At 41.8% G+C, this 576716-nt stretch overlaps 7 protein-coding genes and 2 pseudogenes across 15 annotated transcripts in view; 4 read left to right on the top strand and 5 right to left on the bottom strand.

Moving 5' to 3' along the window:
- The first annotated feature begins 318 nt into the window (after positions 1–318).
- On the top strand, positions 319–51332 carry SH2D4A (SH2 domain containing 4A). 2 transcript variants are annotated; one of them, XM_054565924.1, is made up of 10 exons: positions 319–402; positions 5455–5832; positions 16739–16895; positions 18286–18457; positions 32982–33062; positions 36084–36195; positions 37865–38066; positions 40602–40732; positions 48424–48644; positions 49125–51332. In XM_054565924.1, the coding sequence occupies exons 2-10, from the start codon at positions 5652–5654 to the stop codon at positions 49215–49217; spliced, it is 1350 nt and encodes a 449-aa protein (XP_054421899.1). In that variant the 5' UTR covers positions 319–402; positions 5455–5651; the 3' UTR covers positions 49218–51332. The 2 variants fall into 2 exon arrangements, with proteins under 2 accessions (XP_054421899.1, XP_054421901.1); XM_054565926.1 differs by lacking the exon at positions 32982–33062.
- A 6230-nt stretch (positions 51333–57562) lies between these two features.
- CSGALNACT1 (chondroitin sulfate N-acetylgalactosaminyltransferase 1) lies at positions 57563–356899 on the bottom strand. Of its 3 annotated transcripts, none has more exons than XM_054565921.1 (9): positions 356811–356899; positions 218613–218707; positions 134520–135448; positions 94838–95054; positions 86364–86465; positions 71526–71704; positions 70508–70602; positions 61829–61910; positions 57563–59165 (listed from the first exon to the last, which is right to left on the bottom strand). In XM_054565921.1, exons 3-9 carry the CDS (start codon positions 135151–135153, stop codon positions 58876–58878), a joined length of 1599 nt encoding a protein of 532 aa, XP_054421896.1. In that variant the 5' UTR covers positions 135154–135448; positions 218613–218707; positions 356811–356899; the 3' UTR covers positions 57563–58875. The 3 variants fall into 3 exon arrangements, with proteins under 3 accessions (XP_054421896.1, XP_054421898.1, XP_054421897.1); XM_054565923.1 differs by lacking the exon at positions 356811–356899 and adding an exon at positions 297868–298305; XM_054565922.1 differs by lacking the exon at positions 356811–356899 and adding an exon at positions 275369–275419.
- Positions 356900–358882: 1983 nt separating this feature from the next.
- LOC129064639 (DNA polymerase lambda-like) lies at positions 358883–360261 on the top strand (annotated as a pseudogene).
- An 11897-nt stretch (positions 360262–372158) lies between these two features.
- LOC129064640 (keratin, type I cytoskeletal 18-like) lies at positions 372159–373258 on the top strand (annotated as a pseudogene).
- A 27256-nt stretch (positions 373259–400514) lies between these two features.
- INTS10 (integrator complex subunit 10) lies at positions 400515–429782 on the top strand. Of its 3 annotated transcripts, none has more exons than XM_054565927.1 (18): positions 400515–400758; positions 401300–401367; positions 402567–402670; positions 403386–403525; positions 405061–405142; positions 406140–406280; positions 406722–406893; positions 407337–407506; positions 408242–408375; positions 412504–412657; positions 414000–414082; positions 414779–414931; positions 417620–417728; positions 421894–421973; positions 423180–423342; positions 424289–424382; positions 427319–427396; positions 429422–429782. In XM_054565927.1, exons 1-18 carry the CDS (start codon positions 400630–400632, stop codon positions 429576–429578), a joined length of 2211 nt encoding a protein of 736 aa, XP_054421902.1. In that variant the 5' UTR covers positions 400515–400629; the 3' UTR covers positions 429579–429782. The 3 variants fall into 3 exon arrangements, with proteins under 3 accessions (XP_054421902.1, XP_054421903.1, XP_054421904.1); XM_054565929.1 differs by having other exon boundaries at positions 400727–400758; positions 402584–402670; XM_054565928.1 differs by lacking the exon at positions 427319–427396.
- A 2347-nt stretch (positions 429783–432129) lies between these two features.
- Positions 432130–461984, bottom strand: HGSNAT (heparan-alpha-glucosaminide N-acetyltransferase). The gene is made up of 18 exons (XM_054565930.1): positions 461729–461984; positions 458244–458359; positions 454730–454866; positions 454398–454519; positions 452035–452104; positions 448663–448732; positions 447613–447722; positions 445741–445817; positions 445033–445063; positions 443519–443679; positions 442281–442396; positions 440196–440317; positions 439672–439798; positions 438451–438537; positions 436234–436311; positions 435546–435616; positions 435334–435446; positions 432130–434577 (listed from the first exon to the last, which is right to left on the bottom strand). The coding sequence occupies exons 1-18, from the start codon at positions 461982–461984 to the stop codon at positions 434396–434398; spliced, it is 2046 nt and encodes a 681-aa protein (XP_054421905.1). The 3' UTR covers positions 432130–434395.
- Positions 461985–466244: 4260 nt separating this feature from the next.
- On the bottom strand, positions 466245–477381 carry POMK (protein O-mannose kinase). 3 transcript variants are annotated; one of them, XM_054565932.1, is made up of 5 exons: positions 477333–477381; positions 475875–475989; positions 472159–472256; positions 470890–471192; positions 466246–467592 (listed from the first exon to the last, which is right to left on the bottom strand). In XM_054565932.1, exons 4-5 carry the CDS (start codon positions 471169–471171, stop codon positions 466822–466824), a joined length of 1053 nt encoding a protein of 350 aa, XP_054421907.1. In that variant the 5' UTR covers positions 471172–471192; positions 472159–472256; positions 475875–475989; positions 477333–477381; the 3' UTR covers positions 466246–466821. The 3 variants fall into 3 exon arrangements, with proteins under 3 accessions (XP_054421906.1, XP_054421907.1, XP_054421908.1); XM_054565933.1 differs by having other exon boundaries at positions 475875–475965; positions 477333–477362; XM_054565931.1 differs by lacking the exons at positions 472159–472256; positions 475875–475989; positions 477333–477381 and adding an exon at positions 471295–471312 and having other exon boundaries at positions 466245–467592.
- A 6932-nt stretch (positions 477382–484313) lies between these two features.
- Positions 484314–500176, bottom strand: FNTA (farnesyltransferase, CAAX box, subunit alpha). Its single transcript, XM_054565934.1, has 9 exons — positions 499934–500176; positions 497692–497777; positions 495067–495181; positions 493636–493740; positions 490966–491092; positions 489406–489554; positions 486302–486364; positions 485235–485406; positions 484314–484963 (listed from the first exon to the last, which is right to left on the bottom strand). The coding sequence occupies exons 1-9, from the start codon at positions 500128–500130 to the stop codon at positions 484841–484843; spliced, it is 1137 nt and encodes a 378-aa protein (XP_054421909.1). The 5' UTR covers positions 500131–500176; the 3' UTR covers positions 484314–484840.
- Positions 500177–504164: 3988 nt separating this feature from the next.
- HOOK3 (hook microtubule tethering protein 3) overlaps positions 504165–576716 on the bottom strand; it is an 87301-nt gene continuing 14749 nt past the window's right edge. Inside the window, exons 4-22 of one of the 2 annotated variants that reach the window (XM_054565935.1) lie at positions 575560–575610; positions 573848–573980; positions 569457–569524; positions 563461–563523; positions 561785–561868; positions 556948–557111; positions 543777–543917; positions 542083–542284; positions 537634–537744; positions 536782–536869; positions 534555–534624; positions 530896–531036; positions 528691–528778; positions 524802–524836; positions 520749–520831; positions 519678–519778; positions 517091–517195; positions 516859–516930; positions 504165–513635 (exon numbers count right to left, since the gene is read on the bottom strand). In XM_054565935.1, the coding sequence (XP_054421910.1) occupies positions 513495–513635; positions 516859–516930; positions 517091–517195; positions 519678–519778; positions 520749–520831; positions 524802–524836; positions 528691–528778; positions 530896–531036; positions 534555–534624; positions 536782–536869; positions 537634–537744; positions 542083–542284; positions 543777–543917; positions 556948–557111; positions 561785–561868; positions 563461–563523; positions 569457–569524; positions 573848–573980; positions 575560–575610 (1941 nt within the window). In that variant the 3' untranslated portion in view covers positions 504165–513494. The remainder of the gene's footprint in view (positions 513636–516858; positions 516931–517090; positions 517196–519677; positions 519779–520748; positions 520832–524801; positions 524837–528690; positions 528779–530895; positions 531037–534554; positions 534625–536781; positions 536870–537633; positions 537745–542082; positions 542285–543776; positions 543918–556947; positions 557112–561784; positions 561869–563460; positions 563524–569456; positions 569525–573847; positions 573981–575559; positions 575611–576716) is intronic. The other variant, XM_054565936.1, reaches the window with a different exon arrangement.

Genomic DNA, 576716 nt, shown 5'->3' on the forward strand with positions numbered 1-576716 from the left:
GCAGAGACCCGGGATGGCGGGAGGAGCCAGGAGCCATCGGGGACCGCAGGTGGACGAGGTGGTCTGGGCCTGGACCCCCGCTGCGAGGGCCAGTGGGCCCCGGGACAGCGGGCCTGGCGTGCAGGCGGCCGCCGGCCCCGCCGCCGCCCGGCCCTGGAACGTGTCCAGGAGCCCGGGCGGGGCCGCAAGCGCCCAGCCAGTCACCCCGGCATGCGGGCCGTGGGTGGGGCAGCGCGGGCGGGCCGGGGCTGAGGGACGCTGTTTGCCAACCTCTCACCGGAGTGTTTGTCCAGTCAGCCAGTGCCGCTCGCGGGTGCCTTTGCCTGTCCCTCCCTCGCTCCCTTCCCCGACAGCTTCGGCCGCCCCAACAGGACGTGGCGGGTGCGCGGGTCGCCCGGCCAGGTGAGCCCGGGGCGCTGCAGGTGGGCGCCGTGGTGGTGGGGACAGAGCCGAGCGGGGGAGGCCGGGAGAAGACGGGGCCCGGCCGTTGGCGAGGAGGGGTGGTGCGGGTCCTGGAGAGGAAGCCGGAGGGCGCCGGGCTGGGAAGGCCAGCGGCTAGGCCTGGGTGCCGCGGCCCCTCCGCCGGCCGGGCAGGCTCAGGTGCGGAGACGGGCGGCAAGCAGGGCCGCGGCGGGCGGGCGTCTGGTGTCCAGTGTCTGGTGTCCGGTGTCTCGAGCGCCGGCGGGTGAGCCGGGGACCGGGACTCACTGTCGCGCTAAGGGGGCCCTGGAGGGGCCGTGCGCAAGGCACGTGGGAGAGCCTCGGGCAGCCCTGGGGCTGCGGGCGGGGCTCCGTGTCCCTGAGGGGCGTGTGCACACAAGGCAGGCGGGTTTCCGCCGGGAAGGCGCTGGGGCAGTGGGGTGGTGGCCGCAGGGCTGGGTCTGGCTGCTCTAAGCCTCCTGGACTCCAGCCGAACAGCTCCGGCGTCCTGCCCACGCCCCGCGCTGCTCCTGTCTCCCGCGGCCCCCGACGGGCGCCCCACGCCGGTGCGGCCGCAGCCGCGGACGAGCGCACGCACATACGTGGGTAGAGCCGTGGGGACCCCTTCACCGCACACCTTCCAGGGGAGTCGGGGCAGCGGTTTCAGCGCGCCACCGCTCGGCGTGTCTTGTGGGCTCGGAGCGTGGAGGCCCGGGGCCTGCTTCACGCTCAGACACGGCCCCCAGTTAGTTCGATGGCGATGGCCTTCCTCCACCAAGTGGGCACCCGTGCGGGTCCTGCGGGCGCCCGAGGTGGGTGGGCGCGGAGATGCCAGACAAGTCGCAACTTGTCTCCCCCTCCCCAGGGTCACAGGGAAGAAGCAAGCGTGATAGATCTCTTGAAACTTAGTCTCCTCTCTTAAAAGGCTTTTATTGGATTGCCTGTTTAATGGAAACGACTTAGATACAATATTTTTTAAGTGAATAAGTGGAAAACATATGTGGCCATAGATTTGGCATGTGAGTGGAATTTCCTAGAGAAGTTTGTGTGTACAGTAATTTGAAATTTCTAAAGAATGGTATATATTTACAAAACTTCCCAAATTGCTGTCCGCTCTGGTCATTTATTTTATCCTCAAAATGGCCCCTTTACAGTTAGATTAATAAGGTACAGTTGAATAACGTAGCTGCAAATCTGAAAACAAACCTGGCTCTTTTAAAATAATTAAAATTCAAACTGTATTCCTAACAGTAAAATTTTACTGTCTGTATTATGTTATGATTTATGCTGTATCGCAGGCTGTTTTTTGTTTGTTCGCTTGCTTGCTTTTGCTTTTGTGTTGTCTCAAAGTCGTTAAATTTCTGTCTGGTAGAACAGGGCTGTGGAAGGTGCGAGAGTCAGGCCAGATCTGTGGGTATCCTGGAAAACAACTGATCCTGTGACCTCTGAGGAATTTATTTTTGGAATAAATAGCAGATGTGAGCTTGTGGCTTGTCATTACTGTCTTTGAAGAAAAGTGTTGTAGAAGAAGAAAACTGAGTTAGCTGAGCTTTTCCTTTTTATTGGATTTGAATAAATGGAAGTTTGCTGCACTCAAATGTTTGGGGAAGTTGTCCGAGTTTGATTCAGTATCACAATGATTGTCCTGTCAGACAGTGAAAGTGGGAAAAACCCTGTTGAGTTTATTTCCTCATTTCTGTTTCCTCTACCCTGGTTGACTCCAGTCGGCTCTGTAACTTCACATGGATTATCTGGCATAGTTCTCTAAGAATTCACAGTGCAGGCCTTCATTTCACAGGTGTGGACACTGAGTCCTGACGTGAAGCCACAGCCCAAAGCCCCACAGCTCATGGGAGGCAGAGGGGGGAGTCCAGGCTGGGGCCCTTCGCTGGTTGTCCTCTGAGCACCCTGTGCTGGGTGTGACTTTTCCATCCGGCAGCATAGGGGAGGAAAGAGCTCATTCACAGCAGTAGGAATCAACAGCCTTCGAACAGCATGCGTGTTATTTAGCAGCCGGACCACAGGACGATTGTCAGTTGAGTCCCCACGTATCCTCTGAGTACACAGGGAAGCCAATGTCTTTCCTTCAAGGTTTACTAGTTAACTTTAATGCTAAAAATCCATGTTTGTTCCAAAAGGCAAAACAAAAGGTTAAAACTGTGGACAAGCTTCAGCATCTCATCAGAGCTGCTGTGGAACTCGGTACCATTTGCGGTTGTGTGAGAGGGGAAATGGAGGAGGAAACGTGAGCAAACAACACCCACAAGTGAGCCAGCATGACTGTCAGTTCCTTGCTGTCCTTCGGAGGGGGGTCCTTTTCAATACCCGGCCTCCTCTGAGCTTGTCTGCAATGACCAGGGTGAGGCTTCTGCCCAGGAGCCACTCTGTGTCACACACCTTCAGTTCAGCGTTTCTGAGTCTGCAAGAATTTGCTGGTCTTCATTCAGAAATGTTACATGTGTTATCACATCCCGATGATGTTCTGATTCTGGGCTTAGAGAGAAACTCCCCTGTGCTGGTGGAGTCCGGGCAAGCTGACTTAGAGCCAGGCTGCCCCAGCTCCACCACCTCCCACCTTCTCCGTCTGAGACACAGGGCACGCGTGAGGCTGAGCGCTGAGGGCCGCTGTGAAGACCAAAGGAGTTAATACATGGAGAGTGCTGAAGGCCGTGGCTGGCACAGCGAGTGGGAGCTCTTATTGCCAGGAGTACTCGGCGTGCGGGGCGGGATGTGAATTTGGACCTTTCAGGGGTGTAGCTTTGAGGCTCTACCCACGATGCCACTGTTGCCGGGAATCACCCCATTCAAAGTGGGGAACCAGCGGCAGCCTCAGGCTTCGCTGGGCTCCTCATTTTCTACCATGTTTTATTTCTGTGAAAGTCAGCGATTGGAGGCATAGAAGGCGCCCACAGAAGGACATTCTCCCAGGAAGGTTAAGGAGTCATCCACTTCGATTTCTTACCATTCGCCTCAGAGCAGTGGAGGCCCGGTGTGTGGAGGAACTGAGTTCTTCCTCCAGTTCCTGCAGACGAGAGGCGGGCCTCTGGAAGCCTCTCCATAAGGGTGAATTTAGTGATCGCTGGCCCTCGGGATGCTGTTAGAACCCCCAAGTCAAGGAAATATCACAGGGCATCAATTTTGTGGCTGTTGCCAGCCTTTGAGGGTCAGCTGAAAGCAAAACACAAAGGTAGAGCCTGGGATAGGCAGGCTTGGCTGAACTGTAGTCAGACACTGCTTTTAATTCTATTTTAATTTTTTCTTAATATTGTGTTCCATTTGAGTTCTGGTAGTTGAATGCTGCAGAAGATAGATTATAGTATGCAGTTAGCAAAAATAGTCATAGCCTGCTACACAATGAATAGTTAGCGAATCTATGTGCTATGTTATGCAAACCACTTTGGGTTTGCATGCTGTGTCTCAAAAGACTGGTGCAGATGGAGAAACAGTTTGCAAGGAAGAAGAGGAAGAGAGGAAGCTCAGGGACACTCCCAAGGGGCAGGGAGGCATCACAATCTGGTGGTGTGGATGACAACCGGGAAAGGAACTAGGAGGCTCAGTGACTAGTGTGAAGTCTAAGAGGGTTTGAACTTAGTTTAGAGAAATGACATTTGAGAGTCCATGCCTACATGGTGAGATTATTAAGGCATTGTAAGCGCCAAATTATTAATCAGTTTCTTAGAATTTTGGTGATCCAATCATATTGAAACAAGTGAATGTCTTGTTTTTCCAGAATGGAAGTGTATACATAATTTCCTTCTTATTATAAAAGTATGAAGATTTGCTTAACTTTTTTAAAATTTTTATTTTTTTAATTTTATTTATTTATTCTTAAAAGGCGGGGGAGGGAGGGAGGAAGAGAGGGAGAGAAACATCGATGTGCGAGAAATAAATCGATTGGCTGCCTCTCTCACACCCTCAACTGGAAACCTGGCCCACAACCCAGGCATGTGCCCTGACTGCGAATTGAACCAGTGACCTTTAGGTTCATAGGCCGGCACTCAGTCTACTGAGCCACACCAGCCAGTGCTTTTTAAAATATTCAACCAAACAGAATGTGTGAAGTAGAATGAAACATCAGTGGAGTTATCAGCCCCCTTCCAGCAGAGCCTCTTCCTGCGAGACCACTCGTGAGTATAGTAGGCCATGCCACACCTCAGCAGAAATCGAAGCGGAGACTCCCTGACATTCCGGCGAATGCCCGTCTGCGGGCCCCTTCCATGCCTCCAGTCGCTGACTTTCAGTCTTTTTAAAGGAACCTCTCCTAAACTATTTTTTAAAGCAAGCATCCTTTGTAATGAACCTAGGCACCTCTCCGTTCCCCCAATTTATCTGATCTGTAAATTTAGATTTTATTAAATTAGGTTACCTGGAGGAGGTACACCTAAAACCTGGTGACCTTCCAGAATGTATGTAAAGGTTCTCTCCTGCACTTGCACTGTTTTCATGGTTCTAGTAGGTTATCTGAAATTGTGCTGTCCTTCTGTGAAGATGAGAGAGCATATGTATATTTATGTGCTACTTTTAATGGGAAAATAACATTGTGGTCTAATTTTTATTCTTTTTCCTTCCTTGAGCATGGTTCTGTTTTGGTTTGGTTTGAGGGAGGTAATTCTGTGAAGCCTCAAAAACAGTATTTTTTTTTTTTTAATAAGTTGTTTGGAAAGAGCCTTTAATTTCCTCCTTTTTTTTTTTTTTCTTTAATTCTTTTCTAGGCCATACAATTGGTTTGTTAGGCTCTGAGGTAATAATGTGTTTGCTTGGTTGGAACAAGGCCAGGCCTCTGTTAATTTTTTTTGTTTCCCTGAGATTGACCTGTAAAAAAGTTAGGGTTTGCTTTGCTCTTCTTGATAAAGTATCTTTGGAAATTACGGGTAGAGGTTACACAAACTCAACAAAGCGTGCCTCAGCTTTTTTTCTTTTCCTCGTAAATGAAAAACAATACTGTATTTCCGCCAAGCTTTATTCATAAGCCTGTCCTTGCCTGGCATCTACACATTGTAACACTGCCTGCCTTTTGGCTGTCGCTCCTTGCAGGTTCATGAACGGCATTTTGGGCAGGACATTCGGTGCTAGGAACTGAGAGCCAGTTTGCTGAATTATTATCCCAGTCATTCGGGATTGCTGTGCGTTTCTGGGAAGGTCCTCCCAAGTGCTAGCCCAGGTGGAGGCACACCTGGAAGCCATTTTCAAGAACTTCTGCCACAGGTGTAAAAGACTCCAGCCCTGCAAAGATGCTGAAACAGATACTGTCGGAGATGTACATAGATCCTGATCTGCTGGCAGAGCTCAGCGAAGAACAGAAACAGATCCTGTTCTTCAAGATGAGGGAGGAACAGATCCGCCGATGGAAAGAAAGAGAAGCAGCAATGGAAAAAAAGGAGTCCTTGCCAGTGAAATCCAGACCAAAGAAAGGTAAACTTAGCTATGTCTCTTCTGTGAAGGTGTTAGGAGAATGGCTCCCGGCTTGTTTTAACATTTCACGCTAGTCAGAAGCAAGCCAGGTGCGAGTTGCAGTTTAGTAGATGGACCCTCAATGTTACTGAGATTCTAATAGGGCCATTCATCAACTTGAAGTCTACACTCAGGAGCACATACACACACACAGCAATTACCCTGGAGTTGTGTAAGCAGATTGCTTGCTTGAAACCAGACTGACCTTGAGCTGAAGTAAAAAGTCACTTGTGAGTGTGATGTGAGGGGCATTAAGGAAGGTTTCTATCCCCCTTGTTGTCACAGAGGCCTGGTGATCTACTTACGTGCATACAAAGTCCTTGTATCAGCATCTTTACAGCAATTGTGTTTGCATTTTTTAGACTGTAAGATTTTTCTTAGGAGTTATCATTTTAAAGGAAACTCCTTCTTAAAATACAAATACTGCAATCAGGAAAAAAAGTCATAATACTTTTTAGTATTACAATTTTTTTTAGTGAGAGTTAACTTTTCAGATGCATTTCTTCCTGGGCCAAGGAATTCCTTGGTCACTTGAGAGGGCCTTTTGAAACCGTGGGGGAGGGATTCTTTGTGCGTCAAGACTTAAAGTATATACACACACGGTCACAGCGAAGCACACGCTCACCACCCGCCAAGCCAGCGCCCTTACCCGCCCCCACCCCGCCAAATTTTGTTATGGATGAATAACTAAGTTGTTTTAAAAAACACACAGTTTTCAAGGTCACTTACACAGGCATCCGAGACCAATTTCTCCTTGCTTTTTGTTAAGCTAGGGAAAATAAAATTTGATATAACCGTTCGTGGTTTCAAAGATTGAGAAAATGAATCTTACTTGAATACTGCTATGTGCAGACTTAAAAAGGAAGTCAGTGTAGTGACCTTTGCCTTATTCTGCATTTTATTAAAAACTTTTTCCAATTAAGCCTTTATAATGATATAGAAATAAACGAGCATCTCATTTATATTACTATTGTTATTATCAATGGCAGCTCTTTGTTAAATACCTGTTTCGTCAGACACTATGCAAAGCACATTTACACATATGACATCTCACCTTCACAAAACTTCTGCATCACTTTTCCTATTTTACAAATTGAGAAACTAGGCCCGGAGAAGGAACATATGCAAGGTCACACCTCCAGTAGGTGCCCAGTTCTGCTGGACGTCACAGTGCTCTCCACTCTCCAAAAGAGAATTTTTCCTTCAGCAACTAACCTGTCCAAACTGAAGCATCATCCTTTGACCTTTCTGAACTGGTTTCTGCCTCTCCTTAAGTCCTTTATCAGAGCTGATCAGATATACCCGGGCCTCTTTGGGCACCGTGTTCACTGTGGACATAACATACTGATGTGGTGGGTGACTCTGGGGACTAGTGCGAGCGGACAGGGTCCGGTCCCTAGAATCAATGCCGGACTTTTTGACAGACTTTGGGCTTCTTATGTTTGCTGAATTGGTTTCCCTCTGGCGACTTAAGAAACAATTTCAGTTTCTTTGCTGAAACTCTTCCTTTGCAGAGTTTTGATTCTACCTCTCACCTGTATGGCTGTATAAGTTAAATGACCATGACAAAATATATATATTAATACACACAGTGAAAGTTCTATCAGTATTTCATTTGAGAAGAGTATTACTCCCTTAAATTGAACACTTGGAAAAAATATATTTTGCATTAAGCTAGTTCCTCTTCTGATTGCAGAAAAGGCAAGTTTTTGAGATTCTTTTCCCACTTCCCCTTGAAAAGACAGCACTTCTCTATCTTTTGTATTGTTCTGCCTCTGGAGCTGAAGCCGAAGCCATGGATAAAGGCGGTATTGTCATGGCAGGTGGTTCCCAGAGGCGTGTTTGTGCTGCAGACCTTCTAGTCCCTGGCCAGTGTGTGTTGGGAGGCCCCACTGTGGGCTCTGCCCCTTTCGGACCTAAGCTCCCCGCCTTCCCTGCCTCCCCCACCGCCACCCCCTCCCCGCCCACCCCGCCTGGACCCGCCCGATTTGAGTACTGCTTTTTCTTAGCAGTTCTTAGCCAGGCTGCGGCTTTGGAGATTGGCCTTTTCTTGGCTTTTTAAATACATCACTGAGTTTGTTTGATTTGTTTTGTGAGTTCATTTGTTACCCCGAAAAAGTCAACTTTAAAAATGTAAATAACTGCATCTTATGCCACCCCCCACTCCTTGACACCATTGCAGCCTGACTCCTGGCTGTGCTTTCATTGTCACCTGGGCATTGTTATCTCTGCACCGCCCACGCCCACGGTGGTGAGGCTTCCCAGAGCATCGCTAAAATGTTGGGCCCCGTGCATCCCAGGTACCTGTCTACCGCTTAGTCATCTTAAGGCTAAGGTAGGAGGGGCTGAAAAACAACCGGAAATACGGCTTTAATTCAGTAGTAGATCAGAAAGTCATTTCAAAATGTGGTGTGAAATGTGATTCCTAGGGAGGGAGGGCATGGTGCACCTCCTCTGCCTGCCGGGGCCCAGGGTGGCAGCCATGAGGCACACGTGGCAGTGGGGCCCCCGAAATGAGGCTTGTCGGCGTGGGGGCGCGCTCGGAGTATAAATCACCGATTTCAAAGACTTGGCAAGAAGAAGATAATGTAAAGTGCCACATTAATAATTTTATACTCATTCTATATTGACATAGGATTTTGGATATGTTTGGGTAAAATAAAACATAATAAAATTAATTCACCTGTTGTTTGATTTATAATGGAGCTACTCGAGAATATGTAATTACAGATGTAGCTCACATTTGGACAGTGCAGCTCTAGTCTATAAAAGAAGTTTATTGCCAGTGTTTATTGAGCTGACAGTGGATCAGGCCCTGAACTCAGTGCTTAAATATATTATCATGGAATAATCACAGCCAAGCCTGAGGCTCAATTAATGTTCACACTTCTGAGATTGAGAGACATTAACTAACTTGCCCAGGACAACAACTAGGAAGTAAGTCATAGAGCTGAAGTGGACCTTGAGTCTTGCTCTCCTAAAGCTGGTGCTATGAGTGCACATGGTACAAGTCGAGCTTACCTGGAGCTTTAATAACATAGCCTGCATCAGGGCGTTGCCATGGAGCCTTTATTCTGCATGTTTTTTTCTGGTAGCACAAGCAGAGGAGGCCTTCGCTTAGCAGAGGGCTGCCCAGCACTTGTTCATTGGGTCTCTCTGAAGCTGATAAAAACCTACTGCAGTTGGCTGGGTTCTGGTCACTGTGTGTGTGCCCTTGAAATGGACTCGGCGTCCTGGAAGTTCACCTGCTGGATTCTCATTGCTACCGAATGGGCAAGTTCTTTTATGCAAAGCTTTCCTTTTTTCATGAAACAATGATCAAGCCCTTGGTTTGTGCCACCTGCAGAGTCTGTCTGTTTCTTTCTGTCCCTTCGCTCTTAACCCCACTGTGGTGTCCTCCACCACTGGATTCAGTTCTTTTCTCAATCGATTCTTCAGCCACGTCTGACTCTGTCGAGGTGCTGCTGCATCTCTCTCTCTCGGTGTCATAGGTCTCCGGCCCTCTCCAGGACCGTTTCTCTTCTGCCTCTGCCTGACCCCTGAGTATCCGTGTTCCCCAGGGGACGCCTCACTCCGAGTCTGAAGCGCTGGTTCGGGCTCCGTCTCCTGCCTTAGTCTGTTCCCCTAACTCTGAGTTTGACAGTTTAACTGGGCTTAGCTTCCTATGTGGTGAGCAGCCGTGTGTAGACAATAGCAGCTCCTCTTCCCTTCCCCTCCTGAGCGGCGGGTGCAGCTGGTCTCCCCTCCTGACCGAAGTTCTCGCCTCGCCACCGCCTGCTTCCCCGGATGCAGCGCTCTGCAGGTTCCCCACCTTCCCTTCTGTCCTTTTCTCTCTAAAATAAACATTTTTTTTTTTTAAGTTTTAAAAGACAGACTTTAGAGTTAGTAACTACAGGATTACTACCCAGGTTAACAAACCTAGCCAGCAATGGGGAAAGCAGCCGTCTTAAGTAATTGCAGGAAGTCCTGAGAGGGCTCGCCCTGGTCTTCAGTAAAATGCACATGGGCTGGATTGAACCTTCTCCCGGCCCATCCCATGTGCCAGTGACCCCACACCCCCATTAGTCCAGCAGAGTCCTGTTTATGTTCATTACCCTGGCATCGCTTTTGGGGTGTTCCCTGTTTGCTCTCCGAAGTGTTTCAGTTTGGACAATACAGGATGAGGCTGCCCTGAACACACTGCAGGTATTATAGTCACGCAGGCCAGTTTTGAATTGTAGTTTCAATTTCACTAGCTCTATGATCTCGGACAAGTTACTTACCCTGCCTAAGCCTTAATTTCCTCATGGTAAAATAGGATTAGGAAAAGCCTTGGGGATACTCTAAATATTTAATGGCAAACCCAGCACAAGCATCCGTCGGAAGGGACATGGGGCCCTGCCTGGGTAGTTCCGTTGGTTAGAGTGTCATCGGATAGGCCCAGGTTGCAGGTTTGATCCTAGACGATGGGCCAGAGCTGGGGGAGATACCTGGAATGCTGGGATTTGGAGAAGTATATCCACATTTTTACAACCTGGGTATTGGTAGGTGCCCTGCTTTTATCGGCCTTGGTGATATACCCCCATTGTATTTAAATTTGTTGGGAGGCCCCTGGTGTGGATGCTGCCCTGCCTTCCATGAATTCAGCCCCACCCTTGGTCAGTCCTCCCTTTGTGGGGAGAGGGTACACAGCACTCCCCCTTACCCACGGTTTCAGTTCACTGAATTTCTGGCCCCGTCAACTGTGGCCAGAAAATACTAAATGGAAAGTTCCTGAAGTAAAGAATTCGTAAGTTTTAAACTGGGCACCACTTTGAGCAGCATGATGGAACCTCCTGCTGTCCTGCCACACATCCCGCCTCCGGTCGTGAATCACGCCCTGTCCAGCGTCTGCGTCTGTAGGTGCTCCCTGCCTGCCGCCCCCTGAGCAGCGGTCTTAGCCGTCAGGTCCACTGCGGCGGAACCACAGAGCTTGGGTTCAAGTAACCCTGATTTTACTTCATAATGTCCCCAAAGCCATTCACATAACTTTTGTGACAGTGTGTTGTGATAAATCTTTTATTATTTGTTATGGTTGTTAACCTCTCACTGTGCATAATTTATCAACTATCATAGGTATGTACGTATAGGAATAACTATAATATACACAGGGTTCGGTACTATTCACAGCTTCAGGCATCTACCGGGGGTCTTAGAACGTATCCCCTGTGGAAAAAGGGGGACAACTGTCTAATTCTTCTTTCTCCCGTGCACACCCTCCCCTGTTGCTATGGTTGGTTGTCCTGAGTGGGACCCAGTCGGGGCAGAGACCAGGTGCTGCCTCTCTGAAGCATCGGCTTAGAGCCAGGAGGGCCCAGGCGCTCTGTTGGCGGGCACGTGAGGAGACCATCCGCACTGACGCCTCCAGTCTCCCTCGGGCACCGCTGCAGGGCTGCCCCGTGGGGAGCAGTCAGGCCCAGGGATGACGTGAGCAGTGTCACGCTGAAATGGAAGGCTGCAGTAAGCCCAGCCACTTGCTTGTCAAGGACATGTGTCGTCCTGCTTTACGTGATATTTTACAACACGGCCTATTGAGAAGTTTTATATGGGCAATGAGGTGTGGGTATGAGTCTCTGTACCGCAGTTCTTTGTGCTGCGGTACCAAGCAGCACTGACCCACCATTCAAGAAAATTTGTTTTTAGAAGAAATTCTTGAGAACCCCCAAGATAGCGAACATGAACAGTACTGTAATATATAAACATGATTCAAGGACTGGGAGAAAAGTGTACAATTAAATGGAAGTACTATATAAAGTTCCCTCTCGCACTGTTCTCTGATTGAAGTGTTTGTCATTTCAAGGTGAAGTAGACCGAAAATTCAGAATGCCTGGATAGCACCACACACACACACAATTTTAACTTAGAATAAAGAATTATATTCTTGAAGTTTGTTTATAATTTTTCATCCTTACCTGAGGACATTTTTTCCATTGCTTTGGGAGAGAAACATCTCTGTTTCTCATTCGTTACTTCTCGTTCGCACCCAGACCAGGGATCAGCACCCAGACCGGGGATCGAACCCACAACCTATGTATGTTCCCTGACAGGGAATTAAACCCACAACCTTTTGGTTATGGTACAACATTCCAGCTAACTGAGCCACGCCAGCCAGGGCTTAATTTTTAATTTTAAAATATTTCTCAATTACAGTTTACATTCCCTATTATATTAGTTTCAGGTGTACAGCATGGTGGTTAGGCGTCTATATAACTTACAAAGTGATGCCCCCATAAGTCTAGTAACCACCTGGCCCCGTACAGAGTTACTACAATATCACTGACTATATTCCCCAGGGTGTACTTTACATCCCCATATCTGTCCTGTAACTGCCAATTTGTACTTCTTAATTCTGTCACCTTTTTCACCCAGCCCCCCGCACTCCCCTCCCAGCTGGCCATCGTTTGTTCCCTGTATCTATGAGCCTGTTTCTGTTTTGTTTATTTATTTACATTCCACAATAAGTGAAATCATATGGTGTGGCTGACCCCTTAGGATCCCTTAAGTTTGTTACCTTTCCCTTAAGGAAGGACTTTGGGGACAGAAATGTGGTTCTGTGCCAATCAGTATTCAACTCTTAACAGACTGGAGCTTTTCTCCTCTCCTTGTCAACACTTTCTTTTTATCTATTCTCTGCGTGTCCCTCTAGGCATCAGTCCCTGCGCCTGGTCCCTGCTACCCGTCCAACAACCCAACTGTAGAACCTGCCCGTGCTCCCATATTTAGAGAAATCTGTTAGCCGCCTGTGCTCCACGGCAGCTCTTTCGGTCCCTAGGCCTGTGCGCAGGGCCCGGAGCGCAGCAGGTGCTCAGTGCATGGCGAACGAATACACTTCTCCAGAGCACGCCCTTGCAGCCTCCGTCTTTCACCATTCCGTCTGACCCGCTTTTTGAGCCTGCCCTGCCTGTCTCCCCAGATCGCTCTCTCTGGGGTCAGAGGCTGCCGAAGATCTGGCTGAGTCCTCCTCACCTTTCCCCTCGTCTCAGCACATGAACTCTGTTCCCTCTTCCCCTCTCACGGCTGCATGGCCCTGTGTTCTCCTTGTCTCCTCCTATGTTATTTAGTTGTTTAGGAATCAGAATCCTGTTTTGTTTTGTTTTTCCCTTTGAATCGGCCCTCTTTTCCTTCCCTTTTCTTCTGCCTCCTGAATAGAGCATGTGCTTTACCAAGGTTCTCTTCTAGGCTTTATTCCCTTTGTGACTTCATGTATGCCAGTGGCTTCAACAATGACATCTGCGGAGTGATCCCCGAGTTTACATGGTCAATCGCTGCCTCACTCCTGAACTCCGGTTCCATGTTTTGGTATCAACTGAAACTCTGCATATAGATTTCTAATAAAATTAAAAATAATTTATTCTACCTTTCCAAAACAGCTCATTCTCTGACTCCTCGAACAAATGCATTTTCTTGATGTCACTGTTTCTGCTGTCCTCCCACTGACCCCCCAACTGCTAAATCTCAAAGTGTTGGCGTCATCGCTGAGTCCTTCCTTGGCTCAGCCACCTGACTTTACTGTCCTGTGTAACACTGTCCTTCCCTCATTCAAGCTGTGGTTACCTCCCTCCTGGTGTTTTCACCCCTCCTCTCTCCCCCTTCTCTCCCGACTCCGTCACCGAACACCCACCTCCTACTGCCCGGACCCACCACGTGCTACATGCCCTGGCTCTTCTTAAGTCATTTCTCTGATCCTGGCGCCACCTCCACAGACAGTCATGGCCTCTTCATTGGTCACTTGATCAAGATCATGGAGCTAATACTTCAGCATTTATCATGCAAGAGGTCTGTGAGGCTGGAGTTATTACGTCTGTCTTATTAAAGAGGAAATTCAGGCTCAGAGAGGTAAAGTGACATATATATGGTCTCATAAAAAGTTGGTGGGAACCCTGGGATTTTAATACCACTTTCTGGCTTTAATGCAGGACAGGGCTGAAGTTTAAATTCCTCAGCCAGGTGTCTAGGACCTGTGCCATGTGGGCCTCCGCTCCCCTGCAAGGTCCTCATCCCAGGGCCAGTGACTTCGAAACCTTTTTCAGCTCTGGCTGAGGCCCTTCTCCCCCGTGTCCCTCCACTGATTCCCTGCTCTGACCTCCGATTGCACTGTTCTTCAGGTGGGGCACCGAACCCTCTCTGACTCTCTGTCTGGCTAAATTCCATATCCCTCCACCTAAACTCAGCACAAAGAACTTCTCTTCTTATTTTTTTCTCTGTCCTTTCAAAGCAATTTCTCCATTCTTTGAATCCTCACTGAACTTAAAATCTCAGGTGGCTATAAGGTAGCCTTCCAGCTGGTTAGTTCATCTTTTTAAGCATTCCCACATCACCTTCAACACCACCCTCCCCACATGTGTTACTTTTATGATTAATTAATTAATTGTTCAACGCCTGCCTCCTCCAACTGGAATGTAAGGTCCCTGAGGGCAGGAAGTGGTTGGTGTTGCTCACCTGTTCACACGCATCGTCCTCCATGCCTGGCGCAGAGTAGACACACAATAACGTTTATCAAATAAGCAACCTAATGCCTCGCTTTTTCTCTCACAGACTCTAGGTGACTTGCAGGAAGTGGCCATGTCTGTTTTATCCACTGTCCCCTGCAGCATCTAGCCCTGCATTGTGCTCAGAGTTAGAAACTCCCAAGTCTTTGTGGATGAACTAAACGGAGGCCTTACTAGTCTTCCTTTGTGTTGGTATGAAGCCGGGCATATCAGGGCTTCCCCACCTCCCCTAAGGTTTTAGAGTCTTACGAGGAACCCCTTGAGGCCTCTCCAGTCTCTCTGCTTTCAGGCCCCAGGTAAGAGCTCCTGAAGGGGAGGAGTGGTCAGAAGAGAGATTATCGTCAATGCCACTCTGTCAAGAGCCCTTTTTTTTCTCATGGCTAAATCTGACATTTTGTGCCTAATTCTCTCTCTTCTTGTCCCAAAACATGATTTTTTTTTAACTTCACCCTAGTCTCAGCGCCCGCCTCCTTTCAAAACGTCCAGACTCTGTTGGGTCCTCTCCCTCAGTTCTCTTCTCCACTCTTAGTTTCTAAGCACCCTGCTCTGTTCACAGGCAGCGCTGGGATCTCTCTCCCTCACGCTCTAGAGCAATGCCTTCTGCCCCGCCTGCGCCTTGTGGGCATCTCTGGAAACGGTTGCGCGAGAGGTGTGTGCCGCGCTGTACTGAGAGGACCCGTGGGGTCCCTGGCTTCCCCCATTGTCCCCCACCCCGCCACTCTGCTAGTCTCCTCTCAGGACCCCTCCCTCCTGCTGTCAAAAATGTTGGTAGAGCATAACTTAGGTGAAGGTTGAGAGATGGACACAGTGAAAAATATTATGAGTTGCCCCGAGAGAGTGTGTTGAAGGGAGTTTTATGAGGTGTGACAGTTTTCTAAAGTTAATGAGCCATTTGGCATGTCTCCAAACAAAACCCTAGCTGGCCAGGGCTTGTCCCCAGGAGGCACATTCGGGAATGATCGTCCCTTCATCCCTGGGTATCCATCCCTTCCCTTGTTCTCCAGTTGTGAAATAGCGTGAGGTCAGCTTCCTCCTGAAGGATATGTTTACGCCTTTTATAGTGAAGACTATGATTCAGCCCCCCCACCCCCCAGCCGGTGCCTTATTTAGGACTTCAGAATTCCGCAGAAAGGCTCCACTGCACTGAGCAGAGTGGAAAGCACCAACATAATGAACAAATCTGACTCCTGGCCGCCTGCTTCTTTAGCATATTCTCAGGCAACTGTGGGAAGTAGGTCAACAATACCTGGGACAGAAGACGCTCTAACTGGAAACCTTCTTCTACTTAATGTAAGGAGACAAGACAATCCAGTATGGATTTCCAACCTAGAAGCATGGCCTAGTCTGTGTTCCAGTGTGTGTCCCTTACATGCACCCACTACCCCTGGCTGGTCTGAGGCCCTCAGGGCCCAGGGATCTTGACCAGAGCCAGTTGGACCAGGATGGCCCTGGGTAGTCCTGCTCTGGGGCCTTTAGATTTAGCTGCAGCTCTTGGCCTCTCCCAGGTATGCTCTGCCTTCCCCAGGTTTCAGGGAGCATGACCTGTGTGGCCACATCTCAGGAGCAGGGCACTGGAATGTAACACAACCCTTGTGACCAATTGTAAACAAGGGTTATTTAAGTAGCTTCACCAAGTATCACACTACCAGTAGTATTATCTTCTCACAAGCGGGTGTGAATCTCTGAGCAGCCATATAAGTAAACAATAGGAGAGTGATGATAGCAGTTAACCTCTCCTGAACTCCTAGTGCGTGGCAGGCACTAGGGGAAGCGCCTGGTGTACCTAGCCTGCCTACCCTCACGGCAGCCCTGTGTGGCAGGTATTAGTGTCCCCACATTGCAGGGGAGGAAACTGGGGCTTAGGGAGGTTAAGTAATTTGTCCAAGTCACATAACTAGTAAAATGGCAGGGCTAAGATTTAACTCTAAAATGGATGCTTTGTACCCAGCCACGAAGCCTGTGAAAATACTGGGAACGCCAGACCCTGGAGCTGCTGTTGGTTCTGGTCACGGGGAGATGCTCGGACTCGAGGAGTCCAGCTCTCTGATGTTAGCGCTGCGACCCGAAAGGCTGATGCACATAACGCACGCTTTCCTCCCACCTTGCCTTCTTCATTTATTAAATGGGCACGTTCAGAAACCGTCTTCATCATATTTTCAAACAAACGTTACTGCAGCCGCCACCCAACTGTCACTATTTCCACTGCTGCCTAGAAACGCTGCTTGTTCTTCGGCTACTGGGAAGGGCTTTGCCTCATTGAATTATTTCTTCCCCCAAAGACCCTAAATACTTTAATGATGAGAAACATAATAATCCCTGCTTAAAGATTTTGTTCAACCTGAATTTTGCTTTGCTTGCAGAGAACAGCAAATCTGTTCATTGGAAGCTGGGAGCCGACAAGGAGGTCTGGGTCTGGGTGATGGGCGAACACCACCTCGACAAGCCCTACGATGTCCTCTGTAATGAGATTCTTGCTGAGCGGGCCCTGAAAGCACAGCAGGAAGTGGAAGAGCTCAGGTAGGAGATCTGCAGACGGGGGATGGTGCCAAGGTGCCTCCTGCTTGCAGTATCTGGTGGGAGAGTCGGTGCGATTTCAGGGTCACTAACTTAGATCTCTCTGGGAAGTCTCTTTAGACTTCTGATAATCCCCCTCTTTCCCATGGTGCTAGCCAGTCGGCTGCTTCATTTTCCCACTTGTCATTCCTGTTTTGATCTGGAGGTGGTTTTTCCAATGATCCCTGGCTTCGCTAGAAGCATATTAGAGCAATGCAGGCTGGTACAGCTGGACGTCGGTAATGTAAGTGACAGTTCAAGCTCCAGGCCTCCGAAGAAGATTGCTCAGACGTGGGCAGCTGAGTGAGCAGGCGCGCAAAGGGCTCACACTGCACTAGGCCCTGGGCATTCAAAAATGAACAAGGAGCTTCCATTCTGGAAGGACAAACAGGCAGCCACCATCAGCCAAAACAGACTGGGATATGTGCTACAATTATGTTAAAAACAGAGCATTAACTGAGCCTGTCATCCTGACCTACCAAAGATGTGAAATCGGAATTGAACCTGGAAAGCTAAGTAGTATTTTCTAGCTACAGAAGGTCAGGAAGTTGCAGGCAGAGGGCATAATCAAGACCTCTAGACTTGATATTTTGTTCTTTGGGTAACACTGAGTTCTTCCAAGTGTTCGGAGTACACGTGGACACATAGTAGGGGATGGGGGGCCGCGCTCTAACGTACTCAAAGGCCTCATTTAGGAGTTCGGACCTCATTCTGTGGACCCCGAAGAGGCTTTTGAATAAGGAAGTGACATAATCAGCTGGGGATGTAGGAAGGCGACTTGGGTGGTAGCAAATGAGAGAGATGACAGATCCCTACTGCTTGGTGCCCAAGGTGGCCTCTGTGGAGCCTGCTGTCCCTTGAGCGCTGACAGTCCTGTCTGAGCTGGTAAACCAGATCCAGGCACATGGACTTCTACCCAGATCCCAGGGGCTGATGATGCTGCCCACCACCTTCTGTAACTGGAAACTATAAATGGGCACACAGAGAGAAAGGCACCATTTGCTGCTGATCCTAGGGCGGCGGTGCACCCCAGCAGTTTAACTTCTGAACCGAACCAGCAGTCGAGCAGACCTGAGGTCAAACCCTGGCTGTCCATTATGGGGCCTTGGATAAAATATGTAGTTATTTTGAGCCTCTTGTAAAAAGGAAAGGTAACAGTGCCATTCTCACAGGGTTGTTATGAGGATTAAGTTAATGTCTTGAAAATACCAAGCAAAGAGCTCAGCATATTATAAGCACTCAGTAAATGGCATCTATTACTGTTTTTCACATAATTTGCACGTAGACAGCTGCTTTGGAAAAGCTGTCCCTATTGAAGAATGTTTTTGATAATCCCACATTTGTTTCTCTTCAGCAAAGCTCAGTCCAAAGAATTCACCAATAGCTTGACCACTAAATCCCATTACCGTGATCTGCCAACACCAGATACCTGGGAGTCCCAGAACATCTGTAAGAAAGTGGCAGAAGGGGAGGAACCGGCGCCAGACTCTAGACCAGCACCACCCCTTAAAGAAGAGAAAACTCCAGTGAGTCTTTCCTGTCTGTAAAAGTGCAGAATTTCATCACTGTGGGAGACAAAGGTATTGGGACTGAGGCGAATGTCCCTGGGTATCAGGATCTTTACTTGAAGGCCCTGCTATTCATTTGGGGGGATTTAGTTCACCTGTTACTTCCCCAAAAAGATAAAGTACTCCTTCTTTATGGGATGGAAAGTATGAGGAAAAAAAGAACCCTAGGAATAAAATTTTGCATTAGAAGGCATTTCCAGGGTTCATTTTTCCCTGTTCTATATGTTCTATAAGAGGGGTCGGCAGCTTTTTCAGTGAAGGGCCGCATAGTAAACACTTGAGACTTTGTGGGCCACGTGATCTCGGTTAGACCTGAATGTGCATGGCTATGTTCCAAAAAACCTTTACCAAGACAGGCAGAGGGCTGGATTCGGTCTGCAGGCTGTGGTTCGCGGACCCCCGTCCTGTCAGGCTGGCCTATCGGCGATCTAGATTTTGTTCTATTGAGTGGTCCCCTTTTGGTTGAGGACAAATATCTGTGCCTCTTTGGCTTCAGAGATTCTGCCTGTGATTGTGGGAACAGCTCTTCTTCACCGCAGCAGCATTTTCTACTCAGAGCTGGTAGGAATTCTCTCATGCTTCAGATAGTTTAAAACACTCAAACATAATTTGCTACTTGGATTATAGTTTGGAAGAACAATTATACTATATTATGAAGTACCTGCTTCCGTTGGAATTTCATTACACTGAGAATTAACCGAGGATTCGCAGTTGTTTGACTTCCATTCAGATCTTCAGCTCTACGACATGGGCTGCGTGTCCTCTTGACCTCTTTGAGGCTGACAAAAAGGGATACAGTTACTTGTCTTGCCTACTTCACTGGCCTGCTACATGGCAAAGCACACTGCTGAGTGTCTCATTTAATTCTCACAACAACATCACGACCTAGGATCTGTTTGCATTTGTCCGTCTTACAGGTGAGGAAGCTATGGGGAGATGTGGTTGCTCCATCTTGCCCAAGGTCTTAGACTTGATAGAAGATTGAACCAGGATTCAAACCTAGGTCTGCAGGAGGGGCCCTCCCTAGGCCACTCCAGAACTACTGTACTCGATTGCCTTGTTAATATGAGGAATGTGAAGGAGCTTTATAAAGGGCTAAAAGTATGAGGCTCAAAACATTCAGGGCTACACAATTCTAAAATCTGGTTTGGCCCCGGGGCCAGCCCTGGGTACTTTCCTCACGTCTGCAATGGAGCCCCAGGTTTTCTTCCCTAGGCCTGCTTTGCACGCAACACGTTTAATACCAAACTCTCTCGAAACAGCTAGCCCCTCCCCCCACTTCGCATCCCTAACACTAAGAACAACAGCAACAACAAAACACCTCCTTCAAGAGCATTAAGCATGCAGGCTCTCTCTGTGCCTGCATTACAGTACTTCCCTAGATAACAAATTTCAAAAGTAAGATGAAAGATTAAAATAAAAATTAGATACCATGGTTATTCTTCTTTTCCTAGATCATAAATATTACAGGGAGAGTGGCACCCTTCCATTCCCTAGATGTCTGCTAACCTGTCATATAGGAATTGACTGGGGCTGGGAGTAAGGGAACAGGTAGCTACAGGCATGTGGACAAAACAGGTAGAAGTTTTTTCTATTCTTGTGTTTCATCTTTCTCTGCATCAGAGAAAATGCTTTCAGGATCTTAGAAAGAAAAACAGGTAGACGGTGAGGAGAAGGCCCAACATCAATTGATTTACTCCTTTATTTAAAAAGGACCTATTATGTGCAAGGCATTAAGATGACAACGTAGGAGTGAAAACAGGCACTGCTGCCATGTACTTTATGGTTGAGGAAGGGGGCAGAGACTTCATGGGACACATCGTTTCAAACGGTAGTGAGAGCTCCAAGGGAAAGGAGCTGCTTCCACGCGCCCCCCTCACACTAGAACTGGAGCCGTACCGGGGATTGCAGGATGGCTTTGCAGAGGACATGCAGCAGGAGATGGCGACACAGGACGCCTGCCGCTGGCAGTTCTCGCAAAGGGCCAGTGTGGGCCATGGCTCTGCAGCTGGAGGGAGCGGGGCTGGGGGGGCTTTGGAGACACCGAAGAAGGCCGCGCGGCTGGAGTGTGGGTGGGGAGGAGGAGAGCTTATGATTCCGCAGGAGGGTGGGGTGCGGCAGGGCCAGGCAGGACGGGGGCTTAGGGACAACCTAAGTGTTTTGACCCTTTTTTCAAGAACAGTAAGAAATTGTCAGTGATTTGGGGGCAGCGGATTGACCTGATCAGATTTACGTTTTGAAAGGAACTGATCATTTGTGGATCAGAGTGGGTGGGAGGAGCGAGGTTTGCAGCACAACCCAAGTTTCTAGGCTTGCCCGGGAGAACTGGGGTGTCATGAGCATAAATAGGAGCTGCTGGAGAGGAGCTGCTTTTAAAGGAGAACATGAGTCTGGTTGAGAGACAGCAAGGGTTTCTCATACTGCTCGACATGGTAGTGGTGGCTATAAATTGATTTTATGCATAGCAGTAAAATATATACAATTTGACTTAGAGTTCACAAAGCCTTTGATTTCATACTTTTATTTCATACTTTCATTTCATTTCATAATATTCCTGTGAAGTAGGCCATGCGAGTATTATTTCTTTTGTACAGATAAGGAAAGTAATGCTCAGAGATTAAATGATTTGCCTCCAAATAACAGAAAGCCCTCATTTTTATCTACCTACTCTAATTCACTCTCATCATAACTTCGATGTAGCTAAAACAGGGTTTGTCATCTGCTTCTATAGGTGAGAGCTCTGGTGAGAAAGGAAGACTAGAACTTTGGGAGCCATCTGGTGTGTGTTTCCAAAATGCAGTTCAGGTTTGCACAGTAAAGATTCCCGGGTTCCAGTCATAGTTTAACAATAATTCTAGAAGGATATTGTCATGTCTTTAAAATTTAATTGCCTATATCAGGCCTAAAATTTATTATAAAAAGAAAAATGACCAAGAAGATTTTATTTATTTTAGTGATCCTGATGCTTATCTGAATAACCATGGAAAGATTTAAAGAGCAGTCCATCTTCCAGGATATTAGAAACAGCAAAGAAAATCAGCTATAGACTTCCTGTGTAAAATGGTCTTGTTAGATTTGCAATACTTTTCCACATGACAGATTGTCACCAGAAAATGAGCCCCAGTTAACTTCAACCCAAATATTGACCAGCACTATAGAAATTCTTGTGCCAGAGTCAGTTACTTATAGGAGGTAGTGCTTCTAGTTAATAAGGACCCCTTATATTTGTACTGAGAAATAAGAGAAGACTGGATTTCTGCATTTGTTTCAGCCAATGTCCCCCAGCAAGGTTTGGGACTGTACTTTATAATCAATTACTATAAATACTGTAAACAGCCCCATGTTAGTTCAAGTCTGGTTTTTCCCTCAGTATAAAAAACATATTTTCAGAGCTTTTTGGATTTCAGGATTGTTAGTAAGGGGTCGTGGACCCGTAGTAGGTTTTTGAGTCATGGTAATATAATAAGAGCAAGTATGGTTAAATGTAGTCAGAAGAATCGGGTTTTCATTCTGACTCTGTCTCTGTAAGATTTCGTTTTCTATGTCTATAAAATGAGGGACTTTTAAACAGTTTGTAGCCACGGAGCATGAGGGCCTTACTTTCCACACCCGCGCCCAAGGCAGACATCGCTAATCGACTGCGGCACTCCTGCCTGGGCAGCCAGGCTTGGTCGTAGAAGTCAGTTATAGAGATGGAATCTGTTTTCTCACGAGTCCTCATAAGTTTCCCTCTAGCTCCAAACTCTCATGACTCTACACAACACTCATGCCTGCATGACCCGAAGTAAAATATTTTCTCATATCACTTTGGCTGTTAAGGAGAGTTTTTACACAGTTTCAATGGATGAGCCATACCATAATGTCTGGACTTTTCATATTCAAGCAGAAGTTAGGGAAGGGTGCGAGGTCCATGCCCGGTAGTACAGGGCCAGAGTGAACCCAATCTTATTCCCGGATATAAAGCACAAATTATGTCTTCCTCAGTCAGTTAGCAGTCTTACCCTGAGCTTTTCATCACAGCCTTCCACCCCCGGACTCAAAACTGAAACTCTTGGTCCACCTGGGACAAAGCTGATCTTCACACATTAAAAATCAGAGAGTTGTACCTTTCCCTCCATGGAACGAGAACACTAAGAAGCCCAAACTATAGGTTTGCTTTGGATTATTTTATACCATGACTCATTTTATACAGGTATCTTCATTAGCAGATGGCTTCATTCAGGGAGATCTCTTCTGGAGCAATTAAAGATCTGCCCCAATTCTGAAGGTGAAGAATTTCTGCTTCACCCTCAGAGCCACAAGAAGCAAATCTGGGGCTTTTGAGAGGAGTTAGTTTGACTCATGCTTTAGGGTTTAGAAAACATCGGGTCCAGTCTCAGAGCATCTTTCTACACACGATTATCTTTACCAAAAAAAAAAAAAAAAATCTTAAGAACATAATTCTGTTTATTTAAAATTTTTATCTTGACAAAGAGCCAACAGTAAGACCACCTGTGTAAGAACCAGAGGCACAGGAGCCAGCCCGCTGACCCAGCAATTCACCTCTTGTCTGGGAGTGGGAGTTCCAGGCCGGAGAGGCAGCTTTGTGGCTTGCGGCCGTGTGTGGGAAGGTATTCGTTCCCTTTATAAAACAGGGACGAAGTTAGCAGCACTGTATCTTTACAAAGGAATCTGAGACAGTGCACAAAATTAAGGATGCCTGTCCAATATGGGCTGATGAAAGCAGCGAGGATTGTCCCCTGCAGTCCTTCAATTCTAAGATGCTGCTCTTACTATCATGAGTCCAGCATTGGTCCAATTTTTCAGAGGAAGAGTTGGCGGCAATGGGACACTGAGTGGTTTGTGCAAGGTGAGGAGGAGGCTGAAATAATGCCTAGAATAGAGCTAAGTCTGTGGCTTTTATTTTGAAAAGCTGTTGCCCTCTACAAAATACCTGCCCTGTCCTTATTTTTCAGCAGCGGTGACAGCACTTGGGAACCTCTGAAATGATGCTCTTCCTAATTTCTACTGAGAGTGTTGTGGTTCTTGGTTGGTCACAGTGAACTCGCAGTGTGACTGGGTGCCTGGAGGTGGAGATACACGTTGGGGTTCAGCTGTCACTCGGCCAGGTTCTGAGACATGCAGGTTGGGAAGCTGGTGCCATTCGCAGGCAAAGGCAGGTCTGATGGGGAGTCGGCAGGAGCCAGAGGAGCTGGCAGGTGCCCCACTCTGAGAGCAGACCCACCCCGCCCCGGAACTTGGAGCACTCGTGGCTGAGTGGATAGCCTTAGGGACCCCCAAACACAGTGTGGACAGCCCTCCAAAGGCAGCCAGTGTTTTTCTCCCTCCCCTGCAAGAGAACTTGAGAGGGAACAGAGCGGTTCTGAGTGCGCTGGAGAATGGCAGCGAGTGCTAATTCAAAGATCAAGCCCCTTTGTGTTTTCCTGCCATATCTCATTTGTAGGCTGGGGACTTGGAAGTCAGGGGACTGACTGTCCTTGCCCCAAAGGGGACCTTGAATAAAACTGTATCTGCTCCTTTGTAGATTTTATCTCCAGAGAATTAGTCGTTATTTTTACAGAAATGGCCTTCAGCATGGACCACACTGCAAAATAGGAGATTAGAAAAAAAAATTAGAACACAAATATGTAGGATTCAAAGCATTCAAAACAAAGACCTTGAAGCAGATTGAAAAGATTTGAGCAATATTCTCCCCTTCCCTATCTTCTTTAACCACATGGAGTTAGAGGTGAGACCTTTCCACCCCTACTGTGTGCACACAGACACACACATGTCACACATGCAACACACACACACTTCCCACAATGCCCCAAGGCTCTGATACCAGCTCTTACATCTCTCATTTCACTATAACAACTGATAACAAAAACTTGCCACTAAAATGTACATTTTGATTGTAAATTTGACATGGAAACCATGGTGGTTTTCAGTTATATTTTTAAGTGTTTTTCTAATTCATAGCCATATGTTCCCAGTAGTAAGTAACAGCGAAGGAGCAACCCATAAAATGATTTTCAGACATAATGAGAAACTTCCTCTTAGGTTTTCCTTCTTCTGTACATCCCTTCCAGACCACAGCTAAGCTGTCTACTGAGAAACCAACAGCTCTCTAAAACCGGGTTTTGGTTGTCTGCCTTTATAAAGGAGAGATTCAGAAACAAGATACTAAGATCAGACCTCTTCCTTGAAAGAACAGAAAATGACATGGTGAATTGTGTTTGGGGGACCCTTTTTCGTCTCCAGGGGCTCCTGCATAGCAACCAAAGTTTGAGGTTTCGTGTGGTGGAGGTTTCTGTGAAGGGCGGAAAGCAGTGTTAGGGCACAGCCCCTTAGGTGGTTTAATCAGAAGTGAGGACTAAAGCTCAGAGAGTAGACAGGGTGGAGAAGCCTGCCCTACCCCAGACAGACGCCCTGTGCCTGGGCTTGGTGGGGCCCTCTTGGGGCGGCCTTCCTCGTATCTCTAGACAGCCATGTTGCCAATCCCTGAAAGGGAGTTGGGTTCGCACTTATAATAAGGCAGCCCACTGTAAACAGGATGAAAAATGTATTCCTGAAATGCAAACTAGAGTTTTGAGTTGGATATGAGAAAAAAGGGATCATCCCAAGCAGTAACTGTTTCCCATTTGTCATGTACTCCCTTCTAGTATATGTGCAGAGTTCATTTCAGTACTCTTTTTGTGAGAGTGAAGTATTGGGTGTCCCAGAATAAGCATTGTGCTCATTTGGTTCATTCAAGAGTGGGGTCATAATCAGGGAGTTACACAGTTACGCAAGCAGTTCTGTGTAGCTGTAAGAAAAGTCTGTGGTAGTGTGGACGATAAAATTTTATGTAAGATAGATTCATAAATCCTGGGCCTTAAAAGCCATTTAGGTTGTTGTGTTTTAAGAACAGTGTGCTACATGAAAAGCTTGACGTAAGTAAATTACAGAAGGGAAAAACATTTCTAGTCTTGAGAGTTGTACATTATGAAATTGGTGGCAGAGCTTTGCCGTGTGTGATTGAGAGCGATGTGAGCAGCAACTCTCTTACCCCCCACCCGGCGGGGCGCGGCGCGGGGGGCGGGGCCCTGGGTCAGGAGGTGAGCGCGTGGGGACCGTGCTGAGCAGGTTGTAAGTGCCTCTGGGCGGGGCTCAGCTTCGTTCTCTAAAACGCTGGAGGTTACAATAGCTCCACATCACTGGTTTGGATGTGAGAATGAAATGACATAACATACATAAAATCGTTATGTAAAGTATTATGTACGATATAAATATTTTTCTACCATTTTTTATAGTTAGGTTCCTATTTTCCACTGTGTCAAGACGCGCCACATCAATCATGTTTTTAAGACTCCTTGTCTATTCTCTTAACAGTCCTTCATTACTTTACACTTACACTTTATATCTAATAATTACTTTATTTCCCTCGTCCTTCTTCTTTTTCTTTTTTATGGATAATGTCTGGTATCTCCCTGGTGAGAATGCGAGAGCGGCCTTTGAATCTCTCTCATATCTGAAATGCTTTGCCCTGACAACCCTTACCAGTTTTACATTATTGCATTTCGGGGGAATATTACTGCCCAGTTCTGCTGTTTGCACATGGCTTTGAGGGGCTGTAGGGCAAAGGCGTGATGAAAGTGGATCGATATTCATCCAGTATGGGAGTTCTGTGCTTTAATATGCTCAAAATAAACTCAGACAGTGTATTATTTAAAGGTATGCCATAGAATTACACATCACATTAGAGTCTGCCGCACTTTTAAGTCAGGCTCTCCAGTAGTCTCTGTGCATAGATTTTGCTGGGGAAATATTCCCTCTGGCATCTGTTGTCCTAATTCATGTTTCAATAAAATCATTCCACAGGGACTATGCACTATATCTTTAGCAGTAAAATTGATTGTCCTGTTTTTCATCTTGTTAGTCTAGGTGACCTTAGGAAAATATCTCCACTCTCTCTCTATTATTATTCTTGTAACTTTATTAATGCACAGTTCCATTATTTTGACGGTCTCATTATTTTATAAGAAAAAACTACCTCCCCGTTGTTCGAAAGCTGAATAGTATAGTCATTTTGGGGAAATGCCTTTTCTGCTTATGGTGGCTGGGAACAGAGTGATGCAATCATTTCAGTGTGTTTAGTACAATGGGTGAGTGATAAGCCACTGACTTTCAGAGACTTTAAATTCAGCCGATCTTGATTAATATTAAAACTAGACTGGAATACCTTTTGGTGATTGGAAAAGTGTTTCATGAATGTATAATGTCCTGATTCATTCACCAAGTACTCACTGAGGCTTCACTAAATGCCAGTTCCTGTTGTGCGTGCCGAGACTCCAGACGCCCCGGAGTTCAGCCGCCATGGCCTTGGCCCTCAGCGAGGCTATCATTCTGACCCTCAGTCTACTAAGGAACCGTGGATTTAAGGTGTGCAAGAGCAGGGTGAGGAAATACCGGTACTTAACCTAGCAGTTGGTTTTCAAAAGTAAACTCTTGATTTTAGCCCATTAAGTCATCATTTTCATCTTTGCCATAAAAATTGAGTGCTAATAATCTTCTATTTATGGGAACTTTCTGGTTTAGTTAGTGCTTGGCATTTATTTCATTGCATAGCCCTACTTTTAAAGAGAGTAAATATTAACAGTGTCCAGAATGAACTGTTTTTCAAACCAGTTTTAAAAGTGTAATTAGGATAAATCCTCATATTACACATAGTTTCTGGGGGGAATATAATTTGTAACCATATGATATCGATTTTGCTAGCAGCATCTTTTGATAACCCAATTGCTTCTGGAGATCCAAATCGCCATACTTTTATCGGTAAGTGTGTGTGTGTGTGTGTGTGTGTGTACATATTTAATATATATTCCACCCTTCGCTCACTGTGGATGGGCTGCACTCCCACTGTTTAGAGGGGACCATAACCGCATTCTGACGCGGTGTCCGGAGGATGTCCACTAGCCCCTGATGTCACTGGCTTTCAAGTCTTCTCTTTATTTATTTATTTTTCGGGAACTTTTGTATAAATATTATGTGGCAGTTTTATTTCATTATTAAATTAATTGGTTAGTAACATTATGGTGTACAACTTTATCATGTGACCTCTGTACACTCTATTGCGTGCTCACCACCCTAAGCTTAATCTCCTTCCGTCACTGTATGTTCGATCTCGTTTCCCCTCTTCCTCCTACCCCCACCCTCTTTCCCTCTGGTAACCACCATTCTGTTGTCTGTATCTATGAGTTTGCTTTTTGTTTGTTCATTTGTTGTTTTTTTGTTTTATATCTCACACGTGAATGAAATCATATTGTTCTTATCCTTTTCCATCGGACTCACTTCACTTTGCATAATACTTGAGATCTAGCCATGTCACCACAGATGACAATATGCCATCTTTTTTGTGGCGGAGCAGTACTCCATTGTATATATGTGCCGCATCTTCTTTACCCAATCATTCATCAAAGGACACTTAGGCTATTTTCATGTCTTGGCTGTTGTGAATAGTGCCTATGTTCATTGCAGCAATACAGGTGTTATTTTTAAATAAAGCAAATATGAGGCAGGTAAGACGGCTTTAACTCTGCCTGTAGAGTTTCAGCAGCAGAGGAGGGCAGCCGGTGGGCGGCGACAGCAGAGGTTTGCGTGCATGAGAGCAGACGTGTTCTCTCTGGGACACCCTGCAGAACGAGCAAGCTGAGACACGGAGAGGACATGGGGTTTAGTCTCTGCTTTTCTACCTATTAGTAAGTCAGCTTACCTTTTTGACACCCTTTCTGGGGCTGATGTGAAGATCAAATGACATGTTGGACATGAAAGTACTTTGTCAGCAAAAATGATATAAGTGCACGGGTACTTCTCCTCCCTTTCTTGGGTTCCAAACAGCAGTAACTAAAGAGCATATTCCCTAGAACACAGCATCACGTGGAAGCTTCAGAGACGGCATGGTACCCTCTCCAAGAGGCCTCTTCAGCCCCCCTCTCCAGGAATGCTCAGGAAGGCAACAATATTTCTGAGGCTGTCTCCCTTTGGTATTATAGTCATAAGTGATCACTTTTGAGCCACTAATATGGCTGTTTTTTAATAAAGGAAATCTCTTTTGTATCATATTATTTTCTTTTTTTAAATATATTTCATTGATTATGCTATTACAGTTGTCCCAATTTTTCCCCCTTTGCTAGCCTTTGCCGGGTACCCCTGTTCCCTCCAGCATCTCCCCCACTTAGTTCATGTCCATGGGTCATGCATGTAAGTTCTTTGGTTTCTCCATTTCCTATACTGTGCGTGACATCCCCCTGTCTATTTTGTACCCACCAATTATGCTTCTTAATCCCTGCACCTTTTCCCCCATTCTCCCTCTACCTTCTCCTAGCTGGTAATCCTCCAAATGATGTCTGTAACTATGATTCCGTTCCTATTCTTTGCTTAGTTTTTTTAGATTCAGTTGCTGATAGTTGAAAATTTGTTGCCATTTTAATTATGTTCATAGTTTTGATCTTCTTCTTTTTCTTAAATAAGTCTCTTTAACATTTCATGTAATATTAGCTTGGTGATGATGAACTCCTTTAGCTTTACCTTGTCTGGGAAGCACTTCATCTGCCCTTCAATTCTAAATGATAGTTTTGCTGGATAGTGTAATCTAGGTTGAAGGTCCTTGCTTTTCATCACTCTGAATGCTTCTTGACAGTCTCTTCTTGCCTGCAAATTTTCTTTTGAGAAATCAGCTGACAGTCCTGTGGGTACTCCTTTGTAGGCAACTCTCCGCTTTTTCTCTTGCTGCTTTTAAGATTCTCTCTTTATCTTTAACCTTTGGCATTTTAATTATGATGTGTTTTGGTATGGTCCTCTTTGGGTCCAACTTGTTTGGGACTCTCTGTGCTTCCTGGACTTAATGTCTATTTCTTTCACCAAATTAGGGGAGTTTTCTTTCATACTTTTTCAAATAATTTTTTGATTTCTTGCTCTTCCTCTTCTCCTTCTGGTACCCCTATGATTCAGATGTTGGTATGTTTAAAGTAGTCCTAGAGATTCCTAGGCCTATCCTCATTTTTTAAAATTCTTTTTTCTTCCTGTTGTTCTGATTGAATGCTTTTTCCTTCCTTGTGTTTCAAATCATTGGTTTCATTCTCGGCTTCATCCTCTCCACTCTTGATTCCCTATAGACTTCTCTTTATTTCACTCAATGTAACCTTATTTCTTCCCTTATGTCTTTGCCATACTCAGTGAGTTGTTTGAACATCCTGATCACCAGTGTTTTGAACTCTGCATCTGATAGGTTGGTTATCGCTGTTTCATTTAGTTCTTTTTCTGGGGTTTTGTTCTGTTCTCTCATTTGGGCCATATTTCTTTGTCTCCTCAATTTGGCTGCTTCCCTGTGTTTGTCTCTGTGTATCAGGTAGAGCTGCTTTGACTCCCTGTAAAAAGTTACCTGCAAATTGCATGGGGCAGAGCCTTAGATAATGGCCCAGTCACACTATTTTCAGCCTATTCCACTGTACTTAGTGTATCCATGGATTTGTAGAGCTTACATGTTTACGTGAATGGACCTTCTCTACACAAGCCTTGATTAAGTTCTTCATATTATTTTAACACTTTGGAATGATGGCAAATCTTCTTTCACCTTGAAAATTAGTATTTTTATAAATGTGGCTCTTAGCATGTGTGAATAGTTTTAGAGTTTACAATATGTTTTAGCCATATGAAAATTCTTGAATAGAAGTACTGATCTCCGGGTTGGTTGTTAAACTAATCAATTATTTAGGCTAAAACTCTCCTATAAGAACCAGCTTTAGTAACTAAAATGCAAACCTAATACTTCAAAGAAAGGATGCCAACCCTTCTTGGCACCAGTAGATGGTGCTGACAGTCACAGTGGTCCCTTTAGTCACCAGCACCATGTCCTTTTTATTGTCTGCTTCATGTGCCTTACTTAGCTTTGAGTTATTTTAAGAATATTTATAGCCCATCATATCTGACAGGTGCAAAAGTGGTGAGTATATTGAAAGGGCTAGTAAGAAAAGGAATATTATGATGAAAGAAAAATTAACAACGACAACAAAGCAAGTGGTGAGGAAACAATGCTGTATGTGTGTGTACAGAAGGAATAAATCTAAGGGACAAAGAATAACTGAGACAGTGCTGTGCCCACACAGATGACAGTATTAGGCCAGTGATGGGAGAAGAGATATTTGGTGAAACAGATATCACTTGGGAATATGTGGGTAGGAGAGCAGTGCTGGATGCCTCTCAGCCTGATGCTAATTCAGGAAACAACAGTCTAGTTTGCTCATCAGCGTGAAGGCTGAGCGCAGTCGAGTTGCAGCTGACAGGACCTCATCCGCAGCTCTGCTGGGGGCACAGGTCCGGGTCCTTCTGAAGCGAATGAGTAGAGAGGCTCGGAGCGCAGCCAACCTGGGGGGCCTGTTTACAGTGCCTGAGGAAGTCACCTGCCTCCTAATTTTCAACAAAGAAGAAATGGATCCTTTTTGCAAAATGATGACGCCCCACAGACCTTGTATCACTGAGGGAAGGGAGAGAGCCTTTTAAAGCTCACATTCTTTGGAGTGGGAAATGTATTCAGAGACTGCAAGAAGGAGCCCTTCAAAGTTATCTTGGACTTTTGAACAGACTGAAACAAAACCTGGTGGAGCAGTTCTAACCTGTTCGTAAAGAGAGGAACTGGTTACTGTCTCCTTCTGTTGTGGATGCAGAGCAGCTCTGTATGTTACTATAACGCTAAAATAAGAAAAATATGAGACAGAGTATGTAGGAAGCAATTGTGAAACCTATAGGATTCATTACTTTGCCAAGTAATAAGCATAAGAAATCTCTGACCTGCAACTTTATTTTCCTGTCATCGCAATGTTGACATAGTAGAAAAGGCACACACCATGGCACCCGCCAGCCGTGTGATCCCAGTAAGCTGCGCGGGCCTCTGATACTCACTTTCTCCATCTGTAGATCGGGCACCGTGCTGCCCATCCACCAGAGACGTTGCCAGAGGTAAAAATAACACTTGCGGATGCAGTGCCTGGTCATAGCACGCCTCCAGCGCACGGAAGCCGTGCACGGAAATAGTCTTAACAACACTGCCCGTGACTAGCAGAAACTCTGGAGAGCTCGATGAGTGTGCCGCCAGCAATTGCGGCAGCCAGTTCTATCAGCCAAGACGGACTAAACTTTTGTAGCACAGGGACCAGGAAGGCAATGGTTAAAACACAATAGAAGTTCATCTGTTTCCCTTACAACACCCAGGATCGGGGTCTGGTGCAGGAGGGCTCAGTCCTGCAGGCACTCGGGCTTTTGGTGGCTCTGCTGTCTTTAGCACTAGCACGACTGCCATCGCGATGCCAGGAAGGGGAAGTGGCCTGGATGCTGCATGAGAGAGGTTTTAGGACCCAGACAGGAGTGGCAAATACCAGTTACCACCTGCATTATATTGGATAGAAAGTAGTCACATGGGCACGCGCCTAACTACCTGGGCCGAAGCACACACGCCCAGTTACCGTGGAAAAAGAGGCAAAACTGAGGTAGCCATACTGGTTTATCACATCACATAGTAAGTACCCTGAAGCACCTACCCGCTGTGCTCCATGCTAAATCTCAATACCAACCTTTTGCTGAAAATATGCAGACAATTTCTGATCTTTGCTAGATTTCAGGGATGAGTCTTCAGGCACAAGCACAAAGTCATGGTAATATGGATGGTGGGTGACTATATCAGGCTATGCGGTCCATGCTGGGACTTGGCCCAGATCCTGTGCTCAAGCCAGGGACAGGGTGACCAGGGCCTGTGTAACTGACCTGGTTTTAAGAGGCTCCTGGTGTGATATACCAGCTCGGTCACAAAGCCAGAGCAGTTGGCACATGGCTGGCAGAAATAACCCTGGGCAATCCAGGCAGTGCATCTGGGAACCCCACTAGCAGGAGGAGCCTCTTGGGAAATCCATCTAGAGTAGCAGAAACCCAGATACTGGGCTGGGTAACGGGGTCAGAGGAAGGAGAGGGGAGGAATGCGATCAGGCAGGGAAAGTGGGCAGGGCGCCCAGGCCCCAGGCATGTGTCCAGCCCGAGGTGGGGAGCAGGGCGCACGCAGCTAAACGGCAGCGCCTAAGCACTTCTCCGGTCTGACCTACAACAGGGCATGGGTAGAGCAGGGATTCAGACAGGAAGCAGAGAATTTAGATTAAGACATAATGTTACATCTAGAAGTCATCTCAGGGGCACCGCGGCCTGCTGGGAGCAAGACACACAAACATGCCTGTCGTGAGCAAACCACCAGCTCCTGGCTCTTGGAGTGGCGCGGCTGAGGCTTCATGCCCCTGCTGCCCCTGTCGGGTTCGGCTCAGGAGCTCAGGGGCTGGTGGGAGATTTGGAGACCCAGTTGTGAGGGCGGGGCCAGCATTAGGGAATGTTGAAAATGTTGAAAGGAGGGAAACATTAACAGATTATTTTATGAAACAGCATTACAGCTCTAAATGATATAAAATGTGTTTCATTTAATTTTTAGTCACCCTCCAGTTCCTCAAGAAATATTCAACAAATGTTGGCAGATTCTATCAATCGTATGAAGGCATATGGATTTCACCAGGTAAAAGATTTTTTCTTTCGGGGGCTAAATGCGTAGCCATTTCCACTATTGTTTCACAAATCGGTATATTAGTTTCTTTCAGCAGTGAAATTAAGCAGTAGAAGGTGAAATCTGTCTCTGAAATCCTGTGAACATAGCTGTTCCTCTTTGCCTGTTCATCTGGAGTTGAAAAAGTATTGAGTATCATGGAAAGAACAGGTGCCAAGGCACGTCTGCTAGACTCCTCACTGAGGATCTGCCTCAGAGACGGTATCCTGGGCCATTGCAAATGCTGGGGAAGACTGATTTCAGAGGGTGCTAAACGCGGTGCTGACTTGCCAGAAATAGTGCATTCAGACCAAGTCCCTTATGTGTTCATTGCTTCTAAAAGCCTGTCCCTTACAGTGACCAGCCTCTTGTACCGCCCTCATCCACTGTGTCAGAGCTTCTCCCAGCACCCCGACCTCTCTCACATCCAGCCAGACGTGAGGTCCTCTGCCCAGGCCGAGCCCGCTCCCTCCGTTGGGCATCACGTCGCACACTGCTCACAGTCAATGAGGCACAGGCTGGCACTTGGAAACTGTAGTAGGATTTGACCAGCAGAGAGTCTGAAAAAGGGTCAGAAATGAAACTATAAGGGAAGGGTCCGAGTGACTGCAGGCCTGAGGCGGGGGCTGTGGTGGAGGTGGGCTCCGGGGCCTGCGTTCCTGTGGACAGTACGATCAACCCCCTGATTTCTCTGCGAGGACATACATGAACCTGAGTGGTTCACATGTTTGGGACGTCAGGAAATGCTGGTGAAGTGTTGGAGCTGTAGTCCTGCAGGTTTAACACGTACCTCTTTCTAAAAGAGCAGCAATAGGGTGTCTAAAGGAAACTTTCAGTAATGCTGCCCGGGACACATTTTATCATTATAAGTGAGGACAGGTGAGAAAGACAAAGGATCTGTGCCCATTCAACCAGGATTTACTGAGTTTCTCCCATGTGCAAGGCACTGTCATGGATGTTGGAGGAAGCGGTAATTTTTAAATAGAGAAAGTAAAGATCAGCTTGAGAAGATTTGCTAAAAGTATATTTTTATTTTGCCTGTTCATCTGGAGTTGAAAAAGTATTGAGTATCATGGAAAGAACAGGATTCTGAAGGAATCCTTAGAGAAACTCAGGACAAGTTCTGAAGTTTTCCGGCTGCTTTGAATTAATACAGTGGTCAGGGCCAGACCTCATCTGCAATTACTCTGTGAAACTCATTAATTTTGTCTGCTTTCCCACTGCGTCCATACATATTACACTGTAGATTAGAAATGAATATGATTTACTAAGTATAGTACTCTCAGACATTCTAGTATCATCTGCAATATTATTAACTTAATATTTTTCCTTAGTTAAACTCACTTTGTAAACTTTTTCTAAGCAATAATATCCATGATGTCCTAGTCTAATAACTTATATGTTTTTCTAGTCATTTTAAATAATTTTAAAATATGCATGTGGAAGACAAAGCTTTACTTTTTAAAAAGTTTATTTTTCAATTACAGTTGACATTCAGTATTATTTTGTTTTAGTTTCAGGTGAGCAGCATAGTGGTTATACAATCATACTTTACAAAGTGTTCCTCAGGTATTTGAAGTACCCACCTGGCACTATACACAGTCATTACAATATTATGGACTGCAAAGCTCTGCTTTTATGTGTCAAGTTTTTTTTCCTAATTAAGCTTAGAAATTGCTAGTAGCATTTTATTTGTATTTCAGGCTTGTAAAGAATATCCATAAGGGGATAACAAATTTTTGCACTCATTTCAAACACCAAAAGTTGTTCTTCGATTCTTGTAATATTGACAAACCAAGAGGACTTACTTCTAGGCAGGAAAAGAATGTATAAAAAAAAAATGGAAACAGTAAATAAACTGAGGGTTAGTTATATCTGAAGTGTAGTTTATGAATTGTCACCTTTTACATTAACTGATTTCCAACTTCCCACAATAATTAAAAATAAGTTTCACAACATCAGGGTTTATATTTTAATTCTGATGAAATAGTCTAACAGCAAGAAAATCATTATCTTTCTACAGGAAAACACAGAAGGGGAAAAAGGTCACTGTTGTGATGGAGAATGAGCCCAGCCTTCCTGGCCCTCCCAGCCGGCTTCATTCCTAGGCCAACCGGGGCTTTCCCTTAGCTCACCAAGTTATAAACTCGGTGTTCTCATGAGCACTCAGAGGGCTGTATCGAAATAAACAAAGGACGTTTTAGGTCTCAGTGATCCAACGTGCTAGTTTCCCTTTCGTTAGAAGCTAATTCCCTTGAATGTTCTTAATGCTATGGAGCTGTACACTGGAAAATGATTAAGATGGTAAATTTTATGTTATATCCATTTTACTACTGAAAAAACCTGAATGCCTTTTTAAAGGAAGACTCGTGTTTCTTATTTTATATTTTCCGTGTTTCTTATTGGAAAAAATATTTTTATTTTTTTTTCAAACAGAAGAATTCCTTTTGGGGCCCCTTAAAGCCATCTGTAAGGAGCACGTTTTCTGACGCAGGGTTCAAGGGCACGTGGCGACACAGCTGAGGCTGCCGCGGGTGCACCTCATTCTGGGGACCTGTCAGGGACGGCAGTGTTTCCGCTGCTCCCATGAAGCAGTGTTTTCACACCACTTAGGGGACACAGTTTGAAGCGGATAGGTGCTCTGTCTGAGAAGAATGAGTATTTGTTGCATTCTTACTACACACTGTGCTAGGCACTTTAAAAAATTACTTAGTCCTCATTATAACCCTATGAAATATCCTTAATTTTCTCATTTGACTTAGGGCGAGCAGCCTGAGAGAGGTTCAGGGACCAGCCTTGGGCTCATACAGTTCGGGGGCGCCGAGCGGGCCCCAGCTGTGGGCGCCCCGCGCTCTCCCCGCAGCGCCCCTTCGCCCCCTGGGCCGCGGCGGGGCGGGGGGCAGTCAAAGAGCGAGCAGGCGGGCCTAGAGCCCTCCTCCTCGAGGAAAACGGCCACCGTCGCTCACCAGTGTCTGTCTGTGGTTTTTTAAACAGAAGAAAGAATCCTCGAAGAAAGCACCAGACGAAGAAATAAAACAACTAGGTGAAGAGAGAACGAAGCAGATTTATAAGAGCTGGAAAGAGGATTCGGAGTGGCAGGCATCTCGTGAGTACCCAGAAGCCTCTCGAAGCTGATTGGTTCACAGAATGAAATGACCAATCTAGAAAGCACTTGAAGAGGTCATTGGGAGGTGTTTTAACACTAAATTATTACCAAACGGCTTAAGAACCACTTGTTCAATAGCAGAACAATACTCAATTCATCTTTGTACCATCAAAATTATGATGTATTTGTATGATAGAATGGTATGTAGCGATTTTTTTAAAAAAACAACATGTTTCCAAAGAGTATTGTATGACCTTGGAATTATGTTTATATCTTTTTAGCTTGGAGAAGAGAAAAACACTATAAAATAGTATGCAAATCATCTCTTTTCAAATGTCTAAGTATATAAAGGAAAGAACTGGAACACTATTAACACTTTAATATGCAAGAGGTGGGATTCAAGATTACTTATTTGAGTTCTTCTTGTTGTTGTCCTGTAATTTCTTAAATTTTCAACAGCTTAACTTTGTAATCAGAAGGATGCAGAAATAACAGGCTGGATGTCTTAGCGTCCGTCCCATGCCTATGTCCAGCCCTGACCCTTTTTAAATCAGCACCGTCAGAGAGAAACCCCTTGGGAAGAAGTCAGTGCGTGTGAGGGCAGAGCAGGGCGTGCTCCAGGATGCTTGGCAAATTCGAGTTTGACATGGGATGAGGGTTCCCATCTGTGTCAGACAGAGAAGCCGCAGCTGCCAGATCAGCCCTTGAGGCCCTCGAAGGAGAGGAGTGGCAGTGTTTGCAAGATGCTGAGAATCTGAAATTGATCTTTAGTTCCATTACAAGAAACACCATGAAAATGACAATTTTTGTGAAATGAAAATATTCACAAGATCCAATCACTTTTCTGCAGTGAAATCCTAGCATAATGGAAAGCTTTGGCATCTCTTTGAAGTCACACATAACAGGATTTGACTAATGATGCCTGAAGTGTAAATACACTCAAGAAAAATAATCCTTACATCCTGCATTAGAGTCCTTTAATACTATGTTGCTAAAACAAAAGCAAAGTAAAACAGTAAACCCTCTATTTACAAAGCCATATGAAGAGGCAGCCTTGGGGTGCTGTCACGCGTACCGACCCATTCTGTGATTGTCTAGTGTGAGAATAACTTTACTGTTTGGTCTGACATCTGATTTAGAGGGGTGCAGCTCACCGTGGCTCTGATATGGGAGCCTCACTGCCTGGTCACCCTGTGCACAGCCTGAGCCCCTGAAAAGTCCCTGACAGCCTGATCTTTGCTCCTGACTCAGGGCAGGTGACATCCTGAACTCCTCTTGGTGGGAAGGATCGATCATCACCTCTTACTATTCAAAGACCGCACCCACCCCCCACCCCCGCCACCTGGAATCCTCACTCAGGCTGTGACCCATCACTTAGTCTTGTTAACGCAGGAAAGTCTCCAGCAAATGGTTCTTCGTTTCTAGCTTGTCCCTTCCTCCTCCTCTTCCGTCTCTCCCCTTCTCAGAAAGTCCCCAGACTCCCATCTAAAGAGGAATTCTGCAGTGAGCACTGGGCTCTTGTGAATGTGCAAGCCCTCATTACCTTAATAACAGGCATCGGTAGCAATTGTTCATTATTATCAGCAGATGCCAGAATCTGTTCTCCAGCTGCGGTGCTTATTCTTCTAACCATCTCCGGGGGCCTGTCTCAAACCTGTTGTTTTTCTAGTGAGAAAATCCAAAGCAGCCGATGAGAAGAGACGCTCCCTGGCTAAACAAGCGCGTGAAGATTACAAGAGGTTATCCCAAAAAGCGAGAAGCAGCGAGGGACTGCAGAGCCCCCCAAGTGTTCCACAGAAACCAAAGAGACCCCCTCTTCCACCCAAGCCTAAATTCCTAAACCCAGCAGAATACCCCCGAAAGCCTTTTAGGTAAGAAGCCGCGCAGATGGCTCTAAGAGCGAGGGTCGAGTGAGAGGAGTAGGACGCATTGCATACCGGGCTGTGGGAAGTGGAGGACGGGCTGGGCAGTTGAGGTCGCCCTCTCTTATAAGCCCGTCCTCCTGAGGTGGCCGGTCTGGCGTCCGTGCCCTTCTTATCTGCGGAATGTCCACAGCTGTATACCTCAGTGACAGATACACCTAGTAACTTAGTGAACTTGCACCTCGTGTTCACTAACTTCCTGCACCACTAGCCCATCCCCACCTGGTGGCAGCAGGTGAGCCAAGGAAGGGACAAGAGGAGACAACTATGGTTCCATTGATTCCCAGTATGGCTCTGAGTAGTGAAAGACTATCAAAGTAGGAACCTTCGGGCTTGCTGGCTTTCGGGCCGTCGGTAGAGCCACGTCTTCATCGCTCAGGATTAAAGGTCTGATGGGAATTCTTACTCTGGGATATGGAGGCGTGCTCACATGTGGAAAATTTGGCAATGTTCCTTTCTGAGTGAACACTTTGATTGTTGACAATGGTACTTTTGCCTCCTAGGTTGTGGACGAATTAGGCAAAACAATTCCTAAAGAAAAAGTACCATAATATTACGGCAGAAAGCAATTATAAAATGTCTCCCCTGGTGACTGATACATAACGGCCAGGAGAAATGAAATGCTGACTGGGTGAGACAGCGCTGTCTGTGAAGGCCTGCCTTCTGAAATAAAAACTAACTGTATTTCTCTGTTAGGAGAATGGAGCAATAAAGACAAACAAAAATCTCCTTCTGCCCGGGGACAGTAGTGACCTTCAAGGTTTTTTCCTGAGGGGCCATGACCTCAGAGGAAACATGAAGGGGGACCTTTTCCTCTGCTATGATTATTTCTACTTAGTCAGTGGAAAGGTTCCATTTTGGGACAAAATGACCATGTTCTACAAAGTGACAGTTTGGGGAATGGCTTTTTTCTTATGGACAAAACAAGAAAGGTAATCAGGAAGCAGGTCCCCTTGCCGCTTTGCGACCGCATACCCGGCTTGTCTGGGAGCACCGGCGACAGACCTGGCGGGCCGGTGTGCCCGCTCTTGTTCTCCAGGCTCTTCCAAGGGCGGGAGAGCAGCTTGTGCCCTCACCGCACTATTTTTAGAGCTCAGCGTCTGTGATTGACAGCAAGGAAGGTGGCCTTTTACTAAGGGCGACTCTTGTTTTAAGCTGTGCTCATTTAGCTCCTTCTTTCAACTTAAGATGCTTGTATCAAGTGCTTCATGTGAGGCGGCCAGACGGGTTGGCCTTAAGGCTGGCGCTTTAAACAGGGAGGACCAAAGTCACCTGGGGTCCAGCCCAGAAAACAGAGAGACTGGCTGTCCTTGGAGTTTTCTCTTGGTCTCCAAAGACTTCTCAAGGAAAAAAAAATGCCTGGTTTGAAAACTAGTAAGAAAACTTACCAGGTGATCTCATGTGTGTGTACTGCCTGCCCCCAGGAAAGTTAAATATGATAGGCTATTTTCTCCAAAATACTATGTATGTATCTATATGCATATGTACATGTATACATGTCCATCTGACATATATGTTATATGTAACTCATGGTAGCACATGTTACCATAAAAAGTACAAAGAGTCATAATGTTAATTTCATGACAGGACATTCCAGCAGCTCATCCAAACTCATTATTGTTTTTACATTGAACTCTGCTCAAAATAGTGGGCTTTTGCGTGGGACTTGGAAATATGTTTATTACATTGCAATGGTACTTTTTGTAACGGAAACTGATTTACACTCCAGAACTTAAATTCTGCTACTAAATTGACTTCCAAAGGCCTCTGCTGCCTATATCTTTTTCTTGCCAATTTCAAAACACTCTTCTTTCTTTAACTTTATATTTCTTAGACTGTCTTTTAACAGAACTAAACTTCTTCAAAGTGTGGGAGAGAAGAAACCAAGTCAGGGAGGTGAGTGGATAGAGAAAGAAGCTAAAATGTTAGGAAAGAAGTTTATTTTGTTGCATTTGATTTGTTGTGTTTGCAAGTACATGCTCTCCAGGAAAATAGTGCTGGGGGTATACTTCATTTTTTAATGCTTATTTTCTCAAGTTTTAATCAGGAGTTAATGGGGCTTCTAATTCATGCTAAAAATAAAATAAAATCTGTACATCAACAGAGCGGCAGCTCAATTCCAAGACTAGCCCTGTAGGACTGGATGGATAAGTGACAGATTTATGTTCCTTCCTATTCCCTTCCCTTGAGGGATGGTGGCAATGTGTGTGTCCAACTTCCCATTAGCTTGCCCCCTGCAATTAGATCTTTGAATGTTTATAATTCTCATTTCTCTCTCTCTCTCTCTCTCTGGGGCAAGAGTTGTTTTACAGTTGTTAGTATGGAAAATAATACAATAATAAATAACAATACAAGAATAAACTATGTTTCACATGTTCACAACTATAAACCTACTTTTGCCCCACTCTGTGCATATATAATTTTTGAAGGCATTGTTTTCAAAGTAGTTAAATCTAACTTGATAAATGGTCTTATAAATAACAGAAATCAGGGATTGACAAGGACAGAATCTGGCTCCGCCCAGGAGGACATCGTCCGATGGTTTAAGGAGGAGCAGCTGCCTCTGCGAGCAGGCTACGAGAAAACAGCCGACACCATCGCTCCCTGGTTCCACGGTGAGTGCAGAGGGTCCTTCCCTGGAGCCTCTTCTGATGGTGGATACACTGCTGATCCACCAGGAAGGCAAAAAGAATAAAGGCTTCCTTTTATATGGGCTGCTCAAGAAGAGTCTTTGAAGTTATTTTCACAAAGCAGTTAGTTTTTCAAAGACTTCTCTGTGAGCTCCATTCTCATGACACATTTAGAGAAAGCAGTCGGCAGCCGCGGCCGCTGCAGGCACGGTGGGTTAGTGTATCACTACAAATAAACACCACCAGGGAAGTGGGGAAAGCAGTGCCAGGGCTCTTGATTGTGACTTCGATAAAACTGCGCCGCCCCCTGCCCCCGTTGCCCTGAGGGAGTCAGACCTGGCCGTTGGGCATGGTGGTCAGGGCGTCAGGGCAGCAATCGAAAAGTCGCTGCCCAGTATCGAGTTGAGTGACCTTGAGCAAATCATCATCGTTCTCAGCAGCAAATCAATTACCCGTGCCTCATTTTCCTCATCTGTTAAGCGAAGGGGTTGAACTCGTGATCTTTAACTTAACAATTCTGTGCTTTTGATCTTTGTTTCTAGTCTATATTGAAGGCTGCAAGGTGGGTTTGCTAAAACCTGGGCAGATATTAGCTAATAAACTACGGGGTCCGGCACAAATAGAGCCTTTTTTTACTTACAAAATCATAAGCATGTAATTCTGTAACATAACAATATCACACTCGAGCACACCATATGACATTTTAGATGAAATGTTCAAATTAATACTATAAATTATTACACCCATATTATTACCCTGCCAACCACGCTCAAGGAGGCGTTACTTCTGCTGGACCCTTTGTTTCTTTATTTGACCCTAGAAATTTGATCGATTCAAGCCCTCATCGACCCAGCATTTCACTGACCTCTCAGTTTCTTGGACTTCAAGAAAATGAAGTGGTTTTCCTTGTTTTGTTTTTTGTTTTGCCTCAGTTGGCTTCTTAAGTCTGTGGTTAAATTGGACTAATTGGCTCTAGGTACAACGAAAGTGCTTTAAATAAAAATAAATCTGTCTCAGAGTGCACTTGTCCTAATGGGTATCTTGGTTTGAATGATGTTTAAGGCTTCTCTCTTTCAGGTAATATCATCTCACACAAAAATACATCTACAGAATAAGCTCTCAGTCATATAACATGGCAACTCTTCTAAAAAGAACATGATTATTTGTGGCAGGCTTTGTGCTACGGCTGCTTTTGCAGTTAGAACGTTTCAGCAGAACTGTCTGGTCGCCTTGGAAAATGCTTGTTCTTTGGCCATTCAGGCTTCTGTAAGTGTCCACTTTCAGGGGAGGTCCCCTCCTTCCTAGGACCAGGTGGTAAACACCCTTCCTTCCCATTTTGCTTAAAGACACTGGAAGAAAGAGGGACAACGATGTCAGAAGACAAAGAGAATGCAGTCAGTGACATGTTCATCATGGCAATTGTAGCTTGTCTCCTCATTGCCTTTGTTAAATTTTCCTTTTTACGATAAGAACTGAGGAAATCAGCCACCTTGTCACCTCTGTGTCATTGGGCAGAAGATGCGCTCATCCCTGAGGACAAAGTGGTAGTTTAACAGCAGGGAGTGAGAAATGGAAAATGTCCTTTGACATTATTAAAAATCCTGATACTTTGCAGTTCAATTTGAAACAGATGCCAAAAGCTAAGGTGAGACAGTTAGACTAAAGTTCCAGCTGGAACTTGGGTTTAAAAATAAGACCCTTGAGTTTTACATATAAAAACTTACTAACTGCTTTCTTATTGATTTATTTTCATTTATGCAAATATTTATCACAGGCCTAAGCAAAATAAATAATATACAGTAAAACAATATAATAGATGCTCAGCCATGTAGTCAATATAAATCACCGTCTTCAGTTTTAGGAAGATGAATTTCACATATTTCTATGATAAAGAGAAATCACATCTTATCTTTTGGAAGTATAATTATTTATGTATCAGGAACCCCATTTTGAAATACTGGGATGGGGGTCCTGTACAGGTTGACCATCTTGCTTTCAATGTCATAAATTTGTTTGCCTTCTCAGTTATTGCTTTGGTCACCTAACTTTTCGCCCACAGAAGTCCATCCTTTCACCCTTTTCTCTTAACAGACTTGAATGAGGATGGGCCTGGATGGGGGAGGACGAGGGAAGTGAAGGTGCTGGTCACTGGCTTGCAGGGCTGGGTGGGAGGTGGCCTGCTGTCAGTTGAAAGGAGGAGCATCGGGGGACAGGGAACTTGGGAAGGAAAGAAGAGAAGAGGGAAGATAAAGAGCTCATTTGGAAGGAGTTGAAAGGTCTTTGGGACAGTCCTGTGAAAATACCCATTTGATGATCAGATTAATGGATCCAGATTAGAGATAACAGATCGGGGCTGGCCGGCACATAATTAAGAGCATGAGGGGATGAGATTTTCCAGGAGTGAGTTGAGAAGACCCAGGACAAAAACCGGGGAGCCCCAATGTTCGGTGCAGTGGCGGAGAGCCCAGACCTCTGTCTCAGGTCTCCTTTCCCACTTGGGGCCATAGTGAAGCACAGGGTGTACAGCGGGACAGAGCCCGCCGTGCGCACAGGCCCTGTGAGGTCTGTTTGTAATCGGTGCCATAGGTCCTGCCTCTGAACTCCCAGATGTAGGAGCTTCATGAAAAATGTCACGTGCAAGAGAGATCCCGAAAGGAAGTGCTGAACTCTACTTCCTGAGCATCTTTTCATGATCTCGAGCAAATCTAGATAAGCAAAGCCTCCCCACATCTGCTTCTCTCTCAACAAGACCACGGTTCCCAACTTTCACGGGGTTTTTGGTTCCCCTGGTTATGTGGACGTGTGGGAAAACACGTTGAAAAGAATCTTAAGTTCTTTTTCACGTCTTTTTAGTTTTCCTTAGAGCCAAAGCACATTTCTACCTCTCACGTGGATCAGATTGGCGTGGTGACCCAGATGGAATGACTTGCGGAGACTTGCTGGCCACCTCTTGGCTGCTTCCCATAGTGGGTTGGAGATCAGGGACCTAATTCCAGGTCACATGTGCCCATTCCTTCCCTGGACACTCTTCCGCTGGCCCCATGGGAAGGACCTCCCTGCACATTCGTAGCTCGGCCGACTACATTGTGCAACCACATGGGGAACACGTGGAAACCCCAACAGCTTTGGCAGAAGGCTTTGTGGACGAACTTGGTAGTTGGTATTTTTTAAACTTTTTTAGTACTCTGTTTATTTTGAATTACTAAATAAATTCCCCATATAGGATATGTACCTTAAAAAAAAAAAAGCAAACTAGATTAGTCTTCTGTACTTATAATTATTTCTATTTTGAATAGGATTTTTTAAAATTTCATACTTGGTAGTTGTTGGTATAAGGAAATTATGTTTTTAAATAATATTTTATTATTTATTTTTAGAGAGATGGGCAGGGAGGGAGAATGAGAGGGAGAGAAACATGGATTGATTGTCTCTTGTACATACCCTGACTGGGGGCCAAACCCACAACCCAGGCATGTGCCCCGACAGGGAATCAAACCAGTGACCTTTTGCTTTGCAGAACAATGCCCAACCCACTGAGCCACACTGGTCATGGCAGGAAATTATGTTTTTATATAATTATTTTGAATCCAGAAACACAGAAGTCTGTTAATAATTCTCATTGTCTGTCAGAAGATTCTGTTGGAGCTGTTTAAATTTTTGAGATCTTAATATGTGCCAGGCATTATACTGAATACTTTAAAGGAGATAATTTTTATTCCTATTTTACAGAATAGCAACCTAGGAACTAAGATGTTAAGTTCTTTTCCAGGCTTTTACCACTAGTGGTGGCAGAGTCAGTATTCAGGGCCTGATCTATTTACTTACTTCAAAGCCACAGCGTTTCTGAGCTATTTCAGGTCTCTCTGGGTCTCTTTACCCTCCTCTGTGCAAAAAAAACTGTTGTTCTTCCGGGCCTGCAGCTCACCTTCACTCCGGAGGGGGTTAGAGCTGTGCTGTCCAATACGGCAGCCATTAGCCGTATATAGCTCTTTATATCAAAAGGAACTAAAATTAAATAAGATAAGACGTTAAGTTGCCCAGTCACACTGGCCACATGCCCATGGGCTGCACGGAGAACACGCCATCATCACAGAAAATCCTGTGAACAGTACCTGGGCGTCCCCCGGAGGGCAGAGCGGAGCGTTGGTCCCTGCTCTGTCTGGGCCCCAGCTGGTACGAGCCTCCGAGCTGGTGCCGGGGCCCGCAGGAGTTTTAGCCCAGCTCTGCCCAGGCTCTTCAGAGCCAGCAGCTGCCCAGCAAACCCTCGTGCGGGATGCCTGCACTGTTTTGGACGCCGAGTTCTGCCACGTCCCGCCTGGATTCAGCTCTGACATAGGCTGTTGCTGGGAGATCTGGTTCATTTCAAAAATTAATGAAGTAAGCCCTGGGCAGGTGGCTTGGTTGGTTAGAGCATCGTCCCATACACCAAAAGGTCGCGGGTTCAATCCCCGGTCGAGGCGCCGCTGATTTATATTTCTCTCTCACATCGATGTTTCTCTTTCCCCACGCCCACCCCCACCTCTGAAGTCAACAGACATATCCTTGGGTGAGGATAAAGAAAGGGTAAAAATAACTGATGAAGTAAAAAAGCTTTTTTAAATCACCCCCTACTCACTACCACAGAAGTCCTCCCAGGACCTCAGATAGGTTTGGTTTCTGGAAGCTGCGTGGAGAGAGCAGGTCAGAAGGTAGCGGGCTGGCGGTGCCACGGCCTTTGTGTCTGGGTGAGGACCGCGCTTCAGAATGCTTAGTCATGTGTGGGCAGATCAGGCGTGAAAAACATTGTGAGGACATTGCTTGAGTCCATTGTGATTAATATCTGACACTGGGTTTGGTTTGGCGCTCAAGATCTCCCTCCGCGGGCAAACAAGGCTCGCTGCTTGGCAGCGACCCGAGCCAGGCTTTCCAGGGAGCACCCGCTGCCCGTGACGGACTCATGACAAATTGCACATCATCAGATGCGCCAAAGGACTGCGCTTTTCAGGAATAAGAATCCTGTTTAAAGCAAAAGGAACAAAGCCTAGTTTCAACAGCGCTTACCTTCCGAACCTGCCATCAGCTCCCTTGTGTGCAAGGGGTCTCCATGATGGCCTGTAATTCATCACAGAACCATTTTATCGGGTTCTGGTGTCCCTGCAGGTTAGAGGGTGCCAAGATCTGTGCATAGCGGGTAATAATTACAGATGGAGAGGCTTTGAGCAGTTTGATTTACAGCTACTGTATGACCTGATTTTAGGAGCAATGTGACCTTAACCCAGGTCTGTTTATACTTTTTCAGACTAGCTTTCATTTTAGAGCTCCAACTCCATCTGCATAACATCCAGATGTTATAAGTTACAACATCTGCCCCATCTGTGGAAGTCACTTGGGGTTTCAGAGTCTTAGCCTGTCAGTCAGTCTGGGAGGGGAGAGGAATCTTTTTCCAGGGCTGCTTCCCCTTCACTCATGGGGGCTTCCAGGGTCAGGGAAGGCTGGCCCCGCTTTCACAGACAGTCAGATCCAGAGTCTTCAGAGCTCGTCCCTGCATAGTCCCTGGGCAGGCTGGATCCCTGAGGCCCTGTTTCAGCTTGCGGTAGTCATCGCAGCTTCTCAGTGGGGCCAGGCGTGTTTGGGAAGGTAAAACAGGCAACCAGAAGCAGCAGGCCAGCATCAAATCATGCTGTCCGAGCTTGGACAGCATCATTTGAGCACCTAAAATGGACAGTGGCGCAGCTGAACCAAGAGGCTCACTCAGTATTTTTGGTACCTGAAGTTCCCAGCAGCTCAGTCTTATCCAAGAAAGGACAGGGAGGTGGCCAGATGTGACAGCGATCAGCCCCAGGCATCACTAGCCCAGCAGGCACGACTGCGCTGGAGCCGGGGCCCTCAGGCAAGGGGCCTTGATCTTCTGTTCCAGGGACGTCTCAGTGGGGGAGGGGGCTGCCCCGTCTTTTCACCACCTGCAGCTATTACCTCCGCATCTCCCTGGGGTCAAGCCCCATGAACTGCCACTTTGAGGTCAGGGTCCCCAAATGGTACAGGGCAGAGGAGAAGGAACCAGAAGGGCTGGCTGGTTGGCCTGGGCTGGGAAACAACAGGGGATTTTTTAAATCCTCCCTTTATGAAAGGTCGACTTACAAAAAAAAGAAAATAGAAATGTTTTTATTTTATGCTTTTCTATGGATAGTTAGGGTTCAATTCTCAATAAACTTTACCAACAACAAGAGTATAGGGCTATGATAACCCATTGCCTTTTCAGCAGGTGTTTTTTCCCCCTAATGATAAGATACTGAGTGAGGAGACCACAGCTTCTGTCTGCTGAAGTGGAAAAGAACTCTAGGGCAGGGGTCCCCAACCCCCAGGCCACCGACGGGTACCAGTCCGCACAGCAGGAGGAGAGCGGTGGGCAAGTGAGCAAGGCTCGCTCACGTTACTCCCTGAGCTCTGCCTCCCGTCTCCCCTACAACCCCGCCCCGTCCGTGGGAATGTGGTCTTCCACTAACTGGCCCCTGGTGCCCAAGAAGTTGGGGACCGCTGCACTAGGAAAATGCTGCTCTTCCCTCCCAATTCAGAGCTCACTGAATAATTCGGCTTCATCCTCTTCCCAGGATGTGTCTGTGTACTTTCTATATGTTTGAACATTACTGATTCATCTGAAGAATTACAGTAGGAACAAGAAGGGAAATTTGGACTATGAGCCAAACCTAATGAGTTTGAAATAATTGGGGGAAAGTCTGGTCTGAATTAGTGTGAATTCATGAGGCATCTAAACTACATATATGAAAATGTATATATATGAAGATATATAAATGAAGATATACATACATATATGAAGATACACACACATATATGTGCAGTCCCTGAGCATGTGTGTATCCATCTCTCTCTTCATATATATGAAGTTTCATTCCTTTGAATATCTATGAAGACATATATATATACACACACACACACACACACACACACACAGGAGTAACATATATATAAATATATGTTATTCCTTTATGCCACTAAGCATCATTTAGAAGCAGCTACAGCGGCGGGCACCTTGTAGACCTGTGTCTGTCCCGATGTCCTGGATCTGTGGCTAACTCGCTGACTTATAGACCAGGGTTTCTCAGCCTCAGCACTATTGACACTCCGTAGTGTGAAGCTCTCCCGTGCTCTCTGTGGTATTTAGCAGCATCCCTGGGCTCTGCATACTGGGTTCCAATAGCACACACACACACACACCCTGCCCACAACCACCAAAACTGTCTCCCAAAAGTTTCCAGAAATTGCCCTGCTTGAGAACCATTGTTCTAGACCACATAGGATCATTCCCCAGGACACAGAGTCCTCATCAGTAAACTGAGGAGAGCATCTTCAAGCCCCCTCCTGAAGTAACTGTCAAGAGTCCTACCAGACTCAGAAGCCATCTAAGCCCTGTGTTGCTACAACTGGGTGTATACGTGGAAATTTGTTCTCCTGCCTGTTAAACATTTATGCTCTTATTTGTATCCCCCATTGGCTTATGTCACCTACCCTGCCCAGCTTCCAAATTCCAAAAGATGAATGACATTTTACTGTGGTCCTTAGATGCCCAAAATGGACTTAAAAGCATGCTTATTTTTACTAAACTTTATCCACACAGCTATGGTAACAGAGGAGAGTTTTGGAAATGGTTTGGCTGAAATATCTGCTTTTCTTGCCCCCAGGAATTCTCACACTAAAGAGAGCAAATGAACTTCTGAGCACGTGCAAGCCAGGCAGTTTTCTGGTCCGAGTCAGTGACAGGATCAAAGGCTACGCCCTGTCCTACCTGTCGGAGGATGGCTGTAAGCATTTCCTCATTGATGCCTCCACCGACTCCTACAGCTTCCTGGGCGTGGACCAGCTGCAGCACGCCACGCTGGCGGACCTGGTGGGGTATCACAAGGTGAGCTGGTACACAAACCTACTCTGCCCTGTGAGTTATTGTTCTGCAGCAACTCGAACAACGAAAGGTAATTACAAGGAAAATGACTGAGGTGAGTAATGGGGAATTAGTCTTTGATAATTCCTCCCTATAATCAGGATTCTTAATTGCATTTCCTTTATCATTGAACCTAGTTCCTCCCCAAATATTCAGGGAGACCCACTGGGGCAGAGAACATAGGAGATGCTAAAACCCGTGTGCCTCCCCGATCATATCTGGGCACACTCCTAAGTTAGAAGTGGAGCCCAGGAGGGAAAGAGAGTACAGGGCGGTGTGCAGATGAGGAAAATCTCTTTTTAAATTGTCGTAAACCATAAAGCTTTGTGTAAATCAGGGGCAGGCAGAGAGGTCTGTCCTCTGAGGCGGTGCAAACGGCACGGCAACACCTTTTAGACTGTCCTGACAACCGGCCCAGCCTGACCGCTGCCTTCGGCTTCACAGGAGGAACCCATCACCTCCCTGGGGAAGGAGCTCCTCCTGTACCCCTGTGGCCAGCGGGACCAGACCCCCGACTACCTGGAGCTCTTCGAGTGACAGCCCCAGCGTGGCATCCTGCGGCCTCCAGCTGGGCTTTCCTCGGGACAGGTGCCGCTGAAATGGATGTTGGTGTGTGAAGCCAAAATGCCCCTGCAACGAAGCCAATACCGATCAACTGAAAGTGTCCTATGGAAACCTCCCTTCTGCACGAAGCTAGCATCTCACATTAGGAGGAAGTGCCCTGCGCACGGTATCCAGGCACTCCGAAAGGGAAGGGAGATTCCCCATTTCAGGGACTACCCAACGTGATGGCCCCAACCCAATCCTCATCATGCAGATAAGATAAAGGGAACAAAGACGACATTGAGACGCCTTTTAGGAATGAACACGTTCTTTCAAAACCAGTAGCTGGTGGGAACTATTTCATGGTATCTGCACTCTCCCTTTGCATCATCTCAGAAGGTCTCAGGGTCCTATTTATATGAAGTTACCTTCTGGCTTTTTAAAAAAAGTCTTTATTGATGGCCGAGTAACCCTCTAAACACACTTTACTTATAGAGCTTGTTGGAGTCAGGATGTAAGGTATGTAGCAAAACAAAGTTGGGAATGTAAATTGAATGCATTTAAAAAATATAGGGTGGGAGGCCTACCATGTACAAAAACACTGTGGACTAGGAGAGTGAGCAGGTATCTAGGAGAGTGTTTCCTCATTCGGGACAGCCAGCACCGCGCTGGCCCCGTGCACTTCGGCTCTGCCCAGGAGCGCACCAAGGCTGGAGCGCATGCGCGTGTAAGGTGCTGCTTGCGGGTGGTGACTGACAGAATGGAATAGTGAGAGGTGTGGGCGCTACTTCTTGCAGGTTGAACTGTGCGCCCAAAAAGATATGTTGAAGTCCTAGCCCCCATCCCTGTGAATGCAACCTTATTTGGCCATAGGGTCTTTGCCGATGGAATCGAGTTAAGATGAGCTCATACCGAATTAGGGCGGCCCGCATAATCGGTGACTGGCATCCTTACAAGGAAAGAGCGATTTGGAAACAGAGACACACACAGAGGGAAGGAGGCCGTGAGACGACAAAGCCGAGATTGGAGAGATGCAGTTACAAGGCAGCGACGCCAAGGATCGCTGGGGACCACAAGGAGCTGGGAGAGCGGAGTGGCACGGAACAGCTTCTCCCAGGGCTTTAAAGGGGACGTCGTCCCACCGACACCTTGATTTCAGACTCTATGAGAGAATAAGTTTCTGTTGTTTTAAGCCACTGAGTGTATGGTAGTTTGTCATGGCAGCCCTAGAAAACTAATACAGAAGTTTATGTAATTACAGAAACTGATGTGCATTACATACCATTTGTTGATACACAGAGCTCCTTCCTTACAATGAAGGAAAAAATGGGAGGGGAGAAGGACCTTCCTCTGGCTCTTTTCAGCTCTGGGACAAAGAATTGCTCAGTCAGGAATCTTATGCTCCGCTGCACCCCGGCCCCCACCTCCAGCCTCCAGCCTCAGTAGGCGGATGGCCTGACTGAGGAGGCTGGGAGCCACAAGATCACCCTTCGGGGAAGACAGAGATTTACTCAGACTGTAGGCCTAACTCCAGGAGTCGGCATTGTTTTAAAGGAAGCAGAACATGGTAGCAGTTTGTTCCTGCGGTTGTTGGTTGTGTAAAGCAATCACTGACAGTGTAAAAGGGGCCCTGAAAAGAGGGCAGGGTGCATGTCTGTGCATATGTATGTATGAGTGTGCATGGGTGGATTTGTGTACTTTAATGGGGAAGTGTTTAAGCACAGATAGCTGTTACATGTTTCTTGAAGTGTTCAGTGTGATTTCCATCACCTGAGAGGCACTGTCAGACAATTGTCTAAGAGAACCTGTCTCTCAGCTTTTGTTTCTGTGACTCAACGGTCACAGCATTAAAGAACTGCCGAGAGAGCATGGGGCTAGAGGTCAGCGACTCCCTCTTTTCCCGCCTCTTCCCATCATTAGCTTTGTGACCTTGGATGGGTCCCTTTACCTCTCTGATCCTCAGTTTTCATTTCTAATAAAATAAAGCAAGGTATTTGGACTAGGTGATCTTTGTTATTTACATTCAGCAATGAAATCTTACGGTTCTAGAATGAATAGAAAAATACCCCGTAGTCACTAACAATTATGAAGACACATAAGATTCCAGCATCTCCCTCCACCTAAAATTATTTTGGAGGAAATAAGTACAGTCTTATCCCGATATGACTGCCCTAAGTGACATCCTACTTGGGGAAGATGTAGAAAACAGGAAATGTCCCAAATGAATTAGCCTACCATTACAAGGAGAAGCAGATTTGAGTTCTACACTATCTTATCCCGTTGGTTATTGACACTCAGAAGAACACTGTCCATTATTTGATGAGATGACGGTGAGAAGTAATATCTGCAATTCTGAGGAAGGAGAATATTTTCTAGAATTCAGAAATTGATTGCAAATAACTGGGATTGGAGGAGGCCTGAACTCACCCAGACTCTGCCATCAGACTCAGTCTCCCTATGTCTGACCCTCGTTATGGCCTCAGGGTAGGCTGTCCAAAGCCTGGCCCTGGCCCCCTCCTACTGAGGCCTCAGCAGGCCCAGTGCCTGGACCTGCCTGCCCAAGGTTTCTTGGTCTGGGACATTCCCGTCACGTCACGTCATGGACCCCAACTCCCCGTACTCCAACTTGCCTACCCTCTCTGACCATGTTGATACTCCTCTCCCTCAACTCCCTCAGCGAGATTCTGGAATCTCCTCTTACACTCATCCCAGACTCTCTGGCTGCTACCTCCCTACTGCCAGACCCTCACGTACCTGTGAGGCCCCTGGTTCTGGTCACCTGCCCTACACGGCTGCAGTAGGATGCACAAGAAAGATACTTTGTCCCCCAGCATCAACAGCAGTGCTAAGCAATGCCAGGAAGTGTTAGTTGGCGCGAGCATTACACTGAGAAGAGGAAAAACACAGGGGCCGTTAAGAAGAAAAAGGATCAAGACAAAGGAGGAAAAGTGAAAACGGGCATGGACAGGCCTCTAAAAATAATCTCAAGGGCATTTCTACCAAAAAGGCCTATCAGAGCTAATGCCTGGGGTTAACCACCTCTCAACAACTGAACACCACGCCCAGCGCCTTATCCCTGGGGGCGCTCTCGGGCGGGTGAGGGCTGGCAGAGCTCCGGGAGAGGCTACCCCGCCACGCCCCTCCCCGCCATTCCTGACAGCCCACGTGCCACAGGTGTGGTTTCCACTTGGCTCCGTTTGAGGCTAATAATTAGAACAAGTGGTTATAGACATTTTTCCTTCAGCCTTTCTTTGAAGGTTACTTGAGGGCTTTACAGACTGCTTTTAATTTTTTCAATGTTTATTTATTTTTCTTAACCTTTTCAAATGGGGTTTCACATCCTAGCAGGCCAGGTGGTATTCATTGTTCTCATTCTTTCTACATGACTTGGAAGGTGGTTTGGTGGTGGGCCGGTGGAGGAGTTAAGACACTGTGGGATTGATGGCTGCGGTGCTCTAGTCGGCTCATTTCAAGCACAGGTGTCTGCCTCTCAGGTGGATGAAGAATGGGTCAGTCCAGTTCACCAAGCATCCTGCCTGGGGACCTCCTGTAGCCACAGGCCACCGACACAGCCGGCTGCCAGGCCCAAGGACATTTGGCGAGCCCTGAGCAAAGGTCACAGAAGGTGGCCTGGCCCTCCCTGAACCTCGGGGTGACTGTGGGCAGAGATGGCCCTGAGGCAGCACAGCACCGGCTTCCTCCCAACCCCCACCAGATGGCCCCCTGTGCCCCGTCCCTTAGGAGAGCAGACCAGGCAGACACAGCCGGCAGGCACTGGGGCTCACTACTCCAGAGGGCGCATGCGAAAGATCCGCAATGCAGGGGCATTTTGAAAGGCACCTCTGCTGAGAGAGTATTTGCTGTGTTGAAACCAACACCCAAAGCCCCCAACCAGCTGGCATTAGTCCCCACAGATTTTGGCAGCAATAGCAAAGCACCAAGTCCTGCCAGGAGAAGCAGCTTTGAATTCAAATATGAAGCTAATCACAATATGGATCACTCAAAGCTGCCGGTTATTCCATGGGTGTTGGCATAAAACACACCCATCTAAGGGGCCCCTCAAGGGCTCTATCAATTCTCAGGAACAATGTCAAGGTTTTTTTCCAAAAGCAAATACTCCCACCTGCTCTCCCCTCCTACTCAAGGCAGCCTTTAAGTCTAGCGCCTTGGGCTGCCGAGGCTTCGGGGCCCTAACTGGCAGGTAATTACACAGCAGCTGGAGGGAGGCGCAGCCAGCCTGCTCCCGTGTTCCTGGATCACTGCGTTAACAAGTCTTCCTTCACCGTCAGGGGACTCTGCAGGCGAGGCGGAGTGTAGCGCGCCCACAGGCAACCCAGGCTCCAGAGGACAGGCTCCGGACTCACCCCAGGCCACAGCTTCCGCCGCCCCCGCCCGCCACCCCGAGACCTTTAGGCCCTCTGCAGCCGGGACCATGGTGTGGGCCCGGAGCCAGCCACCTTCTGGCTGGGCCTCTGGGCAAGTTCTCGTCCACGTTTGAGCCTTGGCTTTCCGCACCTATAACATGGAAGTAATGATTTTACCTACCTCAGAAGGTCGGCATTAGGTGCATGAGGTGCCTTGCTGTGCTCCTTACTTCAAAAACCTCTAATGCCTAGGGGGTCGTTAACTACAAATACTGAGCATGGAATTTAAGGGAGAAATTATCCATTATGTTTATATTTTATATTCCTAGTAACCCTTCTTCAAATAGATTGAAACTGTTTTCAGAATGACAGAAATAAAGGTCAATGATGAGCATGTGATGGGTTCAGGATCTGTAACGTGTGACCCACGATAGCCCTCTGATTACACCCACGCGGTATTGGGCATGGGAATTGGTATTGACTAGGAACAGCTGAACATGAGTACGTGCCGCGTGCCTGACGTGTCCTAAGGCCATCGCACATTTACTCATTTAATCTTCACAATAATCATATGATGTGGACATGGCTGCATTCATCACCCTGAACGAGGAAACGAAACAGAGACGCTGAGTGACTGGCTTAAGGTCATGGGGGTTACAAGTGAAAGAAGTGGAGTTTGAACCCAGCAGTCTGGTTGATGAAGCCACAATATTAACTACCACACTAAATCAAACCCTGATAAGATTAGATAGTGCTGGAAGATTCTCCCTGAAACACAATTTATTAAAAGTAGGTTCTGGGTAGGTTCTTTCTTACTTTTCGGGGTTGTGTATTCTGTCTACTTGGTTCAGGTAAAATCTTTAAAACAGTGCCCTGTGATGTTCTTCTTACCTGTTGAAAATTCCTAGGCCTGAGTCTCCCCTCAATCCTGATGTGTGGAGAGAAGCAAGTTGGTCACATTTATGAATACAAAGGAGGGGCCAGAAAGTAGAATATTGGAGGCAGCGGTGTGCTGGTAAATAGCTAACAGCTGCCTGAGGCAGGGGTGGAGGCGCTGAAGGATGAGTTCAGGAGGAGTCCTGATCTATGTGTGGCCATTGCTAATTGCCAATTTCCATGGTGTAAATACTGTCCCACTGTGGTTGACTTCAAACTCCCAATCTGCCATTCGTGAGTGAGTGGGAGAGGTGCCAACAGTTGGCTCTCCTGAGGCTGCGTCAGCGCACTGCTTCTTCGAGGGGACCTGAGGTTCATACCAGAGGCCCCAGCTCCAGTGAGCTGACTGGGGCTAATTACTAGGCGATTTATATACAGCAGTGGGTTGGCCAAAAAGCCCGTTAGGTTTTTCCATACGATGGCTCTAAGTAGGGCTTAGTTGTCTTTAACTTCACTTGAAACAATTTTGTTAGATTGTATGGTGACAGCTGTCCTATCGGTGTGCATTTAAAAAAAAAAACTTCTCAAAATTGAATTTTTGTGCAGGCATTTTAATATTAAAGATCAAAGAGGATACGCAACATTTTGGGCATAATATGTTTATTATTTCAAGAAAGGCAAAAACGCCACTGAAACACACAAAAAACCAGTGTATGGAGAAGGTGCTATGACTGATCGAACGTGTCGAAAGTGATTTGCCAAGTTTCTTGGTACTACTGACATTTTGGCCACATAATTCTTAGCTGCGGGGCTGTCTTATGCATTGGAAGGTGTTTAGCAGCACCCCTGGCCTCTACCCACTAGAAGCCAATAGTGAGAGAGAGCCAACATACTCAAAATACCCAAATCAATAAAGTTATTGGTGAAAATGAAATGTGTCTTTTAGTTTACGGAGAAAACTAAACTGACTTTTTGGCCAACCCAGTGAGAACAGAGGGAGGAAGCAGAGGGAGGAAGGGGGCCTCACACAGACCCAAGGCACAGGGCTTCCTTGGCAGCATCCTTCCTTCCGAAGCTGTCACTGGGTCCTTCGAGCCACGGGTTCATTACTGCCTTCCTTCGCTGCCTGGGGTTAAATTCCCAGCCCCGAATTATAATGTTTCAGTAGGGCCTTTGCCAGTTCTTTTTAGGGACAGATTAGGGAGCGCTCCTGCCGCCGACTGCATGTGCCCCCCACAAAATTTATGTTAAATCTCCAATGTAATAGTATTAGGAGGTGGGGCCTTTGGGGATAATGAGGTCATGAGGGTAGAGCCCCCTCCCAATGGGATTCGCATCCTTTTTAGAACAGGAGGAAAGCTCTCAGCCTTGTGAGGATATAGGGAGAAGGGCCCTCACCAGACGCCGCATCTGCCGGTGCCTTGATCTTGGATTTCCAGCTTCCAAACCTCGGCAAATCAGCATCTGTTGTGTAAGCCAGTCTTTGCTAATTTTGGTAAAGCAGCCCAAACTCAGACAGATTCCCTCTTCCATGTGCTTTAAAAGGGCTCCTACTTTTTGATAAAAACGGTTTTACCGGACTAAGCTTTAAAAAGAGAAAAATGGTTTAATATAATGCTGTTTCCTCTTTTCTGCTACCTTCAGCAACTTTAAAACCCAATTGCATCGTCTCAGGCATCTGCGCTGTGTAGTTTAAACAAGCACCAATGGCCACTCAGCCCGCGGGACGCTTAGACCCGCCAGCTCTGTGGCCAAACACTTGCTCCCTGCCACCAGCCTTGTTGGAAGTGCACTCGCCTGACACCGGGAGAATACGAGCGGGGGTGAGCGGGTCAATCCCACCACGCCGTCAGCACCACCGGGGAGACAGGCCAGACGTGTGCCCCCAGTCTCTAGTGTCGCCATTGCATGTAAAAATATCAAACACTATTCGAGTCAGAAGGGGCCTTGGAAATCATTTCTCAATTTCTTCTAATAAAAAGAACAAATAAATTGTGTTAACAGCCAGGTTCATCATTTTGTGGTTCTCTCCTCCTGCTAGACCAGCGATTTTCAACCTTCTTCATCTCATGGCACATATAACCTAATTATTAAAAGTCTGCAGCACACCAAAAAAATACATTTTTTGCCCATCTGACAAAAGAAAAGGTATAATTTTGATTCGTTCACACTGGATGGCTGCTGTTGTGTTGGATGCTGTTATTATTTTTATTTGACAATCTAAGGCAGGGGTCCCCAGCCTTTTTGGCACCAGGGGCCTGTTTCGTGGAAGACAATTTTTCCACAGACAAGGGTGCGGGGGATGGTTTTGGGATGATTCAAGCGCATTACATTCAAGCTCACCTCCTGCTGTGCGGCCTGGTTCACGGCCTGGGGTTTGGGGACCCCTGATCTAAAGTAAAAGAGGCCAGTGCCCCTGAGTAAATAGTCAGGTATTGCATGTTTTAAAAATTCCTGCAGCGCACCAATTAAAAATCGCTGCCCTCGATCAGGTGGTTCTCAACCAGGGGTGGTTTTGCACTCCGGGGGCATTTGGCAATGAGTGGAGACGTACTAGTTGTCAGCCCGGGTGAGAAACGTCCCTGGCATCTAGTGGCTAAAGGCCAGGGATGCTGCCAAATGCCCCGCAGCGCACAGGCAGCTCGACAACGAAGAATGGTTTAGCCCCAAATGTCCGCAGTGCCAAGGTTGAGAAACCCTGGTCTACGCATGAAGAACCTTTTCCAAAAACTAAAGACATGGCATTCTTACTCCAAGAGGAAGTCATATCTACAAATCATATTTTATTAGCTGTCCAATGCCACCTTCCATTCATATCCTGTATTTTAATTAAATGTGATGAACTACCAGTACACATCAATACAATGCTTTTTTTTTTTTTTAATACACCAACAGCTTGAATGTTTTTGAAGCTTTTAAAAAAGGACCGGACTGTGGGCAAACAGAAGATAAGGAATCAGAGATAATTAGCTCATGCATCTGGTGCTGGCTAATAAATAAATTTCACATGAATGGAGAAACCACTCAATGTTAACTGCATTTATTTTTTTTAAATAGTTGGAAACTGATAAAATGCAATTTTCAGAAGCATCTTGGTGATTGAGTAGAACTGCTTCATTTAAAAAATAATAGAGTTACTTCCCCCTAGACTGGGGTGGGTGAACACATAGCAAAGTCTTCCATCCCACGAGACTCCGGCAGGTGGAGTGATCTTTCACAAAATACATTTTCCTGCACTTCTTCTTATGGAAGCCAGAAGCCAGGAAGAGCACCCTGCTTGGAAAAGAGATTGTTTGGTTCACACAGTACACTTTGGTTTATTTAAACAAGTAAGAAAGTGATCCCCAGTTCTCCTGAGGACAAAATGTGTTTTGACGTTTGGATAAGTCAAGGTACCACCAGTTTGAATGAGTGTCTTTTTCTGTCAAGGTAAAAAAAAAAGTATATTTTTCTTTCCCTCCAGTGTTCAGTTGCTCCTCTTCAGAAATGCTCTTCAGATAAAGTATGTCTATGTCTTTGATCCACCAGTAGCCCTACACCATGCCTCCCGCACGACAAAGGTCTGACATCAGAGCCTGAGAGGGTCAGCTTTTGGCGTGGCCTCCAATATGGGTATCAATCTGATGCATTATGAGAACTTGCTATCCAGAGCAGCTAGAAGTATCTTCTTAAAGAATACAGAAGTATATGCTAACTTGTGCTCTCTGAGTAAGGCTCGCAAATTGGTCATTAAATAAGCAAAATATAACTCATGAGCAAAAGAAAAGTGCATTTTTAAATACAATTAACAAATGGACATAGTTAAAACTACAACAAAAAGATGAGCAGGTTATTTTTGGTTAATCTTGGGGGGAAATGACACAACAGTTACGGTTTCTTTTCTTTCTTAGCCCATTTTGTTTTGCTTAATATACTCACATGATGGTAATAAGGGTATCTTTGTGTTTCATGCGGTCTTTGTGGCTGCCTTCTGATTTTTAGCATTCCTAGCCATTACAGCTCCACTGATACAACCATTCAGATGGGGAGGAATTTGTTTGCTTTTCATTCTAATGGACTTTTTCAAAATTGGCCTTAATTCATGAATATTTCAATGAGCATAGAAAACACAGATCTCACTTTGCTGCAAACACAATCAAAACCTCCACATCATCAAGCTTACAATCTCACAATCACTCCCCTTTGTCAGACACTGCAAGGGATGCGTTTGGCTACTTTTGCAGGCAAAGCGGGAGATGTTAATGCCTGCTGCATAAAAGCTCAGAGACAGAAATTGGAGGCTCTCTCGTCTGTTCCTCATCAGTCAAATTCTTTTTTGCCCTTTATGAAAATTTTTTTCCTTGTTGCATCCACTTGTCCAGTTAATTGCAAAAGGAAAAATGAAACATCTCCCCAAATGTATCCCTGGGAGTTCATGTTTTCTTGCTGCTTGTCTTCTGTTTCTGTTTGCGAAGGTGAGCCTCTATCTCATGCCTGAAGACCAGCATGCCCAGCTGCCCGTGGGAGGCCTCGTTCATGGCCTTGGACTGCATGCACATCTTGTACTGCTCGGGGGTCAGCTCGTCCACACAGCGCTTCTCGTGCCAGAGGTGGAAGAGTCCCCGCACAGGCGTCCGCACCACTATGAGGTTGCTGTGGAGATACTTGCGATACAGGTGTACGTCCTCTCCGCCCCAGCCTTTGATGTCCAAATCAAACCCACCTGTCAGGAGAGAGCACACTGCTGAGTCATGCTGGGCCCTGCATCTCCTGATCTACAGTCGCTTTCCTGAGCTGCACAAGCACAGAACTTTGCAGGAAGAGAAGCAGCATTTAGGGGGGATGTGTTTCACCACCTTCCAAATTACGAATGTCTATCCGGGTCAGAGAACTGAGAATTCTCCAACAGAGGGGAGCTTGATGGCAGCCAGGACCAAGTCCTGGAGGGGACACGCTGCAACAGAACCCCCAGCATGTGCCTGCTTTTGAGAAGAATCAGCAATGCTAACTAATGATCAGCCTCTGATTAAGAGCTGCAGCAGCATCCTAACTTCAACCCGAAACCTCCAAATGACAATTCATGTGTTTCTCTTTGAATGTGGCCTCCTCCTGCCATTTCAAACGGGATAAGCTAGAGGTAGTGCAGCATGAAACAGTAAAGCAGGATCTCAGTGTGAAAAAAAATCACATCCCACAAAAGCACTCTTCCTTTTGGGGACTAAGGTGGTCCCCAAAAGCCACGTGTCTACTACAAGCTGGAGAAATGACTCATGTTAAAGGGACCGGCCTCAGTCAGTTCTGAAGTTCAACTCAGAAAATCTCGTTTCACCTGGGAACGGACTCCCTCACAGTGTGAGTTATGGTCCCCTAAACTGTCACCTTTGTAAACCGAGATGCCTCACGTTGTTTCTTAACCCACAGGCCACCATGTCTCAAGTAGAACCAAAGGAAAACTGGCCTCTTTCTGTCATTATTCCTTTCTCACCTGGGAGATTTACCTCACTCTTACAAGAGACAGTGAAGTGATTCTCAACACCTTTTCTCAGATGGCACACAGCCCCTTTGTCCCCCTCAGCCTCCAAGCCGTGCTGCTCCGAGCAAGGCTGTCCCTGGAGCAAAGGCACCAGGCGCAGGGGAAGCCACGCCCGCCCGCCCTGGGCCAGGCGGACCGGTGATCTGCGGCCCCTCACGTGGGCGCGGGCGGGGACCATTCTGGGTCAAGGGTCTGGAAGCTGAGTCTTGGTTCTCATCCAAGCTTCCACTTTGCCTGTTTTGAACTTTGGTTTCTTTATCGTGAAAGGAAGTAGATGTCATAACCAAAAGAGATAGGCATGTAAGGAGCCGTGTTTGGCTAGCTGTAACTGATTTATTATTCCTACCGGTATCATCCAACTTATTAAATAGATGGTGTGCAAGTATATGACACTAACAAATTAATACAAGATGGCCAAGAATGACCGGATGACAGATGTAACCCGAAGAGTCATTCCGAGGTCACAGCAACAGCTTACTGAGAAAGCGCGCCCTTCCCAGCCCGCCAGTCCCCTGGTTTTCATTATAGCTATGCCCTCTCTCTAGGGGGGAAAAATAAACTGAAATTTGATGAAACATACATCACTCCAAAATATTGTTTCCCGGTACAGAGAGCAAGGAAACAATTCCTTGAAACGGAAATCTCCTTTAGAAATTTTTTTAAAATGCCTTTTTTTTTTTTTGAAATTGATTTGCACAAAATCGTGAAGGATCAGTTCTTAGAGAAATCAAAGGTCACCAGTGGTCCACTGCCACTTTCTGAGGGCACCCACCACTCAGGGCCGATGTGCCGGGTGCGGTGCTTCTTACAGGACCTGACTTCACACTATTCAGGGTTTTTGTTTTTGTTTTCTTTTTAACTGGTGATTTCTGTGAGCATTCAGTGGTCCCTGGAGACCCCCTCACCTCTGAACAAACCCCCTGGCTGCTCAGATATACTCACTGCTCTCAGGAAGAGAAGCTTCCGGCCTTGGGCAGGAGGGGAGCGGCCGGGGCGGGGGCATGAGCAGGCTCTCGGAGGCCCGTGGGGACTCGGTGGGGTCAGGGCCCCCCGAGCCCGAGCCCAGGGCACGGTTTCCGAGCTGTGCGTTCGTTCCCCGGTCATGTGCAGTCCACAGTTCCACTCCCTGCAGGGGCACGTGAGTTGGAACTGCCACAGGAGAGTGTGGCATTTCCCGGGGGGCAGCAGGCACTGTTCTCATCCCAACCATGTCACTCACTTGCTGTGAGGACCCTTTCCCTCTGGGAGCCTTGGTCTCCTCAGCTGAGCGTAAGGGCCTCTCCTGTCTGTGCTCTGCGGACCTCTGTGTGTTCGTGTGTGTGTGCGCGCATGCACACGCATGCGTGCACATGTGAGAGAGAGTCAGTGATGGTACACTCGGAGACTGAACGACACCTGGCATTTTCAAAGGTGCAGCAGAGAGAAATTAGGATCTTTGGTGTATGATTTTCCAAAATCCCCCATGTCACCCTATTTTTTTTAATGGATCCCCTACAGCGGAGGCCCAGGGGGACCGTTCTACATGGCGAGGCGCGGAGGCCAGACTGGGCTGGAAGGCGCCACTGGGGGACTGTTTTGAAGCTGCCTTTACTCCTGAGATGTGAGCCCCTTCTGGGATGACTGACAGGTGCTCGTGGAGGTTAGAGGGACGAAAGTGCCACACACTCCCAGGCTCCCTCCTGGTCCAGCCCCAAGTCCCTGACAAGAGGAATGAACTTGAATGGCATTTCCTTAGAAGTGGCACCACCTGTGCCACCAGACTCCTACAAGGCCGACCAGATACCCTCTCAGCCCTTTGCTGGCCTCTAGGTGGCAGTAGAGATGCAGGCTTGTTGCAAGTCTGTTTGTCTTACCTATATTGATGAAGTCTGACCGATACTGGCATGTCATCCCAAATCCAAAGTCTCTCCAAAATCCAGTTTCCTTCTTTATGACCTGCAGGGAAAACACTGTCATTTAAGGGGGAAGGACACAGCGGATAACAAGAAAGAGAGATCACTCACAAACGCATATAAGTAATGTTAAACTGGGAGCCCATCCCAGCCCTGACAAACAGCCACAACTCTGTGCGGGAAATGCAGATAGACTTGATTCCTTTCGGACGGTTGGGAACAGTCAGCTCACCAGTTCCCAAACAGTGCCTTATGATTTCTGGCACCTCGGGCTGGAATGTGTCTAGGGCACAGGCATGAACACACACACACACACACACACACACACACGCTCACACTCACACTCAAAAACAAACCTGAGAGCAAGTTTTTGAGCGGCGCCATGGAAAAGCCACCTACGTGTCTGGCCCAACACCAGTGCCAGTGAGAATTGGAGGCCGCAGCCCCTCACACAGAGCTGGGCAGCGCGCCAACAAAGGGCTCAGGAAGTTGAGAAAAGGGAGAGAGAACAACTCGGAATTGAGCTGGCCTGGCACAGTGCACACACAGGGCTCCCTCGGGGAATGAAAGGAAAACCCGAGACGTCAGCGTGTGGCTCCGGCCCCGCTCTCCTGGTGGAGGAAAGGGGCACGAAGACTCCGGGTTATGAAGAAAGACTCTGTCCGTTCACCTTTAAACTATTTGAAAACCAAGCTGCTCCAAAACCCACGTGCAAGCGTTGCTAGGCTGCAGGGCTGCTGAGAGGCCATCCAAGTGGCAACTGTCTCTAAAGAGTGAGACCTGGCCCTGCCCAGTCTTACTCTGTGAGTAAATTTCCAATGTACTTACTGGAGCTGTAAGACTTTTTTTTTTTTTTTTTTTAACTGCTTTCTATATTTTTGGCTGAGGTAATTCTGGGAATGGTTTTGGGACCTATTTTAATAGTTATTTTTTGTGATTCATTCTCGTAATTAACACAGGTGACTCCATGAAAGGAAGTTCCCTGGGGGAGAGGGGAGGGGGCGCTGCAGCAGGTCCCGGGCCACTTGGATTCCTGCGTTTCCCGTTTCCCGTCCGGGACATCTGGCGTGCTCCTCTCCACAGCTAATGAGAAACAGTGTGTGTCTTGTCCCAGCTTGACCACTGGCTGGCTTTTTTGCCTTAGGCAGGCCCCGCACTTTTTGGAGCCGCTAGTTTCTTTCCTATGAATGAGGAGGTTGAGCTACATCACCCCGAAGGCCTCTTCCAGTTCTAAGAGCCAACCATTTATCCTATTATTGCTCTTTCACCTCCCTGAGATTTCCCTTTACCTGCACCACAGGCTAAACTGTATGCGACAAATGGCTTGCAGGAGGGTTGATGAACTTGAAAACAATCTTATTTTCACTGCAGCCTCCACAGGGACATGGCCGGCACCGCCGCCAGCACGCACCAGGGCTGCCTAAGGAAATCAAGGCCCAAAGGGGCCTGCCCGGTAGGGTGGTCCCAGCACGTGCTCTCCAATTCTTCCTCAGAACAAAGGGCTGCTGCACGCTATCTCCCAAGTGTCAAGACAATTTCATTGCTATCAACTGGAAAGGCTTTTCAGGGCAAGAAAGTCTGGGAAAATCTCCACTGAGTTGTTATTTTAAAATGGTTTCTGTTTCGTCCCTGTCATACCAGCTACGCTATTTCTGCTGCAGCCAATGGCTCCGTAGCCTTTCTGCCGGCCTAGACGTGGACAAGTCCTCTAAGCTTCTGGATAAAATGGAGGCACAGAGAAGCACCAGTATCCAAACTTCAAATATTTGGCTGCAGTCTCGATAGAACTAAAAGAGAAAGCTCCAAACAGGAGAAACAATGGGCCAGAACTTGCGAAGAAAGACAAGGGGGACTGCAAGGTGCAGCCATCCCCCAGGCTGGGATGAGTGGACACAGTGCCGCGCTGGCTGAACAAAGGGAAGGGTGACTCTCCGCTGGGGACAGCGTGACAGAAACAAACGGATTTGTGAGCTGGGAAATGAGCTAGCTCTATGACTACTTATTAACATTGGCTTTAAAGTCGGCAAGCCACGAAAAGCCACTGTCTGAAGAGCTTGTTGAAGCTGAGCCCTGGGTGGGACCGATGTGAAAGTGGCCACAGCACAGAATGTCAGGGCAAGATGGAGCGCACGTATTAGCGTTCGCTTATTGGAGGCTCCACCACCCCCAGCTGTGCCGAGCCTCTAAACGGAGTGGTGCCCCCCGCGAGCGGCCCGGCTGGGGGCACTGCTTTCAAGTGTACGTCAGATCACAGCATGTTCCCATTTAAAGTCCTGCAGTGGTTTTAACTGCATTCTCTCTAATGCAATTAGAATAAAATCCACGAGGGAAGCTCTAGCATGCACAGGCCCCACGTGACTGGGCTTCTGCCTGCCTGGCCTATCTCACGGGCCCCGCATATACGGACCCCTTACGTTTTGCCCCACGAACACATCCGGCTTATAGGTCTCCACCGCCGGACACGTGCAGGCCCCTGTCCCTGGGTCACCACCCCCCCACCAACCCTCCGCTCACCCCTGGCCTCTGCTGCAGCACCATGGCTCAGGGTTGTCACCCTGGCCCTCGCAGCCACTGTCAACCTTCCCACTCCTGTCGCACCCCACACCATCCCCTGGTTTATTTTCTCTGTACTCCAGCCTCTCTGACATTACCCTTTTGCGCGTGCTTCTCTGTCAGCCGTCTTCACCCACCACCCCAGGGGAACGCAAGCTCAGGGCCCCGGATGTGGGCCTGCAGCCCCAGGCCCCCGTCTCACACCCGGGAGGCACTCAGTAAATACAGTAAGTCATCGGGTAACATCCTGGATGGGCTCTGCAACTTCAAGCAAAACGACACATAGCAAAACCAGTTTTACCATAGGCTACTTCATATAAACAGGAGTTGAGTCCCTATGGCATTTCATCAACGTTATAATGAAAGAACACTGAACAAAACATCATTTAACACGTGCTATCCTTCTCCAATGAATGACTGAGGAGCAGTCCTAGGGCAGAGACAACATCAAGCCAGTGGAGACAGACACGGTTCAAGCCAGGAATCTGGAGGGAGTGAGCGGTTCCGCAAAAGGCCTAGGAATTCCAGTGGGAAAACCCTCAGAACGGCATGGCTCTGGAAACACAGACAAAAACATTTTCACCTTCCTGGGGTTTAAGCAGAGGGCTCGACTTCGGGGAACCTTTGCCCCAAGCATAAGGAGCTCTACTCTTCCAGATAAGATTGAAAAGATATACACCAATGATGCCTAGAGGAGACAGAAACCCTAAGACACAGACTATAAAAGAGAAATATCTCGCCCTGACCAGCGTGGCTCAGTGGGTTGGGCATCATCCCGCAAAGCAAAAGGTCGCCGGTTCAGTTCCTGGTCAGGGCACATGCCTGGGTTGTGGGTTCCATCCCTGACTAGGGTGCGTACGAGAGGCACCTGATTGATGTTGCTCACATCGATGTTTCTCTCCCTTTCTTTCTCCCCCCCTTCCCCTCTCTCTAAAAATAAATAAATAAAAGTTAAAAAAAAATAAAATAAAAGAGAAACATCTCCTCCCGCTGTCCTGAATTTCCCGAGCTGTTTTCAAGTACTATCCTCGTTTTTAAAAAGGGCCTTCCCAGGACTGGCCCCCTCTGAGCTCACTGCGGCACCACTTCTCGCCCCACCGGGACCTCAGCAGAGCGCCGCAGCGCGTGGCTCCGCCAAAAAGGACGGCTGTCAGGCCTGCCCTCCCAGACCCCCAGCTCTGTGGGGGATCCCTGTGACAGGGGTGCTCATTTACTATTAGGACCCAACGACATGGGCAGGCGACCACCCTGCAGCTGCCGCGGGGACGGGGCAGGTCGGCGCGCCTGTCGGGCTTCAGGGTGCTGACTTGGACAACTGCCCGTGAAGCAATCTGGGCCCTAAAATAAAATAAATAACATACACTCAGGCAGAGCAGTTCCTCTAAATCAAAAAGAGTCTCCCAAGAACCGAAGTTGTGTCTGAGCAGCCTTACGTCAGCCAGAAAAACCAGGGTATGTGCGCACCCCATGCAGTGCACAGGCCCCGCGCTGAGAAGGCTCCAGGCCCCACTGAATGCTCTGCTGTTGCCATCCCGAAACTCCTAGGAAGTTCGGAACAAGGGCCCTGCACTTTCATTGCGTACTGGGCCCTGCCAGGTAGGCAGCCAGCCCCGCCCGTGAGCAGCATACACCTTGAGCTTCAGGATTTTCTGTGGCTGGGCTGGCTGTCCCTTGACACCACACTACCCCTCCCTCGTCATCTGGGCTCCAGATTACGTAACCAGATTCCGGGGGCAGCGCCTGATGATATGCGTGTGCCCTGTGAGGAGGCACAATGCTGTAACAGTTTCTGTTTCTTGAGAAAGTATTGCCGAGTCACAGCTTTCAAACAATTGGTTTAAGAATGGACTCATATGCCACCTTCTCCAAGACTTGTACTAACCCCCTTTTCGATAAGTCATCTTCATAAAAAAAAAAAAAGGAGTGTCTTCTGAAGGGTATCGTGCCGGACAAGGAATGGCCCGGGTTCCCTCTGTTCAAGGGATGTACCCAAAGGCTGGCCTCTATCCTCTCCCGGAAGCACTCTGCGGCCAAAGAACATGTCCACTCCGCAGCCTCAGCCTGTCTCTTTCACACGGGTGGCACTTGCATTCCCGATCCTGCCACTTAGCAGTCTGGGCAAGTGACTCTGCCTCGACCTTCAAGTTTCTCATCTGGGAAACGAGCACAGTAAGCTCCCTCGCCTCACGGAGCACCTACCAAGTGAGATAACGCAGGCACAGTCCCGGCTTATGCAGGACCGCACAGGTCGCAGCTGTTAATTCTACCTTTGGTGCTCAGCATCTGCTTCCCAAATAAACAAAAACAGACTATGCCTGGCTGGGCAGCAGTTTTTATAAGTTTAAACTGAAATGCAGTTTAGTGGAAAATACTGTTTGGAGGCGAGTAGAGAGGTAAGGGTTTAATCAGAAAGAGCAAGAGCGTGAGGACAAAAGCCAGCATACACAAATAAGTGTATATGTAATTGTTGAAATCTGAATAGGTTCTATGGAAGTGCCAATGTCATATCCCATATCTATAAATCATATCTCTGAAGTACACTACCCCTTTGATGTTCCACATGACCCTCAAATTAAACATACCCAAACTAAGTTCATCAGGATGAACTTAGGATTCAGGATTCACGCCCTGAGCAGAGTGGCATGAAGTCATCAGACTGAAATAAATGATGGATGGATGCATGGCAGCCTGAGAGGCTGGGCACCAGGGGCAGCAGAAGAGGCGAGGCGATGGCCCTGAGGTGGAAGGAGTTGAGGGCGCACTGGGCCGGGTGCGCACCCGGCGGAGCCTACCAAGCTGGGGCCCTGTGCCAGGTGCTGGGGTTTGCAAACATTTTCTCAGTAACGAGCCCTAGAGTCAGTTTCTGGGGGACAGTCAATCCCAAGAAGGAATCAGGGTTGCAGAGCCCGGCTGGAGCCAGCCAGGGTGCTGCAAATTCCTTGCCAGCTCTGCACTGAGTGACAACGTATCAGTAGCCTGAAATAGGCCACGGTGGGAGTGTTGACACCACAGGAAATGGCAAACACTGTGAAGCAGGGCTCCCCTGTCCCCGTTTCAGGGAGTGGGTTGTTACACATTTACTAGCACACCACCAGCTTTCTGCCATAACAGATCTTTTAAAGGAATTACCTGCATTTTGGAAACATCTCTGGTAGAGGGTGAAGGAAAGACTGAGTGCAGAGGTGGGAAGAGGCTCCCGCCATGGACCCAGCAAGGACTGACAAGGCTTGAACCAGAAAAGTGAATGTTAATAATTATTGAAATTACAGCCTTTCCTTTCTCAGAGAGCTGTGTCTACATTAAAGCATCAGCAAGATTCATGTTAGGTGTAAAACTCTTCCTGAGTTTCCAGTTAAATATTAGTATAAAATCCCCTGATTTCACTTACTATTACTAATGGTCTGTACTCAAAAGTAAAGAAACAAGTAGTCTGAACACACAGAAAAATCCTAAGTTTGGCTTCTTGCTTCTGTATGCAGACAAAATATTACCAAATGACAGTGGCAATAGCCAGGAGAAGTAATGACTAGCACACTGACTATGAGGTCATATCTGCAGGGCTGCTGGAAAAAATTGTCTTTTATTGCATAAATAAGTAATTTTTGTTACAGTGACATTTTGGATCTATGTTCTCCCTTCACCTTTGACACCTGATGTACTCCAGGATGTGATATCAGGAACGTATTAATATAGTATTTGCATTGTATCTTCCTAGACTGAGCCAAAACGAACGCTTAGTAGGAAGTCTCCCCTGAGTTCTCCCTCTCTAATTATTACTTTTATTTTATACCTTTTTAGCTCCTACACATTCTAGCTCCAGTATATCAATTTCTATATTTTGATGTCCTCCCTTAGAATTTCGTCAGGCCATTTCCTTTATATTTACACCTTCATCTAAATCCTAAGCAACTCGATTTCCCCTGCACTAGAGTAAGGAAACCCTAGTTTTGGCCTACTACTCACTGGCTTTGTGATCTTGGGCAAGTCTATAAAAAAGAAGAGGGTAGTCGAAATGATCCAACAACCACTTCTGAGCACACAAAACTCTTCCCAGTTTCTGACTCCTTGACTAGCACATGGACCAGTTTTCTGCAGGCAGCAAGTGCTCAAGAAATGGCTCATCCAGTAAAGAACATAATCAATACTTTTCTCTTCTGGATGGAGACCCCTGCATCTCCCAGATAACTGCTGTATTTCTTGGGACTAAATAGTCATAAATATTGAACCCCAAAAGATCAGACTCATGTGGCCTGGGAAAGGTCAAAGGTATATTTAGAAGTAAATGTAAACGGTTGCAGGATGACTCAGAGGTTCCAGCTGCGGACACGGCAGCCTGAGTTCTGTTTCTGGCTTGCCCACGGACGCTGTGGGCCGGAGAGCCTGGCTTCGCCACGCCACGCCTCTGGCTCCCCTCTGTGCCTGCCCCCCTGCAGGCATGGCAATAGCAAAACAAAGCTCTTCACCTCCGAAATGAAAAAAAATTCCTTGCAATCAAATAAGGTCTTTAGGAGTTTAAAGTTAAAACCTTAATCACATTTGATGTCAAATGTAACACAGCACTTTATCTAAAATCAAAGGAACTTTTATTCTGATTGGTTGAAAGAAAGTAAGTCCTGTATCCTATTTCCCCCTCAGACCCTATTAGAAACTTAGAGCTTTCACAGAACGGAAATAAGAAGTTTTTTCTGTCTCAACAAAGATGGATAAAAACTGGTTTGGGGGAGTGAAAACCTCTTGCTGTTTTCATGTGTAAAGTATATGTACATATAGTGTGTAAACAGACATTCAGCATATCTGTAGCATTAGAATTTCACTAGGGGATGGGAAAACTACTTTATTACTGTACTGTATGGCTAGGGTCCCAAGTGAAACCATGCTGGGACATGACCCTTGTCCAACCAGAAAGAACCTGAGCTGAAACTTCCTATAAGAGATTATGACATCAGCTGCCAGACGTTAATTGGAGGGGGGCACAGGAAACGGCTGGAGAAAACAGGTTTCACTACTTCTGGAAGCTTAAACACAGAATCCATCCCACAAAAGAATTTCATAAAACGTATTTTCAATGAAAAGCAGTTTACTCTCCCACTGCACACAAGCATGAGAGACTTCATCCTAGCATATTTTCATTTTCACACAGCACGTCTCCCTTCCACAGCCCAGGAGGTGCTTGATGGGACGAAACATGGCTTTGCCTCAACAGGAGACAAAGCACGGCGAGGAAGAACAGACAGCCCCAGGCAGACGCTCCCCAGATGCAGCCTGAGCTGGAACACAGCTTCAGACAAGCCCCGCTGAGCTCCCTGCAGGAAACGATCGAAGCCCAGCTTGGGGAGTGTTGACAAGAATGGGAAATTGGCTCTTGGAGGGGCAGGCCCATATGTGGTACAGCCACCCTCTTCCGGCTCATCTCATCTCCCCGTTGTCTGTCCTGCTCTGCTGCTAAATGGACTGACTCATGCCACTACCAGCGGAGATGACTCAGCTTACAGAGATCCTCCACGGCTATGTGGTCCCGCTCCATTACCCATCACCAGTGCAGCTAAGATCTTAGCACAGAAGCCACCTTGCTAGTGACCCTGCTGGCGCTAACGTCCACCCCAAGGCTCTGCGATCGTGGGAATGAGAGCATGCTGGCAGGGCACTGGATCTAGTCCCTGCTCGCCCGCCGACTCACTCACGGTCGGCTGGGGGGAGCCACCCCTTTCCGACTTCTGGCTTCCATCTGTCAAATGGGAACACGAATCTCACCTTTCTTACCTTGCAGGGCTTGGTAATACTAAAGAGAAAATGTGCTGCATCCATAATGCAATAACACTACTTTCCAAAAACCATAGAAGAAAACTAGGAAGGTGTGAAATTACCTTTCTGTAAGGTACTGTTCCTATTTATTTTCCACTTTTAAATATTGTGAGCACTTTCAATCAACAAGGCACTGGGAGCAAAGGCCAGAACATCCACCAAACTTAAAAATTAATACAGGAATCAACCCACAGATTCCACGTACCTTTGCCATGGTCAGGTGCCCCTGGTAATGGAAGACATGACACAGAGTCACACAAAGGCACCTGCGGCGTAATTACTCACCAGCTGCTGCTCTAAGGGAGGGACGGCATCGTGATGGCCGTATATTATGCCAGGATTGTACTGACTGAAAAGGACTGGATAAAATACTTTCTTCCCTGCAAACGAGAAAACAGACATTCATTGAAAGCAACAGACAAAACTAGGAGCTTCGTTCATGTATATTCAGCCCTCCGAAACACCCGAGATATTTGCATTCACTCTTCCTTTCCCCTCCACTCAAGTCTAAAACAGATCTTGAAAGTTTTGCACCACATAGACCAGATGAACAGACTCTCAAATACTTCTGGCCTCTCAGCCTAGGAGTGATATTCGAAATATTGACAGGTGGCGTCTCTGGCCCTGGGCATCAACCAATGAGAGTGGGCATGAAAGACAGTCCGGATGCCCTCTGCCTGCCAGCCATTAACCCATTCTCTGCTGGCTTGGGGGGCAGTCTGAGGGGCTGCCAGAGGCTGAGGGGACTTCGGTAGCAGGAGTAGAATTCGGGAGCCCAGGGTAGTTACTCTTTACCGGTTTATGTGAAGAGTTTCAAGATTTTAACAGCTGACAGGCCCATTCTAGTAGTTAGCAGCTGAACATCAGTCTTGCCTAGAGTCAAACTCTATGAAGATAACTTTCTCCTTGTGGGTGACCTCTGCTCAGAGCACTTCCTCCCTCCGTAACTGCCCACAGCTACGCCCTTCGCTTTGGCTTCAGGGCGTTTCTGCAGGTCACGTCCTCCTCGCCACACTTTCTCCTGTGCACGTTCACTAAAGCCGACCTCCCAGGTGGAAGTGGAACAGAGGTTATAAATATGGACCTGGGATAAAAAATTCCAAAATTATGGTGGCTGATGGGCCCACACTGTGACACCAAAGGAGAAATCAAATGAGATGATTTTCCTTTCCTTTGTCACTGGGGTAAAACAGGGCTGATTCAGAAGCAGGACAGAGAGTGAACTGTGAAGACAATGACACGTGAGCGTGAGAGAGCTAAATGCCACCCTGAGGCAGAGAAGGAGCCGAGGCTGCGGACTTACCTGGCTGCGTATTCAACCGACAGGTATTGAGGAATTCAGAGGTAAAGTAGATGTCGACATCACAGAAGAAGAGCAGGACATTGCTTCCCTTCCAGAAGCGGGCGCCAATGTCGAGTCCCTTTCCCCGGGAAAATTCTCCATTCAGTTGGATGAAGGTGAAGTTCCTGAAGTTGGCAGCTCTAGAAGGAAAGACAGGCACAGTCACCAGGGGCCCATGCTCCCCTGGCCAAAGGAATCCTCCGGAAAACCCATGACCACAGGCCATCCACACCTGGCCATGTCTCTTTTGTGACCCCAAGGGCACCGAGAAGATCGGCGGTGACGAAAGGTTCCAGACTCATCGGGAACTCACTGGGATTAAAGGTACCAAGAGCAAATATCTAGTAGTTTTAATACCAATTTATTTCTTGTTCTCAGTGGTTTTCCCAAAGTGAAAACTGTACTGTCCCCTGGTTGGTGTGGCTCAGTGGACTGAGAGCCCACCTGCAAACTGAAGGCTGGCTGGTTCGACTCCCAGACAGGGCACATGCCTGGGCTGCGGGCCAGGTCCCCAGTTGGGGGCATGTGAAAGGCAATCGATGGATGTTTCTTTCTCTCTCTCTAAAAATAAATAAATAAATAAAACAGAAACAAAAACAAAAACCTGTACTGTCATGAGTAATAACTATTTTTTTGTGATGGAGAAAACTTGAACCAGTGAAACCCAGGAAAATCTCCATGCCTTCTGAGTCACCCCAATGAAACCACTGGGCCTGGGAAACGAAATCCCGTTGGAGTGGCCCCACCTAGGCTCTTTCATCTCTGCTCAGCTCCAGGAGCCAGGCCTGATGGTCTTGATTTACGCCCATCCCAAACAGATTTACGCCTGATCCCATCCCCGCCCCCAGGTAAAGCAGCAGAGCCCAGCAAGGAAAATGACAGACGTGGGCGCAGAGGACCAGGGCTGTCTCAGACCCGGCTCTCTCGGAGATTAACTCGGAGATCTGGGCAAGCCCATTAATCCGCCTGGAACCTCAGTTGCCTCATCTGCAAAACAGGAATAATAACACCTTCCTTAACTGTCGCACAAAGTTATTAGGTAAGCACGGCCAAGAGTGTGAAGCACCCGGTGAGCCTCAGCTATTGCTGCCGTTGGCACGGCCGGGGGTTCCCAGCCTGTGGCAGGAAGCCACGAGGTTTCATGTGGCTGTTCTTTCCCAGGAACAGCAGAACCTTCTGAAATGGGACATGACTTGAGCAAAAGTCCCAGGAATTCATGCCATACCTTGTGGGACAGGGATTGTCTTCTCCCAGTGAGAACGAGAGATCTACATTTAGTCCTATTCTCGCTCCTAATTCTACCTGTGCAGGTGCCTGGCATTTGGCAAATCCCTCTCTCCCTGCTGACATCACCCTTCTTCTCATACCCTGAGCCCTCCCCTCTCCCTGGCCCATCCTCATCCCCTAACTTCTCTCTCACCTTGATGTAGTCAAAACAAGTACAGTATCCCATTTCCACTTTTTACAATAATTGCTGTATTCCAAGCAACTATCTTGGGCAAAGGTCAAGAAAAATATAGCCATAAACTTTTCAAACACTAAGTTGTACTTGTATGTGGTAATTTAATCAGTAGAACAAGTTCTGCTACCCCTTCCTTCACTTACCGTCCTTCAGATCTGGGAATGAGCTTGGCTTTTTATCTTGGGAATCTGCAGACTTAACCTTGTCTGAGTCCGATGCCAGGCAGGCTTTTCAGATTTAGCCAAGGCGGGAGGCGTGGCGAAGGGAAGGGCCCTGGGGTATGAGTCAGGAAACCTGGATCCAAAGCCTAGAATGGTGCCTGGCCCCAGGGTGCTCAACAGATGTTTGTGAATAAATGTGTGAATAGAGGAATGCGTCTAATCCTAGCTCTGCCTCTAGTTTACTGGGGGGGACATTCCCTTCCTTTCACTGGCCTCAGTTTCCTCACTATAAAATCTGGTGGTTACGGAGCTCAGAGGCCCCTTTCACTCTAAAATTCTACTTTTCTGCATTCTGCACCCTCTTGGGCACTGCTTCCCATTTAGAGGCATTCTCCTCCTCTTTCAGGACTTGACCTCCACTCTTTTCTCTGGCTGCGGGGCCTGCATTCACAGAGTCTACGAGCAGCACTGAGGTGTTGCTCCACGGCCTCCTTAGGCCTTGGTCTGGCCCCGGTTACAGACAGCCCCCTCCCTGTCTCCAGAACCGGTCAGGTGCGGTCATCCTTGCCTCCCTAGAGGTTTCTGTGGGCCAGCTCCTGTGAGTCGGGCTGAACTCCCTTCTCCCTGCCCTGTTTGCTCAGTCTTCTGAAAAGTGTGACCCGGATGGTCATCTAAGGGAGTCTCCAACCAGGTCTCAGAGCTCTCAGCCACCATCCTGGAGCCTGTCTCTCTTTTCCAGCCAGGAGCAGGTCTCTTTCTTCCCTCGTCTCCAGGTTCATGCTCTTGGAGACTCTCCCAGTTGTAGCTACTTTGCAGAGCAGAGAGGACTGATGTGGCCAACCCAGGGAAGCAGCAAGGCCCCCTCACTCATGCTGTATCTCACTCGTAGTTTAGGGTCCTCCTCCAAGAGGTCTTCTAGAATCTTCCATCTGAGAGCTCCAATACAAAAATGCTTCATTGTTAAATAACAGCGAGCAATCTTTGCCAAGGGAAGAGTAATACAGTTTCCTAATACACTGCGTTCAAGGAGCTGCCGATTTTCCTCCCTGAACAGCCTACAGTTCATTTATGTAGACAGATCAAATATTTACAGAAGTCATGCTGAATACTTAAATAAGAAGGCGAGGAGGCCTCAGAAAATGAGGCAACAGCGTTCACCATATGACAAGCCTGGAGGTGGTCAACCCGGAGAGACAGCGGGTGCTACATGTTTAGGGAGAAAGGGGTCATTTGGTGCATACACTTACCAATACATAAATTAATCTAGTTTGTCTGTCCCCAAATTCTCCAGACCCTGGCTTGAGCTGCTCTGCTCTGCTCTGCTGCAACAGGGGGTGGGAAGGGAGCGGGGCTTGCCTGTGAGTCACTGGGGAGGACATCGATCCCAGAGTTTGAGATGAACTTGACTTGGAAGAACTTTTTTAAAAGCCTTAAAACATCTATCTCTTTGTTTCAATGTGTTGCTTTTAGGGAAAGAGAATTCAGGAAAATGGATGCTGGGGGGCCCTCCAACCTCTCTATAAGGATGAGACAATCATGTTATATCTGTGGCAACACCTAATCTGAATGAACATGCATTTTATACCCTCTTTCCAGCGTGTCTGCAGGCTATCTAGGAAGCCCCAGGGCACAACCCCCGGCTCTGTCTAATCACTGCACACACAGAAGCCCCTGAGCCCCACGGGATCACTGCCCATGTGGCACCAGTAGCCTCTGCTTCCCCCCAAGCCCCACACTCCAGCCCCTCACCCATGCACGCCCCCGCCCAGCCCAGCACTGCCCGGCTTCCTCATCTGCTCTGACCAATGCTGGCCAGCAGGAGGCACGTGTCATTATTGCTGGCCTGGTAGCACGTATAGGTGACGGCTCTGTGCCAAAGGCCTAGCTAGGAGCCGGACCTCGGTGCACACAGAGGCGAGGGTGGGGTGGCTGGGGACGGAGGCATTGCTCACCTGGGAAGCACCACCAGCCAGTCATGGGCGTGCTGCCAACGGCCCGGGCTAACTTTAAGTTGTCACCCACCTGTGGTTCCCAGGGTGGCTGCCAGGTCGCTGTGCTCAGCTAGGCACCCATCTGCAGATGGGCGATGATACTAGCCTTACTCCTGATCACTCAACCCCAGCACTTCTTCTAACTAACCATCAGCTGGAGGAAGTGCTCCTTTTCCTCTCTGGCCATTAACAACTGCTCTCTACAAAGAAAGAAGGCTGAGCTGGACACACCAGGAAAAGAATCAGAACAACTTCACTTCCCTTCCCTTCTTTTCCAGAACAGAGATTAATGTGCTGTCAAACACCTGGACCTGGAAGTGGGATGCCCTCCTCTGATCTCAAACTCATCAGCACCAGCTGCAGCTCCAGAGCACAGGACACAATGGGACAATTAGCTTCTGCAAGACAGCCAGGCCCCTTCCCTCAACACATCCCACGATGTTACTCAGAAACACTGCTCCCTGGGCAGGGGACTCGTTCACGAGGCCAGAGAACCATCTGCTCAACGGTATTTGAAACAGCTTATTAAGAGGCAGCCAAGCCACTCAAAAGCAAGGACACATTTCAATGCAAAAACTGATCTGCCCCGACGTGGTCTGGCCATGGTGGGTTTAAAACATGCACAACGTGGCTACAAGGCTGTAACACCAAACTGCAGACCATAGAGGTGCACAGACAGGGACCTTGTTTTGTCCTCTGTCTGTCCCCTTGCCCCACAGTGACCAGCCAGAATATGGCTACTGATGGCATGCACATGGCTGGGACCTCCTGTCTCTGCTCTGTGGTCCCTCCTTGGAGAATGTGTTCTCCATCCACTCCAGGGAAAGTCCCACGTAATCTTCACGGTCCATGTCAGGCGTCACTGCCTCTTGTGCCTGCTGCAAGCTGAAGTCCCTCCCTGGGCTTCCTGCCTAGTCCCGCCTCTGTCCTCCTGTGTCCACTACCTTCTTCTGCCTTGGCTTGTATAGACATGCACAGATTGACCTAGCAGGCTTTTGACCTTGGAGGACAGGGACTGCCTGACTCTTTTTTCTATCTTCAGAGATTATCTGACACTGGGCAATAAGTGGCACACACAGGGACACTGTAGGTGATCAATAAACGCTAGATTAATCAAGAGCTGAATCAATGGGAAACACTGAGGCTCATCTCAAATCCGTCACTGCTATAGGACGTTGCCCCGAAACGCCACCTTCCTCCCTCAGGTGGGCTCTGGAGAAATCCTCTGCACATAAGTCCACCTCCTGCGTCAGAAAGAGTCTTGACCAACAGATTCTGACGGACAGGCACAAACCCAAGCTTTTAATAAGAAGACAAATAGAAAAATAACAGAAAAAAGGAGAGCTGAGGAAAATAAGACGCAATCTGGCTTGAAATATGTAATTTACCCATACAAAGAAATTTAATATTTCACGGCATGTCTCATAAGGCATGGGCATTTTTCATGGTAGAATGAGAGCACTACTTTCTATACTTTGTGATTTCCTATTATAAATCAGAGCCTGCAGTTTCAAAGGCCACATGAGTACTCATAATTATCTCTTTTTTTCTTCTTGACTTGTATTATTGGCTGATGAACTCTTGAGTTTCTCATTCAATTCCTTCCTTTTATATAATAAGTCTGGTGTACAGAGACTCCTCCAAGTTACATATAATCATTCTGATAGAGGTTATAATGACCTGAGAGAGCTACAGTTTCTACTAGAGATTTAATTTCTTTAATTGACTTGCAGTTCCCAGAACTGCTGGATTAAAATGATAAAATATCTTGCTGTCTAATATGATTTACTCTAACACAGACTTCTTCCCATCATTGCAAGGAAATTCTCTTAATGTGGCACTTCCCACAATAGCCCTTCATTTAAAAAAAAAAAAAAAGCACTTAAAATTTACATAGAAACCAGTATTATATTCAATTGCAATTTACAATTTTAAATCTAACAGACCTAAATATTGAACTCAGTTACGAGTTCCACTTACTGAAGACATTTGAATGCAGTAAAGAACTAAAAGTAGGTACTTTAAACAATTTAGAATTTTCTAGATTCTGAGCTTGTATAAGCCTGCTCATATAACTGTTTTAACAAATTTCTTTTGGAAAGATAAACAACTGACCAACTATTAGCTAGACGACCTAAGCAAATGAGAACTCAAATTAATAAAATTATAAACAAAAGAGGAGCCATTACAACTGGCATCAAAGAAACACAAAGTATCATAAGAGAACACTATGTATAATTATATGATAATAAATTATATAACTTAGAAAAAAATGAATAAACTCATGAAACATACAACTTACCGAGACTGAATGGTGAAGTAATAGAGAAATCTGAACACATCAATAACAAGCAAGCAGATTGAACCAATAGTCAAAAATCTCCTAACAAATAAAAGCCCAGGACCATTGGCTTCCCTGGTGACCTCCACCAAACATTTAAAGATAAATGAATTCCAATTTTTCTCAACTCTTCCAAAATATTGAAGAGGAAAGATCACTTCCAAACTCATTTTAGCCTGCCATGATACTAAAGCCAGACAAAGACATTACAAGAAAAGAAAATTACAAGCCGATATCCCTGGTGAATATAGATGCAAAAATCCTCAAAATACAGCAAACTGAATTCAAGAGCACATTAAAAGGATCATATACCATGATGAAGTGGGATTCACCCCTGAGATGCAAGGATTATTCAACATCTGCAAATCAATAATTATAATATACCACATTAACAGAATGAAGAATAAAATCATGTGATCATTTTAATAGGTGCAGATAAAGCATTTGACAAAATTTAACATTTTTTATGATAAAAAAACTCTCAAAATATTAGGTATAGAAGAAATGTACCTCAACATATGGCCATATATGACAAGTCCGCAGCTTACATCATACTCATTGGTGAAAAGTTAAAAGCCTTTCCTCTAAAATCAGGAACAAGACAAGGGTGCCCACTCTCATCATTCCTATTCAACACAGTCCTAAAAGTCCTAGCCAGAGCAACTGGGCAAGAGAAAAATAAATAAAAGGCATCCAAATAGAAAATGCAGAAGAAAAGCTGTCTTTGTTTGCAGATGATGTAATCTGATATACTGATAATCCTAAAGACTCCATGAAAAAACTATTAGAACTAATCAGCAAATTTAGTAAAGTTGCAGGATAAAAAATAACATGAAAACCAGATGTGTTTCTAGACACAATGAGCTATCTGAAAGAGGAATTAAGAAAACAATCCATTTATAATAACATTAAAAACAATAAAATAAGAAAACTGAAGTACCAATACATGCTACAATGAGGATGAACCTCAAAAACATTGTGCTAAGTGAGGAAGCCAGACACAAAAGGTCATGTATGATATGATTCCATTTATATGAAATACCCAGAATAGGTAAATCCATATTATTTTCAAATGCTTTTTTTTTTATGTGCATGAAGATGGTCACGGGGTTTTGTGTATTACATTGATTTTTGTTGAGTCAATCTTGCATTCCTAGGATAAATCTCACTCGACCATGGTACACAGTCCTTTTTCTTTGTTACTAGATTCAGTTGGCTAGTATTTTGATGAAGATTTTTGTATCTAATATTCATAAGGGATATTGGTCTGTAGAGTTTTCCTTGTTATGTCTTTTTATTTAGTTTTTAATTATAGTTGACAAATGATACAGTAATTTCATAGAGGGAGATGGAAAGTGTTCCCTTTTCTATATTTTGAAAGTCTGGGAAGCATGGGTATTATTTTGTCGTTAATGATTGGTAGAAATCAGCAGTGAAGCTATATGAGCTGGGTTTTCCTTTGTTGGAAGTTTTTTTTTTTTTAATTACTATTTCATTCTATTTATTTGTTATTTTATTAAAATGATATCTTTATTGCCCTGGCTGGGTGGCTCAGTTGGTTGGAGTGTCATCCCATACACTAAAAGGTTGCAGGTTCAATCCCTGGTCAGGGCACATAAATAGGCTGCGGGTTTGATCCCCGGTTGGGGTGCACAAGAGGCAACCAATCAATGTTTCTCTCACACTGACGTTTTTCTCTCTTCCCTCTCCCCTCCCCGCCCCCGTTCCTCTGTTTGTAATCAATAAACATATCTTTGAGTGAGGATTAAAAAAAAATAAAAAATAAAGTGGTATCTCTATACATGTATCAATACAGATTTATAATTATTGCTTTATGTGATTTTTAAATCATGTAGAAAAAATACTGTGTTTTATATTCCCTGATGTAGTTACTTCTACTTCCATTCTTTATTTCTTTGCGTGGATTTTAGTTTGTGTTTAGTGTCTTTTCATCTCAGGCTCAAGGACTCCTTTTCACAGAATGTTTGCCAGTGATGAAGTCTCGCAGTTCTTATTTATCTGCGGGTGTCTTAATTTCTCTTTTCTGTTTGATGGACGGTTTTACTGCACATAGATTTCTTGGCTGAGTTGTTTTCCTTTCAGCACTTTGAATACGCCATCCCCCTCCTGGCCTCCACTGTTTCTGATGAGAAGTCAGCTACTGATCTTATTAAGGTTCCTTTGGACCAGAGGAGTTGCTTCACTCTTGCTGTTTGTAAGATTCTTTCTCCCTTTGTCTTTGTCTTTCAACTATTTGACCAGATATGCTTAGTATGGATTTCTTTGAGTTTTCCTATTTAGAGTTTGTTGACTTTCTTGGATGTGTAATGTTTTTCAGTAAATCTGAGGAGTTTGAGGCCATTATTCTTAAATATATTTTCTGCCCCTTCCTCTCTCTCCTTTTCCTGGGTCTCCCGTTATGTCTTTGCTGGCATTCTTGATTACATACTACCAGTCATTAAGGCTTGATCATTCTCCTGTGTTGTTGTTTTTTTTTATTTTGTTTCTCAAACTGCATCATATCACTGACCTACTTTAAAGTTCTCTGATTCTTTATCCTGCCTGTTCAAACCTGATATAAGCACCTTCCCCACCAATTAATTTTTTTTATTTCAGTTATTTTACTTCTCAACTCCAGAATTTCTATTTGGCTCTTTTTAAAAAAATAACTTCTAACTCTTTATTTGGTGAGACATGGTTCTATTTGATGAGATGTGGTTCTCATAATTTTCTTTAGTTCTTTAAATATGGTCTTTTTTTAATTCTTTGAACATTTTTAGTACAGTGATTTAAAGTCTTTGTCTAGTCAGTCTAAAACCTAGCTTCCTCGGGGACAAGTCCTAATGATTGATTTGTTTTCCTGTGCATGAATCACAAGTTTTGTTACTTTGTGTGCCTCATAATTTTTTAAAATTGAACACTTTAAATCATTTAACGTGGCAACCCCAGAAATCAGAATCTTCCCAGGGTTTGTTGTTGCTGCCTTTTGTTTGTTTAGTGACTTTCATAAAATAATCCTATTATGCATGACCACTTAGTATTAAACTAATGATTAGGAGAAGATTTCCTTAAATGTCTGACACCAATAAGTCTTTAGGTCTTTGCCAAGGGACTTTGTGTGCATGTTGGGGTGTGCCACGGACATTCAACCAGGCAGCTGACAACTTAACCTTAGCCTTATTACCTTCTTCGTGCACAGAGCCCGAGGTGGACTGCTAGGCCCTTGTCAGGTCTTTCCAAAGTATGAGCACAGGATAGACCTGTGTCTGCCCGTCTCGATCCCCAGAAGTGTACTGGAGACTCTCAAGCCCTTGTGAAGGTCTCGCTCCCCAGCTTCACCTTTTAAGCTTTTCCGTTAGTCTATTGTTTGCCCCAACTCTTACCTACGACTGCAGGCAGCCACAAAGTTACAGCCTTTCTATGGCTGTTTTCTTTTTCACAAATACCCCCTAGAGAAAAGGCTCTTTCCATTTGAGAGCTCTGAGTCAAGTCAAATAAAGACCACCTTGTAAGTGGAGTCTTCAAGGGGACTGTCGGGCAGGTCTAATAACGGCAGTTCTCCGGGGATAATGCCTGAAAGGAGCGCTAGCCCCATTCTGGCCACCGGAGGCTGTGCTTGGGGGCTGCTGGATTTCAAGGCGACTGAAGGGCTGAGGGGAGTGGGGGAACAGGGCTCCCTGTTCACACGAAAATTTAGTCATTTTTCTAGGATAAACACTTACAGATTCCTGCAAGCTTTAATTTCCAGAGTTCTTAGAAAGCTGATTCTGACCATTTTAAACAACGTCCTCATTGCTTTTATGGAGGAGAGTGTTGGCAGAAGTCTTTATTTCCCCATTTCACTGACATCACATTTCTTCCTTTGCACTGTTGCATTATATTCCATTGCATGAACTTAATATCATTTAATTTTTTCATAATATACTTTCCCAGTATACTTATATGGATAGATGCTGAATCTTCAGAAATGTAAGAATAGCGTAAGTGCCCACAAACCTTTTGCCTAGATTCACCAGGTGTTAACATCTGCCACCTGTTCATTCCTCCTCCGAGCCATTTAAGAGTTGGCTGCAGATAATCATGACAACTTTACCCTCAAAGATAAGTATCTCTCGAGAACCAGGACACTCTCCTTTATAACATCATAATAATCACACTCAGGAAATTTAACATTGTCACAAAACTTTAATCTATATGCCATGTTCGAATCCCCCAAAGAATAACTGCGAATACCTAGACACAGACGCACCTCTCCATGAAGAGCTGCGACGCCAAGCGGAATGGTGCCAGGCCCCTGCGTGGCCAGCGCTGGGCAAGGCAGCCACAGGCCTGCATGCCGCCTTCGTGTGCGAGGCGCTCCTCAGGGTGGGGGGCTCCCTGTCTGCTGGGGAGGGGTTCACTCTGTTGCTTTTTTCATTTTAGCAGGTGAGATTATCTAAAAGTTCCTAATTTCAGAAAAGGTTAAAATGAAGCAACAATTCTGCCAGATTTCAGAAACAAATCAAAACCAAACAGAATAAAACCTTCACTCAAATTTTCTTCTGGGGTGTCCTGATAAAATTTTCCCGAGGGTACATATCAAACAAATCCCTTCAAAGCGGTGTGACATGCTGACACACCCCACAGCAAGGCAGGTCCCTGACCCCCCCCTCCCCACACACACAAACACACACACACTCTTATGTCACATAATTGTCATGGCAGGACAGTATCTCATTTCTAGTACTTCAGTCTCAGAGCTGAGTCCTCTGAAAGATGTCTTTGTGTCCTCACAACTGAATACAGATGAGCTTACAGTGTAGTAAATGTCAACTCACGCCAACTCATTCACCAGTTATGATTTTTTAAAACATAATTTCCTAATACAGCGGATAGGTCCTCAAATAACATTGCTATGGTCAACGTCATTTTGTTATAAGGTTGACGAAATGTTATAGGAACTTAACTCTTGTTCACATCAATTAGCCTACAGTAAAACTGGTTTCATTATACATTGTTTCACTTAAAGTCACAGAACCTCTTGATGACATTAAGTGAGGATGTATCATACATAGCTCCACACAAGTGTCTACGTAAGCCAGCATTTCTCCAAGTGCGAGCCATGGACCACCCATACCAACATGTGGAACTCATTCTACGTGTTGGTTCCCAAGCTGCATCTCAGCCTATTGACTCAGAATTTCTGGGGCTGCACCCCAGGAATGTGCATTTTAAAAAGCATCCCAGATTATACAAAGCACATTTATCTTTGAGAACCACTGAGCGAGACTTTAACCTGAGATTAACTGAAGCTTAGTGTGGGAAACTCTGTGGAATAAGGATCAGCCATTGCAAACCAATCTGTACTGTTTTCTATGGCAGTGGCTCTTACATATTTTGTCCAAAGCCCTTACAAATGAATATATTATATATTATCACACAGAACACACACGTACAGAAATTAAAATTTCATGAAACAATATGTATCCTTACGTACTTGTGAGGCACTCTGATATAGTCTATCTACTCTATTTCAATTTTTAAAAAACACTGAACATAACTCACTAAATCTATTTCACAACCCTCTAATGAATCACAAACTGAGGTTTGCAAAACACTGATCTATAGCAAGCAACTGAAAAGTAAAGCTCAATTGAGACAGCATAAACCAAGTGAGTAAAATATCACACATAGTCATCAAACTAGATTTTTAAAAGATAGTCTTAAAATATATACATTCAGCTGGATTTAGAATAGTTTAATCATGATACTGATACCCAAATGAAAAAAATTTCATTTGGCCTGATTTCAAATCTTATTACTTTCAACTAAAAATTATAGGTTTTAGGATAGAGCATGTTGGAGTGAAAATTTGGTGCAATTTTAAGACTGGGAGTCCTGGTAAGTTCACAGATGCACTGAGAACCTGGCTCTCCCACGTGTCAGAGATAGCAGCCTGAGTAACAACCTTGCTGAGCCTCAGCTGTTTTTATCTATGAAATGGGGGTAATAACAGCAACTATCTTGTAAGGGTGCTAGGAATATTAAATAAGATCATCCACATAAATAATAATAATAATTATTCAAAGATAAGATGTGTTTAAACAAGAGTTATACAATCTCAAAGAATGATAGAATGATTAAATATTCTTATATAAGTTTTCATGTAGATTGCTATGCGCACAAATTTACTGTATTCCTGGCATTATCCTTCTCTTGATAAACACTGAACAATTTTTGAGTAAGGCAGTCTGCTAAGTGCTGGAGTGACAAAGAAGCATGTGATATGGTACCATGTACTAAGCAGCCTGTCACCTAGTTAGGACAAAAAAAGAAATGTAAATACCCAATCATATGCCAAGTGCCAAATATAACAGGTGCTGAAGGGCACTACAGTTCAGAGAGCAGAGGACTGGAGGTCAGCAAGAGCTCCAGAGGTGGGGATGGAAGGGTGGGGGGTTTCAGTAGAAAAGAGGGTGGAGAAAATGCCAAGCAGAAGAGAATAACGCGAGCAAAGACAAGGGGGGCCAACTGCGCCCCCAGTCTGGCTGGGCACGGTAAGTCATCAAGACAAAGTTAGAATTAGGAGCCAGTGTGGGTACCAGGCTGGGGCAGTGGGAATCACTCAGGCTGACTGCAGAGGGCGGGGCATTCGGAGCAGAGGTGGCCTGATCAAAGCAACACAATGGAGGGGGTAGGACCCATCCCAAGGCATCAGCAACATCAACACTGCAAACATCACTAGTTAACAGAACGAGGACACCAACGCAGAAAAATGGGGTTCCAATAAATGTTGCCAAAGTTTCTGTAGCACCTCTTTACAGCACTGATCTCCAGCACAAAGTTCTCCGCATGAAGTTTTAAATAAACGACCCCTACCCTCAAATGACGTTACTTTTCTTGTTCGGATTCTATTCATTCTTTGCTTACTAACCAACCTCTCATTGAGAATTCGGCTTGCTAGGTAATTTGATATAGTAAAACATGCCTTGATAATAACAGTCCTTAAGCATTCTAGTCATTAGAAGGGGTATTCCCCATAACAATGACTAAACCGGCTGCTCATCCACCAGACTTGTGTAAATTTGCTTATTTGTATCTATCAGCAAATGTCTGGTCATCCTTTAAAGTCATGGGAAGGTGCCAGACCCAACAGCACTGAGGTGGTCAATCCTGGCTGCACTGTAGGGACACCGCACAGCTACTTAAAAATGCCTCGGAGTGGGCAGCTGGCTGCAATCAAGGCCTCTCACGGGCAGCCCCTGGGGCGGACCACCACTTTCTCAGACAATGGCTCTCAATTCTGGCTGCATGTGAGAAATCACCTGGGAAACTTTGAAAAGATCCTGGCCCAGGGACGGGCACTTCCAGAGATGACAGAAACTATCGGCTATGCAGAGGACATGAATGCTAACAATTCACGCTCCTGATTCCTAAGCAGAGATGAAAAGGATATTGCGATGCATCGCCACCGAGAGATTTCTATTTCACTTACATTTAGGATATTCAACTATTTTATTTTTTGATTTCCCTTCAACAGAGGCCATCGCTTTAAGCCGTTACTAGTTTTAAACTCTTAAGTCCTTACTGACCTAAAACAGAGGTCAGCAAACTCTCTCTGTAAAGGACAAGAGAGTAGAGGGTTTACGCTTTGCGAGTCCTACAGTTTTGGTCACAATGCCTCAACTCTGCTGGTGTACGGCAAAAGCTACCATAAATAATAAGTAAACAAATGAGCATGCCTGCATTCCAATCAAAACATATTTACTGAAAGAAGTGGTGGACAAAATTTGGCTAGTGGACTGCCTAAGCATGTTTGAATGATTATAATTAGCTTTCTGATCTTGCGCCCATTAATGCAAAATTAGTAACCAAGCATGAAAATAAATACAAAAAGTGTACTCAATCTTGGAATCTTATCTTTTGACTATCATCTTATTACCATTTACCAGAAATTCAACAGAAGCCCTGTTTATATTTAGACCATATAGACCTGTTCAGATTATTTCTGCCACTGAGTACTAATGACCACCCTCCAAGCTTCACTTATGGAGGAATTACTGCCCCGCAAACCCTCAAACATCATCACGCAACTAAAATTCTGCAAAACTCCACGGCAAACCACAGGGGAGCCTGGCAGTACCAGTCCAGCTTCCTTACTAGTAGAAAATGCCATAGATATTTATTTATTAAATAAATATTTGTATATTTAGTGCAGTAGGAAAAAAAATCCATCTCTGCTGGTTGTGCATGCATTTCTTTCCCTTGATACAACTGATCAATGGGGCATAGCTATACAACCCTAAATCTAAACTTTTGGTTAAATAATTTCTGCTCAACCAAGTAGGTTTAATCAAGGACCCTGCCCCTGTCATCCCTTCTGGCTTCCCCCTAATCTCACAAAATGCATAATGAATGACAATCAGAGGGTGAGGCCATTTGCTAAGTGGATGTCACTGTTAGCTTTATAAACTGTGGCTCAGACAGAGCTCATTGCATGGCTGGGCCCTTCCTATTCCCGCTCTGACTGAAAGACCGCAAATCTGCGTTGCTAAGAGGGAAGACATCCTGCCATGCGGAAGCCCAAAGAAGCCTGTGTTCCCTACCCTTGCCGCTCGGGGCAGTTTATCTCAAAGCCAAAATCAACACTGGCACAGTGAGGATCAGTGTCAGGCAGGCGGTCTCTGGGGGAAAGAGGGCACAGGATTCTCCCTACAAAAGGTCAGCAACCAGCCAATCTCACAGTTAACCCACAGTGTTAAGGGAAAAAAAAAAAAAAAAAAACCCTAAAGCAGGAGCGTTAGCCTTGGATGTGTAGGGGCTCAGTTACCATGACTCCTGATTATGGCTCCACATTGTACTTACTTGGAAGTGTTTTCAAGTATTCCCTTGACCTCATTCATTTCTTCTTTCCCAAAGTAAACAACGGTGAGATGGATTCTCCCATCCTGTTGGATGCACGTCTCCCTAGAAAACAGAACACATGTATGTCTGGATGTGTTTTCACAATAACAGGAAAGGCCTACACCAATACCTGTTTTGTAAAGTGCAAAAGGGTCTTGAAGTAAATTGAGTGACCTGCCAGGAGAGCAGAGATGGGGCATATCTGGCTGGCCACCACAATTACCTCTATTTGTAGTTCTCTTACCGAGAAACAGTGAAATTTAAATGTGCAGATCTGGTAAATGAAAACGCAGAAGCCACACGACCTGTCTGCCATAGGCCTAGCCCACTGGGGCCACCCAGGCACGAGAAGGGCACTGGCCTTACCCTTCTCTGCCATTAGAAGCCTATGATGTAAAGGACACACAAATTCCATTTTACAGATGAGCAAGCTGAAGTCCAGAGAAGGAAAGACTAGAATCCTTGCCCGTGACCTTTCTCTTGTGTGCCAAACAGTCTTAAAGCCTGGATGCCTATTGGTAAAGAGACATTCTTTCAGGTGGGACTCTAGAAACCCTTGGTGACACCCGGGGGTGTGACTGTCTGAAGGCACGACAAAGCAGAAACACAGGTGCTATCTGTTACCCTTCCCAAGCAGATACAGTTACCTTCATTATATCCCCGTTTCTCCTCTCTGGGACCCTGATTGTCCCAGGCACCTGGCACCTCATGCTCCAGGGTCCCGACAGCCTCTCTGGCCAGGCCTCTGGCTCTGGACTGGTCTACTCCTGCTTTCCCCGCCAAAGCTGACGCTAACGAGCCATGTCCTGTGCTCTTAATGGTGACACCTGGCTAGCGTGGCACGATCCGCTGCTGTATGTGTAATGTGTGTGTGCATGTACATGCAGATATGTCTGTGAATGTATATATGTAAATATACATAGCAAACATGTCTTTATGTGTGCATAAATATATGTGTATAAATACATATGTGTATAAATATATTTGTATAAATATACATATTTATAAATATGTGTGTGTATATACATATCTACATATATGTATATACACATATACATGTCTGTGTATAAATATATATGTATGTGTGTGCATAATTTTATAGGTGTTTCCTGGAAGCATGTTCATGGAAAGATTCTACTGGTGAGATGATATTTTGTGATATTTTGATATTTTGCATGTCCTCCCATTTTACTGCTTTTGTCTCTGTGTTTCCTTAACCCCTAAACAACAATCTACATCATAGCTTTCCAGAAATCCCTGAGCTTTATTTGCAGAAGCGAATTTATTCAATGCATTTTATAATGACATCAAAAAAGGAGTGACTGTCTAGCTCAGATGGCTGGGAGAAATCCAAAGAAATAGATGATATAGTTCCCAACCTCAAAAAACTTATATAAGAAGCGAAATGAGCTCAAATAAAATAAGCCCACCTTATGGCACTGATAAAAATTAAAGAGAATTCAGAAAGTGCAGGAAATTCCATGGGCGGGGATAGTTGGGGCCTTGAAAGATGGACAGGGTTTAAAAAGGTAGAGGGAGGACAAAGGGAATTCCAGGTGGAAGAAATATAAGGGAAGATGATATTGATCCTGGGCAAGAGGTGCGCAGGGCTCACGTTGCGCACAGGCGTGGTTCTGAGAATTCTGTTTATTTCCTGCCGAAGAAAGGTAAGAGCCGCCTCTGAAATTCAGACTGATGGCAGAGCTTTTAAAAGCAGACAAGGGACCAAAAACAAAGGCCCAGGATGTGACAATGTGCTTCAAAACTGAGAGCTCCCTCAGCGCCCCATTCCCTGCAGACTGAATCATCACCTACTGACAATAAAATTCTCCACGCAGAAACGATCCCTTTTGCACACTTGCCAGGTAGAATAAAAGAACATACACAGCACCAAGCTCCCGAAAAACTGCTTTGAAATGGTGTGTGCACCTGGAAAAAATCCACCCCAGAATCATTAGAGGCATCACCCACGGAGCCTGAATAAAAAAGTATTCTCGTATTTTTTGTTTGTTTGTTTGTTTTGTTTTTTTCCTAGGAACATCTTTGCTGGCATTTTAAAATCCATTCAAAGCCCTTCAGAGAATAAAGCAGATACATTGGATCTTTACTCTGCATTCACCAGCTGAGGCTTCCCAAAAAGGCCAAGCAGGATTTGCTCAGAGGTCCGCTCCAGGGTTCCATTCCATTAATTCATTTATCCCTTCCTTCATTCAACAATCAATAACCAAACAAACAGTACACCATGTGCCAAATACTCTACCAGGGTAAAATAAGACATTTCTGCCCTTGAGAATTTCTCCATATTATGCATGACTGAAACTGCCTATAATGCAATAAACAAACGCTCAATGAGAGGAGTGTAGTACTATGGAAACATCACTATCTGTCTGAATGGTCTTGAAATGTTCATATTTTTCAAAAGAATTCTCACTAGACTCCATCCCAATGATGTGACTAAGAAAGAGTATGCATGTGGGTGACCACATACATGAAGCTGTCTGTGTTTGGCTCTGATTATTTGTACCCGAACACAGCTTGCCTGACCCCTCAAGCTCACTTCGTTGTGCAAAGCATTATTCTCGATGCGTCAGATTTAAAAAGAATAATAATGTACAGTGCCTGCTGAGGAACCAGCCATCCAGTTTGCCTGGGATTCTCCAGGTTTTAGCACTGAAAGTCCACATCCCAGGAAACTCCTCAGTCCCAAGCAAACTGGGACAACTGGTCACCTTACCTGTCTCAGAGACTTCACAGTGCATTGGAAGACAGGGACAGTTGAAGAGCTATAGTACAAGACAGGATGGAATAACTTCAGTGACAGTTGGGTGGCCTACAACAGGTGTTTACCTCTTAAAAAATAATGTTTTAAATAAATTTCAAATAGTGATAATTGCAAACCATGTACCCAAAAATATGGAAAATGGCAAGTCTTGCTACCAAAAAATGACCAATGAAAGAGACATACTTTTTTGACTTAAACATCACAAAAAGGAGGCCAAGAAAAGAAAGGGAAGATTCTATTTTAGCCTCACGTGGCCCCCGGGGGAGCTGGAGAGTCAGCAGGGTTGGAAGAAGGCAGCCCAGGGGGAAGGCTGGGCTAGGAAGAGACAGGGGCCCCAACTCCCATTTCAGGATCTCAGCACAGGAAGAGCCACAGGGGACTATGCAGTCTCTCCACATCATATGGGCAGTTGAGCAGGTAGAACCAACCTAACTATGCTGTGTGAAGTAACCCTTGCAAAAAAGGTGGCAGAACCAAGGGACAAAAGACCATCACGTTGAGTCAAGATCCGTGATAAGAGCAGGAAGAGGAAAAGGGATGGGAGATGCTGACAGCCAGATGAAGTATCTCAGGGGAAGTTTGTTTCCCCTTGAGGAGCCAAAACTTTACCTTTTCTCCTCTTTTTGACTTGCGGGAGTTTTTGAAAGAGCTGCTGAAGGAAGACAACAGTAAATGGGATGAGAAGTAAACACATGGGGCTGATTCTCTCTGATGTTCCAGGCCTCAGGCCTTAACTGAGGGCCCGTTTGGAGAGCCAGTTAACCTACCCCTCAGGGAAAAGACCCATCCACTGTGAGGCAGAGTGAGCCTGGTGCAGCTCACAGGCCCATCCCAGGACTCGGCAGAACCACAGGAACTGGGAGCCTCCAACAAAGGCTGCACAAAGCCCAGCCGAGGTCTTCCTTCCCTCGACTCATTCTTTCAAACTAAAATGAAGTAAATGGAACAATGAATACCCTGTCCTCAGAATATAGCTGGGAGTGGGACAGAAACAGTTCTCAGTCAGGACACAGAGGTAGCCAAGAAGAATCCACCCCTACGTCAGAGCAAACAGTTTGGGTGGGCCTGTGTGTGCCAGAAAGACGAAGGATGAAGACAAACATCACAACTTCCATGTTTCAAGAATAACAACCAAATTAAATGAAGAAAGAGAAAGGGAGAATTAGGAAAGCAAAGAGTGTTCAAAAGCCAATGAAAAACCTAGTCTGAAAGAAAATACAACTCACACAGAAGAAAACGTCTTACAAATGTTTCACACTTTCTTAACAAAAACGTGAATTTAATTTTAAAAAGTTCAAAGGGAGCCCCAGCCAGTGTGGCTCAGTGGTTTGGGCATTGCCCAGCAAACCGGAAAGTCAGTGGTTTTGTTCCTGGTCACGGCACGTGCCTGGGCCACAGGATCAGTCCCCAGCTGGGGTGCATATCAGAGAGCTGATTGATATTTCTCTCTCACATTGATGTTTCTCTCCTCTCCTCTCCCTCCCTTCCCCTATATGTAAAACAAAACAAAAAAAATTCATAAAATAAAATTTAAAATGCTCACAGAGGAAATGACAAAAACAACAGATTAAGCTTCACAGGCATATTCTATGCTCAGAAATTACATTGATAAACAAAACAAACAGAAGTAACCATTTAAAATAGTAAGATATGGAATAGATATATCAGAAAATCAAATTCCTCACATAAAAGAAAGGCTTATGTGATCAGATAAAATAAAGGCATTAAAAATAGAGAGACGCTAAAAAATTTGAGAAGACCTCAGAATGTACAATTGTGTCTACGAAGCAGAGAATCCAACAATGACAACAACAAAAAACAGGAGAAGTACTCAAAATTAGAACAGCAAAAATAGTTCCCTGAAATGAAAATGTCCACAAAGGAAAAAAAGGCAACTGAATTACAGGAAAATCTGAGAGAGAACAATAGACACTGAGATGAGCCATATCCTGATTAAGGTATTATTGTATGATTCAGGACTAAAGAAGGAATTCTTCAGGCATTCAGAAAACAGTAAGTCACTTTCAGGAGATACAGAATAAAGTTGTCCTAACACTTTTCCATGGTACCAGCAGGTGCCAGAAGAATGTTTACAAACTCCTGAGGAAAGACGGTGTCCCCCAAGAATTTTAAGTCCAGCCAAGTTATATGTAAACTACCAAGATAGTAAGTAGACATTCTATTCTCAAGAACTTATGCTTCTTCTTGAAAAAAATTTCTTGACCATGAAATGAAGCCAATCAAAGCCTCAGAAATGAAGAAGTGGTTGATGAAGAATATTGTCAGAGGACTGACAACCAATACACTAAATCCACTTAAATATAGGAATTGTGGTTATAAAACAGAATGCAAGGTTGCAAACCCTGACAAGGTAAAAATAACAGATAACAAAACAAATTGGAAAATGGAACATAGGAGATGGAGAAAGAATAACTGTGCTAATTTCCTCCTCTTACTGTAATTTTTCAGTCAATTCAGTCTAAATTAAAACATGTGGTTAAAAATACAGAATAATTTCAATCTTCTGTCTTGCAAAATCGCTTTTTTAACTTAAGAGGGATCTCTTAGGAGCCAATATTTCTTACAGTTGAGTAATATTTTCTTGAAGATCAGCGATTTCTTCTTTTATACTTCAGATTCTCTTTTATAAGTTTAAGTAAGGTAAAGTTCAATTCTTTAGTTAAAAATAGAATATATAGTATATCTTATGTTATATTAAAGTATCCCTAGCTAGTTCTTATATCTGCAAATATACAAAGTACCTAGAACAGTATTCAATTATTATTAAAAATGATTAATTTTGGGAGGCAGGGTCTGGAGTGAATTTTTAAATAACCCTTGCTGTGTTCTCTATTGCTTAAATATCTTATAATAGCCATGTATTACTTTTTAAAACTAAAAAGACATGTTTAAATTATGATAGCCAAAAAAAACCCTGTCATTGAATTTTTAAACAAAACATATGGTAACTATATAAAAATTTATAAAACACAGAGAATCCAAAAGAAGGAAGTAAATTACTCATCATGCCATCACCTTCAGTGCCTAAGACAGTCAGTCATTTCCAGGCTTGGGATGGAAGGGACTTCATAAAGACATCAAATATTTAATAAACAGCCTCTTGTATCTTCTCCCAATACTTTTTATGGTCACATTAATTACATTTAAATATTTAATTGACTGGAGTTTACTTTGGGTTTTGGTGTGAAGTAAGAATTAATTTTTTTCTATGTTTAATTAGCAGTGCTAAAGGCATGCCCTGAACCATCCATTCTCTGCTGGCTAATTTAAAAGCCACCTTTACTGATGTAGAACTAAACAGCCTCAGGTTTGAGTACCATTTCTCACCTTATTTTTTCAGAAACCTCAAAACCCTCAGAAACGCCTTGACTACAGAGCAAACTGCCCACTCAGGCTTCTGCTCAAGTGTCCTCTGCTCTGGGAAGATATTCTTGAGCCCCAATGTTCCCTGTGTCTGCTTCTGCCATCGCTTCCAGCTCCATGTGAGTAGATTTACCTCCATGAGGGCTGGTGCTGCCTCTCCAGCTGGTCTTCTCAGCCCACATCGGGTCGAGTGGGCTGAGAAGACACCCACAAGCCTCCAAATATCCCACCCATGGAACAAGTCTTCCCATGACCCTCTCCTGCCTCCCTACAGCAACGGGCACCTCAAGGGCGATAGTCAAGAAAAAAGGCCCTAGGATGTTTGCTTGTTTTTAGAACATTAATTAGAAGTACATTTCATTTCACCATCTCAATTTTGGTGACTTGTGGGCTACTTATTTTACTTCTACTTTTTGCAACAATATCTCCCTTCTAGGCTTATTTCCATTGTTAATTCTTTGCAATCTTCATGACACTAAGGCAATGTATACCTTACATACACATGCCAGTCATGGATTCCTTGCTGCTTCAGGCCCTGGAGTCCCACACAGAGGACCCGGCCCTTCCCCAAGCAGACATTCCTCTAGCACAAGCACTGCCTCACCAAGCCCAGCCCGCTCGGAGGCTGGCCTAGGTGCTGATGCAAGTCTCAGGGCCCTTAATCTGGCAAGCCCTAGGCAGCTTCCTAGCTAAAGGAACTCGTCCTAGGAATGGGCACACAAGTGGCTGGGGGGAATGATTTGACCTACTGCCTAGTGCCAGCCACAGGTTCAGTCCTTCTAAGGATGTAATGCTTAATCAACCAGCAGCACCCTGCCATTCTGAGGAGAGCACAGAGAGAACAGGGAGACCTCACAGGAAGGCCGACAGAGCCAAAGCTACACAGACACTTCAGCACGGGACCCGGGAGGACACGGCCGAGACTCAAGTGACCGTGGCCACAGGCGTGTTCTACAAACTGGGAACGGAAGGAAAGATCGGTCCACCCTAGCCCGTATGACATCACAGGAAAGAGAAAGAGAGTTATGATAGCTTTCTTTGAGTATCTGTAAGGCTATGATGTTTAAGGGGAAATGGATTTGCTACTTCTTCATAGGCTAGCATTGGGCCCACTGGGTAGAACTACAGTGAGGCGGACTTCAGGGCCTCATGAACGTGAGCTTTCTGTCTGCACTGGTCAATGCAGAGGCAGCCTACTTTGTGAAGCAGGTAGTTACCTGGACACCCACACTGCAAAGAAAAATTGCATGTCAGAATGCTACCACGGGGTTCTGACCTACGGGAGGATTAGGCCAATGGCCTCCAAAGGTCTCTTCTAAGACTACTGGATTCTGACCTTAAAGTGTAATTAAGAAAGGGTTACTCTTCAAATGCAAAAATTAAAAAAAGAGTGCATTCATTATCCAGAATTTTAACAAGTATCAACCATACCCTTATACTCAACGTTACTGGCTTTTAATAATGTGAATTTAATGATAAAATACTAAAAATAAGTTTGATCTTCCAAGATTTATAATTAGACACATATGACTTCCTATCTTTAAAAGAAGCTGGCTAAGTAAGTTAGCTGATTAACCTCAACCAGTAAGTGCATGTTAGTCACTTACACCTTATAAAATCCAACACTGCGCAAGACCTTGGAGACCCGTGTAAAAACTACATTCCTGTATCTGAAAATAAAACCCCAGTTAGTCTTCTTAAGTAGCCTCAGAAATGAGTGCTTGGAAACTTCTTGGCATAATTTTAAGTTTAATCTCCGAAGAGACACAGGTTAGAATATAAAATAGATTCTGATTTAATCCATTCCAATCGCTGCTAGAGCAGGACAGCAAATGAAGCCCGCCTACAGCAGAGCAAGTGTAGCCTCTAGCACAAATCCGTAGCCTCGTGGTGCTCGCCTTTGAGGGTCTGGGAGAGGGTCCACTCTACCAATGAGATAGCATGGCCCCTGCTGTTCCCAAACCTGAGCCCAAAGTCAAGTCAGAACTGCACACAGCAGGCAGGAGGCCACCTCTGCAGGTCCCGATGCAAACCCAGTCCTTCCTATGTTCCCCTTCTGAAGGTAAATCTGCTTAATCTGGTAACTTTTTTAATTGCTTTAGGGAAAGGCAAACACAAGTGATAATGTTGATACGGTGAAAACAGAAGTGAACAAGAAGAGAAAGAAGCCTTTGTACTTGGCAGGGGAAATGAAGGAGATGATGGGAAATGATATCAGCATTCAACAGGCTCCACGTGGAGGAAGATAAACAGGTGCAAACAAACAAACCTGAAATTCTGCATGAACTGTCGGAACTTGTCCACCCTCCTTGCCAGTGGCACGATCACGTTGATAAGTGTGTTGGCCATGTTGAGTTTTTCTTTTTTGACTTTCATGATAGGGCCAAATGGTCGAAACAAGACAAGTCGTCTGAATTCGTGTTTGTGGTCCCCTTTGAACGTGAGCTCATACAAAGTGCCTTTATCCCTTTCTGTGCGGTAGATCCCTGTTAACAGAAATACAGGAAAAGATAATTGTTTTTATAGCTGAGGTCTGGCACAAAATGCCTTTTAAGAAAACAAATTAAAAACTAAAATCAAATCTCTACATTTAATAATTATTTAAAAAGACTCAAAATGCTCCCACTTTAAAAAATCCCCAAAGACATCAAAATACCATTAATTTAAAATTACCGTTATAAAGACTTCATAAAAACATGGGGGAAGTTTGTAATGTTGGATATGAAACTATATTTAGCAGCATTGAAGAAAGGACTATAAGAAAACATGTCAAAATAAGACCGGCTATGATGCAGAGTAGGGTTATGTGTTTTTTCTTTTCTGCTACTATCTGCATTTTCTGCAATATGATTAGATAAAATAATTGTCATATTTATTTAATTGAAATACTGCATTAATATTATCTCTTAAAAATTACAGCCATTTCAAATTAACTGACCACAGTGATCTATTCAAGTTAACCTGGAGTGGCTCCTATGGGCCATATGGCCCTCTGGAAGCTTCTGGAAGCAGTAAAACAGAAAACAGTTAAAACACCCAGCACCACGACAGGCACACATCTTAATTTCATGTTGTCCTTCCTACCTCTGAGAAGCAGCACAGCTCAGTGCTCTAGGGCAAATCTATTTATGGACCCCCCCCACCAACCCCCGGCCCAAACTGTGTTCTACCCCATGTCACTGTTACTAAAATTCCACACAGTCTGACTTGTCAGGCTGAAGATGTGACCCAGAACCTCAGCTCAACTCTCAGGGTGAGCCTCCCTCAGGCCAGGCTCAACAGCTTCCCTACCCACTGAGCGCCCGACCCCTGGCACCTATGCTCTGTCGCCTTGCCAAAGCCACGTGTATTGTGGGCGTTCTTCCTATGGGGGGGGGGGGGAGGTGAAATTCTACACATCACCAGATAAGCTTCCTCATCTGTTATCTTTGATTTGCCATGTTTTCTATGCCATGACCCTTCCTTCTTCTTAATCCCACAATAGCTAGAAAGCACCCCGCAGTCTTTGAGTAGCTACCAAAATACTTTTCCAAGGAAACTATCAGCCTAGGGTCAGCTACAGTTCTCAAGGCCTCTCCCAAACCACTTTTCTTTTCTTCCTCACTCTCCCTCCTCTTCTCTTCAGCAGGAACTACAGGTCTTCTTCACAAACACTACCAAGTCCTTATCTCTGTTCTTAGCCTGATAAGAGCATTTCACACTACGGCCTTGTTTTATGGCCGCTTTGATCCTGTTAAAGGGGAGTTTGAATCCCCTTTAGGTGTGACAGAGAGGACTTGGGGATTTTTATAGAGTCATTTCTGACAACTGTCCCACAGCCTGTCTAGAGATACAAAACGTGCAACCCACTGGCAATGACAGTTGAGCGCAAGTGACTGAAGGACCTGACGCAGAGTTACAAGGACCAAGTCCTCTTCTGAAGCCTTCATCACTTCCCTGGTGGCGGGTGGGTGGCCCTGCAGCCCTCAGAGCCGGGGAAGCTGAGAGAAGCTTTACTGAGCTGGTGCTGAAACAGAAGTCAGAGCCACCACAGGGGGCCATGCATGGAAGAAAGAAGGAGGACCTCTGCGAGAATGTGAAGTGGTTCCCCTCAAAGTCTGTTCATTCTCTCAGGCAACTAGGACTCGTGAAGGGAAGAGGCTCTTCCCCGACCGCTAACGTGTCTACACAGCTGGGTAAGCCCCCAACTCCAGGGCCCAAATAAGGCTGGGCTGAGTCATGAAGTAGTCACGTTCGGTGACAGCATGTCTGCACAAAGCAGCCCTGCCAGGGTGGGTGGCTGAGTCCTGTCAAACTTCCACTACGCGTGTCAGCAAGCGGGCCCTCTCCCCGCAGCAATAAACATGGGAAAGGCTGCTGACAGTTTAACGTGCAGATAAAAATGTAGGTGGGCTGGGGATTTTTTTTTTAACTCAGTCATTTTCTTTCTCAGCACCAGAATAAGAATCATTAATTTTTAAAACCTAAATCCATAGATTTGAAAACATGGGTGGAGATATACACAAACCCATCTCAAGAGATGGACATCTATCTGTAAAAAACCCAGAGAATGTAATGTCTTCTTAATAGCGATTCTTAGAACCATGTGCGCACGGCTGCCCATGCGGAACACGCAGGGTCAGCCCGGAGTGACAGGCGGCAGCCTCGTGAGTGGTTTCCAGGAAGGCCAGCACAGCCGGGCCAACCTGCAGCCACCGTGTCAGCTGCCTTCTCTTTGTCTTCTGCATCCTGTGGCCTGACACAATTATTATATCAACTCTTTAGCATATTTCCCCATACTCCACCTAATTAAATTAATTATGGCTTACAAATCTCATTTTAGATCCCTTTAGTCCAATTTTAAATGTTATTTTAAACTCTCTTGCAGCCTTTGTCCACTAAAGCCCACATCCAGCCATCTGCCTGTTACACCCACAGGCACGTGCTCCCACACGGGAACACACGCGGCCCTCTCAGCCTTCTCGCAGCACAAAGGACAATACCTACCCGGACCCTTGTGCCTTGCAGAAATCTTTATTGGTGGAGACACGAAGGGGCGGAGAGAAAAGGGGACAGAAGTGTTCTGAGGCAGGAATGGTTTTAACCAATAAGCTGGCATGCACAGTGGCAAATGCAAAGTCAATCGGTCACACAGACACCTTCCTTGTGATAGAAAGTAGAATAGTAACATTTTTATGCACTATGCAAACTGAAGATCAAAATAAGAACTTTGGAGCTAGCTTAAATTTCGGTTTAGACACCCTAACGGGCACCCTCTTTTCCCTTCTTTCTCTCCACACCTGCTTTGGGTTTGGTGTTTCTGCTCCTGTGCAAGCATCCTAATGCTCATCTTACCTACTCAAGGGGCCAAACCCTAGAATGGCCAGCTAGGTGGGGACACCTCCAGGTAACCAAGAAACAGCTGCAAACGTCTATGCCTTCAGTTGACAAGGAGCTAAACAGAAGCAGGTCCCCTGTCTACATCCTGTCTTCAGTGTAGGACCTCAGAAATCAAAGGTCAAACCCTGGCCAGTGTGGCTCAGTTGGTAGCAGCATCATCCCATAAACCAAAAGGTTGCAGGTTCGATTTCCGGTCAGGGCACGTGACTAGGTTGCAGGTCTGATCCTCAGTCAGGGTGCATGTGAGTGCCAACCAATCGATGTCCCTCTCTCACATGAATGTTTTTCTCCCTCTCTCTCCCCTTCTCTTCCCCTCCCTCTAAAATTAATAAGCCTGTTCTCGGGTGAGGATGGAAAAAAAGAGAAGAAATCATGAGGTTGAGGAGGTACCACTCCTTACGCCCAATACACCCTCACCCTCTTTCAACCTGAGTGCGAGCAGGCTGTGGCCAGTGCCACCCTGCTGAGCCCAGGGGTGTCTCTGCTTTCATCCCAGCCTCTGCCACTTCCTCCATGGTGCCTAGGTCTCCCAGCGGGGTCGCTGCCCTCTTCCGCAGACCCAGGTTCCATGCCCAGGACCCAATACATCCTGCACATACCCTTTGAGCCTTAGCCTTCCCATGGTACCACTGCAATCCCACTTTCCCCCTAGCTCCAGAGCCCTCGCCAGCTTCCCAAAGCCCAGAGAATAAAGTGCCAATACCAGGGCCTCAATCCCTGGCCCCCATCTACTGCCCTAATTGTAGGGCTTGCCCCGCCTCATGTAAAATCGGGGCTCCCATCAAGCTGGTTGGTGCTGAGCACATATAGCTGCCCTTCCCCCAGGAGAAGCTGGGGCGCACCTGCAATGCTGGGGGGGATGCAAAATGGTTCAGCTTCTGTGGAAAACAGTCTGGCAAGTTCCTCAAAACGTTAAACACAGAATTATCATGTGATGCAGCAATTCCACTTCTGGGTATGTACCCAGAAGAAATGAAAACAGAGACTTGAACAGATACTTGTGCACACATGTTCATAGGAGCATTGTTCACAATAGCAAAAGATGGAAACCACCCAGATTCCCATCAACAGATAAATGGGTAAACAAAACATGGTATATACATACAATGGACTATTAGTCTTTAAAAGGAATGAAATTCGGATACACGCTACAACATGATGAACCTTGAAAACATAAGCGACATGAAATAAACCAGTCACAAAAGGATAAGTGTTGTAGGTTTCCACTTACATGAGGTACTTAGAATAGTCCAAGTCATAGAGACAGAGAGTAGGTTGGGGGTTACCAGGGGCAGGGCGGTGGCAGCAGCGGCGGCAGGCATTGGGGGGCGGGGGGGGGCAAGGAATGGCAAATTAGAGGTTAATGGGCACAGAGTTCCTATTTGACATGATGAAAAAGTTCTAGAAATGATACTGGTGATGCTCACATAACAACATAAATGTACTTCATGTCACAAAACTGTACACTTAAAAATGATTAAAATGGTAAATTATATGTTATGTGTGTTTTACTACAGTAACTGCTCTCCTCTGATGAGGCCTTGCACTTGCCACACTTTCCCACCAGGCCACCCACCTCCTCCCGACTCCCTCCCCACTCCTAAACCGGACCCTCCTCCTATGGAAAGGTTCCAGGACAATCTCAATCCCAAGTGATCACTCAGTCCTCCAGACACTTGAGTCTAAGGGCTTTCAGATCCTTTTGCTGAAGGTCCTTTTTGGCACTTGAGAACACGAAAAGGTATCATCTAATCCAGCCTTTTTATTTTACTGATGAGCACGCTGAGCCCCCAAGAAGTTGTGGTTTGCCTGCGTTCACCAAACGCTTTAACAAGGGACTGGAACACACCTCTGTATGCGGGTTTACACCTTCGAGGTCACTTTTCATATACAACGGGAATAACTCAAAGTGTAGAAAAGGCAGGACCGTGAAAAACAGAAGTCAGAATAAACAATTGCAAGTCTGTAGTCAAGCCTTAGTTTCTTTACCCACAGATAATCTTCACATCCACCCTTAGGGCGTTTCTTTTCCTTTTACACACAATAGTAACAGTTGCTAAACAACAATCAACTGAATTCACAGTCTATTACACATTCAAAGCAGTACATTTTGAAAGGAGGTGTTTTCATGAAAAAGTATTGCGAATGAGAACGAAATGAGCATATAGGAACTGAAAATCTGTAACAAGCAGAAATGCTGAAAGTAGTAAACAGTGATAGGTCACCTCCTGGCAACAGAGGAGGAGGCAGAACATCATTTTAAAAAGAAATTTAAATGTCTGAGATCATTTAATATAAAGAAAAAACACTCCACCCACGTAAACTGCCTCTGAAATATCACAAAGTCGTATACCTACATGCTCTGTTACTGCCAGAGCGCATTATCCTGACTCTGTTCAAGAAGGGAAACATGGAAATACTTGAGAAAGATTTAATCCAAAATGATGCTTCAGTTATCTAGAAAATTCTGCTTAAATGGAATATCTCATTCCCAGACCATGTGAGGTAAATGAGACATCAGTACAGTGCCATCTGTTGACAGCTCTATTTTCTTAGAGAAAAGCGCTGACATTTGACATTTGTGCAAAGATATGCTTAAGGCGGCGAAATGCTCAGATACTATAATATAAGTAATTTTTCTCCCCACAAAAAAAAAAAGTAACCACTTTAAAGCTTTCCCTCATCTGCAGGGTTATAGAAATGTCTGTAAGGCACCTTGCTTTCTCGGACATCACAGGGCATCTGTTCATAGCAACTTTGTGACAGGTTCTGATTCAAGTTTATCACCGTTTTAAACTGTCACTAAATGTTTCTCTCATTTGATAAGAAGTGGTTGCACAGACCGATATCCTCACTGAAACAATTCGTAAAGTGCTTTTCATATTTCTGTTTATTGCATTTGGTGTGTATTTATGTCACAGATCCAGACAGATAAATGCAACACCTGGTTCTTCACCAGAATTTTCTAAAAACCTCACTCAGAGCGCCTCCTTCCTTCATCACTAGTCCTAGGAACTGACTTTCTTTGTAGAGACATTTTTTTCCTCCCCCAAAACTACAACCTACCTATCGCCCCATGAAACTTATCAGTGTTTGACAATAAGTAGGAAGCCAATTGATACCTGTGCAGTGGCGGGCTGGGATCCTCACCAGTTGGCCCACCAGCCTCATACGGTTCATATCTACTTGACATGGCTATTTTTATCTTTATCGATTTTTCTTATGGCTATTATTTACCATGGATTGTGCTCTGTACTAGATATAAAGATGAACATGATAAAGATCACTGTGCTTTCAGAATTCACATTCTAGAGAAGAAAGCACTTAGGTAAACAGAACAGGCATAAATTATATGAGAAGCACCTACGAGAGTCTGCCCAAGGTGCGAGGGAAGGGGAACGAGGGCGTCTCCACCTGCTGGAGGGTATGGGCAGTGCAATGTTGAAGATACTTCAGCAGAACGGAAGGCTGACAGCCTGTTTGCCAAAGCTACAAACTCAGAGAGCGCATTCTGCAGAAGACAGCGGCACGAGCAAATATACAGAGTAAACAGAACAAGCAAAAACCAACTCTTTCTGTTTGCAAACTTCAGGAAGGCTGGGGTGCAAAAGGTAGGTGTGAGAGAGAGGTGAGAGGCGAGGCAAGCAAGTCAGCGAGGGCACACCCCGCCGGCGCCGGCGCAGCGGGCCATCCTCGCAGTCCCGGAGCGCACGGGAGCACGCGAGGTCGTTAACGGGAGTGAGACGAGAGATCATCCTAGTGTTATCATCTCACAGCCGTGCGCAGTGTGAATGGATGATGGGGAATGAGACCACAGCGCAACGAGGAAAGAACCTCAGTGATTCAGCAAGAAATGGCAAGGCAGGAGAGATGATGAGAAGCCAAAAGAGCTGGGGAGAAGCTGGTTAGAAATGGGATGGCAGGTAAGGGGCCCGAGAGAGGTAGCGAGACTCCGGGTACAGGTGGGAAAAAGGACATGAGTTAAGCTCTGGAGACGCTGACTGAGGAGCCCGTGAGGAGGTCTGATGATCAGCAGCTAGGCCTCTCGTAGACAGAGTGGGGTGTCCTGGCAAACAAGGTGAGGCTGTGCGTGTGGGTCAGATCACCAGGGAGTCTGTAGAACGGGAGGAGGGAGCCAGGTCCAGGCCCGGGGTAGCCCGACCGTGCGGGGGCAGAGCGCGCAGGCCGACAGGAGACGGGGAGGTCCGTGGCAATGAGAGAAGTACAGAGAGAGGCCAGACCGAGCAGCAGGGAGGCCCCCACAGGTGGCGGGGGGGGGGGAGCTCCAGAGTGCAGCTGTCACAGCAAGGTTAAGTCCACTGGGGACAAAAGGGCCCCCTGGATGGCAAGCAGGGGATCACTGGTGACCTTATCAGTGATGGTTTCAGATGAGTGACAGGGATGAAGCCAGATGTGAAAGAGGGTGAGAGAGGAAATGGCACGAAGAAGTTGAGGGAGTACATGTACTTTTCTTTGAACTTGATTCAACAAGTTCATTCGCGCCTCAGGACCTTTGCTATGGCCATTCTTTGTCTCTTCCTGGGATGCTTTCCCCCCAGGGTCCCAGCATGACTGACCCTCCTCCCCTTTTACGTGTCTACCCAAATGCCACCTCCTCAAAGAGGCCTTTCCTAATTTCACTCTCTGAAGTGTCCCCCTCCCCAGTCTCTCTCTCTGTCACCTCTTCCACGTGACCCTGTTTTCATTGCACATTATCTGAATGTGTTTACTTACCCACCTATTTATTATCATTCCCGCCACTAGAGGGTAAGCTCTAGGAAAACTAGAAATCTTTTTCTGCAAACCTAACGAATATCCACTGCACAGAACAGAAGGGAGGGAAGGAAAGTGCTGGGAGAAGAAGCAGAATGAATGCAAAGGAGCGGTAGCCGGAGAAACCTCCAGAGTTAACGGTACTTTTTTTCTTTTAAGGGTGGTAGGGAGGAGAGAAACAACTCCACATGCTGAGAGGAAGGAACAAATAGAAACAGCTAATGAGGCTACAGGACAGAATAAGAAAATGAGAGGTGCATGGAATCTACAACCCAGGGAAGGCCTTGGTCTTGCAAAGAGAAGGGTCACTAATTTCCCAGAGCAGGACAGAAGGAGGAGAGCAGGGTACAGATGGTGCAGGTTTGGGACAAGAAGCCAAAGGAACTCCTGAGCACAAATGTCTGTAATTTCTCAGCGAAGCAGGAAGAAGGCAACGCTGAGTGGGCGGATCAGGGTGGGGTACAGACTTTGAGAGGAGGACAGTAGGGCCGCGGTGAGGGCGAGGCCGGGAGGGGAGCCGCGCAAGGACAGGGAAAGGAGTAGCAGGACAGTCCGAAAGGGAGGCTAGGCTGGAGAGGGTGAACTTGCACCTACATCAGCACGTACATTCGGCGACTCTCCCAGCGGCACGGAGAAGCGGGAGAGGAAAAGAAACGATCGGGACTCCCTGATGTAGGCCTGGGCATTGCGGGACAAACGCGGGGGGCACAGAAGTCAGGCGCTGAGAAGAAAGTGGCTGAGGCACCTGCCATATAAAGGGGGACAGGAGAGGGAGGAGTAAAGCCTAAGGAAAGGCAGGGGCAAAGGACATGAAAAGGGCCAAACTGAGAATAAACGGGGAGAGACTGAAGTCAGAAGTGATAACAGAACACATGGGAAAAAGTGGGTTTCTGAGGATGTTTGAGTTGAAGGGAAAAGTGGGGCTCTTCCAGGAGAGGAGCAGGCCCAGCCTACGGCTGCCCTGGAAACCGGGCCTCCGCACTTTCTCTCCCTCAAGGTGCTGGCGGTGGCCAGGCCGGCCGAGGTGCTGCTCAGCACCCCGGCACACGGATCTCCTTTTCACTCCACGTTCTTATTCTTTGGGGGTTCTTGGCTTCTTCAGATGAAATGGCAGCTCTACCTCTTTCTGTAACCTTACTTGAAGAAACCAATGGCTAAAATGTACACAGACTAGACGCCTGCCTGGGCTAACTGGAGTTTAAGAAGCTGGACCACAGCGGTGGGGCCCAGATGCTGGGGAGTTCTGCAGGGATTCCAGAACAAACATCCGAGGAAGGGAAGTCAGAGCAGCCATTATCAGGGCACATTTCCGAACAGCTGCGGGACTTCCTCTCAAAACACCGTGAGATGGTCTATCCAGGATATGGCTGAAAAGTGGAAAATTTAAGATAGAGGCAGCAGCAATGAGCAAGGTCAAAGAGCAAGGCACGTGTGTCCACACCATTGTCTTTGGCAAACCATTGAGCTTGTCCGTGCACAGCTACTTAAGCGACTTATCACCAAAATAAAAGACAAACAGCCTAACTATATTTACACCACCCCCAACTCATGTCTGTTTCTCAAACCACATTCACCAATGTCATCTTAACTCTAGAAAATCTTCAAAGAGGTAAGCCATCTACCCATTTCCTTTTACAGATGGGGGAATTGGGCCTTTACAGAAGTTAAATAAGTAACTTGTTCAAGGTTATAAATGGTATGCTTGCAGAAAGAAGGGTGTAATGACTGAATTTAAGAGAGTGTTAAAGTAAAGCTCTTTAGAGGTTAATCAACTTTACAATCAAAAGAATGCTTATAACTCTTCTTTCCTTTCTGATCTTTTTTTTCTTTTTAAGGCTGACTTTTGAAGACAAAAAACATCAATAAAGATACTTCAGAAAGCTAATCAACTTTTGAGGTATACCAGAAAAGTCAGTCTTAAAATTTGCCTTTGAAGATTAAGATAATACATTATTGATTGAATCACAGACATCAATTTCTTTAAAAAAGGGGATTAATAACAATACATGTATTAAATAAGTTAATACATGTAAAATGCAAGTTTGGTAATGGGAGGGACTCAGCGATGTCAGCAATAGCAATAACGATAACAATTGTCACTACACTATTATGTTGTCATCCCATTTTGCTTCATTAGCCATTTAATGCATCAGTGCTCTCAGTCCAACAGGCCAGCTCAGGGACAAGCCCTCCTCTTGCTGTGCAATGCACTGACATTAAATATGCTTGGAAGCTGAATTTAATCACTTATTTTTTTTAAAGTTGTCACTGTGGATTCAGAGATGGGAGGATTCTTGATATTCTGGTAAAAAGCCTGGTGATGTATAAATTAGCATTTATAATATTTGAGTCTAGGTAACTTTTTAGCAATATCGCAATAGGATATTTTTAGCTGTTGCTTGAGAAACCCATTTCTAATGTATAGCATCAATGGGAATTTTCAAATCGTTGACCCATAGCCCTGCATCAGGTACCATGACATTTTATCTCGCTGCGCTGCCGCCTCACACCGTGTCACACCTAAAGCCCCCATCCCCAATCCCTGAGGTAACTGGGACAGCCTCCTCCCTGGTACTCCCAGTCTCCCGGCTGTCCCTCGCAGCCTCTGATGCCTGGCTAACATCTGTGCCAGAGGCTCAGGTCTAACCCTGATTTGGCCATTGACTTTGTACCACCTTAAACAAACTATTTAATGTCTCTGGGTCCCATGTCCTAGTCCTAAAAATCAAGTATATTGAAAGTATCAATACCAACTGCTTTGTGCTTCAAGGAAAATAATAACTTGCATCTCTTAAAGCATGTATTTTATTTGAATAAGTCATCTAATTAGTCAGTGGTAAGAATTCACTTTAGTGAGTCAGACAAGGACAAATGCCATACGATTTCACTTACACATGGGATCTAAAGAACAAAATACACAACACAGAAACAGACTCATAGATACAGGGAACAAACTGATGGTTCCCAGAGGGGAGCGGGGTTTGGGGTTTGGGTGAAAAAGGAGAAGGGATCAAAAAGTACGAAGTACAGAATAGTCATGGGGATATAAAGCGCAACATAGTCAATAATATTGTAATAACTATGTATGGTGTCAGGTGGGCACTACCCTTACAAGGGGATCACTTTATAAATTATATAAATGTCTAACCACTATGCTCTACACCTGAAACTAATATAAAATAATTTTGAAGGTCAACTGTAATTGAAAAAAATTTAAAGAATTCATTTTAATTTAATAAATAGGCCATAAGTTTGAATCACTGGATTTTTGGGGGAAAATGTGTATTTTTGTGGAACTTCTGAACTACAGATAAATCCCAGCAAAATGAAGAGTAAGAAAGGAATCTGAAGGCCTAGAATATGTCATAATTTTCTACCACAACAGATACTAGTTAACTTATATTTGTCTATGCCAGTAGAAGCTGCCAAGCTTTAGAAAAGACAGATTTATGGACCTCACGTCACATCTATTAAATTGAGTCTGAGGGCTGGCTTTTGGAAACCATTGCTTTACCCCAAACTGGTACAAATGGTAGTAAAAATGAAAAACTAGCCATTGTGATAAGTAAATAATAGTCCAAGTCTATCAAGTTTATGATGAGAGATAAGCTATGACCAACTCCCGCTAAACATGCACCATGACAAGGCTGGATCTGCTATTCCTGTTGCTTCTATGACAGTCGCCAAAAAGAAGAGGAGCTGATACCTGCACCAACCTGGAAAACCAACGTGAAAAACAAACTTGTAGACGCTCATCTTTTTTTTTTTTTTTTTTTTTAACATCTCTGTCATAATATTAGAGAGTTTGAAGCTATGGTCCAAACTTTGGCAGTATTTTAAATGAAATCTGAATAACGTATCACTTCTTGCAAACACAAGAGCAGTGGGTAAAAGGAGAAGATAGTGAATGATGGGATATATTTGTGTCAATCCATTAACCCAGTCACTCATTCACTCAACAGTCCTCAATAAGCACCCTCTGTTATTGGTAACAGACTAAATAAAGATGAGTAAAGCATGGACCTGGCCCGGAAGGCACATAAAAATAAGTGAGCCACTACAGCCCTATGGTCAGGGCCGGGGGTACTAGTGAGAAATCCCTAACTCTGCTTGGAAGCCTTAGAAACGGCCAGCCAAGAGGCAAGAGGAGGAGGAGGAGCTGTGCAGCAGACAGACTTAGCATGGGGCACTCAAGAAGGACTCTGCAGACAGCACAGTCACCATATACAACAGTGTACGAGAGAATGGAGGGAGAATGTGGTACATTCAGGAAATGACAGAAGCTCAAGAAAACTGGAAGAGGGACCAAGTCAAGAACATGGTCAGACATGAAGCTGAAGGGTCAAGCAGGTTCCACATCATGGAAGGCCCTATGAACCGCACCAAGGAGGTCTTACTGTTTGACACCACGTAGGTTTTGGGGGTTTGTTGGATACTGGTTTACGGAGTTTCTGTTATTTGGGGGGCAAATCACCAGAGCTAAAATATAACTCTCCGAATCTTAAACTGTAAAAGAGTATGTTCCAACCACTGCAAAGTTTTAAAGGAAAACCCCTGGAGATCAGCTTTCAATTGGAAAAATGAATCCTATGTTATACTTTCCTCCAGGTTCCTAGAAATGCAGACTCGGACACAGACACACACGTCAACCTGGTCACCAAGGGAAAACACAACACAGAAGGAGAGTGTAAAGAACATTTTTCCTTTTGAGTGAAAAGTATATCAGAAAACAACTTTAATACTGACCGCTGGGAGCTATGAGGTTTTTCAGCCCAACAGGAACATTCTTTCTAATATAATAATCTGCTTTTGGGTCATGCTAAAACCCGGTGAGGTGGCAAATCATAAAATAACACCTCAGGTAAGAAAGCGAAGGAAAGTTCTTAGAGGGACAATCTGATCCTGGAGAAAGAGAGATCTGAATTTTCACTCCATTCAACCATTAATTTGTTTGATGACTTTGGACAAAGTTCTCAAAGCTTCAGTTTCCCCAGCTATATAACACAGGCACTAAACAATACATGGCTCACTGTGTCCATGAAATAACAATAAACCACAAGAAATACAATTGTAATCTTAGGATTCCAAGAGCCACTGCCTCTATAAAACTCTTACAGTAACTTCAGTAACATATCGTAAGACTGATGTTGTGCAGCTAAAACATAAAAGTTATTCCATAGGATATTGAAATAGTGTGGCCTATTGGGCATGCAGTTTTCAGATGATAGTTTAATATAAGGAATTCTCTTTTCACTTAGAGGGAATTATAATGATAGGCACTATTTAACCTCTCCCTACACATTGTTTTTCTCAAGTAAGCCCTGACCACCAAATTCTTTGACCATGTTCCCACTGAGGGAAGAGGTCTACGTCCCTCCTCTTGAATCAGAGTGGGCTTGTGACTGCTTTGCCTGTGAAAGGACAGCTGAGCGATGCAGCTTGCACTTCGTTTGCTGAAACATTTTCTCTGGGATCCCAGAGTGCCCTGTAACAAGTTCAGCTGTCCTGAGGTTGCCCCACAGTGAAGAAGCTCCACTCCAGGGACAGGCCAGGCCTAGGCATGCCCCTAGCAGTCCCGAGCCTCATGTCATCGCGGCCCAGCTGCAGGTCTGTGAGGGAACGAACATTCAGATGATTCTAGACCCCAGCTGTCGAGTTGGCTACAACCTTCCAACATTCTCAGACGAGGCCCCAGACGTGCTGGAACAGGGACAAGCTATCCCCACTGTGTCCTTTCTGAATTCCTGGCCATCAGGATGTAACAATGGTGATCTCAAGCCACTAAATCCTGGGATGATGTGTAATGCAGCAGTAACAACTGGGGCATGAGTAACTGATAATGAAATACAAATATGTAAATATGCTATGCTGCTCAGTGACAGTAGACACAAACACTCACTATCAGTTACTGTGCTTGTAGCATTATCGGCCTCCTCTCAGTGCACACTCATTAGATGTATGACAGAACATACGGCTACCCAACCTCTGCATGGAGATGGACAAAGAGAATTCCCCAATTAGGGCTAAAATTTTCCTCAGGAAAAAAGTTCTGGGACTAATAAACACATGGACAAATAGGCAGCTGAGACCCCAAAGCCCCATGCAATTGAGCATGACTGCAACAAATTTAGCCTAAAGAACTTTTCAAGTGGATGACATCAAACTCTTACTTTGGCCATAAAATCACACAAATTAAAAAAGAGCCCTTGGTCAAGTACTCACTGGTAACTATTTTAACTTTGTCTCTTGATTCAGTCTCTAAAATAAAAATATACCCTGGTTATGTAAATAGTTAACTTGGAAGACTATGTTAACTCTAACATATCAATACTTATCTTAAGTCTAAATGGTCTAAATATACCAGGTAAAAGGAAGATGTTAGCAGAAGAGATTAAAAAAACATACACAACACAACTATAGACTGTTCACAAAAAACACTTCAATGAGTGGCAGAGGTATGTTGAAAGAAAAAGAATGGAGAAAGATATACCATGCAGACATTTATTAAAAAAAAATGAACTGGCTATATAAGATAAAGTAGATTTAGTATATTTTAGAACAAAGAAAATTACTAGAGACACAGAGGTATGCTATAAAATGATAAAAGAATCAATCCACCAGGAAGGCATAATGATCGTAAATGATTATGCACCAAACAACTGGGCTTCAAAATACATAGAACAAAACTTGATAAAACTGAAAGGAGAAAAAGACAATCCCACAATCGTAGGTGGGGACTTAATCCTCTTATCAGCAACTGATAGAACTACTGGACATAAAATCATGAAGGATAGATAAGGTGTGAACAACACAATTAACCAACAGAATCTAGTCCACATATATAGAATATCTTACCCAACAAGAGCATAATACACATATTTTTCAAGCACCTATGGAACATTCAACAAGATAGATTATATTTGGGGCCATAAACTAAAAATTTTAAAAGAACTGAAACTATACCAAGTGTATCCTCTCATCATAATAAATTCAAAGTAGAAACAAGGAACAGAAAGACAAAAAAATCTTTAAACACTTGGAAATTAAAAAACACACTTCTAAATAATCCATGGGTCAAGAGGGGGTCTCTAAGAAAATTTTAAAAATATGTTCAATTAAATAGTTAACATGCTGTGTAAGGTTAGATATAGAAGAGTTAGTACTTCAGGACATCTAACCAAGAATAATTATTTTGAAACCACTGATTTTAACTCAGAGGTCTGTTATCTGTTAAGCTATTCATAACAATAAAAGTATGAGTCAGGGAGCCTAAACATTTTAGAGAAGTGCCTGGCACATTCCAGGAGCTCAGTCAATACATGTTTGTTGAACCAATCAGTGTTGGACTTTCTGTGTGGCCTGAGAGGCAGTGGATAGGAGCACAGCATCTAGGGCCAGGGTGCATGGGTTCCAGTTCTCACTGTGTGACCTCGGACAGGCAACAAAATCTTTGCCTCTGTGTCCTTAGTCAGTAAATAAGATTGATCATCATAAAAGACCTATGGCATAAGATTGTTGTGAGGATTGAAGTACATATGTAGCACTGAATACACAAGGTGTTTTAAGCACTCAGTGGTAGCTAGCCTATTACCTGGGGTTGTGGGAAGAAAATTTTCAGTCCTCCCTGCCCAAAAAAGGACAAGTACTCGTTAGAAAGAGAAGAGCAAACGTATTTCACTATGTTTCACAAAGAGTACCCCAATTTCCAGGGAGCAGCGCCCTGAACAGGCTCACACTTCAGAACTATTACCCATAAGGCTCCCCTAGTCTAAATCTCATGGTACCTTTAAAGCAATGGTCCACAACCATGGTTGCATATTGGAATCACTTGGAGAGCTTTAACAATCATGATGCCCTGGCCCCACCCCCTGAGGTTCTGATTTAATTCATCTGTAGTGCAGCCTGCACTACCCCCAAGAGACTGTAATGTGCAGCCAAGGTTAGAAAGCACTGCTTTCAGGAACGTAATTTCACTGCTTCCACCATCTAGTGATTCCCAAATGGAGGCGAAGTCATTCACAGGCAGTCACGGGGCACTGGCACTCTTCAGTATGATTCTAGAAGTTAAGTAATGACAAAAGTAATGCCTTCTCTTTTTCCACCACTGAATTGCTCCATTACTCTAAATTACATCGGTAAAGGAGCGTTAATGTTGCAGGGGCCTAATGTAATAGAAGTTTTTATCCCTGAAGGCCTAATAATCAAATAAAACTGGAGTGAACAACACTGAAATCAGAAAGAGCTTCCAGCCTTCTGCACTCATTATTCTCTTTAAAAGGACCTTTAAGAATATTGTGCATCTTTGCCATGCGTGTAACAGCAATGATCTTGGGAAGCCCTGGTTTTGCATGTTATATAACATCCATTTTAGGTTAGTGTTTGGGTGGTGGCCATTTCTATAAGAACGTGGAGATGAAATATTCGCAGCACAAGGAAATAGGGAGCGCCCGGAGAATGGCTTGTCTGATGGTGTAATAGGCGTGGAATACAAAGAGAAAAACCCAAATGGTAAATGGCCTTGTGAACGACTGTGGCTACGAGATGTTGTTATGATGTGAGTAGACAGAATTGGGAAGCGATATGAGAAAATACTGCACTTAGAGATGGGGATCCATCTGTAAACCTTTTGTAAAAGTTGTCTTCTGGCCCCAGGGTCTCATCCTTTCCAAAGAAGATGACAGTCATTAAGCTGTCACTGACACAGAATAAGACAACTCAAAGGCCACAGCTACTAAGAAAAATACTCCAGACTCTGTATGACAGTTTATCCTCAAAGTAGACCGTGGGGAAAGGCCTCAGGGGACTGGAAGACCACGGTGAGAACCAGGGTTCTCAAAGTGCTGCTTGTGGCTATGGTCCAAATGCCCTGCAGACTGGCCTTCGGTTTTATCCATGTTAATAACTGGGTACACCTGAATTTCTGCTTTTTCTCCCATTATGATCACATGCAAAATCTGGATACTTCATACTTTCTCACTAATTGTCCTTCACATAAGCTTATGGAGTCTTAACTGTAGTCGTTGGGGCTTACGAAGAAACCTGGTGCCACACAGAAGGAATACAGTTTAAAAGGTGTAAGAAGTGCTGTTGTAACCAGGCACATGTCCAGAATTAAGGGGCATTCATGCAGCTACAGATACAGAAAACCTGGACAGCTGGTATTTGCCACCACGTGCCCTCAGAAGCAATGAGATTTATCAAGGGCTGGGGAAGAGTCACATCTCTTAACTCAGGCAGAAAAGACACCCGTCCGTGAACCGCACTAACACCTCTCTTCAGGACGAACCGTTCCCCGCAGACTGTGTCTCTTAAAGAAGCAGCTGTGATACAAACGGCGGGATGACAGACACCTCTTGGCAGCAGCTGCACTAAAAGAATAATCCTCGTGCGGTGGGTAGGCTTATTTTCAGTTTAAGTTATAAATAACTACATTAAATGCATATTTCAGTTGCCTCCTTCTTAAATTCCAACTGGGAAACAAGTAGTGTATTTTACACAAATCTAGTAAAGCACACAGATGCGGGAGCATTGCCGGGGAGTCTCTGATTCTCTGAGTAGTGCAGTGGTGAGGAGTGTCTAATAAAACGTGAATCTATCCAGAGGGGCTTATTTCTCTTCTTGTTTCACGTCCCCGCCAAGCTCACCTCAGCGGCGATTTATGTGTGAGATTAGAAGCAACGTGACAACACCGGGAGGAGAAAGGAGGAATCTGCTCTTCTTAAATAATGACACTGATGCTTTCACACAGTGCCAGGCACAGGCAAGCACGATGCGTCCCGCCCCTACTCTCTGCCGCTCTGGTCTCACACGCTAGTGAGGGACGCCAAGTACGTGCACTTAGCAAGTTCCCCTGTGTCAGGTCATTTCCCTACACAAGTACCAGCCATGCTCCTCGTTGCTGGAAACAAAGTTTAAGTTCTTTTGCCAAGTTTTAAAGGCTGTCATGAATCAGACACCAGCCTTATAATGTGGCAGATTTTCATGTGTGGCTAATAAAATCATGATGGCTCTTTCCAGTCACATCTTACTTCTCTGCAGCCTCAGTGGCCCCAGCTGGGCCCCGGCGCCCGGTGCCCCCAGACGGCACCTCCCTAACCGCTGCCCGGTTTCATCTCCACACACCTACAACGTCTCTCATTCCCAACTAGAGTAGGGATTCCATCTTACTTTGAAATCTTTGCTATACTCTACAACCTAACAAATGGGTAGGACTTTAGCAGAAGCTCAATAAAGAACAGGTGTGACTCTAGGGGATGCAGTGTAGCTGGGGATACATATAAAACATCATAGCTCTCTAGCTAACCACCCTGCCCGAGGACTTCAGCGGGGCTACCCAAGCTCCCCCTAACCCCCAACCAAATCACGGCACGGGGCAACACCCAGATGGACTTGAGAACTTCCCTGGGTTCGGAAGAGAGTACCAACTGCGGACACAAATACTCTCTTGTACTCAAAGTTCATTCCTGTGTCCTCAAGATGCAGCACAGTAGTCGGAGCACAGAAAGTGCTCAGCACAAGTCTGCCAAGTGACTGCCTATGTATTACGTCACTGGCATGCTGGTGCCCCAAGAGCCATTCAGAGTTTCAATCAACAAACATGTATCAACCCCTTTTTAGGGGCAAAGCTAAAAATTATGGGTGCAGGGATAAAACAGTATTTTTGTCTTCCTGAGGAAACACACACACCACACACACACAACCACCCCTGGGCGTACATACACAGCTCAGAACAGCTCCAGCTCTGTGTCTTTCCTGTCCACTGCTCTGCCTCTGGATGAGCACTGTCAGGTACAATTTTCTGTCATGATGGAAATGTTCTTCATCTGTATTTTCAAATGGCTACTGGGCATGTTAAATGTGCTTAGTGAAAGTGAGGAACTAAAGTTTTCATTTCATATAATTTTAATTAATTTTAATTTTAAATAGCTACCTAGGGTGCGTGGCTCCCATGCTGGACAGAGCACTACTAGACCTTGTAATCTATATCCAAGGACAGCACTTCCTTGCCTTTCTTTCTTCAGCTCCCTGCAATCTTCCTTCTGCTCTCCATACCACTAGAAATGTTCCCACCAACCCAGCAGCCAAAGAGGACACCATCGGTTACACAGAGGCTGATCTTCCAAGAACAAATTGTGTGTGCGTATATAACCCTATTATCACAATATATTTCTCAGAAAAACAAGCTTCATGAGTTTAGACATCTGAAAGACATCTGCAACTTGCAAAGTGCACCCATGTTCTTCCCCTAACACACACGTGCGCATGCACACAATACCCACACTCTACCCTGAGTCTTCCCCTCTCCTCTCCCCTCCCCTCCCCTCCCCCCCTCCCTCCTCTCCTCTCCTCTCCTCTCCCCTCCCCTCCCCTCCCCTCCCCTCCCCTCCTCTCTTCTCTTCTCTTCTCTTCTCTCTCTCTCTCTCTCTATCAGTCCATTAGCAAACCATGCTGGTTCTACCCTCAAAATGCATCCAGAATCCAACCACTGCCAACCACCTCCACTGTCACCACCACCTGTGGCCTGGCCGTCGCCTGTTGCCACTGCAATTGACACTAATGGCCTTCCCACTTCTACCCTGCCTCCCCACAATTTACTTTCGACACAGCAGCCAAAATAATCCTTTTAAAATGTAAATCAGATCATGTTCCTCTTTGCTTAAAACCAGCCAGGTCTTCCCACTTGACTGAAGTTCAAAGCTGAAGTCCCCACAGTGGTCCACACGGGACTCCCCTCTGGGACCTCAGGTCTGCCTCTCCTCCCTCTCACCCGCTCCGCACGCGAGGCAGGCTGCTGTCCAGGGCCCGCGCACAAGCTGCTCCCCTCCGGAACCTGCTTCCTCCCGATGTACGGATGACTCGCTCCCTCTCCTTCTTCTGGTTTCCGGTCCAATGTCACCTTCTCAACAAGGCCTAGTCTGCCTGCCTTATTTAAGATTGTTGTATTCTCCCCAGTGGCGCCCACTCCTTTATCTTTCCCCTATAAAGGGAATTACCTTTTCTCTTACTACATAATTTGCTCACTTAGGTTTATGTTTATCTTCCTCCTCCAACTAGAACGTAGACTCTGCAAGCCAGGCTCTTTGTCTACCGAGGTTTTCGCTTTTGGGCCCTTAACGCCTGTGACGGTGTCTGAGCGGACACTTGGTGATGCTGAAGAAGTAGGAACCAAAAAGGGTGTCTACTCTTTAATGCCTGTGTGAACACATGTCCTCTGAGGAAACCAAGGTGAAGAGAAATCCTTTAACCATTATTTTTAGGGAAGACAGTTAACCTACATTCCAATGCCAACTCACACTTTCACATGCTGCTTCTCTTCTGAAGAATTAGCTCCATTTTTTTCTCAAGCTGACAACTCTAAAGAGCTTACATTTTATTCCTGAGAACTTGTGCTTTAACACTTACTCATGTTCTGCCCCGGGGACTAATCTATCATGTTAACATTTAAAAAGCTCTATGAACTAGGTCCTGACACACGGTCTTGCTTTAAAAAGACAAACAATTTCGCAAAAGACAACCAACACCCAGAAGAGATCACCAGTCCACCTCCAGCAGTATCTGTGGCGTCTGGAAATGAAAGAAGAGCTTCTTTTACTGCTGCTCCTGCTCAAGCAGGCGCCAGATCCAAAGAGCGCTGGATGCCTTGTCTCCACGACAGGGAGGTCCCAGGCACAGCCCGCCCTGGAGGAAGGGGCCAGCACACGTCAAGACCCCAGCAGAGTCTGCACTGGGCACAAGGGGCAAAACAAATGAGCCCTGGGCTGGAGAAACGAGAACTTAACAGCAATTAACTCGATGAATGGAAAGTCGATACGAATAATGGGTAAAATTTCAGACAAGAATAATGGTCAGGCTTTGAAAGACTCAGCTGTTCATAAACTCCTATAGGTGAGAAGCCACAGCCCTAACAGACTCGCTTGCAGCTTCAGCTTCAGCTGAAGGGTTTGGTGCATGTCTGCTGCTCACAGTGCTTCTCGGCTCAGAAGTGTCTTTCCACATGCCAACTGGGCCATCCTGCCCATGCCATCCTCCTCCTGATAGGATTCTAATTAGGAAAACACTGTGGGAATCATGAAATCATGGCGCTCTCGAGCCAAAGAAGGCTTAAGGCTTTGGAATGGAACACAACAGCTCAAAGAAAGAAATGAGGAAGAATGAAAACCCACCTTCCAAGTTTGCTGGAATAAATGTGAGTGAATATTGATATTCATCCTAGATCCAAAATTCTCCACATCCTACAGTTCCCAAGAGACACCCTCTCGCACTCAGATGCTGTATGCACAAAAACTGATTAATATACTATAGACATTTCAAATATGGCCACCGGTACCCATAATATTAATAATGGGTTAGATCACAATTCTAACTTTGTAAAGAAAACTTCTCAAACCTTCTTCACGGAAAAACTTGTAATTTTGCTTACATTAAATGATATTTTGGAGATGAGGCAAAAAAGGGAAATGAACCTATCACGACCTACCCGCCCCCAGTTCTCTAGAGAGGAGTGTTGCAAATGGAGCTACTGATTAACCATGTCTGCATGATGAAACCTCCGTAAAACCCCAAACACACGGGGTTCAGGGAGCCTTCAGGCCGACGAACAGGTGGAAGTGCAGGAGCGAGGCAGGCCCTGAGAGGGCATGGAAGCCCCACGCCCCTTTGCCCTACGCCTCTCTCCCACCTGGATGTTTATCTGTATCCTTTATCACATCCTTCTATAATAAGCCGGTTTCTAGTAGGAAAAATGTTTCTCTGAGTTTTGTGAGCTGCTCTAGCATCTAAAGGGGATGTTAGGGGCAGGGAGGGTCTTGTGGGACTGAGCCCTTCACCTGTGGAGCCCAATACTGTCTCAATGTGGTGTCGGAACTGGGCTGAATTGTAGGATACCCCTCTGGTGTAAGAGAATTGCTTGTTGGCTGTGTGGGGAACAGTCACCCCCACGAGTGCTCTACTGCTCACAAGCCACAGTAGAATAGAAGGGTTTTCATTTTACATAGAGCCAAGATGGCTGAACATTAATTATATGCAATTATAATTGTGCGTAAATATGGCCAAGAAGAAACAATGGCCCCCACTGGAAAGGTAGGAGATAGGTCTCCTACAGGCAGAGTATGGAGACTGAGAGATAGGGTACCTGAGGCAGGTTACGAGGAAAGAGAGGGGTATGATTCGCGGTGGGAAAATGGTGTCCTTGGAGGAGATGGAAGATGGACCAAGTGAGAGAACCAGAATGGTTACTAAAACACCAAGTGCACAACTAAATCAGCTTTAAAAACGCAAATCAAAATATAGGGATGTGGAGGAATAGAAGTGTCATATGAAATCATCACTGTTGAACATTTACCGAATAGTACAGTGGTTACTTTTATGTGTTTGGACCTCAAATTCCCAGTCTCTGTCTCAGAGGAAAAATCAAATGAGCAAAAACTTACTCATCACCCTGCAGTGCCATCGAAGGAAGTGTTTTTCCTCCTGTGCTCTTGCTCCCACACCCTCCTTGAGTTCATTCATTCATTCATTCAAAAACATTTATCAGTGTCTATGTGTTAGGGCTTAATGTGTGGGCTATTTAGTGGCGTGAGAAATGGTGTCTCACCTCGGTCTAGTGGAGGGCTCAGGAAATTTAGCAGCCACAGGGCACAAATGCTATGAAACAGAAGCAAGTGGAGTCTGCACCATCAAGTGTCCATCTTATATTTTCACTGGCTCCCTTGACAATAACATCCCTCCTTTGCCTTATAAAACAGAGTTGAGTACGTACCTTCAATTTTCAATTAAAAAAAAAAAAAAAGCTCTCCTTCCTCCCTTCTCTCTTTTTGCTAGGAACCTTTCATCAGGAAGCCAAGCTGAGCTGCTCTCAGCTGTGATGATTCATTTACACCCATTTCTTAGCCCTGTGTGTTCTAACTGAAGCCTCTGTCCACAACTTGAGTGGCAAAAACAGAAGCGAAATTTTGCTCCAGGCTCGGAAAACGACTGATCGCCTCCGTGGTCTAATTACCACATGGACCAGCTGCCTTCACAGATCATCTGTTCTCTCAATGTCCCCAAAATGTCTCTAACTTCTGGGATCTGAGCATGAGAGCCAGCACCATCCAGAAGCCAATCCTGATCAATAGCCTTGCTCTTCCAGCCGACTTTCCAGCCCCTCTGTAAATAGCACATGGAACACTACTAATTTAGGCATTCTAAATATATGGCGCATAATACAGACCAAGCTGCAGATGGCAGGCCACATATGAGAGGCTGCTGCGGCTCACACTAGCTTTCACAAACCGACTGCAAAACATATTTTTGGGAAAGAAGGGAAAAGAGAGAGACAGGCTAAAAAAGAAAAAGCACTGTTGACAGTGGGGTCTTTTTTTAAGAGAAGGAAGAAGAGGTGTTTTGTTCTTTCCTCTTGCTGTTTAAAACTCCTATCCCTCTCTTAGGAGTATGAGGAGGCTTTAAAAAAAATTAAAAGTTATAAAGCAATGTAAGATGCCAGAAGGAAAAGGACGCAGAGAGCACCAGAGCTGCTGGCAATGTCGGCTGGACACAGCTTCCACCAAACTGTTGTTTGGGCCCATGAGGACCAAGGGCCAGTGTCCTTCCGAGCTAATTTATGAGGGTGGTAAACCTGCATCCACTTGCAGCTTCATGTTGAGTTGTCCCCTCCAACTTGGATACCTGCCATCAACCATGATGAAGGCAGAAACGGAACTTAGAGCACAAAAAACCCGTGTTCACACTTCTTCCAAGACGCTGATGACGTGAACCCTGAGGACTAAGAGGGGCTCCTGGTGGTTACCTGGGAGGCAGGGGGTGGTGGGAGGGCAGAGCCCAGCAGCCATTTCTGCACAGGGGCCTCTCACGAAAACTGTGCTTCATGGAAAAATCACTAGACTGCCTGCCTCTGATGCTAAACTGCCTGCCTGCACTGTGCTCCTGCCATAGAGCCAGCCCTTATAAAGGAGTTCCTGGAGTCCTATTACACCACTAGGACTGAGGTTTTTCCCATCCACTTGTTGCTGCACAGCTCTGACCAATCAGGGTGGCTCCATTCTGACCAATCGGGGACCAGGGCAGGGACTTACGTCTCTATAAGCCAGCCCCCCTCTGGCTAGGGTGCACACTTTCCACCAAAAACTATATTACCCTGCTTCAACCAGCTAGAGCGGACCACCGCAGAGTGGATGTGCCTCATGACGTACTGTTTACACGGAAGCAATGCCGTAGCACTACTGAGCTGTGGAGAGCAGCACTGAACTAAGATGGCACCAGTCCTGTCGACTAAGACGGCTTTGAGGGAAGCCATGTTTAGAGCATGCACAGCAGAGCAATGACTGAGAGGGATGATGCAACCCCTCGAGCCCGTGCAGTGCAACACGGTAGACAACGTGCTGATCTGAAGGGTAATACCCTCTAAGAGCATGTACAGTAGAACGACATAATCAACATATGCATATCGAGGTGGCACAAAACAACATGGGCTAATCAGAGGCCAATGCAACATTGCCATGATACAAGAGTATGAAAGCAAAAGCCTTCCGACAGGCAGCTGAGACAGCCAAGAGGAGCTGAGATGGCTGAGAGATGCTCCGCTGCTCCAACTGACCCTGCTCTAGCTGACTCTGATGCCGCCATAGACTCCACCTTGCAAGACGCTGACCAGCCTCCTGGACCCGGACCCGGGCTCTTGGGACTCAGGTTGATTATCCCCCAATTCTCTTGTGTGATCTTATGGCAGACTGTTTCTGAGAGATTATTATTAATATTGGGTTACTATAGATTTGAACTGAACCTGCATCAATAAGAACTAAGTGAATAGCATAGTCACCTGCATTGACTCATTGTTATTTCTTGTGAAAATAATTATAAAGATTACAACCAGCGTTGCCTGTAGGGCTGGTGGCTGTATAGGAGACCCTGAGCCTCCTGTCTGTGACAAAGGCCGGAGGCTGAATTATAGGAAAGACTGTATCGCGGAACATTCATTTGTGCCATGAGCCATTCCACAGGAGCGCTGTTTCCACCGCCTGCTGTATTATCTGGAGCTGTCTGCCCTAAATAAAGTTTCCTTCTTAACCACACCCTAAAGGAGGCATTCTTGTTGGCAGTGAAATGGCACCAACAGCCACCAGATGACAATAGTCACCTTCCTAAAAACAACCCTCACCTTTGCAGCCTGACTGCCTCCTCCAGTCTTGGTATTTAGCATACAGATCAGTCAAGATTGAGAAAGTGGCCTACAATTTCTTTTTTCCTTCTGCATTCTTCAGATGGACCAGGAAGCAGGAAGAAGTGCACTAATATCATCACCTGGAATTCTGTTTCTGTTTCAGCCACCAGATTTTGTCACTATGAGGAGGTCAAACATAGTTTCTTTTTTTTAATCATGTAAGCATTGTTATGTATCTTTTTGCAAAGTATAAGAGCAACAAATTTTCAAAGTAGAATGTCTGGGAAACACAGCATCACCTATAATTCCACCCCTGAGAACTAAAACTATAAATGCTTTGATGTAGTATTTTCACCCTCTCAATCTTTTTTTCTTTACACAGACAGATGTAGCCTTTAACATTATTTTCACAATTAAAATTATAGTTTTTCCCCTGAGATAGGCTTTGACCCATTTTACTTAATAGTTACTGAATAAATGATTTTTAGTTGCTACACTGTATTCTACTACATCAATACCCACATGATTTTACCAGTCCTCTATTGTCAGACACTTGGGTCATTTCTACTTAATCACTATTAAAAATAATCCTGTGATGAACATTCTTGACATAAAGATTCATGGGCATTTCTAAGAATAAGTTCTCAGAAATAAAAATACTGGGAAAAGGTATAAACATTTCAAAGGCTCTTGATATAAATTACCTTACACAATGGATGAACCAATTTATACTGTCATTACTCAGGATAAATGTTCATTTCACCTCACCAATGTCACGTATTGTCATTTTTAATGGCAATTTCATATTCTATTTTTGTTTTAACTTCTCTCTCTCTCACTTTTTCATACATATATCAGACACTTGTATCTCTTCTTTTGTCACCGGGTCACATCTCTTGCCCATTTAGGAATACAGTTTGTCTGGATTTAAGTTTAAGCAAGAACTTGTATCATGTGCATGTGTTTCTCTAACCAAATAAAGGTCTTTTTAGCTTTCACTCTCAGCGTTTCGTGTGTGTCTCTCTGTTGTCCCTCCACGAAAGACATGACTGATTCTGAATAACTCTGAGAGCTGACTGAAGGCTACTAAGTCATACTTTTCTATCCACACACTTCAGATGAGGCTACACAGTCTGCTGTTTTTCATGAATTCCAGTGCAATTTAGTTTGTGGGTAGAGGTTACAGAGATTAATGATTGCATTAAGCATGGAGGACAGGCCAAAGTACACTGTGCTATTAATAAACTCTATTTACTTATTGACCATAATCATAGTTTGAGGAGGTTCAGCCGTGAACTTGAAAATGAATAACATGTTTATGAACTATATAGCCTTATAGGAACATTGGCAACTTTTGAGATTCCTTTAGAAATTGTCTAGAAATTCACAGGATTCAAGTAACAAAATATTCACTCCGTGAGAATCATGAAGGTTCCTTTTCAGAGAAGCACACGGCCCTCATCCTGAGATTGACCGACACGCCCTTGGGCTATGCCTGACATACCGTAAACACTCAGTGAATGTTTGGGCAGCAAATTCACTAGCCTCTTCTGGTGCCAGCTCACCGCTCCTGGTATCCTGGTTCAGATCTATCTCCTGACTGTTTCTTGCGTCTAGTTGAACTCCAGACCTCTATCAGTGTCCAGCCCCTTGAACACTGCACCATCTGCTTGGGCCACCCTGCCAACCGGTGCCAGCCAAGCCTTGCTCATGGCCCCATCTCACTTGGTTCTGCCCTACAGGCTTTCCTGGTACTGGCATGTTCCACTTCAGCGCCAGCTGGAGGCCCAGCTGTGTTTGGTCTCGCAGCTGCTCCTGCCAGCCCGGCCTCTGGGGCCCGCTCGGACGGCCGCCCGCCCAGCAATGGCATACATGCTTGCAGTTATTATGCTTGAATGTTTAGCTTCAAACTAATGAGAGCATGTTTGGAAAATTAGTTCCAAATTGGAAATTCGTTTTTAAGGCAATCAGTGGACTCCATGGTCAGAAACATGTAAACAGAGATTTTTCATATTTCTGTCTGTTGAATTAATCCTAGAGTAAAAACAAATTGAGCTCTTCCTTCTTCCAGCCTCTGTGCCAGCCCCCTGCCCCCTTATATAAGAAGGATATGATTAAGCACTTACATAAGTGGGAAAGAGATTTGACATCAATAAATACCATAGCACCTTAAATTCTTTTTTGAAAAAGCCATGCTATAAATAAATATGTTCATAGTAGCTTATTCATTAAACACTCTTGAGAAATGTCTATGGAAAACCCTAGGAGGCTACGGTTAGATGTAAAGAATCACCATCTCCTGAACAAATGGAGGCCCCTCCTCCCTTACCCTGCGCCGCAGCCTCAGTTCGGGGGGCCTTCATCCCTAACTGTTCTTGAAGTCTTCATTCGTCTCCCAGCATTCACTCCTCACCTTTTTATTTTTTGAGAGCAAAGATCATGTCGTATTTATTTTCATTTATTTGTAAGTGGCTGTATTGAGATATAATTCACAAACCAAACACTTTATCATTTAAGGTATACAAGTCACTTTTTTTTTTTTTTTTTTTTTTTTTACTATATTCACATAGCCGTGCAGCTACAATCTAGTTTGAGAGCATTCATCTCCCTAAAAAGGAAACCCTGGACCTACTGGTAGCCGCTCCTCATCCTCCTCCCCCACACGCCCACCTGGGGTCCCAGGCAACCACTAATCTACTTTCTGTCTCTACAGATTGGCCTCTTCTGGGCATTTCATTTAAGTGGAATTATAAAATATGTCATCTTTTGTATCTAGATTCTTTCACTCAACATGTTTCCAAGAAACATCTGTGCTGCAATGTGCAGCATCTCTTTCCATGACAAATAATTTTCCATTGTATGGATATATCACATTTTGTTTATTAATCTATTGATGAATATTTGGGATGTTCCACCACTTTGGCTATTATGAGCAATCTTACTATAAACATTTGCGTACAAGTTTTGATGTAAATATATGTCCTCATTTCTTGAGTAGAACGTTGGGTCATATAGTAACTGTACGTTTAACATTTTAACATTTTGTCCTGCAGGGAAAACTATCAAGGTTGCACAAGCCCTTGATAATTTCTGACCATGCCACCTTGTGGCTCATTCTCTCTCCCCGTAACTCTTATTGAAGGTGAGACTCTGCTATCATCGCCTGCGTATGTGGGTGCCCCTCCCACTGGGCTGTGGGCTTGGGAGGGGCCAGGGGCTGTGTACGTAACTGCGTCCATCCCCCGCTCTCACTACGCCTGTTACAGAGGTCATGTCCAATGAATGAATAGGCCACTTAATATCCAAACCTTTAAAACTCTCAAAGCATAAATCTCACTGTCTCCCATTACCCATCTAGTCCTACATTTAACAAGCTATGAAGTTTCAAGTAGTGCTTAACCTAATTACTTCCTCTTGCAACTTAATTTCCTCTTGGCTCTGTTCTCTGCCCTCAGCATTCCCCCTACAAAAACCTCCACATGAAGTCACCTCTCAGAATTGTATTTAACACCAAATAGCACTCTCCAAGGTTGGAAAGGTCTATCCCTTCACTTCATCTATGGTCAGAGTAAAAGCCCCAGGCTAGGGGTAGCAGGAGAGCCAGGCAGGATGCAGGTAAGTATTTCCAGGGTGGAGTCAGTCTCTGGTGTTTATCCCTCCCCTGCCTCAGCTCCTAGAGGTCCTATAATGAGAATAAAGTCATCTGGCCAAAAGGCTCAGCAGACTGTCACTCTGAAGCACCAGCCCATGTCACCCTGTGGATGGAGATTTCTGATCTGCAACCTGGATGGAAGCAGATGGAGAGAGGAAAGATGCCTCGCAGCCTCTGTCTGTTGCTTACAGTCAAGGCAATCTCAGCGCTGCCGTCCATCTGCTGCCTTTCCCTGGTGAATCAGACAGATTCTGACTTGGGCAGAGAAGTGCTGGCTGCTCCACAGAGACATTTACAATGCAGAGTAAGTCGGGGCGGGGGAGCAGACTAGTCCTTTATTTACAAATGGGCGGAGTTCAAACGTTTATCTGTTAAGCCACTCAGAAGACTCAGAAACGCCCTGATCTGTGTGGCAAAGTCCTCAGACCAGCCCACAGAAGACTCTGTACCCCACCGTGTGCCTGCGGCGCAGGATTTACAGTGCTCTATAAATCGGCCAAGCCCAGAACTCTGAAGTCTATTCAGTTATGACTTCAAGAGTTAGAATAACATTTTGAATGGGAAAGGGGATTGTCCCTCCCCCACCAGACAGGTGCCAGGCTGGGCACTAGGGAACCCTAAGTCACTGGTGGTGGCCCAGGGCACCCACCACCTGATGGCACCCAGGGCACGGGCTCCAGACCATAAGGATGGGCACAGGGGGGCAGGAAAGCAGAGGCTGCCTGGGACAGGGACCCAGAGGAAGGAAAACAACAGATTAGCTGGGAGTGCACAGCCTCTGGGGGTGGTGAGTCTTGGCTTTATTTCCTAACCAGGGGTTTGTGTAGGGTGCAGATAAAGAGTATTTGTGTTGACACTGCAGCCACCAACCTGTCCCCAGATCTGCAGAGGGAAGGGACATGCAAGAAAGGGCGGATTATGAGGCGGGAACAAGACAGTATGCTTTCCCTTCCCTCTCCTATGGTTCTACCTCCCCCAGTCCAGCTAAGGTAGGACTGAGGTCAACACTGGCGTGAGGAAAACAGGGATTCTAGGCAGACCAGGTGAAAGGACGAACAGGATGGAAAATATAACCCTGCATCCTGGCGATGAGGAGGGAGGTGGCTCAACCCCCACCGTTTGGGGCGTTTGAGGAAGTGTGCTTGTAGCTGATATCTTGTCACAATAAGAACAGTTTTACTCTTATGATAATATGGCATCTGAGAGATGAAATACAAGTGCCCATCACTTCCACATTAAAACTCAATAAAATGATAGATATATGGTTACAAGGTAGGGTTTTTGGCAACAATGTCATTTCTTTGATTCATGGCCACAGAAAAGAGGTCATGGGATTTGAGGTTTTCATTAAAGTCTAGTAATAGACTCCCAGACTTTGGGTGTTACCACAACATTCCCATTCATGAGTAAAATCAATGCAAGTCAGTTCTTTTAAACTGTTGGATTGTGTGTGGTGCTTGAAACCAGATTGTGAGAAGAGATTATTGATTGGTACAGAAATAGAAGCAGACAAAGGAATCAATAGGTTTTAAGTTATTACTTTAAAAAGTGGCTTCACACTTCTGCTTCCACTCCAGGATATAATGAGCTTGAAGATGCATCACTTACAACAAAAAGAGCCAGCCTGTTTCAAATGCAAGACTTTTTTGAACTTGTTGGAGAGCCGAGGTCACAGAACAAAGATCTTCCCCAAAATCTGAGGACAGGGGCCTGCAGAGAGAAGAGGCAACTAGACACTGGTAAGAAGAAATGAACAGAAGGATGAAGGCCAAGTGCAGGCTGGCAGGACAGGAAGCCCATGGGGTTCCAAAGAGCAGAGAAGTCTGGGCTCCTTGGCAGGCTCTTTGTCCTGTCCGGGACCTCGCTGGTACTTGCAGAAAGATGAGAAAGCATCGATGCAGTGCAGGCCCAGGTGAGGGGAACAGCAGCCACGTGGGGGAGGCAAGAAGCTTCTCCCAAACCCTTCTCTACTGTCTCCCTTAGGGAACAAAAACTTTATGGATGGGGAAAGGGTAACAAACACTGTTACCCTCAGGGAACTGGTGAAAACTCATTGGAGTTGGGGGAAAGGAGGAGTAAAAAAGGCCTTATCACCGGGGGTGGGACAGGAGAACACCCCGGGGACCCAGTGATATGGCGCCTGCTTAGGACTAAGATTTAATCAGAACCCCAGAGATAGCCCCATCCCCCATTGTCCTGCACAGCTGAGCCAACCAGCCTGAATAACCAGTCACAGCTGGGATGGGACAGGAGAGAAGCACAAGGAGAAGTCCTTGAAGGTGCAGAGTGAATGGAATTCCTGAACTGCAGGGCTGAGCAGAGAGCCTCAGGTAAAAACACTTCCACCTATAAACACAAAGTATCACTGAAGGAACATGAAGCCTGGGATGCACTGAGGGTAATGGTAGCCACAACAAACTCAAACCCAGCCCAAGTCCTGACTAGATTAACTCACCCCATATCCACACGACACAGTGAAAACCCAGGAGAAAGAAAAGACTACCATCTCCAAGCGTAAACACTATTTATCTCGGTCTCTACTAGCTGCATGTGATGTCTGGTTCTCAACAAAAATTATGAGGCATAAGAAAAGGCAAGAATTAGAACTGCAAATCAGTGAGAGCCAGATATGCCAAAGATGTTGGAATTACATGCTAGGAAACTTAAAATAACTATGATTAATATGTCAAAAGATCTAATGGAAAAAATGGACAACATGTGCGATCAGATGGGTAATGCCAGCAGAGAAATGGAAATTATAAGAATCAAATGGAAATGCTAAAAATTAAAAATACAGCAAAAGAGATAAAGGATGCCTTGGATAGATTCATCAGTAGCCTTCTCTTTGCTGAGGAAAAAATCAGTGAACTTGAGATGGGTCACTAAAAGTTATCCAAACTGAAACACAATAGAAAAAAAGTGGAAACACACAAAGCGAGAGAACATCCAAGAGCTATGAGACAATATCAAGCAGTGTAACATATACATAATTGGAGTTCCGGCAAAGACAGAAATAATGGGGCACAGAAATATCTGAAGAAATACTGGCTCTGAATTTCCCAAAATGAATGACAGACATCAAACTACAGATCTAAGAAGTTCAGACAATACCACGTAGGAGATATACAAAAACAAAACAAAACCAAGCCTGAGCACAATTTAGTTAATAGTATTGCACCAATGTTACTTTCCTAGTTCAGATAATTGTGCCATTATGTAAAATGTTGACATTAAGGGAAGTCTATAAATTATAACTCTTCTATAATTCTAAAATATTTCAAAATGAAAAAGGTTTTATAAGTGGTTTTAGTGCTAGGTACTACATTGAGAACATACTAGTAAACTAGGACAGAAAATGAAAATAACTTTCTAATGATGCAATGTTCCACACCTGCTTATCCCCTGGCATTTGTGTTCTTAAGAGCAAATCAGATCTGCGGTCTGTTCTAGGAACCCAAGCATGATTTATTGTATTGCTTCTATGGAAAATAGCCTCCAATCCAAACACTAATTTACAATCGAACTTTAAGAGCAGCGCAGATTTGTAAGGTGAGCATCGTGTATACATTAGATTTTCTATAAACTCCCCTCCCAAAGGCTTCAAGCAATTTCTTTTACACGTGTTGATCGTGCAGTGTGTACAAGGGACATGGGAGTTGAAAGCTGAATGACACACGGACCTGGCCCTCTGGGAGTGTACTGCATACAAGGGGCAAAAAGATGGGGACAGGGGACGAAGCCAGGGACCCCCATGTACTGGCAGGAGGACCTTGGTGGAGTGAGACTTCCTTAAGGCTCATTTGGCTGGTTCCTAAATGGGAATGATAGCCCTGAAGGCTGTGCAGTTAATGAATAAAAAAACCTACTGTGATTACTGTTGCTGAAAGCTTTCAGTAAAGACTGAGCACAAAGGAAGAGCTATAAACCTAGATGGGGAAGGTGAAGTGCCTTCAGGCACAACACACTACTTCGGGAAAAACGAGCGAGAACTTCCCGCTGGGAGAATCGGAATAGATTTCAGGGAAGGATGTCTTACAGAACGTCCGACACCAGATGCAGAGGGTGGGAGCCCCAGCTTTTCCCGCGAAGGATTGTGCCCAGGGAAGCAACATCAGAGCAGACAAAAAGAAGAGAAAGAATTCACAGTGGCAGGAAGGGGAGGGCAGGAAGGAGCAGTAGGAAATGAAAAGGCAAGTTGGGATCAGATCTTGGAGTCCTCCAGCATTGCCTATGCTGTAAATTTATATAAAATCCAAATCGAGGAAAGTTGTATATTTTAGAGAATACAACAGAAATGTAAACCTTATTTCTGCCCTTGAGGAACAAACAACACACCTAACAACTCCTGAAGGGATCTCAGCTAGTCCTGAATTCAATATTCTCTCCTGACTCTTTCAACTCCCTGCCCCTTTCCAAAATCCTGAGAAGAAACACATGTCTGAGCAGTTTAAATAAAGCTTTCCGTGCTCAAGGCTCCTGGACGCCGCACGCTCTTTCCTCGGTGAAGGGAACCATTTGCCTCCTGCAGCTTCTCCCTGCGTCTCTGCTTGTCTCCCCCAGGGCCTCATGTTTTCCTTCTCTTCCTACCAAAACTTCTTCCCAAGGAAATGCATACAAACTCACCAGGGTAGGACTTTTCCCAAGGAGGGTTGCACACCTTGGATGTGTTTTTAAAAGATTTTTTCACATCACTGAGGGACCAGAGAAGCCTGTGTATCGGGTCCAAGACCCTGGGAGGTGAGAGGCCACACAGTGAGGAGCTAAGATCTAAAGTTCTAGAATCCTGGCCCTGCCGCTCTCCAGCGGAGTGACCTTGAGGATGTTATGCGACCCCTTTGAGTTTTGGATTTGACATTGACAAACGAAGATATTGAGAGTGTCTTCCTCGCTAGTCGGAAAGGGGATAAAATCAGTGTTTGTGGAAGATCAGAAATAGTACCTGGTGCAGATATAAGGTCGGCGAGGAAAACAACAGCAGGCCCCATCGCTGACCCTGGAACCTCCAAGATGCTGCAATTATTTGAGCACTTCTGAACCACACACAGCAAGCAAGAGGAGGCGGAGGGCTACTTGGGACTCAGAGCTGAGCTCACTGCTTCTGAGCAGAAAGAGCCTTGTAACTCCACACACAGACAATCCCGGCGAGCGGAGCTCCTGTGCCTAGCGCTCAGGCGTCTTGTGAGCTACAACCCTAGTGACTCGCGTCCTGCTTGCTGGCTCAGCTGGTCTTCACCCTAACCCCACACCACAATCCTAGTCCTGGGTCAGTTGGCTTTCTGGTACCCCACTCTCTGCCGCCAACCTGTTCCCCACCTCACTCCCTCTGTGGTAACCCCTCTCACCCTTTGAGACCGGCTCAGGTCACACCTCCCCCACATCTTGCCTGAGCATCTGCTTCCATCCAGACATCAATTCTGAAGCCCATGGCACTAAGAGTCAGCTCCCCTAACTGAGCCCTTAATCATTCAGAGTTTGATTTCCCCATGCAGGTCACCATGTGCTTCAGGTGTGAGGCCTGGCTTTATTCTCCTTCCCTAGCCCCCAAAACAAGAGGGGATGGTCTGCAGATGTAGCAGATGGCCATCCACCCATGCTGATTACGCCGTGGTGCAGGACCTCATCCATGATCCCCACAGAGGACCGACTAGGGGCCTGGTTAAAAACTACAGATCCACTCTGTAAACATCAGTTCCTACCCAGCCTGGCTGGAGAGGCTCACGTCTGAGCAGCAGCCCCTGCCGCACCACCGGGGCCGCAGCGTTCACAGGAGGGCGGCCGCCTGCCTGCCTCTGCCCCGACCCCTCCCGCTCCCACGGCGCACATGTCCTTCCAGCCGGTGTGAGACCCTAGGTCAGGCCCTGTCTCCATCAAGCCTTGGTTCTCACTGCTCCGGCTAAAGCCAAGCTCCTCCATCTTGCACACCCAGAGCATCAAAGCGCTCTCTCGTAGCATATTCTTAATACAAAATGGAAAGGCATGAGGAAAAGGGATACCTCAATTTTTTTGTCAAATGCCCTGATAACAAAATTGCATTGAGTGAGCATGATAGAAATACAAACAAAATCATCATAAAACCAAGTGCGCCTTGCCAGCTTCTGCAGTCTTGCAACAAAATGCTCCATACACGTAGGATGTATATCAAACATGGCTTCCAGGTGTCCCAGCCCACTGAAGGCCAACAGAGCTGATCCTCAACACAGGTGTCAGACTGCACAGTTCATCTGCTAATTTTATCTTCCTCTTTCTTTACCTTCCTCCCCTGTTCCCTCAGCCTTGGATATGGGATGTGGATAGCAGGGCTCAGGGCAAAATGAAAATGTAGGGTCCCTTGTTCAAAAATTATTGAGAATTTCAAAATGTTCTGTGGTAGCAAAGCATTTACCCGAGCCTGGGGCTCTTCTGCTCGCTCCTGGAGGGCTGGGCTCCTCGCACTGGCAGGAGCCCAAGGCTGGGCGACTTTGTCACCATCTCAGGAAGAATTCACTCTCCAAAGCGTAGCTTCGAACCATATATTTGCATTTAAGCCTCTTAAATGGTTTTGGAATAACAAGCACTTCTTCCTCCTCAAAGGAACTTGAAGCAATTAGAAACAAAGGAGGAGATGTGTGGGAGGAAGTGGAACAGACTGGACAGAGTGAGGTGCTAGAGGGACGCGGGGCGGCTCAGACCTTAACAACCGTAAACCAGCGCGGCGGGCCCAGGGCATGGTGACGAGGGCAGTCCTGAGTTCTACTGGCCTCATTTCCCGGGAGATGCTGCCTGAGAACACAGGCCCAACTCAAGACCTGGAGTCCCCTCGCTGTCCTGCCTGCCAGCTAGTCTCCCGCACTATGCTCTCCTCTAAACACAGGCCAGGCCCACCCACTGTGCAGAATCCCTGCTCTCCTGTATTTCTGCGCTGAGATCCCCAGGTGCCCGGAAAGGCCTCTGAACGCCCGCCTCGCCAGCTCCACAGCAACTCACGGAGTTGCTGACAAAGAAGCGTATCACTGAAATGCACGCTGGGGAAAGGGCCATTTCCTATGCTCCCAGCCCCAAGTACCTTGTTGTCCAAGCACCCAGGACCCGGAACTGGAGATGACTTGTCTAAAAAAGCTCTAGCAAAGTGGTCACAGGGTGTCCCTTGGAGGTTATGAGGAGACACAGACAATGGAAGTCCAAAGCTCAGGACCTTCATGTCTTGCCTTAGCTCCCTGGAAACCACGAGGATTTGGCTGTAGAGCGCAGAAAGTCGGGACTGCTGTGCAGGCAGCTACTAAGGTTTTACAGCCATTTCTATACCCCTCATTGAAAAATACATCATAGGGTGCCCTCGAAACCTTCACCTTCTGTGGATCACAGCTCGGCTCCGTATTGCCCAGAAACGGAGTCTTCTAGTGTCTGACCCACTCCTGCTGCCACTAACCCTGCAAAAGCTGCAGGGGGGCGAGCTGCTGAGGCTGCTGACCGGGCGACCCCATGGGGACAGTCGTCACGGGTGCCTCCCATGGGATTCACACGATCAGATGTTCGGACTGTAATGGGGGGCTAATTCAGAAAGCCGAACTGTTCTATGGAATGACATCAAATTTACATCTGAGAGCTCTGTTTAAAAATACAAAATCAAAGCCAGAGGTTGTGCCGCTCAGAGTCTGTGCATCCCATACTGAGGGAACAACTACACCGCACTCACGGGGAAGGAGTTTCTGTTGCCTTGAGGAGATAAACAGTTAGGCATCCAAAGGCACAGGGCCTGATCACATTTGTCTACTTTAATTTCTTTTCCCAGATGGTTGTAAAAAAAAATTTGTACAAGAATCCAACACAAAAATCAGTGCCAGCGAAACATCTGGGGAAAGGGAAAGGAAGCAAATATTGTACCCTCTGTGTTTTAGAGATACACAAGAATTAAACCAATATAGATAATAAATTAGATAGTCATCAAGGTGGTATTCTCCCTTCGCAAGCTTCACAGAATTGTAGCAAGTGGCCACCGTCAGGCCAACTATAAACAATCTATTTGAACTCCTCCTTTTACAGAGGAAAATCCCACAGGGTAGGTGGCATGCCCTCCGTCAGAAAGCAGAGCAGCGGGCAGAGCACCCCAGGTACGGTTGCCTCGCAAAGCTAAGAAGAAAGGAAGTGGAAGCAGTGTTTTGCATTTGGCACAGGCTGGGGCTGGGTAGGGCTTTGGAGGGCATCCAAGTCTGGCCTCTCATTGACAGATGTGGAAACCAAGTCTCAAGGAGCTTAAGGGTGTTGGTCAAAGCCACGCAGTTTCCCACGCTCATGTCATCGTGCCACCTGCTTCACGGTTGGCTTTTGGCTTTATGTACCTATTATCATCTGGAAGTATTCCAGGGGCTTTGATTATATTTCTGTAAACACAAAGAATCCCCATGTTTATTGTACTAGTTCAGGGTTCAGCAAATCTGCCGCCTTCGTTTACAGTTCTGAGAGTCTGGAACTCCCTGCTGGTAACCTCAAATCTTCCCATGGACTTCTCAATTGCTCCAACTTTTGGCCTACTAACTCCCAAATACAAAATCAATCTCTCTAAGTTTATATTTAGAGACCCAAATACGTTGTTTCAAAGATGTATTGTACTTCACCCTTATAAGGTCCTGTCTCATTACAGAAAACAGACTTCAAATGAGACCCTTTCCATTCCCTTCTCTCCTTAACTGGGTTTAGGTCAAAGAATCGTAAATCAGGATTGAAAAGGTCCTCAAACGTAATTCAGTCCAGCTGCCTCTCTGAGGCTGGAATCACGAATTCTGGCCACCTGGCCAAGCAGCCGGCAGTTAATTCTTGCCGTCTCAGGGGTCCCACTTCATTCTGAAACATCACTGTTTCAAAGTTACTCCTGCCCCTGAATTTATCTCTACCTCCCCACAACTTCCTCTGACTTGTGGTGTCTCTCATAATGCCCGGTTTCCCAAGAATATAAAAGATCACCTCCACAATTTTTGTGACAAGAGTGAAAAAAAATGAAAGAAACTCTACTTATAACAGTAAAATATGTGTAAATACAGGAATGAGACAAGTAGGTTTACAGTTGTTTGTATGGAAAATGATATAATAATTAATAAATAATAATACAGAATAAACTGTATTTCATATACTCATAACTGTAAACCTACTTTTTACCCACCCCTGTATATTGAAAGTGCTTGTGCCTACTCACCCATCATATGGAAACAGCTGGCTAGACTTTCACTGAATTTGGAAAGTACATGTGGGCTGATCTGCTTTAAAACACAGGCTGTGTGCTGCTTGTGAAACCAATACTGCGCAGCTGTGATTGCAGTGCCTCCGATAGAAAATCAGCTGTATCTTGGGGCAAATAAACTCAGGAACAAGAGATCTATGTCACTGCTGATCAAGAACAATAGTCCTTATATATTAAAGATGTTGTGTAAGAAAAGCAGGTAGAGATTTCAAATATGAATACAGATTAAAAATCACAAGGGTAAATATTCCAAATTGTAGACACTCACTTGTAATTGAGTTCTTTTGAAATTGCTTTGTATGCAGACAGCTTTTGTAGCATAATCCAGGGCCAGTGGCAACTAGGATTCATTTTTAAGGATGTTTAATGATTTCCCTAGGGGCCAGCTAGTAAGATAATATATGTGGAAATGTTCCATAAATTCTAGGACACTATAAAGTCTGAAGCTGCATCATCATGGTATTTCAAAGTCTGAGCGCTCACCATGAATTTATACTTGCAGCTGCTGAATGTGCTAGGCATTTTTAATACCTCATATAAGTGAGTAAAAAAAAAAAAAAAAAATCCTGACACCAAAAGCTTGGTCTTGTAAAAGATTTCTTTACCTTGCTCTAGGTCTATGAAAAATGATACTATAGCAAAATTACATGAATTTATAGTTCACATATAAAGTGGAAAAGAGAAGACAGGAAAATGTCCAAAGAGAACAGGCATAAACAGCAGTGGAAGGATTTTTGCTACAACTAAAGAGAGTTGCCTGTAGGCTGATGGGAGATGGTAGTTACGGAACTTTAGTGAGGGGGTCATTTGGACCCAGCTATCATACACGTCTGGGAAGTTGGACTGGATTCTATCAAGGAACAGGGGAACAAGCTGGATGCCTTTGAAGGCACTTCCTCTCCCAGATTATTAGCTGATTTTGAACCAGTAACAATGGGAAAATTGATAAGCAGAAAATACAAAAGAGTCTTCCAAGAAACCAGACAAGCTCCTTCCTTCTGAAGTTAGACAAAATCAAACACAAATTAATACTAGGTTGTTCTGTGCCTATAAAAAAAAAAAAAAAAAAGCTCATTCATTCATCTCACTAGCTTCCATATGCTACTCAGGTTCCATCCATGCAATACAACCTAGTGGTGAGGGTTTGGGCTGTGAAATCAGACTTCCCTGGTTGAAATCCTGGCTCTGTCACTTACTAATTGCGCAACCTTAGGTAATTTACTTACTTAATTTGAACCTCTATTCCCTTATCCCCGAAGGGGGTCATTAGGAAGAAAAAGTGAATTAGTAAGTGTAAAGCCCCTAGAACAGTGTGTGGCGAATGTAAGAGCCACATAGCACATTTACTCCCCTTCTCCTGTTCACAGACCTCACGACCAGGCCCAACCTCTAGGAGAGAAATGCCTGTGAAAAGGCATAAATGAAAACTGCCTATCATAGTCCTGCCCGTAGTCCTCTTGGGTTTCAAAGCTTTATGTTTACATTTTGTTTTATTTTATTCCTTTATTTTTTAAAAAGAAAGCAAGTTCTACTTTCTTCTGCCAAGGAACAATGACTCTGTCCACTCAATGATTGCGGTTTTCGTGAGAAAGTAAGTGGAAACAGATGTTCCTGAGAAATAAAAACTGTACTATATACCTTTGGTGTCACTCACATAGAACTTCCTACCAGCCGTCCCCAGAGCCAGCTGCCAGCCTCCCACAGCCGTGACCTGCCTGCGGGCCTTGACCCAGATGCCTCCGTCTTCTTCTACTTTCTACCCCAATCCACAGACCAACCTTCTATGAAATCCGAGGCTGTGTAAGGATGCTGATTTGGGCTGTTCTCCGCAGGGCTGTTCAGGGTCTCCAGGGCCGACTCGATAGCTTCCACCAACTCGTCCCGCTTGTCTTTCCTCACGGGTTTCTCCTCGGGGTGGCGGGTCAGGCCCGTCTCCAACTGGTACACCTTCTGCAGGGTGAAACTATCGAAAGGCACTGCAGCGTACTCGGTGGCCAGCTTGACGCCGGCGTGCACCTCCGCCTTGTCCACCTGCGAGTGCAGGAAGGCCAGCAGGTCAGCCTGGGTTTTCTCAGGGGCGCCCTGGTCGACGCCCAGGCCCGCGGCATCGCTGGCATGATACTGCGCGTTCCTGAGCTGCTCGCTCCTCTCCTGCAGTTCCTCCTTGAGCTGGGCGATCTGCCTCTTGAGGCTGCTGACGTAGTTGCGGTGCTGCTCCTCCCACTCCTGCAGGGCAGCCTGGTACCCTTCCTTCCCAGTGGGGCCGTTGGCCCGGGGCAGCCCCAGCTGCTCCTCGTTGCCTTTGGGAGTGCAGGCCAACATGTAGAGGACAGAGACGGCACAGCAGAGAAGCACGAGCAAAACCACCACCCGAGAGATCCACGCAAGCAGCCCCCGGCGAACCATCGTCATTCAGGAATCAGCCATGCGTCCAGCACTGGAGACATCCCAGAAGGTCGGGGCCCCGCGGAAGGGCTTCCCTGGACTAGACCACAGGAAGCACACGTTTGGGGCCCCCTGAGCTGCCTTCATCCATTTCTTTCTAAAACACGTCTTGTCTCTTGGAGTCAACTGGCACAAGCAGCGCTTTTCCTACTTGTAAACGAGGGTCTTCCAGGCAGAAGCAACGAATCAGCTGAAACCTCCGAATTCTCACATTCATACCCATCATAGCCTTCCAAATCTGCAGCAGGGGACAGCAGGGGACCTGGGAGGAGACCAAATGACAATAACACTTAATCAAGATAATAACACCTTTATGTTCACATCCACGAGGTTTATGGAAAATGCTTATGACAGGTGATTAAATATTGTTAAATGTTTGTAAATCAGAATCCAAACATGCATTTGCAGAGTAATGTATATTAAGAAAAACAAAGGATACAGGAAAAGATTGGAGGAAAACATGGATGGCAAAATATGAATTCTCTCTGGGGGGAGGGAATAACCGTGACTTTTCTGTATCTCTACATGTTTCTGTATCTTGTCAATCTTCCTCAATGGCCCATATTATTTTGATGGTTAAAAGCGAAAAAGCAAAACTTTAATGACACTGAAAATTGCAGGCAGGGGCTTCTCCGGCCAGGGTCTGCCCAGCAAGGGTGGCTGCAAAAGGGGAGGTCTGCATGGGCTCACCTCTGGGCACCCATTCAGGGCAGGGCACAAGGCCGGCCCAAAATGGTGAGGCCGGAGAGCCAACTGGTGAGGGGGTGGGGAAGCGCCTGGAGGTTCAAGTGTGCAAACAGTAAATATGGCTGATAACATTCAGAAGGAGGCAGGGGACAGCTGTTACAGCTAACTCTCTGATTCTGCTTGCGGACAGGGGATGATGCGCTTCTCACAGGAAAGGATGAAGTTGGGAGAAGAGCAGAGACCGGACGTGCTGTCTTGGCAGGACTCTGCTCCAGCCCCTTGGGGTAATTCTGTGTCCTGACTGCTCACCAGGAACACCCAGACGGATCACAAGGGCCTTCATTTGACTACAGGCTCTGCCCTCGACTCCAAACCCCCGCAACACAGGAGTCAGCCTGGCTCGCCACGCCCATTTCCCCAGGCGCCCTTCCTCCGTCGGACCTCGGCCATCATGCACGCCACACGGCCGCTCCTGTGTTCCCCCTTCCTTAACACCTATCTGAGCCAGAGGAGGATAGAGAATAATCAATGGGAAATAGATCAAGTAAAGTTTCTTGTTTAGAGAGATTTTTATAAAATCTTCCTAGATGCATCTTTTTCTATCGCTTCTCTTAAAAACAAGCTCCCTAAGGGTACCATGTGCTGGTTTTTTAAAATAAAAATTTGACATTTTCAGTAAGCCACATAATAACTAAATTATTACTTCGTCTTCACCCAACCTGGAAATCTAGATTCTGGGCCAAAAATCATGTCATTTAATGGCAGTCTGTCCCATTTACTCCAGTGAATTAAGAACTTCAGGACCCCTGGGAGAAGACAGAGATGCTCCTTCTAGCACTCTGTGCTGATAATATAGTAAACAATAAAGGCTCATTGAGTATCTAGGTATTCACCCGCCACATACCATGATTACATATGAGAATCCCCCTTCTATTACCCTGGGGATGTGCCTCTTACAGATATCATTATGTTATCAAAATAGTTTATTTCTTAATTTTCCTTAAAAATTCAACACAAGACATTCTCCCCAGTACTTCCCTTGGCCTGAGGATTCTCCTTCCTATAATTGAGAACAATACACAGTTATTAGTGCTAAGTTTAAAGTGCATGTTTAGCCCTGGGAGCCTTTTCTGTCTGATGAAAATCTTGGGATTTGTATAATTACTATAATTCTGTGATTAAAAACATCTCAGCTTTGGTATTCAGGCACCTTGCTGTTTTTAATGAAATCTCTCAGATAAACTCATTATATCCAAGTATTAAATTACTAGCGAAGACATGTTATCACATTACTCTGCCACTTTAAAGACTTTTACTTTAAATGAGTTGTCATCAAAAACAAAATAAGCAAATCAAAAAACAATGAAATACTCAACACAGTTTATTGTGCTGCAGAAACAAAGTATGCAATCCTTCTAACAGATTTTTAATGGAATAATTGTCACATTTGCATAATAAATTGAAATCATATTGGTGAACTGAAGCAATGTATTAAAGCTAAAGAAACAAAACTGCACGATAATTACTTTGTTCTGTTCCATAAGTCTCCTTAAAGTGTAGTTCAGTGTTTGAAATTCACTAGTATAAATTCCAAAGTTATTTAATATTCCATTCTTCAGGATGCAAAAGGAGAAAAAAACAGATTTTAGAAATAAATGACTTATTAAAAGGAATAATAAAAAGCCATAAAAATTGCTACCAAAGAAGCAGTAATGAATTTCTCCTTTTAAATGTCAGAAGCAGAAACTGTATGTCAGACACAAAATTCTGCATCCGTTCATAGACAAAATGTTTTCTAATGATTCTAGCAATCTAATCTGTAATCAAAATAGTAACAACTGGCCACACTGTGGAGGCTGGGAGTATCTGCCTGATGAAGTCAGAAGCCTTATCCTTCAGATCCTTGCTTTTGTGGAAAGTGCAAGTTTTTCATTTGGCAGCACAGAATGTCACTCTTAAGAGCAGGTGGCACTTGACCAAGCTCTCTCACATCTAGGAAAGAGCACCTCGATGAGGTGTAGCCAGGCCAAAGGAACAGCAAAGCCACAAAGGCACCGTGCACTCTCTCCCTCTCTCAGCAGAGGAGTTGTGAGAATTAAAGAGTTAACATTTATAATGTGTTTACAGACTTGCAGATGGAAAGCACCATGTAATTACCTAGCACTATAACAAGTTAGAGATGACAGTGAAAATACAGCTTTATGGGACTACAGCAGCATTGTGCTACTATTTTTAACACTTAGAAAAGGCACCCAGATTTTAGGGTAGCTCAGTCTTTGAGGGTGGCTGGGGACAGGGAAGGAGTGGCAAGCAAGAAGAATCCCCTGTCAATAACCAATTTTAGGACACTGGGAAAAGAGAGATGTATATTCCTTTTTTTTTTTTTTTTTGTTAACTATAGAAAATCCTTGTTGCTAATCAGGTTCCTTGCCACTTGCATTTTGAAATCCATCCATCCTTACTAATTGCTTTTCCCACTTCCTGTCCCTGGCCAAATCCCTGAGGGTGGTTCTGTGACGCACCTTGTCCAAAACAATGGATTCATTGATTAGACTGAAGGGAACATTCAATCACAATGGTATTGCTGTCATTCTTATAACCTAGGTAAGGGGTTGCTTAAGGAAGTTATAGCATTTTACAAACATTTAAGGCAGAGTCTGAAAGACAAGTGGGCCTATGCCAGAGGGCCCAGCAATGGAATGAGTGCCTCAGACTCCAGGTGCAAGTTGTCTGGCAGCCCTGACACCCTTCCCAGGCCAGAAAGTATCCCAGACGGCCCCCCAGATCTACAAATAGCACGGCAAGGACACAACAATGGGTCAAAGTCACAGTCTCCTCCACCTAGGACACTGTCTGTATTCATCCTTATAACAAATGTTCATTTAACACCTATTATGTTCTATGCACTGTGTAGGAAGGTACAAGAGACAAAAAGATGAGTCGAGCACAAATTCCAACATCAGCAAGTTTATAAGCTTCTTGAGGAATTAGTTAAGGTCTTCTCAAATAACTAAATATGAACCCAAAAAGATAAATGCCATTAAAATAGATACAAAGTGCTAATGTCATGCTCCTACCTACTAAATGTATGTGTATTGGGGGAATGAGGAGGTTGAGAAGTATAAACAAATAAGCTTTTTATAATTTTTATTTATTGATTTGAGAGAAAGAGAGAGAGAGAAACATCAATTTGTTGTTCCACTTCTTTATGCATTCATTGGTTGATTCTTTTAATGTGCCCTGACTGGGGATCAAACCTGTAACCTTGGCACATGATGACAATGCTCTGACCATCTGAGCTACCCAGCCAGGGTAAAACAAATAAATTTTAAAGTGACAAAAGCTTAAAATAAATGTTAGGCATCAACAACACTTGTTAAAATGAGAGAAGCAAGTGGCTATAGGTAATGTTTGTCATTTCTCCTAGAGTGGAAGCTCTTAGCAGTGAAACTAAGATGGATCTAAGTTTGGTCCAGAGTTTAACACTTACCCAAAATATGGACTGTATTTTCCATAGAAATCAGGGAATAGAAATCAGACTTTCTATGGCCAAGGACAGAAGTAGCTATTAGGATGGGTGTATGCACTTTACGGGTTCTCATGAACACTTAGATCACAAAAGCTGCATATGATGACAGAGAGCTGCCAAGATGTGTCTACTAATGTCCACAAGATGCTCAAAGATCCAAAGGACTCCCAGACAAGCCCTGCTGAGGGAACGCTGTCAGGGAAAGAAGCAGGCTGAAGGAACGGTGGCTGCATGGCACGGCCAGGTCAGGCAGCACCACACACTACAATGACTAGTCTTGTGAATGATAAAACTATTCAAGGAGTGGCAATAAAATCTACAAGACACCTCCACTTGGTGTTCTGGCGCAGCCAAAAAAAAGGCTAATGGGGAAAAAAACAAGCAGTGTCTACTGTGCCAGGAAGGGGTAGACCAAAGGCCAGCACCGCCGCATGAGTCTATCCCACTTGGGCACACACAATGGGCTCTTTGATGGCAAGGGCACAGCTAACCTTCAGTCAAAGGGTTAGCTGTACTAACAGAACATAAATCGACGTCATATCTCCTGAGTAAACATACCATCCTGAACGTGTGTGGAAAAGGCACTGGGCAAGGACTCTTACTGAGTTTTTAAATGCTCTCAAAAATGCACATAAAGTGAACACTGTAAACTTGACCCAAATACACGGCTCCATTTGGAATTCCCTGTACCACAGTTTAACCCCCGTGTGCAGGGTGTGGGAGACAGCTTCCAGGATGGCCCACAGGGATCCCTGCCTCCTACCTGCCACACCACTATGTGTTTGTCTCCCACCCACACCGTCCTGGGGGTTGATGTGAGTGACCAACATCACGTTGCAGAAATGGAAGAAAATGCTGCAAAATTTAACAGAAGACACTAAAACACCACTGTAAGAGCTGAAAGATCCTGAACTTCTTAACCCAACTCCCAGTATACATTATATTTACAGACTTTTCTTTTCAATTTTTTCTCCACCTGCTTTCACTTAAAGAAAATGAGTGTAATACAATCAACTTCTGCAATTGCTTTCTGGAGTCCACAACAATCTGCCTCTTGTACAGACTTAAGTAGTTGTTAAGAGCTGTGTACTTGCAAAGAAATTAAAATAGCCTGAAAATGAGCGTGAGAAGAGCGCATAATCTCCCTAAGCCACATCCACCTAGAAGCCTGACAGCAGGGTTTTTCAGACGTCACAGATCTTTAAAGAACTCAGGCTTCTTTCTTCTTCTTCTTTATTATTATTATTATTATTATTAATTATTATTTTACTAAATTGGCCAGGGTAACACTGGTTAATAACATTGCATAAATTTCAGGTGTATACACAGACAGAAATATCTGTATACTCTATCATCAGGTTCCTTTCTTCCACTGAGTCTCGGCATGTACTCGTGTGCCAAGAGTTTTAGCCTCAACTGTGTTCTTGGAAGCAACTGAAAAGTTGAAGCAAAGAGGTTAGCAGATCAGTGTTACTGTCTATATATGAAGAGATGCTAAAGCCACATCCCAGAGAAGGGACTGGGCTGCCATGCGAAGACAGCAGTCCAACATCCTGAGTGTTGAACTGGCTGGGAAGAGCCTAAAGCGCTCCCCCCTCAACCTCTTCCAGCGCTGACCCCTAGCTGCTCGGCCCAGACCAGAGGCTCCGCCCTCACCATGTGGGTGGGGCACAATACAGGTCAGACCCAGCAGTTTTGCTGACTTTGACACAACATCAGCTGTCTTCAAAAACAGTAAACATAAATAGCGCATTCCAGGCAGTAAAGAGCTTTGAAGAAGCACGTATATGGACTTCATTCATTTATAAGTTATAAACAAGTGTTACAGTGTTGTTGTATTGTGTATTCACAAAACAATACCCCTATAATAACGAAATGTAAATGTTGTAAATGTTTTCTCATTTCTCCCTGGGGGCCCTGCTCCAGGTTCCCATAAAACTGACTTCCCTCTTGTGCTGCAGGTTTCCACGAGACAGAGCTCCAGCCCCAGCTGACTCCAGAGCCTCGCACGAGGCTCCTGCCGCCCTGCCCTGCTCCTCAGGGTGACTCCATTGCCTCTGGACCCCACCCACTCCACGCCAGGGTCCCTAACACCTGCTGCCAGTCCTCTGCAGGAACACGCTTCGCTTCCTTCCTAACCCGGGGGACTTGAAGTCCAAGACTTGGTCTTCAAAATGGTCCTCAATGGCCTTCTCTGTGAGATTCTTACTCTCACCCAGCTCTGAGCTCCGGGGGCCCCCCAAAACAGCCGGATCACTTCTCAGCTGGAAATCCCCTAGTTGAGAGGTGCCCCTTCAGCGCTTCAACTCCACACTGGCCTCCTGAAAGCATCATTCTGACTCCTTTTTCTCTACTTTTAAGAAGGAAAAGGGAAATATGGCAAAGAGAAACTGGGGTCTGCCGATCAGAAAATGAAGACACAACTAACTATTAATGACAGCCCCATATGTCGCAAAGGCAGGAAACACCTCTAACCCCTTTTTGCCATTCTCCTTTGTTTTTATTGTGGTTTTTCATTGTTGGCGAACCTCTGGAGGGAAGACTTGATAGAAGGGGTCTTCCTGAATATGCACAGATTTTCCATTCCACTCCCCCCACCCCGCCCCGCCCCGCCACCTCCAACCCTGTTTCAGGAAGGGTCTCAGGCAATTGGTCAGCCTAGGAGGTGGCCGTGGAGGGACAGTGCACAGAGAAGGCACTTCAAGAGACTTAGAGTGCATAGCATAAAGAACTCTTTCCAGGCAGGAAGGTGTCTCAAGCACACATGCAGGGCTGAGTCAGCTGCCGAAAGTCTGCGGAGAGACCGGCACTCGGTCCTGCAGGGCGCTCTGTGGCTGGTGGTGCTGCCCTGCCCTGCGAGTGAGACCCCCTCGAAACCAGGCTTCCAACACCCCCCTACTGCTCATAATTACAACCAATTAGTGCGCATTTACTTTAGGCCTGTCATCATAAGAAGCACTTTACAAACATTATCTCATTTAATCCTCAAAACAATCCCATGGCTAAATCTCATTATTCCCAGTAAAAATAAGGAAACTGAGGCTTAGGACAGTGATGTAACTTGCCCAAGGCTCACAGCCAGCAAGTAGCCAAGCCCAGTTTTAAATCCAGTTCAGCCTGATGCTAAAACCCTGCTCTTACCCACTAGGCTATACTACTCACCTGCTTAACAATCCTGAATAAAATTGACGCGTCATTGTGTATGCAACATATCCAATTTTTCTTGCTTCTGAACTCATCATAAGTCTTCTTATTTATGAGCCTGCCAGCCCGTTAGCTGTGGCACTAGGCACTATTTCTCTCTAGATAAGTTTTTGCCTCCCCAGCTAGCTGCGATTTGCATTTCCACATCCCTTACCAGCTATGCAAACTCACACTATTCCCCGAAATCACGCCAGTCCCACTGTGCCCAGTACAAACCTCGCTCTGGCCCCACAGTTGGGGCTGGGACAAAATTCCTCTGCAACAGTCACATGCTTCCGAGCAGGTGTCTGGAGGTTAGACCCACATGTCAGCTTTAAGACAGCTAAGCTAAAAAGCACCCTGGCAAATGAAATTTTTAATCAACTGAGAGATTTTCTTCTTTGAAAGGAGAAAAGGAGAGCATCTCTAGGTTGGTTAAGATGCTGGCTGGCATCACCACAGACTTCTCTCTGGCCAAACACCGAGCCCTCGCTTCTCCCCTCCATAGTGCAGCAAATGAGATGCCCATGCACTGGCCTGCAGCATGTGTCAACTAATATGCTCACATAGAGGCAGAAGTCAGCCTTCCCATCACGGAGCCTCAGGGAGGCACGCCCCCAGGGGGACCCGGTCCCAGGTCACCCAGCACAGCTTCCAAGGAAATGCACACTGTTAATTAACAAGGGGGGAACTAATTAAAAGTCAGCAAATCTCTGGAGCCAAGTACCTTCTGGCTGAGCAATAAGCACAGGGCCCTGGGCAGATGCCAGGCGGAGTGGCTGAATACCAGCTCCAAGTGAGGGCAAAGGTGTGACTCATAACAAACACACTGTGCTGTGAAGGCTGCAGAGGTTCCAGCTGAGATGGGCTCAACTTAATTTTCTTTTATTTTTTAATTTATGTGTGTGTGTGTGTGTGTGAGAGAGAGAGAGAGAGAGAGAGAGAAACATCGATCCGCTGTTCCACTCGGGTATGCCTTCATCAGTTGACTCTTGTATGTACCCTGACCAGGGATCCAATCTGCAATCTTGATGCGTTGGGATGAAGCTCCAACTAACTGAGCTACCCGGCCAGGGCCAAGATGGACTCAACTTTAGTTTCCATGAAGACAGCACAGGGAGGGAAAAGAAGCCCCTTCCTTCCTTATTAGGAGACAGAAAAGAAGAGGAAGATGAGAAATAAAGTATGCCAAATGTCTCTACCATGTACCAAGCAATGGTTTTAAAACATTTCTAGACACAGAACTTCCAGAACAAAGCACTATGGAAAGCATCATTCATTAACAGCTAAAGGTAAAAATGCTCACTTTGGGTCAATGGCAATCACCTCGTATCCTTTTGAGGAAAGAGGGGGCTCCCCCAAAAACCAAAAGAGGGGCCTCCCCCAAGAACCATCAGGGAATCACTAGACCTGCATTACCTGCTGTCTCACCTACACTTCATGAGTCACTGACCCCTCTTCCCCAGGGTTTGGGGAGGCTGGGTGACTCACCCATACAGGTAGAGGGCCTCTCCATCCCAAAACACTACTAAGTCATCTACTTCAATCAACCTGGGCTTGCAGAGTGTAGACAGAGCTACACAACATGTACAGAATTCAAACCAGCCAAGGGGAAGCAGTGCCCATAAGCAGGGCCACAGAAAAGCAGCTGGAACGCTGAGAACACACACAGCAGGGAAAGCCCTAGCAAAGGGCTAAACAGAGCCTCTAAAGAAAACCAGAACACAGATACCGATCTGCAAAAGTACAAAATGGGCTTTGACTTGAAGATGAGAGAGTTGGGGGGTTGCATACATCACTCCTGCCCCTCTCCGTCTTGGGCCCCCCTGGGTGAGACTCTGCTTTCGTGCAAACAGTGATGAGCCATGGAGCCAGCCAAAGCCGGAGTCCCCTTGTGGCCGCTGTGAGCTACCCTCTCCCAAGGTGTCTCCCTATGGCCCTCACCTCATTCCCGGGCATCAGTCAGCAAGACCCCTGAGTTGTTTTGCCCCAGATCTCATGAAAGAAGAGAGTGAGCACAGCTAAGTCCCCATACCCAGTGGCAAGGCCCAAAGGAACAACCCCTGGAGACATCCGGAATAGAAACGTGCCAACACCCACTCTCATGAGTCTTTTGATGTGTCTTGTGGGTGTGTTGAAGTGAGAAGGGTTAAGAAGGAAACTGCTACTTTGAGTCAAAACAAAATACACAGCATAACTCCTCTTGGTCCCCCTTCTCCTTCCCCACCTACAAGGAAGGCATCAGCACACAAACAAGGGTCTTTCTTTAGAAAGTGGTTATTATACAACAGGACTAGAGAAAGCACGGCTTGTGCAGAATTGTTTTAGAAACCCCATGAAGCTAGATCAGCAGAGCCTTTGCTCGTTGGGCCATCTCTCTGAGTCTGGAAATAGAACCAGTAACACAGAAAAAATTAACAGGGGGGATGCCCACTATTATATAAGTAAATAATTATAATTTTTCATACACACACACAAAAAACTCAAGTTGATTGCAGGCCATATCGTTAAGGTTCAGGTTCCAACCCACCATGCCTCAGCAGCACCTCTTCTGGGGTTCCTCACCCGTTCCTCAGGTCCCCACCCCCAAAACCCAGTGCCAAACCTACCTCGTCATCACCTATCCCTGCTAGGTGGTTCACTAAAAACATTTTAAAATATTACTCCTACAAAGAACTTTATCTGCAACAGACATTGTCCTATTTCTACACAAGATAGATGTCACAAAGCACTTATTTAATCCAAGTTTGCTTTATAGCTTAATACTATTTAACATTCCACCAACGTGTTCCCTCTGCGTCACTCCTAAACTATTCCGTGTTCTTCTGTAAATGCTCGTCTTCCTATCTCTGACCCCACTCCATCTGCATCTTCCTCCTCCTTCTCCAGCGTCTCCTATGAGGCAGGTTCTATTAATGGCATACCCGCTTTGCAGATGAGAACATTGAGGCAGATACTAGTCACTTGCCCAAGTCAACCAGCAATGAAATGGCAAAACTGGGTTTCTAACCCTCGCAGTACATCTCTCTTGTCTGTGCTCCTGATGACAATGCCATGCAGTTCCTCTGTAATTTACTATGAGCTTTAACAGAGGTGTCTTTGCTATAAAGGAAAAGCAGAGACAGAGAAGGCTGACTTGGGCATGCACAGGTCAGAGTATAAGGGGCAGGAGAGGAGCTGGGAGAGGTTACCTGGCAACGTGCCCTGCAGAGAAAGGTGCTCTTACTAGAACCCATCCGGGCTCACACCCTGCTCTCAGACTTCCAACCTCCAGACCCATGCACAATAAATGTTTGTTTACTGTGCCACCAGTTGATGTTACTTTACATTAGCAGCCTGTGCTGATTACGACAGGCCCTTGTATCATGACAGGGAATTTAAATTTTATTCTCTAGGTGATGGTTAGCCAGCCATGAAGGTTTTGAAACCAGAGTCACATGACCAGAAATTCATTTTTGCAATGGGCAATGTCGACATGGGCTGGAGAGGGGAAGGTCGGCATAGGAGACCCAGTGTGAGGCTGCTGCACCACCCCAGTGCTTTAAATAAGGGACAGGGAGGCACAGCACTAAATGTAGCGGGGGTGGGGCGGATTCAGGAACTATTTCTTGGGTACCATCTCCAGGACTTGGAGAATGAGGCTGGACATTTAGCATATGTGACTCAGAGGATGGAGCTACCGTTGAAAGGGAACACACACAAGAAACAATTTAGAAGGACTGAGTTTGGTTTCAGACAAGCGGACTTGGCTCTGCCTGCAGCAGTAACAGGCAGAGGGCGAAGACTTCGGGAAGGAGGCCTTGCCTGCATTCTTCAAGTCTGCATAGGCAAGTGCCGACCCCACCTTCCTGATTCCCGCACCTTGCTAAGACTCCACATTAGACTCGTTTGGACTCTCAAAAGAGCTTTCCTGTCTTGCGTCTCCTGTTGTCCTGTCAGCATAATTCAGTGGCTGAGAGCACAGGTTCCGGGGTTCATCCCACAGAAGCCCTGTAGTTGTGTGGTTTGTCTTAGCATTTGTGTCATGAACACAGGGAGCACAGAGGGCCCACCTTGTAGGATCCTTGTGAAGAGGAAACGAGATAGTGCACGTGAGGTGCTCAGCACAGTGCTTGGCACAAACTTCCTGTGCAACCAGCGCAAGCCCGAATAAGGCCAAATCGTATCAGAGAGACGGGCCTGGCACTCACATTGTCTTACTGATGAGAAAACTTGACCACGAAGAAATAGCTGGTGTTCACATGAAGTTACAAAGCTGGTTTAAAGCACAGTCAGAACCAGAACCTAGAACTCTCGATACCCAGTCTCTTGCCTCTAATTTTAAATCAAAGTAACTCTCTCATATCCTTATCATCCCACAAAGCCCAGCCTATTTTTTAAAAGGAAACAGTAGTGCACTGGAAAGTTCTACCCAAGCTGCCCTTTAAATAAAGTTGTACGGATCTCGTTCAGGTTGCTGGGAGATTTTAAAAAGACAATTGCAGGTAAAAGGCTCAGCTCAGTGACCCCAAAACAGTGGAAGGGTACAGGGGTAGGTTTCTTTATGTTTCTCCAACACCATTTGGGTCTCAGGACAATGTATTTCACAGCTGTAGACATGAGACCACAAGCAATAAGCAAACTTTTGTGACCAAAGGACTGACCCCTCAGACCCTGGGCACAGCTCAGCTAAGTGTAGACCTGCCAAGTCACTATTAAAAGGAGGGCAGGTACTATTTGGGAGAAATCTCAGAACCTCCTAAGGTACCTATGAAATGCATTTTCCAGTAGCTCAAAATGAGGTGATTCAATACACTCATGTTCTCATTTCAGCAGCTGGTACTAGAGGTATTCCTGGGGTTCAAAAGAAAATTTAAAACAACAATAAAAGCTGCTTCCCAAAATAAGGCTTCGCGATATCTCCAGGGAGGGGAGCTCCTTGACACCCTCTTTTGACCGCACATCATTATCCTGATATGTAACAGCTCCCTGTTCAAAGCTGTCCAGGATGGGCATAAAATGTCTCTTTCTGAAAGATAAATTGGAATAGCATCCTTTTGAGTATTCCAAATGGAACTGCAACAATTGCTAAAATTACTACACTATCTCCGAGGAGCAAAACCCACACAGGCTTCCATCCCACGCTACAACAAGGACCCGCACTGCAGGAGGCACCTGTGGGAGACGGGCAGTGGTTCCGAAACCACCCCACGCCGTTCCACACCCACCCAGCTTCCTGCGAAGGCGGCATATGGGCCCAGGCTGGGGAGGCTTAGGTGACTGGAGCATCATCCTGTAGCTGAAAAATTGCAGGTTTGGTTCCCGGTCAGGGCACATACCCAGGATGCAGGTTTGATCCTTGGACTGGTCTAGGCGCATACAACCCCCAGTCCAGGGGGCGTGTGTGGGAGGCAACCAATCGATGCTTCTCTCTCGCATCGATGTTTCTCTCTCTCCCTTCCTCTCTCTCTAAAAGCAATGAAAATATGCCTTTGGGTGAGGATTTTAAAAAGAGGGTTTTTTTAAAGATGGCATATAGGACTCTTCTACGAAGCATGCACTCCAGAGTAACAACATGAACACAGAAAATAACTTCTCTGAAATTCACCAAAAATATTAAAATTAACATGAATTTTATCCACCCAGCCATAAAATATGTACTGCACACTTACATCTGAAAGGGACCATATCAACTATGGTAGAGATAAAGAGCAGGATCCATCAAAGTTCCTGTTCTCACAAAGGGAATGGGCAGTGAGAGGGACAGGTATAAAAATAATTACGATACCCGAGGAATGTGATCAGTCATTAGTAATATAAACAAAATGCTGCTGTAGTTCAGAGGAGAAAAAGGTTGTTCTGGTTGGAAAGATCACAGAAGTTTCAGATGAACTTTTCAAGGTAGGTATTATTTATTAGGCAGAGAAGAGGACACCTGGGAGAAGCACTAAATGCTCACAGATATAAAATATGCAGCAGATCTAATTAAGGTTATTCCACTTCTACTCCAATTCCACTATTAAGGATGCATATTGTCTTAATAAAAAAGGAAAAAATGAAGAGCTCTAAAAATCTACCATTTTACTGACAGTGTCTATTTTTTTTCTAGATATTTTTCTGGTCTAATTGTGTCTGTTAGTGTTCAAACCTTCTTCATATACCCCAGGGCAAGATGAAGATGCAATGGACCTTTTCACAGCCCTTATTTATTATTTTAATATTAGCTCTTCTATCTAGAAAGAAGAGTTGCATTATTTTTCCTTGAAACCAAACTAATAGGTCTCAAGATTGATGTAGATGCAATTATCCCGTGGAGTAGTGAGTCTGAGGAGGGTTCAGTCTTTAAGGAGCATTGCTTAATCTCTATTAAAAGCCTATAATGAGATAAGATTTTTAAGAAGTCTTCTTAGCTCTGGAGGGCTAACACTGTTGCTTTGCTGACACTTAGCAGATGTTTATTTCCAACTTTCTGGCTCAGTGACAGGACTGACATAAGCCAAAACATAACAAAACAGAGAGAAGGGTACCTGTGGCAAATATTCCACTACCTCGGCTTAAGAATCACACCAAAGACGCTGGAAAGAGAAAGAGGAGACCATCTCCACTGCAGTCACTCATAAACCAGCACACAAGCTCTGGGAAGCGACCAAGGAAACCTAGAAACAGTGAGAAACACAAACTGACCACCTCTTCAGGCCTCTCAGCATCGCACAGACTGCATTTGCTTTGTCGCCTCTTTTTCTCTAGCAAGTCAGAAACGCAAGCAGGGCCCTCCAGTACAAAAAGTGCATGTCGTCTGTCTAATTTATCTGCTAGACCAAGGTATCCAGGGCATACAATCCCAGCTGCGAAGTTATCAAAAAGTAATGTTAATTTTCTTTAAACAAATGTGAAAATGTTTAGCAGAGCATAAAGTAAAGCGCTCACAATGGGTGGTATTATTACTGCTTTTATCTTCGTTATGCCTGGCGCTGAGAACTTGCAGAAATTTCAGAGGGATATCACTTGAGGACCCCAAATTAGGAGGCGAGAATCAGGAAAAATACATCCTCGGCTATGCAGCAACCGCAGTTCAAGCCTGAGTCAGTGCTCAGGTCAGGAGAGCCCGCCTCCCTCCCGCCCCCCACCCGCCCCGGCTTCCTCCCCCGGCCCACTCCGCCTCAGCAGCGCCCCTGCGCGCGCTGCCCATCCCTCCCCGGCACCAGCGGGGTGCTAGGGCCTTCCCTGCGGAGCCCCGTCGGGCAGCCGCCCTCAGCCTCGCCTCCCTCAGACACAGGCGGGCAGGGCAGTGGCTGCTCGGCGTGTGACCTGGCTCAGAAAGGTGAGCGTAGCACCCTCCTAAGCCTCGCTCAGGAAGGTGTAGTAAATAACCCAGAGGGAAGTGGCCCGGTGGGAGCAGGGCGAGCGAGAGCAGACGCGCTGGGAGCGGAGCCCGGTCACGGCACTGCCCAGAGCCCAGGTTCACAGGCGGGCGCCTCGTCGGCGCGGCGTGGGCGAGGCCAGGGGCGTCTCCTCTCTGCTGCCCACGGAGGGACTCCTGTCAGGGTCCCCTAATGCTGCTCGCTGCCCAATCCCACCGCCCGCCCACCCTCCTGTCCCCAAATCCAACAGGTTCTAGAGAAAAGAACTGGGCCCTGGGAGGCGGGAAGGCGGGGCTCCACCTCCGAGTCTCGCACCCATTCTTAACTAGGAGGTGGGAGAGCCATTATTTAAGAAGACTTAAACTTGTAGATAAATGTAAGGTCTGTAGATTGAAATTATAGGAAAAAATGCTTATTTGACTGATAACGATATTACTTACACCCAATGGCAGTCCAGTCAGGAGTGAAAATAAGCTATTTCTGAAAATACCATGTAATTTACTAGAAAAAAAAGCTGTTTGCTTTACAAACTTCAACTTATATATTATTCTTCTGAACTATATCCTGTGTAAAGTAAAATATAACCAGATTTTAAAAATACTTGGATTAATCTTTTCAACACTAAAATTACCAAAGCTGTGGGCATTCTAACCTTTGTGGACAAAACACTAACAGTCTTTAAACAAGCAGTTCAACATTTACTGAAGACTCACGAAGTGCCAAGTCTAGTTCAAGGTACTAGGTCTCTACATCTATTTGGATGTAGATATAGATCTGTATCTCTATGATGATACTTAGATAGACTAAGTATAGATACATAGACATAAATATATCTCAAGATATAAAGACGCATAAGACAGAACTCCTGACCTCAAGGAGTTTAAAAGTATAGTGAAGGTGAAAGACACAAAAACAGATAAATCAGTGAGTTAATTGCTGTGATAGAGGAGCCAAAGGCAACACAGAATTGACATAGAGGAGGGGCATTCGATTCAACCTCAAGGGTTCAGAAGGGGCCTCCTGCAGGAGATGACACCTGACTTAGGTCTTGAAGGAGTTTAGCAGGGAAGAGAAAGAAATACTCGAATGGCAGGGCTCGGAGGCGTGAAGCAGCACCCTGCGGGCAGGTAGGATAGCTGGAGTGTGGGGAGAAGCTGTAGGACAGGGCTGCAGAGAACCCGGGACATTGAATTTAGGGAGAAGGTTATGAGTGTTGGCCTTGGACATGTTAAGCTGAAGTGCCTCTGAAACATCCAGATGGAGATGGTGAGCAAGCACGACAGAGATGAAGTCAAGCCCAGACATAGAAATGCAGGGTCATCAGCCCATAGACGGTAATCAAACCACAGGACGGAATGAGACAGCTCAGGAAGAGCAGAGCGCGAGAAGAAAACCTGGCTCTGCGTCTGTACGAGCTCCCTCACTGAACGGCCAGGGAGTGGACATGGGCCTGCAAACGAGACAAAGGCCCCGAGTGGGTTTCAACGTAAGTGTTTCCGGTGCTGCCCGGGACTGAGTAGGGAAGTCTGCCTATTCTAAGTTCAATGTTAGGAAGCCCATTTTTGCCACATACCCAAACCATGCTCTCCAAACTAAACTTGTAACAAAGCTGATATTTTGGTATCCTCTACCTGAATAGTTTCTCAATCTTGTTCAGAACTGTAAAAGGGGGGCGGGAGGGGGCGGGGAGGAGAAAGAAAGACAGGAAGAAAACAACCCCTGACCTTCAGAAGCTGCTGTGACCTCCACATCAGGAACATGTGCTGTATTGGGCATAAACTATCTGAAAGAATGCCAGCTCAACAAGACCACTCTGAGACCAGGATAAAAAGAAACAGAATACAACCAGGTCGTAATTTTGTCTAATCAAGACAAAATCAAAGTCAGTGTGTCACCCACAAAATACCAAACACTCCCTGGCCAAAATGACTGACTGCTACTTCTTCACTAGTTCAAACTTTACCCTCCCCCTAGCCTTCCCTCTTGCCCTGATACATAAGATACATTGAGATACCTAATCAGAGAATAGCCCCTGCTTTCTGACAACATCCAGTCTAGAGAAAATCTCCCCTTAGACTCTCCTGCATATCCTCCAACAAAAACCCAAATCCAAATCATAGTTTCTCTCTAACACCCTCTTCCTGAGACACCCCATGATTCTCCAAGGTGGCCGTTCTCCCTCGCTGCAGCGAGCAATAAACCCAGCATGTCCACGCACTGTGGTCCCGATGGATTTTGGCTGGAGGGAACTGACAGAACTCAGATGTGAGAGAGAAATATATGGAGCCCCTAAGCCCCATAAACACCAAGGTAAGGGCGACAGTTGCCTCTTAGGAGGGGAGAAGTTGAATGTGACTAGGGAGGGGTATAGAGTATTTGGGAAACTCTGTAAGGAAATAGGTGTTAACATTGCTAAGATTTTATTTCTTAAACTGAGTGGTGGGTATATGGGGTTGTCATATTAATAAAATGTTTAAGTCTAAAAATTTTAACAATATATTTTTAAGAAGGGAGCAAAATGAACAACAATGTCAGATGCTGCTGAGAAATCAAATAAGCTAAGAACTGAGAAAACGCCACTGAGTTGAACAACATGGAGGTCATTAGTAATTGAGTGAAAAACTCTTAGTGGATTGATGGGTGCAACGGACAGATTAGAGTGGATTAAAGAGTGGGAAGGCCCTGGTCGGTGTGGCTAGGTTGGTTGGAGCATCGTCCTGAACTGAAAGGTCGCAGGTTTGATTCCCTGTCAGGGCACAGGCCTGGGTTGTGGGTTCGGTCACTGGTGGGGGCATATACAAGAGACAGCTGATCGATGTTTCTCTTTCACATCAGTGTTTCTCTCCCTCTTTCTTCTCCCTCCTTTCCCTTCTCTCTAAAATCAGTAAGCATGTCCTCAGGTGAACAAAAAAAAAAGTGGGAAAAAAATTGAAACAATAGAACATTTTTTTCAAAAAGTTTAGTTGCACGGAAGAAGAGTGAGAGCATGATCAATAGTTGGAAAGGGGAGTGAGAGGGGAGAAGCCCACAACATCCTTGGAAGTGGTGAGACCCGTGGGCTTCAGCTCAGGGCAGGTGACAAGTGGGTGGGAACTAAATCAAGAGCAGGACCCCGTCTCCTGCTGTTTCATTTGGGCTGAGTAACATTTAACTGATCACCACTGCAACCTCCCTTCCACACTACTGACTAATAACCATCAAGAATAAATGAAGAGATGGTAAAGGAAAATGGTGCTTATGGTGCTTATGTACTAAAATCCCAAACTCACAATATCTGCAACTCCTTCCTTAATTAATACAGACAAGTAACAGACTTTGCATTTGTAGTGTAGTCTCTACTTTTATAAATTATAATATTGTGATATATAAACTTTACTGTAATCCAGATACTAAACTTCAGCTTCCAAAAGATAAGGAACCAATAGCAAAGTTGTAAAACATGATTGTCCACAAAATTCTCAAGACTTTACATCTCACCTCGTAAGTATTCTAATGAGAAATGGATTGGTGAAAAGAAGTCACACAGAACGAGCAACGGGCGTGGTTTTGTTCAACACAAACATGCCAGTGCAGTGTGGCATCTGTGCAGCTCTGGCTTCTAGCGCAGCTGGACTGAGGCTGCAGCCACGTTCTCTGCCGCTCTCCACAGCGGCTCAGCTCACCCAGCTGACGCCGGCTGGGCTCAAGCTCGCTCCGGGAACTCCGGCTGTGTTCTGCATCCTAAGACCCCCGAGTCAGCAGTTACTTGATAAAGCTGCCATTTCCCGTTAAATGCAAACAAGATCGTGATAAATTAAAACCTTCAGACTAATGCCAGAGGGCTCAAAACTCTCCACAGATAAGATCATGTTCTAAATCCTCATGACATGCTGCTCAAGGATCAGATATCTATGATTTTTCTTTTTTTAAGAGATGAGAAAACTTAAATCCCAAAAGCACAACCATTTTAGATGAATGTGAAATAATTAATCAGCCTTCCAGAATAATGCCCATTCATATCTACATGTAATTAAGAAAGAAATTGTATGTCAAATAAACTAGATAATATTTTGCCATGTCGATTAGACATATACTAGACTGGGGACAAAACTCCAGAATGTCCAACTCGGCCCTAACTAAATATACAGTTTTGAGTAAATCACTTCATTTATTGAAGTTCCCTCATTTGAAAAAATTCTAGAGTTGGACTAGGTAATTTCTGATGTCCCTTTGGCTCACAATCAAAATTTCTGATTCAATGGAATCTTCACATCCCCTCCCCACCAGCTCTTACCAACGAAATAACCTTGGCAAATCACTGACCTTCTCTGGGTCTAAATTCCTCAAGTGTAAAATAGAGGTTAAAACCTTACCCACCTCTAGGCAGCAGACCCGAACGCCTCAGTTCTTCAGAGTGTAGCCAGGGTGAAATTGTGTATCACCTGTGACTTCTTTGAAAGAAGAGAACTTTATTTTCTACAACTGAATTCAGGTTTGCTTTCACATGCCCAGACTGCATGGAGCAGACTGCCCGCCTTATCCCATTTTGGTGTACTCACTGCAGTACGATGACTCTTTTCTGTTAGATCCAGACATTGTTGTGTCAGTCTGAAGCTCAATCCCTTTCCAGAAAATAGTGCCCCAATGGTTCTATTGCCTGCCCTTCCCCTTCTGCCTGGACACACAAACTCCTGGAAGGGAGTGGGAGATCCCGTCTCCTTGGAATCCCTCTACTTCCTGCCTGCTGCCCAAGTTTTTCTTCTCATTCTCAACACAACAGTCTTGAGGTCACAGCCTGCATCAATAATACGGTGTACTGTAAATTCTATGCAGAGACTGTCAGCTTTGGCTCACAGGAAAGCACAGATCCTTTTTGGTTGTTGTGCAGTTTCCTTCTTCCTCTCTCCCAGCAAAGCCTAGCTTTTGGAAATAGAAACTGCTTGCTTTCAGAGTATTATCTCAAGATGGGCCTTAAAACAAACTCTCACTTAGATCCCGGAAGCCTAGCCGTGGCTGCTCTATCCAGGCAGTATCCACCCTCCTCCAGAAACAAGAAAGATTCCAGTTTCAAGGGAAGGAAAGCTCTTGGGCAATGAGGGATAATTAGGCATTACTGGGAACAAGAACAAGTGGGCTTGGTATTTTCAAAAACATTATCCATGTTATAAAAACCTTTTGTATATGTCTTCTCTTTTCGATCCCCTTAAACATCTCTCTGCGTTAGGTTCTGATCACTACAAAAGGCTCCCTAACCAGTCTTCCCATTGCCCGTGCTCCTCCGCAGCTGCCATTACAACTTGACTAAACTCACAACTTCCATGGTGATTTTTAAAAATAAGTAACTGACCTTCCAAGTCTCTCTAATTTGAACCTGTCCCCGGTTTCAGCCTTGCCTTCCACCACAGTCTAATGGCCGGAGTGCTCAGGTGACAGGTGGTGCCTGAAGAGGTAGTGAGCTCCCCGGCTCCATGGATGTGCACACTCAGGCTGGTTAACCCTTTGGCAGAGATGGCATAGAGAGCTAGGTGTTGCTAATGTGCCTAGATTGGGAACCGGCTAGCCTTGAGGACAGTGTTTACATGTATCCCTCGCCCCTACCTCTGTACTACAATTCAACTAGTACTCAGTACGTTCCTACTGCCATACCTTTCTTCACATTGTCATCTTCATCTATAAGTCTTCTTTTTAATTTATCCCTTTCCAAATCCCACTCCTTCTTTGAATCTAATCTTAAAAGTCTAATTATTCATCAAGATTTCTTTACTGTGTGAACTCTGAGAAAGAAGACACCTACTAAGAAGGGTTCCTGGTGATTAACGGGGCTTAAAAAAAGAAAAAAGAAGAGCCTAGCCTCCATCTGTACACAGAGTCCTCTCACACAAACGGCACTTCACAGAGATGCCTCTGTGCTAAACTGCTTGCCTCTACACTGAACTGCCTGCCTGCTCTGTGTTTTTGCCATCTGAGCCAGCCCTTATAAAGGAGACCCTGGGATCTCATTTCAACCGAAAGGACTGAGGCTGCCCCATTCAAATGGAGCTGTGCAGCCCCAACCAAACAGAGGGCTCTGTTCTGACCAATCAGGACAGTGCCTTTTGGACCAATTAAACCGTGAGGATTTGGAGTCCTCATTTGCATGAGGACAGACCAATCAGGACCAGAGGCTGACTTCTGTCCATATACGCCTGCTCCTCTCTGCCTCTAAGAGCACACTTTTCTTTTCCACCGAAGACTGAAGACGACACCTCCCTGGCTGAGCTGAAACACCAAAGATGTTTCACTGGGACAGAGTGGAGCAGATGAGGGCAGCATAAAGCAGACCTGCAGGAGCAAAGCAGACTATCCAGGAGCAGAGCTGTCCAGCCAGAGAGGTGCCTGGTCCCAAGGGCCAACTGGCCCCTGGGCTGTTCCACAGCTGAGCTGTATCACAATTAAGCTGTTTTGCAGTGAATAAAGATACCTTCACCGCACTCCAAATTCAGGATTTCTATAGGAATTGGTGCCAATGATCATTAGATGACAACTGTTACTTATTCCATCCTGCTTAGTCTTCAAATGCTTTGATTGTATCTCTCTCATAACTCATATAGTCTGTCCTCAGATAACATATTTTTGTACTTCACGTCCTCCTAACAGACTGTAAGCCCTCTGAGAGCAAAGATTGGATCTTGCCCATTTTGTAAAGGAATGGCAGAGAGGGCACAGAATAACATACCATTTCAATTTGTGGAACACCTATAATATATAGTGCTTGTTGCTGTGGGAGTGTAGAAGAAATTTGTAAAGATTCTTCAAGAACATGCACCTAATTAAAGAGCAAAAAATAGACATATGAGAAACAATGCTTAAACAGAACTTCTTATAAGGAGATGCTTAAAATTACAAAGGCAAGAAAAGAAGAATTTTTAGTATTAGGTAAAACTTTCTGGCAAGTCTCCGCTCACCCTCTTCCAGCACCAAATCAATTGTTTTGAGGTACTCAGATCCAGCATTTGGGCTTATTTCCTATAGGTCCAAATTTAAAATAAGTATAATGATGAAACTATATCCTGTTCAGTGATGTTGAAAAATAGAATAAAGTTAGAAAAAAAAACCTACTTTATATTAGCAAGCTCACATTTGGATGTAATATTCAGCTGCATAAGAGTAGTTATATAATAAAGAAGCAAACTGCAGAGAAATCAAATGCCTATCCTTCGCTCCGCTGGAGATGGTGGTATATTAGCAGGAAAAAACTGATCACGACCCTGTAGAAGCCATTAAGCCAGGGGCCAGAAAAGATGAAATGAAATCCACCAAGAACTATTTCTTGGCAGAACTAAAGGCAAAAGGACTAGAAAATTGAATCAGAAATGGAAAAGCCCCAAGTGACCTGAGCTCACTCACGTGTACTTAAAATGCACAGGGAATGACAGTTTAAAGAGGCATTTAAAAAATGCCTAGAAGAAATCAAATACTACTAACAGACAGCTTATTAGAACTAATCTTGCATGTGGCAATATTTTTTTCCTCTTCAAGTCAAGTAGGGATTTTGTAAGCCAAACAGTTTGGTGATTATAACAATATATTCTGTGTATATCCATTGCACTTTACAATAGTTGCTTCCAGGAGAAGCTTCAAATCCCAGAAAGGTGCCCAAATATCCGTGGTGACTGACACAGCCAATGACATTGCTGGGCTGCAGTGTGTGAGCGCACAGAGTTAACAGTGAGGACCAGAAGAGTGTTTAGAGAGGAGAACAGCAAAGGCCCATCTGTGAGAAGGGAAAGACTGTCTAAAAGAGACAGGTTTTTGATAGATTAAAAAATTTTTAACCTATTTCCAAATTATAAGCCCTGTGCCCATTTTCCACAAGTAGGCTACATCACACAATAAATAAGAAACATTTTCTCACATGTTTAATTTTATGGAATAATTAGTGAAGCGTTACAGGTCTCTAAAGACTTGATAAAATTGTTAAGAGAGTTCTCCCGGCATCTGAAGAAAGGATTCATCGTCCAAGCTGCTCTTTAAACTATCTCTTAAATGGATGGTCTAAGATAACTTAGTAATTTACATCTTCTGTTCCAGTGACAGTGGAAAAAATGAGAAAAACGTTGATTGCTATTTAAAATAGACCTCCTTGTAATGAATGATTCATCAACTGAACTTTCCTGATTAGAAGGCTTAGAAAAATATCCGCACTCAATCTCAAAATCACCAGTTCAATTAAATGTCCATTAGTAATAACAACAATAACATTTTAAACAGTTGCAATCATTAAGCATGATTAACAGCCCCAGATTAACAATTGAGGATTAAGACTTTGTTTCTTATAACTGAGCTAACATAATGTTACAATTCAACTTCCAGAAACTTAAAAACTAAGCATGATTTTTATTTGCAAGATGTGACTTGAACCCATGCACATAAGCTAATGTAATATACTCTATCAACATACTATAGAATAAAAATCACATGATCTCATCAAATTGGTGCAGAAAAGCACTTCAAAAATTCAATATCTATTCATGATAAGAACTCTAAGACAACTTAGACCAGAGGGAACTTCCTCAACTTGATCAAGAGTATCTACAAAAAAACAATAACTAACATTACTTTTAATGGTGACATATTGAACTGAGAACAAAGCAAGGATGTCCATTTTCACAACTTTTGTTAAGATACCGTAGTGAGAGCTCTAACTAGTGCAATAGTCAAGAAAAGAAAATAAATGGCATACAGATTGGACGTGAAGAAATAAATGCCTTTATTTGCAGATGACATGATTGTCTATGCAGAGAATACAGAAGTCAATTGTATTTCCACATACTATCAATGAACATGTGGACACTGAAATTAAAAATATAATAGTGGTTATACTTAAAAAACTGAAATACTTAGGTATAAATCTAAGAAAATATACATGACCTAAGTCCTGAAAACTACAAAACAGTGACAAAAATTCAAAGATCTAAATAAATGAATTCAGGGATCAGAAAACATATTCATGGATTAAAAGACTCAACATAGGAAAGATATAAATTCTCCCCAAATTGATGTATAGATTTAATGCAACCCCTATTTAAAAATCTCAGCAAAATTGTTTTATACATATACACAAGACTATTCTATACATGGAACAGACTGACAGATCTCAGGAGGGGTGGGCGGAACTGGAAGAGATTAGCCAAAGAACATATATGCATATATGCACAGCCCAACGATGCAGTGAAGGCCGGTCGGGGGTGCTGCTGGGTGGAGGTGGGTAAAGGAAGGGGAAAGGGGGACATCTGTAATAGCATGAATAATATAAAAAATTAAATTAAATTTATACAAGAAGGTGAAGGATAAAGAAGAATAAAATGAGAGTAATCAGTCTACCCATTTCAAGACCGATTATATAGCCACAGCAGTCAGGGTTGTGAGACAGACACACAGACCAATGAAAGGAAACAGAGAAATTGAAACAGACCCAACCAGTATGCTCGACTGATTTTTCATAAAGGTGCAAAAGTAATTCAATGGAGGATGAACAGCCTTTTCAACAAATGGTGCTGAAGCAATTAAACATCCATAGCCCCCCACCTCCCCAAAATAATCTCAACCTAAATATCACACCTTACACAAATTAACTCAAAATGGATTGCAGATTTAAATGTAAGACATTAAAATATAGAGCTTTCAAAAGAGAAGAAAACAGGGGACAAAATCTTTGGGATCTAAGACTAGAAAAAGAGTTCTTTGATTTAGCACCAAAAGTATGATGAATACAAGGAAAAACTGCTAAATTGGACTTCGTCAAAATTTAAAACTTTTGCTCTGCAAAAGACTTTGTTAAAATGATGAAAAGACAAGCTACAGACTGGGGGAAATATTTGCAAACCACATATCCAAAACGGGACTAGCATCTAGAATATAGAAAGAATTTAAAATTCAACAATAAAAAACACAAATAATCCAATTAGAAAATGGGCAAAATGGCATAAATGGACATGTTGCTATGGTGGAAATAAGCCAGGACGCCAAGGCAATAATCCAAGCAAAACAACAATGGTCTGAATGAGGTTAAGAGCAATGGGCATGGACAGAAGTGAATGAACTTGAGCTCTCTGTTGGAGGTAGGATTGAAAGACTAGCCAATTCGGATGGGAAACAAGAAGGAAGTATCATGGATGACATAAGCCTTTGAAAGGTTTAATTTTCTGAACTACAGAGACTGGAAAAGGTACAGGCTAGGAGAAAAAACCAACGAGTTGTGCTCTGGGCAGGACAAGTTGAAGATAACTATGAGACACAGGTAGAAAAGGCAGGTTTTGTGTAATTCCCTCTGTGCTCTTGGGTCAGGGTTCTAATATGGGTCTTCTACCCATGTCCCCTTGTTCCCATAATGCCCCACAATGACTTGATGTCTCTTCTCTGAGCCCACTAAGCTCCCTCTTGCCCCTATGCTTGTATACATCTCTTCTCTCTGCCTGGAACATTCTTCCTGAGACCTCTACCCTAAGGGCTCCATCTCATCTGTCAGGTCTCAGCAGAGACATTTTCTCCCTAAAGACACCATGCCGGCCATATAACAGAAAGCAGTACTTGACTTCTAGTCATTCTCTATCATATTTCGTTTCACTTTCTTCATAGCAGAAGCTATCAGAAATTGTGTCATTATTTCTTACTTACTGTTTGCCATTCCCCCAACAAAGTTAAGTCCATTAGACTAGGGGTCTTTGGAGTCCTTTTCTCTGCTGTAATCTAATTTACAACAGGGCCTGGCATACAGAAGGCGCTGGTTAAGTACTTCTTGACTTAAAACGAGGAAGGGAGGGAATTGAGACCAAGGTTTCTATAAATCATGAATATCAGAAGGACTGTTAGGGAGAAAAATGTCCTCTTAAAAAATGCCAATCACCCTGGCCAGTGTGGCTCCATTAGCTGGAACATCACCCGTAGACTAAAGGATTTCAGGTTTGATTCTGGTCAGGGCACATACCCAGGCTACAGGTTGGAAACCCAGTCAGGCACGTACGTACAAGAAGGCAACCAACTTTTATTTCTCTTTCACATCAATGTTTCTTTCTTTCTCTATCTCCCTTCCTCTCTAAAACAATTTTTAAAAAATGTCCTTGGGTGAGAATTAAAAAAATGCCAATCAACATATTGCAAACAAGACTGATAAAAACATATGCTTTCTGGATCAAATGAAGTGGTAGTCCTACGATAGTGCACTAACCAGACCATACCAGGAATGTGCACAGTGAGGTGCAACACAGTAATATTTGCCCTTGAGAAAAAAATCGAGATGACTGATACTAGAAATATTAGCCATGGTGACTATGATTCTCCCTGGCCTGTTCTATAAACGTGATGCACCCCCTACTGAGAGGATGGTCTTGGGTTGTTGAACACAGATGGCCAATGAGATGACCTCAAGAGAAGGAAGAGAAGGTGGTAGGAGGTAGCGTGGAAAGAAAATTCTGCCTCGAGTGGTGGCGAGTAGCTGGGCCCAGGACATTCCTCCCTCTTCAATGAAGAAATATTGAGAGAATTAGTCAGCTGGTCGGTGGAAGTTAGAGACACGGGAGAGTAGCAGAGCCACAAAACACTGAAGATCACAAATTCCTGATACTTAACGGGTAATAAGCTATCATCTCTGTAATTGCCCCAGACCCTGAAAAATGAACATTCCTGGTTCCCATGATATTCCTGCCTCACTCGTGTGTTTCTTGACAATTTCTCAGCTTCATGCATTATTTGGGAGTTTGTTTCTTGCTATCAAAATAGTTTAACCACCTACATGTGCAGCCAGAGAAAATCAGGTCCTATCCAGTTAATTATGGCCCTTCCATCTGTCAGATTATTATACAGATGCTTAAAATGATTGTCTAAGGGGCTGTGTGGTGACATGGACAAAACAGGGATGCCATCACGGCACCTGGGTCAGGGTTTTAATGGAGGTCTCCTACCCAGCCCTCTCCCCCTGCTCCCTGGGTTCCCACCGCACTGGCTCAGAGCGCAGATACAAAAATGACAAAATTTGAGTTAAAGTTTCTGGCACATAGACAATGCTTAGAAACCTCTGTCAGTGAACAAATGTTTGCACTGTGGTTATAACTAGGGAAAGACTGTTATGCATAAGATACTGGAAGGAAAAACACCACAATGATCATCTCCAAACTTCTTAAACAGGGCGAGCCAGCTTCTTTGTGATCCGATCTCCACTTCTTCTTCTATCTCAACGTTCAGCCGTCACTTCTTAGATTCCATGCTTCAGCCATACTGACTTATGGCCCAGATTTCTCAATGTATCACACTGTCTCCTCACCTATAGAGCTTTGTTCATCCTATTCTCTTTACCTGCGGAGTCTTCCCTCTCCCTCCGCCACCTTGGCCTGAATAATCCCCATGTATCCTTCAGCATCAGCTGAAGATGCCATCTTCAAGGAAGCTTCATGTGACCCCAAGTTAGATGCCCCGCCCATGTGCTCACCTAAAACAGCACCCCCTGAATTGTGCTGGAGTTGCCCGTTCACCCTCTCCACCTAACTCTGTTTCCACACTGTAGGTCATTTAAAGGAAAAAAAAAGTGTCTTATTCATTGTTCCCCCACTGTAAGTCATGCCTGCATCAGTACCTATGAAACAATCATAAATGTTTCCTCTGGGTAATAGGGTAATAAAGAATCTTTACTGTTGTTAGTTTGGCCCTTCTAGGTTTTCAATATTTATTTTCATAAAACTGTGTTTTGTAGTAGGTAATAAATGTAATTCTTGAATGTTTCCATTTTCCCATTCCTCAAAATGAGTGTCTGGAATGGAAGAATGAAGGGCCACTTGTAAATGAAGTCCCTTTAGGCTTGTGTCAAATATTGCTCTTGGCAGGGCTCATCTGAACCTCATAGCATTTGACAGAAAAGGTCTCCAGTTATCAACAAATACTAGAAGGGAGACAAGACATGTTTATAAAAAAGAAGAGGAAACTTTGGCATGGGTAGACTTTATTGTGGAAAATATTTCCTATCCAAAAGGATTGTCCAGTATGGAAATAAAAGTATTTAAGTGAAAAGGAAATAGAAGTATTTAAATGAAAAGGAATCATTCTCCAAATGTACCCAAGGAAACACACACACACACAATGTTATTGTTCACTGAAGTCTGTTAGGTAAGCCCAAAGGAAAGCCATTTAAATTCCCTGTAAAGAAAACACTGTCAGTCAAACCAGAGCTGTGTCACTTAAGCCATAACAAGAAGGGAAGAATGTTCATTTCACAGAAGACTGAAACGGTGTTAGTGTCAAAGGGATCATTAAATATTTTAAACAACAGGCTCAATGGTACGGTTCCTTACGACAGTCTCCCAAGTCCCAGATCTCTCCCATTTATTTTTCTCCTTTCCTCCATAAGGGCTTTCCACACCCCCGGGTTTCACCCTCCTAGGGCTCTGAATGACGACAACTTGTGCTATCGTAATGGAGTTACAGAGACAAGGGATGATGATTAATTTGTATGGGGGAGTTTCAGGAACCGGCATGGATGAGCAAAACACCTTCCTGTCTCTGGCATAAAGACAAAGGGGCAGCCTCCTCCTCTGGCCATTTTTTCTCCATTCCATCATTTTTATTTATTTACCTATGTAAAACCTCTCAAATCATTTGATTTCTTTAGAATAGTTGTTACTCAAAACAAAACCAAGAAAAGAAGAAAACAATCTCTTAATCGTCTGCATTGCCTAAATGGCTCTAAAACTATTGGGTTTGTTTTATAAAAATAACATTGTAAGCAGTTTATGAAGCCCCTCCCTGGATTCTAATTCTGTTTCCTGATAAATCCAATTTAGTTTTCATACTTCAATAATGCAATGAAAGAGGGAAGAGCTATTCCTAGAATATTCACTCACTGGTGTAATTGTTCAGTAGCCAGCAGATAGCATGAGCAAGTAAAGCTACTGGCAATGAAATCAATTTAAACTGTATGACGCCCAAGTCCAGGAATTTGAGAAGCCGCCCCCTGCATATGCGAATTATAACACAGATTATGACTGAATTGTAATTTTAAAATATTAGGCTCAAGAGATTTCTAAAAATAGAAGTGTATTATACAAAGGATCTTCCCATTTTCTCATCTTTGGCTCCGGATACCCTTTATCAAATGCAAAGTCCGATCCTGATGAGAGTTCAGAGAAACAAGCGCGAGGCGCTGCCCCATCACTATCGCTAAATTCAGAGCATTTTCATAAACTGCTTTACCAGAAATGAAACACAGGCCTGTGCAGGGAAAGCGCTAACACAGCAGGCCTGAGGCTGCTGTCCTTAGAAAGGCCAGCTTGCAAGGCGGGCCCTTGACGGGCATCGGGGGACTCAGCTTGCAGAAAGCATCCTAGACCCACATGATGACGTCTGTAACTGATGCAGTTGCTTTGCTGTGCCCAGGCTGTGTGTACAAATAATGTGACTTACAGTGAACACCTGCCTTTCACTCTGAGAATTTTAGTAGGGGTCGCTAGGCAGAAAATACCTACATGACCCCAATAAAAACCCCCAACTCAGTCTCAAATGGGGTTCTCTGAGCAGAAACACTGGACACAGTAAGATGCATTTTTTTGCTAGTAGGGAGGGTATGCTCTGGGGGACCTTTCGCATAGACCGCACGCACGGGAAGCCCGCCCTGGATTCCCCCAGCCTCTGCCTGTGTCTTTGCCCCTTACATCGGGCCGTGCATCCTTGCTGCCGTTGTAATCATCTTGGCCATCGTCTGACTCTACGCTGACCTTATGCGTCCTTCTAGTAAATCACCAAATGTACGGATGATTTGGGGGACCCCCAAAACAAGACTTAAAACAAAACATTAGCTCTTCGTGGGTAAATACTTTGTTTGTTAATTTTTCTAATGGGGAAAAGATTGTCGTCATTAAATCTGGCCTGCGTTATAACCTGATGCTGCTCGTGTAAAGGGTTTCTATCAAGGAGACATGATTAGCTTTTTACATACAGGTTGCTTGCTTTAGTTTACAGAAAAGAGTAGTTTGGTGACCACAAGGACATGCATGACCACAAGGACAAATCAGAGAGTTAACACAGAGCCCTAATAATCAACCTGCTGCTTGCCAGAGGCAGCAACGTGACACACAGCAGCCAGCTGCAATATGTGCTGCCACCACTGGGACTAAGGCTTTGTTTCCCTAACTCGATCTTAAGAAAATTATAATTTAATAGAACTCATCTCCACTAGTTTTTAAATAGGCAGTTAAAAGGTACTGGGTATAAATTATCACCGAGTAACTTTTATTACTAAAATACTGGACATGAGAAACATGATTAAAATAAGAATACAAAACTTTTTTTTTCCTCCGGTGGTGAAGAGAAAACGACAGAGCTTCCTAAAATTCTGAAAAAAGAAAACTCTGTTTTTTACTATTATAGAAATAAAACTAAATCAAAGCTGACTCCCAAATAAATATGCATCTGCTTAAATGACCTTTTTTTTTCCCTCCCCTTACTCTGATGTTACAAATCCTAGAGAGGATCTAAAACTGGCTTATCTAAATTTTTCATTGTATTTCCAGAGAAATATGGACTATGTCCCCATAGGTACTCAGGGAGAAAACCAGGGCAGATTAATAAACCTCTGTCAGCCAAAAGCTCAAACAATTCTTGCACAGAGTTTTGACCCACATAGTAGGTCTGATCTTCGTCCACGCTGCAGGAAAACTATGGACATACAACCTTGTACTCCAATGGAGACTGTATATGTAGGAAACAGGAAAAGTCCTCTGAGGAGACAATAAACAAATAAACTATAGAAAAAGACATTAGGCTTCTTTGCTTTCAAAAAGAGAAGCTTTCAGATACAAAGAGCGGAAACCATGGGAGAAGCCAGTCCATTCTTTTAGATGCCTTCTATTTTCAATAACTTAGCTCCTAGGACTAGGGTGAAACCACAGCCACCCAGCAATTCCCAGGGGTGGGACTGAAGCACAGCAAGGCCACTCCCATATCATTCCTGAGGCTAGAAATACAGTTTTCCAGTGAACCTACTGAAGTCATATTGCTGGACTTGACTGAACAAGGGCAGAGCTTCACCTGTGCAGAGAGGCCCGTTCACAGCAGGGAAATGGCTGCCGTACTTGGTACCTCCTCTGCGGTAGCAGGATGTAGGACTGTAGGACATGAATAAAATCCCCAGTAAAGGGTTTTCTATAGACCAATTAACATTTCATTGAAAATTTAAATTTGTAGATAAGGCTTTCGTGGAAAATGAGATTTTGCGAATTTCCTCACAGACTTATCCTGGAAAACCAACCCTTTGCCTATGACTCTTTTTTTGTTTGTTTGTTTTTTTAATACTAACTAATGCTGAGAAAGTATAAAACGCAATCATTGATTCTGTCAGATGAGTTAGTGGATGGTCAATTTGCTGACAGCAGGGACTTTGCCTAAGGCCCAGGATAGGGCTTCAAACATAATAGGCAGTCAATAACTGTTTCTGGATGAATGAAATTAGTATATTAAAGACATAAGGCCCTGGCTGGTGTGGCTCAGTGGATTGAGTGCCGGCCTGCAAACCAAAGGGTCGCAGGATTCGATTCCCAGTCAGGGCAGATGCCTGGGTTGTGGGCCATGTCCCTAGTTGGGGGCACGTGAGGGGCAACCATGAATTGCTATTTCTCTCCCTCTCTTCCTCTGTCCCTTCCCCTGCCTCTAAAAATAAATAGATTAAATCTTCTTTTAAAAAAAGAAACAAAAAGAAGCAAAAATAATAAGTAGCAAAAATAATAGGGAAGAAAAAACTCTGAAGTTAAGTCAGTCAAATTATCAGACAAACCACAATATGCTTTTCCCCACAAAGTCTCCAGGCAGCTGAGGTTGGAAGATTCTGAGAGGAGCCGATGAAGAGCATCTATGGCAAACCCATTTTTCTAAAACCACAAAACACAACATGCACACGCACATACACACAAACAACTAAGCAAAGCACATAGTTTGTAAATTGCAAGTATAGTTATGGGTGTGATAACGTTTGAAGTTCAAATAATCCAGACAAATTCAGGACTTGTAGTTGCCATGCTTTGTATCAAGTCACTATAAGTATTTTTTATTTAACACAGGGGAAAATAATTTTTACAAGGAAATAAGGAAAGATTCAATATGTTTTACATATGTAATTCAATTACACAAATAGATATATGTAGATAAATTCAGTAGAGTAAAATACCTACTTTTTAGTATTTTAACCCAATTTCTATATTCTTGAGACCCAGTGACCAAAGGCAATCAGTTGCAACTCTTTTAGCTGTTTCTTTTAGCAAATATTCATATTTTAACAAATAGTCTTAAATTGTTTTTTCTTATCCATTTCTAATGTCTATTGGCTTCCTGCTGTGGAAGATGAAAATTTAGCTCCCTCATCTTCTACACTTACTTCCCTGTGCCCCACCCAAAAATTCTCTCAATTTAACTGTCACAATTTAGGTTACAATAATACTTAATACTTGCATTACATTATTGTACTTGTTTAAATATTGTTCATAATGGAGCCTCATAATATACTGTAATTATATTTCTTTCTTGTACAATTGTTTGTTTTTCCTCACATGAATAATTGCCTCAATTTTCCATTTGCTTGATTTTTTTTCTTATGCATCTAGCGCTAATTTTCCCCATACTCTAGCACAGAACTCATCTCATCAAAGATAAACGCAACAGATGATCTTCCTGATTTGTTGTTTGTTTCCTTATTTCCTGGCTTCTCTATCCTCCATTCTGACCTGGAAAGGGTGCTCTCCGGCTCTGACACAGGGTTACCTAGGTGTCACCTGGAACTTCTTTTCACTTCTCCTCAGGGATCTTCCTTCACTTTGCGGCAACTTTTTTGGCTTATTCTCTCACCTTCATTGAGCATCTCTTCCAAAACTACCCAAGAAGTAAATGTGAGGCAAGTTTTTGAGACCTTTCATGTCTGTCTGAAAAGAGTATTATTCTGCCCTTGTTTTTGATTGACAGTTTGGCCAGGTACAAGATTCCAAATTGGAAATTATTTTCCCTCAGATTTGGAAGGTATAGCTCTATTTCTCCTAAATTTCACTATTGCAGTTGAGAAGTCAGAGACACCAGTCTGCTTCCTGAGTCTTCATATGTGACCTACTTTTTTCCCTATTAAAACTTTTAGGAAAACTTTATTCACAGACTTTATCAGATGTGTCTTGGGATTGGCCCCTTTTTTTCATTCATTGTGTTGGGAACTCAATGCACCCTTTCCTATGGAAATTAATGTCCTTTGATTTTGGGAAACTATATCATTCTTCTGTAATTTTCTCCCCTGCATTTTCTTTATAAGACTCTTATTAATCAGATTTTGAAGTTCTTAAATGGAGCTAATGTCCTCTTTTCTCTCATGTTTGCTGTCTCTATATCATTCTGTTTTCTGGACAGTGCCATCAACATTCCAATTCTTTGCTGAATTTTTAATTTCTCCTATTATATTTTTCAATTTCCAAGCCCTGTTTCGTGAATGCAGTATCTTCTTTAATCTCTCAAAGAATACCACTTATAATTTTGGGAAGTTTTGTCCTCCCTGCTTTTCCCTCTGTTCTCTCTAATCCTCCTGTCCTGATTATTTGTTTTGATCCCATTCATTCATGACCCTCAAATACGTGGTGACTCTCGACAGTTCACTGTGAGATCTAAACAGCTGAGCGAGATGGTACAAATGGGTGGGAGACCCAGCCATTTATGGAAGACCTTCAGATGTCTTCTCTCCTCAACCAGTCAGTTTGCCAGACAAGAGTCTTCTAATCCTCTAATCCAGGGAGCGAGGAGTATAAGCCTGCTTGTCAGAGGTCTGGATGCCCAAAAGGTGTCTTAGCCATACTCGCACCTGTACCTTGTTTCCAAGTCCAAAGCCTCTCTGGTCTAATTTCTCTAGAAAGTATACTTCCAAGGGGTATCTGTCCAGCAACCTGGAATAGGAGGGGCCTAACTAACATCACCAGTTTCCAACTTCGCCCTTCACACCCATCTTCCAGCACAGCTGTGGTTCCAAATGCAGAGGCTTCGTGTCCTGACCACAAATCTGTGGACATTATAGACTTTCAATTTTCTGCCTCATTGCCCATTTTCTTTGCCCGTGTGGATTTATACCTTTTTTATTTGTTACCTATCATTTTGGGTAGTCTCTGGAGGCAGAGGTAAACAAGTGTGTTCAAACTTCCATGTACAGCCGTAAATCCAAAAATCTCTTATCAAGAAAAAAATGTTCAGGTTAAAAGTCTTAGAGAACTCTCTAGAATATCATCCCTATTGGTTAGCTAGCATTCAGTCATACCTTGGCAAGAGTATCATGTTCAGTGTTTGAGCCTATAAATCATAATTTATAGATGACATGGGAAGAATTCAGATGGAATAAAAAACATTAAATAGATGATTTGGAAACTGGCTTAAAAGGAAGTACTAAACAAACATAATAGATTATACTATGAAGAGAAGGCTGAGGGATTTAGTAATGACCATCAAGTAAATGAAGAATTATTATAGACACAGATGGTTGGCTCAATTTCTCTGTTTCCATTTCAAATAGAATAAGAAAATGGACTTAAGACATAGCATAAGGAAAATTATCTGACAGTGAAGTATATTAAATATTACTAGAAAAGAGTGTGGAATTTTCTTTTCTGCAATTATATTAAAAGTGAGAATAGTCCACTTCTTAGAGGTAAAATCCTGCACTAGATGACATTTAAATTCCTTCCAGCTGTGTGTTCCTTTTCTTTCCAATTGATCTGTATGCAGAAAATAATCACTGCTATTCCAAGCCTCTCTTTTCTTTCTTTCTTTCCTCCTTTCCTTCCTTTCCTCCCTTTCCTCCCTTCCACTCCCTTCCCTTCCCTTCCCTTCCCTCCCTCCCTCCCTCCCTTCCTTCCCTTTCTTTCTTTCTTCTAATGGAAACATTCTTTCCCAGGAAAAGACTATTTCTAAAACGAGTTTAGTTTCATTTTACAAATCACACTTGCAAGTTCCAATAATTTTTTAGTGAAATTAAAGATCTACACATTAAGAGCATGACTACATTCAACATGTGGGTAGCACGTCAATATTGAAACAAAATTTGGCATCACTCAAGTTTTAGATTTTGCTTTATAATAAGTTGCACTTTTAAAAAGTACTAGTTTCCTGGTATAAAACAACTGATGCAAATAAAGTCAAACTAGAGCTAAATACAAGGTTTTTAAGATTAGTAGGTAAAGTATTTTCCCTTTCCATTTCCATTCAGGAATGCACTGACCAAGAGCAGGATGGTGGCTCATAAGGGGCCATTAGGAGGGACAGGGGCAGCAGAGCATGTGCTGAGGGCAGATGGAAGACACATCTTGAGGACATGCAAAGGCTCAGCCCAGAGGGCTCTGCCTCCATCCCATGCTTGATGTTTAGGTTGTTGTTAAAGAAACACAGGCTTTCTGTCTCTTTGTTTTTAGTACAGAAATCTGAGCCTGACTTCATACCACACACAAAGAACTAACTACTCCAGGTAGGCTGAAAGTATACTTCCAAGGGGTATCTAAATGTGAGAGACAAAACAAAGCTCTTAGAAAGAAAAAGAAAGAGATTCAAATTAATACCTTCGTGACCCCTGATTAGGAAAAGATTTCTTAAGAAAGAAAACATGCTAACCACAAATACTGATCAATTGGACTAAAATAAAATTTAAAAATCTGTTGATTAAAATACTCAAAAGGAAGTAGAAAGGCAAGTCACAGAGTAGAAAAAGATGTTTGTAACACATATAGCTGAGAGGCAATTTAAATCCAAAACAAATTTAAAACCTCCTGGAAATGAAGAAATAGCCCAACAGTAAAGAAGAAATCCAAATGTCCAACTGATATGTAAAAATGAGTTCAACTTCATTAGTCATCAGCAAAAATGTAAAGAAAAACTACAATAAGATGCCATTCTATGCCCATCAGAATAACAATTTTTTTAAACCTGACAATATGAAGTGTAAATTGGTATAATCCTTCTAGAAAACTGTTTGGCAGTATCTAGTAAATTTGAAGAAATATATGCTCTATGACCAGCAATTCCACTCCTCAATATATATTTAGCAGAACTAGGAGTACACATTTATTAGGATAGCAACATTGTTTACAACAGTGAAAAACTGGAAATATCAGCATTATTTACAAGTAAAATAGTGTAAAACTGGAAACAACTCAATCATCCACGAGTAGAAGACTGGTTAAATAAATTATCATATATTCATGTCATGGAATATGTTGCAGCAATTAAAAAATGAATGGAGAAATTTCAGAACCCCAAAGTGAAAGAAAATATTCTGAAGTTTAAAAAAAAAAAAGTCCAGATCACTTGCAATTAGATTGATATAAGACTTATCAGCAATACTGGAGACCAGAAGGAAGCAATGTCTCCAAGCTCTGAAAAAATCAATTTATTTATTTATCAAATAAACAGGGTCAATTTGATTATTAATGTACCAAATAAACAGAATCAAAGTGGAAAGTCAGTGCCCATAACACAAGGGGAACGAGGGAAAGCTAAGAGAAGAGCTAAAGGGAAGGCTGAGGGTACAGGATCCTTGCTCTCTAACTCATGGGCCATGTGACCCCCACCCAAGGGTCATGAAGCAAGATATAAGATATGACTATATTCCTTAAGTTACTTAAATAGAGAAACTAAAAACTGTGATACAACTACTCTGGGCAAAGAATGGAGGCGAGATAGAAAAATGTGGCAGGAAACCAGCAGACACAGTCCGAAATGACAAATGAGGAAAGAACAGTGTAAGGATAACACTTAGATACAGAACAGTAACTACCAAAAGAAGTAGTGACAGGAGTTAAAAGCGGTCCTTTTGGCAAGGAAGAATGGGAGTGGGGAAGGGGTGAGGCAAGGGAACCATTGCTTTTTTATTCTAAGCCATTCTGCACTATTTGACTTTTTAACCATGGGCATGAGTTACTTTGATTAAAAAATTAAAATGAAGCTTTAGTATAAAACGTCTTCATAACTAGGTTTTTGATCTGTTGTTGCGAGGGAAGTTGTTAGTGACTAAGGGACAGACGCTGGGGCCACCAACAAAGACAGCATTCAGACAGAAGACCAGACTGCGGGCCAAAATGAAGAACCTGGCTGCGAAGCTGCAGCAGAGTTTGAGGCGCCTGCACCACACACAGAAAGAAATGACTCACCAGGCTTGGATGTGCAGATCAAAAGTGGAAGGGAGAGGTTTGGGCTGGAAATGACAGTTTGACAGTCATCTGTCTACAGGCTGGTCAAAGCCAAGACTGTGAGTGTTCTCTGGGAAGAACATGTGGTGGGATTAAAGGAGGGGGCCAAGGATGAACCCTAGAGAACGTCAATGTCAAATGAAGGGAGAAGCCTGCAAAAGAGAGGCAGGAATGTTTGCTCTTCCAGGAGCCAAAGGGGTGGAGTTTGAACAAGGAGGGTAACAAACTATCAGATGCACTAGAGTGGTCCATTTGAAAGAGCCCTAACTCCCAAACGTTTCAAAATTTCATATGCTTCCCATAAGTACTCTGACCTAAGTATTTGAAATCTGTCCAGTAGACTGAAGCATAACTCCCACATATCTAATAAGGAACTGAAAGCAAGACCTTGACACAGGCCCAACTGGAAACATCTGTAAGCATTCAAATGCATCTCTGTAGTTAAGGTGCTGTTTAGTGCTCCAAACTATACGCTTTTAGACGTCACTTGGCATGGTCCGGGTGATTAGGTTCCAGGGGAATTAAGAGATCCATTTCCACTCGTGTTTCCTTACAAAATGAAATTCATTGTCACCCTTACAGACTCTGCCTGAACACATGGTATATCTGCTTTGTGGTCAACGTTCAGCCTGATGTGTAAACTACTGAAAGTGCAGCTTTGTGCAAAGACACCCACTCCACACATTCCTCCCCCCGGTCACTCAGCCATGGGGGAGGGTCATGGAAACTGAAGAGGTAAAATTCTCATCTTCATTTTGCCTCTGGAGCCCCATTTCTAAGACAGCCATCTGGAATGCGTCGCTTTGTCCCTGGGAGATAAGAACAACAGTGACACTGGAAGCTGCGATGGGAAGCATGTACAACATCCTGCATTAACAAACTACGTGCAAAGGAGCCTTTTATTAGCGGGTGAAATCCTGACTTGCCCTGTGTTCCTTTTGTTTTAGAAGGGGGGAAACAGACGATGATCAGTATTCACAATTCCAGTGGATCTGCCTGGGGCATCAATTCAGGGTCAAGCCCAGTGTCGCTGCACCACAGTGAAGGAGGCTGCTCTCCCACAGCATTGCTCTCGAGTCCATTTAATGAGCTGGCACGACTGGAAGTCTGTGTCCCTGGGACTGTTCTGCATGCAAGCTCTTATCTGCTGCAAGCAGGCACAAGCTAATAGATTCTCTCTTTTTTTCCCAGGATAATTTCTTTAGTGCCAATACACAGAGCGACAGTAGCCCCATTAATGCACCATCTATCTTGAAGCGAATCTAACCTCAAAAAGGCTTTGCAATTTTTAGGTCAATGTAGAGATTAAAGTAGAATATTATGAAGTTTCCAAATGAAAACTAAAATGGAACCAGCTGCAGACATTTATGTAAATCAGATACAAAGTCACTGACACCTGTAGGCAGATGTGCTGTAAACAAACATTATACCATATGCAAATGAGAAGGATCATCTGCCCAGCAAACAGTCTTAAATCTTGACTTGAACGGGCTTCAGAAAAGAAGAGCTAAATTAAATTCTGGAAAAGGATTCTAACATGGCCTAGTGAGGGGAAAGGGAACAGAAAAAACTGTTGAGGAGCCTGGATATCCCTAATATCCCACACTGAATCCTTCTGCAAATCTTGTTGCTCTACGTTTAAAATATATCAAGAAGTCATCAAGCTGTGACTGTCTCACTCCCTACTCTAAATCCCCCATTTTCTTGGTCTCTCACTGTAAAAGTCCCCACCTCCATGTCTCTTCCATTCTTGTCCTTCTGCAGACAATTCTACAGCAGCCAGGGTTTACCCTTCAAAATTGAAGTCAGATCGTGTTATTTCCCTGCACAAAACTCTCTGGTGTCTTCCCTGCACACTGAGAATAAATCCCAAAGTACACCTGACTCTTGAACAACGTGGGGGTTAAGGAAGCCAACCCCCAACCAGCTGAAAAATCACACGTAACTTCTGACTCCCCAAATAGCCAACTGTGGACTGGAAGTCTTACCAATAACACAGAAGTCAAATAACACATATTTTGTATGTTATATAAATTATGTTCTGTATTCTTACAATAAAATAAGCTATGAAAAGAAAATATTTTAAAAACCATAAAGAAGAGACAATATATTTGCAGTACTATATGTATTCATTGAAAAATCTGCATATAAAGGGACCCACACAGTTCAAACCATTTTTTTGATTTGAGACAGTCAGACAAACATTTATTTGTTGTTTTGTTTATTTAGGCATTCATTGATTGCTTCTTGTATGTGCCCTGACCATCAAACCTGCAACCCTGGTGTATCAGGATGATGCTCTAACCAACTGCGCCACCCAGCCAGGGCTCAAACCCTGTTGTTAAAGGGTCCACTGCACCCACCATGGCCACCAAGTCCCTAGATGATCTGGCACCCAGCCTCCTCTGCCCGCCATGGCCAACCACTCACTCCCCCTCCCCAGCTTCCCTGCTTGAGCCACACTGACCTCCTTGCTGTTCTAGGAACAGACTAAGCATTTGCACTTTTGGTTCTCTTTTCCTAGAACATTCTTCCTCAAGGTTAGCACTCAGGTTTTGCTCAAAGGTCATTGCTTCAGTGAGACTTTCTGACCATCACGCCCAAAACAGCATCATTCCCTGTCACCTCTGCTCCTTCCCTTGCTTTGGCTTTCCTCTTGCCACTTCTCTAGGCCTGTCATTTTATTACATAGCTCCTTGATTACTGCCCATCTCCTACTTTGGAATATAAACCCCCTGAGGGAAAAACTTCATTTGTTCACCACTATATCCCCAATATGTAGAACAATTTCTCACAATAACAGGTTCTTGATAAATCTGAGTTGAATAGAGGAATAAAGAAAGAAATTTAGTCTCAACTCTAATAATAAATACCTTTCTCATTTTAGGCAAATCACTGGTCTTATCTCTGGGATAAGAAAATTAGACTGCATGGTTGCTAACGTCTCCTCATATTCTAAAACTCTCGTATTTCCTTCATCAGCTTATCACCACCACAGAACAGCAGACACTACCATTTGATTAGTATACAGGTGGGGCAAAAGTAGGTTTGCAGTGGTTCATGTAGAAAATAATACAATAATTACTAAATACTACAAGAATAAATGCTGCGTTTCACATAAACTGTAAATCTACTTTTGTCCCACCCTGTATATCAGGTTTGCTATAAATTACATTAAAGCGCGAGTGTTCATCCAAACTATGTCTCAGCACACTTTAACTTTCCTTTTTTATGGATTCATGGTTCTAACAGATCCAATTTGTTTCCATAGTCAGTTGTATCATTTTTTAATATAGCTATACACTCAACTGCACAGCCACTCCTGGGAGGTAGGAACCCTTTCTCAGGCTGGCTACTTGGCTCTCTGTTCTTCCCAGCAGTGGCTCAAATTTTTTTTTTTTTTTTAATAATTAGGAACCCAAGGGTCCCTATAGCTGAGCAAATTATATAATCAGGGCTTCCAGGTGGTTTCTGAACACACATGTAAAAGAATATGTTAATACAGAAAAAGAAATTTAAATGATCTGGAAAGTTAATTCACATCTTTCAAAATTATGTCATATATTTTACATCATGTGGCTTTTATCTAGATTTTACTCTTTTAACTTCTAACACTTGCCTTTTGCTTCCAAAAATGAAAACTATTTTTAGAATATACACTATTCAAGTACTGACTCAATGCTCAAATCATTAGTGTCACGAGTTAGCCAAGATAAGAAAGATTCTTTCCATGCTGACATTCAATTTAGAAGCTGAAATGGAATAATGAACAAGTTTTAAATCTAATTATCTTTTTAAAACGTTTATCAAAGGATAAGTCCACAAAACAATTCATATAAAGGAATTTTTTCATTATCAGCCAACCTGACACATTCTGAGCAGGATTTGAAATTTTCCAAAGGAAACCACTTTCCAAATATTTGATATTCCTTGAACTACATGTTTGGATAAATAGTTCTATTTCAATGCAACTGTGCCTTTTACATCGAAAAACTTAATTTTTATTCCTCGAACTTCAGAAGGAAATGAAATATTTCAACGTCTTATTTTAACAATAAAGATGGTATGAGAAAGAAATATCACAAACTAACATCTCTCATGAACACAGATACAAACCCCACTCAAAATCTTAGCAAACTGAATCCAGTAATACATAAAACACCAAGTTGCTTTTTACCCCAGGTACTAAGTTGGTTTAACATGCTGAAGCCAGGAATTTAATTTCTCACCTAGGAGTCTAAAGCAGAAAAATCAAATAATGTCAATAAATGCAGAAAATATGTAAAATAAAATGCAGTATTCATGATTTTAAACCCTTAGAAAGGTGGAAATAGAAAGTCATGTCTTTTTTTTTTTCCTATAGCAAACATCATACGTAATTCTTAAACGCAAAAAATTTCTGAGTGCAATTAGAAGGAGGTAAAATGCCCCCTATCAGAACTTCCAGGTCAGCACTAAATTGGGGGGCTAACCAGTGTGGTGAGCATAAGGAAATACATGGTTTTAAGACTGGAAAAGAAGAAACAAACCTGTCCTTATTCACAAATGCTATGATCATGTTTGCAAAATATCAAAGGTATTTACAGATAAGTTGATAGGAGGGTTTAGTAATGTAGAAAAGCAATTAGCAATTTAGAAAAACCAACTAATTTTCTATGTAACTGCAAACAGAAAATTAAATCCTAAAAAAGAACATTTGGAACAATATAAAAATATGAAGTGCCTAACAATAAATCTAACAAAATATACATAAGACTTCTGAGAAAAAAAATCTGTAAACGTTATTAAGACATTTTAAAAGACAAATGGACAAAGACTCGATATTGTAAAGATAATAATTTTCTCCAAAATAATTCATAGATTCAATGCAATCCCACCCTAAATCCCAAAACCATATTTGAGGGATCTCAAACTTAAACAAGTTGATTTTAAAATTTTATACAGAAATGTAAAGGGCCAGGACAAGTCAAGACTCTCTGGAAGAACAAGAATGCCTTCTCAAATATCAAGACTTTTTTTTTTTAAATTAAACCAATGTGCTATAGGCATAGAATAGACCAATATAAGAAACAAAAATGCTCAGAATCAGACTTACAATCATAGATACATCACAGAAGTAGAAAAGATAGTCTTTTCAATAAATATCTATAGGGAATAAATTAATTTGGATCTTTACCTCATACCACACATAAAAATTAATTTCAGATGAACTTCATACCTAAATGTGAAAGGTTAAATTTAATACAGAAAATGACTTAATATAGAAATATATTATATCTATGTATTAAATTTAATATAGAAAATACATTAAATATAGAATTTAATATAGAAAATACTTCATGAGCTTAGGGCAGGGAAGGATCTCTTAAACAATGCACAAACCAGAAAGGAAATGACTTAAAAATTTGATTACATCAAATTTAAAGTTTTCTGTTTACCAAGAAACAGCATACGAAGAGCTATCACAGAATGGGACAGGAGACTAGCTATATGTATAACTAACAGAAGAGCAGAACCCAGAATGCATAAGGAATTCTGCAAACAATTCAGAAGAGTTAGACAACACAACATAAAAATTATCCACCTCACAAAAGGGGAAATTCATATGACCATAAACATACAAAAGTCATCAACCTCACTAGGAAACAGAGAAATGCAAAGGAAAAAACACAAAGAGCTATGAATGCACCCACTCGTTAAGCAAAACAAAAAACAAACAAAAAAAAAACACCAAAAGGCATGACAATACTAAGTGTTGGAAAGGTCCCAGGATCCCTTTGCAGTACAGCAGAGATAAAGAGAGGCACACACATGAGCCAGCGATTCCTCTTCCAGGCTGACAGGGAAACTCATACCAACAATGCACTGGAACACAGGCAGCAGAATACTCACGCTGCATCGATTTGAATGTCCCTAACTGTTAACAGCCCTAAGACGTAGATAAACACGTCATATTTTCATTCCAGGAAATACTATACAGTAACAAAATTTAACAAACTACAGCTACACACAGCAAAATAAATACATCTTACAAAACTAATATAGAACAAAGAAGACACAAAAGATTACAATCTGACTCCATTTCCACAGAATCCAAAAACAAGCAAAACCAAATGATATTATTAAAGAATGATGAGACTTCTTTTAAAGCAAAAAAAACAAAACAAAACAAACAAAAACAAAAACACATTATCATGAAAATGAGAGCAGCAGTTACCCATGGGAGGGGCAAATGCTGCCGTCGGGCAAGGGCCGTGGAAGGCACAGGGCAGGCCAGCAGCGTCTGGGTTACACGGGTGTTTGCTTTCTAATTCCTTATTAACCAATACAATTTTGGTTTATGGACTTTTTGTACCCCTATTATATTTTATAATGAAAATGGTTGAAAGTAAATATGTAAACTTTAGAGCTTGAGTTGGGGCTGTATTGGATAAATGTTTCATTAGCATAAACAAGTACAATAAGATAGGAGAATGATAAGGAATAGACTAAAAATAAGAGTGGAGGCTATTCCCTATTTATTAGGCCCTCTTCCTAGCCCCACTGAGCCTTCAAGGAGAAGCCCTCCATGGTATCACAGAGCACACAAAAAATTTCATATCCAGGTGCTGCTTTCACGCTGGAGTTCACTTTCATCCGCTGTGCTGCGGTCCAATGACCAGGACAAATGAGCAAGCTTTGTCTTCCTTTACAAGGGCCAAGGGAGAAGTGGGGGAGGGGCAGGAAGCACTAAACAAAGGACTCTATTGACCCCATTTGCCCTGTTACTAGAAACTCTCACAAGTCCAAGAGCAAAAATTATACGCTGTGAAGCTAATTCTATTTGCAGTAAACCGATGGAGTGAGGAAGGCCAGTGGAAGCAACAGGGGGCTGCCGCAAGAGGAGAAGCCGGCAGGGACCAAGGAGGCAAGACTGAAGGGGGACATGAGCCAGATCAGGGCCCAGACGGGTTAGGGAGCAGTCACTGCTGTCACAGCAGGAGGCCCCTGTGTCCCCCATTTCTCCCTCCTGATCCCTAGTGTCTCTTGACCTTCCCTCCTCCTGACCCCAAGGCCCGAGCTCCCTCCCACAGGGGACCACGCCGAGGCCTCCGGGACACGCGAAGGCTGTGGGTGGACAGCTGCTGGGGGCCCCCCCCCGCCCCCCGGTCTGCGCACCGCCGTCCGGCACAGCCCTCAGTCCTCCCAGGGCCCAGCTGGGAGCTGGGAGCCCCGTGAGCTCTGTCAAATGTAAGACCTTCCAGTCCATCTTCAACTTTAAAAGGGCCATTCGTGGTCATTTACAGTATGTTCTCTTATTAGGTGGATTCGCTCACTTCATAAAAAGTCTTTAGGCTCACACACACACAAAAAATATTTTGAAGCTCCCTTTTATACAGCAATCACTTACAAACAAACAAAATCATGTTCAGCATACAGAAGCAACAAGCAAGTCGCAGATGACCTGAGGTCCCTTTTCGTTGCTCCCAGCCTGTGAAAGCCCATCCGCCACCCTCCACACCCATCACCCAAAGTGCCTGGTCCAACTGCCTCCATCATCTCCCTTAATTCTACCTGCTGTCTGCTAGGTCCCAAGCCACCGACTCACGTCAGCTCCTCCTTCGTGGGCCCTCCCGTAACTTACCACAGGAGCCTCCGAAGCACCCTCCCTGCCTCCGTCCATTTCTTTAATCCACCCCCCAGGGTCACTGGGCCAAGCCTCCTAACCACAAGCTGCTCAGACCCCTCTAAGCCTCAGACATATTCACTAACTCCCAGGGGCTCATAGAGACTGTTAAGCCTCCTTGCATAACTAACACTCAAAGGCCTCCAACCTATGGTCCCAGCCTCTCACCTGGCCACACGGCTCCCCACACCGCCCTGCCTCCCCACCGACCCCAGGCCTGAAAGGTGTGACTCTACCACCCTACTCACCATACTTCAAATCATATTCTTCCACTGGGAACTTCCCCATCCTGACTTGATCCTTCTGTGTTCTGGGCACCCACAAGACCCTGCTTTAACTTCAGGTAAAGTATGTGTTTCCTTAACATGTCTACGGCCACACTCTTACTTTTCCTCTGCAAACCCGCTCCTCCCTTGGGCTTCTCCATCACAGTACATGGAGCTACCATCCGCCGGTCACTCAGGCCACAGAGCTGGACCTCATCCGTAATGCATTTTGTTCTCTCCCCCGTATGCAGTCCCTCATCCTGTGGCACGACCTCCAGAGTCTGGCCCGACCGATGACTCCCCTCCAGCCCCACTGCCACAGGCTCCTGGGACCACGACCACCGCCAGCACCTCCCTGGGGGCTCCCCTGCTCTAGGTCTGCACCCCCCTTGCCTCTTCTCCACAAAGGAGGCAGAGAGACCTTTCAAAAACATAAAGCTGATCACATCACACCTTTGTTAAAGGGCTCCTCTGACACTCCATTGATTTAAAGTAAAATCCCTTACCTTTCAAACCCCTGAATTACCATGCTGGCTTCACATTAGAGTAGGATTCCCTTGGGAACAAAAGAAAACAAAACAAAACAAACAAATAAACCAAAACAACCCAGCAGCAACACAAATGGATGCCAGGTCCCACCTTCAGAGATTCAGGTTTAATTTGTCTGGAGTAAGATCCAGGTAAGTTTTTTAAGTTCTTGCAGACGTTTCTAATGTGGAACCTGGGCTGAGAACCACAGAGCCCAGGGATCGGCCCTAACTCCTTCTCCAGCCTCCTTAACCCGCCGGGACCCTCACCCACTCTCCTTCATTGTTTGGTTCCTCAAAGAGGTCAAGCTCATTCTTGCCTTGTGCCTTTTGCAAGAGCGTTCCGTTTGTCTTGTATGTTTCTGTACTCTGAATACCCGGCCACCCTGCTTCCTACTTTGAGTCCAATCTTAATTCATCTTTTATATCACCTCCTAAAGAGCCTTTGTGGGTCACACAGTCAGTAGAAGCCACGGTGACTCCATAGCATACCTTACTTTATGTATTCTGCATATGGCTTATTTCTGAATACTTCCCCTGTCTGTTCTCTGCACTAGAACATAAACTCCATGAAAGTTAAACCCTCATCTGTGTTGTTCATCACAGTTCCCCCAGCTGCTAGAACAGTGCCTGGCACACAGCAGGGATCTGGTAAATATTTGCTGAATAGAGGAGTGGTAAGTGAACACATCCAGGTCATCTCTACTGTCACACTATGCTTTGCACAAAGAAGGGTCTCAGAGTACATGCCATTTCAAGAACTGAAAATAATCATTATGTTATAAATTGCGCAAAACTTTCAAGGTTATAGTTATCCTCACTGAAAAAAATATCCTTTTCCTATCCTAATAGAACAGTATTTGGTATTACTTGAAGGACTAAAATACAAGTATGTGATTGTCTAATCACTATGCTGTATGCTTGAAATTAATGCAAAATAATATGAAAAATAAACTGTAATTGAAAAATAAAATACTAAAACAAAAAATATAAAGACTAAAATCCAACTTAAAGAAAAGTTCTAAAATTGATAAATATCCTACCAAAAAATGGCCAGTCTATCTGACTCCCAGAATCAGCAAATTTCAAGTATCCCTTCCAGTTTCTCAGCCATAGCTGTCACCTCTGTAGGCAATACAGAATGGTCGCTTCCTCACCAGCCTACAGCGACTACATTCTTCGACACCATGCCAAGTTTTTAAATTAAACCTTTTAACCTATATTTCCAACATTTATTCATATATACAATCAGGTTGTTAGAGATACCTCTCAAACTCAAGTTTCTCTAATAATCAATTTTAGTGAAAATAAACAGGAAGTACAAGGTTAAATGAGAGCATATTCAAATATTACATTCTTTTGCTCCACTTTCTTGGTACTAAAAGTACAGGCTTCTCTATTCATAAAGACATTCAAGTCCGATTTGGTCTTTAAGTGTCCACTTCTACATATACTGAGAAAATCATCATCATCATCAAAAAATAGCTTCTGCTTTTTAGTGGGTTGAATGGTGGTCTCCAAAAAGATGCATCTACATCCTAATTCCTAAAACCTGTGACTGTTATTTTACATGGCAAAAGAGTGAATGTTACATTATATGCCAAAAGGTGCGATTAAATTAATAATCCTGAGAGGAGGAGCTTATCCTGGATTACCCAAGTGGTCCCTAGATGCAGTCCCATGTACCCTATCCTTATGCAAGAGAGAAAGAGGGTTCTGACGCAGAAGAGGAGGTGGCAACGATGTGGCCAACAATGCCTGGAACTTCCAGAAGCTACAACACGCAATAAATGGATTCTCTCCCTAAGCCTTCAAAGGAAACACAGCCCTGCCAATACCTTGATTTTTGACTTCTAGACTCCAGAACTGTGAGAGAATCAATTTCTAATGTTTTAAGTCTCCCAGTTTGTGTTCATTTGTTACAACCACCACAGGAAACTAATACACACTTAATTGATCGTTAAAACATACTAGACAGTACGAAAAAAATGATACAAGAAATTTAACAGCTATTGAAAAGCTTTGTTTCAAAGTAAATATACTTCTTTAACATTTACATTTTAAATAAGTATCATTTCGAAGGACTGACCTAGAATATGGTGCTCTGTTCTCATTATGATTTGAAGCCACGCATTTGATGTCTCTGTAAAGTAGCTTCCCATCAGAAAATAGAAGATTAAAATTCTTGACTCCCTCAGGATTGTAGGGGATAACATAAAAAAAGGATGATAATGGCTACCCCTCAAAGACTCAGAGAGTCTCAGACACAGAATAGCCCTTGCGGAGCATCTAATGCTAAACCTCATTCTAGGGAAGGGAAGGAACACAAAGGCTCATGAGGGTGAGGCCCTCGCCACGAGCAAGCCCGGAAGATGCCGGGGATCTTGACTCTGGCTCAGAGCCCTTTGCACGGCCATGTGCTGCCTCTGGAAGGAGGAGGATGACATTCCCAACTCAACCCTACTCTGCGTGCTTTCTCTAGAAACAGGGGTGGGTTTTTTTCTGATTCCATGAAAACACCTGGTCACCTTTAGGGCTAATGGCAAAATGTGAGGTTGGGTTACAGATTGTTTTAACTGGAAGACTCAAGCCTAGGCTTGATGGGAGAAAAAAATGACAGAACAAAAAACCAAAATGTACTATGATGATAATGAGCAGGTCCTTGCTCAGAACCAGATTTCCACCAGCGCAAAAAATGAAGCCGTAGGCAACTGTAAACATCAATTCTTTCAGCATCAATTAGCCAACAGAGTGAAAGGATCTGCTTGGAACCCATCCCAGGTAATAACAAACAATCTAAAAGACTCACATCTTAAGGAGTATCGGTCGATACGGCCATCTTTCCATTAAAGAGACAGTGTGATAGACAAAGGCAAAGCATATGATAAAGTTTATCATCTAATCAGGATAAAAACTCTTAACAACTGGGACTAGGAGGCAAATTTTTTAACCTGATGAAGATTATTTACAAAAAACCCACAACTGGCAACATACTTATTGAAGAAATGTTAAATTGGAAGACATATGCATCCATATGTTTATTGCAGCATTATTTACAATAGCCAAGATATGGAAGCAACCTAAGTGGCCATCAATAGCTGGACGGATAAAGAAGTGGTGCATATATACAATGGAATATAACTTGGCCATGAAAAAGAATAAAATCTTGACATCTGCAATAATACGGATGGATATAAAGGGTATTATGCTGAGTGAAATAAGTCAGACAGAAAAAGACACATGTCCTATGATATCAATTGTATTTCAATATATCAGCACAAAGAGTTAGAAAATATTTTTAAAAGATACTATTGACTATATCATCAAAAATATAAAGTATCTAGAAACGGATTTAACAAAAGATGTGCAAAACCTATACTAGGAAAATTATACAACTTTTGAATTTTCTAAAAGCAACTCAAATGTACGCATAGGTTTTAGTTGCAACCAATGAAAGAAAAATAAACTGAATATAATTAGCACCATATCTTTTCAAACACTGGTTTTTGAAATACAGAGGTATCCTGATGTGTTGTATAAGAATTCTGATCAGACAGGTGCAATGTGTGTTCTGATGGTGGGCCAGAATTCTCATCATTAGTCCATATTTTAGCTAAACATTGAAGAAACATTCGAATTTTCACACTACGTATTAACTGTAAAAAAACAAAAAAATTGTAAGTCTTTTAATTGTACAATTAGTATAAAGAAAAGTTTGTTGGACTATAAGATATAAAGTGGCAAAGTGGCATTGTATGAATATATATAAAAAGCTTCAACACATCTGAGATTCTATTCAGCAAATCCATTTAGAAGACATGGCGCTAAACAATGGACATATATTCAGGTGTATTCATCCTTGCATGGGAATTATTTGAAATTTTTGCCATAGTTTTTAGTCATCCCCAGTTAGATCTACCTTTGAATATAGGTGGAATGAACAGCTTCCCTTAATGTGACAGTTATAAAGTAGACCTCAAAATTCTCCATTAGCCTAAAAACATAAAAAGTCCAAGCATCAATGGTTAATTCCTTTGAGCTAAGATACTAGGTCTCCTGGAATCCATTTTTAAAAGAAAAATATTCCTTGGAGGAGATAACTTAAATGAGTCACTATTCAATTTTAATACCCCACTTAATTTACTCAGAAGCAAGATTCTGCGGATCAATTATGATAACATAGAAGAAAAAAGCAGAGCACCTTTAGGGACAGATCTGGACTACCTACTGCTGCCATTCGGGAGATGGATTGGCACAGCGAGGCATCCTGGAAAGTACAAAGCTAATGACATTACAGTGCTAACGGAGAAGTGGAAGGCGGCTGCAGACAAGCACAATGCACTTCACAGCTGAGCTGAGGAGACGGTCCTGCTGCCAAGGTGTGTTTGAGAGACCTGATCATGGCATGTGATCCTACCCTGACCTGCACTGCCGATGGCCTGTTCTCTATGGTGCCCTGGTGGAATACGGTAAAACCATGAAAGTGGGGGCTATGTTTTACTCTTTTATAGATGCCACAGCACAGTGAAGCACTTTGAACCCAGTAGGTACTCAATAATACCAACTTGATGAATTAAAATTTCATTTAAAAACAAGTAACTGAGTTCTGGGGATATAACATTTGTATTTTTAAATCAGAGCCAGCATTTTTAATGTTTAAGTTGGTTGTTAACAATACCAAGTGTTGATAAAGATGTGGAACAGCTGAAACTTACATAAATTACTGGCAGGAGTCTAAACTGACACAATCAGTTTGGAGCACTGTTTATTAGTGTGTTCTAAAGATAAACATAGGCCTATTCTATGATCCAGAAAATCAAGAGCAGATATGTCCACCAGAAAACATGTACAAGGATATTCAGGGCAGCTCTTCATAATAACCCAAGGCCAGAAAATACAAATTGTCCATCGACAGTAGAGTGGATACATACATTATAGAGTATTCATTCAGTGGAATATTACACAGCAACAAAAAGAACAAACTACTGCGATATGCAGCAACAAAGATCAATCTCACAGACACAATGAAAGAAGCCAGACACTAAGAAGTACATCTCTTATGATGCCATTTATATGAAGTTCGAGAACAGGCAAAACTAATCTGAGATGTTGAATCAGATTAGAGGTCAGAATAGTGGTTATCTTTGGATGATGTGGGGATAGTGAGTGAGGTGTGGACGGGGAGCCTTTTTTGAGGCTAGATGTGTTCTAATCATTGAGTTCTGTGGTGATTACACAGGTATGTTCATATGTAAAACTCTGTTGAGCTGTACACTTAAGATTTGTGTATTTATATAAATTACACCTCATTAAAAAGGTAAGTAAGAAAAAAATGTTGGCTGTTTTCCAATGGGTAATATTTGTTTTAATCACCTTAATTATGGGAAGCCAATTTTTTTAAAACCTATTTTTGCTGCTGGGTATAATTTGAGTGTGTGAACACTTGATAGGACCTTTTAGCCAATCGTATAAAGAATCATATTTTCTCGCCTACATAGATAAGAGATATAAGCTGTTCTGTCTCAATAGTTTGCTCTTCATTAACATATAAAAAGAGCCCTAATCAAAATCCAGACATAAACAGAGATCAAGACGTAATGAGGACAGGAACAAAAATGGGCAGCACCACCCACTGAAGGGCCCAGGGTGGGGGCGGGGGTCACAGGCAGTGGCTCATGCTAGCCCTGAGGGTTCTACTAATTTAGACAGGTCCTGAGACGTCTCTGATTCTGGAATCCCTGCATTTGATATGCATGAAACACCCACCTGCTAAACCCTCTGCCTTCTATGAGCCCACCCCTAGCTAAAGACCTGTTATTCAGGAAGCCATAGAAATCTAGAGTGGGAGGCTCTTGAGAATTATTACTGACATAGTATGGAAGCACAAAAGGCCATTGAGAGCAGTCAGAAATCCCAACCAGGAAGAGTCACTGTCCACTGCCGCTTCCTTCTCCATTAACTAATGTGGCCAACGTGGCATTTGCACTAAAAAGGTGCCAAACATGTTTTAAGTTAATGATTAAGACAGGAGTTTTTCGACATTACCTCCAGATGAAAATTATCAATATTTGAAAAAATTCTATTGAAAAGCCACAGAGAAGGGCGTTTACTTCACCTCTCACAGCCAAAGCCCATGGAAAACGGCCTCAGTTATTTCATCCCCTGACTTGTCAGAGAACTTTAAAGCAACCTGCAGCCCGTCAGCAAAATGGGAGTAGAAATCTTTTGCCCTTTTTGCTACCAGACAATGGCCACCTGAAAAGATCATATGTGATATATCTGAAATTCTTAGGAGAAAATGTACGTTTTCTGTGGGGCCTAGATAGATGTTAGATTCATTTAGAAATCTTTAGATTAAAATTGTGTGCCTCATTTTCACCAACAAACAAGTTATTACATTATTTTTCCCTTTAGCTGACTTCCCACATGAATGAAACACCCTCATCATGTCACACCATAATTTGTGTTTCAAATGACTGCATAAAATCATCCACCATCAAGTGTCTTTCTCATGCTGAAAAAAGTAAAATCAGCCAGTCGACTGGAAAAACCTCAACAACAACAACAAAAAGTACACATTTCCTTAAAATAAACATTTTCATTTTTTTTTTAATTTTAAAGCTCTATCTCCCCACCCTCATAGTGCTGATGAACCACTTCCCCAGAAGAATGAAATGTTTATCTATAAAATTCATCTCCTCTGACGAAAGGCATGAAAACTTTCAAAGTCATGCCATTAATTTTCTCCCTTCTTATCATTCTTCATGGATACAATGCAGTGAGAAAAAAAAAGAGTAGTATCTCAGGGTTAACACTGATTCTATAAAAAAAAAAATCACAGTAATTTTCAGAACAGCTTAGCACAACAAGAGAGCAAAAAGTAACAAGATTCAAGAGTTCCTTCCAGAGTATGTACTTGAATTATCAGGAGGACCAGTTTGTAAATTATATGATTATCTAACCACTATGTTGTACTCCTGCAGCTAATGTAAACTAATATTGAAAAAGAAATAAAGAGCCCCATCTGGGAAACTAGCCTTACTGATAGAAAAACCCAAATACCAATAAATGGACAAAGTCCTCCTTGGCCAGCAAAAGAAACACTTTATGTGTATATACCACTTACAAAGAAAAAGTTTTCATTGAGCAATTTAATAAATCATTCCAATAGTTCACACTAACTCTACTTACCAACTACAAATAATTTTACCTTTTGGTGGATAATGTTGCAAGGCTTACTTCCTGTAGAAATGGAAGGAAACTGAATAGCAAATACTAAAAATGGCATCTTATAAGGACTAGTAAATGTCGACACAACTTAATGTTTTATTATTTGGAGCCACTTATGACAATTCATACTCAAGTTTTTCATGGTAGTCCAAAAAGACAAAATATATATTTTTCATTGTGTCCCAGTTAAGATAAATAACCTGAAATGAGATATAGTTGTTGGGTACTTTCTCTAGAAAACTACCATGGCCCTAAAAATCATGTTTAGAAAACAAAAAGACAACACAAAGGATCTAGAGTCAAAACTGTATTTGTTATGACCCGTGGAAATGACACTAAATGGGAAATATCATATTCTGCCATGTATAAAGCTCCCGTGAATAATGTGCACCCACATTTTTGGCCCAAATTTTCAGGAAAAAAAATCTTTCATTTTAATTGTTTAATTCAATTTTTTGTTTATTTACATTTAGAAACAAAACCAATTATCATATTCCAGGGTATTACTTTGTATACAGATATTGTTATTGTTTTCTAGAGTTATACTTTTAAGACACAAGCATAAGTAAAAGAATTAAAAACATGTATACAGATATGGAATTAGTTAGTCCTACTCATGTATAATGCGCATCCTTATTTTTCCCTCAAAAGTTTGGGCAAAAAAGTACACATTATACATGGCAAAATACAGTCCATAGAGGATAAAGTATGAAATGGATAAAGAGTGGGTTTGAACCTGCCACCAGCAATCATTTAAAAGGATACACCCCCAGAGCTGCAGCATTCTGAGGTTTTACTTTGATTTCAGGACATATAAAAGATGAAGTCAGTTTGGTTCATCCTCTCCTTGCCTAACCATGCCCAGCAGATTGACCCTTACCCATTCCTTCATTCAAACATTGACTGAGCAACTGGTACGTTTGCTCAGCTAGCAAATGTGATCAAAACAGGACTTCTCCTTCTGCCTTTTTAAAAGTCAGTGGGCAGTGAACTTGCCTTGCTCCAGATGAAAACTCGGGCAGGTACCGGGTCCTTTCTGTTCACTCTTAGATAACAAGAGTTACTTAAAGTCATATAACAACTCTAACTTGGAGATCACTTCCCAGTCCCTTTTAATACTCAATACTCCAAATCTGATTTTGAGTTCCAACCTCCCCTCCTGGGCCAGGCTGATTTTAGGCCCCTGGTCTTAGAAAGAGGTGCATCAGCGCTTCCTCCCTACAGCTGCTGACCCCTCAGGTGTGGGGATGAAAGGAGGGAGAAGGGCAAAGGGATAAGAGAGTTTTTTACAAACCTGACTCCAGTGTAAGCTGGCATCCTGTTCTCTGGGCCTGGAAAATATCTATAGCTCATTTTTCCTCATATGAGCTGCTTTAGTGGGTTCTTAAGAGATCTCATGCCAGAAACCTCTCTCTGCCAAGTTCCCTGACTTGGACAAGCGTATCTCGGTGCAGTCAAGCTCCACGAGCCTTGGAATATGGCATCTATTTCCAGCCTCTCGCTCCTGGGGGCCCTCTGCGTGACCAACCGATCAGACGGAGCCCAAGCAGCCACACCGCTCTCCTGTGCCTGCCTTACCTCTGCTGCACAGACAACAATCATTCAGCTTCACTTGGCTTCAGTAACGTTGCTGGGGCAGGCGGTCGAAATGCCAAAGACCAAAGTTACAGCCAGCCTATCCCTGGCCACCTGAGGTTTAGGAGCCCCATGATACAGTGCCCTCCAGCTGTCCAGCCACAGAACTGTTGCTCCAAGGAGCCCTGCCTCTCTCCCACGAGGGTGGAGTAAAAGGGCGGGCTTTGTCTACAATCCCTCTCCTCTCCACAGTCTGACCCGTTCAGAGCTGTGGGGCTGGTTTTCAAAACTGCCTTGTCTGCCAACTCACATGTCTACTGAATCTGGATCCCTAGAGAAAAATGCAATTTTAAAATTCCATTACATTTCTCCTTTATAATCAGAGTTCCCAAAGAGGCTCAACTTATTGAGTAATAAAGCCAGTGGTTTTATTTTTTCCAATAACTGCTACCATTAGCTGCATGCTGTGTGTTTCCTTTCCCCCTGGAAAGTTGAGTGGTGCTTATTCTCAGTCCATCCCAAAATGTTTCAGTCACTTTCAGTTATTAAAATAGCCTAGTATATACAGCACCATCTATGAAATATTCTTGTTTAAAACTAATTGAACCTAAATCTAATCAAGTTTCTAAATTTACCTACTAGCTTGCAGATAAGACCAGGCATAGCGAAACAAGTTAAATGTCCCCACTAGGAAGCAATTGGTCAAGAGGGTGAAACTTTCTTTAGGACAAACGAATGCTTCTCCATCAAATCAATGTAATAAAATATAAAAAGAGAATGAAATAGAGGAACAACTACAGAATAAAATAGGCTTACAAAACATAGTAACCAAATGCAAAATGTGTGCTTTGATTGCATACAAATTTGAAAAGCAATTGTGAAAAGACACTTTTGAAACAACTGAGGAAACTGGAATGTGGATTAGGTGCTACATGACATTAAGGAATTAATATGAATCTTGTCAGAAACAATAATGGCATGCTGGGTTTAAAAAAAATCCTTATCTTTTAGAAACATACATAAAAGTATTTACATGTGAAATGATATAATGGCGAGGATTTGCTTTAAAATAGTCTCATAAAAAATTTAATAAAAGTTGGAGAAGGACAAATGAAATAAGATGGGCAAAATGTCGATCATGGTTGAAGTTGAGTGATGAGCTCATGGCAGTTCATTATATTTTACTTCTGTGTATATTTGAGGATTTTCATAATAAAATTTTTTTAAGCTCATGCAACATTTCAAACTCGTGTGCAATTCTAAGATCCCCTCCTCTCTCCAGAGCAGGCCAGGCTGGCAGGCCTAGAGGCTCAGAGAAGAGGTAGGTGTGCAGAGGCAAAGGAAGGGGGTGCTGTCCGCTCTCCACACCGCCTCTCTCTTCTTGGTGTTCACTCTTCTGACAACAAAGCAAAGACTGGCGGAGACCTTTCCTTCAGTAATGACTTGTCCTTTTCTTTGTTGGTATCCTACTCTTTTACAGGACTGGGCCCATTGCAGCTGGTAGAGATGGATGGAGGGGGACCCCAACAAGCCCTGCTGGCAGGGGTCTCAGTCCTGAGCGGCAGCTCTGGGCATTGATGGTCTCTTGTTAGATCTGATTGCATCCTCCAGCTGATCCCCAGCTGGCAGTCTCGTGGCACCCTGCGTTGTCCTGAGAGCCTTTTTACCCCTCCTGGTGATAGCCCAAGCTAGTCTTCCCTATGCAGGCCAAGGCCGATACTTGGTCCTGCTCATGAGTGGCATCCTACTTGCATATCTCTCAGAGACCAAGCATTTGAGGAGATTGTCTTGTTTCCTCGGCAACTAAGTATAGCACAACACCTATTGTCACCAATGCTCTCCGTACTCCATAAGCGCTGGGGCAGGTCAACACCCTACAGCTCAGGAGACATTCAATAAGAGAACACGCAAGGAGTCTTCACTTAGAGAACCCAAGAATTTTTTGAGCAAAACTCTTGCCCCCTCCTTCACTTCAGCTCAGAAGCATGGTAACCTCCAAACCCTCTTAGCCCCTCCATCCACCTCTGGGTAAGAGAGAAAAGTAACTGTTATTCACAAAGGTTGTATTCAGAAACACTCCTCCATCTCTATCCTACATTTCAGCTTGTGACTGGTAAAAGTTTTACAAATTAAACTGTGCCCCTTCTTGCATTTGGAAATCAACTGGGCATTGTATTGGGCCTTGGAGAACTTATAATTTTGTTCTTAACAGGATATTAGTTCTGCTGTTGGGACTGAGGGAAGCGGCATAAAATAGCTCCATTAGCACCTCCCACGGCTCTGCTGTATCTATCTACTAGATATCAGGTTACTGTGAGAGGTACTGAAAATATGAAAGCAAATAAGACACACTCCCACTGGCTTTGAAATCACAAGGAATGAATTTGGATTCAGGACCTGCCACTTCCCAGCTGTCTGACTTACGTAAGCAACTGGAGCTGATGGTGGAGTTAAGACTTTGTGTCTGTAACCAGAGAATGAGAGAGGGGGCTGAGATGACTCCCGGATCCTGGAGTACTCTCAACCAACGACTGAACAACACTGGCAACATATGAGTTCAGCCTTCTGCCACGGTTAATTTGAAAGTGAAATAAAAAAACTAGTTGCCATGCAAAACAAGTGGATCCTGTAGGTGTGGTGGCGCTGAATGGAGTGGTGGAAAAAATTACGCCATGACCATAGCCTGCTTTTCCGTGGCCGAACTGCCGGTGCAGGTCCACATCAGCCTCGGCGGTCCTGGTGTGGATGCAGCTGGGGTGCGCAGGCACTGTGAGGCGTAAGGCAACACGCGGGCTGCCGATGCCGCTGTAAATTCCACTCCCCCAGCTAGTCGCTCTGCCGCTGGCATCTAGGATAATAATTTCTCATAATTTCTAACATTATCTCTCTCAGAAGCCCAGCCCTACTACGTGAGCTAGGCCAGCACACAGCCAGCTGAAAGGACTTTGGGATAACCTACATTAGTGGGCATTTGTCAGGCTCTGGGACTTTGCGTACTCCCTTCCTCTCCTGAGGAATCAACTGCCCATGAACCTGCTGCTCCAGGAAGAAAGACATTTATTTTCCCAGCCTCTACTGCATTTAGGATGAAACATTTCCTCTGACTTTAAGTGGAAAAAAAATAGCTTTTATTTAAGTCACTCTATTTGGGGTAGTTTAACCCATACTCTACTACACAAGCAAAATGAAGACTTTTCCGTTCTACAAGACTGCAGACCACATCATCTCTGTATTATTTATAACCTTATATGAGAGAGAAAGAGGAAGAAAGAAGCAGAGAGATAGTGACTTAAAATTGTATTACACATCCTCTTCTAGCCCTGCAAAGCCAAGTTTTCAAGAGTGTCAGCCCCAGTTGTCACCATTTCCTCATCTCTCAGTTCCTCAGTCTGACCTCTACCTCCACCACTCCACTCAAACTGTTCTTCCCGAAGTTACCCGATTTCTTTTCCAAAGTCCCCATTGTCCAATGCCTTAGGAGTCAGGTAAACAGAAATATACCGTCCTGAAGCTCCACACCAATCATTATAATTGTTGACTGTATCTAGATGAATAGCTTTATTCTACTACCCACCAGAAAAACATTAAATCTTCTCTGGAGGAAAATAACAGCATCCAGAGGTCCTGGAAATTTTCCTACACAATGTCAGGTACTTAATTAAAAATTACAAAGCACAAGAAGAAACAAAAACAAATGACCGAAAACTAAGAGAAACATGGACAATATATAGTATCTAGGTGTAATATCTAGGTGATCTAGACACAGCAATTATCAAAAAGGAATTTTAATATAATTACTATGTTGAGAAAAATAGATTAAAGGTGGAGAATTTTATTAGCTATCTGGAACCTATGTAAAAGAACCAAATGGAAATTTAACAACTGAAATAAAAAATCCAACAGAAGAGTATAACAGCAGATTAGAAATAGTATAAGAGGGGTTTTCTAAAGTGAAAAAGTCAGCAGAAAATATCCAAATAGAAGCACAGAAAGAAAAAATATCAAAATATAGTAAACAGCTTAAGAGGCACATGAAACACAGATAAAAGAACTAACATACATGTAACTGGAATCCTAAATGCAGATAGGAGAAGAAAAAACCAATGGCTGCAGAAATAGTCACAAAGAGTTTCCCAAAACTGGTTAAAGATACTGAGCCACAGATCCAAGAAGTTTCATGAACCACAATTAAGGTAAATATAAAGAAAACACACCTAAGTCCCACCACAGCAAAACTGCTGAAAACCAAATATATAGAGACAGCCTTAGAAGCATCCGTGACTGGGGAGAGTGTGGAGAGGCAGTAATGGCACATATAAATAGCATATTTAGTACTGACTCATAGTTTCCTGCTCAGTTATGGACTGTTGATAGCCTCGCTCACCCACTTTGCTATTAAGTGAAACTAAGGATAAAAGTCAGATAGTGCCCTCTTAAAGTCTCAAAACTGTAATGTTTTATTAATTTGGAGCAGAATTCTGCAAGATATAATTATGACATATAAACTCTTATTTCTTCCTTTATTTAGTTTTTAAAACCTGTCATTTAGTCTATAAAGGTAAAAGATTTGAAGTGAAGTCTGATGCTTCTCTAAGTCCTAAAGTGAATATAAAAATATATCACCTACTGAGTATCATCAGTATACTAATATATTCTCATAATTTGACTTTCCAGGAAACCAAGGCCCATAAAGTACAGAATAAAAATGAGTTACTATTCTGATGAGGTGAGTGTGATCTCTTAACATGTCGACAGAGTGCTGCTATTGTAGATATTTAAGAGTGGTGAGCTCATCATAATTTCAGAAGATTCAGAAATTTATTCTGATTTTTCCAACTATTTAGAGAATTATTCATCTTTGTTAACAGGAAAATAATCAGATGTAAAAGCTTAAAGATACTTTTATGATGATAACCTACCAGCCCAGACACTGTCTGAGCTTTGTCACTCACCCAAATGAGTCCCAGACATGCTGGGAGAGAAAAATGAGGCTTGAGACACAAGTGTCCTGTCACTCAGCCCTTCATCAAGAAGGCCGCTGCTGTTCCTAGGCACTACAGCTGACTACATGTCCCATTCGCTGAGATTTTAGATACTGTCCTGGTAAATGTTAGCACAATAGAAGAAAACGACTACTTAGAACTTTCAAAACCTGTAATGCACATTAATGACACTGTCATGTGCAGGCTGGGGAAAAGAACTACTGTTACTCATTTCCCCTTAAAATGCTGACATTTTTATTTAAAGAGCCTGAGAGCATCTACTAAAATCAACATTTTTTCTAGTTCATGTACAAAGGAAATTATCTGGCTTCAAGAGTGATACACCTGACCAAGACCTGGTCAAGTCAGTAGTCAATATCTTCCTCCACCCCTCGGGGCCTACAGTGATTGGTTTAGAGATGGACACATGACCCAATCAAAGATAATGAGAGCCATTCTTGGATTTTCTGGGAAAGTTGAGAGAGAAGCACACTCACTCTTCAGCTAGACTGAGATCTAGAGATGCTGTAACCTTTTGCTACTACCTGAAAATGCAGCTAACACAGAGGGCAGAGCCAAAGGACCTGAGTTCCTGGAACAAGGAATCCCAGAAGCCAGCTGCCCCTGTGTGTTTATATAAACCAATACATTCCCTTTACTGACTAGGACACAAAGACTTTGGAGGAAAAAAAAATCTAAGCTGCACTGAAACCAATGCAAAACTAGGGGGTATATGTGATATCAGACCAGCCTCTAACGTTCAAATAAAAGTACGGTCATTTGGTTCCATGTTAAGTGACCTTTTCTCAAAACTTATCAGGCTACTGAATGTCTCAGTCCATTCTGATAATAAGAAGCAAGTATAATTCAGAACACATAACCACAGAGATCTACATTCAGTTTTCATTAAAATTATCAGTCACTATAAATCCAATTACTTCGATTATAGGTCTTACTTTAGATTATGTTCACTTGCAGGCCTTCAGTTTAGGCTTAAATTCTCCAGTCTCCTTCCCGCCATCTCGCACTAGACAAGCCACGAAACCTCCATATTTGGGTTGAAACTGTCAGCCAAAAAAACAATGACTGCTTTGCAACTGAGCAACTGGAAAAAAATTTCAAAGGTTTCCCAGTTCTGTTGGCCACCTGCTCTTACTTTGGGTTTGAGAGAACACAAATCAATGAGGCTGAACACTGACAACTGTCACTCTATGCAGTCTGCAGCTTTTGGGATATGTTTGTGTTGCTTGGTTATGATTAAATGACACATCAGAAGCACAAAGTGGGTCGAGGCTAATAGTCTGCTACATTAACAGGCTTGGCTAACATGTTCCTTAAGAACACTCCAATTAAAGGCAACGCTATCTACGGTGACACCAGCCTCAGGACTTTTGAAAGATCACTCGACTCTTTACTTTTTTCACTTGTAGAACATAAAAGTCAAACTAAATGGTCACCAGCCAGAGCTAATATTTGAGAAATCTGTGATTTCTAAACTTGGAAGCTTACAGTTATGTGCCTCCCAGGCAATGGTATTTGTTATTCTGTAATTAAATTATGGAGACAGTTAATATTACTCATACTGCATTTTTATAGTCCATGCTGATTTCCACATTAGAATTTCAAACTGAGCTGTAATAAAGTATTTTTTTTGACAGACTATGGCTTATCTTGGATTTTGAATTAAGAGAAAGCTTAGGCTAACAGTTAACCTTGGATTAATATTTATTTTGCTAATGCTAGCTCTACATCACATGGTGATATTATGTGTCCTCCAGGAAAATGTTTATGTCATTTTAAAGTTCTAGCTAATGCCACTAAGTTCTAGACATTAGACACACTGCTAGTGCACACTATTAATTGCTTACTCAAAACCCAAATGCTTATTTCTAAAATTGAAAGAAGTATAATATAAATATACTCAGCAGAGAGGACCCTCTGCAATCATATCCTTTTCTTGCAGAGTCTGTCCCAGAATGACTGGTAACAGAAGTCATTTGAGGTCATGACTGTAGCTCTAAGGAATAAGCAATAAAGCATTGTAAGCCATCTCTTTATTTTTTTATTAGGAGCTTATCCTGCTCACTGCAAAGAAGACGTTCAGATGCAAGAGTGATGTGGCACCACTGCCACAGGTGCCAGCAATGGGCCGCAGGACGGAGGCGGGAACGTCAGAGTGGGCTTTGGACTTCAGTAGATTTAAATCTGAATTCTAGGCCCATCATCTCGCTGTGTACCCCACAGACAGGTTATCTCTCTAAGCCTCCATGTCTCATCTTTATTTAAAGAACTAATAAGGAGTACTTCCCAGGGCTGTTGTAGGGAATAAATAAGCGAATTATATATGTATATATGTAAATAAGGGAATTATATGTGTGTGTGTGTGTGTGTATATATAGAATAAATTACATAGTGCTTGGAACACTGCAGAAATTGGTTCCCGGTTCTTTGCCTCTGGCTCACTCTTAGGCAAATCATTTCAGAGAGCCAGAGAGAGACTGCAGGCCAGTAAATGTTCTCTCCTCCAGCCGTAAAGTAACAGGAAGAGGCTGCTTTCCGCTTGCGCTTATATTCTTTAGTAACCTTTGGCATAATGTCTGTGGCAAGACTAGTGACCACATGTAACCGAAGGAAGAAAGGTACAAACGGCTCTCATCAAGGCACCTCCTCAACCACATGAAGACAAGCTTGATTTTCTTGCTTACTTGCTTACAAACACTGAGCTGCTGGGGCCTTTCCCACAAGCTCTCACGCAACGTTTGCGGCGCAGGTAGATCTGGTAGATTCTAACTTAAAGTCAGTGCTGTTCTTGCCTGGGCCCTTTCTTAGATAACCTGCCCCCCTGCCCCCAGCAGCCTGCGGCCGCACCGCACCACTTCTCTATCCCTGCATGCATTCCCTGAGCGGTTACTATAAAACCACTAACCTTACCGAGCTATTTCCTGCCTGGCTCCTCACAGTATGATGGTGGAGGAACAGAGATTCTAGAGGCTGTTAGGCCATGAGGTACAAGATGAAAAGAACTGTAACACAGACATTTCTCCAAGAGAACATCAGATCAACCTGCACATTACGAAATCGTCAGCTTGCCGACAGCCCAGAGCTGCAGGCCTGAGCAGCACCCACCACCAGAAGCTTGGCAACAGGGCCCTTGACAGAGGTCCCCCTCTTTACCACTTCCTTACACCCTTGCAGGAACCTCTGGGACCACACCTGCAAAGGAACAGTGCCAGGGTCTGGGCATGCAACCCTGGGACAGGCCCAGAGGCTGAGGACCCCTGAGCCATAGCATCACGTCCATTTTCTTTCAAGGTGAAACCAATTCCTTTTGGGAAACATGCTCAACATCAAAAAGAATTATGACATGGAGACACCTACTGCAGTCTTAGAGGAAAGAAATGGAACTTAGAAACCTTTTCCAAGTAGAGTGATTTTCTCAACCTCCAGAACATATAAGACCACTTACAGAGCTTCTCAAAAATGTAGGTAACTTGGCACCCATCCAGACACATAGAATCAGAACCTCTGGGGATGGGCCTGGGCATCAGTGGTTTTTTAAAGCTCCACATCGAAGGCGGAGAAACGCTGGGCTTCGTCTATGACTACTAGTAGGTGCATGTCACACAGAATCAAGTCACACAGTGCTTTTCAAAGGCTGCTTGGGGCTACAGTGTTCTTTAAAAGGCTAATAAATGTCATGCTGGAAAGGATTCTGTGAGGTAAAAAGCAGGAAACCATGAGGCTAAACCAACATTTGTCTTTACTTTAGGACTCACAGACCTTTAACAGGCCAAGGTGCCTTGTACTCTACAAGAAAGGAGTCTATTTTCCAAACTTATCTCAAAAATCTCCCTTTTAAAAGCATCCCATAGCACTAATAATCTCTGGAAAACACTTTGGGAACCACTGGTCAGATGCAATTGTCCCCCATTATTTGTCTCTAGGGGTGTCCTCAAAGGACAGTGCGGTGACAATATTCATTTCCAAACACGTTTGCCTTCCCCGCTCAGGGCTGGAGCACAAGGAGGGCAATGGTTGAAAACTGGCTCCACTCGGAGATGAGTTTAGAATCAGGTGGGAGGTTCCTGTTTCTCACTTCTCGCCACCTGGGATGCTACGCTAAACAACTCAATGCTTTTCTAACTCGGTTAGAATGAAAGTTGTGAATGAAAATGAGAGTGTGTAAACATCACCCTATTTCTTCAAATAAAGCTGCCAAGTGTATTCACATTTTCCGTAAACCTTCTGTAAAGATGATAGTATAGAAGCCCCATATGCTGCTATCCTAGGAGCTGGTGCTAAGGGCATAAATACCTCTGCATTACAAGAGAGATCCTTAAGGGACAGCTGCCTTCCAACTCTGTGTTACAGAATGCCACAGTTACCGAAGGGCATGGCTTTCTTCTCTGTTTTTCCCACCGCAGGAGTCAGAAATTTAAACTCCCAACAAAAGCAACAGACTTCCAGCTATGCTCAGTTACATACTTGGATTCTCTTTTGTGATCAGCATTTCAAATACACAACAACAACAACAACAAAAAGCGACCAGCAAGGCCCTGGCCAGGGGGCTCAGTTGGTTAGAGGATCATTCCATATACCTAAAGGCTGCAGGTTTGATTCCCGGTCAGGGCACATACCTAGGCTGCGGGTTTGATCCCCAGTTGGGGCACGTATGGGAGGCAACTGATCAATGTTTCTCTCACATCAGTGATATTCTCTTTCTCACTCTCGCTCTCCCTCTCCCTCACGGCCCCACTCGGCGCCCCTCCCCCAGCAAAATCAATAAACTTATCCTCAGATGAGGATTTAAAAAAAAAAAAAACCCACACACAGGGTATTCAGTTAATGATAACAAAGATATTAATATCATAATACCATCCTCAATATCATTTTCCAGCCGGTGAGAACTCATCACAGAGATTATTTGTGTAGATCATTAATTGATTTTGAGTAACATGAAATAAAGTTCAGCTCAGCAAACTTAAAAATAAACCAGTAAGTCATATCCTACCAGAATACTGATCACCTAAGTATAAATATTACCCATAAATTAGAGTACACCCAGGCACTCAATCAACACATTTCCTGAGTGTCTGCTATGCACCAGGCAGCATTCTGAGTGTTGGAAACACAGCAGTGAACAAGAGATAAAACCCCTGCCCTCGTGCAGCTTTTATTTTAGATCTAGGAATCCCAAATTCAGCATGTTAAGTGGATTTTTGTTATTTCCATTTTCTTTCAAGGTTTATTCATGATTATAACTCCTATCTCTGTTGGATTAAAAAAATCCTGAATTGTTAGAGAGCTGAAAGAAATTCTGTGCATCGCATGAGTTCCAGGCAGGGGACAGGGGACCCAGATCTTGGCTGTGCTTGTATGTCTGACCTTAGATGGTCCCTTCACTGCTCTGAGCCTCAGTTTCCTCATCTGTTAAAGAAGGACTGAATTAGAGTCTGACTCAAGCACAGCAGTCTAGGGACATTTGGAAATATATTGCGGGGGCGGGGGGCAACATCTGGTTGACACAATGGCTGAGTAGGCCCAGGGGTGCTGAACATCCTGCATGTGCCAGGACAAGCCTAACCCAGGTCACGGAGCTTGTGAGAGCTGAGCTGGGAGCAGCTGCACTCTCTACACTCAGTCTGCAACACTCAGTCTGGGGCCCTTTACAAGACACCATGCCATACCATTCTTTTAAGGATTACCTTGGGTAACATGCTCCCTGATTTCCATCCGTCTGAAATAGGCCAGATAAGACAATGAAGGTAACTTTGATGGGAAAATCATAGGCCAAGGACCTCTGTTTTGAAATCCTCCGACTGGGTAGGGCAGGTCATCTGTAGCTACTGTTCTAAAACTACCTAGATTTTATTTTTTAGATTTATTTATTTTTAGAGAGAGGGGAAGGGAGGGAGAAAGAGAGGAAGAGAAACATCAATGTGAGGTTGCCTCTCGAGCACTCCCTACTGGGGACCTGGCCTGCAACCCAGGCATGTGCCCTGACTGGGAATCAAACCAGCGACCCTTTGGTTCAGAGGCCGGCACTCAATCCACTGAGCCACACCTGCCAGAGCTAAAACTACTTGGATTTTTAAAACATCCCCTAATTCCTATCAGGAAAGTCTTTTCATAGCTGAAGCTCAAATACACAGCTGAAACACACAAAAATAAAAATTATGTCACCTAGATCTAATTTCTACTAGGATCTGGGTAATTTGCACAGCTATTGTATCTTGTTACACAAAGATATAAACCTTATTACCACCCTGGATTTGAGAATATTTAGAGCATTCTTCCAAAGTCTGAATGCTAAAATATTTTACGAGAAAATGATCAATCCAGGTAAAATAAACAGCTTGTGGGGAGAATGATAATTGAGCCAAACAAAAAACTCAAGTAAAAAGTCTTATCAAATAAACAATGCCATTGAACTAGTCTTTTATTCACTGGTAAGCACAGGGCAATGCAGTGTTGTCTGAGAGGTAAAAATCAGACCTCCCTCTGCTTGAAATGTATCATAAATGAAAGAAGGAATTTTCATCTCTTGCCAATTAGGTTGATATGTAATCTCTGCCTCCTGTCCGTGTGCGGCAAAATTACGATGTGGCTCCTCACAGTTATTTAGCCCCCAGCCTGCCCTTAAGGCATACACTTGGGAAGCTGAAGGCTACAGGAGGATTACAAAACATCCCCAGAAAGATTTTTAAACCTAAAGCGATGGTTCTCAAACTGCACACTGAGGCACCCCAGGGCACCAATGGGAGTTCACGGTGCCCTTCAAAATAGTTTAAATTTGCAAGCAAAGCATTGCAATACTAGACATCTGTTGGACATCATGCAAACTACTAGCTCAAGATAGTTCACATTTCAACATTAGCTTGACCTATGTTCCTTCGGATGATACCACATCTTTGCGAAACTACGTTTTCAGCAGTTACAGTGATAAAAAGCAACTGCTACACAGAATGAAGTGGCAGCGCCTAACCTGATTCCAAAGCTTTAGAAGCTGTGCAATGCCCAGATATGCACACATCCCATTATTAATTGCGCTTATGAATGAGATAAAACTATTTTTCTTTCAACTTACTGTGTTTTTTCAACAGCTGCTAAGTTGTTAGGACAAATCATAAACTAGTGGACCTAACTACTTGATGAAAAAACTGTTAGCCACTTCTTTAGTCAAGGGGTGCCGGAAAAATTAATGAGACACCAATGGCATCATGAACTGAGAAAGTTAAACCTCTGTCCTAACCATTTTGGTCAAGCTCCAAAATACAGCGGGAATAGGAAAGATTCTTTTTCAAAGAGCAAATATTTGGAAAAAGAGACCCACTCCTGGGCCACCTCTTCGAGCAGTCAGAGTGGCCGCAGCCGCTGCAGTGGCCCTGGGGAAGGGTCAGGGACACCAGGTCATCAGGTCCCCACATTGTACTGGCCACTGTCACCTTTCTGGAGGGTTCAAATATGGGAGGGATCTGGAGTGTTCCCAAACATACCAGAGGACGCAGCTGCAATGGCTCGTGGACCACACTATGGGCTCCTGGAGGGTGGGGACTGTCACGTTCCTCCCTGAACCTCCAGCACCTCACAATGGCCGGACTCTTGGTCGATATCCAATTAACTAATTAATTAACCAACAAACAATTGAATTTTTGCAATTATGTAAGGTGGGAAAGGAAAAGAGAGGGAACACTAAACAGAGATCTTCTTTTCCATTTTAGAATAATGTAAAAACATATATGATGTTAATTCTGATAACAATTTATTGCACACCTACTATGTGCCAGGTACTCAATCCTTACAACAACTCTAAAAAATACCATGTATTCCATTTTCCAGATGCAGAAAGTGATGGGCCGAGGGGATAAGTACCAGGTACTGACTCGTGTTGCTAATAAGGAATAGCTCTGAGGTTCTGATCCTGAGTCTAGAGCCTTGTCAGGCTAAACTGCTTCTCCTCCAGAATCACTCAAACCATGCCCCCAACACCAAACTGTCGAAAGACAAGAAGGGACAAGGGCCATGGTCATAACCACGTGTGCCCCTAATTTACAGAATAGCCATGGGGATGTAAAGTATAGGAAAAGGGGTAGCCAAACAACTTACATGCATGACCCATGGACATGAACAGTGGTGAGGGGACCGCCTGAGGGAGTGGCGGGTGCTGGGTGGAAGGGGGCAAAGGGGGGGAAATTGGGACAACTGTAATAGCATAATCAATAAAATATAATTAAATATAAATAAAATTTCATTTAATCCTTTTAAAAAATTCAGTAGAAGGGGAGTGTCTAGGTAACACCTTGAGTCTGCCTTTAAAGGAAGAAAGCTGCCTGAGTTCACCTGAGGAAGACACTAACGTCTAGAACGCAAGTTACCACATCGGTGGCTATGTAATTTTGTTTTTGTTTCCAAAGAAAGTACATTTCCAGAAATGTACTTTTGGTTTAGTTTCCACACCAAAATGAGACCATTGGTAACAGAAATTAGAAGTATAGTAAATAAGGTAACCAATAAATTATTTATCTGATGTGCTTGTGACCCTTCCTCAAAATTAGTTATTTTCTTTCATTCATATGTTTTTTTGTCTTAACTTTTGCCCATGATTTTATTCAGGAAAAATATAGAGACCTTCTTGAGAGGGAACATACAGACTAGAAGAAAGATACTGCTTAAAATTAATTGAAGGCTTAAATCCTTTGCCAGACATTTCACCACCTTCCTTATCAACACAACAAAAGGTTCCATTCACAACTCACACTCACCCACTTATTATTTATTCTGTAAACATTTTTGAGCACCTACTATGTGCCATCCATTTTATTAGGTGCTGAGGATGCAAAGTTGTCCCAATAGGGAACAGTATCTTCAAGAAATCACAGGCTAGTTAATAAGAAAGCAAGAAAATCAAACGGCAACAATACCATTTAGTACATGTCCATAAATGGGAGAGTTGACCCAGAAAGTCAGCTCAGGGAAAAGGGGGCCAGGAAGAAGGGGCCGCCTAAGCCCAGCCTTAGAGAATGAGTAGAAGCTGGCCCAGCCAATGAGCTTGGAATGACATCCCAGGGATAGGACATAGCAAAGGCCCTGGCCCCGGGGAGAGAGGGTCACGCCAGAGGCCACATGAGGTTCAAATGGTTGGCTCACCAGGGCATAGGTACCCCTGAGATGCTGGGATGCCTCTAGTAGATTCTGAACCAGAAACAACATGAACAAAGATGCACTTTAGAAAGGCCACTGTGACGGCAGGGTAGTGAAGACAGGGAGACGAGTTAAGGAGAGCACAGCGGTAGCCCAAGAGAAAAGCGACAAATACGGGCTTGAGCTAACTCCGAGACGGTGAAGAAGAGAGGAGGGCCGACTTGAGAAGGGATGGGAGGATGGTGGCACTTGATGACAGGCCACATAAGCACGGTGACTGAAAATAAGGAAGTCAGGGGTGTCTTCCAAATTTCTGGCTCTGGTAGCAGGCTGGAAGGAAGAGGACTGGGCTGGTGACTAAGGTGAGAGCTCTGCTGAGGACATGAGTGGAGGCTGCTGGTGGGATATGTGGTAGCAATGCCCAGGAGTCTGCAACAAGGAGAGCAGAGTGAGCTGGGGGAACACATTTGGAAATCAGCATTAAATGGGTGAAAGTTCACCACTTAGACCAGAAGAAACTCCGTAGATGGTACAGAATGAGAGGACAGAAGTATGGAATGCTGAGGGAGCATCAGTATGTAAGGAATGGGAAAAGGGACCATACTGGAACATCCAAGATCTAGGGAAAGAACTAGGAGAGCTTATTGTCCCATTATATAAGCCAAGGGAAGTGTGTTTCAAGAATGGCGGCCAAACTGTTGAACGCTGGAGAGAAGTTAGGTCACATCTGATATTCATAGTCTGGCTTTCTAAGTACTAAAAATAAGAATTAAGATGCCTTGTATCAAATTACAGCAAGAGGAACACTGAGACTGAAACACACAAAAAGGACTTTACAGGAAGAAAAGTTAGGTGATCATGTAACAAAAAACAATTGCAACCAGCCCACATGTAATCGGCTAATCCGCACGCAGGCACAGTTCTCACTCCAACTTTGGGACATAACTCAAATGAGGACAAGGCTATGAGTAAGTGCTTTATTTTACTTTGCTACAATAAATTAGCATAAAAATCACGTGTTAAAAAAATCACATGATGGACATAATTTTAACTTAATCCTTTCCCCCCATCAAGACCTCTGTTTCTTTGTACATATCTCACAGCTTGGGACAAGGTTGGCTATTCATATGTTTTATAAACTTAGAAAACATATTTAATGATGCAAGTAGCTCTGGCTGCAAGTTATATTACACTGTATATGAAATTGTGGTTCCCCTATCAATTATGTGAGAAATTCTCCCAATAGATTCCTTTCTGTTTAAGTTAGTCTAGTTGGTTTCTGTTTTTTATAACCAAGAATACTATTAAATGATACCCAACATTTTAATTTGCCAACAAATAAGATTTTAAATATTAATTTCATTATGTTCTAAAAAATAAATATTTTAAATTTTAATACATAAGAAAAAAGAACAGAACTTTAAAGAGAAGTTTATTCCTTTAAAGTGAACGTAACCTCTTTGAAAACATTATGGTATTTTTCTCATTTCTCTGCAGATGACTGACACCTTCACCAGAGACTGGATTCCAATCCATAATTGGCACTTGGTAACCACAATGCACATTTAAAGTCTAACACAAAGTAAATCTCAATATACAAGGTCTGTCTGGAAAAAGTCCAACCATTATTAATATAATGGGAACAGTTTATGAGACATCAATGTAACCTGGCAGCCAAGGAGAGTGGACTGGAATGCATATGCGTGAACAATGACAACTTCACTGTACTAGTTGGTAAGAGTGGTAGATGTCATTGAGTAAGTGTGAGTACTGTGTGGCCATCCCATTCAAAATGATTGAGCAAGTACAGCAATGAATCTGCACTGAATTTTGCATTAAGATTAAACATTCATCTGCAGAAACTACTCTGATGATTCAGAAGGCCACAGCTATAGGCAACTGGTGATTGACAGCTTCATCATGACAATGTGGCTACTCATGCATCACATTTCATGCAGAATTTTTTGGTAAAAATCAAATCACCCAGGTGACTCAGCCCCCCTACAGCCCAGATTTGGCACGCTGTGACTTCTTGCTTTTCCCAAAACTAAAGTCACCTTTGAAAGGGAAGTGATTACAGACCGTCAATGAGATTCAGGAAAATACAAACGGGAAGTTGATGGCGATTGGGAGAACTGTGTGATGTCCCAAGGTGCCTACTTTGAAGGGGACTGAGGCATCCTATGGACAATGTTTCTTGTATCTTGTAGTTTCTTCAATAAACGCCTGTATTTTTCATAGCATGTGGCTGGATACTTTCTGGACAGACCTCATATTCATTGAGTTGAAAACGTGCAACTCGTTATTAAAACACTTAAATGTAAACATTAACTAATATTTCTAATTACCATATAGTTTTTAACAACCAGAAAAAAATTAAAGTAGCAACCTGAATTTTGTTTTTTTCTGGTGTCCTTGACCATAAAGCCATGTTTGTACTGTTATAAAAATCTACATGACAATTGAGCTGTAAGTTTCCAAAGAGTTAAAATTATTTCATTTATCCACCCCCATCACTAATTTTTATCCCCACGTTTTCCTCAAACCTTTACACCAGCTCCATCAGATCCTTGCCTTCCCTTCTCAGCAAACATGTCCACAGGCTGACGGGATTCAAGTTTTGCTTTAAATTCTTCAGGAAAGCTATTACACAGCGGGTCAGAACCTTTGAGTAAAAAGAGAACTGCTTCCTAAGTGTCAGCTAAACATTTTGAGATCATGCTCTTTCAAGCACCAGAGTGTAATTTACAGTTTTAGAGTCATGATTTTCCACATGAAAGGTCTACTAGTGTGATAAAAAATAAAAATAAAAAAGAAGACTGAAGTAGCTGGCTCCTAGCCATCAAATCAAACCCTGGAGTTTGTCACGCCCTCTGCCTATGAAAGAACAAACATTTCTGCTCTTAATCACAAAAATAACTTTTAAGTGTCATACAAGTATTCCTGGATAAGCAATGAGATCCTATTTGTTGAAGAAAAACAGGTTAAGGAAGTGGGTAATTTTGAATCAGATTTTATCTGCAAAATAATAAAAGAACAAGGTCTAAAGTTAAATTCCAAAGATCTTATCAATGTAAATAGTTTGTTTTATTACATAATACATGTTTAAATAAAAAGTTATTTAAAAAATCGAGCGACTGAAAAATAAAGCTCAAGGAAAGAAAAGTCCCCAAATCAAAGAAATTCCTTTTGATTTTTTTAATGAAATTTTTATTGTTATTATATTACAGCCCTTCTCTGCCCAGCCCACCCCCTGCTCCCAGAGTCAATCCCCACACCGCTGTACATGTCCATGGGTCATTCATATATGTTCTTTGACTAGTTCCTCCCCCTTCTTTCCACCATTATCCCCCTCCCCTCTGGTCACTCTAGGTCTGTTCCATGTTTCCATGCCTCTGATTCTATTTTGCTCACTAGTTTATTATGTTTATTAGGTTTCTCTTACAGATGAGATCATATGGTATTTGTATTCCAACGACTGGCTCATTTCTCTTAGCACAATATTCACCAGTTCCATCCATTGATTTTTTTCTTAATTTTTAAAAGTGTAAACACTGGGGGGCAGCTCCAAGATGGCAGTGGAATAGGAGTATAGACGGCGCACCTCCTCCCAAACCAGACTGGAAATAAAATTAAAGAGAACCATCAGCCGAGTTAAACCAAAAGCTACTTGAAAAAGAGACTTTTAACCAAAGACGGCCAAAAAACCACCCCAAGACCTGTAGGAAAGGTGGGGACATCTTAAAGGGGCTGCCCCCATTCTCATGAGCGGCCAGCCAAGCTGCGGCACGGCTGTGGGAGGCTCCCCTCGAGGAGAGAGAAGCCAGGACCACAGACCAGGTTCCCAAGAACAGGGAGTCAGTGCCAAGATCAGCCCATCACATAGCAAAATCAGCAGTGGAAGGCCACAGGGCCTTCCTCTGCTGCAGAGAGACAAAAGCCACTGGAGACAAACCCATCACCTTTTTCTTTCCTTAAAGGGGCAAAGCACTGGGTTTGTGCTTGCGGCTACTCACCTTGGGCTCCAGCAAAGGGAGGGCCGCACAGACTGGAGCTGCAGAAGGAGAGTCTGGAGCAGGAGGCACTGGGGAGAAGCTTGAGGGTGTGGCTGTGGAATATTCAGGGCCAGGATATACCTGGACTCCACTGCAGTCATCTTTCTTGAGAAGAGCTAGCCCCTCCCAGGGGAAAATCAATCACCTTACCCTGTGGGATACCGCTACCCCGACTCTCTGGAATCCTGCTCACCACACCCTCTGGAATCTTGTTCACTCCCTCCACTCTGCACCTTTTTGGTTCTTCTTTCAGTTTGGCTCTGTCTTGGTGTTTTGTTTTGTTTGGGTTTTTTTCTTTCTTTTCTCCCATCCTGCATCTTAACCCCTGCTGAGGAGACAGCAACATAAGCAGACTCAGGGGGTGTCAGAGACTGCCTATAAGGTGCAGTCAACCCATACACTTTCCTGGGAAACAGACTGGCGCTTCTCCCTCATGGCAGAGCCATAGAAATATGCTCCCGACACCCAGCAGACCCCAAACCTGGGCTCTGGAAACCACCTCTGGCCCCCTACCCTGCTGAGTACAGGGAAATAATCCTGGACAGACTCAGACTAGTGCCTTGGGGGAGGGGGAACACACCTGCCATCTTCTCTGAAGTCTGAAAAGTCACTGCCATGGGAGATCCAGGAATCACAGCCCCCTTTTCCCCTAGAAGCCCTCTCAGAAAGAGTTGGGTCTGCAACTAGGCTAAGATTGACAGCAGGCCAGCAGGCAGAGACAGACAGAGGCAGATCCTGCAGTGACATGGGACATTTGCTGACACATTCCCTGGACCCGCTGATGATAAAAACCAGCTTTGCAGAGCAGTTTGGCCCATCCTGGAAGCAGTCAAGCCCAAAGGAATCAGCCACAGGCTGTGGATCACTTGGAGCTTCAAAAAGGTTGCTGAGGGCCAGACATGGACAGCACCTGACACTGGCTTACACCAAACTCAGACATCAGAGCCATACCCAAAGGGAGAAACCAGTAGGCAAGCACTAAACTCTGCTGAGAAGAATCCACTTCATTCTCTTTTCATTATTTTTGCTATTTTTCTTTTTCATAGCCTTTTTATTATTTTTTATCTTTTTAATTCTATTTTTGGTATTCCATTTTTCCTTTCATATCTCTTATTTTACTCTTACTTTTGATTATTCCATTGTTCCTTTCTTCTTTCATCATTTTTGTTACTTTTTCTCTGTGTTCCTTCTCCCTATTTTCCTCTTTCAATTCATTACTACTATTAGTTCTCTTCCCTTTTCTCCTCTCATGATCACTTTTCTTTCCTTTGGTCTACTCATATTTTTTTTTCTTTTCACCTTTCTCTACTATTCCATTTCTCTTTCTGCTTGTATTATTCTTTGTTCTTTTGTCATGGATATTGCTGTTGAGGTTGGAGGAGCTGCTTGTCTTGGTGTTGTTTTTGTCCTGTTTTGCTTTGTTCTGCCAGTACCTACACAACAGCATATGAGACAGGGTGGGTGTTGAGCCTCATAGACAGCCAGCCGTAGGGTAGTTCCCACCAACAAACAGACCAATAGCAATCAGGACCCAAATGTAATAGGACAGCCCACATAACCCACACAAAGGACTTTCCTAGAGCATCCAAATCAGGAGATCAAGGAGTCTGCTCCACTGGGTGCCACAGGATTCCTACCAATAAAGCCACTTCACAAGGCAGAGAATCAAAGCAAATCATAATAGAAACAAACATGAAGTGACAATTAAAATGGGTAGACAAAGAAACAACCCCCAAATGAAAGAAAAGAAGGAATCTCCAGAAAAAGACCTAAATGAAATCCAGACAAGCAATTTATCAGACATAGAGTTCAATGAAATGGTTATAAGGATGTTCGAGGAACCTAGTGAGAACTACAAGGAACTTAGCGGGAACTATATCAGCATGACAAAGGACATAGAAACTATGAATAAGAACCAGATGGAAATGAAGACTACAATATCTGAAATGAAGAATACACTAGAAGGGATTAAAAGCAGGCTAGATGAAACAGGGGATCAAATCAGTGAGTTGGAAGACAAGGTAGAAAAAACGCCCAATCAGAGCAACAAACAAAAAAAAGGACTTAAAAAGAATGAGAATAGTTTAAGGGAGCTTTGGGACAACATTAAACATAACAATATTTGCATCACAGGGATACAAGAAGGAAAAGAAAGGGAACAAGGGCTAGAAAACCTGTTTGAAAAAATAATGACAGAAAACTTCCTTAATTTGGTGGAGGAAAAAGTTACACAAGTTCAGGAAGCACAGAGGGTCCCAATCAAGATGAACCCAAAGTGGCCCACTCCAAGACACATCACAATTAAAATGGCAAAATGTAAAGACAAAGAGTGAATCTTAAAGGCAGCAAGGGAGAAACACCTAGTAACATACAAAGGAGCTCCAATAACGTATCAGCTGTTTTTTCAACAAAAAATACTATAAGCCAGAAGGTATTGGCACAAAATATTCAAAGTAATGAAAAGCTAGGACCTGCAACCAAGACTACTCTATACAGCAAGGCTCTCATTTAAAATGGAAGGTGAAAAAAAGAGCTTCCCAGATTTTAAAAAAGGCTAAAAGGGTACATCTCCACAAAACCAGCACTTCAAGAGACGCTAAAAGGACTGCTGTAAGAAGAAGAAGAAATATAGAGAGAGAACAACACAGGTGCAAAGGGAAAAAACGGCAATGAAGTAGTACCAATCAATAATAACTTCAAATGTAAATGGATTAAATGCTCCAATCAAAAGACATATGGATATTTCTTATCCATAGCTGAATGGATAAGAAAGCATGATCTGAACATATGCTATCTACAAAAGACCCACCTCAGAACAAAAGATATACACAGGCTGAAAGTGAGAAGTGGAAAAATTATTCCATGCAAATGTACATGAAAAAAAAGTTGGGGTAGCAATATTTATATCAAAAACAATACTTTAAAACAAAGGCCATAGCAAGAGACAAAGAAGGTCACTCCATAATACTTCAGGAAGTAGTCCGACCAGAGGATATAGCAACCCTTGTAAACATATATACACCCAATACAGAAGTACCTAAATACATAAAGAAAATCTTGGAGGACTTTAAGAAAGAGATTGATAGCAATACAGTCATTGCGAAAGCCAGTTCGGTTTGCGGCTGTGGAATAAACTGCCCATCTCTTGGGAGAGTCTGTTCAAAGGGCCAGCATGGTCCCAGAATGAATGCAAACCCACCCACTCTGGGAACCACCACCGGGCAGCAGCTGGAGGAGGGCCAGTCACATACAGGAAGGGGGTGAAGTGAGTGGAAACGGGGCGAGTGCAGAGCAAGCCTCAGAGACATTGTCCCCTCTCCAGCCCCTCCCCCACATACAGAGCCACAAAGCAGTGAAGCAGGTTGTCCCACCCTGGCCAATACCAAAGGCTCCACCCCTTACAAATTAACAGGTGCGCCAAGACAGGGAATCAAAGCAGCTCTACCTAATACACAGGAACAAACACAGGCTGCCAAATTGAGGATACAAAGAAATACAACCCAAGTGAAAGAACAGAACAAAATCCAATAAAAAGAACCAAGTAAAATGGAGATGGCCAACCTATCAGATGCAGAGTTCAAAACACTGATGATAACGATGCTCAGAGAACTCACTGAATACAGCAAAAGCATAGGGAAGACATAAAGGCTATACTAAGTGAAATAAAGAAATACTCACAGGGAACCAACAGTGCAGGGAAAAAAGCTGGGGTTCAAATCAACAATTTGGAACATAAGGAAGAAAAGCATTCAACCAGAAAAGAATGACAAAACAAGGATTCAAAAAAAAAAATGAGGAGAGAATAAGATGACTCTGGGAGAATCCCAAAAATGCCAACATCTGAATCATAGGGATGCCAGAAGAAGAGGAAAAGCAAGACATTGAATACTTATTTGAAAAAATAATGAAAGAAAACTTCCCTAATTTGGCAAAGGAAATAGACATACAAGTCTAGGAAAAACAGAGAGTCCCAAATAAGTTGGACCCAAAGAGGACCACATCAAAACACATCATAATTAAAATTCCAAATGTTAAAGATAAAGAGAAGCAAGAGAAAGGCAGAGAGTTACCTACAAAGGAGCTCCCACAAGACTATCAGCTGATTTCTCAAAAAGAAACTTTGCAGGCAAGAAGGGACTGGCAAGAGGTATTCAAAGTGATGAAAAGCAGGGATCTACAAGGTAAAGCTATAGTTCATCATCACCTTATTATATGAAATGTTAAAGGGACTTACTTAAGAAAAAGAAGATCAAGCTATGAACAGTATTTTACAAACTATGAACAGTATTTAACAACAAACTTACAACTATCAACAACTAAATCTAAAAAATCTAAAAAACAAAAACAAACTAAGCAAACAACTAGAACAGGAACAGAATCATAAATATGGGGATCATTTGGAGGTTCATCATGGGGACAGGGAAGGGGGAGAATGGAGAAAAGGTATGGGAATTAAGAAGCATAATTGGTAGGTACAAAATAGACAGAGGGAATGTTAAGAAAAGTATAGGAAATGGAGAGGCCAAAGAACTTATATGGATGATCCATGGACATGAACTAAAGAAGGGACATTGTTGGAGGGAAGTGGGGTCCTACGCAGAAGGGAAAAAGGGAAAAAATTGGGACAACTGTAATAACATAATCAATAAAATATACTTAAAAAAATGAAACTAGGCCACCAACTTACACCAAACACCAGAATAAACTCAAAATGGATAAAAGACTTAAATATAAATCATGACACCATAAAAATCCTAGTGGAAAACAGAGGCAATAAAATTTCAGCTATCTCATATAGCATTATTTTTGCTGATGTACCTCCTAGGGCAAGGGAAATAAAGGAAAAAATAAACAAATGGGACTAACATCAAATTTAAAAGATTATGCACAGCTAAAGAAAGCATCATCACGACGAAAAGGGAAATGACTGTATGGGAGAATATATTTGCCAACAATACATCGGACAAGGGTTTAATCTCTAAAATATATAAAAAACTCATCTGACTCAACACCAGGAAGACAAACAATCCAATTTAAAAAATGGGCAAAGGACCTGAATAGACACTTCTCCAAGGAGGACATACAGATGGCCCTAAGATATATGAAAAGATGCCCAATATCACTAGCCACCAGAAAGATGCAAATTAAAACCACAATGAGGTATCACCTCACACCTACCAAAACAGCTAACATTAATAAATCAACAAATAATAAGTGTTGGCAAAGATGTGGAAGAAAAGGAACCCTAATGCACTGTTGGTGGAAATGCAGACTGATGCAGCCACTGTGGAAAACAGTATGGAATTTCTTCAAGAAAATAAAAATGGAACTGCCCTTTGACCCAGTGATTCCACTGCTGGGAATATACCCTAAGAATACTGAAACACCAACCCTTCAAAAAAATTTATGTACCTCTATGTTCATAGCAGCACTATTTACAATTGCCAAGATTTGGAAACAGTCTAAGTGGCCATCAGTAAATGAGTGGATCAAAAAACTGTGGTACATTTACACAATGGAATACTACACAGAAGGAAAAAATGGAATTCCTACCTTTTGTAACAGCATGGATGGAACTGGGGACTATTACGCTAAGTGAAATATGCCCATCAGTGAAAGACAAATACCATATGATCTGACTTATGAGGAATCTAATGAACAAAGTAAATTAATGGGCAAAATAGAACCAGAGGCATAGAACCATAGAATAGACTGACAGCTATAAGAGGGAAAGGAGGGGGTGGGGACTGGCTGAAGGAAGGTAAAGGGATTAGTCAAAGAAAATATAAGAACCCATGGACATAGACAAGTGTGGGGACTGACTATGGAAGCCGGGGGCAGACTGGGTGGTGGGTGGGGCGAGGGTGGAACAACTGGAACAACTGGAATAGCATAAAAAATAAAACATTAAAATCTACCCAAAAAAAGTGTGAACACTGACAAAGAAGACACCTACTAAGGAGGAGGACTCCTGGTGGCTAACTAAGCTCAAAGTAAAAGAGAGAGAGAGAGAGAACCTAGCAGCCATTTCCACACAGGGGCTTCTCATGCAACGGGAAGCCTCAGAGAGGCCTGCACTGACCTGCCTGCCTGCCCTGGATTTCTGCCGCCTGAGCCAGCCCTTATAAAGGAGCTCCTGGAATCCTATTTCAACCAATAAAACTGAGGGTTTTCCCATCTAATGGAAGCTGCACAGCTGTAACCAACCAGAGCGGCTCTATTTCTACCAACCATGACAAGTGTCTTTTGTACCAATCAAACTGTTGGGATTTGGTGTCCTTATTTGCATGAGGACAGACCAATCAGGCACCAGGTGCAGGGACTTCTGTCCACAGAAGTCAGCTTCCCTCTGGCTCTGAGATCACGCTTTGTCTTTCCACCAAAGACTAAAGACTAAGTCTTCCTGGCTGAGCTGAAACACCAAAGATGTCTCATTAGAGAAGAGCAGAGCAGACCAGCACAGTGCAAAGCAGACAGGCAAGGGGCAGAGCAGACCCCTGAGGAGCAGAGCAGAGCTATCCAGCTGGAAGGAGGCCTGGCCCCGGGGCTGCCTCACAGTTGTGTAGTTTTCACAGCCCTGCTGTGTCACAGAATTGAACTGTTCTGCACTGAATAAAGTTTCCTTCTTCACCACACCCCAAACTGGGGGTTCCTGTTGGTGTTGAATTGGCCTCAATGAGCATAAGTTATCAAAAGGACTAACTATATGTTTTAAAGCAAGGTCTTTGTCTTACTTGTTATTTTTATCTATGGTAAAATGTAACATAAAATTTATCATCTTAACAATTTTTAAATATACAGTTCAGTGATGTTTAGTGCATTCACATTGTTGTGCATCCAATCTCCAGAACTTTTTCATCTTGCAAAATAGCAATTATCTACCAACGAAATAATATTCCATCCTCCCCTAAGCCCCTGGCAACTGCCTTTCTACTCTGTCTTCATGAATATGACTACTATCTCATATAAGAGAAATCATAAAGTATTTTGTTTTTTTGTGACTGGCTTATTTCACTTAGCATAATGTCAAGATTCCTCTTATGTGGTAGCATGTGTCAGAATTTCATTCCTGTATAAAGTGGAATACTATTGCAATGCATTCACATACCACATTTTGTTTATCCATTCATCTATCAATGGACACTTGGCTTGCTTCCAACCTTCTTTGACTTACTTTTTAAACAATTTAAATGAGCAGGCAACAGTACTGGAGTCAGACCACTGGGGTTCAACTCCCTCCCCTCCACGGTAGCACAGAAAAACAAATGTTGAAAAGAAAGACGGTAAAGGAAAGATAAGTACTCTGTGAAGCACTCAGCAAGTAAAAATACTGACATTGCTAGGTTCTGATGAGGGTTTTCAGATACCAGAAATTCATTCAAACATTTGTTTTTCAATATGAATAGGAACAAACATATGCTAGATGCTGAAAATGCAGAGACAGTGCCTCCTTTGAGGGCAATGATAACCAAAGGGCATCCATCTGGCCTTTGGGAAACAACTGTAAATAATGGGTAAAATAGGGTGGGAGAGGGGTACAGGGCCCAGCCTCACTCTTGGGCAGGGCTCTGGAAAGGCTTTCCAGAGTTGAGTCCTAGAGAAGGAAGAGTCAGGAGGGCACAGAGGAAGGAGAAGGCTCTGCAGAGAGGGGACAGCAGAACAAATGTGGACGTGAGAGGGTGACGCACAGTCTCAGACGCAAGACGCTAACTTGATGAAAAGGGAATCCCAATAAGCAGAGCCCCCAAACAGAACAAAAAAGACACAAAAACAAGGCCTAATGAAGTGTCAATCAACCGGAAGAGATGAAAACCCACTGGAGGTCAGGCGTCACTGGATGCCCACTCTGGCGCCAGTGTGAGTCTCCTGGCCCTTGGCTGGAGTCGCCTCAAGTGCTGAAAACAACTCACAGCTCAGGAGTATACATTAAAGTTGAAGCAGTGAAAGCTGAGAATCATTAAAAGATTACTGACCCTATGTCACACCTCATTCCATTATGTGGAAATATTTTTAAAGCCTAAACATGTCTAAAAGAAGTCCACTTCAGAAAATACAAAGTGATCTACTCAAGTCTCTGCTTTTTCAAATATAAGCAACTTGCCAAGTTACTACATTGTAGTGTTATATTAGCATTTACTTTTAATACATGCTTCATTCCAAACTTTAAAAAAAAAGAGACTGAATCATCTACTGTTTTACGTTATCTAGTAGTCTCATCTCAGGGGCTCATGGGACTGCAACACCTACAATATTATTGTCTACAAACAGAGTTTCTATTCCCCAGAAACTACACAAGGAACTAACTAGACCACGAAAATGAGAAGCGAGATCTGCGCCCTGCTCAGGTATGAGACCAGGAGACCATCACACGAACAGTAGTGATAATGCAATGACACATGCCAGTGTGGAAGAACATGGAAGGGAATAAGAGGAGGCAACTTCCGGTCCTGGACATCCCCTTATTCATTTTTCCACTCGCTCGCTCACTCATTCATTCTTTTCTTCAGGGCCTCATCGGCGCCAGGAGCTGTTTCTAAGGGTTGGAGATGCCTGTACAGGAATGCTTCCATATGGCTGCTGAAGGATGAATAGAAGTTCCTTGGGCTGAGGTGGGAAGGAAGGAAGTGCTCCAGGTAGAAAAAAGAGTGCGGAGACCAACACAGCTACCAGCAGTCACAGTGGGGGTGGGGGGGAGAGGAACAGATGGGAGGGAGGGGGGATGATGGGAGACCCAAGGGAGTGTGACCAGGAGCACAGGTTGCAAGACAGCAGCACACCTGAACCCTGACGGAAGAAAAGGAATGAAGGATGTGTGGAAATGGGAATACATTTCAGGATAGGGAGAGACAGGAAATACACCAACACGGCACAGGGTAGGGTAAAAACATGGTGAACAACAATTCACTGAGAAGAAACTGTGGGGGAACCGGCTCTGTGTAGGACGTGTAGGACACCAGGATATCCGTATTGCAACCCTGTTATGGGTTAATGCTATTAAATATTTGAATCATCCCTGGCTGGTGTGGCTCAGCGGACTGGTTGCTGGCCTGTGAACCAAAAGGTTGCCAGTTCAACTCCCTGTCAGGGCACATGCCTGGGTTGCAGGCCAAGTCCCCAGTTGGGGGCGCAAGAGGCAACTAATTGATGCTTCTCTCTCTCTCTCTTTCTCCCTTCCTTCCCCTCTCTCTAAAAAAATAAATAAAATCTTTAAAAAAATAAAAATAAACAAATAAATAAATATTTGAATCAAACAATCAAACCTCTCCTTGCTTGCATTCGATGACCACCATGCCCTGGTATGGATTTTCTGCCTGCTTGAGGGAGAAACAAACCTGTCACTCTTTCACAATTTGTCATTTGTTTCCTTCAGGTTTGGTAAAGGCCCACTGCTGAACGTCCACACTCTGAGTCTATAAAGGACTCAGACAAGGAGGAGTAATTCCTGGAAAACTGACTTTCCCATGCTAATACTGCGCAGTGGGAGACTCGGTTCCCTGGGAACCCCCTGAGTCTCTGCCAAGGGATCCTGCCCCAGCACTGTGACTGCCATTATGACCCACCTCTGGAGGTCCGGCTCTGCTCTTTCGCACCACTCCCGCCCCCAACATTCCCTGTCTTCCACTCTAATTGCTTCATATTAGAGCATAAACACCCTACCACTTTGCATTGGCCCAAGTAGACCTCAATCAGCTTTTGATTGCTTCTATATTTTGTAAAGTTTACTTTGGCTCTTTCCTATGGTGATCTCAAGGTTTTAATAATTATGGTCTACATCAGGTTTTAATGACATTATTCTCTTCTACATCATCCAAGTCATTCACAGAAACATTAAACATCACATGAACTAAGTTTAGAACAATTCCATATGTCTCTCAAGTTGGCCCTGACTCACTCAGGCCTCTTAGCCACTTGAAAAAAAATTGTGAAAAATTATTCTTTGGTTATTTTTATTTGTATTATTAACTTTTGGCCAATGTTGTTTTTATTTTTCTATTATTAGTAACTCAGACACGATCCCTTTAAACTCCTCACACTCTATTGTTTTAGCACAAAGCAATTCATTAACACAAAATCAAATGTTTTCATTTCCATTCTTTAATCTTAACCAGTGTAACAAAGTAAAAACAAAAAATACAAAATCATGAACGAAAGACCTATAGAAATTTGTTAAATGACGAGGAAGGGCGAAGGGAGTTTTCCTGATGATATGTATATGTGAGTACAGCTTACCTATTTTCATTAAGATATCTATAATTTTCAAAGAAAACTAAAATAGGTTTGCTCTTCTGAAAATAGGAACCATACATATAACTTCCCATTTCATACTGTTGAATTTCAACATTAATGATGTCCCTAAGGTTCTCGTGTTGTTTTTTTTTTAAAGTTTAGTCTTGCCAGATGTAATAAAATGTCTTATTGCAGAAAAACACAAAATTACTGGTTACAAGAGCAGAACTAAAAGAACCTTCCAGAGATTTACATTTGTCCCCAGACTAAAATCAACCATATAACCCATTAGGGTTCTCTAAGACTTCCAGAAAGTATACCCCTAAGATGTTAGAAGTTAGAAAAGAAGACCGTTCTTCAATTTCCTAAGTCACTTTATTTGAATAATTATTTTGCAGCATGGTCAAAATCATGGTGGCCATCTGATTATGGGCTAAATATTTGAGAAAGCTTAATATTCTTCACAACTTCCAAAAGGAGAACAAATTTTCCTTTTCAAGCAAATGGTTTTTATAAAGAATCATGTGACTCTTCTAACTACATTATCGGTTTAAGTCATTTGCCACTTTGGAAAGAGACAAATTCTGAAGAAGTTGGTAAAGCCAAATGTAGATTATAGGCTTTACAAAATGAATAAAGGATGCAAAGCAGCCAAGTAACTGTATTACTTTGAAAAAGTATTCACATCTTAAAATAATAATTTTCTATTAATCAAACTATCAAAAGTGAAATGAAATTAACATATTTCAAACACAGCCAGAATACTGAGTTCAAGTCAAACCACACAAATATTTGTTTCTTAAGTAATTTATGACTAACAGACTCACTTACCTGGAAGCATAAGAAAAGAAGGTTATGGATGGAACTACATCATTCCTCTACTGCGTAAAAATACCTTGGCTTCTCTCCTTGAAATGGAAAGGATTCTAAAATACAAAATACATACATACATACATAAAGTTAATTTCCTTCTATTAATCTTCTGCATATTTCCATGTCTTAAATCGGTGATATTACAAACTGGTAAAATTTTAAATCATTTAGGATATAGAATATAATTCATCCAAAGTATAGCCCCAAAAAGCAGAGTATTTCCTCCTCCCTATTTTAACTGGTAAAACACAAAACATTTGTTTAAAAACAAAAACTCACATAAAGGTTTAATAAATGGTGAAAGCCACGAAAAAGTGTGTATAAAAGCAAAGCGGAGTCATATTTACTTGAAAAAGAAACAAAAAACCCCAAAAAACCAAACCTCACAAGAAAAGAAACGTGCCTGCTGCCCACGCGCTGCGTCCTAACTCCCGCTGCTCTCGGCCTCGGGGCCGGAGCAGCACCGAGGCCACTGGGCGGCCGGGAGTCGAAGTGCTGCCCCCCTGTGAAAGGACCGTGCTCAGCGCCGCCACTTTTTTTTTTTTAATGGTTAGATGGAATGAAATGTTAAAATAATAATAACAACAACGACAACAATAAATCCTCCTGGTAATTTTCCCCGAAGGAAGGAAAGGGTTCACACGTTCCGTAGAGTCGGAAGATGGCAGGAAAGCCCAGGTCCCCGGGACCGCCCGCAGCTCAGCGCCGCCCCGCCGGTAGCGCAGCCGGCAGCGCCGCCGCTGCTGCCCACGCGGCTGCAGCGAGGAGCTCGAGCTGCCGGCAGGGTGGGCGCGCACTTGGCCCCCGCGGGACAGCGGCCCCAGCGCCGCCTGCCCTCGGCTGCGGTCGCCCTCGCTGTCTTCCCAGCAGAGCGAGGCAGCTTCAGCCAAGCGCCCCCACACCATCCCTGCCTTGAAGGAATTCCACTGGAGGACGCTTGGGTGTCAAGGAAGATAAAAGCAGATGGAGAAGAGATAACAAGCAAAACACTCTGGAAACAAAAGCCAGGAAAATATCCTGGAAAGGGACTAAGCCCTCCTGTTAGATAATAAGTGTTAATAATGCTATCTTCAATTAATTAACGCAGACTCATCTTTCCCGAGTTTTCATGATTTCATCTCATCTTTACATTTCAAGTAACGGCAAAAAGTAAAAGGTACTATTATTCCCGTTTTACATGCAAGAATTAAAAAGGTGCTGAATGGTGGGGACACAAGGCCAAAGGAAAGTTTGAACCCATTCACATCTGCATCCACATCTGCATCCACCAGCCCCTCTCTCCACGGGACAGCCTCCCGGGGACTAAGGCTGATCGGCCGCGTGTTCGAGTCTCCCTTCACCTCAGTTGGCAGGTTTTCTCTGAGGCGCCGGCATGAACAAAGTCAGCAGAAGAGAGAAGTGCATCACTATGGAAGTTTCGAGTCCATCTGTATACACGCACTGTCACCAGCATACCGTGGGTCTTATGGGACAGTGGGCTGGCCCAGGCGCCTCTGCGGGCTCCATGGCAGTGCCCTCTGCAGGTTGCAGCCCTGCCCCTTTTGGCTCCGCTCTCACATCCCGCACTTCCGCCTCTGCCTGCCTAATTAATCTATGTCTGAATGGAATTGCAGTTGGCAGAAAGGAAGCAATGCCAAAGTGGAATAATCACTTGGACTTGAATCTGAGTTGTTTTCCATCCTTGACAGCAAAGAATATTACCCCAGAGCCTGCAGGCCAAGAGTTGAAATGAGTTTATAATTTGGCTTTTCATCTCATATTCTTATTCTCTTAAATTTTCTTCTCTGTCTTTTAGCATGCAGTGGGTAGCTTGGGAGGCGAGATCACCAGCGTGGCCTTTATTGATATCCTTAATAAATTTTCTTTGCCAACTAAATAAAAAGGGAAAAAATCCCCATTATTCAAAATCACTCTTGTTTTAATAATGAAGCTAAGTAGACTGTCAGCTCATACCTCCATATGATCATTAATAATCTAATTTGTTCTTCTCACTCCAGCAACCTGAAGGGAAATATTCAGCGTTTTCATCTACACATACTCGTCCAGCCTCTGAGAGCCTGGTCCTCGGACTGCCAAACTACAGGTTAAGAGTCACAGGAGGGCTCAGCTCCTTCCTCTTTCCTAATAAGAACTTATTAAAATCCTGACTTTTGACTCGGGGAGGTACATTGTCTCCTTAGCAGTTATACACATCATGTTCGCCAAGAAGGTAGTTATCTCAAGCTAGTAAGGGAGAAGGAAAGAGCCAGAAAGAACCACTGACGAGACTCCCTTAGCGATCACTGTGGAAGGGGAATTAGCATCATGAAGAATTACTGAAGGTGAACCACGGGTATGCAAAGGAGAAGTGGTGTGTTCAACTGCACACATCTCCCATAAGGAGAAAGGGAAGGAACCCCAGCTGCACGTCTGTAATGTTCCACACACTGAGCTGCATTACATATGAATTCATTAGACCCCCACAACAATGCTGTGGATATATGCATTAATATTCCCATTTTACAAATGGGGGAAATGAGGCTGAAAGGTGTTAGGAAACCTTCCCAACTAGAGTACAGTAAAGCCGGGATTTATCTGTCTTCAAAACTAAAGCTCTAAAAAGAAAAAGAAAGCCTTTACTTTTTCTATTATGCAACATTGCCTTACTGCAAGTACTAGCTCTCATGTGTGCTTCTCTAACAGAAGCGGGTGCTAGCTAAAGTGGTAGCCTGGCAGATATGCCGCCAGCTTCTAAACACTGCCGCCGGGGCCATGGAAACTCAGGCCCTTCCCACTCTCCTGAATCCCTCACCCTTCATAAGAAATCACAGTGACAAAAGCACACTCTTGGACAAGTCTTCCTGAGTATCAAAGAAACAAACAATAGGAATGTGCTAAAAATGAAAGCTAAATCCAGGAAAGCAACTGCAGGTACACCGAGTAGATATAGTACCTTGCTTTTTCCAAATCAGAAAATAGTTCTCAATAACATTCCCTCAGTCTGAATATTGTATCCAGGTCTGAAGTCCCCTTTCCTGTCATCTGATGCCCGGCGTGTTCCCGACAGCTTGGCACAGAGAGTGAGGATTACACAGGAGTTTCTGTGGTGGCTTCTTGAGTTTTAGTTGTGGTAACAAGTGGACAAGAGAAAGCAAGATTTGCATGAGAGTGGCTGGGAGAATGTCCATGGAAACACCACATACATGGCTTTTGGAAATGTCCCATTTGGGGTTCTGAAAGCCAGGAAATCCGCCCCTCTCCACCCCACGGTAACAGAGTTTGACATACATCAATTAGCAGGACTGCATAAATAAGTCGGCTTTTCATCATGCTAAAAGAAGACTACCAAAAATCAACTACTGAAAAGAGCAGTTGAAAATGGGGACACTGAGATCAAGAGTGTTTTAACAATCTAAGAACAGATTCTATTCATTGTACAATTAATAAGGGAAAGTTCCAGTGTTTTCATTTCCAAAGAACTTCAAAAACACTATTGGTCCAATTGTGTGACAATAGCCATCTGTGTGCCTTGTAAGTTCCAAGGCTCCCTCACCTTTGCAAATGTGAGTCTTTAAATCTTTATTTCACCTAAACTAAATGTCAGATACACTGATTCCTGAATAACAAATGAAAAATCCCAAGAGACTACACATGTGTCTGCCAACTAAAGCTGTCTAGTGAGGTTTTCTTTGTGCATATGTGGATAATAATGTAGGTTTTAAAATAACGATAATTTTTTTTTATTTGTAAAATCAATGGAGTCCTATAGGCCAGCAGTCCCCAACCTTTCTGGCACAAGGGACCAATTTTGTGGAAGGCAATTTTTCCACGGACCAGGGTTGGAAAGGGAGGGATGATTCTCCTAGAAGAACCTATGCTAGTCTGACAGGAGATGGAGTTCAGGCAGTGATGCGAGTGATCAGAACAGCTGTAAATACAGATGAAGCTTCACTCACCACTCACCTTCTGCTGTGCGGTCCCTTACGGGTCCTGTCTGTGGCCCAGGGTGTTAGGGACCCCTGCTCTATGTTATGGTAATGTTTTTCATTTGTGTAAATCAATGGAGTCCTCTATGTTATGGTACTGAAAGACAGCTCACAGAGCGTCCAGCACTGTGCGGTCAACTTCTAAAATTACCTTTCTCAAGAATATGTTTCAGAAGAGAAGGTGCCCTCAGATGCTACACGTTACAAATCGCATGTTACTACTTTCTTGACCACTTTCTTTCCACATTAAATAATTTTACTGAAAGTAGTAGGTTTTAAGGCACCACTGACTTTAAAAGGCATGAGTTCTTCCCCCAAAATGTTGTTTTCTGTTATTCAGTGAAATGAAAAACAGAATCCCTGTGTTCTGGTCTCCTGTGCACAGAAGCAGACTAACTGAGGAGACAGCTCTTTCTTATTCCCAACTCTCGCAGTGCAGGTTACTATTACCTCCTTCACTTCAATTTTTTCACTCTGATAAATGGGGATAATCTCAGATACCATTAGCAGAACTACCAAGACTATGAACAAAATTATCTTACTAAATTATTTGGAGTCTCTTTTTAAATGTATGGGTTTATTTATCACCTTCAAGTGCATCAAATAATATTTTCCTTATACTCCAAAAATTTATCAAGCACCTCCCAAGCTAGGCAATGGGGTACCTGTGAGTTTCTTTTTTGAACCTTCTTCACAGTATCAACATGGGAACCACTAACATGAAGAATGAAATGATTCACATGCTAAATAGAGACACAGTAATGTGCTGTTAGAGCATAAAGAAAGATAGTCTATTTTGGATTGGAGAGGACCAGAGTAATAGCCAACCTCTGAGAAAGAAACTGTATTGCTCTGTTTGCCATTGGTTGTGAGACCAATAACCCAATCTTTCGATTAAACCAGCTACGATACAGACAGGCGGTTGATGGACCTTCACAAAAGAGAACTATTTTCCAGGACACAGACTGCAGCATCACAGTTATACTCACATGCAATTGCTCATTTTATGAGACACTCTCTCCCAATAAATTCTTCTGGGCCAGCCCTGCCCCTGCTAGATATTGCAGCTGCTCAACACATGTTAGGTACCATCACAGATGCTAATGAGGCATGAACAGTATTTCAGGAGATCTGCTACACTTAATCCTGTGCAGAACGAGGGATTGGGTTTTCATCTGTTGTGGACTGACCATGTCATCTCAAAATTCATATGCTGAAATTCTAGACCCAATGTGATGATATTTGGGGGGAAAGTCTTTGGGATTTAGTTAGGTCATGAAGGTGGAGCCCCCATGAGTGGGATTAGTGCCCTTATAAGAACAGGCCAGGGGGCTAGCTAGTTCTTTTTTCACCATGTGAGGATACAGAGAGATGTCAGCTGTCCACAACCCAAAAGAGGACTCTGACCACAACCTAACCATGCTGACACCATGATCTTAGACTCCCAGTCTCCAGAACTATGAAAAATAAATTTGTGCTGTTGATAAGCCACCCATAGCTTACCAAAGCCACCCTGTTTTGTTATAGCAGCCTGAGTTGACTAAGACATCATCTTAAATACTTTACTACAAGACTTTAGACAAATCTAGGATTTCTGAGTCTCTATTCCCAGATCTGAAAAGTAAAGGGGTTGGACTAAATCAGTGAAAAAGGATGCTCTTTATTTGTTGCCTCCCCACCCCCACTGAGAATCCCTGTATAAAAGCAAAATATGTAACAGATGGGAACAAGCTGCATGGAGAAATGAGGAAGATGCAAGACAGCATTAGACCTAGATGATAAGATGAGAGAAGGGGAGCTTAAGACAGGACAAGGTCTTATGGAATTAAAATTATGGCTTTCCTGAATAGAAAGATTTTACCAGACTACTTCACAGTAGGTCATTTAACAATCAAAACCATGAGTTTATCCATTAAGCAATTATTACATCTTGTCCTGGCCTTTCTGACACATAGCTGGCTGGTAGAATCAAGCAAGCACAACTCTCCATTCAGCAAAGTAAGCTCACTCCCAAAGAAGACACAATGCTCAAGAAGAATAGCTCAAGGATACAATGTCCCAGGCAACAGGGACCTTGACATAGGGCAGCTCAACCAGAACAAATCATATATTCCAAAATCCTACACACCAGGAGACCAGCCTCAACAGAACAGAAAGAACAATGTGTAGAGGGCACTAGTGTGTGTAAATACCAGGTCTAGTCCCAGTTCTGGCAGTGAGTTATTGTTTGACCTTGGGGAAGTCACCTGCAACATAAAAGTGTACAACAAATAATCTCCAAGTTACTTTCTAGTACAAAAACTGCACTTAGTTTTTATTGTTCTCCATAAAAATCTGCTACTAGAATCCTTGTAGCATCTCTAAGGTCAATATATACATCTCCATTGCAGGCTCAGTTTTTCAATTCCTGTATCCCCAGGCTTCTCAGGCAAAGTGCACTCAGGACAACTGCCCGGGACACAAGTTTGAGATGCAGAATGGGTAACGTTTGTTTTCTCTGGCTTCTTTATGATTCCCTCTGGCTAGATGCTACCCTCCTATACTGCCAAGCCTCTGCACTTCTGGCACTGAGGCTTGATCTATAGTATTCATAGGGCTGGTGACACTGTGATAGATGAAGAAATTAAATCTTTCACCAAACTTGAACGGGCATTTTGAATGGAAATTTTTATCTTCTTCCTTCCCAGATGCAGGAATGTCAATAGTTGAGAGATACTATGATGTTGGCACAAGTCATTACAAAAATGGACTTGTCTCCCAAATGATCTCTCATTATCTTGCAAATGTATTACTTTTGCTGCATCAATTTTTTTAGTTTATTTCATGTTATGCTCCAGCCGCAAGGGAATCGAGAACACACTGTCTACATTTTCAATAAAAAAGACTGTAACATTAACAGAATAAATATTTCACCATGAAAATAAAAGCTATGTATAAATATTTATAGGATTGAATTTATTAAGTAAATTCATTGGGTTAGGCCAATGGAAGGATGCTTTCTTTAATATTGAGAGCCAACGAGAAAGGAGTAATTTTAACTTTGACACTCAAATAAATAAATAATAATATTGCTTATAGACACTATTTTAAAAATATGCACACGGAACGTAAATAGGTGCCATTCTCAGTGAACCTACAATTGCTGTATTTACTATGGACACTGACTAACAATGAAATGGGGCAGGGAGATAATAGAAAACATAGCTATTTAATCAATAAGTATTTTTAAATTTATATATAAATATGTTTAAATATTTAAAATTTATTTTCACTCCAAACCATGGCCACTTAAGCAAGACGGGTAAGGAGTGAACAAAGAAAATATTATTGGAGTACTCAGCAATAAAAAGAAATGAACTATTTATACACATATCAACATGGACAATAATTATCCTGAATGAAAGAAATCAGGCAAATAGAAAACATGCTGTATGATTCCACTTATATACATTCTAGCAGATCAGTTTTGCCTAGGATTGGGGGTGGAGAGTTGGGAAGGGCCGGGGGCCCAGAAGGGGTAGGATGGTGAGATTACCAAAGGGCGTGTGAAAACTTTCCTGGTGGTATATATGTTCACTAGTTTGACTTTGGTGATGGGTTCATGTGTATATCAAAACTAATCAAACTGTATACTGAGTTTACTGTATATTGACTATACCTCAATAAAGCTATAAGAAAAATTGAGAGACTAAAATTGAGGAAAAAATTTAAAAATAAGTAACAGTTAAAATTTGGGAGCAATTAAGATAGCTATTGGATATAAAACTACAGGGGGGAAAAAGCTACAATAGACACAAGAGAAAATTCTGACTGTGAAAAGTTCAGGAGGTCTTTCTGAACACTCATCTCTCCCTTAAAAATTATTTTCTTATTTCCTTAAGATTTTTGACAGAAATAGTTCTAACTACCCTCAGAGTAGTAATAATAATAGCTAGCATTTACTGAGGACTTACTGTAAACCAGGCCCAAATCTAAGTGATTACCCAATTTAATCCTCACCTATGGAACCTAAGAGATGGATACTATTACGAACCTCCATTTTAAAGACGATAATATTGAAGCTCCAAGCTAAAAACTTGCTGAATGTCATCCACCATCCCAAGGGTGGACCTGGGGTGTGAACCTAGATGGAGCTCTTGAAATTGGACTTCTCTTCCTCTGCCAGACAAACCGGATCCTGAAACGATGCTACAGATCATGATTTGCTGACTCACACCTCTGATGGCTTAAAGAAACTGCATGTCAAACTGCTACAGCTCGAAGTCTGAAGGCTCGTGTTTTGCATGGCAGCAGCAGAAAAGGCCATTAATGAAGTGACAGGGGAAGGCAGGGGGACTGCAGCAAGGTGGCGCAGGAACAAAAATGGCTGGAAATCAACAGACTTGGTTTTGCCTGTTCCTGTAAACTTGGGAAAGCCATTTCTCCCTGAGTCTGTTTTCTCTTTGGTAAAATTAAGGGTTTGGACTAATCAAATTCTAAGACTCCTTCCAACTCTGTGATTCTGCCAGTCTGCTTTTGGGGAGTACTCCTTACATTTTGTAACTTGGATCAAAAATTCTCCATGACACCAAATATATTTCAGATACAAAGTTTCCTCCGCTCCCAGAAACATCTGGATACCCCCCACTCTTAGCAAACTCCTTCATTACTTCCCTAAGGTCCTCTATTCCCAAGGGCCAGGCCTAAAGGAAGGCCAAGCAAAGGAGGAAGTTTCTCAACCAGGCCCGCCATGTTCTGCCATGCACTCTGACAATCTTTTTCACTTGAAAACACTAAAGAGTTAATTTGGACCTTCAGGTGGTGAAAAGGAGGCGCCCCACTGCCCAACAACTCATTCCATTTTCCCTGGAAAGCCTCTGACATCTGAGAGGATCCAAAGCACTTAGCATGTTGTGGTAATAGGGGCAAGACTCCATTTACTCCATTCCTGTTAGTTCCCTACAGCGGCTATTCTCTCCTTGCACTAAAAACACATCATTTTCTCTTTTTAAATGATGGACCTTGTGACCCTTTGGGGAGATGTAAAAAATAAGAGCAACTAAATAAGGCAATTGTAAACCATTTCAGCCTCCATAAAATCTTCTCCTTTGTCACAAAAGAGAAGGGGAAAAAAGCAGCTGGGGAAAAAAGTTTAGCCAAAAGGGACATGATATCTTTAAGAACTTCTCCCTTCACCTGTGGCAAAAAAAACAAAACACGAAAAAACCCTCAGACACAGACAACAGTTTGGTGATTACCAGAAGGGAAGGGGGTGGGGAATAGAAGAGGGTAAAGGGAGTATAAGTAGTGACGGAAGGAGACTTGAGTTGGGTGGTGAACACACAATACAATATACAGATGATATATTGTAGAATTGTATGCCTGAAACCTATATAATTTTATTGACCAATGTCACCCAATAAACTCAATAAATAAAAATTTTTTAGTTTTAAAATAAAATTGTTTTACAAAACAACAACTTCTCCCATGAATTTATATCTCCATATTTTGGGGGTTTAGCTGACTTAATTATTTCTGGGATATGCATTTCTCAAGTACAATAACTGCTTTCAAAATGCATTGGTGAGGCAAACTTTTAAAAATATGTACTAGGAATACAATGCCTATTCTTCTGTAACTCTACCTATATATCTGCTCTTCATTTTTATTCTGTATTTTATACACTGTTTTCATAGATACCATGTTCTATCTCAGAGCATACAATTTCTGCTTTCACTTTGCTTTTATTGACTGACTTAGCAATCATTATGCTACAGTAGGTCTCCCTTATCTGCGGTTTTGCTTTCCTCAGTTTCAGTTTCCCACAATCAACCTTGGTTGAAAAATATTAAATGGAAAATTCCAGGAATAAACAACTGATGAGATTTAAATTGCACGCTGTCTGAGTAGCATAATGAAACCTCGAAATGTCCTGGCTCCATCCCGCCTGGGACGTGAACATTCCTCATCTGGCGTGTGTGCTCCCCGTCTCCTTTACCCACGTAATACCCATCTCGGTTATCAGGTGGATGGCTGTGGGATCACAGTGCTTGTGTTCAAGTAACCCTTATCTTACTAAATAATGGCCCTGAAGCCATCCACATAACTTTATTACAGTATATTGTCATAACTGCTTAATTTTTATCATTATTGTTGTTAATCTTTTATTGTGCCTAATTTATAAACTTTCTCATAGGTATGTATGTATAGGAAAAAACATAGCATATATAGGGCTCTGCATTATCCATAGTTTTAGGCATCCACTGGAAGCCTAAAGTATTCCCTGTGGATAAGGAGGGACTACTGGATGATAAACGAAAAATTAAAATACCGCTCACCCCTTTCCCACATAAAGCCAGAGACTTACAAAATTCATTTAAGCCTTTGTCATTGCACAGTCATAGTTTTATGTGGTTCTGTTCACTATGAGCACACTATTTTCTCGTTTTTTGCTCATATATCTATTTAGTCCATATGTGTCATTGTAAATGGGGCAATATTCCCTTGTATTGCTAAATGGTTTAATTAGTCATCTTTCAGCTAGTTGTTTCCACACATTATTATGACCCAGTCAACTACTTTTTCTTTTTTATTCAATATATTGAGGTGACACTGGTTAATAAAATTATATAGGTTTCAGGTGTACAATTTTATAATACATCTTCTATATGTTGTATGATATATTCACCACCCCAAGCCAAGTCTCCTTCCACTATATTTATCCCCTCTTCTTTTCCTCTGGTAATCACCATACTGTTGTCAGTGTCTATAAGATTTTTTTGTTGTTGTTAAATTCTTTTTCACACAGCCTTGCACCTCCCCCTTCCCTCTGACAGCTGTTAGTCTGTTCTCTGCCTATAAGTCTGTTTCTATTTTGTTAGTTTATTTTGTTCATTAGATTTCACATATAAGTGAAATCATAGGGTACTTGTCTTTATCTGACTTATTTCACCTCATATAATGTTCTCCAGGTCCATCCATGCCATTGCAAAGCATTTTTAAATACATAAATCTTGTTTTTCCGTTTTGAGCTATTTCCTCAGGCTATAATCTGAAAAATGGGATTAATAGTTTAAAGACCATAATCAGCTAGGTGATTTTTATTATAAATTGTCAGGCGGCTCTCCAAAACAGGTATTACTAATTTGTAATATCATTAGAAAAATATTAGTCTAGCTTTTTCTTCATAGTTTAACACTGGGCTTCCTGGGTTCTATTTATTTTGAGGTGATTTCAAAAGAATGAGGTAAAGTCCTTTAGTTCTTTGAATCTGTCATATGCTTGTTTAATGCCCTCTTACTGCCTCTTTGGAAAAATATGTATTGATCATCTATTACATGCTGGGTGCTTTATGTGCCTTGTAACTCATTCAATACCTCTGACTACCTCATAAAGTAGAAACTACAAATTTTATTTATATTAAGGAAACTGAGCCTAAAAAGGTTAAATAATGTGCAGAAGATTCCAAAGTTAATATCTGACATTGTCAGTGTCTATAAGATTTTTTTGTTGTTGTTAAATTCTTTTTCACACAGCCTTGCACCTCCCCCTTCCCTCTGACAGCTGTTAGTCTGTTCTCTGCCTATAAGTCTGTTTCTATTTTGTTAGTTTATTTTGTTCATTAGATTTCACTTTAAGTACTTTAGTTTAAAGTACTTAAACTAAAGTAAAAGAAAGGGTAAAATGTATCTAGAAAACACAAATGAATAGAAAGTTTGGATGGCCCAAAACTTTCTATTCACTGTCTGCTTCCTGTGGATTCTCCATTACACCATCCTGCTTCATAATCACAGCCTTTGAACACCTTGCTAGTTTTTCTTTTCTTCTTAAACATCTTAGCAGTTCTTTTCTTTCTTTTTCCTTTTCTTTTGGTTTAGTTTTCCTATTTATTGTGGTATAAAATACTCATGAAAAGTGATTAAAATACCCTCATCATAAAGGTACAGCCCAATCAATTTTTACATGTTGTACACAGTGTAAACACCACACAGGTCAAGATACAGAATTTTTTATCAGCTTAGGATCTTTTCTTTTCTTTTTTTCTATGTTTTTTAACATAGATAAGCTTTGTGCTTCTCATTCTATATAGGGCTGGTAGTGACGCTATACGAATAGGTCCTTAACAAACTGTTTAATTATTGTAGGTCAAAATGAAGAGTGGACTCAAGAGATTGTGTTCCCACCTATAGTATTACAATTTCTCCAGAGGTAGAAACTGAAGCCCAGAAGGAAAGTGACTTATTCAGGTTTTAACAATTCAGAGCTATTTCTGCCATATGCTGCCCTCGCCTGCCCACTCACTAGTTGCTTTCCACTTCTTACATTAAAGACACAGTGAAAGGTGATAAAGAAGGCAGGGTACATAACAGATAAAGAGGGCTTAGTTAAAGACTTTTTCTACTGTTACCAGTATCTTTATTTTAAATCAGTCTTGAAGTAACCAAAGGGTCAGATTGGTGAAGAAAGTCTCATTAAACTGACGTTACTGTAAAACTCTATTTTTTCCCCCTAAAAGTATCACACTTGAAATAAAATGAGTTTGGTCCTTCAGCATAGTCTACTTATGAGAAGAGACATTTATTCCAATAATGTACCACTGCTTGTGACTTCTTTTGAATGCCTCCTTCTGAATGAACTTTCAGAACTAATTTGAGTGAAACAAACCGATTTTACTTACAAAACTACAAAATTAACAACAGAATAAAAACTAGATGTGTGCCTTTTAAATCACTAGGAAAAAAAACAAAAATAATAATCCATATGACAAAATCACAGAGAATGTGATTTCAATTTATAGAGTTTATCAAATGTGATAATAAATGTGAACAGGTTCAATGTCTTCAACAAAGACAGAGATTCTCAACATCCAATTATATGCTGTTTATAAGTCAGCCTAAAACCAAATGACTCAAGTACTAAAGTACTTAAACTAAAGTAAAAGAAAGGGTAAAATGTATCTAGAAAACACAAATGAATAGAAAGTTTGGATGGCCCAAGAAAGCAGAATCTGAGGCAAAAGAACATTTAAGACAGAGAATACATGAAAAATTTTCAACCTCCTGCTTCATACTAAAAATTCCACTGTGAAGGAACAGTTTAACTTATCAAACTGACAAACATGTTTTAATTATAATTTCTTGATCACTGAGGGTATAGCCAAATAGACACAAACATTTGCTACTATTAAGAAGACAATAGGAAAATGGTCAATACAGTATGGATGCATATAATGCAATAAACATGTAACCACTAAAAACCATTTTTTTAAATATACTTAATGAATGGCAATGTATAATGTACAATACAATACCAAGTAAAAGAGGTCCAAGTAAAAGTAAAACTCAGAGAGAACTTCGACAGAATAAAAAAAGGACATGGAAACCATAAAAAAGAACCAGTCAGAAATGAAGGATACACTAACTGAAATGAATTAATATTTACAGGGAATCAACAGTTGAATGGATATAGCCAAGAATAAATCAGCAATTTGGAATATAAAAAAGCAAAAAACACCCAATCAGAATGGCAAAAAGAAAAAAAGAATCCAAAAAAAATGAGGATAGTGTAAAGAGCCTCTGGGACGATGTCAAGCATACCAACATTCATATCATCGGGATGTTGGAAGGAGAAGAAAGGCAGCAAGAATTGAAAACCTATTTGAAAAAATAATGACAGAAAACTTCCCTAACTCGGTGAAGGAAATAGCTATACAAGTGCAAGAAGCAGAGAGTCCCAAACAAGATGAACCCAAAGAGGCCCACTCCAAGACACATAATTAAAGTTAAAGACAAAGAGAGAATCTTAAAAGCAGCAAGAGAAAAGCAGTTAATCATCTACAAGGTAGCTCCCATAAGACTGTCAGCTGATTTCTCAAAAGAAACTTTGCAGGCTAGAAGGAATTGGCAAGAAATATTTTAAGTGATGAAAAGCAAGGACCTACAACCAAGATTATTCTACCCGGCAAAGCTATCATTTAAAATCAAAGGATAGGTAAAGAGCCTCCCAGACAAGAAAAATCTAAAGGAGCTCATCACTACCAAATGAGCATTATATGAAATGTTAAAGGGTCTTCTTTTTGAAGAAGATGATCAAAAATATGAGCAATAAAATGGCAATAAATATATATCTATCAATAATTGAATCTAAAAAAAAATGAAAAAGCAGAACAGAAACAGAATTATAGATACAGAGAATGTTTTGATGGTTGCCAAATGGGAGGAAAGTTGGGAGGATGGTATAAGAAGTGAAGGGAATAAGAAGTACAAATCGGTAGTTACAGAATAGTCATAAGGATGTAAAGTACAACATAGGGAATATAGTAGCAAAGAATATATAAGCATGACCCATGGACATGGACAATGGTGTGGGGATTGCCTGAGGGAGTGGGGCATTCTGGGTATAGGGGGACAAAGGGCGAAAAATTGGGACAACCGTAATAGCATAATCAATAAAATAGAAAAAGTAAATTAAAAAAAAGTTAGAAAAAAATATACCAAAATAACACTCCAGTTAAATTAGAGGATATTTTTAAATACTTCTTTATGTTATTTTTTTCTATTAAGAAAAAAAAAGAGGGCCCTGGGGTCCAAGATAAATGAAAAGATAACGTGAGGGGACTTTGCTTCTTTAAATGAACTCAGACATCTGGACTTGCTGCACAAACTCCAACCCAGGGCACTGACAAGGGAGTCGGAGAAAAGATTTTTGTATTATATGAAAATTCCAAATCTCCTATCACCTTCAGGCTCTAAAACCCCATGATTTTTAGTGTTTTCTTCCAAAGACTGATTAATGTTTTACTGAGCTATAGTGAATTCTTTTTTATTTTATTCTCTCTAGATGAACTTTCTTAAGCAGAGTAAATTAATACATAAATAAACAAAACAATAACACAGTTCAATCATCCACTTTGTTCATAAATCTATCCCACAAAGACACGGATTTACCAATGTAAAACAAAAAAACAAAAAAACAAGAATGTACAAGTTTTCGAGGATAATTCTGAACAAGAAGTTCCAAATTATTTTTAAGCGAAGGCAGTCTCATGGGAATAGACTCCCAAAGTATCTTCATTGAATCACATTGCATCCATTTTGATGTATATATTTTGACATGTTAGGGTACCTTAAAATAAAATTCTACTGATTTGTGTTAACATGTCATTTGTTTAACAAGTTGAAGAAAGAATAGATAAGCTTTTAAAAGAGAGACTCAAGAGACATTATAATCCTACATACTTAACAAGAGACTTGTACTAGCTATCGTGACTAGGAAATAACCAGATTACAGATCTTTTTGTAAGTTCTCTATCTTTGCATAATATATACCAACAAAAGTTATAATACTAAGGGCTATCAAGTGTGACTATAAGATTAGTATTCATAGACCTCAAAGAACCTTAGTAGTCACGGTGTTCAACTTCCCATTCTTGCAGAAACCACAATACAAAGAAGTGGCCTGACTGGCCCAAGTTTTCAGCTGGCCCTTTTTCCCAGCTGCATCTCTAATCTCTTCTGAATTTTTCCTTTGTGCTGGATTTAGATAATGTAATTATCACCACCATCCATTTTCTTCCACACTGAACCTTCTACCTCAAAGGAGAAAAGAAATAGAAATGTTTATAATAGAGTGGAGCACAGACGACTGAACAGGCAAGTCTCTTGTCTCTCATTCATTCAACAGAAATATCCCGAGTGCCTCCCAAGTAGCAAGTTCTACGATGGGGCTCCAGTCCTTGCCCTCAGGGGGCTCACAGATTATCCGCTCCTCAACCACCCACTATTTGGACAGCTATGAGGTATGAGGAGGCATGTGCAGGGCTCTGTGGGAACAGAGAGAAAGAGCATCTAATCAGACCAGGCTAATTAGACTCACAGCTGAAACGCAGGTAGGCGTGCAGATGAGGGAAAGAAATGGGAGGCAGGGAAACAGCATTCTCGGCAGGGCAACCCATAGAAGAAGCAGATGTGAAGGTACGGCAGAGTTTGGGACCTGCAAGGATCTCACCATGGCCGGAATGCCAGATGCCTATGGGAAAGTGGGAGCAGGAGCAGGTAAGGTGACAGAGAAGGCTGGGGACCTCCACTAAGTGGAGGAATCATGTCCTAAAGGCAACAAAGCCACTAACAGAATTTAAGCGAGAAACCGAAATGGTCATTTTTATGTTTTCAAATATTCATTGTTGGGCCATGACAAGGCTGACCTGAAGAGATAAAGATCCAAGGTGTGGAACCAACCAGAAGGCTCCAGCAGTTACCCAACTGAGAAGTGGGGGCTGCTGCCAAATGAGGGTCAGGTTTAAGAAATATCTAGATATGCAGCCCAGACTTGGTGATCATTTTCATATGGGTGATAGAATGGGCGGCATCTATTCAAAGGTTCAAGTTTCTTCTTTCTCAAAAAACATTTTGAATTAGTTACACATCCATGTCACAGTAACAAAATGGCACTTGTCCTCAGACTTTAAATTTGAAGAAATACTGACTAAATTCTGACAATCAGAAGGGAAGCATAGGCTAATGAGATACTTGAGAAACAAAAGAGAAACAGAATAGGCCTGTTGACAAGTCACAGAATAATACAGTAGTTATGATGCCATCTGAACCTGGGTTCAAATCCCAGTCTGGCCAATTGAAATCTTGAACAAGTTATCCTTTTTAAACCTCAGGTTTCTCGTTTCTAAAATGAGGGTAATGATGAGACCTACCTAACGAGGTTAAATCAGGAAGTTCAAAGTGCAAAATGCAGCATCTGATACAAGGAACACTCATTGAATGATCGCCTTTATTATATAATACAGAGGATTTCCTAGGGCTGGAAAAGAATAATCTTTCAATTTAAAATATTAGCTTTTATTGTTAAGATACCCTGAGTCCTAGGTTTTGGGAAAGACAGAGATCGTCAATACCCTGGTTGGTAGCAGTTGATGTAAAGCCCTCGTCAGATACACCTTCTCAGTTTCCAGAAGGGTCATCAGAAGGAACAGAGCTCCTCACATGGGAGCTGTGAGATGGTCTCATACCCAAAATCTACCAGAAGAACTCTGGGAATTAAAGCTTCAAAGATGATGACACAGTAACAAAAACCTTTTAGGCAAAAGCAGAGGAATTAACTATCTTGTATTCTGAACTGATAAGCAGAGAAACTTAATACTATGAAAAAACAGTTGTAAAAATATTGTGGACTTTAAGGCCTTGGTATCTTTGACAGAAGCAATAAGGGGACAACTAGTCCAGGCCCTAGGAAGACTCTGGTAGGATCAAGAAGCAATTGCTTTATTTAAGTCAGTAACATCTGTTAACTTGCATCCTAGGATGCTTCAGGAAATCAGCAGATACAACTGCAGTTTTAGAAGAATGAGGTCGGTGGAATTCCTGCAAATGTTTAACCACTAGCTCTCCCAGGAAAATATCATACCTGTATCTACATCTTTATATGCAGTTAATTATAAATTTTCCTGATATAAAGTGTTACTGTGCAATTCTACAAATAAAAATAAAATATACACTATGCTTTATTATAACTTCCATATAGCTGATTCATTCATTAATTTTTGCCAAATTCCTGTACCTTTAGAAAACCTACAGCTGCAATTGACTGATGAGTGCATTTCCAGAACAAATGCTTAGTATTTTATTTTACATTAAGAGTAAGACAATAAATCACTTGCTTATCAACACCAAGAGTGATCTCTTTTTTGCCGAGTTAGATAATTGTTTTTGAATATTATAAGAATATTCTCATAGTTTTTTTGTGCTATTCTCATTCTACTACTACAGAACAGGAAACACTATTTAGTTCAATCAGCGATTGTCTTCATTTTCTTAGATCTAGAAAACAAAACAATAAATCATGTCCTGATGTATAGTCAACACTCCCATGAAGTACATAGTCCAATGTGGCCAATTTCAAGCTGCAATATGACCACCACTGAATACAGTGTTTGGAAGAAATATGCACTAGCACATTGTTATATTGTGTTTCCACCATAAGGATACTTTGCCGTTGCGCAAATACAAACTTCTCAATTCCTTCATCCAGGTCATCAGTGCAAATGTGCCCCTTTTTGGAGCATTTAATAAAACAGGGTGGTTGTTTTATGGTTTAGGAATCCTATATCCATGTTTGGATGCTGAGATGTTTATAATTCCATAGATTATCTTTATTATACTTGGCTATCATTCTAAGACATGACCTCGCTCAATGGTATATTTGAGCCAACTCATATTGGCTCACAAGAGATAATTATTAAACGCTTAGAAATTCTGTGAGCTGGTTGTTAAATATAACCATTAATAAAAGTAAATTATATAAACTTATAATTAAATTACAGTTAAATTTTAAAAATAAAAATATTAAGGATTTACTTAATATTTACTTAATATTTTCACTATTATCTATATTCTTGGAGTTATTAAAAAATACATAAAAATAGTAGCATATAAGTTTGGGAGGGGTGTAAACAGAACTAAAGTATTCTGAGGTCCTTCTATTGTTCAGGAAATGGCAAAAGTACTAATTTGCATTAGATTTTAATAAGTCAAACATGAATGTTGTACCCTTTCTCAGGTAACCACTGAAAGAATGTGTAACAACAACTCAATAGAAAAGGGGAAAAATGAAAGTTTTAAAATATTTAATTGAAAATAAGGCAAGAAAGGAGAGAAAAATACACAAGAACAGGTAGAACAAAGAGAAACCAAACAGTAAGATGGCAGATTGAAACCCAAACAGATTTCGTTAAAGATCAACAGACTAAATGATTCAATTAAAAGACAAAGACTGATAAACCAGGCACACAGTAAAATTTAACTATGCTGCTTTTAAGAGACATATGAGGTCTGTCCTGAAAGTGTCCAGCCATGTGCTATGAAAAATAAAGACATTTATTGGAGAAGATATAAGATACAAGAAACACTGTACATAGGACAATGATGCCTCAGTCCCCTTCATAGTAGACACCTTGGGACCTCACACAGTTCTTCGAGTTGCCATTAGCTGCCCCATTGTATTTTCTTGAATCTCAGTGACAGTCTGAAATCTCTTCCCTTTCAAAGGTGATTCTAGTTTTGGGAAAAGCGAGAGAAGTCACAGGGCATCAAATCTGGACTGTAGGGAGGCTGCGTTATCTGGGTGGCTTGATGTTTCACAGAAAACTCTGCACAACATGATTCATGAGCGAGTGTGTTGTCGTAATTAAGCTGCCAATCACCAGCTTCCCACAGCTATAGCCATTTTTGTGGTATTGCATCTCTCAACTGAAGAAAAACATCGAGGTAGTACACCTTATTAATTTTTTGGCCTGGAGGGGCATACTTATGTTGGACAACACCTTCCCATGCAAAAAACACAGTTAACATAGTCTTCATCTTACTGCGACTTTGCTGCACCTTCTTTGAGCGTGGAGAACCGGGTGACTTCCTTTGGAACAACTGGACCTTCATTTCCAGATCATAACTGTAGAACCATGATTCATCTCCAGTTATGACCTTCTTGAGGAAATCTGGTTCATTGGTAGCTGTTTGAATCAAGTCATTAGCAACGGCCGCACGATGTTCCTTCTGCTCTGGTAGCAGAGGCCATGTTACAAATTCTGCCATGACACATTTCATGCCAAGATCCTGTGTCAAAATCTCAGACACAGCAGTTTTGGGAATTCTTGGATCACTTTCTAGTTCTTGCACTGTTAGTCACCGATCTTTGTTGACTGTAGCCTTCGGACTTTCAACATGCTCAGGTGTTCTGCTTGTTGCAGGACTTCCAGAATGTGGATCACTTTCAACAGATTCTTGACCATCTTTGAAGCATTTGTGCTACATTTATTTGCACTGCACTCATTGCAGTATCCCTGAAAGCCTTCTGAATCATCTGAATAGTTTCCATAGAGGAGTATTCAAGCTTACTGCAAAATTTGATGCAGATTCATTGCTCTACTCACTCAGTCATTATGAATGCAACAGCAACAGAGTACACATGCTCACTCAACAGCATCTACCACCCTCACTGACTAGTACAGTGAAGTTGTCATTGTTCACACATGTGCATTCCAGTCTACTCTCTTTGGCTGTCAGGTTACATCAACATCATGCAAACTCTCCTCATATTAACAATTGCTGGACTTTCTCCCAACAGACCTTGTACTTTAAACATAAGGATACAGAATGTTTGACAGTAATGGACTTTTTTAAAAAAGATATATCACGCAAACACCAAGAGCTGTTAATCAAAGTAGACTTTAAGGGAAAAACCACTATCACTAACTAATACAGCAATTCTTCTGTATTTTGTATGCATATAATATAGCTTTGAAATACATAAAGCAAAAAGTGAAGAAACTAAAGGGAGAAATAATCATGAGCTATAATCCATAATCATAATGAGATTTTAACATATCTCTCTCAAGAGTTAATAGAATAAACAGAAGGAAAAAAATCATTTTTCCTATCCTTTTACTTGTAACCTCTTTATAGCCTTCATTTCAGAAATGTCTATTATAAGCAGCATAAAGTTGGTCTTCTACATTTTTTAACTCAATATTACTAACAGTTTTAAATACTATACCCAATACCTGTAGAATACGCATATCATTTTCAGGAGTAAGTAGAATGTTTATAGCAATACGTGCTGTGCTGGAAAGCATGTCTCAACAAATCTATAAAGATTAAAATTACACTGGGTGGATTCACTAATCACCATAACCAGAAACCAATAATAGAAAGAACTGAAAAATCCTCAAGTGTTTGGATAGTAACCAATAAACTTTTAAATAATTAATGAGTAAAAAACTACTTAGAACTAAATGATAATGAAAATATAAATCCTTCTAGAGGGAAACTTCTAAGCCAAGAAGGGTCTTTTGATCCATCCACTAAAAGTGGTGATGTCTGCCCCTCTTCAATAACATGCTGACCAAAAATACCTGCCATTTTTGTTAATGGACTATATATTGAGCCTATGCCCAGGAAGGGGCTTCCACCCTCTCCTAGATCTAGGAGGTCATTTCAGAAAAATGGTTAAATACCTTGAATCTGGACCCTGGGTAGCCAGCCCATGAAACACAAGAATCTTCTATTTCGCAGTGAGAGATGATGTAGTTATGTGCTAAAGACCCTTTGTCTTTCCTTCCAGTGCCCAGCATCTCTCTCCCATTGGTGGAATGGCACCCCCATCCAGACTATTTGAACCACCTCCTCAACAGTGTTGAGGTTCTGTAGATGCTATTCTGGTTCCTGATGGTCCTAATATGACAAAGGGACTATTATCTCAACAAGGGATCTGCCTTGTGATGTTAGGAATTACATCTATACATAAATCATACATAAGAATCAAAAATTTTCCAGCTTGAAAAAAATAATTTTGTATTCACTGCAAATGAATATCTCCTCATGCTAAGAGCCTCCATAATGTATTGTTGGCATTGTTGGCATGCTCCATAATATATTGCCAGTAGCTAAATCATGAAGTATTTAGAATATTATAACAAATAGTTATAATTTGTTGGCATGCTCCATAATGTATTGCCAGTAGCTAAATCATGAAGTATTCAGAATATTATAACAAATAGTATATTCAAAACATAACTTTAAGTTTTTTAAATCCAACAATATATTAATTGGAATAGTTAACACTATGTCATATCAGCCATCCCCAAAATCTCAACAAACGCTGAGTTCTCTTTTGAATGAATCACCATCTAAGGTAGTTAAAAGGGGGTACTCTCCTTCAAATGGTGACTCAGGGGATCAGGCAGCTACCATCTTCTTGCTTCAGTGTCATCCTGGCATCACCAGCTAGCAATAGGAGAGGAGCACAAAGGAAGGTCAAATCGGATCTTTGACTCAGCCAGGAAGTGACCCGCATGGGTTATGCTTACATTCCATTGGCCAAAACTAGTCACATGACCCTACCTCAAGGCAAAAGGAGCTGACAAGTATAGTCTTTCCAATGATCAGGAGGAAAGTGAAATGGTTTGTTAAACACGTAACACTGTCTCTGCCTCAAAAAGATATGAAACCTCATAGTCTATTAAAGAGGAAGGAAAGAAAGGAAACAGCATTCAGTGATTTGGGGTAACAAGTTTAATGCTAAGAACTTTATACACACTGTGTTAAAACAGAAAAAAAAAAAAAAACCTTATGAACCAGACACTATGATCCCCATTTTATACACGAAGAAACTGAAGCATAAAGTTATTAAACAAGTAACTAAGGAGTTAAACCCAGGTCTGTCTGACTCCAAGGCCCACACTTCTTTCTTGCTCATCTCAGCTTGCTCTGAGTATGGCCTATAGCCCACTCGAAGTGTCTCTTCAAGCTGTGGGTTCCTGACTCCCACATGACACTCACTGAACAAGAATCTCCAGGCTATAGGAACCCACGGTTTTAACACTTTTCCGAGGGAACTTTCTACTGTACTTGATCATGCTGCCTCTAGACAACAACAGTGAAATTCTAAATAATCCCTTTAGGGAAAGTAGAAAAATGTATGAAAAGCAAATATTCAGTAGATTTAAAAGCGGGGCCTAGTGGCAAACTGAAAATCCTACAGACCAAGGAGCTAGTAGTTGTGAACAGACGTAGGCCAATTAACCTCCTGAGTGACCTCTGGAAGTCACCTACCCTCACTGAAGCTCTTTCAAAGAAAGATTACATTTTCTCCACCGAGGAATGTTAGAATCAGGCTAAATGATCTCTAAATCCCCTTTCGCTCTATGATAATGTGAGAACTGTAAGGTGAAACAATAAAACAAATACAAAATGAAGCAAGTAGTACTAGTAACATTTAAAATAATAGCTAATCCCAGCAAGGTTTTTGCAGGTATAGACAAGCTTCTTCTAAAATTTATATGGAAAAGCAGAGGAACTAAAATAGCTGAAAACAGTTTGGAAAAAAATAAAGTTAGAGGAATCACAAAACTCAATTTTAAGAATTATTATATAACTACAGTAATCAAGACAGTGTGCTATTGGCAGAGGAATAGACACATAGATCAATAGAACAGATTTAAGATCCAGAAATAGCTCTACATAAATAGGGACAGCAGAAAAATACAAAAGCAACTGAATGAAAGAAGAATAGTGTTTTTAACAAATGGTGTTGGATCTATATGCAAAAAAAAAAACTAAAAACCTAAACCTTACACCTTAAACAAAAAGTCAGTCAGAATGGATCCATTTTTACATCTCAATGTAAAATGTAAAAATATAAGCTTTTTAGGGAAAAACAGGACAAAATCTTTGTGACTTAGGATGAAACAAATCTTTGACATAACAGCAAAAGCATGAGCAGTAAGAGGGGAAAAAATAAATAAATTAAATATTTTTCCTCTGCAAAAGACCATGTGAAAAACATGAAAAAGCATGATCAATAAGAGGGGGAAAAAATCAATAAATTAAATATTTTTCCTCTGCAAAAGACCATATGAAAAACATGAAAAGACAAGCCACAAGTAGGGAGAAAATATATGTAAATCACATACCTGACAAAGGACTTGTATTCTGAATATATACAAAACTTTCTAAACTCAATTGGAAGAGTACAAAGAATCTAATTTTTAAAATGGGCAAAAGACTCAAACAGATGTTCACCAAATGTATGGATGCCCAATAAATACATGAAGAGATCTTCAACATCATTAGCAATTAGGAAAATTAAAGCCACAATAAAATGCCACTTCACACGTATGAGAACAGCAAAAATTTAAAAATTAGTGATGACACCAAATTCTGGCAAGGATGCAAAGCAACTGGCTCTCTCGTCCATTCCTGGTGGAAATGTAAAGAGGCAAAGCCACTAGAAAAAACAGTTTGACAGGTTTTTTTTTAGTTAAATATACACTTAGCACAACTCAGCAATCACATTTTTGGGTATTTACACTTGAAAATGAAAACATGCTCACACAAAATGTGCATGAATTTTCATAGCGGCTCTATTTGTAAGAGCCAAAAAAATTGACAACAACCCAAATGTCTTTTGAGGAGTAAATGGATAAACAAACTGGTAAACCCATACAATGGAATACTAATCAGTAAAAAAACAAAAACAAAAATGAATGAACTACTAAAGGATAACTTGGATGGAGCTCAAGGTCATTACATTGAGTGAAAAAGACAATCTCAAACAGTATGATTCCAATGGTATGACATTCTCAAAATGTGATGGACAACAAATAAGTAGTTGCCATAGGTAATTCAAGTACATAGGATAGGGGTGGAGGGAGGGTGTAAGTATAAAAGCACAGCCTGTGTAGAAGTGGAATAATTCTGTACCCTAACTGTGGTGGTGGGTGCACGGATCTGGACATGTAGTAAAATTCTGTAGAACGATACACACATACACATGAACATATAAAAGAAAGCATTAAAAAAAAATAGTGATATCTGAATAAGCGCTGTAGTTCAGTTAATAGTGTTGTCCCAATATCAACTTCCTGGTTTTGAAAAAGGATTATCATTATGGAAGATATTTTCATTGGAGAAAGCTAGAGGAAAGGTACATGGGAACTTTCTGCACTATTTTTCAACTTCAAAATAAAAAGCTAAAAATAGCTGATACTTGCTGAGTATACTCTATTACTCTATGTAGCCACATTGTTCTGAGAATTATATGTGTATAATATATATATACATACTAAATACTTAAATCTTGCAGTAGATACGCATTCATCATATTCTACAGATGAGAAAACTGAGTTTCAGAAAAGTAAAGTAATTTGGGCAAGGACCCCATTGGTAAGTAGTAGAGATGGGAATCAAACCCAGGAAGACCCGTTCCAGAGCCCTCAGTCTTAGCCAATAAGCAATACTTCTTGAGAGGAAAAAAAAAGGCAGGACAAAGAAAAGGTCAGAATAAAAGTTAATACTATGGAGGAAAAGAAAAAGAACACAAAAATACAAAGTAAAATGAACAAAGCATTCAAAGGCCCGCGGAGTAATCTTTAGGGAAGTACACCTTCTATTTTCATCAGCGTCTTTCTAAAAAACAAGAGAAGCCGCAGAGAGGTAAGGAACTTTTTCAAAGGAATGTTAAACAGCTCCTGTTAGAAAAGGTCACAGGAACTGGGATTATTTAATTTAGAGAAAATCAAGAAATGGTTAAATTACCAATTATGAAGACTTTGGAGAGAGTGTCCAGAGGATATAGGACAAATGAAAGGAGACTTAAATTGTTAAAAAAGAGAGAGAGAGAGAGAGAGAGAAAAGGGGGGGCGGGAGAGGATGACATTAAAATATCTTTTACTGAGAGTATGGTGGTTCCTCAAAAAATGAAGAATAAAGTTACCATATGACCTAGCAATCCCTCTGCTGCAGTATCTACCCAAAAAACTTGAAAACATTTATTCGCCAAGATATATGCAACATAGGTTCACTGCAGCATTATTCACAGTGGCCAAGACAGGGAGACAACCAAAGTGTCCTTGGATAGAGTACTGGATAAAGAAGATGTGATCCATGTATACAATGGAACACTACTCAGGAATAAGAAAAGATGAAACACTGCCATTTGTGACAAGGATGAACCTTGAGAGTACCATGCTAAATGAATAAGTTGTTCAGAAAAAGCTAAGAATTCTATGATTCCACTCGTATGGGTGATGTAAAACTGAAACTCATAGACACAGACAACAGTATGGTGGTTACCAGAGCGGAGTGTGTGAGAGAAATTAAAGAGTAAAGGGGGTCAAACGTATGGTGACAGAGTATGATTTGACTTTGGGTGGTAGGCACACAATGCAATATACAGATCATGTATCACAGAAATATATACTGAAACTTAATATGACCCTACTAACCAATGTCACACCAATAAATTGAATAAAAAATAAGTAAGTAAGAAAATTTAAAAACAAAATATTTTCCTGACCATCTGAGGAGGGATAAAGCTAAAACAGGTTAGAAGGAAGTTGACTTTTCTGAGACCTTCAAAAATGAAACAGGTAAGTTCATTCTACTGAAAATTAAACCTGTGCGGATGGTGCAGCCTGCCTTGTGTCAGGCTGAAGAGATGGCAAACCATATATAGTATGTTTCAATCAGCTAATTATAAGGTAGGTGTGGCCATTCATTCCCATGTTACAGATATGGAAACTGAGCTCCAGAGATGCCATTCAGCTACTCAGGGATGAACATGGGAGATTCAAACCCAGGTTTCTCTGTCTTCACAGCCCAGACTTTCCCACCATATTACACACACTGCTAAACTTGGAGACGTAAGGACTTGGGGAGCGCCTGGCTGCTAGCATAAAACTGAATCAAATCATCAATTACAGTCCCTTCCAGCTGCAAAAATACCTATCCCTCAAAATGTGACTATCCTGATTTTACATCAGCTTTATCTCTATCAGGCTCCTCTTTTCAGAACTCAATTTTGTCTGGTAAGTTAACCTATGTTCCTAATCAGCATTCTCCTCACAACATCCCTGTGGGGTATGACAAATTGAATTAGAAGAAACTAAAGAGAAAGAGTAAGCACAATGACTCCTATTCTACAGACGAGAAACTGAGCTGCTCAGTAAGTCAGGCGTAGAATCAAAATTGTGTATGGATGGAAAGAGACTCGGGGGGTTGGGGAGTCCAAACTCCTGAATTTCAAAATAGAATTAGTGCAGCCCAGTGGCAGCCACCACACAGCAAGCGCCCTGCCGGAAGGCCTCTCCTCATCCAGCCAACAGGGGCCCGCTGGCCGTCACTGGCTCCCCAGCCTCCGCCCTGTGCAGCCGGTAACCCTTGCCATGGGTCAGATGTCTGGAAAGCTATGCCACCGAAGTTCCCCACGTGTGTGTTTATGTGTGTGTTCCAATAAAACTTTATTTATGGACAGTGAAATTTAAATTTCCTATAATTTTTGGCTGACTTTTCAAAAAATTAACAGACTTTATTTTTTAGAGAAGTGTTAGGTTTACAAAAAAATTGAAAAGTACAAAGTTCCCATATTTTCCCAATCACACCCCTCAGTTTTCCCCTATTATTAACATCTTACCCTGGTATGGCGCAGACGTTACAAACGAGGACCTAATATAAGTACATTATTATAAACCTTTTTCATCTCATTGCACACATAAACTGGTTACGAAAATTCTGCAGCATGCCAAAAATATATTTTTTTGCCAATGTGACCATAAAAAAGGTATAATTTTTTAATCATTTACACCAGACAGCTATTGTTGTGCTGGCTGTTGTCTTTTATTTTTTTTATTTGACAATATATGGGCAAAAGAGGTCAGTGCCCCTGACTAAATAGTCAGGTATTGCATGGTTTAAAAATTCTGGCAGCACACCAGTGGAAAATTGCTGTTATAAACCAGATAGTTCTGGGGTTCTGACAAATGCATAATGACATAGATCCACAATCATAGTATCATACACAATAGTTTCACTTTGAAAAATCCCTAAAAATCCTGTATGTTCATCCCTCCCCACCCCTGGCAACCACTGAAATTTTTACTGTTTCGAGAACATCGTGTAGTTGGAATCATACAGGATGTAGCTTTTTCTGACTGCCTTCTTTTATGCAACAATATGCATTTAAGTTTTTCTATGTCTTCTTGTGGCTTGATAGATCTTTAAGATCTTTACTTTTTAATTAATTAACTTTTTCTTCTACAGCAGTCTTAGGTTTACAGAAAAATGAATCAGGAAGTACAGAGAGATCCCACGTACCACCTCTCTCCACACATACACAAGTTCCCCTATTCCTTACAGCTCCTATTAGTGTGGTGCATTTATTACAACTGAATCAATATTACTGCATTATTATTAACTAAAATTCGTACGTTAACACTAAGGTTCACTGGGTTTCCACAAATATATCATGGCACGTATCCATCACTAGCTCATTTCTTTTTATCACTGAGTAATATTCCATAATTTGGATATACCACAGTTTATCCATTAACTATGGAAGAATATTTTGGTTATTTCCAATTTTTGGCAATTGTAAATAGAAATGTTGTAAATATTTATGTGCAGGTTTTTGTATAGAGATAGTTTTCAATGCATTCAATTCAATACCTAGGAATACAACTGCTGGTTCATATGGTGAGAGTGTGTTTAGCTTTGTAAGAAACTGCAAACTGTCTTTCAAAGTGGCTGTACCATTTTGCATTCCCACCAGCAGTGAATGAGCGTTTCTGTTGCTCCACATCCTTGCCAACATTTGGTGCTATCAATTTTAGATGTAATCCATTCTAACAGGTGTGTAGTGGTATCTCATTGTTGTTTTAACCTAACTGTATATATTTTTTAAGCACACTGTTCAACTCTCTAAAGTAAAAAAAAAGCAAATCATAATAAACTGCATAATAAACTGCCAGAGTTCAGCCCATAATTATAATTCTCAGAACTTCCAATCAACAAGAAGTCTTTGTCGAGAGAAGAAAAAAAATTTTTCAAACAATTCCTTTTGCTGAAGGTAGGGCTGCTATTACTTGGTATCTGAAATATACTGAGCTTGAAAATGCAAGAGCAAAAATTATCCCTTCATCACTAGTATACCAAAACAAACTTTTGAAAGCATGAGGACACTTGAAGTAGAGAGATAAAAATTGTCTTCCATTGATCACTAGCCACATAAGGCATTTTCTTTGATATTGATGGATTTGGCTTTCTTCAACAAAGTTCTTCTCAGATTTAAACAAAGAGTGTGCACTCCTAAATTGGTTTGTACCATTTCTAAGGCACTAAAACTTGTGGATAGGTTAGAGTTGTAAGTCTGGGTTTTTTCCTTCTTCTATAGCTTATCCAGATGTTCTTTCATAGTTTTTATGGAAAATGGAGCAAGAAAATAATGTGAAGAAAGTTTTTGCTTATATTATTACACCTATTATGGCTTAAATTTTCAAGCAGTGAATGTTATTTTCTTACTCTGTTTATTTCAAAGCAGCATTTCACACCTGCATGCTCTTACCTCTACAGTCAGGCAATAAAGTGCAAAAAAATTTTTGAAGAAAGAGAAGTCACTCAATTTCATATTTTTCTGCAAACAAGTGAACTTGCCATACTTAAGGCTTTATGATTATGAAACTTAACATAATCAAAAGTCACATAACACATCTACCTTGAAAATTATTGGCAAGCATCTTAAATGTTTAAATAGTCCATTTTGTGGTCCCATTCTTAACAAGCAAGATATAACCATATAAAACAAGTGCTTTTTCCTCAACTATGGATCTGCTGTTTATGGCAGCTCCTCAAAAGCCTTGGAAATAGTCCATAATTAGGTGGCAAAGATGCCTGAAAACTTCTCCAAACCAAATGGCAAAACATTTAAGAGAAGTATCCAAAAAAGCATTTGCTAGGAATAGAATAACATTTGAAATACCTTTTCTTTGTGTTTTTATCACTGCATTTTGGAGGATGCATCCAAATACTTCTATTCTTAACTACGGGCTACATATAAGATTTGGGGCTAAGAGTCCCCATATTTTAGATGGCAACATCCTCTACTGTAAAAAACTTCAAGTGAAAAGCTGCAACACCCACACTTCAGCGGTGCTAAGAAAACTCTCCCCATTGTTTTGCTGTCAGCCTGAGCAGAGTGACAATGCATTCTAGTGAGAGCTTTTTTAAAGTTAATTTTGGGGCTAGTAAAACTCAAAGAGCAAAACTTTAAAAATTTTCCAGTGAGGTACTTCTGGCCCAGAGAATACTTGATTATCATTGCCGCACTGACAGTATATTCACCAGCTCAACCACAGATCCTTACTTACTGTGTTGTGAAGTTCCCAGGAGAGGAGAGTTGCAGATGTGTAATATAGGACAAGTAAATGGAAAATTTTTGTACTCCATTTCTTTCCTTTTTCACCCTACAGCTTGATAAATTTACTACTCCCAGCCACAGCAAAGTTGGAAAATTTTCTAGCATACTTTTATGCGTAGAAATGTGCCCCTTCAAAAGATATGTTGAAGTCCAAACTCCTAGTACCTAAGAATGACCCTTTTGGGAAAGAGTATCTTTGGAGATGCAATTAGATTATACAGGAGTAGCTGGGTCCCTAATTCAATATGGCTGGAGTCCTCGAAAGAAGATGATGTGAAGACCTAGGGAAAGAACATGAATACAAAGACTGAGGTTGGAGAGATGCAGCCAGAAGCCGAGGAAGGCCAAGGTTCAATGGCCACCAGCAAGAGCTAGGAAGTGGGAAGGAAGAACTCTCCCCTTCTCCTTTCAGAGGGAGCGTGGCCCTGCTGACACCTTTCAGTCTCACACATTTCAGATTTTTAACTTCCAGTGTTGTGAGACAATACATTCCTGTTGTTTTAAGTCACTCAGTTTGTAGTAATTTGTTGTGGCAGCCTTAGAAAACTAATACAAACCACAATCAAGTGGGATTTGTCCCTGGGATGCAAGGATTGTTCAACAGACACAAAACAATCAAGGTGACATACCACATTAATATAATGAAAAATGAAAATCATATGTTCATCTCAAAAGACACAGAAAAAGCATTTGACAACATACAACATCTTTTCATGATAAAAATGCCTAATAAATTGGATATAAAAGGAACATACCTCAAAATAATAAAGAAACCCACAACTAACACCATACACACTTGTAAAAGATTGAAAGCTTTTCCTTTAAGATCAGGAACAAGAAAAGGGTGCCTATTCTCACCACTCCTATTCAGCATAGTACTAAAAGTCTTAGCTAAAGCAATCAGGCAAGAAAAAGAAATAAAAGGCATCCAAATAGGAAAGGAAGAAGTAAAACTGTCTTTGACTGCAGATGATAGAATCTTATATATAGAAAATCCTAAAGATTCTCAAAAAACTGCTAGAAATAATCAGCAAATTCAGTGAAGTTGCAGGACACAAAATCAACATATGGAAAACAATTGTATTTTTATATACTAACAATAAAATATCTGAAAAAAAGAAAGAAAGAAAACAATCCCATTCACAACAGTATCAAAACAACAAAACACTTAGGAATAAATTTAACCAAGGGGATGAAAGATCTATACATTGAATACTAAAAGACGTGGATTTAAAAAACGAAGACACAAACAAATGCAAAGATATCCCATGTTCATGTATCAGAAAAATTAATATTGTTATAGATTCAATGGAATCCCTATCAAAATTCCAGTGGCATTTTTCACAGAAATTTTAAAAAATATATATCTTAAAGTTTGTATGGAGCCAGGAGCCAAAAATGACCCCAAAAGGTCAAAGCAATTCTGAGAACGAAGAACAAAGCTGGAGGCATCATGATTCTTGATTTCAAACCATACTACAAAACTAGAGTAAGCAAAACAATGCAGTACTGGCACAAACCATAAACCAGTGGAATGGGATTGAGAGCACAGAAATAAACCCACAATTATACAGTCATCTAATGTATGACAAAGGCACCAAGGTACATAGTGGAGAAAGGATAGTCTCTTCAATGAATGGTGTGGGGAAAACTGGATAACCACGTGTAAAAGCATTAAATTGAACACCTTTCTTACCATTCACAAAAATGAACTACAAATGGATTAAGGACGTAAAATTAAGACATGAAACTGTAAGACTTCTAGAAGAAAAAGCTCCTTGACATTGGTATTGGCAGCAATTTCCTGGATATGACACCAGAAGCACAAGCAACAAAAGCAAAAATAAACATTGGGGCTACATTACACTAAAAGGCTCTGTACAGCAAAGGACGCCATAAAATGAAATGGCAACCTACTGAATGGGAGAAAATATTTGCAAATCTTATCTGATAAGGGCTTAATATCCAAAGTATATAAAGAACTCAATAGAAAAAAAACTGATTTATAAATGGGCAGAGCAACTGAATAGACAGTTTTCCAGAGAAGACATCCACACTGCTAACAGGTATGTGAAGAGGTACATTATGTCACTAATCATGAGGGAAATGCAAGACAAAGTCATATATCACCTCACACCAGTTCTCACACCAATTAGAATGGATATCGTCAAAAATGCAAGATAGGAGTGTTGAAGAGAATGTAAAGGGAACCCTAGTGCACTGTTGGTAGAAATGCGAGTTGATACAGCTGCTGTGGAAAACATCATGGAGGTTCCTCAAAGATTAAAAATAGAACTACCATATGATCCAGCAATCCCACCTCTGGTCTATCCAAAGGAACTGAAACAAGGGTCTCAGAGAGATAACTGCATCCCCAAGCTCATTGCAGCATTATTTGCGATAGCCATGATATGGAAACAACCTAACTATCCCTCAATAGATGAATGGATAAAGAAGATGTGGTATAGATACACAGTGAAATACTATTCAACGATGAGAAATAAGGAAAGCCTGCCTTTTGCGACAACTTCAATGGAACTTAAGAGCCTTATGGTAAGTCAAATAAGTCAGAGATGGAAAGGCAAATACTATACAATATCTCTTATATGTTAAATCCAAAAAAGCCAAACTCAGAAAAACAGAGTAGAGTGGTGGTTACCAGGCGGTACAGGATAAGGAGAAGTGGAGAGATGTTGGTCAAAGGCTATAAACTTCTAGTTATAAGATTAACATATTCTGGGGATCTAATGCATAGCATGGTGGTTATAGCTAACAGTACTGTGTCACATACATGACTGTTCCAAAGAAGGCAGATCTAAAATATTCTCACCACAAAAAAAGAAAAGCAATTTTTTGCAATGAGATGGAGGTGCTAGCTAATGGTAGTAATCATGTCACAATAGAGATTAATAAATATATTAAATCAACATGCTGTATACATTAAACTTCTACAATATGTTGACAACATCTCTATAAAGCTGAGAGAAAATAAAAATAAAATTAACCATAAAAAAGGAAAACAACCTAATACACATACCCTATGATATCCTGTGGAAAATGGGTCCTGCAATCAAGTGGGTTCAAATTCCACTGTCTGGACAACCTCTCATGCCATTCAAAGCTCCTGTAGGACTTCTTGCAGCAGTAACTCCATCCTCAGGGGCCAGAATCCTGCCCACACCCAGAACCGGTGTATTGACACTTGTCCCCACAGTACCCTTAGCAGGGACACAGTCCCCAGCAATACTGCCTAAAGGTCTATGGGAAGGGCCCATGGACTTGTGAGTTTGTTTTTGGTTTGTTTGATATTTAATAAACATAAAATAAGCTGGGAAATTTGTAATTTCACCTTAAAATTAAACTGTACCTAGGATATTTTATGTCATATTCATTAATCCTAAAAAATATTTTATTGCTTTTATACACATAAAATACCTTTGGCTTAAAAATTGTTGGTATGGATTGAATTGTGCTCACCCAAAATTCACATGGTGCAGCCCTAACCTCCAATGTAATGGTATTTGGAGATAGAGCCTTTGGAAGATAAGGGTTAGATAAGGTCATGAGAGTGGGGCCCTCATAATGGGATTAATGCCCTTATTAGAAGAGATATCAGGGAGGTTTCTGTCTGTCTGTCTGTCTCTCTCTCTCTCTCTCTCTGCCACATGAGGGCACCATAAAAGGGTAGAAATGTATAAACCAGGAAGAGTCCTCACAAGAAACCTGCCATGCTTGCATTTGGACTTCCAGGCTCCAGAACTGGGAGGAAAATAAATGGTTGTCCTTTAAGCCTCCTAGTCTATGGTATTTGTTATGGTAGCATGTGTTGACTAAGATAATTGTCATATAAATGAGAACACAATTTAAAAAAATGATGAAAACACCTCAGACACACAGTAGTGGTAATCAGATATCAACGGGGTGAGAACCCCTTCACTGGAAATTTCAGGCACTTTAAGGACCAAAACTGTTTAAATGATTGTGTTTAAGTTTCCTTGTTCCTTTTCTCTCAGTAATAAATAAGATCCGTTTGTTTCATGTTTCACAGCACTGCCCTGTGCCCTAGGGTTGGCTGTCAGAGGAGGGGAGGGGAGAGAAGAGGGCTCTCCTGCCTTCTCCCAGGCACACACTGGTTAAAAAGGTCTGGCCTGTGGCTGGTACCTGCCACAGTCAGTGATGACTGTGCAAGACCATGCATGTTAGAGCCAAGGGCTTGGGTGAATCAAGGCTACTTTGCTATCCATCTTCCCTGATACTTGCTTCTTGTCAATAGCAGTCAGATGTCTACTGCTCCTCCCCTCACCGGCCCCCATACATCTCCATCTACTTCCTCGACAAATTGGGGCCACTTCATAAAAGAGTGGGAACCCACTTTCCTCTTCATCTTTTCATTTCCCTGCTCCTTTCAACCTTTTTTGGTTTCTCACACAACTTCTCCAATTCCATCATAGTATTCCTAGAAATGATATATGAGAAGCCAGAATCCCAGAAAAAATAATACTTATCCAATCAGTACTACTTTTGCATAGTTGGGGCCACTTCATTGAGAAGGGCTGACTTCTGTTTACATTCTATGTTTCTTTGCCTCTGAAAAGTATTGACAGGTCCCACAGAGACACAATTGGTTTATTACTTTTTTGTACACCTGGACAACACAACCCATTGGGCCAAAATCAGCATTCACAGCACTTGCAGTTCACTGGTGCCACATATACACAGCCAACAGAGCTTTTCCCAATTTTAGAGAGATCTTTATAACATCCTTCTAGAATTTTCTATTCAACATAAATAGCTGAGAGTCTTTCTTCTCAGAGGTTTTATGAAGTGTTTTAACCTGATTATGTAATGCATCATTTTATACCATTTAAATATGGATGCTTTCATAAGCTAATCAGAACACTTGAGACAATGGTTTCCAATGTATCACTCATTAAAGAAAGAAAAGACTTACACGGTGACATCTATTTTCATTAAAACATCGTAAGGAAATTGTTCTGCCTTTAAAGGCTCTCTCTCTCCTACATGATATGCAACCAAGCCACCCTGTTTTTTCCCCATGAAAAACCTTTATTTTTCTCAAGTTAGAGTTGGTGATTTTAGTATTTAGATTTAATAGCAACAATCATTCTTTTTTATTTACCATATGCGGTTGGTAAGATTTTTATTTTACTGTTTTTCTTTCCACTTTAGAGTTAATGTGCTTTTTTGTATGATAATGTCATAAGCCTAATTTTCCCTTCTGTTAGGTCTTGATTATTCCCCCCCAAAGGCTGATTTTTAAAACGAAAGCATTAAAAACTTAATGTTAACGGAATGATTATGTGGTCACATGCATATTTGGGGAAAAAAGCCTACAGATACTGTTAATATTACTCCATGCAAATTAAGTCTAATGCAGCACATGTCGTAAGCAGCTTTCCTTCAGGGCTGATCTAATTGTAAAACTGGGGCTGAAGTTTTTAAAAGGCAGTAATAAGAGGAAGGGCACATAACTAGGAATAAGTTTGTCACTGCTGTTGCAGAACTGAATGACTTCTGAGTATCATTTTCATCTGATATGGAAAATAGCAGCCTAAGAAGTATACCCATTTTATGAGAGTTTAGTCTAATTCACCTGACCAGGTTTTTGTTGTTAGTTTTTAACAAACATACCAGAACTAGCGCATCTTAAACACATTAGCTGAAGTTGGCTGTAGGGATTGGTTAAAGAGCTCCCTGGTAGGTTATCTGGAGCCAACCTGCAGGTTGAAAGAGAAAAACCCGTTTAACTGAAACCAGAGGTTATAGGACGTGTCAGTTTCAGGAAGGCAGGAAGTGGCAGTGGATCAAGCTTTGAGCTTGACAACAAGGCGCTTTGAGCTCCTTGGCCAGGCACTAAGTAAGATTTATCCCTGGCGTATGCTGAAACATTCTCTACACCTGAAATGCCCTCCCTGCCTTTCAGCATAGATGGATCCACCTCACCCTTCAGGCCTCAGCTCGAATGTCAGTTCCTAAAAGAGGCCTATCTTAACCAGCCCCCGCCCTAACTGTGTTTACTGCTACAGAAGGCAGAGCAGAAAATGAGAAACAGACAAGGCCAGCCTTCAGGGAAGAAGTGGGCATGAGATTGCCCGGAGTGAGAGCCACGCCCCATCAATGCCTACTTGTCTTTGGGCTCAGCCTAAGCCTGGACCTCCCCTTCTTCTCTGTCTGTGCCCTGTAAGATTTTTCATCTCACTTGACTCTGTTCTAATTATGGTTTTCAGCAGCATCAAGCAGGTTGTCCCAAAGTAAAGTAAAAGAAACTGGAGGAATTGGAAAGGGAACAATAGGAAAGAAGAATAACACAGAAGAAAGGGGCATTTGAAATGTATTATAATTGAATGAAATCTAAATGCACAAAAGACTGACCCACCCAGAATTTTAAACAGTTTTAGGAGATTTTTGCAAGAAGTGATTATGCAAATGGACTGAAAAGAACAGGAACAGAAAGGAATACCACTGAGTGGTTACTTCCTGAAGCTAAGACATACAGTATAAGTTCACTGCTCACCACCATGAACCAGCTGAACTAGGCCTCTGGGAAGATATTTTGTAAATTCAGTAGATGATCACCATTTTTATAGACCACATTCTGATATAAAAGCACATACAAAGACTTAACATAACTTCCAAGGTCAATTAAAACCACCACATATATCATTTGCCAAAGGCTTTTAATACTCTAAATGTCTACTTTCTGTGTTCTTTTCCTGATCTTTTATGCCTCACAAATAAATAGATGTGTCATGATGATCTATTTGCTAATGAGTCCTTCCTGTCTCTTAAGGACTCTGAAAAGGGAAAATTGGGAGTAAATGTAAATGTTTTCCTAGGCCCTCTATAAGAACAAAATTAAAGAGACCTGTTATCCTGTAATTAAAATGTTCTACTCAAATGAAATCCCATTTTCAAGTGATCCAACTGCAGAACAGTCAACAATAACAGGCATTATGTCCAAATGGGAGCAAAGGAGAAAGGCACAGCTTGCTTGCCCTGAGTTAAGAAGGGTTATATTTAAACAAGGAGGGATAAACATGTCTAGAAGATAGGGTCTGAGAAAAATATGCTGGGTATTTCTTTTTTAATTAATGGGAACTTTGCTCCCAAATTTCCACAGAAAGCTTTTTCTTTTCTAGGCTTCGAACTTCAAAGTGCAGTGAATAATCTCACAGTGCAGAGATTATTCACTGCACTACGAGGCATTGCCAGGAATAAGTCAAAGAATTGTAAAAGTCTATTAATCACATCGGAAGCCATGTGGGGCAGGACTGACAGAAAATCAGGGTGCCCAGTGACCCACATGTTCTGACATAACTGGGCTGCCAGGGGTTCTGGGAGGAGAGCTGCACAGAAAACTCCACGCTTGGGAGATACTCGAAATTGGAGACACACACGCACTGAGAACTAGAACATTACCCCAAGTTTTGAGAGACAGGAAGCTGGGTCAAATAATTTAACACATTTGACAAAAAAAGTTTCCCTCTCCCTCCACACCTGCAAGGGAAGAGGGCTGCTGTTCTTAATTAGGCCACGGGCAACATGTAACTGCTTTGACCTACTCCATGCCACCGTAAACACATAACAAAATATTAAAGAGTTTCCTGAATCCATAGAGACATATCCATTTGCATTACCCAAAATGTTCTTTGGGATACTCACTTTCAAAAGGACAGTTTTTAGAAACATATAATAAAAAGGTGGGGGGGAGGGTGATTAGAAGGTGAAATCTAATCAATGTTGTTGAAACTGAACATCATTTCAATCTACTGAAATGTCTGAAATATTAGAACAATAAAGTTAAGTTTTATATTGTAACATACAGTATATTCTTTTGTAAGGAAAGGAACTAAATGTACCAAGATTTTGTAAAGGGTTTATTTTCTTGTAACAATTGTGAAGCTTGTTACATGTGGAAAAACCTGCACATGAGCAACGCATAAAGCAGGCATCAGGGGTAGCACCGTCTTACCTTTAGACAGTGCCTCATGCCTCCGCGGGTGCTGTTTTATGCATTACTGTATAGTACTGTCAAGCTGGTCATTATTTCCATGGGAAGAAATCCACCCAGAGAAATGGCTTAGCTACATGTAAAAGAGAGTCAGTGATGGAATCCATCCTATAAAACCCCCAAATCTAATACTTTTACTGTTCTCCCCCTCATACAGGGCATGTTTTCTTTAGGAGTAAATTAATTGCCTGAATAAAAGTAGTATTGCATGGTGGTTGAGTGTGGGCTTTGAAAACAAGCAAATCAAAGTTCTAAGCCTTGCTCTGCCATATATCAGCTGTTAACTTGTAGACAAGTAACCTATCCTCTCTGGCCTCAGTTTTATCATCTGTAACATGGGGATAATTGTATGATGGACCTGCAATAGCCATTGTCACTCTGCACCAGTTTCTGGTCTTCCCCTTCCCAGCGTACAGAACACTGCACTTCTCACCCCTCTGCAGTCAGATGGTGCCACGTGACTGGTTCTGACCAATGAAACACGAACAGATGTGTGGACTGTCACCTCCAGGTATGGACGATGAGAAGTCCATGCACGATGCTGCAGCCTCTCTTTTACCCAGCCTTGGGCTGAGATGGCAGAGTCATGCTCAGAGTAAAGCAGCCTGGATCACCGAGTCAGCTCATGGGGCGCTGCTGTCCAGACTACAGAAGGCTTTGCCCTGTTGGTTGAAGCCACTGAAACTGTGGGGTTGTGACCACAGAATCTAATACATGGTGACTGATGATGCATTCCTCATGGTTTTTGGTGAAGATCATATGAAATTTGGAGTAAGTTCTTGATACAATGCTTTGTCCAGTCACCAATTAATGAAAATCAGACCCATTATTATAATTATACAGTGGCAAAATGTGAGAACTAGGATCATACTCTCAAGATGCCTAATTTATAGTCCATTTAGTCCTTCAACAGGTGTTTACTGAAAATCTGCAATGTGCAAGGCATTAATAGGAGCTGAATATATAGCAACGGACAAGATAGACACTGTAGTTCACACAGCCCCAAGGACAACATAAGTCTTTAAAAATTATCTGGATACCCCTTCTGAAGGAGTTTCGGTACAATTCTCCATAAATACGTACGGATATGTTCCAGGGACTTGGAGAGGAATGAAGGCCTGCCCCAGCAAGGGTTTGCCGTATGATAGCACCCGCCTTAGGGGTTCCCAAGGCCTCAGCTCGGCCCACACTCAGGACTCCCTGAACCACCCTGCCCGCTGATGAGAGCTCTCCATGTCCAGTGCAGCTGGTAGAAGTGGAAATGACAAAGATACACTAAAGAAAGAGTTCTGATTTCCATCAAGGATAATCTAGTGAGCAAATACAGGGTGGGGCAAAGGTAGGTTTACAGTTCTGAACATGCAAAACAAAGTTTATTCTTGAATTATTATGTATTAATTATTGTAGTATTTTCCATACAAATGACTGTAAACCTACTTTTGCCCCACCCTGCATCTTGTTAGCATTAACATGTCACATCACATCCTATAGCACGTGGCAGGCACAGCATCACTGTAACAAGAAATAGTTGTATATCCAGCTCACCTTATGAAATATATATTTGCATTTATAAATACATACAAACCTCCCAATATTTTAATCTTACTGTTTTCTCCTTGATTCTTGAAACTATACTTTTCTGAAGCAGGAATTTCTCCATAGACTCCTTAGAGTTCAGCTGCTAGAATATTCTTGACAGAACACCAAACTGCTGCTAGACATGTTCTCAATGCAAGAGCTTTGAGTCCCTGATGCAGCCATATTTTCATTTACTTAAGTACAATAATTACATCTGGGAAATGTATATACTTGGACTTAATACTCAATATCAGAACTCCACTGCAACAGAAAAAAAAAAACTACTATTAATTCTAGGCCTATTCCTGTAGAATTTAACAGTAAGGCACTATAGCATTTCTCAGTAGTCGATCTATCACACTCAAATCTAATTTAAATTTCCAACAACTTTGCTTTAGAAGTTTTTGCATGAAAGTTGGTATTTGCCTGACTTGCCTGCTGTAAATTCTATTAACCGAAATCTGCAGGGCCTTCCACTACTCTTGAATAATTCTACACTTGGTGGGGGAAAAAAGAGATGAAACCTCTAGCAAACATCTTCTATATTTCAGAAAGTAAACTTATGGGCTTAAGACTTAAACTTCGGTTGTTTTTCCTTTCAGATTGTCCAGAAGGCTAGATTCAATGCTGAACCATTATATTTTCTAAGAAACAGAGGAGAAAACCCCAATGAAACCCATTAGCTTGGACCTGCCCTGTGAGACTCAAGCTGCTTAAACACGAAACTAGGTCCTCGCTTGGTCCTCTCGTGCCCTTCTCTCAGCAGCAGTGGAAACATCTGGAACAGAGGCAGTACCACTGTCATTTTTCTGGCACATCTCTCTTAAGTCTCTCCTTCCTTAAGGTTTTCATATCTCCCTTCAGTACAGAATCTACCCGCATTACCAGTAACAGTGACACGTAGATCATCTCTGGCTGTTTTTCTAACAATCATTCCCTCCTCACATCTCCTCCCGAGACCTTGCAAATGTCTTCAAGCTCCTTCAGGAAACCCCAGAGCCTCCGCTGGACTGATCCTCAAGTCAGCCTGCCAGACACACACTCCATGTCCCATCCCCAAGGGAGTCAGGGTTTTCTCCAGTGATAACGAATGGGAGTGTGAAAAATGACCTAAGTGCAGCCATTTTAAAAGGGAGCCAGAGCAGCCACTGCAGGAGAACTGCGTGCACTGCCTTGCTCCTTGCACCTTTGGAATGTTTGAACGGGCAAAGTAACCTTGGCGTGGGCCACAGCAACGCTGTCTTACAAGGAGCTGTTTGCAAAGCTAACAGGAAAGCAGACGTCCTAACCACAAGGACTGATGATTATAGACTCTTTCTGATGATAAAATCGGTAATCAGCCATGCACATAGCTAAAGAATAATTCAACTTGTTAGCAGCAATAGAAATTTCTTTCTTCTCGTGTAATCATTTTCCTTCCTTTCCTCATAAAAACTCCTTGCCTTCCTTCACCCTGTAATCTGGACACAATTTGGGTTTCTCCCTAAATGGGTGCTTCCTCGAGTTGCAATCCTTTCTGATCCCAAATAAAGACTTGTGGCCTCTCGTTTTGGCTTTTTATTTTTAGGTTAATAGGAGGTAAGCTAATAGTAAACAAGATCACCACAAGTTAACAAAATGCCTTAATCTATTAAGAAAGATGTCTACAAAACAGTACTGCTGCCAGGGTCAGCAGCATTGGAGCCGGCCTGGGGACTCTACCTGGAGCCTTTCAATGTTCCTGCCTGGGCAGCTGCTGACCTCATCTGCCCTACTTCAGGAGCTAGGTCATTAAAATGAGCTGTTCCCACAAGCAGATGCGATCCTTCATAAAAGAAGTACATGGTTTCAAGTCTCACAACATACACTCAAGGCATTTTTTTTAATGTATAAAAAGCATTTTAAAATATAGGGGGAAAAAACAAGGGAAGAAAGAAACAACACCTGTAAGCATTCACTCATATCTTCACATAGGGCTATCTTACATGCATTAAAAAAGAAAAAGAAAAAAAAACCCCTAACTTTCCAGTTAACGTGCTGAAGAGGTAGCAAGTGAATGAGAGCTCTGACTCAGAATTAACATGTGAATGCCACATGCTCCCTGTTTGCTTGCCAGTGTTTTGCTGTGCGGCGCCCCTAGCAAATTTTATCTGTAAAGAGCCAGAGAGTAAATATTTTAAGCTTTGCGGGCCACATAGGTTTCCATCGCATATTTGTTTGGTTTATTTTATGGCCCTTCAAAAGCATCAAAAACACTGTAGCTTGAGAGACGTTATCTGGCAGCATTTGGCACATTGGCCCCTCGCAGGCTGTAGTCACAGGGCTCCGCCTTGGAACATCTTTGGTGCTTAAACAGCGATGTATGATAACCATCTCTGACCTGACAAAATTACTAATTAAGCAAAATACTAAAAAATAAAAAGCTTTTGTTTAAAAGGAAAGCATTTTTCTAGATAGCTCCTAAAAGAGAACAGCCCTGCCTAAATCGTTTTATTGGTTTTACACAATCCCTATGGAGCTCCCAGAGCTACCTGTTTCCTTTTGGTTTTTATTTTGTTGGTTTTGCTTTGGGGCAGGAGGGAGAGGTCAGAAAGATAGAAGAGAGAGAATTTGGCAAAATGATTCATATAACTTACACTTTGAAAATTAAAAAGTTAAAATAGGTAAGTTCTAGACAATAACTGTAAGATGGAAAAATATAACCTCTCAAATAATAAAACACTACAAAGCTATTGTAATTAAGAGTGTGATTTTAGAGGAAATTAGAAAGAGATAACTAAAATAAAATAACATAGAAACAGACCCTAAGATATATAAAACATAAATACATGATGAAGTAATGACAAAAGTCTGTGGCAGCTTATTCAACAAAAAATATTCCTGGGGCAACTGATTATCTATGAGGGAATCAAATTAGATTTTTTTTAATCTGAAAATATACTCCAAAATAAATTCCAAGTAAATCATAGAGGAGCTAGAAAAAAATATGTAGTTAAATATCCTCTTTCTGTATGGCGAAAAACCTCCTAAAATTATGGCAGAAATCACATATACACACACAAAAGATACAATTAAAGACTTAAAAATTAAAAACAAACTAAATTATTAAACCTCCTTTTACATAGTAAACTATATATGTTATAATGTATTATAAATTATTTACTAAATTAAAATGCTAAATAAAATTAGTAAATTAAAGACATGTAAACATCAAAAATTATTAAAAAATAAAAGCCAACAACTACTTAGGAAATTATTTTCAACAAGTATAAGGGAGAAAGCATATCCTTTATATATCCTTACTATATAAAGATCCCTTACAAACTGTAAGAAATACATTAGACTTCAACAGATGAAAAGTGGAGAGTTTTTTAAGGAGTAAAAAATGTTAATATACAGATTTTGAAAAGTTCAACCTCACTTTTAATAAAAGAAATGCAAACTGAAACAGCATCATTAGTTTTTGTTCACCAAATCAGCCACGCTAGCACTCAGGGCCCGTTGGGAGTAATGAGTCCCAGGTTGCCACCCACTGCTGGCTGGGGTAGAAATGCATGCTGGTAAATAATGTGGCAAGCATTACGTATCAAGTATCTTTAAAGAGGTCACTTTTGGACCTATTAATTTCACTTTGAAGAATCAATCCAAATGAAATGATTATAAATCCAGACAAAGATGCATGCACTAAGATATACACATAAACCTAGAAACAATTTAAATGCCTAACACTGGGGAATGATTAGTAAACTATGGCATATTCATACCGTGAAATATATTGCCATTAAAATTAGGCTCATGAAAACTTTCTAATGATGGAGAATTTATCATGACCTACATTAAATGAGAAAGGAGAATACATAATTGTGTATGTGTTGGGATTTCAAAATTGTGTATGATAAAATGCACACAAATAGACACATATATACACACAAATAGGAAAAAAAAATGCCAAAATGGTCAAAAGTGTTTATCACTAGAAAATGGGATTAGAGGAGATTATTTTATTCTTTATACATTTCTACATGTGCCATAAATAATACGCTTTTATTTCCTAATCAGAAAAAATATATACCTTGAAGACAGCCCTCAACTACTCCAATAAAAGACAGTAAGAAAGGAAATGTTGATAGTCATCAAGCCAAAGCTTATTCTAAACCATAATTACAGAACTGAAAATGACCTTAGGCATCTAATCTAAGAACTTGCAGCAGATTAAAAATCATTAACACTATTTTATAAATCTAAGACATATCCTAAATTTATCAAGGCCTTACCCCAATCTGCAGTCAGCCCGGTATTAATAATATTCCTTTGTAAACATCAGCAGAACTCTCTGTACAGGCAAGACACAGGTCTAAGAGTAAAAACATCAGTATCAATAAAAGGAAAAGATCCATGTAAAAACCCTGTAAGCAGTAAAGTTGAATTCATTAAAAGGAAAATAATAATCAATAACCTTGATTTTATACTATGAGATTATCAGAGCAACATGTTATAATTAATTTAGGCCTGCTCTCACTGTGGCAGGAAACTAGGAAATAAGACTACCATTTATTTGATTCGAACACAATGAACAAAAGAAACGATGTACTGGGATTATTAATGAATCGAACAGGGAGAAATGAATAACTCTAGGGAGCACGATGCAATGGTATCAAGATACAACAGTAGGGAATACCCTAGACACCTTCTAACGGGGACACAAAGGATCTAACCCAAATGCTCAAGTATCAAGTTCATTCTGGCAGAGAAAGATACGCTGGGATAGAAACAGTGTAGACTGCGGAGTCACACAGACAAGGGCTGGAGTCCCAGAGCACCCATTCACAAACCGTGTGCTCTTTAGCAAGACTCTTAACCCCCAGAGCATCCGTTTCCTCAGCCGGCCATCAAACACGAACAGTAACTAACCTTGCAGGCTGGGGGTAAGGTCTGAGGCAGTAACTACTAGATGCCTGGTTCAAAGCCCAGTATGTCTCACAATGAATGGAGCCCATTACTCTCTTGTGCAACCAGGGGCCACAGAGGCCAACCATGCATCCCTGATGCACGCGTGGCCCACTTGGCAGGCACTGGGGAAAAGCCTTGCTTGGAGCTGGCAGGGGGCGCTGAGACAGGTAGGAAGAGAATGATACAGCACTAACCCTGAGTGATTACGTAAACGCAGGCCCTGTCAGTCCCTGTGGGTTTCCCCAGGCAACTGGCCTGGGCTCTGGTCCACCATACCTCAGCCCAGACTCCAAACAGTCTGGAACAGAGCTGGGGACAAAGAGATGGAAAAACACAGCACAATAATCCCCAGAGAAGGTACAAAATAACCATAGGAGGGGGGAAGAGAAGGGAGGCACATTATAGAAAGCACAGTAAGCTCTATAATTACAAGAAAAATAGCAAGAAATAAGCTAAGAATGAGAAATCAATAGTTCTATAATAAGCCTATGGAATAACATTTTTAAAAAGATGTTGAACAAAGGATGAAGAAAATTGGCAGTGATAGGAAGAATTATGAAGACAAAAATCAATAATGCTCAGTAGACAGGCAAGAGAAAAATACTAGAAATACACAGTAAGTATGTGTCAAATAAGAATGCTGCCTGGTGTGCATCAGGATCCCGAGAGAGTTAGACAATGACCTTGCGGAAAGGGAGAGAGAGACTTGCAAAGCTCCAGCCATCACCAGAAGCTGATGAAAGATCCCAGGTGGTATGGCTGATAACAAAAGTTAAAGGGCAATTTTAACACACTGTCGATGGATGAAGGCCTCAGTTTTCAGTGAAGTAATATAATTTGAGATGCTGCAAATCATTAGCAACATTAAAACTTATTGTAATTACATTACAGGTGGTTGAATAATGCAATGATGAGCCCTTACTTAGAAAAAAAAATTGTGTCAGACAAATGTGACAGCTCCCGACATTGGTATAGGCACTTGTGTTTTCAGCTGGCAGAAGGGCGTATCGGCAAGACCTGGGTGTGACTCTCAGCTCTCTCCCCTTACTAGTTTGCACATGTTAGTTAAACTCTCTAAGCCTTAGTCTTTCATCATTCTCAGTGGTGTTTAACAATTAATTGACAAAAAGACCTAACATACAGTAAGAGGTACATGAATCGTACCTATTAGGAAGCTTAACAGCATCTCCTGTGTTGAGCTATATGTTAAAGGGGTGGGGGGGACTGGTGGGGGGACACAACACAGAGCCTCAATGTCAAGATCTTGTCAAGTTGCTAAGAGAAAAGAATGGCAGCCATGTTGATAAACAGTCCAGTGCTCAGCTCCTCAGAGAAAACATGCACTATCTAGACGGCTGAGTGATTCAGCTCACCCCAGAGCATCTGGGAACCCTACCTGTCTCCTGGTCCCCTAAACAAGAGCAAACCTTCCACAAGGGGTCTTACAAATCCACAGCAGCCAACCTTGGGCATCACAAGCCACCCTGAAAGTCATTTCCAAAAGTCCCACCGCAACAAAGGCATTTCTACCAGGTTGGGGGTGGCCCACGGAGTGCCCGCTCGCCATGTGCCACCTCAATCGGATGCCATGTTCAGCACACTTGATATGCACCAAGTATTTTCTGACTGATGCCAGTGACTAAAAGTGGCCTTGTGCTTACATGCCTCTTGGAATGTAAAGATGTGTTTGCTTCTCTTTCAATTCTTCATCTCATCTGAATATTCAAAAAGGACCTAGCTAATGCTCATCTGCTCAATGAATTAAAAATGTGTATCTCAGTGCTAATCATAATTCTCACTGCAAGCTAGAGTCATATTTCAGGAGGGCAGATTACGCCATCAAATTCAATGGCTGAACGGTTTCCAAAATGTAAAACAGGTAAGAAGTGGATTGCAAATATTTTGGATTGCTCAAAAATTACTAAGTAAAGGTCACATGTTTTAGGATACTAGATTCTGGTCCTAGTTACTTCAGAAATTATATTAATATTTAAAAGTTTTTAGAAGAAATTGTTTTCCTACATCCTAAATAAAAGCTGTATGGTCAGCTCAGTTGGCAGCAAGAATTTGTATAATGAGACATTTGAGTAAAAGAAAGAGGCTCTCTATGTTGTGGCAAACTCAGAAAACAAACATAACAGACAGCGCTGCTCAGCCAAGACATTTCAAGGAGCACTGGGGAGGCGCGCCCTGATGCAAACTAGAACATGAAATATACACTGTTGTTCAGGGGGTTTCCAAACACTTTGTTTTGTTTCAGTATCTCAAAAATACTGTGGGAGTAAGTGAATATAATGAGTTTGTTGCATATTAGGGAGTTCCTCTTTGAAAACAGCTCACTGTTCCACTTTGTTGGTCCTTCAGACACTTAAGAATCAAGCAACCTTAATCAAATTTCCGAATGTGTACGGGTTTTTAATATATTCATGAACAAAATTGTATTTTTAAAAATTAAAGTTAAAATCTGACTGTCAAAACAAGGATGAGAATACTCTGCTGGCAGCCATACATCATTCTGGAAGGCAACCTAACAAAACTAAAACCTGTACTTTGACCATTTCTGCATTCCATTTCTACAAATTTACCCTATGGACACACTATCACATGTACACATGTCATTTCACCAAAGCTTTTTATAATAATATAGGAATGGAAACAACCTAAATATCCACCAATACGGGACTGGATAAATTATATCCATAAAACAGAATAATGTGGAGTCACTAAAAAGAATGAGGCAGTACTATGCATAATAAATGAACAAATGACCACATGATTAGGTGAAAATCTCACATTGTTAAGTTTGCTTTTTTTTTTTTAAGCAAGGTGTGAAAGTATACAGGGTATGCTATTGTCTATATATAGAAATGATAAAAGACATAGAAGTGCTCATCTACAATATTAGTAGTTAATGTTCGTTAAATGTCTTCTGCATGCGAAGAACTGCTCTTAGCCATTTACACGAGTTCTCTCATTAGCTTTTCTCAGCAACTCTGTGTATACCGTTAATATACCCATTTTACAGGTAAGAAAACTGAGGCACACTGTGGTTAAGGTCGCAGAGTTAGCGACTGAGGTTCAGAGTCTGTCTGGCCCCAGAGCTCACCTCCTTGGCCATGACTATATTGAACTTTCTAGTCCATATACTGTCTCTGAAAGTGTTCTTAAGAAACTGGTATGAAGAGTTGTCCCCAAGGAGAGAACTACCTGGCCAAAGGGTGGGGATGCAAAGGAGGGTAACTTTTCACTAAAACTTATGAGTTCTGTACATGCGCATGACCTGTACAAAAATAAATAAACAAATGCAATGATTTTTTTATTCTGCCTGTTTGGATTAATCGGCAAGACGGATGATAAGAATTACCGTTATAAATGAAATATATATGAAACACAGGGTCTGGCAGAAGTAATGCCATCAAATGTGGTTGGTATGGTATGCGACAGTCTCACACGAAACAGACAATTTAAACATGTCACCTAAAACATCACATGGTGCGCTTGAGTGTGATATTGTTATGTTACAGAATTACATGCCCATGATTTTGTAATAAAAGATTTGGTATAGATTACCAGCTCATAAAAAAGGGACATTATTTGTGCAGGGCCCTGTATATATAATATTTTTTAAATGTAGTTTTATTTATATGTTTACTTGTTTTCAAGGACCTGAAAAATGGGAAATAAAATTCAGTACTGAATTCACAATGATGCATATGAGCAATTTCCAAGATTATCAAAGGGCAATGATAAAATACACATACAAAAAAACAGCATAAGTCTACTGCTACAATGAGGCTGAGGTTGTTCACTTACCACAGATTAGCCCAGGCTCACAGCAGAGACCATGTGTAGACTTTGTTATTTCTACATAAAGAGAAAAATTAAGTGCACTCCGGGTAGCGGAAAGAACAAAAGTATACTTGATCTGTCTCTTAATTATGATCTATCTCTAACAATAACAGAGAAAAACAGCATTTTTTCCTGACAGAGGAAACAGTCACCATAAAATGTAAAACCAAACCGTCATAACACAGAAAAGGTACAAAAGGTCCTGTAAGGTAGGACTCTAGGTTTTGTGTGTTTATCTGAAATACAAAGTCAATACCCAGGATGGTGCTTCTCAAACATTAATGTGTAAAGAATCACAGGGGTCTTGTTAAAATGCAGATTCCAGTTCAGTGAGTCTGGGGTGGGACCCAAGACTCTGCACTTCTAACGAGCTCCCAAACGATGCCTACAGTGCTGGCGGGCAGGCTACAATTTGAGTAGCAAGGTGCTAGATAATACTTTTAAGTGAATACAACCCAATCTGATAAGTTAAGGTATAGAACTAAACTGCAACTATTAAAAGCTTAGCTCTTTCAGGAGCATTTGAAAATTTGGCAAAGAAATGGATTTGAATAGATTTGTATTTTCTCTTGAAAACTGGGCAGTGTGACATAAAGAAGAAAAATACACCTGTAAACACATCGTTTTAAACTTTGTCGGTACTTCAAAGTGGATTCCAAAACATTCAGAAGAGGATCTGGTTTCAGCAATGGTTGAGAGGTGTTAGTAATTAACACACTATTTTTTAGTAAGTGAGTAATTTCAAAGCACTTACATTTTTTTCAACTTAATGAAAATTCATCCGATGAGCACCAATAACTCTCAGCACCTGTGGAACACAAGGTACCGATGACAGAAGCAACATGGTCCCTGTCCTCCGGGAGGCTGTATGTGAAGACAGTAGAGCAGCCCCCATAACAGGAGGGGTCTTTTACAGGAGACGGACAATAATGGAAAATGTGGGGGGGGTGCAAACAACATACTTAACTGCTAAGGAAATCCAAAGCGAGGCAACGAAACCACTGGGACAAGGAATACAGATGTGGTAGTTTGGGTCATGATTTCAGACAAGAAGTGAGTCTTGGCTTCTTAGAAAAGGTGAAGAAAAGCAATCCAAGTGCAGCAGAGTAAAGCAGCATGTCCTAGGCCATGGAACACACAGGGCTCAGGCAGAGCCATGAGGCTCTCCCCTGTCCAGCACATTCTTCCTTAGGAAGAGCTGAGACAAAGTAGGAGTATTTCTAAGGCGGGGCCAGGACAGGGTTGTTTGATCTCACTTACAATGGTAACTATTGAAAGTTCCTGGCTCAAGAGTTCCCAGATAATTCTAAGGGTGTGCAGCATCTGGACAACAGCAAGGAACACAGAAGGAAAAGTGGCCTCAGAGATGGATGGCCAGGGACGGGTCCTCTGAAGTCAACATGCTCTCTGGGCCTTGGTTTTATCAAGTGTACAAGAGGGCAACAAACTCCTCTGAAAAGGGCCAGACAGTGAAATCTTTTAGGCTTTGCTGTGGCATGCAAAAGCAGCCATAGGCAATATGTAAATGAATGAACTGGAACAGGGCCATGTTTCAAAACAACTTTATTTTACAGGACAGGCAGCAGGTGGGCTGGATTTACCAATGCCCTGAGTTGTAAAATGGAGGTGATGATAACTTTTCCAAAGCTAAATATTTCTGGATCAAATAAGGAGGGGAAGTTGATAAGACGGAGGAGTGACACCAATTCAAATATTCATTGACTACAACTATCTGCGTATATCTAGAAACATTTGTTTCCTCTCATCTTTACCAACATCCGTCCTAATTCATGGGTTAGTGTCTCCTCTCATCCCTCTATCTCCTCTGGTACCTCACTCATTAAACTTTCTCCTGTCTGGTATCTTCAAACACCCTCTCTATCTTGCCTCTCCATCAGCATACGAATGGCACAAATCTATCCCACCCCCCAAAATAATAACCATCCACACTTCTTTGGCCATCGACCTTTATATCTACCACTCCATTCACAGTCAATTTCAGGAAACAGCACACTGTCCCAGCTTTCCCCACTTCCCAGCATACCCACTAAAAATCCCTTTAAAATCTCTGTGTTAATTGAATTTTGACCCCGCTACACTTCTGTAAGAGTCTTTGCCAAAATCAATGGGCACTTCTCAGCTGTGAACTCACTTGATCCCTCCCCAGGAATAGAAACTGCTGACAATCATCCATCCCTTCCCTTCCTTCAAACTCTCCGCTTGGCTGCAGAGACCACACCAGCTTCGATTGCCTGCAGCCTCTCTGGCCTTCTGCCTTCTTCACATGCTACTCTTACTCTTCCTTCAAGTATCTCCATTCACCAGGTTTCTGCTTTGAACCCCCTCTCTGTGTACAGAGTAATTTGTGGAATACAGGTTTGAGAGTCATGAACTTATTTCTTTAATGAAAGCCATAGACGTGAACTATGAACTAATGAAAACTGAATCTATCCCCTTCTCCTCAGACCTGCTCCACCCTCCCAGATTTGCTGGCGCCTCCATGGAACCAGCAACCACCTAGGGATCCAACCTAGAACACTCCTGTTCTCCTCTATTTCTCTTCTCCTTCAGCCCACCTTTCCAACGGACAGCCATCTCCTGTCAGCTTTAATTTCTCATAGTTCGTTGCCAAATGACTCCAGCGAAGACTTTCCCACGTCATTATGACATGAGCTCTCAGCAATGTGGGCACTGTCAAGTGTGCCCTCAGAGGGCAACCCCCTCCCGGACCGTAGAGGTCCCGCACTCCCACCTTCCATCACTCCCACCGAGGCTCCTTTCTCTCGGGCCGCTGTGTGCCTCGGGACCCGGCCCCTGGTTCTGGTCCAGCTGCATGGCTTCAAGTCCCATCTATCTACGTCTTCAGTACTCAATCCGAATCTTTAGCCACCCGCTTCTCCCAAGCACTCAGGCCCCTACATCCAACTACTCACCCACACGCCCACTTAGTTGTCATCAGTGCTCCAGCGGCTATAGTTTTTGACTGCGCAGCCTTCCTCCACGCCCCCTTCCTCTGCAACAGACCTCTTCTTCCTTGTAAGGAAGTCTTCTTAGGGTGTGTCCCACCAGAAGCAGGGTCCGTCCAGTCAGAGCTCTGCGCCGCTCCCAGTGTGCCCACTGCACAGAAGTGCTTCCTTCCACAATCACTAAAAACACACCCACTGACTGCGTTCGGAGGGCTTTAGAACCCCCACAGTAGGATGTAAACATTAGTCAGCATGTCAGTCACAGTCATTGAAGACAACGGCTGCTTCTCCAAATACAAAAGAAACAAGAACTAGAAATGCTCGATCACTTTCCTACAAGGTCCTATCTTGTTACTATCATAATGAGCTTTACATTTCAAGGGAGGGAAAGAAGTTTCAACATGTTTAATGTTTAAAACATAAAATGCTGGCCAAATCCTACTATGAAGCTAAGGCTGTGAATGCGTGACGTACAAGGCTCTGCCGTCCAGGGAACCCAGGTCCAAAACACAGCAGCCCCGGCCCCTACCGGCTGAGTGACCAGGACAAGTTATTTTTGCCTCAGTTTTCCCATCCTTAAAATGAAATTCTTGTGGAATCTTTAAAGATTTGGATCAGGTAATTTATAAAAAGTGTCCTGTACAAAGGAAATTTTTCGGAAGTGTCAGAGCAAACTTGAGATTTAAAAGAAAGCATTTTTCCACTTCTACTAAAATATAATTTTTTAAAAGTTCAAAAATCACCTCATACTGGAAAAGAATTGGAAAGCAACAGAAATTGTGACATGCATTCACTCACTTAACAAACTGAGTATTGATCAAGGAAATTTTAGAGCAGTGATTTTTGCAGAATGGTATGGCCTAACTCTCTTTGAATAAAACAGTGATGGGTAAAACCCATTTTCCTGGGAGAGGAAAAGACTTTCCTCTGTGACAGACATCTCTGACTCTATTAGAAGCACACAGAAGCTTTGCCAAACCACTCTCAACTTCAAACATTGAGACAATGCAAAAACAAAAAAACAAAAAAACCCCTAAGCTCTTTATAACATAGGACGCCATTCCCCGGAGGAGCCTTTTACCCACTCTGACAGCCTTTCTGAACTATGCATGTGAGATTCAAAGAATCTTTATGTACCATCCAAATTGCTAGCCTTTTGTAATCCTTTGTTTAGTAGGTTTACATCCTGTTATTCAATTAAATTCTTTCCTTTAATTATTGAACAAAAATATTCCAACTATGTGCTTAAGGCCTTCCACTGAGTGCTACTGAACATGGAAATATGAATAAAACATGCAGCCCTCAGTCTGGTAATGGAGATAAGATTGAAAAAGAGCAAGTAACAAAAAGTAGTGCATTTATGATAAATGCACCACTGCTACTATGGTAATTCAGAAGAGAAGGTGCCGTTCAGATGAGAGAGAGGGAATTAGGGATGCCTGCTCAGAGGAAGGGATATCTGAGTGAGGCACAGAAGGCGGGGCAGGGCTTGATGCGCGGAATGGGGTGGGGGTACATTTCAAGAGGAAGTGAGGGCAACTTGTAATGTAAGTCATGCCAGTCCAAGGATACCATCCACTTCACAGTCATATTATATTTTAATATTATTATGAAAATTTTCTAACCAATAGCAATAAAGTATCTTGGGGGGAAAAAGTGGTTTTTTTCTAGTTTACACAATGTCACAATATCCACAAGCATTATGGCTGCCTCCCAGAGATTCCAAGAAAATTTGACTGTCTCAGACCCTATAAATATGTGAAGAAAAAAATTCCCCTAAAAATCTGTTACCAAAAACTAGGCATTCACACAGGACATGCAGTCCAAATTCACAGCACCTGGGTGGCCTGGAAAACTTCAAGCCAAAAATTTGTTTTAAGGTGGTCCCAGGTTGGTAGAAACCCAAGAAACCTGGCAGCAGCCGACATAAACTCTCTAGAGAAACCTGCTTTCAATACACATCTCCAAGAAGTCCTACAGATAAATATTCAAAAAACTGAATATACATTTAAAAGTCACAAATATACAGGAGCAATAACCAGCAGAAACCCCCAAAAATCAGATCAGCAAAGATTTCAGATACTGGAATTACCAAATACAAAATGTAGAACAATTTTGTTTAAAGAAATAAAAATAGCCATTGATGAGTATGAAATGAGAAACTATTAAAAATCAGCATATTTTTAAAGTAACTAAATAGGACTTTTAGAAATAAAAGCATGTAAGATAAGTGACATTTAAAACACAAAGGATATATTTATTAGTAGACTAGGCACCGGTGAAGAAGACATTTTGTGAACCTGAAGATAAAGAGGAAAAAATCATTGAGAATAAAGCAGAGAAGGGCATACTGTACTTTGCCATGTATAATGCGCACCTTTTTGTCCAAATTTTTGAGGGAGAAATAGGGGTGTGCATTATATGTGGGTATAATGATTACATATCATGGGTATAATAATCCTGTGTATAACGTGCACAAAAATGTGGGTGCATATTATACATGGAAGTGCATTATGAGAGTTAAAAAGACATGAGAACATTGGAGATGTCTGACAGATCCAGTTGGATTTCCATGAGAAACAGAAGATAATGAGTTAGAGGAAATATATGAAGAGATAATGGCTGGGCATTTTCTGGAACTGATGGAAAACGTCCATCCAAAGATAAAGAAGAGCCAATAAATCCAGAACAGATTCGTTAAAAGACCCCGACACCTAAGATAGCACAGAGACACTACAGAACACCAAAGACAAAGGGATCTTAAAAGCAGCCAGAATAAAAAGAAAGACTACCTTCAAAGGAACAACAATTAGCTGATTTCTCAAGAGCTATAACGCAAGTCAAAACCAATGGAATAATATTTATCATGTGATGAGAGAAGAATAAATCTCAATCTAGTATTCAGGGGGACTAAGGAAACAGCTTAATAAGAAGGGCAAAATAAATACATCACGGAAAGAGTATTCCAGACAGAGGGAACAGAAGATACAAGCGTCTGGAGATGAGCGCATGCTTGGAATATCTGGGTAAGGACAGCGTGACAAAGGCAGAGTAAATGAAGAGGAGTGATAGGAGATGGGGACAGAGGATACCACAAGGGCAGATTCCAGGGGCCTTTAAAGCTAATTTTGAGAACCTGACTTTCTCTCCTGGGGAAGCCAGTGGAGGGTCGACAAGCCACATGGGCTGAGCCCCGTAATGTTGAGTGTCCGGACACCAGTTAGACACCTGACGCAGAGAAGACTCAGGCATCAGCTTTGTGTACTAATTACCTGTTATTAAAACATTTTTCAACCTTGAAATCTTACTCAGGCAGAACAGTGATAGAAGAATTATGGTTAATTATTATCCAACCAACCATACTTTATTAAGCTATGTTTCAAGATAGTAACTACCAAGAAAAATCATAAGGGATTCCAAAATCAAAGCAAGTCCTCTGCTCCACCAGATTTTTATCAGCCATGCTATTTTAACAGGTTCAACTCCATTAAGGGAAAGTGGGGGCTAAAAGGTAATACATACTATTCACCTTCTGATCTATAAAACTGTGTGTTAAATAGGTCTTTGGGGTGTGATATTCAAAAGCCAGTATCTGAGGGCTAGTTACATTTGTTGAAGTTTAATTAGCTTCATAAATCGTTTTTCTATTAATCTAAGTAATAGAATCACTCATTCAATTCTCACTGATAATACTAAGGTTTTTTGTTTTGTTTTTTACAACATACGTGTCTTTATCATGTATATTTTCTGCAGGATGGCTTTGGCATTTCAACGTCGTGTTTTTCTTTGCAGAAATATATAGTATATTCTGGGCAAGTTTATCAAGGAATCACCCAGAAGAAGATTGTACAATGGTATTCCTTTGCTCATCTTCTAATGTTCACACTGAAAAACAGAACTCCACAACCCCGTCCCACGTTGCCTATGTCTTCGATCATTTCCCATCTATAACTCTCAACTCTAAGCACCCCTTTCTTTGTCCCAACTAGACCATAATTTTTTACTAGGGCATGTTCCCTAGTCCTAGATACTCTCCACACTCTCTCTGCATCAACCCAAAACATAAATTTTCATCACCAATTCAAACACTTCCACAACGCCTTTTGCAAGTAGGTGTGTGTTTCCCACAAATGGAATGTTTCTCAGGAGTAGACAATTAGTCATAGGAATCCCTCAGAACACATATCTCTGTACTGGCTGTAAAGTATTCAAACTGAATCGGCCCAGACCTCAAAAATTTGTCATCAAAAGAGTTTGTCATCAGAATCAGTTTTCAGCTTAAATTCTCATTTTCCTTTTTGCATAATAAAAGTACAGAACACACACCCTGTTCATCGCTGCCTAGATTGTTGGCTAAAGACCAGCAGATCATCCAAAACTGCTTCATATGTTGCCTACAACACTGTCGGCCCACACCTCGACCATTAAAGTGCATAACCCGCCAGCAAGGCACCTACAAAGGGGACGATTCTGTGCTTCCTACCAACCACAAAGTGCCCACTTTTCTATTGTCTGAAGAGATGGCAGCAATTTATGGCAAAAATAATAATAGCTCACATTTATTGGATGCTTAACATATGCTAGACTCTCTTCTAAGTGCTTTCTAGGTAGTATTTCATTTAATTGTTTAACAACTACAAGGTAGGTACTATCATTGTCCCTGGCTTATAGATGGGGGAACTGAGGCACAGAGAAGTTCAGTAACTTGCCCAGTCTCACAGTTGGGATGTGGCCAGGCCTTGATTTAAACCTGGTCAATCTGTTGGGTTCTGGAGTTCACATTCTTAATCTCAATTTCATACACGCAACTATAAAGGGCCTACAGCACTATCCTATCTATTCTGCCATAGGACCCGAGAAAATAAAAATGTCTGCTCTACAATTTTTTAAAAAGAAGAAAAAAAAAAGATGAGAGGGTACAGCAGACTTAGGAGTACAGTCCAGGGGGCCAGACAGGCCAGGGTTACTGTCCCAGCTCTTTTAACTATGCAACCTCAGGCAAATTACTTAATCTCCCTAAGCCTCAATTTCCTCATCTATAAATTGGGGAAAATTACACCTTCTATCACTGCTGATGAGTGGCAGACGTCAGATTCAACCCCATAATCTTTCCATAACACTATGGTGCCACATCCTCCAAAAGATTATAATCTTGCAAAACTGTGGGAAATACCAGTGCTTCCCTGCTGTGGCTGGTTTGGAGGCAACTGTACCTCCAACCAGAACTTCTGGCCCCATTACATCTAAAAACTCCTGGATTCTGAGTTAATCAGCATGCCATCACACAGAACACACCAGACAACAAAGAAGGCCACCCTCGTCCTCCCGAACAGCTCCATCAGCTAAAGGAATGTCCTCAGAGCCAGTCCCATGCAGTCCCCAGTATCAAAGGCTATGGCATCGTACGTGAGAATTACCAGCAACAGGAGCACCCGCGTCTCCTTTGCTCAGAACACACTCCCTTCTACACATAGCAAAACAACACATTCTTAAGTAGAGTGTGCATCCCCAAACCTCCTAGAGTTACCTCATTCTAAGGGATAGGGACCTTCAGCCCTCCCACCTGGAGCTGCCGAGTGCTGGCTACCCACTTCCTCATTCCTGGAAACCGGGCAGAGGCTCTGCTTAGAGCACGTAAAGATGTCGCCGCCTGGGTAGTACCTCATGCTATCGTCACCCCGCACAGTCCCTCAGTGGAACGCAGCAAAGTCCTTTTATATGCTCACTCAGCAGCACCGAGTGAAGCTGTTTATAAAACGAAGGTCGAAAATTAAAATGAAAAAAACTCTCTAGAATCTAAGGAATGTATCAAGCCAACAACGCCTATGTGAGGGATCTGGCATCATGGCTCATACTTTGAGACTTTTCAAATGTTCTGTAATATACGGCTACTGTTGTTATATAGTTTTGTTTTTGTTTTTGTTTTTAAAGTAACACAGGCAACATGTAGTCTGGATTGGAAGAGACATAAGGTCCTTCATTCCTGATCTATTTCATGATCATCTGGGTTATGCCCCCTAGAAAAATAAGTGTGACAGACACCTAGATATATTCTGTTATTGTGGAAGGATAGGGTCATCCCTTTCCATGAGCCTTAAAGGTCAGGTACACCTCTACTCCCAGTAGATGTCCTTATGGATCTGCCACTGACACATAAAGTCACAGATATGTCCTGGGTTTCCACTCCTCGGTAATAAATTTCATGGGTAAATCGTGTCTCCTCTGAAACCTATTTTGATCAAAGAGTGCCCTTTCATCCTAGAATTCCAAAGCTTGGTAAACAAGCCAATATTCCACATCCACCATTCCCCTTCCTAATCTTCACTATTCTCTGATTAAGAGGTTAGATTTTTTTTAGAATCTCCCTACTGGCAGCCACTCCTTTTCCACCTACCATTTAAAGTTGTCCCTCTCTGCACATTCTCCTGCTCTTCACTAAAATTCAGTAACTAAAACAAGTACAACACAATGTTCCCAACACTCCTACTGATTTTTAAAAATCCAACTTAAAATGTTAGGGTGAGCCTATTTGCCTTGTTGCATTCGAGAGAGCAAGATGGGTCACCAGCACATCTACTGGAGACCTTGGAGAAAACTCAGCCAAGGTTCTCATTCTTGAGACATCTGCTCAAACCGGAAACATGGCCTCAACAGGTGCCGCCAGTGTTTCCGTCTGCACGCGAAGGATACAGGCCTCCTTAAGGTGGACTAAGCTCACTTCCTTGAATGGGTCATTCAAGGCACCTACCTTATCACAAAAACAATGCTAGCTAGCTTGCTCCTTGTACACAAAATAAAGATTCAATTCCGAAAAAAAAAAAGTTATGGTGATGTTTTGGTTAAAAAGGTTTGTATCATCTAATAATTGTATGCTAACTAGTTAACAACTGTGTGTTACTAATAAACAGTATTTGTTTTTTCAGGAAAAGCCTCCTATTATTTATGATTTCCTTTCCTGATCGGAAACCTTTCAGTCCTGCTGAGGTGAAACACAGCAACGGGCCCCAAGCGTTCCTGTGTAGGAAGCATGTCAGAAAGAGTCGATATTGCTCAGTTTCACTCCGCTGGTAACAATGCCCAACACTGGTAATAGCTGCGTTGGGCTCCGTCACTACCATCCACTGTGAGTGGCGGGGGGTCGGGGGGGATGGCAAGACCGTCTGCGGTGGCGTTAGCAGAGCTGCCACGCCCCTCCCTTCAGGAGGCTGCCCTGTGCACCCAGCCGCTCTGAGCCTGCAGCCGCTTCCAAGAGAGAAATTGCCTCTGCCTCCAGCCCACGGACACGCCCAAAGGTCGAAGCCCATGCATTCCCTGCCTACGGTGCCAAGCATCTCTGTAACCACAAAGGGAAAAACCAGCGAGTGCCACACACACCTGGAAGGGGCAAAAGCACAAGGGACAGTAGTCCCTGTTATCTGAGGTCGCGCTTTCCATGGTTTCAATTACCCGTTGTCAACTGCAATCTGAAAACATTAGATGGAAAATTCCAGAAACAGACAATTCATACGTTTCAAATGGATTAAATCTCATTCCGTCCCACTCTGTCCCACCTGGGACATCATCCCTTTGTCCACCGTTTCCACACTGTGCGTGCTCCCCACCCACTGGTCTCCTAGCAGCCATCTAGGTTACAGATCCACTGTTGCATTATCACAGTGCTTGTGTTCAAGTGACCCTTATTTTACTTAATAACAGCCCCAAAACACAAGACTAGTGATGCTGGCAATTCAGACATGCCAAAGAGAAGCAGTAAAGCACTTCCTTTAAGTGAAAAGGATGTATGTATAGGAAAAAATATAGCACATACAGGGTTCAGTACAACGTGTGGTTTCAGGCATCCACTCCCGCAGACAAGGGGGAACTACTGCACAACGTTTTCTGCCCACGTACCTATTATGTTTCTCATCAGTCATGATCCCTCTGCCTCTACAGCGCCACGAATCCCCCAAACGGTTGTGAAACCACTTCCCTGGAACAACATCACCACATTTAAAAATAACCGCAGTCCTGAAGATGAATTTTTCCATCTTCCATGACTTAAGATCAGGTCTGCACTTACAGTATGTTTTTTATCTCCTACCATGGTTTAAGGGTAAAATACTATGAAAACTCTATGTTTTCTTTGGATGGTCATTTTGCTTTTAAACCTCTCCCCCACCCCACCCCCAAAATCTAAAAGCAAAAGGTGTTGAAAATCACTTGCTACGACTAAATATACCCAGAGCAAATCGTAAATTTAAAACAACCAATGACCTAACACCCCAATTTGCCTTTCCTCCTGGGATGGAGGGGTTCCTACAATGGGCTCCCTTCCAAACAGCACAGTGTTCATGTTTTCATGAGCTGGGAACAGGCGATCCTACAGGCTACAAAGAAGGCCTTATTGACATGCCAGGCGTGCATGGCCAGGGATGGCAGCACTTCCTTAAGCTCCAACCTTGGACAAGGAAGAAAGGTATAAAGAATGATTACCGACTGGCGATGGGGGAGGGGGATGAGGAGAAAGTCTATACTGTATAATACTCAAACAGACAAATGTATTACCTGAAGCAACCTGGGGAAAATGCAATGCTACATTTCTGTTGGCAAAAAGTTTCAAATCATTGAGAGGGAATCTTAGGAATGAGAGCTGAGAAGAGCCAAGGAGATAACAGTCCTCTCCCCCCCAGTATTACAGCTCTCTCCCCTCTTACTCTTCCAAATGACCCTGAAGTTGACTTCGGATATGGCTTCGATGAGACTCTGGTAGTTTTTTAAGATTTTTATTTATTGATTTTAGATAGAGAGAGAGAGGAAGTGGGAAGAAAGGGAGAGAGACAGAGACAGAAAGAAAGAGAGAGACAGAGACAGAGAAAGAGAGAGAAACATCGACTTGTTGTTCCAGTCATTTATGCCTTCATTGGTTGCTTCTTGTATGTACCCTGCCCAGGGATCGAACCTGCAACCCCTCAGGTATGGGGATGACATATCGGGATGATGATCTAAACCATCTGAGCTATCCAGCCAGGTCCAAAATTCTGGCAATTTTAAAACAATAGACAAATGACACTTTCTATACAAAACCAAACATGACACTCTCCTCACAGCAAAGACTTTCCCCGTTACCAGCACAGGGACGCCCATATCCTTGGAGGGGCTCATGCAACGGCTCAGGACATGCCCTTGGAAAGAAAACAGTTTTGTTCTCATGACCTCTTAGGTCTCATACATTCTTCTCAAATGTTCCTCAGACTCACATTTGTGCTGAAAACGTTTTTCAAACCTGTAAATCTAGGAGAGAAATGATGAAATTACTGGTTTTATCAGGTTGCTGGATAAAGAAATGGCATTTTTTTACTCAGCTGCAAACTATCCTAATTGATGAACTTAGAATTTATAAAAATAAAACACCAATTTGTTTGTAAAAGTACTCACCACTGATTTGTGTTAAATACCATGGCTCTTTTAACACAGTGTTTAAAATAGCTACAAAATAGTTAGCGTGCCTGCTAAGATAATAAATACAGAGGAGCCAGAACTCAGAAGGAAGGATCAAGGAAAGGCAACTGTCTCAAAAGTCCTCAAGTGCTGAGTGGACTTTTGATAGGATGAATGCTCTTTTTCACAGCCTGGGCTGAAATCTCCCTGCACAGTGACGACTCACCCCACCTCTGCCCGACGTCCAGCCTGGAGCGCCGTGGACCTTCACCCCCACCCTCGCTGACTTGCAGCCCCGGAGCAGAACCACAGTGCACCCAGCAGAGCATTTGGTTCTGCCATCAGAACCGAGGTGGACTGGTAGCATCGGGAGGCACGGTGCCTCACCCCTGTTAACCTCCCAAAGGACATTGATTTCCCCCTATACCTAACACATTATGTAAACGTGTGGGTTAGTTACATTTGGGATAATGAATAGCTAAAAATGTGTTATCCTCTAGATAAAATAGCACATCCTCTACTTATTTAAACTTTCTTCAACTTCCGAGAGGTAATCGCTTGGTCTCATCTCCCTGCATAAAGTCAAGGACCCACGTTTATCTACCTACATATTGATGATGTTCCAGATTTAGCCTCGTCTTTCATCTGCCCAGTCAAAATTTCCTCACCTTTTTACATTTTTCTCAATGACAGCTTTCCCATGGCCGTCCAGATTCAGCTTATGCAATTCCTTTTGAGTCATTCCCAATTGTCTGACTAGTTTAAGTCCAGGTAACATTCGAGACACTTCTCTCTCCTTGTGTGAAATGTAAAGTAAGAAGAGGATGTCCTTTGCTCTGCAAACACTCACAGAAAAGGAGAAGGATATTCTATCAGCGTTCTTCCTTTAGCCCAAAGCCCAAGTCGTTGGCCTTTTGCAGTCAGAATATAAAGTGTCAGTGCTGTAGGAAAGTAAAAGGCATCCAATCCATTGCCCTCGATTTACAACTTATTGAACCAAGGCCCACAGACATCCAATAGCTTGCCCCAGGCTTATGAAGAAAACCCCACCTCTTTTACTTCTTCCTATTCTAGTTAGCTAGTTCACCCAAGTCCTTTATGAACAGTTTCTCCTCAGAAGGCATAATTTCCATTCTGCCTGAGTACCTAAAGCAGGAGGTGACTTACATGCCGCTCCCCACAACCGTGAGGGAAATGGGCCAGTGCCATGCAGGTCCTTTGAACAAGCCTGCCTGGGGCATGAACAGGTCAAGACCTTACCTCCGTCATGACCACGAAATGACAGCAAGGAGAAGGGTGTGTGCAACTCAAAACTGAAGTTCTCTCCCTCAAAAGAGGAACACTTTCAAAATGCTACAAAGGTCATTGTTGCTTTGTGAGAGAGAATGTGAAAACCAGAGGTTGCCACAAATCACTATGAATTACACTACAGAGAATGGACTATGAGATTATACCATCCACAGTTTCATTATAAAGATATTAAATATTGGTAAGAAATCACAATTTGATAAAGCATATGAAAAAGTATTAAACTCTATGAATGACCATGGAATTTCCTTCAACCTAATATTTTCTAAGAAGGAAATACAATTAAAATGCAGATTATAACTCCTATGAAAATGAAGATAGTAGAGTCAAACAAAACTGTAAAAATTCAGATATTAGGAGAAGCTGGCAATGCCCTAAGAAAGTAAAAATGTGAGCAGCATGTATTGTGCCCTTTCACTTTTCCAGGGGGCAAGAAAACCCCGGCCCCAAAATGTAACACACAGTGATCTATCTAGGCAATGGAAAATAGTTTTGACAAGTACTTTTTCTACTTTTCTTTCAAAAATGCAAAAAAGAAAGGTAAAATCACACATACTCTTCCATTTCTTTTAAAATTATGTGAAGTAAGTAGTGATTGTCCCTTCCTCCAGTCTTGTAATCCACCCTCGTCCTGGCAGCCACCTCAGGAACGCAGTTTGGGAACAGATGCTCCTCAGCTTCCAGCTGCACTCAAGGAGCCCCCGCTCGCTCTCTCACTCACTGGCACAGACACCACACACATACACACATATATAGTACGTACACTCACACATACACACCATACATGTGCACACCACACACGCATATACCATACCACAGTATTCACATGCACGTACCATGCATGCACATACCACACACACATATACGTTCACACATACATATGTACACACGATACATACCCATACACACACACATGTATACACATACACACGTATACATACGTATATACACATTTTATAAAAATAGATAATCTACATATGAGTCAATTAGTTTTCTTTGAATATATTTCAGAATCAAAAAACTAAACAAGGAACAAGTTGAATTTTTTTAACTAATAGAAAAAATTCTTATATCATTGATGAATTACTTCATGAGTAAACTCAAATCCAAAGATTCTTAGCTATATACTATATACTATATATACTTAGCTATATACTATATATAGCTATATACTTAGCTATAAACTGCTAATCTATTTAAACAAGAAAATGGTATAAATCACATAGGGTTAGGAATACACACTTGTGAAACCTCTTGAAATACTCTCAAAAATAATTAATGAATTTCCAGTAATCATGTTTCTTGAGGGCTGGTCACAGGCAGGGTGTGACTTACGCATGCACCAGAGTCTTGCAGACCTACCCCGTACATGGAGACAAACACAAAGAGGAGGCAGCCAAAATGGGAAGACAGTAATCATGGTTTGGATTCCTCCCCCAAACATTGCTTTTAAAAACTGGTTGTAGATGACTGTTTTTTGACTCTGAATCAAATTCTGCACAAAGCAATAGACAGAAACAGCATTAATATCAAAACACTCACCGCATATACATGGCATCAATCATATTGATAACATTCTGAAAGTCATCACAAGGCTTCTTAGAATCCAGACACATGGATTTTATTCAAAAGCATAGTATTTTAATAATTTGCTATATGGTTTTGAGAAAATAATTTAACTATGTGAAATTTACTTTCATTTCCCCAATAGTAATTTGAGTAAATTTGCCAATTTGAGCTCTAGTCCAATCCAGTGGCTATGCAACCACAGGGGAAAAAAGAAAAAAAAAAACTCTATTCTGGAAGCAAACAATTTTCTCTTTGATTTTATATATCCCCGCTTAATAAATTTCATTATGAGATGAAAGGCAGTACCATAAACATCACAGATATCAAAAGCATATAATCACTCTTCTACTTAGCAAACCTTATAAAAACTGTAAGCCTTTCCCTTCAAAACCCATTTCTAATGTAAAATATCCAATGGCCTCTTGGGAGGCTGATAACAGAGCTTCTTGTTCCAGCATGAAGGCTTTCCACGTGCCCAAATCTCCCTGTTGGCTTCATCTCATGGTCTCAATGGTCTTGCCCAGGAGTAACCCACTCTTCTCCCAGATTCCTTAACCCCTACCCCTCTTTGATTTTGTTACCACTACCTGGAGTCCTTAATTACCCCATGTCTACAATCTCCCACCAAACAAAATGCCTTATTCCGGGCTCATCACCGTATGCTGCCCTCCACGCATGTCTACCTGCCCCAGATCACACGTGGTCTCCCCTGACCTCTATATTCCCTTCAGTGCCTACTGCAGTGCCTTATTCAGTAGTAGACTCTCAATAAACATTTACTGAATTGAATAATCTGTTGTCTAATACCCTGCTTCCAAAAACTCAATCTGTATCAATAAAAATGGTACAATTTGAAGGCAGAACGTTACTGCAGCCAAGTTATATCTTGAACATTTCACTTCAGTTTATTAGATTTTTAAATTATTAATAACAAAATGTCATTAAATATATATGTGCATACATATATAATGCCTTCTAAGGTACTTGAGTCACTGCCCCTATATTATTCTTATGCCATCTCTGAAGGGTTAGAAACATTTATTTGATATATGGGAAACCAAGGACCAACCAACAAGTATGTGATATCAACTTGGAGACCAGAGCTGTTTATGTGCTACTGAAGACAAGAAAAGTGGAAAATAGAAACCTTTTTCTCAAGCAGCTTGTCATTTACTTGCAGAGAAAAGATAACATGAGACAAGTGGAGCATATGTGCTTAAAGTATTTCTATGGTTTCTGTCTTAAAATAGATTCCACTTGGCTCCCAGCAATGGCAGCTTTAGCCTCTTTGGTTAATGGCCATTGCAAACATGGCTCCCCAAGGGCCAGCTGTGAGAGCCAGCAGCTAGGAATGACAGGCGGGCGCTTCTTGAGCACGTTGCTTGGCACACGCTGTGAGTGCCCCGGGAATTTCAAGGACAATGTACCAGAGGTAGTCGCAGAAGGCCATAAAAAGAAAGCATGATTCAAGCTAGCAGTTGAAGAAAACCCAACATTTGAAACGGTGACCAGGAAAAATCGGAGGAGAATGCAGGAGGAGGGCGTGGAGGCAGCTGTGAGGATGGGGCACAGCCCGCGAGACGGCGTGGAACCCAGCTGCCAGCCAAGGACAGAACCTGACCAGGGCCGTCAGGCCCCAGGATCCGGTTAGACAACGTTCTCCGCACACAACAGGAAGGCTGTGGTTCTGCCCACTTCAATTGTCCCTTCAGCCATTTCTCCAGATAAACTAGTTAAGTCTACAGAGGGAATGCATATACAGCACTATCTTTTAAAGTTTTTTTCTCTAATTATAGAGGTAATCCAGGTTTACTATTAAAAAAAATGTAAAATTCATTGAAGAAAAAGGAAAAAATTTAACAACCATTGATATTATAATCCAACCACATTGCCTTCAACATTTATTCAACATTATAGTATTAATTAGGATCTGCCATGTACCAGACGCTTTTCTAAGCTCTTTGAATACATCAGTGGGTAAAAGAGACAAAAAATTTTCTGCTCTTCTACAACTCAATCAGGAAAGAAAGACAATAAGCAATAATACGAAGAAGTAAACTGCATATATTTGTTACAAAGTGGTAAGTATGGCGCAGTTAAGGAGCAGAGCAGGGTAAGGCCACTGGAAGTGCACAGGGTCGGAGGAAAGAATGGCTGCAGTTTCAACTGGGCAGCCCAGGTGGGCTGGACTGAGAACGTAGCCTTACAAAATTGAGATCATACTGCTTTATAGGCTTTCCCCCCTACTTATTAGATGGCATTTCCCAGGCCATTAAATATTTTTTTGCAATATGATTTTTAATGACCGCAGGGAACTCCATCTCATGAAGGTACCATAATTAATTTCATCTTTCTGATCTATGGGGCAATGAGACTTCCTCCCTTTTTTAGCTATTATAAATACTGCCTGTTTCCTCAGAAGAAACGTCAAGAAGTGAAATTACATAGAACTGGGTACAAACAATGTTAAGACTCGTGGTATGTACGTTCACAGCACAGGACAGCAATATCTTAAAGCCATATGCTCAGACTCTTCTTCCTCTCTTCCTGTCAAGGCTCCTGCCGTCCACGCCTGACCACCTTTTCACTGGGCTCACAGGAGTTCTCCAGCTCCCCCGTCTCTCCACCATCAGCAACTCCATGTGTCAGAGAGGAACTCTTCCCTAGATGCCTACCTAGCAGCGTGTCTGATATAAGAAGAGCAGAGCAGGCAGTAAGTATTTACGTGATTAATAAATGAACAAAAAAAATGAATGAGTACTCAAAAGACACTCTGGCTTTCATCCAGCTAGGGAGATGCTTCAAAATATTCCCTCCCCCTAAGGCTTCCTTCCACCAAGAAAAGTGAGTCACCTCTCAAACATAGTCAGCATCTTCCTAACAGGACTGCGAAGTATTTCCCTTAATGCCTTTAGGATGCTGGAAACTGCCACATGACCTAGACAGCTAAAGAAGGCTATCAACTACCCAAATAAAATGCTGAACAGCACACACAGACTATGCAGAAAACACTTCTACTACCTCCCTCTTTCTAGTTACTTAAATATAACAATTATATCATTTCTTACTCTCAAAACATAAATGAGAAGCCTATCTTCTAATAGTTCATAAGCCACTATTCATCCTAAATTCCAACCATGGCATTGTTAAACTGCCACCCTCATTAAAAAAAAAAAAATGAAACTTACACTATTACATAAAGAAGAGGGGAAAAAAGCCTTAAATAACATGCACATGATTTGACAAAAAAGAAAATACTGCCTTCGGAAAAGCAAAGGAAGAACAGGACCCCTCGGTTATTTACCACTTAGGCTGGTACATTATGGGATCACTCTATTGAGCAATAATAGCTCCATTGTTGAGGCTGTGGGAGACAGAGTTGTCAGCCCTGTATTTCACTGTTAGAGTAACATCCTCAAAATCCTCCTTCCAAAAGTCCACTTTCAGAAGTTCAAAGTGAATCTAGAAAATCATCTCGAAATATTTCCTAATTTATAATGTAGCCTTAGAAAGAACAAGAGGCAAATGTCCTCTTATACTCACCAGCAGTGAGAATACACACTGTGTAGTGACAACTGTCCTTCCTGCGAATAACCCACACAGCCATTCACTCACTGCACAAAAAGGGGACTTGCATGCAAAGAACAAAGGTGAGATGGATTTCAAAAGTCTTCAATGGGTTTCTGGGCTTTAATATTTGAGCTACATAACTACTGTATCTTCACAACCAACCAGGCTGTGTTTCACAGATGCTGAAAATAGAGAGGGTGAGGATGCTAACCTCAGCTAGCAACTGCTCAAAGAAGTTGAGTTTAGGTGAGAAGTACAGGCAGGAGATAAGAATCTGGGTGTTGTCAATAAGGCACTTCAAATCATAGAACTATCTTACTGGTGAATGCCTGCGATAGTCACCCTCCTTCTGACTGCAACTGGAAACTCTGGGAAAAGTACAAAAAGCTGAGAACTGGGAAAAGGAAACAAAAGCAGGCAGATTGTGCCCACAGTTATTAAAATGGTATGGTACCAGCATAAGGACAGATACATGAATAAATGGAATAAAAGTAAGAGCCCAGAAATAAACCCTCACATATACAGCCAAATGATTTTTGACAAGAGTGCCCAGACCATTCAGTGGGAGGAAGGACAGTCTTTTCAACAATTGGTGCTGGGAAAACTGGATGGCCACACACAGAAGAATGAAGTTGAGCCCTTACCTGATACCATATGCAAAAATTAACTCAAAAATGGATCAAAGACCTAAAACTATAAAATTCTTAGAAAACATAGGCAAAGCTTTATGATATTGGATAAGGCAATGAGTTCTTAGATGTGATATCCAAAGCACAGGCAACAAAAGAAAACACAGATGAACTGGACTTCATGAAAAATTAGAACTTCATGCACCAAAATAATAATATCAACAGGGTAAAAGGCACCCACAGAATGGGGGGTACTATTTGCAAATCATATGTCTGATAAGGAATTCATATCTAGAATATATAGAAAACTCCTAAAACTCAACAATAACAACAAAAACCTGATCCAAAAATGGGCAAAGGACTTAAACAGATATTTCTCTAAACAAGACGTATGGCCAATAAGCTCATGAAAAGATATTCACATCACTGATCATTATGGAAATACAAATCAAAACTACAATGAGATACCACCTCACATCCATTAGGATGGCTGCTAACAAAACAAAAACAAACAAAAAAGACAGAAAATAACAAGTGTTGGTGAGGATGTGGAGAAATTGAAACCCTTGTGCACTGCTAATGGAACATAAATGGGGCAGCTGGAAAATAGCATGTTGGTTTCTTAGAAAACTAAAGACACAAAAATAGAATTCCTGTATGACCCAGCATTTCCATCTATGAATATATACATAAAAGAACTGAAATCAGGGTCTCAGGGAGGTATCTATACACCCATGTTCATAGCAGCATTTTTCACAGTACCTAAAATATAGAAGCAACCCATGTGTCCACAGATAGATGAACAGATAAATAAAATGTGGCATATACAAATGATGAAATATTATTTAGCCTGCAAAAAGGAAGCCTATTCTGATATAAGGGAGAGCATGAATGAACCTTGAAAACTTCATCCTAAGTGAAGTAAGCCAGTCACTAAAGAAGACAGCTACTGTATGATTCCATTTATATAAGATACTTAGAACAGTTAAAATCATAGAGGCAGAAGGTAGGATTGTGATTTCCAGGGACTGGGGGAAATGGGGAGTCATTGTCTAATGGGTAAAGAGTTCTAGTTTTGTAAAATAAAAAGATACTAGTTTTGCAAGATGAAAAGAGCTGTGGAGCTGGATTGTGGTGGCAGCCGCACAGTATTATTAATGCATTTAATACTACTGAATTACATACTTAAAATGGCTAAGATGATAAATTTTATGTTATGTGTATTTTACAGCAATAACAAAAAAAATGGGGGGGAAAGTAGAGCATAAAAAGGGGGCAAAAATTGGGAAAGTGACCTGCAAATAGTCAATTCCCCTTCCCACTTCCTCTCCCTTTTCTGCTCCCTCTCGTGGCTTTGCTCCAAGCATGGGCCCCATTCACAGAGGTCCACAGCCAGATAGATCTCCAACAGAAAACCCATCTGTCTCTCTCCTGTAAATCAAAGTGTGAGTGGACCACAAAGAAGAGAAAGCTAGAGAAGGGGATCCTCTACTTCTCAAGTCTCAAGTTCACGTTTCAGGACAGACCAAGAACAGAAAGCAAGGCCTTTTGAAAAGTCAACTATGTTAAAACCTTCACTCAGAGAGGGTGAGACAGAGGGTGGCCTATCCCAAACCATGCGGATTGCTAAACAAAAAACACCAACATTCTCCAGGATTACGAAAGAATCCAGAGTTTACACAACATAACATTCAGGACTATGCAAAATTACTCGGTGCAGAAAGAACCAGGGAAATGTGAACAGTGCCCAAGGGAAAAGATAATCAATAGGTGCCAACTCAATATTACTAAGATGACAGAATACTCGAGCAAAGGCTTTAAAGCAGCTATTAGAATTATGTTCTGTGAGGTAAACGCTCTTAAAATCAATGGAAAGCTGGGTGCTCCAAGGAGGGAAACAGAAACTATAAATAAGAACCAAATGGAAATTATAGAACTGAAAACTAGAATACCTATAATCAAAAACTCATGGGGTCCTTGCAAAAGCAGAATGGAGATGAAAGAGGAAAACTCAGTAAACTTGAAGATCAATAGACATTACCGAATATGAAGAACAGAGAGAACAATATAAGAGAATAATAAAAAATACAGCCTCAGGAAACTGTGGAACAATATTAAAGATCTAAAAGATGTCGTTGTTGTATAAAAAAGAGCAAATAATGAAATTAAGACCAATAATAAATATTTGAAGAAATAAAGTCAGGAAACTAGGTAAGAATATCTGTCAAGTAAGCGAAGAGGGAAAAGAAGGGACCCAGCAACTGAGCCTGGGGATGTTCAGTGTGAGACATTAGCAAGAGGAAGAGAAACCATCAACAGAGACAGGAATTAAAAGAGAGAACAAGAATTGAGAGGCTAGGTACTGGAATTAGGGAAGAAAATCACGAAGAAAAGAGTACAGCGTTGTGACAAATGCTACTGATGAATCAAGTACGATAAGGATCGAGAACCAAGCATTAGATTTGACAATGTTAAAAATCATTAGTGATCTTGCCCTAGTTGGTGTAGCTCAGTGGACTGAATGCCAGCCTGCAAACCAAAGGGTCGCTAGTTCGATTCCCAGTCAGGGCAGATGCCTGGATTGCAGGCAAGGTCCCCAGTCGGGGATGCTTGAGAAGCAACCACGCATTGATGTTTCTCTCTCTCTCTCTCTCCTTCCCTTCCTCTCTCTATAAAATTAAATAAATCTTTTTTTTTTAAACTTACCTTTAAAAAAAAGTTATTAGTGATCTTGATGAGAACTGCTTGATAAAGTGGTGGGGACAAAAGCCAAACTAAGAAGGAAGGAAGAAAGGGAGGGAGAGAGGGAGGAAGGAAGGGTTGGTTGGTTGTAGGTATTCCTTTGAGAGGTTTATAGTAAAGGGGAGGAGAAACGAGTGGTAGCTACAGACGGAAGTGAGTTCAAGAGTACATCTTTTTAAGATAGAAGGTATTGCTGGATGGCTGGATGCTGATGTTATTGACCCAGGAAAGAGAAAAAAAATCAATGATGTAGGAAAAAAAAGATGAATTTTAAAGGATACCCTTGAGTAAGTGAGAGGAGACAGAATCCAGAGCAAGAGGAAGCACAGACCTCAGACAGGGCCTGGATGAATATGATGCTTCAGCAGAGGGGAAATCAGAGTCCAAAGTATAGATGGGATGGGTTTGTAGTTTTTGTACTGAAAGGATATAGTCACTGTCTTCAAAGTGTTTTTATGTCATCAGTGAAATAAGAAGCAAGATCACTAGTTGATAGTAAGGAAGGGTGAGATTCTGGAGGTTTGAGGAGAAAAGGCGAGGGAAAGCCATCGTGAGGCACGAGAGAGTGTGTGGACGGGGAAAGCGCCGTGCAGAAATCAGCATGGATGTCAGTAGGACTCCTTCACGAGGAACGTTAAGGTACTGATAGGTGACTGGAATTTTCAAATTGTCTGAAAAACATCATACCCCACTAAATGCTGCTCAGCGACATTATAAACACATTTCCCAAGTCTAAACACATTTCCTCAGGGACTAACCCCAAATGTCAGACAATCACTTTAACCTTAACGCCCAACAATCGGGGGCAAAGGGATGCACAGGATGTAGAAAGACGTCTCTGTATATTTGCTTTGTGGCCAGAAGGAGATCGGATGGTGAGAATTAGTGTGAAATACTGAAACCTGGCCAACAGATAAAGGTCAGAAAAGGGAGAGGGAAACTCCAGACGCGTAATTCTTCAGATAACCAGTGACAGACACAAAAACTATTCCAGGAAAAGCCAAAGAAAAGGGGTGGCTCAACTTTAGAGAATCTTGTCTTATATTGTTCTCATAGTTGAGCAATTACTAATGATGTTTGACATACATGCAAATCAGGCACCCAATAAAGAACGTAAATAAGCTCAGAGAATATTCCTGTGTCCCCAGCTTATTAAGAAAACAAGATCCAAGATGAATGGTGCACAGGGAAAGGTCAAGATAAAAAGCCATAACTGAAAGGGCTCCAAGCTAGCAGAGAGGAATAAAAAGTAATTCCTGGAGTGTAACAAATCAAAAACCTTAAAAAATAATGTAAAAAAAGAAGAAATTCTATATCTCTTGATCCATGAAAGAGGGCTCCTTGGAGTATGGCGATATTAAATATTAAGATGGCAAACAGCCTCATGGATGTTATGCAATCAGTACCATAGAAAATAAATTTAATCGAGTCCTGAATAACAGTAGCTATCATTCTGTGTACTGGAACTCTTAAAGGTAAGGAAATTCAAGGCTGCTGCAAAACCACAAAAAAAAAAAAAAAAAAAAAAAAAAAACCTTCCAACAATTTACCCCATATACAGATCAATCTCACTTTAAAATACAGAAGAGGACACTGTTTGAGAATGTTGATCCAAGACCCCTATGGCCACCTTTATACTCTAAACAGCTATGATTCTTGCTTCTTCTCTTCTAACACGGTCTCATTTTAGCATGATCACATGTATAAAAGCTAACAAGCACTGGAGGACTGAGGCTCCTGTGCACACAGGTAGGCGCCAGCAGCGTCCACGGGGGTTCAAGGCCGTCCTGCTCCCCTGCCACACCCTCCTGGAGCTCCCTACCCCTCAACAGACTCTGGGGTTTGATCCTCTGATAATCGAATGGCAGGCTCACATCCTAATAGTAACAGAAGATGGCACCACGGTGGGATCAGACAGCAGGTTCCAGACAAGGCTTTGCGTTTCATTTTATATAAATCACTTCACGTTGTCTGATGAATTAAATTCATTTACTGATGAACGCAGAGTACCTTTCAGATCCAAACTTCTAAAAATAGCAGCCACCATGACAAACACGTTTTGTTCTGAAAGTTCATTTGCAAATCAGCTATTTGAAGCTTGGAATGTACTTCTTCATAGAAATAATGTTATTCGGGTACCTGAGTTTCCACGTCAGCCCACAAAACTTATTTAACTTGTAAAACACCTGAGTATAGTATGACAGCAATAATATCCCAGCCCACTGGGATGCAAGGGAAGCATCTCTCTCCTCCCTGGAAAGCCCCCGCTGCCTCTGCCAAACCGCCACCATCAGGAGGAAAGAAATTCTCAGACAAAAAGAAGGAACTGAAGATGAGAGTAGGAGTGAAATGGAAAGGCAGACGTTGGGTGGGTGTGGGGAGCTGAGGAAAAGAATGAGGACCAGCCCAGAAGACCTGCAAGAACGGAGTGAGGGGAGGGGAGCAGAGAGGGAGAAGCCATTTGCCCCCATTCGTCCCCAACCCCACTACTGGCTCCTTTATCACAGCAGACCTGTCTCCACCAACACCAGAGCCACACTGGGAGGGTACGCTGGGCACTGGGAAGGCGAGGGGTCTGAGACGGGGCAGAACACATCCATTGGGCCTACAACACGTGAGTGGTGATTCTGTACATGAATTACCCACAATCTCGAAGTTAAAAGGGTCTTTCCAAGAACACAATTTGGCACTTCCCAGGGCCCCTGTGCCTGGGATGCCTGGTCTCCCCTGCCCCATCCACTCCCATCTCCATCCCCCACCCAATCGCTCTTAGGCCGGGCAAGAGGCTGAGCCTATGTGCTGGACACCATGCTTAGAGGGCCCCGCTCACACCTCCTCCAGCCACACATGTCCATGGAGCCAGGAGCTCACAGAGCCCTGGGATGTACCTACCCAGACGCCGCCCCACCCTCCAGGCCACACCACAGGGCTCTGGGACCTGCTTCAGGACCTGCCTGCTTCAATCTCTCAAAGACGGAGCACACCTTCAGTTTGTACAAGGGAGGCTGTTTGCAGAGGGTGCAGAGAGACAGGCTTGGGACCTATGGCCAGTCATATCTATATGTACCAAAGGGAGATTCTAGACAAGAAACTTGAGGAGTCTTGAGAATTCTAAGTTTGAATCTGGCTCTCCAGGATGATACGAAGTTATCATTATCAACACCAGAGGCTAGAACTGGATTTATGCAAAGGTTGACTTATAACTTTGAAATATTTATTTAGTTTTTGGGGGTATTATGCTAAGTGAAATAAGGCAGATAGAGAAACACAAATACCATATGACTTCACTATATGTGGAAGCTAAAGAACAAAATAAACAAAACAGATGAAATAGAAACATACTCGTAGACACAGAAAACAGACTGGCGGTTTACAGAGGGGAGGAGGGTTGGGGGGATGGATGAAAAGGACGAGGGGATTAAGAAGTACAAATTGGCAGTTACAGAATAGACATGCGGGTGTAAAGAACAGCATAGGGAATATAGTCAATAATATTGTAATAACTATGTATGGGGTCAGGTGGGCGCTGGAAATAACCACTGCGCTGTATATCTGAAACTAATACAGAATAACATTGAATGTATACTGTAATTGAAAATAATTTTAATGAAATATTTATTTAGAACCATGGTGTGGAAGCCTCCATTTGTATTCCCGCCCCAGGCCCAGCAACTGTGAGAGGCGGGGAAGTCTTGCCTCTCCCCGCTTTCAGTCAGCAGGCACTGTGCGGGGAGGTGTAACCAGAAAGTCTGCTAATGAGCTGGCAAGCTAACTTTCCTTCCTAGAGGCTCTTCTTAATTAGAAATCAAGTGGCTCCCAGCACTCCCCAGACAGAAGGCTCCCCAAACTTCCCTTCCATGAGGGACACTTCCCTTTGCCACACACCCATACCTGTAAGGTCACAAAGACGACCCCTGTGACTGCCAAGGACTTGCAGCCTCCCCCGCCGCCCCCTGCCCCCGGTTCCCCTGAAGAAGAGCACTCACTAACGCATGCAGGGTTGTAAAGCCCACAGATTGTGTTGCTTCAGTGTGAAACAATGTTCAAGAAAAATTGGTCTAAACCTCAAGCAAGCCATAGATGATGCAGGTCTCAGGTTACTCACCTCCGAGCGAGCCGGGGGCCGTGACGCAGCACAGCCTGAGCCAAACCGCTGATCTGGGGCAGGCCTGTCTGCCCCACGCTGGGGGCCAGGGCCTACGCAGCCTTTCCAGCAGGCACAGGTGAGGGATAATACTGTTCTGTTGTGCATTTGAAGGCAGGATGCTGCAGCAGAGGCCCTGCCAGCGCAGCCATCCAGCAACACACAAACGTTGAGGAAATCCCTAAAACCTGTGCTTATCACCGGCCAACTCGGTGTGGTGAAGTCCTTTATGCAGTGACGAGCAGGTAGAACAAGTTCACCCTGAGCACACCATCCCTTTAAACAGCCCTGGGGAAACTGACTTGCCACAAGAGACAGGACGGACAGGGTAACTAATAAACAGCTGTGCACTGTTTATTCGCAGGTTATCACAGGACTGTAACCAAGTGAAGTATCAAATCAGGATATGTGATTGATCTGTGCTATAGTCCAGCCTGTGCTATGTGATTCACACTTGGTCAGGCTTTTGATGATACGTGATAAATTCTACCAGCTCTTTGCATCCTGATCTTTACCCTACTTTGGTCAGTCACAGTCATTATGATCAGTAATCCTGCTTGATCAGGTCACGAAGGTTAGGTCACCATGCCCTGGCCACCTCCCCCAGCCGAGGGGTCTGTCATTATAGCACTTTCCTGATCAGAGACCACTCCAAAATGGGTTTCAAAAAATAGAAATAAGATTAAAAGGCCTGACAATTGAAAAACCATTAGAATTACTGAGAATTTGGTAATATGTCAAATTCTTTCTTTTTTTTAAGGACTTTCTACATACCAACAGCAGCCAGTTAGAAAAGAGTATGGGGGAGGATATACGATCCATTTCATTTCAAAAATAGAAATTACTACCTAAAACTGAACATGAAAAAATTGCAAACAAATAGTATTAAAGCAACCGGTCAAGATTTGGGGAAAATAATAATAATAAATAAGATCTAACAAAGACAAGACACGCAACCATAAAACTATGAGGAGAAAATGCCAGCGCGTATTTACAGCATCCTGGAACAGGATGAGAATCCTGTGTCGCCCCTGCTGGGGTGCTGCTCCACAGCCCCCGCGGCTCTCGGCTCAGAAGCAGCGCCTCCTCCCCTGCCCACCCCTGGGATCCGGGGTCTCCCGGGTGCACTGCCTCCCACTGAGCCTAGGAAGCCAGTAAGGTTTACCCAGCAGGGTCCCTCCCTGACCCCAGCCCTGGGGGGCGGAACGTCCTGGGCAGGAGGAAAGGCCAGCTTCCCACCAGGAAGCCTCACTAGGCAAGCTCTTCTGGCACCTGCCTGAGGAGGGCTCAGAAGGGAAAAGGGGACTTGACTCTCCAGAACGTCAGGGATATCTTGTGATTGCTTTTCTCATTATAAAATAAATACACACTTTTGTACCTAATTCTGTAATTCAAAATTTTGCGGTTTCTTTTAATTAAAAAGAAAACCAAAATTGCATAGGCGTCAAGCCCCACAAAACCTGGACCCATCTCTGCTCGCACACTTTCCGCTGCTGCCCAGCACTTGCAAATTCTACCCACTTCACCATAAAGGAGGAGGTGCACGGTAAGTATCCATCTCATAACTATACATTCAGAACATGTCCATTTATTTAAAGGCACAACCTTTGAAATTTGACAGACCCCTCTTAGCCAAAATTCCCTTTTCTATGAAATGAGGATTATAATACCTTGAAAATTAGGAAGACTGGATGAGATTAGGTATTAAAAATGCTAAAAACTGTACCTAATACAAGACAGTAAAAATTTAACAGGAAGAAAATATATGTTTATATCTGTTTATATGTTTTTATGTTTACATGTTTAAAGTGGTTATTTCCGGGTGGCAAGATGACAAGTTTTTCTTTATTTTCTTTTGTCTATTGGTGTTTTCTGATTTTTCTTTACTTTTTTGTTTGTTCATATTTCCTAATCTATCAGCAATAAGGATATGTTATGTGAGAAAAAAAAAGGAAAAAAAGTTTTGGGGGAAGGTGATCCTCATTAGTATTAACTAGTTCTTAGCTGTAAAAAGAGCAGTTTCGAAGTAAACTACCCAGACTTGGGAGCTGGCCCATCCTGCTGTCCTGTGGGCGTGGCCGAGCTGCTGATGCGTTGGGACCGAAGGCATGGGCCTGGGTACAGATCCTGACTGGTCCTCGACCATCACAGTTGCAGAGCCCAGCACCGCCTCGAGTAGAGAAGAGAGACAGAGGGTGTTCAGCCTGCCAGCCCCTGATTTCCCAGGCAATGGGACCTAACTGAGCCACAGGTACCAGGGAACTCAGAACAAGACTGTTTGTGGCGATGACATCAGCTGGTAACTGTTCTTACTCAAATGTTCCCCATCCGCAGTTCTCAGTAGCTGAGATTTCTGAATCTGATAGGTGTGCTCTTTCAACGACAGGTATTTCACTACAAGGCTAACTTTGATGTATCAGAGTGATCGGTCAGGAGGCCTGGGTTCAAGTCCTATTTCTGCCAGTTAACAGCCCTACAACCAAATCACTCAACTTCACTGAAGCTATTTGATCACCTGTACTACTTGGATAGTAGTACCTACCTCTACTCAGACATCAAAAGGATCAGGTACATGCATGCTCTAGTGAACGGTCCCACAAAGGTAGAATCAACAGCGATGATACCCGTTAGCCATACACAACAAAGGCAAGAGGACCCTGGTTCACTTCCTCGGGTAAACTAACCTTGGCTGACGGAGGATGGGACCACCAGCGCTACGTTTCCTGCTCCACCCAGGGCAGGAGAAGACCCACAAGAATGCCACCGAAATGGAGGGCCAAAAAAACTGTGAAACGAATGGCAACACGGAGGCCTCCCAGGGCGGGGGTCTCTGCGTCCGTCAGGACACTTGATAACAGCGCTAAATCTAACACTTGCCCGTTGAAGGGGAAAAATCAGAAGACTAACAAACGCTCACTCTCACTTTATCCACAGGAGGGGCCCGCTGGGCGTCGAGGCAGCCCACGAGAGAGCTGCCGTCATGGCCACAGACAGATCCACTCACTTTCCTCTGTGAACTGCTCACTCCAGAGCCTAAGTTCCAGCCCTGACTGGTGTGGCTCAGTGGGTTGGGCGTTGTCCCACCCCACTGGGTGGCTGGTTCGATTCCCGATCAGGGATGGTTCGATTCCTGATCGGGGCACATGCCTGGGTTGCAGGTTTGGTCCCCAGTCGGGGCCTATACGATATTTCTCTCTCACATTGATGTTTCGCTCCCTCTCTTTCTCCCTCCGTTCCCCTCTCTCTAAAAAAATAAATGAAATCTAAAAAAAGAAAAAAAGAGTCAAAGTTCCAGGGGTAGAATGTCGCTGTGCTAGGAGGTGTGCCTGTGTGTAGGAAAGTGTGGGGTGAATGCCTGCCTGCCGCCAAGATCACACACAGAAGGGGCATCCCCAAAATGGAAACGGTAGCAAAAGCCCAAACAAACGTGCACTCTGGTCTGATGGCTCGGGTCACGTGGAAATATGGGCCACACAGAACTCAGGCTCCTCCGCAGACCGGGGCTGTTCACCGCCTCTCCCCCACCCCTAGTTAGTAAGACGACAAGCTGACCTGGGCAAGGACACTGGGGAAGGTGGCAAACCCAGACAGGGACAGCATCAATCCACTAACACCCTAGGTAAACAACAGGGAACAGAGTCATCATGGCGGCGGGACTAGAGATGGGACCCATGGTTGGTCACATCTCTCCCTTCTTTGACTCCACTCCCAATTTGGTCACATACGTCCGCTTCTCATGCTTGGCACCGAAATTTCTGTCAGGGGCAAAATCACGCAGAACACAGAAGCACACATACTAGGAAACGCAAACACCGAAGACAGGTTTTTCAAATGTCCTCTCTGCTATTTAAGGGCCTCTGTTGGTATTAAGAATGGCAGCAATGTGCAGAGTATGACCGTATTTCTGACTTTCACTCTGTGGGAACATAGCAGACATCACTGGGGCCTCAGACCACCCATGAGCTTTGTGCCACACATCTCAGTGTTGATCTCTATACATGATGATTTCAACCCACACTCTTCCTCTGCTGAGCAGAAAAACTTAGGAAATAAATGCACAGCTCATGTCTCATCCTTTGTCCCTATTAGAAGTTTTAGTTTAGAAAGAGTATAGTTGATCTGAAAAAGACGCCTTACTAAAAAACATTATACACATGCGCACCACAACCATAATCTAGATGTACAATGCTGTACAGATGTGCAAATTATTGAAAAATGAAATTAACTAAAGCTGAAATTCTTTTTATCTAGCAGTTAATTAGCACAAATTATAAACTGGATTATATTACCCTCTATGGTGTGTGCCTCAGACCATTACCACACTAATAGGAATGATTTCTGAAATATCTTCAACCAATTCTCGCGTGTCAGAGAAAATTTGGCTTTTAAAGACATGTGGTTCCACGGATGAAACCTCGCTCTCCCATTATTTACTCTAGTCAGTGGTTTTTACTCCTTAGAGAAAAAAGAAAACGACTACACACAGAGAGTACTGTTATTACTGTGTTCATTACAACTGTAGATCATGAAGCAAAAAAACCTCTGCAATTTTTCAATTGCTGACATTTCCAAGCCAATTTCTTATATAAGTAAAAAAATGGAAAAGCGACTGAAGCAGATGCTCTATGATCCTCAGAGAAAAAATCAAGTTTCTAATAAAATGGAAACACCCACGCTGGCCTACAGGAATACAAATAATCAATTCCTTACATGTGTATAGGCTCTGCAGAGTACACTTTTTACAGTTTAGAGGGCGCTTGTACACAAGTGACTGATCTCACCTCTCTCGCAACATCCCTCTGAAGCAGGTGTTTGCACTCCATTCTATAGATAACCAGTTGACACTCTGAGAGAAAAAAGATTCTCTGACAAATACTGATGTGGTCCCTGGAGCATTTCTGGGGGCTTCTTGGAGCCCCGAAGCTGTGGATCTTCCTATGGGTTGTTGTACTTTAGTGAATGATTTGGGAAAACAGGTAGTTTGTAGTTGAGGCCTTTGAGGTCAGGGTAACAGAACTCATCGTGAATCCCAGTGAAGGTCACCGGGGGTGACCGCCGCCTTCATCAGTGTGGGAGATTGATTTGTATTTAAAATCTTCATGGTTTCTTGTAAAACAAAATGACAGGCAAAGGGCCACGCCCTCGAGGGGAAGGAGCGAGGCTACCACAGGCGTTGAGCAATCCCCAGGCACAATGTGTTTCTCCAGGTGGAATTCCTTTGTTCTGCAGCAAATGTTTATTGTGTACAAAACTGGGCCATGAGTCCTGCCCTTAAGAAAATCTAGAAAAAAAATTAAGTCATATAAGTGAATGGGGAAAATACCACCTTACATTTTGTATCAGCTCCGTTCCTTCACCCTACGAATTCTCCCATCCCTGAAAATGAAAACGACCGCTGTCTGGCTGGGTATCACTCTCTTGTTACTGACCTTTCTCTCTTCATGCCTCCGCTAAGCATTTTGAAAGCACTGCCCATACCTATTGTCTCCACCTCTTCATCATCATTAAATTTTTCCTGGTGACCCTGCAGTCTGACTTCCATCCCTACGATTGCAAAGAAACTGCCCTCACCCTGGTCACCTGGGCCCACTGCTCTGCAGACCCCATGAACACTGTTCAGTTCAGCGCGTGCCTACTGAGTGAGCCAGGACAGATTCCAACAGGCCATGGAATTTACCGGGAGCGGTGCGGCCTCACCCTGTCCACAAGTGACCAAGTCTTTCCTTTAGAAGCCACAGCTAAAAGTTCTTCAAAGGCTCCTAACAGGGTGTGGCAGTTCTAAACCATGTCAAATTCTTTGGCACTTCCCTCATCAACAGGTAGAGTCTATAGTCCCTACCCCTTCAACTTTGGCCCACCACAGAGACCCCTAGAAGTAACGCCATGAGACTTCCAAGGCTGCCAGGAAGAGCACATCATAGCTTGCCACCTGGTCCTCTTGGGATGATCACTCTTAGAACCCAGCTACTGTGGTCTGAGAAAGCGCAGACACTTCATGGAGAGTCTGACATGAGAAGACCCAAGGCTTCTGGCCCTCAGCCCCAAGAGAACTTCCAGTCTACAGTTTAACTCACCAGCCACATGAGTGGCCATGTGGGAAGAGGGTTCTCTAGCCCCTCCTCCCCCTGCCCTCCCATTCCCCTGATCTTTCCACCCTTCTGGTGAACCACTCGGCAAGCCTTCCATGCCAAGCTCTGCCCAAATTTCCTATTTGTGAATGCAATAAATGACTGTTGCTGTTTTGAACCACTATGGGGAAGGTTTGCTATGCAGTAACGAACAACTGAACTACAAGACTACAGAAGATTCTGGCTTCTATGTAAAAATTCTATAAGAAATACGGTGAGAACTTTCTACTTTTTAAATCCATTATATAAAATACAAAACTGTATTTTAGAGTCAACTGGAAAACTACAAATTTACCAGAATCTGAAAACTATGTTTCAGAAAAAGGTCACAAGCAGTTATTTTCTAACAGATTGCTTAATATTTATTGGGCAATTAATATATGAATACTTTTGGAATCGATTTCTAAACTAACAGAAAATATAATTTTACATCTTTTCTTTCCACATGGCAGCATTAACTGCATTCATAGCCAAGTAAAGCTGTTTTTAAATCCTTATTATCCAGATTATCTACATTATTATAAATTCATCAATTTTTTTCTAATCAAATATGAGTCCCAGGACATTGATTTCTCTACTGTGGGTCTTACCTCACTCTTTCTGCAAAGAAAACATGATATGGGAGCTACTGAAAGTGTGATAAATAGAACTATTCAATAGCAAACAGCTCACATTTCTCCTCACTCAGAATCTGGCTACAGTTTACCAAGATGAAAAAATAGAAACCATATGTAAAACAGCTTTTTCCTTTATAAGCAAAGCCCACTTGTAATAACCTACATGAGATATTCAAATTTGCTTGATCATAATGGAGCTGTTTAAAAATACATGGCTGGAGTTCACATTTGCAGTGTGCAGATGAAAAAATAAAGATACTTTGAATTAATAATTAATATGTGATGGAAATCCAGAAGGGAAGGAGGTGGCGTGTTATGCATACTACCTCATGCTTTTTATCAAGCCCTGGGTCTTGCTGTGGGCTGCTTTGTTCAATGGGTGACTTGGGAAATTAGGAGAGTTTGTTGGTGAGGTATCTGAGAGCGGGGGAAAGGGGCTCCCGGCTCTGCGAAGGTCACTGGGGATGGCCGCACATCCATCAACATGGGAGACTGGTTTTATTAGCTGTATCCTTGGTTTACTGTGAAACAAAATGTGAGGCAAGAGGCCACACACTTGGGTAGAATGAGAGAGGTCTGAGCATGGTGGCAGACGCCCCACAGTGCAGGTGGTGGGTCCCAGCTGTCCCACCAAACCCCCGGGGAGTCCCAGCCCCAGGGTTAGCTGGTCATGCGGAGGGTCCCTCCCTGAATGCCCAGAGTGGGGCGTCACTGCCTCAGACGACACGCCTGCCTCAGCCAGCAGGGGCATTTGTGCGAAAAGGTAAACCACTAACCAGTCTCAACAGGACCAATTAAAAAAAAATTAAGCCATTAATTTACTTTCACCAGAGAATAAAATTTAAGAAAGAAATTCACTAGGGCTGTAAGACCAAACACAGATTCCATAGGTGGCCAGCGGCCTGGCCCACTGAGGACGGCAACCATCGGTCCTGCCAAACCAAGGCCCTAATGATGGCCCAGGCCTGGCCAATGTCTGTCAGGCCTCGGGGGACACCAGCAGCTGACCCGAACAATGGCCTCCCACCGCTGCTTCTCGGCCACGCGACTTTAACTAGTTCGGTGACCCTGTAAAGCCTCGGTTCCTCTGCTGTAGGATGGAGGCGACAATACCTGCCTTTGTGAAGAGCCAAGGCACTAATGCAGAGGTTCCCAAAGCGTGTCCCTGAGCCGGCAGCATCAGGACAACCTGGAAACTGGTGAGATGTGCAAGTTGCCAGGCCCTACTCCACACCAACTGAATCGGGAGCGGGGTGGGAGGCCACGAGGGGAAGAAGCTACCTGCATTTTAACAAGCCCTGTAGGTGACGCTGAGTCACCCTGGGAACCACTGCATAACTATTCTTAAAGCACAGTACGTGGCACATATTAATGGTTCCATAAATGATAATTATCATGGTTACAAATAGCTGAATTCAGCTTACCTCACCCCTTCTCCACAATGCAGATAACACAGTGTTCTACTTACAGCCTATTCAATGTCTGGGATGGTGACAATGGAGATGGTAATAATGATTACAGGGATGATGAAAAATGACAATCTTTGTAAACAGAGTGACTGGAAAGGGGACAGAGTCCAGAAGATGCCCTCATTCGTGGCTGAGAATTTATATGACTAACAGAGAAGTGCTGCTTCTGTAGCTATACAGAACATAAAGGCATGAAAGAACCCTTTCTATACAGAACTTGCCTTTATATTAGTATTCGCTGTCATGGAATTCTTCATCACTCAACCAGAGAGTTTTAGCCCCTTAAAGGGTGGGTTCTGGGAGTTTTGGTCAAGGGCCAGCTGCTGAGCCTTCCCATGGGGTAGGACTCTAACAAAGAGTGCCTGCATCCCGAAGAGCATGCAGCCTCCCCTAAATGTGCCTGAGCTCCCAGAGGGCCAGAGAACAGTCACCCGGCACACAAAGGGCTCTCAGGCACAAGCCTTGGAAGGTCAGAGGAGGCCAACGTTCCAGGGTCTCTACCGCTCTGCGAAAATCGCGCTCTGCTGCCCAGTCAGACCCATTAGGCTGTGGCCTCCGTAGGCACAAGTGAGCCTCCCTCCAACCCTGCCCCAGGCTTGTGCCTGTGGGCTGGTGGTTTGCCTGTTTGCAACTCGATCCCTTCCCTGCCCCTCCGCCCACAGCCCCTACCCCAACAAACTACCTTTCCAGATGCACTTGCCAACTGGCTCCAGCTAGGTTTAGGTGGAAGAGTGAAAGAGAGGAAGAGGAAAGAAGGCAGAGTGTTTGTTCCCCTTACTCTCTCTGCTTCGGATGGTATTTCCAGCAGCGGCTTTGCCTTCCACAGGGTTCCACTCCCACCAGACAGGCCTTCCCGGATGGTCCCAGCTGCTTCTGGGAGCTTCTATGTAGATCTGGCTCTCGGCCTCTGGTAGCAACACCCCACCCCTTTCTCTTTTTTTCCACCAGCCTCCAAGGTGTTAGTGGTTTCCTGCTATTGCTAATCGCTGGGTGACCTCATCATCCCCTATTTGGCTTTCAGATCTTCCAAAACTTTTGTAACTAAGTCCCTGCATCAAAGGTTTTCTACTTGACTGCTTGGGCCATGACTAACGCAGCCTCCTCTCACATCTTCAGTCTCGATCATGCCTTACCTCATGCTTGCCTGAGTCAGCTCCCTATCCAACACTTTCCCTGGGGCTGTCTTCCCCAGTGGGAAGCTCTCCCCTCACTTAGGTCTTCAGTTCTTACCTGTCTGTGATCGCCAGTTTTGATACCAGTCCATGAAACTGTGCCCTGATGCCAGCCCCAGCCCTGATCACCCAGGCTTGACACCCATCTAACTCCAGCTCCACTGGGGACTGGCCAGTCTTGACTGACATTTGCCACCTGCCTCTCCTTGAACTCAGTAGGTTAATATGCACATTGAGGTTCCCAGTAAGTTTTACACTGTAAACTTTTTCCAGGAACATCCATATACCATTTATGAGTAAGTCAATCATACAAAAGTAAATTTTGTGATTTGAAATAAATATCCAACTGGCTCCCGAACTCACCTTATATTTTCACAACCTTCCACTTCCTTTTGGCTGTAAAGATATCACAGATGAACCAACTAGAGTCAGAACACACTGTTCCAGAAAATGATGATGCTATTGGCAACTGCCCACATAAGTGCAGTAAATACAGTATTAACGACTATACTTGTTTGATGCTACTTGTTTTGCAGAGAGAGCTGGCCCCACTTCAAGTCTTGCATTCCAAAAGAAATCATTGAATTATCTTTAAAGGCCAAGCTTAGAAAGCTCATCTCTCTTCATCAATTTTTCAAAAAGTTAAAAAAACAAAACAGAGACAACTGCATGTAATGAAGGTTGTGGTGTTGATGATTTGGAATTGGAGCCAGGACTGGCAAACGCAGCAACTTCCCTGGGCAGACAGGCACTATATTTATACATGTTGCATTCTGAACTACAGATTTTGGAAAGAATGTCCATGAGAGCTTCTAGAATGGGAAAGGGGATGGATTTCCTTAAATGTTAAATAAACATTTCACGGAAGGGATCACTACCTTCTTACGTGCTTTTGAGCCCTGCTGTATTTACTCAGCCATTCCCAGTTCGCCCTTAAGCAAATTCAGGCAACTGTCTTTTAAAAAAGCACATCAATAAAATGAAGAAAGAAAAGAAAGAGGCACAAACTTACAGGATTTTTTCTAAATCGATTCACTGCACAAACCCACAAAGTCCCCAAGAATTTGTGCTGCGATGCCTGCACAGCAAATAGGGCCCCAGAGGCACCCGGCCAGCGAAGAGCCCAAGCCCCTCCCACCCGACAAGCCCAGAAGACCAGGCTCCACAAGATGCCGGTGGGCCAACAGAGGTCCCCCGTCTCACTTTGCAGCTGAGTGCCTACAGTCCAGCATTTCAGTATCACCTAATGCTGTGAACAATGATGGAAAGTCCCAAGGAAACCTATCAATAGAAACATTCATTCAGCACACTTGCGAAGAACATTGTTACTTGTTTCCCTAAAACTATTGACTTAATTTCAAATTTCTATGGAATTGGAAATAATTTAAATCATAATAATTTAATTTCAAAAATAAGAATTTGGACTACTATTATTTTTCCTACTCAAGCTCCTGGGCAATTTCATCCCTGAACATTTACAAAAGGGGAAAAACTTGCCCAGGAAATTTTAGCCTGGGGGTCTCACCTGCTTCTTTTCTTTGCTCTGCCACTGTCTAGGTGTATGACCATGAGTGCACTTCATAATCTCTCTCCTGGCCTCACTTTCTTCCTCGTAAACAAGTGGTTGGCCCATCTCAGACCCAAAATGTTCATATTAAAGTGACTGTACAACTACTTCGAAAAGATATGCACACCTATGTTCACTGTAGCGTTATTTACAATAGCCAAAATATGGAAACAAGGTAAATGTCTGCTAATGGAATAATGGATAAGGAAGATGTGATATACATACACATGCATACACACACAATGGAAAACGACTCAACAATAAAATAGCAAAATCCTTCCATTTGCAACAACATGGATGGATCCTGAGGATACTGTGCTAAGCGAAATAAGACAAAAAAGACAAATATCACAGTACAAATTCACTAATATGTGGAATATTGAAAAACAAAAACAAAAACAAAAAAAAACTCATAGAGGCAGACCACAGATCAGTGGTTACCAGAAGGGACAAAGGGTAGAGGGAGGGCAAAATAGGTAAAAGGAATCAACCAGTTGTGTGGTAACAGACAGAAACTAAACCTTTGGTGGTGAGCGTGCTGAAGGGTATACAGACATCAAGCTATAATATTGCCATTGTGAAACATATACTATTATAAACCAATGTTACCTCAATAAAAAACTAAAAATAAATTAAGTGGCTATACAATGGGCTCCAGTATAATAACCTAAGAAATGTAGATGTTAATTCAAGGTAAATATGAAGCATTTAAAATAAAAACACTGGCCCTTAGATTTCTAAAATATTTTGGAGGCTACATTTCAGCTTGGGCAGAGATTGTGAGTATAAGAGAAACAACAATGTAAAGGCAAAGGAACATGTGTGGTTTCGAATAGCTTCCAAAAGTTACTAAGGTTTCACATGATGTAATGCACATGCTTTTTTTTTTTTAATTTGGAGTCAAAAGCTTTTTCCTTCAGTACAGAAGATTTTGTAATACTTCTAAATGATCTTGCTCAACAGCATTTGAGGAAGAAAAAAAAAAACACTGCGCTACATGAGCTTTCATCCTGCCACAAAGCCATTAAAGATGATGAAAAATGATGGCATTGTTCAGTTTTATTTATAGCTCCTTCTTAATAAAATAAAAAATGAAACAGAAAAACACCCCGAATATAAATTTTTAAAGACTTTACAGATCCAAGACTAGTAGCAAAAAATATATATATGTACATATATATGTACAGTTAACCTGTAAGTAGTCTTTCTTTTTAATGTGTCTAAAGTATTGCTATGGATCCTACTGAGTTTTGCCTTTTCCAAAGGCATCATGAATAATTAGATATCCTGCAGCCCAGGGCAGTCATCAGGAATTGGGGGACCTGCAAATGTGAAAAAGATTCTGTCTCCAAGTTAAATACAATCTGTCCTAAACACTACTAACCAACGTCCAGTATAACCTAGTGAAGCAAAATATCATGTGCTATATTTTTAAGTCACCTACCCTCAAACCAACCAATTATGCATTACCCTAATTTAGGTCTAGGAACAGGAAAGAGAAAAAAATAATACTTTACTTTTTAAGTCACCTACCCTCAAACTAACCAATATATGCATTACCCTAATTTACACCTAGAACAGGAAAGAGAAAAAAAAAACAACCAACCACTTTTTTTAGCACTTGCTGCCCAGTGCTTCACAAACTCTATCCCATTTAATCAGACAAGTATGCCCAAAACATTTTACATTTTTAATATTGCTCCCCATCATAATGCATAACAATAACAGTTTTTAGGATGAGTATTTTTAATGTTTTATGAAATACTTTCGACATAAAATTAATATAACAACCAAAAATAAAGTAACACCATCATTTAAATAGCACTTTGAGCAGGGGTCAGCAAACTTTGCTAGTAAAAGGCCAAAAAGTAACTATTTTAGGATTTTCAGGCCAAGAGGAAAAAATGTGGATATTATGTAGGTACGTATATAACCAGAGAGCACACGAATTTCCTCAAAGTTTTTATTGCCAAAATTCAAAAGATAGTAACAACAACTGACTGTAACATAGATCTACTAATGAGGAAGAGCAGAATTCTTTGGGGAGGAACACCACCCCACTCAGTCAAGGGTTAGAGCCACTGTTCCCCATCATCAGATGGACTGTAAATATTCATCTGCAGAAACCACTCTTAGCCTGTGGGCTGTGCAAAAACAGGCAGCGGGCCAGCTTTGCCTACAGTTGGCTGACCCCTGCTTTACACCTTACAAACTGTTTTCACTAATCATTTATCCAACTAGTAATATTCATTACATGCCTTCCGTTATTCTTTCAAAAAAGATTTGTTGAGTATGAACCATGTGCCAGGTGCTTCGCTAGACCACGGGGATACAGAAATGGGCAAGTCGGGGCCCCTGCACCAGGGGTACGGTGTGACTGCCACGCAGGCCTGCCCCCGGGGCGTGTACTTGGGAGCGCGTACACTGAACGCAGTGAGAGAGATGGGGATGAGTCAGGTGAGGGCGGGCAGCACAGGGAGGAAGTGGCCGCCCTTGTCTGACACAGCTAGTGGTTAAGCGCCCACGGTTAGAATGAGAACTCCTGTCCTCAGACACCCGTGTGCCACTTGCTAGTTGTGTAACCCTAAGGAAGACATTTAACCACTTTGTGCCTCCGTTTCCCAACTGTAAGATGAGAATGATACTAACGGTGCCTCCCCTACAGGTACCAGCAGAGGGTTGTGAGAACTCAGCAAATCAATTCGCTTAGAGCATCCTGAACAGTGACTGGTACACAGGAAGTACATGCAAGTGTTAGCTGCTCTCATTATGACAGAGAGGGTTATGACTGAACTGAATCTTAAACAGTAAGTGGGAGTTTCCCAGGAAGACAGGTGGAAAGAGAGCCTTCCAGGCAGAAAGCAGTGTAGGTAAATGGATACAAACATGAAAAGCAACCCGGAGTGGTCTGCTGGAGCTTGAAAGTGAAGGGGGCGGAGAGGCAGGAGATGCAAATGATGAGAAGAGATTGTGGAGGCTTGTGTGTACTATTCATAGGAAGTGGCCCTCGGTACCACAAACAAGGGGGCACCCGCGTTTTCAGCAGTTGAGAACACTGACATCACAAGATCTAGCCACCAAGGGAAGGATGGTCACGAAGAGGCAAAGATAAGGACAAAATGACTAGGTAACAGGCTTCAAGGAGAGAGGACCACAGCACCAGAAAAAGGAAAATGGTGAAGATGCAGAAGAGGTGAGGAAAGGGAAGCCACGCAGAAGCCCTTTCAGAGTCATAGTGACCCTTAGCTGTGGGTCACAGGGGAGCGAGGAGGAGTCAGGGATGACACCCAGATCTCTGGCCTTCATCCGGCGGGGCTGATCCTCATGACAGGAATCCAGGCGGAGGGACAGCAATGAACGTGGAGGGGTCCAGACAGAACAGTGAGCCAGACTAGCACTGGGGGCATCTGGCCATGTCCCCGCAAGATAACAAGGCACAAAAGCGCCGGGGAGGGCAGAAGTAGAACAGGAGATTAACAGCCAGGGAAACCTGGAGACAGGGACCCCGCACAGCGGGGGGTGGGCATCACAGAGTGAGTGGCACATGCTCTCCAGAAATGGCTACGCCAGCAAGCGCCACACTGCTGGCCCAGCTTCTGCAAGGGCTGGCTGGGGCAGAGTGGAGCAGGAAGTAATGAGCTCACTCTGGTACACATTGACTTTAAGGAGCTCAGAAGGAGGTTGTAAGGGGTCTGGAGCTCAGAAAAGGAGGACTGGAAATACAAATTCAAGGGTCATCAGAAATTAAGTGGTGGGTGTCCCTCCCAGAGAGAGTAAGGAGGATTAGAGGAAGGGGCACACGTGGATGCTGCGAGAACTATCTAAAGAGGAAGGGAAATCAAAAGGGTATCGTGCCCCAGGAACCAAAGAGGAAGGTCAAGAACTCGTACAGCCACTATGGAAAACAGTATGGCAGTTCCTTAAGAAATTAGGAGGAGTTACCATATGACCCAACAATCCCTCTGCTGGGTATCTACCTGAAGAATTTGAACCATTTATTTGCAAAGATATATGCACCCCTATGTTCAACTGCAGCATTATTCACGGTGGCCAAAACATGAACACAACCAAAGTGTCCCTCGATAGATGACTGGATAAAGAAGATGTGGTACATACACACTATGGGATATTCCTCAGCCAGAAGAAAAGATAAAATACTGCCATTTGCAACAACATGGATGGACCTTGAGAATATGATGCTAAGCAAAATAAGCAGTCAGAAAAAGCTAAGAAGCATATGATTTCACTCACATATGGGACATAAAACTGAAACTCACAGACATACACGACTACATGGTGGTTATGAGAGGGAGGAGGTGAGGGTAGTAAGGGGTATTAGGGATGAAATATATGGTTATGGAAGATGATTGGACTTTGGATGGTGGGCACACAATGCAATATACAGATCATGTATCAGAATGTACACTTTAAACCTATATAACCTTGCACTGTAGAGTGAGCTTATAAGATATAATGCAATACAAATTTCAGATCAAGTAAATCTATATCTAGCATTAATTGTTGAATTAACAAATTGTTTCAAAAAATGGTAACATCTATTATTCACACTTTCTATAGGGTCAAGAAAAAGTGGTTTGCTAGCTGATTCTCTCTTAGTGTTTCTCATGAGATTGCAATCAAACTGTCAGCTGAGGATGTCCGCGTCTAAGGTGCTTCACTGAAATGGCTGGCAAGGCGGTGCTGGCTGCTACCAGGAGGCCTGAGCTCCTTGCCACATAGGTCTCTCTGCTTGCGTGTCCTCCTGACATAGTGGCTGGATTCCCCCAGAGCAAGTGATCTAAGGGAGCATACTGCAGGCATCAATGTTTTTCATAACTCAGTCTTGTAAGTTCATCATTTTCACCAGATTCTATTGTATTGCACATACATGTAGGAGGGCACTATACAAGGGTATGCATTTTGGAGTGTGGTGATAAGCAGATCTATCTATATAACTACACACATGTGCATATACCCCATATGTATTAAATACATCTGTTAATATTTTCAAAGAAATTATTATTAAAAGTGTGATTAAAAATCTGTTTAATCCTATTAACCAATGCCACCCCAATAAATTTAATAAAATTTTAAAAATCATTTAAAAAAAAACAAAACATAAATGGAGTGATAAATACACTGAAATGCTGCAAAAAAAGTCAAGGAAGATGGAGGCCCAGAGCATCTCGAATGTCCTAATTAGAAAGTCATGGCGAGAGGGTCAGAGAAGTTTTCAGGGAAGCTTGAGCTTTAAGGAGTAAAGAGTGAACGGAAAATCATAAGGAGGCAGCAAAATGTAGGCTGTTAGAATCCCACTTCTGCGAATGCCCGAAGGACATGAAAATACCATCTCGAAAAGATACCTGCACCTCCGTGTTCACCGCAGCATAATTCGCAATAGCCAAGATACAAAAAGAACATAAGTATCCAATGGATGAATGGATACAAAACAAACGTGATATGGACATTAAGGGCATAGTATGGCAGTCCCTCAAAAATTAAAAACAGAATTACCATATGATCCAACAATTCTAGTTTTGGATGTGTATCTCCCAAAATTGAAAGCAGGCTTTCAAAGAAATACTATTTGTACATCAATTCATAGCAGCATTATTTGTAATAGTTGACAGGAAGAAGCAACCCAAGCATTCATTGACAATGAATAGGTAAATTAAATGTGGTCTATCCATACTATGAAATATTATTCCGCCCAAAAAGAAAGGAAATTCTGATGCATGCTCTAACATGGGTGAATCTGGAAATTAGTACGCTAAGTGAAATAAGCCAGTCACGAATGCACAAATACTGTATAATTCCATTTATATGAGGTATCTAAAGTAGAAATTCATAGAGCCAACAAGGAGTGGTGGTTGCCAGGGGTTGGGGCAGGGGAATGAGGAGTTACTGCTCCGTAGGTACAGCGCTTCAGTTTTGCAAGATGAAAGGCTCTGGAGATAGATCACGGTAATAATTACACAATATGAATGTACTTAATGTCATTGAACCGTACACAAAAATGGTTAAAGATGATAAATCTTATGCTATGTGTATTTTACCACAATTAAAACAAAAACTTAGGTAGGCATTATTTCTCACTTTAAAGTGAGAAATAAGGCACAAAGAGGACAAGGCTTTTTTCTTTCTTTTTTTTTTTTTTTTTTTTAGTTCATCGGGGTGACATTGGTTAATAAAATTAGATAGGTTTTAGGCGTACAATCCTGTAATACTTCATCTCTATATTGTATTGTGTGTTCCTCACCCCAAGTCAGCTCTCCGTCCGCCAGCCATCTGTCCCCGCTTTTCCCGCCGCTGCCTCCCCTCACTCCCTTCCCCTCTGGCAATCGCCCTCCTGTTGTCTGTGTCTATGGGTTGTGTTTTTGTTTTTTTATTTGGGGGTGGGGGTTTGGAGGGTGTTTTTGTTTGTTTGGTTTGGGCTTATTTTCTTTGCTTAATCCCTTCACCCTTTTCACCCTAAATTGCATAAATCGTTTATTACAGATCTATCTGGGCCTAGAACCTAACCCTCCAACTCCCAGGTGTGTGACCTCACTAGCGCTCATGGGTTTGCTTTCAACTTTGACTCTATCTTGAAGTTAAACAAGCCTTTATAACATGTTGCCATGGTTCTTCGTTGTGTACCAACCTCGCCTGACCATCTTTCTTAACTGCAGAATCAGACTAATGTCCTTCCTTCTCTACATTTCATGATGATACTGGTAGTGCTTTTCACATTTCTGTCAACCTATCTACGGATGGAGATGTGACAGGCAGGGTATGGACCACACAACAAAGCTTTTCTCACCATTAATCAGGGAGCACCTACTACGTGACCCACAGGGTGTATCTTTGGTTAGAAACTAAGAACCCCTCCTACACCTATGCTGACAATAACTAAGCTTAAACCATCGTATGTTCCTATCTTTTCCCGCAACTGTCTTTTCTTTCTTGAACAAACTCCTTAAAGGCAAAAATCTATCAAAGACTAAAAAATTCAAATGACTGGAAAAGGCAATCAACTGCTACCTTAGAAACAGGCACAAATTCCTTGAAGCCGGTAAGGTGGTGGCGTTCCTGAGGCGAGGCCCCGCTGTGGCAGAGACTGCTAGCTGCCCACACGATATCCTCTGTCCCTTTTTTCTTAGTAACAGATCTTCTGTATTTTTTTTATTGAATGTATTAGGGTGACATTGGTTAATAAGATCATACAGGTTTCAAGTGTACAACTCCATAAAACATCATCTGCGCACTGCGTCATGTGCTCTCCGCCCAAAATCAGGCCTCCCTCCCTCCCCGCTTATCCCCGCTTCGCCCACCTCCACCTCCCCCACCGCCTTTCCCTCTGCCTAGCGCTACACTGCTGTCCATGCCCGTGTGTCATGGGCATATATTTTTGCCTAATCCCTTCACCTTTCTTGACCCATTCCCCCCACCCCTGCCCCTGTGACAGCTGTCAGTCTGTTCTATTTCTATGCTTCTGTTTCTATTTTGTTCTTTAAATTATTTTGTTGATTAAATTCCACATAGAAGTGAGAAGATATGGTATTTGCCTTTCTCTGCCTGGCTTATTTCACATACCATAATAATTTCCAGGTCCATTCACAAGAGGAAACTCAAAACAGATAAAAGACTTAAATGTAAATCGCGAAACCATAAAAATCCTAGAAGAAAACATAGACAGTAAAATCTCAGACATCTCTCACTGCAATATTTTTGCCAATATAGCTCCCCGAGCAAGGGAAGCAAATGATAAAATAAACAAATGGGACTACATCAAACTAAAAAGCTTTTTCACAACAAAAGAAACCATCAACAAAATGAAAAGGCAACCCACTGCATGGGAGAACATATACACCAGCAATACATCTGATAAGGGGTTAATTTCCAAAATGTAGAAAGAACTTACACAACTCAAGGCCAGAAAGAAAAACAACCCAATTAAAAAATCATCTATATTTTTAAGGGGAGCAAAATTCCCAGAGGAAATTATCTTTCCCAACATATCTTGAAGGTAGAGATGGTCAATAGATACTAGAAGTCCTTAGGTGGGGTTTCTAGGGAGAAATTTTAAAGGGAGCTTATCCATCAATTTGCAGGTACCCTTTTTTAAATATATTTTATTGATTATGCTATTACAGTTGTTCCAATTTTTCCCCCTTTGCCTTCCTCCCTCCCATCCTTCATTCTTCTTCCTTCAGTGATCCAGACGTGAGAGCTGGAGCTCCAGCAGCCATCTTGAGCCCGTGAAGGAAGAAGGAAATCAAGCAAGAGAATCTCAGTTACACTCCCATTCTTAAGGCACCAAAACTATGACAGCAACTGTCTAATTCTGGTCCCCTTGTTATGTTAAGAAAGTAAACCTCAGGAGTTTAAGACCATGTGGTGGGGTAGGGTTGGGCAACATATGTCACTGTCAAACAACTGCAATTCCTAAGAGAGTATACTCAGGATACTGAAAAGATTCTTATCTCTGTAAAGTAAGACACTTAATTTGCTACAAATATTAATAAACATTACTGGATGATGATGATGATGACAACGTTAACCCTTATGAAGCACATCCTAGGTGGCAGGCACTGAGGCACCGAGCCGTTCAGTAATTTACCCAAGGTCTCACGGCGGCTAAGCGGTGAGGCTGGGCTTTGAATCCAGGCAGTCTGGCTCCACAGTCCATGCTTTTAACTACATGACAATTATACCAAACACAACAAACTAACACAGACTGCACAAGCTAGTCTCCACAGATACACTCGTCTTAAAATAAGCTTTATTGATTCATTAAAGAAAATTCTCATTATATGTCATCTCTAAATTGCTCTTCTGTTTGAGAAATTATGCCTTGAAGGTCTGGCAAACATTTGATTGGTTTCATAACTGCCTTGCATGTTACATTAAATACTGCTTGGACCATTACTATAGTCTCTTGATAGAAGTTCTTGCTTCCCACCATCTACCAATGCAAGATTAATTTCCTAAAAATGGAGCTTTGACCACAAATTAGCCCTTCACAGAAGTCCCCAGTGGATTCCTGTTGCCTGAATAAAAGTCCGAACTCCTTAGCCTGCATCTGCTCCAACCTTCCCCACCTTCGCCAACCTACCCCACCTTCCAACCACTCCCCTTGGCCCTCCACCCCCTCCAGCCAAACTAAGCCACTGAGGTGCCCTGTATTCACCTGGGATTCTCCACCTCAGACCTTGACACGCACTGCCCAGCCCATCAGGATGCACATCCTCTCCCCGCTCTTCCCCAGCTCCGTGCGTCCACACCAGACCTCCTATTCAGGACCCAAGTCAAACGCCTCAGGTGCCACATCAATGGCTCCTTTTGGTCTGGGCTGCGCTGCATGGATCTGGTGTAGGACAGAAAACACTGGCTTTCAGCGTCTCCCCTACAGAGAGTGAGGGTTACCACGCCGAGCAGTATCCCCCACTTAGATCAGAGCCAAGGACTGGATCCCTCTTCTCCACTGCTCACCTTCCTCGGCTTCCCTCCCAGTGTGCTTTCTCCTCCCTCCACATTTTATCTGATCAAAATCAACACCATGGACGGTCTTCAAGCTAAAGACACGTCACTGAAGGGAAACCTGGGACCCCAAGGACATGTGAGAAAGTAGAAGGAGGGAGGCCACAGCAAAGCTCACCCCAGTGCTGAGGGGTCCCACCCATGCAAGACCTTTCCAATCTATTGACCAAAATCATGCCGGTCAGGAAAATCCAGAAGGTAGCCTGCTCAAGGTTGTTTCATCCTAAGAAGGGGTTACTTCTCCTAACACCTTCAGGTAATTTGGAAGACTAACTACTATGGATTCATAACCTCATGCACAGGGAAACAAAGTTTAACCCAATACAAAGAATCCCCTTGTGGCTTTGGAAGTCTCACTGATTGATACAAAGTTGTCAGACTCATTTATTTAACACAACTTTAATCTAAAGTTAGGCACAACGTCCAAACCTGGAGCTTTTAGGCATGACTAATTTCAGTTCTCCTCAAGGTAAACTATAGTTGATGGTGTTCTCTAGAAAACTGCCCATTCACAGGCTGAGACTTGCTTTTCTCCCCTCATCTCACACGGCACTCTCAGCAGCCTCAGACACCGGGTGTGGGTATTCGGCTGTTCCCTCTTCCTAGCTATCAGCTCCTGATTATTTTGATTTGCTTTGTTGTTGTTGTTTTTAAATCCTCACCCAAGGATATGTCTTTTATTGACTTTAGAGTGAGATAAAAGGGGGGATATGGGGAGATGGGAGAGAAACATCAATTCTTTGGTCCACTTATTTACGTATTCATTGGTTGGTTCTTCTTCATTGATTGTGCCGTGACTGGGGATCGAACCTGTAACCTTTTGGTGCATGGGATGATGCTCCAACTAACTGAGCCACCAGCCAGGGTTGTTTTTCTTCTTTTAATGTGATTGTTCTGATCTGCTTTCCTAGCCCCCAGTAAGGCTAACACATGACACCACACGTGGGAGAACTATTTAAAGTTTTGAATGAATGAAGCAAGCACAAGAATGCTCCAAATTTAACGGTTAATTGGGCAATTCAATTGGTCATTCTCCCTCTCCCCTCTCTTGTCTCCGTCCTTGCATTCCCCTCACCTCCTCCAACCCCTAGAAAAACAAGGCAATAAATGAATGTGCTGCCAAAGAGGGGAAAAGAAAAGTAACTGGTGTTTGAATCACACACCCTTCTGGACCCCTGTTATTGGGAGTTATGTGGATTTTTCAAAAGCACCAATAAGAGTGTTTTTTTTTTTAATTTAAAAATAGATTTCTAATCTCTGTCCCTCCCCCCCCCCAATCCTACAGGGCCCTTACACTGTACAGTGTGGAAGAGATGTGTTTATACCCCTCTTTTTTGGTCTGCCAGTGAACCCACTCACCTCCCCCCAATTTAATATTTAATTCACTTAATTCGGGATAATTCTGTTCCCAGCTCTAAAGGGATTTCACAATAGGGCAGAAAGCATTGTCCCTGTGGTGTGTGACCCAAAGCCCACCCAATCCCTATTTGTGTTGTGGGGAACAGAATTTCCTCAACATCCTCAAAGGAAGTGTTACTTCCTAACAGGAAAACTGCTGTGGAGGCTGACGGTCACCTCTGGGAACTGTCTCGCCTCTGTCACACAGGCCACCGGTACTGTGAAGAATGCAAGCACTAAAATCAGATGCTAGAACACACCGAATCAGGTTTAGAGGAGAGCCTCTTCCTAGCCTCAAGTCCACAAACGCCCAGGACAACCCCTTTTTAGCCTCCTACAGCAAGGGAAGAAGAGGAATAACTTTAATGGGGGAAGACTAAACAGTGATAATAAATGTCTGCACCCCGGGGCATCTAGAAGTCAGGTCCCCCATCGCCTGGTGTGTGACGCCCAGCACAGGCCTTGGGTGGGGGGCCCTCACTTCCCTCCACATCTGGACCTGAGTGAAATCAACACCACGGACAGTCCTCGCACTAAAAACACTTCACCACTCGGAAATTGGTAACCCGAAGGGTGTGTGAGAGTGAGGCAGGAGGGAAATCCTGCGGAAGCTCTTCCCAGCGCCAGGGGTCCCACCAACATGAGGCTACTGCCTCTCTGGTCTACTGGCTGAAATCACCCAAGTCGCAAAAATGCAGACAAAAGTAGCATGAGATTAGGCCTGGCCGGGGTGGCTCAATTGGTTGGAACATTGTCCCACACACCAAAAGGTTGTGGGTTCGAGTCCCAGTCAGGGCATACACCTGGGTTGCGGATCCGATCCCCAGTCGGGGCTCATAAGGGCGGCAACTGAACATTGTTTCTCACATTGACCTCTCTCTCTCCCTCCCCTCCCCCTTCCTTCCTCCCTAAAATCAATGAACATATCCATGGGTAAGGATGTTTTTTTTTTTTAAAGTAGCAAGAGGGTAAACAAGATCTGAGAATACCAACTGTGTGGCTGGAAACACTGCTACTGGAGCCAGGAAATTCTTTGTTTGTTGAAAGATCAAGGAGTTCTGTGTCCAAAAGCACTGTATAATTAAGCATAGCCGATTACAAGGTTTAAATCCCAATTAACAGCTCTGTGAACTAAGCAGTCAAATAACACAACAGTCACCAATTTACTGATTATGTCCTTTAAAGCTTCTTAATTTAAAATAACGACATACATGTGGGATAGGCCAGCAGCCAGAAGAGTGCTACCTCTACAAGCCTGTGTATAAGTAATACAGTATCAAAGATGGAGACCGTTTTTATTTAGAGTGCCACTGGTCAAAAATGGGAAGCTGGAGAGAAGATCATGCTGGAGCAGGCTCCCTCTAGTTTATCATCCAAAGCAGAGCACTTCTAAGAGCAGAAGTGTCACTATTCATAATTGTGCTGGGACAACAGACACACACTGGGACGGTCCCAGGCAAACCAGGATGTAGAGTCACCCTGCTCAGAGGTCACATGCAAATAAATCAATAATGGAGGACTCCTGTTTAACCAGATTTTTAAATCCACCCAAAAACACCCTTAAAACTATGTTAAATATAAACAGCAAAAATACACTGGAGATCCACGCTGAGAGAGGAGGGCGGGCACGCACGGGCAGTGACAAAGGGCCGTGCTGAGGAGGGGGCGGGGCGCAGAACCAGAGGGATGCAGTTATTTTTGTCCTGAGGTCGAGGTAAGCAGTCACATTATCCTGCTTTATTTTTTATGTTTTCATGGTTGCACAGTGCAGGGTTCCCCGCATGCAAAGCGATGTCAGTTACGAAGACCACACGTAAACGCAGCACCCACGGGCCCAGCGCCCATCTCAGAGCCAGAGCGGCACCGGTCCCACCACAAGGCACAGGAGGCCAGGCAAGGCGATGCATTCTAACCTCTGTTAGTCAGAGGCTGGTCCACTGGGTAGCAGCTCCAGGTGGCAGCGTCCTCCCTGAGACTCGTCGCCTACTGTCCTTGGGGCATCCCCAGCAGCGCCCCGAGGAGGGGAGGCTTCCTTCACAAGCCAACCAAGGGAAATAAAGCCAAGGAGCTCCAGCTCCTCATCTAACAAGGCCCACCGCCCAGCATGCACAGCGAGTTAGGAAGGCGACATCCATAAGGTGTGTGTGAAACATTACATTAGAGGAACTCAGCAAAGAACAGCGCTGCACCCAAAAAGAAAAGGGAAGAGGGGGGACAAGAGTCCCTCCTCCGTACCCCTCCAGCCTTCCTCCATCTCCAAGCATAGTCCTGTCCCCTCCCTGTGAGTTTTTAAACCAAGAGAGCATGGAAGATCAGGGGCGAGAGAGCGGCCGTCAGCACTGAGTGGAGGGGCAGCAAGTGCCCCCTAGTCCTGGAGGAGTCTGACGCCCTCTCTCATCCCTCTCATGGGGTCCCAAGATGGGTGTGATTCCAGTTCTATCGCTTACCACATTGGTGGCCTTGGACACCTTGTTTAACTGCCCCCAGGCTGTTCCGCCATCCCATCATACCCATCAAATCCGCCATCCGTCATACCCATCCCACAGGAAAGGCTCAAATCAGTTAACGTATGTGAATGCTCCTTCAAGCTGATTGTTATCGTATATGTGTCTGTGCCCATATTAGAGTTTTTGTTGTTATTTTTCATTAGGAGACACTGAGGAAACAGGGCCAGGGTTGGGTTCAAGGATATGTTGCCCTATGTTCTGATTAAATACTTACAAAGAGGCAGAGACATCCTTTCAGGAAAGAAGTTAGCCCTTCTTCAGATCTTAGAGAAAGGACTTAGATTAACACTCAGTGGCCTTTCCATGCACTTTGATATTAGAATTCATTCTCATTTAACAATTAATACATATGCATGTATTATGTCAGGCATGGTGCTGGACACCAGGAATAGAGAGATAAACAAAAAAGTAAGGTTCTGTGCTGAAGGGGCAGTGGAGAGAGGGGAGGCAACAGATAAGAGACAAATTAACAATTTCAGATGACTCTAGTGCTAGAAAGGAAAATAAACAGGGTGCGATACTTTGGTCCCGCTGGTCGGGGTAGAGGGACTATTTTAGATAGAATGGTCAAGGAAGGTCTGAAGAGGTACATTCTGAACGAAGAGGCTGGCTCTGACAGAGGGACCAACAAGTGCTTCTGGGACTAGGAAAGCTCAGGGTGAGCCGCAAGGGCTCGAAGGCAGCCAGGGTGGCTGAGTGCTTTCAAGCCATGCTTCTCAGCTAGGCAAGTGATGGAATCCCCAGGAGAGCCTAGGCCGCCGACACGGGAGTCCACCCCCAACACCCCCACCCCTGCCAGATTCCCCTGTGATTATCCGGGGGAGTCGGGTGATTATCCACGGGGCATTCACCCAGCTCCCCGGGTATCTCTGAGGCGCAGCCCAAGCGGAGGACCACAACAGGTAAGCGGGCTCAGGACAGGGCCCTGGGGCCCTTGAGGACTGAGGCCTTCCCCTTCAGGACTTTTGTTCAGAGCTTTCACTCTGGTCAGCAATTACACCAAACTGTGGAATTGAGGTGCGGTGAGAGGGCATCTCCCCAGTAGGTGCAAATGAGTAACTACTTACTTTTTTACCTCACAGCCTGGAAGGAGGCAAGACAGCGACATGTTTACTCCCTGAGGGCTAGGTTTCCTTTCTGTCTTGAGGAATATACTTCTAGGAAAACATTGCAACTAAATCAGCCTAACCCACATTCCTGAAAATTACCTGTGACTTTTGACTGCCAAGTGTTAAAAAAAAAAAAGGCCCCAAAAAGCATAAATTAATTATAGTTGTCTCTGTCATTCCATAAAATGCAAAATTAAACATTAACACAGCCTGACTCTGTGTGGGGAGTGAACATGGTTTATAATACAAACGTCAAGACGTAATGACCAGCTGAGAGTCGGCTGGCAAGGGGCTGCCGTCTTCTAGTTGATTCTATGGCCCATGGCAGGAAGCAGGAAACTCACCTGCAAGGAGGACAGTCCCTGTAAAAGACACAGATCCTGTAAAAGAAGTGACAGAAAGCACACCCAACTCACCAGCACGGTTTCTTCTAGGGAGGGAGTGAGGAGAACAGAGTACATTTATCATACATATTGCATTTCTCTCATTTTTAAAAAATCAGAAGCAAATATGGCACAGTGTTAATATTTATTAATTCTAGGGAGTGACCTAGGAGTGCTTGCTATATTACTCTCTGTACTTTTCTGTATGAAAAGAAAAAAAAGAAAGAGAACATGTTTGAAGCATAAAAATTCTTCATTTAACACTTCTTGCATAATATGTTAAATTGGGCTGAAACCCTGTAATTATTTCTTACCAGCACTGTTGGCCAGTTTCGGAGGCAATGGTCCTGAATTCATCATTAGAATTTGTGCTCCTGTTACATTTCTACATGGGGGCTAAGGGGAGTGCCATTAAATACTTCGTAGGTTGTCTATTTCACATTCTCTTCTTTTATTCAATGAATCACTGCCATAAACATCTCTTTGACACTTTCCCTAAAAATACTGCAAAAAGAAGGATTCCTAAGACAGTCTCCATATTCACCAAGAAAGATGACTGATCCAACAGAACTCTGCCACTCTTACAGCCTAGAATGTTCTCTTTTCCTACAACGTTCCAACATGCCATCCCACCTCCTTCAGGAAAGCTCTCCTGATTAGTTTCCATTCACTCTGTAGCTCCTTTATCCTGAATCCCCAAATTCTCCTTGATCTCTGAATCCCCAAATAATGATTTGTTCTAGCTTGTGAGATCCTAAGCCATTTCACGAAGTTGTGCCTCTGGACCATGTGAGCGCACAGAGAGCAGCTGGACGATTCTGCTCTCGGGAAGGAGAGCCACACTGGGCAGGCAGGGATAATGAGCCACATAAGAGATATAATTTATTTGGGGATCACGAAAAAGAGCGCAGCAGAGAAGGAAGTTCATGATAGGCTTTGGGTAAGAGGTAACATTTCAGTGGGCCTTAGATACTGAGTTAAATTTCTCCAGAAGAAAATTTTATAAAGAGGGACAAAGATTTAGTAGATATATGAGTTGAACTGTGTCCCTCAAGAAAAGATATGTTGAAGCCCTAACCTGCAGTACTTTAGAATGTAGCCTTATTTGGAGATAGGATTGTTGCAGAAGAAATTAGTTGAAATGACGTCATCCTAGAGTAGGGTGGGCCCTCAGTTCAATATGAATGGTGCCTTTGTAAGAAGATGACCGTGTGAAGATGGAGACACACAGGGAGAATGCCATGTGACAATGGTCAGAGGCCGAAAGGCTGCAGCTATAAACCAAGAAACACCAAGAAGTGCTGACAAACCACCAGAGGCTGGGAAGAGGTAAAGGACTCTCCCCTATCTGTCTTAGAGGGAATGTGGCCCTGTCTACATCTTAACTTTGAACTTCTAGTCTCCAGAACTGAGAAAATAAAATTTTTTAAATCACCCTGTGTTTGGTACTTTGTAATGGCAGCCGCAAAAACGAATGTAGTACGGGTTTCAAAGAAAGAGAAAAAAAGCACGATGTGGTGAAAAGAAACCACAGAACATATTCAGAAAATGTCTTAAGCTTCAGAAGACCTGTGTCCTCCTGGACTTCACTTTACAGAGAATGAGCTCACTCCGCATCCTCCCCTCTGTATCCAAAGGACTCTCTCACTTCACCGCCCTTCCTTCTAGCCTGTCTTTAAAATGAGCTCTTTCTCCTTTCACAGGCTAACTCTGCCACCTCTAAACTTTACCCAATTACTATCACTTATTTCAACATCTTGCTCCAAAATTTTACACTTTTGTTGTCTTCTGGGTAAACCACAGAGACTTCCCAGAATTCCTCTTCCTCCGCCCCCACCCCAGCTCCCCAACTGCAGCCCTCTCATCGTTCCCTTTTAAAAGCAGCCTATGTCAGATTGTTCTACTTGCTACAAGTGTGGCTCAACCTTTTGTTGCAATGACCTCTCCTGACCTTTATTAAAGCTACTCTGGAGGGGTTCTTTTTTTTTTTTTTTTTTTGTGATGATGGTTGCATAACTTTGTGAACACATTATTGTAAAAAGCATACTCTAAATGGATGGATGAATTGGATGGAATATGAATTATATCTCAGTAAGGTTGTTTAAGGGGAAAAAAGTGAGAATGGAGAGATGATTTTATTTCAGGCAAATGGGAAAACAATGGAGATTTAGGAGAAGGAAAGTGATATGATCTGATTTATATTATAAAAACATTGCTTATTACTCCTTACTCATATTAAAAATGTTATTACCAATGTTCCTATTCTCTTGACTCTGCTGCTTGTGTGGAGTGGATTCATCAAATGACTATCCTGTAACCTCCAGAGCACCAATGGCCATTGAATACTTACCAGACAAAAGGTCCAGGGCCAGGCAAGGCAACCAGAAGATTCCTTTTTTTTTTTTTACCTCTTAATTTAACTTTTATTTTTTAAAATTTAAATCATTTTTATTTTTTTTAATTTTTATTTATTTTCATTTATTTTTTCAAATACATTTGTCTCTGCCTCCCCCCCCCCACCACTTTCCCTTGCCCCCTCCCTCCTACCCTCCCTCAGCTCTTCCCCTTTGGTTTTGTCCATGAGTCCTTGCTATACGGGAATGGGAAAGTCAAGGAACATACAGCAAGGACTCATGGAGGGGTTCTGATTACACTTCCTGACCACTGGCTCTTTAATGGACACTTCCCTTTTCATTCTCTACAAATTCTCTGTGTTGCTTTAACACTAACATGCAAATTTCTCCCTACTTAAAATGCTCTCTTCTTCTCACACCTAGAGGAATACACTCCACTCATTTCCCGAATTGCTCCTCTTCTATTTCCTTTAATGGCTCAAGATAATTTAGATGTTCCTTTCCTATGTTACCACTGTACTTTGTACAGACCTCTATTGTGGCAATTGTTCTTAGTATTTGCCCGAGGGTTTACAACGCACATCTTCAACTAATCAGACTTTACTTTTGAGTAATATTATATTACTCCATGTGGAGTGAGAACCTTACCATGGTATGTTCCTAACTCCTTGGTCCCATTATTTGTGCTACTGCTGTCATATATGTTTAAAGATAGGTAAGAAATAGACAATATATGGCAACTATTCTTACTTTGGACAAACATTCTCTTTTAGAGCAATTATAAATAGGCAAAATTGAATTTTATTTTACCTTCATGCCACTCCATTGTATCCTAACTTACATAGTTTCTAAGGAAGGCTCTGCTGTAATTCTTATTTTTATTCCTCTGTTATGTGTCTTTCTCTCTGTCTGCCTTTAAGATTTCCTCTTTTTCTTTTGTTTATAGCCATTTGAATGTAATATACCTATGTGCGTTTTGTTTTGTTGTATTCTCTGAGCTGCTTGGAGCCGTGATTTGGTGTCATTAATTTTGGAAATTGCCCGGCCATTATTTCTTCAAATATTTTTTTGTTCACCATTTTCTCTCTCACATCTCCTTCTGGCATTCCAGTGATGTATATGCTTGAAAGCTCTTGAATGTTCTGTGCTTGTTTGGTTTTGTTCTTGTTGATTTTACTTTTTATTCTCTTTGTATTTCAGTTTGGGTAATTTCTATTGACCCATTTGATCTTGCACATTGTCCCCATGTTCTATTAAAGTCTAGCTAATCATAGTCATTTTAAACTTCCTGTCAGATACTTCCAAGGTCTGTGACATATCTCAGTCTGGTTCTAAAGATTCTTTTGTCTCCTGGGAGGTTATTTTCTTACCTTTTCATATGCCTGGTAATTGTTTATTGAAAGTTGGACATCTTGGGTAGAATAGACTACGGTAAATATTTGTTAATGCCTGTAAATGGGAATGCTTTCCTGCTGCTAGGGCTTAGTGTGAGGGTTTGAGGTAATCTACTTAGGAGTGGAGCTGTCTTTGAGGTTTGTAGTTGCTATCTAAGGTCATCCTCAGTGCCCCTCAGGACAGTAATGCCCTGTGTTCAGGGTGAGGGTCAAATGGCCAGTCTATTTTTTTCTGATGACTGCTGAACCCTCACCCTTAAGTATGTCCTTTGCATCACGTCTCAGAGAAAGTCTGCCTCTTGCAATACTCCATGCTCGCTGGACAGACAGGGGTGCAGTGGGAGTGCGGGGTGTCTCTGCTGTTCTGATGAAGCCTCAGCCTTAGGCTGCTACTGTGCCCCTGGATCTTTGGGGGACAGCTTATGCGGCGACCCTGCCCATCCCTCAGTGACCCTGTCCTTCCCTGAATCCAAGTCCAACTTGTCATCTTGCCCCTCCCCCAGGCGTTGAGATTTTCTTTCCTGTTTTCTTCCCCCAGCTATAGTGAAGATTTCACCGGTGCCCTAAAGATGACAGTCCCAAAGTAAAGCTTCAGCTCTGCGGGGGAGATACAGGAGAAGCGTTTAGGCAAATTTTCTTGCCCTTTCCACAGCGGCTTCTGTTTTCTCCCCCAACTGCTGCCCATCAGAGTAGACTTTGTTTGGACTTCCTCAGTATTTTCTGTGAATGACTGATGTGATTCATGGAAGAAAAAAACTTGCGGGAGGGTAAAGATCGCCTCCCCATTCCTGCACCCGCAGGACCCTCCCTGACTTCCACCAGCACACACTCAGCCAGCCCCCACCAATCCTACAGTCACCAGCTGAGCAATCCTCGCCAGGGTCCAGCGACCCCTAGTTCAGGCAAGTCAGTGCTTGTGTCTCTCCCTGCAGAGGCTTGTCTCTCCCTGCATTCTGGGCCTTGCGCCCTCACCACTCCCGTGAGTTCAAGGGCAGTCATTACCTGGTTGTTTCCCCAGCTTTCACTACTTGCAGGGGTGAGAGTAAAGCTCTTCCCTGGTCTTTCTGTGCTTCTGCATCTTCCACCAGAAACTGAACGCCTCTTTGCATTTCCATCCTATTCCCTCTACCAAGAATGACCTCATTTCTCCCATTCATAAGCCACTCTCCTTTCTCTGTGCTCCAGAATCCTGCATTTTTACCTCTTCTGCACTTAGCACATGCTTTCTGATAGGTAGGATGTTTTACCTCATGTTATAGAGTATACTGTGTTCCTGTGGTGTCAATCTTGTCTTATAACTGCAAATTATTCTATACATGCTTGTCTTATATCTTAAGCAAAACCATTTGTTCTTTAATAGTGCAGTACAAACTTTTTTCCTTTTTAAAAAATTAATGTTTTCCTTTTACACTACTTTATGCTCTCTTCCAGCCTCCAAATACACAAAGAGCACAGAAGTGAAGATTCACCTGATCTTTTTCTGCCATTTATTAGAATATAGTAGTAATTATACATGACTAAAGGTCAGCAATTTTATTTTACTTTAAATATTTTATTAATTTTAGAGAGGGGGGAAGTGAGAGAGCTATCAATATGAGAGAGACACATCAGTTGGCTGCCTCCCATATGCGCCCCAACTGGAGATCAAGCCCACAACCCAGGTATGAGCCCTGACGGGAACCGAACCCCCAGCCTTCTGGTGTATGCTCCAACCAACTGAGCCACCTGGCCAGGGCAAGGGTCAGCGGTTTTCTATTACAGCCACAGTTATTCTCCCAGTAACTGTGTGGTTTTAGGCAAATGACACTACTAAGCCGCAGTGTGAATAAGTGGGGGGAAAGTTAATACTTAGTTCACAGAATGGTGACGTTTCAATGAGATAATGCATGTGATAAGCATTATCCAGATATTGGGGACTTTTTTGTATACGTATCATTTTAAGAAATCATCGCTTTTGGCAGAAGAGGAATGGAATGAGCTTCTGCTGAGTCCCAAGCACAGTGCTCTGTGCTTGTGCATTCACTATCTCATTCAAGCCTCCTATCTTCAAAGGTATGTGGACCACCATTCAAATTTTGACATGAGGAAACTGAAGCTCAGTAACTTGCTGAAGGTTATGTAACTGACAAGGGGCAAAGTAGAAACCCAAGTCTAGTCGTCCAAAGGCCGTTCCCACCACCCCGCACTGCCCACCGGCCCCTCTGGGCCTGGCGATTTGTGCGGTGATTTCTCAGACATTCTGTTCGGAGTGGACACCGAGGCCTCGGGGACACACACAGCACTGGCCACTTGACATGACCCCTTGTGGCCATACGGATGGTGTTTCACAAGGCATTGGGGTGGGGGTCTGCTGCCTGGTGAAATGCCCACATCCGTTCAGAAAAGGCCATGACAGAAACAGAAGGTGTAATCCAAACCCCCGATCCATAGCCTCGGCCAGGCCTCAGCCCAGTGGCCGCCCTGCACACCGAAGACCACAGAGGACACCAGTGTAGGGATGACCTTTCCTTTACCTCCTCTCAAGTCGCCCCAGCAGGCTCACTGAGTAACTAATGAGCGATTTTAATTTCCTTGGAGGAAGCCACTGTCATTGTGTCTCATTCAACGCAGGTTCAAGAGAGTGTTACCTCGAGTGACAGAAGCAAGTTACAAACAAATTTACTGTGTCGCTGCTGAAATGACCCACATAACAGTGGATCACTGCTTTCTTCTTGTGACTGCAGAAAATCTCTTGCGGGGGGATCACAGAGCCACTAGAGCTATACAAGAGGAGGTGGCAGCACAGTGACCCGTCCAGCCTCAAGGTTGTGAGTCCACTGCCAGGCCCATAGACTCTGTGAGCACAGCTACATGGGTTTCAACAAACGCAACAAGTCCTGGAATCACCACCACAGAACAGTGTCACTGCTCCAAAAATCCAAAAACCTGCCCTGTGCGTGGTTTGGGGAGCAGGGTAACACCGAACAGCTAGCATGCCGGACTCAGGTCTCTGGTTCCCAGGTCCGTTCTCCAGGCCCTGATTGAGACCAAGTTAGCAAAACCCCAGCTGGGTTGTCCAGGGACCACAAGGCCATGTCTTCTTTCTGTAGGCTATTTTCTTCACAGCTAGAGATCCTTTCTAGTTTCTCACACTTTAACCCCAAAAGTGTCCCTGAGGACAGCTTCGGGCACTGCGACATGGCAGGCACCAAGTAGCAAGGGGCCCTACAATGGTCCCTGCCATACCCACCTGGCCCTAGACTGGGAGAGGCCCCGCTGATGATGCCTGAACCGTCCAGTACATAAATGGCTCTTGTTTCTCGTCCATCTTCCTGTTTGCAAAGCAGAAGCCTAAGACAGAAGCTGAAGCAAATTTGCACAATTCCTATGCTACTCACAGTAAATACATTTTTTTCCTAGGAATTATGTTTTTAAACGATCTCACTGAACACAATCTCTTTTCTTTTTCTTGCCATCAATGTACTGGTTTTATTTTATATGAACTGATGATTATTGTATGCAGTGTTTTCTCATCATGAGCACGTAGTAATTTTTTCAATGCCCTGCTTTGATCAGGTGATTTCCCTGCCCCAAAACATTTTACAGTTTGCTGTTGTTTACCTGATAAAGTCCAAACCACTTAGCCATCCCTAAATTTGGCCACATTGCCTCCCACAACACCTACACACAAAGCTCTGCTCTGGCCAAACAGGACTTATTTCCACCTACTCTACCCCTGCCCCTTCTGCAAGTGTCGCTACCCCCATGGAGCCCTCTCAGACCACCAGGAGCAGGAATAAGTTTCCTCTCTCACCTGGATTTCTATGACCCAACCTCCTCATCACCCTAAGTTACCTTGATGTGTGAGGGCTGTTGACAGGTCTCCTCTCTGTCCTACAAGACCTCTATAAGGATTAGAAAGGTCAAGCTTCTGTCCTGACCAGCATGGCTCAGTGGGTTGGTGCACTGTCCCATAAACCAAAAGGTTGGGGGTTTGATTCCCAGTCTGGGCACATATGTAGGTTGAGGGTTTGATCCCCATTCAGGGTATATATGGGAGGCAACCAATAATTATTTGTCTCTCACACCAATGTTTCTCTCTCTCTCTCTCTCTCTCTCTCAAATCAATAAATTTTTTTTCAATTTTGAGAGTCAAAGTTCTGCCAAAACACTGTCTGTCTTGGCCTATGGACACTGTGAACTGGATAAGGGATTCTTTCTCTCTATCTGCTGACTGCTAAAAAGCTCAGAGCTAAATCTGTATCCTACTCCTAGCAAGTATACAGGACTTCATAGCACACATTTTGTATAGTAACTTCAATTTCAGCCTTGGCTCAAATCATAGAGTCCTACCCTTATTTTCTCTTTGACTCCTTTGTCTTCTGACTTGTAATTTATTTTTCTGGCTAGGTGTATGCATTTCTTTGGAGGGAAGATGAAAATGTGTGAAAGACAGACTTTTCCTGAGCTTCCTGGCGCACACATCCTGCACTCTCCACCATGCAAAGTTGTCATCATTGATCTTAACTTGCTGATACTTGTCATCATTTAAGATGGGTCCAGAAGTAAACACAAGTTCTTCAAGCTGCCACTATTGTGACCTACCAGGACTCACGAGGTACAGAACACCACACTGAGGCCCTCATCTGCCCTGAAGTAAGAAATTTCCTAGTGCTTTAAAATATTTTTAGAAAAATTGACAAGAACATCCAAACTACTCAAAATAATCTACAGATTCAGCGCAACCCCTATAAAAATCCCAATGGCATTATTAACTGAAATAGAAAAAAAAACCAAAATCTGTATAGAACCAGAAAAGACCCCAAATAGCTCAAGCAATCTGGAGCAAAAACAAGGCTGGAGGCATCATACTTTCTGGTTTCAAACTAAACTACAGAGCTACAGTAATCAAAAGAATGTGGTGTTAGCATAAAAACAAACAATGGAAAGGGCCAGCCCAGAAATAAACCCATGCATATACAGTCAACTAATTTTTTTAAAAAGTTGCCAAGAATAAACAATGGAGAAGGGACAATCTCTTCAATAAATGCTGCTGGAAAAATGGGATCGCCATATGCAAAACAATGAAAAGAAACCATACACAAAGATCTACTTAAAATGGATTAAACACTAAAATATAAGGCCAGAAACCACAAACCTCCTACAAGAAAACATAGGGGAAAAGTTCCTTGACATTGGTCTTGGCAATGATCTTTTTTGGATCTGACACAAAAGCAAAAGTAACGAAAGCAAAAATAAACAAGTGGGACCACATCAAACAAAAAAGTTTCTGCACAGCAAAGGAGACCCATGAACAAACGAAAAGGCAACCTGTGTTGGGGGAAAATATTTGCAAACCATACGTCTGATAAGGGGTTAATATCCAAAATTTATCAGAAACTCTTACAACGCAATACAAAAGAAAACATTAAATAAGCTGAATTAAAAATCGTCAGAGGAACTGAATGACATTTTTCCAAAGAAGACAGCGAATAGGTATATGAAAAGATGCTCAGCATCACTAATCATCAGGGAAATGTAAATCAAAACCACAGTGAGATATCACCTCACATCTGTTAGGATGTCTGTTATCAAAAAGACAAGAGATAAAAAGTGTTGGCAAGGATGCAGATAAAAGGGAGACTTTGTACACTTTTGGTGGAAATGTGCATTGGTGTAGCCACTGCGGAAAATAGCATGGAGATTTCTCAAAAAATTAAAAACAGAACTACAATATATGATCCAACAATCCCATATCTGGGTACTTACTCAAAGGAAATGAAATCACTATTTACAGAGATATTTGCAATCTCATGTTCTTTGCAGCATTCTTCACAGTAGCCAATATATGTAGGTAACTCGTGTCCATTAACGAATGAATGAAGAAAATGTATCATATATATAAAAATACATATACACAAACACAATGGCATATTATTTGGGCATAAAAAAGAATAACATCCTACCATCTGCAACAACATGAATGACACGGGAGAACATTATGCTAAGCAAAATAAGCCAAGCAGGGAAAGACAAATACTGTATGGTATCACCTATGCATGGAATCTTAAGAAAAAAAATACTCCAACTCATAGAAACAGAGGGTAGAACGGTGGCTGCCAGGGGCTGGACGTGTGGGAAATGGGAAGATGTTGGTCAAATGGTGCAAACTTCAGTTACGGGAGAAAAGCACTCTGAGGGTAGAGCATGCTGACTCTAGTTAATAATACTGTATCACATACTTGAAATCTGCTAAGAGAAGAGATTTTAAGCATTCTCATCAAAAAGAAAATAAATAATAATATCAGGTGACAAATGCGTTAATTCGTTTGATTGGGGTAATCATTTCATAATGTGTGTGTATGTGTGGGTGTACCTTAAATCATTATACACTTTAAATGTATTACAATTTATTTGGCAATACCTCAGTGAAGCTAGGGGAGGAGGGAAACTACGAGATAATGAATACCAAAAGCTAAATGCTCAAAACAGCCTTCTGATGATGGCAGGAGCAGCCTCCAGCAACATCCCTGTGTCATTAGTGGGTCTAGGCCTTGATCTTCCCTCCTGCTGTGTGGCTTCCTGTCCAGCTTACAGCCACTCATTTGGCAAGTGTTTATTTGAGTCATTTCTATATGGGAGTATGCCTGACAACGCTAGCTGCTTACATTCTCCTCTCTCCTTTACCAAGAGAACACCAGACACTCTCCTTTAAAAAAAAAAAAAATTCATTTCTCTGACTGTCTTGCAACTAAGGACAGCCTACCTCTGGCCAGTGAGACATCAGCAGAAGCCTGCTGCTTGGGCCTTCCAGCAAAGCTGTCATTTTCCTAATAAAAGCAGTACACTCAGCTGGCCTAGGCCTTCTGACCCTGCTATTTCCTGTTCTTACTACTTGCAAGGCAGACATAATGTCAGAGGTACCGGAGTCATTTTGTAAACCTGAGAATGACAGAAAAGCAAAGCAGAAAGCTAAAGGACCCTGGGACACTAGGACATGGAGGAGCTGCCACCCCAGTCCTGGACACAACCTCTGCACATCTTGCTGCAGGAGAACAACAAACCCCTGCATTTCAAGTCAGAGTTTTCAGTTTTCTACAACGTGCAGCCGAACTCAGTCCCCAGGTATTGCAGGGAAGCGGTGTGCTTAACAACAGGAGAGAAATAAGACCTGATCACAGCCGTCAAACAGTGGTAAATTGTTGGGGGGAGACAAGGAGCTCACGGGAACAGTCAACACCAGATGGAACATGACAAGCACATGAGCCATGAGCCGGAGCCAGAGCCCTAAAGAGAGTTCAGAGGAAAAGGAATGGAATCCAGCTAAAAGCACTTCAATTAGGCCATTTCACACTAACATAATCAAATTTATCCCACCCAAAGGGATGCTGTTCAAGCCAAGAGAATGACTCTCTACCGGTGGAACTGGATACACCCAAGCATCTTCACACACGGCGCCCCTCCGCAGGCAAGGCTGGGCAGTGCGGCTGCTCCAGGCCTGGACGCGCAGGTGTGTCGCTCGGATTCTCTCTCGCCACTCTCCCTCCCTTCTTCCTTCCATCCACCCACCTTTTCTCAGAGTCCTAAATATGTGTTCCCAGGGCCCAAAGGGGGAAAACTTTCCTCCATCCCTCACTAGCTAACTCTGGTGCTGTTGGCTCATGCCCAGGAAAGTCCTGGCCCAGAGCTGCCTGTAGAGGGGTTTTCATCGCAGGTTTTAAACCATAACAAAAGGCTGGATGAGGAATCTGCGCCTGGCATCGGCCCTGCCAGGGTTATAACAACAGCCATGGGCAGAGGTCTTGAGACTCTCTGAGCTCATCTTCCGTAGGAGCGGCACGGTCAGGACATCCAAGAAAACACACCCAGAGGGCTGCAGTTCTGTTTTCCAGATGACGAGAGGCCCGGGGAATCAACACAGGGTCTCAGGAAACAGTCACCAAACCATGCAGCCGGCCCTCTCCCTCCCTGTTGGAACTTGGTCACCCTGAAACATTCCCTATTGGGTTGTCCATTCAAGGCCGGTGTCCACGAACCACATGGGGGAGATGCCACGTCTTCCTCTTGACTCACTGGGTGAGTCCTCCGTCACAGGCCGCCTGCGCCACCTACCGCGGGTGCACTCAGCCAGGGTGTGCTGGCCTGTCCCTCCCTCTTCCACTCCAAGCCTCTGACTCACCCACAATCCCAACTGGGGTGCCACCCTTCACCCCCCACATACTTCGTGCAAGCCATGAACAACACTGCCCTGTGCTCTCAGCATCCCCCACACGCCGGTTAGTGTTCACACGCCTCGTGCTTTGTTTTGAAAAGCACCACTATCCACCGGGGCGCGGGCCAGGCCAGACAGTGACGCAATGTGCTGGGCGTACACCCCACGTTCCCCTCCAAAGCTGACCACAGCCACTGACCCTCAGGGCCATCTTGCCTGGTCTGCACCTTTTCTCCAGACGTCTCCTGGTCCTCCTTGTAAACAATACCCCGGAGACCACAAAATGGGTCCTCCAGACACACAAACAAGCCCAAGTTCCCCAGCCAAGCTCTCAAGCCCTCCACCTCTGCCTACCCCACCCCACGCACGTGAGGAGGTCTGATCAAAAACTATGGAAAACTCTGTAAAACTCTGCAGTCACTGTGAAATCAGTAACTACGAAAATATTTCACATGGGATCAACAAGCCAAGAGCATTCTGTTTGTCATCTTAAAGGGTTAAATGTGAAAAGGAAGCCACGTCTTCTCACCACATCACATAGTCAAAAATATGCATTACACTGAAAACACACTAACAACTAATGAACTGGACCACATATGCAAATTAATACATACTAATTGGCTTTGGCTGTTTCTTTTACATAAAGTCAATATTTCTATGGATCATTAAATGTCTCCCTTAGCCTATGAATGTCAAAAGAAAAGTCAATGGCTATAAAAACAAATCCCCTGGTTGAAAGTAATGTAAAGATTTAAAACTCAAGCGTTGCCATAGTAGAGTGTCTTAAGACGCTGGCAACCAACCCCTAGTGAGTCTTCAAGTCAAGCAAAAAATAAATTTTAAATGGAATTCTTGCCTTCTGTGCTTTAAAGCTGACAGACTAATTCTGGGTTAAGTGCTTACATTTCAAATGGTTTAAAATAAGTGTTTACTTGTTTGTTTATTTTTCTAATTAGACAATGAAAAAGAAACATGAAAACCAGTAAGGAATTAGGCCTCGAGGCTCCCCACAAAGCTCCCACCACATCCTGCATGTAGTTTCTCTGTCCTCATGCCCGTGGGTGGCTGCTAGGGAGCGTGTAGATAGGAGTGTGTGACCGACCAGATACCATCTGGCCGGCCGCCCCTCCAGAGGCCGCACAGCCCTGGCCTCACGCCTCCAGCAAGTGCAGCGTCATCCCTTGAACACACTCGGGTTAACTAAGCTCACAGCGCTGGGCGTGGCTGCAGCACCCAATCCTGTGCGATGGGACACAACAGCACCGGGACCAGCGTTTCTCCAGGGAGAGCAAGAGATGCGACAAGAGAAGCCCCATTATCATCAGCAGGTTGCTGGGGAAACCTGACAAGGGCCGGTGCAGTCATTTCACACGTCTTTTCAGAACAATCCAGACTATGGATGTCACTGGCTGTCTCTACCTGCCTCCCGTCTCTGCTCTGGGGACAAAGTGTAGAGAGGCAATTCCAATGTCTGTGGAAAGGTTTTCCCTTTTCAATGACCCCACCTTGGAGCAAGCCTCCTCTGCTGACATATGCTAACAAACTCAGGTTATACTGCTGCTGAGGTCCTGGAGCTCTTCACCTCTGCAGTAAGTTTGGGGATGCATGGTGATCCAAATCCTTACCTGCTCGCTGCACAAGACACTGGGGAGCAGCCAGCTTAGCTCTGGAAGGTAGCTCAGTAAGTGAGATATAGCCCAAGACAATGGAATGATAGCCCGAATTTTTGCAAAGACTCTGAGCCATATCACCTAGGGGAAGTCATAGGGCCTCAAATTTCCTAATAAAATACTGGTAATTCTGCCTGAACTGCCTGTACGTTAGAAAGCACATAAATCCATGTATTTAGATTTTTTAAAGAAAGGGTATTGTAGCTCTGTCTGGTGTGGATCAGTGGACTGAGAACTGGCCTGAAAACCAAAGGGTCGCTGGTTTGATTCCCACTCAGGGCACATGCCTGGGTTGCGGGTCAGGTCCCTGGTTGGGGGCCCATGAGAGGCAACCATACACTGATGTTTCTCTTCCTCTCTTTCTCCCCCCTTTCTCTAAAAATAAATAAATAAAATCTTTTTAAAAGGGGTATTGTAAATAATTACAAACTTTAAGATAAATGCAAACTAAATTGTAATGCAACAAAATTCAGGGCCTTTAATAAATGAAATAGCCCTATGGTCCTAGTAGGATGCACGATTTTAAAAATGTTTATTTTAGACACAAAAAATGTTAGCTGTGTTAATAAATATGGCACACCCAATCCAATATTATACAGCTACTTTTGTGAAATAGAAAAAAAACACTTCTTTGTAGAGTGGGTATAAAATTGTTAAGTGCAACACAGTATCAACTATGTAAAAATATGTTAAGGTACCATAGAAGGAAAATACATCAAACGTTGGCAGAGATTTCCTCTGGACAGCAAGTGTATCTGTTAGCCATCTTTAGTTGCAAACAACAGGGACCCACTCCCAGTACCTTGAACAAAAAGTGTCTCAGTGGAATACAGGGAGCTCAGGGCATTGAAGGCTGGGGGACCAAGCTAGTTAAGTGAGAACTGAGCTGCTCTTCCAGGTGACAGCTTCAGGGATGTCCTCAGACAGGAGTGCTGGTCACTGTGCCACCACCAGGAATACATGAACTCCAGCATTTTTAACCTGTTTGTCACTGTCCTCAAACACACCCCGAGGGCTAGGGGAAGGCAAGCCACCTGCTCTTCAATCCCACCAGACTCTATCCTACGGGAGACTGGTATTCCCCCAAAAGGAAGTCAAAGGGCTCAGGGGAAAGAGGATAATGGACAATTTAAAATAAAGCCTGTTCTGGCAGACTCAGGAGTGACTTTTTTCTCTTTGTTAAATATGGTTTTTTTTTATCTGCCAAGTTTCTTATCATGATGATATGTTCTTTTTATCAAGATAAGTATGTTCTTTTTTACACACATGGTGGAGACTGCTGGTTGCCTATCAAAACAAGTTCTCCCGTTTGTCCTAAACCACACTTAGATTACATTTCCCATCTTCTTCTTTTTTTCCTTTTTGGCAAGTAGGTGTGGCCACATGGTCAAGGTGGGTGTGGCTAAGCTCTCTCCAGTTGAAGATGAGCAAAAGTGCTGCACACCACGCCTGGACCCAAGAGGCCTTAGGACAGAAGATTTGCAACCTCCACACTTTCTTCCCCTTCCCAACGGGTGGAATCTGAGCGCGGCCGCCCCCGGCTCCCATCATTCGAATGACAACAGTTCCTTAAAGGTGATGAAGCTATGACTTGCAAGCACCCTGGACTCTGGAAAGATTCCATGCAGCAAAGCTGCCCTGCTCACCGCGAAACTTATATTTCCTTAAGCCACTAAAATTATTGCTGCGACTCTGTATTGTAACCTCCTAGCCTTATCCTAATTAATACAACAGAAGCAAGATGTCATTACAAGGGTGACAGTAGTTCTACTAGCTACGCTCTGAGAGCCTGTGTCAAGTAGTGACTGAGAGTCCACACTCAGGAGCAGACGGTCAGGGCTGACGCCTGGGCCCCACCCCTTCCCAGAGGCCTGCCCCGGGCAGGCTATGGAGCCATCCAGTGCCTCAGCTTCTTCATCTACAAAGTGGAGCTAATGGCAGTACTTACCTCATAGGATTGTTGTAAGGTTAAAACACAAGAGTGATTAGCACAAATGAATCACTTTTACAATTTCTACAGTACTTTTAAAAAGGTACTATCAATCTTACAGTCACACTTCACCGATTTGATTTAGAAAAAAATAACACCTCGATAGGTCGGCTCTAGAATTAAAAAGTGAGCAAGGATGAAAGTTAAACATCACATGGAGCATTCTTTGTTTCTGTAGCAGGAATTAGTAATGAGCTGTTTGAGGAACCCAAAGAAATGCTTAGATTCATGGTGTGAGCTGAAGGTTGAGTTTTATTCTAAATGCTCGTTTCAGAGTTCTGTGAGTTTAGGTCAGGCTTTTAATCCTGTTTGCATACGCTCGTTCGGCTCTGAGCGTGCATGCGTGCACACACACAGGCGCACACACCCCCTCGGTGATTTAGAGGCCGTACGCTCCCTCTACATTTCAGCCCACGATTTATGCAGTTGTGGAATAAAGTGCTATTCATTCAGTGAAGAGGCACATTGCTGCCTCATAAAAAGGTGGCTTGTTAATTCATTTCTCCAGTTTTAATACTGTGTTACAATTTCTCCCAAAATTTCTAGAATGTTTTTAGGTGTATATCACTGCTCTGTGGAAGAAAAATTAACTCCTTCCTTGATCCCAGGAGACTTAACTCACCTTAAGCCTGGGCCTTTCAAGAAGATGAAATAAATAATTAAAGTAAAATTGTTCTTCAAGCGAGCAGCCTGATTTCTAAGGAGCTACATATACATAGGTTTACAAGTGTCATGTTACTAAATGAGTTTACTAAGGGAAGAATTTTAACTTTCTGAAGCTGAATGGATTTTCCCAAGACAATTTTAATACAAGTTTCCTCTTATTTCTTCTCAAGAAATAACCCATGGATATTTCCATAACAGTATAAACCAGGTAAACTAGAGACTTCCCAGGTTCAACTAAGTGTGTGTTGGCATACACCCCCATGGCAAGGAAGGAAAGAAATACCCTTTGAAAAATGAACGCCCACACTCATTTCATCTCCCCAGCACCTTCAGCTCTGGAGGGCACTCGGAGGGGCTCCCAGGAGGGGAAGTCAGGACAGGGGCAGGGGTAGGGGCAGGGCTGGCGCCAAGGTCTGCTGCTGTCCCCTGGGTGCAGAGGGGTGGCCTCGGGCGAGGGCTCCCAGGGAGCCCACCAGCCTGGAGACCTCCTAGGTAAATCCTTTCAAATCTTTCTGAAAAGTGATGGGATTAAGAAGTACCAATGGGTAATTACAAAATAGTCATGATGATGTACAGTATGGCGCAGGGAATATGGTCAACAATAGTATAATAACTGTCAACGGAGCCAGGTGGGCACTTGAATCATCGGAGGACCACTCTGTAACCTCTATGAATGTCTATCCGCTGTGCTGTACGCCTGAAATTAATACAAAATAGTGTTGAATGCAAACAATAATCAAAAAACAAAGTTAAAAAAAAAAAATCTTCCTGCCTTGGCCGAGTGGCCCAGTTGGTTGGAGCATCGTCCCGTGCACCAAAAGTTCGCAGGTTCAATTCTCAGGCAGGGCACATACCTAGGTTACAACAGGTTCAATTCCTGGTCGGGGCACATACAAGAAGCAACCAATCAATGTTTCCTTCTCTCTGTCTTGCCCTTCCTCTCTCTCTAATATCAATAAATAACGTGTCCTTGAGTGAAGATTTTTAAAAAATTCTTTCTGATGGTGCCAATGGAATATATGGAGATTCCTAATCTACAATCACAACTCTCATCTGCTTCGGCTATAGAAAAACAGAAAGCTCATCCCCTGAGGAATGCAAAGCGAAAGCTGCATTAACAGTCATCACAGTCCCTCCTGAAGGCTCTCAGTAGCACCACCCCCAGATCCTAATGGCCCAACCAAAGGCTTACGAAGACGCAGATGGAACCACCACAGGGAAAAGGGGCACGTGTCTCCCAGCACAGCTTCGGGTTGGCTGTGGAGAGGTTTAAAATGCAGTCACTAAGAGACTTTGCATACTGGAGGCCTTCCGATCAAACTACTAATAGAGAAACTAATTATGCTAGATGACTAGAAATGTTCTGCACAGTTAAACTTGTATCATGTACACGCTGAGGATGGAATGACAATGCTTGAGTAGACTGCTATCGTGAATGGACTTTATCCAAAGAAAGGAGGGGCACCAAGAAGTTAAATGTATAAGGTGAACCCACAGGAGGAAATAAGTAGGTCACTGCTCTGAGCGGATTGCTGGCTGTCCTGGTATGCACAGCTGCGGACACGGGTCCACCCGACAGCTGTCCCGCCCAGTTCCCACTGCACTGAGCCACTAGAGAAGCTGGAACTCCTGAGTAGGAGCAACAGCCTGCAGGTCTACAGATGTTTCCAATGATCCCTGTTCGTCCCCCTGACCGTATTCCTAGGGCAGCGTGTCCTTTAAGTCACTGGTACTTGTCAGTAACACTGAAATAATTCTTGTGCTCTATCATTCTTGTCATCTTGCAGACTAGACTCCAACTGCCACTGGCCAGAACGTCCTCACTGACCCAGAACCATGATTCCCAGCCTGAAACCAGACTTCAGGGGCCAAGCCTGGCACAGTTGCAGTTTTCATGTCACCAAGACACGTTCTGAAGCTTTCAGGGACTTGGAACAGAAATCCCTGGGAGGAAGGGTGGGAGGACGCATCAAAGCACCAGGAAGAACTAACCTTGACAAGGCTCCCCACTGGGAGCATGGAAAAGTGGAAGGGCTCTTTTAGAGAAGGGAAATGGGGAGGCTCCGAGAGTTGGGTGTTTGTGACGCATCATCTTACAACTTCAAGACCCGAGAAGCTTGTGGTACCACATTTCCATAACGAAATTCCACTGGGCTAGCTAGAATACAGCACCTCAAAATAACTAGGAATGAAAATAAGGTTCTCTGACCTGACCAGTGTGGCTCAGTGGGCTGGGCTGCATCCCACAAACCAAAAGGTTGCTCGTTTGATTCTTGGTCAGGGCACAGGCCTGAGTTGAGGGCCAGGTCCCCAGTAGGGGGTGCCCGAGAGGCAACCAACTAATGTTTCACTCCCTCCCTTCCCCTCTCTCTAAAAATAAATAAATCTATTTTTTTTTTAGAAAAAAGAAAGAAAAGAAGGTCCTCAAAGAGCTCTGGAGGTAGATGGTGGCCATGATTGGACAACGATGTCAATGTATTTAATGCCACTGAGCTGTACACTTAAAAATGGTTAAGATGGTAAATTTTGTGTTATGTCTATTTTACCACAATGTATATAACTAGTATCACAATCTTTTTTAAAAAGCTCTTGCTTGATCTTTCTTTCTTTCTCTCTCTCTCTTTCCTTCTTTCAGTGGAGAGGGGAAGGGAAGGAAAAAGGAAGAGAAACATCGATGTGTGAGAGAATCATAAATCAGTTACCTCTCAGACCAACTCTGACGAACCTGCAACCCAGGCAAGTGCCCTGACCGAGGATCAAAACAGCGACCTTTTGGTCTACAGGATCACTCTCAACCAACTGAGTCACACCAGCCAGGGCTAGATGCAATGGTTAACAATTTAGAAAATAAGTAAAATGTTGAATTAAATAATAACCAAGTAGTCAGGCCACACTGCAATTCTATCTTTGGTTTTGATATCCATAATGCATTGATAGTACACAGAAAACAAGACCATTTTTTTGAAGAAGTGTTGTTTGAAAAACTCTTCCTTACAATCAATTCTAAATCTTTCACCTTAATAGAATTAGGAAATATTGAAATCTGGATCAATCTGGCTTTAATTACATCTTCTCTTTTTCTAAAAATTACTGTGATAAAAATGGCATGTTTTCAAATAAATTAACAAAATGGTTAATTGGATTCCTCCTCCTGTCTTTGATGGATATTAATAACAAAAAATATCTCCACTCAAAAACACTATTTTTAATTTCCTGAAATACAGAAGTTAAAAAGTTTTTAATTTTATTTCTACAACAAGAAACACCAACTTAAGATCAATAAATAAATATTTATTGTGGTTTACTCTATCAGCTGCCATAAGCATGTACCAGAATTAGCTGCTGTGCTCAAGGACAATCTCTCGAAAACCAGAACTTGAAAACAAATTCTAACTCACCAGTACTTGACCCTTCACTTAGATATTAAATTTCCACAATCCTGAAATTAGAGTAAAAGCTGCTGTATCTTCGTGTGACTTTTCCCCAGCATCAGCACAATGAATGGCCAGGCACATGGCAGGAGCTCAGTGAACATATGCTAAAAGAATAAACAAAGAAAATATATCAAGGTTGCAAGAGTTCACAATATATACCAAAAGAAAGAAGCATTCACAGACACCTTACTTTTGGCAACACCAAGTTGCAAAGAGTTACATATGTGGACCTTCATAAATTATGCCATTTCCCAATTCACTGCCTTGCTATATGAATTGCTATTTGTACTACCCTGCATCACTGCATCCTGTGAAGGAAAGTTTGGTGGGTTTCTTTTTAAGAATGTGAATAATTTCCTAATTTATCTGCTTTGTAACTTTGATGATATTGGATTTGTTGTTGTTGAGGATGATTTGTTCTTTGTAAAAGTAGAACATGTAGATATCTCAATATCATTTTAGAAGTATGAAAAGGATAAAATATAAAGAACTAAAAGGTGGAATATCTGTACTTACAAATGATACTTGTTAACCAGTCCTCTATACTGACATGTTGGAGAATGGTATGGTGCTGAAGAAGGGTTTGAGGGTTACAACATAATTTGATAAGAAGCAAACATTTGAACAGAAGTGAGGAGAACAGACAATATCTACCTAATAAACCCATTGTTTTCTATTGCTTTTGGTTTACCCAGCCGTGTTTTATCTGGAAGGTACCCGGTAAACTCAGGTTAAATATAAATAAAATCTTATATATTCTAAACACACAATTTTATAAAGCCCTCTTGTCTATGTGGAACATGCTGCTTGAGGTACATTACATTACAGAATCACATCCAAAGCCCACGCTCTACCAATTGTCACTGGGAAGTTCCATTTAAGCATAAAATAGATTCCATTATTTCCCACTTCAAACACCTGTACTTTCCATTAGCAAGAATAAATCAATTCTCTGTCTAGGAGAACCACCAAGTTAAACTCCACTGTCTCAAACCTTCTGATTTAGGAGTCAGCAGCTGTGTGACACATGATGTTTTATGCCGATATGGATTATCACTAACCTCCTCCACAATTCCTAAGACAGAACTTGAACCAAAGGGTATTGGAGGCAACACACGAGGCAACCTGTGCACTGAAAGGTCCTTCTTCTGACAGAGGGACGCCGGTGCTTACCCAGGCACGCTACACACTGACCTGCTGCAAGTAAGCCTCACACAAACGAAAAGAGATACCTCTCAAAATAAATCAAGGAATGGGTACTAGGCGATTTTAAAGGATGATTATAATTTTTTTTAGGTGTGAAAAAATGGCATGATGGTTACATATAATAGAGACCTTATGATGTTGAAGGATGTTTCCCCGCTGCTACTCAAGGGCAATTCTAGTATGCTCCGCAACAACTCTCCAGACGCTTGTGGGTAACAAGAAGTCCCAAAGTTACTTTACATCACAAACACAATTGTGATTCAGAAAATAGAATGTTCAGGTCAATACATTAATTGACCCTTTAAATAAAGCCAAAAAAGTAAGCTTGCTCGCTCCACCCCGTACTCCCACTAAGGATGCCAGCCTCTGTCTTTCCCACCCGTCACCTCCCCCACTTGCTGGCTGCTATTACTCTGCCCTCCAGGGTTGGAACAAACAGAGAATGACAGACCCCTTGACTGCTACTGCCACAAAATTGGAATGACAGAGACTGCTGGCTGCCTCCCAGTATCCATTAGCCCCTTCTTCTTTACAAAAAGAATCCCAATTTTGCCCTGGCCAGGTGACTTAGTTGATTGGAATATCATCCTATGCACCAAAAGGTTGCAGGTTCAATTCCTGGTCGGGGCACATATGTAGGTTGCGGGTTCAATCCCCTGTCAGGGCATGTATGGAAGGCAACTGATCAATGTTTCTCTCATAGCAATGTCTGTCTGTCTGTCTGTCTGTCTCTCTCTCTCTCCTCCCTCCTCTTCCCTCCTTCCCTCAAAAAAAGAAATCAATAAACATAACCATTGGTGAGTACTTAAAAAAAAAAAAGAATCCCCGTTTTAAGCTGGGCCCATTGCTATCCAGCAACAAGGTTCTATTTCCCAGCCTCTTAGAGCTACATGTGACCCTATGCTTGAACTCTGGCTAATGAGATATAAGCAAAAATACTACAATATCCTGAAAGTATCCTTAAAAAGGAAGGAACAGACCCTTCCTTTGCCTTTCCTTTCCTCCTGCTGCCTGGAACACAACGTGATGGCTGGAGCTTCAGCAGCTCCTCTCACCATGAGGGTGAAGACCACATTCATGGGCCATGGGTGCAGTGACCTTGGAGGCTAATTCCTGATAACATGTAGAGCCACCATCCCATCCTTGTATTGCCTACATCCTGAATTATTCTATGTAAGAGAGAAATAAACTTCTATTTTGCGTTACCACTGTTCTTTCATTCATATGCAGGCAAACATACTCATCACTACTACAGATAGCTTCACACTCTGGACCAGCTGATAATTAAACCCAACTCTCTCATGCGTACTGTTGCGGGTTCTCCAGGGGTTCCCCTCAAAATCCTTCTGATATGGGTGATTCATTCACGTCTTCTCTTTGCCACTCCCCATCACCACTCAGCCCCTGAAATTCACTCCACAAGCTCTGTGGGCTGTGCCTCTTGAGGTCAACCAGTTCCAGACCGACTCTCCATCCCTGCATGGGCCACATCTGGTCCCTTGGAAGCACCCGTGTTGCTCCAAAAAACTTGCCAGGTGCTTTCCACTAGGCCCTGCCACCAGAACATCTCAGCAGGGTCAGAGCCAGCCCACCACGCTCCCAGCTAGAGAGGACACAGCGCATGCTCTCCAGACAGCCTCTCTCCAGGCGTGGGGTGAGTGGGCAGCACCCCCTCCTCACACTTCCTCCGGGAAGCGGGTTTGATGCAGGCTCACAGCGAGGCTTCTCCAAAGAAATCCCCTTACAAATCCAATATCGATGCTTTTCATGCCCTCAGAGGGAGGAGGATTTTCAAGAGCTATGAACCTGGTGTTCAGCGATTTCCTTAGAAAATCCCCCTTGTGGTCTTTCTCATAACTTATTTTAGTAACTGCTAGCGAGTATACCTTGAGGCGTTAGTCCAATTTTCCAATTCAACAGCCTGTCACAAAAATAATAAATTATGTGGCAATGCACATTCATGTTAAACTACAAAGAAAAGCAAGGAAACCACTAACACAATATTTGGAAAAGCAGTTACCCCTGGGGTGGGGGTAGAGGTAGGAGGAAGGAAGAAAACAGGACCAGTAAGCATGTGTAAGGGGCTTCAAAGGGAATGTTCTGGATGCTTATCTGGATATTTACTTAATTATTGTAAGTTAAAATGTACCCACATGCTACAAACACATATTCATTATTCATAATTTATTAATTTAAATGTAAACAAAAGACCAGGCAGAAGATAACACCTAAACTCCACAGCAAAACAATTCGGAAATAAGACTACACTCTGAAAATTGGCCTATGAACTCAACACCAAATGGAGAAAGCTGGTCAAGAAATGACTTTGACAAGTGGAAAAAGGATTTCCTCAAAAGCCCGGGGCTGCTCTTCTGTACTTCTGCAGTGGCGATTAGTTCCGGGGCAGAGGCCGTCAGTTCCGGGGCAGAGGCGATGCCCGTAGCACATCTGCTGCCCTTCAGCATCGGGGTGGGGGGCTGGGGAGGAGCACTGCAGAGGCGACCTGGTGCCTCAGAGCCATCTGTGGTGCAGAGGGCCTGCAAACCCCCCGAGCTGAAGAGGAATCTTGGCTAACACCTCAAACGTGCTGACCCCGCTGGCCGACTCACCCATGGCTCCCCCAAGGCTGCCTGAGCAATAGGGACATTTTATAAAGTCTTCTGGATTCTCTCTGCCTCACTTTTGTAATTGCCAAAACAACTCACTGATTATGATCTGGCTTCCACGGAGCTTGTCTATGGGGAAAGGAGCTGCTGATCATGTAGGTTTTATTATTGTTATTAAGGCAATGATAGCTTTATTATCGCTAACAATGACAGCTAATATTTCTTGCATGCTTATCCCACTTGATCCTCACAACAATCTTAATCCTATTGAAAGGCAGCATGAGGAAGTGATAAAGAGCAACAGACTGCCAGGACTCAAATGCTGGCTCTAACTCTTAATAGCTGTATAACCTTGAGCGATACATTAAGCCTCTTTGGGCCTCAGTTTCCCCATCTGTAAGGTGGAATAGTGGTAACACCTACCTGATGGAGTTGTTGGGAAGATTAAATGAGTTAATATTCCAAAAGCACTGAGATAGCATCTGTCACATAGTGAGTACAACACAAATGCTTGCCATTATTCCCATTTTATTCAAGGAGTAAAGCAACTTGCCTACATTCCATGGACTTCAGACGCCCTGTGCTTAACCATCATGCTTGTTATTAACCACCACCACAGTTACTTGTCAAGGTAAATCAACACCTGTGCCTCCAGGGTCCTCCTTGGCCTTGGGGCGTGTTGGTTAAACAGCCTACGCAAGGTCTGATGGCGACCACTGCAGGCTGAAGCAAGCCAGGCTCTGGGCCTTCACAACAGAGACCAGACTCTGGAGCTGAGCCCCGCTCTGGCCCAAGAACAACCAGCCTGACCTTGAATAATCCCAAGACAGCTGTCTGCTACCCTGCCTGACGCGCCACTGAACTCAGAACTTCTCAGAGACAGGCCCCTGACTCTGAGTTCTCGGTTTCTGGCAATATGCCAATTAACAAATATAAAATAGAAATTCTTCTGTAGCTCCAGAGAGATTCAGATTCTGTCAACTCTGTCTTCAGCTGGTTGTAAAGCAGCAATCTTTCCTTCAAAACCTTTCTAACCTACACAGACTAAGGTCTACTCTACCTGTACAGGGCCCGGGAAATGGGAACTGGTCCAAACATCACCTGCCATGGGTCGCCCGCCACCGTCCCGAGGGAAAAGTGCGGGGAGCAAGCAGAGCTCTGGTTCCATGCCCGCTGCTGACGCCCAAACGAACCTGGTCGAGCCCCTTAGCTCTCTGAGCATCCGCTTCCCCATTTGAGAAGCAGAAAAATTAGACCAGATGATCTGTAAGCTCTCTTCCATTCTTTGATCTTTATATCCATGTTTTAATTCAGAGCCAGATCTCATTTTGATTTGATCATATTCAAAAACAACTCAAAATAACTCACTCTAAGGAGATGCACTGCCGTCCGTAATGCATAAGTAGAAAGCAATGCTGTTGCTATTTGCGATTCCGAAGGGACAAAGGCACTTTCAGAAAAACCCCATATGAGCTGCTGCTTGCTGGGACCACTGAGAGGAAAAATCCTATTGGCCTGATAATCATACATTACATGAAACTTGTGGCTTTAAAGCTTTTCTCCCTGAGAATAATAAGCAATACACGGGGCTTATTCCTAACCTGGTCCGTGCCAATCAGTGTGTGAACATGCGCGTGCCTGTGTGACTGTGTATGCTCACGGCACCCTGCAGATGTTTTAGAAATGTAAATAATAAATGAGGAAGTGCTGTGAACACTCCAAAACAGGACAACATTCATCACGGTGACTGTCTCAGAATGATGCTTGGTGACTTACCCAAGATGCTAAAGTGATTCAATAGTCTTATTTTTCTTGGCCCTGTACTAACAAAATGCTTGCAATGAAGTCAATGAGGCAAATAAAGTTTTGAATTAGACTGCACAGAAGAAGTGGGAAAACTAAGAAGGAACCACCACCTGGACTTTCAGGTGACAGTGGTTTGATATCTAAAATTATTCTTTTTATCAGAAGCACGTATAAAATGCCATTTCTTACTGATGGGTTTTCTTGTCTTCCAAACATCACCGGAACTTGCATTCTTATCCTTTAAAGCTATTTTAAAATTCTTTAATTTAGCAAAATTAATTCTATCAGCTATATCTGTTCAGAAGCCTGATTCATGAAAAAATGCAAACTATAGATAACCAATTTCTGCGCTCATTTTTCAAAGGTTTCATAGTCTCTGTAGCATGACCCTTCTTCACGGCCCAACAGCGCTGAACCCTTCATCAAACTTTCATGCACTGTATTTGATACACTGGACTCGGACAGGGGGCAGCGGGGGGAGATAAATAACCCAGAAGCTGAGGTGTGTCACAGGTAATGACCGGGCTATTATTCTGAACCATAATGCCAGGCTTGCACAGAACACTTTGCCTAATTAGACTTCACACAAGGGGGAACAAATGCTTTAATATTTAACAAGTATAATGGTGTAATCAATGTACACAAATCAGGCCTGATAAGCAATAGTGCTTATTAAAGAGAGAGACAGATGGCTACGGGAAAGGTATAGGCTCTAAATGTAACGTCTCACGGGCCCCCACTGTGCACACCAGCCACACGCCTTCAAATTGCCACTCCAGCCCAGACACTCCATGCATTATTTAGTCCTGTCCTCCTGCTCAGTAGGCTAGAGATACACCTACACCACAGATTTAACAAAATAACTGGATTCCAATAGATCATCTTCGCTGTTTCTCAAAGCTGTCTTTTCGCAACCACTTTTGCTGCTGTCAAAAGCCCAGGGAGTCAAGATATCCAACATCTCTTATAATCATTTCAGTTGGATAATTAGTCCTCCTTTTTATTACCTTCAAGAACACTTAATGTGTTGGAAGCCTTCCTGACTCTATTAAATCCACCTAGGCTGCCACAAGATTATGAATACATAATTTGTTTATAGGTATCTTAAGAAAACACAAAGAAGACAGTATAAGTGAATATAGTTTAAAACAGGCTTGCTTATGAACTAAAAATTATAGCAAAAGAGATTTGTAAGGGTGAGTATTCTGTTCAGTTTCTCCAAGGTCAGAAAGACATTCAAATACAGGGACCCAGAAGGCAATTTGCATACTTGTGAACAGTTTCTTACTAACCCCATTGACTATAAAGTTGCTGCATTCCTTCATTCCACACATATTTATCAAGACCCTACCATGCCCACACATTGTGTTACACTCCATGGAATACATTTTAAACGTGTGTAAACTAGGGTCCTATGCTCTTGGGAGTCCACAGTCTTGTCCAAGTATGACACAAAAGCAACTACGATGCCCATCGCCATGGAACGCTTGGTTTCACCTGGTACCTGTGGAGGTTCCATGGAAGCCTTGGAAGTGGAAGCTTCGATGGCAAACAGGCCTAGGCTGGAATGCCGGCTCTTGCCAGCCATAGTCGCCTGAGGCAGCCCAGGTGCTCCGTATCTGGATCTCAGTTCTTCAAGTATTTTTGCATGGGGTTTTGTTTTTACTTCCACAAATAAAGTGCTGCAGATAGTGTTTAGAACATAGCAGATTTTTTTCCCTACCTTCTGCCATTTCTGCATTCCCAGGAGAAAAATGGGCCTCGCTTTCAGTGAAAAACCAAGTATTCAACCCTCGACTTAGCTGCAATGATATCCATATCTAATGATACCCGGAGAAGATGTGAATCTTATCTCTCCTTGGGCACAAACAGTCCCATTTTTGATTTGTGTCCCCAACCAAACTCCTCCAGAACCATTCTTACCAAGTGTTTCCACATAGATCATGGATTTGAAGTACAGAGAATAAAGGACTCAAGTTTTAATTTACTAGCTGGATGTTTCAGATGAAGCTGAGAGCATTTAGAGTCGATCTGATTCATGAAGCTTGTTGTCATTGTTTCCATTTCTGATATTATAAAATCAACAGGAAATAAAATCCCTTTGGCCTTGAAGTAGGTACTTCCATCCCCAGGGAAGACGTGTCACATGTCATTAAGCCATAACTTGATCATATATTCTACTTCCTATTTCTCTACTGTGAGTTCCTTGAGGTCAAAAACTCCTGTATTTTCCTCTAGTACTGAGCACAGTGCCAGGCACATGGTAGGAGCTTCATAACTACATTCTTAGCAGATTCCGAAAGCAGACAGTTGTGTAGTTGGCATCATGTAGGGAAACCTGAAATAACCTGCCAGCGGCTATGGTGCCTAAGGATGCTGAGTGGCCCATCCAGAGCAGCACGGAACACAAGGGACTTGGATTCTATTCCTAAAAATGTCATTCCACTAAGTAGCTGGGTCCTCTTAATTAAGTCACTTCACCTCTCTGGGCTTCTTTCTGTTCATTTGCAAAATATGAAGATAATGAAGATAATCAAAATGATCTCAAATATGCTATTATTTCTGCAAAAGACTAATGTTAGACCGAATGATCTCAGAGATGCTTTTGTTGATAGAATCTTGCTAACCAGTGGTCCTCCCATTACTTCCAACTCCAACAAGTCATTGTCCAGACTATTCAGTGAGGTCTACAAGTCCTTCGGGGCCCAAGTGTCCCTTTCAAATGCACAATATTGCCATTTCAAAGATTTCTAATTTATATAAATAAAATAAGTCAGCATTGCCAGCTTTATTCAAAGCTCATTTTATTCTCTGATCCTCATTCCTAAGTGATTAGCAGTGACAGTAATAGTTGTCCATTTCATGCCTGCATGACGATTGTCCCCAAAATAATGTCACTTGCGGAAACCAGGGAAAGGAGTTGAAAGAACTCCGCGTGCCTTCAGCCCAAGCTGGACCATCGCAAGCAGAACAAGTACCTCCTCAGGCACCCAGAGGGTTCTTTCTATAAAGGACCCCCCCCGCCCCCCCCAACTTGCCCCACCCCAGTGAAAAGTTCCAGCACCCACGGCCTGCCCTGTGGTCACCAACAAAACTCACCCTTTTGGGAGGATGGGAAAAAAATTGCAGCCCTGGTCATCAGTGGTTTCCACAGTTGGTTTCTGAGGCCACTGTCCCGAATGGGAGGGAAACCAAGACACCTCCAGCCCTGCATCTCCTCCGACCTCATTTCCATCAGAACCTGAGCACGAAGTCACCCCCCCTGCCTGCAGGGTCTAAGGACCTGTCCTCATGGCCTCTGTTGTCCACACTGCTAACAGCCCGGACTCATTGTGATCCAGGCTCGTGCTCAGAGGAAGACAAAAGGTGATTCCAGTAAAGTCGTGTCAGTTCTCCTGAGTACCCGGGATATTCTCGGGAAAAATCCTCAGGATTTTTAATTACTTAAGTGAATACAACACAATCTACAAAGGAAAAATACTTTCCAGACAATCCAAGACCCAAGATGTTGAATCAGATCCAACGAAGTAACGAATTTTATGCTCAGTTTTTGGCTTCAGCCACTATTTGGATTGATGAATTCATTCACAGTCCATAAATTTCATTTATTTGCATTCAAATGGCCCCTGAGTCGAAATGATTAAATTCCTACTTTAAGAACTTACTTATGGCCACAGAGTGAGTCAGCTTTAGAATCCCTTCTCCACCAACCTAGTCACCTTCTGTGGCAATTGTCTACACCTCCATCTGGAGGAGATATTCGAAATAAAAAAATCCTCAAAGTCAGCTCTCTCCTGTTATTCAGGCCCAGAAATCTAAAGGCCATGAGTTTAGTGAAAAGAAACAAAAGAAACTTCCCCTCCAAAGAACATACTTTAGATAGAAACCAGAGCCTGCAGGTCATAGGCATATCCAAAGAAATATCTGCTCAAAACACAAGCCTCCTCCCTTGTTTCCCATGACGTAGATGCAAACATACTTACTTAAACCTTATTTCTATATAAATAATATATCCAAAAATATCCTGGGTATTTTGAGTTAGTTATTTCTATAGAGGCCCAAGAAGAAGTACTTATATCCTCTTCATTTGTATATAGAGGGAATGAGAAATAAGAAAAGAACACTACTATCCTTTGGGCAGCTAATTAAAGTAGCCAAGGGACATTAGGAATCCATTCTTTAATATCAAGTCTTACTCACGGTCTCATGCCCCTCAGGTCCAAGACCATAAGCTACATAAGGACACCAAGGGTGGTTTTCTGGGATTTGTTTCCAAACCAAAGGACCTTCTCTAGTGACATGTACACAGTGGGTGTTCAAGACGCATTTTACTACAATCATCTAGAATTTAAGACATTAAAAAACTATTCAAGAACAGAATGAGAAGATTTAAGGTCCAGGGCCAACAAATACAGACTGCACCTCCTAGTCTTCCCAATACACCTGGGTCCTTGTCTTCCATGCTTCCTTCCTATAACCATGAGCTAAGCAGTTTATGCGCATTCTCTAAATCCATCAGCAAGCTGCCCAAGGAGACAGGCACTATCACCCTCATTTTACAGGTGAGAAAACTAAGAGCTCAAGAACTACCGTATTTTGTCGTGTGTAATGCGCACCCATGTTTTTGGCCCAAACTTTCAGAGAAAAAAAAATCTTTCATTTTAATTTTTTAATTCAATTATTTATTTATTTATATTTAGATACTTGTTTTTTGTATTATAAATGAATTTTAGCATTTATTTTTGAACATATTATGGTACAAGAAATATTATGTAACAAATAATTCCAAAACGCAAGAACAGATACAAGGTATTTCAGGTACTACCCATGTATACTGTGCATTCTTATTTTTCCCTCAAAAACTTGAGCAAAAAAAGTGGGCATTATACATGGCAAAATATGGTGACTTGCCTGGGATCACAGTTAAGAAAGGGGAGCTGTGAAACTGGATGAACTGACTTTCCCTCCCAAGCCCACTCCCAACGTGGCACTTCCTCATTCGGTTCTGCGTTTCCCCGATGTTCTCACTTTTCAGAGTGCTCAGCATACACTCACTCTGCTGATCTCCCCAAAAACCATATGAACTAACTTGGATTTCACTTCAAGGGCTATCCCTCTTCCTACAAAGCTATCTTTGTGTTGTTTTCTTAAAGTGTGTGCTCATTTCATTTTCAGACACTCTATTAAGTCTATAAAATGGGTTGTTGAAAATTACAGTAACTTGCTTTTAACTGTTCCCAATTCAAGACTGTTTTTAAGTTTTTTGGGTTTTTAAAAAAAAAAACCCTGAATCAAGCTTCTCTTGCACCTGGGCAGGTTGTGTTTGCTCATTCACAGAACGGCTGCTGTAGGCCTCTGTGCCAACGCATAATAAACAGTGAGTCAAGGTCTCCCGCTCCCTGGCTGAGGCAGACAGTCCTGAGCTGTAACGCTTTGGTAAAGCCCGTATTCCCTCCCTACCACCCACAGCATCTACCCTGGACACCAAATGAGGTGGCTCATTATCACAAAACCACTAGGAATCTCTCTCCAAAAAACATTCTCTGATCTCACAACGCCGCCCGCTCCACAGAAATGCCAGCAGGACCCCATGCCGGGGCCCCTTGGACCTGGCTCTCGACCTCACTGTGTACCTTAACCAAATCTCCGACTGGAAAAAAAATTAAAAAGGCTTATTTTCCTGACACCAGCTAACCCTTGAAGATCTAGAGTGGGAGCTGGCAACAACTAGTAATTTTGACTTAGCTCCTTGCTGAGAGACGATGCACTGCTTTTGGAAAAACCCTGCAGCAAGAGACCAGGGAGCTAGAAGCACATAGCAAGCACCCCGAGGGGGTGTGCGGGAGGGCTGCACGCCTCCTCCTCACCTTCAGCAGAGCCCCGCCCCCCGCACTAAGCTGTGCATCTGAGCCACTAGACCCCCACCTCGTGCTCTCGAAAATAGGCTGCTCCTCTTCTCACTTTGCTCTCTACCTAGATCCCAGACCCTTTCCACGTGACCCACCTCAACCTTTCTTTCTGGCCTATCCCATTTTCCATGAGACCTGAGTTCTTGCCTACTCCCCAAATGGCCTCACCGTCTCTCCTTGGACCCTCACGTTATTCTTCACCCCAGGCACCTGTCCCGGGCTCCAAATGTCACTGCCCCCTGGAATTCCTCTGCCTCTGGCCAGCCTGAGTAACAGCCCAGTGGCATGGGAACCCTATGCTGGCACCAGCTCACGTACCGCCCAGCACCGCTGCCGGCTCTGTCACAGCCCCAAGAGGGAGAACCAGAAGGTAACGTTTTAAGTGAGTTCCCCGCAGTCTACCCTGGATTTGAGATATCTTCCTCTCTGCCACCCCGTAAGCATGGGAGCAGGAGGGAGAGAGGAGAGAAGGGAGCAAGTGAGACAGACGAAAAGGAAGAGCAGGAGAGGCACTGCCACCTCCTTCTGCCTCTGGGGGTCTGGCGCCTTCCTCTGCCTCTCCTTCAACAGCCTTAGGGGATTCTTACAACAGCCTTAAGGGGATTCTTGTCCCCGTTGTGGGCACGAAGACACTAAGCCTCAAGAAGATCAGTGCTGGGACCCGGACTCCAGGTCAGTAAGGGGTAGAGTTGGGATCCAAACCCCAGGCCTGCCCAGCTCCAAAGGCGTAGACGCCTTCCTGTCTACTGCAGTCTTCCCCATCTTGGAAATCTCTGCAGTGTCCAGCAGAGTGCCAACATAAGGGCAAGTAATAAATACAGGGGGGGCCAAAAGTGGGTTTGTAGCTGTGAGTATGCAAAACACAGAACTTATTCTTGTATTATTAGTTATTAATTATTGTATTATTTCTAACACAAACAACTGTAAACCTATTTTTGCCCATTCCTACATTGGTTAAATGAATGCATGAATGGTTTACTCCAGCCTTGATACCTTAATATTCTGCAACCCACACACCTGATTTTGTTCATATATTCTGCTTGAAAGTTGCCTGCAAAGTACCTTGATAAGAAGTTAAATGTTGTATGTAAATAAATTGTACTACACTGTATCGTATTTGGAGCTACTAGAAAAAAAGCTATATATAAAAATCTATAAATAAAAAGTGCTGAAGCAGACCCACTGATAAAAATTCATTTGTCATCTTTGCTCCATCATGTCCAGAAATGGATACAAATACAATATTCCAAGGAAAATCAATGGCTTCATGTTTTGTTAACCCTACCCTCGGAGCTCTACAGCATTTTCTAGGCCGCCAATTCAATGAGTATTTGTGCTGGAAGAGACAGCACAGGGGCGTATGAGCTCAAGCTCTGATGTCAAGCAGACAGAGGCTCAAGGCCCAGGTCCATCGCTTATGAGCGGACTTTGGGCGAGTAACTCACCTCTACCCCTTGGTTTTCTCATCTCTAAAATGCGGGAAATAACAGTGCCGCTTCCTAAACTGGCTGTACAGATTAAATGAATAACTCATGGCCCACACTTAGCAGAGCAGCTGCCAGGTGGGTAAGTGCTCTATAGGTGTTAACCGCTTTCACCACGTGAAGAGAGAAACTGCAATGGAAGCACAATAAGAAACCGGCAATGAATCGCTTGCTTTCGCAAACGTTATTATAAGCACTAAATTCACCTGAATCATCTGTTCTAGGTTACTGTGATTACTAGAAAGACCTACCCTGAAAGCAACACCACCCCGAATAATGATGATGATAACCATACACCTCTCACTATGTGCCAAACACTGTTCTAACCGCTTTTACAGACAAGGGCATCACACAAGTTGTGCAGACTGTGCCACACAAGTGTGCCTGGTGGGAGGTAAGTGGGACTGAAGTCCAATCCACTCCCCGCTTACCACGCCACACACCCTGACCCAGGACAGTCCGCCGCAAAGGGCCCTTGATGGGCCAGCACTGCCCTGTTTACATGTTAACTGATACATTAACTTCAACAAGTTTCTAACAAATGGAAGACAGAAGTAGAAAGTGCCCACTCGCTTTTGAGAGTGCCCAGGACCTAAGTAGAAGAACATCATTTTAGGACAATCACACGCCACTGAACGATGGGGATACAGCATGAGAAATGTCGTTATGAGAACATCAAAGAGTGCACTTTCACAAACCTAGATGGTAGAGTCTACTACTGTAATTGTATTGCTATACCTTTATACGACTGGCAGCCCAGTAGGTCTGCTTACACCAGCATCACCACAAACACGTGAGTAACGCGTCACACTAGGATGTTACTACAGCTAGATATCACGTGGTGATGGGAATTCTTCAGCTCCATTATAATCTTATGGAAACACCGTCATATATTCGGTCTGCCATTGACCAAAACCTTATGTGGCACATGACTATAATTTCATTACCAGGGTAAATGAATATATCTCAAAATCACCAGTGAACACCTATTATTTAGCTTCATGGTGTGTACCTAAGTGCTTTGGGAACCAAAAATAAGCAGGCCGTCATGGTCAGTACAAATACACAATTTCTGTCTACCTCCTCCCTACTTCTTGCTTCCCTTTTCCTCCATCAATTCAGAGTCCCTGTGTGTGAAAATAAAACAAAGTATCAGCCATGACCCCAGGATAACTAAATGTTATGTTTTGCATTGTCTAAAAACAACAACAAAAATTACCTGTGCAGCAAAGGGTATTTTCACTAAGTGAGAGGTTCAAGATTTCACTAGTGAACAGTCCATCTAGGAGGCACCTCCCAAGTGCAGGTTCCTAAAAATGACTCCCCTATATATAAAGACTCGTTCATTTCCAACCACCTAGACCATCCATGATCTTAGGCAGCTCATGGGCTCCTGTCCACACTAAAACACCTTATCTGCATACAGCTTTCTACATCTCCTTTTGGCTTAGACTTGGCATCATCCTGTGAGGAAGAGAGGGGCAGGGAGAAGCCACGGCCTTCACTAGCGGGATGTCTGAGGGCAAAAGCAATACTTTTTCAGTTCTAGAAAAGCATTACTTTACGCAAACAGGATCTCTATAATTTTCAATATGCTAAGAATCCTAAAAATAATCTGAAAAAGTTAGCTTAATTAGAGGGAAGTGATAAAATCTATCTGTGACTTTCATGCAAAAATTACTCCTTTTACCCAGTTTCCTGAAGAGTACTGATCTAGACCAGGATAGAAAAACAGCAAAAATCAGATTGCCTTGTTTTAGGATCCCATGGAAAACCAGAATTGGAGGTCTGGTGATTTTCTGAACTCAGAAGTGGTCTGCTAAGAGAAGAAACCCCTTGGTAAGATTATGGGCCTGCAATGCACTAAACTCTTCTCTAACTGTTGTCAATTTTACTTTAGAGATTCATAGTGTTCAGTGTGTCACTGTAATTAAATTTCACTGAAAACCTGAAAATATAGTGTTCTCCTATTCATTTGCAAACAATATGGCAGTATTTTCAGTAATGTTTGCTTGTATACATTGTCAGTACTTTTTCTACCGAACAGCAAGTTATAGCTAACAAACAAAAACACCGACAAACTTTCAAGTTGTTCCATAGTCTCAAGCCTGCCTGACTTCATTTAGAATTTAAAAATAAGAGGTCTTTTCACATCTTGGAATGTAATAAAACATATTTTTTTAAAGGTGGAGTTCAATGTGGTCCCCTTTTAATAAAAGATACCAGGAGCTTCCACTGACGAGATAAAATTCCTTTTTCTCTACAATAAAACTCACAGTGTTGTCCGTGCTACAAGAACCTGCCTAGGAAACAAAGCCATTCTAAAAGATAAAAATAAGCACCCTGACCAATGTGGCTCGGCTGGGCATTGTTCCTCAAAAGGAAAGGTCACTGGTTCAATTCCTGGTTGCGGGTTTGGTCCCCAGCTGCAAGAGGCAACTGACTGATGTTTCTATCCCTCCCTTCCCCTTTCTCTAAAATAAAAAATAAAAATAAGCTCCACAAAAGGCATAAAAAACAGTTTGAAAATACTAGATTAAAATCACATATTTGAATTTTAGAAAGTGTTTTAATAATATATTTGAATATAAGGACGTGCAAAGTAAAAAAGCCCAGTTCTTCAATCTCCTTTAAGCCTTTAAGTCTACTGTTATTCCAAAAGGGTACCTAATCTGTCATTTAAGACCACTCTCATTTATTTTTAAGCCTTTGGTAATGCTTTTCACACAAGGTTGCTCTTTTCTAATAAAGTATTCCATGTCAAGAACCCAGGAAGTTAAATGCCTTCACCACCTTAAAGAACAGAATAATGGCGATAAATGCCAGCCTAGGGTGATACACGGGGCAGAGGGGGCCCCTAGTGGTGAGGCCATCACTCCAGCTTGGCTTTATCCATTTTATAAGACTGCTTCATCACAACAGCAAAATCAATAGGTAATAAAGTCTACCTGAGCTTTGCTTCTTTAATAACCTCTATTAGCCCTGAAATATAGTAGGGCTATCATTTAGAATCCCAAGGTTCTTTTATCAGGAATATTTAAAAAGAAAAAAGAAAAAAGAATGGGACCTGAAGAATAACTCCATTACATTCTGTATTTCAAAGCAACAAATATTTATTAAGCCCTGACACCCTGCCAGGCACCGAGCTGGGCATGGAGAGATGAGCACACTCACAGGGCGTCCTGTGATTTCCTTCAATGTAATAACATCCCATTAAGGGCAGAGCGAGGACAATATGAAGGCCAGGACGTACAATTTATCATCATATGACCCTATGATGGATTCTTATCAACAGGAAAAACCTAAAAGTATCGCCCACCCCAACCTCAAAGTGGCAGCTCCTTGTTTTCAAATACCTGCAGAGGGCAGCATCTGACGTTCTTCAACAAATCATGACCGAATGAATAAATGAAAAGTAAGATGGCAAAGAAGAAGGAATTTTAAATTTAAAAAAAAAAAAATGCTGAAATAGGCCAGAGTTGGGGATTCCTAAAAGTAAGGGAAGACAAAAGACAAGCGGCAACATTGACAAAGCTCTTATTGTGCTCTGGACACTGGGCTAAGGTCCTAAATGTTGTTTCATTCTGCCTCACATCTCCATGAGGTGAGGAATATTACTGGCATTTCTGCACGTAGGAAACCACGACTGGGACGGGAGAAGTGACTCCCACTTGGTCATACAGTTAACAAATGGGAACAGCCACTTGGAGCCCAGGTATCTGGGACAGTACTTTGCTTTGAACCCCATCGCTACAGTTTGCAAACAGACTTACGAGATTTGGAACCCAACGGCACACCCTACTGTATAATTTAGAGTACAAATAGCCTGGTAGTTCAATGCGGAGGAATTATAATATGAAATAGCTGGTGGGTTCCTACCATGGGTAGGGCCTATCCTTGCTTTCCAGGAAATGCAAGGATACATTTCTCTGGGTACACGACGCAAAATCCCATATCCTATTTTGCACTACTGCACGTTTTCAGGTCACTTGTTGTGACTAAGGCTTTAATTTTTGCTTTATTCTATTTCCCGTGGAAAGGCTTTTCTCCTTCCAATTAGCAACATGACAGCGCCGCACAGGGCTCATTAATGCTCATTGTTACAAGGAACATTAAGATAATTATGACTTTCTTGTTCGAAGGCTTAACAAAATCCAAGAAATCTGCTAGAATTACATTTAAATTTCTAGTAAAAAGATGTGAAAGAACAGTTAATTATCTTTATCATCTAGACCCATCTAATGACATTTAAGTTAAAACTACTCTGAGGCTTTGAAATCAGAAGAAAAGTAGAGTTTGCAAAATAACCGCTCTACCATTTATTTGTTAGTGTTTACCAGGGCTCACTGTTTCAGCACGCACAGTTCTGTTAAAATCTTCTCCTCTCCCATCGCTCTCTTTCTGCTCATCGATGAAGAGATAACTTCAAAATCACTGGCGGTGGTGCAGGTGCAGTGTTGCGGAAACAACAACTTTGCCTTCTCTTTGCACAGCTTCCCTCCCCGCCCCCCCGCTCCGCCCCCGCCGGGCAAGCGCCGGTTCCCCACCCGACGATGCCCTCGAACAGCTTCCCTCCACTGGCCTCCCCAAAACGCTCCCTCAGGGCATCCTCGGCCACGACGACCACGGCCCGGTCCCCGGCAGGAGGGCACGCTGCCCACCCGCCACCCCCGGCACGCCCCCTCCGCCCTCTCCACCGCAGCCAAAATAACACCCCAGTACCCGCAAAGTGGCCCCGCGGTCTTGTCTCCAGGCTACTTTTCAGGACGTGTAGGAGAAACTCATTAAACAGCTAAAGGCCACGAGAAACACGGGCGAAGCCAAGTGACACCCGGCGCGGCCGCAGCCGGGACCCTCCCTGGGAGCCGCCTTCGCGCGTCCCCGCGCGCCCACTGAAGGCGCCGCGCCCCCCGGGCCCGAGCCGCCCCGAGCCGCCGGCGCCGAGCCCCCGCCTGCACCTCAGCCCGCAGCCCGGCGCGCAGGACGGCGGCAGGCCGGGCGCCGCACCGTCCTCCGGGTCCCGGGCTGCACGAGCCTCCCCGAGGTCGCGGGCTGGCGACTGCGAGGAAGCCGCACCAACGCCCCCGCGCGGCGCGGCGCGGCGCGCCCCGCCCGGCCGGCCAGGAAGGGGTCCCCACTCACCCCGAGGCGTCCCCGGGGCTGCCCGCCGGCTCCTGCTGCTCCCGCGCCGCCGAAGTTTCCCTCCTGCGCGGCCGCCGAGGGCTCGGCTCCACCTCCGGCTCCGGCAGCCGGGGAGCCTCCGGGGACCCGGGGGGGCGGGGAGCGGCGGCGACGGCGGCGGCGGGCGGGCTGAACCGCGGCCGAGCCCCAGCGCTCGCCGCCGGGTGGGGGCCGCGGGGCCGCGAGCCACGCTGCAGCGGCCGGCGGGGGTCGCGCTTGGCTGCGCCCACCTGCTTCCCCCAGCGCCTCTCTGCAGTGCGTCCCTCTGCCCGGTCGCAGCGGGGCGCCCTGGCCGAAGCCTGTCCACCCTCTGACGGGGACACTCGCGGAGACGGGGGATCCCCTGCAGGTGGGCGGTTTTGCACGTGACCAGTCTCTGAGAACCGGAAAAGTTGAGGAAAGGGGCTAAGACACCGGTGCGAGACCGGTGCCCCAGGAGAGGGGTGATCAAGTGTCTCTCCCACAAGTATGTGGTCCTTCGTCTTTCAGGAACGAATTCCCCAGGTCCTCGTAGTCCCCTCGCCCGCCCGTTTCTTTCAACCTCACTGGGCTGCCCTCCCCTCTGTGGGCAGACTTACAGTAACTTTGTAAATTGGACCTTGGAGAATTTACCTGTAGTCGGTGTCTCTGCGACTCTGGTCAGTTATAACGCTTTCGCTAGGGAGCTTTTATTTACAGTGAAGGTCAGAACCCCTTTAACCCTGAGACCCCGCCACCGTGGGGAAGCGATGTCTGCAGAGACCCCTGACGGCCGCTGGGAGGCCTAGGAGGCGAAGCAGGATAAGGATGGAAAACAGGTTATGTGGGGTATTTATTGAGTAATAAAAGCCACGCACACAAACGCACACGCACAAGCACGCACCCTTGGGTGCCTTTTATTTATAAGTGCTCCAGCACTTCTCCGAGGTAGAGGGAATTTGGGAGTATTATGATTCACAATTTTCAGTATAATGGAGACTCAAGAGGAATCAATGCTACGTTAGACGAGGTCAGCTTTCCAGGGCTACAGATGCAACTCGCAGAGGCCCCTCCGCTGAGCCATCATAGCAGAGCCAGAGGTAGAAACCAGTCCGACGACTCGTGGTGCCGTGCTCCTTCTACCGCCTGGCCACCAGAATGTGCAAAGTCCCCATCTGGGAGACTTCAGGGCACCAGACTTTACATGCGTACAGGGTAGGAGTCCTGGAAACAATAGGCAGTCCTGGAGCATCGAGTAAGCAGTTATTTACCTGCAGTAGCATTCTGGAAACAATTCTTGCTTCCTAGCCACTCTCCAGCCCACCGGGATCTATCCTACTTCCAACCCAGGCTCCCCTGGCACCTCAGGGGATGACTCTGTTCCCACCCCACACCCCTGAGTGAGTCAGTCATCCTTGTGACATGAAATCCTCACAGCAACTCATTTGGGATTCAGGGAGGAGAGATGAAGCATCCACATATAGGTAGGTACAAGTCATTCGCCAAGCTTCCTCCATGCATTATTTCACAGCAGCCTGGTGAGGCAAAACGTATAACAATGCCCAGTGTACAGATGAGATGGAAGGGCCACGTGGAAGTTCACGTTAGTGATGAGTTGTGTACAGGTTTGGGCCTACAGAGTAGATCACTCTCTCGATAAACAAATAAGCCCTTCAAAGACTCGCAGGTGTCACCAAAACATCCCTACTCATTCGCATTAAAGCATTGATACTCTTTCCTCTCCTGAGGTGTCCCCTGTCACCGCTCAGTGATGTCTTCAGAATTTCTACACAATAGGGATTAAAAAAGGAATATGGTTTGGAAGACAAGCCAAGGACTTGAGTAGGGGCACATAGTTTGACTCAGTTTCTAGGTTCCTGTGGACTGGCTAGGGGAGGTGAAGGAGGCAGAGATTGTCTCTATTCCTGTCATCTAGAAGAAAAAGGGAGATCACTTCAGAATTAATTACTTTTCCTTTAGGGGCTTGTAACACCCTTGTCAACATACCTGAAGAAGTTCTCCGAACTTTCTCAGTTGGGATACTAATATATCAGCATAGCAATGTACATATCAATATGTGGCATATCAGTATACATCAACATAGATCAAAAGTCATAAAGCCAATACTAGCTAAGTGTTTGGCCCCACCACACCACAGTAAGGCAGACCAAGACTCTGGTACTCCTCCTGGAGCCGGTGAGGCTGTGCTCGGGACAGCCCTCTCTCCTCCCCCTACTCCCACTAGACCTGTATCTCCTTCCCGGAGAACAGAAGAAGCTCCAAGCACCCAAGCCCAGCCCGGCTCTGATGAGGAAAGCAGTGATGGGGAAGAGACCCGGGTTAGCGCAGCTGATTTGGAAGCCCTGATTAGTGGCCAATACCCCACCCCTCCCGAGGGAGATGGTGAGCCCAGCCCTGCCCCTGAGGGCCTGGATAAGTGGGTCTGTGCACAGCCTTCAAGCCAGAAGGCGACCAACCACAATGCCTACATCACAGAAAAGCTGGAAGTGCTGGCCAAAGCCTACAGTGTTCAGGGAGACAAGTGGAGGGCCCTGGGCTATGCCAAGGCCATCCATGCTCTCAAGAGCTTCCACAAGCCTGTCGCCTCCTACCAGGAGTCCTGCAGTATCTCTGGGATTGGGAAACGGATGGCTGCGAAGATCATAGAGATCCTAGAGAGTGGACATCTGCGGAAGTTGGACTATATCAGCGATAGCGTGCCTGTCTTGGAACTCTTCTCTAATATTTGGGGAGCTGGAACCAAGACTGCCTAGATGTGGTACCGTCAGGGTTTCCGAAGCTTAGAAGACATCCGCGGCAAGGCCTCCCTGATTGCTCAGCAGGCCATCAGCCTGAAGCATTACAACGACTTTCTGGAGCGCCTTCCCAGGGAGGAGGCTACAGAGATTGAGCAGGCAGTCCGGGAATCCGCTTAGGCCCTCAACCCCAGGCTGCTGTGTGTGGCCTGTGGTTCCTGCTGACAGGGGGAAGGCAACCTGTGGTGATGTCCACATGCTGCTCACTCACCCGGGTGGCCAATCGCACCGGAGAATCTTCAGTTGCCTCCTCGACAGCCTCTGGCAATGAGGCTTCCTGACCAATGACTTGGTGAGCCAGGAGGAGAACGGCCAGCTGCAGAAGTACCTGGGTGTGTGCCAGCTCCTGGGGCCAGGGCGACGGCACCGACGACTGGACATCATCGTTGTGCCCTACAGCGAGTTTGCCTGCGCCTTTGCTCTACTTCACGGGCTCTGCCCACTTCAACCGCTCCATGCGGGCTCTGGCCAAGACCACGGGCATGAGCTTGTCGGAGCATGCCCTCAGCACAGGCGTGGTGCCGGACACCCGAGGCCTCAAGGTCGGTTCTAGCCGATTGCTTCCCACCCCGACCGAGAAGGATGTCTTCAGGTTCCTAGGCCTCCCCTACCGAGAGCCAGCAGAGCGGGACTGGTGACCCATGGCTGGGCGGAAAGGGCACCCAGCTAGGCCAGCGCCCCACCCAGCCATCCAGCACTGGCCTCTAACCTCAGCTGGCTGAGCCTCACCGCTTCACCCGCCAGCTCCCTGGGCCCGAGGGGAAGGACCAGCCTGGCTCCCAGGGTCTGCCCAGCCCTCCCCGACACAAGCAGGCTGCTCTGCCTCCTACCACGCAACTGCCCCTGGGAGAGTTTCGCACACGGCCCCTTGCCCCACTTTAAGCAGCAGGAGGTGGCTGGTTTGAGGCCAGCTTCCTGCACAAAAGGTGCAGGCAACCCCCGTCCCTACACTGACAAGGCTCTAGCTGCAGGGGTGAGTCAGGGGCTGCAGGGGAAAGGCAAGCAATTGTGGCCCGGCATTACCCATGACCCTTTGGAGCAGGAGAACGAGCCGACCCACATACTCCCACCACCCGTCCTGCTTCCCGTGCAGCTGGAGGTGTTGGAAGGGGGTGCCCTGGGCTCTGTGAGGACAGCATTTGAAGGCCCAGGGGCCCAGTAAAGCGCACTTGACATTCAAAAAATAAAAATAAAAAATAAATGGTGCCTCTGGGTACATCTTGACAATAATTAGTGCATGAAAAAAATAAGGGAGTTACCCTGACCGGTGTGGCTCAGTTGGCTGGACATCGTCCTACAAAGCTAAAGGTCACCAATTTGATTCCCAATCAGGGCACACCAGGTATCGAGTTCCGTCCTGGGTTGGTGCGTGAATCAGAGGCAACCGATCGCTGTTTCTCTCCCTCTCTTTCTCCCTCCCTTCCCCTCTCTCCAAAAATAAATAAATAAATAACCTTTAAAAAATAATAAAACTACTAACGTGATATCATAATGTGAGAAAGATTCCTTTCTCTAGATGCACTACCCAGAAAAAAAGTAGATTATTATTCTAATTATTATGCAGTAGATATTATTTGGGTTATCTTTTGGGAGGCGTCATTAGGAAGCAGTGTCAGTCATCCTCGGTTCCATCATTAGCAGAACCAGCTACGCAGGAGGGCAAAGACCCTCCTCTGCAGGCCCCCTTCCGAAAACGCCGCCGCCTGGCAGAAGGGAGACAGTGAAACCAGTGAAAGGATGAGTTCCTTTACACTTCGAAGACCAAAGGACTAGAAAAGCTGGGCTGATCACCAAACCCAGATGTTAAGGAACAATTTTCAAGGCTTACCACAAAGAAAAAAAGAGTTTTTCACATGGATTTTAGCTTTTAGCTGCAGTGTTTTTATGCAGTTATACATTTTTCATAACCATCATGATTTAGGAATCAGAATACATTATTTGAATTTTCAAGCACATTATAAAGGTAACTTAATATGGTGCTGGTAATATGGTTGCAGTAAAGAGTATGTAGAAAGTTCTAGAGATAAGTAAGGTCATGATGCCAGAGTGATGTTATCCCTTTGGGGTGGGAAAGTTAGTCCTTATAAAAATATATTCTAAAACAATACATATGGTGTCAAACTTTTACACTCATAAAGTGCAAAATATGTACATTATAATATATTATTTTTAATAGCTTGTTTTAAAGATATACTGCATAGGTATTAAACTTTAAGTACAGAAATAATACAGAAATATTTCACACAGTTCAAGGCCAGCCTCACCAGGATCCTTGAGAACCTTGACTCAGAGATGCAGGAGCTGAAACAGCAGCTGTGAAGTTCATTCATTAAAACACAATTACTCTGCTTTCTAAGAGATGCATCAGGCGATCACTTAAGTTGTGTTGACACTTTAAATAGATCTAATAATCAGGGTTATCTGATTTTTTAGATCACAGCAAATGTGCTGTGTGGTCAGAGGTAGCTCATTAGGTGGGAGAGGTCTGTTGTACTAAAGCATAAAGACTTGCCAGACACTACTCCTATGAGTGGTGAGTCATTGAGATAGGATCTAATTATATTCCATGTAGTCTACTTTAGAAATCTTGAAAATGTGCAATGTACTTCCAAATAGGTTTTCATTTTACATGAGTAAAATAAATAATATTTGACCCAAAAAGGCAAGCTTTATTCCTCTAGAAAAAAAAAATCATAGTTGTTGAAGACCTCATTCCAGAAGCACTGTAACTCAAATATAGTCAGGCTTAATTAATATCTGTTGACTGAAAAGGGATGCTTTTAACTTCTTCTGGATGTTTTACATTGACATCTTTAGGTACACACATCAGATCAATGAGTTGGCTCATAATGTTTTCAATCTTACACTCTGCATTATTCAAGCTGTTTCTGTCCAGATCAGTCCAGAAGGAGGACATGCTCTCCTCACTGTGCACCTACAAAGCTCTATCTCCAAATGACAGGTGACTGGAGCAGCTCAATGCTGCCAACAGCAAACCTGAGGGTTCACATAAAAGCCACCCAGTATACCAAGTGCTTCACAGCTCGATTTTGCCATTTCACTCTGTGCCCTGAACCACCCCACCCCCTCGTTTAAAGAAGAAACAAAAGGGTTACAGCGGGAACTACAGAAAAACAAGAACAGGGAAGCACCAGAGATTAATCCGCATCTGGTCTGTATCTGCCTGGCATAAATTCCAGAGAGCTAGAAACAGAACAGCTCAAAACGCTGTCTTTTATTTCTACAGTAGTTGACTCACTCACCCATGTACTCTTAGCTCACCCAGGCCTTTCTTTTTGCAAACCAGGGATACAGATTTTCAAACATTTCCCTTGGATAATGCAAGTCTCTTTGGTTTACAGAGAAGAGGTCCTCTAGCTTTCACTCCAGCTTTAATTTTTTTAAACTCTGATGGATAGACTATTTTAAATTATTATCATTGTTTCTTTCCAAACATTATTAGCATCTTTTTAAAAAAAAATAGCTTATTTATCATTTAAGTCAATATCTGCAAAGTCCTGCCCCATGGTCAGGCCCCACTCAGTGTCCCTTCACTGCTCTGAATATACACTATGGTAAGGGCTCCATTAATAAGAGAATATGTTTCAACAGCACACACTATTGCAAGACTTTTTATTACTGACAGTAGAAATAGGATATATGAAGGTGCATTCAAGGATGTTAGAACAGGAGTGCTACTGTATAAAGTATTAACACTGAACAGGGAAAATGGCTTGGGGGTTAGGAAGGGAAAGCATAGTTAAAATCAATAGATCCAAACATAAACGCCTGAAGAAGAGACAAGTGAGATACCCACCAAAAAGACGAAAAAGACAGAGAGAGGCAAAGCTGATGCTGATACAGAAAACAAACTTTACTCAATTGAAGTAAGAGTACTTCCTTTGTTTTCTTCTTAAGTTCCTAAAACCTGTGCAGGCTATGGAGTCATCGTGTGTAACTACCCACCTGCGCACTAAGTAGGTGATGTCAGTGCCACTTCCCTCGCTGTCTGAGGCAGAGGCGGGCTCTTCATAAACACCACCAGAAGGTGTTTCAGTCAAGTTATTATTCATCCACCAACAGTAAGTTAGGCCGTGGGGATGTGCAAAACGTTCCGGGGTGGGGGGGGGGGGCGGGGGGGAGCCGCTAACAATAACTCTGCTCAGTCCTTAACCTCAAGGAACCTCGAATCTAGTAGGAAAAGCCAAATACAATATTGTAAAAATTCAGAGGGAAAACAGAGAGATCCCTGAGGTGCTCCTGGACGGCTTCACGTTAGAAGTAGCTTTTCGGACAGACCTCCAGAGAGGAGTGGGACTTTGATGGGCAGACAAAATAGGAGGCGGGGCACAGTGAGGCCGAGACCGGTAAGTGCTGCACCTGTCCTGAAGACGGTGATCCGCAGTGGCCAGAACACTGGGGACGCTTAGGGAGAAAAGTAAGAGTCTGAAAGGCGGCCTGGGTCTGGATTATGGGGAAATTTGAATGATAGCTAAGGAAATTATGCTATGAGTTTTAGTGGGGTGGGAAGTGCGTACGGGAGCAGGCACTGTTAGTTGCCTGATGGACAGCTTTTCCTGCTCTCTAAAGAACCCTAATTCTGTTCAAAGCCTGTCTCTAGGAAGCCCTGAAAGGGCAGTAAACACGCCCCCAGCTCTGGGTAGAGGTGTGGGGATGAATCATGGGCAGTTTAAGGCAACAAGAAAATCAATGTGAGAAATGGCTGAATTAGGGTATCTATGGGATACTTTAGAAGAGAGGTCTTATATCAACTAGACATAGAGATAGACCACAGCCACAGATATAGAGAGAATTGGGAGTCCTCCACATTAAAAAAAAAAAAAATCATCATTTAAATAAGAATGCAAAGATAAACTAGTGAAAATTATCTCATGGGAAAGAAGGTGTCTGAGAGCACAATTTGGGCAATAGTAGAATTAGCAGAGCAAGAGAGAGGGTTCTACCAAGGAAATTGGGAAGAAATGGTGAGAAAAACAAGAGAACCAGAGATGTGTCTTAGGAGCCAGAAAGCTCCAAGAGGTGGGTGATGGTTACAAATAAAACTCTGTAGCATCCATGTAGCATCCATGGATTTTGTCAAGAAGTTTCTGTAGCTGTAGATGAGCCATTACCAACATTTCAGAAACCCAACAGAAAAGGTATATTTATTCACAATGGAACTGCATCTGCTATCTAAATATAGAAAGTTTTGCTGGTTTTTACTAGAATCATACAAAATCTGTGCAGTTACGCTGATATTTTACACCAGGCCCAAGCTGATTTGTTGTTGACATCATAGGACTTTCTGGGATGTGAATGGTGACCCTGTCACTGTACACAGCGTATCCTGCATGTCATCGATCTTGGCTATGAATTAAGCAACCAGAAGCTATGAACAGGGCAGAAGTGTCTACATGTTTATTTATTTATCTTTTTTTATCCTCACCAGAGGACTTTTTTTTACTGTTGTTTTTTAGAAAGAGAGGAAGGGAGAGAAAGAAACACTGATGTGAAAGAGAAACATCAATTGGTTGCCTCTCATAAACTCCCAGACTTGGATCATCTGGGGATTATACATGCCCAGACTGGGGATCGAACCCTCAACCTAGACAATATGTGCCCTGACCAGGAATTAAACTCACAAACTTTGGGTTAAGGGGCAATGCTCCAACCAACAGAGCCACACTGGCCAGGGCCAAGTGTGTGCATGTGTACTGATCCTGATTGTTTTTTAGCATCACAACCATGTCAGACACTCAAGCAATAAGATAAATTTATTATATCCCTTTGATAATAGTGAGTCAGATCAGAGATGAAACAGAAAAATAATGTAACTTACAAATAGAAACAGTCATTTTTGTTATAGGACCTCAAGACCTTTAATCTGCAGACCCAGTTGTGTTTGAGCCCTAACTTTGTCCTAAACAAATACGGTCATCTGTTGAGATCCACAGCCCTACCATGGAGCAGGGGTGCCACTGGTCTTGCGGCCTTCAATCTGTATCCACTATAAGCATCTGCCTGTCAACAGCTGCACCCTCTCCCTTCAGCATCTGCTTTTTCGGGCAGCTTTAAGGATGGGCTTGGTTTTCTGGAGATATGAGTCCTCCTCCGAGAAAAACTTCTGTTTTGAAGCCAAGCTATCTGACCTAGGCACTGATTCCTATTCCTTCTTGTCTTGTTTTCCAGCCTCAGTTTCTCCACCTGCAATACTGCTCTCTAATTGAATCCTGCTCTGACCTTGACAACACAAGCAAAGTAAGTTTAGATCTCTGCACCTGAAAAATAATAACCATCTTTGCACCTAAACTCCCGCTGCCTACTCCTACACTCCCTTAAAGGTACAGCAACATCACTCAGACTGAAGTTTGTTGCATCCCTTTGAGCATTGTGGGTAGGCCCACTAGCCAGCTCTCAGAAGGGCCAACTCTTCCATCTGGTTAGTTCAAATAATGATAATGCTATTATTGTTATTATCATTCTTAAGATTTGGGCTTTTGCTATGTTCCAGGTACTGATAAATAAGATGTAGCGAGGTTATATACCTTTCCCAAGGTCTTATAGCTACTAGGCCATGAGGCCAGGATTCACACCCAGACCAGCTTTCTTTCCCCTTGGACACACTCCTTGGGTTCCCATGTCTTAGCCTGAGACAAAGGAGTTCAGATAACTAGTAAAAACTTTCAAAGCATCATGTCTATGGGGCAAAAATACTGGAAATCCAGAATGCAGATCTAGCTCACCAGACTGGCAAACCAGTGCTCCCCTGCTGTGTGCTGCATGTGTTCCTCTAACATTCCAAATATAACGAATTCAAGTTTTTAGAAAGTGAAGCTAAGTATTGCAATGGAAAGTTGAATGAGATTTTAATTAATGGATCTGTGCCATCATTTGCTTTGTCCATTAGTCACATGATATCATGTTTTGTACTCTGAGGTGATAATCAACATCATTTATGCATTCTCCATTTATTAAGCCAACAACTGGAGTCATACTGTGTTTACCTATCCAAATAGAGAAGCTTTTTTGTTGTGTTTCCTTCTCACAGAACAGATACTTCTTGTTCCTAATTTTTTTTTTTTTTTTTTTACCAGCATCTTGGAAGACTACCAGTCCCAGGATCTATAAACAGAGCTTCCATCCAGATAGAGATTTTATCTTGATTGGCCAGAGGAAGGAAGATGGCTCCCTCACTGATAAAGGGTTTTTTGAATACTTATGACATAATCTCTGTTATGTGTTACAGAATCATGCCCGGGAAAGGGGCGGAGAAGAGAATGTTGTTTATTGATGTATGCACAGTTCTATTTTTTTTCTTTAGAGTAATATTATGATTACAGATAAATAATTTCACAATACCACATCGCAGTTGAATTTCATCAGAAGAGAACTGGGCATTCCTCCTTAGACTTGAGGGTTGTTTGTACGTGTTGCCTCTTTCAGGGAAGGAAGAGGCTGCTGGGGCCAACTCTTCCTAGGACGGCTCTAGAAAACTCAGCCAGCGTCAGCATAGGCCAGACTCATCCTCTCTTCCAACCCTGCCACCAAACAACCTATTCTGAGAAAAATTGGGAAATAGCATCACATTTGGAAGTGGTTAAGGGGCTGTCACGCTTACACGGGAAATGTTTCCTAGCCCAGGCCCCTGTGGCCCTCTCCTTGCAGGAGCCCTGGCGCGGCTCTAAATTTTTAGTTACAACCAACTGGCGATGAACAATGGCTACGCCCTTTTAGTTTGGGGGTGGGAGGATTGCAAAATCTATTTATATTATAATAGAAGCATACCTGGTCTTAGCTTTTAGATTGTCTTTCTTCAAAGGGGCCACTCAGAGCCAGAGAAATTGAGAGGCCAGCAGGCAGCTTCTTAGAGTAACAGCCTCTAAAAGGAGACTCAAATTTGACTAAAATAAGTCAAAATTATAGCCCCAATTAATATGAGTAAAATGTAACTGGTCTCACCACTCTTGAAATGTATGACATTCTAGAGTGGGAAAACCAACCCCCGCCACACACACCTCTCTGTTGAGTATTTTGTTAGTGTATAAGTGTCAAATGGTAATTAGTTGCCTTCAGCATTATTATGAAATGTGTGGCATCATGTTTATTGAAGTGTATGAAATTCTAAACCTTTTAATATACCTCCTAAGATGTTGCCTGGTTCAGAAAAATCACAAAAGGAAATGGAAGTGCGAACAAGCACTGCAGAAAAATGGAAAGTAAATTTAAATAAATTTATCATCAGCTAAGGAAGTCAAATAAGTGATTCTAATTCCACACCATGTTCATTACTATAAACTAGTTTCCTCCCATTCCCACTAAATAAAGATTAAGTTATTATTTAAAGAATGTAATCTGAGTGATGTTGCATTACTAGCTTGCTTGGACTGCACATATGAAAATCTTAAGCCAATGTCAGAACCACTCGTATATTTTCACTACCAAAAAAGAAAGAAAGAAAGAAAGAAAGAAAGAAAGAAAGAAAGAAAGAAAGAAAGAAAGAAAGAAAGAAAGAAAGAAAGAAAGAAAGAAAGAGCAGGAAGGAAGGAAGGAAGGAAGGAAGGAAGGAAGGAAGGAAGGAAGGAAGGAAGGAAGGAAGGAAGGAAGAAAAATTGGCCTCTGCCGTTTTAGAAAACAATTTGGCATTTCATTAAAAGTTACCCACATATCAACCACATGATCCAGCCATATCACTCCTAGATAGTTACCCAAAAGAGAAGGAAATATATGCCAAGCAGAGATTTGTACACAAACGCTCACAGCAGTGTTATTTGTAATAGACAAAAACTGGAAACAACCCAAATGTCCATCAACAGTTGAATGAATAAAGAAATTGTGGTTTATCCATGTATTGGAATACTACTCAGAATAAAAAGGAATGAACTATTTAGACACTCAACAACATGGATGAATCTCAAAACAATTATGTTGAGTTAAAGAAGCGAAACTAAAAACAATACATATTATATGATTTCACTTACATAAAATTCTAGAAAATGCAAACTAACCTATAGTGAGAGAAAGAAGATCAGTGATCACTTGGGTATGGTGTGGGCAGGAAAGTACAAAAAGGAAGACTCACAAAAGGGGCAAAGAGAACTTTCTGGGGTGATGGATACACATTCTCGATTGTAGCCATGCTTTGGTCAAAACATAGTTATGTCAAAACTTAGCCAGTTATATGTTCCAAATAATGCACTGTTAGTTGTATATTAATAATATATACTGTAATTAATACTGTAATACTGTATAATTACAGTATAATACTATAATTATACTGTAATATATACTGTAATATTATATTTAAATTTTAAAGTTAATTTAAAGATAGTTTTATGTTATAAAACTATCTTTAAATTAACTTTAAAATTTAAAAAATAGGCATCTGCCTTTGAAAGAACACATTCTGTATCTTGCTTCCAGTAAGAATCAGGAAGGACCTTTGGAGACGACTTAAATGATCTTGATATTTTTGTTCAATGGCTAAAACAGTGGTTCTCCAAATTTAGAAGGCACAAAGATACCTGAGATGCTCATTTACAATGCAGATTCTTGTGTTTCACCCAGGGGTGAAAAAAAGCCAAAAAGAAAAACAACGTTGGTATTGCATACACACATAAATATACCATATATTTTGCTGATAAAAACAATCTGTAGTACAACATTCTATGTGTTTTAAATGTTTTGTAAATTTCATAGTTAATTCATTCTTAGAGAATGCTTTGGTAATTTTGCCAAACTCTATACCTAACCTTTAGTTATATATATAGACACACTATAAAGTTTAATCTGCATTATTAACATTTTCTCTATCGCATTTTTAAATCTAGACAATAAGTAAAACAATAAAGCAAACTTGGTTTTGATTTGCCAATTTCCATGGTGTAAATGCTATCTATACCACATGGCCAATTTCAAGCCACCGCTGAATGTGCAATTGGACACAGACACGCAGTAGCACCCCACTACACGGTATTCCTCCCACGCAGATACAATGGACATGACCTCCAGGGCATAGGTAATAGTAAAATGTAGTAAAGTCCAGAGAAGTGATGAGTTTTGAGTATTTTTTATTTAATGGGAAGCTTATAATGATTTTTAGTAATTGGCTCATAAAATTTCTTAAAATGTAGGAGTAGTTGGCTCTCAAGAGCCAGCATAAAATGGCTCAAGCAAACCACTGGCACCACCTCAGCCCTAAGGAACTAGAGCCCGTGAGACAGGGGTTCAGGAGTATGCATTTTTACTATCACCCAAGATGATTCTGATGTAAGATGCAAGCAGAAAATCTAATTGCATTTTTTTTCTATTTAGCTAGAAAGTAAATGATCTTCAGAGACAACATGTTTTGGGGGAAGAATACAAGATTAAGCACTGGGGCACTATGGTTCTCACTCTACTTAAGCCTCTCATTATATGGCCTTGGGCAAATAGCTGACTCTCTTAGCTCCATGATCTAATAGGGAAGGTGGGGGACTAAGAAAGGGTTCATAGCTGTAATTTTAAAGAGATTTATTTACATACTGAAGTATTCATGGGTTGAATGATTGGTATCTATGATTTGCTTTACAATGCTTCAGGAAACAGAAATTTTAAAAAACAGTTGGAGTGGGAGGTAGGTTAAATAAGATTGGCAAACTGTCTTTGTGAGGAAAACATAAGGATATATTATACTCTTCTAATTACTCCTGAGTATGTTTGAAACTTCCTATAATAAAAATGTCTTGGAAGTCACTGATAATCTATTAGGATCCCTTCTCTCTTTAAAAATATGTTTCACAACCATTAAAGATGTATGCAAATCGGGAACATTGAGACATGTTTGTTAACTTCCAGTATTATTTTCTAGAGTGTCCAGATTGTAAAGGCCCACTTTTTGAAGGTTGAGAAAGATTTAAAGAGGCATGATTCTTATGGTAAATGTATGCAAATTGCTTTTGTTGAGCTAATATTAAACTAAGAAAGAAAAAAAAAATTTTTTCTGTAATGTTTCACATCATCCTTTGGTTTCAAATTTGTGTAATGGGACAGGGATCAGAGATTAGCATCTATTATGGATTTAATGCTTAGGAATTTGAATCTACTTAGAAGTCACAGAGCAAATCAATTGCTGAGCTGGGATTTTAGCCCCAGGGTTTTAACCCAGTCCTTGGGGATTTCCAAAGCCTATGCAGCTACTCAAGCTAATTAATACTAGGCAGCATTTAGAACTTCTACGTTGTGGATTTATTTAGTAATTTTTAATTCACCTACTTATTAAGAAATTATTATATCAATAGTGCTACTGAAAATTTTCAGTTTAGGAATTTTAAGCCCTTCTTATGTAAATCCTATATAATAAAATTAACTCTATAAGCACCAATTAAAAGATAAATTATTAGAGTAAGTAAAAAAGGAAGCAAGAACCAATTATATGCTGACTATTAAAAAAAACAACAACTTGAAATATAAAGCCACAGATAGGTTAACAGAAGAGGGGTAGGAAAAAATACGCCCACGCAAACTCTAACTGAAAGAAATTTGAAGTGGCTGTATTAATATCAAAGCAGACTTCAGAACAAGAAATATCACCCAGGATACAGAGGGGCAGTACATGATGATAAAGAGGTCAGTTGCCAAGAAGTCAAAGTGATTTTAAGTGTATACACTGTACAACAGAGGTTTAAAATACATAAGCAAAAAACTAATAGAACTGAAAGGTGAAATAGAAAAATCCACAATCCCTGAGCTCACCACAAGATCTGGCAACTACACCTCAGAGTTGCCACATTAAGCTGGGTCTTTTGAAAGGGGCTAAAGTAGTCCCCCAGGCACACACCAGAAGGTTAAGAAACAATTCTTTCTTAAGAAAGCATCCTCAGTTTAGGCCCTCAGTATTCCAACTGATTAAAATCAACCTAATCTGAGCTCACAGTGAAATATCACCAAATATATGGGGAAATAAGCCACCACGGACAAAAGTTCAGGAAGAATAAACTTGGAACTCCAAGAACTTTAGTATTGGAATTATCAGACACAGAATACAAAATTAATTTGTATGAAGAGGAAAAAATTTGCATAACTGAGGGACAAAATGAGAATGAGAAAACAAGAAACATAGAAATGAGACAACTTTTTTAAAAAAGAACTAAATAGATCTTTAAACTATAATCATTGACACTAAAGCCTCAATGAATGGGTAAAATGGCAGAACAGATGTAGCTGAAAAGAGAATTAGCAACCCAGAGGCTAGGTGAGAAGAGATGGTGCCAAATGCTCCAGAGAGAGGCAGGGAAATAAAGGGCGTGCCGCAGGTGGACCTGGCACCTATTGCTGCTGGAACCTAAGTCTTGATGTCTCGCCTTCCTCCCTGAACAACATGAGCTTCAGCACTCTGGCTTCTCCACAAGCTACCAGCCCCTGGGCTCCATGCATTTGCTCGGCCACCAGGCCCAGCCAGCCAGCAGCGAGGCCAGTATCTCTGCAGCCTCTGGGGACTTAGGCTCCCCAATCTGTGTGTCCTACTCCACCAGCGTGAGGCAGCTGGGGGTCTGTGGGCATGACTGTGGGAATGACCAGGGATCTGGTGGGCACGGGGGGCACCCAGAATGAGAAGAAAACTATGCGATGCCTAAATGACTGTCTGGCTGCCTACATGGAAAGAGCGAGAAGCCTGGACATTGATAACTGGAAACTGCAGAGCAAAATCTGGGAAGACCTGGAGAAGGGACCTCAGGTCATAGACCGGAGGCATTATTTCAAGATATCAAGGACTTGAAGGCTCAGATCTTTGCAAGTTCTGTGGGCAATGTTGGTATCATTCTGCAGCTTGACACTGCCACAAATTGCTGCTGACAACTTCAGGGTCAAGTATGACAGTGAGCTGGCCATGCACCGGTCCTTAGAAAGTAACATCAATGGGCTCTGAAAGAACACTGATGACACCAATATCACTCGACTGCAGCTGCAGACAGAGACTGAGGCCCTCAAGCAGAAGTGTTCTTCATGAAGAAGAACCATGAGGAAGAAGTAAATGGTCTACAAAACCAGACTGCTGACTCTGGGTTGACCGCGGAGTGGGATGCCCGCAAACCTCAGGGCCTCAGCAAGATCATGGAGGACGTCTGGGCCCAGTATGACGAGCTGGCTCAGAAACACTGAGTGGAACTAGACAAGAACTGGCCCCAGCAGATTGAGGAGAGCACCACAGCGGTCACCTCACTGATGGCTGAGATAGGAGTTGCTGAGGTGGCACTCACGGAGCTGAGACGTATAACCCCATCCTCAGAGATCAACCTAGACTCCCTGAGAAATCTGAAGGCCAGGCTGGAGAACAGCCTGAAGGGGTGGACATGTGCCATGCCTGGCAGATGGAACAGCTCAACAGGACGCTGCTGCACCTGGAGTCAGAGCTGGCCCAGACCTGGCAGAGGGAAGCGCCAGGCCCAGGAGTACCAGGCCCTGCTGGACATCAAGGTCAAGCTGGAGGTCGGGATCGCCATCTACCACCGCCTGCTGGAATAAGTGAAGGGCTTGGGTCTTGATGACATCCTGGGCAACAGCAATGCCATGCAGTCCATCCGAATGACCACAACATGCCGGACTGTGGACAACAAAGTGGTGTCTGAGGTCAATGACACCAAGGTTCTGAGGCGTTAAGGCTGAAGTGATGATCCCGTTGGGGTTAGACCAATGAGAAGTTCAGAGATCATCACTGAAAAAAAAGAATGTGCCATGTATCAAGTGGCATGAATGAAAATAAGTCTTATTCTAAACAGATTTTGTGAAACTGACGAACATGGAAGAGAAAAAAGTCTTAAATGCTATGGTAACTATATTATTTATTGTCCAAACTGGGACACTCTTTTGGGGTCATTACCCTAAGACAACAGACTTACACTGGGCTGTCCTGGGCAAACCCAGAGACAGGGTCAACCTGTGGAAGGGCGAGTGACACAAGAAGGTCACCTCCACAGGATGATAATTAGACTGATAGCAGACTTCTCACCTGTAGCAATAGAACCCAGATAACTGCCAGGTATGATCTAAAAAAATGCTGAGAGCAAACTTCTAGAGTTTGAATTACTTACTCAGAAAACCTATGTTTCAAGAATAAAGCAGAAGCAAAGACATTTTGAGGTAAACAAACACTGACAGTTTATTCTACTGCATCTTCAGAGAGACTTGTAAAAGATCTTCAGGAAGTAAAGAAAAACAAAAACCTGATGTGGGAGCCAAGTGTGAGATGTAAGAAGGAATGAATGAATAAAGAAACAAAGAAATTAGTAAATGGGTGTGTGCATGTGTATACCTAAAGCAGATATTATCTGTATAAGATAATAATGTCTAATTTGATAGGTAAAAAAAGTTGAAATGCTGGACAACAGTAACATATATTAATAAATCAGAAAAAGTGGACACAAGCAAATGTTCTAAAGCTTTTTCTGACACTGGAAAAGAAAAATTATGATTAACTTTATTATGGTAAAATACTAAGTGTAACCACTAAAATAAAAGAAATAAAATTTGTAACTTTCAAACTGGTGGAAGAGATAAAATGAATAAGAAAAAAATTCAATAAAAGAAAGAACCATTAACAAATCTGATAATAGCAAGTATTGGCAAGATTGTGGAGTTATGGGAAGTTTCATACATGCTTTGAAAATATGACATTATCTTAGTAAAATGAAATATGTATACATTACAACCCACTGTTCCACTTAGGTACGTACAGGAATATAGTAGAAAATCTGTTACACATATGTAGAGAAACAGGAATGTTTTTACCATACTGTTCATAATATTAAAAACTAGAAACAACCCTCTATTAGTTTGCTTGGGCTGTCATAACAAAATACCACTGGGAGCCTTAAACAACAGAAATTTGTTTCCTCACAGTTTTGGAAGTTCGAAGTCCGAATCCAAGGTGTAGGCAGGTTTGGTTTCTTCTAAGGCCTCTTTCTTCTTGGCTTGCAGATGGTTGCCCTCTTGCTGTGTCCTCACATGGTGTTTCCTCTGTGTATCACATTCCTGGTGGCTTTTTGTGTGTCCAATTTCCTTTCCTTAAAAGAACATGAGTCAGAATGTATTAGGCCCTATCTTAAGGGCCTCATTTTAACTTTATCACCTCATTAGAGGTTCTGTCTCCAAATCCAGTCACATTCCAAGGTGCTGGGGGTCAGGACTTCAACATACGAATTTTGGAGAACACCATTCAACCCATATCAAACCCAAATGCATATTATAGCAACAGGAGAACAGATAAAAGGTTGGAATAATTATTCAAAGAAACATTATACAGCATTAACACAAGTGACAACTACATGTGACAAGATGGGTAATGATGACTGGAATAAGCAACTGATAAAAGACTAACTCCATTATGAAGATACCATGTTTTACATAAGAAAAAAGACAAAACTAAAGGAATATAATTTAGGGATATAGACACATGATATCACTATTTTTAAAAGACAAAGGAATGATAAATAAAAAATTCAATACAGTGACTGTCTGAATTTCTCTCGGGGAGAAGCAGGATGATGTACACAGGAGAGCCCCACAGTATTGCTACTGTTCTAATTCACAAGTTGGGTGGTGGGCATTTAATGAATCATTCCATGTACACTTACATCATCATATATATAATATCCACATATATATAATACCCACATATGATGTTGTGGATAAGTAATATCCATAATATCATATATAATATCCATATCATTATATATATAATATCCACATGTATTCAATATAAAGGTATATAATTATTATACATATTCTTTTGTATGTATCAAATATTACATAATAATATTAGGTATTAAAGACCCCTCTAATGGCGCTGGCCAGTGTGGCTCAGTTGATTGAAGCATCATCCCATGCCCAAAGAGTTGAGGGTTCAATCCCCAGTCTGAGCATGTATGGGAGGCACCCAATCGGTGCTTCTCTCTCACATTGATGTTTCTCTCTCTCCCCTCCTCTCTCCCTCCCTCCCTCTCTAAAAACAATGAAAATAATATCCTCAGATGAGGATAAAAATAATAATTAAGAAATATTAAGCCCTCTTATGATAATATATTTCATGTAAATCTATTTGAGAATGGATGCTAATTCATCTGTATTATTTCACTATTGTCCTAATTTTTGTTATATTCTTAGAATAATTTAGTGTAAGGTATAAAATTATGATATATCTTTGTAGAGAATAAAGTGTGTCTCTGGAACATGATTATCCGTACATCAGACTCCCTCCTTATGCAATTCAAGTATAATTTGTGATTTTATCCCATGCATAGAGATAGCGTACAGAAACTATTTCTTTCACTCTCCTTATCTTTGTAAATTAATGACTGTGATAGTATAATTATACTGATTACTTTTTGTAGAGCTGGTTTCTCAGCCTCAGCATTATTGACGACCTGGGCTGATAATTCTTCGCTATGGGAAACTGTCCTGTGCCAGCGTAGGATGTTTAGCAGCATCCCTGGACTTTACCACTAGATGTCAGTAGTGCAGCCCTACCCCCAAACCCTAGTCACAACAATAAAAAACGTCCCCAGGCATTGACAAATGCCCCTTGGGACAAAAAATCACCCCTGTTTTAGAACCACTGTTCTTGAGCATTCCTGATGCAAATAACACTCAGATACTCCACACTGGAATTAATTTTTTCATATCTTACCCCACTTCCGTTTCTTGGCAAATAAATCTATTTTGTTCCTTAACATAAGATCTCAGTGAACCACCAAAACAATGCTGCCCATAATATTGATTTTGATTATTTTATTGTTTTACTTCACAAAGGAACTGTGGGTGTAGAGTGAAGAGAAAGCATCTGAGTTTCTCTGTGTTGTCCTAGAAACAAACCTTCAACTTTAATTTTCTACAACTGTGGACTAGTCCATGCTTTTACTTAAATTTGTCCAATTATGTCATGGGAAGGTAAAATGTATACAGAAACTCTTCTTTCTACTTTTTCATATAAAGTTCTTTATAAATTTACAATAAACTCATATGTTAAGATGGATTTACCAGAAATGAAATTATTGACTCAAGCTTATAAATAGTTTTAGAGCTTTTGAATGTACTACCTTTACCATAGGGTTGTATCAGTTCATAACCAGCACCATCTCTGGTTTGAAATAATACCATTTACTAAAACAATAAGATTTTTTCTAACCACCTTGAGGATATTGGATTTCTCATTTTCTTGGAATGCTTTCTAATTTCTAGAAAATTAATTTCAAGAAGGAAATGTCTTCAACATGATAAAGGCAATATACAAAAAAATTTACAGATAACATCACACTCAGCTATGAAAGGTTGAAAGTTTTCCTCTCAATTAGGAACAAGACAAGCATGCCCATTCTTGCCACTTCAATTCAACATGGTACTGGAATTCCTCACCAGAGCAATTAGGCAAAAAAAAAAAAAAAAAAAGAAAAGAAAAGAAAAAGAAAAAGAAATAAAAGGCATCCAAATTGGAAAAGAAGAAGTAAAATTATCTGTTTGCAGATTACATAATCTTACATTTGGAAAACTTAAAAGAGTTCACACAAAATCCTGTTAGAACCAACAAATGAATTCAACAAGGTTCCAGAATAAAAATCAACACACAAAAATCAGTTCAATTTTTTTTTAGATTTTATTTATTTATTTTTAGAAAGAAAGGAAGGGAAGGAGAAAGAGAGGAAAAGAGACATCAATATGTGGGAGAAACGATGATCAGCTGCCTCTTGCATGCCCCAAACCAGGGACCCGGCCCACAGCGTGCCCTGACTAGGGATCGAACTGGCACCTTCTGGTTCGCAGGCTGGCATTCGTTCCACTGAGCCACACCAGCCAGGGCAAAATCAGTTCAATTTTTATACACAAGCAATAAACAATCTGAAAAGGAAATGTAAAAAAATTATTCCATTTACAATTACATCAAACAGAATAAACACTTTGGAAAAAATTTAAGGAGATAAAAGACTTATACACTGAAATCATAAAAGTCTTGAAAGAAATTAAAGAAGATATAAATAAATAGAAAGACATCCTGTATTATTGAAGGAAAATTTAATATTGTTAAAATGACAATATGATCCAAAATGATCTATAGATTCAGTGTAATCCCTAACAAATTCCCAATGGTGCTTTTTGCAGAAATAGAAAAATCCAACTTAAAATTCATATGGAATCTCAAGGAACCCCAAATAGCCAAAATACTCTTTAGGAAAAGAACAAAGTTGAAAGTTCTCCCACTTTCTCATTTAAGAACTTACTACAAAACTTCAGTAATTAGAACAGTGGGGTAGTGGCATAAGTACAAACATCTAAACAAATGGAATGGAACATAGTGCTCCAAAATAAACTCTCACATAATATGGCCACTTGATTTTTGACAAGGGTGCCAAGGCCTTTCACGGCGGAGAAGGGATAGTGTTTTAAACAAATGGTTCTGAGAAAACTGGATATCCTCATACCACACACAGATATGAACTCAAAAATTAACAAAAATTTAATCAAAGACCTAGACTTAACAACTAAAAACTATAAAACTTTTTGAAGAAAACATAAGAGAAAATCTTCATGATTTAAATCTGGTGATAATTTCTTGGATGGCACCAAAAACACAAGAAACAAAGAAAAAATGGGTAAGTTGGACTTTATCAAAATGTAAAACTTCTGTATATCAAGGACACTATTGAAAACAAAAAGACAACCCAGAGAATGAGAGAAAATACTTGCAAATCATATAATAGTCTGATAAGAGACTAATATACAGATTATATAAAGAACTCCTACAACTCAACAACAATAAGAAAACCAACTCAGTTCACAAATGGCAAAGGACTTGAATAGATGTTTCTCCCAGGAAAATACACAAAGATCAAAAAATACATGAAAAGATTCTCAACATCATTGAGATATTAGAGAAATTCATTAGAGAAATAACATTAGAGAAATTCAAATCAGAATTTGAATGAGAATACCACTCCACACCCATTAGATTGGCTACTATTTTTTTAAAAGGTCGGGGGAGGAGAATAGCAAGTATTGGCCAGGATACAGAGAAATTGGATCCCTTGTACATTGTTGGTGGGACTTTAAAATGGTGCAGCTGCTATAGAAAACATTTCGGCAGTTCATCAAAAAATCAATTATCTCGTGATCTAAGAAATCCAGTCCAGGAATATACCTGAAAGATTTGAGAGCAGAGACTCAAACAGATACAGAAACTGGTACTCTGACATTCACTGCAGCATTATTCACAATAGCCAAGAGGTGGAAATATCTTTCAGTCCATCAACAAATGAATGCATAAACAAAATGTGGTCAATGCACACGATGGTATATTTTTCAGCCAAAAAAATGAAACTGTGATACATGCTATGACATGGATGAACCTTGAAAACATCACATAAGTGAAATAAGCCAGGCACTAAGGGGCAAATATTGTATGATTTCATTTATATGAGATTCGTAGAATAGGGACATTCTCAGAGACAGAAAGGACAAAAGTTGCTAAGGGCTAGGAGAACAGGAAAGGGGAAGTTACTGTTTAAAGGGCAGAGTTTCTGTCTGGGATGATGAAAAAGTTTGGGGAACGGATATGGGACTGGTTGTACAACATCATGAATATTCTTACTGCCACTGAATTGTACCCTTAAAATTATTGAAGTGGTCGATTTTATGTAATATGTACATTTACATAATTTTTAAAAGAATGAACTGGTAGTTTGAGGTGCCAATTGCACAACTGGACAAAATTGAAATTAAGGTGAAACTTTGAAATTAAACTTTTAATTTATCGATTTGAAAAATCTACCTACCCACAGGTTGATTGACTTTCATTAGGCCCTTGTCTTACATGATTCGGCTAGGTGTTTCATGGCGCCCCATTCTTTTACATGTATGAAGGGCCCCTGGACAAAACCAAAGCACGTAAGGACTGAGGGTGGGAGGTGGGGGTGGGGGAGGCGGGAGAAAGCGGCGGTGGGGAAATGGAGACAACCATACCTGAACAACAATTAAAAAAATTTTAAGGTGAAAATAAAAATTATGAAAACAAATAATAAATTTTTAAAAATAAATAAGATAAAACCTTTAGATGACAAACTAAACATTTAACCATTTCTAAAAGGAAAAATGTGGTTCTTAATTAGGAAACAACGGGGACTAACTCTTATGCATAAAAGAGGCAGCTACAAAAATAAGGGAGAAAAAGAATGTACAACTTTCTTTAATGGGAACACTCCTCCATGTGTACAAAACACACTCCATGCAAGTCCTTAGTCTCTCCATCTGTAAAATGAGGTTAGCGTTACCTGTTCTGCATCACTTTCTCCGCCCTGTCCCTCCCCCGCGGCGCAAAAAGGGTAAGCCCTGGAGCAGGACACAGGCTCTAACCTGAAAACGAGAGGTAGGTGGTCCTATTTTTTAACTTTAATTCTGTTCAATAGACATCTTAAAAAATATACAGTACTTTTTTAATTTTGCAGATTCAGGGAGGGCCACTTTTCCCAAGGATGCATACATACATGTCTTACTAAATCTAGGCTTACTGAAGAAAAATCTAGTCTTACTGAAATATAACACCTATTTTTATGTAACACTTTTCAGAAATAACATTAAAGGACACACAAATCAATAGGACCCTTGAAACCCTTGGAAGAGGTCCTTCTTATCCCTCAGAATTTAAAACATGATAATGAAAGCCCTGCAAAAAGTCAGGAAGACCAAGATTGTGGGGACACTTGGCTCAGAATTTGGGGGAAAAAAAGTACGTTAGATCATCATCTCACAATATATTATTTTGTGAGATTAATAAATTCATTTCTTTGAAAACTTAATTGCATTTAGATCACCACCTTAAAATACATACCAAAGTAAAAACCATAATAAAAACCAGCAGGAAAAAAGAACTTAGTATTTATTGGGACTTTAAAAGATGTGGCCTTTCTAAAATGAAACATTTTTTTAAAACATAAAGGAAAAGATCAGCAGGTGTGACAGCAACAGCAACAAAGGCAAAATTAAAGGCTAAAAAACAGAAATATATATACACACACACATATATATATATTTTTAGCAAGTATAAAAGACAAAGGTGAATATCTTTGCTTCATAAAGAACTCATATCAAACTCATTTCCCCTCACTACCACAACCACAAAAAAAGAAGAAAAAAAAAAGCTTAACTCCTAAATTTTAGAGTAAGGTCTGGAGATGTACATGCCAAACCAGTCTGGGGGAATGAGATTAAGAAAAGATAGTGAAGGAAAGGAGTTTCTGTTTTTATGTGAAGTATATATTGTTTTAATTTTATAATAAGCATATATTACTCTTGTTATTTTAAAAGACATACATTTTTGAAGATATAATGCAACATCACAACAGATAGACAACTAATTAAAAAGGAAATAATACTAGTAAGCATAGATAAATGATTAAACTCCATCATTATATTAAAGAGGAACTAATTAAATACACACTATCACTTTGTTTCTATCAAATTATAAGAGCAGAAAACATAATTCCCAGTATTATTATATAATGATTATGGCAATATGAATTGGCACAACCCTTTGCTAAATCAATTTGAAAATATATTCAAGAACTCTAAAAATAATCATTATCTTGAACAAATAATTTCATTTCTTATAGATCCATTTTAAGAAATACTCCACCTAAAAAACCATACATAAAGAGCTTTATAGGAAAAAGTAGAAAGAAACGGTGAAAGTCCAACAACATAGAAATGGCTAAATGAATTATATACATGTATTAAATGAAGTATTAGACAACCAGTAAAAGGATACTTTTTGAAGACATTAAAATATATATAACATCACAGAAAAAGATTTTATGAAAAATCAAAATTCCAAACTAATTATATACTATAATTATAACTACATACTTTTTAAAATGTCTACACACAGAAGGAAATTAAACATCAGAAATAAATATTCCAAAAATTACCTAAAAAATGGCTGTGTCTTTATTGCAGGTAAGCTCTTAACACAGGGCTGATGCATTGGAAGTGTTAAATAAAGAGTAGCCATTATTATTGCTCTTAAAATCATTATTAATGGGACTCTGCATTTTTTAAATTTAATGAACATGTATTACTTTAAAGTAAAAACGAATTCTTTTGAAAGGCATTAAAACTAAATAGTAGTAGTGGTGACTGGGTAGTGGAATTGTGGGTAATTTATGTATTCTTTTTTGCTTGTTTGACTTTTTCTGAATTTCATACAAGAAACATGTATTGCTCATATAAATTTTAAAGGATTTAATTTTTAAAAATGTTTACCACATATATTTAACATGTGGGTTTTACTGATCCAAATTCACTGATCCAATTTACTGAATCAGTCACTACAATACATTAATATTGGTCAAGATAAGTGTTCTGGAAAGAGAGAAGTACACTTTTTACACTATATACTTCTGTAAAGTTTTACATTCTTACATTGAACATGTATAAATATATTATTGCCTGTGTGCTTTTTTAAATAGCTTAAAAAGAAAATAACTTAAAGAAAAATCAAAAACCACTTTGTTCTCAGATTATAATCAGAACACATAATACTCTGGCCAAAAAATTAATTCAGTAACTACTCAACTAGTAATCTCAGACAGATACATAGATTTTAGGACGGCAATTACCGTATTTGGAAGGCGGTTCAAAAAAAGAAAGAAAAGCCAAGTAGCCAGTCATTTCTTTGGTTTGTTGTCTTGGTAACTAAGGCAGCTGTATGAACTGTTTTCTATTATTTTCCAATCCTGTCACAGAAAAAATTTCAAATGGGAAAGCGCATGTGCCACGGGTATAATTAATCTCCCCGAAAATGGCCCATTAAAATAATGTCAGTTGACATAGAATAAAAATGAAACCAAACAAAAGAACTAGAAAAACATAAGCCTAAAGCCAAAGAGTGTTACACATTTGGTTCTCTTTATACAGTGATACGAAAATTTTTGCAACAGGCCAAAAATCTCTGCAGCTGGAATCCAAGGAGGCCCAGGCAAGCTTACTCAGAAACCAGTCAGAGTGGGAAAAAGCTTCCTGTGGCCAAAATCACTAGCACAAAGACATAAAACTTCCACTGGTAAAAGCTTCAAAGGGGAAAAAGTATGACTTCATGGGATATATCCTCCTAAATGGAGTCTGTTTTCAACTGCGATGTGTAAAATGAGAAATGAATACTACCAGCAGTAATTCAATCAAGAAAAACCTTTGTATGCAACTAACATTGCAGGGCTGCATTAGTGTAAGGACACATAACAAAGCACTTCCACGTACTAGCTTTCCACAACAGGTCAGTTACAATCCACCACACGGATTCCACCAATGTCTGTGAAGCACAAATGTAAAGAAGAGATGGATTGCTCTTAGCTGGGTTCGATTTGGGACTAGTTCCAAGTCAGCCAAACTTGACGCAACTAACATGTTAGCAACTTTTTACTCTACCTGAGAGTTATGTAAAAAAGATCAGGGAACTTGTTTTTTACTTTTTTCACACTCCACATTACCCAGCACAGAGGAATGAATTCTCTTTTAGTGAATCAGTAAACCAACTGGGAAAATGTCAGAGATGTCAGCTTGCAATTGAAAGAGAAATAATATCCTCAGATTCAGGCAATTAACAGATGAAATAAGTAGCCTTATTTCCAGGTATGTTAGTGTTCAACAAAAACCATTCAGGCCAAAGTTTTTTCTGAGAGAAAGGGTGTATTGAGCTGTCTGCTAGCCGGAAAAAGGACCAGGCTGTGGGACATGTAGTCTGAACCCTCAGCAGGGAGGTCAGAGGGAGAAGACAAACATGTTCACTGGCTTGGGATTAACAGGACCCTTTCATACAATAAATTTGGAGAAGAAAGGTGTTAAATTGTCTTGAAAGAATTGACATTGGTGCAGATAAAAGGGTGGGAGAAAGTGAAGCAGAGGAAGTTCTGGGTTAGGTGCAAAGTCCTTTAGGGAGAAGTATTTGCTGCTTTTGGATTGGCTGTGGTCAAACAGTCCAGAAAATTCAGGCATAAGGAATGTGCTCTGGCATCTGGTGGTTGGCTATTCTTTCTAGATACAAACTGAAGTAGCTGCCTGGAAGTCAATTCAGAGTTTCAACAGACATTCAAGAATGAGAGCAGTCTTTGCTGGTTTTCTTTGTTAACCGATTAACCTCCCTGTCTCTATTCCATTCTCTGGCCCACTGTAACTGAATTTAGTATATCTCAAAATTTTTCTTTTGTCATTGGCTTGAAAAAAATTGTTTTAAGTCAAACAAGCAAGCAAGCAAACAAACAAACAAACAAAACTCAGGTCATCCTAAGAGCCACACTTTTTGAGTTACCCTCTACACAAGAAGAAAAAAACTTTGAGTTTAATTATTGGCCTTTTTTTATATTTAAAAATAAGTTTCCAATTATTTCTCTTATTACCAAAATAAATTATGCTCATTGGCCTCCCATCCTAAAGAAAGAGGAGGAAGACTTGAAGGAAGAGGAAGAGGGCAGAAAAACAAAACTGAGACAAGCTCTACGAGAAAAGGAACATAAGGCCCAATCTCCCAGCAACGGCCACTGGGGACCATCTTGGCATATCCATGTCCTTCACATGTACAAATTTTCCTCTAAAATATATTATTTTGTAAATTTTTTCATTTAAAATGTATAAAATGCTTTTCTCTTTGCGTTTCTCTCCACTTTCACCTTCCCCTATTGAACAATTTGTTCCATGAGCCATGAGACCACTGAGGGGGGCCCAGTAAAACAGGCTTGCGTGTGATTCAGTGTGTGAGGGGTAGGGTCCGCCCATCCTGCAGGATGTCAGAGTCTGACAAGGCGAGGAGGGGATGGGGGTGTGGTGAGCAACTTCAGCAGCCCAGTGTGAAGTGTCAGAAGCCAGGTGGGTGAGGAGGATGGCAGCGCGGGTGGCAGCGTGAATGACAACCTGATGATGCACAGCGTCCCTGTTGGGGAGCTAGAGCCGAGGCCGGGTGTGAGGGCATCAGCGAGGGGGTGGGGCAGCAAATGTGATGGGAGACTGTGTACATACAGGGAGTTTAACTAAGAAGTCAATATCCTGAGGATAATGGGAACCAGATTTTTCAGTTAGGTAAGAAAGGTGCTAATATGGAAAGGGAGAAGAATAGAGTGAAATTTGCAGTTATGGATTGAAATTGGAGATAGTGTGAATGCATGATTTTTTACTCGTATACTTATTCAAGAACATGTGTATTATAAATACGTAAGGTAATCAATGCGTTAACTATTCGGGAGGATTCTTTTCAGCTTACCAATATCCCACAACCTTCAGGCCAACTTGGAGGATTCTTTTCACATTCTCCTGATGAAAATCTGCTTTGTCATAATTTTTTGGACAGCAATCTGGCAACATTTAAGCTTTTAAAAAACCTTTAAAATGTATGCACTTTATTTAAATAATTCCACTTTTGCGATTTAGCCAAAAGAAACTATCACAAACATTTGAAAGGTATATTTACAAAGATGTTTATAGCAAACCATTATTTATATTAAAAAAAAAAAAAGTAGAGCCCTGGTTGGTGTGGCTCAATTGATTGAGTGCCAGCCTGTGAACCAAAAGGTTATTGGTTCGATTCCCAGTCAGGGCACGTGCTTGCGTTACAGGCCAGGTCCTCAACTTGGGGCATGTGAGAGGCAACTGATCGATGTATCTCTCACGCATTGATGTTTCTCTCCCTTTCTTTGGCCCTCCCTTCCCCTCTCTCAAAAAGTGAATAAATAAAATCTTTAAAAAATAAAAATAAAAATACTAGAAATAACTGTCTGATAATAATGAATGTGTTAAATAATCAATTCAAGAAACTATTATGAGACCATAAAAAAGTAAAACACAATGCAATGTTTATAAGATGTAGTTTTGCAAAAAGCAACTTTAAAAGCAATGTCTAGTGCAATATTTTTGTTTTGTTTTAAACATTCATATTGTTCAATATGACATACATAAACAGTGGTACAAAAGAAACAGGTATAGCTGATTTACCACAAAGTGAATGTCTTGTACTCCCACCCAGGTCCAGAAATAGAACCATTCAGGCATTCCGGAACTGTCCTCGTGCAACCTCCCAAGCTTTACTTCCTTTCTTCTCCCTAAATAAACCACACTCCTGACATTACAAGAAAATAATCATTTTCTCGTTCTTCTTTCTAGTTTTACCACTTTGTGTTTATATCCATAAATACTGCAGTTTAGCTTTGTCTGTTTTTAAACTTTATGTAAATAGAATTATACAGTACCTGTGTTTTTAGTTCTGGCCTCTTCCACTCCCTGATGTTTCACATGGTAGTCTTGTCATTTTTCATGATTGTATATGGAATGGGGAAAGGCTTTCTAAATAGCAGTATGACTCTGCCATGGTTTATTTACTCATTCTGCTCTTGAAAGACATTTGGGGCTATTATGCATAAGGTTACTCTGAACATTCTTCTATATGTCTTTCATTGCACATGAGCACACATTTTGTTGAGCACACATTTTGTTGGTGGGATTGCTAAGTGAAATGATATGTGGCTCTTCAGTTTAGTAGATAATGTCAGTTTTCTAAATTGGCTGTAACCAATTGACATTTTCATCAGCAATTGACATTCATCATCAGCAGAGCTTCCATGGCTCTACATCCTTAATAATTAATACTGGTTACTGTTAGTCTTCCTAAATTTTAATAACCGTATGGTTAAGAGCATTATTTTATAACTTTTTAAAAATGAGTTATTCCTCTTTTTCTCTTTTCTTAAGATTTTATTTACTTACTTTTAGAGAGGGGGGAGGGAGGGAGAAAGATAGGGGGAGAAGCATTGATGTGTGAGAGATAAATCATTTGGTTGCCTCTCTCACACCCCTAACTGGGGACCTGGCCCACAATCCAGGCATGTGCCCTGGCTGGGAATTGAACTGGTGATCCTTTGGTTCGCAGGCCAGTGCTCAGTCCACTGAGCCACACCAGCCAGGGCCAACATTATCTTATAATTTAATTTGCATTTTCCTTATTTCTAAAGGGTTTATTGGCCACTTAGACATAGTCTTTAATTAAGTGCTTGTTCTAACCTCCTGCATGTTTTTTCTATTAGATTGTTTCTCTCTTTCTAGAAGTAGAAAAAAGATTTTTTTAAAATGACTGCATAGATAGTCTATCATGGTAATACTAGTTATTTCTGAGTGATGAAATTATGTGTGATTTATATTTTCCTCCTTGTGCTTTCCTGCACTTTTCTAATTTCCTTTAATGATTATGTATTATTTTCAGAACATTAAGTGTTGCACAATTCTAATGAATAAAAACAATGGGTTTTTGCAAAAGATATTGTCTAGGGAATTAAGTTTGAATGCTTAACTGTTAAATTTATGGAATGTTTGAATGATTTATGGTAGTGATTCTAAAACTATTCCAAGGTGTTCTGCAGCTACAATTGAATAATAGTACTCTTTTCCAATTTACAATGGCTTTATTTATTTTGTTTAATGCCTTACAACCAGATTTAATACATCAAATTATCAACCTATATACATTACACATCAATGAATTATTAATATGCCAAATAGGACCCAACAGAAACAAAAGTTATGGAAGAAGTTTGAGCCATAATTAGGACAATCAAACTCCTATATCAAGAAGAATTTCTGCTTTCACTCCCATCAGAGCTCCTGTTAATACAGCAGCTTCTAATGTAAAAGTATTTGCATGTTGATAAATGGCAAGTTATAAAGTCTTAGATTTCTCATACTCTGAAAACTGTATTATCAAATATTAATTGAATTACAGCTGTTCCCAGTGGTGCATAGGATAAAAAGGAATTAGAACACGATGCTTGACCTCGAAGGGTTTGCCGTCTAATTGGAGAAGTAAAGCAACCCTTATGAGAACAAGAAAATGCATGATAATGTATAAATGATGTCGGGAGTCAAGGAAAGCAGACTTTGTACAGTGGGATGAAGCCTTAAGAGAATGCCTAGTGCAAGAGGAGCATAAACTTTGGGTAAATATTCCTTTCTCATTGTTGGGCCTGAGCACTGTTCCACGGTAGATGCTATCACACAACAAAGTAAGATTTTCATCTGAATTTATGCTACTGTCTTACTGTTACCATAGAGGCAGATCAAATAGTTTTAGGATGATCTCTGAGCTGTAACTCCCCAGGATCCCAGTTCTGTCTCTATTGCTTTGCTATGCTCTACATCTTACTTATACACAAAACTGTGCTTTCTTTTGGCCAAAGTACCAAGTATGCCTTTGCATAATCAGAATATCTTGGAGAAGGCCTTGAAATGTTACTAAAAATTTAATTTCCAACTATCATCCTCAATAATTCTAAATTCCACACAGCAATCTCAAGTCAGTTTTTGTAACTATTAAATTATAATTTTGACATTGAGAATTTAAATGAACTACTCCAGAGTGTAAGACTAGATAAGTGTGGATGCCAGAGAAGATGGTAAAGTGCCAGGAACTTGTTTCTCCATCAGAATATTATACTGGCAAAATCTGCGTTACGTAATTATTTTAGAACTCTATAGTCTATGCAAAGCCTTGAATGTTCCAGGGGAAGAAGTGTCTGGTAAATTGTGGTTAATTTTGATCAGTTTCAACCTCCTGCTCCTCCTACTCCCCAGCCCCATGGAAGACAGCTATACCAGAGTTCCTAGAGTGCTTGCAGGATCCAGAGTGGCAATAAGGACTTTGTCTTCCAAATTCCAGGGATCTGTGTTTTGATCACAAATTGCTGCTTCTGATCATGGAGGCACAGACACAGAGCTGGCTGTCATTATTCCAGCTTCCATCACCATCATTTCGTGCTCTTCCAGCTGAAGCCGTTTTCAGGGGGTTTAAAGAGATAATGGCTATTTTAGTCCCTTTATTTTTCTCTTTTCCCCTTTTGTGAGTCAGACATTTAAGGATTAGTTACATATACAAGGAAATTTAGAAAGTTCCCACTCATGCCCAAAATGTAAGCTCAGAAAAGACCTGAGAAGACCTTAAATTTACATCTCAGGCTGATCCCTGACACAGAGACACCCACCCCCACCCCCACACACACAACAACAATCCTGAAAATTGTATGGAACTACAAAAGACTCCAAATAGCCAAAGTGATCTTCACAAAGAAAAATAAAGCTGGAGGCATCACACTTTCTGATTTCAAACTATATTACACAGCTACAATAGTCAAAACAGTACGATAGTGGCATAGAATCAGACAGATCAATAGACCAGAAGAGAAAATCTAAAAATAAACCCATGCAGATATGGTCAATTAATTTATGACACATTTACAATGGAGAAAGAACATTTCTCCATTGTAATCAATAAATGATGTTGGGAAAATGAATAGCCACATGCAAAGGAGTGAAACTGAACCCTATCTTACAACATACACAAAAATGAAATCAAAATGGATTAAAGCTTGACCATAAAACCTGAAACCATAAAACCCCTAGAAAAGAGGCAGTAAACTCCTTGACAGAGGTCTTAGCAATAGTTTTTTGGATTTGACACCAAAGCAAAAGGGAGAAAAAGGCAGAAATAAACAAATGAGATTACATCAAACTAAAAGCTCTTTCACAACAATGGAATCCATCAACAAAATGAAAAGCAACTTATGAGATGGAAGAATATATTTCCAAATCATATATCTAATAAAGGGGTAGTATTCAGAACATGTAAAGAACTCACACGACTCCATGGCAAAACAATGATTGATTAAAAAATGGGTGGAGGATCAACATATACATTTCTCCAAAGAAGATAATGTGTGCAGACACATATGCATATATGTATATAGATGCACATACAGACAGCCAACAGGTATGTGAAAAGATGCTCAACATTCCTAATCATCAGGGAAATGCAAATCAAAACCACAATGAGATATCTCCTCACACCTGTCAGAATGATTATTATAGAAAAGACAAGAAAGAAGTATTGTCAAGAAGGTCGGGAAAAGGGAACTCTTATGCACTGTCGATGGGAATGTAAACTGGTTCAGCCACTATGAAAAACATTGTGGACGCTCCTCAAAAAATTAAAAATAAAACTACCATATGACCCAGCTATTCCACTTCTGAAGGAAAGAAGAACACTCACTTGAAAAGACATCTTCTCCACCATGTTCATTGCAGCATTGTTAACAACAGCCAAGACATGGAAACAACCTAAGAGTCCACCAATATATGAATGGATAAAGAAAATATAGTATCTATAACGCTCCTAAAATTCCTTATCTCTCAGAGGGCAGAAAGAGAGAGAAGAAGAGTATTTCTTGTCCACCCTCTTTTCCTGTCAGTGAGAGATTTGACAGTGGCTCTCTCCCTCTGTCAGAACAGCCTCTGCTTGGATACTCCTCCTCCATGACCTCAGCTCTCCTCCTTCAGGTTGAGGTGAAATAATCCTTGCTATTGCTGGTTCCTATGTCCCTCAACATCCTGTGTTGGCTCTTTTAACTCCATCTACACTGCTGTAAATAGTCCTGTCATTAAATCCTTCAGAAATACATTTGAATGTACCTTTTTCTTTTTTTCTCTTGGGACTCTTCCTGATGGAGTAAATGATATGAAAGGTAGCCTCAGAAAACAGATTATCAAGATGGAATTCTGGGATTCCCATACATGGATCTACCATAAGGAAGTGGAACACTGGTAATCCATAGCCTGTCGTGGCACCAGAATTACCCAAATTATAGTCTTCCATGGCATGAGATGGAGTATAGTGGGGAAAAAAGAATTAGAAAATCATTTGATTACTGTGGCTATAAGTAGTTGGCAGCTTTGGAAAGGGTAAGCTCGGTGTCCTGAGCTTTCCAGTCAAGGCATGAGTTGATATCAGAAAGCATCTGTAATGAACCATGAAATTTGTTATCTCTTTGCTGCCAGGCTGTAAAGGCTGAGGATAGGACGCCTGTTCCGCAAGGCTCACCCCGTCACGCCTCCCTGTCTCCAGGCATATGAAGAGAGGTAAGTATAGCATTGCAGAATATTTCCATGGCCTTAAAGTGTCTCCCTACAGTTTGCTTATTGTTGCAAGAAGGAAAAATAGTTTCAGTGGAGAAACACCTTGAATGGGTGAGGCCAAATAAATATCATCAGCGAGGGGCAGATGAACATCATATGCCTGCAGACGTGCTACCCTGAAGAGGGTATCACATATGTAGTGTTCACTGGGAATGCATAACTGGATCTAATGGTGAGGAAGAACCAGGTGAGCCCAGAATGAGGAACTTTCTATGTAATAGAAAATGGAGGAGAGCTATATTCTCTGAAAACGTTAATGGCATGAAAGACAAAGAAAGGCTGTGGAAATATTCCAGACTTGAGACACTAAATGAAAAGTAAAAGCAATACCTGACTCAAGACTATTCTTTTTACTGTTGTTCAAGGAGAGTTGTCTCCATTTTCTCCTCACCACTCACCCCCCGCCCTCCCTACCTTTCACCCTCAATCTTATTCCCCTTAGGCTTTGTCCATGTGTCCTTTATACCTGTTTCTTGACAACCCTTCCCCCCTCCCGTTATCCCCTTCCCCATCCCCTCTGGTTACTGTCAGTTTGTTCTTTATTTCAATATCTCTGGTTATATTTTGTCAAGACTGGATTCTTTACTCGAGCAGGGAAATGCTATAAAAGACATTATTGGGTCCATTTAAAGATTCATTTATTTATTTTTAGAGAGAGGGGAAGGGAGGAGGAAAGAGAGGGAGAGAAACATCAGCGTGTGGTTGCTTCTCACACACCCCCTACTGGGGACCTGGCCTGCAACCCAGGCATGTGCCCTGACTGGAAATCGAACCAGTGCCCCTTTGGTTCGCAGGCCGGCACTCAGTCCACTGAGCCACACCAGCCAGGTACTGGGTCAACTTTAAAAATTGGAATAAAGATGGTAGGTTAGAAAAACTATTTTATTAGGTTAAATTTACTGAAGTTGATAACTGTACTGTGACTATGTAAAAGAATATCCAAGTTGTTAGAAAACATACAGTGAAATATTTAGGAGTAAAGGGCCATGACATGTACAATTTACTCATTTATTTAAAAATATTTCTCTGTGTGTGTGTGTGTGTGTGTGTGTGTGTGTGTGTGTGTGTGGAGAGAGAGAGAGAGAAAGAGAATCCAAGCAAATGAAATAAAACGTTAACAATAACTGAATTTGGATAAAGGGTATTTATTAGCTTGCTAGCACTGCGATAGCAAAGTGCTACAAACTGGGGGCTTAAACAATGGAACTCTATTGTCTCACAGCTCTGGAGGCTAGAAGTCCAAGATCAAGGTGTCAGCAGAGTTGGTTCCCCCGCGAGCTGTGAGGGAGAAGCTGTTCCAGGCCTCTCTCCTGGCTTCTGGAGCTTTGCTAGGACTCTTTGGCCCTCCCTGGCTTGTGGAAGCATCATCCTGATCTCTGCCTGCACATTTACATGGTGTTCTCCCTGTGTGCGTGTCTGTCTCTGAGTCCACATTTCCCTTCTGTATAAAGGACACCTGTCATACTGGATTAGGACCTACGCTAATGACCTCAAGTTTTAAACTTGATTATCTCTGGAAATACCCATTTGCCAAATGAGGTTGCATTCTGTGGTCCTGGGGGTTGAGACTTCAATGTATCTGTCTTGGGGGACATAATTCAATGCATAACAGGTGTATGAATAATTTTTATGCAATTTTAATTCTCATAACTTTTCTGTAAGTTTAAAATTATTTTCAGGTAAAATATTTTCTTAAAAGAAAAAGAAATTCCTATATGGCCAAAGAGTGAGTTATAAAACCTACTCCAGGAAGAGATACGGCACATCCCAAGGAGTTGCAAGATTCTGCCAATACACATCCATGAGATCCTCAGAATGGATAAAAAGGGCGTTGACAAAATAGGACAAATTATAAAAGTAGATAGGGCCAAATTTATCAATATGAGTGCACTTACCAAGGATTCAAGATTCACTATGTCCAATAATAGTCTAGGAACTGCTTTTCAGGTGGGCACGCTGTTGCTCCAACAGGCCTTGTCAGAAGCTCCAAACAGGGTCCCCATCTCTCACGGACAATCTGGAGTCTTATTGGCTCTACTACGATAGTTGCAGTTCCCTCTTTGCTTGGGACCTGAAGTGGCTATTTGAACACCTAATTCAAAGATGGCCTAGGCTGAAGCTAGAATTTCCCTAGCAGGTTTTAGAGAAAGGAGTGTGATCGTTCCCTGAGATGGGAATGTTGGAGTTCATTCACCATGTGCAGCCTGCTCAACCAGCCCCTACCACACAACTCAGGAGGGCCCCGAAACACATTAGTGAAGGGAGCACCAGCATCCAAAAAACTTTTTTGCTAAGTGTGCTCTGTAGGCCAGCGATGCTCATGGGAGATAATGCCATAGAATTAGGCTTCCTGATATCAGTGGGAATAATGGGATCCCTGTGTAGTAGAAATCAGGTGGTAGCACCTGACTAACAGAGACAAAACAGGCACAATACCATCCTAAGGCACAGGGACAGGGTAGCAATCAGAGCATTTTGCCTATCAGGGTTTGTGGAAGTGGCTAATTGATCATGAAAGTCCCAGGAATAAAATAGATAAGCAGCTTGCTAAGTTATGGCTTGATCTATGAAACCAGAGAAAGTCCAAGCCAGGTGAGCAGAAATCTGACTTGAGTGGCTATAGGGAAAGTATCCAATTTCCAGACTCCAGTTAGCTTATAGATCCAGCGTTCCTTAATGGAGGTGGATCCCAGGTCTCTCTGGAAAAGGGTGTAGTAACTCAGCCACAATTTTCTATCCTAAGTCTTCCTCAAAGTCTTCCACAGGGGGACCTGCAGCCATTTACCAGGGTGTCTGGCTGCTGGGGAAAAGGAAATGCCGGGCTTCCTAGGATTATTATATGCCGACTTGGAATTAACTTGACTCCTGAGGGCCCATAGTACCACACAGGTCTACTGGTCAGGTGATAAGTGGTATCTCGCTCCACGTCCACCTCACACTGTGCCTGATGAAGCTCACAGGAAATGAGCCTGTAATTATTTCCCCACAGGCATGCTTAGCAACCAGTAGAAAGATTCTTCACATTTGTCCCTTGACAAATGGAATGGGAGCCATTGTGTAGGAAGGGTACAGTGAGTCTCTGAACCTACTCCATCTTGTCAAAATAGTCATCCAAAACACCACAGTAGCCTCCAGGGGAACTGCAGATTAAGGCCACTAGCACATATTTGAAAGATATACCATAGATGACTCCCTTTACATCCCAGTTCATTTACCTGATGGTTCATCCTTGAAAAAGCCAGATGGAGCTTGGACAATGACTGTGGATTGTCATGAACTTAATCAGGTGGTGGTGCCAACTACAGCTGTTGTATCAGATACACACTTTTACTTTGTACTAAAGCAAATTAGCACAGCTCCTGGTACTCAGTATGCAACTATTTCCCTAGCAGAGGCCAGTTGAGTGGGGCCCAATGCAAGAGTGATTCCAACAGATTTCAAAATGTCCGTGACAAAGGGATGCTGCCTGGAGCCTGTGATCAGGGCTAACAGGAGGATCACAGTGCAAGCACAAAGCAGGCCCGTTTGAGAAGCAGTTCCCAGATTGCTACTGGGGCCTGGCAGAGTATGGCCCCTGACAAAGGGCTACCAACTGACCTGTGATCTGAGGTGTTCATCATGATCTTGGAATTACCTGAAACATCATTTATGATTCCATCATAAAAGTGGGAGTGTGTACAAGCATTCTATTTAATGGAAATATAATGGATAAGAGAAAGCCTGAGCAGGCCTGGAAAGCACAAGAAATTTTCAAGAGCATGGCCCAGAGTCCCATGTAGCTAGACCTACTGCCCCACTACCCGTCCCTGAACTCACATCTGTGGCCTCATGGGAGTACAGAAGGTGTACACAAGGCTGTGTATGGTATGCTGGCATATGGAATGGGGTAACCACCAAATGACTGCTTCACTAGGGGCAGCCCTAAAATAGAATGAGGAATACATCTCCAGTAGACAGAACTTTGGGCAGTTCTTCTGAGGGTCCACTCTGGAAACAGCCTAAGGTATAAATCTCTACTCACATGATAGGTGGCTGATAGATTGTCTGACAGGTCAGGGACTTGAAAAGAACAAAACTGGTGACAAAGAGATCGGAGAGATGCAGGCTTTCAGAATGGGTGCCAAGTGTAAAGGCAGCTGTGTTCTATGTAAATGCTCCCAAGGGGACATCCACAGCGAAGAAGGCTCCCACTAACCAGCTGGAAACAAGACTGTCAGTCAGTCTCTTTCCCCAGCCATCTGGTGTTTGCTCAATGAATCTATGGGAAAAGTAGCCATGGCAACAGGCATGTTATGTGTGGGCTTAACATGAATTTCTCCCCACTGAGGAGGTGACTAGAGCTCCCACTGAGTGTCCAAACAACCAATGGCAGGGGCCAAAACAAGTCCCCAAATATACACCATTCCCCAGGGGAACCTGGTGGAAAGTTGTTTACACTGGACCTTTCCACGTCACAGAGAAGGGAGTGATTTGTCCTCATGGGAATCCATACTATTATAGATTCAGATTTGCCTCCATAACACTTGCACCTATTCTACTTTTCACACACTTAGAAGACACTTTATTCGTTACCATTGTATCCCATAAACTATTGCTTCAGACCCCAAAACTCATTTTATGGCAAATGAAATGCAGCAGGAGGAACAGAACCCTAAGTTCACTGGAACTTAGTCAGGGAAAGTATTCACTGACCCTACCCTGGTCCCAACACTCAGAAGCAGGTGGCCTAACAGAAGGGTGGAATGTGGTCTCCCGGAGGCTTCAGGTGTCAGCTAAACCACATCCTGTGAGGCTGGGCTGTGTGTTATCCTAGGGACACATTATATGCTTAAAATCAATCAATGGTGGGAGGAGGCAATGGCCCCTCAAATTATTCCTAATGACCCACTAAGGGAATTTATCCTAACTGTCCCCTCAGCCTGTGCTCTGAGAATTTGGAAGTCCTAATTCCCAAGGGAGAAGGGCTTCCACCAGGGCATTCAATCATGTTTCCATTGAATTGAAAGCAAGACTGCCACGGACCAATGAGCAGGAAAGAAAAGGGGTCACTTTATCAGCCAAGGATTGATCATAATTACCAAGGGAAAATAGTCGCTCCTACACAAGTGTTGCACAGGGACTATGGAATCCAGAGGATTCACGAAACATCTCTTACTGCTCCCATTCCTGTAAAAATCATTGCCTTAGGTTGAGTTACCCAGAAGTGCCTGGGCTGCATGATTTATTGAGGGCGTGCCCTGCAAGGAACAACCTATGTGGAAAGGAAATAGGCTGTGGAAGGGGACGGCGGGGAGCATGGACGTGGTTTCAGACAAATCTAGCTTTAGCACATACACTGTGCCGTGGATTTTCCCCTCTCGAGGCAAGGGCAAGGGCACTAACTTTTTGTCCCCTAATCACCCCTTTGGGAATTGGTACCTTCTAAATGAAGCTGACGGCATTTCTCTGCAGAAGAGGGCGGCTGTGAGCGGTCAGCAGCCCATACTCACAGCAGTGGGGGATAGGTACGGTGCCTGGAAGAAGGGATCTGCGCAGGGCACACTGCACCTACTAGATCAACAGTGACTGCCACAACCCAATAAAAACATGGTCTCTTCTCGAAGGAACCAGTAGAAATAGATTGAAATTGTAGATGCAGGGATAACTGATAAGGCAGATTCCCTGAGGAAGCCAAGGCTATAGGATTCTCAGCACAGATGAAGATTTTGGCCTTGAACAAACAGGATCCCCTCTGAAACTAAACAGAATGAAATTTGTGTAAAATTAGGTTTAGGCAAATCTGCAAACAAAGGGTGAAGAAATTATAAATTCATCTAAATTTTCTTGATAGCCATGTCTACAGTATCTTAGTGGCTAGGAAGGTAATATTTAAAAAGCAGTTTAAAAGAGCTTAACATCTGGTAAATCATCAGATATTAAATAGTATAAGGCCCGTGGAACAAAGGAGGGGTGAGGTCAGGGGGCTCCCCTGAGGAAGTGTTACCTCAGAAGCAAAGAATTAGCCCCTTGACATTGGCAGTGGTGACTGCTCTTAGCAGAGCAAAAGTGAGAGCACACATGAATGCGTGAGGATGACAGAGAACATGCCTCGCTGAAGAAGCAAAAGAAGTTTTGGGTGAGGGGTGGTAGCAAAACACAAGGCAGAGCAGTAGCTACACGCCAGACATTAGCACAACTGGAAACCATGACAGGGTTTTAAGAATACATTCATGATCAGATGTTTGGTCTTGATATATAAATAAGGCCATGATGTCCCAAACTGAAGGAGTTTAAGGCTTGATGGCCTTAATCTTCTCAGTAAAAGGCAAAGTCATCTGCCTCACAGTGAAAGTAAGCACTTGAGAAAAACGACCAAGGCTTGAAATACAGTTGACCCTTGAACAACATAAGTTTGAACTGCCTGGGTCCCCCTACAGGCAGGTTTTTTTTCAATAAATACAGTCACCTTTCACACCCACAGATTCAACCAACCACAAATGAAAAAGTGCTTTTGCATTCCCCACCATGCAAAAATTATTTCCCATCTGCAGTTGGTTGAGTATGTGGATGCAATGGACTGACTGTAGTTATGTTTTGGGGGAGTCAAAAAGTTCTATGTTGATTTCCCAACTTTGCAAGGGTTGGCATTCCTGACCGCCATACTGTTTAAGAGCTAACTGTAGTTGGTGAAAGGATCGGAGGTGGATTAGTCAAGAGCCCAAATTGATACTAAAACCTGGAATTGGCTAAGCATCAACCTGCACAACAGAACTCAGCCTCATGGATATTCACTGAACATATATTTAGTGCACCTATTTCAAGCCAGTCACAGCATCCAGGAAGAGGCACCACAGGATGCGACCCAGGATCTGTAATTTGAAGAGTGGATACAGCGATAGGAGAGAGGCAAAGACACTGAGCATCTGAGTGTCCAAGCACAGGCTTTGGCATGAGTAGGAAGTGGAGTAAGCCCAGAAGGTAGACACACTAGGAGAAAAACGTAGATGTAAAAGGAATAAAGGTCTGTGAAGCTGAAGTCAGGGAGAAGAGAAATGAGGAAACTGCTACAAAGAACCAAGCAGGGAGTGGAGGGCAGCAAAGAGGCTGTGGCAGTGAAAGTTAAGAGGCTGCATGTGTTAGTTTTAAAACCTTGAAGCGGAAGGTAAAAAGTATTATCACATTTAATACAAATCACTGATGTGAGTTCAAGGAACTTGAGGCCAGATGCTGGATATCTTACATGACCTTAGAAGTTGTCTTCGAGAACATGAGCCAGACTGAGAAATGTTTCCAAATTGGGAAAGGTCTCCAGTTAAAATTTCTCCTCCTCAAGTGTGTCTTGCTAGCATCTCAAAAGTACGGAAGGAAGATACTACACCAAGGGGAATTTATTTCTTCTGGCCTCCGTTCCATGATCTTGAAGCCTCACTGAGAATCTGGGCCCCTGGCTCATGTTTTCCAGATGACAGCTGCTAAGTCAGGGACAAGAGCCAGGCAGCTCAGATTCTTCACAGCATCAGAGGCCTTGAGGAAGAAGCTGCTGTACTAACAAACTCATGGATGTTCTTGCTTATATGCCCACAACTTGGAGTGCCGTGGTGTATCTCTAGCCGCCTTCTGCTGGAAAGAAGATAGCAAATAGAAACTCAGGCTGACGTGAAAAAATTTAAAAGTTGGGTAGCAAATAGCCACAAACCTTATGTTGTATTCTGGTAAAAACACAGAGGCAATCTCAACTGATTAGCATCTAAAATACATCTAGCAGTGGCTGCTGTGACTCACTGGGCTGAGCACCGGCCTGCAAACTGAAAGGTTAGGGCACGCGCCTGGGTTGCAGGCTAGGTCCCCGGTGGAGGGGTTGAAGGCATGCAAGAGGCAACCAGTTGTTTCTCTTGCACATCAATGTTTCTCTCCCTCTCTTTCTTCCTCCCTATCCCATTCTCTAAAAATAAATAAAATTTTTTTTAAAATTTCCACTCATGTTTAAAAAAATAAAATAAAATAAAAGACATCCAGAGTTCCCTTACTTAGCCCCTAGATTTAAAAGTTTAATATACAATTGTTACCTACTAGAACACTAGAGAACCAAAGATTCAGGAACAAGTGTACAGTTTTGTTTTCATTTTTGTTTTGGTAATTCCAAACATAAATTTTTAAAGACCATATAAGTCATTTTGCCATTTGAAAATTCCTGCATAAACTTTGTACAATAAAATCAATAAAATAATGAAGAAATATATGAGACAGCAATCTGTGACCTACTCCTTATAAGATAAACGTTATCCTGATTGGTTAAACTCAATTTTCTATATTCTTTTCTACAAAGCCAAAAAAAATTTCATCACTGAGCATTCCTGGCCTACAAAGTAATCGCAAAATGAGGCTGTTCCTGTACATAATCAGAGGACATTAAGTAGCATCTCTGGAAATATAATGCTTCCATGAGTGCTAATACAGTAGCTATATCACAGAATGACTGAAGTAAATGCACTGAAATTTACATAAAAATATCATTGAGGATATACCTATGAAACAAAATCAAATTCTTAAAAATTTGAGTAAAGGTAAAGGTATTTAATGTTGTCATTTTTAGCATGAAATAATAGGCAAAATAACATAATAAAAGTGCTTGGACATTAATGATTTGATGGCACCGGCACTTTGCATTGTGTTCCTTTGTGCTTGCCCTTTTTGTTACCCTAAAACTAGCACACTAAAACAAACAAATAAATGTAGCACACAAACTCACTGCTCACTTTAAGATTATTTATAAATTATACATTATACTTTACATGTAATCACAAACAGTAATGGTATATATTAATATTTATTTTTTAAAAAATGAGCTTTGAATCCTTAATCTCTTGGTTTTAAATGGAAGCTATCAGTGGGAATAGAATTTCTAAAATTTTTGTCTACCAAACTTGGATTGAAGACTCTAAAACTATTCAGAATCGACATTTTGGTATATTCCTCCTATTGGGCAAATATATCCTGCTTCCTCTGGCTCTTAAGTGAGGCCTCCCTGCACCAGAGCACGGAGATGAAATTCGTTTCCCTTCCCTCAAATGAAAAACAAATCCGGAGTTTTTGTGAAAATGACATTGATTCTGGTTGGAGGAGATCACTTAAAATAACATATTTTCCTGTAGGTCACACGTCCACAACATTGTAAAGCCCTTGTTGGGGCGGGAACAACCTTTGCGGCTCCCGCAGGATGGAGCAATTCTTAGCACCAATTACTACTGCAACTGCTCAATAAATGTCTACTGGAAAAACCAGCGAATAAAGGCGCAACAGTAAAATGTGGACGTATTCAGAAAGGACACAAAGCACCAGGCCAAACGCCAGACATCGCATTCGCCCCTGTACCGAGCACCGTACCTGCGCCCCAGATTTTACTCGTAAATTTACTCCCGGGGGCTGGTCTCTCAACCCGGCCCAGGCCGACGGGGACCCTTCCCGCCGCCTTCGGACTGCCCTCGGCTTTTCCCTCTCAAACTTCTTCACGGGCTAGTCCCAGGAACCAAGCCTCGGAGAAACCCAGAGACCGCTCGCCATCTGGGACTGCCCGACCGCCCGACTGCCCGTCAGCCCGCGCCTCTCGACACCTGCCTCCCGCGGAGAAGTTGCACAACCCTGAGAACGGCAGTCTAGAAACCGCGGGCTCCCGCGCATGCTCTCTGGTTTGACCAGGGTCTCGCCAGAGTGAGAATCCACTTCTCCAGATTTTGGAGGTGACCTGGGAGAATCGCCACAAAAACACTAGTTCCACAGGAGGAATGAGGGACCTTGGCGGTAACTGAGGGCAGAGCAGAGTAGGCCGCTCACAAAACCCGGAAAACTCTTCCCGATCCACTCTGTTGGCGTCCGTGCCACCCCAGACATGCGCAGTAGCCTACCCGGCGGCGGCGGTGGCAGTGGCGGCGGCAGCGCCGGCGGTGGCGGCGGTGGCGGCGTCTCCGGAGCCGGAAGGTTCGGCCACTTCAGGCCGGCGGCCAGATACCTCGTGGGCCATGTCGGCCCAAGGCGACTGCGAGTTCCTGGTGCAGCGAGCCCGGGAGCTGGTGCAGCAGGACCTGTGGGCAGCCAAGGCATGGCTGATCACGGCCCGCAGCCTCTACCCCACCGACTTTAACATCCAGGTGAGGTCAGGCCCTGCGTGCGACCGCGGCTCGGAGGTGTGAGCTTCTCCCAGCTCCTGGCTGCGCCGGGTTAGCCGTCTCCTGCCCTGCCTGCCCTGCCCTCTTCTTTCCCGCTTCTCTTTACCTCCCCCCGCCCGGTTCTCCCACACCTTTCACAAGCCTTCTCCCCGGAGAGGCCAGCACCTGGCGACCCATCAAACCCCACTGGAGGTCGGGGCTGGTAGGAGTCGTGGCGAGTATTACGCTGCTGTGTGGCCAAGACAGCACATCAGCGCCACTAGGAAAGGCCATCGATCGTTCATTCATCGTGATGGCAGCCATTTGTTCAGCGCCTGCTACTTTTAAGACAGGATCCCCCTAACCTCGGGAACCCAGGGGTTATAAGTGAGCCTGAGGTCACCAAGTGATACCTTAATCTCAGGCACGCCACTGCTCAGCAGGATGGGGGCGTGCTTTGTGAAGGCAACAAATTGGTACAGGGGGCGAGCTTCTAGCGGCCTCCGCGGAGGTGGTGACCCGGGGGGTCTGATCTGTGTTGCAGTATGAGATGTACACCATCGAGCGGAATGCGGAGCGGACTGCCACCGCGGGGAGACTGCTGTACGACATGTGAGTGGGGACTCGACTTCAACTCTTACTGCACTGGATCTCTCCTGAGCTTTTGTTTCTGTCTGTGAGGTGGGCACTGGGGGAAGAGCTTCAAGTTCACCTACCTCCCTGGGGTCTAAAGCTTACTTAGATAGCAGTCTAGTGCTTCTGTTAATTGCTGACATGCCTGCTGCAGAGGTCTTCTTATGTTTCTGGTTAAGACTTTGCTGTCCAAGGATTAGTTTATTTTTGAAATAATGGATGCTCTATGTGAAAGTTAAAACAATACTGATATGTACAAAATATAAAGTGAAAGTCCTCCCTAAATTCAGTCAAATTTTGTGTGTGTGTATATACACATATACACAACGCATATAATAGGTTTTGGTGGGGAGGGGATTACAAAAGCAAAATCATAGTAATTATTCTGCAGTTTGCTTTCTTCACCCTCTGGGATGGATTCCTTTTCATGTTAGTGGGTAAAGATCTACTCATTCTTCTTCATGTCTGCGTAGCATTTCATCACCGCTCTCTTATTGGTAGTTTCCAATTATTTGAAATCATAGTGTCAAAAGGCAATTTTGTAGCCCTGTTTTGGTGTTTTGCCGTTGAATAAATTCTACATGGATTTTCACAGTAAAAGGTATGCACATTTTAAATTACGATGTACTGTCAGATTACTCTCCCCAAAAATAACTCTTCCAAATTGCATTTCCACTAACAGTGTATAAAAGTGCCCATTTTTCCACACCTTTGCCAACAATGGATAGTATCAGACTTTTTATCAGATTTAAATTTTTGCAAGTGTGATAGAAGAAAATGGTATTTTGCAATTTTTAAAAAATATGTTTCCATTGTATTACTAATAAAATTGAGCATATTTTCAAATGTTCTCTTTGGTTATTTGTATTTTTTTCTGTGGTTTGCCTTTGCCCCCTTTTTCTTTGGGTACTTTATTTTCTTATTGATATTTAGAAGTATTTTACACAGTATGATAACATCTTTTCACTTAAAACCTCTAAAAACTTTTGTGGGTACCTTCATGTTTTTCAATTAGTTTTTCTTTTTATATCTGTGTTTTGGTTTGTTTTGGTACATCTATGTATTCACTTGGAATAAAGAAAAATGTGTTTCTATCCAAATGCTAATGTTCTTACTTTCTTTGTTGGATACTATGCAGAATCTGACATTTTAATTTAATGCATTCATTTTAAAACTAGGTTTGTGAATTTCCCAGATCAGCCGGTGGTATGGAGAGAAATCAGCATTATTACATCAGCATTAAGGAACGATTCACAGGATAAACAAACCCAATTTTTAAGAAGTAAGAATGGAATAATAACTTAAAGGTGTATAAATTACCATCTCTGGAATACCAAATTAAATATAGTAATTTCACAAAACAGCCATGTCTGTAGTATTGGTACCAATATGTATGTTTTAGTCTTGGCAACTAAAGTCTATACAAATGATGTCACTTGGTCCCTGAAGCATTTGCTTAGAATCCTGTAAGCTTCCTTAAGGGATGTGGATTTATCAGTTAGCCCAGGGAACTGAATATATATTTTTTGACAGGTTTTACAGTAATCAGAAAGCAACTGTAGATTAGGCAGATCTTCACAAAACAGGAGACAAACTTTTAATAATTTATGACCTTTCTTTAAACCTTTATTCTGTGCTGGTTGCTATAGCCAATCAAAGATTTCAAATTCTGGATTAAAAAGAAAGTAGACAGTTTATGTCATTTCAGCGTAAACAAGTGTATGTTCTATATCTTGGCCAGCGACAAGCACTGTTGTGACCTTTCACATATATCATTCTTATCTTCTGGGCCCAAAAAGGCCTTTTATGGTCATTCAGCATACATGTCGTGCCCAAAACCATATGACCCAAAAGCCTTCCAGGTTGTAGGTGAAACCAAACAATAGTGATTCTTTATATAGTATTTACTGTTCTGTATATAAAAATGCCTTACTTTCACTTTTGCTTCAGTGTTCTTTCTGAAAGAAACTTTTAAAAATGCAATGTATTGTGTACAGGTTTATTTGAAACTCTTCCTGGCCGGGTGCAGTGTGAGATGTTACTGAAGGTGACGGAACAATGCTTCAACACATTGGAACGATCCGAAATGTTGCTTCTACTTTTGAGACGCTTCCCTGAAACAGTGGTACAACATGGGGTACGATTTGATCCTTTCCTTTTCCTTAAGAGGAAATAAGATTCAACAAATTCATCAGTATGTTCAGGAGCTATAGTGGGTATTATTGTAAGGTTCCTCAGAAATTCTGAGGAACCTGGATGAGACTGAATTTAAATCAAGGAGTTTTGGTCAGTAAAGCTAAAAGGATGTCACTGTTACCAAACTATGCATTTCCAATAGAAGTTGTCATGTAAGGAAACAGTCACTTATTTTTGACAGTGCTATTTACTTGCAGTCTAAAGTACAGTGAAATTTTCTTAAAATAATCTTATTCCATTGTATTCAACAATGTGTTTGAATTTTAATGAGAGCCATAGTTTATCTTCTTAACAGACATGTTTTTGATGTGCTTTTGCCCTACGGACACTGGTTTCTTTCTATCTGTGCCCTTTGCTTATATCCATGATAATTGAGTGCAACTGGCAGGCACTGGGAAGTGTTAGGAGTCTCCTATTCTCTACAGATCCCTTAAGGTAGACAGTACCCACTTTATAGAAGAGGAAACTGAATCTTAAATATGTTAGTAACTTCCCATAGCCAGCAAGTGGGAGAGTCGGCACTGAAATCCTTGCTGCCACTGCCTAGCTTTGGGTGGTTGCTGGCGCTCTTTGCCATTCCTTGGCTTGCAGCTTCGTCATTCCAGTTTCTGCCTCCATTGTCACATGGCTTTCTTCCCTGTGCCTCTGTGCCTCTGTGTCTTTACATGACCTTCTTATAAGGTCGTTGGATTTAGGTCTCACTCTAACCCAGTATGACCTCGTCTTAACTAATTGTTCCTACAAAGAGCTTCCTTTTTTTTATTAGGTAAAATCTATATAAGGTCACATTCTGAGGTTCTGGGTGGACATGATTTTTTAGGGGGTCACAATTCAACCCAGTACATTCCCTGATCATTACTTGGACTTTAAACCTGCTATGCTGTGTAATGTTTCACACTGTCCTGCCCCAAGCTTGTGCACCCCGGGTGGTCACAAGGAAAATAACGCAGACATCTTGGTGGGTGTTTATAAGCCGACGTTCAGTTGTTCTGGGGCATCAGTAACGGAAAGGAGACCTTTAAAACTCCAACAGTTCTGTCCAGCCTGCCACAAGCTGTGTCACCAGCTGCTCCAGGCAGCCCTTGAAGGTGATCCATTTCATCTACATAATACTCTTGATGTATATAATGAAGTTAGTTTCCACATTTCTTAGAAAATCTCTACTCTCTGTTATCATTTTAACTCTAGTTCCAGTGCATGCTTTAAGCTTCTTACACATTTCGTTGGCATTTTAATTTTACCAGTTCAGAGGGAAATAACCCAAAGTGGTCTGTGGTCAGGGGAATTTGGGGTTCCCTTCTAAGAGACTGTGTTGATGATGTCCTTTTGTTTTTTAGTCTTTAAATGAGAATATTTATTTCTCGGGGAAGCTTGAATATACAAACTATGTAGTAAATTTAAAAATACCCTGTTTTTTCATGTAATTCTGGCATCTTAAACTGTAACATTTAAATGATTAAATGTACTTTGAAACAGGTTGGTCTTGGGGAGGCGCTGCTAGAGGCTGAAACTATTGAAGAACAAGAATCTCCTGTTAACTGCTTTAGAAAATTATTTGGTAAGAAAAATTGTATTTTGTCTTAATTCATTCTGGTAAGTAGAATATGCTGGGGTAAGTATCATTTAACAAGTCAGGCCATTTGTGGAAAGCAAAGCAATTTTTCATTTATGGAATTTAAATCTTTATTTATTTCCTCAGTTCAGAAAGCATTTTAACAACTTCTAAATTTTTATTATGTAATGTTTGATATCTCCAAAAGAATATATGTAACTGTATAGTTAAGTATGAAGTTTATATATATTTTTGAAGACTTTATTTATTTATTTTTAGACAGGGGAAGGGAGGGAGAAAGAGAGGAGCGAAACATCAATGTGTGGTTGCCTCTTGCACACCCCCTACTGGGGACCTGGCCTGCAACCCAGGCATGTGCCCTGAGTGGGAATCGAACCAGCGACCCTTTGGTTCACAGGCTGGCTCTCAATCCACTGAGCCACACCAGCCACGGCTGAAGTTTGATAATAAATAAATATCTGAATTACCATCCAATGTAAGAACTAGAACAGCAATTTTCAGTCTTTTTCATCTCACGACACATACAAACTAATTACTAAAATTCTGTGTCACACCAAAAAATATATTTTTTGCCTACCTGACCAAAAAAATAGGTATAATTTTGATTCATTCACACTGAGCAGCTATTGTTGCATTGGCTGTTGTTATTTTTCTATTAGACAGTTGAAGGGAAAAGAGATCAGTACCCCTGACTAAATAGTCAAGTATTGCATGTTTTAAAAATTCTTGTGACACACTGGTTGAAAGTTGCCTAACTAGACCCTTACCCACAATGTAGACTCTGCCTGTGTTTCCTCGCTGACTTCATCCACTCGTGTGCCCCTGCACTGCAATTTTCAAGCAAATGTGCCTTAAGTGTTTTTCCCCCCCATACATTTTAGGCACTATAGTAAGTGAACTTGAAAATAAATGTTATTTTTGTCAGAACCCTAGGATAGAAAGACAACTTAATCGGGTATTTTCTCATTTTCCTCTTCAACAGTTTGTGATGTCCTTCCTTTAATAATTAACAACCATGATGTTCGATTGCCTGCCAATTTATTATATAAGTACTTGAACAAAGCAGCTGAATTTTATATCAATTATGTTACTAGGTCCACTCAAATAGAGAATCAGCATCAAGGTAAGTGAGAATGTCCTACAGTTTTGTTCAGACAGACTAGTGAAATTGTAAAGTCAGAAATCCTTATCATTCTGATTATCCTCCTCTGGATACACACCAGTTTGATCGTGCTTCTTAAAGAAGGTTTCTAGAAAAAAAATACTGCACTTAAGAGATGAGACTTTTCTGGAACCAATTCTACCCCTTAATTAAAACAATTTGCTGAACTGTAATGTTAGTACACCGAGCTTTATACATTCATCACAGCTCAAAAGTCACTTCCTACTATACAAATGGCCAGCTGTGGGTCCTTGAACAAAACACATAACATGTTGAGATTTTGTGCTGTAGCTTTTTGAATGTGGAGTCAGACTTCCTTTTTCTCTAGCAAGTACCACATAGATAGTTAAGTAGTAATATTAATTATGTTATTTGCCAATTATTTTTTTTCTCACATTTCAGGTGCCCAAGAAACATCTGATTTATTGTCACCTAGCAAACGTAGCTCTCAGAAGTACATAATAGAAGGACTGACTGAAAAATCGTCCCAGATTGTGGACCCTTGGGAGAGGTTGTTTAAGATTTTGAATGTTGTTGGAATGAGGTGTGAATGGCAGATGGATAAAGGAAGACGGTGAGAAATTGTTGATTTCTAGAATTGCCTAACAAATCTTTGATAGCATAATCTCAGGATCCTAAGAAACAAAAACACTTTTTCAAAGCATCCCTTTGGGCAAATTCTGTAACATGCAGTATTTATTGCAAAAGAGTGTGGTTTTTCACTCTATTAAAAGATTCCCAGCAGAAATATGAAGTTTTAAGATGTTGAATTTGAAGTACTCTTTGGTCTTCAGAGGAAAGAGAAACTGCTTGGCATGTTTATGTTGTAAAATCTTGGTCTGATCGCTGCTCTAATTCAGAACGAGAATTTCCATCCATATGCAGACAATAAAGAATAGTCGTACATGCCTAAAGCTACATTTGGTAAATGTGATGGTTCTACTGGGGCATTTCTCTAGACCTTTTGTTGACAAGCCCAGAGTAATTAAATAAGCTTTATCATTCTTCAACTTTCAGAAGCTATGGTGATATTTTGCATAGAATGAAGGATCTCTGCAGATACATGAACAACTTTGACAATGAAGCTCATGCAAAATATAAAAACCAAGTGGTTTATTCCACTATGTTGGTCTTCTTTAAGAATGCATTCCAGTATGTCAACAGCATACAGCCATCTCTCTTCCAAGGTTGGTTTGAGAATTTTAGAGTGTCCCAAAATACTGGCCTCTGTGGAGATGGTGGGAAAAATGGAAATGCTTTAACATTGTCCTTGGATCCAGATAATTGTGGGGTGGTGCCAGTGCTTTTCTTAGTTATTGTTAGTTTTTATGTAAGTACATTGTCATTAAAAATCTCTATCAAAGGAGGTACAGGTACCATGCAACTAAATACAGGTATTGAATGCAGCAGACATAGCAAAGTATTGAAATAGATTTCACGATGACTGCAATACACAAAGATTTTTATTTAATAATATATATACATGTAAATTCTGGAAAGTGTGAAAAATAGAAATGTGAGTATAAAATCTCCCATAATTCTTCCAGTATAGCACAGCTCTCATTTTTGTATATTTCCTTATAGTCTTTTCATATGTTACATTTGTTTGGAATTTGTAACCATAATGAACGTGTAACTTTGTAGTCTTAACTGTTTTCGGTAATTTTATGATTTTTGATAATTGTAAAAAATCTGTTGATACATAAGAACAAATATGAAAAAGGAATTTTGATTTGTAAAGTATATCTGTGTAGTCTTTTTTTCTATACATACGTACTTGTTTGTTTTTCTAATTGGGGTCACACTGAACGTATTTTTTAACGGCCTGTATGTTCACATGAAAGTTGAGTAAGCTTCCACCTGATATTACATGTTCTTTCCTTGCATCATTTTTAAGTTCTGTTGTTTTCCCCCATCCATAGGTCCTAATGCCCCAAGCCAAGTTCCACTGGTTCTTCTGGAAGATGTATCAAATGTGTATGGTGATGTAGAAATCGATCGTAATAAACACATACATAAAAAGAGGAAACTGGCTGAGGGAAGAGAAAAAACCATGGTAATCTTTTCCAGTATGATTATTAACAGATTATATGTTTATGGTTTGTAAGAAATGAATATTTGTAGAAGATATCTTTGGAACTAAATTGATAAAGCTTAGGTCTTTTAATTATAAAATGTAATTACTGTATAAATCAGTGGTTCTCAACTAGAGGTGACTTTGCCCCTTAGGGATATTTGACAATATTTGAGGATACTTTTGATGGTCATGGCTGGGTGGAGAAGGGTTGCTGTGAGTATATAGTGAGTAGCGGGCAGGGATAAACTGCTAGACAGTCTACAATGCACGGGAGAACCCCCTACAGCAGAGAATTATCCAGCCCAAAAGGCCAGCTGTGCTGAGGTTGAGAAACTCTGTATAAGTTATTTATTTCTCTTTGGGCTGAAATGAAACCAGACAGGCCACATTGGCCATCTAGAGCAGGGTGCTGTGGTGCGTACTGGCTTCAGAATGGCAGGTGGCAGATGTTCAGGGCAGGAAATAATTATATCCCAAGGAGAGATATTGGAAAGGTTTTTTGAAGGAGGTCAGATCAGCCTTGAAGGACATATGATTTTGTCATTTGCAATTGAGACGTAGATTTTATCAAGAGGGGACAGTTTGCACAAAGGTGCGAGAGGCTAGAGAATGTGAAGAACCATCAGTCTCTCTTGGCCAGGGAGCAGGGCTGTGCAGAATCCCAATTTCCAAACTTCTTTAACTCAGAGGAATTCTTTCTGTAAAATCTTTAGTGGAAGCTTAATGTGTAACATGAAAGCAGAGATGTAAAGGGCCAGGTAGTAAATATTTTAGGCTTTACAAGCCACAGGCTCTGTTGCAACTACCCAGCTCTGCTGTTAGAGTGCAAAAATAGCCATAGACACTAGTAAACAAATGACATGCCATGTTCCAATAAAACTTTATTTACAAAAACAGGGTTTGGCCTGCAGGCCATAGTTGCTAATTGCTGCTCTAGTTGAAATGCCCAAGGGGAGCCTGGAGTCTCATTCACTTCTTTTTCCCTTCCTCTCTCCCTGTTTCAGTCCCCTTAACCCCTGTTCCTCAGTCCTCGAGGAAGGTTTTATTAGGCCCTGACAGGATGAGCCATGTGCCTTAAGATCACTTTGACCTGATGTCTCTATAGAATATAAAATACAGAATGGATTGGAGCAGGGAAGATGTAGCCATTCTCAATGCTTGTACTTATTAACCCTTTTAACAAACTAATTTGTTTCCTCCCTCAGAAAAATGCACACATGCACGATACTGCCCATAGTTTCAGAGGCTGCCAGGTGCTTTGAAATCCAACCAGGAACCCTGTGCAGGTTGAGAACTCTGTGCTCACAGGCTTCCCAGATGCCCTGTGATTCATGTTTTTAAAAGATCACTAAGGCTGTGGAGAGTTACCCCTCGTTTCCTGGTGGGGTCGCTGTCCTTCTGGTTTCTGAAGGAGTGCGGTTTATTCAAGTAGTTCACATTAAGACGTCCTCCTCCCATGTAGAAAATGGGTTGTATATTACTAGCTTTAACTAAAAGCAGTGAAACACCCCCATTTAATTTAGGTATACATACCATGGCTCCATCCATCCATTTCTCTCTGTGTCCTACACCTCCTCCCTGTTGAGCCACCCCAGCCTCTCTCCTGGATCCCGGGAGCTGGCGTCTTGTCCCCCTGCTTTCATTCATATCCCCGCACTCTTCTCTGTCCAGCAGCCTGGCTGATCTTTTTAAAACAAATCAGCATCACTCCCCGGCTTTTCCACCTCTGACAGCTGCCCACCGCACTTGGAATAAAACCCCAACTCTTCGCTTTGGCTTCACGGCGCTTCCCGAGCAAATCCTTGCACGGGGCAGGCACTTTGGACTCTGCTGCCGCGGGTCTCCGAGCGGTCCCGCCCCTCCAGCCTCGGGCCCTGTTTGCAGAGGGCTCTAGGGTTGGCATGCTTTTCTCTGCCAGGCCGGGTCCTGGCCCTCAGCCCTCAGCCCAAATTTTCTCCCTCGGAGGCCTCCCTGAACGCCCATCAAAAGGAGCCTTCAATTTTCTTTGTGTTACTGTTTTAATTCTCTGCTTAGCCATTAATTGCTGTCTGTTCTTCTTGGTTGGTTGGTTTGCTGTCTGTGCCCCTTCGCTGCAACATAAGTTCCGGGGAGCCAAGGACACTGCCTCTCTTGTCCACCTCCGTAGCCTGGACATTGGAACAGTGCCCGAGCCCCAGCAGGTTCAGAGCCGGAGCCCCAGCTGGTGTAGGGGAACGTCTGGTGAGCGAGTGACTTCTCACACTTCCCTCTCAGGCTTGGCGTCCAGGCGGTGGTGGAGCTGTTTAAACCTTCTGGCGTGTGTTCCTCCTTCCCTTTTTCACCTGCCACTTGTTGTTTCCCAGGCCCTGCTCTCAGACGCTGGCCCTCCCAGCCGTCGGCGGCGTTTCCGTCCATTCCCGTTTTCACTCCCGCCACTGCTTTCATCGCGCCGTCACGCCGCGCCACTCCCCCCAGTGCTTTCATCGCGCCGTCACGCCGCGCCACTCCCCCCAGTGCTTTCATCCCGCCGTCACGCCGCGCCACAGCTGCCTCCCTGCTGATCCCAGCAGAGGGCGCACGGTGGCCCACGAGCTCAGCCCACAGGCACAACTTGTTTCACTCATAGCGTTGTTGTCATAGCCTGGCGTCTAAAAATTGGGGGCTTACTTACAGCAATCCCCGCGTCTGACCTCCCCTTGATAATGGGCTGTCTGGTAACGCCGGTCCTCTTCTGTAGGACACACACTCGTGTGCTTTCCCTGCGGTCAGGACTCTTGCTCCAGAGCATCTCCTCCGAGCGTCCGAGTGCATTTCAACATCAGTTTCTTCGAATTTTACCAACAGGAACTCCACACTATACCCATCACATCCAGGGTCTCTTCTATAATCCCCGATCACAGTTTGAGGCAGGATGTCCTCCAGTGAGCACACCATTCGTACTAGTATATCTTATTAGATTACCAACATGTGGCAAGGAGCAGGACCCTGATGAAACAGGATACCTGGCACAGAGGTTTGATTGTGAAAGGGATCTGGGTATGTGTCATTCCCGAGGGACATGAGAATATGAAGCTAAATCGAGGGGCCAGGGAGGGTGCCAAGCACCAAGAAATAGCAGGCGGGTACTGAGCTCTGGAAGTGCGGGGGCGGGGCGGGGGGGGAAAGGTGGGTGGGAGGAGGGAGGAGCCTGTTGTTTCTGAGATTGTCTTGACACATGGAGCTTTTAGCTAAAATTTTTGTACCTTCTTTTAAGTGGTCTGAGGTAAAAAATCAGCAGGGAGAATTTGATTTCAGTCACTGAATAAATAAAAATGACCTCGGTAGAATAAAAGATTCGAGAAGTTCTCAGCAAAATAAAATTAAGCGGAGCTGTTTTACCTTTGCTGATTTGTTTGTTTGTTTTCAGCAAAATGCCTGACCATCCCCAGTGGCATTTACAATGGTTGCCTTTCTCTGAGGCTCTCTTTTTTTGCTTTGCCTTTATATTACCTAAGATGAAGAGCGAGAAAGTAGGACTCCTGATACATGCACACAGGTGTGACTCCTGGCTGGGCTCCTTGCATTGCGGGAGCAGAGCTAAAGAGGGGGAGGTCATTGGAGAGCCTTTGCAGCAAACAAACGATAACAGTCGTTTCTCTGAATTATTTTTAGGGGATGCAGTCATTAATTTTATTCTACTATATGACAGGCTATTATTTGGAAGCAAACTAATGTTGCATATTGAAAAGAAAGCAAACTATAAAGCAGGCACTACTTATGCTGTATATTCTTGAAAGAGTGTGAAAATCTAATTTTTGATTTTTATAACATTGATATGTTTTTAAATTGGACATTTTAACTCCATAACTTTACTCTGGAGCCAACAAAAGCTTAGAATTTACCATCAGGAAAACAGAAACTGAATTTTAGAAGTAAAACTTGAATGTGTGAGAGTGAAAAGATGAAAAATTTATATTACTTTTAAAGCTAAAATGTTAAACTTAAAAAATTCCTTATACTCATGTTAGTATCCATTGATATAAAATCCATATAATAACCAGAATTGACAGCAATAAACATAATAATGTTTCAGTATATAACTACATTTATAATTTTAAATTAATCACGTTCTTCACATTCTCTAAGCAGAGTTCAGACGATGAGGACTGTTCAGCAAAAGGAAGGAATCGTCACATTGTCATCAATAAAGCAGAACTTACAAACTCGATGGAAGTGTTAGAGAGTTTTAAATTGGCCAGGGAGAGCTGGGAGTTGCTCTATTCCCTAGAATTCCTTGACAAGGGTAAGAATATTCTTGTCGTATTAGTGCTGTTTAATTTTTCATATAAAATCATTATGCTAAAAAAGTATTTTGCTTGAAATGTCGAGTTACTTATGGCTAATTAAATTGATTACAATAGTTCACACATATTTTAGGATTCTTTTGAGCAAGATAGCTAATCAGTTATTAATATTCAAATAACCATTTACCTCTTAGCTTCTACTCTGTGGTATATTATAATCTGGATTGGGGTGAAGTTTGAGGGAGAGTTTTTGGTCTTTTAAAATTTGTATTGCTGGCCTTTTTTTTTTTTTTCTTGCTGTGTTTGTTTTGTCCTTTTAATTGTCCTGTCCTATTGCTTTGTATCTTCCTTAAGCCACATGTTACTAAGAATACAAAAGGTAATGCTATTTTTATCTATGCATTAACTCCACTGCCTGAAAAACCTCAAAATCCAAATGCTACAGAAAGTCTGTTTTCTTTTACATATAGACATACTTAACGTGTTCTATATGAATAATAGTAAAATGTTAAGTATTTTAACATTTCTTAGAAATGACCATGACTTTGCCAACCAGCATATTTTCACTATACTGTGGAGTTAAGGGCCATTACTTCCTGTCCCATGCCTATCCAGAGCTCTTGGTCATGTTTTCTTAGTAAATATAGCATCATTCTCTTTCTCCTCGTCATATCTAGGATTGTGAACACATGTATGACTTTCCCTTTATTTACAAGTTGTCTTTTTTAAAAAATGAGTAAAACTCTTAGTGCCATGTATTATTTTAACTGGGTAAAAATAAAACAAGACCTTTTGGCAAAGAGGGAAGCAAAGTAACTTAAAAGAGAAATGAGGGCCCTGACTGGTGTGGCTCAGTGGGTTGGGCATCATCCTGCAAACCGAAAGGTTGCTGGTTCGATTCCCAGTCAGGGCACATGCCTGGGTTGTGGGCCAGATCCCCAGTTGGGGGCATATGAAAGGCAACCAATCCATGTTTCTCTCCCCTTCTTTCTCACTCCCCTCCCTTCTCTCTAAAAATAAGTAAATAAAATCTTTAAAACCAAAAGATAAATGAGATAATGTGTGAAAAGCATTTTGTACAGTTCTTGGCACATGCTTTGTGCTTAAGAATGTTAATGCCTAAAAAAACACGCTGTGTATTACTGGTAAGTACTGTGTTCTAACTTTACTATCTAATTGAAGTTCTAGACCATTGCTTTGGAAATTAAACTCAAAAGTTACTATACATTTTTTGGTAATTTGTCTCTCTAACTGTTGTTCTCTCTTGCTGGGTTTGTTAGTTTTTGTTTTCTGCTTCTTTGTTACATATTTTTGGTAAATTTGCTTTGAATTCCTGCTCAGAATTTACAAGAATTTGTTTGGCATGGAAGACGGATACTTGGCTTTGGTTAAGAATCTTCCTCACTGATATGATCATCTATCAGGTAGAGTACTGTGTATGTTAAGTACCTGTGTTTGTACAGGATGGTTGTTGTTGTGAACCAGCAGTGTGCAGGATGTGTACGTCCCTGTGTGGATTGCTAGTCCATGCTCTGAGGACAGATGTTGTGTCTTCCATGGTGGAGGAATTACGGTCCACTTTCATCTCCTAATAATTCCAAAATGGCAAGACTGCAATTCTGTGTTACCTTTGGTATTTCCAGTCCATTCCTTTGTAAAAGTAAGATTTTTACTTTCAAATTAAAAATGGATATTTCTCACCCCTCCCCCTCTCTACTCTGAAAGAAAGGACTCTTGCTGCCTTGCTCTGCTGTTCCCGAGCTCCTTAGGCCTAGAATGGAGAGAGCAGCTAATTCACTAATGGGATGGAGAGTTTCCAGCCTCTGTTGTTGAGATGGACAGGTTGCTGCTTCCAACCTTCATGAAAGAGATGTGGTATTAGTAGTAAAATATTTATGGAGAATGGTATATTCAAAATGTACTTTATCAAAGGGCTTGTGTTGTTTTATTTAGTCTTAAGAATTAAGACCAGAAAGACTGTTAGCTAAACCTCCGTTTTCCTCCTTGGGAGGTGGAGCAGAGTTACCTTATTTGCAGTTGGCTTGCCAGTTGCTTAGTTAAGTTAGGAGGTTTTTTTAATGGCAGTATTTTTTTCCTCCTTGCTGTTATGTCTTCCTAAGGGTCAATATAAAAAGGCAATAGCCAGCCTGCATCATTTAGCGGCTCTCCAGGGATCACTTCCTCAGCCACAGATCACGGGACAGGGAACCTTGGAGCATCAGAGGGCGCTCATCCAGCTAGCGACGTGCCACTTTGCCCTGGGGGAGTACAGAGTGAGTATTGCGCACCTCCCTCTGGTGCACGCAGCGACCCTGGGGCTTTTTCTCTTTCCTAGGGGGGCTTTTTCATTCTGTGCATGTTTTCTTGAGATTTGGTCTTTTCTGCCTAGATTTATTACCTAATCTGCTGAGAAATCCTGGTGATTTTGTTTTACTCAATTTTCTCTTTATGATAGCTTCCCTGAAATTGGGCTTTGATGCTTTGTTATTCCATTTTGTAGGAGGATCATCTTTTTTCTTTTTTTTTTTACTTTCTTGCCTGGCATCCCTTTGGAGTGGAATCTGTGCTCTTGTACTGGGCAGAAGGGGCCGTTACTAAGTGGGAAATGAGGACTGACATTAGTTTATCTGCACCTCAGATTCTCTCTCTTTCATGGTGATGACACCTTGTGGGGAGCAAGTGTTTCTTCCATGATTACAAGCCCCTCCTACCATAGTGGGGGCCGGGGTTCTTTACCTTGGATCTTTCTCACGGTACCCATCGCAGTAGTTTGCAAAGCTTCTAAACTCAATAAATGTTTGAAATCAGTTCAAATGGTAAGCATGTTCTTTATTCTGTATGTATAAATTTAAGGCTACAAGCTCACACACAAACTCTGATCTCATCTGTCTATATGTTAAGTTGATTACTTAATGATTAAAAAACCCTAAATTAAGTTTTTTTATCCTGAACTTTGCAGTATGATTTATAATTTACCAGGAATTTTAGAAAAAAACAATTAAAGAGTGTGTGGCGTATGTGCACTTAAAGTTGAAAATGCTTTTCCACCATTACTTATGTAATTATCAGGTATCTAATTCTAAATTGCAATGAATTTCTTCTGAGAACTTAAGAGAGCACATGTTTGCCCACATAGGCACATATATCATGCAGAATTAGACACCTATGCCGGGTACTACTAGTAGGAAATAGAAAATAAACTGGTTGATTTAATTTAGCTAGGAAGCCTCATTCTCTACGAGGGTTTCAGTTACACCTCTGAGCTGCTTATTGTTAGGCCTGTTTGGTTTCTAACTTTTCTGACTCCTCAGGCTCCAGCTGCCTGTCTTCAGTGCAGACTCAACATGTCCAGATGTGAGTTTCCCTAGTTCTCTGGCCCTTAGACATGACACAGCCCAGTCAAGGCTGACTCTTAACTCTCACCCTTTTGATTCTTCCAGTATGATACTAATATCATCGGTTTAATGCCTTTTATTTCCATTGCCAGCACCCTAATCCATGGCCTTTAACAGAGGTTTTTGCCTGTAACCTTTTCTGCATCCCTATAAATAATGGTCACTGCTTTCTAAAATATTGCTGTCATCATTCCACTTAATTGAAAGATTGGCATTCTAGGTGCCCAGAGTTGAACCACATGCTGGGAAGGGGAGCACAAGCAGGGTGTGGGGGTTTGGGATCCCTGCCTTTGAGGACGTAAAGTACAAGACAGTTAAAAATCAAACAAGAGGTGGTAAACCTCAGGTGGGTGCACAGGTGGTATTTGGGAAAGAGTGTTTTCACCGGGGTTCAGGCGGCCAGCGGAAGGCTTACAGGGAAGGTTGGCAGTAGGTGGGCTTTGAGTGGTGGCAGCCTGGAACTCTGGAGTGCAGGTTCCGGCCCCGACACGTCCTGGCCGTGTGACCTAGGCAAGTTACCTGGACCGTCTACTCAAGTTCAGGCTCTTAACAACCAAGCTGCCAGTCTCTCAATGCTACAGCTTCACAACTCTGTGGCTGTGGGAGGGGCGGAGGGGGGTGCTCCCCCCTCAGCCCACAGGGCTGTTAGATGTGACCCAGGGCAGTCAGAGCCTCCAGAGCAGTTGCTGCCTTACAAATATTTCATGCCAAGACAGGAAAAGGGTTGAGAAACATGGATTTAAGATTTAACTTCCTCATCTGTAAAAAGGAGATAAGCAGGTTGTGTCTGACACATAGAAAAATGCTACCTAGGTCGGATCCGGTTCTTATTATTAGACTCTGAGTAGGTAGCCGAAAGCAAGTGGCGAGTGCAATGCCCGACTCTGTGGACTGAAACCAGCCTGCTTGGTGGGGCTCTCGAGGCCTTCCCTCATCCACCAGTGTTGCATCTGTCCATCTGTCCCAAACCCCTCCCTCTTTCCCAAACCCCTCCCTCTTGCCCTCAAGGAAATCATCTCAACATATATACAGGTCTTTTCCATTGCTTTCTCTCCTGCATTGAAAAACATTTTTCCTCTTTTCCACATGCTAAATTCTTCCCCCATTTCAAGGCTAAGGTCAGGATAACCTTCCTGCTACTATTGTTAAATTCTGTTCCATACTGTACCATTTAGTTCTCCAGCATATGTCCTATTCTGTTAATTTTTCTATTCAGTGAGTTAGTAAATGTTTTTAGGACAGAGACATATTTCTTTTGGGTGCCACTATGTTATTTCACACCTTGGTAGTTTAATTAATACTTGATTACTTTGAAAGTTTTGTTCTTTTGTTTAACAGCAGAGAATGAGTTATTGCCTCCTCAAAGTTCTAGTACATAGATATAATCTTGCCGTTACTTTCTCTGCATGCACTGTTGAGCAAACAGTTATGATCACTTAGAAAATCTTGAGGCAATGCTACAGACCTCTGTGTTGCTCAGCTGTATGCAGATTTTTTAGTGTGAGGTTGATTTTATTTTCCTTTCAGAAGCCTTCAGATCAGCTCCTTTTGCTTTACCTTCTTTAGATGACATGTGAAAAAGTCCTTGATCTGATGTGCTACATGGTACTCCCTATTCAAGATGGAGGCAAACCACAGGAAGAACCTTCAAAAATGAAATCCAAATTTAGAAAAGGTACAGTGACACGTTTTATTTTTATTTTGTAAAAATAGCGTTAGCGCCCAAGGCTGGGAAATCTTTTATAATTCCTTATAAGATAATACTGTGATCTGCAGGGTTTGACAAAGTATATGAAAAGTTAATCCCTTGGCAAACGTTCTCTTGGCTCTGAATTCATAAGCAGCTGTAAATCTGTTTTTCTTCCAAAGGTCTCTTCATTTACTGAGTTTGTTATCTCGTCAATTCTGAGCTCCTTTTCCTTCTCTTACCAATTCTAGGAAAACATGTCGATGGTTAGTTAAGTATCTCATACATATCCTCCTTGGGCTACTTTGAGCTTTACTTCAAGTTGCACATTGCTTGAAGAGCACATAAATTTCACTGTAATACAGTAGAAAGGAAGAAAGATTTACCATCACCAATCTAAAAATCCACCTTAAAAGTCAGAAAAAGTTGGCCACATGAAACCCAAAGAAAGTAGAAGGCAGGAAATAATAGCAATATGGGCAGAAATCAATGAAATAGAGAAAATTAACAAAGCCAACAGTTGGTTTTCTGGAAAAAAAAATTGATAACCTCCCAACATGGCGGACCAGGAAGAGCGTGAACACCGAACTCTGGTATCGGGTGAAAGAGGGAGGGTCACTGCAGAGCCCACTGAAATCAAAAGGGCATCAAGCAAGTAAGTCCTGGATGACTTTATACCAAGAATTCAACGATTTAGATGAAGTAGAAAAATTCCCTGAAAAACACAACTTACCAAAATGGTCAAAAAAAAGAAATAGAAAATCTAATTGTTTCTGTATCTATCAAAGAAATTAAATGAGTTATCAGAAACCTCGCCACAGAGAAAACTCCAGGTCCGAATGGCTTCACTAGTGAATTCTATCAAGCATGTAAGAAGAAATAATACCAATTCTACCTGTACTCTTTGAGAAAAAAAAAAGAAGAGGGAATGCTTTGCAATTCAGTTTTTAAGAACAACATAACTCTGATAGCAAAACCAAACAAGAACACACAAGAAAACATTCAAGGCCAATACCCATCCTGAACATAGATGCCAAAATCTTTAACCAAATACTAGTAAATGAAATATAGCAAATAGTATAACACAAATGACCGAGTATATGAGGAATGCAAAAGTAGTTTAACATTGCAAAATCAATGACTGTGATCTACCACATTAGCAGATTAAAGGAGAAAAGTCATATGATTGTCTTAATAGGCAGAATTCAATTATGTTTACGTTTATTATTCCTGATTTTAAAAATCTTAGCAGACTAGAAACAGAAGGAGACTTCCTTGGCCTCATACTTAACTGTGAAATATCCAACGTGCCCTAAGATTAGCAACACTAGAAGGATGTCTGCTCTCACCACTTCATTCAAAATAGTCTCGCCAATACAATAGGCAAGTAAAAGAGACAAAGGCATAAAGGTTGAAAAATACTGCCTTTACTTAGAGCTATATATTCGGCTGCATAGTAACGTCCAAGAAATCTCCAAATAGAATAACATCAAAAAACAGAATACTTAGGACTAAATTTCATGAAAGATGTGCAAAATCATGTTCATAGATCAGCAGACTCAATATAGTCTAATATATCCCCAATCTGTTTATAGAGCCAGTGCAATCCCACTCAGAATCCCAGCAGACCTTTTTTTTTTTTTTTTTTTTTTTTTTGTAGAAATTGGCAAGGCTGATTCTAAAATTTGTATGGAAATACAATCTAGAATAGCCAAAACTGTTTTGAAAAAGATGAACAAAATTGGGTGACTTACCCTACCGGAGAACAAGACTTAATATAAAGCCACAGTTATTAAGACAAAATTGGCATAAGAATGAAGAATCCAGAAATAGACCCACACAAACCTGGCCAAATGATTTTCAATGAAGGCGCCCAGTAATTCAATGAAGAAAGGAAAGACTTTGCAGCAAATGGTGCTGCGGCAAGTGGATTTTCACGTGGAAAGAAAAAGGAGCCTCAACCCCTCCCTTGCACAAGTCACAAAAATCAGTTTGAGATGGAGCATAGCCTAAATGGAAGAGCTAAACTTAGAACATTTTTAGAAGAAAATATCTTTGCAACTGATAATAGGTAGATTTCTTAGGGCCTTGAACACGTTCTAGAAGAAGAAAGCATGATAGTTTTAATTATTATGAAAGCTCCTTGAGGCACATGACAGTTCATTATGCCATTCTGGGGGTGTGGGGGGTGTGGGGGGGGTGTGAAATTTTCTATAACAAAAATTGGGTATTTTGTTTTTTTAAGCCAAAAAAAACATATAGATATAGCCTCTATACCCCTTCAAAAATAAAGTATCTCTATGGAACAAGGACAGACCAGGTGGATAAGGAGATGTCAAGACTAATTTTAAAGCTATAGTAATTAAGATAGTGTAATTTGGCATAGAGACTGACCAATGGAACATAACACCATGAAACAGATAACATTACAATTCAATGGGGTAAGAATGACTATATCCAATAAGTGGTACTGGGACAGTTGATTATAAAAATGTAAAACAACAATAAAAATGAGATCACTGTTTCAACACAAAAATAATTTACATTTTAAGATTTAAATATGAAAACTAAAACTTTTAAACTTCTAGAAGAAAACCTTTATGCCTTCTAGATAGAGAAGGATTTAGTTTTTTCCAAGATTTTTTTGTCTAGTTTTTTTCTACAAGTGTATATAAGAATGTTTATCCCTGGCTAGTGTGGTTCAGTGGATTGAGTGCCGGCCTGCAAACCAAAGCATCTCTGATTCAATTTCCAGTCAGGGCGCATGCCTGGTTCGTGGGCCAGGTCCCTTGTAGGGGGCACACAAGAGGCAGCCACACATTGATGTTTCTCTCCCTCTTTCTCCCTCCCTTCTCCTCTCTCTAAAAATAAATAAATAAAATCTTTAAAAATAATAATAATAATAAGAGAAAAAGAATGTTTAGTTCAGCATTGTTTGTAATGGTGAAAAATTGGAAATCTCAATGCCCATCATATAAGAATAGATAAATCAATTGTGGCATATGTAAATAACAGAATACTATGTAACATTGAAAATTGGGGTAGGGGAAAATGGGTGGACGGAATCAAAAGGTACAAATTTCTGGTTATAAAATAAGTAAGTCCTGGAAATATAATGGACAGGACAATGACTATATATAATAATATTTTATTGCATATGTGAAAGTTACTAAGAGAATAGATCTTAAAGCTTTCATCACAAGAAAAAAATTCTGGCCTGGCTGGTGTGACTCAGTGGACTGAGTGCTAGCCTGTGAACCAAAGGGTCGCCAGTTCAATTCCCAGTCAGGGCACAGGCCTGGGTTGCAGGCCAGGTCCCCAGTGGGGGGCGCTCGAGAGGCAACCATACATTGAGGTTTTCCCTCTTTCTTCCTCCCTTCCCCTCTCTCTAAAAAAATAAATAAATAACATCTTTAAAAAGAAGAAGATCTGTTCTTCTTACTGTGGTGATCATTTTGCAATGTATATGAATATCAAATCATTGTATCATACACTTGTAATTAATATAATTTTGTATGTCAGTTATACCTTAATAAAAAAAAAAATCAATGACCTGAAGCTACAGGTATTAGTATTGAAAATGCAATTTGCTGGAGGATACATGTGCTATGACACCATTTAATAGTAGACTGCAAACATGCAAAACGTTCTTTTATGTTGTCTATGAATACAAATTTCTGAGTCAAAAGTATGCAAAATGCATTGGATGATAAACACTCTACTGAGAATAATGGTTGCCTCTGAGGAGGGAGGGAAGTAGAGAATGATATCACAAAAGATACACAAGGGACTTCAACTGAATGTGATACTTTATATTAAAATCTTTAAAAAGTAAAGCAAAATGTTAACATTTTGTAAAGCTGAGTGGTGTTTGGTGTAAAACTGGTGTTTGTAATATTCTCTATAATTTTCTATATATTTGAAATATTTACTAGTAGAAAATATTTAAGCAAGTTTAGGAAAGAAGATTGGTAAATGAAATCCAGAGACCATTGAAAAACCAATTTCACCTCCACTAAACAATTGTGGTTTAACTATTTATGAAATCATGTGACTGTTGCCTATCTTTTTTTTTTAAGGAAGGCACCTTAAACATTTGCTTTTCAAAGCTGTTTTCTTTGGTAGTAACAGGTGTATTGTGGACTTTTGTTAGGTTCGGACCTGAAGCTCCTGCCCTGCACCAGCAAGGCTATCATGCCGTACTGCCTGCACTTAATGTTAGCTTGTTTCAAGGTGAGCTCAAAGTTGATTAGTGTGAAAGTCCGTGTGAAAGAGATTTAATTTGGAATATTGTCCTGATGACCTGGGATGACTTGACTGAGAGCCATTGTTAGCCTCGCCCTTTGGAAGTGCAGGTTGGCATAGTGAGGAAAGCACATGGTCCAGGAATGAACAACTGTTTGTGAAATACTGACCGCAGTGGGCAAAGGCACACAGGAAGTGATCCCCAGCCTCGAGAAGTTTACAGATAACGCTGGGACACATATGCAAGTAACCTTGCCTGTAGCAAGTTTTTAGTAAGTATTTTATGAATTAATAGACAATTCTGTATTAGCTACAGAAGACAGGATTATAAACATTGGGTTCACAGAGGGATGGTGAATTTATTTTAAAGATACAGGGTGTGAAACCGTTTTAGGCACACATAGGGATGAACACCAGCAAAGGCCCAGCAGAGCTGGGAAGGGTAAGGGCCCGAGGAAGCGCCAGGCCCTGGGCTGCAGGCGCCGTGCAGCCTTAGGCAGGTTTCTGAGCAAGAGAACAATGTTGGGTCTCCACTTCAGAGCAGTAACTCCAGACTTAACGCATCATAGGAATCACTTGGGGGCGACAAACTATTTAAAGTGGGATTCTAGACATAGTTGCTCATTTAGCACAAAAAGTCCTTTGCCGGTTTTCCAGTTCACGCTGCTGTTTACTTCCCTGTTGCTCATGGCTTTTCCTTTTCTCCAAGTCCACGTTTTCAATCCCTTCCCTCCTAGACAGCTTCTTGCCCACTCTCTCCCCTCCCCCGCCAGCTTTCTCCTTAAAAGAAATACCCAATTCTTCTCTCAGTTATACAGACCGCTCAGCTTTCTTTTGCTCGTTTTCCCAAATTCAAAGCCTCAGGCCCACCGTGCATGTCTAGGTCCCATCAGGATACTCATGTAAACACATTGTCAGCCACCGTTTCCACAGAATGGGTGGGCGGAGCAGGGGGCAGCGAGGCTCCTCTTGTTAGCGCCCCCGGCCCCCCCCCCCCCGCGTCCTTAGTAGGCAGCTGTGTAATGTTTGCAAGGCGGGTTTGTTTTCCACCTTGTTCCCTTCTTATTGTAATGACTTCTCCTATGCATTTTCATAGAACAGCATTTTTTAAAGGAAGTGTGTTTGGTGTATTTTATTTAGATTACCCCGTGATTTCCTTTTCCTCCTGTGTCTGCACGAATCCTTGTCTTGCAGCTTAGAGCTTTCACGGACAGCAGGGATGACATGGCGCTGGGGCACGTGATCGTACTGCTGCAGCAGGAATGGCCGCGGGGAGAGAATCTTTTCTTGAAAGCTGTCAATAAGATTTGCCAACAAGGAAATTTCCAATATGAGAATTTTTTCAATTATGTTACAAGTATCCTTTTTCTTGTTTAAGCATAAGAAATTCTGAATTTTTTTTTTTTTAACCAAATGCACGGTGCAAAAATGAATGAACCATTCTGAGTAGAAATAATGATTTTAACTATTTGGAGGGAAAAGAGAAGGAAAGGGGGTCAAGAGTGGGACAGTAACCACTGGTCTTGTGAAAAGTCACAAAAGCCTTCAGAGACGTAATGTAAGGAACGAGGAACACCCCTGTTCTGTCTTCCACTTCCCGTGACTCCGGGGGAGGCCGCCAGGATGCCTGAAGTAGTAACAGCCGACAGGCTCCTGACCGGCCGGGGTGGCTGGTTTGGCCGTGGAATGCAATAGCTCATTGGCCTTCATCTCTCAGCCGGAGGCCCCAGGGCATTGGCAGCCCCTTGGGATTAGCGGTTGGAGCTCTGCACCTTCGTTGTCACAGCTGCCACTGAGCACTCACCAAAGATGCTGCCCAACCCGACAGTGGCTTTCAATAAGTGTTGTATTTCATACTGTTCGTTAGGAAAAGACCACCTTTGAATTGAAGGTTATGTATCAGTTTGGTGTGTATATTTATTGCCTATCTCAATACATTACATTTGACTTGCAAGGAATCTAATATCCTTGTCCAAGTGCCTAGAGCAATAGTTCTTAACCTTTTGGGGGGATACAATACCCCCAATGTTGCTTTTATTTCTTATTAAGTAAACAAAGATTTTGCTCTTATGGTCATGTAGAATATCTGATTGTCATCTCTGTGAAAAACATGTTTATCTTTGTGAGGTAGTTCGGTTGGTATAGGAATCATTTGTTTTGAAATCAGACAGACCTGGGTTCCAGAACTGACGTCACAACTGTTTGCGGGATTTTAGTTCCTCGGTCACTACTGACCTATTTCCTCATCCGAGAGACCGGGGCACCTTGCTCTTACCTGTGGTTAACCTGAATCTGGCCTGCAGATATTGATATGCTGGAGGAATTTGCCTACTTAAGAACTCAGGAAGGTGGGAAAATCCATCTGGAATTACTACCCAATCAAGGAATGCTGATCAAGTAAGCAGACTGACTTTTGCTTTCCCCCGCCAAGTGCTCATCTTTTGTGTGCTTGTGGGAAATATTGGTAAATTTCTACACCTTTCAAAAATCTAGCAGAAAGGAGTCCAAGTCTGGTCTCTGTTTTTGAGAGCAGATTTGATTCTGATGTCTTTAGAAAGACTTGGTGTTTCCTTAACGACATTTCTGATAAACCATTATTTGAATTGGGGTGTTTCTCTCACTTTTGAAAATGTCACTAGACAGAAGTCTCATTCATGATCTTTTTCTTCCCAAAATTTACAGACTGTCTCTAAATTTCTGATTAGACATAGAGTGCTTTTAATTAAGAAAAGCCCTGCTTAATTAAAGTATCAGATTAGGACAATTCATTAGGAAAAACTATAGACTTTATTTATAAACTGTACTTGGATTTCAGTGTTGAATTGAAACCCACCTAAGCAATCTTCATTGCTTCCATAGCACAAAGGAAAACAGCCCAGTCTAGAGCCTCCAAGAACACCTGCCCCAGGAAATGATGGCGCGGTGCTTGGTCTCAGGCATGCCCTCCCACACCTAGAGGAAGCTAGTGACCATTTATGATTTTTAAATAGCTCATGAACCTTGCTTCTCTCCTTCAATCCTCATTGTAGTTTGGATAATATATCCTCTGTGCTGTAAACGCCACGCATAGTTTGATTTTCATACTCCCTCTTTTGCGTCCTGCATATTCAGCATGTCTTAAGTCAGTATGAGAGTCACCGCAAGAGACAGAACCCAGAGGGATGAGAAAGTGATGCTAAGGCTGAAAACATTTTCCTTTTTCCCTCAGTTGTGAAATGAACAAGTTTCAGTCGTTGAAATTTGTCCTATCTTTGTAGTCTTAGAAGTGTTCATTCTGGGTTTTGGTAACCTCAGTAGTTTGGTGCATAGCAAATGTGCTATCAATAACAGGGTCTTGTAGAATCCAGTCTAAAGAATGGGAAGATTAATGGGGGTTCTTGTCCTTCATCTTATAAATGTTATTAAATATTTCTAAACATTTAAAATAAAAGAACAAATGCTTTTTTTTTTGTTTGTTTGTTTGAAAACACGAGGCCTCCATACATTAGGTTGCTTCAGCAAGATGGGCTGCACATGCGCCCTCCCACCTCCATTACTTCCCTAAGACCGAATACAAACTGGGAAAAGTCATTCCGGGGTTCAAAATGTTCCTTACAGTGTTTGAAAATGAAGATTCCTTTTTGCCATGGGAACCTAGGTAACCCCTCTTGTGTTGTGATTTCTCCTCTAGGTCTTTGAGGCTGGGTATACAGATGTGCCTTTAATAGCTTTTTAGTTAACTCCCATGAACGCTCATCGTACAAATTATCATAATACAGAGACAACCTCAGCAGAACCAACCCATTTACTTAGGATTGAACCTGCAGCTGAGTCTCACTTTAATTAGATAATGCGTAACTGTTTGTGGAAGTGGGAGAAAATGAATTGCCACAAAATCAACAGCTGAATCACCAAGCTTATTATACTGAACCTTTCTCTTTCAGCCAGTTTTTACTGAGCTGAACAGTGAAGGTTACAAGCAGTTAACCCCTAAGATGAGGAATAAAAGCAGGGGGTTGGACTCCCACGTCATACTGCGAAGGGTGTTTCGGACAAGGCAGGGATACTCGGCACGCATCTCCAGGCTTTTGGGAGGCAATTCCACGCTCCCCACCTTGGTCAATGTAATGCTTAATTTCTAGACCATTGATTGGACTTCACGGGAAACCTGCTCTTCCATCAGTTGGGAAGCAGGAATAAGGATCGTTACTTAGAGAGCTGACCTTGTTGGTATTTGCCCAGTCTTCACTCTGAGTTTCAAAGATCATTTGAAGCCTGCATCTGAAATTACTAGGCCTACCCTACAGCGGGAGGAACAAGCCGCATAAGCCACCCTTGCTAATGGAGGTACGATGAAAACTATATTCCTTTTCCCTTTGGGTTGCAAACAAACCCCCTGAACGACTGCAGACCTTTTGGGCGGCCCCTGCGGCTGCGAGGCAGAGAGGTTGTGACCAGTGTACAGCCCCTCCCCTTGGGTAAGGTTGTGAGACCGTCCTAGCTGAGGCATCTCGGGTGCCAGCAGGCACAGTACGGCCACTGGGGCACGGGGGCCTGCCCCCCAGGAGGAATGAGCTCTCCGTTAGGTGGACATTTTGCTCTTAGTATTCTAAAATAGAGAAAAATGTGTTCCAGTACTCGCAGTACGTTAGTTGCATTAGACTGGATGAAATGGGAAACGGTGTCCTGCGTATGCTCTGAACAGGCTGGATAATAACATTCTATGAGGGGATCGCCAGCTAATGTACTAAATCTTTGTTGTTACAGAATTCTGCAAAGCCACGGGGCCCAGGCTCTTACCCCCGCCCCCGTTTTCCCTCTTCTCAGTACTGTTTGAAATTCAAACTCAGCCTTTCTTTATCCAGAACAGTGGCAGCCCCTCTAGTTCTCTGGAAGGGCCTCTTCAGTGTGGGGCTTCAGTCCTGTCCAGGATGGTTACAAAAAGTCACCAGGTTTATTTCTAGGATTGGCGTGGGCACGAGAAGAGTGGAGAGTGAAGGAGGCTGGACTGAAAATGCGTCTTCTCAAACGTTAACCCCTCTCCCCACTGCCATTCAATTGCATCTCATCGCCCTCTTCCTCAGTGGTTGCTTTTTATGCCAAATGTCAAGTGGGCTGAGCTCGGGGACCAGGAGCCAAGATGCCTGTGGACGTGGCCCAGCAGCAGGTGCAGCGAGAGAGCTCGCTGGCGGCGCCCGTCCTCCCGGCACAGCCGCGGCCAGGGGCCTGTGGCGGTTAAGGGGTCTCTGTATAGTCTGCTTCCAGTCTTGTGCATTTTCTCTGGAGTGTTGTTTTTGCAGTGCAGGGTGAGTCGGTGTGGGTGTTTGAATGCTGCCGTTTGCTGTTTTTTAAAGGCCTACTAGCCCTCCCATGGGGTTACTGCAGCAGGAATTCTTACCTGTGCTTCAGCCCAGCATACAGACTGCTGACAGGTACCAAGTGGAAAACACCTGCTCATAGTGTGCTGTTTTGTCCACATGTTTTACTGCCCATGGTTTTCAGCTCTTTGTTCCTCAGTGCTCTTTTTCATGCTTTCTTTATTTTCTAATTTGTTCTGCATTCCTTGGCAAAACCATCTGGTTGTAATATTGTAACATTTCTTATTTTTTTTCCATAAATTGCCAGTGTTTTTGTGTTCGATTTAAAAATCATTATGGATCTGGAAAAAAATGAAAGTTATATAAAACTGTGTCAGATGAAGTGCACATTAGGCACTGAGCTCTCTCTTTTGAGAAAACATAAGGCACTCAGTTATGAACATTGAAGAATAGTGAAACTTAAGTAAATATTTACTCTTAAATTTTTATGAGTGACCAGTGTTAAGATTTGGCCTCAACAGGCATTAGCACAGTATTTGCCTGTCACTGACACTTTTTTCAGACCTTCCCCTCCTGAATTGAAAATATTTCGTAGGCTAGACTGTTGCATATATTAGCTCATTTAAACCACAAGGGGTCATTCTCTCCTTCATCCAAATTTACCAGAGGGATAGAGGCTCTGATAGAAATATAACTGAGCTGTGCTGCTATTTATATATAGAAATAGTGACACTGAACCATGATCAGCAGGATACAGTTCATTACATTTTTACGAGTATTAAGAGAGTTTGCTCGGAACCATCAATGCCCTTTACTATCTGCAAATACCAGTCACTTTCGGGTGCGCAGGGACTTGGGTCCCATTTGGGAGTCAGTCTGGCTGCCAGAAATGCGGTGTCTCAGGACGGCCTAAAAAGGTCTGTCTGTTCCCCATGGGGCCCGTGGCCTCGGCCTCACTGACACTCTGCTGATGACCAAGCGAACCAGCCAGACTTGACGAGAAATGGCCCCAAAGAGCTGTTTTCTCCACGGCACTGCCGTCTTAGTACGTAGTCCGTGGGCATTGCAGAGTCCGGGCAGGTCTCTGCTGGTCTAGCAAAGCTGGGGTGTTTTTTCTTCTGTTGCACTGCAACTTCATGGCTTTGTTGTACTTACATGATAATACAAGTTTTAAAAAACAAACATTGTAGAGTGGTTTCAACAGCTTTAGTTTGGCCAATACATAAACATCTCATTTGAAATCCCTCTTGCTGTGTCTGAGGAAGTGAGGCAGTAGGGGTGGGGAATGGAGGTGCTTCTCTGTCTGACTCCACCACATTCCTGAACGGGTGGTAAAACTCCCCTCCTTTTAGTTGCACCCATAGGATTTTGCTAGAGTTGCCTTTTCCTTTCTTCACTCTGGTGTCTTCAGTTTTCTGGGCTGCCCTCCTAGAGCACCGGTCGAGTATAGTTGGAGACCTTGCTTGTGTCCCCACCAACCCTTCCACCAGCCTGCAGGTCTCCTGAACACGCGGGCCAGGTCTGCTCTTCAGGTTGCTGGCCACTGCCTGTCACTCAGTAACTGCTTCTCTCTCCCCACCTGGGCCAGACTCGGGTCTTGCGAGCCCCAGCTCCTCCTGCTTCTCAGGCAGACCTGAGTCTGGCTGGGCCCAGCACTCGAGCTGCTGTCCTGCTCTGGCAGCATGGGGACAGAGATGGGCTCGGAACCGGGTTGCTGTGCACAATCTCTGAGCTTCATGGAGCACCAGCCCAAGGACCCAGGTGCCTAAGCCCAGTCCGGTGTTGGTGACTCACTTTTTGGTTCCCCTCCTCCCTGCTGCCTCTGCAGCTGTATGGCCCACAGGCCCAGAGTAACTGAATTGTAATGTCAAAGCTACAGGAGTTCACAAGCCAAGCAGGTGACATTTTACTGAACATTTAGATCTTTAAAATATTCTTTCATTGAGTGGGAAAGATGTCTCTTGTTTTCAGTCTTTCTGGGAAGGAATGGGCAAAGGGGGTGGTTTGTTAGGGCTTTGCTTTTTAAATTTTTCACTAATACTTAGATTTGAGGTAGGCTTTATTCCTACCCCAGACACACTGAGCTGTGACATGTATGCTAACCACGGTGTCCCTCTGTTTCCCTGTCACTGCCCTCAGGCACCACACGGTCACTCGGGGCATCACCAAGGGAGTGAAGGAAGACTTCCGCCTGGCCATGGAGCGCCAGGTGTCCCGCTGTGGCGAGAACTTGATGGCGGTGCTGCACAGGTTCTGCATCAACGAGAAGATCTTGCTCCTGCAGACTCTGGCCTGACCAGAGCCCTTGGCGCCGGAGCGCTCAGCCGTGGGAGTTTGGGGAGGGCACGAAACATCCATGAATGTTACTTTGCACCTCTTAACAAGAAGAAAAGCGTCTAACTCCGTAAAAATAGTTTCCAAGAGCCTGAGAAGCTATTTCTATTTTTTAAGTCAATTTTTTGTAGTTTTTGTAAAACAAAGAATCAACCTGTTTTGTAAATAAAAGTCATCCTAAATTTGGACGTTTTTAAAAATTTAATTCTTATGAGTTTCTGAGCAAAGGTGTACTTCACTTTAAAAGACATTATTCCTTCCATGACCTCAGGATCTGATTTTCCGTAAGTTAAGCTTTGGTTAAATATTATATATCAACACAATACTAGGCTTTTTCATTCTGGAAATTTTAATACCAAAAACCTTTATGCCAGAATGGACTAGAGTGAATTTCTGCGGAAGGAGCCAGGCAGGTGGGCGGGGGTGGGGTGTCTGCCAACTGCCCAAGGGAGGGAGTGGCGGTGGGGGAAGGCATCTCCTGCCTTCAGCTGTGGGGTGTGTGGGGCCACACCACTGGGCCCCTGGTCCTCTGGGCGGCCCCTTCACTCACCATGTACCATGGACAGTTTCTCCGTTTCAAGTTTGTTGTCTGAAAAAGATAAAGGCCCTCCCCTCACGGGTGGTCCTTGTGAAGACTGAATGTGACCTCATGTGAAACACTTAGAAGCGTGAACCTACACATTGTGATTGCTTGACCAGCTATGGGGTCTCCTTTTTCCCTTCTGCTCTTCTAGAAATATATTGGTAAACAGCAAACAAACATTTGTTTCTAGCAGCCCTTTAAGAATGAGAGAGCTGCCCTGGCTGGTGTGGCTCAGTGGACTGAGCCCCACCCAGCCTGCGAACCAAAGGATCACTGGTTATATTCCCAGTACAGGCCACGTGCCTGGGTTGCAGGCCAGGTTCCCAGTAGGGGGTGTGCGAGATGCAGCCACACCCTGATGTTTCTCTCCCTCCCTTCCTATCTAAAAATAAAAAAAATAAAAGAGCTAAGTTACTCAGTTACTTTGCATAAAACATTTTAGAAGCCTTTTCTATATAAGGCCCTTCTTATAGATATATTAAAATCAATGACATGGTTTAAGTAGTAAACACCTGCTCTCGAAAATGTTCCTCCAGCTCATTTTAGAGAGTTTATTGGTGTAATATGATTATAAACACATAAACCATCGTGTTTTTACCACAGAGTGTGTTGTCCCCCAACAACTTTCAAATTAAACCCTCTTACCTTTTGGTTTTATAACACCTTCGTTTGGTGTCTGGAGGCAACACATCAAAACAAAACATTCTGATACCCAAATGGCTGGGCAGCAGGTAAAGAGTCATCTTTTATTGTTCAGTGGTGCCACTCCTGCGTGCCAAACCGCAGGGGAGGTAACCGGGTGTGGAGCCAAAAAGACAGAATAACGAAGAGCTGGCCACGGAAGGGGAGAAAACCAGAAAAATAGCCTCTCTGCAAAGAAAGTCCCAGGAGTCAGGAAAGAGTCCACAGAACCCAAAACGGTAACAGACGCCGTGGGGGCGGTGCGCTCCGGGGCGCAGGGAGTGAGGCCGGCCGCCCTCGCGGGCGGTTTTTGGGGTGGCATTCTGCGGTGGGGCCAGCGGGATGACGGCTCCTTTTGTCTATCGCGGTGATTTGACAGACACCATTGGATAAGGGTTTTGTGACATCTGAGGCATTTTGTAACATGATGCAAATATGTAGCATTTCTATCAACACTGAATTTGGAAATGCAGGAAGCCTGAAGAGAAACAGTGTTTTGGAACTAATGGCCAACAAAAACCGATTATCACAAGAAAAATGTGGGCTAGCTACCCTGGTGAAAAATTAGATTGTACGAACATACAACCAAAGACGAACACCGGCTATGGGATTTCCCGCCTAATTCCACACCCCGCGCCCTCCCACAGGAGGGAATCGCGGTCCCCTGCCTAGCCACAGACTTGGCCTAAGCCAGATGCTTTGTCACTCAGCTTTTTCAGTCCTGTGTCGTTGCGCACTGGTAGCCGACGAGAAAGGGGGACGGCTGCCAAGAGGCTTCGGGGGAGGGTGGCCAGCTGGTAAAATGAAAAGGCACAAGGGGACGCCCTCTCCGTCCCGCGAGCGTCTCGCGGCCGAGCGTCCCAGGGGTAGTCCTTCCACAGCCACCAGGGAGCTGGCTGAGCCGAGCGGGTGCGCGGCAGCCAGCCCACTCAGGGCCCCGGGGGGCGAATTCCCCTTCTAGCCCGGCCGTGCCAGGACTCCCTGTGGTTCAGGACACCCTGACGGACATACTCCCCAATTTAAGAAACGCTTCTGGACACCTCATCGGGAGAAGCCCAGCTCCGCCTTACGTGCTGAGATCTGGATGACTGCCGTGACCACCCGTGACTCACTGCAAGAGAAGGGTAGCAGCAGGTTTCCTCAAAGACGACTGTCCCCCCACCTTAGCTCCATGTTCACTGTCCCGGGGCACGCCAGACACTAATTTTACCAGCACTTAAATATTAAAACCAAAGACAGCCACCATCGCTTTGCTTTAATAAATGTTTATTTAGTGCCTGCTGTGTACAAGGCAGTGTCTGTGCCATGAATACGCAGAACAAGGCATAATTCTTGCTCTTAGCAAGCTCAGAGTCTAGCATGGGGAACTAGACATGTACACAAATAACTATTGTAAAGTGATAGGGGCCATGAAATTGATTCCAAAAAGGTAGTATGCGGAGCCAGTGGAAGGATATATTACCTTTGGATGAGAGTAAGAGATTACAGAGGTGCCTTAGAAGTAGAGGGTCTAAAAGTGACAGGTCAAACATACAAAGGAGAAAAATGAAGAGGACAAAGTAATGCAGGAAAAAATAAGGCTATAATCAAAGTCAGAAGCAAGAGGCTAAGTGATGGGGTCGGGAGGGGCCTCGTGGGGCTGGAATAAGTAGGGTGGGGACAGGGGATGGGAAGGAAGCTGGGGAGACAAGTTGGGCTCAGCTGAGGATGGTCACGTATACCTGGCAAAGCTGTATCGCCTTTAGTGTGAGCTTTTATAAAGCGGTGATGTGCTCTGAACTCTGCTTCATAAAGCTTAGTCTTGTGACGATGGAGAGTGACTACAGAAGGAGGGATTGAGGGAAGGAGGCCACTCTGAAAAGAATCACAAGAGACTGGACTAGAGTACTAAGGAGTGCGACCAGGAGAAGGAAGAAGCCAGCAGGGGAAGATGGAAACAGAATCGAGACTTGGCAATGACTAAACAAGGGAAAAGTGCGAATAATGGAGGGCAGTGGGTGAAAGGTGGAGGCAGTTTTATACCTGGAGGCGGGAAGGATCCATTCCCAGAGCCAGGAAAATCCAAGGAGGAGGAGGTTTGAATTTGGGGAAAATCGGGGAGGGACGCAAGCCTCGATGCTGGCGGATGTCCAGGCGAGGGGCGCGCGGGCAGTTACAAGCTGGGTGAGAGTTCAGGGCAGAGGCCTGAGCTGCAACTCAGGCCGGGAAGTCGTCCGTGCAGCGGTGACAGTTGAAGCAACGTCGAGACGGCCCCGTCTCATCACAGAAGGATGCTCTGAAGCACAAGCTATTGTCACATTTTCCTTAAATAGGGAATTCTCACAGAAAATTCACAAGTATGATGATGCATCATATGAAAAGTGCTGTTTCTCTTTGGGTATCCTCCCTTCCTCACTCCCGAGAAACTACTTCTTCAGGTTTGTGCTTCCAAGCAGGAAAGGCGTCTCCACTGTGGAGGGTCGTTCTGAAAAGGCTTACTCCAACAAGAGTTTTTTAACTTTTTATATCACTCATCTTAAAGAGTTTTCTGTAATAAAATGATTTCCCTAAGGATTTTGGAAAGGCTATTGATGTAGCCCACCTCACCGAGTCTTAAGGGTTGGTAGGGACCTGAGAGGTTATCGCCATCGCTCTCACTTCACAGATGAGGAAGCTGAGAGTCAGACAGGCCCAGACTTCCTGGCATCTTATACGGCAAGGATGGCAAAGCTGGAGCCACATGCCAGACAGTGTGCTTTTCTCTTCCAGGGCCATGGCTCTGGGAACCACCCACCATCTGGATACACAGAGAGACAGGCGGGTAGGTAAGGTGGGTAGATAGACAGATCAGTGACTGATAAGACGGGTAAACACGGAGGTACATAAGTAGATAACTAAGCAAGGGTGGCTGGGAATAACACATTTACATTTTAACTTTTTTTTTTTTCAAGTAGAAGAAGAAAGTAGCTTCTGACAGAAACGCATTTTTTTTGGACCCACCAATGTCTTGCAGACCGGAAAGGTAAATTACCCTGACTTTCTTGAAATAGTAAACTTCAGTTAACGAAAAAATATTAGACTATATTATCACACCTCACATTTCAGCTAGCTTTACAGTCAGCCAAAACAGAGACGACGGTATTCGCGGCTGATGCAGGAAGGCAGTGTGCAGGGAAACGAGATCAGTGAGAATCAGACATGAGTCAGATTGTTCTATCCGTCACAGAGGCAAATGCCCACGGTGATTCCCTTTTGGAAAGTTATCTTGAGAAATCCTTACGTTAGAGTTCTAAATCCACCCACTTACACAGAAGATGGATAAAAAAGACAATTACCGTCCGACATGTAAGTCTCAAACACGCAGGCAGAGTTCCGATGAGCCACGTCATAGTCCTGCGCACAGCAGCGTCTTCCCCAATAACCTGGAGACACTCACCCCACTGACTTCGTAATTAATGATTCCCTTTAATACAGGCTGTGCCAACACTCCCCCAGGCCCACCAGAGTCTGCCAGGAACACACTTCGGCTGCAGCGATCAGATTTTCCAAAAAACCTTCTTTTTATAGAGAGCGTAAGCAATGAGCACCCAGAGAGCGGTGGCGACGATGTTCTGAATGAGATGCTCTTTGTGTGACTGGTTGTCCTGCAGCCTCCACTGGAAGGGGAAGTAGTTCCTGAACACCTCATGGCCAACGTACACCAGAATAGAGTTCATTCCTGAAGGAGGGACACAGACAATCGTGTCTTGCTAAGTCAGCTCTGCTGGCCTCCTGAGTTCCTGAAATTTGACTTTAGTGCAGTGGAAAACTGAAAGCACGCACTTCTAGAGCCAACAATAAGTGACGCCTATCCTAGATACTCAAGTGTAAACTACATCAAAAATTATTAGAAAATACTCATTTTATGACAGTGTAATTATCGAATGCTAAATCTGAAAGGAAAGCCAAAATTATTAACTTTTTATTTCATTAATAAAAGTTTATTAATAAATACACTTTCTATTTACTCATTATTATTTTCTCACAGAAAGCTTGCGGTCCAAAGACAGTAACTATTACCGGAATCAGAGGGCTGAAATGAGTCGTTGAAGTTATCTAGTCTGCCCTGAGTCTGCAGGCAGAACTGCGTTTGAACTATTCTGTTTATCTCTTGATATCGACTCTTGTTATTCCTTATGTAAGTATGCCCCGTTCCTGAAACATCAGAAACTGGATGATGTGCCCCGAGTCACTGCCTGAGGAACACCAAATATCAGTGTAAGGGGGTAAAACAGCTGGGCTATTTCGGAACAGGCCAGCACCGCACTTCACGGCCTGGGGCTGCGTGACCCCTGCTGCTTTCTCCCTCAGCCCGCGTGGTGGAGAACATGCCACCAGGGCTGTGGCTCGAGGCCCTGGCACTGGGCATGCCCAGCTGGTCTCTCTGGGCCAGTCCAGTTGGTCACTACTGTCAGCTTTGTTTGGGGTGGCTTACCTGGGTAAAAGAACGGGGTTCCCGTCCACACTCCCGTCACATCCACAATGGGATAGAGGATGAGCAGGATGAAGAAGGCAAAGGAGCTCAGCGTGGTGACGTACGAGATGGACCTAGGAGGGGGGGGACAAGCTGTTTCAGGCCCCGAGGGTGCATCCAACGTGAGCACGCGCAATCACGAACGTTGAAATGACACTGTTTTCTATACGTACCAAAGATTTTTGTTTACTGGAATAAAGCCTTCATTTTCAGAAATTTTCGTCAAAGCAAGAGAGATAAGCCCCTATCACGGGGGAGAAGGATGTTAAAAGTTTTTATATTATCTCAAAAAAAAATATGTTTTAAAATGAAAAATAGTAGTTATTTAATTGTCAGGGAGCTGAGAATTGTGTCATGTTCGTTTAGCTGGAAAAGCATTTTTTAAGATGCGTAACTAAAAAATTTTCTAGAAGTATTTTTTCAGCATTTCTCTGAGTTGAAGGAAAGCTAAGTGATCAATGAGAGTGAAGCGTGGTGGGGAAACATAACTGCAAGGTCAGGCGTAAAATGAGCAGTCGGCCTTGCAGCTCCTCTCTCCCCTGTCAATCTGGAAGCTGATGTTTGGCAGCCTGTTCTCATTTGCCTGGTCTTTCTGGTGTGGCTCCCCACCAAGACCCAAACCTCAGATCCATGTCTCCACACATCCCTGGCTGACGGATGGCAAACGCTGACTTATTTATAACATTTTCCGTAAAAAACGAACCTCAGAATTTAGGTGTGAAGATTTGTTCCTCTCTGTTATTCAAGTGAAGAATGCTACCTATGGTCACCGCTGATATACCAGTGTTGCTAAATACTTTTTTCTTTAAAATGTGTATGTATGAAGAAAAGGAATTTTACGGGGTAATGTCGGTTACTCACTAGAAAACACCACCAGGCAGTGAATCTGATCAGAATGTCTTTGGTCTGCTCTTTGTAATACAAGAGGATTTTTCCTGCCTGGAAAAGAAAACACAGTGCAACCAAGAGAATCACCTAAGGTACTTTCTCATTTCGTATCCATCCATGATCTTAGTCACTCACGGGACTCATCTGCCAGGCACCCCGCTGGGCACTGAGATTACAACGAGGAAAGTCATGTTATTCCCACCCTGGACTAGTGGAGACTGGGAGGCATGTGGGCCCCCCTGGGGGGAGAAAGGCGTTAGAAAGGAAGTGCCACAGAGTTGAGGACAGGAACGCGAAGCAGGAAGAGCGTTCAGACCAACTGGAAGAGCATGGCCAGAGGCGGGAGAAAAAGCCCAGCATCCTCAGATGCTGCGGCCGATTCAGAAAGGCTGCAGGGCGCGGAGGGCGAGAAGGCGGCAGGGAGGGCAGCTTCTCAGTTTCACTGAGAGGCACTGGCTTCCTCCCAGAGGCGATAGGGAGCCAAGGAAAGTCACTTATTTCCCCCCAAAACTTACAAGTACTTCCAATTACATCAAAGGGAGCAGCTCAGACTGGCCTGCCGATGGTCCAGTCTGGCAATGGTATAAATCAGGGACAGCAATAGGGGCAGGGTGGAGCTGGAGGCAGGGAAACATTTTAAAAACAGTACCATCTGAACTCTGCATAAGAATCCTCCCAAATTAGGAATTAATGTCTCAAAACATCAGACTACAAGTGTTAATAATTTATAGTAATAGCTGAATTTATGTTTTCTATGTGCCAGTGCTTAGAACTTCTCATGAATTAAGTTATCTTATCCTCTCAACACCTCTATGGAGTAGGTGCTACTGCAGCACAGAGTGGTCAAGCCCCAGGCCCAGGGCCACCCAGCTAACAAGGGACAGAGCTGGGTCCAAGCCCAGGCAGAGCTCACCACGTCTGCACTCGGAGCCACTATCCGAGGCAGCTCCCGGGGCCCAGACCCTCCTGGAGTGCATATGCAGCGATTAAACCCAGCGTAACGTGCACTATGAAGTGCTACAGAGATAAAGGCAGTGTTCCTAAATACGAAATGATTTAACCACCAAAGTGTACATGCTTTAGACCAGCATGATCCAACACAGGAGCTGCTAGCCACACGTGCCTACTTCAAATTAAACTTAAATAAAATTTTAAATTCAGCACCCCGGGCACACCAGCCACAGCCAAGTGTTCAGTCGCACCAGAGGGCACAGATGTAGAGTGTTTTCATCGTCACAGGGGAGAACTACTTTGCACATTTTCCCCTCCCAGTTAGTGCCCCTCAAGTAACAATTTCAAATACCAATAAAGAGAACTTTCGGAAGAAAAATCTAGACTGCTCAGAATTTTAACACGTGAGATCAACTAAGAATAGCCTGTATTGACTTTGTCATAAAGTATGCACAACTGGAGCCCGGGCTAGTGCGGCTCAGTGGGTTGGGTGTCATCCCGCAAACCAAAAGGTCACCTGTTCACTTCCCCTTCAGGGCACGTGCCTGGATTGAGGATCAGGTCTTGCACATGGATGTTTCTCTCCCTCTTTCTCCCTCCCTTCCCCTCTCTCTAAAAATAAATAAATAAATAAAATTTAAAATGTTTTTAAAAAACACACATCTTGAAACCACGTAAGTGTACACAAAAGAAATGTGACAGGAACCCTGGCCCGGTGACTCGGTTGGTTAGAGCGTCGTCCCGATGCACCAAGGTTGCGGGTTCAATTCCTGGCCAGGACACATACAAGAAGCAACCAATAAAAGCATGAATAAGTGGGACAATGAACTGATGTTTCTCTCTTTCACTCTCTCTCTCTCAAATCAAATAAAAATGGAAAAAAAAAAAGAAAGAAAGAAAACAGAGCTGTGACACAGGACCTCCCAGCATCACCAGTACCCAACCATGTGCAGTCCAGCAGAGAACCTTTTACCCAGAAACCGCTGTGCCCATTTCCAAGATAGGCCATAGGAAAATAAGAATTTATTTTCAGAATATAGAAATTACACCTAACATTTGAATGTGCTGAATTTTAGCAACTTTTAGTTTTGACAATCTGTTGAATGTAAACAGAATTTACTAGACCTGTAATACACAGAAGGTAATACGCTTCCAATTACTTTAATGAAATAGTTTTTGAATTAGTAATCAGTAATCACAACCTGTCAGAAAGAGTCTCCTCATGAAATGAACAAATACCTGAACTCCTAAAAATGCCATCACAATGGAGTTGATGGTCCCTAGGATTCCTTCCGGGTCGTAGGCCACCCTGGTGTGATAAACCACCTGAACAAAAGAGGAGAAGGCAGCACTCATTGACCATGAAAACGCACACACACGACCCGCAGACTGACTACAAACTTCAGTACGCTGCAATATTTAGCGTGCTTTGTTTCTACTGCGCAGATTCATTGTCAACACGTGGGGCTTATAAGCAGAATACTTCTGGCCAAGAAAGTGTGCGCGGTGCAACACTTCAGAAGGGGACGCAGAGGCCAAGGATGAGCCACGGTCCAGCGCTGCCACTTCGCCTTCAGGCGGCTCGGCAACACAACACACTCCTAGCCAGTTTCAAGCACCAGGTATGATACCCTCACAGTTTTCAAGTTCATTCTCTGTGGTCAACCCTGTTGTAACATCAACAGCTTCCTATCTTCCTTCAAGGCAAATAACATTTAATACATCTGTGCCTTTTTATTATAAAATAACAGTTATTGTAGAAACTGTAGAAATTTGGAAATAGTGTGGCGGATGCTCTAATGTACCACCCAGATATCCCCCTCCCCCACCCTTTTCAGGACTAAAACCTTCATTCCTCAGCTGCTTCAAGTATTAATGGCCAATAGCCCTCAGCCAAGACTCTCTTCTGGATTTGTCCTTGACTGAAGAGAGCTGCCTCTCTAGGAGTCACACCCCCTTGCTGGAGGCAGTCCCCAACCAGCCAGGGGTATAAGAGCTGGGTCCCTCCCCTCAGTTGAGAACCACTCTGAAAGGCCACCCCACCCACCCTGCCCACCAGAAGATCAGCTGCGGCCTTCGCGGGGCTGCGATGCAGTTCAGCTGCTCCCTCTGCCCTTCGTTCCCAGCAGGTGCTGGTCCCCAGAGGGGGCCTGCCTGGCAGACCTCCAGCACCCAAGGCTCCGGCCCAGAGTCCGCTCCCAGGAAATCCGACCTGACACACGGAGAAGCACCGTGCTCCACATTTGACACACGGTGCTCTCGCTTTAAGATCCAAAGTAATGCTTACATACTGCCCCACAAGGAACAATGAAGTCACTGAAGTCAGTCACTTTTTCAAATAAAGATTGGTTCCCATCAGTCTCTTAAATGGCACACTTGAAAGATGGCCAGTCCTGTCTCCTTCCCTCCCCTTCAGGGCTCCTACGTGCTCAGTTCTAAGTGCAAGCCCGTGTCGCTCACCGTGGAGGAAGGATGCTGATAGATGTGGTCCTCTCCCAGAAGCAGGCGGTCGATGTAGCCGGCAGCTCCTCCGGTACAATTTGGATACTTCCCCAGATCGCCAATGCCGCCGGGGCCCAGGTAGCCGCTGGCGAAGTGAGAACAAGTATTTAATAAACAAGATTCCAGAGGGGATAGGAGCACCTGCTGGCTGTGTAGGCAGCCCAACAAAGACCCTCAAATGCCTACAGACCTGGGAACCCCCCAGCGCCGGCACTCCCCCCACTGCTCTTTGACTCGACTGCCCCCTACCTCGTTAAGGCTCGGCAACTTCTATTCAAACTGACCCCGAATGAAACCTCACACGGACACTGCTCTGGACACACACCCAGTTCTCCTCCCGATAGAAAGCAGGCTTCGAAGGAGACGAAGGAGCGGCCAAGGGTTCCTTTGACTTGGGAAATTTGAAAGTAGAGCCTCCAAAATCCCACTTTGCAGAAAATGGCACGCGGAAAGGGATTACCTACGTGGGTGGGTTCACTTACGTGGGGCATCCAGGAACAGGTAAGAAGAAGGTCAAGGCCAGCCAGATGCTCTCCAGCATCAGGATGAAGAGCCACTGGGGCCAGCTGGAGGTGATGTCTTGAAGAGAAGAGCATCCTCCCTCCTGAGTGAGGGGCATAAAAAAACATATAAACTACATGCAAGTAGAATGGGAACTGATGCTCAGTACCTGTGATTGGAAAAGTCCCCGTGAGCCCTCTCTTGGCCTCCATTGTAGTAATACAAAAATACATGCATGTTTATTTCATTCGTATTATGTGACCTACATGTTCCCTCTCTACTAAAGACCACAATAAAAGAAACCCGTGGACAACTCCACTCTTATACCGAGGAGGACTGAAAACAGATGTTCACACAAAACTTGTACACAAATGTACATGTAATCATTAAACTGCATAATAGCCAAAAAGTGGAAACAAGTCAAATGCCCATCAATTGATGAATAGATATAAAATATGGTACATTTACAAAATGGAATGCTATTCACCAAGGAATCAAGTACTAACACCGGGCCCTACATGGATAAATTTTGAAAATTAGTATGCTAAGTAAAAGGAGCCAGACATAAAAGCCACACACTGTATAATTCCATTTATATGAAATGTCCCAAATCAGCAGATCTTATAGAGACAGAACGTAGACTGGCGTGGGCGAGGGGACTCGTGAGAGGAGAAAGTGGCTACTAGGGAGCGCAGGGCCTCTTTGGGGGTGGGGAGGATGTTCTAGAATGAGAGAGTGGTGATGAGTACACAACTCTGAGTAGCGTTAAATATCACTAGATTGTACACGTCAAACGTGAGTTTTATGGTATATGAACTATATCTCAATTAAGATGTTCTAAAAAAAGAAGTTAAAAAAGAAACGCTTTAAAAGAAAAATGAAATTTAAACTTTTGGAACTATTCTGGCTAAAGGAAAAAGGGTGCAATGCACCTATGCTGGGGACCCACCCAACCCCTGCTCCATCGTGGTGGCCATGGCAGGCCCTGGACGAGCCTCCACAGACCCTAGGCTCCCACGGGCGGCTCACCACGCCCAGGTTCACCTGCACACGTCTAGTCGCACTTCACAGTAACGGAATCTACGACAGAAGCTACAGGCAGACTGCAGGGAGGGCAGAGGAGGGAAAGGAGTGACGACTAAACACACTGCAAAGCATGTAACTGAGCACCAAGAGAATTTGGGATTTGATGAAGAACTTGTTAATGACATATACAGAAAGAAGCTAGAAAAAAGGTACAGCTTTATTAATTTACTGGTTTTTTAAATCATTTATTTTTAGAGAGAGGGGAAGGGAAGAAAGAGAGGGAAAGAAACATCAATTGTGGGGTTGCCTCTAGCGCACCCCCTACTGGGGATCTGGCCCACAGCCCAGGCATGTTTCCTAACCGGGAATCGAACCAGCGACCCTTTGGTTAGCAGGTCGGCCTCACCCACTGAGCTGCACCAGCCAGGGCTAATTTATTGTTTAGTTGGGCCCCAAATGTAATGGTTTAAACATTTCTACCTGAATTTTCACTTCCATTAAGGAAAAAGAAATAGCTGTCACCTGGGTAAACTCAGCAATTTACAGGAAGACAGAAGTGACTCACATGCTTCTTACACAAAGAAACAGCCAAGGACATACTGTCATTCTCCCACACCCTAGCTTGTCACTTTCCTCCACATTGAACCTTTGCAGTCTTTTAAATAGATATTAATATGTAATGTAAGTTTTTAAAAATATATCTTATACCACAAGGAAATTGAAAGAGCCTAAACTAGCAAACTAGAGGATGGTGGTATTACGTTAATGCCATCCAAATGCATTTGACTACAGGACACTTAAAAATGTGTTAAGAGTGTAGATCTCACGTGTGTTTGGTTTTTTAACCGCAATAAAAAAATTTACTGATACAAAGACTAAATAAAAATAAGTAATTGCAGGAAAAAAAAGAATGTATTTGACCAATAGCATTAAAGAGTCTGCTGAAGTACAGTACTGTACTCAGAGCTAAAGAAAGTTCTCAAAACTATACAGTGCTATTTCCCAGCTCTCTTTTTGTTTAAAAAAGTGGGGTCTCTCACCCAGGCACCACGTTCAGGCACAGGCTTTGCGAAGAGGAGCTCCAACACGGCCACCACGAAATAGGTCACCCCCAGCCGCTGGAGCACGCCTGGGAGTCGCACCTTATCCCATGACACTGTGGAAAGTACGAGTTAGGTGAGGGTCAGCCCGCATTTCTCATTTCACCCCAAGACAACATCACCTTTTTCTAAGGGGGAAGACACACCCACATGACACCTGAGTGAGTCTTCTTAAGCTCTCCGAGAAGGAAACACTATATAGGGTCAGGAGACACCGCTCAAGCTCAGAGCAGGAAGCTGGCCCGCTGGGAGACTGGGATGAAAACAGGAGCGTCCTCCTCGGGTGTGGGGACGGAGCAAGGACTACCCGTGGCCCTGAAAGTTCACCTCCCGGCCCTTTCTCATAACAATATGGATTCAATTCGCACACCCACCAGGAACGTGCAGGCCCAGCACAGGCCACAGACAGACTCCCCCTGCCCTCCAGGCTACATGACTGTGTCCCTGGAAGTGTGGACCCTAGAATGTGTCCTCCTGTAAGCAGCAGCCCGCTCCTGGAGATCCACTGCATCGACTTTATGTGACACCTCCCCTTTTGACCCCAACTAGAAGTGACCTCTACGCCCCCCTACTGCCTAAAGTGTCAGTGCTCCGTGCCTGAGGGGTTGGTTTGGCTGGCGACTAGATATTTGTGTCCTTTTTGCTAATTCCCCTTGACGACAGTGACCACTGCCTTCCTCAATTCTGATACTGGGTCCCAAATACAGGATTTACATCCTTCCTTCAGCTCTCCAATCTCACTCATGCCACTAAAACAATGAAAAGGCGTCATTCCTTCCCAGCGACCCGGCTGGCACACAGCTGGTGACAAAGGTGAATTCTTGAACCACCACACAACAGCCTTATCATGAAAGCTGATGGAACCACAGTGGCAGGAGAGCAGCATCTGAGGACCCGGTGACCTGGTCTGGTCCTACTCTGCCCCCCACCCCACACTTAGCTAATCTGCAGAAAGCACTTCAATGGCTCATGGCAAGAGGTGGCTTTGGGTGGTCTGCAAGGCTCCTCCCAGGTCTAAAAGTCCAGTATAACAACAACAATGTCCAAACTTATGCAAGCATCATATACACTCTTCTAATAACTGTTCTTTCTGCAGGAATTACATGTTTTTCAAATTACAACATGTAGTTTCTATATTTCAACCTGATTATAAATTAACAGAGGGGAAAAATACTTACATGGCCCAAGGCAATAATTGGGGTTCACAATGACGATTCCTAAACAGATTAACAGGAAACTCCTCCACACAACTTTCCCCAGCAACCTGAGTTTTGAACATCCCCGCTGCAGTATGGAGGTCATTGATAGAAAAATGGAAGATCCCATAATAAACACAAACCTAAAAAAAAAAAACCCAGCTTTTACTAGGTGGCCATTTCCAGTTTTTTTGTCTATATACCATTAATACTTTCTAATCTCCTAAAAGAGAAGCAGCACGTGATTTTTTAAAGTAGCCAATTCCTGGAATGACAGCAGGTAATAGTGGAGGACCTGTCAGAATGTTCCCTGCTGGGCGATAGGGTTTGCATGCCTTCGAGTCCTGTCTGAGAGGAAACTCTTCAGTACGGAGGGTGACTTCCAAGGACAACTGTCCTGTTTAATTATCAGAGAGGAATGATGATGAAAATGCTACCATCCAAATAGTGCCATATTCACTAGCACACCCTCAAAGTACTTGAGAAAGAGACCACCCATTTCAGTCTTTTCTAACTTCACTCTTGCTCCTGAAAGAAAAATGAAAGCTTTATTATTTTTTTCTGATTTTGTCTTAGCCACATTCCATCCTTCCTTTCTTTTACCATATGAAAGTACCTCTCTTTTAAAAAGTCAGAACAGTAATTCTTCCAGTTACTTGGCGAAGGCTAACGAGGTGAGTTTGCTCTTGCCACACTGCTTGGGTCCGGGGCTTCCTCCCGGGGACCCTGCAATCAGTCAAAAGCCTCTGGTATCAGGAACAGGAAACAGGCCACTTTTCCATAGGGAACCTCACGGAGAAGATGCGTGAATAACTACCAGGCCTGCAGGCTTGCAAAAGTTCCTCTACCCAAACTCATCTCAAAAAGGAACCTCCCAACAAGCCCTGAGTTCATATTAGCGACGAAACATGAGAGACCAAGGACAATCCAACAGCCAGGATTCCCTCCGGATGACAGAGTGCAGTTGCTCAAAGCGAAGACACAAATTCCACACTGGACAGCAAGTCAGGGGCCACGAAAAAAGAGTAACAAGTCACAGGTAAGTAACAACAGGGTTTGGTTACTCCACTCTTATTCTAAATTTTAGAATAAGAATCATTGCCCTTATCAGAATTCCCTGATACCAATATACTGCATTTCTCTTAGAAATGATTTTTACATTTATTTTCAGGATCAGTAGTATTTACATGGAATTTATAATTTCCTACAAGATTCCAGGACCTTGTGTATCATGTCTACACTAACAAAACGTTCTCGTGGAAATCACTCATCTCTTACACATACGTACGTGCCTTAGATAAGCACTATGCTGAGTGTGAGTGTTATTCAGCACCACAACTTTTGGAGGGACCTCACAACAGCAGAGGCCTGTGAGTAACACAGAGCTGTCTGTGGCCCGCAGCTCAAGGCTGGCCTCAGAGAGTCTCCCTCATTAGCCGAAAAGAAAACCTTGGAGATGACCCTGCGGAAGGGCTGGTGGCGGACTGCCAACTCACCATGGGAACACAAGGTCAGCCACCGTCAGTCCTGCAGAAAAACACAAAGAGTAAGGAAAGGGGCTCTAGAATGTAAACACTTTCTAAATGTAGACTGGCCCCATTATATTCTGATAAATAAGGAAAGGAATCTCAGAGTTCAAGGAAAACGCTTGAAGTGACAGGCACTCCCTGGGGACTCTGCCACCCATCACTGGGCCTAGAGCATCGCCTAAGAGTGTAACTGGGCCCGGGGGGACCAAAGCAGAAGTTTGTGGACAAGTTTGTTATCGTTAAGCAGTGCTATCCAAGCACCAAGGCGGACTCACTGCCACCGCTCAGCACCACTCAGCCCAGCCTCAGCCAAGGGCACCCCGAGGAGGCCCAGGAGTCTCAGGAGGCGTGCACATGCCTGTACTGAAAGGCATGTCTAGAACATGACAGGGACCATTTATAACTAAGTTCTTAACATCTTCTGCAGAGCCCCACAGTCCTGCAGCAGAGACCTTTGGAGTCTCCGGGTTATCACAGTGAAGCATTACGGAGGCACAGAACACAAAAGAAACAACAAAGGAATCTAAAGGTCATTCTATGGGGGGCAGGAGCTCAGTGGCTCTGAGGAAGCTGCTGGGGCCTTGGCTCTGCATCTCCAGGGGGCAGAGGGATCCTCCCGCCCATGGGTCTTGAAGGGGTCCTACTTAAGTACAAGACCTTTAGGAAAGGACTTACCATTCCAACTTGCGTGTTTGAAATACCAATACTTTCCTCCTCCATAATTAACGAAGACCATGAGGATGAGAGCCAGCCTGTAAAGCGAGAAAGAGCCCATTTTCAGGGTGTGCCCATGGTGAAAGGAACGGCCCCACTGCCAGGGACACACTTGCACTCACGAGGTGGTCATGATACAAGAGGGCACTTAAAGAGCAAGGGATGATTACTTCTAGCCACTGCATTTAGGACCCTACACCAAATCTAGACATCCAACATGATGAATTCTTAGGAAAAATTTACACTAACAGTAAACTGTATAACTTGAAAGCAAAGCAAAACATTTCCAATTGCTCAATTTTGTGCTATTTAAATGTCTCAAGTTAAAGAACGGTAGTTGAAGGCATACAGTCCCTACAGTAAGAGCTAAGGGTTCATGTCTTCGGTCCTTCTCTCCTATGAACCGTAAGACCATAGGCAGAACCCTCGCCAGTTACCTCAGTGTGCTTCTCGGTGAGAGGGCGCACCTCATGGAGGGACCGCCAGGACGCTTGGCAGTAATGCACACTGTAGCACCCAACCAGAGGTTGGCAATTTCAGCACTTAATTAACGTTGGTTCCTGTCTACCTGTGAATACTTTATATGGCGATGAGAATCAGAGAGAGCAATACAATAAAAGCATTCCTGGATATGCTATTGTTTGATGCTAATTCTGTAGAAGGCAGGGAATGAAGGCTTTCGTACATTAAGGGGTCGTTTGTGGAGATTCTGGGGCCCAAGTGCCTAGAATCAAATCCTGCCTGTCTCACTTAGTCCCAGAGTTGTTACTTAACTCTCTGGCTCAATTTCTTTATCTGTGAAACAGGTATATTAAAAGGATATACCTCATGGGACTGTTAAGAGAGTACATAAATTAAGACAAGTTACAACAGTGCCTGGCACATAGTGAGAACTCAAGACTGTTAGCAGTTGTTATTATCATTTCTGTTACTATTATTCAGCTTCAAATATACACACCAGGAACACCCAGGGCTCTGCTGAGGCCGGGACAGGATTACAAGGTTATCACTAGAGTTTAGAGACCGTGGTGAGTAGAAATGGAAGACCTGATACCTAGATATTTATTTCCAGCTATTTAGTTTTATACTTTATTTTCGGAGATTGGTCGGGGCCTTCAATCTTCTACCAGAACTATAAAATAATAATTTACTCTATGACACTGTGGCTTTGTTATTGAAAGGTCTGATATTCTAGCTGTTTTGCCAACAGTGCTGGAGGATGAGCGCTGAGTCCATCACGTTCTGGCGTTCATTTCTGGACTGACGCATCTTCTCCTCTGTCAAGCTGGTGACCGGCCAAAGCAGGGGGTGGGGGGCACGGATGGCCACGGGGCCCCACACACCGCTGCCTGCCCCAGTGCGATGACCTTAACTCAGCAGAGTCTACACACCGGTAGAAACTGCTCCTGGTCTTGTCCCACTACTCCTCTCTAGTGACACAGGGTGCAGGCTATCGTGACAGTTTTCAAGAAAGGTGAGGCTGCTGCTTTATTTTTATAGCAAGAAATCCCCTCTAGCCTAGAAAGTGAAAGATCTACCTTAATTTAAAAGTATATTTATGTGCCCTAAATAGTATGGCCCAGTTGGTGGATGTCATTGCACAAAGTGAAAGGTTGCTGGTTCAATTTCTGGTCAGGGCACACGCCTGGGCTGCAGGTTGCATGTGAGAGGCAAATGATCAATGTTTTTCTCTCACACTGATGTTCCCCTCCCTTCCCCTCTCTCTAAAAAATAAATAAATAAAATAAAATCTATTAACATAAAAGTGTGTTTATGTGTAGACATGTAACTTAGACTACCCGAGCCCACTGTGTTACAAGGGAGCCCACGTACCCCCTGAATGTGTCCACACAGCGGAGGCGCAAAGGCGTTGCAGACAGGCGCCACGCTTCTGGTTGGGTATCGTCACCAAGCTGGTCTGCCCTGCTTGGAGAGCCCAGCTCCTTCAGAGAAAAAGGGAGAAGGACAATGACAATTCACAATGCTAGGGAATAAATTTCATTTTCTACTGATTAGAGAGAAATTAACAGAGTGGAAAGTTAAAGATCACTGTTCTGAACGATACTTCAATTTGCTTTTGTAAAGATCCATGTAGAGGTTTGGTTTCTCGATTTCTCTGATTTTGTGCTTTCCACTGAGCTTGCTGTGCCCGTGTTGATAAATGACAACAAAGAGCTGGTCCGTAAGTGCAGCTGGTATAAGTGTACAAGGAACTATGTCTGTGGTGGACAAAAATATGTCCCCAACAAATTTATTAGCAGAAATAATATGTTTAACATATGATTAGGCCATTGCATGCATAGATTCAATACTGATGTCTCTTGTTTTAATATCGACACTCTCACTGTGGCTGGTGTGGCTCAGTGGATTGAGTGCCAGCCTGCAAACCGAAGGGTCACTGGTTCGATTCCCAGTCAGGGCACATTCCTGGGTTGCAGGCCAGTCCCCAGCTGAGGATGTACAAGAGGTAACTACATATTGATGTTTTTTTCTCTTTCTCCCTCCTTTCCCCTCTCTCTAAAAATAAATAAATGAAATATTTTTTTAAAAAATTCCTCCTCTTTAAAAAAAAAAGAAATTGACACTCTCCACCTAACTGGGTTGAGCCAGGCGCGCTGCCTATGGAGTGGAGAACGTCCCCACATCGTGCATCACAAGGCAGCCCTGAGTTCCAGCCTCGCTGAAGAAACAAAGGGGACCGTGCCTTTCCCAGGAGCTGGGAGGAGGCTGCTCTTCACTGAGAAAACGGGACAAATTGACCTGGACTTCCAAAATATAAATAATATTAACTAAGCCTGATACTAAAGGTTATTAAATAGGAAATTGTAAATTCTGAATCTAGAAAACCACCCAGACCATACGTGACGCATCCCAATAACTCACAGAGTTGATGAGGCGATCAGTTTCCCGAGAACTTATTGCTTTAGAAATCCAATTATTAAAGTCATCTAAACTGCAGAGAAAGAAAAACCTCAGTAAATGTATTTTCTTTGGCAGAATTTCCAAAATAATAGGACATCACATTGAAAGAATATTAATTTAAACTCCATATTCCATACCAGTCAAAGAATTAAACATTTTAGTTTTAAACGAAACAAAAGTAGAAATCAAAGTTTATGGCAGCAGTATTTTTAAATGTCAGCCCTTACAGCATTGTTTCCTCATCAATAAAAATAGAAATTAAGATAGAGCCTTCATTCAAGAGTTTTTGTGAGGGTTTAATGAAATTATTATTCCCTCGTGCTAGAATTCTTATTAGTAATACTACTAAAATTAGAATAGCAAAAAATTCCAAACAAATACACTCATTACAGAAATGACTAAACACAGTATATGACAGCTGTGTAACAGGAGGAAACACAGCTGTTAAAACAACAAGAATGTACCCTGACCGGCCACGGCTCAGATGATGAGCACTGTCCCTCAAAGCGAAAAGCTGCCAGTTCAATTCCCGGTCAGGGCACATGCCTGGGTTGCGGGCCAGCTCTCGCACATTGATGCTTCCTTCCCTCTCTTTCTTCTTCCCTTCCCCTCTCTCTAAAAATAAATAAAATATATTTTTTTTAAAATGAAAATAAAATAACAAGCATGCGGGCTCTGTGCATACAAAGAAATACAAATAAATATAACCTATTGGCCCTGGCTGGTGTGGCTCAGTGGATTGCACATGGGTCTGCAAACCAAAGGGTCGCTGGTTTGATTCCCCCAGTCAGGGCACATGTGTGGGTTGTGGGCCAGGTCCCCAGTTGGGGGCACGTGAGAGGCAGCCATACATTGATGTTTCTTCCTTTCTTCTCCCTCCCTTCCTCTCTCTAAAAATAAATAAATAAAATCTTTAAAAAAAATAAAAATAAGTAAAATATTTTTAAAATATATAAGCTATTGAAAACAAAAAGCAAAAATCCATTACACAGACTCCATTACAACTAAATAAAAATGCATGTATGCATAGTAAGAAAGTAACTTTGGAATAATTCAAATAGTTAACATATCGGGTTCTTTTTCCTGGAAGGGTACTTTAGTTTCAAAAGATAGCCAGATGATATTAAACTGATTTACATGATTAACAAAAGATAAATATATTTACTGGTTTTTCTTTAATATGAGATTTCTACTTACCACGTTTTACATAAACTTTGCACATTTGAATTACCAAATGCATAGGATTTTTTTCCCTTTTCTTTCTTTTCTTACCATGGAAAGTTTCAAGCATATGCAGAAGTAGACAAACTAGCATAATAAATATCCATGGACCCTTCCCCCAGCTGCAACAAGTATCCGCACATGGTCAGTCTTTCTTCACCTACACCCTCACACTCCACCCCTTTTATTTTAACGTCCCACACATAACATTTTATCCACAAATATTTCAGCATGTACCTCCAAAAGATAAGAACCTTTTTTTTAAGATTTTATTTATTTATTTTCAGAGAGAGGAGAAGGGAGGAAGAAAAAAAGGGAGAGAAACATCAGTGTGTGGTTGCCTCTCACATGCCCCCACCTGGGACCTGGCCTGCAATCCAGACACGTGCCCTGACTGGGAATAAAACCAGTGACCTTTACAGTTCACAGGCCGGCACTCAACCCGCTGAGCCACACCAGCCAGGGCAGAATCTTTTGATTTTTAAACATAACCCTAGTACCTTTATTACATTTTAAAATATTATCAATTCCTTTATATTACCAAAAAGCCTGTTCAATTTCCCTGTCTCATAAGTTTTCTTACAATTTAATTCTTCAAATCAGTATCCAAACACGATCCATATATCCAATGCATATAGTTATAATTTCTTCTTTCTTTTCCCCACCACTAAACTTCTATTTCTAGTTTATTCAGCACCAATAACATCACTATTACATGAAAAATATCAAAACAGAGACATCTAAGGAAGGGTGAAAAGGAGAAGTTAAAATATGTTAAAATTTTTAAAAAGCACTTAATCTCCTTGTACATGACAGAAGCTGTATTCCCACTACTTTTTCAGATCCTTTTCTGGTTCAGACAAACTTGAACTTCCCTGGACATCATGGGCCTGCTGGGAAGTGACAGGGCCAGGACAAGGGCATCCTGCTTTGCCAACTATAGCCTTCTGCCTGGCGCTGCAAAGGCGGGTTCACATGCAAAGGAGAGTTTCAGTTCCACAGCAGGGTGAGGTGGTATTTCCTCCCTTTCAAGAGCTGGATATCAGCTACCAATTACTCCAGAAAGTGACGTAATGGATACATTTGCATCAAAAGCACCAAATGAAAAAAATCCTAATGAATTGGAACAGTATTTGCATCTTATCCGAAGACTGACAGAGATAATACCTTGATTCAAATAAATGCAATGCCTCTGCTAGGATTATACTCTGTCCCTAAAAAAGCAGATAGATTACACATTTGCTACTGCACAGCAAGTCATTCTTCTACCCCTATACACAGTCAGGTTTCTCATACATGGAATTATTTCTAGGATGCACAAAGGCAGAGGGTCAGAGTATATAAACTCCCCAAAGTTGCAGGGTTTCCCCAAGCCAACAAACTTAAAGGCTAGCTTTTCTATCTTCCAGCTTGGATATAGCTCACCAGTAACAACGTGTGGTCCTTCCTGAGATACTAATAGGCTAAGCACATGAAAAAATCCATCTTACTCCTTTTAAAACAAAAGAATGTTCCTTGGAAAGGTGATTTGCCAGGCCTGGATCTATTTTACCTTCTTTTTCTTCCCAGACTACTAATTCACTGTCACCAGAATTGCTGTTAACCGAAGAAGTCCCTCCTCCAGCTGCTAACCCAACAAAGGCAAGAGTCTGCCCTGCCGCCTGGAAGCACTGCACCTCGCCCTCTGCCTGGGGGTGGGAGGGTGCCAGGCCTGCGGGAGCGGGGAGCCGGACTAGAGGGGTGGCCCCAGGGCTCAGAGCCAGAGCGAGGGAATCAAAGTCCAGCAAGGCGGCCACCTCCTAAAATCACCACCGCCCACTTCGACTCGCTATGAAACAGGATGTGTGATTCTTTCAGGAAATTATTGCTCAAGCATTTGCTTCTACTTTTTCAGCCATTTGGGAGAACTGAAGGCAATGATCCATTAGAATTAGTTTATGGTTTCCCTGAAGTCGGGGATCATCTTTTATGCTACACTGAATCCCCACGACTGGGATTCATGGTGGACACATTAAGTACTCCTTTACTCAATGAATAATGGTCATTTGATGGGTCAAACTACCCTTTCTGAATATATTTTTTCTACATTCTACTTTCCCTGATTGTGCTTACCTCAACAAGAACTTTAGAAAGCACACAGCAATGACGACCGATAGGCCAACAAGGAAAGCAATACACACAGCTATAAAAATGAGAGAAAAGATGTCATCACCAAAAATGTCATCATAAGAATCAAAGTTATCACATTGTTACATTTAATCTATAAGTGAAAAATGAAAAAAAATAAAAATAAAAACAAATGAGGGAAAAGCCTATATTCTTAGGCTAAATTTCCTATAAACAATTGAGAACACTTCATAAGGGGAGTGTTAATTTTCATTATGAAAAATACCAACATACATAAAAATACAGAGACCGGTATAATAAACCCATATATACCCATCACCTAAATTCTAGAATTATCAGAATATTGTCACTCCTGCTTTACCTATTACTAGTCTCCCCTTTGTTTTTTGTTGGGTTTTTTTTGTTATCTGTTTTTTGCCTAGAGTGTATTTAAGCAAGTCTCAGACACCACGTGATGTCACCCTACACCTTCAGCTGTATCTCACGTCAGCACCGTGCACCTCCTGACAGGACCCACCGAGAAGGGCACTGGCACCACTTCCTAAGTCATCTACCAAAAGGGCGTGCCCTCTACCTCTTGGCGAGAAAACAGCAAGTAAATCCAAACAACAAAGGAACTGCCTGGCCCTTTTCAAAAGTGTCAAGATCATGAAAGACAAAGACTACGGAACTGTCCAAGGTTAGAGGAGAGAAAGGAGCCTGATGATTAAATGCACTGTGGGAACCTGGACTGGGTCCTGGGCCAGAAAAAAAAAATCAGAAGGAACAACTGGAGAAAAATAAAAACTGTAGATCAGTTAACAGTACTGTACCAATGTTAAGCTCCTGGTTTCAATAATTGTACATGGGGCTTCAATCATTGCGCTATGAAGCCACAGTCTAGGAGTGTAGAACACGCTGGGTAAAGGGTATATGGGAACTCTTTTTCGCACTGTTTCTAGAAGTCTAAAACTATTTCAGAATTAAAAGTTTCTTAAACATGAACCTTTTGTGATAGAACCACAAAGTCACACCAAATTAACAATAATTCCCAGCTGTTTTCTGTAGTGAGTATGTTCAAATTAAGATCCAAACAAGATTCACACCTTGCCTTTGCCTGTTTTGTTTCTTGTCTCATTTAGTCATAAGCCTCCACTGACTTGATTTAAACACCAGGACAGCTGTCGTCTGTTAGAATGTCTCATGTTCTAGATCTGTCGGCATGCTTCCTCATGGTACCACTGAACTTGTTCTCCCAACCTCCAAATGTTCTGCAAGTGTTCTGAAATTTGCTGCAAAGGCTTGACTAAGAAAGTTCAAGTTCAACTTTCTTGGGAAGGATGCTTCCCACTGCACCACACCAGAAGCACCTCCTGGCACTGACCATGTGCCCGATGTATGGGTTCAGCTGCTAAAACCCAGATCCCTCCTGTGCAAAGTTCCCATTTCATCTGATGGCATCGCCTATAGCGATTATTTCATTAGGCGTTGCAAAACATTCTGCCACTCTGCCATTTATCAACTGGAATTCTACTCTAAAGAATTTACCCTATCCACCTAGGGCTACTTAATTGTGCTAAAATACAGTTAAAACAGGAAAAACAGGGTAAACACTTAAATCTTTCCTCTCAACCGACAATTTTAAGTCATAGTAGTCAAAACCAGAAATCCTGTTACCTCCAAAGGTAACCAAAGCATTGTTTTTGTTTGGGGAGAAGGGCTTTGCTCTTTTTAGTTTCACAATGAACTCATTGGGTTTTGTATATTCAATGTGTTTCCATCAATTACATTCCTTATTCTTTTTAATACTTAAGTTGTCCCATACTGGCCTTTTCATAGTGGCTCTTATTGTTCTTATGACATGACCCCACAGTCGTCAATAGCTTCAATATGAACAGTACTTACTAATGCCCTAGAGATTTATTATATTATCTAATGGAGGGCTCAGAGTGACAGATTTTCTTTAGTAGAGTTATTATAGAATGAACAGTCTCTTTTTAACCTAAGGGGACCTCTGGACTGTCAACATACGACACGTATAAGAAATACTAGACCCTAAGTCCACAAACAAGGAAAGATACTTAACAGTTTCTTTCCACTGCATTAACTTTTTTGGCTTATTTATGCTTTGCAATTAAACAGCTATGAGACTACTGATATATATATATATAATTTTGATATATAATTTTTTACATATACATAATCTTCTTGGTATTTTAAATACCGATAACACAATAAAGATCCCATAATTATGAGACAGATAACCTGTAATTCAGGTTTTACATTACACAAAGTGTTGCAGACAGTACTCAAAAGCTAAAACGTTTAAAAATGCAAATCTGAGAAGTCCACAAAGAGCATATACGTACGAAGGTTGCTGTCCACTGGATTCTGATTGACAACCACGTCACAGGCAATATTACCGCTTCCATTGCGGGCATACTTTACCAAGAGCGAATAGTTTCCAAATTCCCCAAAGCTGTATTCCAGCCTATGAAGATTTGGTAAAGTTAAGAAAGATGATTAGATTAGGAGAAAAAGGAGATGGATTTTGGTTATGTCATGAAGGATAGACATTCCTGGCTGCAGACCAGGAAAGACATAAGAAAATATTTTAAAGGAAGAAAAACCTAAAAACCAAGTAAGAACAAAAGTAGAGAGAAAATAGACCTCTGCAGGTCACGGCAAAGCAGGTACAAACCTACAAACTTCCTTCTCTTCCACGGTGTCATTAAGTTGCAGGAAGGCTCTGTGCTGGGTGCTCACAGCCACAGTGGCAACGCTGGGTTTCCCAGGTTTTCCACTCCCGGAAACAATCACCAGAGGCTGAGGCAAGCACTGCAGAATAAAAGCGCAGCACACTGGTAAGGTGCTCGAAAGTCTCTTGGTGGCTGGAGGACAGGAACATCCAACTGAAGGTCTTGAAATGACTTTTCTTTCATATTTATGGAAAAACTTTAAAATTTCAGTAATTTAGATAAAATTTGCCTGCATGTTGCCTCAATGTGCTGTTACAGAACTATGCAATCTTTACTTACAGGTAAACTTTTCACATGACTAACAAATACAGCATACACTCAATTATGCGTTCTACTGTTTTGATTATTTAACAAATACATTTCCACGATTGTACCCAATTTGCATATTTATAATTGTTAATGATTGCATTATATTCCATCAAATATTATGAGTTTTTAGGCTGCTTCCAAAGCTTGTTTTATCTTTTTGTATGTGATTTATATAAATTACATTGTTTTTAAAAATAAATATATAATTTAATTATAAGTAAATATGTTTATAATTTACATGTTATATTGTTTTAAAAGATCTACTCATGATGCTCTTATTCATTTAAATTAACTGAAAGTTTTATTTAGTCATACTAATTTGGTTTATCATTTCTACCATTGCTTCACTACTTTAAACAGGTGTTCTGCCTTGTCTAGTATTCTTTAAATTTGTGGCTTTTTTAAAAACTTGAACCCACTTGGAGCATTTGACAGATGGTATGTAACAATTCTAAACACTTTTCCCCATGGTTTTAGTTGTAATATGTTAAATTCGTATGTAAAATGCCTCTGCTTCTTATACTTACTTTGGTCCTGGTCCTCATTTCTCATTTTTTGGCAAAATACACAACTTTGTAACAGATCTGACATGGGCCAGCGAGTTGCCACGATGCCCATTCTCCTTTTGGGTGGCCCTGTGATTCTTTTGCTCACTTACTTTTTCATACGAATTTTGTAATTATTTAGGCAGATTCTATAAAGTATCCATTGATATAGTAACAGCAACTGTGTTCAGTGTATGAATTTGGTAACTACTGTCATTTTCCTTTTAGTCTTCATATTAGAGTGTTCCGCCTATTGCTACATTTAACCTCTATTTTTCCCATTAAAACTTCATCATTTCCTTCTCATATGAGCTCTAAAGATTCCTCAAGGATAAAAGTGTCTACATAAATAAATCTCTCAATATGCTAACTTAGTCTACTTGATAGAATTTTATTTAAGATTTCTGAACCCCTATTAATTAGAAAAGTTTCTCAGCATTTCTTGTAATATCTTTGCCAGGTTTGAAGAGGAACGTCCTACCTATACTGCAGAATAAATCAAATATCAAGCCATCATTTTTGAGGGGTGGTCATATTCGGATCAACTTATATAGATTGAGAATTACTTATTATTTGAAAATGTAGAAAATTTTACCTATTTTTAAGTAGAGGAATTCATTATAACTTTCCAGATTTCTTAGTCAGTTGCTGATTTATTAATGTTCTCAATTTCTTGAATCAATCTTCATATATTTTTTAAGGAAATCAATCAATTTTTAATGTTGAATTTATCAGCTTGTAACTGTTCACTGGATCATAATTATTTTCAATAAACTGGTTATATATCCTAATTTCTAATTTTATTAATGCCCATTGTGCTCTTAAATTTATCAATAAATTACCAATTATGTGACTTTTATTTTAAAATATCTCGACTCACTCCTTTTTTGAATTTTTTTTCATTTTCCAGTTTACATAGTTGTCATTTTTTTTTAAAGATTTTGTTTATTTTTAGAGAGAAGGGAAGGGAGAGAGAAAGAGAGGGAAACATCAACATGTAGTGTCCTCTCGCATGACCCCTACTGGGGACCTGGCCCACAACCCAGACATGTACCCTGACTGGGTATCAAACCAGCAACCCTTTGGTTTGCAGGCCGATGCACAATCCACTGAGCCACACCAGCGCCAGGGAGTCATCTTTATTGCTTTCTTTTTTTCCTCTTTGTTTAGAAGATGATACTTTGGCTTTCCAAAACCCTGAGACTGCTATTCAGTAGCTTTGCATTTCCCCTTCTTCCTGATTAACATATAGCAGGATCCTAAGAATGGAGGGATATAAATCCACATTAACAGCTGGGTAAACCAGGAAAAGGTCACTTTTTTCTCTTAATCTCAGTATCACCTCTTGCAGAATCCCAATATACCCTCTCTCCCAGATTGTTGTGAGGATTAAATGAGATATAACATATCTGAGGCATGGAACAAGCCCTCAGCAAAGAGCAGCTGCAACTTCTGTTACAATCATCTTTATTATTAGGAATATTTTAATACAACTTTTCATGAGAATTTCTCTTGCCAGATCAAAGATTTTTCTATGAAATACATTTTCCTTAGGCATAATTATCTTCTCCTCTTTTAAATAATTTAGTCTTTTTTTCTTGAGTTAGTCTTATGTAGTGAATTTTGTTTTTTGATTCTTCGGTCTATCACCAGTGCCACTATTTTTTGTACCAATGTTTTGTTTTGTTTTTTAATTCTAAAGATGCTCTTACCTCCCCTATGGCTAATACCTTTCTTCCCCTCAACTTGTTTTCCAAGGATTTTAGGTCATTATTAAGTCTGTTTAGAAGACATTTTTCTTATTCTCTGAATTATTAATGAGTCTTGTAGCTTTTTAATTCTGCTACTGCTAATTTTTTTTTCAGGTTTTCCTTTAGATCTTTCTTGCAGACTAAATCTTCTCTTTGTCGTAAGCTACATTTTTTCATATTATAGATTTTCTTTGTTTCACATTACTTCACAAAGCTTTCCATGGGTTTAATCAAATAGAGGAAGCGCCGTGTACCCCTCCATCATCTTTTCAGCTGGTACGCGTGCTAGGGGTACGCCATACATTCAGATTCCTCCTCCGAAGGTGGTTATGTGGACACTCTCAACTTTATTTGGAAATAAGAAATATTGTATTCTACATGGAAGAATAGCCTCATCCTTAAAAAAGCATAAAGGCCTAGAATAGGAGTGAACCCTTCAGAAAAAATAAATTCTTTCTATCAGCCAACAGGCAGGTCCCTGGAATAACCGCCATCCTGCCTCAACAGGACCTCGCTGCTGCCCTTACCACCCTTGACCTTGGAGAATACTCAGGTGTCTCGCTCCCTGCTCTGGTCCAGCAAGAGGGTTAGGCATAAGCAAAGGAGTAAAATAAAACACGCTCCATCAATTTGGCTAATCACTGAGAACTGGTTGTTTGTTTGGTTTTTAATGGGTAGTGGAAAAGATAAACAAATGTTGCTCATTGCTAGGCATTCTTCCTCATTATACTTCTTATGATGGTATAGCCTGGTTGTTTCCTTACCTATAAGATAGCACGTATGGGAGCATTAAGGATATATCAAACCATCCCTCAAGTAAACAAAATTGTTAGCATGGACATTATACCTACATGATAACAGCGTTCAGAATTCCAGTAGACAGTCAAGCTTGTCCCATGTAGTTCATTATGGATGAGCAGCAAAGCCTGGTCCATCTTCAACTCTACATGTCTTTTTTTGTCTAAATCTAGTAAGAATTAGGAAAAAAAGTTTAAAAAAATAAAAAACAAAGCACTTGAAAAATGTGTTTGTTAGAGAAAAAGTACACCTGCGTGAATGGTGGCTTCAAAGGAGTGCTTCTCAAATGCCTGCATTCTGGGGGCTCTGGTCCCTTACTTTGCGTATACACACACATGCATGCACACACACACATGTACACAGCCAGGTGTCCTCTTGCACAGGTGCCTCTACTGCACATGCAGACTCAGTCAACACCACTCACAGCCAGCGTATAAAAAGTCTGTGTACATTCATCAACTGCTCAGATGTGATAGGCACCGAATTTAGTACAATAGTTTCCACATATCTTCTATTTTGATAATAAGACAATCTCATGAGCTAGGCATTTTCTCCATTTGACAGATGAAGAAAATAAGGTTCCTAAGGACTGGATAATTGCCCATGGCCACAGAGTTTTTCTGTGAAATGTCTTAAACTGTTTTGAACCCAATTTGTGTGATTCGAAAGTTCCAAACTTTCTCTGACCGCGTGCATCACTCTGCTCTGAGCGCGGTAAGGGCAGCACGGGTCCTGCAGAACCCCAGACCTCCGGGGTCAGGACAAGCAGTCAGACCGCGCAGTCAGACCTACCGCGGGATTTGGGTGCCCTTTCGAGTCTGCTTTGTATCACTTTGGTTTGGAGTTCTGAATCTCCTTCGCTTCCACAGAAGACTTGGGGGAAGTAAGGAGAGAGGATAAGCGTAGAGCTCCCCATTTTATTAGATGCTTTTAGGAGTCCACCAAGAAATGCACATTCTACATTTAAGTTTGCCAAATTTGGAGAAAAACAAAGTGAACTATTATTAGCTAAATTAAAACAAAATGCTTCACTAAGACCAACTGGGCCATTTATATCTATTATATTATATGACGGAGAAATTAATTTACTCCCTGGCCTTTAGCAAAGGGAAAACATGGCAAACTAGAAATGTAATAATCTAGCCTCTTTTATTTCATAGTATGAAAGCTCCCTTCAGGGCTAAAAAAAAAAAAAACAACAACAACAAGCAAACAAACAACTAAAGCTCTGACCCATTTCCATCCAATTTCATTCAAACCTGTACCCAACCAGCAAGATGTTCCTCCCTAAAACAACAACAAAAACCCCTCAAATATCAATAATTTTAATATGCAGCCAAGGTCGAAAACAACAGCTAGAGACACTGTGAGTGCAAAGCCAGGGGATTTTGACAACTTTGTGCTTTTTTCCACTATGTGAACGTATTTTTTTTAAAAACCAGTGAGTCTGTATTACTCAAACACTCAAAGGAGACAATTCCTAAGCTATCCAATATGACACTGAAATTGAACCTGAGGCTTAGTTTCAAGAAAAAACTGCCAAATGCAGACACAGCTCACTTTAGAAATACCAAGGTAACACTCAAGGAGCATTATCTACAAAAATAACAACCCCCTCCTCTTCCTGCTTACAGTGTCTTGGTGAGGAAATAAACCAAATAAAGTCACCTTTCAGTAGTCCTGGGGGTAACTGTGCTGTTTGCATATTAGACTTTTATTCCATTTCCAAATATGTAACTTCTGCTTCTAGCTCTCTGCTCAGGAGTGTCTTTGCCAGGCATATTTTAAAGAACATATTCTACTTAATATATTTTTCTTTTTTGAAGTAAACTTGGGTCCTCAAATCATATATGAAGATGGAATTCTAGGTAGGAAGTTGTTCAGCCCAAACCTGGGCTCCAGGTGGTACTGAAAGTCTGGCTGTCCTCTCAGCACAGCTTGGTTCTGGGGCGGATCGCTCAAGAATATTATGTTCTCCTCCACTACATACAATTACTCTTTACGAACTACTTTTTTTCCCCTAAAATAGTTATGCTTATGAATTGGTGCTAAAAGACAAAGAAAGAGCATTGCACGAATCTGTCCCTGACAAGTTGTGACTGGGCAGATTACGTTACCTCTGAGGCTGATTTCCTCAAATTATCAAAGGCGAGGGAGAATGAGATTGAGCCCGAGGGTAGGGGAGGCAGCATACAAAATGTAATCAGCTAAAATGCTTTTTCAAAATGTATTCTGTCGTAGCCCCACAAGATTCTGCTTGGGGAGGAGAGGCAGTCTGAACTTCACCCAGTCACCAAAACTCCTTGTTCTGATACAGAAGAGGGGATGACAGGAGGGAGAAGAAGGTAAGTGACTCACTCTTCCAGGGGATAGTGTGACCCTCCCCAAACGCTGACGTGCTTAGGGCTTGCTTCACTTGACTGATTCCACAATCCCTGACCAAAGCATTGCCTGGAGAGGGCCTTGGGACCCTCGTTCCAGAAGTCTAGAGAAAGGCCCCGGAATCTGTATTTTTCACCACATCCCCTGGTGAGTTCGGACACCAGACAAGTAAGGAAAATAAATGAGCTATTTCCTCTCCTCCCGGCTGCACATTAGAATCACCCCCCCCATCTCGGCAAAAATACCCCCGCCAGGCCCCTCCAGGCTGTGAACATCTAACGTCGTTCAGTGGCATCCCCACAAACGGCAGGCACCTCGACTGTTCTGTTGTCACTTCGTAAGTAACAGTCCCCTAAGGGAGGCTGGGAGGTGGTTCGCTTGAGATCTGACTTCGAGTTTTAACTACCAGCTCCTGCAATCACCGCTCTCCCCGCGCCGCCGCCCGTCACTCCCGAGTGCCACGCCAGCGCCATGCGAGGTCTTTCGGGATCCAGCTGAGGACCGGGGTTGACCGCAACTCCAGGCACGGGGCAGGGCGGCGCCCGCGCTTCCGCTTCTTTGCCCCGCACAGGGCAAACCGCTAAATGCTCTGGCCTCTGGGGGATTTCATTTGTGCGCAAGAACCGCCACACAGTGGACTGGGAGAGCGTTGCAAGCTGGGTGCACCCCTCTTGGTCACTCCGACTCTCATCTAGCTTTGCATTGGGGAGGAACTAGACTCCCGGTCAAAGGCACACTTAGAGACAAAGTCGCCTGAAGGCGCTGGGTGCCCCGCAGCCTCGGGGCGAGAGGGGCAAAAAGCTTCGTTGCCCCGCGGCTCTCGAAAACACCAGCACCCCGCTCCTTCCCCGCTCCTGCCGTGCTTTCGGCCTTGCGTCGGTGCACGTCGGATGTTGCCCCCACCCCACTGCGCGATGCTGACCCGCCCGTAGCCTGCTACAGCGGCCAAACGTGCTCAGTCGCCAAGCTCCCGGTCCCTGCACGCTCACACCGCGTAATGTAAACAAACACTCTAGTTCCGGGGAACTGCCTTTCCGAGCGCACGCTCGGGGAGCGTCGCAGGCCGGGAGGGGAGTCGTCGCCCTGCAGGCACCGCAGCAGAAGGGGGCGCGGGGTCCGCCGAGCCACCCCGGCCGGCGCCTCGGCGCGCACTCACCTCGAGGCGGCGCGGGCTCGGAGCCGCGCTCCAAGGAGCCGCCAGGGGCCAGCAGCGTGGCACTCAACACCGACGCGACCAGCAACAGCGCGGCCAGCGTCCGGCCCGCGGCCCGCGCCCAGCTCATGCTGCCCGCCGCCACCACCGGCTGCCGCTCCCTCCCGGGCGCGGCCTCGACCGCCGCTCCTCCTCCTCGGACGCCGCCGCGCTCCCGAGCTCTGCGCTTCTTCGCCGTGCACGGCCGCGCGCCCGTCATAGCCTCGCTTTCGGATGCCGTCACTGCTGCCTGAGTCACCCGCGGGGGGAGGGGGAATGGGCGGTGCCGGCGGGTGCGGGAAGGTCTGGGGGCCGGACTGCTCTCGGCCCTAGGTTCGGGGAGCTTGCTAAAAGCCAATATTTCTTCCCCGCTACCCAGTGCTCTTTGTCCTCAGGGAAACATCCAGAAGAGAGGCCTTCGGCAGGCCACAAGCCACTGTTCCCGTCTCTGATCACTCCCCTGAGCAACTTTCTGCTAAATTCCTACGTCCAACCCTTCACCATACAAATAAATAGGTGCTAGTGTCCTCTGTCCACTGTTCTGGAAATGTCAAGGTAAGTAAGACAGGCAGAGCCCCATCCCAAGACATTAACTATTCAGAGAGAACGATGAGACTTAAAAGCCATCATGTGGTACCACCACTTTGAAGAGCTCTTTGCCAGTCTCTGATAAAATTCAAGGCGAGCTGCACGATGACCTCGCAGTTCCACTCTCACCTATGGCGGGAGAAACTATCATTCGTATATAGGGACATGTACAATAATGGTTGTAGCAGAATGGTTTGTAATTGCAAAAACCTGTAAACAATCTGAATGCCCATCAGTAGGGGAAGTGGATAAATTGTAGTATAATATATACAGCAGTAGTAATGATCTGGTGTTACGTATATCAAAATGGATGACTCAAATAAGGCAGAGGGGAAAATCCAAGTTGCAGAAATGCATTCGTAATAACTTATATGTAGAGTGTAAAGCCAAGAAAAGTAATACTATGTTGTTTAGGGATATATGCATATGTAGTAAAAGTGTAAAGACATGAATGGGAAGATAACCACTGAACAGCTGACATGACACTTGAAAGACTAAATATTTTCCCCCTTAGATCAACAACAAGGCAAGGATATTTGCCCTTCCCTCTTCTACTCAGCATTGTCCAGGAGGTCGTAGGGCAACAAGACAAGAAAAAGAAAGCAAGTATACAAATTGGCTTTATTCAAATATGGCATGAATGTATGTGTGGAAAATCTTAAGGAATCTCCCCCCACCTCCCAAAAGTAGGAGAACTTGTAAGTGAATTTAGCAAGGTCACAGAATTCAAAGTCAAAATACAAAAATCAATTGTATTTTCATATCCTAGATATAAACAAAATTGGAACTGGACTTATTTAAAATAGAACTTTTTAATAGTCACTCTGAGGGCATTTTTTCACTGCTTTTAGAGAAACACCTGTGTAAGAGAGACACATCGATTGGTTGCCTCTATCGGTGTCCTGACCAGGGACCAAACCTGCAACCCAGGTATGCACCCTGAGCGGGAGCAAACCGGCAGCCTTTCAGTTTATGGGACGCTTCAACCAACTGAGTCACACTGACCACAGCTACGATAGAATTTTTTTAATCAATACATAAATAAATTAACAAAATGGGTTAACCCTGCGTTAAATAGGGTTTAGACCTGAACCCTAAAAGCTACAAAACATCAATGAGAGAAATTAAAGAAGACCCAAATTGTCAAAGAGGTCTACCATGTTCATAGATTAGAAGAACCATTACTGTTAAGATGCTAGTTTCTCACAAATTGATCTCCATAGATTGAGTGCAATCCAAATCAAAATTCCAGCAGGTTATTTGTTGGGGGGGGGAGGGAGTGTGTGTGTGTGTGTGTGTGTGTGTAGAAATTGGCGTGTGTGTGTGTGTGTATGTGTGTGTGTGTGTGTAGAAATTGGCAAGTGACCTAAAATCTGTATGGAAATGTAAAATGATTTTAAGGACAACAAAGTTTCAGGTCTTGCACTGCCTGAGTTCAAGATTTACTATAGCACTATCGTAACCTAGATAGTATGTTATTGGTAAAGAATAGCAATATAGAGAAATAAAGTAGGAAAGCCTAAAAGTAAACCCACAAAATTGGTTTTTCACCAAGTTGCCAAAGCAATTTAATGGGAGAAAGAATAATCTTTTCAATAAATGATGCTAGAACAATTGGACATCCCCATGAGAAAAAGCGAACCTTAACTCTTAACTTCACAGCCTACACAAAACTGAACTAGAAATGGGTTATAGACCTAAACGTAAAGGCTGAAACTATAAAACATCTGGAAGAAAATAAAGGAGAAAATATTCATGATCTTGAGTTAGGTAAAGCTTTCTTAAACAGTATATAAACCATTTAAAAATAAATAAAACACACTGGTAAGAAAATGAAAAGGCAAGCCTCTGGCTATGAGGAAAAAATTGCAAAAGATATATCTGGTAACAGACTTAATTCCAGGTTAAATAGTGAACTCTTGTAATTTAATAATAAGTGAATTATTTTAAAATAGGCAAGAGTTGGACTCTTCACCAGAGAAGATATGTGAATGGCCAATAAACTTGAAAAGGTTCTCAGCATCATTTATCTTTGCGAAAATGCAAAATAAAACTACAATGAGATGCCACTACCCGTCCACTAGAAGAACTAAAATTAAATGAGCTGATAGTAACAAGTGTTGGCTAATATGCATGGAGCAAATGAAACTCTTACATGTTGCTAGACACTTTGGACAACTGTTTAGAAGCTTCTTATAAAGTTAAACATATAGTTACATGTGATCATAGGAACACTCCTAGGAATTTACTCGAAAGACTTGTATTTAAATGTTAACAGCAGTTTTATTCATAATAGCTCCAAAGTGGAAACAACCCCATGGCCATCAGCAAATGGTTGGGCGGTACATACATGCAATGGAGTATTACTCACCAATAAAAAGTAATAAATTACTGATATAAACAACAACATGGATGATCTCAAAAACATTACAGTGATTGGAAGTGGGGGTAGACTGGGCGGAGGGGGCAATGGGGAAGAATGAAACATCTGTAGTAGCATAAACGATTTTAAAAATGACAAGGGATGAAAAAAGACAGGCACAAAAATGTTTATGCCTTGCTGTAAGCTACCAATTATGTGAAAGTCTGGGAAAAAACCCTACTCATTCCAAAAAGCAAGCAGCCATGGCCTGAGGCCAGCAGTGGTGGAAGGGCTGAGTGGGAAGGGACACTCGGGGAATTCCAGCAGAGGCAGAAATGTTTGTGTTTTATCTGTAGGGGCGGCGACATGAGTGTATCAATTTATCAAAGCTCATTGAAGTGTACACTTAAAAGGGCTGCATTTTATTATATATAAAACCAGGTTTTTGTCTTGGAAAGTCAGATGGACGGTGCGCCGTTTACAGATGTAGGAAACAAAAGCGAATTTGGAGTGAGGAGCGTTATTTGGGAAACGTTGAATGTGCGATGTTCTTTGTGTGGACCTGTTTTCAGTGCTCTTGGGTGAGTCCTTGGGAGTGGAATTGCTGGGTCACGGTGACGCCATCTTTAACCTTCTGAGGAACGCCAGGTTACTTAAAGCACCTGCACCATTTTACATACCCACCAGCAAAGAATGAGGTTCCACTCTCCACATCCTCCCCACCTTTGTTACTGTCCTTCTGTTCAATTACAGCCATGCGAGTGGGTTGTGGTGGTGTTTTTATAACGCAGCGGTTAAAACAATACTGTGGGCAAACATGACCTCTCATCAGCCAGAGGTCCAATCAACCACAGGCCGTGAGCAGGGCAAGACTAACACGCCCTATCCCGCTGGGGTGGCCTGCCTGACAGTTAGGGGCAGCGGTTCCCACTGCCCAGGTAAAAGTGCAAAGTCTCAGACGCTACCCCACACCTCCTGAGCCAGAGACTCTAGAGTGAGGCCCAGGTCCCTGCGATTCCAGGATCCTACCCCTCGATGTCAGCTTTAACCACCTTATTAGGGATGATTAATATGCACCAAATCCATCTTCCTGTGCAAATGAGTGAGTGAACAAGGAAAGGGCTTTTTGAAAGTTTCAGCCGTGCAACTCGAGTGGAAGGGTTTGACACTTTCCGATGCTGAGTGACAGTGTTGTGGTAAAATGTTCACAATCATTAATTTTTGGATACACAAAACCCAGCAGGAAGGTAAATAGGCATTTCAAACAAGTACCATCCAAGGCAGTAACACATATTTCCCTCACTTGCTGTCTTAAACATTCCTTGCCCGTTCACAATTTTAAAGAGCATGGTGTAACAGTTCTCCTGTAGTTCCTAAGGAGGAGGATGGCACAGGAGCTTCAACAGATCAATCATTTAAGACAGTAAAGATGGCCTCACCCACACCAAGTGAAACAGACCAGAAATACTCCCATGACATGGGATGTTGATTACCATCTAAAAAAAATGAGGAAAAAATTCTTCGGGGAACTACTCTATTTTTTAAAAAATTTTTATTTATTGATTTTAAAGCAAGAGAAGAAAGATAGAGAGGGAGAGATATCAATTTGTTTTTCCATTTACTTATGCATTCATTGGTTGAGTCTAGTTTGTGTCCTGACTGGAGATTGAACCCACAACCTTGGTGTATCAGAGCCAGTGTTCTAACCAACTGAACTACCTGGCCAGGGCTATGTTTCTTTCCTATATTGCCATTTAAAAATCTTCTCTACCTTTCTTACAAACTTACAAACTCAATTATTTAGGATAGGAGAAGCCTCTTTGTAGCTACACTTTTGTTACTTCCTTCAGATACATGTTAGATTTGCTGCTTCTCTGCCTCTTCACCTGGGAGGGATTGGCATTATAAGTAAAGCCAGGCTTAAACCTGGTTTGCTCTTGCTTAGCAACTTCCGCCCAGGTGGCCAGGAGAGGCAGGACTCTCACGTGTGCGTGCGGATGCAGCGGAAGAGCCACATGGCTTAACAGCAACAAGCTCACTGTCGGAGCAGAACTGCTGTAACTATTCCACTTGTTCCGTTAAGTCCCTTCCCTGACTGCACTAGTTTTTATAGCATTTCTCTTGTCTGAGACATCACGGTGTCTCTGAGTGAATTCAAAACCTTCTGGTAAGTGTCCAGAATATCCTGAGCGGTGGGTCTCTCTGCAGGCGTCTGGCTCTTGCAGGCCTTATGAATATCAAAGAGGTGGAATCGAACCATATCACTTCCCTCGACATGCCCCAAAAGGAAACTGGAGACATCTGGAATCTTCCAGATGTCAGTCTTCTCGTCATACGAGGGCATGAGACGGTCGTGAAAAGGCGTGTCCTCTCCATAGGGCCACAGCTGCTCTGGAGCCACGAAGTCCCCGTGCAGCTCCCTGTGGCCACACTTCACCAGCGTCCCCGCGCTGCGGTTCACCAGGGGCAAGGCGTCCAGGTCATTCACCACGATGCTGAAGTTACTGGTCAGCAGGTACTGGGAGAGCGTCTTGGGCAGGTCGTTGGAGTCGCACATGACCAGCGTGCCCAGGGGGCTGCGGTGCAGGTAGTTGAGGATGCCGACGTAATCCATGGCCAGCTGCAGCCTCTGCTGCCAGGTGTTTAGGTGCTGGTACTTGGAAAGGTTTAACGTTTCTTCCAGGCGGCTCAAGGACCCTAAGGGGTGGTACTCAGTCAGAATGGTGTTGTCATCTTCACAGAAGCCGAGCAGCGTGACAACATATTTACTCTGCAGAGATTTCAGCATCTGCAGTCCATGGAGGAAATCGTCTTTCATCTCCAGACTGGTGAGCCGGGAGAGAGCGACCTTGCGTTCCTTCCACTCCGACAGAAAGACCTGAAACAGAGCCAAAGAACATCACCTGTCTTAGGGAGTCAGGAAACAACACCTCTTTAAAGGGCTGGATCTGGTGCAGAGCATACAGAAATTAATGAGGATAGACCCAGCCCTAGGGTTGCTCTTAATCTAGTTAGAAAGATTCACTTATGAGCAAACACAAGATTCCCAGTGAGGCAAGTGCCGCATCAGCAAGCAAAGGCCCAGCGAGGGAGGAGGCCGGAGGGGCCGACTCTGGTCAGGACGCTGCAGGCCATCAGGAGAGGGTGCCAGCAGGCTCCCGGGAATTGCTCTAAGGGATGATCAGGGCTTGCAGGCTGATGCAGAGCGTGGGAAGCACATTCCCAAGAGAAGGGACTGAACATGTAAAGGCACTGAGTGGCAAACAGACTGCCAGTTCCCAGATACTGCAGCACAAAGAGGGAGAGGGTGGGGGAGGAGGAAAGACTGGAAAATCCTATGAAGGGGGCTGAGCCCTGCCAGCCCATCACACATAAGATCACTCATTAATTTTAAGAGGTAGCCTAGTAAACCACAAATAGGAATAGTTCTACGTAAAGTAAACATTTTAACACGCTCTGTGGGTTTGTGTGACTTCAGCTGTGAAAGCAGGAGGCGAAACACCACGAATGCCAGACCAGCCCATCCTGGTACACAGTGTCCAGGACACGGTACAGCACTGCCTTGGATTCTCAGTTGTTATTAGCTCCAAAGGCTGGCAGGAAGCACTGTAATTAAGAACCTCTGATCTTCTGCTTAAATCCCGGAAGGAAAAGCAGAAAACAGGCTCCCAGGTCAGGTCACTGCTCCAAGCTTCTGCCACCAGCAGGCTGTGTCTCTCTGGGCTTCTGTCTCTTCATTGTTCAAGGAAAACAGCAATCCGGGGCATTATTTATCAAGAGCTTTTAGCATCTAAGTCTATAACCTATCTATCTAAAAAGCTCTAGGAGCCCTGACTGGTGTGGTTCAGCGGGTTGGGCGGCGTCCTGCAAACCGAAAGATTGCTGCAGGGGTTGCTCAATTAGGGCCTACAGGGAGGAGAGTGGGGTCTGCCAGGAGCCAGAACCTGCATGGGCACAGAGGTTGCAACGTGGGCAAGACATGCAGGCTCCTGGCCCTCGCACACTAACGCCAGTGCTCAAGGCGCTTCTGCCCTGAGAGCAAGTTTTGGCCACAGACACACACAAAATATATGTAATGGCTTTTTAGTCACACTTTAATGAATAAAACTACATTCCTCAGAGTTAGTACCCATGTTATTAAGTCCCATATTAGGATGGGTATGATTTGTACAAGTTCCCTAAAATCAGGTCTGTCCTCATACAACAATGATTTGCCACCATCAAAGCTACTCAAAAACATATCCTTCAAGGTAAAAATCAATTCCAAAAACTAAGTTCAAAAATGGTCCAAGTGATTCCAATAACACATAAGCAAGTTACCAGTAACCCCTCTGAAGGGGGACAGAAATTAACTGCTGAGTCCCCTTCTCTACGTGCATCCCTTCATGGTGATTCTTCGCATCCTCACGCTTTCAACGCCATCCCAAATTTATCCTCCCCACCCAAGACCTCGCCCCAAATGCCGGACTTGTACATCCAACCACCTGTGTCACATGTCCATGGGGGCATCTAAATGGCCTTACTGTGTCCACCTCACACACACAAAACCCGTTCCTTCTCATCTCTGAATTGGATAATGACGACCCTATTGTTCCTGCTACTCAGGCCAGGAACCCTGTGGTCACCCTCTCTCCCTTTTACCCCACATCCCATCTACTAGGAAATCCTATTGGCTCTACCTTTAAAATATGACCGAATCCAGTGTGTTCTCACCACCTCCGCTGCTAACACCCTTGCTGGGCTGTGCTCACCTCTCGCCTGCAAGGCCTAACCCACCTTCCACTCCGCACGCCTCAGTCTCCTCTCCACACCGACGGCCCACCTCACTCCTGCGCTCAGACTGCTCCAGTGGTTCCCTGGGTCCTGCCAGGCCCAGCAGGACCAGGCACCACGGGTCCTTCTGGACTCTGTGTGCCACCTCTCCTCCTCATCCCACCCTTTGGGCACACTGGCTCCTTCCTGGTCCCCAGACAACAAAGCAAATTCATCTTGGAGCCTCTGCTGGTCCCTGTCTTTCCTACTGGAACATCTTTCGTCAGCTATGCACACAGCTCGCTCTCAGATGGTTCTGGCCACCTAGAGCAACAAGTCTGTCACTTGCCCTGCTTTGTCTTCACAGCACATGTCACAGACATGTTTCATTACATACTGTTTCTTATTGTCTTAATTGTCTGACTCCAGGGCCTTTGTTTCATTCACTGTCACACCCCTAACACACAACAACGAATGAATGAATCTTTAAAGGAACCAGTTACCTTGTTTATGGTTTTACTTTATATAAATGCCTGTCCCTTCTCCCAGTCTGACTTCTTCCTTTAAGATGCCTCCTTCCTGCATTCACGGCAGCAGCAGCCATGGCTCCCAGTCTCCCAAAATAGGGACCAGCACTTCATCACGCTGCAGGCCCGTGGGTGCATTTTCTGCTCCCTCCTTCTCTTTGATCAATCATTCAATGAAGCCTCCCAAAGGAATTGTCTCTGTTCAACAATCCTGAACTGGCTTCTAGAGTCACTCTTTGCTTTATCACTAAGCCTCAGCTACCATAGAAATGATGACCACTGAGTTATACCACACATTCCTAGCTGGTAAGACGAGGGCTCTTGAAGTTTCTGTTTGAGAAGTGAATTCACCCCTTTGTTATCTCTTATTAAAATTAAAAACTTAAAAATCAATATACTATCACAGGGTTTAAATAGTAAGAGTAAAAACGTTGCCCATAACCCTTCTTCACTACAGCATAATTTCTATCATTTTAATATTTTTCTACATAAATACATAATTTTGCAGTTGAAAACAGTATATTCAACAATTTCATATTTTGCTTTTTTTTTCACTTATCATCGTAAAATTTTTTCATATGGCTGCCCAGGTTCCTAACTACACTTAACGGTTACAGAATATTCTAGCAAGTGGCTGGACCATAATTTAATTAACCACCCCCTTATAGTTATTATTTCTAATTTGCTATTACTATGAAAAACAAGGTACTCCTTTAAGCATTTAGCTTTTTTCTTCCCACTGGATTATTTTATTTGCTAAAGTTCCAGATGTGACATTGCTGGGCACAAGGGTAGAAACGCGTCAATGGCTTTTAACACCTCATGCCAAGTTGCGTTCCCAAAGGGCCACCCCGTGAACACTGCGATGGCAGCTCGGCCGTTACCCAGGAACTCACCCTCTTCACGGCTCCTTCCCCAACACGCTTCAGCTGCCTCACTTCTGTCCTCAGCTCCTGGCAGGACAGCCACGGCGAGCAGTTTTTCATCTGTCCCATTCTGAAGGACCCGTAGGGACAGTGACTGGGCTCCAGGGCGGCACGTCGAGGGGAAATGAAAAGCCAGTCGAGGCAGAGGTAGAGGAGCGCGTTCACGACGGCCAGGGCCAGCAGCAGCCCCACAGCTGGGGGCGCCTCTCTGTGCGGGGGGCCTGTTCTACCGTCCTGGGGCTTCTTTTCCATGTTGTTAGCCTCTGCAATTTCCTAAAATAGAAAATGAAACAAGTAATAACAGCCGTTTTTCATTTCCATTAAGGTGTTTTGACGAGGAGGGGCTGAAGGTGACACACCCTCTATGCCTCTTACTGTCCAGGATCCTGTACTTCGGAGCCATTGCAGGGATGAAGGAAGGCACCGAACACCAGGCTCACACTAAGGCTCAAGGTCGGCGGCTCTCATCCTCGGTATTTTTTTATTGCAAACCATAGTCTGGGATCATCTATTTTAGGTTCCATTAGAAGGGAGGTGCTAGCGTGTCTGATTTTGTCTTTGACTCTCCCCCAGCGCTTGCACCGGGTCCGTATTCCATGAAGGGCTAGCAAAATGAAAGCAAAGGGTGGACGCTAGTCCAGTGGGGCTGGGGCAGAAGATGGACAAAGGAGAGCAGCAGATTAGCTGGGGTGCTGCCGGCGGGGGGGGGGTTGGAATGCTCTCGAACCCGCCTAAGGAACTGGGATGTTCCTTAAGCAGCAAAAGCTACTCCAGCAGGGGTGGAAGGCCCTGGCTATGAGCCGGGAGAAGGGCTGGCGGGTGTGTGAGCTAAAATGATGGCGGTGAGAGTGGGGAGAGGGTGATGCGGGGACGGACCTCACGCCAGGTCACCACGGAAGGCGTGGTGACACGCGAACGGACGCTGGCTCGAGCACTGGAGCGGGCGTGCGGGCTGCGGTGAGGGCTGGCGGGCGTTACAGCTGCAGCTGCCGGATGGCGGAGGGGCCGGGAGCGGAGAGCGCTGGGGTAGGACCCTGGACATCGGGTGCTTGACACACAGGGGGCTTGAGGCAGAGGCCATTTATGAACCAGGATGGAACTGTGCCAGTACTTCAACACGGGACATGGCCACAGCAGTGTGTGCCAGCTGAACATAAGCACGGGGATGCATGGCGGGCGGCAGTGACAGGGCTGACCCTGCACGTCACGGTCCCAGACGCCTGGGACGCGAAGCGTTACCTCCCAGGTACGGCGTCCTTCTGCCAGTTCAGGTCTCCATCCAGACACCTGGGTCGGTCCGCGGTCTGGCTGGCCCCGGGTGCCGGTTAGAAAGGGCTCTGCCGCAAAGTGCCAAAAAGGTCCGTTGAGTAAAGATTGAAAAATTACACAGACAAGCGGCAGTAGTATGACGGTTCATCCTCCCCAGGGGCCCTCCCTGTCTGGGTGTCGCTCCAGCTCGATTCCCAGGAGGTCCTCCTGCAGCCCGGCTGCTGTCGCGAAGCCCTGTCAGCTTGTCTGCGGATGATACTGAACATCTATGTGACCTTGCAGTCTCCCAGGAAACCAGTCCCTGGGGTCCCTTTGCAATCCAGACCAGATCTTGACCTCTTTACAGACAGTCCTGCTTGCCTTTGAGCCCATGAAAATAAAGCCTCATTCCAATTTTGCCTCAATGCCACCTGTCCCCCGAATTCTGTAATAACTCTCTTTCCCTCTGATTGAGATGCCAGGTTCCAACGCTGTGCAGGCTCCCTCAGTGCCATGGGACAATAAAACGGACAGGTTCCTTCCTGTGGCCCGGCCCGGGCCGCCCTCTCTTCAAACTGTGTCACCTCCACCCCCATCTTCTCTCTCAGCTGATGGTCTTGTGTCCTATATTTCTGAAAACAACAAAAGCAATCCGAGAGCACTGCCATGAGCCCCCACGCCACACTGCAGGCCCCAGCTCCCTCTGCCTTCTTTTCCGTGCCTCTGAACAAACAGGCCGCCCCCCCCCTCGCCCGCTCTTGGGCGCTGCCCCAGCAGGACTCCCCTCTTCTCCTGCACCACGACCTGTGCGCCCTAACTCCCCCATCATTTCAAACACCCTCCCTTTACCCTACTTCCCCTCCACTTATTGCCTTATTTCCCTCTTTCTTTTTTGCAAATTCCTTTAAAAACTATCTATCCTCACTACATCCATCTCTGTCCTCTGTTTCTCTTGAAATCACTGCTACTCCACCCACATTGACCCTATCAAGGTGACCTCCACAATGGTAAACCCAACAGTCAATTCACAGTCCTGGCCTTGACCCCTCAGCAGCATCTGGCAGGGCTGATCACTCCCTTCTCCTTCAAACGCTTTCTTCACTCGGTGCCTGGTGCCCGGGAAGCTTCGCCCTGTGGCTCCTCCAGCCTCTGGCTGTAATTGCTGGAGTGCCCCGGGGCTCAGACTTGACCCGTTCACTCTCTCCCTGGGTGATCCGTCTAGATCGTGACTCTCCCACCTCCGCCTGCTGACAGCTCCCAAATGTCCGGCCTTCTCGACCTCTAGACTTGCTTCCTTGATACCTCTATTTAGATATCTGAAAGACCACTAAAAAATATTTATTTTCAACAAAAAAACACAATAACAATTTTAAAATGAGCCAAGAACTTGAAAAGACATTTCTCCAGAGAAGATGTACAGATGGCCAATAGGTACGAGAAAAGGTGCTCAACTCTATTAGTCATCAGGGAAATGCAAATCTCACCGCATATCCACTAAAATGGCTGTAAACAAAAAGTCAGACAATAACAAGTGTTGACAAGGATGTGGAGAAACAGGAACCCCCATGCACTGCTGGTGGGAATGTAAAATGGTACAGCCACTATGGAAAACAGTCTGGCAGGTCCTTAAAAGGTTAAACAAGAAGTTACCATATAAACCAGTCAATCCACTGCTCGGTATATACCCGAGAAAACATACATTCATATAAACATTTGTAGATGAATGCTCACAGCAGTGTTATTCATAATAGTCAAAGACTGAAAATAACCCAAATGTCCACACACAAACAACCACTTATGATCTGATTCCATTTATATGAAGTGTCCAGAACAGGCAAATCCATAGAGACAGAAAGTAGATTAGTGGTTGCCAGGGCCTGGGTGAAACAGAACATGGGGAGCGGCTGCTACTGGACACAGGATTCCTTTTTGGATGAAATTTGTTCAAGAATCTATAGTAATGGTTGTAAGTATATTCAAAACCACCCATTGTACACTTTAAAATAGCAAATTTTACGGTATGTGACTATCTCAACTTTAAAAGCTAAAAGTACTTTCCAAACTCAGCGCCTGCTCTTTCCCTCCCAAATCGCTGTGTTCACAGTGTTGGCAGTCTCCGTAAATGGCCGCTCCATTCTTCCAGTTAGCCAGGCCAGCGAAGCTACAGGCCAAGGGTGAGCAGTGACATTGCTCCTCCCTAAGCGGGAAATTTTAGAGATAATGGACTCTCCCACAATTCCATGTGCTTTTCCTAATTACGTAAAGGAAGAGCTGCTTTGCTTATCCCCGCTGTCATTCAGAGGTGCCCGGTAAACCCTGGCTCCATTGAACTGCTCCAGCATCACCCAACAGCCTCCTTTTCTTGAAACGATGCCGTCTGCTCCCCCCACCACCTTGGTCTTTCCAGCTCTGCCAAGCAACCAGCAACGTTCTGACGGCTGCTTGCTCCCCTTCCTCACAGACTCCGGGCCCGCATCCTTCCCTCTGACCCGTTCTGTCATCTGCAAGAACTTCAGCTGAAACTATGATGATTTTTACCACTCAGCCTTCAGTCTCTTGAGCTTCCTCCACCAGTCCTGATCCTTAGAAGGTGCGCTTAAAGAAATGGGTAAAACAATCGCCGTATCTCTTCTACAACAGTTAAAGTTGACCAGGTGTGTCTCACTTAGACGTTAGGTCAGGGACCAGCACACTTTTTCTGTAAAGGTCCAGGTGGCAAATATTTAGGTTTAGGGGCAAGAAGGTGAAATTAAGATAACCACATCACTGTGACTTGAGGTACACTGAGCAGCAGTGCAAAGGGACGAGGGCCCACATATTGTCTCTGTCACAGTTACTCATCTCTGTCGCCAGAATGCAAGAGCAGCCCCAAACACTACATAAACAAATGTGTGCGCCTGTATTATAATAAAACTTTATTTATGGACACTGAAATTTGAATTTCATATAGTTTTCATGTATCACAAAAGATTATTCTTTTGATTTCTCCTCCAATATTTTTTAAAGATTTTATTTATTTATTTTTAGACAGAGCTGAAGGGAGGGAGAGAGGGAGAGAGGAAGAGAAACATCAGTGTGCAGTTGCCTCTCGCACTCAACCTGGCCTGGAACCCAGGCATGTGCCCCGTTTGGGAATCCAACCTGCTACCCTTTGGTTCGCAGGCTGGCATTCAATGCACTGAGCCACACCAGCCAGGGCCAATATTTTAAAAGGTTAAAAAAAAAAAAAAAGCATCCTTAACTCACAGGCTCTACAAAACCAGTGGGTGGGCAGTAGTTGACCACACCCCGCCATAGGCAATGCTCTCCTCTGGGTCTGTTGCAGGCCCTATTTCCACACTATGCATTCCCTCTAGGTAATCTCATTACTGAACATGGCTTTCACAGCCCTGTAGATACCAATTTCCAAGTCTCTACTGCGGCCCAGATCTTTCTCCTATGCTTCACTCAGCGGGCTCTTCGAGGTCTCAGCTGCGTCTCTCCTATCCCCAACATGCCCTTTCTCCAGGGTTCCTTCTCTGTGACAGGCCCACCACACACCCACTCCCTCATGTCACAAACCAGGTGACTTGATCCCACCCTTCCCTACCTTCTAAACCAACCAGTCACTACATATAGTCACTTCTATCACCCAAGTGTCTCTCAGATCTGTTCCCTTCTCCCCTTGCTTGCTCCCCACCCTGGTCTAAGCCACCAGGGTCTCTTACCTGGGCTTCTCCAACAGTTTTCTACACCATCTCCCACTTTCCCTTTTCCAATCCATTCTCCACACAGTAAATAGGATCTTTTTTTTCTTTTCTGAAATGTTTCAAACAGAGAAAACTAAAAAATAAAACATCCATTCAGCTTTGTCAGGTAACTCTGCATGGTATTTTTAAAAGATCTTTTTTAAAGATTGAAAATGTTACAAACATAGTTGCAGCCCCCGTGGGCCCCTCCCAATCCTCCCTCGGGGAAGTAATCACCATCCGCAAGTTGGCGTCAGTTCTCTAACTGTGGTCCCAGGACCTACAGCAGTTGCACCACCTGGGAACTTGCAAAAAATGCAAGTTCTCAGTCCTCCCTCCAGACCCAGTGAATCAGACATTCTGAGGTGGGGCCTAGAAATCTGTTTTGACAAGTTCTCCAGGTGATTCAGATGCACATTAACGTTTGAGAATCACTGGTGTATTTAACGCCAGTACATGTGTTTTATTTTCACCACGAGGCCATTTCTTAAGGAAGGCTTTTTAGCCCACCTCAGCACTTGATGGGCTTTTTTCTTTTAAAGGCATATTCCTGGACTAGGCTGTTCACAGCCTGGGATAGAAGGCCGTGTGGCTGAAGGAAGTTTCTTGCCCAGAAATAAGCAAAAAGAAACTAGTTGTGAAAAATACCCAGCAAGTTAAGGAATAACAATTGTGGGGCCAGAAGGGTAGGAGAAATTCAGGCACTGTTTTGAGAAAAAGGATTCCTGACATTGATAGGAAAAAGCTGGTAAACGGGGAAAAGACTGGCAACCCCTACCCTACACTCACAGCTTAATTTTAAAAAAAGAAGAAAAACAATGAAAAAAATAGTTTTTACTAATTTACAAAATATCTTCTACAACCATAGACAAAAGGGATTAGTGCCACTCAATACAATTTAGAGTGGAATCCCATTAAAATAATTGTTTTAAATATTCTGGATGCTGACTTAGTCTTAAGGTCTACAGTAAAGAAAGGAATGGAGAAGCTAGGACTACTTAAAAAAATGGCTAAATAAAAAAGAACAGCAGACTCTTACACCTAGCACAGAAGCTCTAGCATCCAGAGGTGGCTAGCAGTGCTGGCACGAATGATCGCGTGCAGAATAGACGCCGGGGAGAAGGACCTGAAGCCTGTTATTCCATGTCCAGCTCGCGCGCGGAGCAGGACACAGAGGGAGCCAGGAGGGTGGACGCCGGCTGCCCTCGGCCAGCGTGGCCTCCAGCTGGACTCCGGTAGAGCCGCCCAATAGGCACGGCGGGGCTGCCCGGGCTTGGGGTTGGGCGACTCGGGCTGGACCAGGGACAAGCCCCGCAAGAGGCCGAGCTACCTTCCGCACCCGTCCCACAGCACCTGTCTCTCGCCCGCCGCTTCCCCAGCCACTTTCCCCAACAGGGACCCCCCCGCCCCATCCTTGCCCGGAGAGGCCGCGCCTACCTGCGGCCCTCGGCCGGGGCACGCGGCCTCCTGCGCCTGCGCGGCCGGAAACGAGTCCAGGCAGGAGGAGCGAGAGCCTGCCCCCTGGTGTCCGCTGGACCCTTGGAGAGCCGACGCTGCAACGCAGAGGAGTTTGAGCGCCTCCCAGATTCCAGCGCAGGTGCACCGACCAGTCAGTCTCGTAGTCTCCTATTCTGGTTTCTTCTCTACAAGCGTTTGAGGACTGTGATGTGTTGACCTATCACAATTTTAGTTCAGACGCCTAGCCTGGTGTTAGGTACGGTAGAAAGGAACTGTAACATCTAGACCCTTCAAAAACCTTCCCGTCATCAGTGCAAAGCCATGGTTTTCAAAGGGTGGTCCTCAGACCAAACGCTGATGCTTCACATCTCCGGGGAAACTGTTAGACATGCACATTCTCGGCTCCATCCCAGACCTAATGGGTACGGGCCATCAATCTGTGCTTAACCAGGCCTCTGGGCAATGCTGAATGCCCTGAAGGTTGAGAACCGCTGGTGAAAGGGGAGAGGCTTAACCCAGAGCGGGAAAGCTGAGCTTCTCTTGTTCAAGGGCCCCAAAGGAGGAGCACTGGAAAGGCGGATGGAAGCTGGAAGGCTCAACAGGTCTCACCGCTGCTTGTACCTGGTGGAAAATGCTAGAGGAAGGGTTGCGACATTGGAAGCTTGGCATAGGATTATGTAACTTTTTGTTTGTTTAAACCAAAAGTGTTATCTTCCACACTGACACATTTTCCAAGTTTGGAATCAAGAAACTATCATGATGTACGTTTCCAGCACCCAGCCTGTACTGGTAATCCAAACAATGAAAATTTAAAATAACTAGAAGCTACTTGCCTATCAGATTGGCAAGTAGGAAAAAGAATGGTAATGCGTACTGTTGATGGACAAAATCTAAAGGTTTCCCCACACCCATACATGAGTATAAATTTGCATGACCTGTATCAGTTCTACGTGTGTATAACTGGCCCTAGCAAATCCCCTCTCTAGGAATTTACCATGCAGAAATAATTGAATACGCAAGAGATCTCACTGAAGTGTTGTTGATAAAGGACTTTTATAACAGGGGGAAAAAAAGAAACTTAAATGTTTAACAGTAAAGCTTTCTGAAAGAAATTATATCCATGCAACCATTAAAAATGATGTGGTTGATATAATGGGTACAGAGTTTCAGTTTGAGAAGATGAAGATGTTCAAGATAGAGGATGGTGATAGTTGTATAACAGTGTAAATGGACATGATGCCACTTAAACATGGTTAAAATGGGCAACTTATTATGTATATTTTACAATAAAAAATGCTATAAATCTATATGTATTGACATGAAAGGATATTTATAACATACAGTTAAGGGTGGGGAAGAAATCCTACTTTAAAAACAACTACACAAAAATTCTATTAATTTTGTTCTATATAGCTACTATATATAAAATTCTATCAATTAATTTTATTAATTCTGTATAACCACTATATATAAAATTCAATTTTATTGGTAATAACCACAATATATGGAACAGAATTTTGGGCAAATTAAATTTTCTTTTTGTATGTATTTTTTAATGTTTATGTAATTAACATGTATTACTTCATATGTGTGTACGTATATGAAAGGTGGCCTGATATCAATATGTGATATACATTAGAGGGAGGATCCTGAAACAAGCCCATTAAATAATAATTTTTTAAAAGAATGTAGAAGGAAATGAGTGAGACATGAGAAACTTTGAACAGAAAAATAATCAAGAATTAATTGACAAGACAGGAAATGAAAGAAATGATAAAGTGCAGTCAGTTCTGCTATAACACATTTTTATAAAGCAAATTTGTTGCAGTAAGATTGATACATTGAGAAATCATTTGAGCAATGCACAGATTTCCCATTTGTTCATGTGTGATTTCATCCTGAAGAAACACTAGGTGAATGAGTACAGAAAAATGCACAAGCTGAGGATCAAAACATACATGCACACCCTTCAGCATCGACCAGTATCTTCATTTCACTGCGTGTGTTTGAGCCACACTCATCCACATCTGCTTTTGCAGCCGTCAGATCGATTTTGGAAAACCCTCCGTCAGTTCACAGTACCTCACAAGCTGTAACACTTGCCCCCAGTCGCACCTCCACAGGCAAGCGTCAGCTGTTTTCCAAGGTAAACAGCCATAGTGTGTATAACTGCGCTGCTGTTATAAGTTCTTTTCTTTTTTAAGTTGATAAGTTTTTGAGCGTTGTGTCTCTAACCCCATTTTTACCATAAGCCCCTGGTTTTTCTTGGTGATTTTGCATAGCATGGTGACAGCATCACGTTCTAGCAGAAGTGACTGAACATGGTTTTAGGGGGGTTTCAGCTGGAACCACAGTAGCAGATAGAGTAGGGAGAAGACATTTTACATTTGAAATGGAGCAGCAGTCCAAGTTAATATCCAGCAGGACTTTACATCTCTGGTGAGTGGAGGGTAAGAAGGATTCCCCGTATATAGGAATCGTCTCTCTCAAAGTATCCTGTGATGCTCTGGAAGAGGATGTTCTTTCTAAGAGAGAACATACAGAGAAGAGAGCCAAATCTGAGCTCTCGGAGACTGTAATGCAGGACTGTGGGAATTCTTGTAAAGAACAGAGCATCTGTGAAAGCTAGTAAGGGAGAGAGTCCAAAAAGGACAAGAGGGCTCATTCCTACTAAGACAGAGCTAACACACCCAAACCTTTCCTTCCCGCTGAACGCAAACAGAAAACCTGATCAGCTCTCGTTGCACAGTTGTCTGGGGTCTCTGAAAAGTGAATGTCACCAGATCAAACAACACCAGACTTTCAAGCACCACTGACTGGTCATGATGTTTCTGTTTTTCCTCTGGTCTGAACTCAACACAGCCCAAAACCTGGAAGTAAGCACAGGGCGGGGGGAGGGCCGGGGGACAGGGCCGGGAGGCAGAAAGACACCCTGGAGGAGGCTTCTGGTTCTGGCTTATAAAGCAGGAAGGGCAACTCCTAAAATTTGAAGAGGTTGGAGAAAATTACCCTGTTTTTTCCCTTTCCTTTTACTTAATTCCCTTGCACCCCAACTTCCAATAAACCTGTGCCAGGAGCAGTGGCATGAGCAAAAATGGCTGGGAATAGAAAAGTAGGAGCCAAAACCGGGAGCGAGTCAGCTTCCTTTCCATTCAGTGGAGCCATGACTCCAGGAGGGCAGGGACGAAATCCGTTGCTTTTTCTTTTTTCTGTTGCTGGGGTACAACTGTGGAAATGGGCAGTTTCTCACCTGAAGTGGGAGGTTTCTGGCCAAAGGACTAACATGAGGAACACCAGGCAACTGGAAGGTACTTGGAAGAAAGTGGAAAGGGAGATCAGGAAAGCAACTCCATAAAGTTGTGTATGAACTCGTGGGCTCACCCCTGGCCATGATACATCTGATGCTAACTGGCATACCAGACTTTTCGAATGGTGCTAATGGAGAGATTTCTACTCAGGTCCCAGACTAAATACTGGGTGATGCCCATGTGAGACAAATCCAAAGTGCACTACAAGAATTTGAAAACCACACTGACTTTGGAACATAGCACAGAAGGAGGTTTGGAACTTTCAGCCTCCACCTAGACATGGCAAACACTTGCTAAAATAAAAACATTGACATTCTCCATAAGATTTAAACAGGAATCAGAATCTCATAATATTCCAAATTCCTAGGATATATCTAAAAATTACTAGGTATATGAAGTATCTCCAAAATCTCAACTTGAATAGGAAAAGACCATTGGCACCACCAGCAAGATGATGCAGATGTTGGGGTTATCTGACAAGGATGTTAAAAGTTATTATAAAAAATGCCCAAAACAATCTTGAACACTCTAGAAACAAAAGTTAAAAAATACAAAGTATCAGTGAAAAAATAGAAGATATTTAGAAGGATCAAACATTTTAAAACCATGAAATAAAATAACCAAAACAAAAAACTCACTGGGCAGATCCAGCAAGAGTGGAGATGACAGAGGGCAGTCAGAGAACTTGAAGACGAGATGAATAGAAATGAGCCAATCTGACCAACAGAGAGAAAAAAATAGGAAAAAAAAATGAATCGAGCCTCCATAACATTTGGGACAAGAACAAGGGGTCTAACATTCTATCATCAGAGTCCCACAGGAAAAGAGAAAGTGCTAGAAAAAAATATTTGATGAAGTTTGGTGAAAACGCAAAGCTACAGATTCAAGCTGAGCAAACAGGATAAATCCAAAGATACCCATTCCCAGACACGTCAAAATCAAATTCATAAAAACTAAAGACAAACTAAAATTTTGAAAGTAGCCAAAGAAAAATGATGCCTAACCTATCGATGAATAAACATTCTAAGGACAGGTTTCTCATTGGAAACCATAAAGGCTGAAGGAAGTGGAAAAACTTTTTCAAGAAAAAATTTATAAACCCAGAACTCTATGTCCGGAAAAATATCCTTCACGAATGAAGGTGAAATAAAGCCTTTCTCAGATGAAGGAAAACTAAAAGAATTTGCAACCAGCGGACATACTCTAAAAGAATTGCTGAAATTTCTTCAGATAAAAGGGAAATATCAGAAGGAAACTTGGAAAATCAGGAATTAAAGAATAGCAGAACTGGCAAGTATCTATGTAAATATCAAAGACTAATCTTCTTGAGTTCTTTAAAAAAAAAAAATGTTTGGCCCTGGCTAGGTGGCTCAGTTGGTTGGAGCATCATCCTGTACACCAAAAGATTGTTAGGTTTGATTTCTGGCCAGGGCACAGACTTAGGTTGCAGGTTTGATCCCTGGTCAGGGTTTGTACAGGAGGCAACCAATCAATGTTTCTCTCTCACATTTATATTTCTCTCTCTCCTTAAAATCAATAAACATATCCTCAGGTGAGGATTAAAAAAAATGTTTGATGGTTGAATGCAAAAAGCATAAAATTGTCTGATGGATTTTCAATGTAAGTACCAGATGCATGATATACCAGATGGGTCACTTGAAAGATACTGGTTTGCGGAGTTATGCAAATCTCCCCCAATTGTTGACATACTTAATTATACAATATCAAAAACATGGAACTCATTAATGTCATCACTTTGATTCACTAGAAGGTCTGTAGGTATTAGGAAGCTGTCAAGCACATTGTGGGAGATTAAAATTTTCACTTGAAATCTCAAATTTCATCATTGGCAAAATACTCAGTTCTTTTCCTTTAAGTGACAAACTAACTTCATTTTTAGAAAATGAATGTCAGCCATCCAGAGTATGAATAACCACAGTTTTCCATTGTTTGTTCAAGTAAAAATGGCATTGCATGAAAAGCGGCCACATTTATTAACTGTTGGTCCAATGCAAGGTGCCCATTAGGAGATGGTTTGCTTGGAAGTATCAAAGCTTAAAATCATCACACATTTAAGTCATGGAGCCTCCTCACCAATTCCATGCTCACTAAGCAACCTTTTGATAAATGAATTGCCAATTTGTTAAACTTCACGCAGAAAGTGCCAAGTGGTTAGGCTGATGTTAACTGTTCGTTCTGCTTCAGTTACATTTCTATGTAAACTGGGAAACTGCCATCAGGCTTTTTATTGAACACTCTCTATGAGCTTTGAGTCAGCAGGCCTGAATCCAATTGATCTGGCGACACTGGTAAGATAGTTTCTGAGAGTAAATGCTATCTTACGAAAACTTCTTTACACAGTTTTTATACCTTATGAAACCTTTGGAACTGGATGCCTTTATGACAATTTCAATATGAAATCAGAGATTTTTATACCCTGGCTGGCATGGCTCAGTGGATTGAGTGCTGGCCTGCAAACCTAGAGGTCACTGGTTCAATTCCTGGTCAGGGCACATGCCTGGGTTGTGGGCTAGGTCCCTGGTCAGGGTGCCTGTGAGAGGCAGCCGATCAGTGTGTTCTCTCTCCCACGTTGTTTCTCTCTCTCTCTCCCTTTCTTCCCCTCTCTCTAAAGGATTTTTAAATAAAATTTTTTTGAAGTAAAATAAGAGATTTTTGGAATCTAAAAAAACTAACATGTACAATGTTAAAAATAATATGCCATATATTTTCTCCACAAAGTATTAAAATATTATTGTTTTTGAATTCTTGAGAAGAGATAATTTTTCTACTTCGTATTTCTTTAGTTGTGGAGTCTGCTTTGAACACTGAACAAAAATTCTTTACTGATAATGTGAGATGTAATTATGTGCAGGTAGAGAACTAGCTTGTTAACCACTCCAACTCCTTCCTAGCATGTCTTGCTGAATTACAGAGCTGGAAAGCTATAAACTACATTTCCTAGATTACTTTGCAAGTAAGAGTATTAGATGTTACATAGGTTCTTTCCAATCAGATGCACTAAAGTGAACCTTTAAAAAAAAAAAAAAAAGGACTTATTTTTAGAGAGGAGAGAGAGGGAGAGAAACATCAATGTGTGGTTACATTTCCCATGCCTATTGGGGACCTGGCCTGCAACCCAGGCAAGTGCCCTACACTGGGAATCGAACCTATGATCCTTTGGTTCACAGGTCAGCGCTCAATCCACTGAGCCACACCAGCTAGGGCTAAAGTAAGCCTTTAATTTGGAGCTGCACTACATGGGAAGGGAAGCAGACATGCTCACAGGAAATGAGGCGGAAGTGGACAGGCTCATTCAGCAGTTTCCTGCTCCCGGGACAGGCAGCAGCAGCATGATGGCCCAGTTCTGTAGCATGGCTTCGGGATGCAGTACTTTGGGGCGGGTCAGGCAGTTATTCTATGAGCTGGCTGTATACTTCAATAAACCCTTTGGGTTTAAACTTCCTTTAGTGAATTTTGTTACATGTAGTCAAGAACTGCATTTCAAGCTGTAATAACATTTCCTTTAATGCAATCATATTTCCGGTTTCTATAATTTTATATCAATAGTTTCTTCCTCAATTGCTTTTCTAAGATGAGACAATGTCCCTTGTATATAGTTAAATGCTATTTAAAAAACCAAACTACTATGGCATTGTTTTAGGATACATCTATAATTTTATTACAAAATCATTCTTTTGGCATTAGTTGGTTACAGTGATAGCAAGATACTGTGAGTGTGGCATAGCAGCTCTTATGTAACAAGTTCATTCCTTGCTTCCTGAACCGAAATTTAAGTTACTTCATATCCATTACATACCAGTTATCTGCAATCATTAATGCTGCAAATCCTGATGCATTCACCATTTAGGGAGGAGCTGATACTAAGAGATTAGAGTAAATGTTGATAAGACTACAAAATACAAAAGTTCCTTTATGGGACTTTGTTTCTTCTCCCTCCTCATCCCAAATTACTTGCTTTAAAAGAATCAAATTACTTAGAGCTAGTATGAATAGCAGCAGCACCCAAGGAACATTACACTTAGTTTTTGTTAAAAAGCAATACCTGTGCAATGCAAGTTTTACACCACAGGCAAAAGGAATGATCGCTCTAGTTTTAAACTCCTGCATTAGAGTCTCTTAAAAAAATAAAAGCGTTCTATCAAGTTCTTCTAGATGGTGTTATTGCTGTACATTGGTTGGTGGGTCACTTTCTGTGCTGTGTTTGCTTTGAAGGGATCTTCCAATATATCTCCAATATTCCTTTCTTATAGTGTCCTTTTCTTTAGCTAGGATTTCACATAACTGAAAATGAAAAACAAAATATTCATTAAAGAAAATGTGTAATTCAATCTTTAGGGCAAATGCTTTTGAGCTAACACAGTTTAACTCAGATTATGTTCAAATGAGACACACCCCTAGAGTCAAATAGTAGGTTCACTAGCGACGTGGGCATTGCTCTAAATAGCAGAGAGCCCTGCATTGAATTCTGAGTAACTGTGTTGAAAAGGGGCATGAATATTAGCACTGGGCAGACCCAGCCCAAAAATAAAAGCACTGAGTTCCACCGGCTTACCTCTAATGCTTTATTAAGAATGTCTTCCTTGTTGTCACATTGGTTTTCTAGCATATCTTCATAGATATCCACAAGAAAGGCAATTAGGTAGGGGGAACTGTGACTTGGTTGCAAATCAAGTAATTGATTTAATAGATTGGGGTATTTGGAAAGACCACGATCCTGCAAAATCCTAAAAAAAGAGTTATTCTAAATTTTGAGAACAAAAATAGTAGAGAGATCAAGAAATAGCCCCTCAGAAATACACAAAAAAAGGAGACTTATTTTGAATGGATGAGGTTGAAGCTAAATGAAAATTTTAAATTATATGTGAGCTTTATCATGGTAATTCAGAGTTGAGTGATATCAATTTAAAAGAATAATGAAGTTTAAAAGTGATCATTTGTAACTCAAACTGCAACACATAAAATTAAAGCAAAAAACTAAATCATCTTAAAATTGAAGAGTGAAGGGAAACAGAGGAGAGACTTTTCTGTTTCTTCTTGACATGGTTCCTTATCAGTTTAGCTCTCTGGCTATTAGAGCTTAATGGGTAAGGAACCATGGCCGCCCCTCCCAGCGTGAATGGGCTCTATTCTTTGGCTCTTTGAGACCCCTCAGTTTGACAAGCAAGCTGGTTATGTCAGTGGCCAGGCAAGTGAAACCATGTCAGTTTAATAAGGGAGACTTATAACCAGAGATCTCTAGAAGTAAAAACAGAAAGACCGGCTATGCATCTGTGCAACCTGATTGTAAATAGTGGGTCTTGCCTTACTGTGTTCCTGAGCTGAACATAAACTGAGTGTGTATATTCCATTCTTTGATATAAAGACTGCAGGATTCATAAATACAATTATAATTGTATTACTGCTTATTCGGACTACTCTAAAAACTGTGCTGGTATGTGCTTGGGAGGCAAAGAAAAGGGTAGAAGGCACTGTTCTTGGGTGTTACCACAACATACTTCTGCTCTCAGAGAAAAACAGAAAATTATTTAGTATCCTTTTGGAATCTGATTATGTAACATTCTCCATGATGCATCATATTAACAAGTTGTATTTTAAATAAAACAAACAGAAACCTCTTACCCTTTCAAATAGTTCCATGCACTTTCATTATGTGGTACTAGTTTGATCATTTCCAGAGTGTACCTGTAAGAAAAAGACCACAGGTAAATATGTATATAATTTTAAGAGCAGTGCAATAATTAGAAACAGTTTTAATAAGAGTGTGGCATAGCTCAGATATGTGCTTTCCTTTCTCTCTCTTAGTGGGCTTTAGTACCATTCTGGGTTATATCTAAATCTCTCCAGTCTCCAGCTATCAATTCTTATTTACGCAGTTCTCTATTGTAGATTTGTATTCAGTTCTGGGGAAGGACACTTACTATGAAGGCTCAATTTACAACAGAAAAAGAAATTAATGTCGGATACTTCCTTTAATTTAGGCTTTCCCTCTGAAGGAAATGTCAACTAAAACAAGGAGATTTTCCTTTTGCTGGTGAAGCAATCTTGGGGAAAAAGTCTAAGATATACTTATGGCTGGCTGTCAAACTCATTGAAAAAGGAGAACTATATAACCTGAGATAAAAAAATAGTATGAAAATTATATAGACAATGAATGAAAATAAGAAACCAACACAAATGTGTATATATATATATATATTTTTTAAATCCTCATTCAAGGTTATGTTTACTGATTTTAGAGAGAGAGGAAAGGCGAGGAGAGAGAGAAACAATGATGTGAGAGAGAAACATCAATCAGTTGCCGTCCATATGTGTCCCAACCAGGACCTAATCGCAACCTAGGTTATGTGTCCTGACCAGGGACTGGACCGGCAACCTTTTGGTGTGCGGGACGACACTTCAGCCAACTGAGCCACCCATGTGTGTATATTTCTTATATTCCAAACAAGGTGACTAGTAAACTATCATGTGATTCCCAGTCAAAATGGACAATCCTTACTTTTCTCTTCCCCTGAACCAGATTATTATTCAATATAATTCAGATCCAGTTACAAAAAACTCCTATAAAGTTACAGAAAATTGCTTCACTATATACTTGCTCAAATAAGTCACCAACTAAAGTCTGGTAATCTTGGTTTTGTTGCAGTGCTGACACAATAGCATTTTTTCTTCCGAGGGAATAAACTCATTCAGCAATATTAAAAGTTTTGTTCCCAATTACTTTTACATGACCTAATGTTTTCAGTTTTATGTAAAGCCACATTCTTGACTCGTCCTTACAGAAGATTCTTAGTTTCATTTTGGCAAACCTAAAAAATTTCATTTACATACGTGTGCTGAAGCATTATCTATTTTAACGGTTAAAACACGGATTTTGATGTCCGGTGGCCCAGCACCAACCCCGGCCTCATCAGCTGTTATCTACGTGCTGCACACACGTAACGGAACTGCTCTGAGTCTCAGGTTCTCCATCAGGTGTCTCAGAGTGTTATGAGAATTAAAGAATCCCTGGCATATAGTAAACGCTTGATAAATGGTAACTATTATTAATAGTACTACTAGATTATACACTCAAATGGAAATATGACCATGATGTATTTAGTGAAAAAAGCAATGTGTATAATATTGCCTAGGTTGCAGTGCATAATGTCTGCAAAGTATTTGTAAGGCTTGGAAGATTCACACTGTTGTAGCTCACTCTGAAGAATGGAATATGGGAAGAGGGATAAGAGATTTTGATGTTTTATTTTAAACAAGTCAGTACAATTACCCCCATAATTAGTCTGCCTTACTTTTATAATAAAAGGGAAAAACTACAGAAAATAAACAGCTATATCTATATTCTTAGTTAAAAATTTAATTAACAAACTAAATTCTAGATAACAACCGTTACTCTTAGCATCTTACTTATTTCTTGTACCTACCTATCTGAAGGGTATAATAAACTTTAAGTATTAAAACACTCTTAAGATTCTTGGCTGATTATTTTTATTTCTATTTGGTAATAGAAAGCAAGTGATCTACCTTTAAAAGAGTACGAGAGAAGTCTGCATTTTCCAAACTCTTCATATTCAATTTTTAAATATCTTATTAGACCTAACCTAATGTGGTAAGCTACAATAAATAAGAAATGTATAATATTTTGAAATCCCTAATTATTAATTGGATTAATTCAAAGTATAATAACCTGAAGCATTCTAACTTTGGCAAGGAAGCTACAGAACTTGCTTTCCTTCAAAGCACTTTTTCGCTAATCCTCACAACAAAATACCAACTATAAAAGAAAAATACAGGAGCTGTTAAGTAACTTTTATAATTAAATTATGACTATGGTCTCATGGGGCTATAAAAAGAAACATGTTCAAATTTAAAACAGACCACTGAGACAAAACAGACAAAATAGAAAAGAGGTGGCTATCAATGTTTATGTATATAATACATAAATTCATGCCAACTCAGATATTTCTAGCTCTTATAACAGCTATATGCTTGCTAGACTGTTAGTTTTCAATGGAGGATGACTATGCTCCTGAGGGCACATTTGGCACCACCCAGGACATTTTTGTTTGTCACAACTGCAGGGGGAGGTTTACTACCGATGTGTAGATGTTCCTTGACTTAAGGGGTTATGTCCTGATAAACTCATCGTAAATTGAAAATACCTAAGTCAAAAATGCATTTAACACACCCAACCTACAGAAGATCACAGCTTAGTCTAGCTCGTTTCTAGTGAATGAGTACTGCTTTCACAACATCTTAAAGTCAAAAAATCTTACATTGAACCATCATAAGTCAAGGGCTGCCTCTATAGGGCATAAGGCCAGGAATGCTGCTCAACATGCTATAATGCCCAGGACAGCCCCCTACAACAAAGATTTATCTGGCCCCAAACCCTGTACTAGAGTAGCATGGCACCTGGGGACTATTACACAAAAGAATTTAATAAGATAGTTTTAAAATAAAGCTTCCTAAACACTAGGAAATCCGATTTCTTCTCAAGCTGTAGTAGCAACAATATTTCAAGAAAGACTTTACAAAGTAGAGATATACTGTAATAAGTATTTGTAAATTTATCATTTTCTAATTCATCTAAGTATTCTATCCTATTAGTTCCATGAGGGTAGAACTGGGGACAGTCTTGATCTCTGCTGTATTCCCAATATCTGACATGTGGGAGGCAAACAAATATTCCCTTAACTAATGAACAAGTGAAGGAGATTACTAACTGGACTTCTCTTTCCAATACCCCACGATCATTGTAGCCAGTGGTGTTAGAGATTACAAAGTATCTTTGGTTCCAGACAGAATTATTTCTCACATCCTCTTTAAGAAGTTGGTCTACGTACTGCAGCTCATTATCCCAAAGTTTAAATTCCTAAAAGAAAATAAATAATAAAATATCCAATTAGAAATGTCCCATTATTTATAAACAAGAACAATAAATAAATCAAACTTCAGCAAAGTAGGTTTGAACAGAAGACGTGGGACTGAGCACACAGTTGGAGGAGGACGGCAGCTGCAGGCCAAGCAAATGCAGTGGAGAAGAAACGTAATCAAAGACCAGGGAATGCTCACGAGGAAGGGAAGAAATCAGGAAGGCAGAGCAGCCAAAGAGGCCTGTAAGTCAGTACCACCTTCTTGAGAACAATTTAGCTAACAGGAGGCATGTTTATACTATTTGAGCCAAGAATTATAAAGAATTAAGTCAAAGGCAAAAACAAAGTATATTTAACTAAATGTTTATATACTGTTTATGGTGAAAATTTAGAGAGAAAAAACAAACTTATAATAAGAGAATTATTAACTATAGCGTATTAATTTGATGCAATTTAATATTATAGAATATTAAAGGGGTTATGAAGGAATGAAATGCATATATGACAAAATTACATTAAAATACATATACAGAAATATACATAATTAGATTTATACATTTTTTACATTATAAAGCTGTTTTAATTTTTAAAATTATGGCAAGAAGAGGACCAATAAAGACAATCTGAAAAAAGAGTAGAATGATCATGACTTACAAATGCTGAATAAGTCAGGGACATTAACTATGAAAAAGCTAGTCAAATTATGTTTCTTATTTGTTACCAGCAAAAGAGCAGAATTTCGTAAAAAATGAAAATACTGAGTACCTTTAGAAAGCATATCCCTTATTTCAAATTTAGAAAAGTTTAAAATTTTAAGTAAAAAAAAAAAATAATGAATACTCTTCATATGATGAATACTGCAGAAAGTAGCAATTAGTGGAAGAAAATTCACAGGAAACAACACTAGAACTGTTTGGTAAATTATGCCCAGAGTGGGAGTCATAACTATTCTCTTTTATTTAAGATTTAGCATAAAATTTTAACAAGTGGGCAGAAACAAAATATATAATAGCTACTGAAAAATCACATTCCAAAGTTTATGTAAGCAAACCTTAGTGTGAACTATGCCCTTGTACCCTTGTTAATTAAAATCACACAGCTGTATTAAAAATTTATAACTCCTTTTAAAATTCAATTTGTTGGCAAATTCAACCTGAAAATATTAAGTAATGGTATCATTCTTTAATATGAAGCTACTCATCAACATATCTCAAGAGATTATACAGGTTAACCAACATGAAGCATATTAGATAATTAAGTATCTTAATTATTATTAATAATTATACATGTGTGTGTAATGATTATGTGTGTTTCGGTTCAGAAATATACTTAAAATTCAATAGTAACTTTAATTATTTAATTCTGTTAAAAAATTAAAATCTGGAAACATTATAATAAGAAAGGCAATACCTGAATAACCCACTGTCGATGTTGCCAGGCATGATAATTTTTTGCATCTTGATTAAGAATATCAGCAATAAACTCAAGCTCCTGAGATGGATCTTTTAGCCACTCCACTAATACTCGCCTGTGATGCCTGCCGGATGAAGGGAGAAAAGTTCTGTGTTAATTTGCCCAAGAGCTAAAGTATCAGCTGCATGTGCTGTGCTAGGCAATGTAATGGGACACTTGAGAAAGAGAAATTCATCCCTGATTCTCAAGACTCTACTGGAATAAAAAGGTAACACAAAGGAAACATGAAGAGAAAAAATTTCAGAATACTAAGTTGAAAAACACAAAATAGTGATTTGTGATTTTTGTGTAAAATGAAATCAAATAGTTTATGGCTTCAAGAAGTTTATCTCAAGCTAAATCTGGAAGTAGTAATCTTTTGAAAGCCACAAAACTCTGTCAAAGATTTTGGGAACATTCCCAGATGGCATAATGACACTGTAGGAAATGTCATACCATTTTATCAAATTTGGAAGCTCCTCTGATTATAAAAATAGACTATGAGTTTTCCCTAAGTCAGTCCAAAATGTCACCATGCAAGCAAATAAATGCTCTTTTCGCCAGTTCGTGGGCAGAACTGAATTTATTTCTATTCTGGCAAGTAGTTATGATAAGTTAAAAAATTATCAAGAGGAGTCTTCCACACTGGAAAAACAAAACAAAAAACATACCCCTGACTAGCTACTTGCTGTATCTTCTTTCCTCAACAGCCAGCCCTCATCTCCCATTTGTGATTCAACCGACCAAGTGGCTTCTTTGCTCTTCCTACCCCGTCCCTCCGGCCCACCGGCACCACCCCACCCCTGGCGGAGGACTGCTCATGCCAAGGTCACCCACCTAATCAACAAATCTGCGATTCATCGTTTAGTCCTTACTTTCCTTGACCTCTCAGCAGTAGCTGAGATTGTCATCCACTCCTTTCTTCTTAAAACTCTCTCTTCTCTTGGTTTCGGTGGTGACACTAACTTTTGGTTTCCTTCCTCAGCCACCCTGGACGCTTCTTAAAGGACACCGTGCATCCGTGTTCTGTCCTCAACCGTCGCCTCTAATTCCCCCAGGCGTCCTCATCCACAGCTGTAACCTCACCTCCCCATGAGCATTTTTCAACCATGCACTGGACCACTCTACATAGTTTTTCTGTAAGCGTGGAAAACTCCATTTGTCCAATACTGAATCCATCCTTCTTCCCCAGAAATGTGCTGCTTTGTCTCCCAAGTCCCCCAAGTGGCTGGCACCACCATTTACCAGGTGGCCAAGCCACCGCTGTGAGTGTCCATCATATTATAGACATCATTGTTCTCCATCACTCCTCCAATAATTACATTTCAAAACCTGTTGCTTCTGTCTCCAAAACCTCTCTCAGACTTATCCTTCCCTCTCCTGTGCCCCTACCACACTCTCTCTTAGCCCACACCAGCACAAGGGCCTACCAGGTCTGGTTCCATCTGCGCTGCACCCTGCCGTCAGGATAAAGCTTCTAAGACACAAATCTACTCCTGTTACTTCCTTAATTAAAATGTTGTCAATAACTCTCCACGGCCACTAAGATGAAGTCCACACTCCTTATCAATGTTCACAAGGCTCTTTATGATTTTTATCCCATGACTCCCAAATTTCTTCTAATCACAGGGAATTATACCATTCTCTGATACACCGTGCTCTTTCATGCATCTCCCCGGAATATTTTATTTGCCTCAAACATCTTTCCTCTTAGAAATCATCCTTAAATCTCAGGCATAATGATAGGCATGGGTGTCGGTCATTTTGTTGAAAAAGATAAAGTGGTGGTAACTCCTGCATTATGCGCAGGCAGCGAGCGGCACAGAAAGTGGGGACAGTGCCTGATGATACACCACGCTGCTGCTTCTACCTTGCTAACTTCACCACCTTGTCCTCTTCCTTCTCTACCGCCACCCTGACGGCATGAGCACCACCCCCGCCCCCTCCTCCCCCTCCACCACCACAATAACAGCAGCCACAGTGGCTTCCATCCGTGAGCGCTCGCCATACCCCAGGCAGCGTGGAAACTCTCCATTTCTCTGTCGGCTTGCTCCGTCGTTTCTTTTTCCCCCACTGTGTTCTGCTCTCCCCACAAATAATAATCCATACTCTTGTCTGTGTTACCTTAGGGGTTTAATCTTTAGAACAAATATACTCTGAAACACTACCATTATGCTTTTCACATTATGCACTGTAAAACAACTGGTTTTATTATTTGCCTTTCCTTTTATATTGTATCTTGTTCACCTTTGTATCTCCAGCATCAGTATAAAGATTTTGAACAAACAAATGAGTAAAAGATCAAATACAGAAAGTCATTTTTTAACACACTGAAAACACTGGATTTTTTTTACTCACATTTTTTTCTGACTCTAGCAGTATTAGATGCTAATGTCAATATTCTAAATAGCAGCAAACATATGAGTGTTAACTATGGGTCAGGCACCACTTTACGCACTGAACAAAACTGTCTTATTTAATCCTCCTAACAACCCTATAAGACAGGTAACATTAGCTCCAGTGCAAAGTACTAAAATTATAACAAAACAAAAAATTCCCTGTAATCTCATCACCCATTGGCAGGTAGTATTAGCATAGTGGCATGTTTTCTTCCTATTTTCATCTTACCAAACTTGATAGTTTTTGGGCTGTTCTTCAATTATTGCAGTGATGTAGTTCATTTCCTCATGTAGATCCTTTTGAAGTGACTTTAAGAGAACTCTCCGGAAATGCCTACAGCAAATATCAAGCATTCAAAGTCTCATTACTCCACATAAACTGTCTAGCCGTAGTATCAAATAAAGCTTCAAGACAACAACAGGGATACATTTTTTTTGTGTGTGGTTGTCCAAACTCATACAACTATCTGGTGACTGGAAGAATCTAGCATTTAAAAATAAATTTTTTTCTTCTCATCTCCCTAACCCTTCTCCTTCGGCAACCAGTTTGTTCTCTATAACTATTGGTCTGTTTCTGTTCTGTTTCATTTATTCGTTTACTTCGTTCTTTTAGAATCTACATATATGTAAAATCTTATGGTATTTATCTTTGTCTGACTTATTTCACTTAGCATAATACCCTCTATGTCCACCCATATCATCACAAATAGCAAAATTTCGTTCTTTTTTTAATTGCTGCGTAGTATTCCATTGTGCATAGAGGATGGGGCAAAAGTAGGTTTACAGCTATAATACAAATAAATAATACAATAATTAATAAATAATAATGTAAGAATAAACTGTGTTTTGCATTCTCAAAACTGTAAACCTACATGTGCCCCGCTCCACACCTTCCCCCATTATCCCTATCTTGGCTATTACTAGAAATGCTGCAACGATCACAGGAATGCATGCAATCTTTTCAAATTAGTGGGTTTTTTTCCTTCAGATAAATACCCAGAAGTGGAATTGCTAGATCATATGGCTGCTCTATTTTTAATTTTTTGTAAATTTCTATACCGTTTCCCATAAGAATCAAGCATTTTGAGGTAGAAACAGCAAAAGGCAACAAATGTGAAATATAAGACAGGACAGCCAACTAAGGATTATTTTCAGGTAAGTAATACTCTGGGGTTATCTGTAGTGTATTGCATAAGAATCAAAATAACTCTTTCCTTTACGGTACAGCCTGTTCATTTAGATAACTATTTATATAATAAATTAATTCCATTACAAACATTATCACATATTTTACTTTTAAAACCACCACAAAAAATGCTAGTTATAAATAAAAGAAATATGGTGGAGAGTGAACTCTGTTTCTTCCACAGAAGGAATAAATAATGTCTAAAATGGAAAAAAATAACGATTAAGCCTATTATTTAGAATATACAGTTTCTGATCACATGGCTGTGTGGGAAGAGTCATGGCTGTTAAGGGCGCGGGACTCCAGTGGTGAGAGCGACCGAGGCACAGGTTGCTGGTTTTCATTCAGTCTCCGACGTCTTAACTCTCATGTCAATTATTTTGACAAAAATTAAGAGTTCAGTAAAGAAAAAGAAAAGCCAGACTAAAACATGAGACATTTAAACAGGAAATATTAATAATGTGTATTACTCACCACACGGTATAATTGGCTGCATTTAACTCAATAGCATCTCTGGTTAGTTTAAAAGCTCGTTCACTTCTTTCATCACGCTGCAGAACGGCCCGGAAATAATCATAAACATCTCTAACTGTAAACAGCACAAAGCTGCATTAGGACTCTATTTCTTATTTAAAACTACCATTACAATATGTTGTTACTATTCTGAGGAAAGCTACTTTACGGCATTGTTTAGAATAGCTATTTTCAGGTGTGTTGCGGCACAGTGGTGTGCCACGGGAATTCTTAAAACGTGCAATGCCTGACTATTCAGTCAGGGGCACTGATTTCTTTCCCCTTACATTGTCAAAAAATAAGTAACTAAATAACAACGACCAACACAACAACAGCTGTCAGGTGTGAATGAATCAAAATTACACCTATTTTTTTGGTCAGATTAGCAAAAAATATTTTTAGTGTGCCACAAAATTTCAGTAATTAGTTTATTATGTGCCGTGAGATGAAAACAGTTGAAAATTGCTGACTTTGAACAATAAGCAAAAGCAAGTCAAATGACCGTGTGACTGCCACCCTGATAATGCTTTAGTGTCACAGTCACAAGTTTCTAGAACTTGTGTCTTTTTTAACTGAACATTGTACCTGAGATCTGTCCATGTTGTCACAGACCTAGGTCCTCTTAATACTTATGCAGTATTAAACTGCATGGCAATGACAAATTTTATTTACCGATTCTTCAAAACATGGATGTAGAGGAGGGAATAGAGGTACACAGAGGTTAAATATTAAATAACTTGTTCAAGGTTACAGGGCCAATAAAATGAAGTTGGAATTTGAACGAGGTGGTCTGGCTCTGAAGTGTAAGCTCTTAACCTCCTAGTACATGTCTTCTGATGCCATATGCCAGAGTGAACCAAGAATGTGTTACAGAAGCAGCATTTCCAGGTAGCTTTACTAGGTGTACCACATCACTTGCCAAAATGGCTCAAGTATGAAAACTACCGTCGGAAATGTATGTATCTATTCATATGTCCTAACCTGATACCACAGTTTTAATCCCTGTCATTTAATTCATGGGTAGAAAATGATGTTCCCATTTTAATGTGCTTATCTCTCATTCCTGATGATAATGGATTTCCCCCCTATTTAATGGCCAATGAAATTTTCTCTTCTGCGAATTACCAGTTTATACCCTTTGTCCATTTTTTGATTAGTTTGTTTTTCCTTAACATTTTGTAGGAATTCCTTATAAAGTTCTAAATTATTAATCCTCTGTTTTATATGGTGTTTCTTCTCCCACACTGCTCCTTGCTTTTTAACTTGTCATGGTATTATTATTTTTAACCCAAGAGAAATGTATGACTGTATCAATTTTCTCTAATATCTTTGTTATAGGTACCTTATGAATCTGAAAAAATTGTGGTTTTCATTTCTCTGATCACTACTGAAGTTAACATGTCTTTGAAGATATCTGCATTTCTTCTAGTGAATTATATTTTCAAATACAACATCTCTCACCATGTGAAAGTTTTGCATTTTTATAATTGTATCTTCTGACCTTTTCCTTAGTCAATTCTGAGTTTTATATCTTGCTTACTTCTTTATCTCAAGAATGAAAGATTATTCTCTAATATTTGCTCCTAGTATGTTTATAATTTTGTTCTGGAACTTTAATTCATCTATAATTTATTTTCATGTAAGGTAAGAGACTGGGGTATAATTTTGCCTATAACCAAATGCAGAGCAAACTGTTACAAAACCATTATTTGATTAATCTATCTTTTTCATATAGGTATAAGATTTTTTAAATCAAATATTAAGTTCCCATTTATACTGGTGATGAATTTTTAGGTTCTTTATTAATCTATTTCTGTTCCCATTCCACATGTTCATTATTTGTACTAGTACATTTTCATATTTGGTAAGGCAAATCCTCACATCATTATTCTTCCTTTTCAAACATTTCTTGGCACTACCTAATAATCAGAAAAAAAATAATGCCTTTTGTACCAGAGGAATGATCTTGGATAACAAAGCCTTAACTGAAAGAAATACATTCTCTTTCTCTCTCTCTCTCTCTCTCTCTCTCTCTCTCACACACATACACCCCCCCCAGCATTCCATTTCTATTCACTTCTCTTTCTTAGAAGAACAACTAACAATTTACATTTGCACAACCTTCAATTTACAGTGCATTTTCACATTCATTATGAAAAAAAAGATACTTTGTCAAAGAAAACAATTCATTCATTTTCATATCAGTGAATGTATTCCAACAAAGCCTAACACTCATTGCTAAAATATACTTCAACATGCACGTTTCAGCAACCAAACTAAAGTTTATTCTAAATAAAATAGTAACTCATTTATGTTGTAGATTAAATAGTTAATTAAAAACCCAATCACACAGTAGGTATTATGTATTATAATGTAACATTCATTACTTAGAATATGTCTACTCTTTGGAAAAAATAAAATTTTTACCCTTGATAATAAATTACAAAAAACCACAATGTTAGCTTATCATAGTCATTTAGATCTTTATTAGACAAAAATCTGTCATCTACTTAGCCATATCGTTATGAATTTCAACTCTGCTACTAAGCTAGACTTACAGATCTTTATTAATAAAAGTAAACTCACATTTTTCACTATAAATGATCTGGACCACTGGATTGGGACCATCGTTCTGTGGCACTGGATCTATATCAGCCCATTCTGCTCTGTCCCTGAAAAACATTTTTTTTCAGTGATTATATTCAAACACATAAGAAAAAGAACCCTAGTGTTTTTTAAAAATGGCAATAAATATACTTTCATTAATACTAGTAACTTATAAACAATGTAACCATGGTTGGATTCCTCATGACAAAGTTCTGCCACTTTGCTTTACATATTAAGCTTTAAAATAAAAATAATACAAATAATATTCCAAATAAAATAAGTTAACAAATTAATAGTTTTCAAATTAAAAATTTTTATATAAGAAAAACATGTTTTTGCATCATGTACACAATAGTTTTAAATTAGAAATCAATCTAATCATTGGTCTAATAAGATTCTTTGGAGTTAGTATTTTAAAAAAAGTTTGAATAACAATTTAGTAGGATTACTAGGATCTGACATTTTAAAAGCAAAGTAAATACTACTAGTTTACTGGATACTTAAGGGTGGTCCAAACGGTCATTAACAGGCTCTGCGATCTGACAACTAAATTTAATACTGGTTCTACCACTTACCAGCTTTGTGACCTTGAAAAAATTACTTAACCTCTCTGGGCCTCACTTTCTTCATTTCTAAAATGGAGATGATAATATTACCAACCAAACTTAGAAAGCTGTTTGGAGTAACTGAGATAACTTGTCAAGCACTTAAAATGTGCCTAATAATAAGCATATATATATATATGCTTATATATATATATGTAGTATATGTAGGCTAGCTAATATACTACATAATATTACTATGTTGAAATATTTATATGCTATGTTACAAATACAGTATATAGCATATAATAAATGCATATAACAAGCATTCAATGAATACTGTCATTAACAATGTTAAAATAACATTATAATCCCAACAATGGGATGCCTACACACATTTCTGTGTGAACTGCCCAGTGTGAACAAATTTAACTACTCTTTTATTTATTTTCTTTTCCTTTCACCCAATTTTTTGGTTCTCTATAGTGATGAGCTACTGACAGCAAAGATTCTGTGGCATCCAGACAATCCTGAAATTGTGTCCACTATAAAAGGGAAATACACGGGGCAACAATTACCTGAGGTGTGAGACCTGGAGCCTGGGAAGTGGCATGAGAAAGGTTAGGCTGTCGCTTAGTCACTGGGAAATCAGACAGAGCCAAGTGAATAAGCCGAGTATTTCACAGCTCAGAGAGGAGGTTTGAGGGATATGGAGCCACCCCAACCAATTTAAGTTAGTAAGACATTAACAATAAACAGTAAAATCTGGATAGTGACTTTCACTCATTCATAAAAACAAGGCAAATAGGCAATTCAATGCGTTTACCTACTAAAGGAGAAAAAATAAAACAAAAGAAAAATAAGACGTAAGGACCACTCCCTTGTCTGCAGGTTTAACTGGAGCTAGGGAACCAGCATTACTATAAGAAAACAAAGAGCTGATGAGGCAGGGCTGGGTGTTGGCAAAGAAAGGGAGAAAAGGCAAGAGAGTTTCAGCGCTACTCAACAGTGCACACTACACATTACTTGTATTATGCACGAGGTCATGCGGGAATGTATACAAGAGTTTAAAGGACAAAATATCTTCCATCCTTATAGCCTTAACTAGGTGCCTGGATGATGCTAGATGGCAAGATGTTGAATGAAAATGTCCCAGTCCTTAAAGATCTTACACTAGATCTCTCCATTTCAGCAGAACAAACCATGGGAAGCCTTTACACCGTGTCTTTAAAGTGAACAAATCTGTACCTTATTTAAATCATTATTCCCTGCCAGGTTATCAAAATGTATCCCAACCTTTCGGTATACGGTCAGGTTATTATCAGGCTATCTTTGTGGGAGTATGAAAGAGAGCGGGAGATTTCTTAAATTTCTGAACCACGACACCTACACAGCCTAAGACAGAGTGCTATCCAGTGTTCTTCGCTGCCTGGCGCCCTGCCTCTCCCGCCTCCCGGTGACAGCCTGAGCTCCGGGGAGCGCGAGGGCCGCGGGAGGGCCCTGACCTCCCCGAGCGCGGACCGTGCCGAGCGCGCCCCCCGCCGGCCGGACAGCGAGACCGCGGAAACTTCGGCGGGACACGGGGTGACAGAAGGAGCCGACCGGGAACCGACGCCTAGGGGGAGCCCCCGCCTTCCAGGGGACGGTTTCCTAACCCGCGGCCCTGCTGCGGGAGTTACCTGTACAGAACATAGGTAGGTGAGTCCAGGCTCAGGAACCCGTCATCCATAGGGGATGCCACCGCTTCTCCAGCCTCGGCTGCCATCACTTCTTGCTGCTGCTGGGGCGGCGGAGGTTGCGGCTGGGGCGGTGGCGGCTCGGGCTGTCCAGGCTCGCCGCCCTGCGTAGCCTCGCCGACCCCCTCAGTAGCCGCCATCTCGCATCGGCCCGCAGCGGAGTTGGCGGCGGCGGAGGGCCCGCCCCTCTACGGTCCCACCCCTCCCTATTTCCCCCTCCCCCACACGAGTCCCACTTCCGGTTCTCTCGCTTTTCCTACCATAGAGATGTGATCTAGAGAGTCCCCGAGCCGGCGCCCTAGCCTTGACCGACCTAGATGGGTTGTTGTCTGCGGGCTAGACTGCGCCACTCTCCCAGGGGGCTCCAGATTTTCCATTTGTGATCGCATGTGCAGGCCTTCCCGAATGCTTGTAGTTGGCCATTGGGAGCGTGCTTAGATCCTTTCAGTAGGGGAGACGCTCTCCTTTCTTTTTGTTCGGAGTCTTAGGAGCCAGAAATAAGAGCCTCTGGCCTACAGCTCAAGACCCAACCACACCTCGTACAGGTCGAGGGAACTGGCCTCAACTTAACCTTATAAAGTCCTTTACGTTCCTTGTGCACGTTTTATTTTATTTTTTCTTTTCTTTTGGATGATAAGAGTTTTTATCGCAGAACTTAAGTAATTAAGGTTTTTTTTGTCTTTTGAAACTAAAGTTCTGATATAGAAGTAATATGTGTATGTAAACATTTAATTACTATTTACTGACTACCTGTCATGTGCTAAGGTTGCTCGTGGCAGTAAATAGTCTCTGTAGTCGTGAAGTTTAAATTCTGGTGAAGGGTAGTGGTATTTACCACTCTAATCTATGTCTGTCGATGTTCAGGGTGTGCCACTCCAAAATAAACTGCTTTGGCCTATTATTTTGAGGTGTAGGCACTTGCAAAACAGCAAATGCACAGTCAAGCTTTTCTCTGAGCGCCGACCTCCCCTCTTCTCTGCCTTAAGACAGATCCTTCAAAAGAAACTCATTTGTCATAAATCCCCTCCCAGGAGCTGTGAGAGCAGTGGAAACCGCATCCAGGCAAACTGTCAGAAACTCTCAGGTCTTCCATCAGTTCTATGGGCTCACTCTTCTGTCCTAAAAACCATTTATTCTCCCCTAAAGGGCCTACGTTGCATTCCCTCTCTTTCCTATTAAGATGGTATAATATTTAAGCTTGAATTCTAAGCAACCTCAGAAGTGACTAATTTCTCCCTAGGTCTCTCTCCCAGGTACCCATGAAGTGTACATGTTAATAAACCCACTTGTTTTTCTCTCAATCTTTTATTACAGGGGACTCAGCCACGAACTCAGAAAGTTATTTTTCACCCTCTACAAGCAGCAGTTCCCAACCTTTTTGGCACTAGGGATTGGTTTTGTGGAAGACAATTTTTCCATTGACTGAAGGGTGGGAGTGATGACTTTATAGCCTGCCACTAGATGCAGCTTAATTGTCACTTGCCACTCATTGATAGGGTTTTGAGTCTGCAAGCAATTGATTATGGTCTCTGTGCGGTCCAACCTCTCTGCTAACGATAATCTGTATTTGCAGCCTCTCCCCAGCACTAGCATCACCGCCTCAGCTCCACCTGAGATCATCGAGCTTTAGATTCTCATAAGGCTCGCGCAACCCAGATCCCTCACTTGCGCAGTTCACTGTAGAGTTCAAGCTCTTACGAGAATCTATTGCTGCCAAGATGCAGAGCTCAGGCGGTAGGGGGAGCAATGGGAAGTGGTTGTAAATGCAGATGAAGCTTTGCTGCTCACCTCCTGCTGTGCAGCCTGGCTCCTCAAAGGCCGCTGACAGGTACTGGTCCCTGGGTTGGAGACCCCTGCTCAACAGCAGTCAGGAAGGCTTTTGTGGGAACTATTGGAGCAGAGACCCAAAAAGGGAAAGAAAATGCATGCCAAGTAGGACAGGAAGTGTATGCTTAGTGTTCTTGGTTCAGCAAGGATGCCAAGAACTCAAGCCATGTGAATGAGGAGAGGGGGTTGGTAGGTGAGAAGGTTAAAGAGGAAGCCAAGCACAAATTCAAATGGTAAGAATTTGGCATTTAATTTTAATTATGGCAAAAGTCATGTTACCTTTTTAACCATGTTTAAATGTACGGTTCAGTGGCATTAAGTACATCACATTGTTGTGCAACCATTGCTACTGCGCATCTGCACCATCCATCTTCTTTACAAAGTGAAACTCTGTACCCAATAACACTCCCCATTCCCTCCTTCCTCCAGCCCCTTGCAACCACTATTGTACTTTGTCTCTATGAATTTGATGCTGCTGGATACTTCATAGAAATGGAATCATACAGATTTGTCCTTTTATAACTGGTTTATTTCACTTTGCATAATACCCTCCAGGTTCATCCATGTTGTAGCATGTGTCAGAATTTCCTTTTCTTGTAAGGCTAAATAATATTCCATTGTATGTATAGCCCACATCTGTTTACCCACTCATCTGCTAATGGAAACTGGTCATCTTCATCTTTTGGCTGTTGTGAATAATGAAGCATGTTAGAGTCCCGCTTTCGCTTCCTTTGGGTCTATACCCAGAAGTGGGATTGCTTGATCATATGGTAATTTTGTTTAACTTTTTTGAGGAACTCTTTTCCACAGCAGCTACACCAGGGCTCCAATTTCTCCGCATGCTCCCTAATGATAGTTATATTTTTAAATCATTTATTTTTCAATTACACTTGACATTTTTATATTAGTTTCAGGTGTACACCCCAGTGATTAGCCATTACATAACTTACTACGTAATCATCTCAATAAATGTTGCACCATCTGACATCATACATAGTTATTAGATTATTGGCTGTATTCCCTATGCTGTTCTTTACATACCCATGACTATTCTGTAATAACCAATTTGTACTTTTTAATCCCTTCACCTTTTTCACTCATCTGCCCCACCCCCCTCCCATCTGGCAACTGTCAAAATGTTCTCTGTATTTATTAGTCTATTTCTGTTCTGCTTGTTTTTCAGATTTCATTCTTGGTAGATAGGTATTTATTGTCATTTTATTGCTCATATTTTAATCTTTTTTCCTTTCTTCTTAAAGATGATCCTATAACATTTCATATACTACTGGTTCTGTCCATACCAGTCAGGGTACCCAACACATGAGAGAACAGCCTTCAGATGACTCTAGTCTCAGACATCACCTAATTGTGACTGAATGAGGGACCCAAATTGAGAGCAACTGAGCCTGTCTCCAAACCTGAGAGAGATAATATACCATTTAAAGCCATTAAGTTTAGAAGTGGTTTATGATGTACCAATAACCAGAGCAGTAGCAAAAATGTTCTTAAAGCAACTGATAAGATTTTCACCTGGGATACTTTTATTTGGGAACTTTTCTGTGTTGTGACCCATTTAATCACAAATCTTTGAAGGCAAAGGCATATTTTGATTTAATCTCTGTGATTCTACCTTTCTCATGTGCTTCGATATTAAATACTCAGGACCGACAATAAATGCTAAATTTAATATGGTTACCTCAATGCTAATATATATGTATATATGAAAGCTTATATACATCTTTTCAACGTTGTAAGGAGATATGTGTATACTAGTTTTTAATGTCTTGGTGCTAAGTTCACTTTTGAATTACTTAGCTGATTATTTTAATGTAACTAGAATCACTCTCCACACTGCTACTACCATTTCACATAACACTGAAGATGCCATATTTCAATAATGTTTAGGGAGGGGAGGGAAAAGGGTGAGTTGTAAGGGTCTACAAGGCAGGAAAAGGGCATTTATTATCCAAATAGAATGCTAACAATAATACTTTATATTGTTAAACAAAGTAAATACTCTACCACCGGTTCTTGCTGTACAGTCTGTGGGGAGGCTGGTCATACCAACTTGATAATTCTAACAGGAGGAGCCATGGTTAACTGTCACCCCTAAGAACTCTGGGCAGTCAGTTGACAAACATTAAGTACCAGCCTGTATCAAAACAAAAACTATCATGGGTCCTAGAAAAAAAACACAAAGAATATTCCTGAGTTACACTAAATCAGTGGTATAATCTTTAAATTGATAGGACACTATGTCAAGAGGCAAAGGCCAGTGGATGAATACTATTACACAGTTATTAAATGCGTGTCTGTCATGGTTTAAAGGAGAAAACAAACTCATGAATTTTTATACAAGTCTTTATTTACAACTTGTTTAACAACTGTACACTTTTTGCAGCCTTGAAAACATTTTTGTACTCGAATGGGAAAATATAATTTGACCAAATCTTAACTTTATTCTTCATATACATATAATATATGCATACATATAAACATATACATATAATACCATAACAAGTTGGCAGTCATAAAATTAAAATGAGTAAGTGATATCAAAAGGAAATACAATATAAGATTTCAAAGAAATTGAAAATCTTGTGGTTTCTTGGACTTTATATTTTTGTTACTTTAGTAAAACTTTCTTACTGAGGTTCTCTACCAACTTACTTGCCTCGGAAAAACAGTGAGAAAATCCACCAATCTAATACACAGTAAATGGCTGGTAAACTTGGTAAATGTGGAAAAATGCTTGGATACCAATGCTGCTAAATTTGTATTGACTCCACTTGTAAAGTGAGAAATTTAGAGTCCTATGTGGATTTCATTTTTGGATTATAATGACAAAGAATGAAATGTGAAATTATCAACTGTCAACCAGAAATAAGAATATACCTAGCAATATACTTTTTGCAAAGGCTAAACTTCGGTGGATAACTACAGTGTCAAATGTGAACTAACAACTATTCACAGATCAAATACTTAAGACATGAGTATAAGGCTTTAGAGCTGGGACTGTAATCGATCCGATTCCAAGTCTAATGAACTAAGCTGTTTTCCAGCTCATCTGAAAAGTTAAAAAAATACTGTAGGGGGGAAAAAACCTCTTTCTATCCCCAAATCTTTGATAGAACTTATTAATCAAAATAAGGCAAATTATTAGATATGTTTGAATTTTACCATTCATTATACAACCAAAAACTGGGAGTTATAAGTAGTGGGGCAATTATCAAAACATGAACATGGCAAAACAAGATAAACCTGAAAATTATTCTTCTGAGTACAAAGCATTCTGAATTACAAATAACCAGTAAACAGCATAGTTAGTGACAGCAATGACATTTTAGTGCATCTGAAGTTTAACTAAGGCTATTAAAAAACAAAAGGCTACCACTGAAAGATTAGAAGGCCTCAAATCACTGACTGGTATTTATGTACAGTCATTTCTTGTATTTATACTAAAATGCTATTTCTTACTTCAAGCATATTGAAAATTTCCCTTAATAAGAGTCTCTGCAGAATACATTAAATTAGGCCCCCAAGAAAATACAAAACTCAAATTACACTGTTTACTTATCTCAGCCTGAATGACAATGAGTTTCATCATCCTTTGCTTAGAATTTGATACTACTGGAGCAAGTCTGTTGCTTGATAAAAAATTTTTTAAAAGGAAGAGAAAAACATCATGAATTCCTAACAGGGTAGTTTAACTACATTACTAACTGAATTAAAAAGAATTATGATTAGTCTCCTATTTTCATTAAAAAACTCAACAATGCATTTGTACAGATCTTTCAATTATGTTAAATGCTTTAGTAATAGGCCAAGTAAATTAATAAATATTAAAAAATGTTTCATTCACTAAGTCACTGGAATTAAATGTTTGCTTTATACATTGAATTTAACTTGATTCATTAACCAAATTGTTAAGAGCAAGAAACTGAAGAAAGCCTAAGAAATTATTTGGGTATGATGTACCTTTAAGCTGGAAGATAATCAAATATGATCTTAGGGACAGAAAAAAAACTGTTAGCAACTTTTATTAGCTTTATATAGATATGAATGTAACCAAACAGAAGAATATGGTGTTACCAATTTTTACTTGTAAATAAATAAAGCATTCAGTTTCCGCTCAGTGTTATAAACTATCATCAATATTAAAAGCACTACATAAAAAATCCCTAGATACTAAGTTATGATTCATGAAATGATTTCATTATATCACTTGAAAAGTAAAGTGCTGAGAATGTGTTTAAAATATATATATTGAAAATTAGTTTCAAAGAATGGGGTTTTGATTTTTGCATGGTCTCTAAAAGGGCTGGTATTAATTTTATTAAGAAAAATAGCTTTATTCAACTACTGCAGTCAAACCCAAGAATTGTCATACATTGATTGAATACCTTTATTCTGTCTTTATTTTCCCTTTGGGCATTATAGCACTGACAAAAACCATTTTCTACAGTGATGAAAATGTTCTAAATCTGTTTTGTCCAATATGCTAACCACTTTCCATGTGTGGTTACTGAAGTACTTAAGGTATGGCTAGGTGACGGGGGAACCAAATTTATTATTTATTTTTAATTTTGTCACATGTGTCTAGCAGCTAATGAATGGGGCAATACAAGTCTAAAATCTACTCTTTTCTAGATTAATAAGAAGCCAATAAATAATAAAGCCAATGAGAAGAGAAACTACCCATTCAACAACTAATTAGTAGATATCAAAAACATGTTGTGTTCTCCCGAGCGCGCGTGTGCACGTGTGTAACTTTTTACTTTGGGAGGACAAAGTAACTCTCCTCTCAAAGGTCAGAGTCTAGACCTCCTTTTCCATGTTGCTCCCTTCTAGGACCTGCCTAAGCAAAGCCCATCTGTAGGGAAGGGGACACTGCAGAAGAAAAAGGCTACAGAAACTTTTCACGCTATAAAAACATTTCTCTCATCTGGAAACACAAAATGACACAAAACTCTTAAGAGAATGTTATGAGCAAATCTCCCTATTCTTTGGCAATAATATGTGGCAATGCTTATGTAACAACAAATATTTTGGTACTTTTTGACTACAATTTGAATACTGTTACATTCAAGTTACAAATGGCAGAGTCCTAAATCCTAAAAACATCTTACTAAGCCAAAAACTTTGCTGTATTTGAATTCAAGAAAATGACCAAGTTTATAAAGCATATCTGTTATAAGAGAACTAGGAATATTTCTGTACTATTCTGCCATCTTTAGGGTCTGCCTTTTCCTGTCACCCCACCCCCCAACCACTTTCAGAGTCTCTGACTTAGTAGCTCATGGAACCTGACTGACTTTGGGTATATGATAAAGAAACTATGACTGTTAAGGACAGTTTGTAGGTTTGCATTTTAGGAGACAGGAAAATCAAAGGTAAGAACATCTTCTGATTCACCAGAAGATTGTTAACGTTTTATTACTGCCAACTCCGGAAAACAAAGTTTCAAGGGTGTTGCATGTAAGAGAACTTGGTTTCATGAGTTATTAATGTATAAAAGAGTTTGATTAATGTGAAATATAAAGTGTAATTCATGCTTAGTAGCCCCAACCCAACTTCAAATAGATTTCCAGACTTAGACTTAGAACTTCAAATCTGACTTTAAAAATTTCAGGAAGAGTACAAAGCCCACTGATTGGGCAATCTCTTACATTTTTTAAAATAAGGAAAAGAACCCCACTGAAAAGATAAATAGAACATGCCACAGAAAGTTAAAGAAAATAATTATCTAATATTAGTAAAGTGCTGTGAATCTTGCAGTGAAGTATAAATAATACATAAATGATTAGAAGTAACAGTAAATAATATTAAGACACTCATTTCTAATAGTGACATATATAAAATAAACACATGGTAGAATGTATATACAGTAATCACTGACCATAGGTTGACAATTACACCAAGAATAAATGCGAGTCCCTTCTATTAATTTCACAATATGGTTGCTAAACGAATTATTTTCTTTTGTCAATTTAGAAATCTCTAAAGTGATAATGCCAGCTCAGAAGTCTCCCACATACATCATTAAAGCTTCAGCAAGATTTGGTAGTTTTCTTTTTCTCACTTTGAGATTGTTTTTCTCATGACATTTAATTTTTCCTTTAAGCTCTGGGTGGAAAGAATTCAGGATATTTGATAGCCCCAGGGCCTAAAATTTTGAGCATGGATACCTTCTCTGATGACTTCATCTTCAGACCCTAATCTAATTCAGAGCCTGGTGAAAATGTACCAGGTACATAAGGGCTCTCCTTGAACACATATATTTTTTAATGTGTATTTTTGCCTTCACTTTAAACAAAAATTTCAGTGAGGCTACTATGTATAATTAAGGGGGACTAAAATTGAGCCTATGGTTTGTAAACTGGATAAAGCAGCAAATCTATATAACTGTTAGGAAGTCAGTAGTGATTTTCAGATTTCTCCTCATCTCATCGAACCACAGTATTCTTAATGACCTCAAATCACTACCTTAGCTTTAGTAATGGGTTAACAGTTTCAAAATGGAAACAGGTGCTTTCCCCTCCAATGATAGCATACACAGTTAATACAGAGTGCCCAGTTAATGCCCAATAAAGGGAAGGATAATTAGAAAATAAATTATACTGTTGTCTACTCTTTTTTTATTGAACAATCACATAATAAAGTCAAAAAATTTTGTGTAAACTACTATTTTAGGAACATTTGTTAAGACAGTATAAGTTTTGATTGTACTAATACTTCAGTCTGCCAGGAAATGTTCTACAACTACATCGTTTTTATCCCAATAATCCACTTTACTGTCTAGGAATGAATTTGCTTTAACAGCAGTTCTGTTACTTTTTCCGATTGCCATGTTCACTTATATAAGGTGTACAAACTTCTCTGACAGAATATTGTTCGAAAATGTTAGAAAAACATTTTCCGAATGCAGTATTTCAGAAAAATCCTGAAAAGAGACATAATGTAATTGCTGACAGATAATCGTTAGAAAACATTTATAGGTCCTCCACAATTGCCATAACTCATAAACTTGCCATAACTAGGTTCAGGCCTCTCGTTTTTCAATAACTAATGTCCCTTCTCTATCATTTTAAGTGCAATGTAAAAAATCCAAGTGTATTTAAAGATAATGTTAAATATACATTTCTTAAGTTTTTATATTAAAAACATAGGACATGTGAATTGGATTGCTAAAAGGCTTTTCGGAAACAAAATAATCAGCACAGACTTCCCAAGAACATAACCAGCAATGTGAAGGAGATGATGTCATCACATCGGTGCCGTCCTTCATTTCATAAAAAGGAAGCTAAATACTGATGCCTCCGTGATGGAAGGGAAAGGGAAGGGGCAGAAATTAGCTGTGTTAGTAACAAGTTATTTCATGTTTTTTTAGGCTTCTGAGAAATGAATAACATTTACTGCAAAACTTTAGACCCTAAAATTATTGTGCTAAAATTAGACAATAAAACCATTTAAAAGTTTCAATAAATGGAACTACACCAATTATTATTTAAATATGCTTTATAGAAAGTAAAAAAGTCAATGACAGATACATTGAGAATAGCCTTCCTCATATAAAAACTTCATGATATAAAGTATTAAAATCGTTATAGTTACAAAGAATATGCTCTGAAACTGCTTTCTAAACATAATGAAACTGGGTTGTACAATTACTGGAATAAGCTGCCAAGTTGACAGTGGGAACTATAGGAAGAGAGATGATCATTATTAAATGGAAAACCCTTTTAACTTATAAAAAGGGAAAAATAAAAAACATGCTAAAATAATTTTCGAAGCTCCTGGTGTCACCTTTTAATTTTGTTGAGTGCGGTCCTTCCTCCTACTTTGGGATATTGCACAGGCTTCACTGTAAGAAGTACAAAGCCGCATCGGTCATTTCCACAGCCGTTTCTAAGGAAAGGGGCCCTTACGAGGCTAACAAGTCAAAATACCCTTCCACAGTTTAATGAAGAGAAAACAAAAAACACTTTGTCTTAATGTTATTTTGCCCTTGGCAAAGGCAAGATGCCAGGTGCTTGGCTCTCACTGTAGGGTCGCAGATGTTCTGATCTACGTATCTGTGAACTAGGTGGGTTTGTACTGGCTGTGGGTTGTGGAAGCTTTTTCAGATAAATCTCACACGTTCCAACTAAGGATAACTGTAGCAGCCCTGGAGTCTGAGAGCTGGACAACTGGAGATTAAATGCAGAGTTAAGACAACTTCAAAAATTTAGATTTTTGTTTCAGGATAATTCTTACACTGGGATGAAGATTTTCAAGTTTTTAACATGGTTATTATCTTTAAAAGATGAATGCTTATCTGAGTGCAAGAAACACTAAAAAACATTTCGTATCATTAGTTAACAAGACTGGACAAAACTGTTATTGAAAAGGAGATGTGAGAAAAGTAGTGCATAAATAAAATGTCTTTTCTTCAACTTAGCTTTCACTTACAAATTATTGCTGATCTATTTGGACAGCATGAATTTTCATGGCTTTGTGAAAACTAATGAAATATATAGGCATATGTCTCTGGCTGGATAAGATTTAGCTTAATTTTGTACAATTGAGCTTTTACTATATAAACAAAACAATAAAACCTCAACAAAACATTTCCTTTTATAATCTAAGTATCCCATTGAGCTAATTTTACCGGGCTAGGGCTATCAATATTGATCAATTTCGGAACATGGGTCCTTTATTTAGGGACTTCTTTTTCTTGGTTATTAACAAGTAATTCGACAAATTATAAAAAGATATGAATGAAATTTTGAAAGTTCTTTTAAGTACAAATGTATTATTTCTCTTTCTAGATGTGGTAAACTACAATATGTGCTGGATTTTTTTTCCCCATTACAAACTCTAATACCCACTTGCAGAACATAAATGTTATATGCTTTCCTATTCCTTAGTTATTTATTTTGTATTTTCTTACCCTGGTTAGAAGGAAAACATCAGATGAGCTTTTTGTTTACAAGAATTCGGCCGCTAGGCTGATGGATCACCTCCATCTAACGCAGCAGCCCTCTACTTCACTCCTGAAGCCAGGGCTAGCTTCACTGTCCGAGCGAACTGTGTCACGAAGAGACCGTAACTAAGGGGTTTGTGAAAATATAGCACAGCCTAGCTCACATCTCAATAAAGCACCTAATGTCTTTTACTTTCCAGACAGACCATGCATCATCACAAACATCCTAGGAAATTATTAATCATTACAGCAGAAAGAGAAATTTCATAAATCCTGCCCAAAGCTGGACAAGAGAAACAGGGTTATCATTGTTACAGCTAAGTTTTATTCCTGCTTTTTTAAAAAATATCCTAGAATGTTAGTAATATAATTTCTTCTATGTAATGAAAGTAATATACTAAACTTTAAAGGTACAGTAGAGAGAAAGTTATGAAGGTAAAATACCAAAATAATAGCATGCAACATATGCTGAAGAAAAATAAGGAAAACAGCCTTCCAAAAGGTTGGCACCTTTCCAGCCCGTTTAGAGAAGTGTATCTGAGCTGACAGGTGGGTTGGAGACCACAACAGGGGCAGTAACTATTCAAGAAGTAAAGTTAAAACCTCTCATTTTATGGGATACAATCCTTTTAATAAATAGCTCATAGACTCTTTTATGTTCACCTGCCTTATTCTAGGGGTATAATTTCCCAATTCTTTTAATTTTACCAAGGTTAGTGTTCACACTCTGTTTTAAAACAGTTGGACCCTAATCTACATGTAAAAAGAGGGCTGGGAGTAAAAACTACCCTAAATAGTTTTTGATCTTTTATTGTCAAAACTTTCTATGTTTATTTAGGTCTGCTTAGCCTCCTGAAGCCCCACAATGCAATTTACTCTCGTGATTCTCTCCATTATTACTAATACTTCCTGCTTTATGGTCATTTCAGGCAGAAGCATTCACACTGCGCTTAGATTTCTGTTCTTAATGTAAAAATTAGCACAATGCATGAAGTCATTTCTGTGCACATTCTAATGCTTTCTTCAAGTATGATTTCTGAGGACAAATGAAAATGCTACTCATTTTTAGGCCAATTTTCTTATAAAAATGGAATAATTTAAAATCAAACATTTGAATATAGTCTCTGAACATTCTCAGTTACATTTAGCTTGATTTAAAGTTACTAATTTGCATTTAATATCCAGATCTAAATGAAACCTGAACTTCTAAACAGCAAGTGCATGAAATAAAATCCTCATATTAGGTGACCTATCTAAAAACAAACACAATGTTATCTAAAAAACAAAGACAAACAAAAAATTGATCTAATTTAAATAATGTTTTGCTTTTTAAAAAATGGGCTATCTGGTGCAAGAAAAAGTCTGGAGGGGAACTTAAATATAATTGGGGACCAAATAAATCAATATGTAAAGTCAGGCAGAGGCATTTCATTTTCAAATAAATGATATTTTACATTTACATAGCACCTTATATAGTCAAAGTGCTTTACAATCATTATTACTTGACAACCATTCATCAATGGAAATAAACATGGTTTACAATCAATCAACATATCTAAGCATTTTGATGCAACCAAATACCTAAGAGAATCTGTTCAGTAGCAAATTCTTGGACTAATACATAGAATTAAGAAAAAATGTAAAGGAGATCTATCACAACATCACATATAAGAAGTCACTTATTGATCTTAATGACTGACATGAAGATGTTATGTATTTGGAAATATTGAGAAAAAGAAGTGTTTATATTAGGGAATAAGTAAAACAATGAGATACAAGTCAACAAGGAAGTTGACCCAAAAGTACTGCTACCTATTACTTGTAAGCAGATGAAAAATAGGTCTCTTAAGATGTGGAGGCCAATTGAAACTTTGTATCAGCGACACTGCCAGAATTTGATCCTCAGTTACTGCGCTATTCCAAAACAAGAAAAAAATAAATGCACTGCCTGATTTTTTCTTCTTTAATTTTCTTTCTAATAACCTAACCAATGCATTCATTTCCGCCAACAACAAGATAGCAGGAAATAATAAAATTCTATGTATTTATGTTTTAAAAATAGTTTCCAAATCCTCGAACAAATTTAATTTCCTATAAAACAATGTGAAAATTATTTTTTCCCTCTAAATAATTCTATTAGGTGCCTTAGGTAAGATCTGATTAGCACCTCTGCCACTGTATTTATGTCTTTGCAAAAAGTGCACTTGCCAACGATTCATTTTATATAGTAAATATGCAAGTTATTTGAAGTGCATTTGGAAAACAATTGAAAACATACGTTAATACATCATATAAAGATTAATTCCCTTTAAACAAAGACATTCTTGTAAAGCATGGTAACACAGAGGCACAATAAAGAATATAAATTGTATATCAATTATTGGCAGAAAATCTAATTCATTACAAAGCCTACACCACTGGGAAAAGGACATTTCCATACAAAGAAAAGTACTATACTATTACACAACACTTTTAACTGGGCATTTAAAAATTTTTTTTTTTTTGGCACATTAAAAGAAACTGAAAGGACTACAAAAGGAACAAGAAACTAAAACATTATAGATACAGAGAAAAAGTCCTCAAATGAGAGACAACTAAGGAACATAACACAGAGAAAAAAAAATTAACTGGTTGAATTTCCTGAAATGGTGTTACGTATAACAGAAGTATGTTTGAATGCAGGGTGTTTTTCGTTCTAATAGCAAGACGTGTCTACCTTGCTGTGGCTGGCTGAACATGGCCCGGGTAAGATCTTCTTGTGCTGGTTGCTTGTCTTTGCCTAGCCAGAAATGACTGCCCTGAACCTGTACTAGCAAGTCTATCTTCCGCCGCCTTTTTATGCAGAGTCATTCCCTATATCACACAGAAAAAAAAGTAATCAATGAAAAAATAGTGGAACATACTCTCACAACAGACAATTTCAGCATGCAGATTTTGTTACATTGCATCATAAGGCACAATTAGGAAGGTTAATTCTGCTCATTATAGATTAAAATTTTATCAACATTTCAATTCCAACAATTAGGTACAAATCTGCCTTTGGAAAAATTAAGGCTTAATTTTCTGAATTGACAGTAACCAAAACAACAGATAATAGAGACGGCTTTTTGGAATACAGTACCCATCCTCAATCATACATACTTCCCTTTCAGATCAAAGTATGAAGTGATTTTCCAAGGGGAAAAAAGTGCACTTGATTGGTAGCAGGTGATTCACAAGCGGTTGTGGAAATCACAGGGCATATTTAGAATGGAAAACCACAAATACACTCACTGTTTCTTAAGGCAGAAAGGCACACTAGGTATATACATACCACCATGCTGGTTTTCTTCACTTCAGGTGGACTTGTATTCTCAAATAAACTAAGAAAAGTTCCTGACAGCCCAAAACAGAGGGCCCAAGAGGGAGCAGGGGGTCTTTCTTGAAGACAGGAGGATGGCCTACTAGCTTAGAAGGGAAAGGAGCCATAATTGCAGGGCCCAGAGCACCTTAAGGTGGGGGGAGGAAGTGGGGCGCACTCTAAATACGGAGGAATAACCACAATGACCAGCCTATCAGGAGAGCAGGAAAAAGGTGGTTTTGGTACTCATTTAATAAGCCCTTGCCAGACAAGGCTGTTGCGTAGTGGCTGTTTAATCTCACCGGTAACTGGATACAAGTCAACTGATGGGAGATAGAGGAAGGCAACAAGGAAGAAATGAGCAAATCGGGAGCCAGGAGGAGAGTCCAGCAGTTAGCCAAGCTATGTGAAAAGCCACACAGCCTTCCCAGAATGCACTGGACAAAATGGCACAGAAAACGGAAGACTAATACATAAGTCTTCCTATCACTAGTTAGCTTCCAGGAAACACACTGGTCATGGCTTTGCATTTTTAATAGGATTGAAGTCTATCATATATACCTAAATACATGAACACATTCCTCCATTCTGCCTATAAGAAAATCCAGCCCCGACCGGTGTGGCTCAGTAGACTGAGCTCCAGCCTGCGAACTGAAAGGTCACCAGTTCGATTCCCAGTCAAGGCACATGCCTGGGTTGTGGGCCAGGTCCCCAGGTGGGGGCATGTGATAGGCAGCCAATAGATGTAAATATCTTTCGCACATCGATGTTTCTCTCCCTCTCTGGGGGGTGGGCAGGGCAGGGCAGAGTAATGGGAGAAAAAGGGGGACAACTGTAATTGAGCAACAATAAAAGAAAAAAAGAAAGAAAATCCAAAATAGGTTTTTCACTCAATTTTTTCACTCAAAACATCAAAGCATTGAAGGATTTGAATAAAATTGGCAATATCTATTGCTAATGTTTATTTATTTGGCTATACATATTAACAATTATATTTTATTTAAAATATAATATTTTCTAAAAATATTTTTTAAATAAAAATAAAATATATATTTTTTCACTTTCACATTCCAAGCGACTTATTCAAATTCTTCATACACTTTCAAGACCTCAGTATCCAGCACAAGGCTGTTCTCTGAGACACTGAATACCTTTTCCCAGCACTTGTCATCTTCACTCCATTTCAGGCGAATGACACGCAGAACTTTCTGAGTGTATGTGTAAAGCTGTTACCGGCTACCTTATTTGAACATAACTTGTGTGAGTCTACTCAGAGTTACTCCTTCACTGTCTGCAGAGCTGAAAATTAGGACTATTCTTTAATACGGTATCACAGGATAAATAAATTTAGTTCCATAAGAAAGACAATATGTGAAGTCATAAAAATCAATCAAGAGTATGAAATTACTAATAAGGACTGAGGGGCAGAGCTCCAAGATGGCTATGACTAACTTTAAGAAGGATAAAGAGGAAACAGAATAGGTGGGGTCAAGATTAGTTCCCAAAGAACTTCCTTAAATATATAGTCTTTTTCTTACTTAAAAATTTTTTTTTATTTACTGATTTTTAGAGAGGGGTGGAAGGGAAGAGAAAGAGAAAGAGAAGGACAGCGAGAGCATGAGCGAGGGAGCTGTTCCACTCGCTCACGCCTTCACTGGCTGGCTCCTGCACGTGCCCTGACCAGGGAGTAAACCCTCAGCCTTGGCACATCAGGATGTGTCTCTAACGGACTCAGCTACCCAGCTAGGGCTCTATTTTTTAATTTTAATTTTCAAGAAACCTATACTTGTTAACAGTAATAGTATTCTAAAGCCAATGATTTTCTTTTGTTTTTTTTAAATTGCAATAAAATCTTACATATGTAGTTTTAACCAAGGCAAATATAAATGTGGGCACGTCATGAAATTGTATAAATTTTTGGCAAAGATCAAATCACATAATAATGAGGCATGGTCACTAACCCTTAAGATACAGTATCAATTGTAAGTGTGAAAATGGAAACAATGGTACCACCAGTAACACAACTATAGAGTCAATGAGGGTTGAAGAAAGGAATCCGGTATAATTTCCTTTCTCAGGCAACTAATGCTTTGAAAAGGCAGAAGTGGTCTTACTGGGAAAAAGAACAAAGATGAAAAAGAAGACAGATGTCTAGGAAAAAATATTGAAAAAGTACAGTATTCTTCAAAATCCACAGCTATTCATACTCAGAAACTCTGGTTGAAGCCCAGAATGTCAATGAAAAGTGTTCCCCTGAAACACTTTTAAAGTTTGTGTGTGTGTGTGTGTTAAAAATCCAATTTCAAAACCTCAGTCATTCAGGGTCTAACAACCATAAACATTTCTCAAACCCTATGAGACAGTTAAACTATACTCAGTGTTTAAGTACCATTCCTGCGAAGATACTGAAATAGTCTCACAAAAGCAGCTACATCAGTATTTAGATACTATTAAAGTCCCTTTCCTAGAAAGAAATGGTTCTGAGAGACAGAAATCAAACTGTCTTTTATTTTTCTATCCTTTAGGGATGATGACGTGTTTGCAATGCCCTAACCATGGGTACGATGGTTCCCTATTTGCTTCTCGGTTCTCAGGTCGGCATTAAGGTTTTGTTAGTGTGTTAGGACGGCAATTTCTTTCAGATCCATTTGGTAGAATTACTTCTATAGTAAAGGTGTGCAATAAATATTACATATTTGCTGAACTGTGCAATGTTTTGAAGTGTTATTTTCTTACCATATTGTACCAGGCACTAACAATATATTTCTCTTCCATCTCTCTTTGACTCTTTGTTTTCTCATATTCTTTCTAAAAAACAAGCACATATAAACGTGTAAAGATGAAAAACAATTCAGTATCAATAAAATAGTTACAACTCTCTAAATTAATGGAGACAATAGCATATAACAAGTCTTCTAGAAAAACAATCAAAAAACCAAATATCCTATTGTATAGTATAGTGAACTACCTCTAATGAATGGAATTGTCGGTCCCGTTCCTGAAGCTGATTTTTAAGAGCTTGTATTTCTGGTGCTGCTCCTTGATTCTGTTTAGGATCTAAAGTACGGATAACCTGTGAAAAGTAATGAAAGAAAAATTTTAAATCTCAGACTGAGAGAATATAACACCTAAGGAAGCACTTATTTAAAAAAAAGTAAGCCCTGGCTGGTGCGGCTCAGTTGATTGAGTGCCAGCCTGTGAACCAAAGGGTCGCTGGTTCCATTCCCAGTCAGGGAACGTGCCTGGGTTGTAGTCCAGGTCCCCAATAGGGATGTACAAGAGGCAACCACACATTGATATTTCTCTCCCTCTCTTTCTCCCTCCATTCCCCTCTGTCCAAAAATAAATAAATCTTTAAAAAATGAAAGCTATCTTACAAGGACACTTTAAAATTTGAATGTATGTTGCAACAGCATGGATGGAAATGGAGAGCACTATGCTAAGTGAAATAAGCCAGGGGGTGAAAGACAAATACCATATGATCTCACCTATAAGTAGAACCTAATCAACAAAACAAATAAGCAGGAAAAATACAACCAGCAACACTGAAAGAAAAAACAAACTGACAGTAACAAGGAGGGGAGATAGGGGGTAAGGGGGAAAAGAAGGGGAAGGGTCAAGTCAAGGAACATGTATGAAGGACCCATGGACAAAGCCCAAGTGGGTAAGGATTGAGGGCGGGAGGTGGGGGTGGGTAGGGCAGGGGGAAGTGGTGGTTGGAAAGTAGAAACAAATGTATTTAAACAATAAAAAAAATTTTTTTTAATACAAAAGAAACCCAATAAATTTAATCCAAGTGCTATTTCAGCTAAATCTCACAAATTTTTATATACTATACTTTTATATATTAGAAATATTTTTAATTCCTCTTGTGTTTCTTTTTTGACCTCCATGCTATTAATTAATTATTATTTTTAAATTTGCACCAAAGGATATGTTTATTGATCTTAGAAAGAAAGGAAGACAAGAGTGAGAAATAGAGAAAAGGAGAGGGGGAGAGAAGAGGAGGGGCCAGGGGAGAGAGAGACAAAGACACACATCTATGTGAGACACAAACAGATCAATTGCCTCCATCCAGTAAGTGCCCTGACCGGGGATCAAACCCCCAGCCTAGGTATGTGTCTTGACCTGAAACTGAACTTCTAACCTTCTGGTGCTCTGGATCATGCTCCAACCAACTGAACCACCCAGCCAAGGTTTGGCTTCCATGTTATTTATAAGTGTGTTATTTAATTTTCAAATAGTTGGATATTTCGAGGTTTCTTATTGCTACTGATTTCTAACTTGATTTTACATTGCCATAGAATATACTTCAAGATTTCAATTTTTTGAAGTTAACTGAGACCTATTTTATGGTCTATCTTGATGACTATTTCATATGCACTCTTTCAGTTGAACTTCTCATAATGTGTATTCTGCACTTTTGGGTGTGGAATTCTTTTAATGTCAATCAGATCAAGTTGGTAAATAGTGTTTTTCAAACTTTTATATCTTTACTGATTTTTTTGTATTTTTTTCTTTCACTTAGAGAGGGGTGTTAATATCTTCAAATATAATGACGGGTTTGTCAAAAAATAAAATAAAATTTGAATATATGAAATAATATTCCATTATTGTAACTTTTAACTATATAAAACTTTTTAATTATGTAAAACAAATCAATTATAAACAGTCACTGTTGATTAAAATTAATACATTTTACCGCAGCAAACACTGCTGACAGCTGTTGACCCTGTCCCTTTCCTCCGATTTGGTTCGGCTAGCCCTCTGCCGCTGACCAGACGCGCACTTAGAAAGAGGGTCCTGCTGCTTTAAAAGCCTGTCATTGTGACCCATGTCCTCTTCTGCCAGTGGCTCAAGGTTTATGCCTGGGCACGTGATGGAATTCTAGCAGGTCACCTAGAGGCCTTCTGGGAAAGGTCTTTTTGCTTTTTGGCCCAATACTGTCTATAAAAATGACCAAACCTATAGAAAACTTTGAAACAGCAGAACAATAAAAACCCATTTCCTTTAGCACAGATGCACCAATTACTGCACTTCTACATTTGATTTCTCTCTCCCAATCCAGGACCCAAAGATTAACATATTACATTTAGTCCTTAGATCCCTTTGGGCTTTTAAACATTCCAGCAGCTTCTTGTGTTCCCCCACACTCTAATGCCTATTTCTTTTTCATAACATAGGCTTTTATCCCAAACTGTATTTATCTGATGATTTCCTGAAAGTGTTATTTGACTTAACACAACAACCTCATTTTCCCCAGGAACTGAAAGTTAGGTCTAGAAGATTGTTTAGATTCAGGTTAAATATTATTGGCAATGATGTTCCATCAGGAGGCACAAGATGTTGGCTGTCCTACAATCAATGTAGGTAATTTTGATTAGTAGTTAAGGTGGTGACTGCCACTTATTTCCTACATAAAGGTACATTTTCTTCTTTGTACTTCTTGTTCTTCTGAGTCTCTGCATGAGAAGCCAGTGTGCTGCATTTTATTCTGAGAAGCCAATGAAACATGACCAGAAAGTGAAGTGAGATGCCCACATATGCATACTTACACTTTTAGCTTTCTCTAAGTATTTCTTATATCGTTCTTCCATTTGCTTCATTTCCTCTTCTTTCTTCCGTAGAGCTTCCTGTAATTCTTCAATTTTTAAGGCTGAGATGAGACAGTAAAAAAATTTTTTTTTAGATTGTAACTTTCAAAATATTTCAACTAGTTAATAGTTTTGAGAGATTGATTTCTATAATTCTTTTTTATAAAATTCACAATTCTTTTTATAAAACGCTTTTCTTATAAACAAAAACTCCAGTATGAAAATACTTAAATTACAAATTATCTACAGATGATACACACAATGTGGTATATACATGCAATCAAATATTATTCAGCCTTCATTCTGATACATGCTACAAAATGGAGACATTATACTAAGTGAAAATGAAAGACATCATACTAAGTGAAATAAGCCAGACACAAAAGGACAATGCTGCTACTTATATGAGTGGAAATACCTAAAACAATCATATTCACAGAGGCAGAAAGTACAACAGTGGTTAACGGGGGCTGGGGGGACAGAGTTTCATTCTGGGATGACAAAGAAGTTCTGGAGATGATGGTAGTTGCACAACTATACTAGACAGTTGAGTAATTATTTGTGATTGCACAACAATGTGAATATACTTAATGCCACTGAACTGTATACCTAAAATGGTTAAAATGGTCATTTTTATGTTATGCATATTTTATAGCAATAAAAAAATGTAAAAGTCTGTGTCTTGCTCCAACTTCCACACAAAAGAATTAATGAAGTCAAGCTACATACCGTGTGAAAATTTCAAGAGAAGTAAAAGTTTCACAGGCTTAGCATTCAACTACACTAGGAAAATAACCCATTTCATAAAATATTCATTAACATCTACTGTTAAGGAAAAACACAACTATAATTAGAAATTTAAGAAATACTGTCAAGATGATTATATACTCTTTTTATAAATAGAGCAGATCCTTTAATGGCTGGAACATGTAATAGGGCCTATTTCTAAAATAAACGATTTTATATCAACTTATCACTAGGGTACATGCCAGGCTAACCAATTTAAAACTATTCTAAGTAGGAAAAGCTCACAGCTGTTGTTAAATCTTGGTTCGAGATCTTCAATAATGGCTCTCTTCTTCTGCAATTCATTATTGGCTTCATGCAGCTTCTCTCTGTAACAAAATATATGACACTGTGTCTACTACTATTATGCATCTTTTTCCACTTCAAATGAAAAATGTATGTTTTTTTATTTCTGGAATATATCTGCATAACACAGAATGCCATGAAACAAAGATGAAAAGACTAGTCCAATATGAATTTAATAGATTTTTAAAATAACTTAAAAAATAGAGACAAAATCTCAGAGTTTGCAATAGTCACTTATTTTGCACAAGAGGGTACAAAGAACTTAATGATCTTTATTTTATCCCTAGGAATAAGGATATTGTAAAAGTTAAGTGTAAAACTTTGCAGAGGTTTACAATGAAAATCTTATGGCAAAAAGGTGAAGTCCTAAAGACAAGAACAGAAAGAACACTATGCCAAATAGAAAAGAATGATCCATGTAACTACATGGATAGATACCAGAGAATGTTGAACATAGAAATCATGCACAATAGGGCAATACTGAATGATTACATTTATACGAACTTCAGAAAGTATCAAAACTAATGAAAAGTGATCGAGATGAGCACAGTGGCTACTTTGGGGATATAATCAATCAATTACAAAGAAGAGCAACAAATCCTGGCGGGTTGCTGGAAATATTCTATATGTTGTTCTAGGTTACCTATGTGTGTAAACATTAATCAAGGGGTTTACAGACTTAAGAACTTAGGATTTGTAAATACTGTATTTAAGTTCTATTCCGATACAAATGTAAAAAAGTAAATTAACCAGAAGTCTCTTCCTGGTATTTATATATGTGTAATTCTCCCTATATAGTATTTAGCATGACATTCTATAATATGAAAGAGAAAAAAAAAAGGCTGTCAAAGTACAGAAAAACATAAAATAGGATACTTTGTTTTCTCTATTTCTAGTCTTTTCAATGCATAATACAGTAATAAATCTGCCTCTTTTTCAACAATTTTTTGAGGGTACGGCATACACATATATACATACATACATACATACTGGGTGGGGTAAAAGATGTATAGTTGAGTACATGAAACAGACTTTATTCTTGTGCTATTATTCATTATTGTATTATTTTCCATATGAGCAACTATAAAACTACTTTTGCTCCATCCAGTATACATACATGCACACACAAAATAAATTTATATAAAGAACAAGAAAAACTAAGCTCAGTGAAGAAATGAATTAAGAAACAAATTATTTCAGAACCATGTGTCCCTATCCCCTTCCCAGAGGTAACCAAAATTCAAAATTTCAATCATTCTCATGATTTTTGCGAGAGGTCTTTGTATTCCTAAACAATGTATTGCTTAATTTTGCCCAATGTTTAATTTATACTTTACTTATACTCTATGTATTATTCTGTGACATCCATCTTTTACTTAACATTACATTCTTGAGAGACATCTGTGTTGTTGTGTTACTCCGAGTTTACCCATTTCTACCACTGTATTGTGTTGTTTGCATATACCTCATTCTATCAATCATTTTACAATTCGAAGTATCTGTATTGTTTCTACATTCTGTTATTACAAACAACATTCTTCCATACTTTCCTGTACATGTCTCCTGCTACATATGAACCATAGCATCACTAGGAATCTAGGGCAATGGTTTTTTACCTGTGGCTGCAAGAATTTTTAAAACATGCAATATCTGACTATTTAGTCGGGGGCACTGACCTCTTTTCCCTTAGACTGTCAAATATAACAATGACAATGGCCAATACAACAATAACTGTCAATCATATCACAGAGCTGCATCTTACTGGATAGGATGCATAATAAGGTTGTGTCTGATTGGTCAGTTCTTGGTACCAGAAATCCTTATATACAAGTATGGGCACCTTTAAAAAGTCACTTTGGAGCAAAAAGGTAGATAACTACCATCATTATTTTTTTTTAAATGAATCAAAATTATACTGATTTTTTGTCAGATCAGCAAGAAATGTATTTTTTGGTGTGCCACAGAACCTTATTAATTGGTTTATGTGTGCCATGAGATGAGAAAGGTTAAAAATTGCTGATCTGGGTATATATAGGGGAGTGGAACTGATGGGTCAGAGAATAGGTACTTGTCCAACTTTACTAAATAAACTCCTATACACTCTTACCAGCAGTGGATGGGAATTACCGTTGCTCAGCATCTTTGGCAATACTCAGTATGTCAGATTCTAAAATTTTACCAATTTGGTGTGTGTAAAAGGGTCTCCATCGTCATTTTAGGTTTGTGTAAGACTATCTTTTAAGATGTCTATGGGCCCTGCGACTTCCCTGAAGACATGGTGACGTCCTAATCCTTGGTAACTATGAATGTGGCATTTGGAAACAGGGTCTTTGCAAACATTAGTTAAAATGAAGTCATACTGCATCAAGGTGGACCCTCAATCCAATGACTGGTACCCTTGAGAGCCATAAGGACACAGAGCCACCCAGAGAGAAGACTGCCATATGAAAATGAGGGTAGAGGCTGGAGTGAGGAGCTGCGAGCCAAGGGACGCCAAGGACCGCTGGCAGCGGGCAGAAGCCAGGAGAGGGGCCTGCAACAGAGTCCCCCTTAGAACTTACAGAATGAACCCACCCTGTCGGCACCCTGATTTCAGACTGCTGTTAAAAGAATAAAATTCTATTGTTTTTAGCCACCCAGTTTGTGGTAGTTACATTATAACAACCACAGGAAATGAATACAGGCCTCATTTCTAATAAATTCTTTTTGATAATGATTTTTACAATGCCAATGACTGACCCAAAAAAAGTCAGATCATAGGTTTATGAAAAACAATAGGTATTCTGTTCTTTCCAATAAAGGCACAGGAAATGAAGAAAGGACAGAATTCAGTACTAAATCTTGATTCTAGATAACCTCACAATAGCTGGGAGGTAACATTTTCTGCTCTAATACATTAAAAATCTGCCCATTGTTAGACTTGCCAGCAAGTGTTAGTTGCAAGGAGTATCTCACCTTCCCCACATTTAAAAAAAAAAAAAGGAAAAAAAAATTGCATGAGGTAAACTGCCTCAGTAGAACAAGTCAAAATTATCTACTGTATACCTGGTTTACTATAGTGTAACATTATAACAGTTAGCATTTCATTCCTAACACTGTCAACCTCAGCTAAAGATAAAAGACAAATGAAGATTTCTTCTTCATGAGAAAACAAACATAATATTTTGAAATTTATTCCATCATTTAGATTAAAAAGTCATGTTTAGATATGGCTGCAATTTAATGCAATTTAATAATCTGCTACTGATAAACTTTATAACACTTTTTATGAAACACAAAAGTCCCATAAACCAAAAGGTTGTGGGTTCGATTCCTGGTCAAAGCACATCCCTAGGTTGTGGGTTCGGTCCCTGGTCTGCGCACATGCGAAAAGCAACCAATCAATGTTTCTCTCTCTTCCCTCCATGCCCCATCCCTCTAAAAATCAGTAAGCATGTCCTCCAGTGAGGGGAAAAAAAAGAAATTTTACTTAAGCAAGATTCAGATGGCCATACTCCAGAGTAGACAAATTACAACCTGCAGGCCAAATTGAGCCTGCTGCCTGTTTCCTTGCACAAAGTTTTACTGGAACAGAGTAACAACATTAGTTTACACACTATCTAAGGCTGCCTTCAAGCTACAACTACAGAGCTAAGTGACTGTGACAAAGAACACATTTTGTAAAATCTAAAATAACTATTCTTTGGCCCTTTACAAAAAAAGTTTCTGCCTCCTGATCTAGAGTGTCTGACACTCTTAACTATGGTTGTAAGTGCTACTGTGAAGTTATTAAAACCCACTAATCTCATTTGAAAACACTTCTAAAGCAGTCATTGTTTTGATCTGAGGATCTTGGGTGGAGATGGCCCTTTAAACACTATTAACATATGTCTTATAATGTTCTATGTCTTCAAGGGACGCCCAAGCCGCTGTCTGAATACTCTGTAACCACTTAACATAAAACACATTTCACCAAATAACATAAGAATGAACCTCAATTGCTTTTATACTTACAGATGTTCTTCAAGTTTCTTTTTTAGAAGAACTGACTGAAAATAGAAAATAAAAATAATTTATTAACATTTTTACTACTAACAATTATTTTGTAAAAATAAAGAGCTTAACAGTAACTAATTCTGAGTGAGCCCTCAGTAATTTCTCTGGTCAAAGAACTCAAAGCACCCAATATACCCAAATTTATTTCACTTTGATAAGGGCAGCCTGTAAGTGACAGCAATCAGTATAAAATACCCAGAAATGGCATATCTGAATTCTCTACTGATAGGGAAATGAATAAAAAAGCCACTTATGTATATACATAACATTCCTGGACTCTGGAGGCAGGTAGAATGCTAATAATAACAGACTCTCCATATGATACTTTTTACATTGTTTTCCTTGCATCATGATAAAGTCTGGAATCAATTTCCATAAGTATTTATGACTTAATCAATGATTTACAAATATGCACAGGTTATAAATAATTTATATGATGGTATGGGAACATGAAGGATTATCTACACAGAATTTCATATGCTAGAGAATGCAGCTTTGACTGGGTATTAAAAAAAGTCTCCTAAAAAAGCAGATCAGAATTGACCTAAAAATAATCATAAAGAATATAGTGGCATCTATATTGGATCACTAGGTTACATATCTAAATTCAATACTTGTACGGTACATATAACTAGTGAATTCCATAAAACATTCCATTTTGAGATAAATGGTTATATAATTAATTCAGTCAAACCCAATTAATAGGCTTATTAAACAAAACATTTGATCAATCAATAGCAGTGATGAGGAGGAAAAACCCCACATACTAAGTTCTTTAATTTTCAGTCACCTTATTTGATAATGGTTACCATAACTATTTTTGTTCAAGTCCATTCTAACAAAGATCTGGAATATTTCAAGTCCATTTCTTTGCACAGGGTGTTAACTACAGGTAGCTCAGTGGAACACAAAAACCTCAATCACTGCTTCCCCCAAATATAAAAGAAAAGATGATAACCCTATTAACTTCAATTAGGCTTGTTCCTTCGTTAGTACACAGGGTAAAATGAAAATATTTTATAAATACCTTAACTTTAATTTTGCACTTATGTTTTGATTAGGCTCTGCAAAATTAATTTTAACTCAGTGATAATACATAATAAAGTAATGATTAAATGAATGGTTAATATGCCAAGCACTGCGCTAAAGCATGTCATATACATTGTCTCATGTTAACCTCACAACACTGAGTAATATTAGCCCATTTTATAGTTGAAGAGGTGAGACTGGAGAGACATTCAGTAGTTTTCAAGTAGCAGATATCCTTTAAGCATCTTAACCAGAAAGCGCATAAACCTATAAGGCAAGTTATATTGGTATGTTCGTTCTGCATAAAACTCCTGTAATTAAAAATTTTAATACCATCAACTATGATGGCAGATAATACATAAATAATTAAATTGCTCAATATATAGAAATGAATAGGAAGCCATACTTACTATAGCCTTGAGCAGAAACCATGCCAAGAGACAGAGAGGACATATTAGTATGAAGCAAACACAGCAGCCAATAGAAGGAACGATTTAGTAATTCATGAACAGAAGTAAAAGATATGCATTTTTTTCAAAAATGTACATTTTTCTTTCTTCTATGGTCTCCTCATCCTGTCTTGTTCTCTGGAGTTTTATACACTGTGGCTAGCTCAAATTATCCATGTGACTGGATATAACAATGCTTTTCTGCTTCCATGCTAAAAATAAATGACATAAAAATAATAATAAAAATGTGCAAGCCATCCTACTCTAACTTAAGGCTACTGAAAGGACTGTGCTTTGGGTAACAGAAATAAGTAGAAATTATGTTGGTCTTCAGAGGGGACCGATTCCGTTTGGCAGGCTGTTCTATGTATTACATATTCCTGATATGCAACACTGTGGGTTACTGAGAGAGAGAATATAAAAACATCAAAAGTATGCTGAGGGAAAGAGACACATATCTTGTACCACACTATTTCTCTAAACCATTTTGAGGCATATAATCAGAATAGGGAAAGTTTCTAACTGAATACTTTCTATATGCAGAAAAGAGATCTGAGAGAATTTCTAAGAATTTAGAGCAAGACATCTCATGAGCATCTGGACAGTCAAATAAACAGACTAATTTGTGCAAATAGTACTTTACAGGACTTGCATTTCACTTCTGAAATATGTTCTCTTAAAGTAATGGCAAACAGCATATGTAATTAGATTTGATTACCACAGTAATACTTAACCAGGCTATGCAAAACTACTTTTTACAGGATAAAATTCTTGAGGTATATTTTAATGTAAGAGCATCACATGCGAAGGTTACTGCCACAGCTCTACGGCTGAGCTGATGCTGATGTTTCACCATTTTTACTTCCTACATCCCATGGGCCCTCCTCTCTCTACCACAACAAATCAACAAAAAAAAAGTCAAACTTTCAAAGGCCAAAATTAAGTTTACATTTACCTCAGTGTGAGAGACCTAGAGATTTCACTGAGCTAAGAAATGTTAGCCATTTCAGCTCATCTCAAGGTCCTCTTTTAGGTTTATTACTATTTTCCTACACAAATGGGGGTTTTGCCTCATCTCGTCATGATTTGGTATTCTGGATAAAAGCATGTTTTAAAAGTAAACCATGACATTTCAAACTAGTTCCATTTTAATAGGGAATAAATAGGCAGTTTAAGTGTTCTTGACAATTTTAGGAAGTGAAATCAACCTGGGAATCTAAGAACTACCAACACGTTAATTAAGATTGAACCAAAACCAACTGCAAAGAAGAGCATGCCAAAATAAGCTCATGAATCTAATGAAACTCCTAAAATTAGGTCCCTGATGAGCTTTTTATATCTAATATTCTCAGGTTTTAAGTCCTATACTAGTTTAACTCTCCTTCTTTTGATTCCTCTTGTCCTTATATCTTCTTATGTTAATAAAGCTGATAAAATGCGATCTCTCTAGTGTTGACACTGATTCCCAAAATGACTCTGTCCATGGGAACAACCAAATCAGCTTATTATATTCAAAAGCCAGAGTTTACAGAGCAAATTACACTGGCAACAGGACACAAAGTCCAAACAAACCAAAACCCAATGGACGAGAGCAAAAATTGATCACTAAAATTTAGGGTTTCCTCATTCTTTACATTATTTTCGAGCACTTTAGAGTCGCAACTCTATTGTATACTGCTTATTAAATATAAAGAACTGGCAAAATAGGATTCATTGGCACTTTCATCATTTGCATTGACTGACCACTATATGCTACATAAGCACTGTGACAGACAGTGAGCAGGAGGAGGTGAAGAAAGACCTAGTCGCGAGTTTCACACATTTACTGCATTCTAGATTTGAGCGTGCCAGTCGAGCAGGCAGGGCTATGCCACATGCGCCGAGTGCTAAGGAAATATTTCAAAAGGCCAGTGACCGTATATTTGAGTGTGTATTAGGGGCAGCAAGAGGGATTCAGAATTTAGAGATAATGTGAGTCTAGGGATGACATTTTTCTTATATATCAATTTCACATCAAAAATTTTTACTTGAACATGCTTTCTACCAGGAATTTTTTTTTTTTGGACCACAGGGAAAACCCTATACTTTGAATACTGAGTTGAGCACTTGTAAAACATAAAGCTCAATGAATTCCTTAGGTGATAACTACAATGAACTTCTAATTCCTAGCAGAGTACATCTGAAAGAGATAAAAGTACCATCTGGCTCTTTTAACAAGGAATGCTAGTAAAAGGAAAACACTTTCTTTTCTACAACCAATACAATTATAAATTATTTTGATAGAGAATATCAATTAAAACACCAAAAATTAATAGGTTTTGTTAACATTGTGAAACTGTGAACTATGGCTGATACAAATTAAAACTTACATCTTCTGCTTTTGATCCTTGATCCTGTAAAGATTTCTGCAATTCTTCAACTTGTGACTGTACTTCCAGAAGTCTTTGATTCACCAGCCTAGAAATCAAATGTACACTAATTTCCCAAATTCTGACTTATGTTGTTTTCCTTAGGTTGTTATATTGGTTAGAGAGAGAGAGTATTAGTAAAACAGAGCCTAAGGTTATAGTAGTAGTTCACTTTTTTTATTATTTTCACAGTGAATGATAATTTCTATGATGATTTACAACATAGTGTTTTTTGTGGATACGTTCTATTGAACTGATGTAACTATGCTTATCTATTTATCTGAAATTCACTTTGACATATGTTTATTCAAACTATGTGTCAGGCACTATGCTCAGTGCTAGTATAAAAAGATCTTTGCACTCAAGGAATTTAGTAGGCAATCAAAACATAAGTAAATAAAATACAAGATAAATACACCAACAGAATGCACAGATGTATAAAAAAGAATGAGGACTGCTCAAAGCAGCAAGAACTGTACCTACCTATGTAGAGGAATTAGGATAGGGTTGACTTAAACGGAAACAAAAATAATATGTGGTAGAAGGTACAAAAATGGGATTCGAGGCAGAACTGAATATGTCCAAAGTACACAGAAAAATGAGAGGGTACAGTAAGGTCAGCAATGGCCTGGCTGAAGAAGGTACAAGGAGTAAAAATGGCTGAAGAAGAAAGCAGAGGAGAAAACGAGTGGTTGGGTGCAACCTTGTATAAAATGCAAAAGTATTTGGAATTTATCCTATAATCTGGCCTAAAATTTGGCTGGAACTGGAATAACCCAGCCAGTCTTTAATGATGCTGATTCTGAAGCTCGATCTTCATAAATTCTCCCGGTCGCTATGATGCAAAATTCAGTAGACCAGTTTGATTCCCTAGGTCTTGGGTAATGTTGAGGATTGCAAGAAGAAACATGATCAGATGATATTTTAGAAAGATCATATTGGTATGAGAGTGGAAGATGTATGAAAAAAGGTCAAAGAGCAGGCATGAAGGCCTGGAGGAGGCTATTACAATCACGAAATATGCCTGAAACAGAAGGAAATAGAGGAGAAAAACATATTGGGAAGGCAAAAGAATACAGGAAATAAAAAATGACACTTAGAATATTGACTGGGAAGAATGTAAAGAAAGTGGAAGAGGAGAAAGGTAGTCCATGGCAGATCACCAAGCGCAGGGTAGAAAGAGGAACCTCACCCTGGAGAAGAGCAGGAGAGCCAGAAGAAACAAAAGACAGGGAGGGGTATTACTGAAGCTTAAAAAAGACAAAAGTCTGAGGAAGGAGGAAATGATTAACAACAATGAATCTAGCAGAGAGAGGAGGAAAACAGGATAGTCTTGGCCATTTAAGAGATTATTGGTCATTTCAGCAAGAAATAATTTAGTGAAATGGTAGTGATAAAGGACTGCCCCAAATTAAGAACAAAACAGGGCAATGAATACTTAGAATTCAAACACAGTTTAAAAAGATTTTTTTTTACTCAAGAAGTTACAAGAAATTCTGATCATAAATCTAAGTCGTATAATTAGTGGGAATAGAAAAAGGAAATATGATATCTAAGTGGTTTTCAATAGTGAAAGAATTATCTGACAATCCATATTCACTATGAAAAAGGGTACATAAATACATTACTACTGGTAACTTTGTCTTACCTTTTCAGAAAGCAAAATGAAAATATATATCAGACTATAAGACTATTTCAACTATCCATTCTAGCCATTTTTTAAGTAACTTAGTCAATAAATATTGCAGGCCTATTAGGTGGAGGCCATTGTAAATGTCATAAAACATAATCAATTAGTCCACACCAAGATATTCTTTGGGAAGACTTGAAAGTAACTCGAAATCCCGGTAACAGGGAATGAAGAAACATAATGATAAAAGTGTTACAGTTTGAAGTAGCTTTAATTCATGGTTAGAAAGAGAAAATGGTCGGGCTTTGGTAGCATTTTGCTTGAAGAAATAAAGAGGGGAATATTATAACAAAGAGGCACTATACTTTTGGCAAGCCTGCCCATAAACAAAAATGGGTTAAAGTGCTCTTAAAAGGAAATGGAATAACACATTATCACTTCTCAAAATACAATTCATGTCTTTGTTTAAGGAAATCAAAATCAAAACAAGTAGAGAAAACTCGTGGCTAAATGCAGCTGCCTATATACATTCCTACCTATTCTCTGTCTCCAGTTCATTCTTGCGTAGATTTGCGTCATCCAGAAGGCTCTGCAATAAGGCAATTTTTTCATTGTCTGAACCTTCTTGGTTAAGTTTTAACATCTTATTTTCATGCTGAAGGCGAATAAGTTTCTCCCTAAATGAGCAAGAGAAAAACTATTATCTGGTACATTAATACAATATAGTTATGTAAATCCTGCTATGCATAGTTACATATTTAATTCATAGAACAGAAATTAAAAACAAAGTACCTGCAAAGAATGCAGCTCCTGTTGTAACTGGCTAAGGCATTACATTTCAGGTCTTAAATACTTTCTTTTTTAGAATGGATAATCTGAAGATAACTCTCTAAATATCTTGATTTGTAATAAAAGAGATTTCAAAAGCCTATTTCCTTTCTGATTTATATATTTAAGCTATGAATGCATTTATATGCTTGTTTTTCTGTTTTCATCAAAAAACATGACCTCTAATCTCAGACTCGTAAATTACTAATCATTTGGTGGCAAGATACAATATCCAAGGAAGAATGCCTTCAACATAAGCAGTCCACCCATTCCTATAGATATGTAACATCATATTTTTTGTAACAAACCAGATTATCAGAGCCAAGTTATTGGACTGTGTTATTTTGGGTTCCTTGTGTTATGCCTTTGAGGGATAAACTTCCACTGAGAGGAGTTAAAAGAAAGAGCACATAAAATTTGCCGCTACATTTACTGCAGGAATGATATAACTGAATACTAATCCATATGGAGATAAAACAGAAGATGTACTTCTTGAAAATATAATTCATGATTTAGTTTCCACAGGGTCCTCTTTTGAGGGCCCTATGATGATACTTACACCAGATACTATGAAAAGCTGTGCTTTTCATGGAAAAAGAAAACACAAAAATAAAATAAACACATACATGCAACAGTCTGCTCTTATTTTGTAAACACCATAAATCTTTTAAAGCAATTTTACTTTTGCTCTTGAAAAAATGAAAGTCAAATTTGTGGCCCAACTCAAGCAATTATGTAGAACTTGATATATTTTATGTAAGGACAACAATGACTTTAACATATTTTTCAATGACAAGTAAAACATGTTCATTGCAGGGGGAAAGGGACAAACGAGAAGAAAAGAGAAACCCTCCATAACCCTGTGGTGCAAAGTTATTACCGCTGAAATACAGCCTTCTAATTCTATGCATATGTACACACATGAAAACAATCTTAAAAAATGGATCACAAAGTACATGTTACATTGATATTTGCTATTTACCCTTAAATTTTCAGTCTTTCCAAATCAATAAATATAATACTTCAACGTTTTAATTGAAATGTTAAAATGCATATATGAGCTTTTATTTATTTAATCAATACCCAATTATTGGGCATTTAGATTGTTCCCAATTTGGAGATTTAACATGCTAATAATAATCAGTTATATAAATATACTTTTGTGTATATCTTTGGTTATTTCCCAGATAAGTAATTTTTGGGTCAAAAGATAGGCACATTTAGACAATATAAACGTTTTTTTCAAAATGCTAAAAAAAAAAAAGTGGTACCAGCACAAGAAAAATGGTTGTAACTATGTGTGGTGATGGATCTTAATTAAACTACTTGTGGCAATTATTTCACAACATAGGAGGCCTGTCTAGAAGGTATCCAGCCATGTAGTATGAAAAATAGAAACATCTATTGAAGAAGATACGCGATATAAGAAACATTGTACATAGGACAAGGACGCCTCAGCACCCTTTAAAAGAGGCACCTTGGCACCTTACACAGTTCTCCCAATCACCATTAGCTGCCCCCTCGTAGTTTCCTGAATCTCACAGATGGTCTGAAATCCCTTCCCTTTCAAAGGTGATTTTAGTTTTGGGAAAAGCCAGAAGTCACCAGGGCACCAAAGCTGTGCTGTGAGGGGACTGAGTCACCTGGGTGATTTGATGTTTCACAAAAAAACTGGATGGGATGTGATGCCTGAGCAGGAGCGTTGTCGTAATGAAGCTGCCAATCACCAGCTGCCCGTAACTGCGGCCTTCTGAATCACCAGAATAGTTTTCATGGAGGAATGTTCAAGCTTAATGCAAAATTTGATGCGGATTCATTGCTTTACTCGCTCTGTCATTTTGAATGCGATGGCCACACAGTACACATGCTCACTTGTGGGTGGGCCTCTACCACCCCCACTGATAAGCACAGTGAGGTCATCAGTGTTCATGCATGTACATTCCAGTCCACTCTCCTTGGCTGCCAGGTTCTCATTATATTAACAATGGCTGGACTTTTTCCGGACAGACACATATATCACACCATTGTGTTGTGTATCTAAAACTAATATAGCTAATATGTCAATTATATCTCAATTATTAAAGAATTAACTTTTAAAAAGTTGTACCACTTCACAGTTACTCCTCGTTTGAGTTTCCAATTTCTCCACACCCTAATGTGAGTGAAAATTATCACTTATAATAGTTTTTGCATATTTGATAGGTACACTTCATTATATATTAAACCTATTAGCCCAGAGTCTATACCATTTGTTCCAAATTTTCTTCCCCTTTACCATATCATTATCTTGATAGCTCTTCTAGACACAGAGTATGTTTTAATTTATATTGAGTTATACTTAAAAGAGCCATTTTATTTGTTGAGTCTTTATCACTGTTCTTTTCATCAGTTTCAAAATACAACTGCAATACCTATAAGCTTCCTTAAAGATTTTTTTGGATATAACAACTTATTTATGAATATTCATAAAATAAGTGTTCATTTATTCAACAAATTTTATTGGTCCAATAAAAAGTACCATATCATATGGCAGAAAAGACAAAGGTCTACAAAATGCTTCCAGATATTTGCTATTTAAGGGTAAATACCAAATACCCTAGGATAGTTGCTATTTACCCTAGTATAGTTGCATTATACTCCCTTTGTCTTAAATAAATGCCAACGATAATCAATTAAGTGTCTTCATCTACTCAACAAGTATTTGAATGCCTATTTATAAAACTCTTGAACATATTAAATAATTAAATATTATTTAATTACCCCAAGGAAATTATAAAGAATCAAGGCCAATGTCAATTTAAAAAGGGGCAAATAAGTTCATAGAAGGTAAAAGCAATATTGAGATTCAGCATTTTCCTTCTCCTGGACATTTGGTGCCTCCCCACCAATCTTTCATTCTTATATATAAAGCCAGGTACATTTTGAAATAAATGGAATTTTAAAAATGTTATGACTAAATAAAAATGTTAAGGTACTATCAAGGGAAGAGTCATAGAGATGGGGAGATACTTCCTCCTGTCTATTGCATTGTATTTTTCCCAGGCCATTCTACATCATGAAAAGATCAATCTTAGTGATAATTATTTTGTGGGTTGATGGCTACACATAACCTTTGTTTTTGGGTCAAGTGGTTTTATTGCTAAATGTTTGCTAAAGGTACCCAGCAGAGAGCTATCAGTTTGTGTGTATAAGTGAAACATTGTCTTACTAAAATAAGAAAATCAAAAATCATGGACATTTATTATTGAGTTCATGCTGAAAGTGTTAGTAATAAAAAATAAGGAAATGATCCTCTTGGTATTGTGGAAGAGTCAGTTTTTTCCAGAAATACAGTGGAGTGTGATTGCGAACTTTATGATCTCCTTACCTGATTTCAGGTGTGACAATCTCTGCTGCCAGACTATCTGAAGACTCCTGACTTTCCAGAGGCATTAACCCTAGAGTATGTAAACACGAATGCAAGGGTAAGAGGAAGCACAACTAAGTTCCTTTAGTTTCTATATGAAATCCTACTTTGAGAATTAATTTTGACAGCTAAGTTCTTTGTTTTAGTCAAGTAAAAGATCATGTCACAGTTGTCTTAAATTATTAATATGTCATTGTTAACAATTTCCAGGTGTACAGCTGAATGACAGTAAGTACATTCACTATGCTGTGGAACCGTCACTGCTGTCTATTTCCAAAACTCATCACCCAAAACATAAATTTGTAACCATTAAGCAATAACTCCCCATTCCTTTCTCCTTTACCCGCCTCGTTCACTTCTACTTTCTGCATCAATGAAGTTGCACATTCTAGATACCTCATAAAGTGAAATCATGCCAATATTTGTCCCTTTGTGTCTGGCTTATTTCACTTAACATGGTGTTCTAAAAATTCATCTATGTAGCATTGATCAGAACGCCATTCCTTTTTATAGCTGAATAATATTCCATTGTTTGTGTACGCCACATTTTCTTTATCCATTCATCTGCTGATGAACACATGGATTGTTTCTATCTTTTGGCGACTGTGAATAATGCCACTATGAATATTGGCATACCAGTATCTGGTTGAGTCCTTGCTTTGAATTCTTTTGGGTACATATATACTTAGAAATGGAACTGCTACGTCATATGGTTATTACCATCAGCAATGCAAGAGGTTTCCAATTTCTCCACATCCTCCCCAACACTTGTTATTTTCCTTTTTGGTAACAGCCAACCAAGTAAATGTAAAATAGTACCTCACTGGGGTTTGATTTGCATTTTTCTAATGACTACTGATATTCAGCATCTTTTCATGTGCTTATTGGACATTTGTGTATCTCTGAAGAAATGTCTATTCAATACCTATGCCCACTTGTAAGCTGAGTTGCTTTGTTGTGACTGTAGAAGCTCTTTAGATATTCTGGTAATCAATTACTTAGTAGATACATGATTTGCAAATATTTCTTCCATTTTCTGGGTTGACTTTCACTCTGTTGATAGTGTCCTTTGATGTGCTAATGTTTTTAATTTTGATGAAACCCAATTTATGTTTTTTTCTTTTGTTGCCAAAAGCATAGGCAACAAAAGAAAAACAGATAAATTGGGCTTCATCAAAATTAACATTCCAAGGAATCACTGCCAAATCCTGTGTCACGATGGTTTTCCTCTATGTGTTCTTTTAAAAGTTTTGTAGTTTCAGCCCTTACATTTAGGTCTTTGACCCATTTTGAGTTTAATTTTATATACGCTGAAAGGGTCCAACTTCATGCTTTTGGATGTGGATATCCAGTTTTTCTAGCACGACCTGTTGAAAAGACTTTCCTGTGCCCCACTGAATAGTCTTGATGCTCTTGTTGACAACTGACCACATATATGAGGATTTATTTTGGGTTACTCTTTTCTATTTCACTGGTCTATATATGTCTTCTTTATGACTATAGCACACCATTTTGATTACTAACTTTAAACTAAGTTTTGAAATTAGGAAGTGAGTCTTACAACTTTTTCTTCTTTTTCAAAATTGTTTTGGTTATTTGGGGTTCCTTAAGATTCCCTATTAATTTTAGGATGGGTTTTTCAATATCTGAAAAAAATGCTGCTGGTATTTTAATAAGGACTGCACTGAATCCGTAGACTCCTTTTCGTAGTACTATCATCTTAACAATATTAAGACTTTAATGATTTCCTGCGAGAAGAGCACTTTTCTCTTTGGATAAATGTCCCTTAATAAATTGATACTAACTCCACATATCAGTGTGAAAAAAAAAAATCACTGATTTAGAAAGTTTGATATATTTTTAAGGAAGTTATGAGAAATTTTTGGAATAAAATTTCCAGGTTTGTTATTAATCGAGATGATTAAAGAAATGTTTATACTTTTGACCTAAGAAAATCCAATATTTAAATATAATTAAAATATAAAGTAGGCAAGTAAATTCAATTCCATAACTACAGATTATTTGCCACAATATCTGGGTAACAGTCTAAAACCTTTATCAATTTTATGGCCTCTTCAGCAATTTTTTATTTTCATCTATTAATCCAATTATCTTAAAATGAATCTAATATTTATACTGATACAATTAGAAATAAATAATCTTGCTTGGGCTACTGAAATGGTTTTACCTTGAGTTGTAAGCTGCCCTTCTTGAGCCTGTACACAGCGAAGCTCTTCAATGGTTTCCTTTAGAGAATCCCTTTCTGTTCTCAACCTCTGGCGAGATTAAAAACAAGGAAAGTTAGCTGCAAGTTTTATGAATTTATTCATTAATGGTCTTTGCCTTACCTAATAAAATGATAAACAGTAGGAAACATGCATGTTTTGATCTTCTATGAAAAGATCATAGAAGGTGAAAGATTACAACAATTTTTTTCCATTTAGAAATATTGAGTATCTACATTGTGCAAGGCAATATGCTATCCAGTTTTTTTTCCATTTAACAATACTGAATATCTACAATGTGCAAGTAATATGCTATTCACACTTAAACATAAGAAATGCAACTGTCTACACCATCCTTAACAGTAAGTACCTAATTACATATATAACATTCTTTTCATTAAACACAAAAAAATTAAACAAAGAATATAAATATTCAAAATCATGAAAAAGAAAATATTTTTAAAAGATTCAAAATATGCTGAACAACACCACAAGAAATTGTGTCTTCTATAATACACAGAAAACAGAAAGTCTACATAAATATACAAAAAGTCATGAGCAAAACAATGTAAAAGTAGGAATGGTGATATAAATATAAATATATATAAAAAAATTAGAATGGAAGTAAAAATATTGTTTTAATCTTTTAATTTAGATCTATTTCTGAAACAAATGCAAATCTTAAATTTAAAAATAAACAGGATCTCTAATTTTTAAATTTATAAATAGTTGGAATTAATATAGTCAAAACAAGAATTAAATGTCAGCCTTAATTTTAGTAGTGCTCAAAACCAAAACGCCTAATTTATACTCACATCCTTTTCTTTTTGAAGAGTATCAACTTTTTCTTTTAGCCGCTTATATTCAAAATCTAATTTATCTGCTTTCTTCGATTCTTCAGATAATCTATTCTGCAGTTCTACTACCTGATACAGAAAAGTATCATTAATTTTATAATTTGAAACATTTGAAATTATCACTGTTTTATTATTAAACTATCCCTGAGGATATGTTTATTGATTTGAGAGTAAGACAAAGAGGGGGAGGGAGGTAAGGAAGAAGGAAGGGAGGGAGAGAGAGGGAGGAGGGGAGAGGGAGATGGCTGGAGAGAGAGAGGGAAAGATCGACAGACAGAGACAGACATTGATGTGAGAGACAAACATTGATCGGTCACTTCCCATACGTATCTGGCCAGGGATCAAACCCATAACTAGGTGTACGCCCTGACTGGGGATGGAACCTGCAGCCGTTTAGTGCACTGGATGGTGCTCCAACCAACTGAGCCACCCAGCCAGGGCTCCCCACAAATGTATGCACTTTTAAATGTATATGATACAGCAGCCTAACTCAATGGAGAGAACTAGGAACAAAAAACTGTCATTATGAGTTCTAAAACCAGATCACCTAGAGTAACGGTGTTCAAAATGATGGAAAAAAATATGGTTCTTCCATTTCCTATAATACAGACAACTGTACAGTCTGGAACCTGCTAAGCATAAAGCAAAAGAAATGCTAGGAAAAAAATCCAATTACATAGTTAAGCTTACAAGAAAGTAAAAGAAATCCTCACTTGCTAAAACTGGAGTAGAAGTACATGTGGAAGCCAAGAGGTGCAAATTGCCAAAACCAGGAACCTAGAGCTTAAAAATTTAATGGGAGACATGTGACTGTTAAATCACCTTGGGCTCTAAAAGATGATGAGTCAGTAAATAGGTGGCTGTGTGAGGTGGGGAAATCGATGAGCTTGAAAATTCAATAAGGAAACTTGCCTTTAAGTGAATGCACTTGGTTTAAAAAAGTGTAACTTGAAAATTTGTATTTATGATCTGCTAATACATGAATTTGTGCTTAAAATTCTGCCATGTACATGCTTTTCCTGTCAAATCCTAAAGCAAGCAATTAATTTAAAATAGTCTTGCCCTGGCTGGGTGGGTCAATTGGTTGGAGCATCATACCACACACCAAACGGTTGTGGGTTTGATTCCCAGTCAGGGCCGATACCTAGGCTGCGGGTTCAATCTCTAGTCAGGGTGTACAGAGGAGGCAACCAAATCTATCGATGTTTTTTTCTCCATTCCCCTCTCTAAAAATCAATAAACAGAGCCTCAAGTGAGGATTTGCAAAATAATTTTTTTTTAAATAAAATTGTCCTGGTTGTTAAATGCTGTGGAAAATCTGGCATAAGCAACACACACATCGTTTGGAGGGATATCACCTCAATCCAGGCCCTCCAATATTCCCAAAGATAAAGATGAACCAAAAAATAACAAAGACCAAAAAGAAATAAGCCACTATGAACAATGGTCAACAGAAAAACATTAACAGTAATAACAACAAAAACAGAATAAGACCTCCAAGGATTTCAGATTGTAATTATCAGATATAAAATATTAAATTTGATACTTTAAAGACAAATAAAGAAGAAAATCTAAATTATGAAAGGAATAAGAGATTACTAAAAATCATCAGGCTGGTTTGAAAGTACACCGAAAGACAACTTGAAGAAAGAAAAATACTATCATTGAAAAATAAAATATATTATGCTTCAGATCAGAAGCAGAGAATTAGTATATCATACAATATCACTACAATATTTCTAGGTGAAGATATCTTTTTATTTACTTTGTAATTCATTGTTAATACTAAATCTGATGTCCTTTATTAGTTCTGAAAAAATTTTAGCCATCTTTTCCTTCATATAATGTCTGTAAGTCCTGTTCTCTCCTCTGAGCTCTAATTAGATCATTTCTCCTTTTGATTTTACACTTTTTCATCTCATTTATAATTTCTTTCATCTACACTTATTTCGGGCTATTTCTCAATTCTCACTCAAATTCATTAATTCTTTCAACCTTGTTATGTGTTAAAAATTTTATAATAAAGTGTTGGGGATAAAATGTATCCACCAAAAAAACCTGCCAGGGCTGATCTACTAAAACTTTCCCAAATCGTTTTATTAAGCTAGTATAATTCTGATGCCAAAATCAGATAAGGAAACTATTAAATAGAAAATTTCAACGCAAAATAGTCTAAGTAAAATTAACAAAGCAGATCTAACAATGCAAAAACAACAAATAAATTCACAGTGACCAAATTAAGTTTATCTCAGGAATGCAAAGATGGTTTAAACATAGAAAATGTATACAACAGAAGTCTCTCAATAGGTGCAGGAAAAGTAGTTGGTTAAATTCAGTGCCCACTGAAGCTCTGGCTGGTGTGGCTCAGTGGATTGAGCACCAGCCTATGAACCAAAAGGTTGCCGGTTCAAGGGCTGGTCCCTGGTTGGGGATGCATGAGAAGCACCTAGTTGATGTATCTCTCACTCTCTTTCTCCCTCCCTTCCCCTCTCTCTAAAAAAAATAAACAAGATCTTTAAATTCAACAATCATCTAAGATAGACACACTAAGCAAATGGAATTTCTTTATCCTAGTAAAAGGTGGCTACAAAAAACTATAGCAATCCTTATACTGGTAAAACATTTAAAGCATTCTGTATAAAATCAACAACAACAAAAAAGCCTGTCTACTATTTTTGCTTCTATTTAAAATTGTATTAAAGGTCAGGCCTGCTGATTAAGAAGAAAAAGATGTCCTGGCTGGTGTGGCTCAGTAGATTGAGTGCTGGCCTGAGAAGCAAGGGGTTGCTGGTTCGATGAGTGGGTTGAAGGCCAGGTCCCCAGTAGGGGGCATACAAGAGGCAATCACACACTGATGTTTCTCTCCCTTTCTCCCTTCCTTCCCCTCTAAAAATAAATAAATAAAATCTTTAAAAAAATAGATGAAAAAGTGTATAATATAGAAAAAAAGAAATAAAACTTTTTATTTGTATATCAATTAACCAAGAGATTCAGTAGATATTAGAATATGAGAATTTGATAAAGTTGTAAAAATCAGTATATAAAAATCAATTTCAATCAGATTAATAAGCAACAAACTGGAAATGGTATCCTTTCTTTTGTTAATTGCATTTACAAAGACCAAATACATAAAATGTGTGCATGATATTTAGAAGAAAGGTATAAAAGTTAATTGAGAGATTCTGAAGAACTAAATAAACAGAAAGATATTATATTCACTGATAGGAATATTATTGTCATAAATATTTCAATTACCTCCCACATTAATCATTTTGGAGAATAATGTGGCAATATCTAATTAAATGAACATATTCTAAAGAAAAAATTCCATATAGTTGAACTTCCACATAGGTATAGAAGAGGCAATATTCAATACTATTTATTCACAGTGGCATTTCTGTGTAACATAAAATAAGAAGTTGAAACACCTTATTTGTCCTTCAACAGAAAAATCAATAAACTGTGGTACAGTCATTTAATAAGATACTATACAAATGAAGGAAATATAACTATATACCTATCAACATAAACAAATCTCACAAATATACTAATGAGCAAAAGTAAATTGTGGTAGAGTTTTTTCAATTTATAATTTATACAGAGTAGAGCAAGAGTAGTTACAGTTGTTCATATAAAAATAATACAATAATTAATAAATAATAATACAAGAATAAACTGTGTTTTGTGTACTCATAACCATAAACCTTTTGCCCCACCCTGTATAGCTTTAAAACATGTCAACATGCTATAAATTTTATATGCATACATATTAATAATTATACATATGCAGCAAAAGAATAGAGCAGTGATTTTTAACCAGGGTGCGCCACAACAATTTTAAAACATAACATACCTATTTAGTCAGGGGCATTGACCTCTTTTCCCTTACATTCTCAAGTAAAAAATGGTAACAGCCAACAAAACAATAGCCGTCCATTGTGAATGAATCAAAATTATACCTTTTTTATTTTTGTCAGATCAGCAAAAAATGTAATGTATTTTTTGGAGTGCTGCAGAATTATAGTAATTAGTATATGTGTGCCATGAGATGAAAATGGTTGAAAATCACTGGAATAGAGAGATGCAGAGGAATGAAAACCACAGAACAGCATAGTGGTTACAATAATGAGGGGAAGAAGAGTATGTTTCATTTTAAGCATGGACACAAATTATTTTTTTAACTTCTGTGTATTTTTTTAAGTATTATGCAATAAATTAAAAAATTAAAAACAATAAAAGGATGTGCTATAGAGACCAACCAGTAAGTTCTGGCGAAGAACTAAATTTCAAATGTAAAAATCAGAATACCATAAAAACGAAAGTCAGCAGATTTTTGATAAGTCATAGTGTTATAATGGAGAACCTGGTTGAAAACGTCATTTGGAAATTTTGATACTATTCTTTTACCTGTCTCTTGTATGTCTCAAGTTGACTTCGAGCTGCATTGGCTTTTCTTAACTCTTCCTCTAGACTGACAGTGTTCTGCATATACATAGTATTCTTCTCTTCTAAGAGTTTAACCTGCCGCCTCAAATCACCAAGATCTTCCAGCTTCTTTTTATATGATTCCACTTGGCCTTCTAGTTTAGACACTTTATCAGAAGAATGTCTAGAATAAGATGGAAAATCAAAAATCAGAAATACATCTACAGTATAAAGCTGTTTTGGATTGTGCTAAACCAAGAGGCATTGCCAGATAATAACATGTTCTAATGAAATTATAGGACCAAAGATGATTCCAGGTTAATTTTTTGCTCAGGTTAAAAAAATACAACCAAATTACAGCAAAAAATTGTAATGACAAATGTAAGGAAAAGCAACTGTGCGCGGAGGTAGCCAGAGACACATGTAGTAGGAAAAAAGCAAAATAAATTTTGCAGCGTCCAAAGGACTTGGCAATTAGAATGCTATTAGTGACCACAGAACAGCCGTTTCAGGGGAGTAGTTGGGGTAGATGGAGGCAAACTTTAGGAGGGTAAGGGGAAAACATAAATTTTATTCTGTATAATCTAAATTTGATCTGGAAGGAAGGAGAGAATAACAAGTTTTTCTCTTTTTCTAAGATGAGAGAGACCTAAAACCTAAATATAGGCTACGGAGGAAGATTCAGATGTGAAGAGAAGTGCTAACTGGTTGTTACACAGTCCTTGCGGAAGTGAAAAGCAGTGGGACCCAGAGCACTGAAGAAGAAATTAGCACTCGACAGGACGAAGAATAACAAGCCTATATTCTAGAAGCAAAAAAGAGAAGATTAGTGGGAATGTTAGGGAAGTGAGGAAGTGCAGGAGATAGAGGACATGGTGAGTCCGCAGTTCCTGGCCTCTTTCCTCCAGGCAGCAGGAGACAATGTCATCTACTGAGGGCAAGGCATGGAGGGGTTCGGTGGGATGGGCATGCAAGTGAGAAGAGTTATGAAAATGCATCATAGCTGTGAGGCAAATGGGAGACAGAGCTATCTACTGATGAGCAGAACCGTGGACCAGTGAAGAGGAAAGCTCATTAATTTGTAGTAGGACAAAAGAACATCACTATGTGAATTTCTCTATTTGTTCTCAGTATTCAAAGAGCAAAAGTGTAAAATACAGATGGTTGGAATGATCCAACAGAGGACAGATTATACAAGAACTGGAAAGGTGGAAAAATGAGGTGGCAGGCAATGAGGTACCCAGTGAGAGGCTACTTGAGGTGAAGATAAAAAGGCCGAGCAAGGACATGAAGTCTTGTCAGATAGGATATTATCTGAGAAAAAGAAAGACCAAGCGACTGCAGGACTCAAAATAAAGAAAAAGAGTAGTAATAAGTAAAGCTCCAGAGCTATGCAAGTATAAAGTGATGGTCATAGAGAAATTTCTATTTGACAAATATTTACATTCCACTTATTTGCCAGACACTGTTCCAAGTGTTTACAAATATAAACTCACTTAATTCTACATATAAATCTGAGGTAGGTATGTGTATTATTTCCATTTTACAAATGAGAAAATGGTTACATGAAGTTAAATAAATGATAGCACTGAGATCTAAATCCAGGTGGTCTGGCTCTTAAAGGGTTCTGGGTGATGAGAGGTCTGAGATTCTACAAAGATGGGAAGATTGTTTACCTAAGAACATCTATTTCATCTTTTAGAGACTGAGCGTCATCTGCCAAAGTGGTTAGTTCATCATTCTGTTGCCGAAGTTCAGAGACTTCCTTTTCTAACTCTTCACAGCGTATTCGATAATCATCTTTGGCTGCTTCTAGTCTGTAACCAAAACAAAATAAACCAAGAAAGTACTATTTACTGTCTAATAATTCTCCTTAAAACAGTAAACAAAAATAAAAAGCATAAGAATAAACTCTTCCTGAATTTGTCTCTCCTACATTTTGTGACCATAAACTATAATTCTAAGTTTTAATTATCCTAAAAATGGGTTCCACTGCTCCGAGGCTTGTGAAAAGATAAAACCTAATTACCAGTCCTTTATTCAGAAAGTCAGACATCAAGTTAATATTTTTCAAAATACAGCAGACAGAATTCATTTAAATGTTATTTTTAATTATGAAATTTATACTTTGTTGAAAATTTACAAAATACAGAAAAGCAAAAAAAAAGGATAAAAACCATATAATAGTCTAAATAGAAAACTACTATTAACAATTGTGGAGTACATCCTCCAGTCTGATTTCTATTCATAGATCTTTTTTCCCCCGAACATATAAAATACTATTTTTACTTCTTAATACATTTTGCTTAACATAAATCCTTCATTTAGATTGATAAGATTCTTTATCTCTCTCATCACAAATATTTATCATTGATTATTTACTTTTAATATTATGTATTTAATGTATAGAAACTCTTCATTTTTATGTAAGTCAACTGATGAATCTTATACTAGTTTCCACTTTTAGTATATGATTAGAAATTTTTTTCCCTCTTTTAATCCTACATTGTTAGTATTACATATGGTGTCATTTTAACATTAAAATTCTCAATTTCTCTTGAATTTATTTTGGTATTCAATGTAATTTATTTTGGTATATGATAAAACATAATGTGATATATATGATCTAACTTTTCCTGCCAAAATATCTACCATTGTCCCCAAAACATTTAATAAATATTTAACCTTTCTCTCTCTACTGACATACACTTGGGTTCCTAGATCTTCACACGTGTCATTGATTTGTCTATAATTTGCTGCACCAGTACCAAGCTATTTTAATTAGTATGGCATTGTAACAGATTTCAACACTAAATACGGTTAAGTACTCCCTCATTAAACTTTGTTCTCAAAATGTTCTGGGAATCTCTTTCTCATTATCACTTCTACACGAGCATAAAATTTAAATTGGAATTAAGTTCAAATTATATAACAATTTAACAGAAAATGACATTCTTACAAAGCTCCCAGAAAAACATGTAAAAATACATTGTTATCTCTCTTCATATATTAAAGTATTTTAAATGTTTAACTTAAGAAGTTTTTGTCATGTAAGTCTGTAATATTACAGTAGTCCCAACTTATCCATGGCAGATGCATTCCAAGACAACCAATGGACACCTGAAACCATGGATAGTACCAAACCTTATATATACTATGTTATTTCCTATACATACATACCTTTTCACTTAAATGAAGACTTTACAGCTTTTCTTTGGCATATCCAAGTTGCCAGCATCACTACTGTTGCATTTTGGGGCCATTATTAAGATAAGGCTTACCGGAACGAAAGCACTGCCATATTGCAACAGTTGATCTGGTAGCTGAGACAGCTACTAAGTGTTAATGGGCGCGTAGCGTGCAGAGGATGGAGACAATGAACAAAGGGATGATTCATGTCCCAGAGGGGACGGTGTGAGATTTCGTCATACCACTCAGGAGAGAATGCAATTTAAAAGTTGTAAGTTACTTATTTCTGGAATTTTCCATTTAATATATCTGGACTGCAGTTGGCCATGAGTAACTGAAACCACGGAAAGTGACTGCAGATAAGGTGGGACTATTGTACTTTTCATTTTTTTTTTAGGTAATTATATATGGAAGGCTTTTTTTTCTGATGATACTGAATAGTTATTGCTAGAAAAGCTTATGATTGATACAAATGTCTCACAGTTACCCTCTCCCTATTAAATGTTTATTGTTTTTAAGAACTTTTCAGCTGATTCTCTTATATATTCTAGGTAGACAAACATAAAACCTACAAACATTTTGACTTCCCAATATTTTCATCTCATTTCTTTTTATTTCATTCTCTAGAAAAGTAGTAACAACGAAATCTGATATAGCACCTACATGCCAGGTAATAGTCTCAGTACTTTACATATACTAACTCATTTAATATTTAACTTATTTAACACTCATTTAAAATTCTGGAAGGTAGGTAATACTATGAGACCATCTTATAGTGGAGGAAATGCAGGCATGCCCGAGGCTACACAGTTACTGAGTGGCAAAGCCACAATTTTTTAAATGTTGAGAAAAAAGTCAAATAAATTAAGATTCATTCATATATTCTGATTATAAAAAATAATAAAAATACTAAGACATATCAAGATACTGTATTGATAATGCATTTGAATTGTTAAAGTACTTCAAAACATATTATAATATGTATTCTGAAACTATTTCCTATACAATGAAAATGTAAGACAATTCTACTATTTTGTCATGTATCATGTGCTCCCATGTATACTGCGAACTCATGGTTTTCTGTGCGTTATACACAGGATTATTATACCCATGTATAAAGCACATCCTTATTTTTCCCTCAAAAATTTGGGCAAAAAGTGCACATTATACACAGCAAAATACAGACCACTTTCCCAAAACTGTATTTTAAAACCTGGCCACAATTTGTTGACTTCTGTCTCAGATGGCAGCACAGAAGGACACTGAACACACCTTCTCCCATAAACACATTGAATTTTCAACTACAGAGCAACTTCCTCTCAGGAAGAACTGAGGGCAACTGAATAGCTTCTGCACAGCAAATGAGAAAGAGAGACCACACAGAAATGGATAGGAGAAACTCAGACAAGGTGTGGTGGAAACCCCACTCCCAGTGCACCGCCTGCAGGAGGGAGGGAGGAATCGCCTTCTCTCCCGCCCCGGGGCATAGTGACACAAGAGTGGTTTCAATAGTGGTTTCAAGGGCACCTAGACTATAAGGGGGTAAAAATTCATTTAACAGCCTTAGAGCATTAGCCAAACAGGAGGTGGGTTGTGGAAACTCTTCCACTGCAGGAAGTATGGAGCGCCAGTGGTTGTGATCCCCTTCACCTTCAACTCACAGGCAGGAACATGATCCAGGTATTCTAGCCAGTCAGCCAGGGCTATTGGACAGTGCACCAGGCCCTGGGCTCATACCAGCTCCTTGGCTTGCCCTTGGGACTCCCCAGAGACCACACCCTTTCCAGCCACAGCTCAAGATGCTGGCTAGGCTTTGCCCTGAGAACTCCCCTTGGCCCTGTGCCTACTCCAATTATAGCTCTGGGCCCTGATGTGGCTTATCTTATGACAGTCTTCTCCAGCTCCAGCTTCCAGCCTGTCTGCCAAGGTGCCTCTATAGTGGCTTGTCCAGCTACACCCCAGGCTCTAACCTACCCCAGTTATAGCTCCTGGCCCGGTGCAGCTCGTACCTAGGACTTCTTGCAAATCATGCCACTTCAGTTACAGCGGCAAGCTCCAGTGCAGCTTGTGTCCAGGACTCTCCTTGGCTTGAGTGCACTCCAGCTACAGCTCCAACTGGCCTGTCAAGGAAACCCCAGTGTGTGGTTGGCCCTTGGAACTTACTACAGCCTGTGCCCACCATGATGGTAGCTCCACTCAATCTGCCAAGGTGTCCCCACTGCAGCTTGACCCAGGACTACCCGTGACCTCATCCTTAGCTGGCTCCAGCTCCAGCCACTGCTGGCCCACCACGGCAGCCACAGCAGCTCTCAGCAGCCAGCTCCCACTCTGGCTGGTCTGCCAAAGGCGCCCAGCATACACAGTCTACGAAGGGAAAGCTCCTACACAAGGCCACTACTTTGAGACCAGGAGAGGTTGCCATTTTGCCTAATTCACAGAAATAAACACAGAGAAACAGCAAAATAAGGTGACACCAAAATATGTTCCAAATGAAAGAACAGGATAAAACCCCAGAGAAAGAACTGAATGAACCAGAGACAAGCAACCAGTAAAATAAAGAGTTCAAAACACTGGTTATAAGGATACTCAATGAACTCAGGAGAAGAATAGACAAAACAATCAGAACTCAATAAAATAACTGCAATAAAAATACACTAGAAGGAATCAACAGTAAATTAGCTGAAGGAGAAGAAAAAGTCAGGGAGCTGAAAGACAAGGCAGTGGAAATCACTCAATCAGAATAGCAAAAAGAAGAGAGAATTAAAAAAAATGAAGATTGTTTAAGGGACAACATCAAGCACACCAACATTCCAGTCAGGGGGTACCAGAAGGAGAAGAGAGAGAAAGGGACAGAAAACCTATCTGAAGACACAAAGGCTGAAAACTTCACCAATCTGGTTAAGTAAACAGACATCCAAGTCCAGGGAGCACAGAGGGTCCCAAACAAGATGAACCCACAGAGGACCACACAAGATAAAGAGAAATCTTAAAAACAGGAGGAAAGCAGCTAGTTACATATAAGGGCTTCTCCAAGAGACCATGAGCTAATTTTTCAACAGAAACTTTGCAGGCCAAAAGGAAATGGCACAATGTATTTGATGTGATAGAAGAGAGAAAACCTATAGGCAAGAATACTCAATCAAGCAAAATTATCATTCAGAACTGAGGGACTACAAGAGTTTCCCAGACAAGCAAAAGCTAAAGGAACTCATCACTATTAAACTAGCATTGTAAGAAATGTTAAAGGGACATCTTTAAGAGAAAAAGGCCAAAACTAAAAATAAGGAAATATAGGAAAGGAATATTCTCATTAATAAAGGCAAACATTTTGTAAATATAACAAATCAACCAATTATCAAATTAGCATGAACGTTAAAAGACAAAAGTAGTAAGAGCATGTGTAAATACAGTAATAAACTAAGGAACTCACACATGCACAAGATGTGAAATATTATGTCAAAAACATAAATGTGGGGGTATGAGTAAAAAATGTAGTGCTTTTGGAATGCATTTGAATGTAAACAACCATCAACGTAAAACAGACTACTATAAACATAGCTTTTATGTTACATATGAATCTTAGGGTAGCCACAAACTAAAATCTTCTAATAAATACACAAAAAATAAAGAAAAAGGAACCCCAACAAATCACTAAACAAAATCATTAGTGCACAAGAAAAGACAGCAAGAGAAGAAGAAATGAACGGGGAAGAACTACAAGAAAAATCAGAAAATAATAAAATGATAAGTACATATATATTCATAATTATTTAAATATAATTGGACTAACTGCTTCAATCAAAAGACAGGGTGGCTAAAGAGATTAAAAACAACAAGACCTGTGGATATTCTGCCAATAAGAGGCTCACTTCAGACAGAAGGACACATAGAGACTGAAAGTGAAGGGACAGAAAAAGATATTTCATGTGAATGGAAACAGAAAGCTAAGGTAGCCAAACTTGTATTGACAAAATAGACTTTAAAACAAGACTGTAATAATAGACAAAGGGCATTGCATAATGATAAAGGGATCAATCCAATAAGAGGATGTAACACTTCTAAACACCTATGCACCCAGTGTTGAAGCCCTTAAATATATAACGCAATTATTAATGAACACAAAGGGAGAAATCGATAGTACTACAATCACAGTAGCAGACTTTAAAATCCCACTTAACATCAATGGATAGGTCACCCAGACAGAAAATCAACAAGGAAACAGTGGCCTTCAAGGACCACCTGGGCCTAGAAAGACTTAATAAACAGCAGAATACAGATTTTTTCAGGTGCACATGGACCATTTTCCAAGACAGACTACAAGTTAGGCCACAAAACTAGTCTCAGTAAATATAACAAGACTGAAACCATATTAAGCATCTTCTTTGAATAAAATGATATGAAACTAGAAGTCAATTACAAGAGGAAAACTGGAAAAGATATGTAAACACATGGAGGCCAAACAACATGTTACTAAACATTCAGTGGGTTAATGAACAAAATCAAGGAGAAAATAAAGTGTCTTGAAAAAAATGAAAATGGAAACACAACAATCCAAAATCTCTGGGATGCAGCAAAAGCATTTCTAAGAGAAAAATTCATAACAAGACAGGCCTACCACAAGAAACAAGAAAAATCTCACATAAACAATCTAACTGTATACCTAAAAGAACTAGAAAAAGAATAAACTAAACCCAAATGAGTAGAAGGAAGGGAATAATAAAGAACAGAGCAGAAATATATAAAAGAGACAAAAAAATACCTATAGAAAATATCAATGAAACTAAGAGCTTGTTCTTTGAAAAGATAAATAAAACTGATGAACCTTTACCCAGACTTATCAAGAAAGGGGAGGTCCAAAGAAATAAAATGATACTCGAACCCTGGCTGGTGTGGCTCACTGAACTGAGTGCCAGCCTGAGAATCAAAGGGTTGCCAATTCAATTCCCAGTAAGGGCACATGCCTGGGTTGCAGGCCAGGTCCCCAGCATCGGGTGCTCAAGAGGCAACCGCACACTGATGTTTCTCTCCCTCACTTTCTTTCCCCTTTCCCTCTCTCTAATAATAAATAAATAAAATCTTAAAAGAAGACAACACTTTAAAAAATATTATTAGAAAAAACAAATACTTGAAAGAGAAGTGACAATCAACACCCTAGGAATGCAAAGAGCAATGAGAGAATACTATGAACAATTATATGCTAACAAATTTGACTCCATAGAAGAAATGGGTAAATTCACAGAAACATATAATTTTCCAAGATTGAGTCAGAAAGTAACATAAAATCCAAACAGACCAATTACTAGAAATGAAATTGAATCAATAATAAAAAAGCTCCCAAGAAACAAAAGTCCAGGACCAGACCATCTCACAGGTGAATTCTACCAAGGATTCAAAGAATCAATACCTATCCTTCTCAAACTATTCCAAAAAATTGAAAAGGAGGGGAAGATGCCTAACTCATTCTATGAAGCCAGCACTGCACTGATACCAAAACCAGACAAAGGCACTAACAAAAATGAATGAATGAAGGAATGAATGAATGAATGAATAAACGAAAAGTTACAGGCCATAATCATAGATGCAAAAATCTTCAACAAAATATTAGCAGACCAAATTCAACAATACATCAAAAAGAACATACAGCATGATCAAGTGGGATTTAATGCAAAGATGCAAGGATGGTTCAATATCCACAAACCAACCAAGGTGACATACCACATAAACAGAATGAAGGATAAAAATTATACAATCATATCACTAGATGCAGCAAAAGCATTTGACAAAATTCAACAATAAAAACTCAATAAAGTGGGTATAGAAGAAACATACCTCAACATAATAAAGGCCATACGTGACACAGCCACAACTAATATCATACTCGTAACAGTCACAAACTGAAAGCTTTTTCTCTAAAATCAGGAACAAGACAAGGATGCCCACTCTCATCATTCTTCTTTAACATAGTATTGGAGTCCTTGCTGCCTCAAGCAGACAAGAAAAAGAAATATAAGTATACAAACTGGAAAGGTAAAGTTGTCACTATTTGCAGATGACATACTATACATATAAAACCCTATCAGAATTAATACATGAATTCAGTAAAGTTGCAATATACAAAATTAATATTCAGAGATCTGCTGTGTTTCTATGCACCACTATCGAACTACCTGAAAGAGAAATTAAGAAAACATTCCCACTTACAATTGCAATGGAAAATACCTAGAAATACATTTAATCAAGGTTCGGATAAACCTGTATTGTGAAAGCTACAAGAAACTAACGAAAGCAATTAAAGACACAAATAAATGCAAAGATTACCAGTGCTCATGAATCAAAAGAATTATTATTGTTAAAATGTCCGTACTACCCAGAACAATCTACAGAGTCAATGCTATCCCTATCAAAATACCAATGGCATTTTTCTCAGAACAAACAAATCATCCCAAAATTTACATGGAACCACAAAAGACCCTGAATAGCCAAAGAAATCTTAAGAAACTTAAAATTTGGAGGTACCACACACCATTTCAAACTATACTACAAAGCTATAGTTATCAAAACAGTAGGCCAACCTTCCTATCAAGAGGACAGTGTAAACAAACATGGTTCACCTCTTTGCACAACCACAACAAAATTACAACTAAGATATAGAACAACCATAGCTCAGAACCAACAGAAATCAAACTGAATGAAAGTCTGACAACTACGGAATTAAAGAAACCACACCCATCCAGACTGATAGGAAGAGAGAAGGCACAGAATGGGCTGGTCCCAAATCCATGTGTGGTAGATAAATACTTGGGAGGGATATCTCAGAAGTGAGCTCGCCCATCCCACACCAGGCCCCCTAGCCCAGGGTTTCAGTACTAGGAAGGTAAGTCCCCACAATTTCTAGCTGCAAAAACAAGCTGGGTCTGAATGGGTGGAAGAGATTTCTGAGGCCCCAAGCACTTCCTCTTAAAGAACCCACACACTGGATCACCTACTCAGAATCACTCTCTCTGGGCTCCGGTGACGAGGGGTGACTTGAGGGGCACCAGTGGCATGCAGGGGGAGGCTGAGTTGTATGGAATCAAGGTGAGCAGAGACCACTGTCCTTTTTCTGGGCCCTCCCCCAACAAAGCCGGCAGTCTGGTGCATTATCTAAGAGTCCATCAACCTGGCCAACACTGTCTGACCTGCCTTGGAGATTCCCAGAGACTCCACCCCACCCAGGCCCACCCAAGCTGCTTTCCCATGTGAAAGGTCTTCGCTCAGGCTTCAAGACCCCCTAAATCCTCCTAAACACTCGCAGCTGGCCTCAGTGAGCCCCAGGACTGGAACTAACAGCCTAAACTCACAGCTTGGCTTGGCATGGAAATCTCCAATCCCAGCACAAGTAGCAGCCATCTCAGACTGCTTTACAACTCAGAAAGGGTGGCCCCAGGCAAAACAAAGGACGGGGCTGATCTTGGTCTGTACCACCGAGGAAACCCCAGTGGTCAGCACACCCAGTGGACAGCTACAGACCATGTTGGAACACCACCATCCTGCCCTTGCACAGCTGATCCTCCATGGAGGGTGGAGGTTGGTGGTCAGTGGTCACAGCCAATCCTTGCAGCTAATTGGCTTGGGTAAATCCCTCCTATGATCTGCCAGCAGCAACCAAAGGTCACCTACAAGAGGATGGTGTACTCAGCCCACACAAAGGGCACACTTAGAGTACCCAACCTGAGTAATAGGGGAGGCTGTGCCACTGGACCTTACAAGACACCTACATTAGGCCACACTACCAAGACAGGGAGTCAAAGCAGCTCTACCTAATACATAAACAAACACAGGGAGGCTGCCAAGATGAGGAGACAAACAAATATGGCTCAAATGAAAGAACAGATCAAAACTCCAGAAAAAGAACTAAGCAAAATGGAGATATGCAATATATCAGATGCAGAATTCAGAACACTGGTTATAAGGATGCTCAAGAAACTTAGTAAAGACCTCAACAGCATAAAAAAGATCCAGTTGGACAAGAAGGATACACTATTGAAATACAGAACAATTTACAGGAAAACAACAGTAGAGTAGATAAAGCCAAGAATCAAATCAATGATTTGGAACATAAGGATGACTAAAACAACCAATCAGGAACAACAAGAAGAAAAAAGAATCCAAAAAAATAAGGATAATATAAGCAGCCTCTGGGACAACTTCAAGAGTTCCAACAGTTGCATCACTGGTTGCCAGAAGGAGAAGAGAAAGAGCAAGAAACTGGACATCTATTTCAAAAAATAATTAAAAGAAAACTTTCCTAATCTGGTGAAGGAAATAGGCACGCAAATCCAGGAAGCACAGAGAGTCCCAAACAAGCTGGACTCAAAGAAGCCCACCCCAAGACACATCATAATTAATATGCCAAAGGTTAAAGATAAATAGATGTGAGGGTGGGTGTGGGAGAATGCGTGAGAGGTGAGGGGATTACAAAGTACAAATAGGTAGTTACAGAATAGCTATGGGAATGTAAAGTACAGTGTAGGAAAGGAGCAGCCAAAGAACTTACATGCATAACCCATGGACATGAACAAGGGTAAGGGGATTGCCTGAGGGAGTGGGGGGGGCTGGGTGGAAGAGGGAGAAGGGGGGAAAAATCAGGACAACTGTAATAGCATAATCAATAAAATATAATTACAAAATATTGTAATGACAAAAATTAAAAAACAGACACACAGATCAATGGAACAGAATCGAGTCCAGAAATAAACCCATGCTTATATGGTCAATTAATCTACAACAAAAAAGGCAAGAATACACAATGGGGAAAAGACAATCTCTTTAATAAATGTTGGGAAACAGATACATGCAAAAAAATGAAACTAGACCACTTTCTCATACTATATACAAAAATAAACTCAAAAAGGGTAAAAGACTTAAATGTAATACCTGAAACCATTAAACTCCTAGAAGAAAACATGCAGTAAACTCTTTGACATTGGTCTTAGCAATGTTTTTTGGATATGCTTCCTTGAGCAAAGACAACAAAAACAAACATAAATAAATGGGACTACGTAAACTTAAAAGGGTTTATTTAACCCAGTGAAAGAAACTATCCACAAGATGAAGAGGCAACCTAGTGAATGGGAGAAGAAATGTGTAAATGATATATCTGATAAGAAGATAATACCCAAAATATACAAATAACTCATTATAACTCAACATTAAGAAAACAATCCAATTAAAAAATGGTCAGAGAACCCGAACAGACATTTCTCCAAAGACATACAGATGTTCAACATCACTAATCATCAGGAAAATGCAAATCAAAACCACAATGAAATATCACCTCACACCTGTCAGAATGCCTATTATTTAAAAAACAAACAAACATAGAACAAGGGTGGAGAAAAAGAAACCCTCGCACACTGCTGGTGAGACTGTAAACTAGTGCAGCCACTGTGGAAAACAGCGTGGCAGTTCCTCAAAAAATTAAAAGCGGAACTACTACAAGACCCAGCAATTCCACTCCTAGGTATTTATACAAAGAAAACGGATTATTTGAAATAATATATGCACTCTTATGTTCACTGAAACACTGCTTACAATAACTAAGATATGGAAGCAACCTAGGTGTCTTTTGAAAGATAAACAGATAAAGATGTAATACATATACATGTACAATGGGATATTAGCCATAAATTGGAATAAAATCTTGCCATTTGTGACATGAATGGTCCTAGAGTATTACGTTAAGTGAAATAAATTAGACAGAGGAAGACAAGCACTATATAACTTGACCTATTTCTGGAATCTTAAAAAAGGAGGCAAAAAAAGAAAAGGAAATAAAAACAAATTCATAGAGAGAACTAATGGTTGCCAAAGCAGAGGTGTGGGGGGATGGGCAAAAAAGAGGAAGGGGATTAGGAAGTACAAACTTCCAGTTATAAAATAAGTCACAGGGATGAAAGGTACAGTATAGGGAATAGTCAATAATATTGGGAGTATTATGTACGGTAACAGATGGTTACTAGACTTACTGTGATCACTTTGTAAGAGATATAAATGTTGAATCACTATGCTGTATACCTGAAACTAATATAATATATATTGTGTCAACTATAATTTTAAACAACTAGCCACAATTTAGAAACATTAAAGTAAAGTCGTATTTAGATTTTACTATCCACTGATTCTGTCTTAGAAAATCAAGGTGCAAACGAACGGTTCTCAAGTTTTCGGTCTCAGAATCCCTTCACAGTGTTAAAATTACTGAGATTTACAAGAACTTTTGTTTTATAAGGTTTTATCTATCGATATATAACAAATCCATTATGTTAACACAGACAACTCATTTACTTAAAATAATCATATTTTCTAAAACAAAAAATATAGTGAGAAAAAATGGCAATGTTTTACACTTCTGTAATTTAAATAATCTGGTTTAATAAAAGGAAGCTGGGTTGTCATATCTGTTTCGATATTCATCTGCTGTTATGGCTTTTACGCTGAAGTACATGACGGAAACAAGCCCAGCCTTCCTCAGACACGCAGCTAGAAAAGAGAGCGCGCTGCAGATTCTCTGAGGGGGCCTCTGAGACCCTTTGCAGGGGTCCTCGGACCACACTTTGTACTGCTCGTGTAGAGGGGATGGATTGTTTCTCAAGTTTCTAAGAAGACTAAAGTTTTTTATTTTTTCCTGTTAAGGCAAAAAGGAAAAAAAGTCCAGAAACATTTCATTGAGGAACAGTAAAGAATACGTTACCATACTAAGTTAGCTGAGAAAGTAAAAATCTAATTGGTATTTAATTTCTCTTATTATTTAACGCTGGAAATCTATGTGGCTAGGTAAACAGGTCATAATATATTTTGTAGTAAATCATAGCAAAATAGTTTTATCATACTGCTAAACCCTGCAGTGTTGTGGTTCTGTTTTGTTTTTGCAGGACACCAAGTTTTTCCTTTTCTTCCTTTCTCTTTCACCATCCAGTTGCTATCGGTCCCTCCTTCTTCCCTTTGGACTTTTTCTCTCCCAGAAGATGTGTTTAGAAGACTGTCTGTCCCTTTAAATCAGTTTGCTCTTTAAATAAGTCTGTCTCTAGAAACCATGCACTTGGCATCTGTATTGTGTCTGTTTAAACTGAGTGCCTGAAAAGGACACCACTCTCTTTAAAATCAATACCAGTATCTTTCCTTTAAGAACACGCACTTACTTTGAAATCTGTTCCCTGCAGTTTGCATTCTAATCTCCTTTTTCTGTTTTAAGTGATTTCAGACTTTGAGTGAATTTAATCTTTCTGATTATCATTCCAACTCACCCACAGGCCCCTCCACTAGTGTTCTGTCTTCCTCTGATTTTTTTCTCAGTCTGCTTTATGTGCCTCAAAGTGCCTGGCAGAATAGGGGTAGGACAGGTGCGTGGGAGGGGGCTGGTGTTTGTTTTCTTCCTTTCACTCACAGTTATATTTCAGTTGGAGCATTCTGTCTTTGAGTAATATTGAAGGAGTAGCTTTCACAGAATTTTTCCTAGATGTGAAGATATTTCATGTCATGTGGGAAGATTCTGAGGAAGTTGTTTATTACACAGTGTCCTTGGTCTGCAGCTCCCCAGAAGTCCTAACACTATATTCTTAATTTTAAAAGGTAAGTTACCAAATTTTTAAAACTCAGATTTTATGACTCGTCTTTTACCTAAATGTTTCTTCTTGGAGCTGTTCTAATTGAGTTTGGAGTTGCAGATGCCTTCTTCCTGCTGGACTGTTAGGATCTTCTATGGAATCAGACTGATTAAGTCTTTCCATTAATACCTGATTCTCTGCCAACAGACTACTTTTCTCCTCTTGCAATGCTGCAACCTGTTAGAATATAGGAAGACATCAGTTATTTCCCCCCATTACACTGGCACTGGAATAATCACCTATGAATCACCATTATAAATTAATGCAAATTTTTTTAAAGTACACTCAACCTTCACTTAAAACTTTTACATTATTTTGAAATATTGCATAGGCAAAGTAATATGTAAGCAAGAATTCATTATTTGAGATCTGATAAGACAATTAAAGAGGTATAGATGGTAACTAAGCTCACAAAAAGATATTCATGATTAGTTGTTAGGAAATGCAAATTAAAAACACAATGTTAGACCAATACACTCTGACTACAATAGCTAAAATTAGAAAGCCTAGCTGTACCAAGTGTACAAATGAAAGCCTCATACAGTTCTAGTAAGAATATAAAATGTTTTAAGTGCTTTGGAAAAGAGTTTTGCATTTTCCTAAAAAAGTAAACATGCACCTATCACATGACCCAGACATCCTACTCCTAGGTATTTACTTAGGTATTTTAAGAGAAATAAAACTGTATGTCCACCCAAAGACTTATAAAAAATGTTTATAGCAACTTCATATGTAATGAAGAAAAACTAGAAACAAAAATGTTCATCAACAAGTGAACGGATGAATAAACTGTAGAACATCGATACAACAGAATATTATTTCACAATAAAAATGGAATTAACTATTGATACTGACAACATGAGTGAATCTCAAAATAACGAATGAAGTCAGACAAAAAAAATAACAGTATATACTCTATGATTCCGTTTATATATAATTCTAGGAGATACAAGCTAATTTATAGTAGCTGAAAGCAGAGCTGGGAACTCGCGGGGGGTGATGGGTTCATTATATTGATTGTGGTGATTTCACATGCTCATACATGTCAACACGCATCAAAACTGTACATTTTAAATATGAGTAGTTTATTATCTGTCAATCATACCTCAATACAGTGTAAAACCAAAGTTGCCTGCCATTTCTAATTCTCCCTCTCCATCTCCCATTTCCTTCTGAACTCATTCTAGTTGGACTTTTGGCTCTAGCATTCCACTAAAACTGCTCATCAGGATCACTACTGACTTCTGGGTTGCTACGATCCATCAGGAACATTGGACACAACTGATCATATCCTCTTCTTTGAAGTATTTTCTTCACTTGGCTTCCAGGATACCTTACTCTCCTGGTTTCTGTACCAATTCACTGGCTTTACCTTCTTTTTCTCCTTGGTCAATTCCTCTTACTCTCCCTTCCATTACACCACCCCACAGCTTTTCTCAATACAGTGACAGCTTCCAGTTTCATGGCTGTAAACACCATCTATTCACTGACAACATGCATTTCTATTTCTATCCTGGAACCCTGAACTGGAGGTCATTTCTACTTGGATGTCTAATAGGCATCTCAAATTTAAATCATCTAAACTAAACTCTTAATTATTCCCATTCCCCACCCTCTTTCCCCATCTCAGTAAATGGTAACCCTATCCTTCCAGTTGCTCAATCATAAGCCTTAACATCTTTCGATCACACCATGTCCAGTCTGTCAGCAAATACCACTGGCTCTACCTTCAAACATATTTTGACCACTTCTCGCCAGTTCTAAATTCTGATGGCCTAAGCCAACATACTTTTTTGCCCGGATTGCCGCAATGACCACTTAGTCTCCTTGATTTGGCCCTCTCTTCCCTACAGTCTATTCTCCACAAAGCAAAGCAAACATACTCCATTAAAATAATGATCACAGGACTGCTTTGTTCAAAACCCTCCAATAACTTCTCATTTACTCAAAGTCTTTACAAAAGTTTATAAGGCCTCTCCAGACTGATTTCCTCTGTCCATACTCCCTTCCACTCCTGCATCCTCCATTTCCTGCTATTTCTGAATACACCAGCCACTCTCTCACCTCAGGACCTGTACTCCGTAGGTAATACTCTTCCTGGGAGGCTTGCTGCTAAAACCTCTAGGATTTTACTAACATGTCACCTTCTCTGGGGCACTTGTATTGGCTAAATTCAAAACTACTAATTCTTCCTATCCTGGGCTCCCTGTTCTCTGCTTTATTTTTCTCTAGAATATTTATCACCATTTAAGACTATATTCTTTTTTTGTTTATTGTCTGTCTTTCCTTGCTAGAATGTAAACACCTTGGGGGTGAGAATACTTTATCCATTTGTCTACCTCCCCCTCCATCTTCACTATATATTTACAGCAACTAGAACAGTGGATGGTACACAGTAGGTGTTCCGTAAATGACTATTGAATAAATGAATGAGTGTGAAACGCTAGCTCTATAATCATCAGATTTCCATAAATGCATGAGTGTCTTCTAAGAATAGAGCTATGGCTCTATGCTATGCCACTGGTCTATTTCATTCATTTCTGCACTTTCATTCTTCTTTTTTAAATAAATATTTAAGGCTTAAAAACTTAAATTTTGAAAACTCATTTCTTTGCTACTGATTTCTGACTTTAATTGCATCTTGGTCACAGAGCATGATCCAAAGACACAGACTGCTTGAAATTTTATTAAGAATTGCTTTATAACCTGCAGTCTATTTATAAGAAGGCTAGGTATACAATGCAATACAATGTTTATTGCTAAAATATTTTAATTCAGTGTATTTGACAGAAGTCTTTTTCGCAAACACAGAAAAAGGAGACTAATTTAAAGCAATACATAAACATGACTTAAGAAAAAAAATCAAACAAGACAAAGGGACTTATAGTGAAAAGCTACCGTTTCCTGCTGGTATTTTCCTTCACTGGTTACTTCTGCGATTTTAAGCAACTATTCACTGACTCATTTCACTCAGTTACCCACCATTCACTAACTCACTCAAATATCCATTGTGTGCCTACTACATGCTAGGTGCTGTTGCAGTTCTCTAGGTACAAGGCATACCATGGTGAATAAAGCACAGAAAGTTCTTATTCCACAGAATAGTTATATATTCAAGACAAATCAGAGTAAATATATAAACAAAAACACATTAAGTAAGCTAATAAATACATGCTAAAACTACAGTGAAAAGTATATGCAGAGAGTTAAAATACGAGTAACATGAGAGAGTCTGGATGATTACTTCAGATTGGCTGACCATGGAAGGACTTTTCAAGGAGGCCTAATTTAGTTCTTGGCAAATCCGACAGCCCAATGAATGATTTATGACAAATAAATCAGGTGGTTTTGAGTGAGGCTGGATGACAAGAAGGAGGCAGCCATGTAGTGAGTGTGGCAAGTATTCAACTCTGTCATTGTAGCATGAAAGCGACCACAGACAACGTATCCGTGAAGGAGGGTGGCTGTTCTACCACAGAACCTGGCTTATAAAAACAGATGGCCTGCTGCAGTGTGCCGGTCCTGCTGTGCAACTTTAATTTTATACTATCACTGACAGTATTTATATTCTGCTTATAAAATTAATTAGCTCAATTTTTATTATAACTCTTAGCATTTAGTATAGTTAAACTCTAAAATCTGAAAAGCATTTACATCATGGCTTACATCATTAATCTTTACTACAGAACCCAAGTGTACATGGATTATACTACTTCCTATATACATCCAAAGCAAGGACCAACTCCTATGCCTTTCAAAGTAAAATACTTCTAGTATAAAATATTATGAACTCTGTGTACCCACAACCCAGCTTTAACAAGTATCAAAACATGGTCACTTATGTCTAATCTAGACTTGGACACACTCTTCCCACCTCCCTGATTTTGGGGTAATCCCAAGCAAATAATTTTATTTCTTATTTTCTTTATTTGTGAGGGATTCCTTCAACTTTAACTACTCTATTGAATTTTTATTTTGACAATTCTATTTTAAACTTATTTAAGTGTTTCTTGATCTCTAATTTTTCTTTTCTAAAATTGTATTTATTTTACAGATGAAGTATCATTAATTTTACTGACAGTATTAAATAGATTAAAAGGGAAAAGCCACTTCAAATTTCTCCACTTCCTCTAAGGACAGTTTCCTGTCTATCTTGATCCTTTTATCTTTTGTTATGCAGATTTCCCTCACATTTAAGAGCTGGTCAAAGCAAGGGTAACTGGAAGCTATATGCAATCACAGGCTTCAGCTTAGGGCTTTATCTACAATAACCTGGCCTTTATGTAAATGAGAGAACCCAGAAAAAAACAAAATGAAAAGGAACTTGCACGGCAATATTAATACTCAGTCTAAACTCCCTACAGTTAATGTCTTTAGAAAGGACTCCTCTGACTGGGAAGCTGGCTCTAGGTCATTCTAGGCAGCGGATGACAGGGTTGATGGGGTGCAGCTATTCTTTAGAAAACCTGTAGCTGTATCCTTACTCAGCCCTGGGTTCTGTGACAGCAGCTCCCTGCCTTTCTACCCCAGGGGTGTTCTTGGCCACTACATACTTTATTCCTTCTAGCCATTTGGGACTTTCCCAACTGTCTTCTGGCTTTCAGAGATTGATGAAGACTGGTGGTGTGCTGTTGCTAGCTATAACCAAGCTGATTGTTAAACATTCAGGCAAGGAAATTATTTATTTGCTCAGTCTATTATCTTTAACCAGAAACCTGTTTTCCTTTTTTTATTTTCTTTAATTGGGGTTGCACTGTAGACAAACTGTATTATGTGGCAGTACACAGACTGTTTTGTGGTATTTACAGCAGTCCACTTCAAACAGATGGGACGTAGAACAGACTTCTTACCTGCATATCCAATTCGTGGCATCTTTGAGCAATTTCTTCCTTGGCTGACAAAGCTTCATTTAGTTCCTCTGTAGTTTTCTTCAACTAGTCAGAGACCAAGAGATAAAATAACTATTTCAATATGAAGTGGCAACAATTAATAATTATATATGGAATTAAACATTATCCCCCTTCTCTCCATGAGGGACAGGGAGAAATCAAGAATGCTTCTGTGCAAGAGTCAAAAGAAGGCACTTCTTACTTTGAATATCTTTGAGTTCTAAATCTTGTCTTTTCTGTACCTTGAATTTGGTTCTTTCCTCATATCAAATTTTCTTACACATCTTCTATCTGGGCTACTTGGTTCTTGGTAATGTTGATTGTAGTAACTAAGAAATTTTACCTCAGTAAAATATATGTATGCTAGAGGACAAGGGTTTCAATTGCTAAAATATATGGCTAGTGTATTTCAATACAAATTTTTTAGTCACATTAGACCTCTATGTTAATTTCTATATCAGTTTTAAAATAAACTACTTTGATTATTATACTCAATACAAACCAAACATTCCCAAGTTGTGTCGCATTATTATATAAAGTCTAAGTCAGCAAAGTATAAACAAATTAATTAATTACAATGAACTAATCAATCACTTAATTTTAAAAAGACAAAAATGGATTAAAGTAAAATGATACTGGCTTTTCATTTCATGTGGCCAAACCTCTGTGTAACATAGATACAAAAAAATTTCATTCAGAGTAACTAACTTTAAAACCCAACACACCACAAAGCAAGGGAGAGACATATTACAACTTGGGTTGAAATTTTAGCATGTCCAAGGATTTCCCTGCATATTTATAAATCACGGTGAAGCAATGAAAGGAGACAAAGATCACAAAGATTTCTGTTCATGCTTTGTAACAGATGTCCCAGAATAGCTGGAACATAGAAATTAACAATGTACCTTTCCATTATAACCATGAAAACACATTGCAGAGTTTCTTTAAAAATGTAGAACTAAGTCTCTTAGTGCCTTTAAGTATGAAGGGCAGAGGATACATCTTCAACTGAAGAATAATATGAAATAAAAGGTAAATTATCTTTTTTTTTAAATCCTCACCTGAGTACATTTTTTTTTCATTGCTTTTAAAGAAAGACGAAGCGGGGAGGAGAGAAAGAAACATCAGTCAGTTGTCTCCCACACGTACCCCAACTGGGATCGAACCTGCAACCTGGGTATGTGTCTTGACAGGGAATCAAACCCATGACCCTTTGGTCTGTTGGACAATGCTCCAACCCACTGAGTCACCTGGCCAGGGCAAGGTAAACTATATTTTTATCATCAATAAAGCATAAGATTATTTATGCTAATGAAAAATGCATGCGATTTTCCACAAAAGCATCTATTGCGTTAAATGTGGCATACAGAAAGAAACACAAATTACAAAAAATTAAATGAGTTAATTTATTTTAAAGTACGTTATGGAGCAATACTTTATTTACAAATTACAAATTTATTTACAAGTGTGTAATATCCATAAGTAAAGTGGCTTAAGTTCTTAGCCTTTATGGTAAAAAAATAAAGAATTATACCAATATAGTCCACAAGCAATTTCCAATGAAACATATTTTTCATTATATTAAACTTTGTCCTTTTCAATCCTTGCATGGATAAAAACAATGCAAAATTAGGTACCTGGCGATCAAGGTCAGCATAGGCATCATTTCCAGCAGAGACAGGAGATTCTTTACTCATCAGCTGAAATTGAGATTTACAAGATTATAACTATGAGGCAAAAAAGGCATTCTATGTAATATACTTACACAACAAACATGAACACCCAGCCACTACAAAATTATAAAAATTAAAATGAAAACAGAAAGGTAGAAGAAATACTTTCTTATACACTAAAGCTTTTCAGTCAGGAACTTTGTTTTTTCACTCCAAGATGATCCCTTCATTTAAAATTACAGGTCTAAATTCTGATGCTCATTTTTCTGCAGGTCCAGTCACAACAGTAAAGTACTGTTTACTCTTACCACTAAGAAAGGTAAGGCTTTAAGTTAAAAATGCGGCTAATATTGAAAGCATGGACTTTTCAGTAAAAAAATGATGGCATTAAAGAATAAATGTGGGCAACATCACAATATCCAAACAGTGGGGAAAACCCAAATATCTATCAACTGAATGAATGGATAAACAAAATGTGATACATATACTCGTATTCATACCATGGAATATTATTCGGCCATAAAAAAGAAGAAAGTATTGATACATGCTACAACACAACCTGGAAAACATTATGCTAAATAAAAAAGCCAGGCACAAAGGAGCACATATCCAATGACTCCATTTAAATGAAATATCCAGAACGGGGAAATCCACAGACAGAAAGCAGATTACTGGTGGCCAGGGGCTGGAGGGAAGAGGAAATGAAGATGGCCTGTTAATGGTCACAGGGCTTCCTTCTGCAGTGATGAAAAGGTTCTGAAACTAAGTAATAGTTAATGTCTGCATAATATTATGAAATGAACTATATGTCACTAATGGCAAATTTCATGTTATATGTATTTTATTACAATAAAAAATAAACACATAAATAGAATGTGCCTTAAATAAAAAGTCTACCATCTTAAAAAAGCTCCTCTTCAATCCCATAATTTTATCCAGCTACCCACTGTCCACCTCCTAAGTCAAATCAGTCACCCTGCCAATTGATCGAAGCTCTGCTAATTTTCAGATCTGTCCACTTCTCTCTACCCTAACTCCACCCTAACTGCTATAACCTAGTTTGGAACCCATCCTTTTTTTATTTTTATTTTTTAAGATTTTATTTAGTTACTTTTTAGAGAGGGGGAGGGACAGAGGAAGAGAGGTAGAGAAACATCAATGTGTGAGACATACATCAATCAGTTGCCTATTGCACACCTCCCCCTCCCCCCCACTGGAGACCTGGCCCGAAACTCAGGCATGTGCCCTGACTGGGAACTGAACTGAAGCAGTGACTTTTGAGTTCACAGGCTGGCACTCAATCCCACTGAGCCACACAGTCAGGGTGGGGTCCTATCACTTTTCACTGGATAATTACTAAGGTTTCTTAACTGCTCTTCCTTTTTATAGCCTTTTCTCTAATCCATTCTCATTGCATGAATTTTCTCAGACACAGACTTCAGTCTTTTTCTCCTTAAAATACAGTCATTGTTTCCCAAAATTCCAACTCCTCTAACAAAACTGCTCAATATGACCTCATGTCTCTTGTTTCATCTCTTATTTGTACCTTACAACGTTTGATAAAGGCACTCTTCTTTAATACCTCCAACATGCCACATAGGTCTTGCTTTCTCTCATCTCCTGGACTTTGGAACAATTTTTGCTCCTTCCTTATTTCATCCTCTATGCTTAGTCTAGATGCCACTTTCTCTGAAAAGCCTTCCCTAATATCCCAAGCCTGAGTTAGACACTCCCCTGAGGTACTGCTATATTTTTTCCCATCATGGCACTTTCTCTGTGAATGCTCTGATTGCATCTGAATTACTTGTTTAGCCATTTCGCCCATGAGACTCACACTCCATGAGTCAAAACACCATGTCTATCTTTTTCATAGTTGTACGTGTACTACCTATCAGAGCTCCTGGTATACATTAGGTGCTCAATGAGTATTTGCTAAATAAACAAAAGGACTATGCACATAGTAAACACATAATCTAGTCATAAAATCTAATTGTACATACAAATTTTATATGTTGTTTTGTTAATTTGACATTTTAAATGTTTTCCCTTTGTCATAAACCCACCCTCCTTTTTTTTTTTTTTTTTTACAAATTTTTATCAGCTACATAATATTCCATGGAGTGGAAGTACCATATTTTAAATATCTGCTTACCAAAGGATAGATTTTTTTTTTTACATTTCCATTAATATAGAATAGTTTGATAAACACTGTTGTGCCCAATCTTAGTCTTTTGTCTCTAAGTAATTCCTTGGGATAGAGTTACAAAATTGAAAAAAGTTAAAACTTGGTCACAGATTTTAAAAATATTACTGATTATAGATATAATATGTTACTGAAAAATTGGAAAATACAGGAAAGAGTACAGAACATTACCATTTGGTGATGGTTAACACTTTGGCAAATTTGTTTTCACTGTGCATCTTAATTTTAATTTTTAACAGACATGGCATTATGTTGCTCACGTGCTCTGTTTCCCTAAATATTATAGGCCTTCCTCTATGTCATTATATATTTTTCAAAAATATGTTGTAGCCCTGGCCAGGTAGCTCAGTTGGTTAGAGCATCGACCCGATATGCCAAGATTGTAGGCTCAATTCTCAGTCGGGGCACATTCAAAAGCAAGCTATGAATGCATAAATAAGTGAAACAAAAAAAATTGATGTCTACATAATATGTTAATACATTATTGTACCATAATCTATCCATTCCCCTATTGCTGGGCAGTTAGGTTTATTCTAATTTTTCAGAACTAGAAAATAAGGCTAAAAAATCTTGAGGCAATACAATAAAGTGTTTATGGGTATGAGCTCTGGACTCAGACTGCTTAGATCTGAGTTCTAACTCTGCTACTACTTGTGTGAACTTGAGCAAGTTACACACATTGTCTATACCTCAGTTTCCTCTTTTATAAAATGAGGACATTAATAGTACATACCTCAAAGAACTGCAGTTAATTTTTTTCTTTTTTTACTGTGGTAAAATATATACAATATAAAATTTGCAATTTTAATAATTTCAAGTGTACATTTCAGTTACATTAAAATAATACATTTTAAATGAGTTAATAAATGTTATGTGCTTAGTTAAGTACCAGCACTCTCTAGCACATTGTGAGTGCTAGATAAATATTTGCTATTAGTATTGCATTATTATTATGAATCTTTGTATTTCAGATTTCCTTAGGATAAATTCCTAAAAGTGAAATTACAGGACCCATTACAGTAAGGCAGAACTGTCAGTGGCCCCTTATTCGTTTTCCAGTTTTGGCTTACTAACAGAAACCGCACATTTAGGCTGGGCCTATGACCACCTGAATAGGCTACATTTCCCAGTTACCCTGTGTGGCTATGTGAGTTGTATCTGTCTAATAGGAATGAGATTTACTGAAATTTACTTAGAAGAAGAGGATAATCCTTCCTTCCTTCATCCTTCCTGCAGGCTGGAAATGTTAATGGTAGCTCCAAGTTGAGAAACCACAGTTCCACTACTACGTGGGACTCACATATTAAGGATGGCAAAAGTTCCATGGACAAGTGTGCTGATTGCCGGGGGGAGGAAGGAGACAGGAGGTGGGGGAGGGTGTTGGGGATAAACGGAGCCTTGACTTGGGGTGGTGAACACACAATACCGTGTACAGATGATGCGTTGGAGAATTGTGCACCTGAAACCCAGGTAATTTTGTGAACCAGTGTCACCCCCAATAAAAATCAATAAAAAAGAAAAAAAATCTTTCAAAAAAAAAAAAAAGAGAGCAACAATTAACTACCAGAAAGCTGGATTTCTGGTGACTAGAGAGCCAACCCAGGACCTCTTAAGAGTAAATTGCACTTATACCTTGCTTGGTTGATCACCATTTTAGTATGTTAACACTCATGACCTGTATCTTCTATAAGAGTATAACATTTTTAAAAAGATGCACTGGTGCTAAACATCAAAATGATTTTTTAAAAGCTCTTTTTTTTAAAAGGTCCTGGGTAATAAAAACTTGGTTGGCCTTAGTCCACAGTTATAAGTAGATAGCCTCTAAATCTCTATAATTCTCTCACTGATAAAGAGTCTCTTTGTTATTTATAAAGGGGCCCTAGGTAGTATAGAGCTAAGGAGAGGACTTCAGAAAAACCAACTGTGTATTAAAGGACTAGGGCTTTGATCCATTTGATAACAGCCTGACATCTGGGGAGGAAGGGGAGCTGGAAGCTGAGTTTAACTTCATGACCAATCAATCATGCCTACACTGATACCCCAATAAAAGATCTGGGCGTTAAAACTCAGGAGATCTTTCCTTGTTGATGGTACTCTGCATATGGTCACACATTAATGCGACTGTGCAGGAATGGTGACATGTCTTGATTCTGTGCGCAAGGGACAGCAGAAAGTTCGCATTTGGGACCCTCACTCTATGCACTGGGGGTGGGTGGGGCTAGTTCCGACTTCTATCTTTTTGCTATAATGAAACTATCATCACACCTGAGTTCTTAATCATTGTAATGAGTTCTCAAACCTGAGGGGTAGTGGGACTTTCCCAATTTATTGTCAGTTGGTCAGTATTTTAAAAAACATTTAACTTGCACTTACCAGTTTTCATTTGTCTGTTATGTTTTTTATGTTAATTGCATGTCCTCTACTGTTTCCTAGTTTCTGTAAGAATTTCTTCCATTGCTTTTATGATTAAAAACATTCTCAAATCCTGAGATCAACCAGTTATTCATCTACATTTTATTTTTACTTTTATAGTTTTGTTTTACATTTGCTGAAGTTCAGGACACGCTATCCCAAAATACTGCACCTTGGAATATGAATTATTTCAAGCAGAAGAAATGTGACAAACAGCAGGTGCAGGAAGGATTTTTCTGACCGTCCCGGAAGCAGGTCACGAGACCCTCATGAGAGAGGTGCCCTTTCTGTACTCAGAGAAAAGCAGCACCCTTATCTCCAAAAACAAGAGATGCCAAAAGGAATCTGAGTGAAATAGGACTTGCTCTTTCCTCTAGTTGACTATACTTAGCTCAAGCCCTTCTTCAGTATTACATTTTCCATGATCTCCACTCTTTATCAAACCTAGCATCAAAACATTCAGGTTTAAATACTTCCTTAGTCTTAATTTCCTTATAAACACTTCTGTGTCATTTAAAATTTGTATTAAATAGATTTGTAATGTTTTTCTCTGGTTAACAAATCTTTTGTTATAGAGGCCCCAGCAAAGAACTTGGAAGAGTAAAAGAAAAAGATATTTTTCCTCCTCTATAGTTTCAATATAAATATTCATTTAGAAATTTCTTTGCCCTGGCTGTTGTGGCTCAGTTGGTTGGAGCATCATCCTGTAAACCGAAAGGTCACAGGTTTGATTCCCAGTCAGGGCACATACCTAGGTTTTGGGTTCAGGCCCTGGTTAGGGCATGTCCAAGAGGTAACATATTGATGTTTCTCTCCCCTTCTCTCTCTCCTTTTCTTCCCCTTGCTCTAAAAAATCAGTAAGAATATCCTGGAGTGAGAATTAAAAAATAAATAAATAAATTGCTTTGGGTCCAGCTGGAGTTGAAGACCCATTTTCTACCAAGACAAGCTGTATCATCAGTTTGAAGAAAATTTTCTCCTAAATTAGAAGAATCTCTTTTTAAAAATTTCCCCTTCTATTTATTTATTTAATTTTTTATAAAGGACTTATAGGGTAGTCTGTTTCTTTATTTTTTTTTAAAGATTTTATTCATTTATTTTAAGAGAAAGGGGAAGGGAGGGAGAAAGGGAGAGAAACATCAATGTGTGGCTGCCTCTTGCACGCCCCCAACTGGGGATCTGGCCTGACCCCCAGGCCTGTGCCCTGACAGGATCAAACTGACGACACTTCAGTTCGTAGGTTGGTACTCAATCCACTGAGCCACACCAGCCACAGATCTACTACTTAAAATCACGTTTGCTCCTTTAATTTCTCACAAACTGTAAGCACAAAGCTCCAACGTACCTCTTGAATAGCTGTCATGACAACATGTTGAACAGATTCTTCCATCATCATAATGGCTTGGATGTACTCTGAAACAAGAACAATCTGGAATGTCACTGTTCAAGTTAAAGATAGTCAAAGGAGTAAAGGTTTACACTTCATGAATTCTTGTAAGTGGTTTCCAGTGTTTTGATTCTTCCTAGGCATTGCTCATATATGACTGAACACATGTGCCATAGGTAAAGGCTGCAAATCACAGTATTTATCTTTCCTCAGTATTTCACCCAAACCCATCCCCAACCGTTCCTTATAAAGTGGCTACAGCTAATGGTCACAGGAACGCAGGAGCTTAGGAATGTAAAACAATGAAATGGTAAAGCCTAAAGCCAGGGTGGATAAAACTATATATCATTATTCTTAAAATATAAAAATTATCTTACTTTCACATTATTCTTTGCTACACATTAAATAAGCTTTGAAGTCTGTGCTTTATTCTTATGTGACATAAAAGCATCGAATTCTGATAATTTCAACATTAATATTTTCTTCTATAGGAGAAGAAAAATCTTAATGGACCTGAGAGCTGCTTATGAGAAAGAATTAGGATGAGTTTACGATAGAAACTGATACCATAGTTAAACAAACATTGGATGACCCTGGGCTTTAAAATAATGATTCACACCTCTAATAAGTTCATGCACCTAATTTATCAGCCTTACCCTCATGACTGCTAAAAAGGAGAAGGCTCTCCTAGTTGTCTGCAGTGATAAAGTTGAAAAAGAATTTCTTGCCCTCTAAGAAAGCTCTGGAAGTAGTTTATATTATTTTCAAATCCAACAATGGATGACAAAGGTGACATTAAACATAAAAAAATCAACAGGTCAGGTGGATTCCAACAAATATGGTAAATATGTTTTAATGAGAAACCGTTAAAAAGGTAAAATAATTAGGAACTTTTAGCCTCAACCTGCCATACATCCAAAAACAAACACCAAAAACTTGTCTCAGCACTCCAAGTAATATTATATGAAGGGTTCTTACTGTGAAATTGTTTAAGTGACCTTTTGGCAAGAGATTCACATCTTTGGAATGTCAAACTGTAATCCTTTGCTTGACAGGTAACTTGTTTAAAAAAAGTATTTTGACAGTACTATTAAATTATGACATTCTGACATTCTGTTTCTGAATGCCAAAGCTATTAGTTAATCAAAACATGTTTTTAAAGAAGTATTGTCCTAAGGACACTTAATACCCAATCCAATATGTGGTTAAACAAGTATACACAATGCACTTAAATCACTGACATTATTGTTCTTAGGCCAAAAGTAGAAATAGTATTGTAACCACTATTTAGGGGGCGGAAACCCCCCAAAACAGTCCTTTTGTCTAAGTTCAATCTTTTTGTGTTGTTAATGAGGAGCACCCTATGAACGCTGAAATGCGAGGGAGTGCTTTCAGATATTCTGTTCAAAGCTACAAAACACAGAATCCCAAGGCTACTGGAGAAAACGGTACAGCTAGAATCACTAAACCACCCTCAAAATAAAAGGCTGTGAACATGGAAGAGAAGCAGCAGTGGCATTTGTAATGAGGAAGGAAAACTTAATGACAGCCTACTGGAAGTGAAGAAAATAACTGTGAGAACAGGGAGGTTAGGAAGTTATTAGTAAGGTGTGAGAGGGGAAGCGTTAGTTAAGAAGCGGTGTTGCCACGTCAAGGCCCTTCCCCGCGAACACCGTAAAATGCTAGATGATAAATGATGATGATAACTACATTAATGTACAATTTTTAAGAAATAAAAAAAAATTTACAAATCTTAGAAGTCCAAATACAAGTATGTATGATTACTGGGTGTAGATCTATGCGACAATGCTGAAGAATGAGGTATGTTGTGTCAGGGAGTTCAGCCTGAAAACTTAGGTCCAAAACTTACAGCACAGTTCAGTATAAAGAGTATTAAGATTGAATGGGGAAGAGTTGTAGGTTTTCGTCCTTGCCTAGCCTCTCACAAGTCAAAAATCTTGGGTAAGTCTTAGTTTCCAATCTGTAAAAAGTGCTTTTTGTTCTGTTAGCATTTACTAAAGTACCAAGCAAAAAGGAGGCACTCAGTAAATACTTTTATTAGTGTGTTTTCTACTATGGATCTTTGCTTCTCCCAATTTCCACCATTTGTTTGCTCCAGTTTGGGAAGTTCACAAATAATTCAGAAATGTATTTAATTTAATTCTTAGCTCTCAACTGTGTTGCAGAGAGCAGAGAATGGCCTGTGGATAAGTGAGATGTTAAGATCCTATCCAAAGTTTTCATCATTTATATATAATTTCAGGGAAAAAAACTGAAAGTAGGTTTTAAACAGAACATTTGATCTGTTTAAGAAGCTCAATAAATATTGCAATTGTCTTCCTTTCCATAGAACTATGGATACAGGTAACATCCTCGTCTTTTCCTACTCTCACCCTCTTATAAATGTGACTGATTAGCTAACTCATAACAGCTTACACACTTTCAAGGACTCTTATGCACTAAGGATAATCCCAAGAGTTGATGACCATTCTTACAAAATAAATACATAAGTAGCTATTATCTGCCCTGACTGGTGTAGCGCAGTGGATTGAGAGGTGGCCTGTAAACCAAAGGGTCACTGGTTTGATTCCCAGTGAAGACACATGCCTGGGTTGTGGGCCGTGTTCCCAGCTGGGGGTGTGAGAGAGGCAACCGAGGTCTCTCTCGCACATCAATGTTTCTCTCCCTCTCTTTCTCCCTCCCTTCCCCTCTCTCTAAAAATAAATAAATAAAATCTTAAGAAAAAAAGCTATTATCTGAATTCAATGAACTAGATTAAATAACATCTCATCCACCTTTTAAAATCAAAGCATCTATTTAGATATTTAATGTTTTGAATTTTCTTATTTATAGCAATCTTCTAATCTTTGGCAAAACTTGTTAGACATTTCAGTAATATACAAAAATCAAAATGTAGAAAATTCTCTATTTTAATTCTTAAGTTAAACTAAATAAACAAGGTAAAATTTCCTGTAAGAGCAGAGCATGCTAAAGTATAAAAGAAATGGTACTACAGAGAAATAAACACAGTTAGAAAAAAATTCCTGAATCAGAACCACTAAAACTAGTCATAGGTTTAAAAAAAGTGTTGACTATTATTAAAACTTAGAAATAGAACACCAAAAAAAAAAACCAAAAAAAAACCCCAAACCCACAGACAGTAAGTTAATAAAAATCTGTTTTGTATTACCAAAGGGATATGACAGAGAAGAAAAACACCTTTAGGCTTAAAAAAAAAAATCCATCTTCTTCAAAGGTCATGTACATAGAAATAAAATACTGTCATCATTTAGAATAGTCCCTATCTACCTTTGTCCTGCTTCATCTCCCTTTATCCTCACTATTCCCTAATTATTGTTGTTTTTTCAGTCCCTCAAAGGTAACCTAGGTCTTTCTGATGTTCAATTTCTAATACTCAGATTACTCTTAACCCATACTCTCCGTATCTTTGCTTAAATAACTTCCCTGACCCAAGCCTAAACTGTCCCCCATTACACTTTACCTTCACAGCGCTCACGACGACTCAGAGTACCTACTTCTGCGGGGCACTGGGTATTGCCCTCCACCTCCACTCAAGTACAAGTTCCAGGAGGGCAGGTACCATGCCTGCCTTGCCTGACACTGTTCCTCACCCCAGCATAATGCATGAGTTCAGCAAATATTTGTGAAATAAATCCTTCATGCTCGCAATCTAAAATATCTAGTTTTAAGTCCCAAGAGCTGATCCAGTATATCATTATCAATTAATTAATTTAGCTGGACCTTACCCAATTAAGAATAAATTTCATTATATCTGGTGTAGTTAAAAATAATCTACTTAAAGAATTATGTAGTCTTGCAGAAATGGAAAGACTATCATCACAAGTCAAATTTATCTTAACTTGTAAAAACTCTTTTAAGCTTGAAATCCACAAAATCAGAGAAAATGCCATTCTTGAGAATAGCCTTTAAAAGATGCTACTGTTTGTACTGGTGATTCATAAGTAAAATATACTATACATCACTTTTTAATATACTATTGAATATATTAAATATAATTTTATAAATACACATATATTACATATTATTACATATATTTTTATATTGTATATGTGTTACAATATATATTACTTTTCTTATTATTTTTACTTTTTTTATTGATTTTTAGAGAGAGAGGAAGGAAGGGAGGAAGGAAGAGTCATTGATTTGTTGTTCCACTTATGCATTCATTGGTTGATTCTTGTATGTGCCCTGACTGGGGACTGAACCTGCAACCTTGGCATGTTGGGACAATGCTCTGACCAACTGAGCCACCTGGCCACAGCTCTTCTTATTATTTTAAGTGCATACACTAACTTCAAATAAATTACCTTGCTTCTGTTCACAGTTCACAGCACAGCCTAAAATGAGCTGAAGCATCCTTCCGAGCTCTGCAGCATCAGCATGCTCCCCAATAAGGTTCACATCAGGAAGGGTAAAGTCATTAATTTGCTGTCCTAAAATCTGAATGGAGATAAAAGGATTAGAATTGCATTTACATGCACTTGTTTATGTGAACAAATAAAGTATTTGACAGAGACTAGATTGTCAGCAACAGAAACTCACTGCTAAGGACAGAGCTGTCATGCCAATCTCACTCCCAACTTCTATTTCTGCTCCTCATAAACCTAAGTTATAACGATCCTGATCCAAGTTCGGCCCTAATCTAGTATGTGGGATGCACACAAGAAACTGAGTACTGCTGACCCCTCCACCATCCCCAGAGAAACTGGATGTGTACTCTCTGAGTGGAGCCAGTGAGGTTCTAAACTAGAGGGCACCAGAAAGGGCGGAGATGAAATACAGGTTCATGTCCCCAATGGTAAGATTCCTCCTAGCCATCTTCCCTCTGTCTGACTCCAGAATGCTGATAGCAAAACATCTGTATCAGGAAAGAGAATGGAAGATTACTTTACAGGGAAATTAAGTGGCCCCAAATGGAATGACTTAGGATGCAGACAAACGGGTGGGTCTCTGACTGATGGCCGTCCAGGGGGAAATGAAGATCCTGAAAGCACGGAAGCAGGATGGGTGTCTGCAGTGTCTGGGTTAGGGGAAAGCAGTGTAAGAGGAAGTTAGAGGGGTCGTGCAAGTACCTGGGTGCTGACGGTAAGATGTAAGGATTTGATTCTCAATGCAATTGGAAATCATGGAAGACTTTGAGGAGAGACTGACATAATCAAATTTATATTTTTAAAAATCATCCTGGTTTTGTAGTGGAGAACAGACTGTACAGGGGCAAGAGTAAAATCAGGGTCATCGGTTAGACCACTCTAGTTATCTAAGCGAGTGCTAATAATGATGGCTTGGTGCAGGGCAGTGGCAACAGAGAAGGAGAAAGCTATCATTTGGAGGTTTAACTAATAGGTCTTGCTGATGATAGCAGAAGAAGGAAAGGACTACAGGGCAATTTGTAGGTTTGGGGCTTGAGACGTAGGGTGAATGGTAGGGTCACATACTGAGATGATGAAGGTCGATGACATAAGTATCGACGTAGGTATAAATTCAAGTTAAGCTCCTGGGAAAAAAACCTGTAAGGGAATCACATAGATTTCTAGGTTCTGTTGTGTCCACTAGAAATTTAAAGTAAAACTAGTTCCACAGCCTGATTTTTCCTCCAGCAATGTCTTGATTGTTCTGATGCAGACTCAGAGGAAAGCTGAGTTAATTAAATGATGGAGGTTTGCTAAGAAATAAAATGGAAGTAGGTAAGGGAGTTGATTATAATAACACATGGACTCTATATTCACAAGTAAAGAAAGAAAGGAAAGAATTAACAGATACAGAAAGTAAAGTTTAGCATAAATTAGTATTTATCTACAAACTATCCATATTATAGTCAAAGCTATTATCATCTAGTAACCATCTAATAGACAGTTGTTTAAACCAATAACCTATACAATGGAAGATAAACTGATTATTAATTTTTAGGTTAATCTTCTTACTTGAAACTATTGTAAAATATTATAAGATTAAACTATCCTATAGTAGGATAGTAGGATATAATAGGATATCCAAGCAGAATGAGAAAAAAAGTCTTTACCTCATGATTATAATCCAGGATTCCTTTTAAAATTTTCTTTAGATTGCTTATCTGTTTGAAGAGAGAGAAAACAACTGGGTAAAAGGCAAATACAGATCAAAATATAGTTCAACAAAAACTTTCTAAATCAATGAATCAAATTAGTTAATCATAAAGTAAAAATAGAAAATAAAATTCAACAGATGTTTGAATTACCATCATCATCAAAAAAGGACCTTTATGGCCTAATTTATTTCATCTAAGATATTTATGTAACAAGTTAACCTTCCAGTAATGTTAAATTTTTAATGTCATGACCACTGACAAAATGTGGAGGGTAACTAAATAAGGCTTAACAGTAAGATTATTCAGATTTTCTGCATCTACAGAAAAAAATGCTTAATGAAGACTTGAGTTCAGTGCTGTTTTCCCCAAGGAAGTGGAGCTGCATCTTATAGAGAGGTTAAGTTCTAAAGCTAAAAGCATTAAGCAAAAATTAGAGTAAAAATTATCCTTGCAAGTCTCTTAAAGTAACTTACAACACATGTCTCCAAATTCCTCCACTGTCAGAAAAGATTGCTCTTTCTTCAGCTGAGCACCAAAGTAAATATTTAAGAGCCATAATATTAAAAAAAAAACAAAACCCCAAACTATCATATCATGAAATGCTAGTGTAACAGTCTGCATAGCAACATACTTGTACTCCAAGAAGCTACCTAGAAACAGACAGCTGGAGGGACCAACATACTGATGTCTCCCAATACTCACTCACCCCAGAGAATGGGTTCACTGGCAGTATGGTATCCATGTAAATGACAGGCAGAATCACTGGCACTATTTATTATAAGCTATTATTTTTTTAAGACCCAATTCATATGGTTGCATTTGTGTGAAGTTAAATGTGCACAGAATATGATTCTGTTGATTATCTACCTAGCTGTTCCTAGTCAGTTAGTAGTTGAAGAGGTCCTAGGACAGAAGTCAGTAGAATCTGTGGCCATCAAATAAAAGAGGCTGAATCACAGCAGTGCAATCCAAGGTTAATCAAAGACATATTTATTTTTAAGAAAAAAAATAAACTGAAAAGTTGATTTTAAAAAAAGTCATAACTAATGTTACACTTGTAGAAAAACCTGGAGATATGGAAAAAATATATAATATACTTTATTTCCTTTATT

Source organism: Pteronotus mesoamericanus, unplaced genomic scaffold, assembly GCF_021234165.1.
Source record: "Pteronotus mesoamericanus isolate MK-2021 breed Mesoamerican mustached bat unplaced genomic scaffold, CSHL_Meso_final contig_169, whole genome shotgun sequence".
In the NCBI taxonomy this organism is placed as follows: domain Eukaryota; kingdom Metazoa; phylum Chordata; class Mammalia; order Chiroptera; family Mormoopidae; genus Pteronotus; species Pteronotus mesoamericanus.

What these genes read in the sequence shown, in the direction of transcription:
- SH2D4A (XM_054565924.1), top strand. Translation starts at nt 5,652, where the DNA reads ATGCTGAAACAGATACTGTCGGAGATGTACATAGATCCTGATCTGCTG. An exon ending in TTAAAGAAGAGAAAACTCCA is followed by an intron (nt 18,458 to 32,981) that starts GTGAGTCTTTCC and finishes TTTAATTTTTAG; the next exon opens with TCACCCTCCAGTTCCTCAAG. An exon ending in CATCGCTCCCTGGTTCCACG is followed by an intron (nt 40,733 to 48,423) that starts GTGAGTGCAGAG and finishes TCTTGCCCCCAG; the next exon opens with GAATTCTCACACTAAAGAGA.
- POMK (XM_054565931.1), bottom strand. Translation starts at nt 471,171, where the DNA reads ATGGAAAAGAAGCCCCAGGACGGTAGAACAGGCCCCCCGCACAGAGAG. An exon ending in GGGAAGGAGCCGTGAAGAGG is followed by an intron (nt 467,593 to 470,889) that starts GTGAGTTCCTGG and finishes GCTCTGTTTCAG; the next exon opens with GTCTTTCTGTCGGAGTGGAA.
- INTS10 (XM_054565927.1), top strand. Translation starts at nt 400,630, where the DNA reads ATGTCGGCCCAAGGCGACTGCGAGTTCCTGGTGCAGCGAGCCCGGGAG. An exon ending in CCTAGAATTCCTTGACAAGG is followed by an intron (nt 412,658 to 413,999) that starts GTAAGAATATTC and finishes ATTCCTGCTCAG; the next exon opens with AATTTACAAGAATTTGTTTG. An exon ending in TAATGTTAGCTTGTTTCAAG is followed by an intron (nt 421,974 to 423,179) that starts GTGAGCTCAAAG and finishes CTTGTCTTGCAG; the next exon opens with CTTAGAGCTTTCACGGACAG.
- HGSNAT (XM_054565930.1), bottom strand. Translation starts at nt 461,984, where the DNA reads ATGACGGGCGCGCGGCCGTGCACGGCGAAGAAGCGCAGAGCTCGGGAG. An exon ending in CAATTATTGCCTTGGGCCAT is followed by an intron (nt 442,397 to 443,518) that starts GTAAGTATTTTT and finishes TACTTTCCACAG; the next exon opens with TGTCATGGGATAAGGTGCGA. An exon ending in TGCCTGAACGTGGTGCCTGG is followed by an intron (nt 440,318 to 442,280) that starts GTGAGAGACCCC and finishes CCCCTCACTCAG; the next exon opens with GAGGGAGGATGCTCTTCTCT.
- FNTA (XM_054565934.1), bottom strand. Translation starts at nt 500,130, where the DNA reads ATGGCGGCTACTGAGGGGGTCGGCGAGGCTACGCAGGGCGGCGAGCCT. An exon ending in ATCGACAGTGGGTTATTCAG is followed by an intron (nt 489,555 to 490,965) that starts GTATTGCCTTTC and finishes ATTTTCTTTTAG; the next exon opens with GAATTTAAACTTTGGGATAA. An exon ending in GCATGGAACTATTTGAAAGG is followed by an intron (nt 485,407 to 486,301) that starts GTAAGAGGTTTC and finishes CTCTTTTTTTAG; the next exon opens with GATTTTGCAGGATCGTGGTC.
- CSGALNACT1 (XM_054565921.1), bottom strand. Translation starts at nt 135,153, where the DNA reads ATGACGATGGTTCGCCGGGGGCTGCTTGCGTGGATCTCTCGGGTGGTG. An exon ending in ATACTTGAAAACACTTCCAA is followed by an intron (nt 71,705 to 86,363) that starts GTAAGTACAATG and finishes CTTTCCTTCTAG; the next exon opens with AGCTGCCAACTTCAGGAACT. An exon ending in TCGGTTGAATACGCAGCCAG is followed by an intron (nt 70,603 to 71,525) that starts GTAAGTCCGCAG and finishes TCTCGTTTGCAG; the next exon opens with GGAAGAAAGTATTTTATCCA.